This window comes from Puma concolor, chromosome D1 (assembly GCF_028749965.1).
Source record: "Puma concolor isolate L17-30 chromosome D1, mPumCon1.1.hap2, whole genome shotgun sequence".
Lineage (NCBI taxonomy): Eukaryota > Metazoa > Chordata > Mammalia > Carnivora > Felidae > Puma > Puma concolor.
In genome coordinates, this window is record NC_141676.1 from 38,143,071 (window position 1) to 38,719,786 (window position 576,716).

General features: G+C 38.2%; 1 protein-coding gene, 1 long non-coding RNA gene and 2 pseudogenes across 6 annotated transcripts; 3 read left to right on the forward strand and 1 right to left on the reverse strand.

Moving 5' to 3' along the window:
- Positions 1 to 801: 801 nt before the first annotated feature.
- ANO5 (anoctamin 5) lies at positions 802 to 97,353 on the reverse strand. 5 transcript variants are annotated; one of them, XM_086677812.1, is made up of 22 exons: positions 97,181 to 97,314; positions 84,685 to 84,731; positions 81,117 to 81,164; positions 72,729 to 72,770; positions 69,670 to 69,783; positions 66,650 to 66,718; positions 65,059 to 65,343; positions 60,785 to 60,898; positions 57,835 to 57,950; positions 42,550 to 42,684; positions 42,092 to 42,197; positions 41,935 to 41,995; positions 29,515 to 29,666; positions 27,220 to 27,294; positions 25,338 to 25,560; positions 23,441 to 23,610; positions 22,679 to 22,776; positions 18,553 to 18,683; positions 10,020 to 10,225; positions 7,486 to 7,664; positions 5,891 to 5,996; positions 802 to 2,921 (listed from the first exon to the last, which is right to left on the reverse strand). In XM_086677812.1, exons 1-22 carry the CDS (start codon positions 97,218 to 97,220, stop codon positions 2,700 to 2,702), a joined length of 2,739 nt encoding a protein of 912 aa, XP_086533938.1. In that variant the 5' UTR covers positions 97,221 to 97,314; the 3' UTR covers positions 802 to 2,699. The 5 variants fall into 5 exon arrangements, with proteins under 5 accessions (XP_086533938.1, XP_086533937.1, XP_025784191.2 ...); XM_086677811.1 differs by having other exon boundaries at positions 81,117 to 81,167; XM_025928406.2 differs by lacking the exon at positions 97,181 to 97,314 and adding an exon at positions 94,332 to 94,819 and having other exon boundaries at positions 81,117 to 81,167.
- A 90,392-nt stretch (positions 97,354 to 187,745) lies between these two features.
- Positions 187,746 to 472,070, forward strand: LOC147576598 (uncharacterized). The gene is made up of 8 exons (XR_015241428.1): positions 187,746 to 188,057; positions 291,628 to 291,817; positions 297,594 to 297,726; positions 355,778 to 355,936; positions 395,621 to 395,684; positions 464,752 to 464,915; positions 465,982 to 466,031; positions 471,354 to 472,070. It is a non-coding gene; the product is annotated as an uncharacterized LOC147576598 (long non-coding RNA).
- Positions 197,233 to 198,374, forward strand: LOC112865620 (cofilin-1 pseudogene; annotated as a pseudogene).
- Positions 346,031 to 346,129, forward strand: LOC112866187 (U6 spliceosomal RNA; annotated as a pseudogene).
- Positions 472,071 to 576,716: the final 104,646 nt, after the last annotated feature.

The window sequence follows — 576,716 nt, forward strand, 5'->3', positions numbered from 1 at the left end:
GGCTTTTCTCTCATCCTCACTGAGATGGCTTAGGAGAGAGACATTCTTCTCACTACCCACAGCTGCACCATGCTGCCTCACTGCGCCTCTCCCCATGGAAGCATGCACAGCTTCATAAGGAGAGAACACTATTTTATCTCCTTCTTCCTCTGCCCCTCCTCTTCATTATCATCGTCTTTGCATCTTCTCCTTGATAAGCTGCTTAATGGCTTAGCTGAGAGAAGAATGTTAAAGCCAAGAGAAATCATGAGATGCGACAAAGATAAGACAGCAGCCCATTTAATTAAGATACTCCCTTCTTGATGGATTCCTCTAAAATAAATGTTTTGAGGTGGATTTTGCTTCTTGTGTGCAAAGAAAAACTGATGAAGGCAAGGATTAGAGATGACATTTGAAAAGAGTTATGTAATTTTTTTGGCTTTTGCACTTAAAATTATTTCAAATAAAATCTCAAGTGTTTCCTGGAACATTTCTGGAAAAAAAGAAAGTTTGGGTTTGACTGGATGATAAAAACATCAGCCATGCTGATAAATCTCAACCTACACTTGGTAGTCTCTAAATTCAGCCCTCCATTAATAACACAATGATTCTACCAATCATTGGAACTATTCACTTGTCTTCAAATGATTTCCTCTCTTGCTAGCTTCTCCATACATTCTAGAAACCTGACACTTGAGTTGATTTTGTTTTAAGATTGCAGTGTACAGATAATTTTACGAGTTTGATTTGTCTTTATTTAACACTCTAGATCTATAAATACTGTTAAGCCATACAAACTAAAACTTATATCCAAGAAACCAATTTCCACACTCTTCCTTATTTTTATTAGCACCTGGAAGAAAGCAATATGTATGAGCTGTGCACAAGGGACAACACTGTAGTAACAAAGAGTTTGATTTCACAAGCCAAAGATACTGCATCTGTGGCTTATTTCATAGTAACATTGACTGGTGTTCTCAAGCAAAAAATAGGTCTCCTCTTCTTATGAAATCATTTTTTCAATAATGAGATCATTTTAAATTACACAAAAATGTTTTTTTAAATATACCCAGTGGATGCCAAATCATTACTGCCAATATTGGGGTAACTGTCTCATGGTTTTATAAAATTCATAATCCTCATTTCTAAATGCTTAATACTGAACACCAGTTAATACCACCTGCCATGTACTTAATATTGGCAATTCTACAAAAATGTATTAGGATCAAATAATGAAATACTACCTAAAAAAATCTTGTGATAAAGTTTCTCCTTTTGTATACAATTTAAAAAAACACCATTTTTTTGGAACTGAAGTGTAATTTGAAGCTACGGACGTAAATACTATATAACTGAACTGTATCTCTCACTCTATAATGTTAAAAATATGGATGAAGTATTTTTAAGAGAAAGAAGAACAGGTGTACATGTGCCATAGGCCTACATATGAGAGAAATCATTCAGTTAATTTTTTCTCACTTAGCTATCAAATCCATCACCCCCTTCTTCCTTGGTTGATCTTTTGGTGTTAAACTCCATGAATAATGTTAAATTGACAATTTCTCTAAAAGAAGCTAACATTTGAGATGTTACATCACATCAGATGAACAGCACAACCACTTCTTGTGTGTCAAAGGCATAGGGACAAGGCACTGAGCACTCTATGGAGCAATGAATGCATCAATAGAAAACAGTGTAAACCCATTAAAAGACTTGAGATTGCTTTAAACAGAGAGATCAAATTTCATAAACAACTTGTACCTAACTTATACAAAGAGCTAATGCTCAAACAGGTTTCATGATGCAAAATACACATTGTAGAAGAAAAATGATTTTTAAAAATTCAACAATTTTTTATAGATTAAGCTCAACAAATTAATCAATATTCATTGTCTTGTGTTTGTTAACTAGTAAGAAGACACATTTACTTCTCTACAATATCTTTCATTTTCTTAAAGAACTGAAGCAACCTAACAACTTAATGCTGTTTTCCAGATAACAATCCACACTTGAAATTGCCGTTACCAAAATGTCGTCTTTAAAGAACTGAGATGTTAGACTTTTGTTGAAACCCAAATGTCCAGTCTCTTGAAAAATCAATTCTGCATTGACCTGGAAGGGCTATCTGGGATTCTGATGGAAGTTTACCTTATTCAGGATGATTTCAAGAACAAATCCCTGCCATGATATTTACTCAACGCATTTAATAAATGAGTTTTCTTAAGTCGTTTAATTTGGGGGTTTCATTCACATGGTCGAAGATGGCAGGATATAGATGGCTCAGTAGGCCTCTTCTTTTCTCCATGTCCCAACATTTTTCTTGATGGGAAGAAGTTATAAAACAACCCAATAGGAGACCATGAAAATGTGCAGATGCACTGGAACATGATGGGATAGCCCAAGTCCAGTGTTTAATTCTAAACTGCAACATCCCATGATTTTCCATTATTCTGATTTGATATGCACTCTTAACAATCATTTCTAGAACTCCAGAAAACAATATCTGCAGAGGGCTCAGTCAATGAAGCAGACAAGTGGTATTCTTCCAACCTCACAAAGTTGGCCTCTGTAAAAGGGTACAGAAAACTCTCAGTTAAAAAAAGAAGAAGGAAGAGGAGGAGGCAGGGTGAAACTGACATGTGGCTTCTGGCCTCTGGCCTGAAAACCCACGGAAAATTGTGAAGCCTAACAGGCAACCAGTGGCTTGTTCATTATGTTGATTAGACTGTTGATTTAGCCAGTTGTGTTTTGTTTTCCTGAATCAGGACTTCTTTGGCAAGTTCACTTGAATTAGCTCTCAAGTTCTCTTTTAATTTGTTAAGCTCAAAGTCATGGAGAATCTTGATAGTCATTAACTTTTCTCTCTTGATTCTCTCCAGAACATCTTTTGGAACATCAGGAATCATCCAGGCCAACAAAAATTTAACTAAAAACACAACGTGCTGGAGGAAAAATAAAAGAACATCAAGGACATTAGAATTGTCAAATGTTCAGCAGGAAGTTCTTACAAACCACTTTAATCATTCAATAAACTGTGCTCAACACAGAAGTATGAGGAAAAGGCAAAAGATACGGTCGTTGTCCCAGAACTTTCCCAGAAAGACAAACCTTAAGCAAATGAATATATACTAAAATGTGTAATTATAGACATTTAAGTTGATCATGGTTATTGAATATACTTTTTTCTATGCTCACTCCTGAAAACCCAATACATATTTGTAAAAGAATTTTGAAAAATGGTGTAACTCACAAAGACCCAAAAAAAAAAAAAAAAAAAAAAAAAAGGAGGAAACAGTAGGAACAGATTCCAGAGATGGAAGAAAGCTGGCGCTTAAACTTGCAATTGGTGATATGGTGATGGTAAAAACCAAGAAGACAAAAGCCAACTTTATTTTAGATCTTCAATAAATATCAGGAAAGATGGTCTTATGGACCTGGAAAGCATGCATGTGGGTGGATTTGAAAACAAGAGGATTAGCCAAAATTTGGTATAAGGAGGAGCAGGTGAATTTTCAGGACCTCTCTCCCACCTTCATCCAGGTACTACTTCTCTCCAACCTCACCCTGGCAGCAGTTGAGTAATTTGCTTTCTGTAGAAATCAAAACAGAAAGCTGTGAACTCAGGAGCACCAGAGACACCAGAGAATGGAGAGGGGGCAGCATTCTGAAAACAGGGCAACTAAGTGAAATTCAGTGAATCCTAAGATCCCTAGTCTTCTTCTGTCTTGCTCAGCTCTCAGAATACAGGTAGCCATAAAATAGCTCAACAGAAAAGAGTTCAGAGGATTTTTCTTTGGGGAGGGTAACCAGTCTGTGAAATTAGAATGGTAGATATCAAAATTTTGTAGGCTTCAAATGAAAAGGTCCCCCTCCCTAACTCGTCACCCTATAGTGAAACCCACCAAGTGACATTCTTCTTGTATGCACACAAAGCTTATAATCAGCTCTCATTTATTCACTCTTAAGTATGAGCAGGTTGGCAAGAATCACCCATTATGTAAGAAAGTCTCTAATGTAAAAGAAAAAATTTGAAACAGGCAAATGGGAACTAAGAGGCAACAGAAATAATGAAGGAACAAAAGAACAGAACAAAAAGACAAAAAATAGGAGACCAACTACTTATAGGAGAGAAATAAGAATTTCAAAACAGAAAGCATAACACCTGAGTAACAGAAGTTCCAGAAAGACAGAACAGAGAAAAGAAAGAAAGAATAAAAAATAATAATAATACATACAAGCAAATTTTCTCACCCTGAAGGGTAAGTATGTTTTCAGATTTATAGAGTCCAGCAAAGTGTCCAAAAAAATGAATACTGTCCAATAACAAGAAGCTGTCTTGTAATGTTTCATAGAAGAGGACTAGTGGGAGAATCCTTAAAGCTTATTGATTTAATAAAAGATCAGAAACAAAGACTGGGGAATTGGAATGCTGACACTGAAACTGACAGAAAATGGTGCAATGTCTCCAAAAATGTCAGGAATACCTGGGGTGCCTGGGTGGCTCAGTTGGTTAAGCAGCCACCTCTTGGTTTCGGCTCAGTCACAATCATGGTCATGAGATAGAGCCCCACATCAGGCTTCATGTTGTGAGAGCACAGCCTGCTTGGGAATCTCTCTCTCCCTCTTTCTCTGCACCTCCCATACGTGCGTGCTCTCTTTTTCTCTTTCTCAAATAATAAATAAATTTTTTAAAAAGTGTCAGGAATACCTAAATAAAGTTGGTTGAAAATTTTTCAGGGAAATAACTTTCAGTCTTGAATTCTATATCACTTAGTCATCTGTGTGGAAAGAAAAGAAATTTCCAATATTTAAGGTCTCAAAAATTGACCACCCATAATTTTCCTCAGAAAATTACTGAAAAATATACTTCACCTAAATAAGCTAGTAAACCAAGAATGGGAGAAACATAGACTGCAGATAATGTAGCATATAGCATTCAATACAAGAGAAGGTGAAAAGAAGTCCCAGGATGATGGTGAGTCAGAGCTCACCAGATTAAAAACTGGTCATCAGAGCTGGAAGATTAAAAACATTAATAAGAATAATAAATAAACAAAACTCAAAAATGAAAAAAAATCCTGGTGCAAATGACCAGACTGAATGGTGAGCTAAACTGATGATGTAAAATATGGGAATTAAACAGTGATAAAGTCATAAAGAACTGAGAGAAAAGAGAAGAAAAACATGGGGAGGGATACACATAAGACTGCTCTCTTTTTTATCATGTAGAATCTGTGTCTGCTTGCATTAGACTTGTGTATTATTAGATTTCACAGCAGAGTGAAAAAGTGCCTCACCTTTATTTCTCTCCCTTATTGGCCTTCATATGTTATGATGTAGAACACTCAATATGTAACTTACCCAAATCCCCCCTCTGTATTTGTTCTCTTTGAACGCATGCCTTATATCCATAACAAGAATGGATAATCCACAAAGGGGGAAACATAATACAGTGGACAGAGCAGATGCTTGGCAGTGATATAGCTGGCAATGAAACTCAGCTCCAATATTAGCTGATTATCTTTAAAACCACTGCTAATTCTGCTGAGTCTCAGATTTATTTCTCAAGAGTCACTAATAAAGTCTAACTTACAGGGTTATTATTATAGTGTCTGGAATCACTATATAATAGATACTCAGTAACATCAATGAGTTCTCTGTCCTTTTATCGACCTTGAAAGAAGAGGCCACATTTTTTCTTTTTTTCTTTTATGTCACCTTGATATCTTCAACAATAGTAGGTGAATAATAGGGCAACCCATTGTACTGAAAATATCCCTAAGTTGCTTTTTAGGACAACAAATACTTCTTTCAAAATAATTTCCTGAGATAATTTTTTGCTGAGCAGACACCTTTAGAAACCTGAAGGCAGAAGACAGACTAGCTGGAATGCAAGTTAAGAAAGGCTTACTTCCATAACAATGATGAAAGTCATCTTGGCAGCAAGGACGTGCCAGTACTGCATATTATGAAAATATTTCTGGTCATGATCAGGTGGATATCTGTAATCCCTGTACCTGAAAAACAGAAGTAAATGCCAAAAAAATTAGGTATGATTTCCAATAGAGACCTAGCATAAATTCTTACTATTTCTCTTAAGAGACATTTTTAATTGACTACAAAAGTCAAGTCATAGGAAGATAACTCCTGTTATGAAATGTTTCTTTTTAGCACAGATAAAAATCATGGCCACATGTTACTTGTATCTAGTTTGGTGTAGCAGAAGACACAAGTGAAGCTTCTCACCTGACTTTCAAAGTCAAATTTCTCAGAAGAGTTACCAAAATGATGCTGTCTCTGTTCCCCCTCTTCCTGCTCTTTAATGCAGTTCTATGCACCACTTCCCTGAAATGCATTGTCTCCTATCCTTAAACTGAAGAAACACGCTAATCCTCATCTTTTTTGATCTTTAGACGGTAGGACTTGACATTGTTGACCATTTCTATTTTTTGAAACTCTATTTTCTTTTGGCTTATTTGACACTGCATTGTTTTTGTTTTTCTTGCTATTCTTCTGGACTTTTCTTAGTGCTCAACCTTGGGGGCTCATTGTTTTCTACAAAGTTGCTAGAGATTGATGTTCTTCAAAGATTTAGTCCAACTAGGAAGTGATGAAATCAAGAAAACTGACCCACATCTATGCTCTTAAACAGTATACTATGATTCCTCTATATGCAAATCTAAAACATAACAATGGTTTTGTCTACTGTTCTATCAACATTTTGCTGTTTCTTTGTTGGAATCCCAGATGAAGTAGCTGGCTTAAGGTTTAAGTTAAGTGGGGTGTGTGTGTGTGCGTGCGTGTGTGTATGTATACGTATATATGTATGTATCATATGTATATATATATATATATATGTATATATTATATACATATATATGTATATGTTATATATACATATATGTATATATGTATATATACATATGTATACATATGTATATATTTATATATATATACATTTATGTCATATATATTTATTATATATAATCCTTAATTCATAGGGTAAAAAGACCCTCACAGTACATGAGACACTGAATGTGGAAATACATTCACAAATTTAATTTCATGCTTCCTACATGGAAGAAACCCTTAAAGTGGGATGGATGGTGAACTTATATTATTTCTCCCTTTCTCACTCTCTTTTTAAGGACACATAGTTAAATTCAAGTAGGTTAAATGCATATATAATATGATCATGCTGTATGATCTATAGATACTACATTTTGGGACCAAGATGTATTTGTTGGTCAGAAATCTTTCCAATAAATTTAAAAAATAAGAAACAATTCAAAATTGATATCTTTACCCATGATATTCTTTTACTTTTGGACATTCTACTTTTCCAAACCAGATTCATATGATGAGTGAATTCCAAAATTGACACACTTTACCCAGGATTTTTATTGCCCCAAATAAATCCTTCACATTGTAAGACAGGAAGAAAATGGAGAATTTAAAAAATACATTTAAAAAGCAAAATTAAAAGCTAAGAACGTAAGAAGGAACCTGCAAGTGGTGAAGTCTCGTTTCTCCCAAGGTGCAGTGTGGTTTGGAAAATCAGCTATCAGGAATGTTGACAGGCTGTCATTGACATATCCTTTCATGGGTGCAGTGGCATCCTTTGAGTAGGCATAGTAGTAAACTAAACGGGGAATGATGTCCGAGGTAAATGCAACAATAAAAGCCTAAAGAACAAAGTAAGAGGGAGATTTTGAGCTAACAATTTCGTTTTAAGAATATCTGATTTGCATATGTCTCAGTTCTATATGGATACAAATGATTAAAATGCCATTACAAATCATGTTAATAAATGAGTCTTTGGCCTAAAACATGAAATAGGCCTTTTAAAGCATATGATTAATATTCCAAGATTTCACAGCTAGAAAGTGGCTAAGGTGAAAAGTGAACCTAAATGCATCTAGCTCCAAAAACCATGCTCTTTCCACAATGCCTTGTTATTTCTTCCATTTATTTCACAGCATAGTTCTACTGTCCCTAACCAAATTCATTTGGCTGAATCAACTCTGTAAGCTAGGACAGTGTGTGTGCCTGCATCGGTGTGAGTTTGCACACGTGTGCACTATTGGTGGCTGGTGGGAAGCAAAGGAGAGATAGAAGACCATGTGATGGTAAATTGCCCAAAGTTCAGTGTAATTAATCTTAGTATTTAATTCTATAGGAATGGTATTTTCCCATTCTTACCTAAGCTCTGGAACTCCTGTTTCTTTTAGGTTAGGTAAGTCCATTTAAAACCATCTGGCTCTGCCATCTACATTGTTAGTGTAGATGCTTAAAAAAACTTTAGTTAGTTAGCTAGTTACTTATGTTTATTTATTTTTGAGAGAGAGAGAGAGAGAGAGAGAGAGAGAGAGAGAGACAAAGCACAAGTGGAGGGCAAAGAGAGAGGAGACACAGAATCTGAAGCAGGCTCCAGGCTCTGAGCTGTCAGCACAGAGCCTGATGTGGGGCTCGAATTCATGAACCAAGAGATCATGATCTGAGCCCAAGTCTGTCAACTGAGCTGCCCAGGTGCCCCTAAAAACTTTTAATATTACTTCTATAGCTACTGGTCCATTCAGGTTTTCTACCACTTACTGAATAAACTTTGGCAGTTTTTATTTTCTAAAAAGGTGACAATTTCAAATACATTTTATAATTTATTTGAATAAAGGCACATATATAACCATTTCACAATTTTCTTACCTGTATCTTATACCTTTTTTCTTGTTTTAGATTGTCAGAGTTTTATATGTCTTTTCAATGAAGCAGCTCTTGATTCACATAGGAATTATATTGCTTTTTTAACTTATTTTCTATTTTGATTATTTCTGATTGCATCTCTATAAACTCTTTCCTATTACTTTTTGTTGATTAGTTTTATGTTTTTCTTTAGTTTCTGAAATTATGTGCTCAGCTTATGCTTTCAAGTCTTCTTTTTTAATAATAAAAGCATTCAGGGGTACCTGGGTGGCTCAGGCAGTTAAGTGTCTGACTCTTGACTTTGACTCAGGTCATGGTCTCGTGGTTCAAGAGATTGAGCCTGACATTGGGCTGCACACTGACAGCACAGAGTCTGCTTGGGATTCTCTCTTTCTTCCAATCTCTCTCTGCCCCTCCCCTGCTCACACACATATTCTTTCAATCTCTCTCTCTCAAAATAAACTTAAAAAAATAACAAAAGCATTTATTGCTATGAATTTTTCTGTAACTATAGTTTTAGCTAATTCCTATAGGGTTTCATTTTAATTAAGCTCTCTATAATTTGAATTTTGTTTCCATTTTATACAATAAAGCTTACTTGGGAGTGTGAACGTTAGGTAGTTAGATTTTTTTTAAATTATCTTTATTATCGACTTCAATTTTTATAACATTATTATATACAAATAAGTGTTATAAAATTTCTGCTTTGGAGAATTTAGTTTCATTATCATTAAAAAAATGTTTTTAATGTTTATTTATTTTTGAGAGACAGAGTACGAGCGGGGGAAGGGCAGAGAGAGAAGGAAACAATATGAAGCAGGCTCCAGGCTCTGAGCTGTCAGCACAGAGCCCCATGCAGGGCTTGAACTTGCGAACCGTGAGATCATGACCTGAGCTGAAGTTGGAAACAACCGACTGGGCCACACAGGAGCCCCTCATTATCATTTTTTAATAAGTGCTCCATAAGCAAAACACATTAATGTTTTATATTCTCTATTTGTAGTATACAACTCCTTGTATAATTAAGCTTTAATTGTGTTATTCAAATCTTTTATACCATTACATATTTTCTGTCTACTCTGTCACATGCTATGAAACTATATCATGGTATTTTAAGGACAGTGGTTTTACAATTTTCTTTGTATTTCTAAGAGTTTGCATGTCATAAATTTCTCTATGTTGTTCAGTGCATAAAAGTGTAAGGATGGTTTATCATTATGGACTGTCACCATGATGAAAGCAACATAAATAAATATTGAGTTAAGCATCATTCACATCTCCCCAACCCCAAGAAAACGAAATAAAATACGAAGCCGTCCAACCAAAATGGGTCCACTTACATTAGTTGCAACAGAAAGGACAGCCATTCCATAAAGAATGTCTTGCCAAACACCTATGCTATGAGCTTTAGCAGCTACCGGTCTCCTGTACTGAGTTGTAAGTTTCCAGGCATCTACTCGGATCTCTATAATATTATTCAAGAGAGCAAGAAGAGGAGCCAAAGGAAAAGAGGCCACAAATAATGTGACAAATCCAAATTGGATAACTGTAGGGGAAAAAAAAATAGTGAAGTCATTATTATGAAAGAGAAAAAGGGGAACATTCTGCCCAATACCTCCAACTCCCTCCTTTTAGAGGGATCTACACCAGCAAAACCCTCCAGGCCTCTTTCCATCTGCCCACTCCTTCCTCCTCATTGGAAGCCTAGTGACTTGTTTGCTTACTAGAATAGAAAGGAGAAACTGAGCATGTACAACTCAGTTCTGTCCTGGCTGTTTCTTTTGACATCTGCTTCTCTGAAGAAAGCATCTCCTCTTGTCAGATAAGAGATTCTCTTTATTCTTTTTAAACATAGCCTTTTATTTTGGGCTATGTTTATGCCTATGCTGGCCCAGCCTTTACACTGGTATTGGCACATTAGTGGGGTAATCAAGTTTTTCTATCTTGCTAAATCTGTGAGATCAGGGATAAGGACTGATTCATTTATACGCTTCCAAGAGCCAGCATGTGTTGGGTATATAAACATACTCAACTATAATAAGCCTTATGAATGAATACATTATTTAAGGTTGGTTAAGGTCCTGATCCTCTATACTATCTTGACATCTTTCTAAATAAATTTTATTCTCTTTTCTCATTAAGACTTAGCATCTATGTAAGTTAGCTTCTCTTCCTATTTTTGTTTGCTTCCAACAACGATTAAGGTACAAGAATCCATTCAACTGGCAGTTTGGGCTTCCCGTGAGTGAAAAATGTAATAAGAGAACAGGACTGGCTTTCCACTAAAGGGGAAAAAAAAAGACTCTTCCACGAGTCCTCTATTTTTAGATGAATCCCAAGTGTTTCTGAATTTCAACTTTTCTCACAAAAAATTTTCAAAATAATCAGTCTTGCCATTTACTAAATCTACTGAACATCTCTACTGAACTAAGAGACAGAAAATTCAGAGGAAGTGTTATGTAGAAACAGTTTGAATTTTCTGGGTTCAAATCCCAGGTTTTTACCTAAAATCTTTCAGCCCATAACACAAATTAACCTATCCAAATTTCAGTATCCTCTAAAACAAAATGCAGTGAATAATGACTCCTCTGCAGAACGTTTCAAGATTAGGGATAATGTTCATTAAACAACCAGAATAAACTAACTCTTAGCTGTGTCTCAATAAATGGTAGTTAATTTTCTTATGACACCTTGATTTCATTTTTTTAAAATTGCAGTGATAATCCCTAACGCATCTATGCACAAATGCATTTGATACTTACAAATTTAATTAAAAATTACAGCCTCATCACCCCTAAAGCAAGGACTGCCCAATTTTACAGTCAGCTATATGAAACAGACTTCTCTCAATTTGTCTTAAATTTACCTATTTCAATCCAGGTATCATGTGTATGTATCACAGTGGAGAATCAATAACAATTTCAGGTCATTTTTTCATTCTATCATTATGGGATTAGAGAGTAAGTGAAGAATATTATTCCACCAGAGAAGCAGACAGGGTAACTTGGGAGGAAACACTCAGAGGTTAGAGTGGGAGAGAGCCAAAGCATAAGAGACTCTTAAAAACTGAGAACAAACTGAGGGCTGATGAGAGGTGGAAGGGACGGGAGGGTGGGTGATGGGTATTGAGGAGGGCACCTTTTGGGATGAACACTGGGTGTTGTATGGAAACTAATTTGACAATAAACTTCATATATTTAAAAAAAAAAGAGGGGAAACACTCAAGTAGACTTTATAAGTAGTCCTCAGCAATCATCCTTCCTAAAATTTCATCTCAAAATCTCTTCTCCGTTCAATCCTTAGCATTTTTATGCATTCTTGTATTCAATGTGAGCTTCCCTTGCACAACAGTTTTTAGCCTGCTTCTTTTCAGCCTGAAATAAAGAACTTACCTAAATGTATGTCAGACTCTGGAAACATCTTTCAACTTATTCTCTCTCTGGGCTGTCAGTGTGGCAAACAGGACAGCCATGCAAGCTAATCTGAGATAGGAATTTAAAAGTAATCCAGAGGTGTGATGGAAGCGAAAACACACCTCGGACTAGCACAGGGCCTGACGTGCCAGACAAAACGCAAAGGAAGGAAAAGACGGCTGAAGGGGGCAGTGGTGAACTGTGTGGAATTGCTGATGCTGGAGTTGAAACCTGAATATGAGGATGCTCTAAACTGATTTGCAGCACAGTAAAAATGGAAGAATAAGAGAATAAAATAGGAGCAGAACGGAGTCGCCGGAGCCAAGCGCAGACGAAAGGCCCACGGAAGAGGGTAGGAAGGGCGGCGAGGCGGTGCGCGCTCCACGGACTGGCGGGAGGGAGCCGGGGCGGAGGGGCGGCTCGCCGGCCAAGCAGAGCCCCCGAGTCTGGCTTGCAAAAAGCGGAGGGGCCTGACGGACTGTGTTCCCACAGCAAGCGCGACTTAGCGTCTGGGAGGTCATAAGTTAACAGCTCTGCTCAGAAAGCGGGAAGGCTGGAGGACAAAGGGAAGGAGAGCTGCTGAGCCCCCGGACGACAGAGCTCAGTTTGGTGGGGAACAAAGGCGCTCGCCAGCGCCATCTCCCCCGCCCATCCCCCAGCCAAAATCCCAAAGAGAACCAGTTCCTGCCAGGGAACTTGCTCGCTCCGCGCAAACACCCAACTCTGCGCTTCTGCGGAGCCAAACCTCCGGCAGCGGATCTGACTCCCTCCTGCTGCCACAGGGCCCCTCCTGAAGTGGATCACCTAAGGAGAAGCAAGCTAAGCCTGCCCCTCCTGCCCCTGTGCACCTTGCCTACCCACCCCAGCTAAGACGCCAGATCGCCAGCATCACAAGCCTGGCAGTGTGCAAGTAGCCCAGACAGGCCACCCCACCCCACAGTGAATCCCGCCCCTAGGAGAGGGGAAGAGAAGGCACACACCAGTCTGACTGTGGACACAGCGGTGGGCTGGGGGCAGACATCAGGTCTGACTGCGGCTCCGCCCACCAACTCCAGTTATACACCACAGCACAGGGGAAGTGCCCTGCAGGTCCTCACCATGCCAGGGACTATCCAAAATGACCAAGCGGAAGAATTCCCCTCGTAAGAATCTCCAGGAAATAACAACAGCTAATGAGCTGATCAAAAAGGATTTAAATAATATAACAGAAAGTGAATTTAGAATAATAGTCATAAAATTAATCGCTGGGCTTGGAAACAGTATAGCTGACAGCAGAGAATCTCTTGCTACAGAGATCAAGGGACTATTGATTTATTCAAGAGAGCTGAAAAACGCTTTAAACGAAATGCATAACAAAATGGAAACCACCATAGCTCGGATTGAAGAGGCAGAGGAGAGAATAGGTGAACTAGAAGATAAAGTTATGGAAAAAGAGGAAGCTGAGAAAACGAGAGATAAAAAAATCCAGGAGTATGAGGGGAAAATTAGAGAACTAAGTGATACACTAAAAAGAAATAATATACGCATCATTGGTATCCCAGAGGAGGAAGAGAGAGGGAAAGGTGCTGAAGGGGTACTTGAAGAAATAATAGCTGAGAACTTCCCTGAACTGGGGAAGGAAAAAGGCATTGAAATTCAAGAGGCACAGAGAACTCCCTTCAGACGTAACTTGAATCGATCTTCTGCACGACATATCATAGTGAAACTGGCAAAATACAAGGATAAAGAGAAAATTCTGAAAGCAGCAAGGGGTAAACGTGCCCTCACATATAAAGGGAGACCTATAAGACTCGTGACTGATCTCTCTTTTGAAACTTGGCAGGCCAGAAAGAATTGGCACGAGATTTTCAGTGTGCTAGACAGAAAAAATATGCAGCCGAGAATCCTTTATCCAGCAAGTCTGTCATTTAGAATAGAAGGAGAGATAAAGGTCTTCCCAAACAAACAAAAACTGAAGGAATTTGTCACCACTAAACCAGCCCTACAAGAGATCCTAAGGGGGATCCTGTGAGACAAAGTACCAGAGACATCACTACAAGCATAAAACATACAGACATCACAATGACTCTAAACCCATATCTTTCTATAATAACACTGAATGTAAATGGATTAAATGCGCCAACCAAAAGACATAGGGTATCAGAATGGATAAAAAAACAAGACCCATCTATTTGCTGTCTACAAGAGACTCATTTTAGACCTGAGGACACCTTTAGATTGAGAGTGAGGGGATGGAGAACTATTTATCATGCTACTGGAAGCCAAAAGAAAGCTGGAGTAGCCATACTTATATCAGACAAACTACACTTTAAATTAAAGGCTGTAACAAGAGATGAAGAAGGACATTATATAATAGTGACAGGGTCTATCCATCAGGAAGAGCTAACAATTATAAATGTCTATGCGCCGAATACCGGAGCACCCAAATATATAAAACAATTACTCATAAACACAAGCAACCTTATTGATAAGAATGTGGTAATTGCAGGGGACTTTAACACCCCACTTACAGAAATGGATAGATCATCTAGACCCACGGTCAATAAAGAAACAAGGGCCCTGAATGAGACATTGGATCGGATGGACTTGACAGATATATTTAGAACTCTGCATCCATAAGCAACAGAATATACTTTCTTCTCGAGTGCACATGGAACATTCTCCAAGATAGATCATATACTCGGTCACAAAACAGCCCTTCATAAGTTTACAAGAATTGAAATCATACCATGCATACTTTCAGACCACAATGCTATGAAGCTTGAAATCAACCACAGAAAAAAGTCTGGAAAACCTCCAAAAGCATGGAGGTTAAAGAACACCCTACTAACGAATGAGTGGGTCAACCAGGCAATTAGAGAAGAAATTAAAAAATATATGGAAACAAACGAAAATGAAAATACAATAATCCAAACGCTTTGGGACGCAGCGAAGGCAGTCCTGAGAGGAAAATACATTGCAATCCAGGCCTATCTCAAGAAACAAGAAAAATCCCAAATACAAAATCTAACAGCACACCTAAAGGAAATAGAAGCAGAACAGCAAAGGCAGCCTAAACCCAGCAGAAGAAGAGAAATAATAAAGATCAGAGCAGAAATAAACAATATAGAATCTAAAAAAAACTGTAGAGCAGATCAACGAAACTAAGAGTTGGTTTTTTGAAAAAATTAACAAAATTGACAAACCTCTAGCCAGGCTTCTCAAAAAGAAAACGGAGATGACCCAAATAGATAAAATCATGAATGAAAATGGAATGATTACAACCAATCCCTCAGAGATACAAACAATTATCAGGGAATACTATGAAAAACTATATGCCAACAAATTGGACAACCTGGAAGAAATGGACAAATTCCTGAACACCCACACTCTTCCAAAACTCAATCAGGAGGAAATAGAAAGCTTGAACAGACCCATAACCAGCGAAGAAATTGAATCGGTTATCAAAAATCTCCCAACAAATAAGAGTCCAGGACCAGATGGCTTCCCAGGGGAGTTCTACCAGACGTTTAAAGCAGAGATAATACCTATCCTTCTCAAGCTATTCCAAGAAATAGAAAGGGAAGGAAAACTTCCAGACTCATTCTATGAAGCCAGTATTACTTTGATTCCTAAACCAGACAGAGACCCAGTAAAAACAGAGAACTACAGGCCAATATCCCTGATGAATATGGATGCCAAAATTCTCAATAAGATACTAGCAAATCGAATTCAACGGCATATAAAAAGAATTATTCACCATGATCAAGTGGGATTCATTCCTGGGATGCAGGGCTGGTTCAACATTCGCAAATCAATCAACGTGATACATCACATTTACAAAAAAAAAGAGAAAAACCATATGATCCTGTCAATCGATGCAGAAAAGGCCTTTGACAAAATCCAGCACCCTTTCTTAATAAAAACCCTTGAGAAAGTCGGGATAGAAGGAACATACTTAAAGATCATAAAAGCCATTTATGAAAAGCCCACAGCTAACATCATCCTCAACGGGGAAAAACTGAGAGCTTTTTCCCTGAGATCAGGAACACGACAGGGATGCCCACTCTCACCGCTGTTGTTTAACATAGTGCTGGAAGTTCTAGCATCAGCAATCAGACAACAACAGGAAATCAAAGGCATCAAAATTGGCAAAGATGAAGTCAAGCTTTCGCTTTTTGCAGATGACATGATATTATACATGGAAAATCCAATAGACTCCACCAAAAGTCTGCTAGAACTGATACATGAATTCAGCAAAGTTGCAGGATACAAAATCAATGTACAGAAATCAGTTGCATTCTTATACACTAACAATGAAGCAACAGAAAGACAAATAAAGAAACTGATCCCATTCACAATTGCACCAAGAAGCATAAAATACCTAGGAATAAATCTAACCAAAGATGTAAAGGATCTGTATGCTGAAAACTATAGAAAGCTTATGAAGGTAATTGAAGAAGATTTAAAGAAATGGAAAGACATTCCTTGCTCATGGATTGGAAGAATAAATATTGTCAAAATGTCAATACTACCCAAAGCTATCTACACATTCAATGCAATCCCAATCAAAATTGCACCAGCATTCTTCTCGAAACTAGAACAAGCAATCCTAAAATTCATATGGAACCACAAAAGGCCCCGAATAGCCAAAGTAATTTTGAAGAAGAAGACCAAAGCAGGAGGCATCCCAATCCCAGACTTTAGCCTCTACTACAAAGCTGTCATCATCAAGACAGCATGGTATTGGCACAAAAACAGACACATAGACCAATGGAATAGAATAGAAACCCCAGAACTAGACCCACAAACGTATGGCCAACTCATCTTTGACAAAGCAGGAAAGAACATCCAATGGAAAAAAGACAGTCTCTTTAACAAATGGTGCTGGGAGAACTGGACAGCAACATGCAGAAGGTTGAAACTAGACCACTTTCTCACACCATTCACAAAAATAAACTCCAAATGGATAAAGGACCTGAATGTGAGACAGGAAACCATCAAAACCTTAGAGGAGAAAGCAGGAAAAGACCTCTCTGACCTCAGCCGTAGCAATCTCTTACTCGACACATCCCCAAAGGCAAGGGAATTAAAAGCAAAAGTGAATTACTGGGACCTTATGAAGATAAAAAGCTTCTGCACAGCAAAGGAAACAACCAACAAAACTAAAAGGCAACCAACGGAATGGGAAAAGATATTTGCAAATGACATATCGGACAAAGGGCTAGTCTCCAAAATCTATAAAGAGCTCACCAAACTCCACACCCGAAAAACAAATAACCCAGTGAAGAAATGGGCAGAAAACATGAATAGACACTTCTCTAAAGAAGACATCCGGATGGCCAACAGGCACATGAAAAGATGTTCAGCGTCGCTCCTTATCAGGGAAATACAAATCAAAACCACACTCAGGTATCACCTCACGCCAGTCAGAGTGGCCAAAATGAACAAATCAGGAGACTATAGATGCTGGAGAGGATGTGGAGAAACGGGAACCCTCTTGCACTGTTGGTGGGAATGCAAATTGGTGCAGCCGCTCTGGAAAGCAGTGTGGAGGTTCCTCAGAAAATTAAAAATAGACCTACCCTATGACCCAGCAATAGCACTGCTAGGAATTTATCCAAGGGACACAGGAGTACTGATGCATAGGGGCACTTGTACCCCAATGTTCATAGCAGCACTCTCAACAATAGCCAAATTATGGAAAGAGCCTAAATGTCCATCAACTGATGAATGGATAAAGAAATTGTGGTTTATATACACAATGGAACACTACGTGGCAATGAGAAAAAGTGAAATATGGCCTTTTGTAGCAACGTGGATGGAACTGGAGATTGTGATGCTAAGTGAAATAAGCCATACAGAGAAAGACAGATACCATATGGTTTCACTCTTATGTGGATCCTGAGAAACTTAACAGGAACCCATGGGGGAGGGGAAGGAAAAAAAAAAAAAGAGGTTAGAGTGGGAGAGAGCCAAAGCATAAGAGACTGTTGAGAACTGAGAACAAACTAAGGGTTGATGGGGGGTGGGAGGGAGGAGTGGGTGGGTGATGGGTATTGAGGAGGGCACCTTTTGGGATGAGCACTGGGTGTTGTATGGAAACCAATTTGACAATAAATTTCATATATAAATAAAAAAAAAAAAAGAATAAAATAGCTAAAAAAAAATTAAATAAAAAAATAAAATAAAATAAAAGTAATCCATACTTTATGTGGTTCAACAATCTTAATGTTCAATTGATAGGAAAAACATCTCTACCATTGGTGTTTTGAAATTAAACTTCATTCTGCATTCTATTTGGTAAGGATATAAATACCGAACCAATCTTTTCCATATCCATCCATGTTTCTTTTAACCTACCATCCAATAATTTTTTGGAAACCTACCATCTGCAAGGCAGGAAGAAATATAAAGAGCTGGAAAAACACTTACTCTACTCAACCTGACTCTATGTTTCAAGACAGTGGTTAAAAATTACCTGTTTCTAAGTACTCATAGAACAGCCCAAGAGATCCAAAAGTTTCAAGGTCATGATCCTGCTCCCATCGACTGTATAGCTTTTCGGAATTGGTCCGAGCTTTTCGACGTCTCCACCAATTCAGAACCATACTGTTGGAAGTGATAAAAGTAAATACATGATTAGAATTTAAAAGTAAGGGGTCAGAGAATAAGGGCGTTAGATCTAGAAATTGGCAGTAAGACAGGGTAGGTAACTTAAGATCACAGAGCAAGGAGAGATGACTATAGCTAAAGTTGAAATAAAAATCTACAGTTCTTTTCATAACACATGCTGCAGTCAAAGTTCTTTATTGGGGTGATAAAGAAAATAAGACAACCCTGACTCTCCCCTATGAAAATATATTTACTCAGAGACAGTTCTGTTAAAGAGCATGTGGACAAGAGGGTCACCATAGCACCTTTTTTTTTTTTTCCATTTAATTTATTAACCTTTATGTTGTCATGAAGAATGCTCAAGGAAATGAGAAATTGGTTACAAGAGAAAAATATATGACAAAGGAAACAAAGAGGCTTATCTAATATGTGAAAATAAATGCAATAATCCCAAACAAAATATTGCCTAACTAAATTCCATATTATTTACAAAATAATATATTATGATGTTAGATTACTTTAAGGAACAAAGGGTTTTTTATTAGAAAATCAATCAATGTAATAAGTCACATTAGCAGATTTGAGTAGAAAAAGATAAAATCATGTTGACAAATGCAGAAAAATTCATTTGATACATTTCGAGCACCTATTAAAACCTCTATATGACAGAAAAGTAGGAAAAGAAGGAAATTACTTCAGTTGGATCAAAAGCATCTACCAAAATCCTGGGTGAACATCATCCTGAATAAGGGAAAGTCACAGCAAAGGAAACAACTAACAAACCAAAAGACAACCTACTGAATAGGAGAGGATATGCATATGGCTTATCTGATAAAGGGATAAAGATACCACAATATCTTCTTTATTTATTTTTTTTTTTTAATTTTTTTTTTTTTCAACGTTTATTTATTTTTGGGACAGAGAGAGACAGAGCATGAACGGGGGAGGGGCAGAGAGAGAGGGAGACACAGAATCGGAAACAGGCTCCAGGCTCTGAGCCATCAGCCCAGAGCGTGACGCGGGGCTCGAACTCACGGACCGCGAGATCGTGACCTGGCCGAAGTCGGACGCTTAACCGACTGCGCCACCCAGGCGCCCCATCTTCTTTATTTTTAAATGAGGTGTGAGGTCTACATTGTTCCAGCAGCTTCTTCAATGAACTGCTTTTGCACCTTTGTCAAAAATGAAATGGCTACATTTGCATGGATTTATTTCTGCAATCTCTACTCAGTTCCACTGATCCATACATGCATTCCTTCACCAATCTCACCATCTTGATTAATATTAGTTTCATAATAAGCCTTAAAATCGAGTGGTGCAATTCTTCCAACTGTATTTTTTATCAGAATTGTTTGGCCTGTTTTAGTTCCTTTGCCCTCTATATCAATTTTAGAATCTGCTTGTCTATAACTATAGAAATTCTGCTGATATTTTGACTGGAATTACAAATCTATATATCAATTTGGGGATAACTGGCGTCATTACTAATTTTAGTCTTCCAATCTGTGAGCACATTTCTCCCCAAATAATTTTTTTTCCACCAGGATCTGTAGTTTTCGGCATATAAATCCCATATATTTAAAAAAATTTGTACCAGTTATTTCATTTTATTTTGGTGCTTACTCTTTCTGTACTGATCGATGATTCTTGCTTCCCATACTTTGATTTTGTGCTCTTTTCTTGCTCAACTACACCTTTCAGTAGTTCTTCCATTGAGGGTCTATAAATGTAAATTCTTGTTTTTATGTCTAAAAGTGTCTTTATTTCACCTGCACTTTATAAAACAGTTAAACTGGTTCTAGAAATCTAAGGTGTGCATTAATTTTACTCCAAATCTTGAAACGACTCTACTGTCCTCTGTACCCAGTGCTATGAGTAAAAAATCTGTTGTCAGTGTAGATGATACTCTTTTTTCTTCTGGAAGATTTTAAGATTGTTTACCTCTCATGTTCTGGAGTTTCACCATAGCATATCTGGGTGTGAATTTAATTTTATTTATCTTACTTCATACTCCGAATTTGTTTTCATTTCTGAAACTCATGTTTTCCTTCAGTTTTGGAAAATTATCAGCAATTACCTAGTCAAAGAATTTTTCCCTCCCACCATTTACCCATTCTCTTTTTTCTGGAACTACTACTAAGTTGATGTGGAAGCCTCCTAATATAGTCTGTCACTTTATTTATTTATTTATTTTTTTAATTTTTTTTTTCAATGTTTATTTATTTTTTTTGGGACAGAGAGAGACAGAGCATGAACGGGGGAGGGGCAGAGAGAGAGGGAGACACAGAATCGGAAACAGGCTCCAGGCTCCGAGCCATCAGCCCAGAGCCTGACGCGGGGCTCGAACTCACGGACCGCGAGATCGTGACCTGGCTGAAGTCGGACGCTTAACCGACTGCGCCACCCAGGCGCCCCTGTCACTTTATTTTTTTAATTTCATTGTCACTCTATTGCCATTTGTATAACGTGGGAGTGTCTCAGTACTATTTTCCAATTCATTAATTCACTCTTCAATTGTGTCCAGTCTGCAATTGATGTCACCTATTGTACTCTTTATTTAAAGTACAATTTTTTTTCATTTATGTATAATTGATTCTTTTTACTGTCAATTTATTCTTGTTTCATTTATATGTTTTTATTTAAATTCTTTCCTGATCCTTCTAAGTGACAGTATCACTTCCTTTTATGCTTTTAGGCTTTGCCAGAAACTTCTAGCTAGAGTAAGTTCACTTTCTAAAACTTGATTTTGTTAGCAGTCTCTGTAGCATTAAATTTTATCATAAGTTATGGAATTTTGGTTTCTGTAGGTTTAATTTTACTTTTTTCTTTTTTCTTTTACTTCCTTGTGTGTCTGTCTCCTTTCCTCTTTTACTTTTCTTTTACTTCCTTGTGTGTCTGTATTTATTCTCCTCTTGTGTTTGGTTTAGGGGTTATCCCCATTCTGCCCTCCAGATCTCAGTTTACAGCTAGGACTTAAAAGAGCAGCTTAGAGTTATTTCCCTGGGGCAATTGGGATGCAGTGCATCAAATACTGTTTGAAAAGATAAGTCTATGTTCTCCCTTTGTCAGCACATGAAAAAGAACCCCAGGAGTGCTACAGAACTGTAGGGAGAAGTAGGAGCAGAGGGGGAGGCTGTTTTCAACTTTTTCATAAAGAAGTGAGAATAAACCCAATCCCTAACATCAAGTACAGTTACACTGGCCAAGCCCTAGTCCTAAGTGGGGCACTTTAGTCTACTTGACACTATAGGTGTTAACCTTGGCACTGTCATTTCCTAACTGGGAGACCTGCAAGATTACAGGCTTATGATTCTTTCTCTTTTTATCCATGGAAATTTTCAACTTATATTTGAGATCAACTGTCATTCTGGTTTTCTCTTTTGATAATGTATTCATTATTGCTATGCTTTTGGACTAGGGAGCAATTCCTTCATATACTAAAACTTCATTCATGACCAATTTTTGTGCCTAAGTGTGTCCATGTCACAAAGTTTATTTATTTATTTTGGGGGGGAGGGAGGGAAAAGAGAGAGGGAAAGAGAGAGAGCCCGACATAAGGCTTGAACTCATGAACCATGAAATCATGACCCGAGCAAAAATCAAGAGTGGGACACTTAACTGACTGAGCCACTCAGGTGCCCCTCACATGGATATTTTTAACAGAGTTCAACATTTAGTAATCTTGAGAAATAATATGTGACATACAGAATAATATACAGAGGATACAATATTTAGATTTCCCAATGGAATCTCCACAGGAAAGAGGGATAATACATTTCCCTCAACTTCACTCAAGCAATAAAAATCCATATTTAAAAGCCTGTGTTACCTAAACGCATTACTATTGATTAAAAGTGAGTTTTTGTTGTTGTTGTTGTTGTTGTTGACTTAAGCATTTGCTAACAAAGATACCATGATAATCAAAGAATTCCATCTTCTTCCAGAAGAAAGCTCTTATGGTTATTTAGGAAAAACTTGTAAGTCATACATACGGATAAATGGCTTCTTTAATGTTTCCAAAGATCTGTTTCCCAGTCATTATGATGGTCAACTGGGTCGTCAATTCTATTAGACAGCCTCCAGGATCACACTAGTCAGAGGCAAGAAGGAAAAAGAGTGAATGATGAAAGATAGACTTTTGCAAAAAAAAAAAAATCTCAAACCAAAAGACTACAATCTAAAGATTTTAATGGGAATGGATGTTAAAGGGGTATAAAGAGATATTTAGCTCAACAGTTTCAAGCATGTTCATTAACCAGTTATGAGATAGCAGCATTAGATTCAGATTCTGGTCTTACTCTTAGAAGATTCTTTATATATTTATATCTGAATCTTTATATTTGGATTGGGGCTGGAAGTTGTTATTTTCTCCATGTGATTTAGATACACAACCACATATGGAAACCACCTACTGGTCTAACTCTGTAACGCATGGTGGAGCCATTTCTGCTATACTTGTGGAACACTATCATTCATTCCTTTGCAGGAAATCTTCAGGAATATAAAACGTACTTATCCCATTTTATAGCTCATATTTACTACTAAACAATAGGTACAATATCACTTCTTGCCCAAAAGGAATTGGAAAGTCTACCAGATGACAGGATTGTGAGACCAATACTCTCTGTGGAGAGAGTTGGTGTCTTAGACTTCTCTTAAATCCTGATAAAATCTGAGTTAGTGCTGGACACACAAAAAGTATGTAGTTAATTATTGAGTTACTAAAGCCACAAACCTCTCAAGAGAATTCCTACCTCTTCACTTCTCCACACATTAAACAAATACGTGTATTTTCCGGGATAGCCCACGAACTTCCCTTTAAAGAAAGCTACGTAGAAGCAGGACGAGTAAAAATTTACAAACTGAAACAGGAACATTTTCAAGGTAAGACTGCTCTCATATTCCTGGTAAGTTCGAGGAATTTCTGTTAAGTAATAAAACACCAAGGTTAAATTATGTGCCTTCCTGTTTCTCTTTTAATTCTGTATTCCCTGGTTCAAGTCATATTATTAGTCACATTATTCAGATAACCTGTTGAAATGTGACCCACTCTTCATTCTAACAGACCAATATCAAGATTTATGGTCGGCTTTCTTTTTTTTTTTTTTTTTAACGTTTATTTATTTTTGAGACCAAGAGAGACAGAGCATGAATGGGGAAGGGTCAGAGAGAGAAGGAGACACAGAATCTGAAGCAGGCTCCAGGCTCTGAGCTGTCAACACAGAGCCCAACACAGGGCTCGAACTCATGGACCGTGAGATCATGACCTGGGCTGAAGTCAGACACTTAACCGACTGAGCCACCCAGGCACCCCTTGTGTTCAGCTTTCTATCAGAGACTTTGTATTAATCTAATCACTGGAGAAGCCTAGGAAGCTGTCATTACTTTATTTAGATGGGTAAAATACTTGCCTGGAATCACACAGTCAGAATATGGCATTTAAACCCTTATCAGAATGGCGAGCATAAGCCCCCTTATATATCATATATCCTGAATTCCAAAGATAAATATATATATATATATATATATATATATATATATATATATATATATATATAATTCCCTTCACACCACAGAGAAGCATCAGTAGGTGTAAAAGAGTCAGGGAGCATGTTTTTCTGAGCTGATTATCTCCCAACAGGATGAGCTGTTCCAGCCAAATTGATGACAGCTTCAATAATACTGAAATAGTAACACATATTATTCTAAAGACACAGATAATTCCTCTGCATTGCTAAAAAATCTCTAATATGAACACAAGTAATTTTTCTCACTGAAAACTGATTTTTTAGATGCTTTGTTTTTAAGTGCTATCTGCTAGATATTTTGTTGTTGTTATTAGCAGAAAAAAAGCAGTAAAATTGAAAAAGAACTACAAATTTGAGGATAGCATTTAATTAAAGTTGCTTCCTAGTGCATACTCCGGTGCTCGGTGAATACTGTGCTCTTTCTGGTTACTGTTGCACACAGTGATGGTGTCCTGACTTAGAGGAGGGAGCTGAGTGCACAGGGGAAAAGCTGAGGTCTGGAGAGGGGTCTCCGATCTCATTTCCAACTTGCTGGGGGGCAAGACCAGAAAAAAATGTGCTCTGCACTCCTCTTCTGGACTAAATCTCCATTTCACCTGTGACGCCTTTACCATCCCTCATGGTTGTGGGAGAACTTTTAATCATTTAAAAGGAGAATAATCCAGGATCTAAGACACGGCAACTGAAAAGAAAAGCACTACGTGTAAGATTTACTCAGGAAAAGCCGACTGTTCTGTTTTTCCTACAATGGTTTTCAAAATCAAATACCTTCTAAAAACCATACACAGGAAATAAAAATAACCCGTGTCTTGAGGAAAGTGAGGATTTTACTTAAAATTCAACTAGCCCCCTGAAGGGAGGATTAAGACAAAAATACTCAAAAAAGATCTACAGAGTCCTAATTCTTCTGTCTAGTTCTTTTTCTTGCTTTCACTACGATGGGCCTAAATATGACTGTTGGGGGTTCTGAGTACCAGCCTATGCATCTACCCATAGAACAAAATTGCTTTAGAACTTGAAGAACTGCCTTAAATATGAACACCCCAGGGGATGATCCACAGTGGATATATACCACTGGTGGGAATACTTTTTCAGTGTTACACAGATGATCTGGCCAGCTTACCCATTTTTGTAATCCACGCAGATATCTTTTCATAAAAGAAATTCAAGATCAAGATGACGATAAAGTTTAAGCAGGATCCACTGAGTGATGTAGTTATCTGGGGAGTGAGGAAACTTTTGACATGCTTAAAGGATGCTTCACTTTCCATAAAGCTAGCAAATGTAGCAAAGACTGACAGGCGGTACACAATCACAGCTACCATACAGGCAATGACAAGAGCCATCTGGAAATGGGAAAGAAGGAATCGGTCACTGGGTCTCTGCATCTCTGCAATGTGTACACATCTGAAACATAACTAGTCTCTTCATCGCGTCATGTTAAGGTTAGTGCCTCTGACACGGAAAGCAGACCAAGCCAGGCTCTCTCACGACAGGTGGCAGTAAAAGAACACTGCCAAGGAGAAAGGGCTGGAGATAAGACAGGATCTACAGTAGCAGCAGTTGGGGGAGCCTAAAACAGAAAAGTAGCCATTGCTCATCTTTTAGGCCCATCCTCTACCAAGCACTAGAAAACTATCCGGAAGACAAAATCCTGCCCGCGGCCTTACTTATTCTTAAATGATTCTTGAGTTAAAAATGTCTTGTTTTGTTTTGTTTTTGCTTTTTTTTTTTTTTTTAAAGATTATAAGAAAAAACAAAGATGCCAGGGGCTATTTGTACAAGGCTCACAAAGCCTAAAATACATCTGGCCCCTTGACAGAAAACATTTGCCAACCTCTGCTCCAAACAGGTGGTGTGAAAACCATGTGCTTTCCCAAGAAGAACACAGTTACAGATTCTATTTCATTACCCCTCAGAGTGTTGCCATCAGTGGTCTGATATGCCTGGTCACTGAGATATTTGTATAGATTCTGCATAAATTTTAAACACTTCCCATATTGGAAAAACAGAAAGATGTAGGGATGCCTTTATCTCAATGATCGGAAAACTTGATTCTGAAAATTGAGGGACTGAATCAAGTTGAATGAGTACTAGAAATAAAGGTTAGAACAATCTTTCTGAGACCATATTCTATTTTATTTCTTAAGTAGTGCCCTGAATTGATTATTGCCCCCTCCATTTACTCTATCATTTCTCCTCAGTGACTGTTATATCATCTAAGAAAACATACATTTAAAACAGAAAAATCAATTCCTTTAACTAGAAATGTTAAAATATTATGGGATAATATGCACTGGTAAGGTTAAACTATAGTCTACAGCTGCTAATTATTTATATTTCAACAATGCTAAACTCTCAGGGGGTAACATTTCTTCTTTTCCTAAAGTTAAAGGCCAACTATAAGAGGGCACAGATTTGGAGAGTGGAGGGCAGGAAATAAATTGTGATGATGGAGGAATGAATCTATTAGTTCAAAAGCATGGAGAAAACCTGACTCCCTCACAATGGGATATGCTAATTAAATTTTTCAAACAGAAGTAATACTTTCTTCTATTTATTTCAGCAAGAAAATAAATTTCAATAGCATATGCTTTTTGTTTGCATTTTGTGTAGCTATTTTAAGTGGAGATAAAGATAAATTAATGATTAAAACCAAAACACTAACCAAAGAGTCTGCAGACTATAAGTTTTTTATACTGTTGAGGTTTCAAGTTATCACCTAATTAATGAAGTGCTAGGAGAGGGGGAAGGACAGTTTCTGAGATGAAGCCTCGCTGTCTCCCCCCAGCTCTTTTCCCAAGGTTCAATTATTCCCAAGGTTCAATTATGGCACCTCCACATAGATGACACTTTATTTTATATAGAAGCTGTATTCGAGACAAAAGGACTGGGGACGAGGAGGAAGGAGAGGGACTCAAGAGTCACTGCAGATGAAACTGCTAGGATAATCTTCCTACGACTGCACGTCAATGACATGAGAGCAGTTGTAAAAGAATGCTCACCCATAACGTCACCGTAGCTCCTGATAAAAAGTACCATGGAAGGCGACTATATAGAGGCATATAAGGTTCCATCTCCTGCAATTTAGAAGAAATCACAGCATTATCAAAATCTACCCACAAAGTTGGGACTCCAAAAAGCAGTCAAAACCACAAAACCCAGTGAAAGTAGAAACCTTCCCCAGAGAATCCGCTACAGCTCATGGGAAGCTACATTCTAGCATTGGTTCCTTCCCTTTAAGTAGAAGCCTTCTACTACTCTTAGTTGACAGATTTTATACATAATATGAGCCACAATGGATACACACTATTTCCTCAGTGTTGAAATGGAGTGATATTAGGCCTGACAAGTCTGAGGGCTGCTGTTTAATTTGAAATGCTTTAATGATATTACAGTTTTATTCTAACTGAATTCAATCAAACTGCATCGCTCCATAATTGCTATGTATAATATTAAACAGGGTGCCTTCTTTACCCTTAACAGGATTCTGTTTTTCCACACAGTTCAAGGGCCCAGTCTTTTCTACCTTCATGTTTTTAAGTTATTAATGGAAGATATTAATTATATCAGCTGAAAATTCTCTCCTATATCAAGAGGTAGTTAGATCTTATCCAAAAAAAATACTGCCATGTAGTAAAAGAATAGCTGTCAGCAGAAATCTAAATTTTGTAATCCTATCTAAAGGATAGGATTTTTAGGGAGGATTTTTACATCTTGAGGATTTTTAAGGAAGACTGAATGCAAACAGAACTCAACAGGCAAAATAGCCCTCCAAGTGCTCTACTGAAACCCCGGATGTGTGTGCATGTGTGCATGTAGGTGACTATGTACATGTGTGTGCATGTGTGTCTGATACGTTTGCGTCTGTGTATGCATATTTGTTTGTGCCCATGTGTGTGTCCATGCATACAAATATGTGTTCCCAGTACAGACTCAAATGTGAGGGTTCTGGTTGTACTTAACCACTGAAGCACTGCAAGTGAGTAAAAAATCCCTTGATTTCAAAACCATTAAAGTGGGTGATTCACAGTGGATCAATCCACACTATTTTTCAGCTGGTTTCAAATGTAAATAAACATTCAGTACATATTGTTTTTATGTCAGTAATTTTAGGCCTGCTTTTAGTTTTTTTACACCATGAAATAGGAACAGATACACTTCATGTCATCAGGACAATGTCTCTTTTAATATATTTTCTTAATGTCATACAGCCATCCAAGTTGTTAATGTATTTTCTGAGGTGTTTTTCCCCTTTGCTCATTTACTGAATTTTTTGCAATGTCTCAATAAAAGTTAATAAGTGTTTTGTGAATGCCTAAACTGTGAAAATAATTTTGAGTATTATACCACAAGAATAGTGTCCTGAACAAAGTAGGAAAATCTACTTTTCTGGTTGTGTTAGAGACATATTGTGTTTTGGGATTGTGTTAGAGACATATTCTATTCACCTTTAACAGCATCAAGCAACGCAGTGATTATAGATTATGGAAAGGTAGGGACGCTAAGAATATGCAGCTAGGAGTCTGGTCTTTGAAGGCAAAATACCTTCTATTTTCCCATTAAAAAAAAAAAAAAAGAATTACCAAGAAGTCAAATTACTCAGTCAGCAACATACAGGTGATTTTCCAGTTAAGGATCCCCAAATCTAGACTTTACTGCCCAAACACTACTGCAATGATCTTCCCATTATGATAAATTGAAAAGGACTAGATGAATAAAATGTGGTCTAATAAAACAATCACTCATAAGTCCACTATCTTATTACAATACTATTTAAATTTTTGCATATTAACTTAGTATCATATCCATGTGTATATATATACCATATATATACACATATACATACATACATGTATGTACATGTATATGTATACATGTATATGTACACACACATATATATATACATATACATATATATATATATGCCCACACAGCAGACACATTATTTTCCATTTTCCTTTTATATCATTTATTACAAACCCATGCTATTTCATGACACGATGCCTCGTATTTGCTGCAAAATAATCTAGTTGCAGGGAGGAGCAAGTGTAAACGAATCAAGATTGTCCACGAATTAATATGAATTGAAGCTGGGTGATGGGTCCATCCTGGGGTTCATTACGCTTGTCTATCTACCTTTTTTTTTTGTATATATTTGAAATACATATTAGAAACAACTAAAGAAGTTTATAAGATTTATATGTTGGAGAATATTTTAAAGGCAAATTAAAATATGCGTAATTATTTGGGAGGCATGTCCATTGAGATACGCTGCCCATTTCAGTTTCCTAATCTACCTTAGTTACTGCATTTATTTTCCTGTGTTTACACATAGCTTCAAATTCAGGTCTCAGCTGAAGCTGCTGCTGTTCCTCTTCAAAGTCCACCAGGTCCCACTCATATTCCATTCTGGCTTGTCGCTGTTTCCAAAACTCCAAAAACAATGTGACTGTAGGCAAAGAAATGTATATGAACAAATATAATCAAGAGATGGGGAAATCAAGTGAATAAAAAAAGAACCCGGTGCTTTTCTCTACTTTAAAAAACCATTTTGGTTGAATGATGGCTCTCTGTCACTACTCTAATGACAAAATTATAGAATTACAAATGTTGTCTTAATACTATGTAGAAACACTGAAACAACTCCTATATAAAAATTCAAGTTAATTTCTTAGCAATCCCTGCAAGGAAGAAAAAAATTCAGGCACATTACTCTCTCTTCATTCAGATAATCTGAAAGAATGTTTAAACTTAACCTTTTATTAACACCTAGATTTTGTTTGCATGCTTTTTACTGAAATCATTCAATGTACATATGTATGTATAATTTTAATAAACTTTCAATTGAAGCATAACATATTTACAGAAAAGTACATAAAACACAACTGTACAATTTAAAGAATTTTCACAAAATAAACACTCTCGTGGAATCAGCAACTGTATCAAAAAGTAGAACATGACCAGCACCCCAGAAACACTCCCTTATGAATTTCTAAGACGTAAGTGTAATATCCTGGCTTCTAATATTATAGGATAGTCTGGCCTGTCTTTGAACTTTACATAAATCGTGTCATACACCATACACAGGTAGTTTTTGTGTTAGGTTTTGTTTTGGTTCAACTTTGCTTGTAAACTCAACCTATATTGCTGTGTGCAGCAAAAGTTCACTTATTTTCATTGCTACATAGTATTGCATTATGTGATAAATCACAATTTTGTTTATTATTGGGTTCATGGACATTTGTGCTACCACCAGGTTTTTTTGCCATTATAGCATTGCTGTGAATATTCTTGCACGTGTCTTTTGGTGGGCATATATCTAAGAATGGAATACTAACACAATATTGACTTATAATTTTATCACCTGTGAAAAATTCAAATTTTAATGTTTCATCTGACTCATTCTCTACCTTTTAAATAATTATAAGGAATTATGAATTCTATCTGTACATTTTTACAGTCTTAATTATATCCTCCCTTAAGTATCCTTATAGTCATCTAACTGATCTCTCTGCTTCCGATATCCCTTTTTTTCAATATAAATATATCCCCTGACTACTAAAGAGTTTTATTTGTTTATTTGCTCATGTATACATCCATTTATGTATTTTTTCCTCATTTTTAAAAAAAAATTATTTTATCGTAAGAACACTTAACCTGCTTAACAAATTTTAAGTCTACAATACCTTTATGTTGACTATGGGCACAGTGTCATACAGCAGATTTCTAGGGCTTTTTTATCTTACTTAACAGAGACTATATGTCCATTGATTAGTTACTCCCCTTTTCCCTCACCTCCCTTAACTCCCAACAACCTCCATTCCACTCTCTAATTCCATAAATTTGACTATTTTATTTATTTCATGTAAATGGGATCATTAAAGATGTCTCTGTATGTCACTGGTATGTTACACTGACCATAATGTCTTCAAGGTTCATCCATGTTGTCACATATTGCAGAATTCCCTTCTTTTCAAGGGTGAATTGTATATCATATGTATATATCAACAGTGTGTGTGTGTGTGTGTGTCTGTGTGTGTGTGTGTGTGTGTGTATGGTGTACATATATACCACAGTTTCTTTGTCTATCCATCAATGGACAATTAGGTAGTTTCTACATCTTGCTTATTATGGCTAGTGCTGCAATAAACATAGGAGTGCCAACATCTCAAGATTCTGATTTCAATGATGTGGAATAAATACTCATAAAGTGATATTGCTGGATCATATAGTAGTTCTGTTTTTAGTTTTTTTTGAGGAATTTCCATACTGTTTTCCAGCTGCACCATTTAGCATTCCCACTAACAATGTACAAAAATTCATTAGAATTCTCCACATCCTCACCAGCTCTTGTCTTTTGTTGTTTTGGTATTAGCCATCCTGACAGGTGTAAGATGATATCTCATTGTGGTTTTGATTTACATTTCCCTAGTAACTAGTTACACTAAGAATGTTTTTCATATACCTGTTGGCCATTTATATATATTCTTTGAAGAATGTCTATTTGAGTCCTTTGTCCATTTTTTAATAAGGTTATTAGGGTTTTCTTTTTGTTTTGTTTTGTTTTGTTTTTTTTTTTTTGCTATTGAGTTGCAGGAGTTCCTTATGTATTTTGGACATTAACCACTTAGCAGATAAATGATTTGCAAATATTTTCTGCCGTTCCAGGGGTTGTCTTTTCACTCTGCTGTTTTCTGTGCTGCAAGAAACTTTTTAGCTGATGTAGTCAAACTTGTTTTTGGTTTTTGTTCCCTGAGCTTTGATGTTATGCCCAGGAAATCAATGCCAAGACCAATGTAATGAAGTTTTCCCTTATATTTTCTTCTAGGAGTTTTATATAGTTTCAGGTTCTACATTTAAGATTTTACACAATGCTGAGGTGATTGAGTATAGGATAAAGACTCAATTTCACTCTTTTGCATGTGGATGTCCAGATTTCTCAGCACCATTTGTTGAAGAGATTATTCCTTCCCCATTGTGTATTCTTGGAACTCTTGTTGAAGATTAGTTAACGATATATGTTGATTTCTGAACTTTATTCTGTTCCACTGGTCTGTATATCTGTCTTTATGCCAGTGCCATACTGATTTGATTATTGTTGCTTTGCAATATATTTTGAAATCAAGAAGTCTGATGTCTCCAGCTTTGTTCTTCCTCAAGATTTACCTGGCTATTTCAAGACTTTTGTGATCCCAGGGGCACCTGGGTGGCTCAGTCAGGCAAGCATCTGACTCTTTAATTTCAGCAGGTCGGTCAAGCATCTGACTCTTAATTTTTGCTCAGGTCATGATCTCACAGTTCATGGGATCCATGGGATCCAGCGCCATCCTGTGCTGCATGCTGACAATACAGAGCCCAACTGTGATTGTCTCTCTCCCTCTGTCTCTGCCCCTCCTCTGTTCTCCCCCTCTTTCCTTCAAAATAAATAAATAGAAACTTCTTTAAAAATTAAAAAAGGGGGGGGGTGGCTCCTGGGTGGCTCAGTTGGATAAGTGTCTGACTTTGGCTTAGGTCATGATCTCGTGGTTCATGAGTTCAAGCCCCACGTCAGGCTCTGTGCTGACAGCTAAGAGCCTGGACCCTGCTTTGGATTCTGTGTCTCCCCCCCCTCTCTGTTCCTCCCCCAGTTGCTCTCTCTCTCTCTCTCAAAAATAAATACAGATTAAAAAAATTAAAAAAAAGACTTTTGTCATTTCATGTGAATTTTTTCAGTTGTTTTTCCTATTTCTGGTAAAAAAAAAAATGCCACTGGGACTTTGATAGAGATCATATTGAATATTTAGGTCACTTTGGGTAGTATAGAAAAATTAATAATATTAAGTCTTCCAATCCATTAGGATGGGATGGCTTAATATATTATTCCTCCAGGGGCACCTGGGTGGCTCATTCAGTTAGGCATCTGACTTTGGCTCAGGTCATGATCTCATGGTTTATGGGTTCAAGCCCCATGTTGGCCTCTGTGCTGACAGCTGAAAGCCTGGAGCCTGCTTCGGATTCTGTGTCTCCCTCTCTCTCTGCTCCTCCCCCACTCACACTCTGTCTCTCTCTTTCTCTCAAAAATAAATAAACATTAAAAAAATTTATATTGTTCTTCCAAATATTTAGAAGTATACTATTGCTTGCGTTGCATTGATTTCAGTGTCCATGGGTTAGTTACATAACACCAGTCCCCCCAACATGACACAAATTTCAGGTACCACAGTGTATTAACTATGAACTGTTGCATAAAGTACATATTTTGCTGTTAGTTCCTCAAACCACAAATCACTATATAAATAGCAGACGTGTATCATGATTAGTGACTGATCACATCACTTTAAATGCCGCTGGTGTTTGAACACTGCATATTTGTTAGTCAATTAATGCGCAGACAGCAAAGCATGTCTTTGTGTTTCCTCCTTGCCTTCCACGTGGCATTTTACAAAAATGGGTATTAAAAAATAGAACTGATGAACAAAGATGTAAGTACATCAAACAAATGGAAAATGAAAACAAAACATAAATGGAATTATGGAAGAATAGAAGACTGAGAATACTGACATTGTTGCCATTTGAAAGACTCTGTACATATACAACCAGAGGAACTTAGCAAAGGCAAATCTGCTGACATAAACAAAGAAAGCAGTTGTGAGGAAGAGGGATGTCCCATAGGAAACGGTGTTGGCAAAAACTTCAGCTTAAAGGAACTCTCGGTGATAGTTCATTACAATGAAAACACAGAGGGTAAGTTAATGCTCACACCAGAATGTTCTCTCCTTGGGATACCTTTGCCACCTGTTTTCCCTTTCAAAATCCTATTTTAAAAAATCCAAATCTGGGGCGCCTGGGTGGCACAGTCGGTTGAGCGTCTGACTTCAGCCAGGTCACGATCTCGCGGTCCGTGAGTTCGAGCCCCGCGTCAGGCTCTGGGCTGATGGCTCAGAGCCTGGAGCCTGTTTCCGATTCTGTGTCTCCCTCTCTCTCTGCCCCTCCCCCGTTCATGCTCTGTCTTTCTCTGTCCCAAAAATAAATAAACGTTTGAAAAAAAAAAATCCAAATCAAATTGCAGGTCTTCTATAAAAGTTATCTCAATTCCTCTAGTCAAGAAGTAATTCCTTCCTCCTCTGTACTTCTTCAGCACTTAAAATTTAATGACAGTATGTATTAGATTCTGGCCCAATTAGATTGTGACCTTCTTAAAAACGTTATATTTCACTCATTATTTATTCATTTTTAAATTTAATATTAACTGAAATTCATGAGGCAGAAAATTTTATTCATTTATTCATTTCTTTACTCATGTATTTGGTAGATACACTGCTACTAGGAGAAAAAAGTTTTAAGAGCACAGTATAATTAAGCAGTCTTTTAATATTCCAATGCTTTCCTGAAGGGGATCTACTTGTATACTTAAAAGCTGCTTCCTGAAGGTCTGGCTTCCAATTAGCCTGAACCAGGTGCTAACTCAGATCCTCCCCTTTGGGACACTGACAGTTCTTAGCATACTCCCAAATACTGGGAGCCACCAAGAACATAGAAGGCGGTGGGGACAATCATAGAGGTTTGAGAAACAGTTCACACTGGATTCATCAAAAAGATTCATCTCCTATGCCAGATCACACAGTCATTACTGGGAGAGGTAGCTAATTTATCTAATGTGCAGAAATCAATACAGAGAGACAAAGTAAATGAAGAAACACAGGAATATGTTCCAAACAACAGCAACTAAACAAAAAACAAATACATAAATAAGCCTCAGTAACTGACCTTAATGAAAATAAGATAAATGATTTACCTCATAAAAAGTTCAAAATCAGGGCACCTGGGTGGTTCAGTAAGTTAAGGATCTGACTTCAGCTCAGGTCATGATCTCACAGCTCGTGGGTTCAAGCCCTGCATTGGGCTCTGTGCCAACAGCTCAGAGCCTGTAGTGTGCTTCAGATTCTGTGTCTCCCTGTCTCTCTCTGCCCCTACCCCTCTTGTGCGCGCGCGTGCTCTCTCTCTCTCTCTCTCTCTCTCTCTCAAAAATAAAACATTAAAAAAAATTTTTTTAGGGGTGTCTGGGTGGCTCAGTTGGTTAAACATCTGACTTTGGCTCAGGTCATGATCTCACAGTTTGTGGGTTCTAGCCCCATGTCAGGCTCTGTGCTGACAGCTCAGAGCCTGGAGCCTGTTTCAGATTCTGTGTTTCCCTCTCTCTCTGCCCCTCCCCTGTTCACGCTCTGTTTCTGTCTCAAGAATAAATAAACATTAAAATTTTTTTTTCTCATTCTCTCTCTCTCTCAAATAAATTAAAACATTAAAAAACATTTTTTAAGTTCAAAATAATAGTCATAAAGACATTTACCAAGGGCAGAAGAATGTTGCATGACCAAAGTGAGAATGTACTAGGAGACAGAAAACATACAAAAGTAATAAACACAAATCAGAGAGCTGAAGAATACAATACTGCACTAAAAATTTCAATGGAGATATTCCACAGCAGATTAGATCAAGTGAAGAAAGATAAGCAAAACTGAAGACACAGTATTGTACTTCATTTAGAGGAGCAAAAAGATGAAAGAGTGAGGTTAGCTTAAGGGACTATGAGACAATATGAAGCTGACCAACATTCACATTAATAGGCTCGCCAAAGAAGAAAACAGTAAGAAAGGGGCAGAAAACTTACGCAAAGATATAGTGGTTGAAAACTTCCCTTACATGGGGAGAAAAATATATCAAATCTGAGAAGCCCAAAGTGTCCCAAAGGAGTCCTAAAAGACTCACACTAAGACACATTATAATTAAATTCTCAAAAGTTATATACAAAAAGAGAATCTTACATGCAGCAACAGAAAAACAACTTGTTACGTACAAGGGACAGCCTCATAAGACTATCAGCAGATTTTCACAGCAGAAACTTTTCCAGGCCAGGGGGACTGGCATGGGACAGTCAAAGTACTGAAGGACAAAAACTGCCAACCACGAACATTCTATCTGACAAGCTGCCTTTCAGAACTGAAGAACAGATAGTTTTCCAGAATACAAAAGTTAAAGGAGTTCATCACCACTAGGATGGTCTGTCTGGCCTTATAAGAAGTATTAAAGAGACTTCTTTGATATAAAATAAAAGGATGCTAGTTAGCAACATGCAAACATGTGAAAATATAGATGTCACTAGTTAAGGTAAACATACAGTTAAATTCAGAATACTCTAATGTTGTAATGGTAATGGCTAAATCATTTATAAAATTAGTATGAGGGTTAAAAGACAAAAGGAGTAAAAATAACTATACAATAACTGGTTAATAGATAAACAAGATAAAAAGATGTAAATTGTGACATCAGAAGCATAAAGCATGGAGGGGAGAGTAAAAATATAGAACCTTAGTATGTATCTGAAGTTAATTCGTCTTAGCTTACCAGAGACTATAAGATGTTTTATAGAAGCCTCATTGTACTCACAAAGCAAAACTTATAATAGATACACAGACGATAAAAAGAAAGGAATATAAACATATGTTAGAAAAAATTATCAGGAGGACAAGACAGGAAGAAAGAAACAAAGAAATTATAAAATAGCCAGAAAAAAATTAACAAAATGACAAAAGGAAGTCTACACCTAACAATTATTACTTTAATGTAAATAAGCTAAGTTCTCTAATCAAAAATCTTGGAGTGGCTGAATGAATAAAAAACAAGACCCAACTGTCTGTGAATTGCAGGAGCCTCACTACAGCTTTAAGGACACACATACTGAAAATGAAAGGATGAAAAAATATATGGAAACCAAAAGAAAGCAAGGTTAGTTACATCAGAAAAAAACAGACTTTAGACAAAGGCTGTAATATGGGGCAAAGAAAATCATTACATAATGATAAAGAGGTCAATCAAGCAACAGGATATAATACTTGTAAATATTTCTGCATCTAACAGCAGAACACATAAAGAAATAATATGAATATTAATAGATTTGAAGACAGAAACAGACAGCAATATAATAATAGTAGGGAGGGGTGCCTCGGTGGCTCAGTCGGTTAAGTGTCTGACTTCAGCTCAGGCCTTGACTCAATGGTTCATGGGTTCAAGCCCTGCATCAGGCTCCGTGGTGACAGCTCAGAGCTTGGAGCCTGCTTTGAATTCTGTGTCTCCGTCTCTCTCTGCCCCTCTCTCGCTCATGCTCTGTCTCCATCTCTGTCTCTATCTCTCAAAGATAAATAATCATGAAAAAAAAATTAAAAAATAATAGCAGGGAAATTCAATAGCCCCACTTTCAACAATGAATAGATTATTCAGACAAAAATCAATAAGGAATCATTCAACTTAAATTACATGTTAGACAAGATAGATTTAACAGAGGCCTACAGCACTTTCCACCCAACAGTGGCAGAATACACATTATTCTCAAGTGTGCATGGAATGTTCCCTAGGAAAGATCAAATGTTAGATCAATGCTTCTGAACAAGCAATGTCTCAAAACGAAATCAAAAGAGAAACAAAAATATCTGGAAACAAATGAAAATAGAAATATGACATATAAAAACTTATGGGCTGCAGCAACAGAAGTTCTAGGAGGCAAGTTCATAGTAGTAAATGCATGTATTAAGTAAGACATAAGAGAAACCTTAAATAAACAAATTAAATTTAGACTACCTGGAATGAGAAAAAAAAGAACAAAGTAAGCACAAAGCTAGTAGAAAGAAGGAAGTAACAAAGATCAGAGTGCAAATAAATAAAAGAGAGACTAACAAGACAATACAAAAGGTCAATGAAACTAATAGCTGTTTTTCTTCTTCAAAAGATAAACAAATTACATAAGCCTTTAGCTAGACTTACCAAGAAAAAAGAGAGAGGACCCAAATAAATAAAATTAGAAATGAAAGAGAACACATGACAACTGATACCACAGAAATACAAATAATCATAAAAGACTACTATTAACAAGTATTCGCCAACAAATTGGGAAAGCTAGAAGAAAAAATAAATTCCTATAAACACACAACATACTGAGGCTGAATCGTGAAGAAATAGAAATTCTGAACAAATGACTAGTAAAGATCTTGAATCAGTAATCAAACACCTCCCCACAAAGAGAAATCCAGGAGAAGATGACTTCACTCATGCATTCTACTAAACATTTAAATAATTAATGTCAACCTTTCTCAAACTCTTGCCAAAATTATAAGAGAAGGGAAGATTTTCAAACTCATCTTAGGAAGCAGCATTTCTGTGATACTGAAGCCAGGCAAGAAAATTACAAGAAAAGAAATTACAGGCAAATGTCCGTGATGAACACAGATGCAAAAAACCTGAATAAAATAGCAGCAAATCAAATTCAACAATACATTAAAAGGTTCATACACCATGACAAAGTAAAATTCATTCCAGGGATAAAAGGATGGTTCTATATGCACAATCAATGCAGTATATTACATTAATAACAAAAATGATAAAAAAAAAAAAACTTATGATCATCTCACCTGATACAGCAAAAGCACTTGACAGAATTCTTGATAAAAATTCTCAACAACATGAGTATGGAGGGAATGTACCTCAATATAATAAGAGTCATATGGGACAAGCCCACAGCTAATACCATTCTCAGTGGTGAAAAGCTGAAAGCTTTTCCTGTATGATTAGTAACAAGACAAGGATGCCCATTCTTGCCACTTTTTTTCAAAGATTACTGAAAGTCCTAGCCAGAGCAAACAGCCAAGAAAAAGAAATAAGTGGCATACAATTTGGAAAGGAAAAAAATAAAACTGTCTCTATTTGCAGATGGTATTAAATTATGTATAGAAAGTCCTAAAGATTCCACCAAAAACAGAATAAAGGAATTCAGTAAAGTTTGAGGATAAAACTTAATATACAAAAATTAGTTGTTTCTATACACTAACCACATACTATCAGAAAGAAAAATAAAGAAAACAATCCCATTTCTAATGGAATCAAAAGGAATAAAATATCTAGTAATAAATAGAACTCAGGAAGTGAAAGATATGTACACTGAATACTACAAGATATTGATAAACTCAAGATGACACAAATAAATGGAAAGATATTCCATGCTTACGGACTACAAGAATCATATTGTAAAAATGTCCATACTACCCAAGCAATCTTCAGATTCAATGCAATCCCTATCAAAATTCCAATGACATTTTTCAGGGAAATAGAACAAACAATACTAAAATTTGTATGGAACCACAAAAGACCTGGAATAGGCAGAGCAGTCTTCAGAAAGAAGAACAAAGCAGTAGGCATCACACTTCCTGATTTCAAAGCTATCGTAATTACACTTTATAAACTATATTACAAAGCGATAGTAATCAAAACAAGATCATAGTGGCATAAATTTCACAGAGGAGCCAAGAATATTCAATGTGGGAAGGATTGTTTCTTCAATAAATGGTTTCGTGAAAACTAGATATTCATTTGCCAAGGAACAAAGCCAATTCCCTGTCTTAGACCATATACGAAAATCAACTCAAAATAGATTACAGACTGATTGAGCCTAAGATCTGAAACCATAAAACTCCCAGAAGAAAACATAGTGGGTAAGTTCCTTGACATTGGTCAAAGCAATGACTTGTTGGATTTAACATAAAGGCTAAGGCAACAAAAGCAAAAATAAACAAGTAGGACTTTCAACAAACTAGAAAGCACAGGAAAGGAAACCATTAACAAAATAAAAAGGCAACTTACAGAATGCAAGAAAATATTTGCAAATTATGTATTTGATAAGGGGTTAATATAATTTTTTATATATCTGAAGAAATCATACAACTCAACAGCAAAAAAACAACAAAAAAAACAAAAACAAAACTAATCCAATTAGAAAATGGACACAGTGGGGCACCTGGGTCAGTTAAGCCTCTGACTTCTGCTCAGGTCATGATTGTGGGTTCAAGCCCCATGTGGGGCTCTGTGCTGACAGCTCAGAGCCTGGAGCCTGCTTTGGATTCTGTGTCTCTCTCTCTGCCCCTCCCTTGCTCTCTCTCTCTCTCAATAATAAATAAACATTACAAAAAAAATTTTTAAGGCAATTCCATTCAGTCATAAATACACACACACACATATACACACACATTCACATATCTGTTACCCTGGAAGGAGTCTTGTCACTCAGTTTTTAATAAAAATATAGATTTAAAACTATGTATATCAGTTATGTAAAATTATATTTATACACATGCCCACACACATGGAAAAAAAGATTCTGAAAAACTATGGCCATGATAATGTTTCCATTTCTAGTAACTTTAACATTATTTTCTCCCTGCTTTTATATACTACTTAAGTTTCCTATGATGATGAGTATGTATTTTCATTATGAACAAAAAGTTTAAAAAAATAAAAAGCATTTCCTATCTGCCACTACAAAGCATAGGAAGCATTATTTTCACATCTCAACCTCTTGAACTAGTGTTATTCCTTTAACCAAGAATGTTGTTTTCTTCACATCTATTCTGCCAACGCATCCTTTGATTCGGCTTAATGATTTATTAGTGGCTGTACTAAAATAAATATCTCCAAAGTTCTGCTTTCCTAGAATTCGGCCACGAGCCTCAAAAACCAAAGGTAAACCAATTCATTACTAACGTAAACTTTTCTGAAAGAACCGATGGTAACACCTCCTCAAAATACTTCAAGTGTCTGGGTGTTCCGCATATGGCTGTGTCTCTGTTTGCGATGAAGTATGAGGTTGGTGTTGGTACACCATCTCTCTATGTGCAAACAACCGAAAACCACTATATTTGCTGTAATTTGTGTACCTCTCGTTCACTGCTGATTCCAAGTAATGATCGAGGAAAAATTTGGCAGCTACGTGATGAAGATGTATTTGTGCTTAACAACGTCGGGGTTATTAGACAACTGCTGGTAAGATTTGACTATTCTCTGTTCTTTGAATCGAGGCCACTGTCTTCAGAGCAGAGCAGCCAAGCACAAGTGGTGGAAACCCATAAATCTTCACGCACATCCACAAATTTTGGTGTCTTTTTCCCTGGACTGAGCTACCCTTGCTCCCTTGCCCAGTTTTTAAATACACATATTTGTGATTATTAAATAATTTTTTTAATTGGAAAGAAAAAATCTATTTCTTCCCAGAGTCCCCTGAAATTTGGGACATGTTTTGGAAGTCTTTAGGTTTCCTCCTGCTGAGTTAGTCTTTACGTAAAATATTTTCCTCACTGACAGCAGGAACAAGATGAAAAAAAAGAAGAAAAAAGATGAAACACTGGGACATTTCCAAAATTAAGGGGAATTCTACTTTATATGGAAGATTTCTAACAAATATAACTGGAAGCTGGAACCAGAATTATACACAGGGAATTTGGACTCAAACATTGATTTAACAGCCCTCAACAGTTGTTGATTCTTGTTCAACTTTGTATCTATGATTCAGTATTTTCCAGCCAGCAAATATTTATGTGTACTCTCTCCTGAATTACATACTTATTGAACTGTTTTTTTATCATAGCACTGGGAGACGGTGTGAGCTGAATATATACAAAGTTTCAAAAATTATATTATCTCTCAGAGAAATAAACAGATGATGAATAAAGACCTTTTTTGGACCAAAGACCAAGGAATACAGACCACTGATGTAGACTCTTATCAGTGTACTGATGTTAGTTAGCAAACACACAAAGATCCCAAGTCACCTTTGGTATATAAGATATGCCATCAGTATATGTTATATGACCATATAACACATAACATGGAGAGAGTTGTTTTTTATGTGGCCATTTACTCACCCCAAATTCCCATGAATATTGCAAAGAACACTGTGGACTCGTTATCAAACAAATGTGAGATCTGCAAAAACAATAACATCACAAAGACTATTTAGTATCAAACGCAATACAAAAAGAGAAATCCCAAGTCTTTTCCCATACCACAATACATACATACCTTTGAAGCCAAACACGTAGTATTTAGTCTCCAATAATCACACACTAGATCACAGAGCGGGCACATGATAATCTGCCCTCCAATCTTAGGGTCACAGATTTCAGTGCTGCAGAGGGGACAGCAAAGTGATTTTAAAAGTGATGTGCTTTTAGGTGACAGAACAACAGTTTACACAGCTTCTCAAATATGGCAGAAGGGACAATAAAGCAGCAATCTCTGTAGTAGGTCAAGTCATGCTTTGAGAAACAGAATCTTTAGAGCTGATCATTTATAGATTTTTCCCTGTAAAGCACTAGGTGAGGGCAGCCATTACATTTGGGTTTTTATCAGAAGTATCAATTATCTGCTGCCACCAGGAGACACTCTGAAACAAATGCCAGGGAAATAATAAGAGCAGTTGTTTCAGTTAGTATGACATCAAGATGTTTTCTCTGTTTGGGCAATTCAGTTGCACGTACCTGCTTGAGTTAGTATCCATTGATAATAAGCCGTAAATGAAACAAGCTAAGCCAACGACAGCCGCAAAGGACAGCATTTCCGTGTAAAATCCAAGAAAGACAAAATACATGCCAATCTTTTCTCCATAATAATCCCTATGAAAGAAGGTAAAAGATAGTATCAAAGTTTAAGAGAAAGATACAATCCAGAGACCCTTGGTTTTGTATTCAGAAGAGACATGTATTCCTGGCTCCACTGCTTTCTAGCCCTGTCATTTTGGTAGAGTTACTAAACTTTCTGAACTCTGGTTTCCACGTCCTAAAATATAAGACGATGCTTATCCAAAGAAGTGGTGCAAGGACCAAAAGAGCTAACACATATAAATAGGAAGCCAACTGAATGTAAGTTAACTTTTAATTTTGAAATAATAAGTATAAATTTGAAAAGCTTCCAATGTTTCAGGAGACTTTAATGTACTAAAATGTAGAACATTCTGCGATGTAACTTCTAGCAATTAACAAATCAAAATCACATTCCTAATCTGCATGGAGTTTCGCTTTATTTCTCTTTCTAATATAGAAGAAGGTACTCTCACCACATTCATCAAGAGTGGTTATATGTATAAAGTTGCATCTCCCTCCCATTTTGGATCTCTGATAGATGTTTATAGAATTGTGATAGAGGTAGCAAACTAAGGAATTAAAAAGGGCTGCTTAAGAAAAATTCCATAAAGGGGAGCCTGGGTGGTTCAGTCGGTTAAGCATCCGACTTTGAGGTCATGATCTGTCAATTCATCAGGTAAAGCCCTGGGTCGGGCTCTGCGCTGAGAGCCTACTTTGGATTCTGTGTCTCCCTCTCTTTCTTTCTCAAAAATAAATAAACATTTAAAAAAAGGTCCATAAAATATGCAATTCAGCTCTTGCTTTACAAAGAGTTGAAAAATTATAGCATTACTTGTCACAAATGTTCAAGTCTTAAAACCAAGTTTTGTTTTGTTTGTTTTAATTTTAACTTTGCATTTTTTCCTTCCAAGATTTTACTTAAATTCAAGCTAGTTAAGATATGGTGGAATATTGGTTTCAGGAGTAGAATCCAGTGATGAATCACTTACAGATGATACTCAGTCCCTATCCCACCAAGTGCCCTTCTTAATGTCCATCATCCACTTAGTCCATCCCTCAACCACCTCCCCTCCAGCAGCCCTGTTTGTTGTCTACATTCAAGAGTCTCTGATGGTTTGCCTCCCTCTCAGTTTTTATCTTACTTTCCCTTCTCTTCCCCTATGTTCATCTGTTGTGTTTCCTAAAGAGTACATGAGTGAAATCATATGATATTTATCTTTCTCTGACTGACTTATTTTAAAGTCCCCCTTACAGGAATCTCTTAAGGAAGCAAAGAAGATAGTTTTCTCTGTCTCAGAAAATCACATTAAAAACAAAACAAAACAAAACTGGAGGGCCTGAGTGGCTCAGTTGGTTACGCGTCCAACTTTGGTTCAGGTCATGACCTCACAGTCCGTGAGTTCAAGCCCTACATCAGGCTCGGTGCTGACAGCTCAGAGCCTGGAGCCTGCTTCGGATTCTGTGTCTCCCTCTCTCTCTGCCCCTCCCCTGCTCATGCTATGCCTCTCTCTCTGTCTCTCAAAAATGAATAAATGTTAAAAAAAAAAACAGATTAATCTTCGTAATTCATATAGAGCTCAGGTTACTAAATCTGTGAAGCCTTTCCAGTTTCCAAGGTAGATAGATATGATCCTTTTGGCTTCTAATAGCATGCTGTATATAAATCTATTACATCACTTAATATTAAATTACAACTTCCATGCATGCTCAGAAAAAAGGCAACTTGGAACATAAAGGTACAAACTTAATTTCCTAATATTTAAATATTTTCTCATATTTAATACTAATTTTATTGAACCTCATATTCTTCAGTTTTCAAAATTCCTAATCTCTTCTAATTAAATTGGCATCTTTATGCTTATACCATTTTTCATTATTTCACTGATTATAAACATTTTGTACTGTTGTTTTCTCTTGTTCTGCTCCTCAAATCACTACAAACTTGAAGTTAAATTATAATCCCATCTTCTTCCCTTGTTAATTTGCCACTCACAACTTCCTTAGCTTCACTTACACTTAGGATACATGAACTCGTTTTTTCTTTTTTCTTTTTGTTTGCTGAAAAATATAGCAATTACTGCAATACTGCATAACATCAAACTCTTTTAATAAAGGATAAAAATATTTGATTTTGTGGAATTTACTATTTACCATATCTATTTCCACTTGATGTTTTAAAAATTACAAAACCAACATTTTTTTTGAAGTTAAGACATCAATATTACTGCTACAGATTTAACCTAAAATTGTTTGGGAATTCATAAAGAAACTAGTTCAACAACCTATTTTTTTTTTTAATTTTTTGTTTTTAAAGTTTATTTATTTTTGAGACAGAGAGAGACAGAGCATGAACAGGGGAGGGGCAGAGAGAGAGGGAGACACAGAATCGAAGCAGCCTCCAGACTCTGAGCCATCAGCCCAGAGCCCTATGCGGGGCTTGAACTCACGGACCACGAGATCGTGACCTGAGCTGAAGTCGGAGCTTAACCGACTGAGCCACCCAGGCGCCCCACAACAACCTATTTTTAAAGAACTACATTTTTCTTACTTTCAAATATCAAGAATCTTATTCCTTGAGAATGAAAAAAAAAGGCTTCAAGAACTCTAGACCTTTATTTGTATTAAAAAATTCTTTAAAATTTATAGAAATTTTCAGATGAGGATTTATAACATATGGAGTCATAGAAATTATTTTACTAAACCATGGATTTGGGAAGCTTAACAATCAGATTAACAACTAAACCATCTCCTAAGAGTGTAAAAAAGCAAAAGACATATCTTAGATGTATATTATGGTAAAAATGTACACAGTATTGAAGTAACATTTAAGGGGCGCCTGGGTGGCTCAGTCGGTTAAGCGTCCGACTTCAGCTCAGGTCATGACCTCACAGTCTGTGAGCTTGAGCCCCGCATCGGGCTCTGCGCTGACAGCTCAGAGCCTGGAGCCTGTTTCCGATTCTGTGTCTCCCTCTCTCTCCGTCCCTCCCCTGCTCACACTCTGTCTCTGTCTCTCTCTCTCAAAAATAAATAAACATTAAAAAAAAATTTGAAATAACATTTAAGATGTTAAATTATCTCACTATTCATAACAATTAAGTGAGAGAAATCTAATAACATGAGACACTCTATAAAGACTCAAATATAAAGGGAACTCTTTTTTTAAGTACTTATTTTTAGAAAAATGTGCCTTATATTCACACTTAGGGCATTTCTTAACCTGTTTTACTTACTAGACTTTGAACACATCTGTGGCCCCATATCATCTAAATAGCACATGACAGGTAGAAGACATTCATTGTGAGATTTTGTGAGAAAGCATTGGTCTAATATTGGATTCCCAAGACTTAGTCTGAGACACAGCAAATAATCAAAAGAATGATGATAAAATTTAACTGAATATAGGCTTGAGGAATGAACAAACAAATGCAAACATTTGATCTAAAGTGATTCATTAAAAAAAAATAAAAATACAGTGATTCATTTTTATAGTGAGTTAATGAACATCTGAGACACTTAGCTGTTACATTTAATAGCATTTTAATAGCACCATTGTATTTACTGTAAATATACTTATATTCTAAGCTATTTACTACATAGCTACATATCAAGTATTAAGCCACTCAAAACAGGGGTTATCGAAAGAAAAAATATAGAGAGCTCTTAAATTGGCAAGATAAAATAGGATTGGAGGGCATATAAAAATAAAGACTGGGGGTGCCTCGGTGGCTCTAGTCAGTAAAGCATACAACCTCAGCTCAGGTCATGATCTCATGGTTTGTGAGTTCAACCCCACATCAGGCTCTGTGCTGACAGCTCAGAGCCTGGAGCCTGCTTTGGATCCTGTGTCTCTCCCTCTCTCTGCCCCTCCCATGCTCATGTTCTGTCTCTGTCTCTCAATAACAAATAAATGTTACCAAAAAATTAAAATTGAAGACTGATAATCCAATGATAGCAACCTTGGTATTCCCATTGTTTTCTTTGAAAATATAATCTAATATGACAAAATGGTAAGTCCCCAAAAGACAGCAAAACTATTTACAAATCTTTCAATATGGAACTTAAGTTTCGTGTAGAGGTAACACGGAATATGTGAAATCCAGAAAATCGGACTCCTAAATTCTAAATCTCTCCCTAGAGGCACCTGGGTGGCTCAGTTGGTTAAGTGTCTGACTCTTGATTTCAGCTCAGGTCATGATCAAGCCTTGCTTTGGGCTCTTCACGGACAGCATGGAGCCTGCTACCCTGCTTGGGATTTTCTCTCTCGCTCTCTCTCTCTCTCTCTCTCCCCCTCCCTCCTTCCTTCTCTTCCCCTCCCCCACTTAAGTGCATGTGCAAGCACTCTCTCAAACTTTTAAATAAATAAATAAATAAATAAATAAATAAACAAACAAACAAACAAACAAACAGACAATCTCTTTCTAGCCATCCGAAGTCATTATGTCTTTTTTTTCTAATCTTCCACACCCAGCCATCTACAAAGTGCAATAAATTTTGCCACAAAAATCTTTTGTTAATCCATAGTCTCCCCTATTTTCTATTAGCAATACCTTGGATATGATTGTCAGTACCTGTCACTGAAAATTTGTAATAGCCTCCTTACTTCCCTGACTTCAGTCTTGAATCCCTCTCAACTGTCTCCTTATTTCCAATGTAGTGATGGTCTTAAAGCAAAAAACTGAACCTGCCCTCTTCCTCCTTCAATGGTTTTATCCCTTCTTTTAGCAGTGTCCTGCATGACGTTGCTGATAAACATTCAGTTTCACCTGCTTCTACTCCTACACGAAGAACTAAATGTGCAATGTTCTTTCTTAGCCCAGCACTCTGTACTTCTCTCTGTCTGAGACATTCTTACCCCCACTTGCTTACTTAGCAACTTGCTACTTACCTTTCAAGAGGCAGCTCAAGAATCAGTGCTGTGAAATTTTCCCTGAGCTTGTCATAAAAGTGGGTGCTTTTTCCTCTATGCTGTTCTTCCATGAGTATCATTCTGTTATAATTATACGTTTCTGTGTCTTCCTGGGAATATATTCATATTAGGAAATGATGTTCTGATTACCTTTGTAGCCCTATTCTCTTGCTTGATATCCAGTGATGTTTAATAAATGCTCACTAAGGGAATTTGTGTGGAGCACCTGGGTGGCTCAGTCAATTAAGTGTATGACTCTTGATTTCAGTTCAGGTCATGATCTCACAGTTCGTGGGTTCAAGCTCCGTGCTGACGGTACAGAGCCTGCCTGGGATTCTCACTCTCCCTCTCTCTGCCCCTCTCCTGCTCTCTCCTTCTCAAAAATAGTAACTTAAAAAATTAAAGGAATTTGTGCATTGTAATCATGCATCTCTGGACAATTCCCTTCTCTTCTTAAGGGTGTTTTTATTTTTATCCTCTTGCTATCAAGTGCCATCAAATCTCTAAAACTTTTCCTAAAAACCATAAAGTCAACAAGGAGAGGAAATAAAACCACACCTGATACAGGCCTTCAGCATCATGACAAAGAACACCATGATCATCAAATTACCTATAGGTAAAAAAATAAACCCATATCCAACAGACCACCTGCCACTTGCTGCCACAAATCTGAAGCACCAAAGAGCAGTGAAGATGATAATTAGGAAATTCTAATTAAAAAAAAAAAAAAAACGTAAAGTAAGGTGGAGACATTAGACAAATACACACAAAATCACTCGCTGGGGAGAAAAAGCTAAATCAACGCTGAACCTATCTGCGACACGGCAATTCATAGTCCTGGGCAAAAGGAGGGGATCTGAAAATAAGCAACAGCTGGAAGAGTCTGTCTCAGAGAAGCGATATTTGGGGGTAATAATCAGCTATAAAGGGTGGTACTTCCGGGGTGCCTGGGTGGCGCAGTCGGTTAAGCGTCCGACTTCAGCCAGGTCACGATCTCGCGGTCCGGGAGTTCGAGCCCCGCGTCGGGCTCTGGGCTGATGGCTCAGAGCCTGGAGCCTGTTTCCGATTCTGTGTCTCCCTCTCTCTCTGCCCCTCCCCCGTTCATGCTCTGTCTCTCTCTGTCCCAAAAATAAATAAAAAAAACGTTGAAAAAAAAAATTAAAAAAAAAAAAAGGGTGGTACTTCTTAAAGCTGTTGCAGTAAAGAGAAAGAAAATAAGAGAGGTAGTTAGGATCCTGTAGAAATGAGGGAAATAGCACATGGTAAGCACATACCATCACCCATAAAAGAAATGCATGGAATAGGAAAGAACTAGGAGAAGAGTGCCCTCTAATGCTAGAAACTCTTTATGTGCGTTAAATATAGACAGACAAAAGCAGACCATAGCCATACAAATCTATGTTACAAAAACTGAAAATGTTAAACAAATAATTTCAGCTAATGAATATTCTCCCAAAAGAACAAAATAAATAGTGTAATAAAGCACTACAAACTGAATTCAAACGTCCTCAAATAAATATTTGAAGATATAAGAAAATACCAGAAATAGAAAATTAACAGTGGGAGGAAATGGAATAAATAGAGGAAACTCCATAAGAGAGGAAAAAGTAAAATCATATACTGTAATATCAGAATTGATGCTGAAATTATGAGGTATTCAAGAGAGAGAAGAAAGGGAGGGTTCAGTGAAAATCTAATAAAGGATGATAAGAAAAACAGGAAACCTTTCAAAAGTATGAAAATAACACGCAGAAGTAAACAGAATCTCAGAGAAATTACTTGATATGAAGACAGGCAAAAAAGACAAAACATACAACGAATTGGAATCCAAAGAAAATTAAAATACTTGAAAAGAACTAACGTTTTAGAACTATAACCCAAGAACATTTTCCAGAAACACACACACAAACACACACAAAAAAACAAAAATAGAAGGTACGCATTAAAGGATCCAGGAGGAACCAGGAAAAACTGACTTAGAATAATCAACTCCAAAACATAACGTGTTAAAACAGTCAAACTTTAAAACAAACAAGCAAAAGGGGCGCCTGGGTGGCTCAGTTGGTTGAGCATCCGACTTCGGCTCAGGTCATGATCTCACGGTTTGTGAGTTCAAGCCCCGCATCGGGCTCTGTGCTGACAGCTCAGGGCATGGTCGGATTCTGTGTCTCCCTCTCTCCCTTCCCCTCCCCTGCTCACACTCTGTCTCTGTCTCTGTCTCTGTCTCTGTCTCTCTCTCAAGAATAAAGAAACATTAAAAAAAAAAAAGAAACTCTCGAAGCTTCCTAGCAAAATGATAAAGCAATGGACAAGGCCAAAATAATGTTCTACTTATGAGGACACACTGGAAACATTCCACAAGACAAGGACACCCACTATCCATTACTATTTAAGATGTTCTGGGGCGCCTGGGTGGCGCAGTCGGTTAAGCGTCCGACTTCAGCCAGGTCACGATCTCGCGGTTCGTGAGTTCGAGCCCCGCGTCAGGCTCTGGGCTGATGGCTCAGAGCCTGAAGCCTGTTTCCGATTCTGTGTTTCCCTCTCTCTCTGCCGCTCCCCCGTTCATGCTCTGTCTCTCTCTGTCCCAAAAATAAATAAACGTTGAAAAAAAAAAAAAATAAGATGTTCTGGAATTACTAGCCAATGCAACTGAACAAAAGAAAATAACTGGAGACCTAAGAATTGGTAAAGAAAAAGTAAACTCCTTCTACTTAAAAATGACATGGCAGGGTGCCTGGGTGGCTCAATCAGTTAAGTGTCCAAGTATTGATTTTGACTCAGGTCATGATCTCAAGGTTCTGAGATCAAACCAGAGTCAAGCTCTGAGATGGATGTGAGTGGAGCCTACTTAAGATTCTCTCTTTCCCTCTCCTTCCTCCCCTCCTCCACTCACTCTCACACGTGCTCTCTCTCTTTCTCTCTCTCTCTCTCTCTCTCTCTCAAAAAAAAAATGACATGGTAATATACCTGGATAACCTTAAAGAATCAATGATAAAACTGGTTCAATGAAAAATTAAGGCATCAGAATATAAAATTATGATGCAAAAATTATAGCATTCAATATGTAAATAATAACAAGTTAAAAGATATATTATAAGAGAATACATAATTTATAAAGCAACAAAAGTATAGAATACTTCAGATTAAATTCAGGACAGTTTCCTAATGTAATCAAAGAAAAGTCTGTAACACTCTTGAAAAAGCCAAAAGTAGGTTTGGACAAAGACCTATCTTTTCCTTCACATGGCTTTTCCTTGGTTAGAATGACTGAATTATCACCAAGCTATCAGGCCAGTCTAAGTTAAACTATAAACTTCATGTGATCCCTTATAAATACCAGTGATCTTTTTCTTTTTAGTAAAGCACTAGACAAGTTGATAATAAAGTTTATATGGAGGAATAAACATGCAGAATGTACAAAGAAACACTGAGAGTAAAAGCCATGATGAGGTTTATTAGCCCAAACAGACTTTAAAACATACTCAAAGACAGTACGTAGTAAAACATACTACAGCCAAAGTGCTATAATTAAAACAGCCTGGTACTGATGCATGAGTAGTTAGCTAGATCAAAGGAATAAAACAGGACATTCAGATAAACTCAACTGCATATAGAAATCTAGTATAAGATGAAGGGAGTACCAGGGTGCCTGGGTGGTTCAGTTGGTTAAGCATCCAACTCTTTTTTTTTTTTTTTTTTAATGTTATTTATTTTTTGAAAGAGAGACAGAGCACTAGTCAGGGAAGGGCAAAGAGAGAGGAAGACAGAATTCAAAGCAGGCTCCAGACTCTGAGTTGTCAGTACAGAGCCTGACTCGGGGCTCAAACTCACAAGCTGTGAGATCATGACCTGAGCCAAAGTCAGATGCTTGATTTTGGCTCAAGTCATGATCTCATGGTTTGTGAGTACGAGCCCCAAGTTGGGCTCCACGCGGACAACCCAGAGCCTGCTTAGGATCTCTCTCCCCCTCTATCTGCCCCTCCCTCTCTCTCGCTCTCAAAATAAATAATTTTTTTTAAAAGAAACTTGAAGATACGTGGCACCTGGTGACTCAGTTGAGCGTCGGACTTCTGCTCAGGTCATGATCTCACAATTCGTGAGTTTGGGCCCACTGCCATCAGCACAGAGCCTGCTTTGTGTCCTCTGTCCTCCTCTCTCTCTGTGCCCCTCCCCCTCTCACACTCCCTCTCAAAAATAAATCAAACATTATTAAAAAAAACCTTGAAGATATAGGTCATACCTCAAATTACTGCAACATCAATAAACTTAATAAATGGTGTTGGGACAAGTAGATAAAATTAGATATACTCACAAAATATGTAAGAATAAATTTTAAATGGATCAGGAATCTAAACGTTAAAATTGAAACTATTCAAGTAAAACAAATGGAGGTGAAATCCTCTATATCTTGAGTGTATAGAAAGGCATTCTGTCTCTAAAAATCCAAATGTAATAAAAATTTTGATAAACTTGACTTCATGAAAAAATGAGAAAATACTTCTACATAGCAAGAACCAAACAAAGTTAAAAAAAAAAAAAACCATAAGCAAAGTTAAAATGCAAATGGAAAACTTGAAGAAAATACTAAGAATACATACTACAGATAAAGGGTAATAAAACCTCAGTATATTAAAAACTTAAAAACATTGAGAAAGAAGGCAAAAATCCTTAGAAAAAATAGACAAAAGATATGAATATACTATTCATTTAAAAAGCTACAAAACTATCCCTTAACATACAAAACGATGTTCAATTGTGTACATAATAAGGGAAGTACAGATTAAAGCTACACTAAAACACTGCTTCCCACCAGTCAGCTGGCAAGAATTAGAAAACTTAATCATGCACTCTGCACTTCCATATACTGTTGGTGGGAATTCCCAATGGTCCAGTCCCAGTGAAGGGAAATTTGGCGATATGTAACACAACTACATACGCACTTACCCTGCAACCCAACAATCTCATACATACGGATTTACCCTGAAAACACACTCTCAACAATACAAAAATACACAGGTACATTTTTACTCATGGAAACACTTTGTAATCATGAAATCCGGGAGGCTACCTCAATGTCCAAGTACACATAATGGTGTACCAGAAAGCTGAAAAATGGATGAGGGTGTCTCAATGAATGCATATGGATTGATCTTCAGACTGTATTAAGTGAAAATAGCAAATTGCTGAAGAGTCTATATAGAATGCCACTTAAAAATGAAAAAGAAAGTTCAGAAAATACATATATCTGCTTCTTTTCATAAAGATAAATCAGAAAATGGAGAAGTTGGCCAGTTATAAGGGATAATATATAAGAAAAGAGGGCAAGGAATGGGATGAAAGGGATCAGGGATAGAGTGCCACTTCCCTGGGTTTTCACTAAAACTGAAAACAAACTGAAATAAATTTTACGTGTGAAGTGAGTGGGGTAGAGTTCTGGCGAGGAAAAAGGAGCAATGTTATAAAGACATAGGATCCAGCTCCCAGGGCTCCTGATGGAAGTTGGGTAAAAGGATGCTGAGTGACAACAATTAAACAAGGAAGGAATAATACAGTTGGAAATTCACGTTGCAACCAAAACAGTGAATATTGGTTCAGGTGAGAACCATTCTATATGCTGTGTCTAGGGAGAAATTTTAATGAGTAGCCGAACTTCCCCACAGATTGTTTATTACTAAGCAGAGTGAAAACAGTGGAGAAATCAAACAAGATTTGTAGCTGGATAGTCAAAATTCATATAAAAAATGAGGGACTTATTAGAAGCAAGGAAGAAAACATAAACTATAGAGTTGAGAAACAGGATCACACTTTGGATGACCAAAGTTGTCATAAACAACCCGGGGCTCCACGGAGCTGAATGTCATCTCAGAAGAAGCTGTTCATAGCCGGCTGTTGGTGTCTCTAAAGTCACGGGAGGGGGCCAGTGGGGCTGGGACCCAGGTCTCTGAGAAGGAGGTCCTGGCAGGCTCGTGCTGGGACCTCAGAGCAGGTCAGACCGGGTCGGGTCTGCAAGGGTCGGGAAAACTGTATGCGACGTGCAGCCTCAGCAACAGGAAGGCACTGCCCCATCCTGGACTAGGAGCGTTGTTGGGGAATCGCTCGCTCACAGGAAGCAAACGGGAAACCCACAAAAAACAACAGAAACAGATCCTTGTTTCCTCCTCCAGTGCTTCCTGCTGGCAGAGTCCCAGTGAGCCAAGTGGCAACGCATACTCGTGATTTTGAGAGTTCCAGCCTCAATTTCATGAAGCAGCTGAGGAACCACAGCTTAAGGACTGGTACACCGTATCAATGAGATCACGTCGCGTTCGTTGATGAATCCACTATTCAACTGCCACTTCCTACCTGTACAAATGCAGGCCTTGGCCCCCCGTCTCCCGCGTCATTTCCTTTCCGGCGTCCACGGAGTCCCCCAGATATGTCTCACATATACTGGGAATATCTTTGGGGGTCAGTGTCCAACACCGTTTCCAGGCCACTGTGTAAGGACTCCAGCTCCTCCAGGCCAACGGTGCTCATCTCTCCAAGGAGGAATCCACCAAACCCTAGCTCACCCTCTATCCCAGAAAGTTAATCCTTTAAGAGGAGTGGTGTTTCTTTCTTTTTGTTTTTTAATCAAATTGATTGGGGTGCGTACACCTAAGTGCATAATTTGGTAAGTTCAGACGCATGCGCTCAGGTAACCACTACCGGAGTCAACACATAGAGCGTTTTCCATCATCTCAGATGATGGAACCTAAGGTTCCCTTAGGGTCCTTTGCAGTTAACCCTTTCCCCAAACCCCAGATCTGGGCAACCACTACTTTCATTTAGGTCCCTATAGTTTTGCCTCTTCCAGAATGTTTTATAAATGGAAACCTAAGACTATGCAGCCTTCCATGGCCTGCTTCTTTTCCTTAGCGTAATGCTTTTAAGATTCATCCTTTGATGTTGCATCTATCTGTAATTTCTCTCAGAGGAAAAAAAACAAAAAAACAAAAAACCATTGTATGAATATATGATAATTTGTTTATCCATTTACCCATTGGCGGGCCTTTGGTTGTTTCCAGTTTTTTCTTACTGTGCAATAATCTGCTATAAACATTCAATCGGTGGTGTTTCTGTGGACATATACGCTCCATTTGTCGTGGGCAAAGACTTAGTAGCGGAATTGCCTGGTCATACACAAAGTGTGTATTTAACTTGATGAGAAAGTGTCAAATTTTTTTATACAGTTGCTACTCCATTTGGCATTCTAGCAGCACTTTGAGTCTTCAAGTTGTTCCACACCCGTCAGTTCTTTTTGTTGCCAATCTTTTAGATTTTAGCTATTATAGTGGGTGGTGTGGTGGTATCTCAATGGCAAACATTTTAACTCTTATTCCTCTAGTGAATACAGATGTTATGCATCTTTTGATGTACTAATTGGCCATCCATAAATATCTTTCTTTGGTGCAGTATCTGTTATAATCTTTTGTCCATTTTTAAAGATTTTGTCTCATTATTGAATTCTAAGAGTTCCTTCAATATTCTAGATGTCCTTTACTGATAGGTGTGTTGCAAGTATTTTCTCCAGTCTGTGGTTTGCATTTTTATTTATTTATTTAAAAAAAAAATTTTTTTTTTAACATTTATTTATTTTTAAGACAGAGAGAGACAGAGCATGAACGGGGGAGGGGCAGAAAGAGAGGGAGACACAGAATCGGAAGCAGGCTCCAGGCTCTGAGCCATCAGCCCAGAGCCTGATGCGGGGCTCGAACTCATGGACCACGAGATCGTGACCTGAGCCGAAGTCGGACGCTCAACCGACTGAGCCACCCAGGCGCCCCTGCCTTTTTATTTTTAGAACGGTGTCTTTTAGAGAGCAGACATTTTCAATGTTAATTAAATCCAATTTATGAATTTTTAAATTGGGCTTTTTATGTCTATTGTGAAAAGTCCATGCCTAATCTCAGGCCATATGAGTTTTTCTCCTAAATATTTTTCTAGAAGTTTTGTATTTTTAGCCCTTACACTAAGTTCCCTGATCCATTCAAGTTAGTTTAAATTTCTGTATAGGAAAGGATCAAGATTCATGTTTTGCATGTGGCCGACTTCGGCTCAGGTCATGATTTCACTGCTCCTGAGTTCAAACCCCGTTTTGGGCTCTGGGCTGACAGCTCAGAGCGTGGAGCCTGCTTCGGATTCTGTATCTCCCTCTCTCTCTGCCCCTTTCCCAAACCTGCTCTGTCTCTCTCTCTCTCAAAATTAAATAAACAATAAAAATTTTTTAAATAAATAAATAAAAATACTATTTCACTATTGAATCAGAAAAGGCAGTATAACTTGCTATAAATTATAAGTTATTATAAGAAAATGAAAAACATAAAAGTTCTTAAATTTCAGCTAGACACTGTCATCTGATTAAATACTTGAGCTTCCACTTTGTTGTAAAAGGAAATTAGCAAGGGCTAACGAAGTATTACAGCTACATTGGCACTGACCCAAGATGTAATGTGTTTGTGTGTATCTAGGGTTATAAATACAAACCTTTGGGGAATACTCATAGCAGAAACACCTGTTGATAGTTTTAAAATGTCAAATGAATACATATTTTAAATATATTTTGAACAATGTAAAACTATGTAAACCTTCATTCTGATGACTTTGCTTCTTTGAAAATATGCTATGAAAACATCCTCCAAGGGCACAATGTCTGCAAACTGTTCTCAGCAACACCTTTGTAACAGTGAAAAATCTGGGACAACCTGTTTTTCAATAAAAAACCAGATAAATGAATTATGCAAAATTTACAATATGGCACTCTGTGTTCTCTTAAAAAGCATGAGATAGAACTGTGTGTATTCATAGGAGGAGTACTAATAATATTTAGTGCAAACAGAAAATTGCAGCTGAAAGGTAAATAAAGATGTCATTGTTTTTTCTAAGGAAAAAATATGATTGTGTATGCATTTTATTATGCACATAAAAATAGAACTGAATGGATATACCAAATCAACAGCAGTCACTTCTGCAAAGTTCAATAGAGGTAGAATTTCACTTAAAACTCTGCACATCTTGGGGTGCCTGGGTGGCTCAGTCAATTGAGAATCTGACTCTTGGTTTTGGTTCACATCATGATCTCGCAGTTCGTGGGCTTGAGCCCTGCATGGAGCTCTGTGCTGGCAGTGCAGAGCCTGCTTGGGATTTTCTCTCTGCCTCTCTCCCTGAAACTACCCTGCTTATGCTCGCACACATCTGCCTGCACGGTCTCTCAAAATTAAACTTAAAAAAAAAAGGTTTGCACATCTGTTTATTATTTGAATTTTTGATAAACGTGTACTACTTTCATCATTTAAAAAATGAAATGACCATTATTCAAAACAATTAAAACATCCATCGAATAAAGAGTTCAGACAATGATTTACCAAAAGTACCAGCTTATATATGCTATCTGCCTTTCATTTATTCTTAAAAATTTCCCTTCTTATTTGCCTTAAACAAACCTGTTGAGACAATCGTTCACCTGTTTGGATGTATGCATCCAAATCAGTCTCATAAAAAGGATACTGTGATGTTGTGCAAACACAGTACTACAAATATAAATCACTGAGTAAAAAACAGGGTCTGTAACAACCAGGGGTCTAATCTGATCGTTCCTTTACTGAAATCATAGCAGGAGTCTCCTAACATCCTGTATGTATGTAGTATTGTTATGGTGCAAAGCAGGAACTTGCTACTGCAGTCTTCTTGCTTAGCCAATGAAACTGTCTAAAGAATGGAGGTCACAGGACAAACGCCTTCCCAGATCTCTGAGATCTATACATGCACACACACACAGACGTCCATACACAACCTTTCTGCTATCTTCTAAATTCCTGAATTCAGAGAAAAACAAAACAAAACAAAACAAAGCTAATACGTATTAAGCACTAAGTGCTACCCCTGTGCTAAAAAATATACATTATCTCATTTTATTAAGTAGCCTCATAAGGAAAGCACCACTGTTATTCCCATTTTACTGATGAGCCTCACAGAAGTTAAATAATTTGACCAACTTGGATCTGAACCCAGCCCACCCTACACACCAAGGCCCAACCTCTGAACTACTGAGCTACTTCTGTATGGTGATGAAGCGCATTCCACCGACAGCATTCTGCTCACAAATGAATGACTAAGTGATAGTGTGGGTACAAAACTGGGGACATGTGACATGTGGTGGGTGAAAACAGTGGTGAAAAGAATGGAATATGATACCACTGTGAGTAAAAATCACATCATCAAGTTTTAATCCGTTTGATAGTGTTTAACAAGGAACTTACCTAATCAAATCTAAAGGCTGCTCCTTGTAAAAATAGGAAAACCGAGCCCAATTCTGGCAAAGTGTGTACCTCTCGTTGACAGGGTTAGGAGGTTCTGATGGCTTCCAATATTGACCCTACAGATAGTCAAAATGAAAGTACTTGAATGACAGAGCAAAAGATGAGGGTGAAGCAAATAAACACTGTTTTATAGGAAGTTTAGTGAATGAAGCAAATGTTCTCTTTAGCTCTTAGATTTGGATTTCATATCCCATTGATGTGCAATTATCTCCCCAAAACTACAATAAACGATGACACAAGGGATTCATTAAATTCTCGCACCCAGTTATTTAAAAATACAAGTTAAAGTCTGAACCTTTGGCTTTCCTCAAGCTGCTCTTTCACGTCGAAAGCCCTTTCTTTACTCAAATTATACTAGAATAGTCACAGCTCAGGGATTAATATAACTACGTAACTGGCTGGGACATTAGAAATAGGCTAACACTTTTACTTCACATATAGAAAAATTAGACCCAAGCAACGTCCAGTGAATGATCCAAAGTCATCCTGCTATGACAGGAATCTCCTCCAGAAAACTCATCTGGTCCTCACTGGCAATCACTGCCACCATTTCCCAGAAAACTTGAAATATGTATCATAAACTTTACACCAAAGAACCTCAGTATTGTTTCATGCCTAAGATTTTCCCCATTGTTACCTACTGAATAGCTTTATTAATACCCCTTCACAACAGAGCAGAATACTAGTGCTGTCTACACATGGCAGTTCAACACATTCTTTCAACTGCTGGTCCAGACAAATGAACTGCTAGAGACAGCATGAATGAATATCCAATCTAAATTAAGCACATGTGAAAATATCTATGTGATAAGATAGAAGATTTTCTATCACGTAGATTCCGTCTTGTTTTCTTCTTCTGTCACTAATCCTACTGAATCTTGAGAAACAAAATAATAAAAAGGCAGCCTATTTGGGTATCTTGAAAAACCATTCTTTAAAGCACATAAGGGAAAATCTAGCACCTAAACTTACATTCAGGATAGAAAACAAAGAAAAAAAAGTAGAATTAATGGTAAGTTACATCTATCTCTAACAGCTAAGGTTTCTAGTGATCATAAAGCACCCTGCTTGCTGGAAGGTTTGATTTATGGATTAAAGTTGCTGCTGACTGAGGATATTAGTTTGGTTTAATGACCTGGTAATAGTAAAAAGAGAATGAATGCCCTAAAAAGAAATAATTCTCAAAATCTTCAAAAGGACTTTTTTTCTGTGAAAACTGACAGAGAATGCATTGTGAAATGTTTTATTAACCCACCATATATATCTCTCTCTACTAAATGGCCATGGCATTATTTTGAATCTATAATCACCTAGAAATTCTTTTGCCCAAGGGGGAAAAAATGTGTGTACAGGGAGAGGGAGAGTTGGGGAAGGAGGATGATTTCTCTAACACTTAAATTAAATTCACCTGAATTGATACTCCTGTTAAACACTGCCACCCATTTAGGGCACCTGGATGGCTTAGTCAGAGAAGCAGCTGACTTCGGCTCAGGTCATGATCTCACGGTTTGTGGGTTTGGGCCCCATGTCAGGCTCTGTGCTGACAGCTTGGAACCTGGAGCCTGCTTTGGATTCTGTCTCCCTCTCTCTCTGCCCCTCCCCCACTTGCGCTTTGTCTCTCTTTCTCTCTCTTAAAAATAAACATTAAAATAATAATAATAATAATAAAAACCTGTCACCCATTTAGGAAAATTCTGCTTAATCAGCTTGACAGTTGTTGAAGAGACCCAGTTCATTAAAAGGCATCTCACCTTACAGAGAAATCATTTGTGAAAGAAAGAATCAAATCGATGTAGCAAACTTCACTGTCTTATTTTAACAAATTGCCACAGCCACCCCAATCTTCAGCAATCAGTTTCCAGCTGTCCAGAAGCAAGACCCTCCACCAGCAAGATTATAATTCGCTAAGGCTCAGATGATGGTTAGCATTTTTAGCAATAAATTATTTTTTTAATTAAGGTGTACATTGTTCTTTTTTAGACATAATGCTATTGTGCACTTAACAGACTACAGTATTGTGTAAACAATTTTATATATGCAGTGGGAAACCAAAAAACTCATGTCTCAAAAAAACAAGACATGAGGGGCACCTAGGTGGCTCAGTTGGTTAAACATCCGACTTCGGCTCAGGTCATGATCTCGTGGTCTGTGGGTTTAAGCCCTGCATCGAGCTCTGTGCGGACAGCTCAGAGCCTCGAGCCTGCTTTGGATTCTGTGTCTCCCTCTCTCTCTGCCCCTCCCTCACTCGCACTCAGTCTCTCTCTCTCACTCTCTCAAAAATAAATAATCATTAAAAAATTTTTTTTAAATAAATAAGAAACATGAAATACACAAATGTTGTTGGAAAAATGGTACCAATGGACTTCTTCAACACAGGGTTGCCACAAACCTTCAATTTGTAAACACACACACACACACACACACACACACACACACACACGAAAATGCCTGTCATTAAAATCAATTATGTATCTAATAAATGAACACATTAATGCACATAATTCAAGTCCTTTATGGATTCAAAAGTTTATAAATTAGAAAAGATCTGATGGAGATAGAAATTTCCACATATTCTGTAGTGTTCTTTTAATAAAACCACTATTTTCAATATGAGTTCTAAAGAAAATTCACACACAAATGTAATATTTTTTTAAAATAAATTTCCATTAAAACCTCAATGTAAAGATGTATAAACTATGTGCTTCAGCATAGCTGTTAAAGTTCTCAGCTTGGAACTAGGGAGTTTGAGGGATTTTCCCAACATGAGAAAGAATTAAGCAACCTGTCTTAAAGAGGAAGCAAAGGGAAGATTCTCTCTCGCAACAAGGCAACCTCTGAATGTGGGAGAGGAAAAATGGATTCAGGATTTCAAAACCAAGCTTATACTTACATCATGGAGTGGATAGGCAGATGAATAGGTATTAGAAGTTAGCAGTCTTTCAATCCCAAACTTTTTCTTCCCCTCTTCTACGCCAAAAGGGCACCGTGAGAGAATATAATAAACCTATGACGTAATTTGAAGTAAGCATTAGACAACACATTTCTGAACTTTATGCTTTCCACATTTTGTTTCCATCACAATTTAACAATGTCCAACTTTGTCTGAATGTAGACACAGGCTCTGAACCTTCCCTTTGTTGTCTGAAGGAAGATGTAGAAGGTGGGGTGGTGTAGTTTGCACACACAAACTCTGCCCCTCCCCTTCCCCACCATGCATGTGTGCGCTCTGTCTCAAAATAAATAAATAAACATTAAAAACAAAAAGCAAGAGGGGGAGGAAAACTATTGCAAGAGCGATATCTGCAGACATCTGAAAAGTCAGGCAGAAAGGGTCTTTTCATTCATTCATTCATTCATTTGGGAGAGGCAAGGCAGTTTCAGAGAGCATCTTTCTTTGTGTTAAGGCAGGACTGTTACACCTGCCAGTGTCGGCTTGGGTTAAAGGTACATCAAAGGTTAGGGTCCTGTGGGAGCCAAGTTTAATCAAAATTTGGTCAGTTTAGCTAACAAATACTTTGATGGGTCAGTGCAGATAAATAGTTCAGCTAGCCATTTATCCAACAAAGAGCGGGCATGTGGAAGGCCTGTGTCTGACTCTTATTACCATAAACTAATAACAAAAGGGAGAAATTATAAGGCTAGGTGTGAATCTAAATTTCCCTGGAGCCACAAGGGAAAGGGATTTCCTCCATCTCTCTCTTCTTAGAGTATTTCTTTAGAGAACTTATAAATTTTTTCTCCATCCCTTTGAGATTTATATAAATCTGTAAAAATCTACTAGATAAGCCTCTTGACAGTTTTACAATGCAGGAGTGTGTTTCTTAAGTTTTCTAGGACCCATCTCTTCTAAATGTAAACATCAAGAAAGACAGCATCACTACCTCCCTGTCTCTATGGCAGTGTAGCCCGGGCAACTGGCTCCAACTTGTAACTACTCGCTTGCCATAGAGACATGAGAAGCTTAATTTTTTTTCTTGGTATAAAGACAACTAACACAAATGGACACACCAATGACCAGGAGAATTTAGGATGAACTATGTGGCAAACGGTGCCCTCAAGTCAAATTGGGAGATGGAGGTGGTGGTTATCTATGAATATTCTTTAAGTCATGTGGTGAAGGGCGATCCTTTACAGTTTCCCAGAATAAGAAGAGTGGGCGATTTCTGTAACTGTCCCTGTTTTCCATGACTACAGAACTCAAGTAAAGTTCAACATTGCCAGTATCGATGCAAGAATGGACGAAAAAGATCAAAGCTGCAGAGCACGGCCCAGAAGTAGGCCTATGAATGTATAGATACATGAGTTATGACAAAGGTAAAAGTGAAAAATGGTGAAAAGTTGAATGTTTTCAATAATTGTTGCAAACCGATGACCACATATATGGTGGGAAAACTGCACCATGCACAAAAATTAATTCCAGGTGGACAGTAGTCCTCAATGGGGAAAGTAAAGTAATACAACTTCAAAAAAATAATATAGGAAATTAACTTCATGGTCTTGGTGGTAGTTAAAGATTAAGAGCATGATTCATAAAGTAAAGGCTTAAGGAATTGGACTACATTAAAATTAAAAACATCTGTTGAGCAAAAGAAACCATTAGAAAAAGGAAGCAAGAAGTAGGAAAAGATCAGTAAACATATATAATGAACAAAGGGCTCATAAAAGGAATATATAAACAATTCCTACCAATCAACAAGTAAAGAAAAGACCTAATTGAAAAACAGACAAAAGACTTTAGCAGGGACTTCATAAAAGCGCATATCTAAATAAGCAATAAACATATACAAGGAGAATCAATCCCATTTATATCAGTGAAAGGCAAATTAAAACCATAATGACGGAGGCGCCTGGGTAGCTCGGTTGAGCGTCGACTTTTGATGTCAGCTCAGGTAATGATCTCAGGGACATGAGATTGAGCACAGCATTGGGTTCTGCACTGAGTGTGGAGCCTGCTTAAGATTCTCTCTCCCTCTGTTCCTCTCCCCCACTCACATGCTCGCTCGCTCTCTCTCAACAAAACAAAACAACCATCATGACACATACACAAATAAATTTCAAAACCAAGTAATGAAAATGAATGCACAATAACTCATATAAGAGCTAAATTAATCACACAAATAAATGTTAAGCCAAAGAAGCCATACTCAAAAAAGAATATATACGGCATGATTCCGTTTTTGTGAAGTGTAAAAACAGTGTAATCTTTGCTGTTGGAAGTTAAAGCCCACCTCTACTGAGGATGATGGAATAGTGATTGGAAGGAGGCAGCAGGGTCTCTGGGGGGCTAGCAAAGTCTTCTCCTTGATATGGGTGGTGGTTACATGGCCGTGTTTGTTTTGTGTTGTTTCAGTGTGCTGTACATTTATGATTTGTGGGCCTATCTCTATTCATGTTATGCTACAATTACAAAAGAAAGAAAAAGAAAGCTTTGTAAATACTAGTGTCAAGAATGCTATGGAGCACTGAGCACTCCATCTGTTGTTACTAGGACTCTAAATTAGTACATCTTTTTGTCAAGAGTGATAGTGTAATATAAATATTTTTTAATGTTTATCTTTTTTTATTTTGAGAGAGAGAGAGAGCGAGCGAGCAGGGGAAGGGCAGAGAGAGGAAGGGAGAGAATCCCAAGTAGGCTCCTTGCTGTCAACACAGCCTAATGCAGGGCTTTGATCCCATAAACCATGAGATTGTGACTTCAGCTGAAATCAAGAGTCATATGCTTAACTGACTGAGCCACCCAGGTGCCCCATGTAATATAAAATTTTAAATTATTAAATTATTAAAATTGTTGTGTTTTAATGTTGAATTAATCTAAGGTATTGGCACTCTTTACACAGAAGCAGTAAAAATAAATGGATACTAGTATTTCTATACTTAATCTAGTTCCTAATTTGGTCTGGTTCGCCGGCCTTTTGGTAGCTACTTTTTAACGTAGTAAGTCTATCTAAAGTACTTTACAATTTGCAGAGTGCTTCACACACATTCTTTCATTTGGTTTTGACAGAAATGCCAGTGTTGACCATCATTATCTCTGTTTAAAGAGAGGTTGTTTTATTTAGAGAGCAGCAGAGTTATGACTTGAAACCAGGTCTTCTGATTCCATGTCATAGGCTCTTTACTCCCTTTTTAGAGATTGCCCCTTAGGTTGTAGTTGTGGTGGTGGTGGTGGGTTTTTATTGCCGGGAAGAAAAGGGAGAAAATTTTTAGTTTGTAGGTTCATATTTTTATATGCAAATTCTAGGCATTGTATTATATGTCATATTCCTGTCCGTGAATTAAAAAAAAAAATGAGAAACTACAAAAAATGATGATTTCAAAATCCTTAGTCACTGAAGAGTGCTGAACCTAAAAGAAATAAGTCTCAAGTTGGGAAAGGCAGTAAGTGATCATTAAGACCCTGGTGATCACATTAGTAGGCAACAGGGAGGAGGGTCAGAGCAAAAAGGAACATTACTTTCTTCCCCCGCTCAAGTCAGGTCAATAATAATAATAACACCTAACACTTCCTGAGCACCTAGTATATTCCAGGTATCGAAGCCTTTCATACCTTAACTCATTTAATTTTCTAGGCAAACCTAGACTTTATTCCTATCTTAACATGAAGAAGCAGTGACTCAGAAAGCATGATTCTTTACAGAGAGGCTCTTCATAGGAAACTTAAAGGTCTTATTGACTACAAATGGGGAGGAAATATTATCCATGATTGAAAATGGTTTTAAGTGAAAGGAAAAAGTTTTGAGGTTTCTCAAATGCTATCGATATACAAAGAAAATTTAAAATTCCATTTCCATTTGGAATGACCAATATTCCTCCTGCTATGTACTGAATTTATAAAACCACTCTAAGATTATAAAACCATTTTGCAAAGAACCAATAAAACCGAAGCTCTGGCTCTTCGTTAAGAACTTTTCCCGATATTGCACAAAGCATCCGTCTTGACTGTGCCCACACTGTCACCCTTTCACGTGTAAACAACAGTTTGAGAAGTCGGTAGGTGAACAGGTTTAAGCAGTCCAGGTGGACCTTCGAACCTGCTCAGTAGCACCCAGTACTTATCAAAATGTATGCACAAACCCGGTGCAGACATAGCATTGATGTATACTAGCACGTGCAGATACACAAGCCTCACTTGAAGGGATGTGCTCAAAGGTCTTCTCTACCTACAATTCTGTTTCTTGATGAGGACGGAAAGAAGCTTGATTTGTCTTCAATGAGGAAGAGTTCCTGCCGATGTCTGGTGAATTGGGCAGTGAAATATTCAGGATGAGGGTGCTTCACATTCTTTGGGAGCTTCAGAGGCTCAAGCATACAGCTGAATGGGATATTCTCGGGCAGAGGAATATCGCTCTCCTTAATAGGCATCTTGATTCCCAACACTTCAGCATAAGTAACTAGGACCTCCCAAGGGGCATGGATCTTGACAAAATACGTCTTTCCATCTTCAGAGTTCTGTAGAAAAAGAAGGCAAAGATAACAGGAAGCATACCGATTTACTTGTTACCGAACTGAGTAAAGACACAAAATTTTATGACAACTCGAACAAATCACAGATGTCACAGCACTTTCAATTTATTGAAACTTTTCAGCAAAATTTTCAGAGGAACAAATGCTCAAAACGTGTATCTGTATTATTATACTTACATATATGTATGTATCTATATGTATACATGGTGTGTGTGTGTGTGTGTGTGTGTGTGTGTGAGTGTGTGTGTGCGCATGTGTGTGATAGAGACAAAGAATATTTTTAACAATAAAATTCAGGGGGTGCCTGGATGGCTCAGTTGGTTAAGCGTCCGACTTCAGCTCCAGTCATGATCTCACAGTTCGTGAGTTCAGGCCCCACATTGGGCTCTGTGCTGACAGTGTGGAGCCTGTTTTGGATTCTCTCTCTCCCTCTCTCTCTGCCCTTCCCCTGCTTGTGCACACTCTCTTGTTCTCCCTCCTGCTCTTTCTCAATAATAATAATAATAATAATAATAATAATAATAAGCTTAAACAATTAAAAAAACATTTTGAAGGAAATTCTAGAAAACCAATAGATGGCAAGACATTAAAAATAAATAAATAAAAGAATTTGCCATATTCATGAGCAAAGAAAGTTGTCTTGGCTTAAGTAGTGGGTATGCAGATGATGGCCAGGTTAACTAGTTAGAGTGCCAGATTACGGACAGCCTTCAAAATGAGAGATATGATTCTCAGGATCCACATAAGAGTGAAAACATATGGTATCTGTCTTTCTCTGTATGGCTTATTTCACTTAGCATAACACTCTCCAGACTATGGGAGAGGGGAAGGAAAAAAAAAAAAAAGTTAGAGAGGGAGGGAGCCAAACCTTAAGAGACTCTTAAAAAATGAGAATAAACTGAGGGTTGATGGGGGGGGTGGGAGGGAGGGGAAAGTGGGTGATGGGCATTGAGGAGGGCACCTGTTGGGATGAGTGTATGGAAACCAATTTGACAATAAATTTCATATTTAAAAAAATGAGAGATAGGAAACAAGAACCATATCTTCACTTTCTTTGTATCCTGAATGGAATTATGTCTATTTTTTTCAGTGTCTGCTCATTGTCTTATATTCATATCCTTGACCTACTTCTTTACCAGGAAGACCATATGCCCTACCATCCAGATAACAGTAGCCAAAAAAACTATTGTATTGCTCTCAAACACAAAGTCTATTTGGTCAAAGGCCGTAACAGAAGAAAACAATTGCTTAAAACACCAAGACTCTGGTACAAATTAACAGCTACACTTACCCTTTTGTCTTCAATTTCCAACTCAAGACCTGTTTTTCTGAGATTTTGTTCAAATTCTTTTCTCCTTTCCTAAGGGAAAAAAAAAATTGGTAGAATTATACAGAACACTTTTATTTGCCCCGTGATAAACAGACTCATTATTCCAGATGGTGCTCTGCCCCTCCCATGCTTGTATATAAAAGTCCTTTATACATTACCCCCATCTCAGCACCATGTCCTGCTTTTCGTCTGTACTAAAATTCACAATATAACTATAAAAATCCAAAATATTTAGGAATAATTTCCAGGAAATGTGCAGGACTGCTATCTGAAAGTATGTATAGAACTTTACTAAATAACAGTTTAAAAAACTAGATAAATAGAGAGACCTGTCATGCCCTTGGTCGGAAAGACTCGGTATTAGAAACACATCAACACTCTTAAAAAGAAAGGATATATTTAATTCAAATTTAAGCCAAAGTATCATTGTGAGTTTTTATTTTGATTTTATCTTTTGAGAGAGAGAGAGGAGAGAGTGTGTGTGTGAGCAGGGGAAAGGGGCAGAGGAAGAAAGAGAGAGAGAGAGAGAGAGAGAGAGAGGGAGAGAATCCCAAGCAGACCCCATGCTCAGCGTGGAGTCCAACACAGGGCTTGATCTCACAACTACTGAGATCATGACCTGAGCCGAAATCAAGAGTAGGCCGCTCAACCGTCTAAGCCACCCACATGCCCCTCATTATAACTTTCTAATGCTGAAGAAAAGAATAGCTTCACTTAGAAAAAAAATAAATTAATTAATTTAATTAAATTAGATTAAGTTAAAACAATCATTACTTGTGGGCTTTAAAAGAATGCACTGATTGTTGAAATTTTTTTTTTGGCTTTCATTATTACCTAAGTCTGAAGAATTTTATAGTAAATGAAATTTTAAAATATTTTATTATGGTATTATAGAATGCCTATCTTCAAATGGATAGGTCTACCTTGATATATCTTAAAGTTTACAAGAAAGAGTAAAAGATAATTTAAGGTGTTTTTCCCCTACTTCCAAAGTTTGCCACATATGAGCACAGGCCTATGACAGTGGTACAGAATTTCCTTTCATAATTGCCCTTCTTTCACATTACCAGAGGGAGGCAGACTGCAAACTTCCAGAAAACCAAAAAAAAAAAAAAAAAAAAAAAGGACTTAGGCATTCAAATTACTGTTATCTCTTATCAGAACTGAGAAAGTGAACCACTCTTTTCATTATAGTAACAAATGCTTTTGCAAGTAACATGACTGCCAAAACTGAAGAGCTAATAGGATTACTAGGTGATGGGTCATTAAACACTACTTTTATGATACATCACTGTAATTTGGGGATATAACTCAGGTGTCTAAAAAAGATTAAAACTGCATAAACGATAATCTTTCTATTCCAATCTACTCATTTATCTGAACAAGCTTAATTGACACAGCCATAAAAAAACAAGAGAGGGGTATAGTTGAACCTGAACCACATCATTCTAGGAAAAACTCTAATTCATTCAAAAATATTTTCGCAGTTATCAATAATGACAAGTTCTAGGGAAGTGAATGGCTGAGCAAGAAACTAAGATAAATGGAAAGGGGAGTTCAAGGAAGAGAGCCAGGATGCTAGAATAGTCACTGGGGCGCCTGGGTGGCTCAGTCAGCTAAGAGTCTGACTTCGGCTCAGGTCATGAACTTGCTTTTGTGAGTTCAAGCCCCACGTTGGCTCTGTGCTGACAGCTCAGAACCTGGAAACTGCTTCAGAATCTGCATCTCCCTCTCTCTCTGCTCCTCCCCTTCTCGTGCTCTGTCTCTCTCTCTCTCTCTCTCTCTCTCAAAAATAAACACAGATTTTAAAAAAATTTTGTAAATAAAATAGTCATCGATGTATGAATTGCAATAATCAATAATTTAAGGAGTATTGGTGAAGAGAATGATAATGAACCAAGGGCTCAAACTGTTGAGAAATGAAAGGAAGACCCAGGGACACATTAATGACAGCAGTAAAGCAGGGCAATAATTAATGTGAGAAGAATAAAAGCTCAGGAATTTTAGGGATGAGGTAGGGAGAGCTGCCTGTAATCAACAATGAGATACAAGGAGGGCGGAGCAGGCATTTGCCCATCTCCAGAAAAAGGCAACCATCACCTGAGAGGACTCTTGGAGAATGCAGGGAACTCAGTGAAGAGCCCAGTTACAGGCGGACATTCAGAGAAAAAGAAAATGATGACAAATGAGTGAATTTCAGGGGCTTGATGGAAGGGTTTCCAGGGAAAGTGTGGAAGAAAGGGACAGGGTCTTATGGGGATAATATCTGTTGTTCTTTTATGTTTATTTTATATGACATTTATTTCCTAGATAAGGATGTTAGTAAATGTGTGTGTACACACTTACACATATGGATTAATGTATTAATTCATTATTTCAAATATAATTATTTCTTGAGCATCCACTATGCTGCAACCACACTGTTTTAGGCATTTGGGTACACAGCAGTGAACAGGACAAAGTCCTTGGTCTCATGAACTTAATTTAGGGTGTTGGACACACAGCAAACAAGTTAAACAACATATACACAAGTTCAGAAAGTGATGGGTTATAATGAAAAGAAAACAGGATAAGGAATAGAGCACAATGTGGAGGACATTTCAGATGGCCTGGATTAGCCATACATTTTCAAAGTGAAAATAAATATTATATTCAGACACACACCTCAAATTTTGGAGGTCACGTTTAATATTGTGGAGCTATGTAAACAATATACATACTCCCAGTCACTCGGGAGAAGAAAAAGAAGGTAGTGTTCAAGATGTCCAAAAAAAAAAAAAAAAACCCAAAAAACAAATTGACTTTACACATCCAATCCAATCCATTATTAGGCCTGTTTTCTAATCTCCCTCAGTCTTAGCTTTCAATAACACTTCAGAGGCCTCTGACCTCTACAGCTTAATTCAATGGGAACAACCCTGATGAGCTACAGGAAGTGTTTCTTTTAAGGATTCCCAGTTTCTCTTCCCTCAAGTACTTACCGCCTTGGGGTCTGCTTCTTTCTTTAAATCATCAACATAGGAGAGCACAAAATCAATTTGCCTAATCCCATCTCGGAAGAAGATAGAATCTTTGCTTTGTTCATCTTTTTTAAACTGTAGGAGACAGAAATGACACAACTTTCCAGTTGTATTTTCAAATGGCAAAAACATGAAACGAATTAGCTGACATTTGGTCTAATTTGTTTCAATCCTGAATTGGCGGGTAAAGACAAATAGCCAGAGTTTTCACCAACAGAAGATTATGCTCATTTCGGAAAGTGAACTTCCATAGGGAAGATATATACATATACCAGGAAGGCTCAAGATGAAGGTAAGCATTTAACTACATGCACACACAACAAAAATGGTGCAATTATACCAATGTATAAAATGAACACATGGATACATGGATCCCAAAATGCATATTCGGAGAGAGACTTGTTAGCTTCATTAAATAACATGCCAATGAGTCGGACAAATAATTCATGTTCACGCACTGCTTTGGGGTGGAATTAATTACCGACCAATTAATGAATCTCATTCTAAGAAAATTAACTTATGACTAATGCTTCTCTGTTTTCATAAAATTGCCACTTTCTAATTCAACTTCTGAAGGGTTAAAGTAAAATCAAAGTGCAGTTAAAAATCAGAAAGCAGATAGCTTGCCAGCTGGGTTTACTGCACGTAAATGCTCATGCAGATCTCCTTTCAATTCTGATCCCTACGTGAGCCCGAGTCCATCTTTGGTTAAAATCGGATGTTATCAATTCTCTCAGTGGAATAGTCAAACTGACAAATTCAGCATTCACATGTTGTATATTTCATCAATTCCTTTCCTTTCAGAACTACAAAAACACTAGAGAGCTTTAGAAGAAGAGATTTCACGTTTGACTGATGTGGCCTTCCTCAGAGTTTATAAGTAATGTGTAATACGTAATATTTCAAATAGCCCAGATATATCTAATACTTAGACTGACGCAAACAAATGATGTAGTGGATGTTAGTGATCTCTCTAACCCTGTGACGCAGTTATAACTTAACACTGGCAACTTTCCAATTGCTTCCGCTAACCTGTGAATGGAGAAAGGGATGTTTTGTTTTTGTAACTGCTATTTGTGTTAGTTTATGAGTTTCTGTTATGGTATTCTATGCTGTTTTTCACCCAACTCAAGCCAGGGAGACTTCCCCTAAAAAAGAATGGATGTACAATAGTCATGTATAATAAGACAAAAATCTCATGTTTGAAGTGTGTTCTATGAAAAATAGAACTGTATTTTATCTATGTGAAGGCATAGCTGATATGTTTCAGGAAGAAGTAGCTCCTAATGCACAGAAAGAAACGAGTGGGAAAATGAGCAAAAAAACAAAACACATCCAGGGAGTCTAGACAGTAAATATAGAAAATAGTAATTCAAATACTATGTCTGAGTTCTCTGCATCTAACCAAAAGATGCATAATCATCTCCTTTTGCCTAAAACAAAGTAAAAGAACCTGAGAAAACTCAAACTATTTTCCTGTTACCCCTTGATTTACAACTCACTACAAAAAGAAAAAGGAAACAAAATAAAAAAAAAAGTCATTTGAGCTCTTGTAAATCATCGTAATATTAACATAGTTTGTGAAATTCACCAAAACTCATGGACTTGGGGCAGGAAATAAAAGACTAATTAGACTAAATATAATCAAAGCAAAAAATTAGAGGTAAAAATCCTAATAATCCCTTTGCTCTCAAAGCAAAATCTGTGACAGCCAAAATTTGCATGGTTTTTTAAGTAGGCTCACAGCCCAGAGATCAAGGGTTGCATGTTCCATCCACTGTGGCATCCAGGTGCCCCTGGGAGAGATTATTTTTAAAACAATATACATTTACAAGTGTTTTTATTGTTTGGGCAAACTAAATCTAAGTCCACAAAGAGAAGTTCTGATGACAGAAGTCATGCACATTGAAGTCAACAAAAAAATCACACGCAGAGTATTTGACTCTTAGTAAACAAAGTAACCCCCAAAACAATTAGTTTTCTCAGTGTTCAGTCAAAATGGGTATATATACTTCTGAAAGCCAGATGCTACCTAGGAAAACCCAAACTTCTCTCATTATGCTGTGTCCTAATATAAAGAGTAAATTGTTTAAAAACATGGAGAAATCGGCTTGCCTGGGTGGCTCAGTCGGTTAAGTATCAACTTCAGCTCAGGTCATGATCTCATGGTTCATGAGTTTGAGCCCCACATCAGGCTCTCTGCTGACAGCTCAGAGCCCACTTCCTAAATTCTTTCCCCCACCCTCTCCGCGCCTACCCCGCTCTCTCTCCCTCTCAAAAATAAACAAACATTTTAAAACAGATGGAGAAATCACTGGCAACCTTGTAGATCACCATGACGTACCTGTCTTAGTACTGTTAACAAAAAACTGATTGAAGCAAATGAGGGGAGAAAAACTTGATAACTCTGTTACATATAACTGAAGGCTATTAAAAAACATCATTCTTTTGTTTTGCTCAAGGCATGACATAAAGATAACATTTTGCCATGTGTGTAAGTGTCTGTGTTTATATTTGATTTGCTCTTAGAAATTCCAGTGTATAATGGGTGAACATCTGGGTGGATTTTCTTTGAATGAGGTAAGTTATTCTGAGGTTCCTAGTCCAGGATTCCCACTAGGAGTTCATAAATTCTAAAGCTGTAGGTAAATTGTCTGTATATGTGTGTATATGTATGTAATATATATGTGTGTTTATATGCAAATATAAAAAATATATTATATATCAAATATATACATTACATATATGTAATATATATCTATACACAGCAAATATATATAATATATATAAATTATATGTATATAGATAGACACACGTATACATTTTTTAGAAAGAGCATCTACAGCTTTAATCAGATCCAAACAGAATTAAGAATCACCATTCTAAAATCTCAATTGCCTGGAGACTGGGAATCAGTGACAAAGTCCCCACAAATCAATAGTATACACTGGAATAAAAAGGACTGGGGCTACTACTGCAGCCATCCAAAGCGTAAGCAGCAGCATTCAGCGCTTTTTTACCAAAAGACGTCGCTTCAGGAACAAATTGTATCGCTTTGCAGACTGTGAAACAATCAACAGAAAGTTAGCAAATCCTGCCAGAGTAAAGAAAAGATTTCCAAAAAACAGACACACAAAGACACAAATCTTCAGTATGATTACTCAGGGGTGTGTGTGTGTGTGTGTGTGTGTGTGTGTGTGTGTGTGTGTGTGATATCTACAGTTGCAGGGTGGGAGAAGCTGGCAAGAAGGAAAGAAGAACGAATACAGGAAGAAAACAATGAAGAATAAAGGAAAGGGGAATAAAAGAGACATCAAAGTAAATTTCCCTAAGTTCTTTATACCGTAACGTTAAGTGGGAACTGAATTAAGGAAGAAAGGAGAGAGAAAAAAAATAATGAAGGAAAACATGAGAAAAAGGGAAATGTAAAGTAAAATATGTAATCAGTTAAGTATGCCCATATACATCAGGAGAAGAAAATTACTACTAAAATTACTACAATTATACTGTATGGTATAGAAGGTTCACCTAATAGCAGACGATATTTCACAGCCTCCCAAAATACTGGGGGAAGGAAAGGGGAGCTCATTCAGTTAAACGCTAAGCTGTCTTCAATCTTCAGTTACGGTGACCATTATTTTTAAGACACCCAAGGCAAGTACCGAAAAACATCTGGGAAAATCAATAATACTTGAAAGAAAACCAAATAATGCCACAAAAAGGCAAGTACTGTGCGTGTTTTATACTATAATCAAATGATAAATAACCTAATAAAATTATCAATTAAAAGTTTTAGTTCCTGGGGCGCCTGGGTGGCGCAGTCGGTTAAGCGTCTGACTTCAGCCAGGTCACGATCTCGCGGTCCGTGAGTTCGAGCCCCGCGTCGGGCTCTGGGCTGATGGCTCAGAGCCTGGAGCCTGTTTCCGATTCTGTGTCTCCCTCTCTCTCTGCCCCTCCCCCGTTCATGCTCTGTCTCTCTCTGTCCCAAAAATAAATAAACGTTGAAAAAAAAAAAAAAAGTTTTAGTTCCTGTCATGGAAAGTTTTGCTGAACCTGTTGTTTTCATAAAATAAGCTAGAGCCCTAAGCAGTGGTGACTACTGGATGAAAAATCCCTTCTCCATAACCTGAGAACCTACTCTGCATAGACGAGTTAATACTGCTGTTGCTTAGAGCAAACAGACACAAGATGGATGTTGGTCACTGCATAAAGTGTATTTTACACTGTATTTTTCTCCTGGGTTGAAATTTTTCATCTTAGCACTTTGATTTTCTTGGAATCTTTCATGAGGTCCACAAGTTACTGTTATTCTCAGATGTTTTTCCTCAGTTCATTACAGAATCATGAAGGGAAAGGAAAGAGTTATACACTAAGGGGCCAAGAAGGTCCACATTATGACTTTCATGGGTTCTGTCTGGCCTATTTGCTTTCTGTGTGCTCCTTTCTCCATTAAATTGTTTTTATCAATTTAAAAAGAAATAAATGAATATATATATTCATACACACACACACGATTATACTTATGGGGTGGTTTTTTTTTGTTTCTTTAATTTTGATTTTAAAAGAAATTAAAATTAAAACATTTCCATGGGCTTCAAAAAGTATCCTGGGTCCTAGAAGGCACTGTGCTTACTGCGCCTAAAGAATAAGTTGGCCATAGGGTCATGAATTAACTAGATACCATATATTCAAGAGCTATTAAGAGTGCAGGGTTAAAAAGTTACTTAGATGCATGCTAAAAAGCCTTCTGTAATCAATACATCTAATATCAAGTTAGTTTGCAGCTTTCCAAAATCATATGATATCTTCATGATATAAAAGCCAATGGGATCAGGGTGCCTGGGTGGCTCAGTTGGTTAAGTGTCTGACTCTTGGTTTCAGCTCAGGTCATGATTTCCCAGTTTGTGAGTCCGAGCCCTGCGTTGGGCTCTGCGCTGACAATATGCAGAACTGATTGTCTCTCTCTTCTCTGTCCCTCCCCCTCCTCGATAAATAAACTTTAAAAAAATATTTGAAAAACAAAAAAACCAATGGGATCAATACCAGCAGCTGGTTGTGAAACATACTGACTCAATATTTAATATTTTTTAAACTTGATTTTAAACATGTTAAAAGATCAATAAACCACCAAAGGATTGATTACAAAAAGATAAAATTAACATTCTACCGACTAAAATTATAGAATAGCTTTATTAAATATTTCCATCATGTGCTAAATTGTTTGCTTTTTATTAAAATATGGATAACACCTGGGGTGCCTGGGTGGCTCAGTCAGTTAAGCAGCCAACTCAGTTTTAGCTCAGGTCATGATCTCACAGTTCATGAGTTCAAGCCCCGCATTGGGTTCGGTACTAATTGTGCAGAGGCTGCTTGGGATTCTCTCTCTCACTGTCTTTGCCCCTTCTTGCACTCTCTCTCTCTCAAAATAAATTTAAAAAAAATAACATAAATAAATAAATAAATAAATAAATAAATAAATAAACATAAATACAATGTGGGCAACGCTGAAAGTAATGAATAGGTATTTTTATAATCATTGCTATTTCCTTGTTATCTTAGTAACTATTTGGTGTATTTATTTCTGGTTTTCTCTAAGCACTGACTGAGTTTTTTAGTATAGTAAATCATTAATTTTAATATACATTTTCTTGCCTTTTTCATAATACTACAATATTAAAATAAATTTTCATATATTATAAACTTTTTGTAAAAACAGTTTTCTCCATGTAATTTCAATTCATTAAATGTAAACTAATTTTGGGGCGCCTGGGTGGTTCAGTCAGTTGAGCATCCGACTTCGGCTCAGGTCATGATCTCACGGTCTGTGGGTTCGAGCCCCGTGTCAGGCTCTGTGTTGACAGCTCAGAGCCTGGAGCCTGCTTCAGATTCTGTGTCTCCCTCTCTCTCTGCCCCTCCCCCGCTCATACTCTGTCTCTCTCTGTCAAAACTAAATAAACATTAAAAATTTTTTTAAATTATTTGTAAGAAGACACTTTAGAGTCCTTTCTTTAGGAAGAGAGTTGATCACCTATATTATTATGCCACATAGTAGGGGGTGTCAATAGCATCTTCCTCTCATTATACATAATTTGTATCACACATCTGTAGTCCTCTTAATGTATTTCTTTCTTCTCGTACTCCTCCTTGGCCATTTTTGAATACCATCAACAGACCAGCCACTGACCAATATGCACACTACTTAGTGTGCTAGAGAGGGCAGCACTTCTGAGATTGCTGGCTCCAGCTCCCGTCTCAGCTACTAGATCATTGGTGAGACAGCAGGGTGGGGTGGGGGGGGGGGGGAATCCAATATCATAGACATTTCTAGAATATATATTGTAAGAGAATGAAAATCAATATAATTCATGGAGTTGTAATACCACAAGCCATTCAATGCTGTGAATTTCTAAGCAAGAAAAAGTCCAGTTGCTCGAGACTTCGATTTCACATTAAAAACTACATTAACCCTCGATGTTAAGGATGTAGATACTCAATCTACAAACTGTAAAACTTACTTACTGAGTGGACCCTACAGAAGTCCTAAATTTAAACAGAACCACAGCAATTAAACAGTAGCTAGCATATCTTGATTTCTTTGTGCCAAATACTGTGTACTCATATCTTTAATGTTATCAGGTAGATCCTGTTAATTATCAGCAAAAGGTACTAAAGACATACAACTGGCTAAGTACACAAAAGGCTGGCTAGTAAGTGCTGTGCAACCTTGAAGCCAGCAACCATAAAATAATAAAAGGAATAAAAGCCAACTACCAGCAATTTCTTAAGACACTGGTAAAATACTCCTTCTTGAAAAATATGTTTGTCTCAATCTTCAATGAATGTTGAGCTTCTATTGCATTTTAATGTTCTAGATGTAAGTTTCAATTTAGTAAATGGAAGTTAATTTGGAAAATCCCCAGTTATACGTAACCACATCTGGATAAGATTGCTTGGAGTGCGTTTCATATTCCCAGCCTCTGTGGTCTACATATTCCTGTGTTTAAACTATAGCTTCAAAATAAACAAAAACAGCCATGTAAAACTTTCCTATTTTTCTAGTTTAAAGTAGCAGATGGATTAATCAGACACAGAAATATTTGTAAATACCTGCAGTGGACCTTAAGGATGTACAGTGAAACACCAAGCTTTAAGACTGTTCCTTGAAGACCAAGCACATAGAAATCACAGAGAAACAACTAGTTATGCAGCAAAAAATTTAAGGAAATGGATATTTGCACATAGAAAGAGAATCCAATTTATGAGAACACTAGGAAAAACGACAAAAGATGACAGTCTTACATGGCCAGGAAAAAATCAAAATTTCAATGTCTGAATTTCTCAGTCAGTTTCACCAAGGAGTAGACACTCCCTTCTACAGTAATGGGATAAATAATGTCACTGTTCACTCTCATTTAGTCATTTTGTTTTTAGTTTTGCTTTTAGTTTTGGGGGGTTTTTCTGAGAAAAACTTTGGAAGTTTTTACCAAACATAATAGAATTTAAAATATCTTAAGATATTTTTAAGTAAATGAAAAGTAAAGTCACAGACTGGGAGAAAATATTTGCAATGAAAACAGCTGACAAGGGTCTCACATTCAGACCTTGACTTTTAAAAATACACAAAGATTTGAACAGATAGTTTACAGAAGAAGATATATGAATGGCCAACAAGCCCAAGAAAGGATGTGTAACGTCATCATTTATCAGGGAAATGAGAATTGAAATCACAAGATACCACTACCTTCCATTAGATTACTAAATTTGAGGGTGGAGAGGGTTCCAGTGAGGGTAGAGAGAAGTAGAACTCTCATACATTACTGGTAGGAAAGAAAAATGGTAGAACCACTCTCCAAAATAGTTCAGCCGTCTCATATAAGGTTATACATACGCTTTCATATGATCCAGAAATTTTACTCTTAGCAAATTAACCAAGATTAATTAAAATATACATCTATTCAAACTATATTATGTCTTACATGTATGTTCATAACAGCTTTACTTATAATTGTCCCCAATCAGAGAACAACATAAATATCCATCAACAGGTGAATCGATAAACAAATTTTGGCATTTCCATACATTGGAATACTATTTAGCAATAAAACAAAATAAATCAAAGAAAAAAACTATAGATATGTTCAACAAGATTCAATATATCAGTATCATTTAAGCTCTGGATGCATCTCAGCAACATTATGCTAAACAAAAGAAGCCAGACACAAAATAGCCTATAGAGTCTGATTCCATTCACATACTACTTTAGAAACAAATAAAAAACAAATCATTGGTTGCCCAGAACAGAGGTGAAACAGCAGGTAATAGAAATCTGTATCTTGACTGTTGTGGTTTGTTAAAACTCACCAAACCATACACTGAAAATAGTGTGTTTCATTGTATGTAATGTATAAAAATTTAAGATAATAATTTTTTAAAAAGTGTTTGGCTTGAACAACTAGAAGGTTGGACTGTGTGGAGCTGGAATATGAAACACTTCACCAGGGAGATTTTTTTTATGAGAAAGAAAAAAATTACATTTCAGACACAGTAATCTTGAAACATCTTTTGATATCCAAGTGCATATGACGGGAAAGCACTTGGATATTTCAGTCTTAACTTCAGGAGAGATGTCTATTGAGAAACTTAAATTTGAGAGTTTACAGTGTATCAATGGTATTTAAAGCCAGGATAGCAAATTAAATGTCTGAGCCCTGGAGTAACCATATCTAAATATATACATTGACTAATTATAAATATTATGCCATATTTATACTGACTGGTTCTGGTCCATTTATTCAAAGGTAGCTTCTGTGCCATGTAAGTTGTTAAATATCTGTAATATCATTCCTGAGGTTAAAGACCCAGACCCCTTCAGAACCTGTGAATGGCATGTATACTATTTCTAAAGCATGCCCCTAGTGTGACTTTCTAATTCCATCCATCCCTCATTAAACTCTGAATACTTATTAAATTATACCCCCAAGCACAGATGGTATTTGCTTTGGGACAAGTTTTATTAGGTATGGCTTTTCCAATTTTTCTGAATTTCTGAATTTTCCTATTTAATGGCTTTAGGGTCCTTCTAGTATCTTCTAGCAATTCAGCTAGCCTCTTAGCTAGCCACTCAACCAAATCCACTGTTCACCACTTTATTTCAAGTAAAATGTAAAATTATGTTAATTCTTCTATATTTATAGAATCATTAATAGTGTAAAAGAAAACATGTACTCTGCTGGATATTTTTGGTTCATCCCAGCAGATGCTCTCTTTAGCTCTCTACCTGGCTTTTTCTTGTGAGGATGGCTGGTATAGATATGAAAGAGCTCCCCAGACCTCTAGTTTCCCAAATATGATTAGAGAGAAGGAAGAGAGTGAGTGACTTCCTTCTGGAGGCCAGATTCAGGAAGGCTGTATCCCCCCACTGAAGGTCATTGAGCCTCTCAAGGTCTTCAGTACATGATGCTCTCTTTCTATTCCCTCAGTTCTATAGATGACAACAGACTCATGGTTACTAGATGTATACGTAGCAGGATTCTTCAGCACCCCATATTTATAAGTTTTTCATTAAGCTCTCCCCAAACTATCTTACTCTGAAAATGGCCACTAGGACCCTGATTGAAACAAATTGTTCTTTTGTGACATATCTGTGACATGAAAAGAAAAATTTCCCTGGAGAAATAGTTGATTCCAGGACTGATGCAGGGAAAGTATAAAATGAGCTGAGAGCACCTTGCAGTGCTAAAATAAAAAGTTTATTTAAGAAAGAAGCTTACTGTTTAATTTTAACAACTTATTGCTTAACCAAAGACAATGTCATCATAAAAAAAGAAATATAAATCACTTTAAAATCATTTGGAATCTCAAATTTTAATTACTAGCATATGACATAATTGGGAAAGTATTTGCAACTCATATCTCAGGCAAGGGGATAACAATAAATATGTAAACATCTCCAAAAAAAAAAAAAAAACAAAAGAAAAAAAAACTAACAGTTTGACAAGAAAATAGATACGATAAATAAACAGATTTATCCAGAAAAATAAATTAAAATGACCACCAACATAGGAAAAGGTGAATATCTCACTCATTGAGAGAAATACAAATTTAAACCACACTAAGATACATGGCAAACTGAAAGAGCTCCCAACAGCCACTAGCTATCTTACTATCAGATGGGCAAAAATTTAAACTCAAGACAACATGCTGTTGATGAGGCTGTAGGCAAATAGGTATTCTCCTACACTTGTTAGAAATGCAAAACAGAGGGGAATTTGGCTATCTATGGCAAAATAACATATGTATTTATTCTTTAATACCGAAATCCTAGCTATAAAGATAGCACTGGCCAAAATATTGTTAGACTGATTCCCTAGATATACATGATAACAATATTTGTAATAACAAAAGATTAAAAACAACTCAAATATACATCAATAAAGGGACTGAATGAATACACCATGCTAAACACCCAGAATATAATATTATGCAACATACAAATGAATGGGAATAAAATCTATGTACAAAATCGCATGAACTCTGGGTTATGTTTTTAAATCCTGAAAACCAAGGAACAGACCAGTACATATAGTATGATGCCTTTAGTGTAAACAAGCAGGAGGAATATAAATTTACACATGTATCTTTATACACACCACACACACACACACACACACACGGAAAAGTAAAGGACACCTTTTAATGTTTTAAACTTTGACATCATATGTTTCACATGATCAAAAAAAAGAAAACCTAACAAAGGTTTAATTATTTCAATTGGTCAGCCCACAACCTTCATTCTGAAAGATTAAAGATCAGTATGCTAGCAAAAAGCAAAATATCACCTATGTTAAAATTGTCAGCGTAAGAATATAACTCTATTTTCCCATGTTCCCAAACAGCATCTTTTTTTTTTTTACTAAGAAATTAGTGAAAAATTTTAAATCCCTTTACTGACCTCTTAGTTGATATTCAAATTTGATTTTTAAATAAACTATACTTCATGATTATTCTTAGGCATGTACTTACAGGTAAAAGAAATGAGGTATGAAGAGAGAATACTGAACTAGAATTCAGAAACTCAAGTTCTAGCCCAGGATCTGCCTCTTAAACATATGGATAATTTTAATCAAGTCATTAAACCTCTCAGACCCTTCATTTTTCCTCATTTGTAAGACTGAGAAATTAAAATGCAAGCAAATGGCCATGCCTTGTCATTCTCATTAATATGTCTTATGTTACTTTTTTTCCCCATAAGAAACTGTTTTTTTTCCAAAGTAATTGACCCTCAAATTTCATATATGAGGACCTGAAAAATAACTGTAACCTGGGAAACAGAGCATCTCCATCTTTGACTACAAAATAATACCCCATTTGTGTCCATGCAAGAAAGTATAGTATCGATTGATGCTTACCGCTGGTTCTTCACTGATGAGAAAGCTGGTCTCTCTGCTGCTCAGGGACTGCTAACAGTACCATGGGGAAGATATAATGCCATTAATAATAATGCAAGTGGGGAGCATATAACTTTCAACAACAAAAATCCTAGGTTCTCAATATACAAATACTAAACCTGCAATTCAGAGGACTTACAAAACATTTGAAAGTGAATGCAAAACTGTGGGTATATATGTGTATACATGTGCATGTGTGTTCATGCTCAGGTGTGCTTGCATGTGTGTGTATGTGTGTGTGTGTGTGTGTGTGTGTGTGTGTGTGTGTGTGTGTATGGAGAGAGACAGCCTGAGAGAGAGTGAAACTTTTGGAGGTAGTTTTATCAAATCATAAAAAAAAAATCTGAGATGCAAGAAATGGTTAAGAACTACTACATACAGAGAAATAACAAGGTACACCACTGTTTTAAGGATACGGAGCCCTGAACAGGACCACAATGAAAGGTAGAATCAATTGGCTATTTTAGGCCTTTCAGCATTTGTTTGGAATTATTAAAGTGAATACTTTAGGAAACGCAACACCAGAATTTCTAAGGATCTGTACTTACAACCCAAGAGAAAAGCCATCATGCATGGATATAAAGACACACAAAACACCTGTAATTAAAGCAATAGCGATGCCTCCCTTGGCATATGGTGGATTTTAAATCCTCATGTTCCACGACAGATTGCACACCACAGCATGTGCTCCTGAGACCGCTCCCCATCACTTCTCAGCAGTCTCTAGTGATTGGTAAAGCAGGGTGGCCGGGAGAGGCAGTAGCCAGCAAAAATGACCTGAAACTCATGTCTAGACTGAGAATTCATTTACCTGGCTCTTGGAAAATCACAAACAGCATCTCATTTATACCCAGGTGATGTTGGGCAGACCAGTTCTGAAAACAGGAGATATAAAGTACTATCGACATAGTTTTGAAAAATAACTGGGTTTTGCTGTTTATTTCTTTAATTTCTTTTAATGTTCATTTATTTTTGAAGGAGAGAGAGACAGAGCATGAATGGGGGGTGGGGGGGAGGGAAGGCGGGCAGAGAGAGAGGGAGACACAGAATCCAAAGCAGGACACAGGCTCTGAGCTGTCGGCACAGAGCCCAACGTGGGGCGCAAACTCACAAGCTGTGAGATCATGACCTGAGCTGAAGTTGGACGTCCAGCTGACTGAGCCACCCAGGCTCCCCTTGCTGTTTCTTTATAATGCCACAGATATAGGATGTGCAAATATTTTCTCCAGGTCTATAGCTTGTCTGCTCCTCTTAACAGGATCTTTCATAGATCAAAAGTTCTTAAATTTTAAAAAGTCCAATTTATCAATTTTTCTTTTATGGATCATGCTTTTGTGTCATGTCTAATAACTCTTCACTAAGACCTACTTTCCAAAGGTTTTCTCCTATGTTTTTCTTCAAAAAGTTTTGGGCGCCTGGGTGGCTCAGTCAGTTAAGCTTCTGACTCAGGCTCAGGTCATGATCTTGCAGTTTGTGAGCTTGAGCCCCGCCATCAGGCTCTGTGCCGACAGTTCAAAGCCTGGGTCCTGCTTCAGATTCTGTGTCTCCCTCTCTCTCTGCCCTCCCTCACCTGCACTCTGTCTCTCTCTCTCTCTCTCTTAAAAATAAATTCTCCTAAAATTGAATCAATTCCCCTTTCACTTGTTACTTTCCAACAAAAGTAAAGTTTATATAGAATCAGAACTAAAAATTAAAACATATGGTATTTCTAAAATACTGTAACTTAAAGTTAATTGAATACATTTCTCAGTGTGTCAAGCCAAACGTAAAGCCTTAAAAATTTAAGCAAAATTGTTTCAAATGAAGACCTATCCAAGGTTGAAGGCATGGAAGCAATATCATTGCTTTTTAAATGTGCAAAGGGAAGGACACCCAGATGGCTCAGTTGGTTAAGCATCCGGTTTCAGCTCAGGTCATAATCTCTCAGCTCATGAGTTTGAGCCCCACATCGGGCTCTGTGCTGACAGCTCAGAGCCTGGAGCCTGCTTTGGATTCTGTGTCTCCCTCTCTCTCTGACCCTCCCCTGCTCACTCGCTCTCTCTCGAAAATAAATAAACATTTAAAAAATGTGCAAAGGGTTAGGGAATAGAACAAATATGACTTGATGAAATTGTTTTTCTCTTACAGAAGTTTAGAGTATATATAAATATGAAAGACACATAGAGAAGCAAAGAATATGAACCGTAGTTGAAGTTAACTTGAGCAATACATATAGAGATCTGTGAGGAGTATATTACTATTATGTCGATGTGAACAAAATGAAAATGACAACGTTTTATCATTTAAACTGAATCAGTCAATCTCATACAATAACTTTCTTCCGTCTACTCCAAAGACACACAAACTTTAACTTTTCACGTTGTTTTTTACACAGTTACCTTGGTTCACTTATTCATTTAATGAATACATACTCTGTACCACATTACATCACTCTAGTTGTGGAGATTCTGTTTTATGACAGTGGTTTTCAAACTTTAGGAGCAATAAAAGTCACCTGGGGTGTTATTTTTAAATCATGACTCCATAACCTTATTCCCCAACAATGCGATTAAGTGTGTAAGGTTGGGCCCAGGAGTCTGCATTTTTAAGAAATTTTTCATGTAATTGTCATTCAGGCAGTCTACAAATTGCATTGTAAAAATTACTGGACTAAATGATTTTCATTGCCCCCTTGGTTCTCAGAGTCTATTTCTCTCAGGATTTTGGTCACAGGTTTTAAAGGAATCCAAGAGCTTCTGGGAATCTTAAGCAACCAGCTTACCCAGCCAGTCTATCCAGCCAGCTAGGACGGGCCAACCTATTCTGGTGGGTTGTGTTTCCCAGGGTGGGAATTTCAGTCATTCCTAAAAAACTAATTTTAAAGAATTTTTTTCCATCCGGCTGGTCACCTGTAACCTGATTCAAGGAAATCTACCTCCGTGACTAGTGTTGTGCCACCTGGAGACCTACCAGAAAGATTATTTGATCCAAAACATCTTTAGAATGCTTACTCTGTATACAAGAAATCTAAAATTTTAATAACTTTTACTAAATAAGGCCTTTAGTTAAGAGAATTTTTTTTATTTTTATAAGTTGTATTTAATTTTATTATTTATTATTTCATTTAATATATTTTGTTGAGTCACTTGAAGTAATAAGTACTCATCACATACTAGTAATGGTAACATCAAAGACTGTCACATATCCTCCCTGCATCATCCTCTAGCAAAGTTTTGAGCCCAATACTATTCTCTTGCACAGCAAGACTCAGCATATCTGAGTTTGTTCACAGGGAGCCTCAAAACAAATTCATACTTCTATTTGCCCCCTTATCATACCTAGCAAGATAGAATATTAAATCTGCATGAAACTTGGAATTTGTTTTCTTTACCAAAAACATGAATACATCAGAAGACAAAATAAAGTTAATAGAGTATGAGTAAATAACTGAAGTACAAAGACTTAAGTATTCATACAAAGTACATTCCTAACCTTGTCTCAATTTTTTGTGCTGACTTATAGGAAACTAATACATATACATTTGACTTACCTCATTCATTCCGAAAATATATTCTGCTTCTCTATTGGATATTCTCTCTAAATTAAATAAGAAAGAAAAAAAAACATGTCAGAATGGCCAATTGATCAGAACAGGTTAAAAGTCTGCATGAGGAGAAAATAGAAATTCTAAAACGAAACCAAAAATTCAAAGAAAAAATACAGGAAGGTCTTAGAGGCCCTTCCTGGAGCTAAGTTGTTCAAAATGGCTGCCAGTGGAAGTCAGCACCAAAAACTGTCTATGATGTAGGGGAAAAGCAAATACTGATGTGTAGGATATAATCTCCCCCACTAAGAAATAAAATTAACCCTGACAAATGCAGTTATTAATCCATAGCCATGAAACTGCAGAGAGGAAGACATCCAAGAGGGATATCCATGGTTACATCTTAGTTCTCACTGTGTGAGATTTAATATTCTGTCAGCATGTTTTCTTGGAACTGAACCAAACTGTCTGCAAGGAAAGCACTAACAAACAGGCACTACCAGTTCTAAATAGGCCAAATTACTTTCCTCACACACAAGCATCTCCGTGATAGCTATCTGTTGAGTCATTTGGACTAAAATACATCTTCAAATAAGTTTCTGACACTACAAAAAGTTAAACATAGAAGATTCTTATTCTCCATTGCCTCCGACATGGAAAAACACTGAGAAATATTTCTCCAGTCAAAAACTTCCCATATAAAAACATTTCTTTGGAGAAAATCACAGTGGGAGTGAAATAAAGGACCATCCACAGTAATTGTAATTTTAGGAAATGTTAGAACATATGCTGAAAATATACAAAATATAAACCTGCCATTCATATAGCTTTTTCTTTTCCTTTCTTTTTTCCTTTCCTTCTTTATTCCTTCCTTCCTTTCTTTTTTGCTGTTCTTTCCCCACTTTTTTTATTGTGGTAAAATACACATAACATAAACTTGACCATCCTAACCATTTTTAAGTGCACAGTTGAAAGGTATTAAATACAGTCATAATATTGAGCAAACATCACCACCATCTATCTCCAGAACTCTTACGTCTCATAAAGCTGAAGCACAATACTCATTAACTCCTCATTCTCCTCTCCTCCAGTCTGAGGCAACCACCATTCTACTTTGTGTCTCTATAATTTTTGACTCCTGTATGTACCTCATATAAGTGGAATCATACAGTGTTTGTCATTGTGTGAGTGGCTTACTTCACATAGCATAATGTCTTCAAGGTTCATCAGTATTGTACCATATGTCCTACTTTTTAAGGCTGCATAATATTCTATTGTACATGTATACCACGTTATATTTATCCATTCATATGTTAATGAACACTTGGGTTACTTTCACATTTTAGCTATTGTGAATTATGCTGCTATCAATATGGCTATAAAAATATCTCTTCAAGACCCTCCTTTCAACTATTTGGGGTATATACCTAAAAGTGGAATTGCTGGACCATCTGGTAATTCTATTTTTAATTTTCTGAGGCACTGCCATATTGTTTTCCACAGCAGCTATACCATTATACACTCTCACCAACAGTGCACAAGGATTCCAATTACTCCACATCCTCACCAACTCTTGGTGTTTGGGGTTTTTGACGGTAGCCATTTTAATGGGTTTGAGGTGGTATCTCATTTTAGTTTTGACTTGCATTTACCCAATGACTATGTTGTTGAACATCTTTTCAGCTTCTTATTGGTCATTTTTATATTTTCTTAGAGAAATGTCTATCCAAGTCCCTTGCCCATTTTTTAATCAGATTTTTTTTTATTGTTGAGTTTTGGGAGTTCTCTAAATATGCTGGATCACATATATGATTTGGAAACATTTTATCCCATTCTGTGGTTTGCCTTTTAACTCTGTTTATGTTGCTTTTGATGTACATTTTTAAATATTCATGAGGTCATTTTGTCTACTTTTATTGTTTTACATGTGTATTTGGTGTCATATCCAAGGAACCACTGCCAAATCTAACATCATGAACCTGTTGCTCTGTGTTTTCTTCTAAGAAGTTGATAGTTTCAGTCTTACATTTAGGTCTTTGATCCATTTTGAGTTAATTTTTGTATATGGTGGTAGGTAAGGGTCCGATTTCATTCTTTTGGCATGTGGGTATCCAAATTTCCCAGCACCATTTGTTGAAAAGACTGTCCTTTCCCCCATTGAATGGTCTTGTCGCCCTTGTAAAGAAGTCACTTGACCATATATGTGAAGGTTTATTTCTGGACTCTCTCTTCTAGTCCATTGGTTTATATGTCTGTCTCCATTCCAGTACTCCACGGTTTCAATTACTGCAGCTTTGTAAGAAGTTTTGAAATCAGGAAGTGTAAGTCCTCAGCTTGGTTCTTCTGTTTTAAGATTGATCGTCTATTCAGCAGTCCCTCAAGAGTTCATGTGAATTTTAGGATGGGTTTTTTCTATTTCTGCAAAAAACATCATTGGAATTTTGATAGAGGCTGCATTGAATCTCTACATCACTTTGGGTAGTATGGAGATCTTAACAGTATTAAGTCTTCCAATCTATAAATATGGGGTATGTTTTCATTTAAATGTTGTTTTTTTATTTTTTTTCAGCCACGTTTTGTAGTTTTATTTGTACAAGTCTTTCACATCCTTGGCTAATTTTTAAATATCTTATTCTTTATTTTTAAGTTTTATCTTAATTCCAGTTAGTTAACCTATGGTGTTATATTAGTTTCAGGTGTACAATATAGTAATTCAACAGTTCTATACATCACCCAGCGCTCATCACAATAAGCACACTCCTAGATTAAAGACCTAAATGTGAGACGTGAAACCATAAAAATCCTAGAAGAGAACACAGGCAATAACTTGCTTGACATTAGCCATAGCAACCTTTTTCTAGATATGTCTCTTATTCTATAAATAGAATTGTTTTCTCAATTTCCTTTCAGAGTGTTCATTGTTAGTGTGCAAAAATGCAACTGGTTTTTGTATTCTACTTTAATGAATGCATTTATAGATTCTAAAGGTTTTTTTTACTGGACTTTTTAGGTTTTCCTACATAAAAGATCATATCATCTGTTAATAAAGATATTTAATTCTTGTTTTCCAATGGGGATGCCTTTTATTTCTTTTTCTTGCCCAAGTAGTTTGGCTAGAACTCCCAGTATTATTTTTAATAGAAGGGGTAAAAGTGGATATCCTTGGTAAATAACAATAGCCGTAACTCATATAAATAAAAGTTATTTGAGGTTCTTAATAATTGTTTAAAGTATAGAGAAGTCCTGAGATAAAAAAAAAAAAAAAAGTTTGAGAAGTACCACCTTACACATAAACAATAGAAATACATGCATTCTGGGGATGTACAAGAGTGTTCATAAAAGTATTGCTGGGAATAACCAGGAAACCGAAATCATCTCAAATACCCACAAACAGTAAAATGGATACATACAATGTAGTATAATAATACCACATATTATACTTAGCAACAAAGTTAAATGAATTTCAATTACATGCAAAAATATGGATAAATCTCCAAAGAATATTATTTACCAAAAACAAAACAAAAACAAGAAGAAACTTTAATACTTCACTTACATAAAGTTAATTATGCAAAACCAAAATATGTTACTTAGGAATCGATACTTAAAGGTAGTTACTGTTTGGAGATAATTCTCCTTTGGTCTCTCATGTTTCTGTACATCTTGCAAGTGAGACACTGACTGCAAGTCTTTTCAAGGATCTTGGTTGTGTGAACACCCTTGGAAGATCTCGAGTCTCCTTCTGTAGCAAAGGGCAGGTTTGCACACAGTCTAGGAATATCAGAGTAATGTCTTCCTCCAGAGCAAATGGAAGGCATAATTGCTGACCAATATAAAAGACTCAAGTTCCTTAAGTTCAGATTGCTCTCCTGTATTGCAACCCACCACACACACAGGTATTATCTGGCCCTCTTTGCATTGAGTTGTGGCAACTTGGGTTCAAGAAACGGGCACAAATAACTCCCACTCTGGCTGGCTACTGTTAATGCTGTGAGTAATACACTGTCCTTTGTCTTTGATCTATGTATCTTATGTCTTCTACCAGTATCCATGAAACTGTAAAAGGATATTCTGTTAACTACCAAGCACAGTAAAATCTCAGACCTTTTGCAGTTCTTGATATTGATCATTAATATAACAATGATAATAATGTGATAATGGTTAACATTTATTGATTCTCTATTGTTAAGAAGTTTGCAGTACTGTAGTGGAAGCAGACCAAAGCTTGAGATAAATGCTATAAACAGAGCTGGGGGTGGGGAAGTTTAGATATGAAGAAATCAGAAAATCTCTCTGAGGCAAGTAATACATATACTGAGATCTGAAAGTTGAGGGCACTCAATCCATGTGAGAATACACAAAGGCTGTAAGACAGGAACAGTTTTGAGGTGTTCAAAGAAATGAAAGCCAAGCTAGAGATGAGAAGGTAAATGGCAGAGTGACATGACATGATGTTGGAGAGGGATGGAGCGGGGGATAGTTTGTGGAAGACTTTGTATACCTGTTTTTGTTTTTGTTTTTTCTTTCCTAAATGAAACAGCAAACCACAAAAAAGCTTTTAAGTCAGGTTTACATTTACATTTTATGAAAAGCACTGGTCCCTCAGTGAAGAATGAGCTAAAAGGGAAGTGGTGGGGGGCAGGGAGGGGGGTGCCTGGTTGGCTCAGCAGGTTAAGTGTCCAACTCTTGATTTCAGCAACAAAGGATCTCACAGTTCATGGGTTCAAGCCCAGTGTCAGGTTCTGAGCTCACTGAACACAGCCTGCTTCGGATCCTCTGTTTCCCTCTTTCTCGCCCTTCCTGGCGCTCTCTGTCTCTCTCTCTGGCTCTCTCTCTCTCTCTCTTTCTCTCTCAAAAATAAATAAACATTAGAAAAAAAAATAGGAACCAAAGAAGAAAGAAAGGAAGAGGGAATGGAGCAAAGAGACATTAGGAGGCTGTGGCAGTGAACCACAAGGGAGATCTGGCTGTCTGGACTGCAGTGGGGGCAGTGCGTGTGAAGGAATGTCCATGGATTACTGATATCTGCGTAAACATTTGAAATAAACTGCTGTCAAATTTCAGATGTGCAAGTTGAGGGACAAAGACTGAGTGAGAACTCTCCTAGGCTTGAGCAGTTTGGGAAGATCCTATGTAAAAAAATAGGTAGATTACTAATGGTGGGCAAATACAGGAGAGGCTGCCACTGGCTGTCCTCAAGTATCCTTTCTCCTCCTTCCTCTTTACTAACAAAACCCTAATTAGGTGAAGTGATGTGCTCCAGCAAAAAACCAAAACACAAAACAAAACCAAAACAAAACCAAAACAAAAACACATTTCCCAGCCTTCCTTGCAACTGGAGAATAAGACATAAATTGAAAGCTTTCAAGTGTCATATAAATGGCATTGATGTCTATGTCATCAGGTTTGTGCAAGCATTTCAATGAGACAATTCATGTAAATGCTTCATGCAGCACTGAGGTCAGTCAATGTTAGTTATTTTTGATGATATTATTGTTGTTAGGATATATTCTATTGTTAATTTTCAAAACTTAAATTCTTTGAGGGGCACCTGGGAGGGCTCAGTTGGTTAAGGATCAGGCTCTTGTTTTCAGCTTGGGTTATGATCTCATGGTTCAGGAGTTGGAGCCCTGCATCAGGCTCCACACTGACAGTGCAGAGCCTGCTTGGGATTCTCTCTCTTTCTGCCTTTCTCCTGCTCATTCTCTCTCTCTTTCTCTCTCTTTCTCAAAATAAATAAATAAACTTTAGAATTTTTTTAAACGTAAATTCTTTGAGATAAATTTGAAAGTGTCAGAATAAAGATGAAAGAATTTATTTTGTATTCAGATCTTTTTGTTGCAGGATCTGCGATTAAAAACTGGAATTAAAACTGGATTAAAAAGTGGATTAAAAACTGAGCCTGGATGGCTCAGTTGGTTAAGTGTCTGACTTTGGCTCAGGTCATGATCTTGCTGTTCATGAGTTCGAGCCCCACGTCAGACCGTGCTGACAGCTCAGAGCCTGGAAACTGCTTTGGAGTCTGTGTCTCCCTCTCTCTGCCCCTCCCCTGCTTGCACTATGTCTCTCTTTCCCTTTCTCTCTCTCTCAAAGATAAATAAATGTTAAAAAATTAAAAAAAAGAATTGTTAAAAGAAAGTTAATAGTCATCTTAAGCAAAGCAAAACTATGGCTAATAGCTATATTACTCAACTTTTCTGAGTGCAGGCTTTCTCATCTAAAAGACTATAAATAGAAGTAAAAATTACTTGAAAAATATAAAACATGGTCCAGTACCATCATCAAAGTGTTTTACCCATGAATACTGTCTACATTTACAACTCAAAACTGTACAATGTTGCAACCATCTCACTGGAATGTTGAATGTGAAGAAAACCAATCTTGCAAAGTCTTATAATGAGTACATAAAGAACAGGATTCTAAGGAATACACGCTTTATCTCTCAATGTATGGTACTTGAATGCTGACTTAGGGGAGGGTTTTATTTTCTTGAGAACAAAAACAGTCATTATGCTGAAGAACTGTTCCAAGTACGGGGTGAAGATGTGCACGCCTCAAGCTAGGATTATAGAGTATTTTATAATTCTGGTTTTGGAAAAACTGTAAGCACTAACCCTTCCTTCCCCTAATTATTTTTCCTGCATGTAGCTTAAAGAACATGTAGCATCGGGGCGCCTGGGTGGCGCAGTCAGTTAAGCGTCCGACTTCAGCCAGGTCAAGATCTCACGGTCCGTGAGTTCGAGCCCCGCGTCGGGCTCTGGGCTGATGGCTCAGAGCCTGGAGCCTGTTTCCGATTCTGTGTCTCCCTCTCTCTCTGCCCCTCCCCCGTTCATGCTCTGTCTCTCTCTGTCCCAAAAATAAATAAACGTTGAAAAAAAAATTAAAAAAAAAAAAAAGAACATGTAGCATTGAAAGAACATTTGCAAATTGCTATCGGAGTTTGATGCAGTGTGTTTATTTGAGAATGTGGAAAGGGAGAAAATAGTTCCTCCATATTATCTCCTATCCCTACTAGTTTTTTCTTACCCTCTTCCCTTTCAACTTGCTGCCTCCTTTCCCTAGAACTAACAACTGTTTTCTTCCTTGGCTAACTACTGTTTCTTTTTCACACTGTATCACTTCTGACACCTTCCTTTCAATGTTGACCAGAAACCTCCTCATCAGCCTCCTACGTTAGCGTCCTGCTTTCATACCATCCTGAATAATGGAGCCCTCTCTGGGTCCCCAGCCCAAGAATATCACCCTTCAGGAGAGGGCAAGGGCCCTCCCTCCCCACCCCCACTGCGGAGCACCAGGGTGGGACACACTTTGTAAATTCTATCCTTTTCTGAAAAGCAGAAAGATTTAGAAAAAAATAGATGTATTTCCTCACACACTATGCTCCCCCTCACACATAGTGCTCACTAGCTCTCTCTATCTCTCTGACACACACATGCACAATCAGATGCTTGCACATGTCAGAGATATAGACAAACTGTCACACTCGGTCACAGAGTATGAGCTGGCATCGCTACACATAATCACCAAACCTCTGTCAAAACAGAAACGTATCTGAGGAGGCAAGATTTGAAGCCAACAACTTTAACGGCTTCTTGTCATTCCTCCAGCATCCTCGAAGCCCCATGGAAATGACTACACTCTTTCTGTGCACTAGAAACCAGAGATAGGAAGGGTTTAATACTGATTGCTATGGAGATCATAAAATGCGAGCTAAAAGTAAAGCCAGCCCAAAGACTGAGCTTTGAGTTTTCAACTGAAAGCAAGTTGCTAAGAATATATACTCCAACAAACCCTGAGCCCAAAAATAGCTCTTGTATTTACCAGATGATCTTCTCAGTTTACACCCCTTCCAGCAGCATAAAATAAAATACATGCAATCAAATAAATATCCACATTCCCAAAGGAAGGGTGGTTTAGTTAAATACAATGCTTAATGCAGTTGTAAAGATTCAAGACACTTTTCTTTCAACTGTAAAAGTGCCTTTTCCAATGCTAAACCCTTAAAGTGTCATTTCCCATGCTGAATGAGTCATAAATCAGCCTAAGAATGAGTATTTCAAATCAAGACTTCCTTACAATGTCAACCAGTCAATAGTTCAACTTCAGCACTGATATTTTACTAGCAGTGTTTGTTTACATAATTATTTAAATATTCTGCTACACTTTGCCTTTACAATTTCCTTTTAAAAATCACTAGATAGTGGGAAAAGAGCTAACTGGAGAAGATTGCTTATGTGTTCAATATTGAAGAAAATAAATTGAGAAAACCTAACAAATCCTAGGAATACCTTGTTAACTATTACGTCTAAAAGGTAAAATGTTAGCATTCTCTCTCTGGGAAAAAAAAAATCTCATCGCATATAACTAAGCCATTTAACTTTCTCCTATTTACTCTTCAAAGACGATTTAGGAAATACATTAATAAGCAAGATCCAGGCTTACCTGTATCAGTAAATTTACTCAAAGAAATCCATTTATATTTTAAAACATGAAATTGAAAGTAGCTCCTAAAAATGGATGCTGTGGAACCCAGTCATTTTCAGCCTCCTTCAACCAACCCTTCAGTTTTTGTAACTGTATCATTAAACTCCAGGAAGAAACATATATTTAGGATATTTAGAATGGCTTCTGAAAACCCCTTGGATTGCTGATGTTAAAAAATACCCCCTCCAGAAGACATGAATAGACACTTTTCCAAAGAAGACATCCAGATGGCTAATAGACACGAGAAAAGATGCTCAACGTCACTCATCATCAGGGAAATACAAATCAAAGCCACAATGAGATACCACCTCACACCGGTCAGAGTGGCTAAAATGAACAAATCAGGAGACTATGGATGCTGGAGAGGATGTGGAGAAATGGGAACCCTCTTGCACTGTTGGTTGGAATGCAAACTGGTACACCGACTCTGGAAAACAGTATGGAGGTTCCTCAAAAAATTAAAAATAGAACTACCCTATGACCCAGCAATAGCACTACTAGGCATTTACCCAAGGGATACAGGAGTGCTGATGCATAGGGGCACATGTACCCTAATGTTTATAGCAGCACTTTCAACAATAGCCAAATTATGGAAAGGGCCTAAATGTCCATCAACTGACGAATGGATAAAGATGTGGTATATATATACAATGGAATACTACTTGGCAATGAGAAAGAATGAAATCCTGCCATTGGTAGCAACATGAATGGAACTGGAAGGTATTATGCTGAGTGAAATAAGTCAGTCAGAGGACAGATATCATATGTTTTCACTCATATTGTGGATCTTGAGAAGCTTAACAGAAGACCGTGGGGAGTGGGGGAAGGAAACTAGTTACGAACAGAGAGGGAGGAGACAAACCACAAGAGACTCTTAAATACAGAGAACAAACTGAGGGTGGATGGGGGAGGGGAAGAGGGGAAAATGGGTGATGGGCATGGAGGAGGGCACCTGTTGGGATGAGCATTGGGTGTTGTATGTAAGCCAATTTGACAATACATTATATTTTAAAAATACACCGTCATTTTAATGCACTTTTCATACAACTACAGTAATAACACAGGTCTCAGTAACGGGCAGTAAAACCAACACAGCAAAACAACTGACATATTGAAAAAACTTTTAGAAAACTAAGAGTCCTCTGAGTAGCCTCAGGCTTTACTCTCACCAGTACCCCGCTCCTCCCCTGTTTGGATGCTGGATCTATGAACAAATCAGGAACGGGAACTTGGGCTGGATGTGGTCATCACCCTCATCCATCAGATACATGGTGTTCCATATCAACCTCCTTTCCGCTACCTAGGCCCAAAACAGAGGCAAAGCTTCAATCACAGTAAGAGGGAATATAGACAAGTTACAAAGGTCTTTGCCAGGTAAAGGGAAAACAAATTAGTTTGGGAAAAGTTCTAAAATCTTCCTGAGATAGGGGCACCTGGGTGGCTCAGTCGGTTGACCATCCGACTTCGGCCCAGGTCATGATCTCACAGTCTGTGGGTTCAAGCCCCACATTGGGCTCTGTGCTGACATCTCAGAGCCTGGAGCCTACTTCGGATTCTGTGTCTCCCTCTCTCTCTCTGCCCCTCCCCCACCCATGCTCTGTCTCTCTCTCTCTCTCTCTCTCTCTGTCAAAAATAAATAAACATTAAAAAAATTTTTTTTAATCTTCCTTAGATGGACGCAAGCTGCAATCTGACCTCACGGCTGAAGTTATACTAATTTAACTATACATTCTAGTAAGCAGAATTATCCGGCGGCTAAATTAGATCACACTTCTAATATCTGAAAAAGAATAACGGTCAATGTCTGTAATGCCGCACTGGTAGATTTTTTTTCTTCATTATGCACAGAAAGTTACATACTCCACATTTTTCCTTCCTCTCTTCCCTCAATGAGAAATACTATTTCTGTACCTTCTCATAACTCTACTTTAGAAGGACTGATTATAAAGAATTACTGAATGTTTCAAGTGGAAAAAAATCTATTTACACCTTCAGATTATTGAAATTACAACTGAAAAGTAATTCTCGGCAACGGAGGAAACCATTAAGTATAGAAAAGGGCTTTTAATTTTAGACACCTAAAAGTCATTTCACTTTGTACACTGAACCACTCATTTTCACTAACAAATAAATTCACTGTATCATTTAGCAGAGCCATTAGGCAAAGTTTAAAGTTTTCAATAGTCATATTTCCTTCTACCTTCAATTGTTTTTTAAGAAAGGGGGAATTGCTTTAAGTGACACCATCAAGAACAGGGAAAGACAACTCATAGAATGGGAGAAAATATTTGCAAATCATATATACAGAATATGTAAAGAACTCTTACAACGCAATAATAAGACAAATGATTTAACTTTTAAAATGAGCAAAGGACTTAAATGTGTATTTCACCAAAGAAGATATATGAATGGCCAATAAGCCGTGGGAAAGATATTTGATTGGGAAATCACTGGGAAAATGCAAGTCAAAACCACACAGATACCACTTCCAACCACTAGATGGCTATAAATAAAAAAGATAGACAATAACAAATGTTAGCGAGGATGTAGAGACACTGCAATATTTACATATTGTTGATTGCGATATAAAATGCCACAGACACTTGGAAAACAGTTTGGCAGTTTCTCAAAAGTGTTTAATGTAAAGCTGCCATATGATCATGTAATTCCATTCCTAGGGATATACCCAAGAAAAACGAAAAGCCGTTCATACAAAAATCTGTACATGGATGTTCAGAGCAGCATTATTCGTGGCAGTGAAAACTGGCAACAACCCATATGTCCACCAATTGATGACTGGATGAAATGTGGTTTATCTCTAACAATGGAGTATTAGGTGGCAATAAAAAGGAAGCATGCGAATTACAACACGGATGAACTTCAAAAACGTTACGGTAAGAGAAAGAAGACAGTTACCAAAGACCACATATTGTAGGAGTCAGTTTACAGGAAGTTTCCAGAATAGGTACATCTGCAGGGTAAATAAATTAGTAACTAAGGGTAGACAATGGGGGTGTGACTGCTAAGGTTTCTATTTTATGGTGATGAAAATTACATCGTGGTGATGATTGCAAAACTCTGTAAATACACTAAAAGGCACTGAATTGCACACTTTAAACGGGTGACATGGTATCTAAAGTGTACCTCAATAAAGCTGTTTAGAAGAGAGAGGAGGATGCAGTAACGCGTTCCATTTCCTAGCGCCTCTCAAGACTGGATCATAAGACTACTTTGACCTTTTATCGCCTAAAAACACTGTTGCCATGTTTAAATCTAATACCACACAAGACATGAAAACAGAGTGTCGCGGAGGGAACGGAGTATCGCTGAGAGTCCTGGAGATAGTCCCAGAAACATACGTGCATTCTCAGGAACATGTGTGTACCAAAACAGACCCACAGAACATAGGTCTGTGCAACGGCCTTGGCAAACAATGAACAGACATTTCTCCACGGAACTAAAGATTGCATGAAAGCTGGTGAAACAGCAGCGTTCCCAGGTGCACCAGAATCCCAAACTGAGCGATCTTAGAGCCTGGCGCTCGCATAATTAACAGGGATCTCAAAGCTTGGCCAGTAATCGGCAAATGGAGAGAGGCAGAGGGACTCAGGGGCCAGCTCCCCCACCCATGGCACCGCCGTCACGCACCCCAAGCTGCGGCTCTCCGTGGGAGTCCGAGGCCGGAGCGCCTGAGCGCACACGGCCAGCGCGCTCGCCTCGCTCCCTGCATTAGTCAACCGCTCGGCGGCGCACACAGGAGCGAGGAGGGCGGCCTCAGAATCGCAGGGGTCACAGGACACAGGTCCCCGGCTCGCGCGAGTAGCAGAGGAAACACAGCGCGCCGTCACCCAGCCACCCGCCGGGGCAGGGGCTGTTCATCTTGCAGCCCCTGTCTCGCGCAGAGCACGCCACCCCGAGAACGTCCCCGGGATCCAGGCCGCAGGGCCGCCAACGTCCCCCGGGGTCCCCGCGCCCGGGGCCGCCCTTCCCCCGCGCCACCGAGTCCGCCGTCTCCTACCTTCCTCCTGCACCATTTCCAGGACGTCTGGGTCGCCCATCTGCGCCAGCTCGTTAATGACACTGACCGAGGTGTGGCAGAGAGAGGACCACTGCGACTGGCGGCGAGGTTTGGGGGAGAGGCTGATTTGGATGGTGGGCAGCCGTCGTCGCTGCTCCGACAACCAGCAGGGGCAGGCTTCGCTCGTCTCCCCCTTCAAGACCACGTTCTTCTGGGTCTCCGCCTGCCTCCGCTCCTGCGGGAGGTCGGGCTTCTTCTCCAGCCGGTACTTACTCTCGACCTGCTTCGTGCCCTTCGCCCTGCGCTTCACCTTCCTCTCCCGGTGGCGCTCCCGGGAGCCCTCCCAGTACCCTCCCCGGAGCGTGCAGGACCCCGGGGCGCCCTGGCTCCCCGCCTGCTGCCGAGCCTCGCTTCTACTCCTGCTCTCCCCGGCCGGCCCCTCCCCGTCGGTCTGGTCCTGCTCTCCCCGCCCCTCTCCGCCCCTCCCTCCCTCCAGACCCGCTGCCACCCCTCCCTCGGGGGCCGCCCTTTCCCCGCCCCCTGGCCCGGCGGGCTCCCAGCCCGCCCTCCCCTCTCCCCTCCGGCCGCCCGGTACCCCCGACTCCGGCTCCGGCTCCGCCGCCTCCTCGGGGCCCGCAGCCTCCCGGCTCTCCCGGCCGCTCAGCCCCATCAACAGGTCTTGCTGGTCCCATTCCACCCGGTTGTCCCAAGCCCGAGACGGCTGGCCTTCCCCCGCTGTCTCCTCTCCTCTCTCCAAACCCTCCTCCTCTGATCTCCGCCGAGCGGCCTGGTCCTCGTCCATCTGCCTAGCCTTCCGCCTTCCGCGGGTGGCACTCGGACGGAACCCCCTCCCAGTTGGGGAGTTATTTTTTGTCGGGTGAGAAAAAGCCCCCCTTCCTTAAGGCGACCCCTGCTTTAAGGCCGGCGCGTGGGCGTGTCTCCGAGGTTCCTGCAGCCTCCCCCTCCTGCCTCTGCCACCTGCCGCGGGGGTCTCAGCTTTTCTCCTGACCGGGCCTCCCTCCTGGGCGCCGAACCGGATCTCTCTCTAACAAATCTGGGGACAACTCATACATTTTTGGCCTGAGTTCGAATTCAAGCAATGCCTCTTAAAAGTTGAATGGCATTGGGCGAGTTTCTATAAGCTTTAGGTGCCTCGTCTTAAAAATAAGAACACAGCACCCACCACCCAGGGGTGTAGTGAGTATAGAGTGATGGCATACTGCACTAAAATCTCGCTGCTCTCAGAGAACTCACCCATATTACTTTGAGCCCTGCCTCTAAGTGTCCCTTAGTGCCTTGAGCAGAGTGAACGGTCCCACTCTTCACAGGATCCTCTGAACTGGTTCTGTGTTGTTGAGACCCTTCCAACCGCCAGCTCCCCAACGTTGGGAGATGAGGTCAATTACTGTCTAAGATGGGGGAACAGATGAATGACAGTGTGCTGAGGGTGAAGCAGTGGTCTGAGCTGAAGGCCTTGACGGTGCTCAGGAGGTAGTGACTGAGTTTGGGGCAGGGATGCAGTGATTTAAGAATAAGGAGGAGATGACCAGGGAAGACTTGACCTTTCTTCATTTTTATGCTGTTCTTTGTTTTCCCCTTTCTATTGACATTTTGGAACTGAGAATTACCTTTTTCAGATGAGTAAACAGGCCTAGAAAATATTTTGGTGAAGGTCATGGTTAACTGTGGAACTAAAAACTGTCTTCTTTTTCTCCTTTTCTTTCTTTCTTTCTTTCTTTCTTTCTTTCTTTCTTTCTTTCTTTCTTTCTTTCTTTCTTCCTTTCTTCCTTCCTTCCTTCCTTCCTTCCTTCCTTCCTTCCTTCCTTCCTTCCTTCCTTCCTTCCTTCCTAGAGATCTCTATACCTTGCTATCTGTTCCCTATTTAAACTTCTAGGAGTACATCAGTGCTGGTCAAGCAATTTGAGACTGTAGGCAATTCCTTACTCGATATGCTTTGGAACTGTGTTTGAAATGTGAATGTATAGGGGCGCCTGGGTGGCGCAGTCCGTTGGGCATCCGACTTCAGCCAGGTCATGATCTCACAGTCGGGGAGTTCGAGCCCCGCGTCAGGCTCTGGGCTGATGGCTCAGAGCCTGGAGCCTGTTTCCGATTCTGTGTCTCCCTCTCTCTCTGCCCCTCCCCCGTTCATGCTCTGTCTCTCTCTGTCCCAAAAATAAATAAACGTTGAAAAAAAAAATTTAAAAAAAGAAATGTGAATGTATGTAAGTCAAGCGATAGTCTTAAATGTGATTAAAATAAATCACTAGTTGTGATACAGTGTTTGGTTTTTCCAATTGAATATTAATCATTGTTTGATTCTAATAAGCTGTTTACAACATGATTTGTTTCATGTTCTTCCTGTATACCAGAACTCTGGTAGGTACTGTGGATATGTCATTGAACAGATGACTACAATCTTTGTTTTACATAGATTAAACAAAAATACATGCAATAAAATTATTTTTCTATAATTTTATAAAATCATGTTTTATATTCCTTGGTTCTGTACCATATTGGAAGTGACATATATGAGCAGACATTTAATGTTGATGATTTTGCACAAAAGTAAATGGAATTTTTGATGGTATATTTGCTGATATTTTATCAACTTTCTGTAAACTTTGTTACCAAAAAGTTGAAGGCTTCTTTTGTTCCTTTGTAAAGGTCTGTATCTTACCCACAACTCTTGGAGCTCTTAAGGAATTTTCTCTGTATTCTTATCACTGAAATATTTTATGTTGCTTATCCATTTACAGTTTTAAGATCTGTTTATTTCCTCCATTGCTACATCCTGCATCTTTCAACAGAATCATCGACCATACATTTCCAGAATTATTTTCTGAATAATGAATACATGTTCTTCTAATGTAATTGAATATACAGTTAAGTATTGAGTTGAGATAAAAAAATTTATCTTAAAAAAAAACACTCTTTTTTAGCCCTCCAAATGAGTTCTCCCTTTGTTTCAAGATTATTTGGCCTTTGCTTCAATGTTACTACAATCATCTGGTAGTGCCTTTTTTAAAAAAAAAAAATTGCCCTTTGTTGATGAGCATTAAGGAATGCACTTGTCATGATGATTAAAATAAAAATTTTTAAACATTGCCTTATGTTTCCTAGACTAAGGGTGGTATGCAAAAGTATTTAAATAATAATAGAAACATAGCTATAATGATATAAATGGTGACACTTTGAAAATCAAACTGTAAACTGGCAGATTGAAATAATTGCCAACTGAGAAGTAAAAGTATCAATGTGCTATGGGAAAGACACTTTAGGGGCACCTGGGTGGCTCAGTCGGGTGAGATTCCAACTCTGGATTTGGCTCTGGTCATGACCCCAGGACAGAGCCTCAAATTGGGCTCAGTGCTGAGTCTGGAGCCTGCTTGGGATCCTCTCTTTTTCCTCCCTCTGCCACTCATCCCAGCTCGTGCTCTCTCTCTCACTCTCTGAAATAATAATAAAAAAAAAAAGGAAGACACTTAAGGAGTGTCAGTATATAATGTGTGAAAGCCTGAGCTGTATGGAAGTTAAATGTATACACTTGAGCAACACCTGCATGTGAGTAATGTTTTATTCTAGCAACCTGATTGAGTAGATGGATCTAACTCTGAAGAGGACAAGTTCATGAGCTAGATTCTGGAGGCCAGAAGGGCCTTGAGAAGTCATCTGATGAATCCTCCACCCTCTATCCTCCTGGTATTCAAAGAAAGGACATGGGACCTCCAGTCAATATTCCAGATCAGTTGGCTTTCTTGATTTCTCCTCATATCAAGGCTCTATCTCCTAGCATTAGTTTCCTCCTTTGGGGTCTAATAGGCATTTATTATTTTTTAACCCCTAAAAATTTCATTCACTCCATTTTCAGGTGACCCTGGAATGATGTGGGAGTTAGGGACACTGACCCCTGCACAGTCAAAAATCTGCATATAATTTTTGACTCCCCAGAACTTAACTACTGATAGCCTACTATTGACCAGAAGCCTGGTGATGACATAAACATTATATTTTGTATGATTACACTAAAGTAAGCTAGACAAAAGTTTGTTAAAATCATAAGGAAGAGAAAATGCATTTATAGTACTATACTGTATTTATAAAAAGATTACCGTGCAAAAGTAGATCAAACCTTTGGGGTTCAAGGATCAACTATTTTTAACATCACTACAATCCTCAAAAAATCCACACCATGCTTTAAGGTGTGGAGCTTTGAACCAGGAATCAAAAGACATACATTCCATCCTTGTCTTTGTCCCTTGATAAGCTGAACAGCACAATGACCTTGAACAGATGACTTTGCTTTGTTGAGCCACAGATTTCCCCATCTGTGAATATTAAGGCTCTTACCTGTTCTGCCCATCTCTCAAAGCTGTTGTGAAAGTCAAACAAATCATAAGCATGAAAGGAGTTTGGAATCAATAAAAGAGTAACAAACAGGAGAAAGTTTTATTGACTGGCAGAGGTAAAGTCCTAGATTTACTAGTAGGTAGGAATACTAGTCGTGGGTGTTGTTTTTCCTCCACAAAATGCAGCTTCAACCATGTGTCTGGAATTTGCAGGTACTTTCTGACTCCATACAGATTCCTCATTCGCTATTCCCTGGTTTCAAAAGACAGGCTGTGTCTCTTTAGTTGCAAAATTTATCTCTCTGCATCCTGACTTTTTTTTTTTTTTAGGTGCTGGACCTTTACAATAAGCACTAGTTCTGTCTACTGGCTTACCATCTCATATTCTTCCCTCTTCTAAAAACAAACAAACAAACAAAAAACCTCACTCAAAGGCTGGCACCTGGAACCACTGTGGTCATCAAACACTGATTTAATACTTGGCACTCATGGACATGTTGATAATTACCAAGATAAATGCCTAGGATAGCGTGTCAACTCTGCCCTGTTACTAGGGAAATGGTGTTGGTTCCCAGACTATACGGATCATGGGGCACTGTCTCAGCGAAGGATAAATAAGGAACAAGGGTGTGTTACTCTCTCCTATGCCTGCTTAGGATGGCACCTAAGTTAGAAATGACACTCCACCACTTGCAATCTGCCAATGGCTTCTATCACATAGAAGGGAAAATTGAAATGTCTTTCTTGTCAGTAGGATTGCAATGCTATATTTCCATGATTTGGGCCTGGGTAAATCTATTATTTCCCATCTCTCTCATTATGCTCCAGCTATGCTGTCTTGTTGCTGTTCCTCAAACACAAAAAGCACTTATCCATTACTTCCCTCAAGCACTTTGCCCATGCTAGTCCCCCTGCCCGCCTATAAAGATCTTCACACAGATGCTTAATGGCTAACTCTCTTACATCATTCAGTTTCTACGTAAATGGCACTTCCTCGGAAAGAATTTTGATGACCACCCTAAGACAATAACCTCACATCACTCTACTCACCTTGTGTTACTTTTCTTCATAGCATTTATCTCTTTCTGACTCTAAATTTATTTGCTCGTGCGCATTTACTTGTGTATAAGCTCTACATAGAGGCTCAGGTTTTCCTGGTTCTTCACCGTGGTTTCTGTGGTGCTTAGAATGGTGCCTGACACAGAAAGACTCTCAAGAAATATTTCTTGAATGAATGATACAAACAAGGTTTATCACCAAATTTCCTATCTTTTAGTCTAGGCAGTACCTAACTCCCCCAATGCCCCATGCTTTCTAGCAGCTGGGAAAATAATCTAATTCTGAAAAAAAAAAAAAAAAAAAAAACTATAAAACTTCTATAAACAGTTTTACTAAAAAGCTAAAGAAGCTGGTAGAATCAGCAGATACAGACAGTAAATCAGGACTTCATCTCACCATCTGAGCACCAGTCTCTCGGCTTCTCTTGGAACACAGATGCTGGATCTTTGGCAAACAACGGCAGCAAATAGCAAGTCAAGAGCCACATATGCCTCAGTGCTACTGTCTTCCTGTATCAACAGTGTTCTTTAGATTTTTTTTTAATATTTATTTATGTTGGGGAGAGCACAGGTGGGGGAGGGCCAGAGAGAAGGGGACAGAGGATCTGAAGCGGGCTGTGCACTGACAGGCTGACAGCAGTGAGCCCCATGTGGGGCTCAAACTCACAAACCGTGAGATCATGACCTGAGCTGAAGTTGGACTCTCAACAGACTGAGCCACCCAGGTGCCCCAACAAGTGTTCTTTAGTGTAAAGTAATCACATTTTCTTGTTTAAATGGCAGGTGTTTAGTATTGCTATTTGTCTTTGGCATATACATAAATAGGGAATAAAAAATAAATGGTCTACACTGGCTGCATCAAATAAGAATCTGTATCTTGGGCCTTGAGTGGATATACCTATATTACTATAGTTCTCATTCATCTTTCACAGATAAAGTTTTCCATCAGTGAGTCTATGTTCACTAACTCTATTCTCTGTACCATCACATCCTTTTTTGAACCTTATTATAGCACTGAAGGGTCATCACACTACCCTTAGAGATTATCTTTCCTGCTGTGTATCAGTCATTATATCAAGTGCCTCCTTCCAAATCCTTCCATTGGTTCTCAGGACCTATGCCATTCTGAGTCTCCATAATTCTCACTGTCCCACTCCAAAAGTGCACATTAGTCAGACTGTTTTGGATCTGGCAGACCCATCCCAGGTTTGAATGCTCCCTCAGACCCCTGGTAGCTGCACAACCGTGAGCTAGTGGCTTTACCTTGTTAAACCTTAATTCCTTCATCTATATCATGGAAACAGTTGTATCTACCAAATGGTGTGGTTATGAAGTCCTTGACACACAGGAGGCATTAAATGAATGTGAGTTTTCATCTTCCTCTAGTACACTCAATGATTTCCTTGATTCTTTCAGGAAAAAGATTTGTCTCAGCAAAATGTCCCTTTTATTCCCATTTACTGTTTTTCTCCACTAACTATCCTTCTTTAAGACTCTTTCTTGGGGCGCCTGGGTGGCTCAGTCGGTTGAATGCCCAACTTCGGCTCAGGTCATGGTCTCACAGTTCATGGGTTCAAGCCCCGCATCAGGCTCTGTACTGACAGCTGGGAGCCTGAAGCCTGCTTTGGATTCTGTGTCTCCCTCTCTCTGGCCCTCCCCTGCTCATGCTCTGTTTCATTCTCTCTCTCAAAACTAAATAAACATTAAAAAAAAAAAAGATTCTTTCTCAAATATCCAGCTCCACACTTACTTCTCATTGAAAAATTCTAAATTTCTCATGAAATTTATGTCACTTGTATGTTCTAACATTACCTTAATTTGAACAAATCAATCTTCCTTCAGACTAGTTCAACTCCAGCTCTCCCACTTATTTCAAAGTTATTAGGGTTATCTCAAGCTACTGATTATAATAGCTAGGTAGGTACTATTATTATTATAGGTAGGTACTTATTATCAGATATCTCTTGTGTGTGTTGCACATCTTCTTGGTTCACCCTTTCTCTTAAAATCAACTTTATTGGGGTGTAATTTATAATAATTATGATTATACTAATAATTGAGTTCATCAATTTTAAGTGTGCAATTAGATAGATTTTGTGATGTGTATATAAATACCACTTTCACCACATAGAACATTTCCCAAAATTATTGCATGCATTTGTAGTCAGTCCCCTTGCCCCACCCCCTGACCCCTGGCAATCACTGATATTCTATCACTAGTATTGGGGCTTACTTTCTTTCCATTACAGTTTGTACTATTACAATTACTTGTCCACGTGTATAATTTGAAAGGATCTTGCCTCAACTCCCCTGAGGACCTCTTGCTTTCTGCCCTAGGGTCTCTCTACCATGACGAAGTGGGGTTGGTATATGTGACCACCCTGCTACTCTGACACATGTGCAAACCTTTAAGGAGGAAGTTAGCACAACAGGAGATGGCTCTGACAATAGGGTTATTGCCATTCTTTGATGGGGCAATTCTGGGATGCATTTAACCTAGCTCTTCAAGGGTATAACAGAAGGACCATTCCCCATTTGCCCTTGGATCTGCTCCTCCTTCCTTTCCATGTTTGACACTTCCCAGTATTCCCTCCTTCCCACTCCACTTCCTTAAAATCACTTCCCAAAATAATTTTTCTGTGCAGAAGTCTTACCTCAGGTTACTAGGGGAAACCCACACTAAGGTAGAATCATTTTTTGTAACCCTATTTTTTAAAGCATTTAGGAAATTGAGGAAAGGGGGGGGGGAGGGAGGGAGGAAAAAAGGAAGAAAGGAAGAAATTAACTGCCCAGAATTGCATGGCTGTTAAAATACAGAGCAAAAGCTTGGATCCAGAACAGCCTGACTCCACATTTCATGCTTAATCACTATATTGCTTTTCAAGGTAGAAACTAAAATTAGCTTTGATTCTGCCCAATATGTTTATGATGTATATCTAAATTACCAGTGTTCTGTCATTTCTTCTTTTAAAATGCCTCACTCATCAGTTATTCACAACGCTTTCATCTAGTTGGAAACCACAATGGGTAATTTCTTACTGCTATCACTTTACAGCCTCCCTCTTAGATTCCTATGACAGCCTGATAGCTGATTTTCTTCCTTGCCATCACGCAATATTATTTACAGATAAGTGTATTGGCTTTGGGGGTTGATAGCACTGATTCAAATCTTAATTCTCTCAGTTCTTAACTATGATATTTGGTGAGGTTTTTTCCATTTCTTTTTTTTTTTAATTTTTTTTTTCAACGTTTATTTATTTTTGGGGCAGAGAGAGACAGAGCATGAACGGGGGAGGAGCAGAGAGAGAGGGAGACACAGAATCGGAAACAGGCTCCAGGCTCTGAGCCATCAGCCCAGAGCCTGATGCGGGGCTCGAACTCACGGACCGCGAGATCGTGACCTGGCTGAAGTCGGACGCTTAACCGACTGCGCCACCCAGGCACCCCTGGTTTTTTCCATTTCTAAGCCTCAGTTCCCTTATTTATAAAATGGAGAAAGTAATTCCTAACTTACAGGGTTGTTTGGTGCAATAATATAATAATTCATATGTTTTCATTTGTTTAAATATTAAACTATAGCATGCCATATCCATTTTATCACATTTGCTATTATTGTTGTTGAGCTGATTTTAAGTGGTAGAGTCCTGAAGAAGCTAGAGCCTTTTATTGTTAAATGTTTATTCATTCCTTGTGTGTGTATGTGTGTGTGTGTGTGTGTGTGTGTGTGAAAGGATTTATTTTTACTAGTCTATATACTTCTACTAATCTATGAAGCAAGCCCAAAGATTTCTGGACTTTGAAATCAAGTGCATGACGCATAAAAATGTCAATATAAATATTGCTGGAAGCAATGGAAGGAACTCTTAAGACCCAGGGGACTCACATATTGATCAAAGTGCTCCATTATGTGGCATTCAGATGATCTTTTGTGCTGTGGCAATGAAATAAAAGCTTCTGAGAAATAGTAGGTTCCCATTAAAAGATGACTTAATGCTTGGATTCAAATATCCTTTAGCCAATTTGTAGTCCCTAAAATATATTATACCCAGTACCAAAATTTTAAGAAGTCCTTAAAACTGGGGTTAAATAGAAAACTAAACTCGATTGAAATACAGGAGCTTCAAGTTAGTCAAAGCGTACAATTACGTATGCTAAAATTGGTCAGGCCTTTTATAAGATATGTTCATGAAAACACAGTCTATTTTCAAAGTATCTAATTTGGTTACAATTTCAACCATGAGTACAAAGAAAATGTGATTAAAGAGTTTCACTGCCTCAGTGGTTACATCTGGGGTTTTATCTACCTTATTAAATCCTCCTTCATGTTCTCCACCCAGTGGCTACATGGTTTCCACTAGTAGCATAAAAGCATCAAGAATATACTTGACTCTCCCAAATCATGAGCATACTTGCAACTGAACCCACTGTGGTTTGTAATTTCATGTTTAAGAGAAAGTTTAAGGAGAAAGTTTGTAATCACATTCTTTATTTAGTTCTCCCAAGCTGGATACTTATTTGTAGTTGCAAAGTCACAGGGGAAAAAAAAAAAAAAAAAAATGAGCCCACCAGACTTAATTACATAGTTGCTTTACATTAAGGGGATGGTTCTAATTTGAATTGCCAGAAAGGTCAGTCTTCAGAAACAAAGAAATGGGAGCCCATAAAATAAAAACAGGTCTGCTTCAAAAATTAATATACACTCCACTGAGGTCAGAGAAGTCCCTACAGTTGGACCCCAGGACAGAGTCTAAAGAACCACAACTTGTCCAGGTAAGGAGGGTGTTAGCTGAAAGAGAAAAGAACTGATGGGAACCCCAAGCATATTTTACGTCTGTGATGATCTAATTATTTGTTGACTATTTGTTCCTTCATTACTCCATGAGAACATGTACCATATCTGTTTTACTCATCACTGCATCCACCAGAGGCTATAGGACAGGGCTTAATATAAGCATATTCAGGGGGGGCGCCTGGGTGGCGCAGTCGGTTAAGCGTCCGACTTCAGCCAGGTCACGATCTCGCGGTCCATGAGTTCGAGCCCCGCGTCAGGCTCTGGGCTGATGGCTCAGAGCCTGGAGCCTGTTTCCGATTCTGTGTCTCCCTCTCTCTCTGCCCCTCCCCCGTTCATGCTCTGTCTCTCTCTGTCCCAAAAATAAATAAACGTTGAAAAAAAAATTTAGAAAAAAAAAAAGAATATTCAGGGATAGATAGCCAGATGAATTTCTTCTTCATTGTTTTTCTCTCTGCTAGTTTCTTTGGTGATTGTCTTCTCTCCCCAACTAGGTTGTAGTCATCTGAGAGCAGAGACCACACCTTAGATCCCTCCAAAATCCTTCCCAATAGTGTTTCATTCAAATTGGTGTCAATACCTACGGATTAAGCTGTCAAGCTGTCAGTCTGAGAAAGTAAAAGATAGGGAAGCAAGAGTGGTAGCAAGGAGTTGTCATGATTTCTGCATACCACACCTTTAAGCACACATTGAATTACATGAAATTCCCAAATGTGTCCATTTTGACATAAAAATTCCACATTCATTTCCTATAGTTCCTTGTAACTACTGAAGAATGAGTTATAAGAGTTGAGAAACCAAGAAAAATCATGACATTTTGGGTGGGCAAAATGAACTTTAAATCATAATTCTGCTACTTACTAGCTTTATAATCTTGCACAAACTTCTAATTCTTGTTGGAGCTCAGTTTCCTCAGTTATGAAATGGGCATAATGCCTTTTTTTGAAGAGTTATAGAGATTAGATGAGCTGAGAACTCTAAAATCTCTACCTGTTCCAGATGCTCAGTAAAAATAGTTCCATTTCCCAATATTCTTGTGCAAGTATCAACATCTCCTTTTCTCAATGTGTTTATCTACAAAACAAGCAGAAAAAGATAAGGAAATTAAGTATGGCTCAGAGCTCATGCTCAGAACTATACTATGTTATAGTCTTCATAATGGCATTAAAGTCAAATTGCATAAAAATTAATAATCCTTCAGACAAGTCTAAAAGACATGAAAAAAAAGGCGTGTGTGTGTGTGTGTGTGTGAGAGAGAGAGAGAGAGAGAGAGAGAGAGAGAGAGCAGAGAAAGAGAGAGAGGGTGGAGGGAGAAAATGATTACAGATGCCTGTGTCTGGTTCAGGTCACCTATTTTTTCCTTCTCAATGCATGAATGAATGATTAGTATGTGTCACACTTCATAAATCTCCGGGTGCCTTCCCTTCATTTGTTAGGAGCTTGAAATGTTTATCTTCGAGTCAGAGTTTGCAAGTCTGCTCACACTATGAGTTCAGTTGTTTTGAATAATAGAAAGTTAATAGTACAAGAATATGTATCATTTTCTTCACATTTAGGGATATTCTTCCTAGTCATTTTAATGCACTGATTTCAATTCTATCTCTGACACTGTTCTAAGGACTTTACATATATTAAGTCATTTAATCTTTTTAGCAACCTCGTATAACAGAGGCTATCCTCCCTCTTTTTCTGACGAGGAAACTGAGGCACACAGGGTTTTTAATAACTTGCGCAAAGTCACATAGCCCATAACTGGCGGAAACAGAATTCTCATGGAGGTGAATAGACTCCAGCAATCACGCTCTCAGTCTCTGCTCTATTCTGCCTCCTAATGGGTTATTAATTTTGTACATTACAGCTGAAAACTCTTACTACCTAGCAGATGTGTTGTAGGTGAAAGCAATTACCAATCAATGTTATGGAGATGCCCCTGGGTGATGTGCTGACAAAGATAACTCTCTAACTGCATCTAAATGCACCATTAAAGTTTCATTTATATGAATCACAAGCTATGCCCTTTAAGATGGATGAGAACCTAAGGCTGGGCACAGGAGGAGAGAAGGAGAGAAATGAATCCTGGGGCATTGGAAAGCTGCAGAAAGGTCAGGACTGGATTTGGTGACTCAGTAACAGGAAGGCAGAGGGGACAGAAAGGGACTTCCCTGTTAGGTTAAACTATCACAACTGTGAGCTCACTACCATGAGTCCCTGTTTGTGAATGAGCAAACTAAACGACCGAGAGTTTAAGGTCTTACCCATGGTCACATAGCTGGTAAGCATCAGAGCATGGACTGGAAGTCATGTCTGACTGACAGCGTATTTATGTGCCATTTCCTCCATTACCCTGTGTACCTTCTAGGGAAAGGGAGACTAGTGGGGAGAGGTGTATCCAGAGTCCTACAAAGGGGAAGTGGAATGGGTTGGAGATGAATAAGCCTCTTTCTAATTTCCTAAGATTGCCCTGTTTTGGCTTTTTATTTATATTCTTTTATTATAAATTTATGTCAACTTGTTATCATCTCTACTTAACTTGAAAGGACTTTATTGATTGGCTGTGATGTATAAAGTATGGTGCTTGCTGCTGTGTATTTTTGTGGTTGGCGGTGTCGGTAGAGTGGAGGGATAAATATTTTACCTTCTAAACCTTCAGGGAACTTAGGATCCAGTTAGAGAAATAATATGCACATTTTGTCCAGGATAGAGCCCAAATTTCTGAGCCCAGCAGAAAAGGGTCTTCCCAACTGGACCATAGCCTTCCTTAGTGACCTCAAAACTCTCTCCTTCTACTCATCTCGACCTCATTCCAAGGTCTTCCACATACTCACCATGCAGGTTCTTGCCTCTGTGCCTTGGTAACTACAGTTTCCTGGAATGTGTCTCTCATCTCTGGGTACTCCCCTCTCTCCTAGCAGATACTGATGGCGTTATGCCTAAGGAACAGTCACATGACCTAGACTTTGCCAATCAGACACTTCTATTTGATTCTTTGGCTCTTGTGCAAACGGCACAAAAATAAAAGATCTGAACTCATCCAACCATGGTGGCAGGTAGGACGTCACAGAGGGACCATGCTCAGGTACGTGATGTGGCAGCAGCAAATCGAGGACGGCCAGGTATCCTGCCTAGACCATTTCTACCATAAGATGGTTATTGCCTCTCCTGTTCCTGGGCCCTTTGAAATGGCTTTGATTTCTGTCTCTTTCCCAAGTCCAGCCCTCTTGAGATATGTTGAATCTCTGAGCCCTGACAGTCTTTTGCCAAGTCTCCTTCTGTGTTTGCAGCCAAAACCAGCCAATTGTCCTCAAACTGCAAAAACTGTACCTCTCAAGTGTTTTCTGATATTGTGGATCCAAATTAAACATTCTCTTCTTTGTGAAATATGCCACTTACTACATGAGAACATTGAAAAATACAGGTAACTAATCTGAAAGAATATTATTCTTTAAGTATATAGTAAAGTGCATAGTAAGTCCTTTAACAGAACCAGGAAGGAGTAAACTCAGGACTTAACTAATTAAAAGTTTATGTAACAAGTGGTCTTCCAAGGTTTTCTACCATATGTCTTTCTCTCCTTTTTTTCTCTCCCTCTTTTCTCTCCTCCCTCATTCTTTCAACAAATGTCACTGAGCATCTTCATTGTTGATTGGCATTATTCTGGGTTCTGGTGACACAAAATTGGCCAAGACAAATAAGGTCCCTATTCTAAAGAAACTTCTGTGTCTTGGGAGAAAGAAATAAACAGTAAACAATTTTAAATGATTATTTCAAATGGTTATAGGAACAGCAACAGAATAATGTTATCAAGAATTATTGGATTGGGTGCAAGGGGGAAGTTACTTTGTTTGTAATTTATACAGGAATATCTAGGAAACCTTCTTTGGGAAGAAGATACTTAAGCTGAGGCCCAAATCATGAAAAGAAGCTAATCTTACAAAGAATTAAAGAAGAGTAATCTAGGTAGAAAAAGTAGTATACACAAAGGCCCTGTGACATGTTCAAGTCCAGCCAAAGAGATCAAAGTGAAGGAAACCCAGCAAGTAAGATGTGGATGTTAAAAGAAGGGTAAGGAGGGGGTAGTAAGGGTTATTTCATTAGGACATAATGGGTCACCAAAATAGTTAAATTTTATTCTTTCATTTTTGATGGAATTTCCTCCCTCACCCCTCCATTCTATTTCTCTGAATTTCAACCTTCCTGATTAGGAAAGATCTAATTGAATATTACTCATCATCTTAGTTGCTTGTATTAATCAAGTGTTCACTCCTGTGACAGATAACCCTCAAAATCTCTCTAACTTAATACTGAATGGAGGAGAAGTGTATTTCTTACTCCATTAAATTCCAAACTAGTGTCCCTGATCAGTGTTTATTTAATCATTCATGAATCTTGACTAATAAAAGATTCACCATCATTAACATATAGCTTTCAAGTTTGCCCTGATATCCAGATTGGGGGTTGGTTAGGGAATTTGGGGAAAGAATGTGTGATCTCATGAGAGATTGGATGGGCCAGCTGGAAGAGATACGAAGCACTTTTGCTCATGTCCCTTTGGGCAGAATTGAATTACCAAACTGCAAAGCAAAGTGGAAAATGTAGCCTTGATGGTGCCCAGGAATAAAGAGAAATAGTTCAATCAATCACAGCCTGTGTCGTGAATTGCCCGAGGCTGCCTTTCTTGGTAGGTATCAGTGGAGCACAGTGTAATTGGCAAGCATTTTGAGGCTTCTTACTCCATACAGATGGGAGGTGAGTAAAGACAGAATGTATGTTAAAAAATGAAATTCAAGTAAATAGGATTTTTTTTCCTAGCGTTTTGGTCATGCAAACTATAGAAAATAAAGCTGGACAAAATGTTCTCACCTGATTGAGATCAGCAGAAAATACAGTGATTTTCCGAAGAAGGAACACATCATTGGGCAGGGCAGTGTGGTGGGTTGAATAGTTTCTTCTCAAAGATATGTTCAAGCCCTTACCCTTGGTACCTGTGAATGTGAACTTATTTGAAAATAGGGTCTTTGTAGAAGTAACTAAGTTGATTACTAAAGGATGAGGTCATCCTGGACTTAGAGTTCTCTCTACATGGAAACATGGAGTAAAAGGAAAGTAAATGCCCACCTTAAAATTTCCCCAGTCAGTACTTGCAATGTACCCCCACACTCCTTTGCCCAGCAAAGCACCTTCCTTCCCCCTTTTCAGGGATCTTTAATGAGCATGTAAAACATGCTCAGAATTCGGTCTTTCAGCTCAGCCTCAGCCAGCAAACTGCTGTGGAGCATTTGCTGTGTCTTGCTCAGGTTTCCCTTGTCAAAACCCAGGATTTCACAGCTGCTTGGAGGAACCTCAGCACGCCTGTGATAATACATGCATCCAGTCAGGCTTGAGCTCCTCATGCTCCGGGAGGTCAAAGTAGGGTATTTGTAGGAAAGGGAGGGGACAGATCCTCCCTTCAATTTCCTGGTGACTGAGTCCCATCGCAAGCATTGGAAGTTCCTAGACTCTCACCAGATCCCTCACAAAAGGGGTCCATCACACTCAGGTCCTAACTTCTCTCTTTCCCAGAAGCTCTCACATGACCCAAGGGGTTTGTTGGGCAGCAAACCTCATTTCATTGCCTCTGCTCTTTCCATCTCTTCCTTTGTCTTGGCACCTGTTTCTAAAAAAAGAGTTAAAAAAAAAAAAAAAGGAAATAAACTTTGTTCCTTTAGCCAAAGCAAAAGCCCCACCATGTATAACAACTTAAGTAAAAAGAACCCTTGGCAAAAGAGAGGAATATCGCCTAACTATGCACAGCTCCACTCCAGGTAACAGCCTCACTGCATAAGGAAAACGAGAAGTAAAGGAGGTGATTGTTGGTATAGAGCAAGTTGAGGTTGTCAGAGGCAAACAGCTTCTCTCCCGTGGCTGAGCCTATTCTGCTGAGGAGCCAGCAGAGACTTTGAACTTGTATTCCAGGTTCTGTGTGACTTTTTACTATTTCAAGCACCCACCTAGGGGAAGAAGTTCACTCCTCCAAGTCTTGGTGGGATAGTCGTTGATGAGAAGTTTATAAGGTGTTGCTTCCAGGCTTTGGTTCAATTCAACCACAGGATTTGGGTTGAGAATGGAAAGGATGGGATTTGGTGGCCCATTAGCCTATGTAAAAGGTCTCAGGAAAAGTGCCAACATCCATTTAGATCCATTTTGTACACGTAGAAGCTAAAAGCAGGCCTAATAGAAGAGGTGCCAGTTGCAGCTAAGGAAAGAAACCAAGAACAATAACAGAAAAGAAGGAGAATGATTATGTTTGAGGAATGAGTTCTGAGTCAGAAAAGAGAACAGGAAGGGAAATTAAGTGTGATATGTCAAAGATATATAGATGATATTGTGTTTGTTTGCCAGGATTGCCATAGCAAAATACCACTAATGGAGTGGCTTAACAGAAATTTATTTTCTCAAAGTTCCAGAGTCTATAAGTCCAAGATCAAGGTGTCAGAAGTTCCCGTTTAGTTCAGTTCAGTTTCTCCTGAGGTTTGTGAATGATCATCTTTTCTCTGTATCCTGACATGGTCTCCCCTCTGTGATGTGTCTCTTTGTGTCTCCAGATTTCTTCTTTTTTAAAGGACACTAATGATAATGGATTAGGGCCATTTTATTGATCTCATTTTAATTCTTTTTTTTAAGTTTAATTATTAATTTTAAGGGGGGTGGGGGAGGCAGAGAAAGGGAGAGACAGAATCCCAAGCAGTCTCCAGGAGCTGTTAGCACAGAGCCCCATGATGCAGGCTTGAACTCACAAACCATGAGATCATCACCTCAGCCGAGATCAAGAGTCAGATGCTTAACCGACTGAGCCACCCAGGCACCCCAATTATTTCTTTAAATAAATACCTTACCTCTAAACTTAATTATCCCCCCCAAAACCCCACCTCCAAATACAGTCACGTTAGAGATTAGAGCTTCAACATATGAACAGCTATCCATCCAGCCCATGGCAAGAACACAGGCATCTTGACTAGCCTGGATGGCTTTGTGATCTCAGTCACCTGCAAACATTACTGGATCCTTAGTGGTCACCATCAATGAGTACTCTCTCCCTCAATTCCCCTGACCTGGGCAGATGCATCATTATTCCAAGTTGCTTATAGTTCATTTCCTTAGCCCCCAGGAATCCATTGGCTATATCCAGCTTCTTGCAGCTAGGGCTCATCTGCACTTTTAGATAGCTTTGCGGGCGAGGACCTAGGATAGCCCAATACTGTCCCTTGCTCCTGCATAGTTTATACCCAGTTCATGGGCAACTCTTTCCCTTCCCTTGCTTCAATAAAGCCTGAGAGTTCATACCAATCCCAATGTAACTAGCTCCCTGTAGGTGGTCTGCTGTCATAGACTATGGTGGTATTCTCAGACATAAATTTTTCTCAAGTTTTCTCAATTTCAGAAACACAGTTTAATTCTTACAAGTGGTCCTATAAATATTACCCTGCCTTGATAAGCTTCAGGTAAAGGTTTATCCAACGCCTGGAGTAGCCAGGAGTGAGGACTCACAGTGTGGAAACAACTCGAAGGACATCTCTTTGCCAGTTCTTCTGCCTACTTTCCAATCCCTCTAAATTCTTGATTTGGTTGAGATTTTCAAGAGTCAGTTACAATTTCACATCTATTTTATTTTGGGATCCTGGTCAAATCACACATATACTTACCCAAATAGAGTCAGTGTATGTGAGAGAGAGAAAGAGGAGTGTACTAAAACTGTTGAAAACAATGGAGGTAGAATTAGACAGATAAGGATAAATAAGGAAGAGGAAAGAAGGGAAGGAGGATTGGGGGGAGAAAGAGAAAGAGAAATATGTTAAAAATATTAAAGGTGTTTATGCTGGAGTGGTGGGAAAGATAATTTAAGTTTTGCCCTCCAAACATTTTGCTTTTTCCAAATAGTTTATATTGATCCTTAAAATAGACTTTTTATTGTAAAATAGTTTTAGATTTACAGAACAATCGCAAAGGCAGTAGGGAGAGTTCCCATATACACCACAACCAGTTTTACTTATTAACACCGCACAATAAAATAGTACAATTGTTACATTAATGAGCCAAAGTTAATATACTGTCATTAACTAAAGTTCATACCTGTTCAAGTTTCCTTATTTTTTACCTAATGCCCTATTTCTTTTCCAGGATCCCACCCAGACACCACATTACACTTAGTAGGTCGTGTCTCCATAGACTCCTTTGGCCATGATATTTTCTCATTCATTCTTTATTTCTGATGGCTTTGACAGTTTTGATGAATACTGGCCAGATATTTTGTAGAATGTCACTCAACCGGGATTTGTCTGGTGTTCTTCTCATGATTAGACATTATTTGAGCAGGAAGACCAGAGGTAAAGGGCCACTTTCCTCCCATCATATCAAGGTTAAGTACTATCAACATGGCTTATCACTAGTGATGTTAACCTTGGTTAATTGGATGACACAGTGTTTGGTTTTATCTCCTTTTCATACTTTGGAAGGAAGTCACTTTTTTATCTCCTTTTCATTCTTTGGAAGGAAGTCACAATGTACAGCCCACACTAAGAGAGTAAAGAGTTATGCGCTACCTCCTTCAGGACAAAATAACTACATAAATTATTTGGAATTCTTCTACATGGAAGACTTATCTCTTGTTCCCTGTTTACTTATTCAATCATTTACTTGTATCAGTATGGGCTCATTGATATTTATTTTGTACTTTGGGTTATATGATGCTTTTCATCCTCAAAAATAGACATTGTAAAAATGAAAATATTTCTAAATTGACATTGCATGGAAATGCGTCAACAAACCATAAGTACCTTCAATTTAACTTTTTCAAGTAAGGCAACCTTAATCAAATGTAATTATCTTTGAAAAAAATAATTTTTCAAATAACATAACCATAATGAAGAGGATAAAAGGACTAAACAAATAACGTTTAAAAACATTTTTAAAACTCAGATAACTTTTGAACTCTATCTGTATTCTAAAGACAAAAAGAACTGTAAACTAAGCTTTCATTCTACTTGATAGATTTCACAGCAGTATGCGCATAGCAAATCTGAAACTACTTTCTGTGCATTGCAGTATTGAGTGAATGAGTAAAGGCGCTGATGATGTTTGGAGCTAGGGTTTTCCCTGTTAGAGAAGGAAGATACAAATATGGAAGAGAGGAAGGCTAGAAAGAACCCTGTACTTTTAGACTGGAATTTTCCATGGTTGAGACAGGAAAAGTACAAGATGACTTGGGAACATACTGTGGTGCCACAAAGTAAGGAAGTGCTGAAAAAAAAAAAAAAAGCTGGTGGGGGCACGTCAGTAGGACAAAAGGCTCTCCTGAAGGAAGCCTTTTTTTTTTTTTTTTTTTTTTTTTTTTTTGTAAGGTCGGCCACCTGGGGCCTCCCAAAGGACCAGCGTCCCCGCACCCTTAGCACTAACCCTGACGCGACAGCATTCACTTGGCAGACTTTATTTTTTTGGGAAAAACAAAAACCATGTACCTCTTGGGTTGGAAAGGACCCACTGACAACAGGGCAAACACGTGTGAGCAATAAATATGCTTGTACATTCAAGTATGTGGGGGCCCGAGGGGGGCCCGTGTTCTGTCATCTGACTCCCCCACCCCGGGCTCCCACCCACACCTTTCAGAGCATCAGAGCCCAGGGCCCAGGGCCCCCACCCCGCAGTACGGCCGCCTCCCCTGCCAGGAGGGCCTCTGAGAAAGATGGAGGGAGCCCAGCTGGGGCATCGCCCGAGGAAGACGTGGCCACCTCACGCCCCGGGGGCCGCGGGGCTGTGGGAGGGGGGGCCTCTCCAGAAGTGCTGGTGGCGGGCCAAGGCCCGCAGGAAAGGCAGGAAAGGCAGGGGCCTTTCCTGCGCAATCCCGTGGGTGGGCTTGGCTGTGTGGGGGCTGGGCCCTCCCCATAGAAGGCAGTGATGTCACCTTCCCAGCTTGGGGCGCAGCGAGGGCTGGGTGCCCAGGGTTGGGCCGAGCTGAACCCCCCCCCAGCTTTCGCCGCCGGCCCCCAGCCCTGCCGCGGTCCCTGTCCTGGCCTCGCTGCTCTGTCCCTGGGCCTCGGGGCTTGGAGTTGAGGGGTGTCACAGCCCATCCCCACCCATCCACTGCCCCTGCCTGCTCAAGACTGGGTGCCGGCTGGGGCTGGGGGGCTGAAATGCCAGGACCTGGCGGCTCTATGTGGGGGCACCTGGCCTGCCTCCGCTGCTGTGTCAGGTTCCAGGCTGAGACCACCTCGCACCTTCTCCAGCCTGGGGGAGGTGGGAGGGCCGAAGGGCCGGGAGGGACCCCTCCCTGTGTGGAAGAGCCACAGTGGTCAAATCTGGCACAGTTGGAATATCACAATTAAAAATAGTAGTTATGGATTACAGCCCACTGACTAAAAAAAGAATCCATGTGCCTATACTGCTAATATGTATGAATAGAAAAGACAACTTTTTATAATAGAAGAATGAAACTGTTGAAAGTGGAAGGAATGATGGTATTAAAAAATCATCTTGTGATCATCTTAGTAATAATTGATTCAGGCATGAATCATCAAAAGCTGATAAAACTAAAGTGTAAATTTTGATGAGATACAGGGTATGCACATTATATCAAAGCACCTTTCCAGAAATTAGTTATTAATCACCAAAGATGGGAGATGTGATGTGATTCACTGAGAAGAAAGCATTACTTCATTGTTGTCCCAGACAAAAATGAATAGCATGAATTAAACTAGAAGGAAAAAAAAAAAAAAACTCCACAAATAGTTGAGAGATGTTCTACAAAATAACTGGCTTGTGGTCTTTTGAAAAAAGTCAGTGTTGCCAGGGACAAATAAAAAGCCTAAAGAACTACTCTAGGTTAAAAGAGACTAAGGAAATATTGCAAGTAAATGCATTGTGTAATGCTGAATTTGTTTCTGGACTGAAGAAAAACCCTGTGAAATGGCAATTATTGGTATAGAGGTGAAATTTGAATATGGCCTGTATATTATACAATAGAAAATTTGCTGCAGTAATAAAATTATTAATGGCCAAAAAATCCTAAGACATATATTCAGTTTTAACAATAATCAAACAATGTAACATAAAATGAAAACAAACTATATTATTCAATGCTGGCAAGTATATTGCAAAATGAGTACTCTCACATCCCACTCATATGCGTGTGTATTGATGGATGGATGGATGGATGGATAGATAGACAGACAGACAGATGGCATTACATGTTTTAAACACTCAGGTTTAAAGGTTTTCTCAGTTGGAAGGGTTTAGTTAACTGGGTCCTTTTCTCTAATCGTAAGATTAGTACATTACCCAACCTAAAGCCTTTACAAAGTGTGAAAACTTTAGAAAAAAAATTAAAAGTATCTGTAATCCTCCTCCATAAATCTAACCACCATTAATAAAGGAATATTGAAAAATATATTGGAAACATACTGGGTAAATAATTATATTTTCTGGGTTTTTAAAAATTTAACATTATATTATGATGTTATCAAATATCATTTAATAATTTTTGAAGAAGTACATTTTAATGAAAATATAATATTCTATAGCTATAATGGTAATTTATTATAACATTTTCTTTACTATAAGACATTAAGTTTACTTCCACTTTGTTACTATTACATTGCTCTGACAAATGCCTCTGTACATTCATATTTTATATATTTATGATTATTTTCTTAAGGAAGATTTAAAGAAGTGAAAATTTTCAGGTGAAAAAGATCTATCTATTTATCTATCTACACAAATGATCTCTAAATTGCTTTCTGAAAATTTTTAAAACAAATTTAATACTCCTGCCAGTGGTATGTGAAAGTGCCTATTACGCTGTATATTTTCTAGCTTTTCACACTATGATTTTTGGTTTTTCATTGTATCACTTTCTTACTAATACCGATGAACTTTTTTTTTCTAATAATTTTTTTGGGGCCATGTTATTTCTGTGACTTCTGTTTTCACGCTTTACTCACTTTTCTATTGAGAAGTTTTAGTTTTCATTGTTTTACGTGATAGAGATATATTGATAGTCCTATTGCTGGAGATGGAGATAGAAATAAATGCATAAGGGGCACCTGGGTTGCTCAGTCAGTTAAGCATCTGACTCTTGATTTTTGCTCAGATAATGATGTCAGAGTCAGATCAAGCCCTGAGTTGAACTCTGCACTAGGAGTGGAGCCTACTTATGATAAAAAAGAAAAAAAAAATAGAGGCATAAATATAGAAGGAGAGAAAGGGGAGAAAAGTAGAGAAACAAAGAGGAAGAGAGGATAGTAATGATGTATATGATATGGAAACAGATTTTCTATCGCTTTAAGATTCCTGAGAAAGAGATTATCTTTTTGGTTGATTTTTATTAAAATTCTGATAGTAATGTTTCTCTAGAGTGAAATATTCATTCCCCTATCTTAAAGTAGTATATATATTCTACATAGGCTCTTTCAACAGTATGTACAGTATATTATTGTAACTTATCATTTGCTCCCTCTAGTGAGAAAATCTATTTATGTATTTGGAACATTTCTGACTTCTTTTTTGGTATTTAGCGCCCTCTGGTGTTTGCAAAGAAGGGATAACAATACATTTTGCCTCATTTCTGCTTATTAGGATTCCTTGGAACGGATGGATTGTGTCTACACGGATTGAGGTAATGCTCGAATATTTTCAAATTCACTTCAGAAACAAAAATGAGTGACAGTCAATTATTTAATTGAGGAAAGTTCGGGGATCACACAATATCTGGCAAATGCCAGAATGAAAATTCCCTGGGAAACTTAGTTACCAGAATGGCTGTCCTTTACAAAGCCAGACAATGAACATTCATGTTCAGTCTGTGAAGTCTATTTCTTGATAATGTAACAAATACTGTGAGAATAAAAGCAGCAAGAGGAAATGGGAACTACCGAGGAGGACGAAGGAGAAGTGAGAAAAGAACCATTTCTCTTTGTTATTTAAGAGGACTACTTATATTTTTTCCAAGAGATTTTCCTCCTCGTGGGGATTCTTTATTTGTCATCCAATATAGAAATTCTACATTAGCCACTTCTTCAAGTTGGGGTTATTTCCTTAATATGGGCTTCTATTTTCTTACCTACCCATTTTCTTATCTACTAGTTTGGTCATCTTCAAATCTTTTTGATAGGGAAGAAGAGTGGGCACTTATCCAAACAAAATAGTTCATGGAAATCTAATGTAAAACAGAGGGAAAATCAAAGTTAATCTAGTTCAAATGGAGCAAAGAGGCTGGCAGGCGTCTTGGTTCCCTGCCAACCAAGGTAACCTTCCCTCTTGTTTACATCCCGATTGACCTCTGGATCACCTCTGAGGCTTTCCAAGTTCTTGAGGAGCACATTTTGACCAACAAGGGAAATTTACAGAATGCCTCCTTCCCATAAGTGGTTCAATGTTACCCTCAAAAGCAGAAAGTCTGCTCCCTGTAAGTGATTTTGTAGATCAAAAACTAGTAAAATTCCTTTCATTTATTTACGTACGTAACACATTCTTAATGATAACCAGACATTATGCTTGATTCTGGGGGGTGCCAATAAATTGATATGTTCCCTGCCTTCCATAAAGATAGTCTTATAGGAGAGATAAAGATCAATGAAATTATTACACAAATAAGTATAACATTATAAAGGTGATACATTAAATAAAAGAGAGGGAAATGCTACCATGAGAGCATATGATAAGAAGGTTTGATCTAGACAGGGATATCAGGAAAGGTTTCTAGGGGAGCTGATGAGTGAAGCAGGATCTAAAGATAAGTTAAGAGTTACTTGGGTAAGGTAAAGGAGTGGGAGTATTTCATGCAGAACGCAGGGCAAATATGGCTCTTCAATTCTTTGAAGATGGCCAGTGTGACTAAAACAAAGCAAGCAAGGGGTGGGTGAGGAATGGGATGACTAGGGGCCAGGGCAAACAGAGCCTTGTAAACCATTCAAGCATTTTTATCTATCTCTATCTCTCTATCTCTATCTCTATCTCTATCTCTATCTCTATCTCTATCTATGAGAAACAGAAAGCTATTAAGGTGTTTAAAGCAGAGGTGACATATCAGATCATTCTGGCTATTGCATGGTGAATGTATTAGGGTGGAGGACGCAAGAAGTATAAATATGGTCAGGGATACATGTGAGGAGATTTTTAAATGTCTGGTAGGGAGATTATGTTGCCTTGGACTGAAATTTGTTCATGGATATAGAAAAAGTAGATATGTAGAATTACGTTTTAAGGGATAAAATCGATGCAACTAGGTGATGGACTGGATACAGAGGTATGGAAGAGGAATGTGTGAAGGATAAGCCCCAAATATCTACTTTATTCAACTGAATGGATGAGACACGGACCATCACAAGAAAGATACCACTTTGGTGAAAGATGAGGAGTCATGAGTGTGGTTTGGATATGCTATGTCTGAAGAGCTTTTGAGACAATTTGTCAAGTTGACTATTGCAAATTCATACTTGAAATGCAAAGGAGCTGTCCGAGCTGGAGATGCAGATCTAGGGGTCATCTGTATCTGGGAGCAATGGAGACATGAGCATAGATGATGGCTCCAAGAAAGAAAATGCAAAATTATAATATAATTGGGTCTCTGATAAACTTTTAGTAGCTTCGACCTCAAATGGCTAAGGAAAGAAGGTAGAAACTTTAAGCTGACCAGCCATAGCTATAACTAAATCAAGAGAATATTATCAAGAGAATGGTGGGCAAGAAAATATTTCAAGAGGGAAGGAGTGGCCAAAGAATCAAATAATGCTGAGAAGTTAAGAAAAGGCCTACACATATTCACTGGATTTAGCAGCAGTGGGTTTTGAGGGCCCTTCATGAGACCTGTTTCTGTGCAATGATGGAGGCCAAAGTTCAGACTAATATAGTTAGGAAAGTGAATTGGAGATGAGTTGATTTATTAAGTTTGGCCTTAAAGGTGAAGACAGAGATAGACTCCTAACTGGTGCAGGATATAGCTTTTGAGGGAAGGATTTTAATTTTTAAATAAAAGAGAATTGAGTATGTTCAAACACCAATGTTTGATGTTGCAATGTATAAAAACGAAAAGGACAGTGCTTGGGTGGTTCAGTCTGTTGAGCGTCCGACTCTTGATTCAGGGTTATGGGTCAAGCCCCGGGTCAGACTCCACACTGAGTGTGGAGCCTGCTTAAGATTCTTTCTCTCTCCTTCCCTCCTTCTCGCTCTCTCTCTCTCCCTCTCTCTCTGTCTCTCTCTCTCCCTTTGCCCCTCTCTCCTGCTCATGCTCTCTCTCTCTATCCTTCTAAAATAAAATTAAAAAGTAAAAATAAATAAAGTGTTCTCAATTTAAAAAAAAAGAAAAGGAATAAGAGGGAAAATCAATAATGGAATTTTCCAGAGAAGAGTGAAGATGATAAGATTGAAAACATATAAGGAGGTAATACCTTTGGGTGGCAAAGGTGCTGCACATCTGTTTTAACCAAGGAAAAGCATTGTTAGCTTACTTTGGTACATATGGCAAGTTCGAATATTTGATGGCAAGCAAAGCGGGCGTGTGTGTGTGTGTGTGTGTGTGTGTGTGTGCGCCTGTATGTACATAAATCTTGTTTTTTCTCTGGAAGGTAAATGGTGACATCATTTGCTTAAGATTTGAGGTTTAGGTCAAAACAATAGAAGTTGACCAGACAAATGTAGAAGAATAGACCGTCAGGGTCAACCGTATATCCAGGTTAGTTACCATGGATTTATGGGTATCCAATCTGCTTTCCTTGATGGACTCACCTTTATTTTGCTTCTTATCACATACAGTTTAGCTGGAACAAATGTAATAAGAAGGCAACCATGGAAATAAAATTTTATGTCTATTTCAAATAGTCTGCATGGTGTTCTGCCCATTCACTACATATAATAACATTTTGAAATTCCCTGGAGCCATGCCTGATGTAATTGAATATGTACAAATGTAAAACAGTGATCGAATCATTTAACTTATAAAGCCATTTAGAGCAAGAAGAAAGAGGACAAAAGATTCACGTGACCACAGAATCTAACAGCACAGTCACATTTATATATATATACACACACATTTTATATATGTTTTGATATATTCCTGAGGTTGGGGAGGGGTGAAAGAGGCAACGAATGGCTTCTTTGTGCTTTCAGAATGCATATGGAGGCAAATCTACAATGAGATGAAGCATGCTAGTATATACAGATGAAAATGTTATTATGCAAAAAGAAGGAAATAGGGATTCCATATGACTAATTTTACTTCTAAATCAATTTTTCATGCCATTGTATGGAAACCTTAGGTCCCAAAGCTAAAAGAACAGGTAAAAAATGGTGAGGTAGCAAATCCTGTAATATTTTGCTGCCGGCTCTTCCGTTTTATATGCAATCTATTATCCTTTCAATGAAACTGACCTTATGTAAGCAGCTTTTTTGTTTCCAATAAAACCTGGCTTTAGTGTAACAACTACTGTACCTTTTTTTCTTCAGTTTTCCAATGTACTTGGTGCATGTGTAGCTGGGAATTTGACCCATCCAAAGAAAAGTTCAGCCTTTGTTCAGATTCCAGAGGGGGTACCCTCTGAAACTTTGGTATTTCCTAAGTTATAGGAATATCTCTGTTATTCATGATGGGCTCTTGGGACCTCATCAGATAACTTATGCTACCTGCTACCAAGATGGTTCATGGTAAGCCCTTCTGGTCATGTGATGTTAGCTCAATCTCCAGGGAGGGAGTAGGTACTGAAGATTGAGTTCAACCACATGAATAATGATTCAATCAATCATCTCTGTGTAATGAATCCCAATAAAAAATTCTGGACACTAAAATACAGGTAAGCTGCCCTGGTTGCCAATACTCATGCATATTGTCCTACATCATGGCCAGAAGGAGGTAACACTATCTGTCCATGACTCCAGACGGGGGTGAGGGTGGAGATGACTAGAAGCTCCATGTTTGGGCAACTCCTAGACTTTGCCCTATGCATTCCTTCCTTTGGCTGGTTCTAATTTATGCCTTTTCCCTGTAATAAATGTGATTTTAAGTATAATAGTGAGTTCTGTGAGCTTTCTAGTGAATTATAAAAACCAAGTGTGGTTTTAGAACCCCCAAACTTGCAGTTGGTGCCAGAAGTCTGGGCAGAGTTGGCATTCTGGAGGACTGTGCCCTTAACCTCATAGTTTAGCTAACTCCCAATGATGCAGAACCAAATCAGAGCTTTTGAATACCCCTTTTGATTGTCTAGATGATTTTGGACTCTGTCCAGAGTCCAAATAAGGCCAATCTTTTTCTTTCTTCCTTCCTTTCTTCCTTCCTTTCTTTCTTTCTTTGCAGCCCAAGTGAAGGGTTATCTATCTTTCAAATGTAGCTTTCTTCCAAAGGCCTTGCTAATCCCTGCTAACATCTCTCTTCAGAAACAATGTCCCTCTGGGAGTCTTAGCGGTGTGATTAGATCACTTTCCTAATAACATCACCTCGAAATCAGTATTTCTGGGTCTCAAAATCTTAGAGCTGTGTTACCAGTCAATGCCCAATCTGCTGAAAAAACTACACAGTATCGAATAGGGAAATTTTAACGTAAAGAATTATCAACTGTAATGAGGGTTTGGTGAAGAATAAAGACAGTTTCAAAGAATACAAAGGTAGCACATATAAGGACCAGCCAGCACCTGCAGGGCTGAGATAGAACACTCAAGGGAGATACACCCCCCCATCCCTCCCCCCTCCCCACTCCGAGGTTTGAGGTCCAGATCTTGTTGGAAAAGGCTCTACTGTGGCTCACTGGATGATGGAGAAATTGCTGTGGTTTCTCACTGGTGGAACTTGCTGGGAATCTGCTCTCGGAACTTGCAGGAAAGTCACCTTGTAGGAACTAGGGAAAGTCAATTCACAGAAAGGGTGTTACCTGAGGCTCTACAGTACAAAATTGCATTGGTAAAGGGATGCTGGGGGAAGCAGCTACCGGCTAGTTTCTCCTGCCCACTGCTCACTGCAGGAGCCACATGCTGGGGAAGCCGTGCTTGCTGCAGGAGCTAGGTCTGGAGAAGCAGTGCGTGCTGCAGGGGCTCTCTGAGCAAGCACAGCTTAACCAGGAAGAAAAATCCCTTCCTTCTGCTATGTCTTTCCGGCTCCCTCTACTGACCAAGCTTAATTAACATTGTGCCACCTGGCAAAGAAAAACTGTTTATAGACACCCATCTCTATTTTCACACAGCTGGCAATAAATTATGAATTCGGACCTGAGAAGAAATAGATTGACAACTGACAAAAGCTTAAAGCTATATGATAGGTTATTTTACTGTCTGGGAGATCTTAAACTTAGGATTTGCCTTAGCTTACATAATGAGGTGACAGGACCAGGTCCCATCTTCCAATACTCACTCCAATATAATATAAACATTTTTTTTTTTTTTACCATGAGATCATCCAACTGAAAATTGTTTTTTTCGCCCAAATACTACATTTCTGGAGGGATCTTCTCTCTTTGATGTGATAGCAACAAAAACAATGGCTATGTTTATTGGACAGAAACTACATGCTCAAAAAATCCCAGTGAAGAAGGTAATATTATCTTCATTTTACAGCTGAAGAAAGGAAGGTTTAGAGAGGTTAAATGATGTACTTAATGTCAGACAGTAAGTGGTAGAGTAGTTTACATGATTCTAAAACCTGGCTTTTAATCGTTATGCCAGCTGAATCAAATACTTTATTAATTACAGTCAAGAAATTCTTACCCGAGTAGATTGGGAGTGTACCTAAGATAGGGGAAAGGGAGAGAATTATAGGGCAAGTATGGAAGGGACAATTATAAAAACAAAAGCTATACCAGCATGGCTGAGCTGCTTACTTGCACATGTAAGGGTGGGAGTGAGGGGTGCAAAGTTGTGGACATGTGTAGGTTGAGGAAACACTGTTCTCTGGCAGCTGGGCAGAATCTAGGAGGCAGTGGGCAGTCAGGGTTGGGCAGGACTGCAGGAGGCAAGAAGTAGGAGGCCTTTACAAACCATTAATTCCTCCTTCACAGTTTGTTTAATCTGTAGTAGCTACATTCAGCTGAGTTCTAGTGTCTTCTCCCCTTTTTGCCTTGTTTATTTCTTTAGCTGTGTACTATATTTTTTTTTATTTGGAAGTGGGTACTTACATCATTTAAGTGAGGGAAGGATGTGGATTTTGAGCAATCACCTTGGTTTTATAATGCCACCACAAATTGCATTCTCAGTGCAGAAGGGTCCAGAAAATTTTGCCAAGTTCCTCAAGGTACATGCAGTATAGGTACAACCTTTTCCATAGAGCATAAACCTTTAGATGTGGTTTCATTTGAGTCCTTGGATGGGAAATAAATTTTCAGTGAGGTGAATGAAATGTCACTTGAGGTTGGGAAAGGACTACTTTAATATTTTTGAGTCAGCTGTACTTAAATCACCCTGTCCAGTAAAGGCAGATTTCCAGTTCGTTGCTTGTTGGTGGATTCAGACTGGCTGCTCTGAGCCTCTGAAGTTTTCTGTGCATGTGTGTTTAGGGAATGCAAATAGATTTTCTTGAGAATTTACAGAAAAACTGCACAAGTGTCTGTAAGCATACTTGTGGTAGAAAGAGATGCGAAAAACAAAACATGCTGTACAATAAAAAAACTACAAAATTTTACAAAAACTACAGTTCTACAAGTTCTGAAGAATAATAGAGTCGGAAAATATCTTGGCTAAATTCTTATCCGTCCCATTAATTTCACACAAGGGGAACATGAAAGTTGTGTTTTTCCTCTGATAAAGAACTTCGCATTCATAGCCCTTTTAATAATGCAAATGTATTTCCACACAATGTACCATCTGGACATGGCATTGAAGTTGTAATTACAAAAACCACCAAAACAAAACAAACTTTGAGCTAAAAAGGACCTAGACCACACCAAGACTAAACTCCTAAGTTCTAAATTAAGAAAGAGAGCACTGTTAAAATGGTGGCCTCTCTAAGCCAAGAACATAAATGATTTATCCTGTTTTTCTATTAGTAATTCTGACGTTTGCTAGATGTAAGACTTGCACTATCATCAGTGACCCTCGCTTCATTCCTTTACAAAATTGGGATAAAAATTTTTCAAGGTGGTTGTGAGGAAAATGAATGAAAAGTAGTTTCAAAATGTGATGTACTACATATTCACAAAAGTAAAATTGAGTACACTGATACTAATATGTAAAAAAAACAGGGGCGTCTGGGTGGCTCAGTCAGTGAAGCCTCCGACTTCAGCTCAGGTCGTGATCCCACAGTTTGTGAGTTCAAGCCCTGTGTCGGGGCTGTGTGCTGACAGCTCAGAGCCGGGAGCCTGCTTCAAGTTCTGTGTCGTGTCTCTCCCTCCCCCGCTCACGCTCTGTCTCTCTCTAGCTCTCAAAAATAAATAAACTTAAAAAATTTTTTTTAAATAAAAAATAAAATAAAACCAATATGAATATTATTGTTTTTATGATTTCAGAGGAAAACTCCTAGCTAACTCCAAACACTGAAGAGAACTTTAATTTCTATGCAAGGAAACTCAGTTTTGTAAGAGCTGACTTCCAAAGAAAACAGGCAACACTTAACGCAAATCCTCAAAGTATTTGATATAAGTTGGTAGGAATCAGCATTGCAGGAGTGAAAAGTCATTCATCTTGTTTTGAAATGTGCGTATGCCTTCATCAGTTTTCGTGGTATGTGGCAGACTATGGGTCACTTTTGAATTATCTGATCAATTATCCGTATGCTTAATACACCTTCTATTATCATGGCAAACCTTCATTTGTCAGAAAGACGAACAGAACTAAGGACTAGTTCATTGTGATGAAGACAGCATGAAAGTCCAGCTCGGGTGAGTTCCTGTGGAGAAAGAGCCTAGTGGGTTCTGCCTCTTCTCCATCATGTCTACCTCTGTCCTTTGTCCTTATCATACACTGTGTTGATTGTTAGCACTTCTAACCATTTGATGTATGTGTATACACTTGTTTTATTGCTTGTATCCACCCAATAAATGTAAGCACCATGAGAAAGTAAGTCAGAAAACCAAGAGTGTTGGGCATTTCAACCACTCAGTAGTCATTTCTTGAATGAAGGCTACCAGTCTATGAGAGAAATGGAGGACTTTAGAATGTCAAACTCAGCCCATACCTTCTGTGATTTTGCTCCTTCCATTTGAAGGAACTTCAGCAAGCCCACCTCTCCTGAGATTTGATGCCACTTCTGTTGTGGCCATAGAATTCAACTGCAGTTCAGAATGGGTTTCACTTCATAACCCCATTTACTTGTGGGGAGTTAGTTATTTTAGGAGGCCAAGTGAAACTCTTGGCTTAGAGTGAATATGTTCATTTTTCAAATCTAATGCAGGACTTTACCCTGTTCCGATTGCAACTTGTCAAAAGCTTTTCTAGTGTATTAGCTGTCTTAACTGTTGTGGACATAGGTGGTTTCTGTCAGGAATTTAGCCTTTCTTTTTTCCTTTCCTTTTCTTTTCTTTTCTTTCTTTCTTTTCTTTTCTTTTCCTTTTTTTTGACTTTTAATTTTTTAATTTTATTTATTTTATTTTTTAAAAAATTATTTATTGCTTAATTTGCATCCAAGTTAATTAGCATATGGTGCAACAGTGATTTCAGGAGTAGATTCCTTAGCCCCTTACCCATTTAGCCCATCCCCCCTCACACAATCCCTCCAGCAACCCTCTGTTCTCTATATTTAAGAGTCTTTTATGTTTTGTCCCCCTCCCTGTTTTTATATTATTTTTGCTTCCCTTCCCTTATGGCCATCTGTTTTGTATCTTAAATTCCTCATATGAGTGAAGTCATATGATACTTTTCTTTCTCTGACTGACTACTACGTGGATGGAACTGGAGGGTATTAAGCTAAGGGATTTAGCCTTTCTGACATCATTCTCACAGTGTCATGAACTTGCATATGTGCAAAAGAACAGCCCTTGACCAAAAGGGCCTTGATATTCCCCTCAACTTGACAAAACGTTGGACAGACTTCTTCCTGATTGTATGCCCCTGACTTCCCTTTCCTTGGAATATTTGCATTAGAAAACTTGTGATCCCAAATCCTTTCCCTGCTCCCTTGAGATATAAATCTTTTAAAAAGCCTATTGCTAGTTTCATAACCCAAGAATGTCTTTCTCCAGGACTTGAGAATCATATCTTCAAAATATAGTTATCAGGGAAGATAGGGCCCCTATCTCCCAGTTTCTTTGGGATAAGGGGAGCCTAACTTTAGCTTGCTCCAAACTGTAAAACTACTTCCTGTCATGAAGGTATGAGAAAGTTTGCCTTTCCTTTTGGTAAGGCCAATTAACAAACACAGATGTCCTCCTTCCCCAACTCCAGCTCCTAAAAACTCCCTTGGTTTTTCTCATAGGAACTGGCTATCCAGATTTGGTCTGTGTTTGGAGAAGCCAATGGGGGTCTGCACACAGCATTCAATTACAAGTTTTCTATTGCTGGTAATGGTATTGGAATAAAATCAATTTATGCCTGTTCATCTTGTCTGGCATGATTTTTCTTTAATAGCCCTCTTTTCTGCATTTGTTTTCAAAATCAGAACTCAACTGAATGCTCTATGTAAATCCCAGTTGGGTTCTCTGATGACCTCCCTTGTTTCTTCCTCAATATACATAATTGTGTGATAAGGATGTTATTTCTAGAAATAAACTAAAAATAGAACTTCCCTATGATCCAGCAATTATACTATTAGGTATTTAGCAAAGGATAAAAAATACAGATTCAAAGGGGTACATTCACCCCAATGTTTATAGTGGCATTATCTATAATAGTCAAACTATCTATGGAGAGAGCCCAAATGTCCATCAACTGATGAATGAATAAAGAAGATGTGGTACATATATATCATGCAATATTACTCAGCCATTAAAAAGAATGAAACCTTGCCATTTGCAATGACATGAATGGAACTAGAATGTATGCTTTTCTTTTTTTAATGTTTATTTACTTTTGAGAGACGGAGAGAGACAAAGTGTGAGTGTGGGAGGGACAAAAAAAGAAAGAGAGACATGGAGTTTGAACCAGACCCAGGCCCTGAGTTGTCAGCACAGAGCCCAATGCAGGACTCAAACCCACAAACCAAGAGATCATGACCTGAGCTGAAGTCGGAGCCACCCAGGTACCCCTAGAATGTCTTAGTCTGAGCAAAACAAGTCAGTCAGAGAAAGACAAATACCATATGATGTGGAATTTTCTTTTTAGTTTTTATTTATTTATTTTGAAAGAGACAGTGGGCAAGCCAGAGAGGGGCACTGAGAGAGAGAGAGAGGATCCCAAACAGGATCTGCAGGGTCAGCGCAGAACCGGACACGGGGCTCCAATCCATGAGCAGTGAGATCATGACCTGAGCCAAAACCAAGAGTCAGATGCTTGACTGACTGAGCCACCTAGGCCCCCTGATTTCATTCATATGCAAAATTTAAGAAACAAATCAGATGAACATATAGGAAGCAGTGTTGCAGGGGAGGGGGGTTTGGGGGCGGGGAGGGGAGGGTTGGGGAGAGGGAAACAAACCACAAGAGACTCTTAACAGTAGAGAACAAGGTGAGGGTTGATGGAGGGAGGTGGTTGGGGACTAGATGGGTGATGGGCATTAAGGAGGGCACTTGTGATGAGCACTGGGTATTGAATGTAAGTGATAAATCACTGAATTCTACTCTTGAAACCAGTATTACACTGTATGTTACTAATTAAAATTTAAATTAAAAAAAAAAAGATGGGGCACCTGGATGGCTCAGTTGGTTAAGCGTCCAACATCGTCTCAGGTCATGATCTCACAGTTTGTGAGTTCAAGCCCCGCTTCCAGCTCTGCGCTGACAGCTCAGAGCCTGGAGCCTGCTTCAGATTCTGTGTCTCCCTCTCTGTCTCTGCCCCTCCCCCACCTCAAAAATAAATAAAAACATAAAAAAATTTAAATTAAAAAAAAAGAGAGAGAAACATTTTCTCCCTATCCCACCCCAAGGGAAAAGTGAGCCTCAGGACCTCTTGTCCCGAGGCAAGGTCCAATTCTGGATGCTCCTTCCGATGAGCAAGCAGTATTGGTAAATCTAATTTTTGTGTTGTCAAAGTAGTAATATTTAGTTTAATATGCTTAGGAAGGCCCCCTGACGTGAGATACCTGCATTCTGAATTTACACTGAATGCATTGATAGTTTATTAAGATTCTTACAATTGAATTTTTCTGCTTATTCTGGCTTATGCCCACAAGGCACACTGAGCTAAATAGTAGTCTCTGCATTCTGAAGGGACCAAGAGAACCAGATTCCAGTGCTAAGTCTGTGATTTACTCACCATGAGGCCCCCTTCTAGGCCCAGAATTCTCCTTTGTAAGAGTAGCAGGTGGGCTGGTTGTTAGATTCTGCTGCAGTCAGTTCTGGTGATCAGGGATCCCTTTATTCTCCACACCGTCATGTTTTTCAAATATTCACCACAAGCTGCCAGGGGGGCCGACTACTCAAGACTAAAAAAATAATAAAATGGTATTTAGAAATTACCCTGGGTATCAAGTCTGATTGAAAAGGGAGAAGGAAATCCCACAGAACTGACTCCTGGAGCATTTGTTAATTTGGTGGCCTCTGCTGCTTTCTTGACTGAAATTTCAATGATGGAGAAGGCAGTGAGGAAAAGAAGCCTGGGAGGTGAGTGAGGACCCAGGCTGGTGGGCTGCAGCAGCTGTGGGTTTGCACAAGTGCTGTCTGAGCCAAAGGAAAACACTACCTTCTCAGCTGTCACCTGGACACAGCAGGGCTCCTCTGGAGCACTGTGGGTAGCCAAACAGTAAGAAGCAGGAGATCCGCTTCAATATTATGAATAATAAACATGGCAGTTTTGACAGCATCGAGCCCTTAACTATATATGCCAGGGCCAAGGACTTCTGCTACACGATCTCATTCCATTTGTACAGCCCTGTAAAGTAAATATTTTTGGTCACTCTATGTTAAAGACAGGGAAGCTGAGACTCCACAAGTATTAACAATTTTTCCAGGATGATCCAGCTAAGTGTTTTTGTAATGGAAAAAGAGGTTAATGACTATTATTTTGGGAGAGTTTAAAAACAAATGGACGTCCTGTCCTTTCTTTATCATTCCTCCATTTTCCTGAAAATCCTCTCAACATTTGGAAATGAAATCAGATGATGAACTATATCCAAGCAACAATGAAGGTGGGGGAAAAGTCTCACAAGGGTAGCAATTTGAGAAGGTTTGTGTGAAAGCGGAAAGGAACAGACTTCTTTTTTTATAATTTATTCTTTTGGAAGTATAATTATCATACAGTATGATATGTTTCAGGTGTACAATATAGTGACTCAACAATTCTACACATTACTCAATGCTCATCACAATAAGTGCACTCTTAACCTCCTGTATCTGTTTCAAACATCTCTCCCCTCTCCCCTCTGGCAACCACCAGTTTACTCTCTGTATTTAAAAGTCTGAGTTTTTTTGTTTGTTTATTTGCTTGTTTGTCTCTTTCTCCTTTGTTCATTTGTTTTGTTTCTTAAATTCCACATATGAATGAAATTATATGGTATCTGTCTTTCTCTAACTTATTTGACTTACTATTATACCCTTCAGGTCCATCCATGTTGTTGCAAGTGGCAAGAATTAATTCTTTTTTATGGCTGAGTAATATTCCGTTATATATATTGGAATATATATACATATGCTGTTCGTTACCCATTCATCTATTGATGGATACTTGGGTTGCTTCCATATCTTGGCTATTATAAATAATGCTGCAATAAACATGAGTGTATATCTCTTTTCGAATTAGTGTCTGTTTTCTTTGGGCAAATACCTGGTAGTGGAATTCCTATATCATATGGTAGTTCTAGTTTTAATTTTTGAGGTAACTCCATACTATTTTCTATTTTGGGTGCACCAATTTGCATTCCCACCAATGATGTACTAGTGCCTTTTTTCTCCATATCTTAGCCAACACTTAGGAACAGACTTCTTGATGTAAGGGCAGGGGAAGTGTCACAGCTTTTTAAATGTGTTTTTTTTTTTAAATGTTTATTATGGGACACCTGGATGGCTCAGTCTGTTAAGTATTCAAATCTTGGGGCGCCTGGGTGGCGCAGTCGGTTAAGCCTCCAACTTCAGCCAGGTCACGATCTCGCGGTCAGTGGGTTCGAGCCCCGCGTCAGGCTCTGGGCTGATGGCTCAGAGCCTGGAGCCTGTTTCCAATTCTGTGTCTCCCTCTCTCTCTGCTCCTCCCCCGTTCATGCTCTGTCTCTCTCTGTCCCTAAAATAAATAAATGTTGAAAAAAAAATTAAAAAAAAAAAAAGTATTCAAATCTTGGTTTCAGCTCAGGTCATGATCTCATGGTTCTTGAGTTCAAGCCCCACATCGGGTTCTGTGCTGACAGCATGGAGCCTGCTTGGGATACTTTCTCTCCTTTTCTTTCTGCCCCTCCCCTGCTTGTTCTCTCTCTCTCTCTCTCTCTCTGAATAAATAAGCTTTAAAAAAAAGAAATTTCATGAACTTATACATACCAGTCAGCATAATGAAATACTAAACAAAAAACATTAAAAAATGTTTATTTGAAAAAATAGCAATTTAAATTAAAAATAGCAAAACATTTATAAAATTCTGTATCTTCTTTTTCTTGGTCAAAGCCCTCGCATCAGTCCCAGTAGTTAGATAATGGCTCTCTTCTAGTTCAACAAGTTGCCCTACTGTGTGGGAAGGTTTTGATTATTCAGTCATCCTAATACTTGAGGAAAGAGGAATGAGCCATAAATGCTCTAAAGAGACAAAGTTGGCTCTCTGACTCAGTGGATTTGAGGCAGAATTTTCACTCACAGACCCCTATCTCCCTTTTACTACTTTCATTTCACCTTGATTAAAGGGATTGAAATAATTTTAGTTTTCACCAAGTCCCAGTTAAAAAGAGAAATTCATGGATGAGAGTGGGTGGAAAGGCTGGCCAGTGTTACAACCTAAGTCTTTAAGTATACACCTTAGGCTAAACTTTTCCAAAATAGATCCCAGGGAGCACTGGCTCACAAGTTGCTCTCCAAATTAAAGGTTCTGTGGTCAAATTCATTCGAGGAATGTTGCATTCTCGGCCAATGTCAACGAGAGGCTACTAGCATTGGGGCCAGACAATTCTTTGTTGTGTGGGACTGCCTCAAGTACCGCAGCTATTTAGCATCCATGCTGCCTGGCTTTTAAATTCAAGTACAGGTCCTCAACCGCCATGGTATCAAAATACCCTAATACGTTTCTAAACAACCCTGGGGCATGGTTTCAAATCTCATGGAGAAAAAAATGCAGCTATCACCTTATGCAAATTCATAGATCATATTGCATACTGGCAGGTTAAAGACTCTGAGAAGAGTTCCTTTTAAAAAATATTTTTTGGGGCACCTGGGTGGCTCAGTTGGTTAAGCATCTGACTTTGGCTCCAGGTTCACGAGCTCAGGGTTAGAGAGCTCGAGCCCCGCTTGGGGCTCTGCACTGACACGACAGAGCCTGCCTGGGATTCTGTCTCCCTCTCTCTCTGCCCCTCCCCACTCGTTCTCTCAACAATAAATAAACATTTAAAAATATTTTTAATATATAAAATATTATATATATATATATTTAATTTTAATATGTTAAATATCCTAAGTAAAAACAGAACCTCAAAATCTACCCTACTCTTCTCTACCTTCTTTGTTTTTTGTTAGAACACCAAGTGAGATCCATAGAATGCTCTTTGGAAAATACTGCTTTAAGAAGAAAGACCAGGAAGGGAGTATCAGAATGCAAAAAAATACTAATGAGTATCTAATATCTGGCATCCACCATTCACCATATAAGTCAGATGATACAGCCTACTTGGCCCTGGGGATTTCGGGAATTTTTGTTTTAAACATGATTACCAATCACGATCTTTTTAGACTTGACGGACGATCTGTTTCTCCATGAGACTGGCAGGGTATGAGGCTAACTGGCTTCGATCAATGAGTCATTTTATTTGATGCTGATAGTAATTCATTATACACTTTGAACTGTTCAGGTTTCATTTTACTAACATTTCATCACAAAACAACAGAGATCCTTATGAAAGATGCCCGTGAAAAGGAAAATAAAAGTGATAAGTCTCCATATTCACTTTGCGTTTGGGCTACGTATAATTTTCATACACACACTGTAGACCTTTTGACTCACCTGTGTTTTCAGTTAAAAATATTAAACTAAGTAAGCCTATGTGCACGGATGTCTAATTATGTAGGAGTCAAAGGAAACAAAAAGGGCATTTTCTTGTATTCCAAGGCTTGTATTTTGCCATTGGGAGAAAGCAGCCCAGAAGTTGGGCAGTGGCAGAGATGTGATTTGGACTCAGAAATCCTGATTCCCTACCTCCAAACCCCCAGGCAATTCTTTTCATACTGCCACTCCATTTTGTTGTGTCTTAATAAAAGAACTACTGGGGCGCCTGGGTGGCGCAGTCGGTTAAGCGTCCGACTTCAGCCAGGTCACGATCTCGCGGTCTGTGAGTTCGAGCCCCGCGTCGGGCTCTGGGCTGATGGCTCGGAGCCTGGAGCCTGTTTCCGATTCTGTGTCTCCCTCTCTCTCTGCCCCTCCCCCGTTCATGCTCTGTCTCTCTCTGTCCCAAAAATAAATAAAAAACGTTGAAAAAAAAATTAAAAAAAAAAAAAAAGAACTACTGAGATATGGGAAAAGAGGTCTTTGGAATGAGAGGTAGATGAAGGAAAGAAACTGAACTTGGGTGGGAGAGGCTTACAATAGGAAGTCCTTGCAAAACTGTTATTTAACTGTTCCAGTGCAAATAATATGTATATATGACCAAACAGTTCGTTTCATGCCAAATATATAAGCCAAGTAAACTTAACCACTACTTTGGTGATCCGTCAGCAGCTGGAATCTCTATATCAAGGAGCAATGAGTCCAAATGGCAACCACTACTTTGGTGATCCGTCAGCAGCTGGAATCTCTATATCAAGGAGCAATGAGTCCAAATGGCAGGTTCAGTTTCTTGGGGGCATATAATTATAATGGACCAAATATGGCTTTGCTTTTCATCCAAATCCAATGTAAAAGGAGATTTGGGTTTCCAGACTTCCAGCCTGTCTTGGGCAGGTCTTAGTAAGATTATGTGGTCTTTTTTAAAAGATCTCAAACTTTCCTTTTATCCCTTCCTTAGTCACAGTGTATCTTTTTTTCCTGCTATTTGACTAATAAAGTTTTCTGGATAACACTTTCTCTATTCTGTCTCACTGCAGCTATAGAAATTGATTCTGACATGAAACAGTAGTAACTCTAAATTGTATTCTTTTGATAATTTTTCTCTGTTAAGAGAACTCTCTAGATGTACAATTCTCACGTTAAAACTCTAAGTGATAAGAGAAGTTAAGCCTGAATTATAGTTTTCATAGCATACTTTTCCCCAGGCATATTAGTTCCTTTTATGTCAAAATAATAACAACATTTATTGGAAAGGGGTTGAGGTATGAGGATGTGGAAGAATCAATGGTAGTTTTTCAAGAAAGTGGTTCTGTCAAGGGAAATTCCAAGACTCAAATACCTGGTGAAATTTGGAAATAGAACAATAACAAGTGAAAAGGATCAAGTATACAAAAACTAATTACTCATGCTACTGATGGTAAGTGGAGACTAGCATTAGGTCAGTGTAAGTAAGGTCATAGGGAATATGGTAACTTTAGCAAACTCTAGTGGGCATGTTATTTACCATAACCATGGGGCAATATTGGCTCACTGTTGGCAGCCTTTCAAAGGAACCTATAAATCTAGATTTTAAATATTGACAACCAGTTTACAACAACATTATGTGGATGAACATGTCAAATAAAATGAGCTGAGTCTCACTGGTTCTTGGCTTAAATAAACAGTTCTATCTTCATGTCTCTCTGCCCTTCTGAACTAGAATCGTCCAGTATCAGGCACCATTCTGATGATTTTCCTCTCTCTGGAGTTGATTTTTATCGGACAGTTATCATCAGTGTTTTATTGGCTTCTAACAGTTAAAGAGCCAGCAGGGGGAACCCACAGACTGTATGACTTAAAACAGAAGGAATAGGTTTTTTTAAACGTATACATGGAAAAAAATTAATACAATTTTGGGGACCAGCAACCAGTGACTAGCTGTCTGGCCACCAGTTTGAGTTGTATCTTATATACTAACCCTTGCTTTTACCTGTCTAATAAAATATTATGTTAATCATCATCTGTATAACTGGAAACATGGAATGCAAAGTTTTTTGGGGAACATTGGTTAGCATATGGAATGCGGCTTAAATGCTGAAAGCAAGACTCATTCCTTTATCCGGATTTGTCTGAGTGCTGGCTTAGTTGAATGAGTGAGTAATGTGTCCTGCCATATTCATGTGGACACAAAATGAACATAAATCAACCGGTATTTTATTAGTGAGACCTCACAATGAGTGAAGCAATGTATTCTGCACTATGAAGTAACATAATTTTATAACATAGATTTGCTGCCCGCAAGGAATGTTAGGAATGTTTAGAAGAGTTAGGCTAATTCTAAAAGCTAAAAGACACACACACTCACACATAGAAATGGTTAGATTGGTATGGTCCATCTTGTGAGAACGTTTAAATAGGGTACCTGCAGGCAAGCAGTTTTAACCTTTATCTTGTAATGGCATATGTAGAAAACGATAATACTTGTAGGCGGACTGGGGAGACTTAACAAGTAAGGTTGTATAAAAGAGGAACAGCTCTGGCTTTCCCAGGCCACATCTGGCATGAAGAGTGGGAAGCAGCACCTGGGCAGAACTTTCACCCACCTGTAACGTGGCAGAGTGCTACAGCATACTGGTTTGAGACACTCTATTCTAGGTCAGGAAAGAGGTAGGGGGTGAACACAGTGGCACCTTAGGGACTGTTTTCCCTTTCCCTTTTTGGTTTTTCCTAACGTTGATTTAGTTATTTCTCATGAGCATTGGTCAAAAATAAATTAAACGCTTTGTAATTTTTTTCTTTACTTTGAAAATGTAGGATGAAAGCAAAGATTGGGTCTTCTAGAACCAATGTTCTAAGAATGAAGCATCTTATTTCTAGAAAAGATGAAATCTTCCCAAGTGTTTATCCTATAGCAAGAGCTGGTTTGACCTTGTTTGGCTCACATGCTTTTTTTTTTTTTTTTAATGTTTTATTTTATTTTTGAGAGAGAGCATGAGCGGGGCAGAGAGAGAGGGAGACACAGAATCCAAAGCAGGGTCCCGACTCTGAACTGTCAGCACAGAGCCCAATGAGGGGCTTGAACTCACGAGGTCATGACCTGAGCTGAAGTCGGACGCTTAACCAATGGCTCACACACTTTTGGTTAGACTGTTGTTTTGGAGGAAGAGACAAGTCAGCAATCAGGGAAAAAGAGAGAGAATAAGGCCATTGTTGACTTTATTATTATTTCTAAAGGAAAATCTAATGAATACCCCTTCCATGCCATCAACCTCCATATTTGTGATTGGTTCTCTTTTTAAAAAATGGGCTGCTACTGTTTTGGAATAGAATAATGTAGAGTGATAATCAAGTCTAATGATAGAGTTATTAGCAAACTGAGAGGGGCCCAGAAACTTTCATCTTTACGCACAACAGCATTAAATGACCACATTCGTGCGTAGTAGCTTTGCTTCATTCCTTTTCTTCATAGTTAATCAAGTTAGATTAGTTAAATATGCTTTCACACTTTGGGCCCAGACACAACCCCTTATAAACAAAATTAGAGTAGAAAGGTGAAGAATATCTCTTTCCCTTAATTTGGGAAACAAAAATGTAGAATTTGGGGGAAGTTTCATGTTCAGCACAAGCTGCCAAGAATTCTGATCATGACTTAGTTGGAATTTAGAAAGATGAGATTAAAAAAAAAAAAATAAGACACAAGTAAAAGGATGAGATAAAGCCTCTTAGGACAAGGATAAGGTTAGAATGCTAGTTTTTCTTCATCATCCCCTTGCTTTACACTCCCCTTTTAACTACTTCTGTGACTATTCTGTTGTTTTGAGAAGAGGACTGTATTAGCTGGGAGACACTTGAAAATGTGTTGTAACTTCAAAAAGATTTTTTTTTTAATTTTTTTTTCAACGTTTATTTATTTTTGGGACAGAGAGAGACAGAGCATGAACGGGGGAGGGGCAGAGAGAGAGGGAGACACAGAATCGGAAACAGGCTCCAGGCTCTGAGCCATCAGCCCAGAGCCCGACGCGGGGCTCGAACTCACAGACCGCGAGATCGTGACCTGGCTGAAGTTGGACGCTTAACCGACTGCGCCACCCAGGCGCCCCTCAAAAAGATTTTTTTAGAAGTTTATTTATTTTGAGAGAGAGAGAGCAGAGGAAAGGCAGAGAGAATGGGAGAGAGAGAATTTCAGGCAGGCTCTGTGCTGTCCCTGATGCAGGGCTCGAACTCACTAACTGTGAGATCATGATCTGAGCTGAAACCAAGAATCGGATGCTTAACGAACTGAGCCACCCAGGCACCCCTTTGTAACTTTTAAAATTATAAAATCTTTAATAATGGTTTCAGGCTAAGGCTAGCCCCAAGAAGATACTGTTTAATTCCTAAAGCATGGGAAATTCTATAAGATCAATGTAATTTTCCAATATCCTCCCAAGCCAATGGTGGCTGCCAGTTTTTAGAATACCTCCAGGACTCTAGTGCCCATGGTCTCAGAGCCTCATTTTTGTAACAAAGAAACTCCAGAGCAGTTTTCTACACTGTTTCAAATTTTATTAGAGCCAAGTCTTTCCCAGTGACCTGGCAACCACACTCCCTATGTGGTCAGGATATTTTCATTCCAGAAGAAGTCTTCACATCTTTAATTCTCTCCCTTGGTCTGTTCATGTCAGCTGCCTTTAATCTCCTCCCTTGAAGAATTATTACTTGTTTTTCTTAGGTCATCAGTCAGAACAGATTTTATAACTCCTGAATCAAAGGAGAAAGCAGTCATCATAGGAGTGTTTGAAAAAAACAAAACAAAACAAATATAAGTACTGATTTCAAATAAATCAGAAAGAAGTCAGTAAAATCTTTCCTGGGTGAGTTGAAGTCTATCTGGGATCATTGAGTCAGCAGAAAGGGCAGAAGGTAAGTGAATCTCAACTCAGCCTCTCTACCAACCCATGTAATAATAAAAAAAAAAAAAAAGTTATAGTCCCTGTCTCTCTAATTTGACACAATAATACTCGTGATAAAGATGTGACAAACACAGAAAAAATGAATGATTACAAGATTGAATGAGCAAATATAGGTCAAGAATCTAGCATATTATTTTGTGCTTAGAAGACACTTGATTATTTTCACCCTCTCCTTTTGACCCACCAATTTAACAGACAAATCTGTTGTGAGGGAAATACAAGATTCTTTAGATTTACTGAATGTGGCAGAGCAGTTGGTGGAGGGTGGGGAAGAGATGTATTTTTCAAGTGCTTTTTTGCACTTCTTTCACTGCTTCTTCAATAAGGTCCTTTCAAAATCATAGGAAGATGTTAGGGAATGTTATGTTCACCATATCATAGTCAGTTGATGAAATCAGACTTAAAATAATTAAATGACTTTTCCAAGGTCACACAGTTAATTAGTGAGCAAACTGGGAATAGAATCCAAGGCTCCTACTTAATAAACCAAAGGTTATTCATTTAATTTACATTTCTGAACAATTTGTATACCAAATTCTCAATTCCTTGTTATGCTTTTAAAATCTTTTGACAAAGGAAAGGAAATGATGGTAAACTAGTCTCCATTATACACAAAAAAAATCAGCTTTGATAACCTTGGTCCTTTGAGGACCTGAGTGTGTTTTGTTTTTGTTTTTGTTTTTTCCATCTGAAATGTCAGTGCAGCCTGGAATGCAAATCTGAGCACTAACTTTTGTGTTGATGGTGAGGATGACTCATCAGTACCACTGTCTGCAGAACATATTCTGGGAAAGTGAAATCGTGAAGGACCACAACCTTTAGTGCTTTGTCTTCTCAACTAAAATTAGCAACGGTGGAAAATTCCAAACAACCTTTCCATCAAATGTCCCATCATAGGAAAGTTTCAAAAACTCATTTAGGGAATCAGCATACATTGACTTTGCCTTTCAGTGCCTCCCAAGGAAAGAAGAAAAACTAGCCTTTGTTAAGATTATGAAACACGGCAAAAAATCAAAATTATTATGCGTGTTCTTAGAGGACAGAACTAGACTTAGTGAATTAAAATGGCCAAGAGGAAGATTTTGCCTTATGATAAAGTATGAATCATCTTGTGGGCTCTCTAACTATAAGAATGGTAATATTTACCAATTTCTGCTCCCAGTGTACCCGAGCTTATCTCTGTCTTGGAACTTTCATCCCATATTGTCTTTTAACTTTACTGTACCTGTAGTACAGACTACAAGCTACTTGAAGTTAGAGACTATACAAGGGCACCTGGGTGGCTCAGTCGGTTGAGCATCCGACTTCAGCTCAGGTCATGATCTCATGATTCATGAGTTTGAGCCCCACATCATGCTCTGTACTGACAGCTCAGAGCCTGGAGCCTGCTTCTGATTCTGTATCTATCTCCCTCTCTCTCTGCGCCTCCCCCACTCTCACTCTGTCTGTCTCTCAAAAATAAATAAACATTTAAAAAATTAGAAAAAAAAAGAAGTTATGGGCTATATCTTGTTTATTATTACATCCACAGACCTAACATAGAACTTGTCACAGGCTAGCATTTAGTATGTATTGTGGAAAGAAGGAAGAAAAGAAACAAGAAAGGAAGATGAGAGAGAGGAATTGCACCAGTTTTCAAAAAACAGAATTAAGTACTTTGCAACAAAGTTTTGCAACCCTGGTTTAATAACCATTTAATAGAGCTGTTGTAGAGTCAAACTGAAAATTCTCTGGGCGATCAAATCTGCCAGGTGCTGTAATCACACACTGTATTTGAAAAAGCTATATATGTCTTTTAAGATTTCAATTATTTAGAAATTCCCATTCAAAATGTGGTATTTGCTTGCCTCCTAAATTGTAAAGCTGCTATTTAATTGTCATAACGTAGCTGATGAAAGGCTTTGTGTTGGATTCAGACGCATCTTTGAACAAACATGGCACTTGAATTCTGAAACAGAAATGCTGCATTAGACGTGTAGTTTTGTGACTACAGGAATAAGACGTAAGTTATTCTTGCTACCAATAAAAGAGAACACTGAATTGGTAGAACTACTTTTAATTATGTTAAATTGAAGCAAAGCTTGATCCTGACAGTCTGTGATTATATCTACATTATATCTGCCATAGAAGACTTTTAGGGAAAAAGAATATTCCCTAATTTGTAACAGCCATTTTAGTGTGTGTCTTAAACTCACTTCAAGCTAACTCATTTCAAAGTAATGCTAGATTTCATTTGAGAGCTTCTTTGTCACAAACATATAAAAATAAAGGGGATAATAAAGGATTATGACATTATGATGTCTGTCAGAGTAGGAAAGAGTAAGAGTGTCTCACAGGTGATCCCAGGGCAATGTCATTTGTGTGTGGTTTCCTCCTTCAATATGCTGTATCTATTCTGGCTTTGCCTGGAGTGACTCAGGCCAGTTTGTGAGTAGAATATTTTTGTTACACCTCATCAGGAGATTCAAAACCAGCTACATGATTCATGCTTGACAGTATCTCTGGGAAAGACGAGCAGACCCAGTAATTCATTTGGTGCCATTCTACTCAACAATCCATTGATAAGTGGCCTTGTCATTCCAACTTCTTTGATTTAATGCATGAATCATGATGGTCTCAACTCTACCAAAGCTAACTCTTATAGTTATTTGATTCAGACTCAAGATGTTTCTGAAAAGGAAGAAAGGAAGAAAGGAAGGAAGGAAGGGGGAAGGAGGGAAGGAAGAAGGAAAGAGAGAGAGGGAGGGAGAGCCGAAGAAAAAGGGAAGGGCAAGTTAAAGTGAAGAGAGGAGAGAAGAGAAAGAACAAAGTAAAAGCAGAGGGGGAAGAGGACAGGCTAAAGAAAGAAGAAAAGAAATCAAGAAAAGGAAACAAAAAAAGGAAGAATAAAGTTTCTTTATTTTTTAATTCAGCAAACAAGAATACCACAACAAAAATACAATGGTTAAAATGAATAAATTATATGGTGGATGTTGTGCGGTTCTGGGTTAGGATGCTTCTGGCTGCATATTCAATTAAAATGCATAAAACCATAAGACACACATATTTCCTCATATAGCAATAAACCTAGAGTGATGGTTCTCAACCAGGGGCAGTACTGGGAACAGATGTGGCAGCCAGGAAATACTTATCAATGTCCAGAGACATTTTTGCTTGTTACCACTGGGGACGGATGCTACCAGCCTCTAGTGAGTAGAGGCCAAGAATGTCACTAAGCATCCTATAATCCTACAACATACAGATCAGGCCCCCACAACAAGAAATCATCCAGTCCCAAATGTCCATAGTGATATAATTGAGTAATCCCAGCCTAAAGGTGGTAGGGTTCCAGAGTTGGTAAATTCAGTGGCTGCATGACATCATCAAAGATGCAGTTTCTTTCTGTCATCTTTCTGTCCTCCTGGCTTGTCCTGTAAAGTTAACTAACCTAATGTCAAGATAGCTGTCACTTCCAGATGACACTATCTCACAGGGACAATAGGGAGTGTTTTCCTTGGCTCAGACTTTCCAAACTTCCCTACCACTATCAGCCCATTATGATTCATCACTTGGTCTTGAAACAGGCTTCAGTTTCTCTAAAACACATGGTCTCCCTCTCTCTCTGCCCCTCCCCCGTTCATGCTCTGTCTCTCTCTGTCCCAAAAATAAATAAACGTTGAAAAAAAAATTTTTTTTTAAATAAAAAATAAAAAAATAAAACACATGGCTGCCTGACACTTGAGTAAAATCAGTTTCTTTTAACAAGAAAGAAAGAAAACAGTGGTTGTTGGATAGGAAAACAACTTTGTTTTCCTTGAGTTCTGACACTCTGGTGCTCTAATATGCACCCCAGGGATAGTCTAAACCGTGGGAGGATACTTTGGTCCTTTTGACAGGGCACTCTCTCCCCTAATGAGGGTTTGAGGGATATAGGCAAAGTATATCTTTCCTGACTTTTATTTGTCTATGCTTTCATCACTGCTTAATGCCCTTGTACTTGACATTGTTTCCTTAACTGTGCTAATACTTTAAATGGAGTTACACTCTTGTCCTGTCATCACAGCAGCTATTCTTGTATTTTCCTTTCTATATAGATGTTGTATACCAGTGTTCCTACTGCATAGTTATATTAGTTTCAACTCTCAGCAAGCAATATTATCTTCCATTTATATAAAGAGTACACTTCACCCTTATCATTTCTTCTTCATGTATTGCCTACAGCACGATAGAACTCCAGTTCTTATGAACACTGAAAAGCAAGATGCAACATTTGCTAGATACTTTTGTATTAGTGTTTCTTATTCTTATAACATAACACTTTTTTTTCTGAAAGTTTTAGGTGATAAGGTGATAAGGATAAAATCTTGAAGAAAAAAAAACACACATGATACACCAGCCTATTTCTAGGTAGGTAGGATCATTTCTTTAAAACTTGTAGCATATTTAAATTTATTGAACACTAACTATACTTCAGTAAAATTATGACAAGTATAATTTGAGAAAGATTTGTTGCACAATGACTACATATGAAATGCTGTGAAAGGTATCAAAGTTGGATAAGAATATTATTGCTTCATTATCTGTCTCTCCAGACCTCTGCTTTTACCCCAACAAAAGACATTAACCTATTTTTTTGAATGGCCCAGAAATTCTGCTACATTTTGCCTTGACTGGATCAGATGATACAGAGCAACTGGAATCCTAGGAGTGGTCACCTAGTAATGAGTACTGACAAGTATAACACAAGTACTCTTACTTCCTCTCTCATATCCAGAGCACATGTCATATTTGCTCATGGCCTTTGACTTTGTGACTTTGTATATAACCCTGAAATTTTAATAGTCTAGATTTGTATTATCTCATGTAACAGTGTTGTACTCACTTGCCACAAGTGACTATCTAAGTTTAAAATGCTAACAGCCTTTTCATGTTTCAATGACATACAATAAACTGCACATGTTTAAAGTGTAAAACCTGATACATATTGATATATGTATACACTTAGGAAGAAAACATTAGCACAATCAAGAACATATTTATTATTCCCCAAAGTTTCTTTGTTCCCATTTGTCTTTTCTTCCTCTTCTTCCTCCCTGCCCACCCCCAACTCCCAGGCAACCACTCATCTGCTTTATATCTCCATAGATTAATATGTTTTTTCAAAGAATTTTATGTAAATTAAACCAAACAGTATATACTACTTTAAACTGAGCATAGTTATTGCTAACCACTAACAAAATGAAGGATAAAAATCATATGATCATCTCAACAGATGCAGAAAAAGCATTTGACAAAATACAATATATATTCATGATAAAAACTCTCAACAAACTGGATATAGAACAAATGCACCCCAACATAATAAAGGCCATATATGACAAGCCCAGAGCCAAGAACATACTCTATGGTGAAACACTGAAATTTTTTCCTCTAAGATCAGGAACAAGGCTAGGATGTCCACTCTCAACACTTTTGTTCGACATAGTAATGGAAGTCTACCCAGAGCAGTTAGGCAAGAAAAAGAAATAAAAGTCACCCAAATCAGACAGGAAGTAGCAAAATTGTCTCTATTTACATGTGACATAATATTTTATGTCAAAAATTCTAAAGCCTCTGCCAAAAACAAAAACAAACTTATTAGAACTAATAAATTCAGTTAAGTTTCAAAATGCAAAATCAATATACAAAAATCAGTGGTGTTTTTATATACTGACAACAAACTATCAGAAAGAGAAATTAAGAAAACAGTCCCATTTACAATGGCATCAGAAAGAATAAAATACCTAAGAATAAATTTCACCAAGGAGCTGAAAGAACTGTACACCAAAAACTATAAGACATTGATGAAAGAAATTGAGGAAAATCCAAATACATGGAAAGACATTCTGTGTTTATGAATTGGAACAATTAATATTGTTAAAATGTCCATATTATTCAAAACAATCTACACATTCAATGCAATTGTTATTAAAATTCCATAGGCATTTTTCAACAAAATAGAAAAATAATCTTAAAAGTTGTATGGAACCACAAAAGACCCAAATAACCAAAGCAATCCTGAGAAAGAACAAAGTTGGAAGGATCACACTTCCTGATTTCAAATTATGTTACAAAGCTATAGTAATGAGAACAGTATGGCATTGACATAAAAAATGATACATACAGAAATAGAAGAGAATAGAGAAGCCAAAAGTAAAATCATGCACACATGGTCAATTAATGTACAACAAAAGAGTCAAAAATATACAGTGGGAGGGGTGCATGGGTGGCTCAGTCAGTTAGGTGTCTGACTTCGGCTCAGGTCATGATCTCATGGTTCATGAATTCGGGCCCTGTGTGAGGCTCTGTGCTGACACCTCGAAGACTGGAGCCTGTTTCAAATTCTATGTCTCCCTCTCTCTCCGCCCCTCCCCTGCTCATGCTCTGACTCTCTCTCTCTCAAAAATAGACATTAAAAAAAAATTAGGGGCACCTGGGTGGCTCAGTTGGTTGGGCATCTGAATTCGACTCAGGTCATGATCTTGTGTCCCATGAGTTTGAGCCCCACGTTGGGCTCTGTGCTGACAGCTCAGAGCCTGGAGCCTGCTTCAGATTCTGTGTCTCCTTCTCTCTCTGCCCCTCCCCACTCACACCCTGTCCCTCCCTCCCTCTCTCTCTCTCTCTCTCTCAAAACATAAATAAACATCAAAAAAATTCTTTTAAATAAAAAAAATGTTTTTAATTAAAAAAATATATATATATGCCATGGGAAAAGAATATTCTCTTCAATAAAAGGTGTTGGGAAAACGAGACAGCTACCTGTAAAAGAATAAAACTGGACCCCTAACTTACACCACACACAGAAATAAACTTAAAATTAATCAAAGACTTGAACCTTAGGCCTGAAACCATAAAACTCCTAGGAAAAAAACATAGGCTGTATGCTCTTTGACATCAGTCTTGGCAGTATTTTTTAGATTAGACACTGAAAGCAAAGGCAATGAAAACAAAATTATACAAGTAGGACTACATCAAAAAGGCTTCTGCTCAGCAAAGGAAACTATCAACAAAATGAAAAGGCAACCTACAGAATGAGAGAAAATATTTGGTAATCACCTAGCTAATAAGAGATTAATATTCAAAATATATGAAGAATTTTTACAACTCAGTAGCAATCCCCAATTACTCAATTACTCAATTTAAAATTAGACAAAGAACTTGAATAGATTTTTTTCCAAAGACATACAAATGGCCAAGAAGTACATGAAAAGGTGCTCAACATCACGAATTATCAGGGAAATGCAAATCAAAACCATAACGAGATATCACTTTATACCTATGAGAATGCCTTTCATCAAAAAAAATACATCTACTAAAAAATAGTATGGAGGCTCCTCAAAAAAATTAAAAATAAAACTATCCTATCATCCATTAATTTCACTTCTGGGTATATATCTGAAGGAAATGAAATCAGTATCTCAAACAGAATATCTTCACCCTCATATTCACTGCAGAATTATTCACAATATCCAAGACATGGAAACAACTTAAGTGTCTATTGATAAATGAATAGAAAAGGAAATACGAGATACATGTTGTGTATATATATGTGTATATGTTTGTGTGTATGTGAAATATTATTCCATTGAAATGATATTGGAATATTATTCAGCCATAAAAAAGAAGACCTTGCCATTTGTGACAACATGGATGGAGCTTGGAGGCATTATGATAGGTTAAATAAGTCATACCAAGAAAGACAGATACTATGTGATCTCACTTACATGTAGAAATCTTAGGGAAAAAAACAAAACAAAACAAAACCCAAATTCATAGAAACAGAGAACAGATGGTTGCCAGAGTTGGGAGTGGGCAGTGAGGGGAAATGGGTGAAGGTGGTCAAAAGGTACAAATTTCCAGGAAAAAAAAGAAGAGCAGCTATCTTTCCCTTGTTCCTTATCTTTACTGGAAAGCAGTCTTTCTTTCACTAGTAAGAATGAAGTTAGTTGTAGGTGAGATGCTCTTCATCAGGTTGAAGATTCTTTCTATTCTTATTTTGCTAAGAGTTTATCTGGAAGGAATGGATTTTGAATTCTGACAAATGCTTTTCTATATCTATTGATACAATTGCACCTTTTATTTGGATTGGTTTGCTAATATGGTGAATTATATTGATTAATTTAAAAACATTTTTTAATGTTTATTCATTATTTGAGAGAGAGAGGGACAGAGTGCAAGTGGGAAAGGAGCAGAGAGAGAAGGAGACACAGAATCTGAAGCTGGGTCCAGGCTCTGAATTGTCAGCACAGAGCCCATGCGGAGCTTGAACTCACAAACCGTGAGATCATGACCGGAGCCAAAGTCACAAGCTTAACTGACTGAGCCACCCAGGTGTCCCTGTGTTTTTCATTTTAAACATTAGTGTATTTGGGGCACCTGGGTGGTTCAGTCAGTTAAGCGTCCCACTCTTGGTTTTGGCTCAAGTCATGATCTCACAGTTCATGAATTTGAGCCTTGCATCAGGCTCTGTGCTGACAGCACAGAGCCTGTTTGGGATTCTATCGCTCCCTCTCTCTCTTCCTCTCTCCTGCTCTCTCTCTCTCTCTCTCTCTCTCTCTCAAAATAAGTAATTAAACATAAAAAAAAATTGTGGATTCAGTTGCTAAAAATTCGTTGAGAACTTTTGCATCTATCTTCATGATGAATATTGGTCTGTGATTTTGTTTTCTTGTAATTTTTTGGTCTCAATGTAATGCTGGTTTTATAAAATGAGTTTGAAGTATTCCCTCTTTTCTAATTTTCTGGAAAAAGTTGTGTGCAACTGGTATTGTTTCCTTTTAAAATGTTTAATAGACCAGAGAATTCACCTGATCTTGGAGTTTTCTTTGTGGGAAGGATTTTAACTGCAAATTCAATTTCTTTAATAGATACAAGGCTATTCTGGATTTATATTTCTTCTTGAATGATCTTTGATAGTTTGGGTCCTTAAAGCAATGTTTCCATTTTATTTAAGTTGTCAAATTTGGTGGTGTAAAATTGTTTATAAAATGTATTGTAATGAAAGCCCAGTACAATTTAAAATTTAGTTTCCCAATCATGCTAATGCAGATCAAGGACAAATCCTCAATAAATACACATGGCCAGTTGCGACTATGTTGGATAGCACAGATATAGGACATTTCCATTGCTGCAGAAAGTTATATTGGAAACATTGGAGATAGCTATTAATAATTAATAGCTTATGATGAAACCCATTCCTATATGTTAGTTATGAATCAGGGCTCAAGACTGGGAATAGGTCAGCTCTAGACAGGAAGTAAGATATGTTCCCCAAACCAATTCAGTTCTAAAGACTGTTTTTATTTTTAATTATATTTTTTTTTAATTTTTTTTTTCAACGTTTATTTATTTTTGGGACAGAGAGAGACAGAGCATGAACGGGCGAGGGGCAGAGAGAGAGGGAGACACAGAATCGGACACAGGCCCCAGGCTCTGAGCCATCAGCCCAGAGCCCGACGCGGGGCTCGAACTCACAGACCGTGAGATCGTGACCTGGCTGAAGTCGGATGCTTAACCGACTGCGCCACCCAGGCGCCCCAATTATATTTTTAATCTAGAGTGTAGTTATTAAATCCACATACTCCTTTGCTTAGCTTTTATTCACTTTTGGGATCGAGTTTATTAATAAGACAATCTTTTAAGCATCCAGGAAAACACTTTCTGGAGTGAAGCTGGCTTCACCCACTTGACAATAATATCTAGGAGAGAGAGAAGTAAATTAAAGAAGGAGGAGGAGGAAAAGGGTAAGGGGAGAGGAGGGGGAGGAGGAGGAAGAGGAGGAAAAAAAGAAAGAAACCATGGAACTTCTAATCTCTAAATTCTACACTTCGATGAAATCTCTGACTCTGTGAATATTTTACATCTCTGTAATATCCTTTGAACAGAATTTTTCCGACTCACTGTTGAAAGAGATAGTCTGGCATGTATTTACACTGAGATATCCTGTAGCCGTCCCCAGTCAGAATTTCCACGGTGGAGCCATTACATGTTATAGGGATTGATGTTGCCAGGAATTAGGGAAACTCAGAGGGCTGCTCTGAGCAGAATTCCCTCCTTGTTTCATTGACATTTCCAAACGATTTGTTTCAAGTGGCTTGCCCTGTTGATGAGTGTGTATTCTAATTATTCACACCAAAGCAGAGATAATCAATTACTTTTAAGATCCTTCCCTGAAGAGTGGGTGTTTTTTAGGACTGGCCTTTTTGAAATGGAAAAGAAAAATCTTTACAATTTGGAATTCCTGAGAAAGTTGGCTTTTCTTACCTAGAAGAGTAATCAGAAGCTCCCTTCCTATTCATTGAGTTAGCATTGCTGGTTCATGTGTTTTTGTTTTTGTTTTTGTTTTTTTATTCATCCATATTTTCAGACCCAAGAAAATTCTTCTTAACAACTGAACATTTGTTTATTATTGCCTTGATATTGGGTAATTTAGATCTTTGGAGCAAAACATACCTTGTTTGAATGTCCTTGGTTATGATACTTAATAAATCTGACCCTTAATTTCTGAGCTATAAAATTGGTAATTAAATAAACCTTGCACACAAAAAAATATATACCTCACAAAGAAATACTAAAACGTACTAATTAGGTGCATGTAATTTAGAGTCAGACAGATTTGTGTCCATAATCTTAGGTCTACTGTTAGCAATTTGATCTTGGAAACTTATAAATCTGTTTTCTCATTTGTAAATGGACACTATAACACACATATACATAATAGGATTGCTAGATGGATTAAATGTAATAGCAATTGTAAAGTACTTAGCACAGTGCCTGGATTTAAAACGGAAGCAATCCTTATTTTTTCTCACTAGCTTATTGTCTAGTAGATAATATGCTTAGCCTAGCACTTAGTAGGTGCTTGACAAGTTTTACTTCTCTTTCATTCTCCCCAACAAACCAATTAATTCAAGTTTTACTTCATAAAAAAAATGATCTGTTCTACATGTATTTTTTTTTTATTTTTATAAAATTTTTTTTTAACATTTATTTATTTTTGAGACAGAGAGAGAGAGAGAGAGAGAGAGCATGAACAGGGAGGGTCAGAGAAAGAGGGAGACACAGAATCCGAAACAGGCTCCAGGCTCTGAGCTGTCCGCACAGAGTCTGACGCGGGGCTCGAACCCACAGACTGTGAGATCATGACCTGAGCTAAAGTCGGACGCTTAACCGACTGAGCCACCCAGGCGCCCCGTATTTTTTCTTTTTAAAATCTGTTGCTTCCTCCCTTTTTCTCCTTTGCTAATATTTGAATGATCAATTCTGGGAATATCTACAGATAATACCTCAGGGGTATTCAAATGTGCAACTTATGGACTTGTCTAGATGAGATATTTGGAGAAATTTTCATTGTTATATTACTATACATTGCAGAAATTGTTTACCAAACAGTACCCGGGTAGCCAAGCACTGAGGAAGGAAGGAGAAATACTCTTGAACCTGTGGAGTGTGATAAAGAAAGTGTCATAGTGTTGTGCAATGCTCTAGGGAAAAGACATTTTCACTTAGGATTCCAGTTCAGCCAAACACTGACATCAGTAGGAACTTAAAACTGCCTTTCCACTAACAAATACCATGGAACATTTATAGGATTCAGGAGTACAGAGCAGAAAGCATTGTCAAATAGGAAAGTTCCATAAAACTATGAGAAAAGCAGGTGAAAAAAATTAAGCAAGTGTATCATTGAAGACTGAGAATTTCAGATAAATAGTTACTACAACTATGGAACCAGAAAGGAATAGACAGAACATGTGAGGACCAGGATTCACATCGGATGTAAGTATTTCAATTCCTCAAACATGCCAAACTCCTGCCTTAATCGAATTTTATAGCCATACCTACTTCAAGGATTGTTAGATGTTATTTTTAGTAGCTTTCCTTAGATATTGCAGAATATTATATATACAATTCATGTTATATAGCTTGGGTTGATTTGTTCTTAAAAAATTATTTTGCTTTTTCATAAACTTTCAAATGAAAGAAGCTTTCCACATATTGTAACAGATATTTTAGACTTGATGGATCTTACATAACTATTAACAGTAAAGAAATCTGGCACATATCTAATAAATATATTTTTAAATAATCACCTTTATTAGTAATCAAATAAATTAATTTTGATTCATAAATAAGACAATATACCTTGTCAATTTATCAAATTTGCAAAAATAACATTTTTTTAAAAAAGATGATACTTATTCCTAGTCTGGAAGCACTATTAATTTATCTCATATACCGCTATTGGAAAGATATATTTAGTAAAATACTTCTGGAATACATTCAGTTGAATGTGTCTATATGATTAAAATTACTTGTATTTTCGGGGCGCCTGGGTGGCGCAGTCGGTTAAGCGTCCGACTTCAGCCAGGTCACGATCTCGCGGTCCGTGAGTTCGAGCCCCGTGTCGGGCTCTGGGTTGATGGCTCAGAGCCTGGAGCCTGTTTCCGATTCTGTGTCTCCCTCTCTCTCTGCCCCTCCCCCGTTCATGCTCTGTCTCTCTCTGTCCCAAAAATAAATAAACGTTGAAAAAAAATTAAAAAAAAAATTACTTGTATTTTCTGATGTAACAATTTCATTTGTAGGCCTCTACGTTAAGGACATCATCAAAAATGTGAACAATGATTTATATACAAAGATATTTATTACAGTCTTATTTGTAGTATCAAAAGTTGGGACCAATATAAATGTACAACACTGAGATATTGGTCAGACAAAGTATAGTGTATATATAGGATGTAATTTAAAGTAATGCTTTGTATTTACACTATATCTGTATATATATGTATAGACACATTCACACTATGTGTTCTTATTTATATTAAATATTAAATGCCAGGGAAAACAAACCAAAATAGTAAGCAATTTTCTTGGGTTCAACGCATTATAGGAAACTTTCATTTTTTTTTTTCTTTATAAATGCTTGTGTTTTCTAAGGGAAATGTGCTAATATAAAGAAACAAACATTCTGTAAAGAGAGAAGAGAGCAATTCTCGTGGACCAAGTGAACATAACAGGTAGTAAGTACACCTTTCAGAGTACAGTTTTAATGAGGCTGATTTCCCGTTGAGTTTTCCATACCTTGCACACATTTGCCTTTGATTGAGCATAAGCAGACATTTGGAGTATCATTGAAGGAATGGCTTTCCCTCATTTTCTTTGTGTGTGTGTGTGTGTGTGTGTGTGTGTGTGTGAACTGACTTACATACAACACCCAGTGCTCGTCCCAACAAGTGCCCTCCTCAATCCCCATCATCCATTTTCCCTCTCCCCAACCCTCCCCATCCACATTCAGTTTGTTCTCTGTATTTAAGAGTCTCTTGTGGTTTGCCACCCTCCCTCTCTGTAACTATTTTTCCCCCTTCCCTTCCCCCCCATGGTCTTCTGTTAAGTTTCTCAGGATCCACATATGGGTGAAAACATATGGTATATGTCTTTCTCTGCCTGACTTATTGCACTTAGCATAATACTCTCCAGTTCCATCCACGTTGCTACAAATGTCCAGATTTCATTCTTTCTCATTGCCAACTAGTATTCCATATATATATATATATATATATATATATATATATATATATATATACACACACACACCACATCTTCTTTATCCATTCATCAGTTGATGGACATTTAGGCTCTTTCCATAATTTGGCTATTGTTGAAAGTGCTGCTATAAACATAAGGGTACATGTGCCCCTATGCATCAGCACTCCTGTATCCCTTGTATTAATTCCTAGCAGTGCTATTGCTGGGTCATAGGGTAGTTCTATTTTTAATTTTCGAGAAACCTCCATACTGTTTTCCAGAGCGGCTGCACCAGTTTACATTCCCACCAACAGTGCAAGAGGGTTCCCGTTTCTCCACATCCTCTCCAGCATCTGTAGTCTCCTGATTTGTTCATTTTAGCCACTCTGACTGGCGTGAGGTGGTATCTCAGTGTGGCTTTGATTTGTATTTCCCTGATGAGGAGTGACATTGAGCATCTTTTCATGTGCTTGTTAGTCATCTGGATGTTTCTTTGGAAAAGTGTCTATTCATGTCTTCTGCCCATTTCTTCACTGGATTATTTGCTTTTCAGGTGTGCAGTTTGGTGAGTTCTTTATAGATTTTGGATACTAGCCAAAATATGTCATTTGCAAATATATTTTCCCATTCCGTTTGTTGCCTTTTACTTTTGTTGATTGTTTCCTTTGCAGTGCAGAAGCTTTTTTATCTCTATGAGGTCCCAATAGTGCATTTTTGCTTTTAATTCTCTTGCCTTTGGAGATGTTTCGAGTAAGACATTGCTGCAGCTGAAGTCAAAGAGGTTGTTGCCAGCTTTATCCTCTAGGCATTTGATGGTTTCCTGTCTCACATTCAGGTCTTTCATCCATTTTGTGTTTATTTTTGTGTATGGTGTAAGAAAGTGGTCTAGTTTCATTCTTCTGCATGTTGCTGTCCAGTTCTCTGAGCACCATTGGCTGAAGAGACTGTCTTTTTTCCATTGGATACTCTTTCCCGCTTTGTCAAAGATTAGTGGGCCATACATTTGTGGGTGCAATTCTGGGTACTCTATTTTATTCCATTGGTCTATGTGTCTGTTTTTGTGCCAATACCATACTGTCTTGATGATTACAGCTTTGTAGAGGCTCAAGTCCAGGATTGTGATGTCTCCCACTTTGGTTTTCTTCTTCAGTATTATATTGGCTATTCGGGGTCTTTTGTGGTTCCATACAAATTTTAGGATTGTTTGTTCTAGCCTTGAGAAGAATGCTGGTGCAATTTTGATTGGGATTGCATTGAATGTATAGATTGCTTTGGGTAGTATTGACATTTTAACAATATTTATTCTTCCAATCCATGAGCATGGAATGTTTTTCCATTTCTTTGTGTCTTCTTCAATTTCCTTTATAAGCTTTCTATAGTTTTCAGCATACAGATCTTTTACATCTTTGGTTAGGTTAATTCCTAGGTATTTTATGGTTCTTGGTGCAATTGTAAATGGGATCAGTTTCTTTATTTCTCTTTCTGTTCCTTAATTATTGGTGTATACAAATGCAACCAATTTCTGTACATTGATTTTGTACCCTGTGATTTGCTCAATTCATGTATCAGTTGTAGTAGTCTTTTGTCGAGTCTTTTGGGTTTTCCACGTAGAGTATCATGTCATCTGCAGAAAGTGAAAATTTGACTTCTTTGTTGCCAATTTTGATGCCTTTTATTTCATTTTGTTTTCTGATTGCTGAGGCTAGGACTTCCAACATTATGTTAAACAACAGCTGTGAGAGTGGACATCCCTGTCATGTTCCTGATCTCAGGGGAAAAGCTCTCAGTTTTTCCCCATTGAGGATGATATTAGCTGTGGGGTTTTCATAAATGGCTTCTCTGATGTTTAAGTATGTTCCTCCTATCCTGACTTTCTTGAGGGTTTCATCAAGAAAGGATGCTGTATTTTGTCAAATGCTTTTTCTGCATCGATTGACAGGATCATATGGCTCTTATCCTTTCTTTTATTAATGTGATGTATCACATTGATGGATTTCCAAATATTGAACCTGCCCTGCAACCCAGGAATGAATTCCACTTGATCACGGTGAATAATTCCTTTTATATGTTGTTGAATTTGATTTGCTAGTATCTTGTTGAGAATTTTTGCATCCATGTTCATCAGGGATATTGGCCTGTAGTTCCTCCTTTTTTGTGGGGTCTCTGTTTGCTTTGGGAATCAAAGTAATGCTGGCTTCATAGAATGAGTCCAAAAGTTTTTCTTCCATTTCTATTTTTTGGAACAGCTTAAGAAGGATAGGTATTAACTCTGCTTTAAATGTCTGGTAGAATTCCCCAGGGAAGCCATCCGGTCCAGGACTCTGATTTGTTGGGAGATTTTTGATAACTGATTCAATTTCTTTACTAGTTATGGGCCTGTCCACATTTTCTATTTCTTCCCATTTGAGTTTTGGTAGTTTGTGGGTGTTTAGGAATTGGTCCATTTCTTCCAGGTTGTCCAGTTTGTTGGCATAGAATTTTTCATAGAATTCCCTTATAATTGCTTGTATTTCTGAGGGATTGGTTGTAATAAATCCATTTTCATTCATGATTTTATCCACTTGGGTCCTTTCTCTTTTCTTTTTGAGAAGCCTCGCTAGCGGTTTATCAATGTTTTTTATTTTTTCAAAAAAACCAACACTTAGTTTCATTGATCTGCTCTACTGTTTTTGTTTTTGTTTTTTTTTTGGATTCTATATTGTTTATTTCTGCTCTCATCTTTATTGTTTCTCTTCTTCTGTATTTGGGGTTTCTTTGTTGTTCTGCTTCTAGTTCCTTTAGATGTGCTATTAGATTTTGTATTTGGGATTTTTCTTGTTTCTTGAGATAGACCTGGATTGCAATGTATTTTCCTCCTAGGACTGTCTTTGCTGCATGCCTTTAGATTGTTGTGTTTAGTTTTTATATATTTTTAAATTTATTCTTTAATTGCCTGGTTGACCCATTTGTTCTTTAGTAGGATGTTCTTTAACCTCCATGCATTAGGAGGTTTTCCAAACTTTTTCCTGTGGTTGGTTTCAAGTTTCATAGCATTGTGATTTGAAAGTGTGCATGGTATGATCTCAATTCTTTTATATTTATTGAGGGCTGTTTTGTGACCCAATATGTGATCTGTCTTGGAGAACGTTCCATGTGCACTTGAGAAGAATGTATATTCTGCTGCTTTAGGATGAAAAATTCTAAATATATCTGCCAAGTCCATCTGGTCCAATGTATAATTCAGGGCCATTGTTTCTTTATTGATTTTTCTGTCTAGATGATCATCCCATTGTTGTAAGTGGATTATTAAAGTCCCTTGCAATTACTACATTCTTACCAATAAGATTGCTTATGTTTGTGATTAATTGTTTTATATATATGGGTGCTATCAAATTTGGTGCATACACATTTATAATTGTTAGCTCTTCTTGGGGCGCCTGGGTGGCTCAGTAGGTTAAGCGTCCGACTTCAGCTCAGGTCACGATCTCGTGGTCCATGAGTTCGAGCTCTGCGTCGGGCTCTGGGCTGATGGCTCAGAGCCTGGAGCCTGCTTCCGATTCTGTGTCTCCCTCTCTCTCTGCCCCTCTCCCGTTCATGCTCTATCTCTCTCTGTCTCAAAAATAAATAAACTTAAAAAAAAATAAAATAATAATAATAATTGTTAGCTCTTCTTGATGGATAGAGCCCATAATTATTATATAATGCCCTTCTTCATCTCTTGTTATAGCCTTTAGTTTAAAATCTAGGTTGCCCGATATAAGTATGGCTACTCCAGCTTTCTTTTGACGTCCAGTAGCATGATAGATGGTTCTCCATCACCTCACTTTCAATCTGAAGGTGTATTCAGGTCTAAAATGGGTCTCTTGTAGACAGCAAATAGATGGATCTTGTTTTTTTATCCATTCTGATACCCTATGTATGTATGTATGTATGTAATTTTGATTGGAGCATTTAGTCCATTTACATTGTGTTATTATTGAAAGATATGGATTTAGAGTCATTGTGCTATCTTTACGTTTCATGCTGGTAGTGATGTCTCTTGTCCTTTTTGGTCCTTGCAACAGTTCACTCACAGAGTCCCCCTTAGGGTTCTTATAGGGCTGGTTTAGTGGTGATAAATTCCTTCAGTTTTTGTTTATTTGGGAAAACCTTTATCTGTCCTATTCTCAATGACAGGCTTGTTGGATAAAGGATTCTTGGCTGCATATATTTCCTATTCAACACATTGAAAATTTCTTGCCACTCCTTTCTGGCCTGCCAGGTTTCAGTAGCTAGGTCTGCTACTACCCTTATGGGTCTACCCTTGTATGTTAGGGCCTGTTTGTCCCTATATGCTTTCAGAATTCTCTTTTTATCTTTGTATTTTGCCATTTTCACTATGATATGTCATGCAGAAGATCAATTCAAGTTATGTCTGAAGGGAATTCTCTGTGCCTCCTGGATTTCAATGTTTGTTTCTTTCCCTGGATTGGGGAAGTTCTCTGCTATGATTTTTTCAATTTTACCTTTGGCCCCTTTCTCTCTCTTCTTCTTCTGGAACTCCTTTGATATGGATATTATTCCATTTCATTGAATCACTTAGTTCTCTAATTCTCCCCTCATGATCCAGAATTTTTTTATCTTTTTCTCACCTTCTTCTTTTTCCATAATTTTATCTTCTAACTCACCTATTCTCTCCTCTGCCTCTTCAATCCTCACTGTGACCACCTCTATTGTATTTTGCACCTCATTTATAGCAGTTTTCAATTCATCATTACTATTTTTTAGTTTCTTGATCTCTGTAGCAATGGATTCTCTGGCTGTTTCCTATGCTTGTTTTTCAAGCCCAGCAATTAATCTCATGACTATTATTCTAAATTCTTGTTCAGTTATATTCTTTATATTTGTTTTGATCAATTCTTTAGCTATCATTTCTTCTTAGAATTTCTTTTGAGGAGAATTCTTTGGTTTCATCATTTTGGCTAGTTTTTGTCCTTTATGTGTTTTAAAAGCTTGTTATGTGCCCTGCACCTGTGAGCACTAATATATTAAAGAGGGGTCATACACTGTCCAGGGCCTGGCCCTTTAGGAGATGTTTTTTGAAGAGTGTTACTTGCTCTCTCTTGTTGTGACTTTGGATATTTTATCTCCCTACTCATAGTGATGTTTTGGACCCTCCACCAGGTGTGCTTTGATTTGTTTGTTGAAGTAGCCCTGGAAAGGAAAAACAAACAAACAAACAAGCAAAAAAAAAAAAAAAAAACAAAACAAAAAAAACCCAACCTGGGGCTCCTGGGTGGCTCAGTTGGTTGAGCGTCTGACTTCAGCTCAGGTCATGATCTCACAGTTTGTGGGTTCGAGCCCCACGTCAGGCTCTGTGCTGACAGCTCAGAGCCTAGAGCCTGCTTCAGATTCTGTGTCTCCCCCTCTCTCTGCCCCTCCCATGTTCATGCTCTGTGTCTCTCTGTCTCTCAATAATAAATAAATGTTAAAAAAAATTAAAAAACCCCAACCAAACAGAAAACAAAAACATGCAAACACACAAACAAACAAACAAAAAAAAACCCCCCAAAAGACAAAACACTAGCTACAAGTAAACAACAAGATGGAGGCAGTGCTGATGTAAGAGGCCTTACCCCAAACAAACAAGGAAAATACAGGGTGGGGAAAAAGAAAGAATAAAAACTGACCAGAGAAACTATATGGCTTAGTCTAGAGAGAGAAAGGAAAATAAAGAAGGAGGCAGAGAAAAAGAAAAAGAAAATAAAGTTATCCAGACAGAGAAACTATAGGGCTTAACCCAGAGAGAGAAAGGAAAATTAAGAAGGGGGTGGGGAAAAAGAAAATAAAGTTGTCCAGACAGAGAAACTATGTAGCTTAATCCAGACAGAGAGAACAGAGAATAAAGAAGGAGGTGTGCAACATGTATCAAGAGAATGGATTAAATACGTCTGCTTAAAGAAACCAACAACCAGAGTAACCAGCTTAGAGGGTAGAGAGAAGAAGGAGAAATGGAAGGAAGAACATATCTAAATAACAAGAATTGTCCTAGAATTATTCCAGGCAATGCAGCAGTGCTGGTCTGGAGCAGAGGGCCATCTGGTTCCTCAGCGTCTATCCCGCTCTGGTAAATACGCAGTTACCCGGGGCGGAGGGGCGTGGCTTGATGTGGGCAGGTTCCGCCTCCACAGTTCCACCTCCCAGAGACCCATCCCTGAGGCCCCACCTTGGTGGTGGTGGGGAGAAAAATGGCGACGATCCAGTCTCTCCTCCACAGACCCGGTGTCCCAAACCACTCTGTTTGAGCCGTCCTCACTGTGCCTCAGGCACAAATGAGGCAGTTTGTCTCGCTTGCCCACTCCTGTGCATGGCGCTTGGCTGGGATGCAAACTCTGGTTCCACGTGCCCTGGTACTGGGGAAGCACCTCTCCGCACCCGACATGTGGTCCCTGGCTGGCGGAGGCAGGCAGGCTTTGTCCTGTCCCACAGCACTCCAGGGAGGGGATCGCTTTCTCTTACTGCGGATTGTGCCCCTGACCTAGCCACTGAGACGGGGGCTGGCTCCCCTTCTGCCCAGGTGAGTGACAAGGGCAGCCGGCCCCAGTCCGGAGAAATCCCCACAGTTAGAGCTCGGATCTTTCTCCCTGTCTGAGGTTTCTCTCTTGTCCAGATACGGTCCTATGCTTCCCCAGCCACTTTCTCTTCCCTTTGTCTCTCTGCAGAAGAGGATCCCTCCCCTCCATTCATTTTATCTCTGCCAGTTTGCAATCAGGCACCCATGGTCCCTCACGTTGTCCTGGTGGGTCCCTGGAAGCGTGACTGTCTCTTTTCCTCCTGGACTCTTGGGTTTCAAAGTCCTTTGGCTTTGACACTTCTTTGTTTGAGAGAAGAGGGAGGTTCGGATCCCCCTACATCTCCAGCATGTTGGCTCCTCCTCTCAGCACATTTTCCAGTAACTGAGAGATTGGGTAATTTTATTTAAATTCTATATTAAACACACACACACACACACACACACACACACACACACACACACACACACAAAGCTGCAACCTCCTTAGACATATGTATCCTTCTAAATCACACAAAATTTTCACTTGCTTTTGCTTCTAGAGAAAATACCAAGGAAAAGTGCTTCATTTTCTATAATTAGAGAGCAAGGAGAGATGAGACTAAATAACTAAATCTTGGCCAGACCCCGGAACTTATGATGCTGCAAGCTGACAATATCTTGGGTGAGTGTATCACTCCTGCTGTCTCAATTTGCTTTTCAACTCAGTACTATGGTAGACTGCCTGATACTTAATATTCTGAGCCAGCTTTACAAACTTCCTAAAATGGTAATATGGGGTGGGAAATTCTGTCTTGAACAGCCATCCATAACTATACTAGACATATTGTGGCTGCTGCCCATAATGACTCCTGGGCCGTGCTATTAAAGGCAAGGTATTACTCTGCAAAGTTTATGGTAGTAGTCTTGCTGAAACAAGCAAATACCTTCTATTACATTAATGTTCTATTTAAATAACAAATAGCTGGCCTCTGGCTCCGCTTCACCCTCTTATGTGTGTCTGGGCCTTTGGGCTTGCATGCCGGTCAATATTTTTAGGCTGCTTCAAGCAGCCAGAACACCAGTTAATGCAAGATCACTCTGACAGCCCTTTTTAGATCCTGACACCTGATGCTTTCTCTGTGTGGTTTGTAAGAGCAACGTTTATAATGTCTACCTTTAATGCAGTCGTAAAAGTCTGACGGTCTTTTCAGAAGTGAACTATGCTATAAAAAGGGAAAATTGAAGTAAATTAAGTCAGGGAGCTTTCTGAGTCTTCAAGTAAGATGTTGTATACTATCATGACATTTCAACCCACAATTTGGTGCCATAGCTTATCAACTGAGCTGATGAGCTGTGTCTGCATTAAAGAAAGGATGTAAGCCAGTCAAATACCTTTGTAAGCAGCTTGCTATGCCACAGTCTATTTTTCCAAGCACCTAATCAAGGGCATTTATTTCTGTGGTTGCAGTAAAAATGGAAATATCAATGGAGAGCAATTATTGATCAGAATTTGTTCAATATTGAGCTGGGAACCTTGCAGAAATCTTAAGCTTCCCCCCATTCACACATTCATAAAAGCTTTATCCTTTAGCAAACTCCTTCATAATTAGAAGCTTTTTTCATTTAGACACCAATAGACACCTTTCTTTATGTGTTTCTAGAAAAAATGGATTAACTTAAGTGGATACGTGAAAAAGAATATAGTGCATAAACTAATTATTATTGTAATTGCTATGCTATAATAGTGATGAGCAATTTTTCCTTTTTCTCTAAATGCCCTTTCTAACTGTATTCACTAGGGGAAATATTTCCATGACCTTGGAGAGAAACTTGCACATTTCTCATGACTTCATCCAACATACTGAGATAAGAAATAGATTTATGACTCCCTAAAGTTGCAAATGCAGCTTTAATTTAGAGATTACATGGTCTGGTCCAAGATATTAATTAAACGTTTCAATTTGCATTCAAAGGGAGGACTCCCCCCTCACCTGCCCATGCCCCTAAAGACTGTAGTAGTCTTCAGGAATGGGAGTGTTAGTTAGCTTTTGCTTCTCTATTCCTCTCACCTCTTTTGTCTTTCCCACAACAACAGGAAGCGCTAACAAGAAGAGTTAAGGGCATAAGACAGTATTAAACCACATGATATCTTCATGTGAAATCACATTCATGATAATGAATCCCAAATTTGTGTGACTAGCTTGGATTTCTCCTTTAATCCATAGATTTGTATTTCCATGTAAATATAAATCCCATGCCCATTTGGACTCCTGATACTCATCTTAAATTTAAGAAAGCAAATCTGAACTAAACTCTCCTCACAAAAAAAAAAAAAAAAAAATCTTCCATTTGCCGTCTACTCCAGTTCAAGAAACCACCCTTCCAGTTGTTAAGGCCAAAATCTGTGGAATCATTCTTGATTCTTTCTTCTTTACATGCATCTGATTTGTCAGGAAATCTCATTGGTTGCTACCTTCAATGAACATCCTCTCTTCCTGTCACTATTGGAATCCAAGGCATCACCTTCTCTCACCTAGAATATTGCCTCCTATCTCACTTCCATGCCTCTACCCTTGTTCCGTTATTCTTAATGAGCAGTCAGTGTGACTCCAGTTCAACCCTGAGACAAATCTCTGTTTTATTCACAGCAAAAGCCAAAATTATTAAAATGGTTTATAAAAGCCCAGCATAATCTGGACCCCATTATCTCTTTGTTTTCATCTATGATTAACTTTCCCCACTAATTTAGCAACAGCCTCCTTGACCTTTTTCTTAATCCTTAACATGCTAGAAAAATTTCCATCTTTTGGGTCTTTGTATTGACTCTTTCCTCTACTTAGAGTACTGTTTCTCTTCTTTGCTCATGTCTCTGTGACTTATCTTATTACTTCCTTTACATCTTTGCTCAGATTACTACCTTCTCAATGATGCCTTCACTGTGTACCTCAGCATTCCTGATCCCCATTGCTCTTACTTTTAATTTTATACTTATCATCTCTGTGCGCCCCCCATCCCTCACTAGCACAAAAGTTCTATGATGGCAATTATTTATGGTTGTCTGGCTTACTTTGAATCCATAGCACCTTAAACGGTACTTAACTCTGTCTGGGAACTCCATAAGCATTGATGGATTCAATTAGGCAATGCACTTTCTTAGGTATATTAGAAGTTTCCCGTACTAGGACTTTTCTTCAACAGTTCCTTTGGCCTAGGTGGGTGTATCGGTTTTCTGGGTGGGTAATGTTGGCTCCTTCTCACACTCTTGACAATCCATTGTCCACTCTAGCTTTTTAGTGCTGTGATGCCTCTTTCTTTATGTAGCCCTGTTCATTAGGACCAAGATGACCTCAGTGGTACACATCTGATCCGTGGAAAACATTCATTTTTTGTCCCAACAAATTGTAAGTGCAGGTAAAACCAACTCTATCCTGCTAATATAGTCTACTTTATGTTCTCAAATGTGAATCAGACTGTATTAGAGTTCCCAGAAAAACAGAACCAATAGGAAAGTGGCACTAATCTCTGCAATTCCTCCATTAATGGGGTATTGCTTGGGGTTTGCTATTTTTCTAGGTGCAGGCAGTTCTAGTGGCTTTCACTAGGCCTTTCCTACCGTAACAGCAAGAACTCCACAGATCAAGGAATTAATGTGGGGGTTCTGTCAATTGCTATGTCCATTCCAATTATATACTCCAAAACAGGATGGATTTGGTTGGGTTTGGAGGCTGTATTAGAGTTATCCAGAGAAACAGAACCAATATTATATAAATTATGTATCTATACACACACATATATGGCTCAGGTGTTGTAGAGACAGTGATTCCAACACATGACAGGCGAGGCTGGCAGGCTGGAGACTTAGATAGGAGTTGTATTTAAGTCCAAAGGCAGTCTGAGGGCAAACCAGGAAGAGCTGATATTGCAGACAAACTCTGAAGGTAGACTACTGGCAGAATTCCCTCTTGCTCACAAGAGGTCAGCCTTTTGTTCTATTTAGGCCTTTGACTAATTGGATGAAGCCCACCCATACTGTAGGGAATACTTTGCTTTACTCAAAGTCCGTGGATTTAGGGGCCTCTGGATGGTTTACAGAGTAAAGTGTCACACTCTTGATTTGGGGTCAGGTCATGATCTCATGGTTCATGACATAGAGCCCCACATGTGGCTCCATGCTATCAGAACAGGATTCTCTCTCTCCCTCTCTCTCTGTCCCTCCCCTGCTTGCATGTGCTCTCTGTCTCTCTCAAAACAAATAAGTAAACTTAAAAAAAAAAAGTCTGTGGATTTTAATGTGACTCTCATCCAAAAGCACCCTCATAGAAATATCTAGAATAATGTTTGACTAGCTATCTGGGCACTGTGGCCCAACCAGGTTGTCATATAAAATTAACCATCACAGTGATTTAGCAGACCCCTGTGAAATAAACTTGAGCTAAAACGCCATTGATCACCTGAATTCTATAAGCCCTACTCTGACCAATGGATTACAGAAATATTTGGGGTCTTCTTAAATTAGTGTCAGTTCAGAGCCATGGTCCAGTAATTCCTAAAAATTCTGATTGTTTCCTATCTCCCAATGCACTACACACCTTGGTAAAACACTTTGCTTTTGGGGAAAGCTGGGAGAAAGATGAATAGTCTTCCTTTCACTCAGGGGTTCTGTATCTGTAAACTATTCATATCTGGGAATTGTTCAAATCTATTTCTATGATTCAGGTAAAGTTTTGTTTATTTGACCTTGAACTCTTCCACTTTTAGAGAACAAGTAAGAATTTCATAGACTTTCCACATATTTCACTTCTAGGGATACCATGATCAATTAACCAATGTCATAGTGTCTCTGAGTCAAACTATTCTGATTACTGCTTTGACTCTGCTGTCTATTAAAGTAACAACATCCATCTTGTCTTTTGCAATTAAATACCTCCACTTAGCCTCTGCCATGCTGGGATATAATTATCCTCATTGCATTTAGGTTTCCCAGTTCAAAACACTCATCCTTAACATTCTGGTCCTCTAGAACCACTCTGCATACCAAAATCTGTATTAGTTAAGGTTCTCAAGAGAAACAGAATGAATAGGATATAGACATAGATACAAGTATAGATAAATAGAGAAAGAGAGATTTTAAGGAATTGGCTCACGCAACTGTGGTGCCTAGCAAGTCTGAATTCCGTAGGGCAAGCTGGCAAGCTAGAGATTCAGGTAAGAGTTGATGTTCTGGTATTGAGTCTGAAGACTGGTAACTCAGGCAAAATTTCTAGTGTGGAGGCAAAATTCTTTCTTTGGGAAACTTCAGTCTTTGCTCTTAAGGCCTTCAATTGATTAGATAAGACCCACTCATGGAGAGTTATCTGCTTTACTCAAAATCTACTGATTTAAATGTTAGTCAAAGGAAACAAACAAACAAACAAACAACTTTACAGCAAAATCTAGACTGATGTTTGATCAAACAACTTGGCTCCATAGTCTAACCAAGTTAACAAGTAAAATTAACCATCACATAGACCTAATCATATGGGGAAACTGCAAGGAATGTATTTTTGGCTCTCTAAGTGGTACCATGGGAGCTCTCTTAAGTAGACTTGAGGCAAAGTAGGTACTATTCTATTCTCTTCCTCATTTGGGGATTTGGGAACTCATAGCATGCAAGAGCCTTTTCAAAAATTTGTCTTCACAAATCCTTTGTTTGGCTTTCTGGCATGGTCTCTTTTAATCAGTTTTATTGAGGCATAACTAACATATTATATAATTCCCCAATTAAGTGTACAACTTAATGAGTTTTGACAGATTTATACAATCATGAAACTACTTACTTCTGTGATCTTGGGTAAGTTGCTTACATTGCATTTTCTTCTTTTTAAAAAAAAATTTCTCATTTTCAAAGGGCAAAACAAAATCTAAATTTCTCATGGAATTTATAGTGGAAATTCAGTAAGATATGGATATAAATCACCTAGTATAAGGCCTGGCATATACTAAGATTTTGATTAATGCTGGTTCCGCATTTGTCCATCTACAGCTGACAAGGGCCAGGTTTCTTACATTTTAACATGACTAAGCAACTAATTACTCAGCGACTTCTAGATGCCGAGTAAATGTTCGTAGAGTGAATAAATAAATCAAGTGCTATACACACACAGAAGAGAAAGCAATTAATTATAAAGTCATTAAGATCATAATATTTCCTCTCCTTCATCTCTGTACTTGCCAAACAACTTTCTCAGATTAATTCAGTTCCCAAGAAAACTTGCCTGCTAGAAAAAGAAAATAGTATACTCTTGACTTGAAAATGTTAATCCATGAGGCAATAATGTTTCTCATTATAAATCAAGAAATTGGCTTTCAAGTTACTAGTCAATCTCTAGTGAGTTTGATTAGCATAAGTTAATTCCCTAGAATCTGATCAACCTTGAATAAATGAATAGGAGAGAACTTTTGACGTGGGGAAGATAAGGATCAGTTCTTAGGCCCATGGAGATTTTGCAAGGAACCATAAAAAATACTAACAACTTCTAATGGGAAATTGGTAAGTCTGAGTTTAGCAGTGTGTGTACAGAGATATCAGGGCTGGGCCTGTCCTTTCCCTTTCCCTTAGTAGTGCTTCTAAATTGCTACTGAATTAAATATAAGCTCTTAACAAAAACATACAAGGCCCCACCACAAGCTGGTTGTTGACTGCATTATCTTCCACTAGGGATCCCTGTGGTCACTTCAGCCGTAACAGACGGAGTATTGCTTCTTCTTGTCTCTAGCTTTGCTCAGTGCTGACGTGCCTTCTTTTCACCTTTACCTAAGCAACTAAATTGTGAAACAATGCTCAAGGCCTGGCTCAAGAACGCTTCCATCCTAGATCCTACCTTGATGAGGCTGGTTGGCTATAATTTGGGTTGGTTTTTGTCTTCACTTTGTTTTCTTTACTCTAATAGGTCTTTGAAACTTTCATCAGAGTATATATGACACTTTGTATTCAGGCAACTTATGAATTCAGGACCCTTTATAGTGCAATGAGAGAAGCCCAATTGTGGATTCAGTTGAATAAATGCTTTCTGGTTCGCTGGAAGCCGTTAGTTAATTTTTGGTGTTCTTCAAAAGTTGGTTCTGATGATTTTTGTCAGTTATTTTATTGCTTTTATGAAAGGAAAAATTTTTGGATGTTCTTACTCTGTATTTGCACTGACGTTACCTCAGAGCCATTTTTATTTGTTTTACACATGACATCCCCATATAAATCTCCCTTTTAAAAATGAATCTTGCAAACACACATACACATACACAATCAAAACCTTGATTCAATGATTTCTAAGTTCTAAAATTCTGATAACCCTCTTCTCACTAATTTGAAAGTTACCTGTTTAGTTACAAATCTTTTAAGTGTTAGAAATGTTAGATTTTTGGCTTTACATTTAATTTTTGCTTGTGTCCCATTTATATCTAAGATCATAAGTACTTCATTAGGCTTTTTAAAAAGTGAATATTAAAATTAGTTTGCGTGGGCCGAAGTCATGAGGTGCTCTGTACTATGGGAGTGAGCTAAGTTAATTAAAATCTGAAAGACAGAGCCTGTGGCGAGTTGGGATGTAATAGAAATACATAAAAGGGCAAAAAATGTATTACCTTAAGAGAACTTGCCTTACATGGAGAAAAAAGTTTAAAAATACGTGTTCAATATTTCCCAGGAAAGGAAGATGCTGGATCAGGAGGATCCAAGCTAGTGTATATCTGCTTAACTATTCTCAGTTACAGATAAGTTTGATACAATGTATTTGCTGAGGTCTCAGTTGCCTCCTAAAACCAATATGTTCCTGTCCTTTGGATTTTGTGCTTATCAATACATGGTTTGATTAATCATTTGGCCTGCTTAACACCAATATGCTGGTAGGACACGAGGTTAGGTATGGAGTGAGGGGAGGATGGGACCCTGGGATGGAATACAAACACTATGCTTATCTATTATTAGGCAACACAACAGCATTTTGGTTGCTAGAATGGTTTTGTGTGACTAACTTGGTGCTCAATTACCACTGAAAACTGGATCACCTTAGGATAAATAAGAAAATGCAGCTTTTGGAATTTTAAGATGGAAATCCATACACCGAAAATGTGGTGCTCCAAACAATACTGTCCCTCAGAGGCCTTGCTGGTAGCCAGTTGATAATCCTGGATCATATTCCCATATCCATTCCTAACACTGAAATAATTTCTATTGAACAAAAACAAGAACAAACCAACCCACCAACAAAAACTGATCAACTGAGTTTAATTTTGTGATGCTCTACTTTCAATTGGCTAATTAGGAAAAAAGCATTCAGATTCTTCCTTCCTTCCTTCCTTCCTTCCTTCCTTCCTTCCTTCCTTCCTTCCTTCCTTCCTATATTTATTGAATGTCTACAGTGCCAGACACTGGTCTAGGTGTTTAATAAACAAGGCAGGTATGTTCTTTACTCATGGAATTTATATTCTAGTAAAAGTAGAGGTAAAAGAAACAAGAAACAGAATTTCAGAAAAGGCTATAATGAAAACAAAGCAGGATAGCATAACAGAATTTAACTAGATATGGGAAAAACCTACTTTGTGTAGATAAGAGAAAGTCTCTCAAAGATAGTGATATTTTACTAAGACTTTAATGAGGAGGAATGAGCCATGAAAGTATGTGGGTGAGAGTATTCCAGAGAGGAAACAGCTTGTGAAAATGCCCTGAGGTGAAAACAATCTTGACATTAAGGATTTTAAACCTACACAGATTTAAAACTCTATGGAATGAAATTCAAACTAACAGTATTTTGAAAATCCTAATTATGTATTTGGACTTGAGGTTAATTCAATCAGATATGGAGTACTAAACAGTCAATCATTTTGGTGGGGGAGGTATGCAATGAGATTCATCTTGTTTACTTGCAAGCTTTAGTGTAGATCAAAATGTGATTTAGGAGATTTCTTTCTGTGTGGTAATAAATGTGTTATCTTTGGTTTATGCTGGTATTGATAAAATAATCAGATATTATATGTCAATTTGTATTAGCTTAGTTGCAAATTAGCAAGCTAAACTCAAGGTTGGGCTGAAGTGGGCAATTTATTGACACAAGGAATAAAAAAAAAAAAATTGGTTCAACACAAAGCTGGAGAAGGAATAACGCTGAGTCTCAGTGATGTTTAAGATTTTCTCTCCTCTTTTCTACCTGCAACTGGGTTTACTCCATTTTCTTCTACTATAGAGAGATTTTTATTGAATGACCAGCAGTTTCTGAGTTTCATACTTTTAAGCTTCTGCCACCAATAGCTACCACCATCTCTGAACACCAAAAATCCCAGGTAAGGCCTTGGATTAGCTCAGCACATGTCTCACTACTTCCCCTGCAACAAGAAGGTGAAGCAGAGGTCCAGCCGTGCAGAAGCATGGTAGTTTTGCTGCTACAGTTCAAAGAACAAGGGTTTGCTTTTCCTTTAAATGGATAGAGAGTGGATGAGTTGGAAGCTGCTATGTAAATAAGACACTTGATATTCTATCCACCACCAACATCTATGTGAAAGCCTACATAAAGCACTAAATGAACTTCCAGTGTGGCCCTGTTTCTGTCCACAGTGACAGTAATAACAACAACCAAAACAAATACAACAAAAAGGATCAGTAAGCTCTTCTCATTGTCCACCTTTAATCACAAGATTCAATTTATTTAAAAACAAAGTGAACATGGGTAGAGGGAAAAAAAATCTCAACATCCTAAAACTACCCAAATTGGATTTTTTTTTTTTTTTTTTTTTTTTTTTTTTTTTTTTTTTTGGAGAGAGAGTGCACGCATGTGTGTATGAGCAGTAAAGGGAGGGAGGGAGAGAGAATCTTAATCAGGGTCCATGCACAGTGTGGAGCCAAACACAGGGCTCAGTCTCAGGAACCCAGCATCATGACCTGAGCCAAAATCAAGAGTGAACACTCAACAACTGAGCCATGTAGGCATCCCCAAATTGAATTTTTAAGATTGAGAGCAATTGTTCCAGATTTGAACGATAATAGGATCAGAGAACTCTGTCTACATATGAATGGAGGCATGGCTGTTTTGAATGTCTAAATAAATTATTGTGCCAGAATAATCACAAAAATATTCTGATTTCCTGTGAAAGAGAGAACTAGTTTTATTTGTTCAAAATATTTAGAACCTATACCTCTGATTATTATAGGCTAAAATGTGTGCTTGTGTTTCTCTTTCAAATTTAAATTGTGTGGATAATTCCATCAAATCTATGCTTTACACTGCCAGTGATAATTAATATTATGTGTCATCTTGACTGGGCTAAAAGATGCCCAGATGGCTGGCAAAGCATTATTTCTGTGTGGGTTTGTGAGGGTGTTTCCAGAAGAAATTAGCATTTGAATTGGTAGACTGAGTAAAGAAGATCATCCTCATCAATGTGGGTGGGCATCATCCAATTCACTGAGGGGCCTGACCAGAACAAAAAGCCAAGGAAGGAAGGGAGAATTTGCCCTTTATGCTGAGACATCCATCTTTTCCTGTACTCAGACTTCTGTGGTCCTGGGTCTGAGGCCATTCAGACTCAGTGCTGAATTACACCATTTGCTTTCCTGCTTCTCTCACGTGCAGATTGCAGATTATGGGACTTTTTGGCCTCTTTAATTGCATAAGCCAATTCCTAAAAGAAATCTCCTTTTACATATATTTATATATCCTATTGGTTCTATTTTTCTGGAGAATCCTGAATAATACACTGCTTTACAGTAAAGTTAAGAGTTAGTTATTATGTAGTTGATTTGAGCATTGTAGATAAATACGATAATTCAGTTCCCAGAATGGAATTCTTCTATTTGCCAATCTATGCTGACTGCACCTGCAGGCTAACCACCAGTTCTGCTCTTCATGTGTGCAATGTGCTTTTATTTAAAATGTTTGCTCTGTGTCTGCGCACTCAGTGTAACTTCAATCCCACAGTGGAGGCGATGACATTCATTGTAACCCCCACCTTCAAACCTCAAAATATATTTTACTGATTATCAAAACATCTAATGATGTTTACTGCCATTAGGATAATGTGGCATTTTAGGAATTTGTCATTTATTTCTTTAATCTGTTCAAGCTTTTTCAGATTAAAATGAAGAGGTAGCAATGAACAATAGGAAAATTATGCAACACACAATTTCGCACTAAGTAATAATCACACACTAATTACCTTAAGGGAGCAATCTCATTCTCTTTCTGCCTGCCCTTAGCTCCTCTAATTATGTCATTTTGGAAGCAGATAAACTTTATGAAGATTTAAGGTGCTTCAAAATACCATCCTCTTTATTCATTTGTTCCTATTGAGCTCCACTAATAGAGCCTACAACATTGGGACAACAAACAGATAATGTTTATTCTATAGCAAATTTAAACCAAAAACGTGCTTCTCTGAGATTACCTATTTCAGTAAGCTGTGGGTTGGTCTGAGCATATTTCAATAGACCCTTTAAAAGGTATCTCTTGGTACAATCATTTCTTTCAGTACTGATCGTGAGCCTTCTACACTAGGTTTTCTTGCATGATAATTGAGATATGTCTAATCTAGACTGTTATGTCCACCATAACCCAGACTCTTTTCAAGGAAGATGGTCCTTCAGAACTGTCTAAGGTGCGTTGTGTGGGTTTAAAGTAATTTCTAAACTCTGAAACATCTTGCAAATGAAGGGTTTGTTGTAGCTCCTCTGCCCCAAAGTTAAGATATAGAGTAGATTAAAGACACTGGTCCTTGTTTGAGGCTTGTTGTGAACTGAGTCAGGTCAGTAAGGCAGTCTGCCCCCTACCCCCCTAAGGTTACAGGCAGTAGGTATTTGATACAGTTTCATGTTCATGACCTCATTGTTAGGGGATGTTACAAGAATGTAAGCCTGTTGCCAAATGTTTTCACCGCTTGCGTGTTCACTGCTGAGCAGACACAAAAACTATCATTCTTGTAGTGTGACCCTGTATGACCTCAGGCACTCTACTATGCTTGAATGGTTCTTTCTGAAATGGACTTTGAGTCAGCAACTTTCTAACTGGCTAAGGTGTGAGGAGTATTCATTAAACCTGGGAGACCCAGGTCCCAAACAAGTTCTACACCAAAAGTGATGCTTTGAAGGCATTAAGCAGTTGCGCTTGGTGGATTTTTATATAGGGTTCATGAAAAGGAATTGGAGTTTGTAAAATATTTCTAGTCAACAAGAGGTTTGAATGCCACTTATTCTTACCAGTGGGGGGAAATTAACATTCCTTTTGTAAATTAATACCTTATTGTTAGAATATATTTAGAACAAATATTTGAAATGCCGGCATAGTCACTTTGGAATGTGAATTTTTGATTGCAGTACCTCCAGTACTAACTAGCTGTCCCTAGGGTGTAAATTAAAGTTAATTCACACACATAAACATGCACAGTGCACATACCCATAAACACATATCCACACAATATACTATTATTTATATGGAAGTATCTTAAAGTCACTTGTCTCACAGAAATTACAGCAAGGCAGTGAAACCATATTTCAGAACCTCCATAATCTAGAATTCTCTATAGTTACTGCTTTCTCTATCCCAATAAAACCAAATGTTGCCTCCTCTGTCTGTATCCATAACCCAGTGTACTCAGATAAACTGAGTTTCTGAAAGAATTCTACTTGCAGTCCGTCTTCACTGACATTGAATGCAATTGTTTGGTCACAAATCAATTTCAGTTGAAAGAAAAGTATGTGCCAGGAGTTCCTGTGATCCATACTTCATTTCTTCTTCTACTCTCTTTTAATTCTTCCTCCCCAGTAAAAGAATCAGAAGAGAATTACCATCTGACTACGCAGTACCACAAACAAAAAGATACCAAATTTGGCTCTTGCCCCTCTCCTATCTTTTCCTTCAATTTTATCAAGGTATCAAATTATGCAGCAGTCTGCGTTTATACTGAACCCCGAATTCAGAAACGTGTGGCACCATAGTCACATCTCTACTGAGAAACTTACAGATATAAAAATGAGCATGCTGCTAGGTATTTTCACCAGCTAGACCCCCCTGACCCTACCTTTACAGCCCACCTGCTTTTTCACTAACCGTTGCCTTACATTTTTCCTTAAACTCTGCTTTCCAGCTTCTCTCTTAACTCAGGCAGATGAAACCTGGAACCACCCTTGAGCTGATAGCAACTGCTGACAAGACCTCCTGCCAGCCCAGACCACCCAGACATTTTGAGTTAAACACCTGACTGGCGCCTGTGTAGATGGACCGTGGAGTAATCCGTGCAATGACAGGCAGTTACCTTTTCCTCATCAGAATACTAAAATCTCTGCCCAGGGAGGACCCTCAGCCTCATTTACATAACCTACAATGTATGTATAGGCTTGTTTCCTTAGGGAGCATGCACCACCTCATGCCTGCCTCTACTGTGCTGTCAAGACACAAGGCTCCCCTATCTAAATATTAATCCTAAGTCTAAACAAAAGGTACCATTCACCTTCTCTTGGGGAGTCACAGCTTTAAAAGCCATTCCTCATGATCTCCTTGTTTATTGTAAATAGTTTGCTTTGTGTGACACCTCATCTGGTGTCCTTTCTGTGACTCACCAAGGAGTGAACTCTTGTTGGTTTGGTTACAGTATGAACACTAAATTTCCTTAGTGTAGCGTGTCTTTTATTATACTGGCTCCCTAAAAATGAGATTACAGAAAACTCTTTTTACTTGGTAATTCTGAGAATGAATTTTTGGAATAGTTTAATGGAGAATGCCCCCATGGAAACATCAGGTGGCACATGTCACAGTGTCCTGCCTTAACAGTTCGTAGGAATGTCTCTTGCCAGATCTTTGAGGTCTCTGAGGACAGGAACTGGGTCTTGCTCATTTTTGTATATATTGCTGAATATTTCATAGGTACTCAAAAATGTGCATTGAATAAAAGAGTAAATGAATGAATAAATGGACCAATGAAAGAAATAGATGAGAGTAGCTTATAGAAATGAAAGACAAGTAGAATGGTAAAAAATCCAAATAAGATTATTTAAGTCTTTGATTACTAGGGGATAGATTAAATCTTTTTCTTTTTTCTTCCTGGAAATAGCAAGAGGAGTAAATTCTTACTCCTTGCTTTAAATGCCTCTGTCCTTCAAGGTCAGTAAAATCAAACAATTTAGTCTTGTGAAGATGGCTTAAAGTGACTTGGGTTAAAAGTGAAGATTTATTATGTTACTTTTTATTATTTTAAGTAAGCAGGTATAATGAGCAGTGACTTGAGGGAAATAAGAGAATAAGGAGTGAGGATATCTGGGCGAATACTGTCCCAAGCAGACACATTGCAGGGGCACAGACCCTGAAGTCTGCTAAGGAAGCAGTGACTGGGGCCCAGAGAGTTGGGAGGAGAGGGGAGAGGCTCTCAGAGATCAGACTGAATAAAGACTTGGAATTTTACTCCGAATGATGTAGGAAGACTTTAAGGAGCTGGAGTAGAGGAATGTAATAATTGAGTGACATTTTCAAAGAATCATTCTGGTTACTGTGATATCAGGGTAGAGACACAAGAATGGAAATCAGAAACCTGGAGGAAATGGAAACAGATGGAAAAGATCATCTCAGAAAATGATAAACACAGGCAACAATGGTGATGTGATAGAGGCTGGGGATGGAGGGGCTATTTTTCACTTCAGATAACATCATAGGGTCAGTCTTTCATAGAAAGTAACTTAGTTTGCGGGGCGCCTGGGTGGCGCAGTCAGTTAAGCGTCCGACTTCAGCCAGGTCACGATCTAGCGGTCCATGAGTTCGAGCCCTGCGTCAGGCTCTGGGCTGATGGCTCAGAGCCTGGAGCCTGTTTCCAATTCTGTGCCTCCCTCTCTCTCTGCCCCTCTCCCGTTCATGCTCTGTCTCTCTCTGTCCCCAAAATAAATAAACGTTGAAAAAAAATTAAAAAAAAAAAAAAGAAAGTAACTTAGTTTAGCTTAGACCTGAAGATGAGAGAAGCCAGCTGTATGAATAAGTAGGGACTGGGGATTCTTGGCCGAAGAATAGCAAGGGGGAGCATTGCTCACTCTTGATCACACAGACAGCACTGCAAGAATTTTTCAGCTAACTCTAAGCCATCAAGCCACAATTTTAACCTTTAAATGTGGCTCAAATTGGAAGGTGTGAGGTATAGCTGAAGTGCACAGGCTTCAGAACCAAGCTACTTTTACATTATTTCACAGTTTTCCCCTTATCAGTTTTTCTGACCTGATCAGTCACTAAACCCCTCTGAGCTTCTCTTTCCTGGCTTAAAAATGGGAATGATAAAACCAACTAGACAGGGGCGTCTAGGTGGCTCAGTTGGTTGAGTGCCGACTCTTGATTTCAGCTCAGGCCATAATCCCAGGGTCATGGGATTGAGCCCTGCACCGGGCTCCATGCTGTGCATGGATCCTGCTTAAGATTCTCTCTTCTTCTGCTCCTCTCCCACCCCACCTTGCACTCTTTCTCTAAAAGTAAAATAAAATAAAATAAAATAAAATAAAATAAAATAAAATAGAATAAATCTATCAGTGCTGTTATGAGGATTAAACACATAAAGCACATAAAGCAGCTAGAATGTCTCCTGATATATGTTTTGTGTTCTTCTTAAAATGAAGAAAAGGGTAATGTGTCATCATACCTGGATAGAACAAAGATGGCTTTTCTTTGTAGTAGACGTTGCTAACCTGGAGCTTAGGGAGGTGCTTTCCTCTGCTTCTCGGTGTTGGCTTCACATACAGATGGGTTCTGCCCACACTCTGTTGGAGGATGTGGGTGGGTTTAGAGTTGACAGTCATACAGTACGAATGCTGCGTGGGCCACCTTTGGCCTAACCTTCCTTCTGGTTAACAGTTCACCTTTATGCTATGCTGTCCTAGAGTAGAAGATTCTTTGGTAAATTGAACAGGAAACATCCCCAGGCATAAGTCCAAGAGACCACAGGAGTGTGGAGGCCACAGCTGATGCTCACTTAGGTGCTATCTGCAACAAAACATTTTTTTTTAAAACACAAAACCTTAAGCTTACTGATCCATAATTTTAAATGTAAATATTAAATAAATGATGGAAAAGTTTTTGTTGGTTACGTTACTCTGAGAAAGTATTTTTAATGTTTCAGTAGTGAGTATGAATCTCTGCCTACACGCAGACTTTAGCACTTCAGAAACGTAACTTTGTTTTTCTATAACCCAATAGAATTCTGTTTCAAGACCTCATTCCCCTGATGACAGGAACTAAAATCTCAATCAATTCAAGGTCCTGCCCCTTTCCACCAGGATAGTGGCTAAATTCTGTAGCTCATGTTGCAGGGCACAGCGATGTCTGGTTTTTGACTGTCATCTGTCCATGCAGACATTTTCTGTGATATCAGTTATCAGGTCTGGTTCTGGGTCATCAGTCCTGCAGATTTCTACTGTGCTCTCCTTTGCTCTAGGTCTGGCTCTCTCTGCTGCCTCAGAGCCCCTCCTGGCACATGAAAACCCATTGACTGCTCTCCCTGCCTACTCTAAAGCTTGGAAGCTGGGGGAAGGGGTGGGGCAAGGTGCTGTCAGGCATGTACTTTAGTGTTTGTACTTTAGTGTTCCTGGGGCCCCCTTTCTCAGGAATCTCGTCCACTTCTCAGTTCTCTCCAATCCCCTCTGATTTTCTTCTATCTAGACTTTTATATCTCAAAAGCCACAAACCATACTAGGCATTTTTCTGGGTTATCTCATCTGTGTTATCATAAAGACAAGATGTCCACTTGCTTTAATTAGGAGAAGGGGTTGGATAATGAGAAATACCTTGGAAAAACTATTGATTAATATTTAAAAATATTACTCTGCTTCATTTCTATAGCACAATAATCTTGGCATGACCACTGCTTATGTAGAACAAATGCAATTAATGAAATAACCTTTTATTAACTTTAATCAAAGCTGGTCATACATGTAGAGAGAGGAAGATAGTCACTCCATAAACAGTAAGAAGGTCAATGTTCATTGTTGTGTCTCTAGTATGACTCCTGGCTTTGGTTCCTCAATGTTCTTCTAAAGACAATGGAACTTTGTTTAGTGACTCAGGTTACCATGGTTTAAACGTGGCCTCCATCTCATATTCTTAGATGGTTCTGTCTAAATCATGTCCCCTAGTATCAAAAGCAAACTGGTTTAGATTTATTTTACACTAGTAAAACATGGTCCTAGAGATTATGATCATGAAAGACTCCAACATATACTATATTAATTCTAGCCAAAGCCAGTGATGTAAACTCCTGAAACTAAAAGAAGAATATAATGGCTTAAATATTTGGAAGGAGTTTGATTCTGTTTATCAAAATTCATTGACACAGAAGATATTGTTAGAGGTTTCTTTGTTCTTGGGTCTGTCTCATCCATCTTCATCTTTCAGCTCTTTTTCCTTCGGCATGTAGTTATAATTCTCAGACTTTCTGTGGTAGGTGAGATGACCAACCTTATGTGCTTATAGATTATTATTTAAGGAAAAAAAAAGGACTCTTTTTTTTATTGTTACTCTCCAAACATCAGTTATCTGGAAGGCTTATATTTTCTTGGGTTATGTGTCCATTCGTAACTCAATCACTGGAACCAAAGAGATAGAGTTCTCTGATTGGTTGGTTTTTATGTATTTAAAAAAATCTTTTAAATGCTTATTTATTTTTGAGAGAGAGAGAGAGCACGAACAGGAGACAGGCAGAGAGAGAGGGAGACACAGAATCTGAAGCAGGCTCCAGGCTCTGAGCTATCAGCAAAGGGCCTGACGTGGGTCTCCATCTTACAGACCGGACCGTGAGTTCATGACCTGAGCCGAAGTCAGATGCTTAACTGACTGAGCCACCCAGGGGCCTCTGATTGGTTGATCTTAATCACTTGCTCACAACTATAATTGACAGCTCCGCTAGGTCTACATGGAATGTGGAAACATTAATTTATGATAGAAAAAGCAGTTTTCTTTTGCCAGAAGAATAAAGAAAGACTACAGTAACAAAACAGGTGTCTCTACAAATGGGAGGAGGGAGGAAGACTGAAGCTCTCTTTCCGTGTTTCTTTACAAATCTGGTTTTGTTTTGTTTTGTTTTGTTTTGTTTTAATTTTTTTTAACGTTTATTTATTTTTGAGACAGAGAGAGATAGAGCATGAATGGGGGAGGGGCAGAGAGAGAGGGAGACACAGAATTGGAAGCAGGCTCCAGGCTCTGAGCTATCAGCCCAGAGCCCGACGCAGAGCTCGAACTCACCGACCGTGAGATCGTGACCCTAGCTGAAGTCGGACGCTTAACCGACTGAGCCACCCAGGCGCCCCATGGTTTTGAAGTTTTGTCCACATTTATGATGTTCCATGAACTATGATGGGAAACCCCTAATACTCAAGGCACCCCGTAAGAAACAGCAATGGCTATTTCCATATCTTTCAATTAGTTTTTCACCTTGTTTTTAAAAATACTCTGAATTTTGTCATTAATGCATATTTTGTTATTTTTCTTCCTCTATATCCTGCTCCATCCTATATCATTAAATACAAAGGGGCTTTTTAAGTTTGCACAGTTGGTTGAGCGGGCGATTTAGTAAGCCTCATAAGATGGTGACAAATACCCCTTTGGGTGGCATTTGATGCATTGTGTTTTTAAAAATTATTTCCTAGTTTCTTTGGAGGTTACCTCATTCTAGGTGAAAAAAAAAAAAAAAAAGAATCCCAAGAGCTGAACTACAGGATCCTTCATCATATATCATACTCGTATCTCAGAATCTAATTCCTCTTCCTCACTTTGTTTCTTTGGCATGACACATGCTCCTGCCAAAGTCAGAATTATCAGTGATACGGAGAATAAGACTAAATCAGATTTACTGTAGCTTCTGGATAAAGCACCTCCATATCAGGCGGCAAATGTCAATATCATTGACCTCAAGGGAGATATGTGGTTTTTGCACATTGTAGCTTTGGGCTTGTCAGCCAGCAGCGAAGCATCAAAACACCTGCAGAGAAGGGTATTCTCATGATCAGAATGTAAAGTGCCATCACTGATCCAGACTCAGGAAGGGCTGTAACAATCCTGAGACTGTGCAGAGAAAACTGAACATGGGGTCAAGTATCTGAAATTCTAGCCCCGGATCTTCCTCTGCATTTGTAAGGGTTCATGCTTAACCACTGGACCGCTTTCTGCATTACTTTCATCTTTGTTTGCTATAAATTTGATGGCAACCAATGACATCTGGACTAGACATTTCTGCTCTTTTATTTATGGCTATAAGTCTTCCATCAATAATATTGTGCTGGTTAATTTTATGTATAACTTGATTGGGCTAAGGGATGCCCCCAGTTAGCTGTAAAACATTAGTTCTGAGAGTGTTTCTGGAAAAGATTAGCATTTGAATCAGTAGACAGAGTAAAGATTGTCCTCACTGATGCAGATGGGTATCATCATATCCACTGAGGATGTAGAGGAAGAGTAAATTCTTTCTGTCTTCTCGAGTTGAGACATCTTCTCCTGCCCTCCGACATTGGTGCTCCTGGTTCCTAGCCTTTGAACTCAGACTGGGACTCCCACCGTCCATCCCCTGATTCTCAGGGCTTCAGACTCTGACTCAATCACACCACCTGTTTTCCTTGTTTGCCAGCTTGCAGATGACAGATCATGGGGCTTTTTGGCCTGCATAACCATGTGAGTCAATTCCTATAATAAATCTCCTTTTATCTATGTAGAGAGATACATATATCCTATTGGTTCTGTTTCTCTGGAGAACCCTGACTACTACGAACAAAGCCTTGAGTAACATGGAAAGTCCCAGGACTTAAACTTCTATCTCTATATTCTTGACACAGTGCTTATTCTTTCCCTTCTTTCTTTTTTTCAAATTTTTTTTAATGTTCATTTATTTTTGAGAAAGAGAGAGAAAGCATGAGTGGGAGAGGGGCAGAGAGAGAGAGAGAGAGGGAAACACAGAATCCGAAGCAGGCTCCAGGCTCTGAGCTGTCAGCACAGCGTGGGGCTTGAACCCATGAACCATGAAATAATGACCTGAACCGAAGTCAGACACTTAACGGACTGAGACACCCAGGCACCCCTTAGTCTTTCCCTTCTTTTTAGTTTTGTGATTATTGTAGGTACTCCTTTCTTTGCTAGTAAACCCTTTTCACTCTAAAGCCACAAATTTCTTTTTTCCCTATGTCCTCTGTGTTTCTTTGTAAAAAGTTAATAGGAGCTAATGTTTCATACACATATACTGTATGGCAAAATTTATGCAAAATGCTTTACACTCATGGCCTCTTTTATTTCTGGCTGCAACCCTATAATTTTGGAGACTATTCTTATTCTAATTTTACTTAAGGAATGTACATGAGAATCTACATAAATGAATGAAGATTATGGAAAATCTTCCAGTATTACACATACTCCAAAAGTATGTGTAAAGTAATAAAATACAACACTTTCTAATTTTTAAGGCCTTTAAAAATAGTTGACTGTTTATGGGGCACCTGGGTGGCTCACTCAGTTAAGTGTCTGACTTCAGCTCAGGTCATGATCTCATGGGTTCGTGGGTTCAAGCCCCGTGTAGGGCTCTGTGCTGACAGCTCCGAGCCTGGAGCTTTGGATTCTGTGTCTCCCTCTCTCTCTGCCCCTCCCCCACTTGTGCTCTCTCTCTCTCTCTCTCTCTCTCTCTCAAAATTAAATAAATGTTAAAAAAATTTTGAAAAAATAAAAAAATAGGTGACCGTTTAAAGCAAAAACATAAAAATAAAAATAACCAAGGAGATTTATATATGTGTAAATGTGAAATGTATGATAACAAGACCACAAAAGAGATTAGGGAGGAAATGAAGGCTTCTTGTTTTAAGTTTCTTGTACTATACAGGAAGTGCTTAATATTATATGAAAATAAACCATGATAATTTGAAGATGTGTATTGTAAACCATAGAGCAATGACTGAAAAAAATCATACAGAAAGGCAGGGCTAATAAGCCTACAAAGAAAATTAGACAAAAACATAAAAAATATTGTTACTTTTTTAGAAGATATAAAAAGAAGGGAAGAGCCTGTTTTAATAATCTAGAAGGAAGATGGCAGTTTCTTGGATTGTGGTTGTTGTACAGGATATTGTAAGATGTTTTGTGCTGGTCTCAGCCTATCTATAACCAATGTGGTGGCTGGACTTGCCCTTGGGGTCCTTTTTTTTAAGGGTATTTTTTTAAGGGTGTTTTTTTAAATTTTATTTTTAAGTAATCTCTATACCCAACGTGGGGCTTGAATGTACAACCCAAAGATCAAGAGTCACAGTCTCCCCCGACTGAGCCAGCCAGGCGCCCCTGTGGTTCATATTATGATTGCAAAACATTCTCAGCAGTAACTATTAGGAAACTTTGAAAACTCAAGGTTCGTTACTTACAAGTTCTATAAATTACATGGCACACCTGGGGCCACACAGTGAGGTTGCAGGGAATGGGGTGAGAGAGAGATACTTGGGCCTGGCGTGCTACCTTTATTGGGGTAGAGGTGGGGGCCTAGGGTTTCACAGGCTCACTCTTTATTGGTAGATTTAAAACATAAGAGTGGAAACTTAAAGTGTGAAAAGAGAAAAAACAAGTAGCCCAATTGGTTATTTATGGAAATCAACCAAGATCTCTAAGACAAAGTTGGGAGTGGCTCAGAACTTTTAGTAATTTGGGCATGGTTACAAAGTAAGTGGGGCACTGGGATTGGAATTAGATGATTTGACTTCTGAGTCCAAGCCTTATGATACAGTCTACAGTCATCGTGCAAGTTCTCTAACATATTGGCTCAGGACTGACAGAGGCCAGCCCAAACTGGCCTGCCATTACAGGAAGGGTTTATTCTTGACTATTTTGTGCCTCACTTGATTTTCCTGCTCATGCAGAGTGAAAGCAGAGGAAAAGAACACAAGCAGACAATGATCCATCTTTATTTCTTACCTCTCAACTCTGACAACCAGACTGTGCCAGAAGCCGAGCTATCCAACCAGCCTGATGGCAGGGCCCGGATGGTGGGCAGATCGGGACTGCAGGGCTGCTCACCAACAGTGAAGCTTCCTGTACTCCCACTTTTATGTAATTTGGCCTTAATAAAAGTCCCTGGGGAATTGTCTGTTGGGGAATTGCCCTCTGAGAAAAGAACCATTGGAGAAGGAAATAAGATTCCGCGAGGAAACTGTGCAGCCCTACATCTAGTCCTTCCTAACGGAAGGATAGCCCCATACATTTCCCAGCCAAGGAAGGAATAAATGGATTTAAAAGCCCCACTCCAGCAACAAAGGAGTGTATCTATGGGTACAAGTTACTCCAACCCCTAGGACCACTTGGCCCCCAGGAGGCATTCCAGATGATAATTGAACCTAGTCGGTTAAGGTATAGAATGGTTCATTAGTTCCTAGGTGCATTGTCTCTCTGAGAATGCATAAGACATGGGTTCCCAAGACCCTCTTGGCCCCCTCCTGGCACCTCGGACAGAGGCGAATACTTTTGTTCCTCAAACCACAAATGGTTCGGGGAAACAACTAAGAGGTCATGTCCCTGTAACTGTTCCGCTTGAGGTGTTGAGAGATAGGTGACCTTTCATGAAAACAGCAAAGCAAATGCTTTATAGATTATAGATAAACGTAGATACATAATGAAAATAATGTAAGAAATTAATCAATAAGCAAAGGGCAGGAGGGAATGTTATGAGAAAATAGCCATGTTATTCCTTAAAGGGTGATTATACATAGGAACATTTTTAGAATTAGGTAATGCCAGAAAACATAGATGATGCACTCTACAAGGAAATTGCTAACGAATATAATGCCACATTTGCCACAATAAAGTGGCCAGTCCAACACACTGCTGTTGTCTGTGTCCATTTTTATTTTTGTTTTATTTTGTTTTCACTTTTTCACCGATGCCGTTCATCCTTTGGGAACCCCTGGACCTACTGGAGCCGGACTCCAGCAAGACTGCATTTGCTGACTTAGCTCCAGGACAGGCAATTCTTAACCCAAGTGCAGATTTTATAGCTGGCTTCAAAGATCCAGCCGGACTCCTGCTGCCCCGCACTTATCCGTGGCAGTCACAGATCCTGGCTCTTATGATGGGAACGTCCCTGGCTCAAGTCATAATTACAAAGGACATTGCTACTGAACCCGAGGTTTCTAAGCAACAGATAAAGAGCCAATTTGGCTGCATATCCTGTCCTTCTACCACGTCCGTGGTGCTTGTTATAGAGACTCTTGGCTACTTTGCTGTGTGTCCATCTGCTAAAATGGCAACATGCCCTCTTGTTCTGTATTTGGATTCCTGCCGATGGCCATGGTTGCCAGGCCATGACAGACGCCTACAGATCAACACAAGTGTTAGATCTTTTCTAGCTCTGTCTCTTCTAGCAGCCGCAGACCTTGTAAGACATGATGTACAGATGATAAATGTCATCTGCCAAATAACATGACTATTTGCGAACGGGATTAGGGGAAGGAGCTGCGGTGAAGACAGGCTGTACCACATGTGAAACCTGGAGTGTCAAAATCCTCTATATCTTTGATGGCAGAACGGGTCTAGCTAGAGGGGAAGAGGAAAGCTCAGGACAGCAAGGCATGCCAATTGGTTACAAAACCTCAGACAAACACAGACCTTGGAATAGCAGGCATTACTGTGAACCTCCTCCAATATAGGCGACTTGCCGAAAGCAGAATCTGACAAAGTTCGGAGAAGTCTGTGTAATGAACTAACTTCTCTTTATAATAGAGAAGATAAGCAGAGGATCTAAAATCTCATCTTCGTGTCTGAAACCTACGGGAAATTTTTTTCAACAGCCTTAGTTCTAGGCATTTGAAGCTCAGACAAATGCACTTCTGTATATTGCTTGTGAACCTGCTTATTTTATAATAAGCTGCAGAGTGATCGGAATGGGGTACAGAGGATACAGCTTTCTCAGATACCCTTTACTCTTATGGATCAAGAATAGGATGGGGCAAAAAACTTATTTGGTCTTTTAATCAAAAGTTTGATAATTAAGTCTGCAATAATTTTAGTATTAAAGGTATTAAATAGTTATCAAAAACACTATAGGCTGACATGTTTAAAGAGTATGTAAGAGTGCCTGAGTGGCTCAGTTGGTTAAGCATCCAACTCTTGGTTTTGAGTCACAGTTCGTGAGTTTGAGACCCACATCGGGTGCTGTGCTGACAGTGCAAGCCTTCTTAGGATTCTCTCTCCTCCCTCTTTCTCTGCCCTTCCTATGGTCTCTGTCTCTCTTTCTCAAAATAAATAGATAAACTTAAGAAAATACAAAGAGTATAATTTGATGAAACACTAGCATTTTTGAGATACTTTGTAGCAACATTTGAGATAGTTAATGCTGTTTTGATGAGTCCTAACAAGAAGAAAAAAATGCAAAAGCAGTTTTTGTGTCAACATTTTTGGGCACCTACTGCTTGCTGGGTATTACATATACAGACACACACTATTCATACCGACGACTGCATGTGATAGATAGCTTTACCTTATTAATAATAGTAAGACAAAAATAATTATTAAATAATATATTATTATTAGTTCCAGTTACCTGAAGTGATTTTGTGAGGTTATTTGTTGTCCCCCAGGTACTTATACTCTAAGTTTAGGTGTAATCTAGGGAATTATTAAGTGTAAGTAGAATGTCAGGCAGATTTAGAACAACTTTGTTTCACACTTCTGTTCTAGTAGCAACAAATAGACTTGTAGGTTTCTGAGGGAAATAAGGGAGTTAGGTTTTATATATTTAATTGTATAAGTTGGACTGTAAGCTATGTATTGACAAGGAACACTTTTGTCTTCCTAGTTCCAAGAACAGGAACCAGGCATTGAATTTGTTGAATGAATAAATAAATGAGTAGTGAGATCAGTGATAACTGGCAATTTCTTCTAAATTTATTTGTTGTAAAATTAATATTCTCTGCAAACACACACACACACACACACACACACACACACACACACATACAACACACACATACACACTTTTTTTTCTTCCCCAGGAGAAGGTGCTGAGAGACCCATTAGGAGGATAAGATAATAACAGTCCAGGTCAGAAAGAACAAAAGCATGAGGCAAGGCTGTTGGCAGGGGGACAGAGCAGGAAATGTCGGAATAGCACCTTCTGAAGAAAGTTGAGAAGTATTTACCCATGAAATGCATGCTATGAAGGCAGCAGGAGAAAGGAGGAACAGTTGAGGGTCCTCCCAGATATCCAGTAGACACCCTGGAAGACAGGATAATGCCTTGACAGTAGCATTAAATGCTTTGAAATGCTTTGAAAAAGGAACACTGAGTTCAAAACTCAGTCTCAGGTCTGGAAGCATCAGACAACAGTCAAGAGTATGGACAACTGAGGGACGCCGGGGTGGCTCAGTCAGTTAAGCGTCCGACTTCAGCTCAGGTCGTGATCTTATAGTTTGCATTGGCTTTGGAGACAAGAAGATCCTTGTTATCTCTGGATCTTCAAGCAACTTACACGACTGTCTGACTCTCATGTGAAGCAGGTCATTTCTAGGGGACCCAGGAGAGGACAGTTGTAGGGGAGAGGCTGCTGCTGTCTGTGGTGGTTGTGAGGATGAAATTAGAGAAACAGAATGTCAGTTGTAGGTCACTAAAAAAACCAGTTCCCTTCTCTTTCCCTTCCTCATACACAAATCCATTACCACCAACCCATTTCCCCTCTCCCTCAGCCCCTTACACATGGTTTATAAGGAAAGGCTTTGCTATAAATTAAATGGAAAGTTGGAGCCCCGCGTTGGGCTCTGTGCTGACAGCTCAGAGTCTGGAGCCTGCTTCAGATTCTGTGTCTCCTTCTCTCTCTGCCCCTCCCCCACTCATGCTCTGTCTCTGTGTCTCAAAAATAAATAAATATTAAAAAATTAAAAAGAAGAGTGTGTACAACTGAATCCCACTTGACCTTTTTTGTCACAGTTGCCACTTTTCTCAGCCCCTCAGAGACCTGCAAATGCTTGGCCCATAGTACGTGCTCAGTGAACACAAACTGATTAAGGAAATGAATGTGTTTACCCAAGTTTCTCTGGAGGCTATGACTTCTCAAAAATACCAACAGCACCTGCCATATAATAGGAAATTACTGAAGAACAGTGGCTTCCTAAATAGACTCAGAGATTATGATTAGGGGCTTTTCAGTCTTTTAAGGGCTAGCCTTGAAGCAAAACCAAATTCAATGATAGATGTGTGTTTCCTGCACACAGATGACATTTATTCCCCTGACTCTTTGGTACTGCCTTAAAGGTCCTATTAATTTTTGTTTTTATTACTGAGTTTTAAATGGTAACATTTCAGATGACATTTTCCTATCAGAAAGTTTGTTGCCATTAGCAAGTATAACTAGTCACTCAGTGTTTCCCAAGTTATCCACATGTTTTCCCACATTATTTATATTTTATCAATAATTAATGAAGCGGTCTTAATGAAATAGCTTTATCTCCTATTAAATAAGACTTGAAAAAATTTAATGTTTTTTTTAATTTTTGAGAGAGAGAGAGAGAGATACAGCAAGAATGGAGGGAGGGGTAGAGAAAGAGAGGGAGATACAGAATGTGAAGCAGGCTCCAGGCTCTGAGCTGTCAGCACAGAACCCGATGTCCCAGGGCTCAAACTCACAACTGTGAGATCAAAACCTGAGCCGTAGTCAGACGCTTAACCGACTGAGCCACCCAGGTGCCCCTGTTTCCCACTAAATAAGACTTTTAATTGAGCTGTGATAAATGTATCCTCCAGGTTTCCCTTTTATTTATTCACATTTCTTTGTAACCTCCGTTTAATGGATGGTCACCAGGAACCCAAAGGATCTGAATCATTCACTAGAGGTATTGGGGTAGGAAAATAAAAGTAGAAAAGATCTTAAGTTATTTTTTCCTTGACAGAAAAGAATGTACCACTGAGATCAAATTGGATGGAAAAGACAGATTCTAAAACCATCCCTACTTCTGTACCTGGACGAATCTGTCTGTTGTGTCAACTGTGACAGTTGGTTTTTTGTTTTTTGGTTTTTTTTTGGAACGCAAGTGTGCGATTTAAGCTTTGATTGCTCAGGCATCCACTTCAAAGACGGCTATCTCAGATAAACACTTGGACAGCTACAAAACCAGAAGAGCATGCTGCCTGCCCCTCCACGCCAGGCTCTTTTGCTTTAGAGATCTTGCTGATTTTGAAATCTGACCTTTGAACTGCTGGTGGTTGGGTTTTTTTTTTTTTCCTCCCTCTTCCCGAGCTTTTAATTCCCGCTCTTCTGTTTTAAATTCACAATAAAGAGAGAGCCCATGAGCACCCTTGACTCTGATGAAAGCAGACCCCAGACTCTACCCCACTCCCGGCTTTTGCCCTCAACTGTGACTTCTGCGCTCCAGGACTTGTAAGTAATCAAGCCTCCTCCCCCCGACACGCCAATTTCCTCATGGTTATCGCTGAGAACATCTTGCAGTCATACTGAGAACCACGAAGACTAGTCCAGCCACAGTACTGGTTAGTGAGGGGCTGAGAGCGGCACACAACATTGTCCCACTGGTGAGTAAAGTTCTTTTCCTCCCCTGTAGATAATCTTTATTCACATCACTCTCTACATCTGGATTATCCAATTCTTAATAATTGTTCAGCACCGAGTCCAGTTCCTCATGCCATTATGAAACATTTCATGTTCATTACAATCCATGATTTATCAAACACCAGTGGGCAAGCCATTACATTATATTTATTTGACAATTCTATATGAGAAATGTTAGAATAAAGGATTGGAAAATAGTGCTACAAAAATGAAGAGCTTTTTCTTTCCTTCTGCTTATCATTTTTTCCACTTAAATATGTTGCTTGTTGCATTTTTTGTTGTTGTTAAATTTAACTTTTGTAAAATTGAGTCTGTTTTCATGACAGAAAAAAATGTAGAAGGGATAGTAAGAGAGGGAGTGATGGAAAGTATGTGTATAGGTCGATTATTGGTTAAGAAATGCAGTTAGGGGCACCTGGGTGGCTCAGGGGATTAAGCGTTTGACTTAATTTCGGTTGAGGTCATGATCTCAGGGTTGTGGGATCCGTACAGGGCATGAAGCCTGCTTGAGATTCTCTCTCCCTCTGCCACGTACCTGCTTGCACGGCATGCAGGAGCTCTCCCTCTCTCTTTCTAAAACTAACTATTCGTTTGTAAACAAATAAATGCAGTTAATCTGCTAGTCTGCCTGGGATTTAAGGACTAAGACACTGGATGGCTTCTGTGTGTGTGTACATGTGTTTCCTTTTCCTTTTTCTTTTTGGAAAAGATGAAATCTAGTTCTTGGTTAGGAAGAGTTGAATGTTAAGAACTGTGGGCCCACCCACCACCTGCACACCTGCACACCTGCACACCTGCCTTCTTCTCATGATTCCCCCCCACATGCATATTGAGTGACAAAGAATCATCATATGGGTTTAGGCCTTATAATGTGAAGTAAATAAATCCCATATGGTCCCCTGACATCTCTTTCTAATTAATTGTATTAGCTAAATCTTTCTGTTTCACGTGTTCATTTGGCTCCCTTAAGAAAAAGGGAGCCAAAGCCATGTATCATGACCTTTGGAAAGACCCACAAAACAGGATCAGAATGATTGCCCTGAGCCTCCAAACAAAGAGGTAACTTTATGTGGTTTCTTTCTTCAATACCTTCTTCTTTCCCAAAAGCAAATTAGTAGCTGATAAAATATGCTATCATAAATGGGAACCTTTATGGTAATGGGGCTGCTAAGGAACAATTTGCTAGGATGGAAAGTCAAGAACTCCTTATTCAGAGATCACTTATAGTTATGCTATTAAAACTGGGTGACTCAGTCAGTTACGCATCCAACTGGATTTGGGCTCAGGTCATGATCTCACGGTTTGAGAGTTCGAGCCCCTTGTGGGGCTCCATGCTGACAGTGCAGAGCCTACTTGGGATTCTCTCTCTCTCCCTCTCTCTCTCTGCCCCACCCCTGTTCATGCTTCCTCTCTTTCTCTCTCCCAAAATAAATAAATAAAAACTTAAAATAAATAAAATAAAATAAAACTGTTTGAGGAAGGTATGAACTCCTGAGTTCTAAAGGGCCATGGTGAAATGGTTTTCATTGGCGGTCAAAGAAGTACAGGTGGGAAGAGTCCTCTTAGGACTCTGGATTTCAACAGATCAGCTATGGTACATAGATGTCAGACAAATTTTTCAGTATTGGGCCAGCTGTCAAATTTTATATGATGTGTTTAATTTGTGTTAGAAGCAACGGAGGATGTGTATTCCTACTTGGCATACAGTAGATGGAGATTTGAGCTGAAGGCTTTGTGCAAGGTTGTACATAGGTGCGTCCCATTTGCTGTAAGGCAAAAAAGGGTAGTATGGCATGGAAATGGCATATTTACAGGAACACAAGGGATCTCTGTTAAGTGAAAGGAGTAACGTAGTCAAGTGTTCTATTCAGTAATGAAAGGGCACTGAAAAGGGGCTGAAGAAATAGTAGATACCTGTGAACAAAATATAATCTTCAAGTTAGGTTGCAAATTCTAGAACTTAGTGTGTGTTTAAGAATATAGAAGACTGAGCATCACCATCTTAATGTTCTTGGAGAGATTTTGTGGGATAGAGAAGATAGCTCTGTGAAGGACTGTTGGACACCTAAGACTAAGATGATGAGTTATGTTCCTTTGAGGCCTCTTATGGTTGTTCCAGTCCATGGTCACCAGAGCTCTTGCCAATGAATGATGTTGGTCATAAGAAAGCCAGCTGAGTAGGGTATAGCTTGGTGCAAACTCACAGTGCTTATGCATTGGGGATCTAAGTATGGGGACATAAAACAGTATAACTTTAACTATTTTAGTGTTCTGGGGAGAACACAGACAAATACTAGGTGCCCTGCTATACATACTATACCAGGAGGTAAGTCCATGACCCTATGGAATTACATAGAGGGGTGCCTGACATACTAGTGGCATGGTGGGTGCCGGAGAAGGCTGCCCAGAGGAGAGGAATTTAAAAGGAAACCAAGGAGAAGAAATTAGCAGGGAAGAATCAAAGGTTTGATTACAGTGTGGAAAATGCCTTGCTGAGGAATGGAATATTTCAGACAGGAGGAAAATTAAAATATATACCATATTAATGAATGACAGTTTCATCACCCTCTCTAGAGGACAATTTATTTTTTATTATTTTATTTTATTTTTAAGTAACCTCTACACTCAACGTGAGGCTCAAAACCACAACCCTGGGATCAAGAGCCAGATGCTCTACCAACCAAGCCATCCAGGCACCCCATCATCACATTTTTTTAATGTTTACAGTATGACTAGGTTCATAGTTTGGTTTATGTTATGCGTAATTTTTTTTTTTTTTTTTTTTTTTTTTTTGAACGTTTATTTATTTTTGGGACAGAGAGAGACAGAGCATGAACGGGGGAGGGGCAGAGAGAGAGGGAGACACAGAATCGGAAACAGGCTCCAGGCTCTGAGCCATCAGCCCAGAGCCTGACGCGGGGCTCGAACTCACGGACCGCGAGATCGTGACCTGGCTGAAGTCGGACGCTTAACCGACTGCGCCACCCAGGCGCCCCTATGTTATGCGTAATTAAGACCAATTTACTTATTTTCTCTCTTGATTGGGTAAAAAAATGTTATTCTTTAAAAAAAATTTTTTTTAATGTTTATTTATTATTCAGAGACAGAGACAGAGCATGAGCATGGGAGGGGCAAAGAGAGAGGGAGACACAGAATCTGAAGCAGGCTCCAGGCTCTGAGCTGTCAGCACAGAGCTGGACGTGGGGCTCGAACTCACAAACAGCGACATCATGACCTGAGCTGAAGTTGGACGCTTAACTGACTGAGCCACCTAGGCTACCCCCAAAATGTTATTCTTCTAATTATCCTTGGATAATTTCTTTTAACTTGGCTTTGTAGAAGTAAAAAGGAGTGAAGGTGTTGGTAGACCAGGGAGTTTTGCCCTGATGAAATGATCCAATGATCAAAAACACCTGAGGATCAAAATCAGCAAAATCAAAAGATATGCTGTCTTAAAAGATTGGGTACATTTGGTTCTTTGGGGATGGTGTGAAATAAGCCCTGGAGTCAGGGAATCAGGGTTCAAATCCCAGATAATCTCCATGATTTTGGAAAAATATATGTTCTCTGTATGTATCACTTTATTTTATCTTATCTCATTTTGTTTGGAAAATGCGGGGAGCTAGACTTGATGATTGATCGTATACCTTTCAGTTTTTTGTCTAATTTTGTATTTAATTCAATTGTCTTGTGATGACAGCATCTAGCAACATTAAAAAAAAAAGATCTGTCTTCCTTTAAGTGTGGGCTAAAGATAGAAAGGTAGCTATAACTTGATGGTTTATTGTCTAGGTTTTGAAAATGAACTGAGTTCAGACCTTAGCTCTGTAACTTAATAGCTTTGAGAACCTATTATTTACCTATTTATTACCCTTATTAGTAAAGTGGCTATAATGGAAATACCTTATGTCATGGGGCTGTTGTGAGGAATACAGGTCTTAATACATGGAAAGCTTTGGCATCGGTATCTAGCATATAGTAAATTCTCATAAATGTTCTTACAAGTATTCACTATCTTATTTGGGATGTTTAATAAATATTTCAGACTGAGATTAAAAGGCCATTTTGATAAAAATGACAAAAGTGCTAAAAATGGAAAGTGATGAGTTGGACACCTTTTAACAGCCACTTTGGTTTTTAGCCAACGTTCACCAGTGAATAGAAGAAAAGACACAGTCTGTCTTCCAACATATGGGAAACAGTTTTGGAAAAGGTGTGGAACAAAACTATAATAAATGAGGAAATAAGGCTGGAAAGTCAGTGATCAGAACATCCTAGATGGAGGGGAGAAAGCCCTTGGAATTTGAGGTGAAGCATGAAATGACTAATGACAGAAGGATGCTCATGCAGCATGTAAGAGTCAAGGGTCAACTCCTCTTTCTCTGCTTCTACATAATATTATTTAATATTAACAGTAATCTCCTTAAAGCCTGATTTGGTTTTCCCAAGAGAGTCTAACACAATCTGGATTATTGTACATTAGGAAGTGGGTGGATGTATAGCTTGCTTGTTTGTTTTGGGGGTGCTCGGGGCTGGAAAATCAAGATCTCTGCTCATGATCAGTGTGCCACCGTGAGCAGGTCTGTGGGCCAAGTGAAGTCAAGTGTGTTGCCAGAGTGGAAAACCAGGACTGTAATAACAAAATGGCTGAGATCATGGCTGGAAACAGGGTGCCAAGAAAAACAAGCAAGCAACAAGGAGGAGGAGCAACAAGGTTGGATCCAGGAGGTGGGGGACTTAGGGCAGACAAGTATAATTAAGCACGGTGATTAAGAATAGGGCTCTTGGGGCGCCTGGGTGGCGCAGTCGGTTAAGCGTCCGACTTCAGCCAGGTCACGATCTCGCGGTCCGTGAGTTCGAGCCCCGCGTCGGGCTCTGGGCTGATGGCTCAGAGCCTGGAGCCTGTTTCCGATTCTGTGTCTCCCTCTCTCTCTGCCCCTCGCCCGTTCATGCTCTGTCTCTCTCTGTCCCAAAAATAAATAAACGTTGAAAAAAAAAAAATTAAAAAAAAAAAAAAAAAAAAAAAAAGAATAGGGCTCTGTTATTCCTCTGCCTGGGATTCCAATTTGTAATCTCACGAGTGTGAGGCATTTGTGTGAGCTGGGACCTTGTTAAGCCTAGTTTTTCAAAAGTGATAGTGCTGGCTGACTCATAATCCTTGCCACTCAAGGGATGTTGGCACTGAAGAAATGCCAGCTCTTCCCCTCCCCCATTCCCTTTGCCTCACCCCTCCTGTGAGCGAAGGCTGAGCATATATAGGGATTGGAAAGCATGACACAGAACATGTAATGTGGATTGTCACTCCTTTACTTTATTTGGAAGAACAGAATAGGACCTGAAACATGGCGGTGGGTAGGCATATACTGAGAAGGGCATTTGGAAAACATGCTTGGTGAAAAGTCTGCGACATCGCATTCTTTTGTGATAATCCAGGAAAAGGAATAGATGTGAACCTTGTCCTTCTGTGGAGAAGAAAGGAGTCTGGGGATGATTCCCTAGGCGGTAGGCAGTAGGGAGATTTTGGGGGCAATTTAGGGTAGTTACTCAATGAAGCCAAGTTACAGTTCAGGGATATATGTGGCCTATGCTTGGATGAGCTAAAAGACAATCTGCTGTAAATGTCTGTTGTAAATGTCTGTTTGATGGGAAGAAAGAGGGTGAAGTAGGGTAATGGTAGTGCAGACGGAAAGAATGGAGGAAGACAAGATGTAGTGGTTTGAGGGGCGCCTGGGTGGCTCAGTCAATTAAGCGTCCAACTTCGGCTCAGGTCATGATCTCGTGGTCCATGAGTTCGAGCCCCGCATCGGGCTCCGTGCTGACAGCTCAGAGGCTGGAGCCTGTTTCGGATTCTGTGTCTCCTTCTCTCTCTGACCCTCCCCGGTTCATGCTCTGTCTCTCTCTGTCTCAAAAATAAATAAATGTCAAAAAAATTTAAGAAAAAGAAAGATGTAGTGGTTTGAAGGTTGGACAAATGGTGTTTATATATGAGCTTCTGTCTAACTTAGTTCTTCGTGAGAAGGAACTTGTTGGTTATGTGTCTCAGCAAAATTGAGGAAGGTTAATTTGTCCTTCTAACTGTTCTATCTAGGGTCTCTGTCTTACCATCCCATTTTTCCTTTTTCTTTCAAAGTTTTCCCTGTGAGAAAGAATGAACAGATTCACACAAATTGGTAAAGGCATAATTTGTTAATAAGGCATAGTATATTCATAAAAGCTTTCTTTGGGGCCCTTGGCTGGCTCAGTAGGTAGAACAAGCGACTCTTAAGCTCAAGCCCCATGTTGGGCATGGATCCTAGTTAAAATTAAAGAAAAGAAAAAAGCTTATTTTGCTACAAAAGGCACTGCATCTAAAATGCTTAGCACAATGTCTGGCTCATGGTAAACCTCCAGTATATTAGCTATTACTACTAGTAATAGTTAGAACAGCAATAATGGTCCTTATAGTCTAATCATTATTATTGCCTTTTATGTGAAAATGATTTTAGCCTGGCAGGAGAAGTGATTATTCTCCAAGCTAGCATCATTCTAGGGAGCTCTGATAGATAGCTAATTAATGGCAGAGGCAACCATTAAAATGATAGATATAAAGACAAGGTACCACCAGGTCTAAGAGAACATACTTTTTAAAGATCTATCTTCTGATATCATTTTAAGAAGCCAAAAATTCATGAGAAGAAAAGTTAGGCTGAATTATGATATAATTCTCATTGTAGCTGTGTTATGGTGGTCTAATTTATTTTCCTCTTCTCTTGATGTCTAAATTTTTCTGATTTTTTTTTTTTTTGTAATTGAGTCATAAGTTGGATTCTGCCAGTTACCTTGGATTCTACCCTGATACCTTCAGTAAGTTATTTATCCTTTCTAAACCTGAACTTAATAATTTAAAAATGGAAATAATAATCCTCCCTCATAAAATTGTTTTGAGCAGCGGGTAAAGGAATGCCTATCAAGACCTTGAGCGTAGTAGCTGATACATTATAAGTGCTCAAGGTATTTTGTCACAATAAATCCTTAATGATAGAAGTTAAGACTTATGACATAAAATAACAAACTATACAGTACAATTCAGCTAATTTATTTAATTTGTTCATTAAGGATTTATAAATTTATTAATTTGTTTAACAAGTATATATTAGGCATCTACTATGTGGGTTAGCATTGTTTTAGGTGCTGGGAACACAGAAGCGTCAAAAGCAGACAAAAACCCTCACCCTCATGATACTTAAAGTCCTAATAAATTTATTTTGTTGTAAGTACAAGAAGGTGGAAATAAACAAACACGAAGTGTACAAAACCAAGCCAGCGTGTGCTTCCATGGGAAATATATCTAGGTCTGAGGAGTTTCCTCAGATCTCATGATTTAGGTGTCCGCTTTAGCTGGTCACCAGAGGATGATGTATGATATACAGGCTGGGACGTTTTAAAACATGTGTCTGGGATGCTGACATATATCAACTGGGCTCAAAGTCCTTTAAAGATACTGAATGCTCCATGAATGAAATGGTTTCTAGGTAATTTAAAATCTTTGTGACTCTCTTTCTAAAATTCTATTTAAGTAATGTGTTATCACTGCAAGGAGAAAAAGGGAAAAAAAAAAGACAATCAATGAACAGGAACAAAAGATAATGAATCAAAAGTGGCATGAATGAGTAAAAGGAGCTCAAATTGAAAGGAGCAAGACAGCTGCCAAGCCTGAGAAAGGGGGGAGGGGCAGCAAAGATTTACATTTATGAGGATTTTAAAAAATGTATCAGACAAACTAATTAAAACTACACATTTTAATTGGAGTTAATTAGATTGGGTAGCTGAATGAAGGACGTGGTGGGGAAAACCCTGCACTCTTTTCTCTCCTATGAAACACACTAAAGGATGATGAAGCAGTGGCAGTTAATCAGGACAAAGCCCTCTCTGAATCTCAGAATGTCAGAACCCAAGGTTTTTAAATCAACTGTCTAACACCTTCATTTGACAGATGGGGACTCCAAGAGCAGGGAAGAACCCAAGGTCACCCACGGTGCCAATCCGGGGAAGGACTTGTGCCCAATTTCCCAAATTAGAACTTTTCCTACCGCACACTATTGCAGCTGAAATGGGTGTGTGCCACTCCAGAAACAAACAGAAGAGATTTTCAAGTCAATGCCATTTAGAAACAAAGTTACCAGGTGTATCTGGAAATAACTGTTTTGACCAGGGAATCCACATAATCAAAATAGCAGTTGGGCATTCCTTGCCCTGGTGTGAGCATGAAGTGGTTGTAAAGAAATGAGGGAAGGAGCAATGAAGCTGGATTTTTTTAAACATTAATTTTTTTTATTTTTAAATCTCTACATCCAACGTGGGGCTCAGACTAACAACCCCAAGATCAGGAGTTGTGTGCTGTACCACCTGAGCTAGCCAGGCGCCTCGTGAAGCTGGCTTTGATTGCAAAAGCTAACGTGAGATCCAGTTTGCTTATATCCCTAAGGTGACCTAAATATTTTCTTCTCTCTGTGCCCTGTGAAGGACCTTTTGTGCTGAATTGCATGACTGTTTAACAAAGTAATTTATTTTCTCTGTTTTGGTGTAAAGAAAAACTAATTATTTTGGCAGTGAAATATCCGTGGAATTCAATGGAAAGAAAGGAAGGTGTTTTTAATAAATGGCATTCAAACTACTAGATGTCCAATGGAAAAAGAAGTAAACATTGATACCTACCGCACACTGTATATAAAAGTTAATATGAGATAGATCATAGATCTGAATGTGAGGGCTGAGGGAAAACATTGGACTGTGGTTTTGAAACATTGCAGGAAAACTTCGGAGGATGTCTTTGTGACCTTAGTGTAGGTGAAGATATTAAGCATTAAGCAACAACAACAACAACAAAGAAATGATAAATTGGGCTTTATCAAAGTTAAAAACTACTCATCACAAAGCACCAGTAAAAGAGGGAGCAATGAGATGCGAGATAAATATTCATAATATAATTCATCATACATGTATATTACATAATACATGACAAAGCTCTCATATCCTTAAAAAAATATACAATTCTGATGGATCAGTGAGAAAAAGACATCTTCCCTACACCTATAGCTGAGTACTTGAATAGACACTTAAAAAAGAAGATATCCAAATGGCCCATAAGCATGTGAAGAAAATGTTTGATACCATTACTCACAAGAAAGTGCAAATTAAAACCACAATATCGGTTCAGTGGGATCCCAGCAGCAGCTGCAACGGCTCTTGTCTTTTCTGACTGTCCTTGCTATCTCCCTTTTGTGTCCGGAAACATGGCCCCTGGTAGGGCAGTCTCTGATCGTGTCATCAAAGTCTTTGATGACATGAAGGTTCATAATTCCTCAACACCAGAGGAGGTGAAGAAGTGCAAGAAGGCGGTACTCTTCTGCCTGAGCAAGGACAAGAAGAACATCATCCTGGAGGAGGGCAAGGAGATCCTGGTGAGTGATGTGGGCCAGACCGTAGACGACCCCTATGCCACCTTTGTCAAGTTGCTGCCAGACAAGGACTGCCGCTATGCCCTCTGTGATGCCCCCTACAAGACCAAGGAGAGCAAGAAGGAGGACCTGGTGTTTATCTTCCGGGCACCTGAATGTGCACCCCTTAAGAGCAAAGTGATTTATGCCAGCTCCAAGGACGCCATCAAGAAGAAGCTGACAGGGATCAAGCGTGAGTTACAAGCAAACTGCTACGAGGAGGTCAAGGACCAGTGCACCCTGGCCGAGAAACTGGGGGGCAGTGCTTCATCTCCTTTGTGAGCCCCTTCCAGCCCCCTGCCTGGAGCATCTGGCAGCCCCAGACCTGCCCGTGGGGGTTGCAGGCTGCCCCCTTCCTGCCAGACCGTAGGGGCTAGGGGGATCCCAACAGGGGGAGGGCAATCCCTTCACCCCAGTTGCCAAACAGTCACCTCACCCTCTGGACCTTCCTCCTTCCTCCATCCCTGACGGTTCTGGCCTTTCCAAACAGTTCTGATTCCTCTTGGGTTGAAGCCAACCAAGTTCCCCCCCAGGCACCCCAGTTTAGGGGGGGCTGTATTTTTTTTTAACGATACCCCATTCCCCACCTGTTCCTCCCTTTTCCTGTGCTGCCAACTTCTAACTGCAATAGTGACTCTGTGCTTGTCAGTTTAGTTCTGTGTATAAATGGAATGTTGTGGAGATGACTCCTTGCACTGCTGGTTCACCTCCCTTTGCCCCTAATTTTCACCACTCATGGAGGCAGGACCAGTAAGGGACCTTCAATTAAAAAACAAAAACCACATACACACACACACACACACACATGCACACAATATCACTGCTCTTGAATCAGAATGGCAAAAAATTAAAATTTTTTCAATGTTTATTTATTTTTGAGAGAGAGACAGAGACAGAGCATGAGTGGCAGAGGAGCAGAGAGGGAGACACAGAATCCGAAGCAGGCTCCAGGCTCTGAGCTGTCAGCACAGAGCCAGACGTGGGGCTGGAACTCATGAACCATGAGATCCTGACCTGAGCCAAAGTTGGACACTTAACTGACTGAGCCACCCAGGTGCCCCACGAATGGCGAAAAATTAAAAACAAAACAAAAGCAAAAGCTAACGATACCAAATGTTGGGGCAAGTGAAACTCTTACGTATTGCTCTTGAAACCGTACAATAGCTCTAATATTTTGGAAAACTTTCTAATAAAGTTAAATGTGCACTCACCTAATAACCTAGCCATGCCACTCCTAGATAAAAAGTAAAAAGCTGATGTGTTCATAAAAAGACTTGTACAAAATGTACACAGTAGCTTTAATTGTAACAATCCTAAGATGAAAACAACCTACATATTTAGCAACAAGAGAATGCATAGATAATGACAACAGGTTACTGTGAAGTAACAAAAAAGAAAAAACACAATGTGGTCAACTATCAGAAATGATTTTGAACAAAATAGGTCATACACAAGAGTCCCTACTGTATGGTTATGTGTTTTGAATTTCAAGAACAGACAAAATTAATCTATGTTGATAGAAATTAGCATAGTGACTACTTCTGGATGATTTAGTAGTAGCCACATTGAGGGGAATAGGCAGGAGGGGACTTTCTAGAAGATGGACATGGTATAGATCTTGATCTGGCTAGTGGTCATGTGGTGTATATGAAGAGCAGCACAAGAGCAGGATGTAGAACAGGTTTTACATTAGACTGTATGTAAATTATACCTCAATTAAAAAAAAATGTAGGGAAATGATCAAATGGAAAATTTGAAATGGTGTAGCAGACCTCGGTAAACTTTTGGCCCTTTTCCCCCCAGAGACTGATGTCTTTTCCCTCCTTGTTCTCTTCCTCTCCCCTCTTTCCCTACCCTCTCCTTCCCTCTCCCCTTCTCCTGCCCTTCCTTCTCCCCCTCTTTGTAAGCTGCTTATGTATAGGCGAGGTTTTTTTTGTTTTTTTTTTTTTTGTTTTGTTTTGTTTTTTTGTCTATTGGACGAACCTGATTGATAGGAAGAGGGTGACCCAAAAAGGGTCACCTTAGACAAGTTAACCATATATTGTCCAAAAAGCAAGACATTTCTGAGAATGTAAGGATGCTCTAAAACTAATTAGATATTTTAAAACTATTTGTTTATTACCCCCGAATTGTTCTTAATGTGCTTAGACTATCTTCAAACTATTTTCAAAAATAAATTAAAAAATAAAAATAACAGATATTCCTAAAAGTTAAAGCAAATAAGTAGATATCGCCCTACCCTTCATTATGTTGGCTGAGCAATAAAAAATAAGATAAGCATAACAATTATTCTTAGTATGTTTTCACATACTTTAATCAGTTTCTTGGATGTACCTATCTTTAGGATTGTGTCACTGATATTTTTCTGAAAAATGTATTTTAATATAGTCTTATTAAAGCTTTGATAAAAGCTTTGGGTTAATAAATTTGAAAGTGCTGACATCTTCAATTGACTTTCCTTTGGTGGCTCATGTTTTTAACTGGAAAAAAAATCTCTCCTGTGTACAGAGGTACTGGGTAGGCTCAGAGAAAATGGTTCTAGATGAAGTATATTCTCAATTTAAGTTTTGTTTTGTATTGAAATGTGTAAGTAGTTCCACTCAAATATTTTCGCTGTACTGTCTTTGTGTCTTTATTCATATTTCACCTTACATATTTTTATAAGACAAAATCATACAATTAGTTTTCTCTGTTTATGATTGTTTTTTGCAAGTTTCATCAAAATTAGATGTTTAGCACAGAAAGCCTTCTCAGGTTTATTCCAATTTTGCACAGAATATAAATATATTGAATTGAAAATAAGAGCTCCATTAAAAGACTCTTCAAAAGTCAAGCTATATTAAAATGCCCTTATAGAATTTCAGAATACAGAATTATATTTGTACATATCTTTTGATTGCCACTAACCCCACTAGCTGGTGGTCTGATGGATTTTTACACTTTGCATGCTGTGGCGCAGGAAAAGTGACTAATGTGTCCAGTAGCTGAGAGGTATCACAGAATCAAATAATTGTCCACTGGTACCTCAATCCAGAGGAATTTGCTTTCCCTGGTGTCTTGAGTCTGAGGTTCCTTTGTTTTATGAACAGCTGTCCTTGAAATGGAGTTCCTGAGAAAGATCATGAAACCAGAGAGGGATTATCACTAGTCATATTTCAAATTTATCTTCCTTCTATAGTGAGTATTCTGTTAATTGCCCATGTGGCTCATACACTGCCGGGAGAGACCATGGCAGAAATTGGGAGCAGTTAGTGGAGGGGAGTCTGCCAAATCCATTCTAGCATATTCTTATACAGTTATTAATAATGAAACTTCATACAAGATGAGAAACATGAAACAAAAACTAACCTGGATGGGAAGTCAAACACGTCAATGCAGACTGTTTTAGATACGGTAGGGTGTATGGTCACTGTAGCTTTGGGGCCTAGGTCAAGCTGGGAAGGTCATCACCTTTAGAGTTGCCTGGAAATACACAGAGCCAAGGAGGATAGATTAAAGCATGGCTAAGGGGAAGAATGAATTGAGTATCTTAGGGGGACTAGAACAGGCATCAAGCTGTAGAAGGGCTAGTGAAGCATGATAATAAACATTGTGGTCAGTACCAATTTAGGAAGAGGTTCAGGACACATAGTGAAAAGTATGTGGCAAGGCATATGTGATTGGAAGCTAACTATGTGAACCCTAAGCACGAGGTAGGATATAGTAAGTATTAACAATAACAATAACAAAATAACTTATTTATTGGGCCAGTTACTCTACTAGGCATCTAATCAATACAACTATCAGCAAGATTTGCATTAATATCTCCATGACACAGATGAGAAATATGGAAATAAAGGAGAGGTAAGGAATGATTAGGGGAAGAATGCAGGCGTTGAATCCCAGATCTGTTCTGCTCCAAACACACATGCTTTCTACTATGACACTCTCGTCTCCCTATTTGTGTTACATGGAACTAAACTCTGAAATTTTGCAACCTGAGCTGCCCATCCCACTATTTTTATCCATCCTCTCAAATTTGACCTTTACATTGACTCAGGTTTGGATTCAAAGCAGCTGAATTACTTGAATATATAGGAGTCATGTTGGCTTACTCTTTTAGAATCCATGTCTGTTTCACACTTAACTCCATTCTGACATACTTGCTGTAATCTCTACTTCCTTGTAGAGTCTGGGATGTAGTTCAGGCCCTTGTTTCACCTGTGAGCTCCCTTATTTTGGATCCTGGACCAAAGAAATCTGGGGCCCCTTCTCAAACTTTGGCATTTAAAATTTTTGTTAAAAATAAACTGAAACCATGGGGTGCCTGGGTGGCTCAGGCTAAGCATCCAACTCTTGGTTTTGGCTCAGGTCATGATCTCACTGTTCGTGGGTTTGAACCCCACGTCAGGGTCTGTGCTGCAGGGCCTGCTTGGGATTCTCTCTCTCCCTGTCTGTCTGCCCCTGCCCTTTCCCTGGTCTCTCTCTCTCTGTCTAAGAAAAAATAAATAAATAAACAGAATCATAATTATTGAGCTCTGTACAGCCCCTTTAGGAAAATTCATTTTTCCCCTCCAGTGACATAGAAAAAGCACCATAAAAAGAAAACAGAAGATGGGGCACCCATGTGGCTCAGTTGGTTAAGCGGCTAACTCTTGATTTCTGCTCAGGTCATCATCTCACGGTTCGTGACATGGAGCCCGGTGTCAGGCTCCACACTGACAGTGCAGAGCTTGCTTGGGATTCTCTCCCTGCCCCTACACTGCTTGTGTGCTCTCTCTCCCCCCCTCTCAAAATAAATAATAAACATTAAAAAAAAAAGGAAAAAAGAAGAATTCTTAACCTATTCATGGTTTTAGACCTGAATTTAGCTTTGTCCTGCTCTTAAAACATCTGATCTCACTTCATTGCTACGTCTATTTCTTGTTTTATCTTTGTTGGGACTTGGCATTATTTTCCTGGGTTTTCTCTTGACCATATTAGTTTATTTTCTCCTTAAAGCCTCTTTAAATTGGTACCTCCCTATGGGTAGCACATTCACAAAATTTGTTTCAGTGTCCAAGATGCGATAATCCCCGAGTAAATGCAACCTGATTCAAAACTGATAGCTCCAATTGAGAGGCTATGTGTAATTGTTTGACAATAACACTAAGAGAATTAAAAATCAAATACTACTGTGGCCTCAAATAGCTTCAACCCAGTGATATCTGCCTGTATCTAATGTCCTGATAAAATTTGCTTATAAAAAGCAAGTAGAGGGTTAAAGCTTGGGCCTTATCTATATCCACATAAAGAAAATTAATGAAACTATAAACTTTTAGGGCCGATGACCTGGCAGACTGCAGATAGAAGTCAGTCTTCTCAAGAAACAAGGGATGATGTTATGAAAAAAACATCTGGTAGAGTCTTTAAAAGTCTGCACACTGTTTAAGGTTCTCATTAACTATAGGACAAGCATCTTCTCTTTCAGAAGTTTAAGCAGGAGCAACCGCCATGATGGACTTCAGGGGCCTGTGTGGTGGCCTAGCTGAGAGATGGGCAGCAGGAAAAGCCTGAATCTGCCAGTTTGGGGACCTCATGGGCCCTTGCCCTAGGAAGAGATGCAAACTGTCCATGTGAACAATAGCCATCTCTCTGCTTGTAGGGTAAAAGCCACTGCATTTTTATCTCATCACTTGTGATTTTCTCTTTTTACAATGTATTAATCGTTTCACTTGTTGCTTACTCTCTTTATCACATAATAATTGTTCAACCTTGGACAAGAGTTGCAACTTCTTTGAGCCTGTATTTGAAGGTATAAAATCAGCGGATTGTATTAATCAGGTTTTCTTGACCTTGGCGTTACTGACATTTGGGGCTGGATAATTCTTTGTTGCGAGGAGGGGGCAGTCCTGTGTGTTGTAGATGTTTAGCAGCATCTTTAGCCTCTACTCAGTAGATGCCAGTAGGCTGCCCCCTCCTCAGGTATGACAACCAGAAATGTTTGCAGGCACTGCATACATTCCTGAGGTCACAACTGCTGCTGGTTTTGAACCACTGTTCTCAAAGTTCTCTAACTTCCCTTCTACTTTGTATATTCTGTCATATATATTCTATTGCTTGGAAATACATTCTTGCCTTTTCACTAGATAAAATCACGAGGTTGAGGGGCACAGTGATCTAAGCTCATAATTAATAATTCATCCTTTTTGGGAAATCTGGCTTTGGGCATTTGTTTCTTCTTCATATAAAGTTTATTTTCTCATTTACAAAGTAGTGTACTGTTGTTCACTATTATATTAAACAACAGAAAAGTATCATGAAGAAAAATGTCAGTCTTATCTAAATAACTAAGGAAAGTCACATCAATATTCTGGCATTTTTTGTAGGATTTTTTCACCTAAATTCTTCAATAAAGATCTACAATCATATTTAGTGGACTTTTGAACCTGTTGGTAAACTTGCCTGAGAAATGGGGAATTTTTGTGCAGTGTCACAGCATTATTCCCATAGAACAGGATAATAATTTCAAATGAGAATTGTTAAAAAATTTGTATTTACTTTGAGGTAGAGAGAGGCAGAGAGGGGGAGAGAAGGAGAACCCAAAGCAGGCTCCATTGTGTCAGTGCCAAGACCAGTGTCCATGACCCGTGAGATCATGACCTGAACCAAAATCTAGAGGTGGATGCTTAACGAATTGAGTTACCCAGGCACCTCTAAAATGAGAATGTTTACTTTTAAGCTTCATTTTAGTGTTATTGTGAAAAGAATTCTAAATACTTCTTGTGGGTTCAGTGCTGTGTTAGGCTTAGTTACTCACTGGCATTGGCATTATGCTGATGATTTATTAGAGTCCCATAGGAACATCTTCCAGGATTTTTTTACTCTGTGAATTTTTTATTGTGGGTTTCCTATTTTGCCTTCCTATTTGCCCGAGTTAAGTGAGTGACACATTCTTAGTTCTTTTATATTTGAGAATGTCTTTTTTTCTGTTATTAATGTGTAAGAGATAAATTGGCTGACTGTAGTCTCTAAAGTTTATATCGTTTCCCTTCTCAAATTCTCTGTAAATTACTTCATTGTTTTCTGACATTAAACATCTTAAGATGGGATCTGAGGAAGGCATAGTTCTTGGTTTTTTGTACATTAACTGTTTTTGTTTTGTTTTGTTTTGTTTTTGTTTTTGTTTTTGGTTTATTTTTTTTGCACAGATACTTGGTGGATTTTTTTCCTTATTCATCTAGTTCAAAGATTTTTCTGGGATATATCTAATGAGGCATTGTGCCTTATTCGTTTTCTTGCAATATATTGAGTTCTCTATACATAGATTTTGCTTTGTTCAGTTGTGAATGGAATTTTAGACTTTTTTTGTGTCATCTTTTTGGATTTCTCTCTTAATAGCATTATTCTAATGACCTAGCCTATAGGATGGAGGTGGGAGGTGAGGGAAGAATTAGAGTGACCATACATGCGAATTTTTCCAGGTCAGTCCTGGTTTCTGTTGGTTGTCCTGGTGTAAATATTAATTAAAATATTAATAAGCTCTCTCAAAAGTGTCCAGTTTGAACTGTTCATTCCATTGGCTGCTCAACCCCGGATGGTTATTACTCTATAGTCCATGGGTGGTGAAGCTCTGTCCTTCCTGCTCCATTACAGTAACAGGGAAGGAAATGGTCTACCCAGGGCAAAGTGGGGACACGCCGTTGGCATTCTTGGAGGAGAGAAAGCGGATAGCAATCCCTGGCCTTCTTGCATTCTGAGCCATTCTTTCCCCTGGTGAACATGTCTGTGATACATTACCTTCTCTCACATTTAGAGCTATCGTACACAGAATGACTGAAAATAAAAGGTAGAAAAAGGCAGAACAGGCAAATAGCAGCTAAATGAAAGTTTGGTATACTTATAAAGTCAGACCAAAAAACAAAACCCAAACCAAACCAAGACAAAAAAAAAAAAAAAAAAAAAAGGAGACAAAAACAAATTACCAAAACATGCCAAGCATCAATGAAAGTTACTCTATACTGATAATGATCAAGAGTATCTAAAGCTCCTGAATACCTATGCAGTTAACAATATAATGTCAAAATACACATAGTTCTAATATAGGTAATAATGGGAAGATATAGATAAAATATCCATGGTAGTTGAAAGATTTTAACAACTCCTCAAAAAATGAAACATCGAGATGACAAGATAAAGATTAATCAGCTCAATATAAAATATGCCTATAGAGTTTTACACCAATAAACATAGAATACTCATTCTCTTTAATGCACCTGCCACTGTCAAAAACATTAAATTTACACAGATGTCTTAGATGAGCTGCCCTGGAAACAGCAGCTGAGGTGGAGAGTTGCATGCAGAATGTTTATCGGGATGTACACACTCTAAGGGACTTGCCCGTACACAGGTGACAGTGGCAGATTAGGAAACTGACCCACAGTGAAGTTGCAAGTGAACCTTAACCAACGCTTACAGAAACTCTGGGTTGGGGAGGACCTTCAGAGATAAGGGGACTCCGTATTCCACTGGCTGCAAGTTGCACCAGGGAAGGGTTATAACCTTGAGAGAGACATTTCTTTGCATCTCAAGGTGATTTCTATTGAGAGACATGCTGGAAGTCATAGGCGGCTGATATTCCCAGCAGCTGGGGAATATGTGAATCAGCCCTGAAGAGCCCAATTTATCAGAGCATCGCGGCTTCCATTATACTAGATCACAAAGAAAGCCTCAACACATTCAAAAGAATGAGTGTGGTACAGACTGTATTCTCTGGTAACAAGACACGAATGCATTAGAATTAGAAATCAGTAACCAAAAAACAGCTTAAAATCCCATATGCCTTGAAACTTAAAACCAGACAAAACAAACTATGAAATTATCATCTGGTTAGAGAGGAAGCCATGAAGATAAAATGATGAAATACTTAGAATTCAATGGCAATAAAAACACCACATGTGGAATTTGTGAGATGAATGTGAAGTAGTACTTGATAAAAAAAAAATTTAAAGCTTTGACTATGTTTATGAGGAAACAGCAATGATTTAAAACAAGTGAGCAACAAAAGAAGCTAAAAAATTGGAATAAACACAAAGAATCAGGAAAAAAAGAAATAGTAAAGTTAAGGACAAGAGTAAAAATAAGGAGGGGGATTAAAAGAGGTAAAATTAAAAAACGAAAGCACAGTTTTTGGAAAGGTCTAAAAAGATTGGTAAACCTTTGGTAAGACTGAGGGGGAAAAAGGAGAAGGACAGGAGGAGATTTAAAAAAAAGAATGACAAAAGGGGAGATAATTACATCTATGTGAAGAGATTAATTATTGTAAAAGAATATTACAAAGTATTAGTACATTTGAAAGATGAAATTGACAATGAAAAAATAAAATGGAATAATGGACATAAGAAGAAATAGAAAAGGGAACAGTAACAGTGCAGATGAAATTATAATATCTTTCTCCCCAAAACCACACACAGATGTTATTAGGGAGCTAATATTTATCTAATACAAGTTGTTCTAGAAAATTTTTTTAAAAATAGGAAAATTATCTAATTCATTTTATGAGGCTAATATAGCCTTGATTCTAGAATTGAATAAGGGACAAAATGAGGAAAAGAAGAGAATAATTTCACTCATAAACATATCTGAAAATATCCTAAACAAAATAATGCAAGACCAAACCAAGTAGGCTAAAGTGAATAATATTTATATAATATATTTTTTTTTTCAACGTTTATTTATTTTTGGGACAGAGAGAGACAGAGCATGAACGGGGGAGGGGCAGAGAGAGAGGGAGACACAGAATCGGAAACAGGCTCCAGGCTCTGAGCCGTCAGCCCAGAGCCCGACGCGGGGCTCGAACTCATGGACCGCGAGATCGTGACCTGGCTGAAGTCGGACGCTTAACCGACTGCGCCACCCAGGCGCCCCAAAAGTGAATAATATTTATAAAAATAAGTATATGAAGATGGCTCAGCTTAGAAGATCTATCAAGACCAAAACATGGAAAACAAAAACATTAAGTCAATGGAAAAAACAGTAAGAAAAAATCTGAGAAATCTAGGTGGGAAAGAGTTCCTAAACCTAATTTGAAAAATACTAGCCACAGGAGAAAAACCTGTGATGGATTTTATTATAATTTGTCATATTAATATACTTAAGGAGAACAATTCAAATAACCATGCCAGATTCAGAAAAGTATTTGAAAAAGCTGTCCACTTATTTACGATGAAAGAATTCTCAGGAAACTAAGATGCTAAAGATACATATTCCCTTTGAAGTTAAGACAGTGATTCCTCTGTCACTTCAACTGTCTGTCCACATCCTGGAGATTCTAACAAATGCACATACTATAATTAAGAAAAATGTATTTAAAAAAATTAGAATTGCCATTATTTGCAGATGATTTAATTTTCCATAGAAAATACAATAAAACCAATAATAATCTGCAAAAACCAATACGAACATTTGGAAAGTTGTGGAATACAATGTGCCACAAAATTAATGCCACTTCTCAATATCAAAAATAGTGAAATAAAATAATAGAGAGAAAGGTATTGTTTGATAAATTAAAAAAATATTGTTTAGGAATTAACCTATTTAGAGATGCATAGAAGCTATAGTGCAGAAAAAAAAAAGAAAAAAAAACCTCTAACAGTGCATAAAAGAACATCTGAAGACCATATTTGTGGCTGGGACAATTTAACATGTGAAGATATTAATCATCCTTTCATCTTTAAATTCAATTTTGATTCTAAACAAATAGAAAATTTTAAGTAATTCAAAATTTAAATGGAAAAGTAAATATTCTCAAATATATCAGGTAATTTTGAAAATAAGACTTACCAGATAGTAAGACAGTACAAAGTCATCATAATTTAAAAACTGAGGTCGTGTTAATGGAACACAGATTTCAGTGGAACAGAGCAGAGAGCCCAGAAACAGATCTATGCAGATATAGGAACTTGGTGTATGGTAGGAGTGGCATCAGAAATTGTTGTGGAATAAATTATATTCATTGTATGGATAATTATATAAAATACATACATATATCAATGTTTACTTGGTTATATAAGTATATAAATACATTATTATATGTAATATATTTACATCATTAATATCATCAATACCTTATTAGTAACACATTAATTGTATCATAAGATATTATTTATATGAAGTTATTATGTATTTATATAGAAATTACATATAATTAATAATTATTAATATATTAATATAATGTATAATTATATGCGATATATGTTCCATGGTTATATAGTTATATAATTATATAGAGTGGGAAGGACTTCTACCATACATCCAGTAAAGTCAAGTTTGTGCACATGACTTACTTTGGTCAACAAAACGCAACAACTGTCAACATTTCAATTAGAGACAGGTCAAGGAGAAGATCATGGACATGTAGCATGTTGGGAAATAAATCTTTATTGTAGGCAAGTTAATGGAATCATTTGTTACCGCAGCATAATCTAATCCATACTGATATAATAAGTTAAATATGACATATGCCTATGATGGACTATGATGTATACTTCAGAAGCAATAAACTACATTTACAAATGTAAATGTACATTTACTATAAAAAATAGCAGTTGATCTCAGCTCCATAACAGTGAGTTGAAGGTAGACGTGTGAAACCATGAGATGGTACAAGCATGAAACTATGAGATCTATGGAAAACACAATTTGTTTAAATTAAAAACTACACACAAACAATAACACTTTTTTTGGTAAAGCTGTTTTTTTTGGCAGATGTGCCAGAAGCAGAGAATGTGGAAGAACTAGTGTTTGAAGAGATAATAGTTGAGAAATAAAGTGTGTGCGTGTGTGTGTGTGTGTGTGTGTGTACACACACATTATATATATGTATATATACACAAACACAGGCATACATATACATATTTACATATTTTCAATTTGAGAATCCTATTGGAAAAATATCATATTGAGTTTTTAGGAGGATGAAAAACATTCACGTTAGTGAATTTCACTGCATAGTGAAACTTCAGAAACCAAAAATAATGAGAAAATAACAATATTTTTAAAAAGTAGGAAAGGGAAGTCCAATTACCTACTAATTAATAAAATTTTATTTTCTTCAATAAAAGTTGATGCCAGGAGATAGTGAAATATTATATTTGTAAATTCTTCTCCAGGCATGTAATTTAGTGGCTACCTTTTAAAATCAATAAAATTTGAAAAGGGAAACGTAAGTGGATTTTTTTCATCATGAACATATATTCCAGTCCTCACCATTTCTCACTACTTAATTACTTGACTTAATCAATTAGTTGCCCATATCTGCTGTCTCACTTCCTTACGCTTTCTCTTTTGCTCATTATGCTCAGTAATATGGCCTCCCAGCTGTTTCTGGTACATATGAAAGTTGAACTCATCTTAGCTCTTTCCTGCATGGTTGGAATATTCTCCTGTCTTGCAGTATCCATCTGAATTTATTTCTGATCTCATCATTCAGTTTTCAGCTTCCATCCTCAGAAATGTAGTCTTTGTTCACCCTAACTGGAGTAGCCAGCCAATGTTCTTTCAATTACATGACTTGTTTATTTTTCCATTTAAACACCACAAGAGAAGGCATTTAGTCTATCTGTTCATGGCTATATCTGTAAAATATAGAATAAAGCTTGAGACATAGTAAGCACTCCATAGTTATTTACCTAAATTAGTGAATAACTTAGCAAAATGCTGTAGCAGATCTGGGAGTAATAATAACTTGATTTCTATTTTTTTAAGTTTATTTATTTATTTTGAGAGAGAGACACGAGCAAGGAAGAGGCAGAGAGACAAGAGAAAGAATCCCAAGCTGGCTCCACACTGTCAGTGCAGAGCTTGACTGCTCTGGGTGGGGGTGGGGGTGGGGGTGGGGGTGTGCGGTTGATTTCATGAACCTTGAGATCATGACCTGAGCCCAAATCACGAGTTCAGATGCTTAACCGACTAAGCCACCCAGTGCCCCAACTTGATTTCTAATATACAAAGAACTTCACATTTATTAACTTATTTAGTCCTTGTGACAATTTTTATGAAAAGGAGGAAACAGAATAAAATGAACAAAGGCCATCCTGGTTGGCAGAGTAATTAATTATCCCCATTTTCCTGAGGAGGAAACCAAGAGTTAAAGTAGTCAAATGATTTACTAAGATCACATACTGCTAGTGATGAGGCTTGTGGTAGGCAAAATAATGTCCCTTCTCCCCATGTCCATGTCTGATTCCTGGAAGCTGTGAAAATATTACCTTACATGGAAACAGGGACCTTGCAAATGCAATTAAGTTAAAGACCTTGAGATGGGGTGATTATACTGGATGATCTGCACGGGCTCTATCTAATTTTATGAATCCTTAAAAGGATTTTAGTGTCTGAGTTCAGGGTCAGAGGGAATGTGGCTGTGGAAAAATGATTGAAGAGATTCAAAATTGCTGACTTTGAGGCTGGAGGAAGGGAACCCCAAGACAAGAAAATGGAGGCAGCCTCTAGAAATTGGAAAAATCAAGGAAATATGATTTTCTCCCAGTAAGACCTGGGTCAGACTTGTAATCTACAGAATTTTAAGATAAATTTGTTCTTTTAAGCCATTAAATTCCTGTTAGTTTATTACAGTGGTAATAAAAAGTGAATATAGGGCTGAAATTAGAACTCAGATCAGCTGAGTCCTTATGTGGTGCTCATTCCACTACACTACATCTCATCTTTAGAAATTCACCATTCCCTTGGGGCGCCTGGGTGGTTAAGCGTCCGACTTCAGCCAGGTCACGATCTCGCGGTCCGTGAGTTCGAGCCCCGCGTCGGGCTCTGGCCTGATGGCTCAGAGCCTGGAGCCTGTTTCCGATTCTGTGTCTCCCTCTCTCTCTGCCCCTCCCCCGTTCATGCTCTGTCTCTCTCTGTCCCAAAAATAAATAAACGTTGGAAAAAAAAAATTAAAAAAAAAATAAAAAAATAAAAAATAAAAAGAAATTCACCATTCCCCTAACTCAATGGCAAACAGAATAAGTACTGAATGAACGAACAGTGCTGTGACAGGGAAATGTCTCCTAGCTTGGAGATATTGTAGTACGCATATATAAAGTGTATGTGACAGATTCTTTAATTAGCAAGCTATTTTTTTTATTTCAAAAAAAGATAACAACATCATGAAACAGGGCTATATAGAGCAATGGAGGAGTCAGAAATCTGAGCAGTGTATTTTGAGTAGATTTTATTTGAATCCATTTATCATTCTCATTATGTTCATCATAATGAGAAAAGAGCTCTGTTGTTATTATAATCTATGTCATTGTAATGTAATATACAGCATTGTTCTGAAAAGCAGAGCCAAATAGCACCTTCTTTTTTTCTTTTTAGCAGGCTTTTTCTTTTCTTTTTCTTTCTTTTTTTTTCTTTCATTTTCATGCAGGTTTGGGAGATAGACTAGGCCAATAAGGAAAAGGAGAAAGAAGAAAGAGAACTAAATGAATGAAGGAAAGGCCAGAAAGGGTCAAAGCAATGTGAAACCAAAGCATACACTGATGAAATATGCATATGTGTTTGGGATACTGTTGGATGGGCTGGAGCTGGTTTGTTGCTTACCACATTCCTGAAACAAAGCAGTTAACATGGTCTTAGGAGATATTTTTGAAAGTAGATTTATTAATTTGAAAACTCCTAAGAAGATAAGTAAATTAAAGCATATTTAGTTGTGTGACATTGTTTAATCTAACGGAAGAAAAGACTAGAAAAGCATTTAGTAAAAATATAACTATTAGTCAATAAAAGACATATTTAGATCCTTGAAATAGAGTCTATTACAGAAAAAATCCTGAGATGACTAGTCCTTTTAGAATGACAGGTAACTTGACTGTCAAGTGGTCTAGTAAACAAGTTTATTTAGCGTGATTTATACATTTGAATACATATGCATACCACCATCCTGAATAGGAGGTATGATGGTAGCGTTTACATTGGAAGTTATTTTTTAAATTATTATTTAAAATATTCAGAGTAAATAATGTAGGTTACGTGCATACAAGTTAACTCCAATGTACATTTTAGTGGTTGTTAAGATTTGAAAAACCCACTGAAAATGTGTTAATGGGTGTCTGTAGTGCCTTTATCACACATATACACTCTCAAGTATGATGTTTTTAGTATATAGCAATAGCATTATGAAGGTCTATATAAGAAGGCTTTGCTAGCATAATCAGCATTAGAAATATCTTTTTATTAATTGTTTATTTATTTTGAGTGAAAGAGAGAGAGAGAGAGAGAGAGAGAGAGAGAGAGAGAGAATATATGTGAGCGGGGGAGGGGCAGAGAGCAAGAGGGAAAGAATCCCAAGGAGGCTTCATGCTCAGCTCAGAGCCTGAAGCGGGGCTCTATCATGGTATCATGACCTGAGCTAAAATCAAGGGTCAGATGCTTAACCAGCTGAGCCACCCAGGCACCCCAGAAATAAATGGTGTCAAAAATGAGTAATGATAACAATGACATGTTTGGGCAAATTGGGTGGATTTGTATATTGATAATAAAACCATATTAAATATTTTCTTACTTTTGATAAATCAAGTGATAGACCATATTTCATGTAGTCACTCAGCAAATGCCAGGAATCTTCTATGAATTATTTATCGTGAGTCTGGCACTATGTTGAACTCTAAGATTACAGAGATGAATAAACCATAGATGTCACACTTACAGAACTCATTGTCCAATAAAGCAAATATTTTGGGAAAAAATATCACAGATACTCTGCTGTAACTTGACAAGGGGATTCTCTCAAACATTAACTCTTATGAAAAATAAAGTAAGATTATTGTAAAATTCCTGAACTCAGTCTGCACAGAGATAGCCTTCCTAAAATCCAAGGGTTGAGCATATATTTTTCCATCACAGATGTAATTTGAAGGAAACCAGGGCTGCTTGTCTGTTCCAGCTTCAACAAGGATAGAGAAAATTATGGTGTTAAGGCTTTCCTGGACCTCGTCAGTGATTCTACTTATAAATCATGGGAAGTTGGACTCAAAAAACACTAGAAGGTAGGATATCCACTGTCTACCCCAGCAATGCTTCACAAGATGTGATGGCCTTCAATGTCCCTTTCCCCATGTGAATATGAAAAGTTAGCTCACCTTCTGTCCACTATAAAAACAGGATAGGTGAAGTAGCTAATTACCAACTGAGTAATACCAAATTTCTCATTATTGTGGGGAAATATATATTGAATTATAATTTACAAAGTACTGCAATAGGAAATACAGTCTTAAGTAAGAGCACAAGTCCATAGAGGAGAGACTCTCTAACTCTGTCCAGAGGAATAGAATTGTACAGAAAGGGTCTGTATTTGAGTGCAGACTTGATACATGAGTAGGTGGTCAGCAGGCAGAAGATGGAAGGATGCAGAAAGGAAAGCTTGTCACAGGCAAAAAGAACATCCTACAAAAGCAATGATGGGCTGGAGCACAGACCCCCAGGAGAAGTGTTTATTTATGTGTTTTGGAGTAGAAGGGCTAGTTAAAGCAGTAATGGCAGGTGTAAGTAAGGTACATTGTTTAGAAGGATACTATGTACTGACACTAGTCTCTGTCCATAGAGAGCAACACATCACTCTGTGCAGTTTGGAGTGGGGAGGTTGGGAGGAAAGACTAACAACATGTATTCCAGGGCAAAGATATGAGAACCTGGATTAAGCTGGATGTACTGCATATTGTAATAGAGTTGCTAGATTTAAAAACATCAAACAAAACTCTCCAAAACAAAAACAAGAGTTCGGTTAAAGTCAACTTTCAGGTAAACAATGAATAATCTTTAGTATGGATATGTCGCAGGCAACATTTGGGATATACTTACACTAAAAATGTGTTGTTTACATGATATTCAAATTTAACTGAGTATCCTGTATATGTTTTCTAGTAACCTTAATATTGAAGAAAAGAAGAAAAGAGTTTATAAAATGTCTCTTTGGTCTAACTTTACCTCTGAAAGCAGCAAATTCTTTCATAAACAACAGAAATGTACGCAATGCAAACTAAGTTGCATTAAACTACCCTGTGCCCCTTTGAATGTGATTAATTCTGGTGTATTTCAAGCAATCCCCGTTTGAAAACTTTGGGAGCTCTTTCATTGACCAAAATGTATAATTCCCATTTTTCTTTAAAGTACTCTCTCTCTCTCTCTCTGTGCCTAATTGCAAACAAAAACATTTACTGAGAATAGATTACAGGGAAAGCACAGTAGTGCCAACATCATTGACAATGCCCTTAATGCCATAAAAGTAATAGTTATGTCTGTGGGCTAAAATCCCTTTTAACTTTGAGTATTTTTTAGGGGGACTGTACAGCCCCACTCCCCCTAAATAGGAATGATTATTTCTATGTGTAGAAGTCTATAGTCATATACTGCTCAAATTTTTCTTTTAGTTGTATGTAGTTTGATGTATAGCCTTATACTGGAGTCAATCAATCAGCAAGAACTCGCTGAGGCTGTGAAAAGAACTAGCTCTTACTGATCATTTACTGAGTACTAGGAAGCATGTTATGTGCTTTGCCTCTGTTTTCCCTGCATCTTATCCCTGTGAGGTGGATATTATTAGCCCCACTTTCTTATTTATTATTTAAAAATTTTGAGTGTTTATTCATCTTTGAGGGGAGGGGAGGGGCAAAGAGGGAGGGAGGCACAGAATCCAAAGCAGGCTCCAGGCTCTGAGCTGTCAGGACAGAGCCTGATGCGGGGCTCAAACTCATGGACCACTAGATCATGACCTGAGCCGAAGCCAGGCACTTAACCGACTGAGTCACCCAGGCGCCGCAGCCCCTCTTTTAAGTAAGGAAATTAGGTCTCAGAGAAGGAAGGTAACTTGCCCAAAGTCACACTGTTGGGCAGAGTGGGAATTTGAGACTGGGTTATTATTAATATATATGGCCTTCTGGATTACTCTAGAGCAATGGTTCTCAACTGGAGTGATCTTGCACCTCTGGGGACAGTTGGCAATACCTAAGAACATTTTTATTATCTTGAATGAGGATAAGGATATGCTTCTGGTATTTAGTGGGTAGAGGACAGGGATACTTCTAGAAACTCTACAATGACATGACAGTCCCCATGGTAAATAATGCTGAAATGGAAAAATTCTGCTCTAGAGTGTTGAATTGCACTCAAATCTATAGTGAAACAAATTTAGAGTAGACTTAAGACTTTTCCAACCATGTAATTTATCCCAGTGTGAAACAGAATATGTGCAAGGCTGAGTTTCCCAACACTCTATTAAGTAGCCAACTGTAGGCTGGATGAATACCAATTAGGCCTTTTGTTGACAGGCTTCAGTCATTGGGTGACAGTATGAAACTGATGAACTCTGAGCTGCTATGGTTTCCCCATGTTCTATGTCACGTGTGATAAAATAATTTACAATATATTTATAAAGCACATTAACTAGGTTGAGTTTTTCCCTGTTTTAAATTAACCTAGCTTAGAAGAAAATAAAAGAAATATAGCTCCAAGTATAGAAAACTTCATAAGGCTTTTGGAAGAATCAAAATTAGAAATAATCATGAATGCCTGGGTAGCTCAGTTGGTTAAGCATCCAACTGTTGATCTCAACTCAGGTCTTGATCTCAGGGTAGTGAGTTCAAGCCCTGGGTTGAGCTCCATGCTGGGCATGAAACCTACTAAGAAAACAAATAAACAAAAAGAATCATATAGGAGAAGTACAGAGTATTTTAGCACAGTGTAATCTGAATTACACATGCCTGTTAAAATTTAAGAAAGCAGCAAAAGATATCTGGCTTTCAGCTTTCACAGGGGACTGCCTCTGAATACCAATATTCCAAAATCTTTGTCCATTCTCTTCAATTCCTCCAACCACCTTTATTCAGATGTTATTGTCTTTTGCTTGGAATATAGCTACTCTCTCCTAACTGATCTTTCTCACTTCAGGTTAGCTTAAGAAATTGATCATTTCCATTATTCACATCAAAACTTGATAGCTATTACTTTTTCAGTAACATATTATATCAGATTCACTACAATAATAGAATTTTCTTTTCTATCTACCTTGAGTTACAAAATCTCATTGTCTGTTACCAGCAAAAGTCTGCATAATATGGATGTTTTGATCTACAGCATTTTATACTGAGTCTCTTATACAATGTATTCATTAAATTCCTTTTGATTTAAGCTTTCATCAGTATGCTTCATTATTTGTCTAGCTTCAGAACCCTGGCAATATTAGCAAATAAAACACCAAATGGAAAGAATTATTTAAACAAACATCACTTTACTAATCAAATATTGGAGAACATATTTCCTTTCCCCAAAATGTTTTTTTAATTCAAATATGACATGTACAGTAAAAAAATGATTATTTATAAGTGTAGAGGATGATGACTTTTGACAAGCTTATTATTATGGCCACTTTTTTTTTAAGAGGTTTCTTTTCTTTTTTAAGTTTATTTATTTTGAGAGAGACAGAGAGAGACAGAGAGAGAGACAGAGAAAACATGAGTGGCGGTGGGGTAGAGAGAGAAGGAGAAAGAATCCAAAGCAGGCTCCACATTCTCAGAGCAGAGTCCAATGTGGGGCTCGAACTTATGAACTGTGAGATCACGACCTGACCCGAAATCAAGCGCTGGCTTATCAATTACATATAATTGAGTTCTTCTGGGAAAAGGCAGTGCCTTCAAGCAGGTCTGAAGTGGTTTGAGAGAGCAATGAGGGTAGACTGGACTGGTTTATTGTTGCTAGGAATGAGGTTAGGGTGCAAATTCCTGAGGTCCAACAGAGGTTTGCATGGTTTGAATCTCCTGCCTGTGTGAAAGAAGTATCACCCATGCTTTCTTATGAGCTTACCCACATATGGAGCACAAGAGAATGAAGCTCATGAGGCAGGGAGGCTTCAAATGTGTTGGCAAAGATAAAAAAAAAATGGAATCAGGCTCCTCCTTATGTACCATGTAACCACCATCCCAATCAACATAGGGACCATTTTATCATTCAGAAATTTCCCTCATGCTTCCTTCCAGCCAGTCCCTACCTCATACCCCAAACCCCAGTATTCTTATTTCTATCAGGAAAGATTCACACACATGCTCTTGTGTGTCTTTTCTCAACATGCTGCTTTTTTTGGGGGAAAAAAGCTTTATTTATTTGAAAAGTTTTAGATATACAGAAAAACTGTGAAGGTAATACAGTGAGTTCCTGTATATTCCACACCTAGTGTCCCAAATTATTAACATCTTATATTTCTATGGTATTTTGTTGTAATTACTGAACCAATATTAATACATTATTATTAACTGGAGCCCACCTGTTATTCAAATGACCTTTGTTTTTACCTAATGTTCCTTGTCTATTCCAGGATCCCATTCAGGATATCACATTACAATTTAGTTGTCATATCTTTTTATGGCTCTTTTTGGCTATGGCAGTTTCTCAGACTTTCCTTTTTTCTTAATGACCTTGACAGTTTTGAGGAGTACTGGTCAGATATATTTAGAATGTCTCTCTATTGGAATTTATCTAACATTTTATCACGACTAGACTAGGATTAGAATACATACTATTTGCATGACTTACTATGGTTGATGTTGACTTTGATCACCTGCCTGAGGTTGTGTTTTTCAGTTTTTCCACTATAAATTCACCCTTTGCCTCCTCCCTTTCCATACTGTCCTCTCTGCATGGAAGTCACAATGTTCAGGCCATACTTAAGAGGAATTCTACCCCACCTCCTACAGGGAAAGGATCTACATAAATTATTTAGACTCCTTCTGCATGGGAGATTTATCTCTTCTCCATTTCCTTATTTGTTCAATATCTATATTATATGGATTCATGGATATTTATTTTGTACTTTGGATTATAATCCAATACTGCACTATTGATTTATTGTTGCTCAAATTGTTCCAGATTAGCCTATTGTAAACTCGTTCAGTTGGCCAGCTGTATTGGTCTGCTCAGGCTGTCATAACATAATAGACTGGGTGGCTTAAACAACAGAAATGTGTTTTTCACAGCTCTGGAGGCTGGGAATTCTATGATCAAGGTGCCAGCCCCCTTCTCACTGTGTCCTCACAAGACCTTTTCTCAGTGCGTGAATGTGGACAGAAAGGGAGCTCTTTCTCTTCCTCTTTTTATAAAGCCCACCAATCCTATTGAATTAGGATCCTATCCTTAATGATTTCTTTAATCTTAATTACCTCCCCAAATGCTATCTCCAAATATAGTCACATTGAAGTGTAGGGAAGGAAAACGTTTTCGTTGACCCTCTTAGTGTCCCTGGCTGGGTCTGAAAATTAAACTTACAAAGAAAGATCAGCAGGGGAAAGGTGGTTACATTTTTTAATGTAAGTTTTATGTGATAAGGGAAACTTCATAAGGAAAAGAAGACCCAAAGACAAAGATCTGTGTGTTTTTATGCTGTGTGATGAAGAGTGGACGTTTGTGGAGAAATACTATAGGTTGAGTATAAGATATTTGCGATACACCTGGAGAAACTTAGCAAGACCTATTTGTTGGAATTCTTCTTAATGTCCCTTTGCCTTTGTCCTCCCTCATGCCCATGCCATCTCCTCTCTGTTTCTAAAATGACATCTTTAAATATACACATGATAACAACAATAACAACTGATATTTATGGAGCATTTATACGGTGTGAGTAAGACAAGTGAGATAAACTCATTAACTTGATTTAGTCTCCAAACATAATATTGTTTCATTTTTATGCATGACTCCTCAGAGGCTAAGTTGATTGTCTCATGTCACTTTGCTAGAATTTTCACTATGTTCTAAACCACCATGTCAAACTTGTCACTTCTTTACTTAAAAAAAAATCTCTGCATATTACTTAAATATGATTAATCAAGACATACAGAAATCTTAGTCTGTCCCAAGTCTGCTCTACCAGTATTATCTATTACCTTTCCTTTGTTTCAATGTGGTATTTCTTCCTATTATTCCAATATATCACACTATTTCTCTCCTACAAACCTTCGCCCAGTATTCTGCTCTTTGACTTGAGTACTGTCGTTTTGTCCATTCAGGAAGATTTTTCAAATGGTGGATGCTTTATAATTTCCTCCCATGCCCTAGTAGCAGTTTATGAATGATACTATGACTGGTTATACCATTTTGATTGCTTATGTAATTTGTTTTATACAATAGTCATGATTCTCAAAGTGTGGTCTGAGGACTGCATAAGGTAAAAATTATTTTCATAACAATAGTAAGACATTATTTACATTTTTTACTTGCATTTTCTCCTGAGTTGTCCAGGGTCTACATGGTACGTGATGTCATAAAGATTGAATGCAAAAATGGGTAGGAAAATCCAGCTGTCTCTATTAAGCCAGACATTAAGTAGATTTTCAAAAATATAAAATATCATCCTTGTTGATGTTTTTTTGAAAATGAACTTGTTTTTCACAAAATATGTTATTTTGCTAACATGTAATGGGCTTAATGTTGCTATTTAAAAATATCTCAGTTGAAATTTTTAATATGATAAATGTCAATAAATATAAACCACATATATGAAAGTTCTTTAGGGTCCTCAATAATTTTTAAGAGTATAAAGTGATCTTGAGAACAAAAAGCTTGGAATTGCAGTAGGATAGCATATATATTTATGGATGCGAAGTGTATATATTATTCATTCATATAAGGCCTGAATGTAGCTCAGAGCCTACCCCAAACCAATAGCTTTTGTATGTCTGTTTGCCAAGAAAAAAGTAAAGTTGAAAAAACCTAACATAAATTGATATCCTAACCTAATTATCAATGTGATTAAATTTGAATCATTGTGTAATAACTGATGAGTTTAACGATGATCCCTGGTTTCATTATTGTCTTTCAATGCATTCGTCAACAAGCCTCAAGTATTTAGAAGCTAAAATAGCATAGAAGCTACCACAGTGCAATACTCATGATAATCATTTTTAAAACTAAGTTGTTAGGGGTGCCTGGGTGGCTCAGTTGGTTGAGTGACCAACTTCGGCTCAGGTCATGATCTCACGGTTCGTGAGTTCGAGCCCCGCGTCGGGCTCTGTGCTGACAGCTCAGAGCCTGGAGCCTGCTTCAGATTCTGTGTCTCCCTCTCTCTCTGCCCCTCCCCCACTCATGCTCTGTTTCTCTCTGTCTCAGAAATAAATAAACATTAAAAAAACAAACAAACAAAACTAAGTTGTTAGACCAAACTCTAAAAGAAGGGTCACAAAATTCCAGTTGAAGTGATGATGATAAACATTTAAGGTAACTCCAAACTAGTAGACTTTCATCTTGGTTCATATAAAAGAAAATATACCATATTTGATGCTAATTTCCTTATGTTCTTCTAGGATTGATTCACTCTTTGCTAGACATATGCAAATAAAGCAACATATGAAAACTTTAGTTGTTGTTCATAGTCATCATTATTACTGGCTATATTTGGAAGCAAAACTGAAAAACACACATAGCTGTCCAGCCTAAGCCATGTCTAAGAGTGCCTAAAGAATTAGTACATTGCCCTGGATGATTACAAGTTACAAAAGATGGTCCAGAAATTTAGACTTTAATGTTCAAACTACGGTGGATAGTGTGCTAAAGGGGTTAATTCATTTTGTACTTCTTGAGTATTAGATCACAAGTGGACCTAGGAAATTTGGTCTTCATGTTAACTCTTCAAAATATCCCAGTAATGGGGCGCCTGGGTGGCGCAGTCGGTTAAGCGTCCGACTTCAGCCAGGTCACGATCTCGCGGTCCGGGAGTTCGAGCCCCGCGTCGGGCTCTGGGCTGATGGCTCGGAGCCTGGAGCCTGTTTCCGATTCTGTGTCTCCCTCTCTCTCTGCCCCTCCCCCGTTCATGCTCTGTCTCTCTCTGTCCCCAAAATAAATAAACGTTGAAAAAAAAAATTAAAAAAAAAACCAAAATATCCCAGTAAAGATTAGAAATAAATAACATGACAATGGAATGAAAAACTGACATGTTTCCCTCCAGCTTGGTGCACTGGCTTAAGTTTTCATACGTGATTACAAAATTTTGCAAATTTCCCACGTTTAGGGAGGCCTCAAGTTTGTTTTTGTCTGAGATTAAGATGTGCCATGCATACTTTACTACATGTCAAATGAATCCCAAGAGTCATAGATTCCAACTTTTGCTGATGATGCTGCCAAATGAGCAGGGTCTCATAGCAGTAGGCATAGCCTTCTGACTGGACTTTCTGTGCCAGTGGGAGTCAGCCATCCATCAGTCCTCTCTGGAACCACCCCTGCACACCTTCCCTGTGCTGTGGTATATTCTGGGTACTCTGAGTCAGTCCTCAGATCTAGAATGCCTCCACTTATTTTTTGCTAAATTAATTGATCAAATTTTTGTCAACTGCTGGGTTTTAGACTTCTTGATTTAGCCACTGTTTAATGTAATGGTGGAAATTAGTAATATAGATTGTTTGTGGGCAAAATCCCCAGGAAACTTGAAAAGTGTTTCTGAATATTGTGAAAAAAAATCTAAGAATCACTCATAGGACAGTAAACAAGTTAAAGTTGTGCCTTGGTGACAGTTTTCCTACTACAATAGTGTGCAGTTTATGAGGTGTGGAGCTAATACGGATTAGGCAACACACATCAGTGCAGACCTTGTTAAGTAACTATTGGGATTGTGACACCACAGTTTGGGCTATTTAACTTGAGGAGATATATATAGTGTTGTGAACAAAGTATATTTTAGGAGTAGATCTAAATTGAAAGAAGTTCCTACAATAACACTCTATCTTAATCAATTTACAAGTCCTCTTTGAAAGTAGAAAGAGTGATTTTATTGCATGTTGGGCATTTAAAAGAGCATTTATTCGTTTTTGTTTTTGTTTTCTCTTCCTTAGCTACTCTTTGATTCTACTCAAAGGTGGTGCCAGTTACCATTACATTATTTTTGTTTTGTTATGTTCTTTGTTTTTGTTGTTCCAAGCACCACACAAGATAGCGCCTCTCCAGGACAGGGTGAAAGGGAACAGTTACATAAGATTGATATAGTACATTGATTTCCTTCACTTACTTTGTTTCAGACACTTACAGCAGTCTGTGCCAACATGAATAAAAGTTGATTCCCAAATCTGAGTTAAGAAGAGTAACATTTTGTCCTGAAAGTTTGACTAATTTTTTCTACCTAAAGAATTTAACAGTTTCAGTCCTGAATGTTGCAATTCTTCCATAAATAAACCCTAATATTTATGAGAAAAAGAATCACAAAGGATTCTGAGATGTGATGTATCAGGTCTATGCAGTTAATTTTTTATGTGTGGGAAATTTAGATATTTACATGAAACCATATAATTTATTTCATATTATTTTAAATCTGGATCCATCAGTGATCAAGCACAAAGGTTAGCCTTGTTTCTCTTTCTGTAATATTATCTAAAAGAAAGTATATAGGAAAAAGCAAAATGAAGTGATTAATTTTGAAGGAGGTATGGCAATCATGGATTTAAGATTTTCTAGGGATTATCCAGGTCACTAAATTTCACAATTTAGAAGGCTGGTCTGAAGTCCCTCTAATATTTTTCAAAGTACCACATTCCCAGAGTTGATTGAAAACCATTACTATAATGTCTTGCGGCTCTTTTCATTAAGGAGTGATGTCTACATTCCCATCCCTTGAATTTGGGCTTGTCTTGCACCTTGCTTTGATCGGCAGAATGTAACCTCAGTGTTACGGCTTTTTAACTGTTACTTATTTTAAGGACTTAACTTTTTAGAGCAGTTTTATGTTCACAGCAAAATTGAGAGGAAGGTTCAGAGATATCCCATATACCCCTGCCCTCACACATGTATAGCCTCCCCTATCACCAACCACACTCGCCAGAATGGCACATTGGTTTGTTTGTTTGTTTGTTTGTTTTACCAAGGATGAACCTTCATAAAAAAAGGTTGACAGATCATAATAACCCAAAGTCCATCTTTTACCTTAGGGTTTGCTCTTGGTGTTGTACAGTCTATGGATTTAGACAAATGTGTGATGGCATATATTCATCACTACAATAGCAACAGAGTATTTCTACTGCCCCCAAATTCTCTGTGTTCCACTTATTTATCTCTCTCACCCAACCCCTGACGATCATTGATCTTTTTGTCTCCATGGTTTTGCCTTTTCCAGAATGCCATATAGTTGGAATGATAGAGTGTACGCTTTTCAGACTGGCTTTTTTCACTTAGTAATATGCCTTTAAAGTTCCTCTATGTCTTTTCATGGCTTGATAGTTTATTTCAAGTGCTGAATAATTCCATCATCTGGATGTACCACACTTTATTTATCCATTGGTCTACTGAAAGGCATCTTGGTTGTTTCCAGGTTTTGGCAATTATGAATAAAGTTGCTATAAACATCAATGTGCAGGTTTTTGTGCAGACACAAGTTTTCAACTCCTCTGCACAAATACCAAGGAACCCATCTGTTAGATCATATGGTTATGAGTATGTTTAGTTTTGTAACAAATCTTCACGAACTGTCTTCCAATGTGGCTGTACTATTTTGCATCCCACCAGTAATGTGTGAGAGTTCCTGTTGCTTCACATCCTTGCCAGTGTTTAGTGTTGTCAGTGTTTCAGATTTTGGGTATCTAATAGGCATGTAGTCATATCTCACTGTGGTTTTAAGTTTTATTTCCCTAATGGCATATGATGTGAAGTATCTTTTTTTTTTTTTTCAACGTTTTATTTTTATTTTTGGGACAGAGAGAGACAGAGCATGAACGGGGGAGGGGCAGAGAGAGAAGGAGACACAGAATCGGAAACAGGCTCCAGGCTCTGAGCCATCAGCCCAGAGCCCAATGCGGGGCTCGAACTCACGGACCGCGAGATCGTGACCTGGCTGAAGTCGGACGCTTAACCGACTGCGCCACCCAGGCGCCCCTGAAGTATCTTTTTATATGCTTATTTGTCATTTGTATATCTACTTTGGTGATGTGTCTGTTAAGGTCTTTGGCCTGTTTTTTAATTGGGTTGTGTATTTTCTTGTATATATGTATGTATGTGTGTGTGTATTTGAGAGAGAGAGTGTGTGTGTGAGTGGGGGAGGGGCAGAGGGAGAGAGGGAGAGGGAGAGAGAGAATCTCAAGTAGGCTCCATGCTCAGCACAAATCCCAACATGGGGCTTGATCCCATGACCATGAGATCATGACTTGAACTGAAATCAAGAGTCAGATGTTTAACCAACCAATTGAGCCACCAAGGCACCCTGGGTTGCATATTTTCTAATTGTTGAGTTTTAGGAATTCTTTGTATATTTTGGATGACAGTTGTCTATCAGAAATATCTTTTGCAAATATTTACTCCCTGCCTATGGCTTGCCTTCAAATTCTCTTGACATTGTATTTTGCAGAGCAGAAGTTTTTAATTTTAATGAAGTTTAGCTTATCAATTATTTATTTATGGATTTTGCCTTTGGCATTGCATCTAAAAAGTTATTATAATACCCAAGGTCATCTAGACTTTCTCATGTGTTATTGTCTAAGAGTTTTATAGTTTTGCATCTTAAAAAATGCATAGATTTGCATCTAAATCTATTATCACATTTTTAGTTGATTTTTGTGAATATTGTAAAGTCTGAGTTTAGGTTCATTTTTTAACATGTATATGTTCAGTTGTTCCAGCACCATTTGTTGAAGAGGCTTGCTCCATTGCCTTTTCTCATTTATCAAAGATTAGTTGACTATATTTATGTGGCTCTATTTCTAGGCTCTCTGCTTTGTTCTATTGATCTATTTATCTATTCTTTCACCAAAGCACATTGTCTTGATTACTGTAGCTTTAGAGTAAGTCTTGAGGTTGGAAGACCCATCAGTCCTCCAACTTTGTCCTTCTCCTTCAATATTGTATTGGCTATTCTGTCTTTTGACTCTCCATTTAAATGTGTAGTCATTTTGTTGATATCTACAAAATAACTTGCTATCTGTTTGAATGGCATTGCATTGAATCCATAGACCAAGTTCGGAAGAACTGACATCATGGCAAATATTGAGTCTTCTTTTTTTTTTTTAATGTTTTTATTTTATTTTTGAGAGAGAGAAAGAGAGAGAGAGACAGCACAAGCAGGGGAGGGGCAGACACAGAATCTGAAACAGGCTCCAAGTTCTGAATTGTCAGCACGGAGCCTGACATGGGTCTCGAACCCACACCTGTGAGATCATGACCTGAGCTGAAGTCAGAGACTTAACTGACTGAGCCACCCAGGTGCCCCAAATATTGAGTCTTCTTATTCATGAACATGAAATATCTCTCCTTTTATTTAGTTTTTTTTTAATCATTCGAGTTTTATGCTTTTTCTCATATAGATATTGTACATATTTTATTAGATTTATACCTAAGTATTTCACTTTCAGGAGTGGTACTGTAAATTGTATTGTGCTTTTAATTTCATTATTAAAATTTTTTTTGATTTTTTTTTCTTATTTATTTTTGAGAGAGAGAAACAGGGTGTGAGTACGGGAAGGACAGAGAGAGAGGGAGACACAGAATCTGAAGCAGGCTCCAGTCTCTGAGCTGTCAGCACAGAGCCCGATACAGGGCTCAAAGTCAAGAACCATGAGATCATGACCTGGGCTGAAGTTGGACGCTTAACCGACTGAGCCACCCAGGCGCTCCTCACCCTTTTTTTCTAATTTTTAAAATTAACCTTAAATTACACTTGTTCATTGCTATATACAGGAAAGTGATTGACTTTTGTATGTTAACTTTGTAGCCTTCAACCTTGCTATAATCAAGGAGATTTTTTGTTGATATTTTTGGGGAGGGGGATATTCTACATAGATGATCATGTCATCTGTAAACAAAGACACTTTTTATTTCTTTCTTCGCAGTCAGTCCAGCTTTTATTTCCTTTTCTTATTGCATTAGCATGGAGCTCCAGTGCAATGGAAGGAGTGAGAAGGGACATTCTTGCCATCTACCTGATGTTTGTGGGAAAGCTTTGAGTTCCTCATCAAGTATGACATCAGTTGTAGGTTTTTTGAAGATTTTTTTAAAATCAGATTGAAAAAAATTCCTTTCTATTCTTAGTTTACTGAGAGTTTTTATCATGAACGGGTGTAAGATTTTTGCCAAATACTTTTTCCACTCATTGATATGATCATATGATTTTTCTTTTTTAGTCTGTTGATGTGATAGATTACATGAATTGATTTTCAAATGTTCAACCAGCCTGGCATAACTGGGATAAATCCCACTTGGTCATGTTATATTATTTTTTAAATACATAGTTACATTCAATTTTCTAATATTGTTGATTTTCCAATTTCATTGGTGCTATCGATTCTGTAATATTGTTGAGGATTTTTGTATTTATGTTTATGAGAGATGTTGGTCTGTAGTTTCCTTCTAATGTCTTTGGTTTGGTATTAGGGCAATGTGGGCCTCATATAATGAGTTAGGAAGCATTATCCCTGCTTCTATCTTCTGAAAGAGATTATAGAGAATGGATATAATTTTTTCCTTAAATATTTGCCAGTGAATTCATCTGGGTCTGGTGCTTTCTGTTTTGGAAGATGATTAATTATTGATTCAATTTATTTACTAGGTATAGACCTATTCATGTGATCTATTTCTTCTTGGATGAGCTTTGGAAGATTGGTTTTTCAAGGAATAGTCCATTTAATCTAGGTTATCAAATTTGTGGGCATAGAATTATTCATCGTATTCCTTTATTAATCTTTTTTTTTTTTTTTAAAGTTTATTTATTTTTGGGACAGAGAGAGACAGAGCATGAACGGGGGAGGGGCAGAGAGAGAGGAGACACAGAATCGGAAACAGGCTCCAGGCTCCGAGCCATCTGCCCAGAGCCTGACGCGGGGCTCGAACTCACGGACCTCGAGATCGTGACCTGGCTGAAGTCGGACGCCTAACCGACTGCGCCACCCAGGCGCCCCTCTTTATTAATCTTTTAATTTTCATAGTATCTGTTGTGATTTCCCTGCTTTAATTTCTGGTATTAGTAATTTATATCCTCTCTCTTTTTTCCTAGGTAGCCTGAGTAGAGGTTTATTGATCTTATTGATCTTTCAAAGAACCATCCTTTGGTTTCATTAATTTCCATTTTTAATAATTTGCAGTTTTCTTATTCATTGATTTCTGCTCTAATTTTTATTATGTCTTTTCTTCTGCTTACTCTGAGTTTAATTTGCTCTTCTTTTTCTAGTTTCCTAAAGTGGATACTTAGAGTGCTGATTTTTCTAATGTATTCACTCAATGCGTTGTTTCCCCCTAAGTACTGCTTTCACTGCAGTAGACTGGAGTTGATTATTCCCCTTCTCCTAAATGGAAGGCTAGAGCTAGCTGGAATTGGGTAGTTCCCTTTACCCAGGTCAGTTATTCCCTGATAATACTCCAAGAGGTTAGACTCTGCTTAACTAGTTCTTTGAGGGCAGACTTTGTTAAGAACAGAGTATGCTAGCATATTTCAAAATGGTTTCTTTTCCCTCTTCTGCCAGAAGCATGAAGGGATTATTCTCTGGTATTTACTGTGGAAACAAGTATGAGCCCCTAGAGATAGAACTCACAAAATTCTGGAGGCCCCTATGACGGCATCTCCCTGGAATTTTTAACTCTCAGACTTGTCTACACTGAGCCTCGAGTAGTATCATCAGTTACCCCAGCATTGGTTCCTACAGCAGTTTCTGCACTTGAGCCTCTGCTCTGGTAAAATTGTTATGCCCTGTAGTTGCCTGTTAGTGTCTCCAGTCTTAGGGGCAGTGGTGTGTGTGTCCTCATTTATCTTACAAATTCTAGAAGAGTTGTGGAGTTTTTATCTGTTTAGCTTTTTGTTTGGGGGATGGAGTGGTGGCTTCCAAGCTCTTCATATGCAGAACGGGAAACCAGAAGCACAGTTTCTATTTGACCTCTTGAAAGACAGCCTTGAAGAGGAAAAAAAAAAGCCAAGGATAAAAGGTCACATGAAAATACAGATCCAGCCATTCTAGCTGTAACCAAGTAAGTCCATCCCCAAGGTGACCCCCCCACTCCACCCCCAACTGAATGCCACACATAAATGAGCTCAGGTAAACCAGCATGAATTGTGAGAAATAATAAATTGTTGATTTAAAGCCATTAGGTATTGTGTTGTAAGGTAGGCAACTGAAAGAGATAGTGATACCTGAAAGTGGGATATAATCAGTAAGGGATATACTCTCATAGATCTGTCTTTTGCCCAAATGATCACGTCATTTGAAAAACTGTATTAAAATGGTCATTGCTAAAGACACTGAAACCTCATATATTTCTAAACATTATAGGAATCATTGGGACATTTGTTTTATTTCTTTCTTTTTTTAGCTTTATTGAGGTATAATTGACAAAATTGTAAGATATTTAAAATATACAGTGTGATAATTTGGTACATGTATACATTGTGGAAGGATTCTACACATTGCGTTAATTAACAAATCCATCACCTCAGATACTTATTGATTTTTGGTGAGACCACTTTAGTTCTACTCGCTTAGCAAATTTCACTGATACAATATAGTGTTATCAACTATAGTTACCAGGTTATATGTTAGATCCTCAGACCTTATTCATCTTATAACTAGAAGTTTATACCCTTTTACCAACCTCTTCCTTTTTCTCCCCCTCTTCCCCAGCTCTTGGCAGCCACTTTTCTACTCTTGTTTCTATGAGTTCATTTTTTCTCTTTTTTTTAGATACTGTGCAATATTTGTCTCTTCTGTTCTGTCTTATTTCAATTAGCATAATGCCCTCCAATTTCATCCATGTTGTTACAAATGGCAAGATTTCCTTTTTTATGGGAATAATATTCCATTGTGTGTGTTTTCTTTATCCACTCATCTGTCATCAGATGCTTAGGTTGTTTCAGTATCTTGGCTCTTGTGAGTAGTGTTGCCATAAACAAGGGAGTATAGATGTCTTTCTGAGATAATGATTTTGTTTCCTTTAGATATATACCCACAAGTGGGATTGCTGGATCGCAGGGTAGTTCTATTTTTAATTTGGGGGGGAACCTCCATACTGTTTTCCATAATGTATATATCACTTTGCATTCCCACCAGTAGTGCACAAGGGCTCCCTTTTCTCAACATCCTTACCTACATTTGTTATCTTTTGTCTTTTTGATAATAGACATCCCAACAGGTGTGAAGTGATAACTCACTGTGGTTGGCATTTCCCTGATAATTAGTAATGTTGAGCATTTTTTCATGTACCTGTGACCATGTGTATGTCTTCTTTGGCGAAAAAAATCATTAATCTATAAATCTATTCTTATTTTTTTCTTTCATGTATATCTGAGAGTTTTCTTGTAGCTTTTATGTGAAAATATCCATTGCGAATTTCGTTTCCTTTTCTGTGTCAGCTTATCATATCTGCCCATATTGCCTTTCAATGTTCTCTCTGATTTCTTAGAGGCACAGAAGGCTTCTGATTTGTGTTAGCCCCCAATATTCTCTCCATCCTTCACTGGTTTAATGTTTAGAAGCAAATGAGCCATTAAGATAATAATCCCTGTTCTTACATTTTTGTCCTGAGGCTTGTTAGCTTGTATTCTTTTCACAGAATCTAGTCATTGCTTTCATCAAGTCAAGTTATTGTAAAGGTTTCTTACAGTTTTTTTCCCCCTTTCTGATGCTCACCATTCTGACTTCATTTTCATTGACCCTCTGCTTCAGCCTCATTGCTAGACATAATTACATTTCTGTTTCAGGATAGTTGAACAGTTAAAACTGCTGGCTCTGCAATTAGAGCCAGCCTCTACTCCTTACTACCTATGTGATTTTGGTTAAGTAATTAATCTTCTCATCTGTATAATAGAACATTACTAGTAGTAATAATAACAACAAACATTTATTAAGCACTTATATTTGTTAGCTATTTCTGTATAATAATCTATCCAGTGTTCCAGTGACCCTATGAATTGAATAGTATTCACCTTCCTATTTTAAGATGATAGAAGTGAGGATCAGACTTATGGATTTATTTATATTGGAGATGTTGGAAGTACTATTGAAACTAGTCCCAGGTCGCACAGGGAGCACATAAATTGTGTTTGCTTAAACCAGTCAAAGGCCTTGAAATTAAGAATAATATTCAGTGGGAACAAGGTGCCTCTGGGACAGAACATCTGGAATAATGCAGTATCTAAAGCATATACCTGGCCACAAATATCCAAGCATCTCCTGACATGTTCTTTAGGACCTAGGTCTGGTAGGCAGGCTTGAATAAAGTTGCATCTATTGCCAGGATATATTTGCTGCAGAGGTACAGAGTATGAAGAAGCTCTGGACACACAACTCACTCGCTTCTATCCTGGCTTGATATTTGTGAACTGTCCGCCCTACCAGCCATTATTTCCAAGAAGATACAGTTTGTAGTCAAGAGATCTCTCAGTTATAGCCCCCAACATGGAGCAAGACAGTTAGTTCATTCTCAATATAAACTTGTTGAATGAAAGAACAAATGAACTCCAGATCAGTGGTCAGACCACTTAAATTTGCTTCCCAGTTTGTTGAGGTTTTATCTGCTAAAGACGTGATTTATTAAAGGTGGTTGCATCTGCTTCCAAGAAGGGGGAGAAATAATCCCTGCTCTATCTCAATAATAGGCTTAGCAACAAGATTAAATGAGATAATGGATGTGAGCATGTTTGTGACATTTTTAAATGTCTATTATTAATTGAGATGGGTTTTAATCTCCACTCAGCATTTTAACTTCCCTCATTACCATGATGAGTCCCATTAATCTTTGCTTGCATTGCTGCCCGTTATTTTCCTCCTTTGCAGAATATTCTCAGTCTATGGTCTCTATGGCATATCATACCATATCTTTGCTAAATACCTTATAAAAGAACACCGTATGTCCTTCCAGTTAGAGTTCTGCAGTTAAAAAAATTCGATAATAAAATAAAATAACTTTTTGATCTTTTGTCAGCTTTAACATGTCCTTGAGGTCATTGATGTTAAGGCAGTGTTTAGTGCCATTGACTAAGATTCCAGCCAATTCCATGCCCTGGAATGTCTGAAGCTTTCTTCACATTTTTTTCTCAATACCTGGGGACATTTACTCTCAATTTCTCCTTGTTTGGGTCCTTCCTGTGCACATTTTTTTGTTGCTTGCTTTGGTTTGTTTCCCTGGCATCCACCTGAACACAGGAATAAATACCTCTTTGAATTTCCCAAAAGAATATCTTCACACAACAGTGTTAGTGAGCAATGTAGAATTTACTTCAGAGTTTTTAGGGGAAGTTAAAAAAAAAGACTCTTAAGCAATTCTGTTTTCTCCAACCTTCTTTGCTGCTCCTGCTTCCGGGTTCTTGTCGCCCTCTCTTCCCCCAGTATCCTTATGCTTTTCCTTCCTCTCTCCTTCTGCATAGCTCCACCTGTGCAGCTCCTCACCCAGTGAAATTCCCCATTCTTCTTCTATTGTGCAGAACAGTTGACCTCTTTTCTGAATCAACCTTGTGACAGCCAACACCTAGACCCTGTAAATTATGTTGGAAATCTGGAAGGCCTGAAGTTCACACCAAACACCTACCAGCCTATTCTTACTGTTAATGATAGAGCTTTCTCTCTGAGAGAAATCCTTATGAGCCAAACTTTCTCCATATCATTATAGGCATAGTTCACTTTGAGTCTAGTGGGCTGGGCTGTCTTTTTTTTTCCCCTACAGACTGAAAAACGGATTGGACATGAACAGTCACAGACTAGAAAAAAAAAGATTTACTGATTGTGATGTTGAAGATTTATTGACACTATTTCCTAGGTATCGTTCTAAGGGCTTTAGTTAAATACTCATTTAGTTCTTCCAGTAACCCCATGAGATAGGTAGTAGGTTTTCAAAATATTTACTTATTTATTTTGATAGAGAGACAGAGAGCACAAGCAGGGGAGGGGCACAGGGACAGGGAGAGAGTATCCCAAGCAGGCTCCCTGCCAACAGGGGCTCGATCCCACAAACTGCAGGATCATGACCTGAGCTGAAATCAAGAGTTGGACACTCAACTGACTGAGCCACTTAGGTGCTCCAGTAGTAGTATTTTTACTTTTTAAAAAATGTTGATTTATTTATTTTGAGAGAGAGAGAGAGAGAGTAGAGGGTGGAGCAAAGAGAGAGAGAGAGAGAGCGGGAGAGAGAGAATCCCAAGCAGGATCCATGCCCTTAGCACAGAGCCTGATGAGGGCTCAATTTCACAAACCTTGAGATCATGACCTGAGTCGAAATGAGGAGTCAGATGCTTAACTGATTGAGCCACCCAGGCACCTCTATTTTCATTTTTAAAGATATAGAAGTTGAGAAATATTGGGGTTAAGTAGCTTGCATAAAGTCAGTTAGTAAATGGCAGAGACATCATCAAACCCAGGATGTCTACCTTCAGAATCCATATGAGCTCATAAGTACTATTCCATATGGACTCCTACATGCTAACAAACTATATTTCCCTTTCCATAGTGTTGACATTTCACCCATCAGTCCATGGTTGGCTGAGCCACCATGTTGATAACCTGCAGTGTTGAATAGTAACATGTGCATCAGCAGTTCCTCTGAAACAATAAGGCTTTCTCTTATAGGCCACTGGGTGCCATTAAGATTTTTAGTGATCTATTCACAATCCTTGGCACTGAAGTTTAACTATTATTGCTCCTTGGTCCAACATATAAACACTCTTAGAGGTAGAAAGATATATTACTGTTAAAAAGGTTAGGTAATATTGCCATGGAATCATATCTTTTTTTTTCTGAATTCTTTTTTAATTTTTTGTTTCTTACTTTTTTAAAGCTTTCATTCAATTTATTTTTTTAATTTACATCCAAGTTAGTTAGCCTATAGTGCAACAATGATTTCAGGAGTAGATTCCTTAATGCCCCTTACTCATTTAGCCCATCCCCTCTCCCACAACCCCTCCAGTAACCCTCTATTTGTTCTCCATATTTAAGAGTCTCTTATATTTTTGTACCCCTCCCTGTTTTTGTATTACTTTTGCTTCCCTTCCCTTATGTTCATCTGTTTTGTATCTTAAAGTCCTCATATGAGTGAAGTCATATGATTTTTGTCTTTCTCTGACTGACTAATTTCACTTAGCATAATACTCTCTAGTTCCATCCACATAGTTGCAAATGGCAAGATTTCACTCTTTTTGACTGCCAAGTAATACTCCATTATATATATATATATATATATATATATATATATATATATATATATATCACATCTTCTTTATCCATTTATCCATTGCTGCACATTTGGGCTCTTTCCATACTTTGGCTATTGGTGATAGTGCTGCTAGAAACATGGTAGTGCATGTGCCCCTTTGAAACAGCATCCCTATATCCCTTGGATAAATACCTAGTAGTGCAATTGCTGGGTCATAGGGTAGTTCTATTTTTAATTTTCTCAGGAACCTCCACACTGCTTTCCAGAGTGGCTGTACCAGTTTGCATTCCCACCAGCAGTGAAAAAGAGATCCTCTTTCTCTGCATCCTCACCAACATCTGTTGTTGAATGAGTTGTTCATGTTAGCCATTCTGACAGGTGTGAGGTAGTATCTCATTGTGGTTTTGATGCGTATTTCCCTGATGATGAGTGATGTTGAGCATTTTTTCGTGTGTCGGTTGGCCATCTGGATGTCTTCCTTGGAGAAGTGTTTATTCATGTCTTTTGTCTGTTTCTTCACTGGATTATTTGTTTTTTGGGTGTTAAGTTTGAGAAGTTCTTTATAGATTTTGGATACTAACCCTTTATCTGATGTGTCATTTGCAAATAACTTCCTGCATTCTGTCGGTTGCCTTTTAGTTTTGCTGATTATTTCCTTCACTGTGCAGAAGCTTTTTATTTTGATGCGGTCCCAATAGTTCATTTTTGCTTTTGTTTTCCTTGCCTCCAGAGACGTGTTGAGAAAGAAGTTGCTGTGGCCAAGGTCAAAAAGGTTTTTGCCTGCTTTCTCCTCGAGGATTTTGATGGCTTCGTGTCTTACGTTTAGGTCTTCTATGCATTTTGAGTTTATTTTTGTGTATGGTGTAAGAAAGTGGTCCAGGTTCATTCTTCTGCATGTCACTGTACAGTTTTCCCAGCACCATTTGCTGAGACTGTCTTTATTCTCTTGCATATTCTTTCCTGCTTTGTCAAAGATTAGTTGGCCATACATTTGTGGGTCCATTTCTGTGTTCTCTATTCTGTTCCATTGATCTGAGTGTCTGTTCTTGTCCCAGTACCATACTGTCTTGATGATTACAGGTTTGTAACACAGCTTAAAGTCCGAGATTGTGATGCCTCCAGCTTTACTTTTCTTTTTCAAGATTGCTTTGGCTATTTGGATTCTTTTCTGGTTCCATACAAATTTTAGGATTGTTTGTTCTAGCTCTGTGAAGAATGCTGATGTTGCTTTGATAGGGATTGCATTGAATATGTAGATTACTTTGAGTAGTATTGACATTTTAACAATATTTGTTCTTCCTATCCAGGAGCATGGACTATTTTACCATTTTTTTGTGTGTTTTCTTCAATTTCTTTCATATGCTTTCTGTAGTTTTCAGTGTATAAATTTTTTACCTTCTGGCTAGATTTATTCCTAGGTATTTTGTGGTTTTTTCTGCAACTGTAAATGGGATCGATTCCTTGATTTCTCTTTCTGTTGCTTCATTGTTGGTATATAGGAATGCAACCTATTTCTGTGTATTGATTTTATATCCTGCAACTTTGCTGAATTCATGGATCAGATCTAACTGTTTTTGGTGGACTATTTTGGGTTTTCCATATAGAGTATTATGTCATCTGTGAAGAGTGAAATTTTGACCACCTCCTGGCCAATTTGGATGCCTTTTATTTCTTTGTGTTGTCTGATTGCTAAGGCTAAGACTTCCAATACTATGTTGAATAACAGTGGTGAAAGTGGGCATCCCTATCTTGTTCCTGACCTTAGGGGGAAAGCTCTCAGTTTTTCCCCATTGAGGATGATATTAGCATTGAGGCTTTCATATATGACTTTTATGATCTCGATGTATGCTCCTTCTATCCCTACTTTCTTGAGGGTTTTTTGTATCAAGAAAAATAATGCTGTATTTTGTCAAATGCTTTCTCTGCATCTATTGAAAGGATCATGGGGTTCTTGTCCTTGATTTTATTGATGTGATAAGTCAGATTGATTGTTTTGTGGATATTGAACCAGCCCTGCATCCCAGGTATAAATCCCACTTGGTCGTGGTGAATAATTTTTTTTAATGTATTATTGGATCCTGTTGGCTAATATCTTGTTGAGGATTTTTGCCTCCATGTTCATCAGGGAAATTGGTGTATAGTTCTCCTTTTTAGTGGGGTCTTTGTTTTGGTTTTGGAATTAAGGTAATGCTGTCTTCATAGAAAGAGTTTGGAACTTTTCCTTCCATTTCTGTTTTGTGGAACAGTTTCAAGAGAATAGGTGTAACCTCTTCCTTAAATGTTTGCTAGAATTCCCCTGGAAAGCCATCTGGTCCTGGACTCTGTTTTTTGGGGGGAGATTTTTGATTACTAACTTGATTTCTTTACTGGTTATAGGTCTGTTCAAATATTTCTACTTCTTCCTGTTTCATTTTTGGTAGTGTATATGTTTCTAGGAATTTGTCCATTTCATCCAGGTAGCCCATTTCATTGGCATATAATTTCTCATAATATTCTCTTATTATTGCTTGTATTTCTGCTGTGTTGGTTGTGATCTCTCATCTTTCATTCTGGATTTTATTTATTTGGGTCCTTTCCTTTTTCTTTTTGATCAAACTGGCCAGTGGTTTATCAATTTTGTTAATGCTTTCAAAGAATCAGCTCTGTTTTCATTGATCTGTTCTACTGGGTTTTTTTGTTTTTGTTTTTGTTTTTTGTTTTTTGTTTTGGTTTTGATAGCATTGATTTCTGCTCTAGTCTTTATTATTTCTTGTCTTCTGCTGGATTTGGGTTATATTTGCTGTTCTTTTTCCAGCTCTTTAAGGTGTAAGGTTAGGTTGTGTATCTGAGACCTTTCTTCCTTCCTTCTTCCTTCCAGGAAGGTCTGGATTGCTATATACTTTCCTTCTATGTCCATCTTTGCTGCATCCCAGAGGTTTTGGGCTGTGGTGTTATCATTTTCATTGGCTTCCGTTGTACTTTTTAATTTCCTCTTTAACTTCTTGGTTAGCCCATTCATTCTTTAGTAGGATGTTCTTTAATCTCCAAGTATTTGCTGTCTTTCCAAATTTTTTCTTGTGGTTTATTTCAAGTTTCATAGCATTGTGCTCTGAATATGTGCACGATATGATCTCAATCTTTTTGTACTTGTTGAGGGCTGATATGTGTCCCAGCATGTGATCTATTCTGGAAAACATTCCATATGCACTGGAGAAGAATGTATATTCTTTTTTTTTTCTTCTTTTCTCCCCTTAGAGATTCCCCTTTAAAATTTCTTGCAGGGCTGGTTTAGTGGTCATAAACTCCTTTAATTTTTGTTTGTCTGGAAAACTTTTAATCTCTCCTTCTATTCTGAGAGTCAGCTTTGCTGGATAAAGAATTCTTTGCTGCATATTTTTCCAATTCAGCACACTGAATATATCCTGCCACTCCTTTCTGGCCTGCCAAGTTCTGTCACAGGTCTGCTGGAAACCTGATCTGTCTTCCCTTGCTGCTTTCATGATCCTGTCCTTGCCAGAGTATTGTGTGTATTTGACTATGATATGCCTTTTTGATGGTCAGTTTTTATTGAATCTAATGGGAGTTCTCTGTTCTTCTTAGATTTTGATATCTGTGTCTTTCCCCAGGTTAGGAAAGGTTTTTTTTTGTTTTTTGTTTTTTGTTTTTTGGTTTTTTTTTTGCTATGATTTGCTCACATAAACCTTCTACCCCCTTATCTCTCTCTTCTTTTTATGTGACCCCTATGATTCTGATGTTATTCCTTTTTAATGAGCCACTGATTTCTCTAATTCTTAAGTCGTGCTCTTTTGCCTAGGTCTCTCTTTTTTTCTGCTTCATTATTCTTGGAAGTTTGTCCTCTATATTGCTGATTCACTCTTCTGCCTCATCCATCTTTGCCGCTGTGGCATCCATTCGAGATTGCAGCTCAGTTATAGCATTTTTTATTTCATCCTGACAAGTTTTTACTTCTTTTATCTCCGTAGAGAGGGGTTCTAATCTATTTTCGACCCCAGCTAGTTATTATTATCATGATTCTAAATTCTGGTTCAGATGTCTTGCTTGTATCTGTGTTGGTTAAGTGTCTGTGTTGGCTGTCGTTTCTTCCTGCTCTTTCTTTTTGGGTGAATTCCTTCATTTCTTCATTTTGAAGGTAGAAAAGGGATTGATAAGGTAAAAAAAATTAAAATTAAACAATTGAAAACAACAAACACACAGAAGTCAAATAAATGATGCTTGATTCCAGGTGTGTTTTGGTTTGGTTATTGAAAGGAGCTTGATAGATTAGAGAAAAAAGGGGAAAAAAAGGGAAACATTTGAAAATTTGAGAAAATGAATACAATGAAATAGAATAAAATGAAATGATGGAAGTAAAATAGAATTTTAAAAATTTACAAAAAAGTAGAACATATAATAGAAAAAATAAATAATTTTTAATAAAAATTGAAAATAAAATAGGGGCACCTGGGTGGCTCAGTCAGTTAAGTGTCTGACTTCGGCTCAGGTCATGATCTCACAGTTCGTGAGTTCAAGCCCTGCATCGGGCTCTGTGCTGACTGCTCAGAGCCTGGAGCCTGCTTCAGATTCTGTGTCTCCCTCTCTCTCTGCCCCTTCCCTGCTCATGCTCTGTCTCTCTCTGTCTAAAAAATAAATAAACATTAAAAAAATTTTTTAAGAAAGAAAATGAAATAATTTTTTTCTCTTTTTGTTTTCAATAAAAAGAAATGAAGAAGAGGAAAAAGAAAAAAAGAAAAGAAAATTGAATAGATGGACCAGCAAACAGACTGAAATATGATTGAAATTAAATAAGTTTCCCCTAGAAGTCAAACTGTGAGGCACTTTATATTTATAGTCCATAAACTAAGCAGGCAGAGAGACTAGTCGTGTTCCTGAAGAGCGAGGTTGGCCCAGTTGGGTGGGGCTTAGTGTAATGGCCCTGTTCTCCACTAGATGGTGCTGCTTAGCCTACTGGGGTAGATTGTTGTGGCCCCTCTAAGTTTGTATGTGTATGCACAGGAGGGGTGAAAATGGCATTACCCAGCTACCCAGTCTCTAACTCTGTGCTTTCCCCAACCAGCAATCATGCACCTAACCTTTGTGTCTGCTTCTGTCTACTTCCCACTTTTACTCTGTTACCAAGCAGTCAGGGTGCCAGGAAGCACTTTCCTACTGAGTTTTATCTCAATTGCAGCTGTGTTTCCTGACCCCTCACTTCTGACGGACTGAGGCTTTGTCCCGCTCAGATCCTCTGTGGGAGGGTCTCACCAAGCAATGGCCAGGTGCAGGCCACACGCAGGAACTTTTGTGGGACCATGCTGCTTCTGATGCCCAGAGACTGCGGCTGGGTGCCATCCCGCCCCAGAAAAAGTTCACACAATTGTGTAGCAGCAGCGTTTCAGGGATCATGGAAGATCACAACACACATCTGGCACCAGGCTTCACCCTTAATGACCTTGTTTTGGCACCAGTGAATGTGATTGTTCCCTGGGGTCCACTGGGACTTGGTGTCCACATAGCCTCTACCAAATGTCCTTCCAGAAGTGGGACCATTTCTCCCCATGTGGCCCAAGGACTTCCCGGACCCCACTCTGCTCTTGGGGATTTGCCCTTCTCGCCAGAGCTTCACCAGGTATTGAGCTGCGGAGTTTCAGACTCTGCACTCCCCGTTTCCCTTCTCCTTTCTCCCTTTTTAGTTCAGTCCCTGCAGCTGTTTCCACTTTTCCACTTTCTCTTCAGCTGCTTTTTTGGGGGGATGCTTTTCCTGAACTCTCCCCCCGTCTCTGTCCTCTCTCCTCAAGCAAAAACAGCTACCTGCCCTCCGTGGCTTCTCTCTCCCCCAGTTCACCTCTCTGAGCCGCATACTTGCTGAGTTCTGTGGTTCAGGTTGTGCAGATTGTTGTGTTAATCCTGAAATCAGTTTTCTAGGTGTGTAGGATGGTTTAGTGTTGATATGGCTGTATTTCATGGACGCTAGACGCAAAAGAAACTTCTATGCCGTACTGCCTTCATGGCTCCTCCCACCATGGAATTGTATTTTAAGATAACTGTTACTTACAAGAAGTTTCTCATTTTGGTTATTAATTTATTTATTTGGAATCAGAGTATAGGTTATAAGATAGATTTTTAGTTCCAGACACAAGAGCCCTAATTATGATTTCCTTGTTTATTGGTAGAACTGTCTGAGACTCAATTCCTCATATGTAAAATAGGGGAAAACAATTTTTATTATTTTGAAGGCATGGTGAGGGTAAAGCAAGATAATAGTTGTGAAGTAATTAGCACAATGTGTTTAGCACAAAATAACTGCCATTTTTTGGGTCCTTATCATGTGACAACCACCAAACTCAGCATTTTATATACATTATCATATTGCATCTTGTACATCATAAGCTCTCATTAAATTGGAGCGTTTATTTATTGATGTGGATTTTTAATGGCTGGACAAGTTAGCCTTGGCATTTTTTTTCCTCCCTTTGAAGAGACTTTGAATTCCTTAGGTACACAGAAGTTGGATGTAACAAATTTATTAGGGTTGTCCTCTTCAGAGTAAGATTTTATGTACAGTATTGATCTGATGACATGCAGATGGATGCAGAAAGATGAATGTCGAAAATAATAGTACAATGGTATCAGATAATATCAGACTTCAGAATATACTGGGAGGATGTTATTCCTGCACTTCCAACCTCTGACAAGTTTTCTCTCTGGAACACTCATTGTATTTCTTTTCTTTTTTTCTTTATGTTGATTTTTCTTTTTCTTTTTTTAAATTTTAATGTTTATTTATTTTTGAGAGAGTGAGAGAGACAGAGCATGAGCGGGGGAGGGGCAGAGAGAAAGGGAGACACAGAATCTGAAGCAGGCTCCAGCCTCTGAGTTGTCATCATAGAGGCCAGCTTGGGGCTCAAACCCATGAGCCATGAGATCATGACTTGAGCTGAAGGTGGATGCTTAACCGACTGAACCACCCAGGGACCCCACTCATTGTATTTCTGATATTCCATGCTAAAAGCACAAACATAGCTTTCTCCTTTTCTACTTTGGTTTGCTTAGACTTCCATCATCTCTTGGCAAACAAGAGATGGAGAAGAAATAGCAAGATTAAGTTTCCCACTAGGTGGCAAAGAGGCACTACATTGATTTGCAGCTTTTCTCTGTGCAACATAAAAATGGGAGAGAAAAACCATGTCAGCTGTAGGCTGCCTTGGAATGAATATATATAAATGTTTATGTATATGAATATATACATATTTCTGCAGATTTTGCCCTTGGGAGAGAAATTGACTTATAATGATTACAAATCAGAAAGTGTGAGAAGGATAGAATTATTGAGGTAAGTAAGATTAGGGAATTTTAAAACTGTAAATGTTTAAACTTATCTTCAGGGAAGACAGAGTAGGAAATTCTAAATTGGTACCTTCGGTGCATTTACTAGCTGCCTTTTAGCTTGCTGGAGTATCTCTGGAGCCTTCTGTTATTTATTTCAGCAGCCAAATATGCTTCTGAAAGCAGGAAGGCACAGTGGTTACCTTTGGATCTGTGAACTTGATTTATCTTTGTTTAAAAATGTTTTAATATTTCCAAAATTTCTGGAGTTTCTTTTTCTTTTTAATTTTTTTTTATCTTGTGGACTCTGGGCCATGAGGAAAGCTAGTACCGCATGTACAAAGCATTTCTAAACCCTTCTGATTGCTCACCTAGGGTAAGGTGACAGAACTCAGAACAGGGAGTTCCTTGCAGGCTTTATGGACAAGTCTGAGGTCGGGGCAGGTGGATTTGTATATTTCCCTCTGTTGAAAATATGAATGGAGGATAGAGGAGATGAGTCATGAAGTACAGTGTCTTCTCCAAGTTCCCATTTTCTCAAGTGGCAACTGAATTGGTCAATATAACTTGACTGTTGGTTTAGTTTTGATTCCCTTGAGAGCTGAGCTTGGTTCAGTCTCTCTACCCTCAGTTTTCTCATCTGTTAAATAGAAATAATAGTAGGACCCCCTTAAATGCTGCGGAGGATTGAATGAGATGATAACAATAAAAGGGATCCTGATAACTAACAACTTCGAAATGCTCACTTTGTAGCAGCTAGTGTGTGAAGACAGGACAGTTTAAATTCATCCCATGAGACTAAGACATTTATTTATGACTTTGGGTCAGGAAATTAATTTAACGTAGCCTCTTCTCTACTGTGTATTTATTGTGCTCATGTACAAAATAAAACACAGTAAAATGAAGTCAAATAACATACACCAAGCAAACTAATAAAACAAGGAAAGAGTACATGTGAGTGGATGCAGGTATATTCAGGTTCACACAGATATCATCAGTTGTATTTAAATCCTTGGGGAAGGTGTGGCTTGGTTTCCAGCTGGGAGCTCCCACTATACAGAGATCTCTTAGACCCTTTCCTGGTCTAACGTTCTGTGATCAAGATCTAAGCACTTTAGTGAACTTATGGCAACCTATCCTGACACGTTTCACTTGCAATTTAGAGCCTTTGACTCCATGCCCAGGTGTCACACATGATGGCTCTCCTACTTAAATTTGCCACCTTTCGCTTGGTTCTTCCTACTCACCAACACTCATTTATATTTTTCCCCAGGATACGTTTATTTCGTCCCCCCATGATACACTTAACTTACCGCAGAGTTTACTTACCTGTTATATTTAGTTGTCTGTCTCCTCCAACTAAAATATAAGATCTTTGAGGGGAGGGTTTTTGTTTGTTTTGTTCACTTCTATATCCTCAGATCATAAAGTGTAATTTTTCATTGAATACTTGGTGACTAAACAAATCAAGGACTGAATGAATACCTGAAGGACGAGGGGACAAAAGACAATGGAAGGATCCTGAACTTCATGTTTTATTGATATTATAGTTTTATCTGTGCCTGTAGAGTTGTTTAACGTATTTACTAAATTGATATTATTGAGCCATGCATGATTACGTGTCAGGAACCTCAGGACGCTCACATTCTAGTGTGTCAGACAGACAATTAGTAATAAATAACTGAGCTAAAGAATAATATTTGAGGATGATCCGAGACCTCTCTAGAATTTTACAGGGATGTTAAGCACTGCAACCTATTTAGAAATTGGCGAGGTAACTAGGAAAGTTATCCTGAGATTGTGTTTGTGTGAGAGTCACATTGTTTATAATATACATTTTATGTGATTTGACTTGGCTTTGAGAGTGCTGATACAGATTATAGGGGGCCATATGTCTTCTTCCCTAAACTATTACATATGATACCTTTGATAAGTTCTATTAAGGAAATAATAAAGATGATGTGATCACTTATATTGGGGGATGCAATTTTAGGATAGTCTCCCTGAGATGCTACATTTTAAGCTGAAGCAAGAAGGATGGGAATGAGTTATTCAAGCAGCAAGATGAAGGAAGAGAGTGTCAGGCAGAGGGACCAGAACATGTAAAGGCTCAGAGGTGAAGAAGTACATCAGGAACAGAAATGTGACCAGTGCAGAAAGAGGGGAGAAGATTACATGGGTAAAGTTTTAGGGATGCAGTTGCAGATCACAAGAGTTCTTACAGTCTGTGGTGATAAGTTTTCTGTTTATTCTAAGGACAAATGGGAAGACATCCACTGGCTTTAAGCCAGCGAGTCACATGATTTGATCTGCATTATGTAACAATCTCTCTGGCTACTCTGAGGAAAAATGGTTTGGTGGGGAGCAAGAGAAGGCAGCTTATTTAGGAGGCCATTGTATTGGTTCAGGTAAATAGTGATGGAGGCTTAGACCAGGGAAGTGGCAGTGGAAAGGGAAGAAGTGGGGACTGGGGATACCAGTTAGTGGTAGAACCAAGAACACTTGCGAATGGGTTCAATGTAGGGGTAAGGGGAAGAAAAAGACTCAAGGATGATTCTTGAATTTTTGGCTTCATTAATGAGGTGGATATTGTCCCCATCAACTGATGGTGGAAGACTGGGAGAAAAACATGCAATTAAAAAAAAAAAACCTGGAAGGAAGTTGGGCACCTGCATCAGTCATTCAGAATGGTAGCTACTAATTGTTTCATGTTAGTTGTGGAGTTATACTAAATCCTATGGCTCTGGTATTCTTGACAAAGAGAGTATTCACAAAGTAGTGGAAATGGAAGCCAGATTAGAATGTTCCTGTCTCTGGATAACTACACTTCTCCCTATCTCACAAAGAAAATAAATACTCCCTCTAGGCATTTAGATCATGGCCCTATTATAGCACATTCCACATTGAACTTAATTTATTTAGTTACTCTGCTACTTGTCTGTGTAGATTGTGAGGATTTTGGAGGACTAGAGATCATTTAGCATTCAGTCATAAGTCCATGGTACCTGGCACGTAGTTGGTGCTCGAGAATGAATGAATAAATAATTGCGTGGCTGACATAAATAAAATGGCAGAGTGGTATGCTTCTCAGAGATTTCCTATGAGACAATATTTGGTTTTGATCCTCTGGATATCAAACATTTGAAAGGAAATGCATATAAGGTCTTAGCTGAGTGAGGCACTAGTAACCTTTTTTGAAAATTCAGATGAGTATGGTGTTGAAGTGGTCTCAGGGTTAACTTTTATAATAAATGGCTTTGTCTTTCAGAATAGAGTGGCTACAAGATCCATCAATTTAGGCTCAGTCTTATCTTCAGAAATCTTCTTTTATACCTGACAAGTGTTTAGAGCTAGCTCTCTTTGCTTGTGACTATGATGTTACACTATGGCTAGAGGAATTGTATATGACTTCCTGGTGGCATCAAATACCTTCTCAAGTGGAGTTAGAAGGAAGGTTGAAGGCTGGGATTCTGAGGACAGAGTAGCTGATAAATGTTCTCACCCACCTATACTTTTGCAGCCAGTCCCCTATTATGTATTTGTAGGCAATTTTTTAAAGTTTATTTATTTTGAGAGAGAGAGCGAGAGAGAGAGCATGCATGTGAGTTGGGGAGGGGCAGAGAGAGAGGGAGAGAGAGAATCCCAAGCAGGTTCTGCACTGTTAGTTCAATTTCAGGAACCATGAAATCATGACTTCAGCAGAAATCAAGAGTTGGATGCTCAACCAACTGAGCCACCCAGGCACCTGTAGTAGGCAAATTTTTGTTGGCCCCTAGAAGGACTCTGCCAAAATGAAAAATAACAAATGGTTTTGCATGATCTCAGTCAAATCATTATTGTAAAAAGATGGTTAAATTTAGCCCCATCTCAGCTTTTGTCTCAGGCTGGATATCTTTGAAATGTAGTATCATTATCTGCAAAGCAGGGGTGTGTGACACTCATATATCTTCTAGGGTATGACTCTTCAAACTTAAATGAGCATATACATCCCCTAGAAAGTTTGTTAACATGCAGATTCTGATTTAGTAGGTCTGGACTGGGACCTAAAATTCTCCATTTCTGGCTGATGCTGATATAGGTGGTCCACAGATCATACTTTAAATAACAACGCTCCAGAGCTCTATAGGTGAAGGAACATCTAGATCAAAGATGGGTGTTTGTGCAGACCTATGATTTTTATTTATTTATTATTATTTTTTTTTTAATTTTTTTTTCAACGTTTATTTATTTTTGGGACAGAGAGAGACAGAGCATGAACGGGGGAGGGGCAGAGAGAGAGGGAGACACAGAATCGGAAACAGGCTCCAGGCTCTGAGCCATCAGCCCAGAGCCTGACGCGGGGCTCGAACTCCCGGACCGCGAGATCGTGACCTGGCTGAAGTCAGACGCTCAACCGACTGCGCCACCCAGGCGCCCCAGACCTATGATTTTTAATAGTGGCTTAATACTTTATCTTATGAACATACCATAATTTAGTTAATCAATTCCATATTCCTGGAAATGTGCCCTTTGGCTTTTGAAAATATTATTCTAATGAACTTCCTTGTACATAAATATTTGTGCTACTGGTTATTCATTTATTTATTTTTGGATACATCACTAGAAGTATAATTGGTTTTTCAAAGTACACATTTCCGGGTGAAATTTAGCATATAGTCTCAAATTGGCAAGAATTTTCAAATGAACTCTTTGATGAAGTTATTCTGTGTAATGCCATCTTTGCAGCTTTCCCTGCCTACAGACTCATGTGGCATTCTGACACCGATGACATTTTTAATAATGCCTTAAGTAACATTTTATTCTAGCTACCTGATCATGCCCTAACTTTTTTATGCTAGTTAAATATTTTAAGTGTTGAGTTTGTGAAGAATCATCGCTGTTGCTGAGGAAAGAATTTATAAGAGCATCCTTGGTGCAGAATGCAAATATGGCATATGACACATAGATAATGTATGGAACCTCAAATCAGCCAAAATGGCTTTATTTCTTAAGATACACACCCAACTCAATCAGTTGATTAAACATTATCCAAAACAGCTGGCAGCTGACAGGAATGACTTCTTTCAGAATAACTTTTATTCTCTCAATTTAAATATATAGAGAAAAAAGGGAAAAATCCTGAATTACAGCTTAACACACATAATAATAATAATTTGGAGGCCCATTGTGTTTTTGACTAAGTAAAAAGGATTTATCTGAATAGCACAGTGTTGGTCTGGTCCTCCACTCCAACACTGTTTAGTTTGTCCTGGGTCCTTTCTTTCCTGGTATCTAATATCTGGATCTCTTCTGCTCTGAATTGTCAAACGGCAAAAAATGGAAGAGTGTGTGCTCTTTTGAAAATCATAATGCTAGGGCAAAAGCCATGTAGTGGCAAGAATTTGTTTTGGAGTCAGTACCCCTACAATGAAATATTTATGCAATATAGGTCATCAGGGGTTTAACACCATGATCAAATGAGAGAATGTCGATGAAACTATTTTATAAGCTGAAGCATTATTCACGGCAGTGAATGCCATTATTACCTTGAGGCGCAGTAGGGGCAGATAAACTATGTGGGGTAAACGCATCACTTACCTCCTTGTTTGTATCAAGTATCCACATTGTTCTTCCTATGGGTACCTTCCACTTATTCTCCACTTCAAAGCCTACACACATCTCATTTCGTCCAGGTTTTCAAAGACTTCCCAGCCCTTGCTGATTGTCCTTTCTCAGAATTTATACAACATAATTTTCTGCCACTTTCTTGTTATATGCTCTTTTAGATGATCTTTCTGTTAGGGGCTGAATTGCATCCCCCTAAAATATATATATATTGAAGTCTTAACACCTAGTATCTCAGAATGTGACTGTACTTGCAGATGGGGACTTTAAAGAGGTGATTAAATTAAAATGAGGTCCTTAGGGTAGGCCAGAATCCTGTCTGACTGGTGTTCTTCTAAGAAGACGAAATTTGGACATACGAAGGCACCAGCATGTGCATGCACAGGGGAAAGGTGATATAGAAGACAAAATAAGAAGGCAGCCACGAGAAAGGCCTCAGAAGAAATCAAACTTTAATCTCAGACCTCTAGCCCTTAGAACTGTTGTTTAAGTCACCCGACCTGTAGTATTTTGTTATGACAGCCCTAGAAAATGAATACATTTTTCTTCTGAATTAGATTACAATTTCCTTGAAGGGACCACCAACCTCTTGCAGTTCTTTATACTTCTAGTGCTTAGCTGATAGTACATCTTGAATAATTATTTTAATTACACTTAATCTTGTGACTGAATGGCAAATGAAGCACACAATGATAAATGTGTTTATCAGGGGAGCCTGGCTGGCTCAGTTAGAAGAGCATGCAACTCCTGACCTCAGTGTTGTGAGCTTGAGCTCCATGTTGGGTGTAGAGATTACAAAATATAAATAAATAAATAAACTTAAAAAATATGTTTATCAGAATAGCTGATCAATATGCTCCATGCTTGTGGCTTTCTTGATCCATGTATTTTGAAAAAAAAATAAATAAAAGTCCTATTTCTCAGTTATCTAGTGGATTTAAATGACAAGATTAGTCTTAGGCAATAGTTCTATATGGATTGTCTAATCTGACCTTGTGAACAACTTTCTGAAATGGGCTAAGCAGGCATTTAAACACATCATTATACAGCATGTAAGATTTTGTTTGAGCGACCTGTTCAAGTCAGATAGCTAGAAAATAGCTTAGATCCTGATCCAGGTCTTCCTATTCCAGATTCATCTTGCCTTCCCTCCTGGTCTCCCACCTGCCTGGGACAACTGTGTTTTAAGAAAAAGGTCCCAGAAGTAGGAGTTAGGAGACTTAGATTTTAGAAATAATTCAGCTTCAAGTACTTGGACTTATTCATTCATTCAACTCAATTTTGTTAATAGCTTCCTATGTAAAATGTACCAGGTAGATAATACTTAACTTGCAGATTCAGGTTTCTTGTCTGTTAAATGGAAAATAATATCTGATGTGCATACCTTACAGGAAGATTTTGAGGATAAATGTAAGAAATGCACATATTCAATTCAGAAGAAAGGATGATTCATTTCCACTGTCAGGGTCCTTTGTGGTTGCATATGCAATGGTTGTCCTCATGGCCAGAGCACATGTGGAGACTTCATCATTTATAAAGCTGATTCTCCATAGGCAATGAACATGGGAATGTGGTCATATATTTCCATTTGGAACATTAACCAAGGGGGAGGGAGAAAATTGTGTTGGATCCTAGGCTGCCAGGCAAAAATAAGACCTAAATATTTGAGATGGTAACTGTGGAGGAAATAGGGCCAAGAAGAGAGAATTCTTTTTTCTCTATGTTCTTTATGTCTCTTTTGGTCTTTGGGGCCTCAGTCTGGCCATATGCTCAAATGAGAGGTTTCAGAAAAGACCTAATACAAATTATAAGTAGCAAATTAATGTCTAGTACGGTCCTCTGAGGGTTTATAGGATAATATACTTGGTGTGGGAAGAAAAGAGTAGAACTTCTATTTATATTTTTATATCTCATCATTTACAATAGTTTTTCTTTTATGAATTATATATAATTATATATATAATAAGTGAATAATATTTCGACATTGGGGAATACATATACAAAATGTGGTTATTGTTAAGAGTTTGTAGTCCTCAAAATATAGAGTCTGATGGCAGAGTATAGAAAATACTTGATTGGGAGCATGGGTTCTGGATCTACTATTTTCTCAACTCACCATTTATTACTTGTGCACTCTTCTAAGTCAACCTTTCTGATTCTTGGTCTTCTTCGCAATAAAATGGGTATAATATTTGCCATGACTATCCCATGGGGTTGAGATTAAATTAAATAATTTTATTTTCTACCCACAGTAAACACTTCATGTTTATACCTTCTAGATGATATATTTTATTTATGACAATTGATGGGAGGCACTTTTTAAATTCTACACACACACACAAATGTAATATCTCATTAGAAAGCCCATGCACTATATTCCTACATTATATGGGAGTAATGTTGGATTATGTGAGGTATGAGTAAACAGCATAAGAATTTTAGGTAGATCAGAGCAACTAAACTTTTCATGAGAAAACAGAACCAAATCTTATTTAAAAATATATGTATGTATTATACACCATTCTGATAAACTTAAGAAGAAGGCATACAGCTATTACTTTTAAAACATCAAAATTATTAAATTGGCCTAATATATCTAAAGAATCACCTTAATTATGTGAACTTGAATTTTATTACATTAAAAAATGTATCTGAGATAGTGGTCTCTGCTGTTTTGTTGTTTTGTTTGTTCGTTTTTGTTTTTGTTTTTGTTTTAGTTCTTAAGCTTAACCAAGAAGCAACTATTAGTGGTTCAGTTGTTTTATTTTCCCAGAATTTGGGGAACATTAGATTTTTATAAATACTTATTTATCCTTATAAACCATAGTTTCTTTAATTTAAAAGATGTTATAATTTATTATTATTGTCTTGGCATAGGAAAACATATGTATACAATGAGAGTTAGAAGGTTTTATCAATTGTAGATACATAGATACACAGAGCTCTTATGGTTTCTATTCTGCAGCTAAATGTTTATGTTTAAACAGAGAAATATGTAAATTTACCAATCCAAATTATAAAGATCCATTTTTTTCCCCATTTGGCACACAATTCTGAATTGATTAGAGCTTACAATTGATAAAGAAACAGAGTGCCACATCAGATTTTCTTTTATCAAACAGAAGGTAAATCTCCATCATCTATCTGACCAAGATCCCAAATGGTTGCATCATTAAACCAAATACTCCACCATTATTGCTGCCAGTAAAGAATAACTTGTAGACCATGTGCAAACCAGAAACAAAAACAAATACTCCAAATCATGAAAGAATATACCAAATAAGCCTGGGGAAACAGAGAGCCAGCAATGATAAAGTTCTATTGCTTGGGATTCACTCTGGAAGCTCAGAAGACATATGCCTGACTTGAAGCAGGTGAACTTCTCAACTTGCCAGTTTAATTGGCTGTCAGATTAGTCCACTTAGTATCCTGGTGGAAAAGCCTCCAAAACTGCTGAAGTATGATTTTGAAAAGTTAAAAACATGACCCTCATACAAACATCAAAAACACCCATCAGAAACTTTATTCAACTCATTGGAGGACCAGTAAGATGTTAAGACCAGTTCAGAGTGCATTTATATATACGACTTAACAGAGAATTGCTAGGATAAGATTGTTGGATTAGCTACAAAACCAATGTCCTCCAGGCCAAAAAAGGTAACCCCAGGATTCACCTCTTGCACAGAAAAAATTATTTGGATCTTTACCAGACAAAATTCTATAAGCTAACATGTTGAATTTCTAAGTCTGGAAACTTTAATACAGTAAAATAAAGATATCTATCTATATCTATATCTATATCTATATCATCTATATCTATATCTATATCTATATCATCTATATCTATATCATCTATATCTATATCATCTATATCTATATCATCTATATCTATATCTATATCTTTATCTATATCTATCTATATAGTTTTTTTTAATGTTTATTTCTGAGAGAGAGAGGTAGAGATAGAGAGAGAGCATGAGCAGGGGAAGGGCAGAGAGAGAAGGAGACATAGAATCTGAAGGAGGCTCCAGGCTCCAACCTGTCAGCACAGAGCCTGATGTGAGGCTCGAACCTACGATCCTCCAGATTATGACCTGAGCAGAAGTCCGATGCTTACCCAACTAAGCCACCCAGGTTCCCTAATTGCATTATACTTTTAAGGGACTGTACCCACAACAACAGCCATCTGATGAAGAGGTCATATCTCCTACTTGGATTAGCTAAGGACTATGTGGAAAGATAGAAGTTATGGAGTGACAACCTTTCAGTTCTTTTTTCTTTTTAATTTTATTTTTTATTTTTTAAAATTTATATCCAGATTAGTTAGCATATCATCCAACAATGATTTCAGGAGTAGATTCCTTAGTGCCCCTTACCCATTTAGCCCTCCCCCCCCCCACAACCCCTATAGTAACCTTCAGTTTGTTCTCCATATTTATGAGTCTCTTCTGTTTTGTCCCCCTCCCTGTTTTTATATTATTTTTGTTTCCCTTCCCTTAGGTTCATCTGTTTTGTCTCTGAAAGTCCTCATATGAGTGAAGTCATATGATTTTTGTCTTTCTCTGACTAATTTCACTTAGCATAATGCCCCCCAGTTCCATCCACGTAGCTGCAAATGGCAAGATTTCATTCTTTTTGATTGCTGAGTAATATTCCATTGTGTAGGTATATATATATATATATATATATATATATATATATACACCACATCTTCTTTATCCATTCATCCATCGATGGACATTTGGGCTCTTTCCATACTTTGGCTATTGGTGATAGTGCTGCTAGAAACATGGGGGTGCATGTGTCCCTTTCAAACAGCACACCTGTATCCCATGGATAAATGCCTAGTAGTGCAATTGCTGGGTCATAGGGTAGTTCTATTTTTAGTTTTTTGAGGAACCTCCATACTGTTTTCCAGAGTGGCTGCACCAGCTTGCATTCCCACCAACAATGTAAAAGAGATCCTCTTTCTCCACATCCTCGCCAACATCTATTGTTGCCTGAGTTGTTCATGTTTGCCATTCTGACAGGTGTCAGGTGATATCTCATTGTGGTTTTGATGTGTATTTCCCTGATGATGAGTGATTTTGAGCATTTTTTCATGTGTCGATTGGCCATCTGGATGTCTTCCCTGGAGAAGTGTCTATTCATGTCTTTTGTCTGTTTCTTCACTGGATTATTTGTTTTTTGGGTGTTGAGTTTGAGAAGTTCTTTGTAGATTTTGGATACTAACCCTTTACCTGATATGTCATTTGCAAAAATCTTCTCCCATTCTGTCAGTTGCCTTTTAGTTTTGCTTATTGTTTCCTTCTCTGTGCAGAAGCTTTCTATTTTGATGAGGTCCCAGTAGTTCATTTTTGCTTTTGTTTCCCTTGCCTCTGGAGACGTGCTGAGTAAGAAGTTGCTGCAGCCAAGATCAAAGAGGTTTTTGCTTACTTTTTCCTCGAGGATTTGGATGGCTTCCTGTCTTACATTGAGGTCTTTCATCCATTTTGAGTTTATTTTTGTGTATGGTGTACGAAAGTGGTCCAGGTTCATTCTTCTGCATGTCGTTGTCCAGTTTTCCCAGCACCACTTTCTGAAGAGACTGTCTTTATTCTATTGGATATTCATTCCTTCTTTGTCAAAGATTGGTTGCCATATGTTTCTGGGTCCATTTCTGTGTTCGCTATTCTGTTCCATTGATCTGAGTGTCTGTTCTTGTGCCAGTACCATACTGTCTTGATGATTACAGCTTTGCAGTATAGCTTGAAGTCTGGGGTTGTGATGCCTCCAGCTTCACTTTTCTTTTTCAAGATTTCTTTGGCTTTTTGGGGTCTTTTCTGGTTCCATACAAATTTTAGGATTATTTGTCCGAGCTCTGTGAAGAATGCAGGTGTTATTTTGATAGGGATTGCATTGAATATGTAGATTGCTTTCGGTAGTATTGACATTTTAACGATATTTGCTCTTCCTATCCAGGAGCATGGAATATTTTCCCATTTTTTTTGTGTCTTCTTCAATTTCTTTCATGAGGTTTCTATAGTTTTCAGCGTATAGATTTTTTCACCTCTTTGGTTATATTTATTCCTAGGTATTTTATGGTTTTTTGTGCAACTGTAAATGGGATCGATTCCTTGATTTCTCTTTCTGTCACTTCATTGTTGGTGTATAGGAATGCAACCGATTTCTATGCATTGATTTTATATCCTGCAACTTTGCTGAATTCATGAATCAATTCTAGCAGTTTTTTGGTGGAATCTTTTCGGTTTTCCATATAGAGTATGATGTTGAAGAATGAAAGTTTGACCTCCTCCTGGCTGATTTGGATGCCTTTTATTTCTTTGTGTTGTCTGATTGCAGAGGCTAAGACTTCCAATACTATGTTGAGTAACAGTGGCAGGAGTGGACATCCCTGTCTTTTTCCTGACCTTAGGGGGAAAGCTCTCAGTTATTCCCCATTGAGGATGATGTTAGCATTGGGTCGTTCATATATGACTTTTATGATCTCGAGGTATGCTCCTTCTATCCCTACTTTCTTGAGGGTTTTTATCAAGAAATGATGCTGTATTTTGACAAATGCTTTGTCTGCATCTATTGAGAGGATCATATGGTTCTTGTCCTTTGTTTTATTGATGTGATGAATCACATTAAGTGTTTTGCAGATATTGAACCAGCCCTGCATCCCAGTATAAATCCCACTTGGTCGTGGTGGATAATTTTTTAAATGTATTATTGGATCCGGCTGGCTATATCTTGTTGAGGATTTTTCCTCCATGTTCATCAGGGAAGTTGGTATATAGTTCTCCTTTTTAATGAGGTCTTTGTCTGGTTTTGGATTCAAAGTAATGGTGGCTTCATAGAAAGAGTTTGGAACTTTGCTTCCATTTCTATTTTTTGGAACAGCTTCAAGGGAATAGGTGTTAACTCTTCTTCAAATGTGTGGTAGAATTCTCCTGGAAAGCCATCTGGCCCTGGAGTCTTGTTTTTTGGGGGGGAGATTTTTGATTACTAATTTGATTTCTTTACTGGTTACGGGTCTGCTCAAATTTTTCTACTTCTTCCTGTTTCAGTTTTGGTAGTTTATATGTTCCTAGGAATTTGTCCATTTCTTCCAGATTGCCCATTTCATTGGCGTATAATTGCTCATAATATTCTCTTATTATTGTTTTTATTTCTGCTGTGTTGGTTGTGATCTCTCCTCTTTCATTCTGGATTTTATTTATTTGGGTCCTTTCCTTTTTCTTTTTGAGCAAACTGTCTAGTGGTTTATCAATTTTGTTAATGCTTTCAAAAAACCAGCTTCTGGTTTCATTGAGCTGTTCTATTGTTTTTTTGGTTTCGATAACATTGATTTCTGCTCTAATCTTTATTATTTCTTGTCTTCTGCTGGTTTGGGGTTTTATTTGCTGTCCTTTTTCCAGCTCCTTAAGGCATAAGGTTAGGTTGTGTATCTAAGACTTTCTTCCTTCTTTAGGAAGTCCTGAATTGCTATATACTTTTCCTCTTTTGACCATTTTTGCTGCATCCCAGAGGTTTGGGGTTGTGGTGTTATCATTTTCATTGACTTCCATATACTTTTTAATTTCCTCTTTAACTTCTTGGTTAGCCCATTCATTCTTTAGTAGGATGTTCTTAAGTCTTAAGTATTTGTTACATTTCCAAATTTTTTCTTGTGGTTGGTTTAGAGTTTCATAGAGTTTGGTCTGAAAATGTGCACGGTATGATCTTGATTTTTTTGTACTTACTTAGGGTTTATTTGTGTCCTAGTATCTGGTCTATTCTAGAGGATGGTCCATGTGCAATGGAGAAGAATGTATATTCTGCTGCTTTAGGATGAAATGTTCTGAATATATCTGTTAAGTCCATCTGGTCCAGTGTGTCATTTAAAGCCATTGTTTCCTTGTTGGTTTTTTGATTAGATGACCTGTCCATTGCTGTGAGTGGGGTGTTGAAGTCTCCTACTATTATGGTATTACTATCGATGAGTTTCTTTATATTTGTGATTAACTGATTTATATATTTGGGTGCTTCCACCTTTGGTGCATAAATGTTTACAATTGTTAGGTCTTCTTGGTGGATAGACCCCTTGATTATGATATAATTCCCTTCTGCATCTCTTGATACAATCTTTATTTTAAAGTCTAGATTGTCTGATATAAGTATGGCTACTCCGGCTTTGTTTTGTCGACCATTAGCGTGATAGATGGTTCTCCATCTCCTTATTTTCAATCTGAAGGTGTCTTTAGGTCTAAAGTGTGTCTCTTGTAAACAGCATATAGATGGATCTTGTTTTCTTATCCATTCTGTTACCCTATGTCTTTTGATTGGAGCATTGAACCCATTGTCATTTAGGGTGAGTACCGAAAGATATGAATTTATTGCCATTATGATGCTTGTAGAGTTGGAGTTTCTGGTGGTGTTCTCTGGTCCTTTCTATGCTATTGGGTTTTTTTTTTGTTTTTTGTTTTGTCTTTTCTCCCCTCAGAGAGTCCCCCTTAAAATATCTTGCAGGGCTGGTTTAGTGGTCACGACCTCCTTTAATTTTTGTTTGTCTGGGAAACTTTTAATCTCTCCTTCTATTTTGAATGACAGCCTTGCTGGATAAAGAATTCTTGGCTGCTTCGTTATTCTCTATAAGTTTGTCCTCTATATCGCTGATTCTCTGTTCTGCCTCGTCCATCCTTGTCTCTGCTGCATCCATCCATGATTGCAGCTCAGTTATAGCATTTTTAATTTCATTCTGGCTGTTTTTTAGTTTTTTTTATCTCTGCAGAAAGGGATTCTAATCTGTTTTTGACTCCAGCTAGTATTCTTATTATCATGATTCTAAATTCTGGTTCATACATCTTGCTTCTATCTGTGTTGGTTAAATCCCTGGCTGTCTTTCCTTCGTGGTCTTTCTTTGAGGTGAATTCCTTCGTTTTGTCATTTTGAAGGGAGAAAAGGAATTAATGAGGTAGAAAAATTGAAATTAAAAAAATTAAAATTAAAAAAATATTAAAATTAAAAATCAAAAAAACCCACACACACACCAAAATTGAATAGATGATGCTAGATCCTAGGTGTGTTTTCTTCTGGGTGTTGAAAGTGATTTGACAGATTAGAGAAAAAAAAGGGGGGAAGAAAAAAAAGGAAATCATTTGTGAATTTGAAAAAATGAATACACTGAAGTAGACTAAAATGAGATGATGGGGGTAAAATAGAATTTGAAAAAATATACACAGTAGTAAAGAATATAGTAAAAAAAATTAAAGAAAAATATTTTTAATAATAATTAAAAATAAATATGAATTTTTTTGTATTTAAGAAAAAAAAGAAATGAAAAAGAGAAAAAAGATCATTTGAAAATTTGAAAAAGTGAATACACTGTAGTGGACTAAAATAAAATGATGGAAGTAAAATAGAATTTGAAAAAATTACATAAAAGCAAAAAATATAGTAAAAGTTAAATAAAAATATTTTTAATAGAAATTGAAAGTAAAAATGAAGTTTTTCTCTTTCTGCATTCAAGAAAAAGAAAAGGAACAAAAAAGAGAAAAAAAGAAAAAGAAGGATAAAAAGGTAATTGTTTGAAAATTTGTAAAGGTGAATACACTGAAGTAGACTAGAATAAAATGATGGAAGTAAAATAGAATTTAAAAAAATTTACACAAAAGTAAAAAATATAGTAATAAAAATTAAAGAAAAATATTTTTAATAAAAATTTAAAGTAAAAATGAATTTTTTCTCTTTCTGTATTCAAGAAGAATTGTGAAAGAGAAAAAGAAAAAAGAAAAGAAAGAAAATTGAATAGATGAACCTGCTAACAGATTGAAGTGGGACTGAAATTGCTTTGTTTTCCCCTAGAAGTCAGTCTATGTAGCTCTTTATAGTCCGTAAATTAAGCCGGTGGGGAGACTTGTGTTCTTGAAGAGTGAAGTTGGCCCAGTTGGTCAGGACTCAGTGTAACAGCTTTGCTCGCCACTAGATGGCGCTGCTAGCCTACTGGGGTGGATTGTTGCGGTGCTCATTGGTGCGTATGCGCATGTGCGGAAGCAGTGCAAAATGGGGCCATCCAGCCACCCAGTCTGTTCTCCCGGATCAGCAAATCGCGCACTGGTCCTCCGACTTCAGCTCTCGTCCACTCCCCCACTTTTTCACTCTCCATGACCAGGCCCCAGGCAGTACCTCTCTCCCGAGCTTTGTCTCAGATGCCGCTGTTTTCCCTGGCCCCTTACTTCCAAAGGACTACGGCTTTGACCCGTTCCGCCCCTCTGCGGGAGGGTTTCACTGAACAATGGCCAAATGAGCAATGGCCGAATGTCGGCTGCACCCAGGAATGCCCACTGGACCCTGCTGTTGCCGGTGCCCTGAGATTGCAGCCAGGTGCCAGCCTGCCCCAGAAAAAATTGCGAGACAGTGTAGCCTTAGCGTTTCAGGTACCATGGAAAATTGCAACACACATCTGGCACCAGGCTTCACCCTCAACGACCTTGCCCCAGCACCAGCAAATGTGGCCGCCTTCTGGGGTCTGCTGGGACCAGGTGGCTTCGACAGTCTCTACCAAATGTCCTTCCAGCAGTGGAACCGCTTCTCCCCATGTGGCCCAAGAACCTCCCAGACCCCACTCTGTTCCTGGGGATTCGCCCTTCCCACCAGAGCACCGCCAGGTATGGAGTTGTGGGGTTGCAGCCTTTGCGCTCCCCTTGTTTACAGTCTTAATGGAACTTAAACCCTCTCCTTTCTCCTTTCTCCCTTTTTAGTTTAGTCCCTGTGGCTGTTTCCAATTTTCCACTTTCTCTCAGCTGGTTTTGGGAGGAGTGCTTTTCCTGTATTCTCCCCCCACCCCCCGCCCTACATCCCCATCTCAGTCCTCTCTCCACCTGCAAGAGCACCTCCCTGCCCACCATGGCCTCTCACTCCCCAAGTTCACCTCTCCGTGCTGCCTACCTGCTGAATTCTGTGTTTCAGGTTGTGCAGATTGTTGTGTTAATCCTCCAATCAGTTTTCTAGGTGTGCAGGATGGTTTAGTGTTGGTCTGGCTGTATTTCATGGATGCAAGACACACAAAAAACTTCCATGCTGTTTCGCCATCTTGGCTCCTCCTGACAACCTTTCAGTTCTGATGGAACAAAATAGATAAGTTGCCAGGGTGGGGTTATGAGTTATGGTTATGTTTTCTCATCATGAAGGCGCTAGCCTGAATTCTCCTTCTTGGCTGCATTTCAAGGAGCAGATAATAGACCATTGAAGATTAGGCAGCAATGGGCAAAAAAGTAGGTGAGCAAAGAGAGACGCTGACCATTGGCTGAGACCACACAAGCTAGGACCCATTATTGTCCTTGCATATAGTGTGGTATATTTAGTGGACTAGTGTTTTTTTTGCTTTGTTACAATGATTGTCCTCTTGCTTAGCTGACAAGTGGTCGGGACTGGTAACTTGGTACACAGCAAATCCACAGGAGGAGAAACACATTAACATGGCTGGAAGGGGAAGATGTAGGTTATATTTTAAAATGGGATCCTGATAGATGCTGCTAAAGATGATGAACAGATAATTCTAGTGGAGAGATGATTATTCTGTCCCAATCACACATGTCTTTCAGTCCCAGTTCTTAGTCTCAGTAACAGCAACAATTTTTCCTAGTTTTAAGTGTGATTGTATACATATTTTGTAAATTCTTTATCATCACTCATTGTTCAATCACTTTTCCCTAAACATATAATTTTTGTGAATTGCCTTTGCATCTCAATTGTTTCTTTGTTTGTGAAAGAAAATGGTGGATTGTTAAGGTTTGGTTTTAAGCTTCAGATCTTCCATAAATTACCATATCAAAGCTCAGTTTATTACCTGTTATTGTTATTATCAATACCTGGATTAGCACTATCATACTAGAGCCTGTGTAAGAGAGAGGTGAAAATAATCATATAAAGTTGATACTTGTCTCCAGAGAATTTGGCAGGGAAAAAAGACGTTATGTTGATGTCTCATTTCTGAGAGTCAGGAGTTCAAATGCTAGAAAATACTGGAAAGATATGGTGTTTTCTGATCTCCCTTACCTGGATCATTTAGGGGCTAAAAAGGGTGATAGGCTCGGACAGGGGTGCTCCAACCCTGAGGTTAGGTGAGAAAACCAATGGGGTTGCCACTTGTGTTTGGAGTTTGAAGCTGGAAGCAAGGGTAGTGTGGAGGGAGTGACAAAAGGCAGGCTCACAAGAGCTTCTGAAAGGGCTCGAGTAAACATTTAAACATGGTTTTAATATCTTCCCCTTCACTGAAGAAATCAGCTATGATAAATAGGTTGTAGCAGTAAGCCTTAAGCAGAGGCAGAACAAATATGATTTCAGGAGCTCTAGACTGTCCCTTCATTTCCCTAAAACCCTCCTATTGGTTGTGGAGGCCAGAGTCCTCTGGATGGGGGGGGGGGGGGGGGGTTGGTCCACATGTAATAGCCACCACTGATAGGGGTACTAGCCTGGCTGAGGGACATAGAGAAACTGGAGAATGTCCAAAGGCCTGAAACAAAATAGAAAGATCCCAAGTCTGTAGCAGGATCTAGATTATGATGCCACAGGATGGATGCACTACAGAACAGATCAAGGAGACCAGCAGGAGGGCAAATCCTGAGGGTGTTGACCACAGCTGGCCGACTCTAAGGAGCTTCTTGCATTATGATGTTTGACAAATAAATTGCTCTTTAGGGGCCAGGAAGATGATGGACAGTCCCAGATTGTGTTCTATACTCTGTTAGAAACAAAACCTCCCAAAAGGGGTCACTATTAAGCTGTGATTTGGTATGACGGCATTTCTCAGATCCTTCCAGAGAAGTGTGGGAGAGAGCATAGGTGAGGTACAAGAGGACTCTGACTGGGCTTTGCACAGGCTGTACCAGGCACCTTTCCCGAGGTGGGAAAGGGTGTGTGAAGGTGGGGTTGGGGGGAAGGAGGCAAAGAGGACTTGTATCTGTTTCACAATTTTTCCTGAAGCAAGTTCTTGTTCTTAAGGAAAGGCTGGAGATCCTGCCCAGTGCAGTGGATTGACTATGAAAAGACCTATATTCAAATCCCCTTTTATTCATCAGCAAATGTAGGATCTTCTCTGATAGGAATAATGAAACAAAACCTGTCTACCTCAGAGGCTATTTGAAATATTCAAATGAGATTATCCAGTTTAATAAATAGGTCATTAAACAGTACTGAAATATAAAAGGATTATTATTGCTCCTCACAGCTCAGTTGTTCATGTGTTCAACTAACACCTACTGAGTATCTCCTGTGTGTGAACACGAATAAGATAATTCCTGCCCAAAGGAAGCTAATTATACGAATATCATTATTATGTAAACATTCTCCAAATTCCTTCTCATCTACACACATACAAGCCCCATTTATAATAACCTCTTTTAAATTCAAAATTTTAAATTTATGGTAAAATTTCACTAACCATTAATGAATTATGTTGCACATTTTAATTTAGGTTACAGCCCAAACAAATCTTCCAAAGGTTATGCCAAAGAAACGAACACTTGGTAGTTATTTTAAGATACCCTAAATAACTCATCAAACACTGGGAGCTGCCAACATTATTAACTTGGGCCCTTGGTTAGCACCACAGAAAGTGTGAAGGCAATTGCAAAAATTGAAAACTAGCACTTTGATTCGAAGGCATCTTCTATGAACAACTGGAGTCTTGAATGAAAGACTATGTATGTGAACAAATGACACCCCTATGAGCGACAATTTTGAAAGCCACTCTTAGACAAGATTGCAATGTGATATATGAAAATGGTCCCTAGTTCTGTCTTATCCCTGGGCTGTGCAACCAGGGGAGACATTGAAAGTGAGCTGTCCCCTTTGCTGCCTTGTCAGATCAAAGTCTATTTATTTATTCCAGCCTTTTTGCTGTTTTGAGCCACAAGAGGCAAGAACAACACAGGCTGGTCTTTCTTTCGTTCCTAGACTGAGCAGGCACTCTGCCAAGGAGGAAAATCTCCCTGTTCTCTTGAAGCAGTGCTTATCACAACCTCATTTTCCCCTTAGAACTTCTCTTAATAAGAGCATCTTTCTCCTTACCCTATGACCTGAAGAAACCGAGGAGGCAATGGGGAGTGGTCACCTCATCCCCCTTCAAATGCTGACCCATTCACCCATGGGTCACCAACTTTCTATGATAATTAAAACTATTTCTTTGGAGGGGCTCTTGGGTAGCTCAGTCAGTTGAGTGCCCAACTTCAGCTCAGGTCCTGATCTCATGGTTCGTGGGATCAAACCCTGAGCTGGGCTCTGGGCTGACTGCATGGGAGTCTGCTTGGGATTCTCTCCCTCCTTCTCTCTCTCTCTCTCTCAAAATAAATAAGTAAAGTGTAAACAAAATAAAAAAAAAAACACTTTTCCTTCGGTTAAGAGATTAGGTTGTAAATTCATCATTAAGGAAGTACTTCCTATGCTATGATTATCTTCTAGGATGATCAGGAGGCAACACTATAATATGGAGAGAGCATGGACTTCAATGAATCATGACTACACTGTTGATAGGTTATAAAGTGTGGAAAGTGCCTTGCAAATACAATGCTGGTATCCTCCATCATAATCCATTCTTCACACTTCAAGCAGGGGTATTTTTCAAGTCTGACAGATGGTCCCTCATAATTAAGCACAAACTGGTTAATGAGACAGCCAAGGTCCTGCACAGTTTGGGCAAGGCTCATTTCTCATGCCTTACCGACCCCAACTCTTCCCAACCCTTCATCATCCAGGTATTTTCACATGGATCTCTAGACACGCTTTGTCTTAGGGGTCTTCAGGTGTAACCTCATGCCAGAATCTATCCCAATTCCTTCTTTATTCAACTACACTTGTACTTGTTCTTCTGACTTCACCAGATTTTCTTAGAATTCTTTGACTTTTCGAAATCTGGGTTAGTTGCTCCTCCCAAAGGTCTTCTTTCCATTTCATAACACTTACTCTACTGATAGCAACTGCCTGCTGACTTGTCTGCCTACACCCAATACCTGTATTAGCAAGTCCATATAATGAGACATGGTTGTCATCAGTAGCAGGTTGTCTGGGGAGAATCTGTTTCCTGGTTCATAGACTACTGTCCTTTCTTTAGTAAGAACACGAATCCCATTCACGAAGCCTCCCCTGTCATGACCTAATCACCTCTGAAAGACCCCACTTCTATAAACACCACATTCGGGGTTAGGTTTTAGCACACCTTTTAAGGAGACACAAACATTCAGCCTACTGCAGTTTTCGGGGGGGGATCTGATGACTACTGCTCAGAAAAATCACTTTTTGGCTTTATTGAAAAATGCAGACTTCCAGGCCCCACCAACCCTACTGAATCTCAATTTCTGGAGGTTAAGTTTATAAATTTGAATGGCTAACAAGATACCAACTAATTCATATGCACACTAAGGTTTGACAGTGACTGGTAGAGTAAGTATTCAAATGAATATTTGATACTTAATTGAAACAAAACCAGATTTGTTTTCAAAATGCATCCCAATCGCTGGCTTTTCCGTTGGCAAAGGCAGAGTGCAATGCTCTGCCAGCTTCCGAAGATTATTTTAATCAATTATGAAATGCTTCCCTGGTAGATGAACAGTTTCCTCCAGACATCACTGCTGTGTGCCATGCAAGCATGCCTGCATGTGTGAGACGGAAACATCTGCAGATCTAATACAACAGTTAATTATTTAAGGACCTTTTTTGCCTTCTCATTCATGTGGTGGATTGCGACTCCAAAGCCACACACAGTATTCTTGTGCACACAGAACATCTGTGCTGTGTGCGACAGTCTGGGCCCTATGGAAAAGGTCTGAGGGAGAGATCAGTTTTCAATACCACAAACCATGTCTTCTTTATGAAAACTTCCACCATATATTAGGTACTATTCCTTTCCAAGGATGTTTCCCCCTTTGTTATATAAAGTCATATTTTTACGTTTATTTATTTATCTTGAGAGAGACAGAGCATGTGGAAGAGGAGCAAAGAGAGAGGGAGAGAGAGAATTCCAAACAGGCTCCACACTGGCAGTGTAGAGCCCGACATGGGGCTCAAGCCTGCAAACTGTGCAATATTGACCTGAGCCAAAACCAAGAGCCAGACGCTTAACCATCTGAGCCACCCACGTGCCCCTCAAGTCATTTTTTTAGGGGCATATATTCTTCAGTGAATTCTTTTTTTTTTTTTTAAATTTTTTTTTTCAACGTTTATTTATTTTTGGGACAGGGAGAGACAGAGCGTGAACAGGGGAGGGTCAGAGAGAGAGGGAGACAGAGAATCGGAAACAGGCTCCCGGCTCTGAGCCATCAGCCCAGAGCCTGACACCGGGCTCGAACTCATGGACCGCAAGATCGTGACCTGGCTGAAGTCGGACGCTTAACCGACTGCGCCACCCAGGCGCCCCCAGTGAATTCTAATAGAACATACTTGGTGCTGCTTCCATATAAATCTTATATAAAGAATAGCTCATTGGATGGTTAGTAATGACCCGTCTTAGGGGATGAATAGGAAAAAATAAACAGAGCAGCCATAATGGAGAGAAAGTTACTATACATGAAGTCTGTCTGGATGGAATGGAAATTAGGAGGAGAAATCTAAAATAGGCCTATTTTCTAGAAAATATGTCTTCAAAGACATTGCCAGCTTTGCAGCATGCCCAACTTAATTACTGGATTTGCATTCCAGAGTACATTTACTACTGTGATATGTTTGAAAATCATATACAGTAAAATCTCAAGCAGAATGTATAATTCTGCACTGCGTTTCAGAGAGGAGGAGTCAGCACCCAAACCAAAGACACAAGTCTGTATCAGGAATTGAATTCTTAAAAATAATGAACAGGGTATGCGTTAGGGTCAGTGCCTCATTCAGTCCTTCTACAGGTATTAGAATCAGTGCTTATAAAATAATCAGTAAGCATTTAGTGAATGCCCACTGTGTGCTACTCGCCATGCTAAGCAGCAAACGTATCTGACAAATAAGGCACCTTCACTTCCCCAAGAAGTTCAGGCTGGTAGGGGAAACTGCTAGCAAACAATCAAGATATGATTAGGGAAGAATAGAAATGAAGAGAATGTGCTGACAGCTGAATGGGAGCCAAGAGGAAGGGAGATGGTTCTGGAAAGAGCATCTCAAGTCTCTTCTTGCTTAGGTAAAAAGCAGAGCTCCTACATTTTGATGAGACTTTTCTAACAATTCTGTGTGCTGCTTAGTTGTTTAAAAAGCCCATTTGTAGCCCTGGGTCAGGGAAAACCTTATATCCCAAATGGAGAGCTTTTATCTTAGACTGTGCAACCTTAAGCACAAGATATTTGACTAATGGGGAAGATCATTCCGGGGAGTCTTTACCTGAAACATGTTTCTTTCCCAGTTTTAAAACTGGAGATGCCTATAAAAGCAATCTTTCCAGAGCAGGAAAAGTGAGTCACCATAAATATCTCACAGAGCAGGATTGCCCTTTTTGGCAATCCTTAAGTTTGTGAATTTCTGCAATAACTAATAGGAACTTCATTTGTAAGTTTCATTGTAGCCAAGGAAAAGTCCACAAGCCTATATGGCTGGACTTTGAACAATTGCAGTTTAAGAGATGGATCCTCTACGGAAGTAAATCAGACTCGATGTTAAAATTCACCTACAGAATTGGCCTGAGAGGAAAATGCACAAAAGCAGAAGTGAAAGGAAAAGATCAAGACTGACACCCATGAGTGTCACAACTCCTGGCCACATACGCCCTGTGATAATTACACTGATAGAGCCACACCATTCCAAAGTAAGTTTCAATAAAATATACATCATTTTTCTAAAAGATAAGCTCTCAGGTGTTTTGTGTATATAAAATACACACTTTATGGAGGAGGAAGGGATGTCTACGGAACTAAAACTCTGGATAATTACATCTCGTTAAACAGTGTTGTCTGGTATCTTCTTGCTTATGTTAGTGATTAGGGAATGACTTAGTTCTGGATGTGGAGTTAGTTTCCTACAGGAAACAACAAAAGGACCACTTGAAGAAAATCCTCCTTAAGGCCAACCTGAGCTCAGGTGTAAGCAACACATCTTTTTAGGTAGAACCTTTCCCTTTTTTAAATGTTTATTTATTTGTTTGTTTGTTTTGAGAGAGAGAGGGAGCGTGAGTGCTATTAGCATCTGCAGTGACAGCGGGGTTCGAACCCACGATCCGTGAGATCATAACCTGAGCCAAAATCAAGAATTAGAAGCTTGACCCACTGAGTCACCCAGGCGCCCTGAACCTTTGTTTAAAGTGCGCTAAATACACCCCTCTTCCAATTTTGTTATGATGAGTAAAACAAGAATCATGGTTCCCATTTTATAGATTAAGAGACCAGATTTTTGAGAGGTTAAGTCACTAGTCCGATATTTAAACTCTAACGAGAGGCACCTGGGTGGCTCAGTCGGTTAAGCGTCCGACTTCGGCTCAGGTCATGATTTCACAGTGTGGGTTCGAGCCCTGCGTCGGGCTCTGTGCTGATAGCTCAGAGCCTGGAGCCTGCTTCGGATTCTGTGTCTCCCTCTCTCTCTGCTTCTCCCCCACTCACGCTCTGTCTCTCTCTCTCTCTCAAAAATAAATAACATAAAAAAAAATTGAACTCTAACAATTCTTATTCCCTTGTAGGCAGGAGTCTCCAAGCAGGCTTGGAGAAAGTAAGTGACTTGCCTAAGGGCAGTATTAACAGAGCCGGCAATGACCGAGAGAGCAATGCCTTAATTCAGATCCTCCCAACAAGCTGACCAGCACTACATTCGTGTAGGTTAGGGTTTTGTTGTTTAACTTTTGCTACATTGCACGGTTTCTTTTTCAACATTTTAGAGAGTCTTGATTTCAAAGTATTAGCCATACAACACTAGTACGGTACTCTGCTGGGGCTCAGTTTGCCCAATTTCAGCCTCCAGTGAATATTCATGATTGCATTGTGGAAAGTTAGTAATCTTTGGAATTTAAGAGCTGATAAAGGAATTGCTGACACATTAAGTCCTTAAATGCAGTAGCCTGGGAGCAAATAAAGCAGATTACCCCACAGACAAGCAGTAGATGTCAGGTTAGCTGCATATTACAGAGATGCGAAGCCAGCAAGAGGCTGTTTTGGCACTTTCTTAATTTATTTTTCACAAAGTAATTATGATAATGTTAATCTTTTAACATTAGGAATCTCCCTGACAGTTTTATTTACCCTCTAGGAAATGTCTCAGAAGATTCCCTTTTGTACAGTTCTGGGACATACATAGGGAGCGCTTTTGTGGAAGTGAAAACACTTGCAACTAAGAAAAAGGAAAAATAAAAGAGGTTTAATAATCTGAGAATAACATTCTCTTTTCCCAGCTCTTCTCTCTTCCCAAAGTACATCCAGCCATCAAAGTAGGGATGTGCCTGTTTTCACCGTAGGTGATTAAGACCCTCTGATGAACAGAGAAATGATTCTGGAACAAAAGAACAAGGAATCCTGGTGATGAAAGGCATTCAGTTATTGGAAATGAATTATGGAAGCTTTTTATATGTGTGCTTGTTTATAATTCTGCTGTGCTCACTGCACGCTGTTGCATATGAATAATTGGGCCTTGTTATCTGTGGCTGCTGAGGGCATAGTAGGGAATAGGGCTGAGGGTTGATTTTCTGAACAGACTTTAAGGTCATGAGGCTTAATTTTAAAACAATGAAGACAATCGTGCAGGCAAGCAGGAACATTTAGCAATTCATCTGCCTTCTCTCTCTGGGGATTTAACAGTTAGCTAAAAGGTAGAAGAGCTTAAATGCTCTGACTTTGGCATACAGACTTTCTTGTAATAAGTTCCTTCTGTTAAGGGGGTTTGGTTTTTTGGACCATCTTTTCTTATTCTTTGTTACTTTCTGGTGTGAGTTAAACAAGCTATAATTTTAAAAAATGAGATGTCAGCCAGGTTTCTAGAAATCTGAGGTGGTTAGAAGTTATCCACAGGTGCTATTTCTGTTTCCCATGGATATTATACATAATATATAATTCCAGAAAAGTCAGATTCAACTCTGACCCTTTAGACACACACAATGAGGACAGGGGCTTTTGAGGTGATAAATATTGAGCTGCTAAAAGAATTCGAGGTATCATATTTCTCTTAGATAGTTGTATGACTTCATAAAATTAATAAAATGTCTCAAGTGACTATGATCTGACCATTTGTGTATGTCTAGATATCTCAGAAACAGTTTCCATGAAAGCTACCATTTACTGTGTTTCTTTTCTCTCTTTCTTTTTAAATTCAAGTTAGTTAACATACAACGTAGAATTGGTTTCAGGAGTAGAACACAGTAATGCATCACTTACACATAACACCCAGTGCTCATCCCAACAGGTGCCCTCCTTAATGCCCATCACTCACTTAGCCCATCCCCCCATCCACCTAACCTCCAGCAACCCTCAGTTCTCTATATTTTTCTTATGGGCCAGAGGACCAGCTGAGCACTTTATTAATTACCCCTAATCTTCAAAACAATCCTGCAGAATACATGTTTTTCACTTTCCAAGTGATAAAATTGAAACTCAGAATCATTAAGTTATATACCTGAGGTACAAGCTACATACACAAGGTATATAACTACTAATGAATGTTGAAGCCAAAACTTAATCCCACATCTGATTCCAAAGGTAAGTGCATTGTAGCTAAGGCTTTCGGGTGATTAGGGCACCACACATGTATTTTAATAGAAAGTTTGACTTAGTGTGATTAGTCCAAGGAAAAAAACCTGAAAACCAATTTATAAAATCTATCCATCCATCTATCTGTTTATCTATCATCCATCTATCATCTATTCTATGTTAAAGAATAAGGGGCCAATTGAAGTCTTCTTAAAAAAATAATACTTTATCTGAGTGATAAACTTGTCCTTCATGGCAATGAAGAGAGAATGACATCAGGACATCACAGTCATAAATGAGTGACTCAGTCCTAAGTACCTTAAGGGCCATTATCCCTTGAGTGGAGATGCCTGGTGATTGTTGTAGAACGAGATCAGTCCCAGGCTGTGCCACCAGCACCAGCCTGCCAGGCAACTCTTGAAAACAAAGAGAGTCTCATTTATGCCTGGGAGCCAGAATCTCACCCAGAATGAATCAGCCTCACAGTCTCATTGTCAGCCTGATGGTTTTAATTGTGAAATCGGAAGTTTAATTTGCCATGCTTGGATAACAATGCAATTCCAGGAAAGCATATGCAGCAAGTGATCAATGAGAGACAAGTATAGAAAGTTAATTGTAAGTAATCCTTGAATGCTGATGTAAATCAGAACAGTAGGAAAATTTCAACTTCACTTATCTTCTCTCATTATTTGATATCTTAGAGATCCAGGGAAAATAATAAATCATATCAAATTAATTCTTACATCACTTTTATCTATTATAGTTCAGAAACACACATATTTTTGTTCATTGTTTTCATTTTCTGCTGACTGAATTAGCAAAGGCCATTTAGGTTTAAATTTTTCTATTTAATTTCCACAGTACCACTATGACATAATATTCCCATCTTGCAGATAAGGAAACTGATACCCAACTCTGATGAATAAAGTAGATAGCTGTCAATAAGTCAAGAACTAGTGATAGAGGCAGGACTCAAACCCAGGTGCATCTGTTTTCAAAGCCCATATTTTTTTTACAACCCCACATTGACTCCCATTACAAATAATGAAGTGAGCAGACTACTAAGAGATGCTCATGGGAAAATGATATGAAGAAACCATGTCATATTAGGAACAACTAAGAGATTGTCCATATTCATGTCAGCTAAGAGAATACTCAGAGAAACATAAAGATTGCCTTTAAATTTGTGAAAGATAGGGGCACCTGGGTGGCTCAGTCCATTAAGCATCCGACTCTTGGTTTCAGCTCAGGTCATGATCTCATGGTTTGTGAATTTAAGCCCCGGGTCGGGCTCTGTGCTGACTTCTCAGAGCCTGGAGCCTGCTTCGGATTCTGTGTCTCCCTTTCTCTGTCCCTCTCCTGCTCACTCTCTCTCTCTCTCTCTCTCTCTCTCTCTCTCTCAAAAATAAATAAGAATTAAAAAATTTAAATTTGTGAAAGATAATCACATGTAAGAGAGGAGTTTTTGTTTATGATGTCAATAGGGAATACTCAAAAAGCAGCTTATCATGTTTGTTAGGAGTGTGGGCTTTGAAGTATATTGGAACTAAGATTAGCCTCAGCTTTCTTACTCACTAGTTGGCACAAGTAAGGTAACTCTTCATGTTATTATTTATACAATGTGCTTTTTAAAAGTATTACTATTTGGTGGAACTACTGAAAACATATTTTAGCACCATATACCAAAGACCTACCAAACACCCGGGGACACCCAAAAATGGAGTGGAGTTGTTTATGAGTATTGACTTTCTCATCTCCAGTGGAGTTAAAGTTAGGTTAGGTGTCTGATCAAAGGACTAGAGAGGGTTTCCGACACTGAATGGAAGAAACTGTTGATTAGATTAAAGCAGCAGTTCCCAGAAAATTTGATTTCACCAAGTAGGAAAAGTTTTAAAAATGTATTATTTTACCAAGTAAGTATATATAGAAATAAAACAATAACAATAATTAATTTTACCTATAATTACCATTTAATACAAGAAAAAAATTCCATATTAAGTTTGAAGTACATAATCTTAGAAAATAGACATTTCCTTAAATTGAATAAATATAGGTTGGTTAAAAATGTACTGCAATGTCCTTATTTTTATCATTTTGCTTTGGACCAACGACACATTTGTCATGCTTGAATATCTGTGGATCATCATTTAGAAAGCATTGGAGTAGATGTCTTTGACAAGTTATTTCAACGTTAAGATTTGAAATACTAAACTATGTTGTAAGCCAGTCAATCTCTCTTCTGTCTGATGGGGCACTAGTCCAAATTGTTAGAAGCAAATAGACTTCAAGGTAGATGTACCAGGGGTGCTTTCTATAGCTTTATTAACCAGAAATGGTTAATAAAGTCAAGTCATACCTAATTCACCAAATCACTTTAAATCCTTTTGATAAGGGTGAGACCATGTTTAGCTCTGACCCCAAAGCAATTTGTCAGAGCCCCCTGCTGTTATGTTATGTTATGTTATGTTATGTTATGTTATGTTATGTTATGTTATGTTATATTTAGTTATGTTCCCCCTGCTTTATTTTAACCTGAGGTCTCACATCACGAAGATGCAGTAATGAACAAAGGAAGGGATTCTGAGAAGGCTGAGAGTACATCTAAGTAGTTAATATGTGTTGGCCAATTCACAAACATGCGTAGCAGAGGCCATTCTCTTTACTTCCTATGCCCAAAGCGCATAACATTTCCATGTCTGAAATCAGCAGATTCCATGTGTATATAGAACTAGTTTATGCTTTGTAATCTTATCCCATGTAAATGAATAAATTTCAAATTTCTTATGTCACAAATAAAAACATCTTGGCAGTGACATCTATTTCAATTCAATTTGCTTAGTTTTCAAACAAAGAAAGTGAAACCCAGAGCTGATAAGGGACTTGGTCAATGTCACACAGCAAGTCCAAACAAGGAGTTTAGACTCCCAACCCTCAGTCCAGTGATCTTTCTATCAGACCATGTTGCCACTTGGATCTCTGAAGCTCATGTATAATGTTTTCAGAAAGATGTTTTTTCTCAGAATGTTCGAAATGTCAAAAAGTAATCAATGTAGTTGAGATATACAGGTTAAAATATTGATAACCTTCATTTAAATTCTGGCTATGTTAGTTGTATAATTCTGAGCAAGTGACAATCTCCCAGAGCTTTATTTTACCATCTGTAAAGTGAAATACCTACCTAATAGTGTTGGCCTTGATAAGTGAATGATGTAGTATGTACAAAATTCTTAGCCCAGAGCTAGATCCATTATCAGTGCTCCACACATTTTCATTTTTATTATCAACATTTATAGTTTCTTCAGAAATTTCAGAATTTCAAGCTTCAAAGTTTTTCAAACTTCAAATGTCTCACTTTATTAAAGGAAATCGTAGTTGTTTTTTCCTCCAAATTTTTACTTAAATTCTAGTTTGTTAACATAGAGTGTAATATTGATTTCCGTAGTAGAATTTAGTGATTCATCACTTACATACAACACCTGGTGCTCATCACAAGTGCCCTCCTTAATACCCATCACCCATTTAGCCAATCCCCCACCTTCTTCCCTCCGTCAACCCTCAATTTGTTCTCTGTCATTAAGAGTTTCTTATGATTTGCTTCTCTATCTTTTCCCCAACCCTTTCCCATATGTTTATCTGTTTTGTTTCCTAATTTCCACATATAAGTGAAATCATATGGTGTTTATCTTTCTCTGACTGACTTATTTCACTTAGCATAGTGCACTCTGTCTCCATCCATGTCATTGCAAATGGCAAGATTTCATTCTTTTTGATGGCTGAATAATATTCCATTATATATACATATACCATATCTTCTTTATTCATTCATCAGTAGATGGACACTTGGGCTCTTTTCATAGTTATAGCAGCATTATATGGCTATATATAGCAGCAACAATGGTTATTGTTGATAATGCTGCTATAAACATCAAGGTGCATGTACCCTTTCAAATCTGTATTTTTTTACCCTTTGGGTAAATATCTAGTAGTTCAACTGCTGGATTATAGGGTAGTTCTATTTTTAACTTTTTGAGGAATCTCCATACTGTTTTCCAGAGTGGCTGCACCAGGGAAACTATTCACAGTTTAATGAATGCCAAAGATGTCCATGGAGAGGACTGGAACCAGTTTATCACTATTGATAAGGCTCCTATGAAAAAGCTTATATACATATAATATATACACAAAACTTATTATATATAAGTTTTGTCATGGGAGCATCTGAGTATATTTCTATATTTTGGCACACTGAGAAAGTACAAAGTGTCATAGAGTGCTAGCCAACCTATTTTGCTAAATGGCATTATCCTCTACTCAAGCCAAAAACATGGGATTTAACCCAAATTGTGTCCATTTCTTTTTTGCGTATATACAGTCAATCTCCATGTTCAATTTTAATTCCCAGATACTTTTTATATCTGTTCCCTATTTTCCATTTTATGGGCAACTGCCTTAGTTCCGATTCTCCATGGCTTTCACTGGCTTGCTCCCAAAGTCTAGTCACCACATCCATACTTTAGTCCCGTCCTACTGTGATCTACCTCCCCACTGCTGCCAAAATGGCCTAATGTTAACATTGGGCCTTGTCATTTCCCTGCTCAAAATTCACAGGTGACATCCTGTCACCTACGAGACTACCTAGCATCCTCCATGAGGCGTACAAATGCAAGGGCTCTTCTTGAGTCGTTTTCATCATGCTTATCCAGCCTCCTCTCTTGCAGTCATACCTCAGTACCTAGCCCCGTGCTCAGCATGTGGTAGGCATTTAAGAAATGATAGCCAAGTGAATAGGTGAATAAATTACTGTAATGAATGAACACATCAAAATTTCACACGTTTTCATTCCTCTGGTCTTTTGAGCAAATAGTTGCCTTGCGACCTGGTAGAAATCATTGCAACACACTGTCAATAGTTTCAGGTTTCCTTCAGCACAGTTGTATTTCCTCCTTCCAGCGCATTGCTATATGACTTCTAGACTCTTCATGCTTTACATGGAGCTCTAGTGCTATGGAATAGCCATACCATTCATTCAGTTTATTGTGGCTATATTTGTATGATTAAATAATCTTCTATAACCCATATTAAATGGCTATGGAGTATTCATTCCTGAGGATATATTATAGTTCATTTAGCCAATGTCCTATTATCAGAACTTCAGGTCATTTCCATCTGTTCATTTTATAAAATGTGCTTATGTGGTATGCATATTTCTTTAGGGAAAACAATTCCTGGAATGAATGAAATTTGTTGGGTTTTTAGGCATTCATTATATGTTGCCAAATGCCCTCTAGAATGGTTTTTTAACATAGTATATAACTATCACCAGGTTAAAGAGTGCCAAGTAAGAGACTTTTTAAAAATTTTACTTAGTTATTATTTGAGAGAGACAGAGACAGTGCAAGGGTGGGGGGGGGGGTGGCGGTGGGCAGAGAAAGAAGGAGAGACAGAAAGAATCCCAAGCAGACTCCGTGCCACTAGCACAGAGCCTGATGCAGGGCTCAAACTCACAAACCATGAGATCATGACCTGAGCTGAAGTCCATGTGGTGTGCATATTTCTTTGGATGCACTATACCATGTGTTGTGCATATTCAGTCGGATGCTTAACCAAATGAGCCAGCCAGGTGCCCCAGTAAAAGATTTTTAATGATAGAAGATTAAGTACCACAAGAATTACTGGGAGTGTATTTTTTTGTGTTATGATAAATCTAGTGATAATATTGGTGCACTGATACCTAGTAATTCAGTGGTTGAGTTTTAATGTTTTTTCAATGTCATTGTCTCTCTCTCCCTTCTTTCCTCCATCTCTCTGTCTCTGTTTTTCTCATTGTTTATATTCTCTTTATATATTCTCATTCTCTCATAAGTCAGTAAGAACTATTTTTGCTCTTCTCTTTGGATTAATAAATCTATAATTTTCTCCTGATAAAAAAATGTGTATATATCAGTGACTATTCTTCACTATTTTGAATATACTTATCTCAAGTGGAGTTCAGAGGCCTGTTTTGGGTTGTGTACAAAGAGGAACCTGCAACACTGATCAATGTCTACTTTCGGAAACCGCCTTTTTTGTTTAATCTTTGTATGTTTGCCCCTCCCAAGTAAGTCTTGTTTATAAACAGAGTCAGAAAACTAAAACTGTTAAACATTTTCCCTTCTAAAATCATGCCTCACTCTTAAAACTTTACAAAATAGACATTTCAAAAATAATAGATACAAATGACATCTCATTTATTCTTTTCTCATGAGACAAATGCTCTGAGACCTTAGGCTTAAGGATGGAATAATATTTAATTAATAATGTAAAATATTAATTCTGTGAAGCTGCTATTCTAATGGTCATAATTTTTTTCTATTACAGTTGACACTGTGCTTGCAATTACAGTAGGGAGTTATGAATACAGAAGGACCACGAGGACCTTATGAATACTAAACCTCTTCCACCGATGCTCAGGCCATTTCCACTGCCTCTTCCTTGTGAGGCAAAGAGATGCAGCTAGTTTATGTTATTTTTCCTTATTTTAGTGGCCACCACTACTCTGTCCTTTGGAGATCTGATCCTCACAAGTCTAGCTGTAAGGAGTTACAGGCTACCCAAGTCCTGCTCCTTTAACAATTTTCCAGAAATAAGCCAGGGTGGTAATGAAAATAACAAACAGAGAGTAGTTACAGACCTTTATGAAGTCTTAGCAAGTCTTAGCAAGGTCTCATAACGCTGGGGCTGCAGCACCATTCCCTTTCTTACGTGGCAACCTGAAACGCCAGTAGCCTTCGGAGCCTTTGTCAAGATTGTCCTAACGTACACCTGGGCTTCTTTCTTTCACCCAGAAGGAATGGAAGGCTTTGGTGATTCCTGTGAAACCCCATTAAGCTTCAGTTTTTAAATGGCCATATAATCCCATGTTTCCAAGAGACGCACAATTGCTTGTGGTCCCTGCTTTTATTTACATCTGGAACCTTCATGAAAAAGACCTCTACTTCGCTCTATCCTCTTTGGTCACCCATAGGTATTGCCCATTTGGGTGCATGTTGGAGTACCTTTAAAATAATTTGCAGAGGAAAGACATTTTCTATTAGAAGAAAATTAATATCAATAGGAATGGCAGACTTTTCACATAAGATCCTGAAAGGGGAAAATTGTCCAGTACTTAACAATGAAGGACAGGTCCTTTTCATTCTGGGCTCTTTGCATCAAGGAGTAAAAGATGACAAATTCCATTACTGTGGGATGTCAGTTTAAGGGTTGATGAGAAAGCTTGCCATAATTCCATACTGAAAATGCCCACTCAGAAGGAGAGAGTCTGTTTTCTCTGTTCTCTACCTTTAATAACTCCAGCTCTGACCAAAGTTAGCGGATTCTTAGAAGTTCTTAAGAGCACAGCTGTCTATTATCATGAAGATGGAGTATTCATGAAACCAAAAGATTTGGAATGCCCCTGCCTATAATACATTTTCTTTATTTTACAATAAAATGAATTCTTCATTTTCTCTCAAAACTATTTTTTAGGCTGTCTTTTGTATGTTTGTGTATCTTTGTATCAAATGTATCTTCTGTTCAGTTAAATTAATCTACAAATATCTATGTCTGCAATTACGGTGAATGATGAAATGTGTTAATAGAGAGAATCTAAGATCTTTTTTCTATGGAGTATAGAAGCTGATGGGTATATAGATGAATGGAAAACATCAGGGCCATTTTGCTAGAAAGTTCACCTCATTATTCATGATAATCACCCCCAATCTAAAGGGAGTAACAATTTCTATTTCTTCTAACTCACCTAATTTTCTCCAATCAAGGAGTCAGAACAAACTGGCCATCAAAGAAAACATTAAGGGTCCAAACTATTAAGAATCTACATCATTTGTGGAACTCAACTGAGCTTTTTCTATCTCAGCAGAGTCTAACACCTAGTGACATTTGAGTTAGGTGTTTCAAAATGACCCACTAGGTGTGTGGACTTTTTCCCAAACCCATCTGGCCTGAGTGGTTTCTGAAAAATCTACCATTAGTTAACTTTGGATATACTAAAGGTTATTCAAAGGATATTCAAAGGATCCCATTGAACTGTAGCTTTCTTTGCTGGGAGACTTAATATTCTTCTATTATTGTCTATTACTATTAATCAACTTTTGAAGAAATCTGTTTGGGACACTAAGACACAAATGAATGTGACACATGTTAGGGAAAAAAGCACACTGCATGGTGATGTGACACATTGAAAGGAGAGCCATGGGGAAAGAGATACAAGTACTTGGGTTTGACTCTCTCACAACTGGAAAAGATAGAGTGATGAAATATGAAGAGACTACCAACAGAAAAATGGGTTAGCCATATGCTCAGCTAAAAATCAAACATTTTATTAGCCTAAGGGGAATTCATATAACTGGAAACACTATCAAGCCTCTACTGTATAATTCTTAAAATAAGAGAAATCAGAAATCGGAATTATAGAAAGCAACACGTTTTTATTTATTAAGAATTATACTTTTTAGGGAAATTTTTCAATTAAAAGGAAAGAGGGCTACTTTGGGGGCATTTACTGGTATTAATGGCAGCCCATTAAAAGGTGGAGGGAGACAAGGAAAGAAAACTTTTGGTCAGAACTTGAGTAGTGCTAACATTCTCTATATTTCTATAATAAAGAACACACTAGAGTCTTTTCTTGGCTTTTAGAACATTAGATGTCTAGAGAGTAGCAATCCGAGGTAAATGGCAGAGTAGTGTTTTGCCTTACAGAATATACCAATGTATTTCTCAGTTTTAAGACAGAATTTGAGCAAGAGTAGGTATTTGGCAGTAGCCTGGCTTAGTTTATTATTTTATCCATAATGAGCAATAAAAATCTCTCCTGTCATTTCTTCCTCAGTCAGTTTTTCTGGAGGTGATAGGTCCTAGATTATAGGAAACCAGGGACTGAGAGAGATCACTTCTGCAAATGCCTGTGATCAGTCCTTCAATGTCATACTGGAGGGTCTCTCTACTAGGAAGGACATAGGAAATCCAGCAGTCTGAATTTTCAGCCTGTGAACTCAGAATTTCTCCATGGAAGCAAAGTCAAGAAATGAAACCTGGCAGTCAGTAACAGCCTGAAGTCTGTCACAGACATGGGTATGTTTGGCAGTACAGTGCATATAATCAACTTAATAAAAAAATAATTTGATGCTTTTAGACATGGCATGCACTTTCCATTTGACAGGGACTCCACTTCTTTCTTCTTTCTTTTTTTAAAAAATTTTTTTTAAACGTTTTTTATTTATTTTTGGGACAGAGAGAAACAGAGCATGAACGGGGGAGGGGCAGAGAGAGAGGGAGACACAGCATCGGAAACAGGCTCCAGGCTCCGAGCCATCAGCCCAGAGCCTGACGCGGGGCTCGAACTCACGGACCGCGAGATCGTGACCTGGCTGAAGTCGGACGCTTAACCGACTGCGCCACCCAGGCGCCCCATCTTTCTGCTTTCTTATACTTAACGTGATTCAGGTATTGTAGGTACTTGCTGGACCTTGTAGACATTGGAGCTTGTGACCTGGTGAAACTCTACGAGGCAGAGCAAGACAAAATATGAATCCCCTCCCTCTCCTTTTCTCCTGTCTTTCCTTTTCTTTGTGTTTGTCTCAGTTCACCTCCTTTCCCTTCTTCTACCCTTGTTAATCTCAGGCTTCATTCTAATCAGTTAGTTTCCTATCAGAATGACTATCACCATGGGAATGAACTGTATTATTGAGGCAGAAAAGGAGGGTTAGGTAGAAAGAAACCTATTTCATGCTGTATGTTTGTTGGCTATTATTTTATTATTTAGAAAATGATTGAAAAAACTGAGCATGATTTTTTGAGACAGTTAATGAACACTACACTTCTTTCTTTCCTTTTTGCCTTGATCACTAAGGAAGCTTGGTGTTAAATTCTATGGTCATAGCTGGATGTGTCATTAGCCTCATTTTTTATTTATTTAAAAAAAATTTTTTAAGTTTATTTATTTATTTTGAGAGAGAGAGAGAGTGTGTGTGAGCAGGCTAGGGACAGAGAGAGAGGGGAGAGAGAATCCCAAGAAGGCTCTGCGTAGAGCCCGATGCAGAGCTTAAACTCATGAACCGCGAGATCATGACCTGAGCCAAAATCAAGAGTCTGGCGCTTAACTGACTGAGCCACCTAGACGCCCCTAGCCTAGGTTTTTAGTATAATTACCTGTTCCCTCAATTGTGTAGCTCTTTTCACTTTAAAATGATCATTGTTGCACTTACCGCATGCCTTTGGTGTCATTCAGATGGCTGCATATTCTGTGCTATTCCTTCTATTGGGAAATATTGTCGAATTTCTCTCCTTGAGTCAAGACTGGCCTTCGCAACTTGTTTGACCACTAGAATGTGATGGAAGTCATGCTCTGGGACTTGACGTTTGCCAGTTTTTGCCCAGGCCTCTTGGATGACAGAGGAAAGCTAGCACCATGTAAGAAGTCTGACTACCCAAAGATTGGTATACTGTGAGGAAACTGCCTGGGGAGAATCCATGGAGAGAGAGAGAGAGAGAGACAGAGAGACAGAGAGACAGAGAGAGAGACAGAGAGAGAGAGAGACTGAGCCAGCTTCAGCTGTTCTAGTCATAGCAACAGTGCCAGACATATGAATGAAGAAACCACTTTGGACGTTCCTTCCCGAGCCCATGTGTCATGGAGAAGACTCAAGGCAACCCTAGATAACCCAAATCTTTAGATATATGGCCCCATCATTTGGAAGTAGAGACAAGCCATCCTATGGTTTTATTCCCAAGATCCTGATACATACAATTGTGAATAAAATGGTTGTATTTTATGCCATTAAATCTTGGGGTAGTTTGACACCCAGTGATAGATAACTAAAACTTTGATTGTGCCTGGCTTTTATTGTAAGCCACTTAAAATCCTTTGTAGATGTAGACATTTTGCAAGTAATTAAATCATGTCACATTTACTTACTGATAATCAGAAGGAAATCCTTTGGGTGCTGAACATTACAGTTTAAGTTTATATTTTTCCTTTTTTTTAAATTTTTTATCTTGCCCTAAATTTTATCTTGTTTTTTGAATAGGCTTCACACCCACCTCAGAGCCTAATGTGGGGCTTGAGTTCACAACCCCAGGGTCAAGAACTGAGCTAAGATCAAGAGTCAGACACTTAACTGACTGAGCCACCCATGTGCCCCTCTTTCTCTAAATCTTTGATTAGAAGGATAATTACTTATATAAATTCACCAAGTTTGCATACAGGAACAAGTTGGTTGTTTGAATTGTGTGAAAGCATAAGGGACAGTCTCTTGTCTGTCCTTGTTATGCTGGGTGGAGGCACAGGGAATACCCAGCACTGCATTTAACAACTCCAGTCATGGTTTTGTCACAACTGTGCCATACTCACTGGGTAGCACCGTCTACACTGACATGATAATGTTTAAGTCTCCATAAAGCAACGTCTCTTTCTTAAAAATGCTCTGAACATAAAGATAGTCCTTTCCAGTTGGACACTTTGGATTTTGCAACAGGAATACTACAATTGGGGAGTTTATGCAAGTAGCTTTTCTAACATGTACAAAAATGAACAGGATATAAGTTATACTCCATGGACAACCTGCACTCCATCTCGTGACCATTACAGTGATGAAATATTCTAGTAAATCACAGTCTATGTGGTGTCCTTGGGACTTTTGCAATCTCAGCTGCTGCAACTGTATAATGTACATTGATTTCTGCTTGGGATTCAATGGCAAGTAAAGCTGTTTAATCATGTGGCTCCTGACTAGTTAATAAAGAATCTGTCTCATTTAATAAGTTTGTTTTAGATAAGACTACCATCGTTGCTATGATCCTGCATCCTATCTGCATATCCTATCCTATCCTATCCTATCCTATCCTATCCTATCCTATCCTATCCTATCCTGTATTTCCGCTCCTTTTGGAGGTGGGGGTGTGGTAATAAATGAGGCTTCAGATGAGACAACGCAACTGTAATCTTTCTGCTTTCCTTAACCATCTCTATCATTTGCAAGGCTGTCCACCAGTCCCCCAGTGAAAGCCACTTAATCATCTGCTGCATAATTGTAAATACCTTTCTGTGCCTTGAAAATCACCATTAAGTAACAGAAATCCTGGTACCCCCATTGTTGCAAACTAAAGCCTATGCTGCAATTATAGAAGGCAGGCACCCTATTGCTATAATTTTCCACCCAATCACATCTCATTAGAATTCAATTTTGCTAAAACCACATGACATAAAAGTCACTAATAAGCTGCTGCATTCTGTTGAGTATTGGCAAAAGATGAAATCAGATACAACTGCATTAATGTTGTGTGATGGGAGGCTGGTAATAGGATTAGAAACAGCCAAAAACGTTAGGAGGAAACCTTCTGAGAAAGTCACTCCTGATGTTCAGAGAATCAATTAGCCAGGCTCATTTGAGGACAGAAGATGTGCATTGACTGAGGGCATGTGAAGAAGAGGGGCCGAAGGGACAGGATTGATTTCTGTTAGAAAGAAATTGTCTGTCAACTTCCAAGTATAGATTTCAGAAAAGATGCTCTTCTGTCAATACAAGGTAAATGACTCTGCTGTCCTCAAACCTCTCTTGGCTCCCCATTGACTTTGATTTCTGGGTTATCTAAAAATTAGTTAAACCTGTTTCATGTATTTTCACCTGGGCATTCATATAAACTTGGCCTTTGGCAGGAACAAGTATAGAAGAAGTCTTAGACACATCTCTAGAGATCTCTTGGAGTTCCTTAAAGTTGGAAGGGACTTGTGCTGGAGGTGGGGGCCCCTGGATGTGCTCTAGGTGACAGTAGACATTTACCCTCTAGCTGAGGTCATATGTTCCTATCCACTGAGATTTGCTTGTCCCATTTCTAAACTGGCATGTCTGTGTCATGGACTTCCTTCTTTTAGCTAAGCCACAGAAAAATGGAGAAATAATATACCAACATTTTGCGTAGGAGCTCTGCCTCTGGAAACCTCTGGCCTGTAAGGATGTGTGAGATGGGGAGCATGCCCTGTCACATATCAGGAAGCTCCATTCAGGGCAGTTATACTGACTATAAATTTTAATACTGAGACTTGATCTCTGAGAACAAAAGGATCAGGTTTGATTCTGTGAATCTTTGGTCATATGAGATGGTTGTAATAGTAAATATAAATGGTTTTGAGCTCTCCAACTTTCAAGGGGAGTCGCTTGGTCTGATCTGGGATAAGATGTCTAAAAAAACTTGAAATACCAGAATAAAATCCACTGACAACCCTACATGGTGATTGTTCAACCTTGTTATAGAGGTCAATACTTGTGAGTGGGTATTTTATTCATCGGTGTACTTTGTGCTCAGTAAGATCTGGTTTGGGATCCAGGCTCAGTCACTTAACTGTACAGGCTTATTTAATCCCTGTAAGCCTAAATTCTCTCATCTGTGCTATCAGAATAACAGGGGTGTCAGGGCGCCTGGGTGGCTCAGTCAGTTAACGTCTGACTCCTGATCTTGGCTCAGTTCATGATCTCATGATTCGTGAGTTCCAGCCCCACGTTGGATTCTGTGCTGACAGTGCAGAGCTTGCTTGGAATTCTCTCTCCCTCTCTCTCTGCCCCTACCCCACTCATTCTCTCTCTCAAAATAAGTGAATAAACTTAAAAAGAATTAAGAATAACAGGGCGGCTACCTCATAATAATTGTGAACATTAAATGAGACAAAGCATATAAACAAGGCACCTGGCAGGAAGCCGAGGGTCTTGACAGCCTTTTCCATCTATGAGATAAACAATAGTTAACGCCTCTAGGAAGGGAAAAAGCAGTCTCCAAGAGGTTTCAGTTGAGTGCTAGCTTGACACTGACAATTAGTCTGTGGACTTCTGTTCAACACCAATAGGTAGTGAGAATAAAGAAAGAAAATGACATAGGCCCTGCCCTTGAGAGCTTACCTGCCAGCAGGAGACAGCGACACCTAAACAGTTATGTTACACAGTCACTCCTAAATGCCTGAAGCATTGTTCCTAGAAAACACTAGTTAATCCCGGCCTGATCACAGCACCTAGTGGATGGAGGACAAACAAAATCAACAAAATGAAAAGGATGAGGAATCCTTTTCCTCAAGGGAAGTGAATCAAATATTTTTAGATGATTCTCTAAGTCCAGGTAGTTCAACCAGAGTAAGACAATATTTCCAAGAGCTTGGTAACCATTTTGACTTTAATATTTCTATCTTGTAATGGATATAGGAGTTTTTTTTTTTTAAACTGACATCCTTCATTGAGTGCTAATAAATGCCAAGTACTAGGCTAAGTGATAAATACATACACACATACACATACTATACATGTTAATGTCACAAATAATTCTAGTCAGTAGTTTTAGTATTTCTTGCTTATTTACTCTTCTGAGGAAACTGAGAAGCATTGACTTCCCAAGTGACACATATCATGTAGGTAGCAGAAATCTGCCCCAATCTGAGCTGCCTGCTTTTACTGAGGCTGCGACTGAAAAGAATCTTGAACATCAGAGTCTCAAATGCTACCATTTTAGCTGTTTATGATGCTCAAATACCACAAAATTTCTTACAGCTTGGAAATAATCATTTTAAGGCATGGCCACTCAGGGCATGTGACTTAATAAGGTTCCATTTTTATAAGCACAATGCAGCTGCATGTGTGGGCTTAACTGAAAACTGCAAAGTTGAGATTTTGGTGCTGTCTTGTGGGGAGTAAATTTGTGCTGCCAATTGAATCTGGGAGATGGTGTGTTTTCTGAAAAATGTCAAAGTGCATTTCATATTTATGGTTTAGATGAGGAGCCATCAGAAGTCCTATAAACACATTTTGTGTTTTAGTCAGGTATTTACAGCCTGGTCGGTCGGATGCCATGGAAACTGCCAAATCCTCAGGAAGTGGCAAGGGTCTAATGAAAAGGAAAGGGTTAGGGGGGATCCCAGAATGGAGAAGAGGGAGAGGAGAGGTATGAAGGTGACGGATTCTCTGCAAGTCTCCGTAGATGGGTGACCTTCAATGACAGGAGCCGGTTTGTCAGCTAGAGACGATGCAGTGGTGAGCAGTCATGCTTCATAATTCAGGGCTCTTGCTGATTGACTTCCAGGTCAGGGGAGAGTCTGTGCTCACCAAGGCAGGGCTCGCAAATTGGCCCAGTGCATCACGGGAATGCATTCTCTCCCTTAGGGATTGTGCCAGAGGCTGGATATTTAAGGACAAGGGCTCTCATTAGAAAATTGATGATTTTCTTATGGTGAAATGATTCTAACTGCAGCCTCCTCTCCAACACCAGGCGGGTTAGGAGTGAGGGTTGGGGAGTGGGAAGAAAATGAAAGACAGCTTTCCACACTGCCCCTGTTAATGTTGAAGTATACATGCTGAACATTTGTAGCGGGCTCTAGGACACAGCTTGTACAGACTGACACCAATTTAATAAATATACACATAAGCTCTGAGAACCTGTGCTAGGTATTGGGTTGAGGGAAGGGGCATGGGTGAGAGGCATTTCCTGTTCTCAGATTTTACTGTCCCCAAGGAGATAAAACAGATTTGCAAACGACTGGAGTAGAAAGCTGAATAAAGTACTTGACAGGGGAGGATTCAGACACATTCACTGAATCTCTGCTAGGCACATTCACAGGTTACCGCATTTAATCTGCACAACAGCTTTGTGTAGAAGAGATTATCATCAGACCTACTTTACTGGAGAGGAAATGAAGGCTTAAAGAGGTTGGCTAGATGATCCCTGGTTGAGCCAGACTTCAAAATTAGGATCCCCCCAAATAGAAGGCATCTAGGGTGCTTCTAGACTCTGATGTTGCACAGGTGAATTGGGAAGCAGAGCTGGAATTAGAAGGAGGGTGAGGAGTGCCTGGGGGTCTAGGTCTGTTAAGTGTGGGACTCATGGTTTTGGCTCAGGTCATGATCTCAAGGTTCATGGGTTCGAGCCCCGAGCTGGGCTTCAGCTGATGGCACAGAGCCTGCTTGGGATTCTCTCTGCCCCTCCCCCTGCTAGTGCCCTCTCTCTCTCAGAATAAATAAATAAACTTAAAAAAAAAAAAAAAGGAGGGTGAGATTCTCTCTAGTAGAGGGAAGAAGGCCTTTTGATGGAAGTGGTATTTGAAACTTGAAGTTTGAATCATGGCTATAATTTTGGAAAGGGCAAATGAAGAAGTATTTGGAGTAGGGGTAAGGGAGTAAAGGGTAATCTGATAAAAGGTAGAGACAAATAACCTTAGTTAACCTGCCAAAGGTAAACATTATTAAATATTATATATAACAATAAGATTTCAGTATTTCCTAGTGATAGTTTTCAATTAATTTTTGTTGTGAATCCCAGCTTTTCCAGATAGTCTCTACTTTCTAAACTCCTGGAGGGCAAGGATTATGATTTAAGTTACATTCTTTGCCCTCCGTCTTATACAGCGTGAGCTCATTATGATTTATCTGACAATTCTCAAAATTTAGAGCTGTTAAGTTTTGGAAGGAGATAAGAGACACCTGATCTCACAGTCTTGTTTTATATATGGGGCCCTGCAGTGACAAAGCCTGACTTATTCAAGGACAGAGGGGTTTTTATAGCTTTCATGTGATGAAGGTGATGATGATGATGATGATGATGATGATGATGATGGAGAAAAACAAAAAGGAGGAGAAAGAGGAGGAAGAAGGGGATAAAGGAGGGGGAGGAGGAGGAGGAGGAGGAAGAAGAAAAGAAAAATACACTTGGAGTGACTCATCCTTTTTCCACTGGACAACTTCTTGGAGATGGTTTTCCTGAGAATGCACAAAAATTCACCCTGATCTACCCATTTGATCTTTTCACAGGTCCCTATTACAATAAAGGTGGTGAGCTTTAGGGAAACGAACATGGCTCCTCACTGGGAAGGAACAAAAGCAAAATGGTTTATTTAGAGTATGAACAGATAGCCTCAGCTGTCTTGAAATATGAATTCTATAACAACCTAACACTTATAGCAATTGTGCCTTAAAGATTTCAAGTGACCTTAACAGGCCTCAAACATCAAATTCTTTCCTCTTTGAAAGCTTATCTTTCCTCTTTGTCTATCATGATGCTATAATTTTCAAGTTGTCCTCCTTTATCTCTGATATCTGCTTTTCCACTGCCTTTTGTGGTAGCAACACCTAGATTTGAATTCCTGTGTTACAATTTACCAGCTGTGTGATTCTGAGATAGATATCGAATCTTCTGGAGCCTGAATTTTCTCATCAGCAAACCGATAAGTAGCATACTATCCGGGGATATAAGAAGTGCCTAATACATTATACATCGTTAGTAAATGTTTCTTCCCAGACATATGCTACATTGTTGGTCCATCTAAAGGCAAGTCCTTTTATTGCTTAGATTGCTCAACCCCATTTATTCATAAGTCAAATCTGTGCTTTTTAATTTCTTTCACACCTTTCTTATATGACTCTCACATTAAGCCATTGAAGCAAGCAGGGGTGTTTATTCTCCAGGTGGTCAAGTAATCCTAGAGAGGTCAAATGGCTTGCAGAAGACATCATCACAAATCAATGCTAAAGCAGAAATTGGAATCCAGGTATCACTGACTGCTGGCTTTAGTCATTTCCTCCCACATTATGTCAACTTCCTTTCCTGGAATATTCAGATGCTTCTAGGAAACAGCATTTCCCTCATTCAGTTACCTGAGCCAGTTAACTTTTATAGGGTTATGATTCTTAGCTACACAGGAGACCCGGCCTGGAGTGGTTCAAGCCTTATGATACCATTTATGACAAGCATTTGCAATTATATGACTTTGAATGACCTAGCCTGGGTTTGTATACATTTAATATATTCGGTGCACAGCCTCCTGCCTCTTGTTTATGCTGTTGTACATCCTAATTTGTTATAGTGTCAACTCCTTGATTTCATGAGTATGACTTCTCATTTAGGGCTTAAATGATGTGATTAACCCAAGTTTAGAGTCCATGTTTGCCATTGATAGTATTTGTTCTTCTGAATTCTCGATAGTTTTGTATAGTTTTGAGTTGCATTTCCCCACATCGAGGTGCTGACATCTAGTCATCTCTTTAAGCAAACCATAGGCCCTTAGAAAGTATTTTTATTCTCATTTACTTAAGTAGTAAAAATATGCTATGTAGTAGGGAAAGGAGTTCCTATTAGTAAATAAGTCAGTTGACATAGAGTGGTCCTACCTCCCCAGACATTGGGTAAGTCATTCCTTCAAAGACCCAGTTATTTCTCTGAAATGTAGAACTGAATACCTGTCCCAATAACCTCAAACGGTTTGTGTCAGTTCCAAAGAAGGTAAAACATGAGAATGCGTTGTAAACACAAAATTGCTTCACAAAGCATGACATATCTTCAGCATAAGGAGACCAAAGATTGAAATGGCCCTTACTTCACCCTGGAGAGACAATGTGTATAGTGGTTTAGCTTCCAGTTGGTGGAATCAGATAACTTAAGTTTGAATTCTGACTCTATAGTTTCTGGGTGTGTACTTTGGGCCAGTTACCTAATGTCTCTCTACCCCAACTGTTTTCCTCATGTGTTAGGTAGATAATGGGAAGATAATAAAAGTAATTATAGAGTTATGTTAGATCACATGAGTTAACATGTAAAGTACCTGGGAAGATGAAAGGCCATTAGTAACTGCTCAGTATACATTAGCACCCAAGCCCTGAGGTCACTTTTATAACAAACTAAAAAAAAAATTGTAACCAGAGTAGAAAAAGTGATTTTAAAAGTCCCTCATAGGAAGTGGGAGATATAGGCTTCCAGTTATGGAATGAATAAGTCACAGGAATAAAAGATACAGCATGAGGAATATAGTCTGTGGTATAGTGACAATGTTGTGTGGTGACAGATGGTAGTTAACTAGTGGTGAGCAGAGCATAAGGTATAGAGATGTTGAGTTACTATGTTGAACACCTGAATACAATGCATACAATGTCACATTGTGGGTCAACTATACTTCAATGAAAAAAATAATATAAATAAATAAATAAATAAATAAATAAATAAATAAATAACCTTTTATCCCTTGTACAATGATTTAAGATTCATGTGAAGTTCACCCAGATCAGGTGATGTCTGCTGAGAGTCTAGGAGACTTATATGTAGGTTTCTGAGCACTCTCCATCTAGACCCACAGTATCTACAGGGGAATAATGAGGTGGAAACAGATGGAGAATAGATACAGGAAGTAGACAAAGGTCCCCTATAGAAACTGCTCAGACATTTGGCTAGGAGTAGCTCTGTACCCATAAATACACCTGCAGTGCCACAGAGCAATTTGAAATCTTAAACTTCATGCAGAAAGCTCTCAGGCTGACCTATATACTACATTGGCTTACTTTCAATTAAACAAAGCAAGATTTTTCCACTATCTGAACACTTCTAAAACTGGTAGGCAATACATAAAGTTATTTGTATTTGAAAGTATAATATTTGAAAATTCAAAAAAGATTAGGAGCAAAAGAGACCTTAATCATTATTTAAAGCATGAGTAGCCATTTATCACAATATCATAATCAAGTTAGGGCAAGAATCTAGCTCTCCCTGAGTGCATGTCAAGTGACCCTGTATGCATATAATTTGCTGTCTAGATATGCTTGTCTGGCTTTAATAACTCTGAATTCTGGCATTCAGTAAAATGTATATACTCTCTTTAAAGCAGACCCAAACTTAACGTTTCTTACACTGTCCTAAAGGACTGAGGTCATGTAGAGAATGGAGAGAGTAGGGACCCAAATGTCAACATCGGAGCCTACTGAACTTCCCTCCTCCCATGTGTACAGTGAATGGACAGCTACGCATGGAGCAACATCCTTTTAGACATAGCCAGAGACCACCTGAAAGGCTTCTGCATATTGGGAGATTGAAGCAGTAATCAAAACCTCCTAATAAACAAAAACAAGAACTAAATAGTTTCATTGATGAATTCTACCAAACATTTCAAGAAAAATTTATATCAACCCTTCCTAAACTATTTTAAAAAATAGATGAGTTGGGGGGAGCACCTGGGTGGCTCAGTCAGTCAAGCACCTGACTCCTGATTTCAGCTCAGGTCATGATCTCATGGTTCATGGGGTAGATCCCTGCATTGGGCTCTGTGCTGAAAGTGCAGACCCTGCTTGGGATTCTCTCTCTCCCTCTCTCTTTGCACCTCCCTTGCTCGCAGTCTCTTTCTTTCTAAATAAATAAATAAACCTTAAAAAAAATAGAAGAGGGAACACTTCCCAGTTCATTTTACAAGGCCAGCATTGCCCTGATGCCAAAAGCCAAACAAGGACACTACAAGAAAAGAAAATGATGAGCCATATTACTAATGAACATAGAAGCAAAGATCCTCAATAAAATATTAGCACAAATTCAACAGTGTCTTGAATGATCATATACTATGATCAAGTGGGATTTATTCCTTATGCAACGATGGTTCAACTATGCCAGTTGATAAGTGTGATATATCACATTATTAAAATGGAGGGAAACTCATATGACCATCTTAATAGGTGCAAAACAAAATTTGACAAAATACAATATCCATTCATGATAAAAAAAAAAAACTCTCAAAAAACTGAGTATATAAGGAACATACCTCAACATAAGATGGCCACATATGTCAAGCCCAGCACTAAGATCGTAATGGCAAAAAGGCCAACCTAACACAGCATGTATCATACCGAATTGCACTTGGACTATTTAGTTTTCTTTTTGCCAAACTGGATGACCATAAACTCTATCAAGTGAGGGAAATATCTTTGCCAATGTTGTACCACTAAAGCCTAAGACAGAGTCTAATACATAGTAGGTTTTCAGTAAACACTTATTAAATGAAAGAGTGAATGAATATAAACATATCATGCAAGGAGGAAAATTAGTTGTTTCCCCCTGGAGTTTCAGGGAGTCTTGTCCAAGTCAATGATTTCCTAGATAGAATGATTACTCTCCCTACTCTTGTTGTGTCTCTATTTATTGAACTACCCTCTATCCATGAAAGGAAACATAAGCTTGGCATGGATTTGGGATGCAGTGGTAGAAGGGGTCTTAATGGCTCAAGTTCTGTACAGAAGAGGTAGAATAGTCCAAGCAAGGGACATTTTATTTGTGCCCAGAGGTCTTAAGAGATTGAGTAAGATTTATTTCTACATATATTTTTCTATATAAATGATTGTGACCTGCATGAACACATGGCTTGTTATCCTGGATTGGAAGGTTTGGGCAAGGAGATGTGGTTCTTTGGAGGAATGCACACCATGTGGAAGTGGCTGAATAAGATTTTCTCTGGTCTAAACGGTTTTTCAATTCTATGATACATGTAGAAATTACTAGAGAACAAGATTACTTTTGATTACAACCCAAAATATTTGTGAGATGAATGAGTCTCTTGAAATAGTGTGATTTTATGGAACATTTGGAGTTGCTGTTTATCTTTTCTTGCTTTTAAAATAGATACAACTCTGTTTTCTGGAGTTTGTTTCCTATAGATTGTGAATTTTTGAACCAGAGTATAGATAGAGCTTGCTTAAACAACAATAAAGAGAAACTACATTTAGCCACATCACCTAAAAACGTGAAGTATACTTCATTTCCATGTTCCTGACAGGAAGGGAGATTTTAAGCCTCCAAAAGAAGTACTTGTAAAAATGTGTAAATTCCTCAGATTGAAATACATTATCCTACAGTAACTTTTAAAACAAAAGAACATTACATATTTTCAATATACTTTTTATTTTTTAATTTTAAAAAAATGTTTAATGTTTATTCATTTTTGAGAGAGAGAAAGAGAGAGAGAGAGAGACAGAGAGAGAGAGAGAGAGAGAGAGACAGAGTGGCAAGTGGGGGAGGTGCAGAGAGAGAGGGAGACACAGAACTCGAAGCAATTTCTGGCTCTGAGCTGTCAGCACAGAGCCCAATGCGGGGCTCGAACCCACGAACTGCCAGATCATGTCCTGAGCTGAAGTTGGAGGCTTAACCAACTGAGCCACCCAGATGCCCCTCAATATACTTTTTAAACATCAACTTATTCCATATACATCTCCTGTGAAGCTAGAAGTCTACTAATTCTTTTAATAATAAAACTTTAAAAATGGTAGCTGAAACCAGCTCAACTTGTAAGAAAGAGCTCAGTGAGCTAACAACAGGTGGAATTGGAACAAAGGCTTCTACTTGCCTCATTCTATTTCTCATCCTCTAGACCATGCTACAGCTCTCAGCAATGTAACAGATGATGATAGCTGGTTGGTCTAATAGCACCAAGCTTTAAAATGTCTTTTCCATATTTAAATCCTCATGATGTCATTTTTCTTTCTAATATGTCCTAGTAGAAAGTTTCCATAGGTCTTCATTTTAGAAGTTTCATGTACTGGAGATAAGTGGCTTGGAGAAAACCCAGAATTAAAATTGGGATTGTCGAATGTGAATTAAAACTCCATCCAAACCCCTGCATTTCAGAACATTTTCTATGCTTGATCCATTCCATAACATTGCTATTGGAATCCCTCTCCATTAACAATAGTTGGGATTCAGCTATTAAAACCATGTTTGGAAGTTATAAGTCAATCTGGAAGACCAAGGAACATAGTGCACAGTTGCTTTTCAGAGAATATCCCACTAGAGCTCAGAGTTTCTGCTTTTTAGAGAGCCACTATGATTGTATGGGTCTTTAAGAAGGAAAAATCTTAACTTCTGGATTATTCTACTCTGACCCATTGACCAGCCTCCTGAGAAATGAATTCTTGAATCGAGGTGAGTTTTGTCAAGGCTAGAGACACTTCATGATAAACTTTCTGGGGCTTAAGATGCCTCTGATCTCAGGAGTTATCCTTTGTTAATAGAGAATATTAGAATCTCCAAGCTGGGTGTGTTGGGGAAGGGGGAAGAAAAGAGGTGTTGAAATGCATTTTTCTATAGATGCAAAACTGCCCTCTTCTGTAGCACACTCTTGCACATTTGGCTCATTTGTTCAAGGTCCTCAAATCACCATCTCTGAGCTTATATATTGTGAACATTTCCCTCTACCATGTCATCTGTCCCAAAATGTTGCCCACCCTCCAATTGGAATCCCGTTGCTTAGTTTTAACAAGTACTGCCAACCCCTGATGCATTTCTACTTCACTTCTTCTCTTGCTATTTTCCCAAAGTGAGTGAATTGCCTCTGTCTCTTTTGCTATCATTTTGTAGCGTCCTGTGTTACCGTTTTATTCTTCCTTTTAAGTTAGAATCTTTCAATGTACTTCTTTTTCCCTTTGAAAACTGTCCAGAAGACCTAACTTGTCATGTGAATAGACCAATGGATGAGAAGAAAAATCCTAGTGAGTCTGAACTGAAGAGTACTTAGAATTCCCAAATTCCCTTCCTTTTATGGATGAGGGAACAGTGTTCTAGAGGGACTGGGTGATTTGGTGAATGGCAACTGATGCATTAGTTGCAAAACAAACGCTTGAACCCAAATTTTCCAACTCCTGTATTTTTATGAGTTTGATTCTTAATATGCACAACAAACACACATTCTATTAAAGTTCATTTCTGTGAACTTTGTGTTGTCTTAATGGGCTAAAAACAATAAGCCATTGTTTCTTTTATCAACAGTAAACAATATGTAATGATAAGGCAATATGATTTTTAAATGATTTTTAAATGTTTATTTATTTTTGAGAGAGAGAGATAAACAGACAGACAGAGCATGTGTAGGGGAGGGGCAGACAGAGAGGGAGACTGAGAATCTGAAGCAGGCTCCAGGCTCTGAGCTATCAGCACAGAGCCCAATGTGAGGATCAAATTTGTGAACCTTGAGATCATGACCTAAGCCGAAGTTGGATGCTTAACAGACCGAGCCACCCAGGTGTCCCTAAGTGGTTTTTTAATATCATAGTTCACACACTGAAACAAGTCACAGATGAAGAAGTGTGGAATTTGCTTAGAACATTGTTTGACTTTTTAGTGACTTTTTAATATCAGAGTTTATACATTGAAACAAGTTAGTTTTCTAGGTACTTCCCTTGGAAATGTATACTTATCCAAGTAGTGTGGAATTTGCTTAGAACACTGAAATGGAGATGATTCAAGTACTGGAAATATTTTGAGCAGAAACATGAACAGTTTCTAATGCCCCTGGGATTTTATCATGAACAGGTGGGTTGTGTTAGGATCAGGAGAGGTTTCTCATTCTTCTCATGTGAAAAACGCACAGCTGGGCCATGGAAGGATTAGAGGAGAAACTCTTACATCCTCTTCTGCAATTTATCACCAGTGACTTCCTGTAAAGCAAAAAGGAGACTCAAAGCCCACAACATAGTTGTATTATTGGAAGGGTCAGTGAGGTCCCTTCCATGGGCCTTAAAAAGGATTGTTATAAATATAGCAACAAAACCAAACCCAGGGTGCTTATGATATATAGAATAATATACAAAGAAAGAGTTAAATAAGGACAACAATGATGGGGACATGTTTTCAAGTGCATACTTCACAGTGGACAATTACTTTGCGCTCTTTTTCAGAATCAAGTCTGACAGCCTGAAGTGGTATACTCCCTGAGAGCTGCTCTTTTTAATATAGAAGCCTGAGTTCAAGCCTTGATTGCCTGGAATTGAACTTCCATGTAAAGAATTGTTCCGGATAGTCTACGTTGCTCAATCTTCAGATCCTATGACCTGGGAAACCTGCAGAGAATAAACTTCTGAGGTGAAGGTATTTGTCTTATACAAAAATACATACTATTTATTTATAAATTGTTGCTACACCTGTGGAGTTCAGTGAATATAACTTAAGAATCTTTTGGATAGTTAAAAAAAAAAACACAGTCCTAAATTTATGTATTTTCTGTACTTCTCTCACTTACTGAACATAAAGATAATTTGTTTAGTAATGAGGAAAAGAGCAGCATTTGATTTTTCGTTTGGAAATAATATGGGCTTGAGTAACAGAGAAGAAGTTATTTTCAGATTTGAGGAGCTATCAACTATTTCAGAAATAAATTAGTTCAAGCTCTTCATTTTGTAGATGAGGAATGTGACACCTGGAAAGGTGATAAGATTTGCACAAGGTCACAGTGAAGTCTAGTCACAGAGCTGGAATGAGTGTATGTTTAGATATTTTGCAGCAACAAAGCATGTGTATGTAATGATTTATCAACCTGGGTCAAGTTGTTTGGTGGAGAGGGGCTTTCTCAGTTTTGGTATATTATGGATATATATGCACACATGCACACACACATGCATACCTATATATGTCTACATTACGTTTTGTACTTGTATCAGATCTTTGGTAACTCTTTCTTGGTTTTTGTAATTTCTAAGCATTATCCAGTGACCTTGGATTAACAGTTAAATATGATATTTAAGGTCTATATTTCATTATATCTCTGGGTTTCTCAGATAGGAATCACAACAGAGGGCCAAATTGTTAGGCTTCCCTTGGGGAATTAGTGAGGCAGTGGCAAGGAACAAATGAAGGGAGCAAAATTCATTTAATTCTACTCTTATTGTTCACCGGGAGTACCTTGATAAAACCCAGATATCGATGGGAAGATTTGCACCTCAAACTTGCGTAGACACATAATTTCTCTATCCTTCCCTAAACTCCCTAGGTGTTCCAATCCCTGGAAGCTTCCCAGAAAAAGTCTTAGTGAGTTGGGGTGTACATCCATAATCCATTCCTGGGATTAGTGAGAGAGGAACTGGATGGACACCTGGAATAGAGACGAAAAGGAATATTATGTGGCAAGAACAGGCTTCAAGCAGAGAGGTGAGAGAGCTTCAGAGATTTCACATTCTTGTCAGTTCTTGTGCCACCCATATTCCTAATTTCCAGGCCTCCTAACTCTCTCAGGTCCTCTTATACCTCAGACTGCAAATCAGTGAGTTAATTTGAAGAAGATTTTGTAAATAAGGACATTGACACCTAGAAAGTCTAAGTAACTTGCCCAAGGTCACGAATCAGGAGTATTTGTAATTTTGGTTCTAGAGTCTCTCCTATTTAGGGGGTGCCAGGAAAAGCCCAACAGCCTGATTGGACTTGGCCTTATCACACCTTCCTTAATGGGATTTGAAATATCCTCCGTGTAATGTCTTCCATCATCTTTGTCGCTCAGACTTTGTCTCTTTGATTTCCCAGTCTAGTTGTTTATTCTGTGGGTGGAATCCATTTTCCACAGTTATCCACTCAGAGGCAAAGCCATTCTTCCAATGGGAGCACAGAAAAACATGGGGCACAAGACTTTATTTTTCTGTTAGGTAGACCAGGAAGCACCACAACAATTTGAGGCAAGTGTCATAGACTTGGAAGTCAGGTGACCCAAGTCAGGTGATCTGAATGAACTAGAGCAACCACTTAGCCTCTCTCAGTCTTCATATATAAATTAAAGATAATAAATGAGCTGCAGTGAGGATGAAATTACATAAAATATATGTTACCTGGTATGTCATAGGCACTCAGTAAGTACATTATCTTCTCCTTTCCATCCCTAACTACCTCACAGGTTATTTTGAGGCTGGAATGATGTAATGGATGTAAAGACATGTCAAGAAGTTAAAGTGCATTTTACAAGAATTAGAAATCACTTTTATTTATCTGAAACATTGGGAAGTTAAAAATTGCCTTCTCTGAAATGGCATTTAAAATAAATCTTCTGGTTGTGAAGCAACTTTAATCCAAAAAACATTTGCCTACCAGATAAATATAGCAAATCATCATGAGAGATGAGGCAGAGTTTTTCTGCACTTGGCCTAATGCTTCCAAACAGAATGGTAACGGTTCTGATAAGTTGTCCATATCTACAGTGTGCAGCCCCATCTATCTCTCCTGTCTTTGAACTTGGGAAACATTTTAATCAGACCTAGGATTTTTGTTGAAAGGAATTTTCCTGCAAAGGAGCCACTTGTTTCCTGGCTATGCTGTGGGATTCTGTTTTATGTTCGAACCCATCATGTGTCCTGGGCTCTCAGTAATATTTAGTCATTTACTTTCCATATTTGGGGGTTGGGCTTAAAGCACATAAGCAGTCTCGATGTGTAGCTAGAGCATTGAATTTATACCTTTTCTTGAATATTTCAAAGTCATTTATGAGTTACTGCTTGCAAAAATCACCATGACATTATTTTCTTGCATATTTGCTTTTTGCAAGTATATATATTTAGAGGAGGAAAAAGTTATTCTTAAATAATTTCCTGGACCTTTTTTTTTTCATGTTTTGAAAGAGTAACTGATGGAACCAAAAGAGACTTCTTTGAGCAGAATGTGTGTTTTTTTATGCTAGAAATGAGCAAGGGCTAAATTAAGGGATCGTCAGGTGCTGGAAGTGATGCTTCTCCCTTCCATCTGAGCTTTCTCTTTCTTTTTACTTTCTCAGCATCTCCTATGTCTGAGCAACAAGCACTGTTCTCTCCAGCTGCGAGACACTTTTCCTGTTTAGTTCTTCTTCCATCATTAGTATTTCAAGTGTCAAACTAGAACTTCAAAATTTGTAGCCATGGCAAATGGTTTTCCTTGAGGGACATTCACAATCCCTGTTGTGTACATCTTGGTTCTTGGTTGCAAACAACAGAAACTGTCTTTGGTTAATGAAAACAGGGATGGAATTAATAGGAAAAATATGATGGAGATCACAAAAGGTAAGGGAAGGAGGAGAAGATGAGCCTTAGTAATATGGCCAAAAACCAAATAGGCCAGAACACCAACAAAAATATCATCATTGGAACCACCTACTTAAAGTATCACTGCAGCTTCTGTTGGAGATTGAGTGCCGGCATTGAGGGCCAGAGCGGGTACTGACTAATACCGCTGGACCCATGATACCACTAGCAGTGAACTAAATTTTCAATTGTCTTTTCTTCTGTGTGCCATTTACTCCAACTGTTCAATTAAATAAGACCAAGTCACTCACCCAGGCCCTAGCTTTCAGCTACTATAAGTGAGCAGTGAGGGCCTTGCTTCTTACCAAGACACCGGAAATGGAAGATTCCATAGTTTAAGGAATTGTGTTCAGATGTTGAGCAGCCAATGGAATATCCACTACATTCTAATTAAAACAGCATTTGTGGGGGGTGCCTGGGTGGCTCAGTGGGTTAAGCATCTGGCTCTTGATTTCAGCTCAGGTCATGATCTCACAGTTCATGGGATTGAGCCCCGTGTTGGGCTCTATGCTGAAAGCATGGAGCCTGCTTGGCATTCTCTCTCTCCCTCTCTCTCTCTGCTCCTCCCCCACTTGTGCTCTCCCTCTCTTTCTCAAAAAAACAAACAAACAAACAAACAAACAAATAAATAAATAAAAATAAATAAATAAAAATTAAAAAACAGCATTTCCGGGAACTTCTTCCTCTGGGATTCTGGAGTTGAACACTGCCTTTAAAGCAGGAATGCCATTTAGAGAGAAGTAGGCCAGTGTCCCTACCCCCATCACCTGGACTCAAAGATTCTGCCCAGGATTATAGCTGGGCCTTGAGAACAGAGAGCTCCAAAAAGCTCTTCTCAAATTCAAGCCTCAAGGAAATCGGGAAAAAAAATGTAGACTTGGGTGGTAAGCAGTTAAGAGGAGGCCCACAGTTCCATGAGAAGTGTAAGGTAAACCATAGGCCAACTAGTTTGCTAAAGAGAGCCAGGGAAAGAGGCAGCTGAAACAAGCCCTTGAGGGTTCACAGTAAACCTCAAATAGTGACCTCAACCCTTCCAAAGGAGCCTACATTTAATTGAATCAGACTGAACAGTAATTTATGACCCAGAGAATTGTCAAAAACAATAAAGAATCAGCCAGCAATTGGAGCCTAACAGCTGCCTATGATCAGGGAAAATGGCAGCCAAGGGTAGCTCAGAGCAAACACACCAAGACTGTATCCTGAGGAATAAGGGAGGGCTAACATTGTGAGGGAAGTAGACTAAGCTAAAACAGTCTAGGCTGTCACTAAACAAATAAGCTGGCAAACAGCAATGGCAAGCTTCAGAGTCAGGGGTGGGGAAAGTGAGCGTTGGGTGGGAATCAATATCCAGAGTTGCTACAATATGTTATCCAAAATGTCCACTTTTCAACCAAAAAATTACAAGGCATACAAAGAAACAGAAAAGTGATTCATACCTAGAGGGGAAAAGAACAGGTAACAGAAACCTTTGAGAAGATCCAGATGTTGAAATGAACAGATTTCAAAACGGCCATTATAAATGTGTTCAAATAATTAAAAAAAAACATACTTAAAGAAGTAACTCAGGTTATGACTTATAGCACAAAGGAGGTGGATGGGAGCAAAGCTCTACTGGATTAAGAAAATTCAGATCTGCAGAAATAAATGAATAGAACCAGAAATGATAGGTAATAAGAGTAATATAACAAATGTTACAAATACCTGCTTGCTCTCCCTTCTCTTAGATTTTCTAGGACACCATACTTAAGTAAAGTGATGATTATAGCAACGTATTGTTGAGTTTGCAACATAAATAGATACAATGTATATAATAATAATAGCATGAAAAGGGTAAGAGGGAGTAGATCTATAAAGGTATAATGTTTCTATATCTCACTGGGATTAATTTAGCATAAATCCAGAGTCTGGTAAATTTAGATTAATGGGGTAAGCCCTACAGCAACCGCTAAGAAAATAACTAAAATATATATAGTAAAAATATTATTAAAGGAATATAAACATTACACTAGAAAATACTCACTTAATGCAAAAGCAAGCCACAAAAGAGAAATAGAAAAAACAAAAAAATGATATGAGACACAGGAAACAAAAGTAAAATGGCATATATAAATCTAACTATATAAGTAAAAAGTGTATAATTCTTACTATACGTCTCAACTGAAGCTGTACGATAAAAAGCCTGTCTTTATATATGTGATGGCTTTCCCAATCAAAAGCTTTTTATTTTTCTGGGTGCCTGGGTGGCTCAGTCGGTTAAGGATCTGACTTCAACTCAGGTCATGATCTCACTGTTTTGTGAGTTCGAGCCCCATGTTGCTCTCTGTGTTGACAGCTCAGAGCCTGGAGCCTGTTTCAGATTCTAGGTCTCCCTATCTTTCTCTCTGCCCCTCCCCCACTCGCACTCTCTCTCTGTCTGTCTGTCTCTCTCTCAAAAATAAATAAACATTAAAAACAAAAAGATTTTTCCCCACATTTTCTACTAATGTAAGCAAAATGAAATAATGTTTAATTTTGAAAAATACTATGGTTAGAGTATGAATCCATAACAAAAATTGTCAGTGACAGATATTTTGTTTTCTTTGCTATGAATCAAACTTTCCAAAGCAGGGAACAAATTACCAATGCCACATAATTAGATAGAAAAAGGAAAAGCAATATGTGAATACATAATTTTCAACCAGTTTCAGGATTTATGAATAATAATGGCAGCACTTACATTGCACACTCTCTAGGTAGCAAGGACTCTTCTAAGAGCTTTCCATGTATCAACTCATTTAATTTCTCAAAACTCTGTGAGACAAGAACTGTTACTGTATCCTTTTTTTTTTCCCTAGATGAAGAAACAGAAGCACAGAAAGGTTGAGTGATTTTCCTAATATCACACAGCCAGAAAATGGAGCTAGAACTTGAACTCAGCAGTCTGGCCTTAGAATCTCTGCAGTTAAACACTATATTCTTCATATTAAGGTATGTGGTTCTTTTTTGCTTTAAATCATATTGTTATGTAGATGACTCTGAGTTGAAACTTAGAATGATTATATAATTTGATCAAAGTCATGTAGATAGAGTAGAGAACTATTTCCTCAGTACTCAGGAATTTTAGGGGATGTGTGAAACAAAAAGAACCATAGAGACCATTTAGACTCCTTTGTTTCATAGATGGTGAGACAGAGAGGCAAATTGAACATCATGTTACTGCTTAGTGGTGAAGCTTAGCCTTAATTTCTTTCCTGGGTCTTAGTCCCATACATTTTTCATCCATAATAAATGGAAAAGTTGCAAGAAAGATTTTCCAATGCAATTATCAGTTGAGCACAATTCAGGAGAATTTTTACACTATTAGTGACATTCAGTACCAGAAGGAGTTAGTTTGTAAAGGAAGAGAGTCTTTGTTACCAGATGTTTCCAAGTAGATGTAGACATAGATTGTCCTTCTGCAAGGGATGTTATAGAAAGGAGGGAAACATGGGTCACCTGGGTGGCTTTGTTCCTTGAGCGTCCGACTTTGGCTCAGGTCATGATCTCACAGTTTGTGAGTTTGAGCCCCGCATCAGGCTCTGTGCTGACAGCTCAGAGCCTGGAGCCTGCTTCAAGTTCTGTGTCTCCCCCTCTCTCTATCCCTCCCCTGCCTGCGCTCTGTCTCTCTTTCTCTCTGTCTCTCTGTCTGTCTCTTTCTCTCTCTCAAAAACAAATTAAAAAAAAAACATTAAAAAATTAAAAAAAAAAAAAGGAGGGAACCAGAGCTAGAAACTACCTAAGCTTTGCCCTGACTCGCTCTACAATTCCATGTTTTCTGAGTTTTCCTTTTAACTGTGTCTATCTCTCTATGAAGAAAACACATTATTTTTTAAGGTCTTTTTTAAATTTTTTTAAGCAATCTCTACACCCAGTGTGGGGCTGAAACTCATGACCCTAAGATCAAGAGTCACACACTCTTCCAACTGAGCCAGGCAGACGGCCCTAAACACATTATTTTTTTTTTTAATTTTTTTTTTCAACGTTTATTTATTTTTGGGACAGAGAGAGACAGAGCATGAACGGGGGAGGGGCAGAGAGAGAGGGAGACACAGAATCGGAAACAGGCTCCAGGCTCTGAGCCATCAGCCCAGAGCCTGACGCGGGGCTCGAACTCACGGACCGCGAGATCGTGACCTGGTTGAAGTCGGACGCTTAACCGACTGCGCCACCCAGGCGCCCCTAAACACATTATTTTTTAATGTAAATACAGAAAAAATACAAATATAAAAATTTATCCTTAGTTAATTGTGCAATGCATGACCTACACCACACAGAAGTTCATGAAAATACACGGTACATACCACTGCTAACTGTTGTATTTTTCTTCCACTTCTTCTTCAGTACCCATTTGTTTTTTGTTTCTTCCCCATGTGGCAGTCAGATAATATTAATTCTGCTTTCATCCCATTTATACTATTTCAATATATTAATAATAGTTGTAACTATTTTAATGGCTTCACATAACTTCCTACAAAAGTTACCCATAGGTCTGTAGAGCAAGGGCTTGGGTACCGCTTTAAAAGTCTACAAGTTATCTGAAGGAGGACCTCAAGATTAAATAGACTCAGATTTTGTAGTTGTTGATCAACCTGCCTGTCTTAGTTATTGGGCAATACAGCATTTTAGTCATAAAAGGCAATAGTTGTGATACTATAATGGATCAAACGGTGGTCCTTACTGAGAAGATAGCTCCACGTCATAACCTCCAGAGCCCATGGATGTGGCTCTATTTGGAAAAACAGTTTTTGCAGATATGATTAAATGAAGAATCGAGATGAGACCATCCTAGGGCCAGGCAGGCCCTAAATCCAATGACTCATGTCCTTAAGAGAGACAGATGAGGAGATGACATGGACACATGGGAGGAAGCTTTGTGAAAATAAAGCCATTGATTGGATTTTTGCAGTCACAGCCAGGAATACCTGGAGTCACCAGAAGCTATAAGAATGGAGGAAAGATTCTCCCCAACAGCCTCCTGAGGGAGTGTGGTCCTCCCAACCCTTGATTTTGCACTTCTTGCTTCCAGAAATGTGAGGTGAGAAATTTCTATTTCTTTTTTTGCTTTGTTTTTATTTTTTTTTTAATGTTTATTTACTTTGAGAGAGAGAGAGAGAGAGTCAGAGTGAGAGCAGGGAGGAGCAGAGAGAGAGGGAGACACAGAATCGGAAGCAGGCTTCCAGCTCTGAGCTGTCAGCCCAGAGCACAACACTGGGCTTGAACCCATAAACCGTGAGATCGTGACCTGAGCCGAAGTCGGACGCCCAAGAGCCCCTCAGGCATTCCAAGAAATTTCTGTTGTTTTAAGCCACTGGTTTGCCACAATTTGTTATGGCAGCCCCAGGAAACTAATAAACATCCTTATATCTACTTTATCATGATCAGAACTGCCAATTGGTCATTATCACCTGAGTATCAGAAAGGGGACCTTAAAAGGTAAATTGAAGCTACATGACACTAGATTTTGTTAATTATGACACTTAGATTTTTTAATAGTTTTTTTTAAAGTTTACATATTAATTTTGAGAGAGAGAGAGGGACAGTGTGTGCATATGAGCACTGTCAACGCAGAGCCCGAAGTGGGTCCCGAACCCACGAACCATGAGATCATGACCTGAACTGAAGCCAAGAGCTAGTTGCTTAACCAACTGAGCCATGCAGGTGCCCCAATGACACTTAGTTTTAAAAAATTACTTCTGAAATGTGATCTGTATCCAGCGAGGAAAGTTTGTCTTTGTTCTGGAGAGTGAAGCCACTCAGATATGGGGTTATAATGAAGTGAAAATCTGATCCCAGTATGATGGAAAATGGAAGGAGCCAAGGCATACAAAACACAACATTTAAATAATCCAATGTCTGGATTATTTAATAAAGTGTAGGGCTTCCTCCTTCCCTCCCCCATTTCTAAGTTATTACGTACAAATAACAAACCAACTTGATTATCAACAGCACGTCGTTACCATTTTCACTCATGCAGAGCAGGGTTTCCCATAAATATTCATGGAAAAATTTTCCTTTCACACATTCAAAATCCTTGCTGATGGTCTTGTGTTAATTTCTGGCACTGTTCAATGTCAAGGGCACTGCAGCTCACCTGAATAAAAACATCCCAGCTATCTGCAGAAATGCAGCTGTAGATACAGACTTCACAGTGTTAGATCAAGTAGGCCAGCATTTGACAGAATCCTGCAAGTTGACAGACAAACACACACACACACACACACACACACACACACACACACACACACACAGTATTTTCCACCCCAGTCTTTGTAGCTATGTTATTGGTGCAGTATCTTTAAGTATGAAGAGACCCACACTATGTGTGCACCCATAGTGTTTCTGGCTGCAGAGATACATGAATGTGTCTGCAAATAATGTGCATTCCTTTCAAACACAGTCAAGTATTAAGTAAGTGACACTTCTATTACACTGATTGACATTTCATTATCTAAATGCCTAGCTTTCTTTTTGCTTTGGGATAATTAGTTGTCAGTTCCCTGAAGCAATTACATTTTCGATGAAACACTAGTTTCTCAAAGGGCAATGGTATACAGTAAAAAAAAAACTCTTATATTTAGATCAAACGGAAGTCCTGAGAAAAATGACCTGATCTCAGAGGGTTAGGCCACTGAAAAACCAATAAATGAATAAATGAATGAATAAATAAATAAATAAATAAATAAATAAATAAATAGCCTACCACCTCTTACACTCCTTGCGGGAAGGACAAGACAGATAATTTGAATCAGTATCTCATCAGTGGAGTATACAGGTTGGGCAAGATCACTGATATTTTTTCCAGAAGTGAGAGTTGGTGGTATGCTGAATGTGAAGTTTTTATTGAAACATGGTTACCTCATCTACCCTCATACCTTAGGAAGAAACTGCTATTTAATTTTGTATATCTGTGTGTTCAGCGTCTCCAAATTTCTAGAAATAGTTTTTGCTATTAATCTCTCTCTTCTCAGGAGCTTCATAGCACATGTAAAAGCAATATCATTTTTTCTTTGGTGTCACGCTTAGTACTGACTTTTTAAGTCAGTCCAAATTCACTCTGTAGTGATCTGTATAAAGAGAAAGCATCAGGAGAATGGAAATGAAGATACAGGCAAAACACAAATGTTGAAGACGCATGAGAGTGCACAGGGTCAGGCTTAAAAGGAGGTGGGTTGATACCAGAATGGATTTAAGCTAGAGATGGCTTCAGGTGTAGTAATGAGATGTCAGAGAAGGGAGGAAGGGACTGACCCAAGAGGGTAGCTCTTGCCTGAGCTATCAATATAGAGCATAAATGAAGTGACCGAGAGCAAGGACCTAAGTGGAGGTCAATTTGTGCCAGAAAGGATACAGGCATAGATTGATAGATTGCTGGAACTAATTGGGCCCTAGAGGACATCAAATCTAGCTCCTTTCATTAAGTCAACAAATACAAACTTAGTTTTTATTATAAGTTAGATGTTGATACTTATCTATATCTATATCATCTCCATCTTTATCTCTATCTATCTATCTATCTATCTATCTATTATAGTTAGATGCTGAGGATTTAATGGTGAGCAAGAATAACATGACCCCTTAGGGCGCCTGGGTGGCTCAGTCAGTTAAGTGTCTGACTTCAGCTCAGGTCATGATCTCACAGTGAATGGGTTCGAGCCCCGTGTCAGGCTCTGTGCTGAGCGCTCAGAGCCTGGAGCCTGCTTCAGATTCTGTGTCTCCCTCTCTCTCTGCCCCTCCCCTGCTCATGCTCTGTCTCTCTCTCTGTCTCAAAAATAAATAAAAACATTAAATTTTTTTTTTAAAAGAATAACATTACCCCTGCTCTCATTCATGATACACAGTCAACCAGGGGGGAAACAAAGGCTAAGAAGGGGGGAGTGTGTTGCTCTAGGTCACACAGCTGGTTTGTGTCAAAGGGAATTCTAGAATTTGGGTTTTTGTAAGTTTTGAAATGGCTGCCAGTAGCTCTAAGGCAATAGCAGTTTTGGGTCAGTGCCAACTACCTGAGATTCAAAAGCTTTGTCTTTTCATCTGAATAAACGTGTGGCCTGACCCATTCTCCTTCAAATCTCACTCAGCTGCCTACAGAGTTTCATGTTAATGGAGCACACAGTCATTAAAGCCTTGACTAAAGAGAACAGATTCAGCAACTAACCAGGTGAACACAGCTTTCTAAAAAGTATTCCAGGGTTTAGTCCAACTGACCCCTCAAATGTCTACCATCAAAGATTCCAACTGTTGACTTTTTAATATTCATTTGTTCCAAAGGGCCTCCACCCAGCAAGGTGCTCTCATGTTGCTGAAATGCAATTGCTTCTGGAGTAAAAGCATTGATTATTCCATCTACAGAAGGCGGACTATTAAAATGAGGTGTCAGGTAGCCAACACTCTCTTTCTTGAGTTGAATGTGTGCCTGCATGTGATTTTGTAGGAAAAAATGGGGTGGGTAAGGAGTGGTAGAAATATTTTCTAGGCCACACTATTCATAGATGATTAGCATTAGAACATATGCTCAATTTTCTTGTGTGACATATGAAGAATATCATGCACAGAGTTTAAGCAAGAGCTAGTTATTTGCAGAACTAGGGCAGTAAGTAGATATTCTGATTCTGAGCCCAGTTGTTTGTTCCATGTTCCTTTCCTATTGGTGATTAATGCAAAATCTCACATTGCCTTACATAGATCATCTGATTGTTAATGCCAGATTGAATGCAAGAGAGATTAAATATCATGGAGGAGATGTGTTGATGTTAACTGCTCCACAACTGTCATTGGTGACTGCCAGCCCTCTTTGCTTAAATACCAGTCTAGCTCTTCATGGGGAGAATCATTAAGTTACAATTTAAAATAGGCAATTGCCTTTTTATTTTTATTTAAGCAAAAGAGCTCTCAGAGAGAAAAGTCCATAAAAAATAGCTAAGTTCCAGTGGCCAGTCCTTAACAGATATCCTATAAATATTAATTGAATAAATAGGCCAAGAGTAGACCTCAAAGAGACTTGTAGCAAGGAGGAGGCAGCATGATACTGTGTAAAGAGCAGGGGATTTAGAGTCTTGAGTTTAAGATATGGAACTATTTATTTAACTTATTTGAGGTTCAGTTCTTTCATTAAGAAAATTCAGATAATAATACCCATTTATGAGGACTATTTAGGGCAATTAAAGGAAATAATATTAGAAAGTCCTCACTCTCATATAAAAGGCTATAAAATATGCTTAATAGGTACTAACTATAATCTCTTGCTGAATTACGTTTGATTCTCAGAAGTAGAATAGTATTTTATGTAGTGATTCCAGATCATGGAAATGTGGATTAACTGCATGAGAGTCATCAAAGGGACCTGGAAAAATAGAGATTCTCAGGTTTCGCCCCAAACCTACTGAGTTAGAATCTCTGAAGGAGAAGCCTGGGAATCTCAGTCTTTGTCTGTAGTCCCCTATTCCAACATGCACCCCCCTTTAGGAACACTGATTTGTGTGTGTGTGTGTGTGTGTGTGTGTGTGTGTGTGTGTGTGTGTGTGTTTAGTTTCCTTAAATAATAATATCCAGATACTCTTTCTGTAATGAGATTACTGGTTTTTGTTTTGTTATTTTTCTTTTTTCCGTAATTTATTTTTTTCAGTTTATTTATTTATTTTGAGAGAGGGAGAGAAAGGAAGAACTAGTGTGAGCAGGGGAGGGGCAGAGAGAGAGGAGAGAGAATCCCAAACAGGCACTGCACTGTCAGTCTGGAGCCTGAAGCAGGGCTCAATCTCACAAACCGTGAGATCATGACCTGAGAGCCAAAATCAAGAGTTGAGCACTTAACCGACTGAGCCACCCAGGCTCCCTGTTTTCTCTAAACACTGGTTGTTCTATGACTAATCTAGTGCCACTTTACATATTATAGGTGCTTAGTAAATATTCTCAGCCAAGGACTAACCACACAATTGGATAAACATTGTCTTTGGTCAAAACCAGATTGACATTTGTTATTCTATATCTAAAACAACTTAAGAGGAAGCACATGGACACACACATACACACACGCATTTCTCTGGGAAAATATTATATGTTCGTAATTTACAGTGGCTATGCTACACGCCGACACATAAGAAGATTTATGGGCCATCTTTGCAAGTGAAAAATTCAGCTATTTTCCTTCCTTGCAAGTGACTTCTATAATTGGTCTAAAAACAATGCCTACCATTTTATTGGTCAATTACCACCTAAATTATATGTGCCTAACCTGATTAGGAAATCAATTTTTCTTTTTTTCTCATAGGGCTGATTTGCCTGTGTTTGTTTTAATTTTGTCACAATTTCCACAAGACGTGTGCCAGATTGACACCAAATGAAATTCCTAGCCGCAACAAACACATATTTTTTCCAGTTAACTTATAATGTCATTTTCCATTAGGGGGATAACTAGATCTCTTAGTCGAATAGAATGAGGTTATATGGTTACATGAAGCTTAGTTCATGAAATGACACAAACTATTTCTGTGGCTTTACCCTAATCACTTAATATGATATGAATTTTCTTATAAAATGAAATAAGAGATCAAAGTGAATGATTTTTAGTTTTTTGTTTGTTTGTTTGTTTGTTTGTTTTTATTTCCAGTTTTGCCCTGATAGAATTCTATGAGTTCCCCTAACACTGGGAGCAGGAGGAATCTAGATTAAAAAGACCCTATAAAATGAAACCATAACTATCTCATCAATGGAGTAGGGGAAAAAAGGATTAAGCCTTACAGGTTTATTAAATTGAGAAGGGAAACGAAATCTATAAATCTCACTGAAAAGATGCATGTGAATTACTGCCATCCAGAGGCTCAATTATAGGCTACTCTTTGAGAGTTATTAACTATGAAGCATCCCAACAATAATGGGTAATTGCCTTAGAAAACCCAGCCTGGCATAACATGAATACGTCTGGTTCCCATTCATAACCCCTCATTTAGAAAAGATACATCATTTAAAGGCTAAACATAAAATATGAACTCCATAGTCCAATGAAATAACTCTCTCATCAAAATTGTAATTGTGTCTTAAATCTACACAAAGTGGCACAAAGGGAGCCAGAAGCATATCCAAGAAGAGAAGATTCTGCCTTGACTTGCATTTTCCTCAATTTCCCACCTGACTCCTTTTTCCCTCTGGGGAAATATGGACTGTGATGAGGAGCATAATGACCAACATGATGTGGGTTGCCTAGTCATATCCCTTTAATCCAATTAGAAATCCATTCAGAGCCTCTGCATGAACTCTCTATGCAACCACTTCTCCTCAGTCAATTTATGCTCGAATCCATCAACACTACTTAATGGGCATTGCTATTCTGGGTCATCCCTCAGTTTTTCCTCTCTCTTAGTCCCTCAAGTACCATGCACATATCAGCACGTCATCAAGTCAACATATCCACCATCACCCAGACAAAGCTACTTCTTGACTTTCTCCACAGATTTTCTCTCCTTTCCCATGATTTGTCTTTTTTTCCTCTTCCCTCTCTTTTCCTCTTTTTCATTGCAGGAAAGGTGAGTGCTTACTACTTTTCAGGGGAAAGAAGCAAGGTAAGCTCCGTCCACCTACTCTAATATTGTTTTCTAAAAAATCTGACAGAAAATGAGTGGATGCATTAAAAAATTTTTCATAATGTTATATTTTTGTTCTATTCCTTTCTCTTTCTGTCTTTGTTCAAACTGGAGAGCTTGTGAAGTTCTGCAGTTCTGTTAACCTGGCAGAGAACACGGCTTGCTCAATATTGAAATGCATTGATGCGGTGTGAACAGAGATTCTCTTTGATAGGGAACTGGAAGACAAGAAGGGTTCTGACTACTGACTAGGTCTGTGACTCTAGGCAAGTTATTTCTTTCTGAATCTCATTTTTCTCATTTGAATAATAAGGGAGTTAGTCTAGATCAGTAATTGCGTGGGGGCATGTGAAGGCCTGAAGTAAAGGGCAAGGAAGGGACAGCTAGTTTGAGCTTTGCAGCACCCATCAAGTGTTCATTTGAAGAAATAATCAAGACTGAGACATTTTTAAATGTCTTTTCTAGTTCTGTGTTTCCCAATTTGAGAAGTAAGAACCACAGTGATGACCATAAAGCATTTGTTAATATCATTTTTGAGTTTATGAAGCATTTGAATACATGGTATAAAATGAACGAAGACCACTTAAATTAGAACAAGCAACAGTTATTTATTCAGAGCTTGCTCTAGCAAGGAGTCAGCCACCATCATCTGTGTTTGGCAGTGACTCCAATGCAGGCAGAAGAGTGAGAAAGCTGTAGAGTCACAGAAAGGGAAAGGGCTAGGCGCCACAGGAGGCCGTTGGCATGGGGAAGCTGCAGGCAAGCTAAGAAGAAGCAGGGCATCCTTTGTGATTGGTTAGGGGTGCATATTTGGTTTTCTCCAGTTGGTCTGAATTTGGAACTGGGGCAAAAAATTGGGAGGCTGTGAGTTATTAATCAATTGGGGCTGATTATTCAGACATTGTTGTCTGGCTTCTTGAACCGGTTCCTAGAGATAACAGCTTGATCCTGGCTGGTTATTACAGAAAGTATGTTGGCTTCTCAGGCTGATTGCGGCAGGTCATGGGGGAGAGTACTGTTTTTATGTACAGTCCAGTCGTTGTCCATTTGTATATTTAGCCTGGCAATGATTTCATTTGAGCAGTGAAAATGAAGACAATGATTGGCTTTTATTTTTTTTATTTTTTCCCTTCTGTTAATACATTCCATTTGAGAACTTGGGGCCTCTCTTTTTATGTTAAGTCCCTACCTAGCTTATTTGTAAATTCCCTACATCTGCTAAGATTTCTTTTTACTTTTTCTTCCTAGTAAGGAAATAGAGTCTTGATAAAAAATGTTTTCTCTTCACATTTTCCCAACTAAGTTTGGAATGGAAACCTTTGACCAATACTATATGGTAGACTACTTACTGCCACAAATAGTGGTTCCCATAGTCCCTGTGCAGCTCTGCCTTTGGCCACTGGGTTGATCCAAATTATGCTGCTTCAACACCACACTCTGGGTTCCAGTGAAGCCAGCCTGCTACTGTCAGCTGTAGAGCACTAGAGACTTCTTACAGGATGCATGCAAAATCTGCCAGAGCTGCTCTAGAAAAGCCTATCTGCATTTCCTTCCAGTGTCAGGCTTCTGCCTTGCCCCTTAGTTCTCTTTTGCTGTGCGACATAACAAGACATGGACTTAGTGTCTTTTCTTTTGGTCTTTGTGAGGCTATCCAAAGGGCAGTATGATGTCAAACAAGCAAGGAAGCAAACAAACAAACCCAATAACCCAAGTTTGGCATCTCATCTTTTTTCAAAGCAGATACACAAACAACCGTATTAGTGACCCTAGGTTACATGATTCTTGTCTTGTCACACGTGAAGGTTTTAAAAGACCTAACAAAAGTAAGGTGATTTTAGAATTTGGGCCTTCTGGCTTTGGCTAGAATGTGTCCATTCCACTATACCCTATGTTCTCTCGAAATACGGTACCTTGATTAAAAAATCACAATATCAGTCACACCTATTAGATAGATGGCAGGTCCGACTTATCTGAAGGCAGTAGAGAAAGTCTCACAATTTGCTTGCATCTCTTGCTCTGGATTATGTAGGGCATCTTGTTTGGTGTTAAGCTAACTTAGCCTGTACAACTTTCTTCATAAACTTATGTTGGGGAACATCATTAGAGACATTTAAGACTGGTGACCTTAATTTCTACCTTATCTTTGAACGTGATTTACAGATATTCCCCTCTGGGGAGAATATCCAGCCAGAATGTTTCATGCTGGGAAGGGCAAACATAGAAGAGCAAGGACTTTTATGTTCCCTGGCACTGGTAAAGCAAGGGCGACATTCCAGGAGATGCAGACTGCTTCTCCCAGCTTTGAGTTCCCAGCTCTGACTGAGGGACCGACATTATTTGGGACAAAGCGTGGGGGGTGGGGAGAGGGTCATGCCTAAAGACATTATTGAAAGCAATGCAGATTTTGTTGCCAAGCAATTCAGAAGCAGCTGGTAGTTCCATGATCCTAGCACAGCATGTGGAAATAGAAGACCAACCATAGTTTAACAGAAAGAAAGAAAGAGCCAAGAAGAGCACCCCCCAGTGAGATCACACTCATCCCTGAGGGTCTGATAGGGTGTGCACATGCACTAAGCTGCTTCCACTCAAGAAAAGTCAGAATGGAATGGGGACAGACATGAACAAATTCCCTAAGCAACGCACAGAACAATCAGCTAAGAGGGGAAAGACTTCCTGGCAAGGGGCTTAAACAAAACATCTGACCAAACACTGAGTGAACATTATGATATTCAACCAGGGGCAATGTCTAGGAAGCCAGGCTTAAAAATAGTCACCCTTGGGGCACCTGGGTGGCTCAGTCGGTTGAGCGTCCGACTTCAGCTCAGGTCATGATCTCACAGTTCGTGGGTTTGAGCCCTGCATTGGGCTCTGTGCTGACAGCTCAGAGACTTCAGCCTGCTTTGGATTCTGTGTCTCCCTCTCTCTCTGCCCCTCCACTGCTCATGCTCTGTCTCTCTCTCCTTCAAAAATAAATAAACATTGAAAAAAAATAGTCACCCTTGGTATGCCTGAGTGGCTCAGTTGATTAAGTGTCCGACTTCAGCTCAGGCCATGATCTCACAGCTCGTGAGTTTGAGCCCCACAATGGGCTCTGTGCTGATAGCTCAGAGCCTGGAGCCTGCTTCAGATTCTGTGTTTCCCCTCTCTCTCTGTCGCTCCCCTGCTCATGCTCTGCCTTTCTCTCTCCTTAATAAATAAATAAATATTAAAAAAAATTTTTTTTTAAAAATAGTCACCCTCAACCTTAGTGATCTGGAAGACCCCATGCAGGTCCAGGCTGAGCTCTCTCTAGGAGTGACTGGAGACAAAACTTCTTAGTCCCTGGATGAATATGAGGGACTTTTGCTGACCCAGGAGCAAACCCCAGGAAGCCATGCTAAGAGATACAAACAAGGAAAACAATTCTAAGCAGAAACATCAGAGGCTTCTTCACACTGCAGGGAAACAGCTTTCACAAAATTAATTCAGTGAAGTCACTAAATAAATAAACAAATGAAAACAAATAAGTCACAGAGACCAGGGGAATCTGTATGTAATGCAAAGTGTGTAGCCCATTGCCTGGCTTATATCAATCACTAGTTTGGAGTCAGTCTGAGTCCAACTCCAATGACAGACATTGCTCTCTCATTGACTTGCTGTGTGACCATGCATATTGCTTTACTTCTCTGTGCCTCCGTTTCCTATAATTCGGTGATAATAATAGCACCTACTTCACAGGTTTGCTGTGAGGATTAAATGAACTGTGCATGTAAAGAATTGCCACATAGCCTGTGCTCAATCACTATTAATTATTACCATCACTGGGTGGGGGTTGCCCATTTTCCTCTTTTCTACTTCTATTATGTGCTAGCTAGTTGCTCAGATTCCTCTAATAGATTTACATACCCTTTTGGATCAAGTTATTAGTGCTTTTTAAATGTCAAAAGTCCTGGGAAAGTTTTTCTATGAAGTTATGTTTCCTTATAGTGAATATGCTTATCACTTTATGACTGCTGTAGACCAAAAGGTCTGAAACAGTAAAATTTGGACAAATAGGAAGAAGGCAGCATCAAGGTGGAAAGACAGGAACCAAAGAGTTTAGTGGATGCTAGAAGACAAGTAACCCGGACTGCAATTTCACTTAGGGACAAGTCCTTTGTGCTGTCCTCATGGGTTGTAACAGAACTGCAGAGATGACTGGCATTGGATTGCTTAGATGATCTTTCTGATTTCTTTGAAACTCTCCACCCTATTGCTAGTTGCCAGGTAAGCTAATCCTGTGATTTACGTTTGATTGTGAATAGACAGAAAGATACACTACACCACCAGACTTCTCTAGAATGTTGTGGGATTTGGGGCTCAGTATTTCTTACGAGTCAAATGCAAGATCAACTTCAACATCCGCGATTCCATTTGCTGGCATTAAATGCCCAAATCTCCCGGGAGCTTTCTTGACCACAGAACAGGCCTTGCTAACAAATAAACTTCAATGCATTATTACAAAAGGAAAAGTGCAGAGAAAAGGAAAGCTACCAATCTCCCTTATGCTAGGCTCAGGTGGAAAGGAAATGCATTTTTTTTCTCACTAGAATTTGGTTTCCTTGGTTTTAGCCATAAATAGGATAATAAATACAAATTGCCTCAGGGCACATTTAAAGAAAAACCCTATTTACAAAGGTTAGCAGGTGCAATACAATTTGAGTAAGGTTCATAACAAATGGCTTGATGTGCTATGTACTTGTTTTATTTTTGAAAACAAATTAGCCATTGTTTCCTGCTCCTAATTGGATCTTTATGTTTCCAGGGAAGCTTTACATCTTTTCTTATTCTCATATTTTATTAAACAAATGAGTACTTCTTCCTTTTTGTTCTTTTCATTTCATAAGAGCTATTTGAAAAATTTTCAAGTATTCTCAAAATAGAGCTAATGATATGAGAAGCCGACAAAGACATTTCTAAACCCACCAATTCATCTATCTGGGTTTTGTCCCACTTGCGTCATCTGTCTCTTTTCATTCTCTTTTTTCTTATTGAAGCATTTTAAAACAGGTCCCAGACATCATGTTATTTCAATCTATAGACTTCAATATAGATCTATGACATCCATGGGCATTTTCTTACATAACCATAGTGCTGTAATCACACCAAACAAAATTAACGTTTATCCTTGGTACCCTCTATCACCTGACCTTAATCAAAACTTCTTTCTTGTTTTCTTACTGGCAGAGTGTATAAACTATGATCCGACTTGGGTCTACTATTACATATGATTGTTAGGAAACTGAGCCTCTTGAATGCTGGAATAGTAGGACTTCTTTGTATTTTATTTATTTTTTCACACTATTGATTTGTTTAAAAACAAACAAGCAAGCAAACAAAACCCATGTCAGTTGATCTGAAGAATGTTCTACAACTGGTTTTTTGCTTCTTCTATTGTTTTTCCTTATAAACTGAAAGTAAGTTCTAGAGACTGACCTTCCATTAGAATCAGGTACAACCATTTTGGTAAAAATATTTCATAGATACTGTTGTATGTCTTATATTCATCACATCAAGAGACACAAAATATTTGCCCATCTCCCTTCCAGTGATGCTGGTTTACTCATGCATTTGCATTGTGATTGCCTCATCCTTCTTTTGTTCTTTTCACCCTCCGCGGATCACGTGATGGTTCTTGCCCCCAATAATCATTGAGAGAACCAGTGATTGCATTAGAAGTTGAATTTTTTTTTTTTTAAGTAAAGAAAAATATCCTTTCACATAATAAGGTGATTTGGGTGGCCTGAAATAAAATTCCTATAGGAAAAGCATAATTGTTCAATGTTTAGAGAAGGGATTTGGGGCCTGTTACTTCTAATATAACCAGTTAATTGGAAGAGGTATGGTACTCTGTCTCTCTCTTTCTCTCACATATCATCATGAATTTACAGATTTTTATATACACAATGAGTTTGAGTCTAACTACTCTTTCTGATGCTTAAATTGTGTCTCTTTGCATCTTTGTTCCCTTCATGTTGGACAGTGGGTCCTTTGACATAACCCCTAAGTCTTGGATGATTTCCTCGCTTTCTGACACAACAGATATCCCAGACTTACCAAGTATCTTTATGCTTCCCCAAATCTCGAACCAGCCATTACCTCTGGAGCTCTGGGCTTCACAATCTGGGCATGAGATGAGCTCCTTGTTCCTGAACTTTCTTTATTTTTAAACTTTTCCTGTTGTGAGAACTAGGAAATACATATTTTGGGGAAAACAGTAATGAAAATTTATTCTATTTCTAATTCATATTTGTACACAATTAATTTTTTTTAGTACACAATTAATTGTTTACCTTTATTTTTGGTTGTAACCTTTAGATTATAAAGTGCCATTGTTTGGTTGAATTCTGCCTTATCTGATATTAAAATTATAACTTATTTTTTCTTTTCCTTTGCATCTGCCTGGTGCATCTTTTTTTTTTTTTTCAACGTTTATTTATTTTTGGGACAGAGAGAGACAGAGCATGAACGGGGGAGGGGCAGAGAGAGAGGGAGACACAGAATCGGAAACAGGCTCCAGGCTCTGAGCCATCAGCCCAGAGCCCGACGTGGGGCTCGAACCCACGGACCGCGAGATCGTGACCTGGCTGAAGTCGGACGCTTAACCGACTGCGCCACCCAGGCGCCCCTGCCTGGTGCATCTTTACCTATCCCATTAACTCTTTGAGTCACTTAGTATTGGGTGTGTCTCTTATATTCAGTAAACAGTTGAATATGGATTTGTTAGCCATTCTAAACACTTTTTTCTTTCTCACAATAAAGTCAAGTACATATATTTATTGATAAACTAGAAATTCTAATTTATGTTGTATGGTTTTATGTCATTTATTAATATACATACACACACTAAACATTTCATTACATTGCCATTTTCAAAACTGTTTTTATTGGTATTATTTTGTTTTTTAGGATAATTTATTCTTTTGTTCTAGTGGTTTCTATTAGACCAATACCTTTCTTTATATACTGTCTTTGATGCTGCCTTTTCTAGAAATTATCAGGTACCTACAATAAATAATAAAGATTTTCTCCTCTCTTCCTCTCCCTCTCTTCCATTACTCAATTTTAAAAACAAGTATTATGGGGTGCCTGGGTGGCTTAGTTGGTTGAGTGTCCAACTTCAGCTCAGGTCATGATCTTGCATTCCGTGGTCTCAAGCCCTACATTGGGCTCTGTGCTGATAGCTCAGAGCCTGGAGCCTGCTTTGGATTCTGTGTCTCCTTCTCTCTGTCCCTTCTCCACTTGTGCTCCGTCTCCTTCTCTGTCTCAAAAATAAAAGTAAACATAAAAAAAATTTTAAAAACAAGTATTATGTTAAAGTTATCTTTGCACTCTTATAGATGCTTAAACTTTTGTTATTTCATTTGTCTTGTGAGTTAATACCAATGAGGCCATCAGCAAATATATTCTCCTTTGCACTTTCATCCTCTTCCATTTTTGTAAATTATGTTACATCTGTATTGCCAGAACATATGACATTTACAGACTATTTTACCACTCTTATCTTCTCTGATTATTCTTATTTGAAATTTCAGTCCTGGACTTTACACCATAGTTTGTCCAATTGTTCTTGGTTGTCTGAAGCTTGTTCTTTAGTTTGTTCCTTTTGGGAGAGCTTATGGGACCAATATTCCCTAAGTGGTCAGGAGGACTTCTGTGGAGATTAAGAAACTATATTTTTCTAGGAAGTCCTAGAATCAGTGCATATTAGGTGCCAATCATGTGTCAGACCCATGCGCCAAGTGATTGAGAGATATTTAAACCGAGGTTCTTGCCTTTAAGAAATTCACAGCCTTTAGAATACAATAGTACTATCTGGCATTAAAATCTCAGAGTTATGCTAAGGTGTTATCTTGTCCAGATAATTTTTTACCTATATTTATGAACACCAGATTTCAGATCCTTTACAATCACTCTGTTTTTTTGTATATGAACTACCCTATAGTTCACCATATGGGTAAAAGTTGCATTAACATACACGGGATTGATGGTGGGATGGAGAAAATTCCTTGTCTTTATAAGAAACTACTGAACCATAATAAACCATTTTTAAAAAATCCTAAACTCATCCTTGGTTTCTCTCCCATCTTCTAAGCTAGTTCCTTTTAGAAGCTACCTGGTGCCATGAAGCTAGCTGCTCTTTTCCTAGAGTACACACCATACTCTCAGTTGGCCTTAGTGTATTAATCTCCCTCCATCATCAAAGTTGACTTTGACTTTGTTTCATTTATTAAGGGCATTACTCAATAGATAGATAATAAAATTTCTTATGCTAATTCTCATACTTACTGCCTAAAATAACCTATGTTGCAAAAGCTTCTAAGGCCATGTCTGGTCTCAGTAGGACTACAGTGATTAATTAAGGATATTTGCCCAAGAATAAAGACATGGTAAGTGGAAACCCTGGTATTTGCAATCTCTACACTAACTCGTGGTGATGCCATGCTATTTTATATTACCTTGCTCACTTACATCGTAAGTTCTTTTAAGATTGGGGGTCCATTAAGTGTCTGAATTTTTCATCAGATAGCAACAAGAAAACCAAGGAAGATTTCAACATAGACACTTCCAATTGTTGAACATGTTTAAGGAATAAACATCTTCAGTTGATTAAAAAACATGGCCAACACTAAGATACCATAGATATCACTTATTCACTTAATAGCACTAATTAAATGTCTTGAGATAGGTTCTGGTTATTCAGAGATAAAAAGCATATTTACTTTATAGCTTAATTTTAATGATGGAAACAAACAAGTTAATAAACAAATTCAATTTGACATGATAATTATTTATAAGAGTTTTGCACAGTTACTTTGGGAGCACTGAGAAGCTCTAGCTCAGAAAGAAGTATATTCTTAAAGAATAGCAAGGTGGTAGCTAAACTCAGGGTGTTAATGAGGGGAAGTTTTTGTCAGTACAAAGAACGCATGTGGTGAAGGCACCAAGGCAGGAAACAATGTGCTATACTTGTAGAACTAGCTGTTCCCTGCAGTGTAAATGTTGGATGCAAGCAGGTGTCAGAGAACTGAGGCTAGAGAAACAGCAGAGACCAGCCATTATGTGCCCCTGTGCCAATTTCAGGATTTTTTTTACTTTTAAAAATAATTTTTTTAAGTTTCTTTATGTATTTTGAGAGAGACAGAGACAGCGAGAGCAGAAAAGGGGCAGAGAAAGGAGACAGAGAATCCCAATGCAGAGCTCCATTTCATGAAACTGAAATCATGACCTGAGCTGAAACCAAGAGTCGGATGCTAAACTGACTGAACCACCCAGGTGCCGCATTTCTTTTTACTTTATTAAGTGACTGTTGGCGCCCCCAAAATATTTTAAATAGGGAATACAGTGACCTTATTTAAAGATTCTTGTGATGAAATATGCTAACATACTGAACTATTGAACATAACATTCATTAATTCACTCATTTATTTAACAAATAATTATTAAGCACCCACAATGTCTTAAGCACTACGTAGGCACTGAGAATTCAATGATTAGCAGTAACAAAGATGATCCTGCCTACCCTCATGGATCTAAAGCCAACTTGACATTTGTGCTTTAGATGTCTTCTTCTCTAACATATCTTCATGTGCATCATCAGATGGATTATTCCAACTGGACTAGAGGCAGCATTAAAAAAATATCTCCCTATCTTAAAAAATACAAGAATATACAAAACACAAACAAAAGACAATTATCTGTTTGTAACTCTGATCTCTCTACTGCTGAATTTCCTTGCCCCTCTTTACAGAAGACCCATCTATTTCTCTCCTCAGTTCTCCACTCCAAGAATGTTCCCACCTTTTAACTGGAATAGCTTTTACCAAGGTTAGGATCTCCATCTTTCCAAACCCATGATGAGTTCTCTTTTTTCCTTCTTTTCAGCCTCCCAGCAGCGTTTGATATCTTTTCTTTCCTAACTCTGTGATTCTACGTCTTCCTGATTTCCCTCCTATACTTGATAGATTTCTTCTTCTCAGGTTTCTTTATTAGCTTCCCTCACTCTCCTTGGACTCTAAAAGACTCTTTTGTCCTTCTCAATCTGTACTCTTTCTTCAAATAATTTCATGTAAAACTTATCTTAACTGCTACCTGTATATTGAGAGCGCTCTGATTTATATTTCTGGTGTCATTTTACCCCCTACAACTCCAGATTCATGTGTTCAAATATCTTCTCAACATCCCCATTTGGATGTCTAATAGACACACCAGGCTTCACATCTAAATGCCCATCTAAATGGAACTTTGGTCCTTTTCTCATCTCCCTCAGACTGGCTTTGCCTCCAGTCTTTATTGTTTTAGTAAATGGCACCACAATTCACCCAGCTGGCCTGGCTACTCTTTGTCGTTTTCTACTCTCCACATCAGCTAGTAGCAAATCTTGTTGGCTTCTCTCCAAAAAAATGTTCAAAATATGACCACTTTTGCCATCTCCTCTGTAGCTGTTCTACCTACCATCATCTTGCCCTTGGGTAATTGTAATAGTGTCCTAACCAGTTACCTTGCTTCCAAACTGTTCCCCATAGTCCATTCTCTAGAGAGCAGCCAATGTTCTTTCTCAAGTGCAAATCTGGGCAGATTCCCAGACTTCCCCCCCTATATCACCAATATCTTTCCATCACAATTACAGCAAAATCTAGGAGATAGGATAGAGGAAGCAGAAAAGAAGGGTTCATCCCCACCCTTGTAAGAACTAGGAACACAAGGCACTTCTTAGCTCTCACTGGCTGCAACTTGGTCATATAGTGACACCTAGCTGTAGGAGAGTACAGAAAATGTATTATTTTTCCTTGGTGGCCACTACGTTGAAGTCCTGTAGCTAAGAAGAGAACTGATATTGGAATAGGTAACCAGTATCCTCTGCCTCATTGCTCAGTTGACTCCTCCTCAGAAGGGCTTTTATTGATCATTTTGTATGATCAATACAAAATGTCACTATCTTATTACCTTGTTTTATTTTCTTTATAATATCACTACCTGAATTTATCATACTAGTCAATCTATATCTGTCTATTCTTCTATTACTTAATCTAGTCATCCACATATTTATTTGAAATCTGCTCACATGTCTATTCTCTGTCTTTTGCTTTAGATCCTAAGAGTAGGAAACCAGAGATATCATATGTCTATTCAGTCACTATATTCCCATACCTAGAGCAATGCCTGGTGTTTAATAGGCACTCAACACATTTATGCTGAAAAAATTCCTCTGGAAAGTCAAAATGAGGTTATCTGCTGGTCACAGGCATATATGTACGTGTGGTTGTACGGTTTCAGTGGGGATAGCAGAGTGTTAGGAGAAATGATAATGTTTAAAATGTTTGAGGAGAATGTAAGAGAAATGGTACGTTTGGTGTATGGTGTTAAAGACTCAACTGAGAGTGATGTTTACACATTTTATCACTCAAATCTATTTTGTTACATGGACTTTACCAGCAGTGCTTGATTAGTAGGATTCAGGCATGAGAAATGAGTAGCAGAGTTTATCTAGCATTCAGAGTTTAGGATATGAGTAAAGTGTTATTGGAAATGATGGGCAATTTTCATTATTTTTGGTCATTTTGTAGAAGAGAAGGAAAATGCTTATGATAAGTGTTTTCGCATGAAAATAATATGAAGGAACAAAGTGAGTTGGAAGAAAATAATAACAATGTTGAGCATTTCCAATGTCTTTTTTGACATAAAATGGTGATGACTTTTTTAAAAATTTTGTAACCTCATTTAACTTTCATGAGTGTATAAGTAAAAAATAATCCATGAGGCTTGTAAAGCAGATATGACTATCCTTATCTTAGAAATGAGGATATTACAACTTAAAGAGTTTAATGACTTTCCCAAACACTAAAAGAAAACTAGAGGGGAAAACAGGAATCCAAATCCCTGGCTATTCATATAATGCTCTAAAAGAGAAAGGAGATATCTTGAGGTCTTCCACCCTATTAATTAGCATGGTTTGAGCAACTTTAATAATATTGGAGAATATTAGATTTCATCATATTTACATTAACTCAAAGGAAGAAACGCATAGATATCAGTTTTTGTGGGAAAATAAGTAACATTGCTTTCAACTTGAGCCACTTATACTAATGAAACCATAACTTTAGGTGGAGTAGTGGTGCTGAATTCCACATGAATAATGGATGCAAAAATAAGTTCATTAAAAAAATAACATTTCATTTTGGAAGATGATAGGTGTGTCTTAGTGTGATATGAATGTCAACTTCAGGCAGCAAGGTGTGGCAGAAAAAGCATGGGATTTGTGATACACAAATTAGAATCCTGTCCTAGCCTCCTCTGAAAATTAGTTTTGTCATTCACAATATAGGAATGATAATGACTTCTTCATAGCATGGTTGGGAGCATTCTGGATGGACTCATACCAGGAATTAAATGCTTCTGCCTGAAAATGACACATTTCTGATCATATTTCACAAATTTTAGCAGTCATATGACCATGCCTAAGTTAAAATGGAAGGGAAAGTAAAAATCCCCACATGGACCTGAAAGAATAAAGGGAAGTATTGGTGAGCAGCCTTCAGGTATACCATAGTGATTTAAAAATTAATTAGATAAAAAACTTAATAACAAATGATGTAACAACACTTCCCAAAGCATACTTTCCAGAATTCTAGATCCATAAGGATGTTGGCAGGTATTCCCAAAATAAAGAGAATTCTTAGATGAGTGGTTTTGGAAAAGATGGGGTATTTAAAGTTCAAAGTTTCTCTATTGTAGAATTTCACATAACTCCAGTAGACTGAAATGTATAAAGGATTTCCAAAGTGGGAAGTAGGAACTATAGTATGTAGCATTTTTCAATCTCATTGAATCCTAGAATTCTTTTTTGTTTATTTGTTTCCTTTCTAAAAACCATCATTTGAGATTATGCTTTGCACATCCTCTCACACTTTGAGCAATGATGACAAGAATTGTCTGGAGGCTGATGAGAAGGGAGTTGTGGGAGCCTGGGTGGAAATAAAAAAGCTTCTACATTCTCAGGACCATTGCCTCTAAAGGCAACGTAAGCAGAACCCTCAGCCCTCGGGTACTCCATCCTTGAGAAGAGGGTGCTGGTGAGTACAAGGTTTAGAAATAAAATCACTTATTTGAAACATGCCCATTGTGGTATTTTCTAAGAAGAAATTGAGGGCATTGAATGCAGATTGCCGTATGGATAAGAAGGTTGGAGTTGGGCTAGAGGTCATGGTTTTACCCCAGAACCTGAGGCCTAAGTCATACCACAGCTGAGGCCAGGGAAGGTGGTCTATCTTTCTCTTGGTGCAATGATTGTTCTCTTTCATTTTATTAATATTGCATTGTTAGTAACATTGATAAATATTTCACTCTGAATGCTGTGTCACAGGACTGATCTTATAAAAGTGTGAATGGAAATTAAAAAGTAGTGACTAAGATGTGGGTGGTGTCTCTTTATGCACCTACCTGTACATGGTCTGAAGGTGACAAAGGTGTCTGTGTGGTGACCCTCCACAAGTTGGTAGTTTGTTTGCAAATGTCTTCTACTCAGGGTTTCCAGGCAAAGAACAATAAGTGGAGAGTTTAGAAACGTGATCCTACCTACATCAGTGGATGAATGAAAAAACACAAAGAGCTGGCCCATTGTGTAGAGAACGTCTGACTCTGAAAACAGGAGATATTTGGGATCAAATTTTACTTGTACTTGCATGATATCTATGGTTTTGGGTTTATACTTTTGGAAAGTATCTTAAAAAATATGTTACGTGGGGTACCTGGGTGGCTCAGTCTGTTAAGCATCTGACTTTGGCTCAGGTCGTGATCTCATGGTTCGTGAGTTCAAGCCCCATGTCGGGCTCTGTGCTGACAGCTCAGAGCCTGGAGCCTGCTTTGGATTCTGTGTCTCCTCCTGCCTCTGCCCCTCCCATGCTCATGCTCTGTCTCTCTCTCTCTGTCTCTCAATAATAAATAAACATTAAAATTAAACACACACACACACACACACACACACACACACACACACACATAAAACAAGTAAAATTCAGACTGTGGCAAATTTCTGTATTAACTAGCTGTGGATTATAACGAGCTATTCCCAAATGACTTGGATTCACTGCTCATCAAGTGTGTACTTTTAAAATCAGAAGTTCTATATTTATCTAGATAATTTGCACAAATAATGCCTGGTAAACATGATTTTATGAGTGTATTCTGACTGATTCTTCTTCCCTGTATTGATTAATATTTATTTTAGCCTCTTGCTTGATATTATTCAGAGCAACATGGTCTAATTTTTTAATATAAGTTTATTCATTCTAAATCATAGGAACATAGTTTCTCAAAATCAATCCTGAAAGTTCTGATAAACTTTTCTGTGATGAACTCTTCACTCAGAGATTAAAAATACTTGCTCTAGAACTCAAAACATGATTTGATATAAAATTTTATTGGAAATTAGGGGTTTTTCAGCTTCATATTTCAAAGTCAGTTTTTAGATTTTATTTTGTTATTGGTGTCCTATGATTGAATCATACTTATCAATATTCCTTAATTTCTACTATGTTATATAATTAGTAGTGCTCAATATTTCTGTACTGCCTCTTCAAATTTGGAAATATGAGCAAGAAATCTGCTTTCTCTCTTATTAGACTTCTCACAGGTAGACATTGGTGGTACACATTTTATTTGGGATCATATATATGAAAATATGTAAAACTAAGAGGCACTCACAGTTTCACATAGTATGGATATTTAAAATTATTGGAGATTTTCCATATGTGGAACTTGAGAAGCTTAACAGAAGACCATGGGGAAAGGGAAGGGGGAAAAATAGTTTCAAACAGAGAGGGAGGCAAACCATAAGAGACTCTTACATACAGAGAACAAGGGAGGGAGGAAAATGAGTGATGGGCACTGAGGAGGGGGGAAAATGATGATGGGCACTGAGGAGAGCATTTGTTGAGATGAAAACTGGGTGTTGTATATAAGTGATGAGTCATAGGAAATACCCTCAAAACCAAGAGCACACTGTATACACTGTATGTTAGCTAACTTGACAATAGATTATATTAATTAATTGATTGATTGATTAATTAATTATTGGAGATTTTCAAACTCCAAAATTTGGATTTTAAGAAACAGTCAGCACAATTATTTGTGAGTGTTTGGATTTCACAGTTCCAAGATCAATACTAAGTCCACAACACTGACCAGTTTATACAAATTACAATTATAGTCTGGGTGTGATTGTCAACAGTCATTTTCATTTTACTGATGTGTCTCTTTTCACAATTGCTCTCAGGGTTTCTATTAATAGCTACATGGGACACTCTTGATTCTTAACTAGTGTAAGTCTCATGTTCTCTTCATTTTTCTCACGTCCTCAGAGTTTAATGACTTTAGAAAAGTCCACTCTCTGGTTTCTAATTATGTTTACCCAGCCTATCCATTTTGCCTATAAAGACAGCTAATCCCAATATGCAATCTAAAAATATTTCTAATGCTACATCATTGGACATTCTGATATTTGACCAAAGGCACGAGAGTCAGCTGAATGTGCCAACTTTTCCAGACTAAATCATGATAAAACCTGTGTCTCTATAATAAATTCATTTAAGAACTCTATTTAGAGTATTTGGCACCAATCCCTCCTGAAATACAATTTAAGCATGAAGTAACTTTATTGAAATTTGTTTTATAGGTGTTCTTTTTTTTTTGTAATTAGTAGAATAAATGTGTTAATACTATTTTCATATTATATATGTGATCACAAATCTAAAACAGTAGGAAGTGTTGGCAAACTATATACAGAAAAAACATAACGGAGTCTTCTAAATATCTCATAATACTTTTTTTGTTCTTACTCATATAATTCAAACAAAAGCATTTAATTAATTGAAATTACATTGGGGAGCCTGGGTGGCTCAGTTGGTTAAGCAGCCGACTTCGGCTCAGGTCATGATCTCATGGTCCGTGAGTTCAAGCCCCGCGTTGGGCTCTGTGCTGACAGCTCAGAGCCTGGAGCCTGTTTCGGATTCTGAGTCTCCCTCTCTCTGACCCTCCCCTGTTCATGCTCTGTCTCTCCCTGTCTCAAAAATAAATAAAACATTAAAAAAATTAAAAAAAAAAAGAAATTACATAGCTGGGAAATAAGATGACCAATGGGCAACCCAGCAAAACTGGTTGATCTTCCTTTTTCTTCTCTCCACACATCAACCCATCATCATGTGCTGACTTTATTTCCAAAATATCTAATATCTCTCCATTTCTCTCAATCAACTTTGCCATCACTGCTGAAAATCATACACTAAATACACTATAGTACACTACATCTCTTGTTTGGACTACAGCCTTTTAGCTGGTCTCCCTAATTTCACTCTTAACCTCACTTGTCTTCTTATAGCAGCTGAGCAGTCCATGTAATAATTCACCAGTGACTGATTTCCCATTGCATTTAGAACCCAATTTAAAGTATCACATAATATGGCCCCTGCCTTCCTCTTTCCCTGTTGACATCTTTCCAACCATTTCTGTTTTCTTCCACAACCTGAACAGTCTACACCCTTAACATGCTCAGGGACTATATTCTCTCTTCTTGGAAATTCCCTCGCTTCTCTTTAAAAAGCTAGCATCTTCTTATTTTTAAAAAGTCTTAGCTTAAATGCCAAATAGAAAAACTTTTCTCAACTATCCCTTCTAAGGCAGGTAATGCTTACTATTTCCCCCCTTTTTTTGTTTCCTTAATAATGTTTGTCATCACTTACAATGCTATAGATTTAATTATTTTATGATTAAGTATTTTTCTCTATTTCTCACTAGGATATGAATAATGATAAGCAACATGAGGCACCATCACCAAGGAGGATGTTTGTCTCATATATTACTTAACACTTTTGTTCCTAGGTGGAACAAAATGTTTATATCAAAGGAATGAGTCTAAGAAAGGAAGGGAAGGAAGGATGAGGGAGGGAGGGAGGGAGGGAAGGAAGGAAGGAAGGAAGGAAGGAAGGAAGGAAGGAAGGAAGGGAGGGAGGGAGGGAGGGAGGAAGAAAGAAAAAGGGAAAGCAAATTTGTCAGAATAATGCCACCACCTGGGGAGGTTTATAGACTGCAAACCAAGAGGCTGGATACACATCTCTCTTTTTGTTCACCTAACAGGTCCTTATCTAAAAATTCTACCCTCTTTTCCACACTTATTTCACATTATCCTACAAATGGATTCTTCAACATAGTCCTAAAGAATTACTTCGAGTACTCCATTCTTCATTTTATCTTACTGACTCTATACTTCTGTTTATGATGAACCAAAAAAGTTGTCCAATAAATGTTCTGTTCAAACGCAGTGTTTTCTAGGAAACCTAATCAAGCTTGACTCTAAACTATCATAATATTTTATTTTAACCTTTCTTATAAGAAATCACTTTCTGGTCAATAGTTGATAGTCTTCAGGTTTATATCTTACATCTTCTATACACTGGGCTCCACAGTAAGAAGGATCTATAGTTAATTCTTTTTTTCTTAATCCCTTACAGTATCTGATGGAATAGCTTAACCATAGTATGTTATCCATAACTTTTGTTTTAACTGAATTCTTCATCCATGTGCTAGCAAATCAATCAATGTTACATAGCTACAATTTTCACTAATATTTTTTTAGAACTTGGCTTTGAACAAGGCTCTATTATTTTTCAGATGGCAAATTAATTGCATCATGATTTTATAAGTGCCACTTTGTACTGATAACATAAAATATTACAACAAGCAATTCCAATCCACTTATTTGCAGAGCATCGATTATACAGGTATTTAGCATCTACTCCACACAGAAACATTAAACATTAGGAAAATAAATTGCTTTTTACTCCCTACTTTTTTTTTTCTCCTTCTAAGTAGCAGTACTGTAACAATTCTGTCAAAACAAGATGCTTAATTATGGCACCTCTGCTTTGGAGGTTATTAATGTAGACAAAACTGTTGACATATTATACCTAAGATACAGCAGAGTGAAGAGTTTAATCTGCTATGAAAACATCACTGAATTAGATTCCAAATATGATGAGCCATCACAGAAAAATGATTATTGATGTGATTCAGAAAATAAGGTCTTGGGCAGGGAATTTTGCTGAATAAGAAAATGAGGGCTTATAGCATTCTCTCCTAGAGGAGAAAATTGGCTATAAAAAGAAGGGCTTGATATTCACCTCTCTAATAGAAATAATTTGGTATCATGCCATAAATGGTGAGCTTGCAAAATGCACAGCATGAACTAACATATTCCTTGGCTAGGAGTAGGTTCATAGCCAGAACTCAACGCTTGATGAAAAAAATACCCTAAACTTACATATCCATGGAGTGCAATCATTGTCATCTTTGACTTGTTCCTTGTCAATTTATCATGATACCAATAATGTTGAGCTAAACCCTTTTTCTTGCCTCTGGGTTTTTGCACTGCTGTTCCCTCCTTCTGAGTCATTATTTTCTTAGGTTTTTGCATGTATGTATTCATCTCATCATTCAGGTTCAAAGTCACTTTACCAGAAGGCGCTTCTATGATCACCATATCTTGTTTACTCTACTCTCTCTAGTCATACAAGGACACAACATTCCCTTTTGCTCTTTTTCATTATGTTTGTCAATATCTGAAATTCTTCTTCTGATTATTTGATTACTGTCTTTCTCACCTACTAAAATGTAAACTTAATACATATAGGATATTTGTTTGTCTCATTCACTGCTATGCTCCCAGTACTAGAATGATGTCTGGTGTTCGTTCTTCCATCACATTATAGAACAAATGGATGGACCTCATTTGGTATGCCATCTTTCCCCAGCATTATAGAATTAGTCTTCAGCTTATAAAGAAAGGTCAAAATGCATCAGCTCTTTTCCTGCTGAGAAAATGATGTGGAATGATTAACTGTAAGGTCACTCACAAATTAACTGTGAAAATCTGCTGGAGTTCTCAAATTTTAGAAGGAAAGGGAACACCATAAGAAGAAAGCAGGACATGGGGAATTACCAATTAGTAAGGGTCTATCATGTGCCAAATAGTAGGTTAGGTGGTTTAGTCATATTACACACTTATTTACCATAATAATAATGTCAATAACAAAATTATTGAACACCCACTGTTTGCCCAACACAACTCTGAAATCTTTATTTTATTCCATTTCTCATTAAGTCCTCACCCTTAAATTTATGAAATAGGTACTATTATTATCTTCATTTTACAGGGATGGAAATGGCTTTTTTGCAGGTATTATTTTCTCATTTAAGACAAGAAAACCAAGGTCAATAGTAATTTTTCAAGGCCACAAATCTAGTAAATGAAAGAATTTAGATTTAAACATAGACGTTCTATAATTTGTGCTTTGCTCTTCCAATGGCAAACTTATATATGTATGTAGTATACATGTATCCATATGAGGTCTACCTCTGGTCAAAGATTGTTATTAATCCTTCAGAGGTAAGTGATAGAAGATTCTCCAATCAGTGAAAAATCAATCATTTTCTGAATGTCTCTGCACGTGCTGAAATTGAATTTATTTTTCGTAGAGTTCACAAATAGCATAAAGAACAGGAGAAGCCACAACAGGCTTACTATGAAATGGAAGGGCAGGGCATAGTAAGAATGATAAAAGAAGAAGATTGGCTTGATTATGGCATTGACTGTTAGGTATGTATGTAAACTGAGGACAAGGTTTTAGGGAGGAAGTATAAGATGAAGGTCATGGTCATCAGGAGAGGCTCCATAGTGAAGGTGAAGCTTCACTATGAAGGGTCTTAAAGGATGGGTGAGAATGAGGAGAACAAAGAACACCAGAAAGAGAGAGAGAGCGAGCGAGAGAGAATACTGTTAACAGATGTAGACAGCAAGAAGCAGAGCATGCAGTGTGAAGGTATAAAGGAGCAGGAAGAGGTTAAATAGATTGAAACTAAAGTTGAGGGTCAGAGGTATTAAGTGGCAGGTCCCACAGTTATGTGGGACCAAATTATCTATTAAACGTATATCTTGTTTTCCTGCTCTCCTTTTCTGCCAGCTTCTTGGCATGGGTACTAGAAGCAATATGTGAAAAGAAAGGGGGAAGGGGAAGCTTCTTTTGCAAGCACAGTTGATGGACCACAGGAGTCTTTAGAAAACACACTCTAAGAGTAGTTTGACAAAAATGGGACCCTCCTCAAGATGCCCATTATAGCCAAGGATGAAATGGGTTTCTGCTGTGTGGGAAGGCGCTCTGCAAACACAATTCATTGTGCTTCTGATCAGTTTTCTATTTTTATCGTTAATTGCTTGACTACGGGCTTCTGCTTTACTTACAAGCCTAGGGATTTTTATGAGGACAATGCACTTTCATGGACTAAAGAGACTTAAAAAAATGTCTCACCCCCTAAAATTAATTCTGGCAGGAAAAGTCAGTATACCACATTAGCTGTTTGGAAGGCATTCTATCAACGAGAAAATTTGCTGTTGCCATCACTTTAGCAGAACAAAGATAAATTGATGTTTACAAGAAAATTATCTTGATGCACAGAAATTCTGAAGTCAGAGTTTTTGCCAAGTGTGCTTTATTTGGCTCAGAATTTTAAAAGGTAATTAGTTTATAATTTATTCAACCAATATCAATAATTCAATCTTTGAGGAACTAACATGTGTCCTATGGTTTCATGTATAGGATATACATGCTTTCATGAAATATTATTTCATTTAATTTTAGCATCCTTGTAATTTTACTAAGACTGAGGGTTAACCTTTGGCCCGAAGTCACAGACAGTGAGTGGGAAAAGTGGAATTTAAGCCCATGTGCTCTGACTTTATGTCTTAAGCTCTTCCTCCTTCCCCATAATATTTTTATTTTCCAGCATTAATGCAATTCCTTTCCCTTGCTGGATAACGATATTCCCTCTTTCCCTGTCTCTCTTCTTTCCATAGACAACTAATAAGATCTAACTTCCAGGAGTTATCCTAGGTATTGTAGATTAAAAATTTTAAAAGACATTTCTGTCACACCAGGAAGGAGTAACGAATCTCCTGGTGTTGGGGGGGGGTGGGGAACGGGAGGGGACTAGGTATTTAAATGATAAATGTGATGGAGTACCCACAATGTCACAATGGCTCCACATTAGTGGAGCAAAGCCTTGACCCATTTTGCAAAGGACAGTCATAAAAGGTTTCATAGTAAAAGTGACAATTGAGCTGAGTCTTAAAAGATAAGTGAGTATTTTCTAGACAATCTAGAGCCAAGGGCAATTGAGCCCCTCCACCCAGGGAATGGCATGTATGAAGGCACAGAGGTTGAAGAAAACTACAAGCAGAAGGCTCACATTTGCAAAAGCAAGTGAAGAACAACAATATATGCCATCTTTCATAAACATTTTCTTGGGTAATTAGCTTTCTGGAATATTACCAAGCAGCAGTAAATTTTATTTTCTCGGAGTTCTTGGGAATATCTGAAATGGAGGACAAATATTTTTGCCACCAAACAGTGTTAACATACCAAATTTGCATTAAATACCATGTAACAACACCTGTATTAAATGTTAAGTGGGTTGATGCTTCCACACACAGTGTCCGGGAAACTTTATGCTGAAAACCTTGTTAACCGCACTCACAAACCTAGTGTTATTTTCCCGTTATGGAGAGATTATTTCGGCTTAGGAGTGCATTATTGGTTACCCATGCCTTGAAGCATGGACAGAACCAGTTAGTCCCTTCAATTCAAATGTTCTTCCTAGTGCACCACGACACTACCTCTGCTTATGGCTACATAGTGCTTTTATCTCTTTCTCTCTAGTATCTCAAGCATACCCAGACCTCTTAGCTTATATGTTCACTGCCTTGTCAACTCTCTCCTAGGAAAAAGTCTAGATTTATAAACACAAGGGTCATATGACCCAATGTGGGAGGAAGACCTTTATCTTCAACCTGTTGGTCACCATTTTTTTCTAAATTGACATTTTCTCTCTTGGCTAGAGTGTCACTAGATCATCTAGGGGTCTTTCTGTTCATCCCTACGTTACAACCTTTGTACAGACACATCACACACAAATCCTGCTGAGCTGGTACAGGTGTGTTCAGCAGGTGCCTCAGCTGTGTCACACCTGCTGTCAAACACAGCCTTTTATAGGGCATCACTGTTGGATTTACCACAGTGGGAGGCATGAGGGAAAACTTTTGCATTGGACTAGTCACCTCTAAATATCTCATTAGGTTTGATGCCCACGATGAACAGATGGGTTTCAATTTAGGCAAGATTAAGGGTTTTGAACAATTTCTAATGAGCTGCTTTATTTGCCACCCTCTTTGAGACTGCAGTGTTACACGGGGTTTAGCTCTTCTCTTCTCAGAACATTTTCACTGACTGGGATGGTTAGGACAGGCTTCTAACCATGACAACTTAAGCTGCATGGAACTGCAGGGGATGTCTGCTGAACTGGGCTTGTGAGTTATTCTGACTCTGTCAGCGGCTTGTATGCCAGCTAAACCTTGCTACAAACACTGTTCACCAGTTCAGTGCTAATGAAATACCAAAGTGCAGGCAGATAAAAATTTCAAAGAGCAGTCTTGGGCTATGGATGTTGATAGACCTAGATTCAAGTTCTTGTTCCAATCACTAATTCTGTGACTTGGGATAAATTACAATTGGGAACATGGCAATAGAAGAATTGTGTCTACTTTCTTCAAGTTGTTTGCTTTATTTCATCCTAGAGAAAGAAGTAACTATAGAAGGGGAGGTGATAATTATTTGATAACCCATTTTGCAATGGCCAAGTATTTTATGAGTGCTATATTAGTACATTATGTAGCACTTAACTGTTCTGCTTCCTTGGCATATACTAGCTCATTTCATTGTCATAATGCATCTATGAGGAAGATGTTATCATTATCCCTATTTTATAAAGGAAAAAAATGGAAGCTCAGGGCGGTTAGATAACAAAAGTTTGTATTTGCTGCCATAAGAGGCACATTTTTTTTTTCTTCCTTACCTGGATCCAGTATAGCATTGTGCTCTCATCCTGTTCCTCTGACAGCACACCTGTAGACAGCTGAAATTGTCTCCTCCCAGCCCTTCCTGCTGATTGGAGTTGTTATCCAGGCAGCTAGGTTCATTGGCCAGTAGACTTCCTGAATGGAAGGAGCTAGGTGGAAGAGGCACCTCCACGGATATTGATCAGGACCCACTGCCTTCCCCAAATTTCACTCTGGCCATAGCCAGGCAGAGCCCAATAAGGGTATATGCTATATTCAATTAAAATTGCTTAAAATGAGATGTGTTTTTCAAGCCAGGAAACAGGGAAATCCATTTTAAATTTCAGCATAATACAATGAGGAACATGTCATGTTCCCATATTAAAGTTCACAAAGATTCCATATGAAAGATTTCATGGGAAGGGACAGTGTGTATTCTCAGTTCTCTGTAATTTTCATAAGTGGAGTTTTTTTTATCTTTTTTTTAAAAAATATTTTTGGGGCGCCTGGGTGTCTCAGTCTGTTAAGCGTCCAACTTTGGCTCAGGTCATGATCTCATGGTTTGTGGGTTTGAGCCCTGTGTTGGGCTCTCTGCTGACATCTCAGAGCCTGGAGCCTGCTTCTGATTCTGTGTCTCCCTCTCTCTTTGCCCCTCCCCTGCTCATGCTCTGTCTCTCAAAAATAAATAAATGTAAAATTTAAAAAAATTAAGTATTTTCAATGTTTATTTATTTTTTTTAGAGAGAGAGAGAGAAAGTGCAAACAGGGGAGGGGCAGAGAGAGAGAGGGAGACATAGAATCCAAAGCAGCCTCCAGGCTCTGAGCTGTTAGCACAGAGCCTGATGTGGAGCTCAAACTCACAAACCAAGGGAGAGAGATCACAAACCAAGAGAGATCATGACCTGAGCCCAAGTCAGATGCTTAACTGACTGAGCCACTCAGTCGCCCCTATAAGTGGAGTTTTTTCTTAGTTAATGTTCTGATTCTGCTTATTGTGCCCCTGAAAAGTGCATATAACTTCTCTGATCCCTTATGATTCACTAAAGGCACATTTTAACTTTGGACACAGCACAAACATATGTGCTCACTGTCTTTTTTTACAAATGTGCACACACTTAACTAAAAAATGATCAGGGTCGCCTGGTGGCTTAGGTGGTTAAGTGATCAACTCTTGATCTCTGCTCAGGTCATGATCTCACAGTTCACAAGTCTGAGCCTCGCATTGGGCTCTGTGTTGACAGTGTGAAGCCTGCTTAGGATTCTGTCTCTCCTTCTGTCTGCCCCTCACCTGCTTGTTCTCTCTCTCTCAAAATAAATAAACTTAAAAAAAAATGATCAGTGACTCCTGTCCAACTATGAAGCCAAATTTAGGAGTACTCAAAATTTGATTTTTGCTGATTCCGTTATCAAGATTAAAAACAAAAAAAGAAAAGAACAAAACAACAAAAACACCAGAGCTTTCCAAAATCCATTGTGATTCTTTTTTCTTTTCTAAACCGTAAGTTAAATTCTCTAAACCCAAATATCTCAAACTTAGTTTGGGGAGATTTACTGTTTTTTTCTTCTTTTTTTAACTTACAAGTCATGCATCACATCTTTGTTGACAAAACATCACATTACATTTGTGTCGACAATAGACCCATTTCAAAGCATGCGAATGGTTCAGGGTTACTTTGGAATGGCCTTTGAGTACCCTATACATGGGCTGGGACCATCACTTTATTTACAAACATAACCTTTCAGGAAGTAGACAGATGCCATCATCTTTGTCTCATGATGACAAAAGACAATCTATGGCCAATGATAAACATTTTCTGGAGTTTCAACATGGTTTGTGGCATGTATAAATTAACACATACATAAAATAAAGTGTTTGCTGGCCATAAATTAGAAGCTGGCTTTAGGAGGCCTGGGCCTCTGATCTGTTTGCTTCACAATCCCACTGTCTCCAACTGTGCACTGGTTACTGGCCTCAGCTGACAGTGGTTGAGTCAAACATGGCTCTGAGGGTTGGGGCTCGAAATGAAATGTTTTCTCTTCTTGTTAACACCCTGGCATCTCCCTTTTTGCTGCCCAAGGCTGATCTCTATTATATTATGTTCCTTTCTGCTCACCACAGTGAACGTTTATGGCTCTGTTTCTCTGATCTTTACCACTATTTCCAACTTCTTAGACTGGTGACATTAAGTTTCATGTCAGCCTTAACTTGGCCAATCAAAGGGCCGTAAAAGTAAATGCCTAATATTACCAAACTCCAGAATAGTCCCACTTCCGTAAAACTGTCAGCAGATCCAAATAGTTTTCACCTACTGTGGCAACTTACACTTGAAAAACTTTGGCAAAGATATAAATATGTTATGCATCAGAGCTATCCTTTTTTTTTTTTTTTTTTTTTTTTTTTTTGCTTTTCTCTTGTGTACTGAAGCAGAAGGTGGGTTTTTATTTTCACTGTCAATATTTTCATTTATTTGATGGATATTAGAGGCATAATAATCCTTCAGTTCATACAGTTAAATGCTAATTATATTAGTTTGTTTTATGTCTTAATGCTGTGTGCCTGTAGGAGAGGGAGAGTGGGAAGGCAAGATAGAAATGGGAGTAAAGATTGTTTTGCATCTTACTACTAACCTATCATCTTCAGAATACTTTTCCAGCTATTACACTTAAGATTCTATCAATACACATTTTCAATTTGGGGTCAGGGCCATGAATTAAGTCCAACAGAAGTGGGGCTGATCGTTGTTCAATTTAAGTGAGTGAGAAGTCAAGTTCAGCATGGTCAGACAATGCAAAAAAATACATGCAGACACCATAGCAAGAGGAGGAAGAGGAGGAAGAAGGATGAGAAGGAGGTGGAAGAGGAAGAGGAGGAGGAAAAGAAAGAGGAAAAGGAGAAGGAGGAGGAAGAAGAGAAAGAGGTTGCAGGAGGAGGAAAACAAGAACCAAGGCTATTAAAATAAATAAGGAGGAGTGCCTGGGTGGCTCAGTTGGTTAAGCCTCGGACTGTTGATCTTGGCTCAGGTCATGATCTCCCAGTTCTCGAGTTTGAGCCCTGTGTCAGGCTCTGTGCTGACAGTGTGGAGCCTGCTTGGGATTCTGTCTCTCCCTCTCTCTCTGCCCCTCCCCTGCTCATTCTGTATCTCTCTCAAAATAAATAAAATAAAATAACTTTTAAAAAAAAGGAACAGATAAGGAACCAGACAAAATTTCTGGCCCATAAAAATTCAGAAACTAAACAGTGGCATTTTATGCACAGGCTATTAATAGTCAAACCTCTTCCTTTTATCTGCCACTGTCTTTCTTGCTACCAGGAGAACTCACCTGTCTTGAATCACATTTCCAGAAACTTTATTCTGTTTTCTAAGATGATAGCTAATTGGACAAATTTTGCTCACATGATCCTAAAACCAGTGGCTCTAGGCCCTGGCTGCACATTATAATCATGTTATCATCACTGGTAAGGTTTGTAAACATAAGAAAAGTCCAGGCCTACCACATACCAATTAATTCAGATTAGCCAGACCCTTGCTACTCAACATGTGGCCCTGAGTAAGTAGCATCAGCATCACCTACTAGCTTGTTAAAAAGGCCGACTCCCGGATGCAACCCCAGACTTACTAAATAAGAACCTGCATCTTTAAGAAATCTCCAGATGATTTACCTGCATATTAAAGCTTGAAAAAATGCAGCACTATGACCAGGGATCAGCAAATGTTTTCTTTAAAAACACAGATATATATAAAAACACAGCATATATATTAGGCTTTGCAGGCCATATGTAGTCTGTCACATAATTTATTTCTTTGTATTTTTCTTTTTTTTAACAATGCTTTAGAAATGTGAAAGCATTCTTAGGTTGGGACATTCAAAATCAGACAAGATTTGGATTACTTTTTAGTTTATGAGACCAATTTACCAATGAAGAACTAACGGCCGGCATTTTAATTTCTTACCTAAGAAGAGAGAGTAGTAGAGTGGGAACTTGGATCCAGAGTCTGCCTTTATTCTTTCCGCTCTTGTATTGTGCCTCTTTTTAACATTTCACATCTCTCACGGATATTTGCATTGTGACTGTGCCCTAGAGAGAACAAAGGACTAATACTGTATTAGCAAATAGTTTCAACATATGTAAACTCATTTAATAATCTTTATATCAGTGTTATGTGGAGTTACTATCATTGCCCCCACTTTCATCTGAGGAATCTGAGGATTTAAAAAGCTTAAGTAATTGGCCCAAGTCCCTTAAGTAATCAGTGTTAAAGCTAGGACGCTTGAAATGCAAGGACATGTGGACGTGCTGCACTGCATTCTCCTCACATCATTGCGTAAAGAGTAATACCTATAAGTACCATGCTTCTCAACCTTGGGTAAATATCAAAATCACCTCTGGTGCTTCTTAAACATACATACACTTGGCTCTGCTCCTGGCATTTTCATTCAATAATTCTGTATTAAGACCTGGGTGTATGTATTTTAATGAACTTCCTAGGTGTTTCTGGTGCCCAATAAAGGCTGATCAATATATTAGTGTCAGACTACATGTCTTCATTTCAAGTGTTGAAAAAGTAGGCAAAATCTAGATTACGATTCTAAGACACAAAGAGAAAAATCTCAATATGTTTCAGAACATTTACAGGCATCTTTAAATCCAGTCTAGCTCTGCTGAGACCCTGACACAGTGCCTAAAGTTACCCCACTGGGGGGTCAGGGGGAAAGAGACTAGATTCTGGTTCCTTGTCATCCACTTATTGGATATTGTTTTGCTATGGACAGATTGTTTGGAGCCACAAAGTTACCATCTGCTTCCCAAAGCCTCGGCATGTGCCTTGGTCATGGTTGACACTGTCACCATGGCCCACCATCTGGACCATGGGGCACTGTACGGACTGGCCAATTGCACTGGTGGTCATTGAAGTGGTTTGTTTCCTCCAGACCAAAAACCACAGGGTCCCGTCTTTTATTCTTTTTCCAATAGCTCATAAACCTAACTTTTATAAGCAAACACTCTTACGCCAAGCAGCGTCCTCATTTCTATGTGTCTAACAGCTAGCCTCATCCACTGAAACTTTGCAATCTACTTAGTACTGCTCCAGTACCTTCCAAAGTTCTCACCACTGTTAAGTTACAGCAGCTAATTGTTCTATACCTGGATCTGAAGTAACATTCTTAATTCCCCTTCATTGTCCAATAGTCTTCTTCCAGACTATCTCCCACTTCCCTGAGGATAGGATTTATTCTCACTCTTTTCTCTGTGGCTCCTTCATATGACAGACAGCCTGCAAACCACTGGGCTTCCAATCCCCACTTATTGTTCCACAACACCAAGCTGTTGGCTAGGAAATTTATAGAGCAGTTGGTTAAAAACTCTTAAATCAGTCTGGCTGTTTAAAACTGGAGACTTCCTTTGGCAGAAACATCCTTACGCATCTTGCTTGGCTGGTATTTTTAATTAACACAGCTAAATGCCTTGTAGTATTAGTCCAGGCCAGCAGGACAAAATTAACAGAGAGACAAAGGCAGAGATGTTGACAAGGCTAAGAACCAACTTGGGAGAGCTTGGTTTTCATCTTATTGCAAGGTTAAATGGAGTCTCCCTAAATCCTTTAACACACCGCTCCTCTCAGACCTTGAGACAGAAGTCACTGGCCTTTGGCAGCATCGTTCATTAGGGTAGTTCATTCTCTGAGGATTTTAAAAGTGAGGAACTAGATTTAACTTATGCCAAATACCTTACAATCAAAAACAGTAATTCCACACTCAATACCTATTCACATGGTAACTGTGAATAACAGGATTTTAGACTGATGAAGTATAATTAATGCATGAGTTTTGTTTTTTTTTTTTCATTATCCAGCCAACCCCAGAGGTAAATATTATTATCCCAGTTTCTGGATAGGGAAACTGAGACTCAAAAGCTTTAAGGTGACTTCTTCAAGGGAGAAAGATGTAGTAAGTAAACAGTGGGGTCAACATTTATGTCAGTCCTTTCTAATTTCCAGTAATGACACTGTGATCACACTATGGCTGATTTAGTGAAGATCTTAACCAATGAGCAGCAGACTGCTCTGGGAAGCAGATCTCTGAGAAGTGCTTTCCTACCTAAAGGAAATGAGACAATACTCAGCATTGCACGCCTGATCAATCCATCCAAGACAAAATGTGCAGGAGATATGTCATCTGCTGTGGCCTAATTGAAGCTTGTGCTTCAGCTAGCTTCTTTGTGTTCCCTCTTGGTGAGAATTAGCTTGGGTGGTGATCTAATTGACTTGAGAAGGTATATTTGTATTTTTGTAAGTAACAAAACAGAGGGGAAAAAGGAAAAACAAACAAAGGTCAAGATTAGAGGTGAGGGAGCTCCCTGTTTTTAACCAATGATTGAGTTACAAATGCAGTGAAGATTCAGGCCGGTTAACCTGTTCCTTCCCAGTGTATCTCTCTACCTTGTAGTCAGTGTTTATAGAATGTTCTAGTATGAAGGTATAGAGAGTAAAATCTTAGCTAGACCTCAATTAACTAGATCATTTGCTTAGCAAATTATTATTTTTTTTTCTTTCTGAACTATTCTCATCAAGAGAAAGAGACACATTTCAAGATAGCATGCTGACAGTTAGGATAGAGACAGGATGTTTGCAATATCCAGGGTGTATCCTGGGTTCATCACACATGTAGCCTAGCATCCTACACCTAGATCAACTGTGTGATCGTGGACATATCCATTTATGCTGTAAGATCTTCACTTTCATTTGTGACTAGTTGAAGGAGGTATCTGTGGGGTGGGCACATACCCAGGTATCACTGCCTGGATACTGTCACTTGAACTCTTCGTGTTTCAGTTTGCTGATCTATAAAATGAAGATATAATCACAGATTTCAAAGAGTTACTTTGAAGATTAATTATAATATTTTCAAAATTTTTGTAACTTGCATAGTTCTATGCATTTAATAATGATTGATATTATCTAAGTACTTTCTATACACTGAGCACTATTATAAGATATGTATGTATATATGCCCACATACACATATGTTAATTTTGGGGTATCAATTCACTTTATCTTCACAACAACATGTGGGAGAGAATATTATCCATTTTAAATAGGAGGAAACTAAAGCACAAAGAGTTTATATGCATATAAAAATTATTATCATTCATTCAAAAATATTTGTTAAGCACACACTTTGAGTCAAGAACTTCTCTTTCATCTTTCCTCCTCTTAAGTCCTCCCTCCCCTTTTCCTCTCCATCTTCTTCCTCTTCAGACAATAGAGAAAAAAAAATTCTGCTAGACTCAGAGGCAAAAGATCTGTGCCAAATCCTGGTGTTATGTGATCTTGAACAAATCACTGTTTCCCTGTGTTTATTTTCTGCCAGTCTCACAGGCTAGTTGAATTGATGAGAATATACTTCTCAATTTAACAAGCTTATGCAAAGGTAGTGAGAGTGTTACCATTAATATTACAGCAAGTCCTAGACAATTCCTAAGATCCTCTCACCCCTGACCTCCTATGAGTCATGATTCCCCATCTCTAACACAGCACAGAGCTCATGCAGTAGGATGATGACTCAGGAAGCCATCCAGTCTCAAAGGAAGGAGGCCAGGATATTGGAGTGCAACCTTTACTTAACCAGAAAATGAAAGCAGCTAATCCGCGCTTTGAACAGTCTGGTTTATGGATATATTTAGTCAGAATCGAATAAGTGCTGATCTCTCTGGGAACCCGACAGGGTGGGAGAAAGACAAATTACTGAATATGAAAAGGTATATAACCTATGATAGCAATTTGTCACATTTTAGTAACTAAATTAAGTTATGTACTCTTATGAGGAAAAGAAATTGAGACTGTCTGCTCTCAAAGGGCAGGGAATAAGTCAATTAAACTTGCCCTGTGAAGCACTTCTCTGTTTATGTGGTTGCTGAATAAATGCTTATTGATGGTGAGCAGGAAGCAATTAGTGTCGTAGACTCTAGGTCTAAAGTTCTCTTTTGGCCAGCAAAAGAGCGGACAGATGCAGGATTAAAGCGAGAGATGGCTAATGTTTGGGAAAAAGACAAGAGCCCCAAATAAGGGTCCTTGCCCCATTTTTATTCAGATCAGAGGCTTACAAACGTGATGGGCATGTACAAAGAGACAAAGAAACTGAACATTAACTTGTGGACATGAGGGAAAAGGGTTTTTTTTTAAAGATATACAGTGTTTGGGGTTTGGGTCAATATAAAACAAAATCCAGGTGCCAGGCAGATGGGTAGATGGTTGTTAACAGCAGACAGGAGGCACCGTGCCTGTTTATCTTTGCCAGCCGAGAGGATGAGACAGATAGGGGGAATAACCTCAGGGTTAACAAGACACCTTTTCTTTTGTTAACCATCTCCGCTCAGGGCTGCTTTTTCTGCAGCCCAGTGCTCCATAGCCCAATTCACCAGTTTACCTAACCTGGCCCTATTCTCCTATGAAAGCAGCTTTCTGCTATAGTACTAAATTTGGGGTGCTTTCACCCTGAATATATGATCTTCTTTATTTCACATATCTATGTACTGGGCACCTTTGCACCGTTTCTATTTTAGGCCTTTGCCTCTCCCTCTCTACTTTGGGGGCTCTGCACCCCCTCTCTATTTTGGGGTGCCTTTGCATTTCCCTAATCCTGGCACCTTTGTGTTTCCCTAGTCTCGGGGTGTCTTTGCGCCCCCCATTCTTGGAATGCCAATCTGGCTTACCCAAACTCGGGTGTGAGCATTTTATGACTTTGTATTTCTTTATGCCTTGTTAACCCATTGGTGTAAGTCCAGGGGATTCCTAAGCTTATCCCCCACAAATTAGGAATTGGAAGAACAGAGATAAGCCTTGAAAACATTGTCAGAATGTCTGTAGATCCTATTCTAGCCAACTTAAGGAATTTGTCAAAAGCCCTGGTGGTTTTCATTTAATGAGTCACAATCAGTAAGCCATGATCTTGTGACAGGCACTGAGTTAGACTTCAGTAATACAGCAATGACTGCTTCTTTCAAGAAGCTTTGTATCTGTCGTATTAGTTGCCCTTTTGAAATGATAATGTGTGGGGGGGGGCTCTTGAGGAGAAAAACTGCTCCAATGATTGTGAAGTTTGGAAATTAATTGAATAATAGAAGTTTTTCTGGGACAGAACAAGAAGAGAAACCCAACAAACCCAAGTAAGTTTAGCAAACTCTCCAGATTGGGAGTTCAGAGGAAGAATGCAAAGCAGAAAGGTTCTTAGGTGGCTATAGTTCTCCAACCATTTGAGCATTTGAATTTCATCAGTAGGAGAGTTATGGGGAGCAGCCTTGTTTCTATTGAATCATGACAATTCCCCATGTGTGTCCATGTATATAAAGGGACAGGGGGATTAAGACCTTGTTTCTGAACTAATATTCATTAAATGCTGGTATGCAAAATGTTAATTAGTAATTCAAACAGAAAGACTTCAGTGCACAAATAACCTTGAAAAATGTTGTGTCCATGTATTATAGAGCTCCATGGAGACTTTACCATGCCAATGCATCTCATAAATCTCTAAGAAAAGTAAAATCCTGTTACTGTATATGGGGCCAGGGCTAGCCTAGAGTCAACCCGCGTTAGCATTAGAACCAGTGACCGACCAGTCACACATTTCCCACTGGAAATATTCAGGCAGAAAGAATTCTGCAAACATTTTAGTGAGGTCTTTATGTATGTCCTTACCATCTGGAGGAGTGTAATAGGATTGTCAATGCTGCCTTAAGCCCTCCAAATTCCCAGACTCATGCTTTGTATCATAATTTCTCTTCTATCATGAATCACACTTTGACACCCTATACTTATAAAATTCCATTTAGTTGTCATGATGTATTTGGGTAGCCATCAGCAAGTGGCTATTATGGGTTCAGCATATGCATGCATGAGCCTGTGTGTGTGTTCTCTTTTCAGAAGACAGATCAGCAACAAGTTCCTGCTATTGTCTGAGTAGTAAATGCCACAGCCCAAAGTCATTTATTGTATCCTAAATTGTTACTGGCATTAATAACTGTGGAACTATGGCTGTATTTGTTGTGTCACCCAGACATATTCCCGCTATTAACTTTTGGATAACAGCAGCAGCTTGTCTAATGAAAAATAATGACCTTAAAGCAAAGAACTCCAAATAATTTGATTCCACAGAGAAGCCAATAACAGAAAAGCAGGGCAAACTCTTCAAGTTCCCACATTTCCTGTAGCACTAGTTCTGAATGACTTTATTAACTGTGTCTCTATAGCAAGGTGGGAGATGTAAAAATTAGTATGAATATTTTTCCCCTTCACTCCTATGGTCTCTGAGGATCAGAACAGTGCAATTGAAGTGGTTGATTGTAACATTCTTTTGGATAAATTAACCTAGTGTGTTCAACTTCAACTCAAAAATGGATCACAACATATGCAAATCTAATAAGCCAAAGAGTGTGGGTTGTTTTTTTTGTTTTGTTTGGGTTTTTGTAAAGGAGGAGGGATTTCTCTGCTCCTCTTAGTAAGTTGTAAGGTTATAAGACATAGGAAACAATCAAATTCTCAGCCCAATAAAAGATTTTTTTTTTCCTTTTTGCATATAGCTGTGCCAATTCTAAATGTGCAATTGCAAAATGGCTCTTGGTTTATAAGGCACACCAGTTTGATTGTGTGGATTATAAAGTCATTTATTTATGTACCCATTTGTATACAGTCTTCATCGCTACAGCATCTGGGAGTCTGACATTACTTAAAAAACACAATTAAATTTGAATACCTCATACTGGAACCTTATTATAAACTTGTTGTTTCCCTCTCCTTAATTTCATCCCATTACTCCTAATTATAGTTTTCTATCATAAACAGTTCTTCAATTATTTCTCCCCTGGGGAATTTACAACCCAAGATGAAACCTTTCTTTCTTCCTCCCACCCCTATTTTAGTCTCCTGAAGAGTGGCAAAGGGGTCCATGCAGCCCACACTTGCTATTTCTAGAACATTTCTGTAACAGAGGCTCCTTAAAGAACAAAGGTCCTGCTCAGGCGAATGCAGTTTATTGGTAACTGAATGCAGGGTCAAAAATAGATGAAGGTGACAGTTGGCTTGGCCTTTAATTTTTGCTATAATCCAGTTAAAGTTGCTCATTTTCTTTAAAACCCTATTTCTCTGGGGCGCCTGGGTGGCTCAGTCGGTTGAGCGTCCGACTTCGCTCAGGTCACAATCTCACGGTCCGTGAGTTTGAGCCCCGCATCAGGCTCTGTGCCGACAGCTCAGAGCCTGGAGCCTGCTTCAGATTCTGTGTCTCCCTCTCTCTCTGGCCCTCCCCCCACTCATGCTCTGTCTCACTCTGTCTCAAAAATAAATAAATGTTAAAAAAAAAATTAAAAAAAAATAAAACCCTATTTCTCTATTTGTAAAATATGCATAAAAATTTGCTCTACATATTTCATAGGGTATTTGGGCTAACCAATGCAGCAGAGTGTTTTTGGAATTTTTGTTTGTTTTTGTTTTTAATGTTTACCTATTTTTGAGAGAGAGGGAGACAGAGAGTGAGCGGGGGAGGGGAATAGAGAGAAGGGGACACAGAATCCAAAGCAGGCTCCAGGCTCAGAGCTGTCAGCACAGAGCCTGACACGGAGCTCGAACTCACAAACCATGAAAACATGACCTGAGCCGAAGTCGGATGCTTAACTGACTGAGCCATCTAGGTGTCCCCAAAAGTATGTTTTTAAACCATGGAGCCTTATTCAAATGTTAGGAAATAGTGCTGCATAGCTAATGCTTATGAAGCTTTTTTTTTGTGTGCCAGGTACTGTGCTAAGGAACGTATGTACATTCTTTTATTTTATCCCTGCAACAATTCTTGAGGTATTATTTTATTCCTATTTACAGATGAACAAAATGAGGCACAAAGTGCTAAAATAGTCTGCCAAAGGTAAAATACATACATACATACATACATACATACATACATACATACATACTAAGAAGAAGCAGGGCCAGAATTCAAATAAGCTCTTTCTGATTCCATAATCTGACTCAAAGTAGCAGAATTGGAAAGCAGATTAAAGGTATTCACATCATATTTTGGAGGCAGAGCCTCATGGGAGTCTGAAAGGTGGTCAGGGTAGGAATATTATCTACACTTGAGTAATGACAAATACAATGTTAAACCGAACCTTCAAGAGTGGGCTGGGTTTTAAACTATGGAATTGGTGTTATGATGATTAAGTATCAACCAGAGTGGCTATAGGTGCCCATATTAAACATTGTTTATGGGTGTACCTGTGAGGATGTTTCTGGATGAGATTAGCATTTGAACTGGTGGATTGGGTAAAGTAGATTGCCCTTCCCAACATGGGTGATGGATGGGCCCTATCCTAAAAATTGAGGGTCAGAATAGAACAAAAAGAGTGGAGAAAGAGGGTTTTGTCTCTTTTATTCCCCCCTGCCTTACCAATTGAACCAGGAAATCTATCTCCTTTTTTCCTGCCCTCCAAATGGAATTTATGTCATAAGCTCTTCTGGTTCTCTGAGGCCTTCATACTCAGACTGAATTATACCACCATCTTTCCCAGGTCTCCAGTTTGCAGAGGCAGATCTTGGTACTTCTCATCCTCCATAATGGCATGAATTCAATTCTCATCTATCTAATCATCTCTCTCTCTCTCTCTAGATAGATAGATAGATCGATCGATCAATCAGTTGATCCTGGAGAATCTCACCATGGAGAATCCTATGCTGGTATAAATAGAATGAGCAGGGCTTCCACTGTGGGGACAGGTCAGGGATCTGTAAATGATTCCATTTTGCTAAAACACAGGCTACACAAGGGGTTAATTGGTAAGTAAGGCAGGCTGGGCCTTATTACAGAGAGTTTTGAAGACAGGTTAGAAATTCTGGATTTTTTTTAGTAAAATAAATTATCCATTTTAGGATTGATTTTCTCAAACTTAATATAAGAAGAGGAGATAGAAAAGAGGAATAGAAGGAAGAAGAGAAAGAAGAAAGGAAGGCTAGGAGGAGGATGGAGGAGTGGAAGGGGAAGAGGGGGTGGAGGAGGAGAATGAAAGCCACAGCAACAAGAAAAAAGACCTGGCATTTCCAGTGTCTCTTCAGAGACAGAATAGAGTTTTGACATCCACTCCCCTCCTGCTTCCTACTCACCAGCCCCCACACCCAGCACACAGTCCAGGTAAACTCGTGCCTATGCACCTAACCCTAGAGCCACGTCCTAAATACCTGACCTCCGTGCTGCTGTTTGCTTTGTGCTAAGTCTGGAGCCTCAGTTAGATGGCACTTTAGTTTGAGGCAAGTCATTACCTGGGCATGTTTACAATGTAATGGCAGCTCTTGCAAATTTGTTTAGAGGAGTCAAAAGGCTTTGTACAATGAAATACTGGGACTTTTAAGTTGCCTTTTTATGAATGAAGAAAACAGAAGCACTGTTTCTGGGCATCATAGAAGAGATTTGAAGACAGGTTTTCTGAGAGAGGGCAAAGCGAGGCCTCAGCAACATGGTGAGAAGCTATAGCCTCCAGAGTTTGGTGACTGCAAACTTTAGCCTCACAGAAGGCTGATGTTCACTTTTAAGGTGTTTTCTGATCGGTTCTGTAATTCTGCTTTACTTTCCCTCAATCTTCCATTAACTTTGCTTAGACCACTTATGTAGCTAATATGGAGAAAATGCAGTGGGGGAGAGGAGCAGTATGCTTAAGTTTTGGAGCAAAGCAGACCAAATTGAGATCTGGAGCAGCTTTGAATCTTGGCAGAGTATCAGGGTCCATCTGAGAGAGGTCAAAACTGAGCTAGAAGCTGGACCAATCCTTGGGGTGGTAAATACTGCATCCTCCCTACTCTAGGAAATCTCAGGCACCTGGCAAAGCATTGGATTTCTCAAATTTTATGAGATTGGGGTTTGGGCTTCTTTTATTTAGATACTAAAGGAAGGTGGTTTCAGAATGCTGGGGGATCCATTGATGCCTGGACAATGTAAATAACAGCTCTGAATGTCTACAGACTTCCCTTTCCATTGCTGTATTATTTATTTACTTTTCTAAAAATAAGGGGTTTAAATAGCTTCGTTTAGCATCAAGGGTGTCCTAACTGTTGACACTTGACTATTGATTATAGCACTTTTCTTCAAATTACTGTCAGCATCTCTCTCTGTACCAAAGTGTAGATTAGGCCCTGTGTTACTGGCTAAAGGCAGGAAGCATTCTGTTCTCACTTATTATTAGAAAATATTTTGACTTAAAACTATTCTAAGTATTTTTTTTTTACATTTTGCTGTTTTTCACATGTTATTTGGCAATTTTTATTAGAGATTTTCTCCTTGATAAGAATAATTCTGTTGAACTAATAATTCATGACCACGAAACACATTTATGGTTTGGATACATTGCTATGCAATCCTAGTTGAACAGTAATATATGGGGGAAAAGCTGTCCTCTTTCCCTGGCTTGTTTGAGGCAAAGGCCCTGTCCCAAAGATGCCACACAGGAGATGGTTAGCATAGATAGAAACAATCTAATTGCATACAAAACACAATTTTTACATGATTTATACCTTTTGAATGTCTTGTAGCTACTCTTCACATCTTTGTAAAAATATCTAATTATTTGGTAAGTGCAGGGTTCAAATAGTTACTGAGATTCATAGCAATTAGAATTAATTTGCTTTTTAGGAGGGCTTTTTTATCCTTGCAGTTTCCTGAAGATAAATCATTTGACCTCAGGCTCACAGAAAAAATAAGCCCAAGAGAAGTATTACTTGGAAATAGTACAGTCTCAGCAAATGCTGAGCCATGAAGACTGAGTTCACCAGAGGGGACCCAAAACCATATACATCAGCGGCTTGTTCAAAGTGGTAATGAGTGGCTGACACAGCCCGAGTAAGAACCTTTTTCTCTTGACTACCAGGCTAGGGATGTTTCTACAACATTCTACTCCTATAAGAAGGCATTGGAGTCAGCCAACATGCTTAGGCAATATGTGCCTAATTTTTCCTATATTTCTGTGAAGAGCAACCTCTATCTATCCTTCAAACTTTCCCTTACATGAATGGTTTTCCTGTCTTTTGTCTTTGTTAATTTACCACAGGAGTCTTTTTGTATTTTTAAGGTAGTTTCCTATTCAAGATCTTCTGATAGTCACCCAATGTCTAGGAAGTAAAGTTTCCTAATTTCACTCTAGTAATCAGAGTTTTTTCCTAATAAAGTAGCAATTCACCCTTGTCTTCTTCTATTCATAAAAAAATAGCACTTCCTATTATGGAGCACTATTTAGTTTTAGACATTTTAACATCTACGATCTCATTAACTCAATGAAATAGGCAATATTGTTATTCTTACATTTATAGATAACATTGTAATGCCAGAGAAGTTAAGTAACTGAACCAAGGTTACTTAGAAATCATCAGAAGTAGGATTCAAATTCAGGCTATCAGACCTGTGCAAGGGCTTAACACCTGACCTGTGTTCCTTCTCATCAACAGCGTATCCACCCTCCTCAAACCAGTCAGTATCCCTGATTCCCACTGTATACTTTGCTTATTCTCACATTGAAGCCTACTACTCACCCAAATTATCCCTCTTTCTTGTCTCTCCAAGCCCTTCTTTAAAGGCCTGTATTAGCTTCCTAGTGCTATTGTAGCAAATGACCATGAATTTAATGCCTTACAACAACAAACGTTTATTATTTTATAGTACTAGTAGTCAGAAGTCTGGAAATGGGTCTTATAAGACTAAAATCAAGGTGTCAGCAGGGCTGCGTTCCTTCTGGAGGCTCGAGGCAGAGTCGGTTCCTTGCTTTTTCCAGCTTTTGGAAGCTGCTTGCATTGCTTGACTGGCTGCATCTCCCACTCCTGCTTCCATCCCTATACCTCCTCTGACTCTGATCCTCCTGCCTACCTACCCTTCTCTCTCTTGTAAAGACCCTTGTTAATATAGTGGCTTCACCCAGATAATCCAGAACAATCTTCCCACTTCAAGATCCTTAAATCACAACCCAAAGTCCATTTTGTCATGTGAGGTAGTACATTCACAGATTCTAGGGATTGAGACCAGCAACTTTGTGGGATCTTAATTCTGTCTACCACAAAGACCAATTCCAATATCATCCCAACCCTCAGGTTTCCTAAAAGCCTCCATCAGCAATCTATTCCATTCTGTATCTTATAGAATATCCTTGTATCTTCTCAGCTTTGAAAAATTTTGCTTTCCACTCAGTTATATGATTTTGGAAATTGGGTTCCATTTTTTGTGGGCTCATGGTGTCTCAGCTACAACCTTAGAGATTACCCAGTCCAAGGGTAACAAATTGGTCTCATCTCAAATGTCTCATCTATGCAGCTAGTAGCTTCAGCTCAAGGTTCTGTGTTGGGAGGATTTTGAGGTTCCTTTTGGTTTCAAAACAAAGAAGGCTATGATCAAATAGAATGTTTTCCATGAAGGCAAGAAATGAAAATGGCAGCTTGGGGGCCACATGCTTGCCACTTCTGCTCTTCTCCCCTATCTCTCCAGCTTCAAGATGAGGAAAAGCAGTTGGAAAATGGGGCAATCAGCTTTTACAGAGGGCTTACTATGGGTCTGGCACTATTCTGGTATATTCGTACTGTTCTGGTATATTACCTAAACTTACCTTCTTTGACCCTCATAATAACCTTATAAAATATAAGTGGAAATTAGGGTTTAAAAGTTTAAAAAAACATTGAAAGAACTTGGGACAAAAATAGAGATCTGTTGTGCTCACTTCGGCAGCACCTATGCCAAATGCTAAAATTGGAACGACACAGAGATTGGCACGGCCCCTGCACAAGGATGACATGAAAATTCATGAAGCTTCCATGTTTGTGACAAACAAAAAACCCAGACTCTTGACTATGAAGAGCAAACTAATGGTTACCAGAAGGGAGGTGCGCGGAGGGATGGGAGAAGTGGGTGAAGGGGATTAAGAGTACACTTACCATGATGAGCATTGTATGTTGTATAGGATTGTTGAATCACTACATTGTAAACCTGAAACAAATATAGCACTGTATGTTAATGATACTTTAATTTAAAAAAAGAGATCTATCTAATTGCAAATCCAATTTTGTTCACTATAATAAACTTGGGATTTAAATGATTTACACAAGGCCAAGTAAAACTAGAAACAAAGCTGGGATTAGAATTATGGTAAGTACATTTCCCCCAAAAAACAGGACACAGTGATGGGCACATGGCCACAATGCTGAATACTTAAAACTGGGGCTTTTATAATAAATCGAAAGGTTTACACTTAACTGCAACCAATTATCAACACATACAGCAGAGTTCTTTTGTTTGTTTGACTACATTCAGTGATCATAGGACACTATTCATTTTCTCCGAGTGAAAACCTGACTGGTTTTTTGGCATTGAGATTTTCCTTTCTTTTACTTACCCTGGAGTATTTGTCTTTGGTTTTCTTTAATAATTTCCTGTAAATCAGACCTTCCTGTTTCCTTTTTCCCTGTCTTTATTCATCTGAATTGCTAAACATGCTCTGGAAACTGGAGTTCTGACAGAGATGTCAAGAACCAGCTATTCCAACTCTCTGCCCAAGGGCCCCTGTGCTAAACAAACATTTGCCTCGAGCCAAGAACCCTTTGCTAAGGTGCCCTCATTGATGAGACTCCCTGCAGTCAGGTCAAAATCAGTTTCCAAGCAATGGATCATGTCACTGTCTTGCTCAAAATGCTCCAGGGCCCCCCATCTCTTTCTAGGGAAAAGTCACATTCTTATTCTTGGTCACAGGGCTTTCCTTGTTTTGCACAGGCTATTGTACCACTAAGTTCATCTCCTCCTCCTCTCTCCACCCCCTCTGTCAGCCCACTCAGCATCCTCCTGCCAGCTGCTTTGCTGCTCTCAATCCTCTTATCTGGCTCCCAGGTTTTTGTCATGCCCTGAATTCTATCCCCTGGGTTGGACTCCTCTCCTGCCATGCCTAACATATCTGCTTAAGTCATTTTTTAAAATGCAAATCTGACCATGTCATTTTCCTGCTCACATTCCTCTAGTGGCTTCCTTTCATCCAGGTCAGTGGTTCTGAAACCTAACTGATAGCAGGGTTGTAGAGATGCAGCTCTGAGTCTCACCACCCATTCCATCCCCCAGCCAAGATTCCAATTCAGAAGGTCTGGGATGAGGCCAATAATAATACCTTCCAAAATCCCCTAGTCATTCTGATGATGAATCAGGTCTTCAGAGTATACCCACATCCCTTACCAATACATAATGCACCCTCTGGTTTGGTCCCATTCAGGTTCACACTTCATCACAATCTACACTAAACCCTAACCCCATCCCCACCCCACCTCCAACCCCTAGGACTGCTAGATTTGGGCTACTCTGACTTGTTTCCTGCACAATAACATGCTCTTTGTGATCTCCATGATTTTATACATGGCATCCTATTCTCTAAATGAGGAAAAGGTTAACTCTGAAAGATGACTTCCAAATCCAGCTCAGGCATTAAGTTCTTGAGGAATTCCCTACTATCCCTCAGACTGAGTCGATAGCTCCCTCCTGTGTATCACTTCTGATTACTGTATTTTGCTTATTTCCTATACAGTGCTCTATTTTATAAAACAGACAATGTATTTGTTTTGTGCATTAACAAGCTTCTTGTATTTCAGCCAAACCTACCATTGTGCTAGAGTTACAGTTCCTTTTATATATACATAACTTAGAAAATGTTTTTATTCCTACAATATCATATATGATCCTTACAACAATTTCTTTTGAGATGAGAGAAATGATATTCACAGAAGCTGGCTTGCCCCATATCACATAGAAAAATGATGAGAATTAAGCTTTCTTACTCCAATGATGTGATATATGATGTACCATATAACATCTCAAGATGTACATCTTATGGTGTACTTTTCAAATTACTAGAAGAGTCACATACTAAGTGCCATATATAGGACATTAAAGCTCTATTAAGCAATGTAATAAAGTATCCCATAAAAAGGAAAAATTATATTTTTATCAATAATTGTATCTATTAAAAACAAAACAAACTGATCTGTTAGTTAGAAACTAAAAATGAAAACATAAGCCTCCCAATCTCCCATCATTGCCTCTTTTTTATTTTGATCCTGAGGATGATTAGAATGTCCTAATTTCTATTTTGGTAAGTAGGTTTTCAGCAGGGTTCCCCTGAGGTCTAGCAAGCTGAGATAGATATAAGGAAAGCTGCATCCAGAAAGTGTTAGACACTAAGGAATTGATCTAAATTCTCCTTTTCACAGCCATTCTTCAGTTTATTCAAAAACTCTTAGATACCTAATCTATTAATAAAATGTCATGACTTCCTTTTTTTAAATACTGACTGGTATTTTCAAAACCAGAAACAAGTGAGCTTAGGTATAATTCTTTAGGGTATTCCCTGAAAGTTCCATTTGATAGCATTTCCTTATTTCAAATCTAAAGATTCAGACTGTGACTTTCAGAAGAATATAACTGTTGGTATCATAGGAAAAAGCTACATGGGTCCCAGGCATATTAGAAATTAATTTTAGGAATTGATAACATTCCATAAATGGGGATGAAGAAAACCTACTGTTCCTCTGATGCTTTACTATTAAGACATCTCTTAGAAACCATAGACTTCATCATGAAAGGACCCATGATGAAATGGCCCCTCATCATGTATCAGTTAAGATTCTTTTGTCCTCATCAAGAATAATTCTCTTCCAAATGCAAGAAAACAATAAAGAAATGTATCATCTCATAATTGGAATACGAGAATTAGTGTGGGGCTCCAAAATGGTGTCATCAGTGGATCAGCAGGATATTAAAGATCCATATTCTTTCTACATTTTTAGTCTTCCTTCTTTGGCAGGTTTCCTCCTCAGCCTGTATAGCAAGATGGCTTCAGCACTTATAGAAATATATTCAGAGAGAACAACATGTAGGTGAAGGAGAAGGATAGTCTCTTCCTGTGACTTTCTTTTGGGAGTGGGAACACTTTCCTCAGACTAACTCCCACCTCAGTGACTTTCCTTCATGCTTCACTGGTCATAAATATGTCACATGAACATCTTTATCCATATACCAATTACTGTCAAGGTATAATGAGTGTTGGGAGTTAATCACAATAGCCATCAGATGCCATATTTTACAGTTTTTCTCTGAACCAGAGTAGCACAACTCTGTACTCACAGCAAGATGGAACAGATTAAAGAAGGAACAAGCCTAGCCTAGAACTAAAAGTAGATAAATAGAGTCTCTAGGTGTATGGCCATCAAAAATCATGGTAGACCCAAAATAATGTCATGGTATCTTCCAAATATAGATTGAGTCAAAGTGAGGGAAATGCATAAATCCACCTTGAACATGGGCACTTGCTTCCTGAAACATGTCCCTTTCTTAGCAGCATCATGTAAAGCCAATGTTTTTATTTTTTAATTAATTTATTTTTAAATTTATATCCCAGTTAGTTAGCATACAGTACAACAATGATTTTAGGAGTAGATTCCTTAATGCCCCTTACCCATTTAGCCCATCACCCTCCCACAACCCCTCCAGCAACCCTCTGTTTGTTCTCCATATTTAAGAGCCCCTTATGTTTTGTCCCTCTTCCTGTTGTATTATTTTTGCTTCCCTTCCCCTATGTTCATATGTTTTGTTTCTTAAATTCCTCATATGAGTGAAGTCATATGATATTTGTCTTTCTCTAACTAATTTCGTTTACCATAATACCCTCTAGTTCCATGCACTTAGTTCAAATGACAAGATTTCATTCTTTCTGATTGCCGAGTAATACTCCATTGTAGATATATGTACCACATCTTCTTTATCCATTCATCCATTGCTGCACATTTGAGCTCGTTCCATACTTTGGCTATTGTTGATAATGCTGCTATAAACATGGGGTGCATGTACCCCTTCAAAACAGCATACCTGTATCCCTTGGATAAATATCTAGTAGTGCAATTGCTGGGTCATAAGGTAGTTCTATTTTTAACTTTTTGAGGAACCTCCATCCTGTTTTCCAGAGTGGCTGCACCAGTTTGCATTCCCACCAGCAGTGAAAAAGAGATCCTCTTTCTCCACATCCTCGCCAACATCTGTTGTTGCCTGAGTTGTTCATGTTAGCCATTCTGACAGGTGTGAGGTGGTATCTCATTGTGGTTTTGATTTGTATTTCCCTGATGATGAGTGATGTTGAGCATTTTTTCATGCATCAGTTGGCCATCTGGATGTCTTCTTTGGCGAAGTATCTATGCATGTCTTTTGCATATTTCTTCACTAGATTGTTTTTTGGGTGTTGAGTTTGGTAAGTTCTCTATAGATTTTGGATACTAACCTCCTATCTGATATGTCATTTGCAAATATCTTCCCCCATTCTGTTGGTTGCCTTTTAGTTTTGCTGGTTGTTTCCTTCTCTGTGCAGAAGCTTTTTATTTTGATGAGGTCCCAATGGTTCGTTTTTACTTTTGTTTCCCTTGCCTCTGGAGATGTGTTGATTAAGAAGTTGCTGCAACCAAGGTTAAAGAGGTTTTTGCCTGCTTTCTCCTCGAGGATTTTGATGGTCTTACATTTAGGTCTTTCATCCATTTTGAGTTCATTTTTGTGTGTGGTGTAAGAAAGCGGTCCAGGTTCATTTTTCTGCTTGTCAGTCTGCAGTTTCCCCACCATCACTTGCTGAAGAGACTGTCTTTTTTCTATTGGATATTCTTTCCTGCTTTATCAAAGATTAGTTGGCCATATGTTTGTGGGTTCATTTCTGGGTTCTCTGTTCCATTCCATTGATCTGAGTGTCTGTTCTTGTGCCCGTACCATACTGTCTTGATGATTACAGCTTTGTAACACAGCTTAAAGTCGGGATTGTGATGCCTCCAGCTTTGGTTTTCTTTTTCAAGATTGATTTGGCTATTCGGGTTCTTTTCTGATTCCATACAAATTTTAGGATTGTTTGTTCTAGCTCTGTGAAGAATGCTGGTGTTATTTTGGTAGGGATCACATTGAATATGTAGATTGCTTTGGGTAGTTTTGGCATTTTAACAATATTTTTTCCTCCTATCCAGGAACATGGAATATTTTTCCTTTTTGTATGTGTGTGTCTTCTTCGATGTCTTTCATAAGTTTTCTGTAGTTATCAGTGTATAGATTTTTCACCTCTTTGGTTATATTTATTCCTAGGTATTTTATGGTTTTTTGTGCAACTGTAAATGGGATCGATTCCTTGATTTCTCTTTCTGTCGCTTCATTGTTGTTGTATAGGAATGCAACCAATTTCTGTGTGTTGATTTTATATCTTGCAACTTTGCTGAATTCATGAATCAATTCTAGCAGTTTTTTGGTGGAGTCTTTTTGGTTTTCCATATAGAGTAGCATGTCATCTGCAAAGAATGAAAGTTTGACCTCCTACTGGCCAATTTGGATGCTTTATATTTCTTTGTGTTGTATGATTGCTGAGGCTAAGACTTCCAATACTATGTTGAATAGCAGTGGCAGGAGTGGACATCCCTGTCTTGTTCTTGACCTTAGGGGGAAAGCTCTGTTTTTACCCATTGAGGATTATATTAGCATTGAGACTTTCACATATGGCTTTTATGATCTCGAGGTATGCTCCTTCTATCCCTACTTTCTTGAGGATTTTTATCAAGAAAGAATGCTGTATTTTGTCAAATGCTTTCTCTGCATCTATTGAGAGGATCATGGGGTTCTTGTCCTTGCTTTTGTTGATGTGATGAATCACATTGATTGTTTTGTGGATATTGAACCAGCCCTGCATCCCAGTATAAATCTCACTTGGTCATGGTGAATAATTTTTTAATGTATTGTTGGATCTGGCTGCTAATATCTTGTTGAGGACTTTTGCATCCATGTTCATCAGGAAGACTGGTCCATAGTTCTCCTTTTTTGTGGGGTCTTTGTCTGGTTTTGGAGTCCAGGTAATACTGGCTTCATAGAAAGAATTTGGAAGTTTGTCTTCCATTTCTATTTTTTGGAACAGCTTCAAGAGAATAGGTTTTAACTCATCTTTAAATGTTTGGTAGGATTCTCCTGGGAAACCATCTGGCCCTGGGCTCTTGTTTTTTGGGAGATTTTTGATTACTAATTTGATTTCCTTACTGGTTATGGGTCTGTTCAAATTTTCTATTCCTGTCTCAGTTTTGGTAGTGTATATGCTTCTAGGAATTTGTCCATTTCTTCCATATTGCCCATTTTATTGGCGTATAATTGCTCATAATATTCTCTTATTATTGTTTTTATTTCTGCTGTGTAGGTTGTGATCTCTCCTCTTTCATTCTTGATTTTATTTATTTATTTATTTATTTATTTATTTATTTATTTAGGTCCTTTCCTTTTTCTTTTTGATCAAACTGGTTAGGGGTTTATCAATTTTGTTAATTCTTTCATAGAACCAGCTTATGGTTTCATTGAGCTGTTCTGTTTTTTTTTTTTTTTTTTTTTTTTGTTTAGATACCATTGATTTCTTCTCTAATCTTTATTACTTCCTGTCTTTTGCTGGTTTTGCGATGCATTTGCTGTGCTTTTTCCAGCTCCTTAAGGTGTAAGGTTAAGTTGTGTATCTGAGATCTTTCTTCCTTCTTTAGGAAGGCCTGGATAGCTATATACCTCCCTCTTATGACTGCCTTTGCTGTGCCCCAGAGGTTTTGGGCTGTGATGTTATCATTTTTATTGGCTTCCATTTACTTTTTAATCTCCTCTTTAGCTTCTTCATTAACCCATTCATTCTTTAGTAGGATGTTCTTTAGTCTCCAAGTATTTGTTACCTTTCCACATTTTTTTCTTGTGGTTGATTTCAAGTTTCATAGCATTGTGGTCTGAAAATATGCACGGTATGATCTTGATCTTTTTGTACCTGTTGAGGGCTGATGTGTGTCCTAGTCTGTGATCTATTCTGGAGAATGTTCCATGTGCACTGGAGAAGAATGTGTATTCTGCTGCTTTAGGATGAAGTGTTCTGAATATATGTTAGGTCTAGCTCCATTCTCTACTAGATGGTGCTGCTTAGCTTACTGGGGTGGATTATTGTGGCCCCTGTAGGTGTGTATGCACATGCATGGGAGGAGTGAAAGTGGTGTCACCCAGCTACCCAGTCTCTAGTATTGGAACTCCCCTATCAGCAATCCTGCACCTGTCCTTTGTCCCTGGCTTTTGTCCACTCCCTGCCTTTACACTGTCCATGACCAAGCCGTCAGGATGCCAGGCAGCATCTCCATCCTGAGTTTTATTTCAGATGCAGTTGTGTTTCCCAACCTCTCACTTCTGAGGGAATGCACTTTGACCCACTCAGACCTTCTGGGGGAGGGTCTCACTGAGAAATGGCCGAGTGCCCACCCATACCCAGGAATGTTCGCAGGGCCATGCTGCTGCCAGTGCCCAGAGACTGCAGCTAGGTGCCACCCCGCCCCAGAAGAAGTTCACATGATCGTGTAGCAGCAGCATTTCAGGGATTATGGAAAATAACAACACACATCTGGCTCCAGGCTTCCCCCTTAACATTTTTGTTCTAGCACCAGCAAATGTAGTTGCTCTCCTGGGTCTGCTGGCACCTTTGCCTGTGGGGATGCTGCACAGCCTCTACCAAATGTCCTCCCAGCAGGGGATCTGCCTCTCCCCATGTGGCCCAAGGATCCCCAGACCTCACTCTGCTCCTGGGGATTCGCCCTTCTCACCAGAGCACCACCAAGTGTTGAGCTGTGGATTTTCAGACCTGTGCTCCCCCTGTTTATAGAGTCTTAATGGAATTTAAACCCTCTCCTTTCTTCTTTTTCTCTTTTTAGTTCAGTCCCTGTGGCTGTTTCCACTTTTCCACTTTCTCTCCAACTGCTCTTGGGCGGGAGGCAGGGTTTCCCATACTCTCCCCCCATCTCCATACATTCTCCACAAGCAAAAACAGCTCCATACCCTCCGTGGCTTCTCTCTTCCCCAGTTCACCTCTCTACGATGTGTACCTACTGAATTCTGTGGTTCAAGTTGTGCAGATTGTTGTGTTAATCCTCAAATCAGTTTTCTAGGTGTGCAGGATGGTTTAGTGTTGATTTGGCTGCATTTCAGGGATGAACGTTGCAAAAAAATCTTCCATATTATTCTGCTATCTTGGCCTCTCATCCTTAAAGCCATTTTAATATCCTAGAATGTGAGAAGCTGTTAATCCTTTAATTTGGTGAGAGATTCACACCTTTCAAATCATTAAATCTATGGAGAATGAGAAGCAATATTAAAGTTTCTTTTTCTTTGATCTTAACTCTGTGCTTTTTGTGTAAAGTCCTACTCATTTAGACAAAACAAAGTATTCTCAATTCAACTGTACAACAAGAAAAATGTCTTTAGTCAGACTAATATAGACATAAGCTCCTTTTGATACTGATAGGCAAAGCAACTTAATAATTAGTCTACCAACACCACCCACCACAAATACACAATGGGAAACAGTACTGAAGCCATCCATACTCTCTATTCAAGCATTGAATTGGAAACCATGAGATTAATAATGATGGTGATTAGTGGATACAGATATGGAGGACTATAAGCAGGAAAAATAACATCTGAGTTAGGAGGGCTGACACTTCAGATAACTAACTCTATGCTCCATGATGCTGGACACATAAATAAAGAAAATATTTTCCTGAGCCATCTGGATGCCTGCATCACATCACTAAATCATGTCAAACAAATTCATCTTATGACAAGTATCTTTAACTCCTTAACAGCTTATTTAGATCTAGCCTGGAATTACCATATCTGGTCTATATTCTACTTCAGAATCCTAAAGTTGCACTAATTTGAGTGATATTTCATTTTTTCCTCAAAGTCATCGAGTGGTCTACAGTAGTCATTGTCATTTCAGGACATTTTTATTCTTAACAAAAGTTAAGAGAAATTTATTTAAGAGAATTCAAGGTGAAAATATCCAGCAAACAAGACCATCTGTTCTGGAATGATAGAATATGATGACTGGTGTAAATGTGATAGAAATGCACAAAATACCACAATGTAGAATGTTATAATTATTATTGCTATTATTAATATTTGACTATCAAATCTGTCATCAGTGCTGGGCAGTAACAAATTCTTCTTACTATTTTCCAGAATCTTCTCTTATATCCTTTAATTACTAAGCTCTTATTTCCAGCTTATTAAGTGTCTAGTATAGGAGAAAAAGGTAATAAAGAAGAAGTCTACCCTTGAATTGTCCAGTTTCATCAAGATGAGTACAATTTATACTCAGTTTCAGAGTTGCATTAGAATAAGGGCCAAATGCATGCTGAAACCTTGCACACAGGAGATGCTGGTTATTTCTGTCTTTGTTTCTGGGATTCAAATGGATTTCTTTAAGGAAATCAGGTTTTCTTTCTTATAACAAAGCCTAATTTCACACACTGGGGCTTTGGTGGAAGTGATTGTACAGTTTTAATATCTGACAAGAATAATGCTGACTATCATTCCTTCAAAGAGCTTCTTTTCTCAAGGAGGTAATATGGGACTTGTCTTACAGGGTGAAAGTACCAAGAACTACATAATGAATAGTAAAAAAGAATATGGTGGAGGATTATGGTGTGTCGTGCTTCAGGAGACTAAATCTCAGTGTCAACTCCTATGGATGTAAGGTGGATAATAGAGAGAGGAGGCTATCAGAAACAGCTTGTTAAATGAGGTGAGTTTTCATTGCTACAATGTAACATTAATTTTAGGAGGACTATCCTTTCTGTCTAATTGAGCAAGTCCAAAATTAAACTCATTATTTACTCTGCCACTAAAGTGGCTTCTCCCCTAAACTTAATTTGAATAAATGGCACTGTTGCTATAGCTCAAAACCCAGGAATTGCTTTGCTTTATTTATTTTCCTCATTCCTACCTTCCAAACCATTAAAAATTCTTGTAGCATTTATCTGTGAACTATGTTATGAATCTGACCACTACTTACCGCTTCCACTGCTAACACACTAATCAAATCCACTCTCTTCTCTCACTTGGATTATTGTATTTCCTGAATCTCTTGCTTATTCCTACTCTTGCCTCCTAGAGTTAAAATTCCCTAAGCAACACTTAAGATGATCTTTTAAAAATGTATGTACAATCGGACCATTCCTCTGATCAGGACCATAATATGGCAGGATGATTAGAAAACTATCCAAAGTTCTTAGAGTGTCCAAATCACCTTTACCTTTCTCACTTCTATAAAAGTATCCATTACTAGTCTCCCCTCGTTGATTCCGTTTCAGCAACACCAGATTTCTAAATGCAGAAGCTTATTTCTAGCTCAGGATCTTCCATTTCTGGAAGATTCTTTCTTCCTTTAATTTTTCAAGTCTCTACTTCCTCTCACTTAGAATTTTCATATTCAGCAGTCATTTAATGTAGCAAAGTTCAATAATACAAAAAACTTCCACTTCTGGCCAACACAGAGTAATAGATACTAGATTTACCCTCCTCCTTGAAACAACCTAAAAACTGAAAAAAGATATGAAAAGTTGTCTCTCAGGTTCCTTGACATCAGGCAATAAAGGACAGTAGTCCCTGAGATACAGGAAACAACTGAGGGAAATTTTCCATAACTCATGCCTGGACATAGTTTACAGGTCACAGTGCAGAGAGGGGAGCTTAAGCAGAGTCCACTGTGCTCAGTGAGCTAAGAAGATGGAATTAAGAGTATGTGGAAGCCAAGGTAGCAAGAAGTCATAGAACATAGTGCCAGAGAGAAGAGAATTCCAGAGATCTTTACACGGTCTTCCTCGGCTATTCAATTAAGCATTGATTAGGACATGTGTAAAGAAGTTAGAGTAATCAAGGTAGTATGCAACTGGCATTAAGACACTTTGATCAGTGGTGGGGGTATCTGGGTGGATCAGCGGGTTAAGCATCTGACTCTTGGTTTCAGATCAGGTCATGATCTGGCCATTTCGTGAGTTTGAGCCCTGCATCGGGTTCTGTGCTGGCAGTGCAGAACCTGCTTGGGATACTCTCTCTCCCTCATTCTCTGCCCCTCCCCCACTCATGCTGTCTCTGTCTCTCTCAAAATAAATAAATAAACTTAAAAAAAGTTTTTAAAAAGTTATTTTGGTCAGTGGAACAGGATATAATTCAGAAGCAGACCCATAAATATATGGTCAATTGGGTTTTGGTAAAGTTGTAAAGGTCATTCATTCTGTGGGAAAAGAACGTTTTCAACAAGTGGTACTGGAAAATGTGGACATTCATATGGGAAAAAAATGGCATTTTATACCTCAGGCTATATTCAAAAGTTAGCAAAAAACACCAAACCATAAACCTAAAATTAACACTTCTAGAAGAAAAGATGGGAGAACATTTTGTGATATTGGGTTAGGCAAAATTGTCTTTCTTTTGACATCAAAAGCATCGTCTATAAAATATATTAAATAAGTTGATAACTTTGACTCCAAAATATAATAACATCTGATTTCAAAATAAGTCTTAAGGAAATGAAAATGTAAACCACATCTTAGAAGAAAATATTTGCAAATCATATATATGATAAAAAAAAACTTGTATCCAGAATATACAAAGAATTCTCAAAACTCAATAATATAAAGACCTAATAAAAATGGGCAAGAGGTCTCAACAGAGACTTCATCAAACAAGATATATGGATGCATACATAAAAAGATGATAAATGTCATTATTCATTAGAGAAATACGAGTTAAAATCGCAACAATATACAGCTATATATTTGTAAAATGGTTAAAACTAAAGTCCGGCTATACTACACACAGGTTAGGATGTAGAGCATGTAGAGTTATTCTGAGATAGCTTACTGTATCTTTAATTTCACATTCCAGTGTTTCATTGCTAGAATATGGAAATACAATTGATTTTTGTATATTGATTTTTATATCCTACAGCTTTGCTAAATTTTCTTGTTATTTCTAGCATTTTTTTTTTTGTAGATTCCATAAGATTATCTATATTCACTTGCTATTTTGGATAGGATTTTGAGGCTTTATCTATGCTTATCTGTGAAGAGTGGTATACTTAATTAGTACTAACTGTCAGGGAAACAGAAGGAACAGTGGTAGCAACCATGAACCTATTTTTGGTACCAATTTTCCCTAATTCTCCCTTTATATAAATAGAAAATTAAGCCTTAGAAAAGTAAAGTGATGCACCCAAGTGGGGAAGGATTAAACGAAAGCCCGTGCATTCTACTCCATTTACACACAGTATTTACTATGCTTCCCACTATCTTCTCATCAAAGCCCAAATGAAATCTAATTTCCTTCACACATCACTCAGTTCTAGTCTTCCCAAATATAATTACTTTATTTTTCCTTATGGGTAAGTGGCCCTTAGATCATATCTATATCATGACATATATTTTAGTATCCTTTTCCAATTACTACAAGGCAATCCTCTTAGATGGAAAGTGAATTTACAAACTACATTGTTAACGTCTCCTTAATATACTGTCTTTTTTTTTTTAACGTTTATTTATTTTTAAGACAGAGACAGAGCATGAACAGGGAGGGGCAGAGAGAGAGGGAGACACGGAATCTGAAACAGGCTCCAGGCTCTGAGCTGTCAGCACAGGGCCTGACGCAGGGCTTGAACTCATGGATCGTTAGATCATGACCTGAGCCGAAGTCAGCCGCTTAACTGACTGAGCCACCCAGGTGCCCCACTTTGTTAATGTCTCCTAAACCTGAAATGAAATCATAGAGATATCCAAGTGATTAAAAAAAAAAACAGAGATTAAAAAGGTATAAATCACCTGCTACCTTATAATACATTCATTTTCATGTCTTATCTATATGTTCATTATAATCTCCACTCCTTTGCACTAATTGAAATACTTTAAATATTAAGAGCCTACTAAATACAAAAGTATTCTTAAATCTTCAGACTGTAAATTCTTTTTTTTTTTTTTTTTCAACGTTTATTTATTTTTGGGACAGAGAGAGACAGAGCATGAATGGGGGAGGGGCAGAGAGAGAGGGAGACACAGAATCGGAAACAGGCTCCAGGCTCCGAGCCATCAGCCCAGAGCCTGACGCGGGGCTCGAACTCCCGGACCGCGAGATCGTGACCTGGCTGAAGTCGGACGCTCAACCGACTGCGCCACCCAGGCGCCCCTCAGACTGTAAATTCTTAATGAACCAAAGTACCAAACCTCTAATGTTAGAAAACCCATAATGAACCAGGCTTGTAAGACACATTTTTAGATAGGTAACTTCCTAATGACAGTGACATTAAACATGAGATTGTGCAGGCAGACATCAGTTCCCTCTACTCACAAATCTTCTTGCTTTGAATCTTCTTTAAGCATGTACAGCGGGCTAGAAATTTCACAACTTAGTGGAGATTATGTAATCATAATAATTAGTATTACTAGATAAATAAGAAACAATTTTAAATAAAATGTTAAATGAAACATAATAAATAATAATTATATTAATAAAACAACAATAATAAAGTATTTATTTAAAGTTGAATTTAAACTAAGGGAATCATACATATATGTAGGACCAGTAAAACTTTTTTATGATCAATTGGTCATGATTTGTATGGGAGAACAGCTTAATATAAACTAAAATATATATAATTAGACATTTGAAACCATTATTGACTCAGCCTTGAACATACAAAGAACTGAACAAAAAGAGGTCCTGGTTTATTGTGTGAATAAAAAGAATTTCCAAAGTGACTAAGGACCACACTTTGTTCTGCAAGACCACATATGCATGAGAAAATAGAATATCCATTGCCACAAATGACAAAAATGCACTCCCAGGGAATTCCTGAATACTCCCTGGCATTTCCAGGGTGGTGAACTCGTCTTTGTTGCAGGCTACCTGTGCATTTGTTCTCACCAGAGTCAGGAGCTGACTATTGTCATTGTCTACACGACATTCCTCAGAGAAAATCTAGCTGAAGAGTGCCAGTGAAAGGAGTTAGAATGTATGTAGATCATCATTTTGGGAAGATTAGTCAGTCTTCCCTTTCTGTAAACTCTGCTTGTGCAGTCCTCCCACATAAAACACATGACAATCAATTTCTTCACAGCTTAGTTTGGTAGAAGGAAGATGGGCTTTGCTAATAATGAATCTGGGCTCAATTTGGCTCTGATACCTAAAATTTATGACTCAGGCATACTTTACCTCTCTGCTTTCCTTATTTCCAAAGAGTATTTGAAAATCTCTAGTTTTGCATGTTTTGTGAAATTTATAAATAATACAGACAAAAAATCCCTAAAATTGGTGACTATAAATAATAATAGTAGTGTGTGTTTTTGTGTATATGGGAACTAATGGAATGTTTTTAAAATTTACCTGGAGAATCAGTATTTCATTTTGATAGCTATTTTGCTCTCTGCCCCAAGCCCTCAAATGCCATAGCATTTGCTTTTATTGGCCTTTGAATGGCTATGAGATATATGGTGTTGACCTATTGCAGTGTTTGCGAGTTTTCAGTTATTGAGTAAATTTACTCTTTTATAATGCAGGTGCCAATGTACAAGGTCAATGACCACATTACAAACTTGCCGTGTGAGAGCTATTGAGCTATAATATCCATCACTGAGTATGGTAGAAAATGATTTGACCTTTCCTTGAATAATAGTTACTGGATCAAATTATTTTTCAGCTTGAAAATAATTGCAGATCTGAGATGCCCACCTAAGCTACTGCCTTCTGAATTCACATCAATGCTTCATGTTCCCATTGCTGTTATTGTGAATTATAAGGAGCAGTACGTGAAATGTGCCAAAGCAGCATGTGGTAATGGGATGACAGAAGGTTTTGGATTTGAATTTACTCCTGACTCCTCTTCTGTCTTATAGATAGTATCTGTCAAATTACTTCCCTATACTGAATTAAAATTTAAAATATATTAGTTCCCTATGTCTTACTACTGATGTGAAGTTTAACTATAGTAATATATTGTTTAAATACTGTTGTCTAGTTTTAGTTCCAATATGAAACGCTCTTGAAAGCCATCACTCCAAATCTTTACAATGAGAAAAAGTTGGATACACTGAAAATCAGTGACTTTTCTTGTACCCATCAGAGAACTGAGGCTGCTGGACAAAAGTTTCATTACAAAATCTGGAGAGATAGGTACACCCAGAGAGACACAGCTGAGATTTTCTTACCCAAAACAAAACCACTGAGGCTATAAGTGGATAGGAACACTGAAATTTGAATTTTGATGAATTGTAGACTAGTCTGTGGGTGAGAATCTCTGGGTGGCTGCAGCCTTCGGGAAGCTCCTACACATTCACAGGCATTACCTCCAAGAACCCCATTAGGTTCCCAGGGTGATGATCTGAGAAAACAAGAGAGACCCCCAAGTGGCTCTGTCAGAGGGAAAAGAAGAGTAATTATTGTAAATACATCCAGAGTTTTTCCCATAGCAAATACCTACTCTCTAGCAGAAAGGATTTTGCCAGAGCCTTATCTCAGCTGAGGAAATGTAATTCCTCTCACTCCAGTCCCCTCCAGCCTCCCTGGTCCATCTGAGAGATGGAAAAATACATTTTCAACAATGGTCAGGACTTCATAGAAGGAGTTTGGCAATACTGCAGCCAGGGAAGGAGTAGGAAGCAGAAGGTAAAAGGCTGTGTTGCTGAAGGAATATTTGTGAAATCACAGTACCAAAATACAGAGCCACCAAAAGACTGAGATTTAATTGCGAGACTATAGAAAGTTCCTTCTACCCTATACTTTAGCACCATGCCAAGAAATCTCCAGTAAAGCAATAGTGGACTTTAGCTGAGAAGATGCATTTCATGGAATGTCTCTGAGAAGGAATACTTAGGGAAACTGAAAGTCAGGAGGGAAGATGAATGAAAGAATGAATGAATGAATGAATGATGAATGAATACAAGAGGACTTTGAAGCCATTGGCACCTGTGGCTGCAGAATACATTAAACACAGCCTAACCCCTAGGCAGATTAACTAAATCCTCACACTGAAAATGTATTTACCTCAATTCCTATTACCCAGTACAATAGTTTGGCTTTTCACAAAAAAAATTATAAGACATATCAAATGGGAAGAAGAAGAAGAAGGGGAAGGAAAAAAAGAAGAAGTGGGGGAGAGGAAGCAAGGAGAGGGGGAAGAAGAGGAAGAGAAAGAAGAGGAGAAAGAGGAAGAGGAAAAAGAAGAAGAAGAAGAAGAAGAAGAAGAAGAAGAAGAAGAAGATGATGATGACAACGATGACGACAATATTTGAAGAGACAAAGCAATCATTAGAACCAAAGTTACATATGATCCAGATGTTGGAATTATCAGACAGGAAATTTTAGACAATTATGATTAATCTGGTAAGAGCGCTAATAAAAAAAGCAAGCAATATGTAAGAATAGATGAGTAATGTAAGCAGAGAGGTGAAAACCCAAAGAATCAATAGGTAATACTAGAAATAAAAAGCAATATAGCAGAAATGAAGAATGCCTTTGATGGGCTCTTCAGTAGACTGGATACAGCCTAGGAAAGAATCATTCAGCTCAAAGATAGGTTAACAGAAACTTCCCAGATTGGAGTGTAAAGAGAAAAAATAAAAATAAAAACAACAGAGCAGTAAGAAATGTGGACACTATCAAAAGGTGTAGCATAAACATAATTGGAATACCAGAATGAGAGGACAGAAAAAATGAGCAGAAAAAATATTTGAATACTGGATGAGAGCTTTAGAAAATTAATTATAGAAACAAATTACAGATCCAGGAAGTTCATAGAATACCAAGCAAGGGAAGCATAAGGGAGATTTACAACAATGTTGTAAGTATTAGTAGAAGTAATTAGTAGAAGTATTAGTCCCTCTTTACCACCTAGACTATGTCAAACATAGCCTAAATTCAATTCAGTACACTTACTGTTGTATGGGATGATCATGGAAGGGAATTCTCTAGTAAATTAAATTTAAAATGTAATTAAGTATAATTGTATGGTGTAGAGAGATAACAGATTAAAAGTTTAATAGTGGAACAGTTAGGTGCATCTCTCTGGAACATAATTTAATTTTTTGATGATTCAGATGACACTTGGAAATCTTTGAAAGCCCTAAGTCATCATTATGAATATCAGTTATTTCTGTGACAAGCAGAATTTCACTAATAAAGACCTCTTATTATGGGAATGCCAATTTTAATTTGTTTAGGAATATGGATTCATCAAGAGCATTCCAGCTTTTTGAAATTATACACATAAAAATCAATCAGTACAAAAATAAAGGTCACCACTAGAACTCTAGTTTGGGAAGCTAACTGTGTTAGCATTTCCCTGTATTGCCTGAACTGAAAGAGCTGAGCAAAGGATTTAAGAACTAAAGACAGAAATAAACGGGAAAGCCATTCTTGTCATCTTGGATAAACAGCAACATATGGCTTGCAGATTCTTTCCTGAGTCTATGTTGAAACATGCTAAGTCATGAGGATGTTCTTTCTCTTACAAATAACTTAGCAGGATTCCTTTGAATAGCTCAGTGGGTGGAGTGAGAAGTTTCTTTGAACTCTGGTTTCCCTAGGATGTCTTGCTACTTTATGTGATAATCTAACAAGTATTTATCCCTGTCGTAAATACAGGAACTCATATATTTTTCCAAAGAGGATTTCTGTCTTTTTCTTTTTCCTTCTGAATGCTGCAAGAGCACAAAAAAGAATTTGGAGGTGGGGCACAAAATAAACTGGATAAGCAAGAGGAATTAGGCCCATGTGCGAGCTAAAAGGATTACATCTGCTGCCATCTTTGAGACCTCCAAAATCCAGAGGAGTTTCCTTTGTTGATTCGGAAGTAAGATTTCAGTTGGGAGGAAAACTGTTGCAGAATTCTGCCAGTCTGGGTGTGGGTAGATACTAATTCAAAAAAGGGGAATCTAGTAATATTTGTGATGTGCCGATGTAACAGGACCTTTGTCAATTATAAAGAATGTTAATCCAGTTTCCCAAACTCTGTGCATTTGACCAAATACACTGATCCTATAGCCTTTATAAAATGATGCTAGGCTTCTCTGGCCTGGACCAAAGAAATCAGGGATTCAAGTTAACAAAAGCAGCTTATTTCATATCCCCAACACAAATATTTGCGTCCTTTAAGATGCCCATTTAAGTGTGAAAGAATAACAGTTGCTATCCAGGGATGGAGTCTTTTCTAAAAAGTTCAGCTATAGAAAGACGGTTATACTTCTTTCAATAACAAACAAATAAACAAAACTAAAGATCATCTTCTCCTTCAGCTAAGCAGAAAATCTGTAATGGTTAATGTTCCTTTTTGCTCTCGATTATGCTCATCCTTATCCTTAGCCATCAGGAGAAAGAAAATAACTTGCAGACATTTTGATAGGAGATCATTTCACCATAAAATGTATTTGGACACACAATTAAAAAAATAAAGTCTCTGTAGCTCAAAGGCAGATAAGCTACTAGCCATAAAACCAATGCTCTATGAACCCACAGACACAAAAAATAATTATACCCTAGTCACTAAGCCAATATCTAAAACTATAGATCTCTCTTGGACTCCCTTGTGATTTTAGATAGGGTCTGTATCTTCATCCAACTTAATGTTGCAAAAGCTAGTTAAATCAACAAATTACCAAGACCTTTTCTAACTGATCTAGTTAAGAGTTTGACACTGTTTGTATTTTAAGCCTATTTGAATTAGTGAAAAAAAAATCTTGCCATACTTGTACAGTTTTTGCTTATCTCTTTCCAATTTTCTTGGATAATCACTATATATTTGGCAGCCAGCTTTTTTCCTGAATACTAGAAATAGTATACTAGAAATAGAATACTAGAAAATAGGCCACTTTATTTTATTTTAATTTGTTTTAGGGCTTCTTCAGTATGCAATGTCTATGCTAAGTGAGTGAATATGGTTTAATGAAGAGACCAAAGAATTTGAAATATGAAAGATTTGGGATTAAATTCTAGTACTGTCACTTCTTAGCTATAAGACTTTGGGGAAGGATCCAACTAAAGTTTCCTCATCTATAAAATGGTGATAATATCCATTCTTTCTTATGAAGGTGAATATGAGGATGATCTGAGTTTACATGTGTATCACGTTAGCACAATGCCTGACATAGCATATGTACTCAGCATATGGCAGTCATTAATCCACTGTTGGCTGGAACAATATTCAAAATATTTAAAATCACTATGACACAGGACATCCAATCAGTATGAGCGCCAACTTTAACAACAGAGACTGTCTGCTAGGTTGTATTAACTGATTAGCTCCAAGTAATAGGAAGCAGAAGGGATAAAATTGGAAAAAGCAGTTGGGAGAAATGATTTTTTTTTTTAATATTTACTTATATTTGAGAGAGAGAGAGAGAGAGAGCAAGCAGGGGAGGGGCAGAGAGAGAGAGAGCATCTAAAGCAGGCTTCAGGCTCTGAGCCATCAGCACAGAGCCTGACACGGGACTCCAACTTGTGAACTGTGAGATCGTGACTTGAGCAAAGTCAGATGCTTAACCAGCTGAGCCACCAAGGTGCTCCTGGGAGAAATATAATGAAGTCCTCATTTTGTGTCTAGAAGAGCACTTAAGAGTGCTTCTGGACCCTTTACCAGGAGCCAAAGTGCAGAAACCTGCAGCCCAGCCAGGGAGCAGCCTCTTTCCCAAGGTTGCTCAGCTTTAGAACTTGATTTTATTTATTTATTTATTATTTATTTATTTATTTATTTTGAGAGAGAGAGAGAGAAAGAGAGAGAATTTATTTATTTATTTATTTATTTATTTATTTATTTATTTATTTTGTATTTGTTTTGAGAGAGAGAGAGCGAGAGAGAGAGAGAGAGAGAGAGAGAGAGAGAGAGAGAATGGGCAGGGAAGGGGCAGAGAGAGAGGAGAGAAAATCCCAAGCAGGCTCCAGCTCCGCGCTCTGTGCAGAGCCAACTCGGGGCTCCATCTCACAACTGTGAGCTGAAATCAAGAGTTGGACACTTAACCAGCTGAGCCACCCGGGCACCTCAAGAACTTGATTTTAAAACTTTGTCTATGGCGCGCCTGGGTGGCTCGGTTGGTTAAGCATCCGACTTCAGCTCAGGTCATGATCTCATGGTTCATGGGTTCGAGCCCTGCATCCGGCTCAGTGCTGACAGCTCAGAGCCCAGAGCCTGCTTCAGATTCTCTGTCTCCTCTCTCTCTCTCTCTCCTTCCCCTGCTCGCCCTCTGTCTCTCCCTCAAAAATAAATAGACATTAAAATAAAATAAAATTATATAAAATAGAATATTCTAGAATAGAATAGAATAGAATAGAATAGAATAGAATAGAATAGAATAGAATAGAATAGAATAGAATAGAATAGAATAAAACAAAACTTCGTCTATCAGACTCCAAAACCCTTGCCCTTTCTTCCACACTGAAGTTGATGACTTTATCTCTCCTCAAGTTCCAGATTCTAAAATGGTACCATCACTTTCCTGGTCCAGTGGATTTCAAAATTGCATTCCTTGAAATACTACATTTCTGTGGAAATGATTAAAATTCTCCTAGAAAAAGTATAATGGAAGCTGAGAGGGCAGAGTTATGTGTCTCCTGGAACACGGGCCTTCGCTTCAACTAGAACCTTCATCTCTTTCTTATACTATTTCATCCTACATAAAAAGCTTTTATTGTTTTAAAAAACGAATGTTGAGAATCCACTGCTCTATTCCAAACTCTTTTCTTTGTTCCTGCTTGTATCTCAGTGCAGCCTCAACCTAGGTCCTTGTCCATACATTTGGGTTTTTCAGCTCTCTGTGGCCTGGATCTCTGGTCACTACATGGCTGATTCTTATGCTGGAGTTTGTACTTCCCTTTAAGTTCAGAAAACTCACCTCAGCTTTACTACCCAAACTCTGAATCTCATTTGCCCCCATCTTGTGTGTTATTCTAAGAAAATACATTCAAACTCTGGTTTTCTTTTCAGGACTTTATGTGACATAGGGTCTATTTTCTCAATTTTCAGAGCCTCTGTCTTGATTGTTACTTACTCCACTCTCTGGCCAAGCCCCTGGCTTTGCATTTAGTTTATCTTGACTTACTGATATCAAAGGCAAGCCCATATTTTCTAATTTCAAGACAGATCTGGAGGACATGTCTAATACCTTAAAAGTGGCTCCTTTAAGCCAAGACATTATCTGCTGGAATTAAAGTTTTCAACATCATGAGGTTCCCCCCCTCCTCCAGGTCTACTTATTATTAGTTCTTTGATTCTTTTCCCCCTCACTTTGGCCCCTGCCTAGGACTCAAACTCTAATGACCATTCCACTGAAATCTTTCCACATCATCCATGCTAACTGCAGTCTGATGAGAGGGGAGGGCATTGACAAGGTGTTTGTAGTGGCAACTGGGACTGTTGAGGTGCTAATGTGGACATTTGAGAAGCCAAAGACATGCTGATAGTCCTAAAGCCAGCATCTGCCACAGAGACAGCCCAGCCTGCAGCCAACTCCTGCTCCAGCTACCACACCAACCGGTTCACTTCAGTTCAGGAAAATCTGTGATTACAGGATAAATCAGTACAGATAAATCTGTAGTCACAGGGATGGGGTGGGAGCTGCTCCAGCCATGGAGGGCAGCCGTGGGTCCACAGCAGTGAATTGGGGCCCTTCTTACCTCTGTGCCAACCTATCCATTGATCCCCACATATGAGGTGTATAGCATGAGATATTTACAGCAGCAGCTTAGTTAAAACATTTTCTACTCTCTGTATGATAGTTTGGATGGTTTCTTTTAACACGTGTCCATATTCACTCATCTTTTGCTTTGCAGTGTCTAATCTGCTAAAAAGCTCTTTTGGTGGATTTTTTTTCATTCTATTCTATTTTTCAGTTCTGGAAATTCCATTTGTCTCTTTTCTATAGTTTCTATTTCTTAGATGAGATTTTCCCATTTCTTTTTTCATTGGGAGTTTATGTAAGTACTTAAGTGTATGTATGTATGTATGTATATATGTGTATATATGAATGACATGGCCTAAAGGATTTCTTTCAGGTCCTCTTCTTGCTAATTCCAATGACTGTGCTATTGCTGCATGTTACTGTTGATTGTTCTCCTGGTGTGGGTCACATTTTCCCATTTCTGAGCATGTCTGGTAAATTTTAACTTTGTAATGGCCATAATGAGTACTACAGTGTTGAAAGAGGCAAATTTTTTTTTGCCTTAGAGAATGCTGAGTTTTGCTCTGGCAACCCATTAATATGTTGGAGAATCAGCTTAATACCACTGAACCCTGGTTTGAATCTTTGTAGGATTGATCCAGAAGAGCCCTTATTCTAATGCTAGCATTGCATTACTTCTAAGGTGTGGCCTTGCTAGGGTATCAACAAAATAATGTCTGGAGTCTCAAATTAGGTCTTTCCACTCTCTCCACTCTGGCTGATTCCAGTGCTATGTCACCTCCATTGGCTCTATTCAGTTCATACCTCCCAGTAGCTGTTCTCTGCCATACCGTGCAGAGTTTCACTGTATCAACACTCAGCTTAATATTTGGCCAAAACCTCAAAGTCACTGCCATACAAGTTTATAGAACTTATTTTGTGCACAAAAATTCTCTTCTATGTTACCTAATCTTGTAAAATCTGCATATATTTGTTTATACAGTTTAATGAGACTACTGTGCTCTCTGTTTGGACTCACTGCCCTCTTCAGCGTTTTGGAAGTAGATCTAACTCTGTGTGATTTCCTTCTCCCAAGCATCCCTGTGATGTTGTCCAATATTTTATTATTTTTGTATTTTTTTAATGATTTTTAAAAATATTATTTATTTATTTTTGAGTAAAAGAGTGAGAGCAGAGGAGGAGAGACAGAAAATCCTGTGCTGTTACCGCAGAGCCCAATGTGGGGCTCAAACTCATGAACCACAAGATTGTGACCTGAGCAGAAACCAAGATTTGAACACTTAACCAGCTGAGCCATCCAGGTGCTCCTGTGGTCCAATACTTTAAAATGTAGCTTCATATATTTTTCCCACTTTTTTTTAGTTGTTTCTGATGGAAGGATATCTACTTAGAGACTTTACTTTTGTATTTCTCATTCGTCTAGTTGTTTCAAAGAACTCTAGCTGGTTTTCTTTGACCTTCTTCGTTATAGTTTCTTATGGGCTGGACAGGAATCTATATCTTATTGAAAATTTTAAATAACTGATTTTACATTTAAAATGTTAGTAGTCCAATAAATTCAGATCCACAAAAGTGAGATCTTGTTTTGGGATCCAGAAATTCAAGATGGTGATAAATGTCTAAGGGTGCTATTTCCCACAAATATAATAAGAATATGATTCTGGAAAGTAAAAACATTAAAACACCTCCATCTTTCTGGACAGTGGTGAAACAGGATTTCTGTGATCTACATTAAACTCGGTCAAGAAGAAAAATTTTGAAAAAAGCTTGCTAAAGTCTCTTTTGTTTTCTTTTGACTTCAGATGTATAAAAACAGTGTCTAAGTTTCAATGGATAGATACTGACTTGGACATTTGTTTGTGTTGTTATTGTTGTTACCCTATGATCCTCAGGAATTCACAACTTCTAGGTCCCATATTACTGCCCCCATCAACTTTATTGCAATTATTTGTTTTCAAGTTGCCTGTGTGGATTGTGAGATGTCCAATAAACATTACTTGAGCAGAACCAAGCATTCATGGCCTAAAGGATTTCAGTGCAGTTTAAGAACCTCTATATAGCTCTAAAACCATTGACAAGGTACTGACCAGGAAATCTAGCTTACCAACTCTTCAACTAAAGTGTTCTAAGAATATAGAGGTGTCAATAAAATGTTATGCTTTTAAACAAGATATTCCTCTCTCATGTACTCCGTAAAGTACTTATAGAGGACTAAAGTAATTGTTAAGAAAGCACAATACTTCCTCTGAATAGTATTTTTGTAATGCAGATTCTGCAAAAGTTAACCCCAGCTTTTGAAAGTAATGTGTGTAATTTAAGCAAACAGCAGAACAGACACTTCCTGAAAGTGGAGAAGGGTATTGCTTATTGCAATTCTAATAGCTGCAGAACCTCACTATAGAATATTGTTATTCTCATCATTGTGAATCTTGTTCTTCTCTGTTTAAACCAGCAGTAGAGCTTGATATAACTGTGACTCACAGAATGAAATAAATACTTGATGCAGCCTCTCAAGATTAATTCAGAAGATGGAGTCATCAGGCAGCTGGATAATGCTTTCCTTCCTTTTCTTCCCACCTTTGTCCTTCTTCCTTCTCTTTTCTACAATATAGAACCTTGGGTACTCATATAACTTTCTGATTCAGCTTACTTATTTGCCAGCTAGACAAAGTAAAAGATATTTCATGGTTTCATTTTTTTATTCTGATGATTATGGGTCCTTGAAATGAAGTTCAGAGTTCAAAGCAGTTTATGAAACCATTGAATGCTGAGGCTAACCCCATCTCAATGGCAAGTCATGAAGAAATGAATAAAATATCTGTGGTGTAAGAGGTCATACTAACTTTACATTTATTATTATTTTATTACTTTATATTTGCATACCAGTCAGGATTCTATCAGACAGACAGAATCAATGGGAGTACGTATTAAAAGATATTTTGTAAGATACTCATTTAAGGGACTGTGGAGACTGTCAAGGCAAGTCTGAAATCTCTAGGGCAGGCTGTCAGGAAGGGCAGGCTAGAACTCTGGGATGAGCTGAAGTTGCTATTCATGATGGAATTTCTTCTTGCTCAGGAAATGTGCTCATGAGGCAAGGCCTTTCCACTGATTGAATCAAGACCACCCAGATTATGTAGGATAATCTTTCTTACTTAAAGTTAACTGATTGTGGACCTTAATCATGCCTACAAAATACTTCTGCTGCAGCAGCTTGATTGAATAAATGTAGACTGTTGCCTACTGAAGTGGAGACATAAAAGTCATCATTACCATTTGTATTACAATAGTCTTTATTTTTCACACCAGTTTAATAGTTGTATGCTTTCTTAGTAAAATAGGAATTTAAAAATTATAATTGGTTCTTCAAAATAATTTTCTGAAATTTTTATGGGTCCATAAAAGCCAAAAGTCTAGCAGCCACTGCTGAAGCATAAGATTCTTCCTTGCATTTGCATTCCACAGATGGGAAGATACTCAACCCCCAAGAGATACTTTATTCATAAATCAAGGGTAATAAATATTAATTACTTTTAGGGAGTTTAATCTACTAGTATATTGGCTTACCTTGTTACCTTTTAGGTTAAATTAGATTGTATCAGTTTTCTATTGCTGCATGATGAATTATGGCAGTGAATAATGAATATCCATAATGAATTATTCTTTCACAGTTTTCTGTGGGTCAGAAGTCAGGGCACAGACTTCTGCTCAGGGTCTCACTAGGCTCAAATCATGGTGTTGTCTGGGGCTGTGGTATTCTTCATAGGAAATTTGGTATTCCCTTATAAATTCACTGGTTGTTGGCAGAATTTAGTTCATAGTGGTTGTAGAAATGACCTCTTTGGCTCCTAGGCCTGCCCACCATTTCCTGAAATGTTATTTTCTCCACAACATGGAATATTGCTTCTTCAAGGCTGGCAGGAGAGAATCTATGATGGTTCTTATCATTTTGACTTCCATCTCTGACCTCTGAACCATTCTTTAATGGACTCACCTAATTAGGATAGGCCCACCCATTATAAACTCTTTTGATTAATTTACTATTAATAAATTAGGGGCCTTAAATGCATCTACAAAATCACTTCACCTTTACCACATAACACAGCCTAATCAGGGGAGTGATATCTGCTCATATTCACAGGTTCTGCCTACATTCAAGCAGAGAGGGTTATATACTGCATGGACACAGAGGGGCAGACATCTTGAGAGTCATTTTAGAATTTTGGGTACCACAGGGTCAAGTACTTTTTCAATACTATCTTATTATTTACTTTAACTTGGGGCAAGGTGAAAGTAAGAAGAGAAAATTTAATTCATTCCATTCAGTACATTTGGGAAGGTACTGAACCGAATAAAATAGGTTAAAATTAGGCTTATAAAAGCAGTAATCCCCAAGAATTATTTTGTAATAGATTTTGTTCAAATAAATCAATGTGTAATGGAACCTAGATAGTATTAAACTGTAAAAAGTACAGATATTTTTACAAGCTCTAGAGATAATCATAAGAAAATGGGATATAGATCATAGACTGACATTTTTGCATCTTCTCAGCCTATGAAATTGGGCAGCTAGATTTGCTAAAGGGTAAGGTTTCTTCTCATTTGGCTGTCATTCAAATACACAATTGTTCATCGTGAAAATTTTTTAAGTATAATGAGGCTGGATGTGATGAAATTAGAGCAACAGTCAATTAGAATATGGGTGAGCAGTTCTTGTCTCAAAGTTCAAAGATAAGCACTATTTCATATCTTCTTTGGCTTTCATTCTTCTCCCCAGCAGTGGAGTTATGAAGCTAAAGAAGTCAAACATCAGGGTCTCCCACTTGCCCCTTCCAAGACCCTAGAGACCTTTGTGATATGCCCATAGGGTTATACACTTCCATAAAAAATTTTAAAATACGATATTTCAATGCAATAGGTTAAGACTGTTGTCTCTTTTCACTCCAACTTCCCCTTTCTTATACTGGATGGGATGGAAAGATCTATGAGCATGTTTAGAAACAGTAAAGTGGAAGTTGAATTGAGGGTCCATTTATTTGGGACTTGGTGTGATTATATGTACATGGCTTATAGTCATCTGGCATAGTTATTCCACATCATCCCAGGAAAACAATAGCTTCCAGGTGCATTCTTACCACTCACTTTGCTAGCTCACACAGGAATATGACATAAGGACTTTGACAACAAACCTTCTGTTTTTTTTTTTAATTTTTTTAGATTTTTTTTAATTTATTTTTGAAGGAGAGAGAGAGGCAGAGAATGAGAGGGGGAGGAACAGAGAGAGAGAGACACAGAATCCCAAGCAGGCTCTAAGCTGTCAGCACAGAGCCCAATGCGGGGCTCAAACTCACAAACTGAGATGATGACCTGAGCCAAAGTCGGACACTCAACAGACTGAGCCACGCAGGCTCCTCTTGACAACAAACCTTCTAATGAGAGTCAACAACTAAAAGAATATTTAAGATCTGTCACTTTAAGTAAAGAAGACTTGATATGCTTTGAAATACGTCAGCTCATGTATGAAAGATACTTGACCAACAGTTCCCCAATTTGACCAAAATTTGCAATCACTTATACAACACAACTAAAAACAAATCATAAAGCTGAAATAAATGTTTTTAAATTATTATATATATTATAATTATAATTATAATTATGATTATATATATAATATATATATTAATATATATAAATTTATATATATATAAATATATATAAATAATCAAATAATAAATGAACAAACTCATTTGGGGGCACCTGGGTGGCTCAGTTGGTTGGGCATCCAACTTGGGCTCAGGTCGTGATCTCGCAGTCTGTGAGTTCAAGCACCATGTCGGGCTCTGCGCTGACAGTTCAGAGCCTGGAGCCTGCTTCAGATTCTGTCTCTGGCTCTCTCTGCCCCTCCCCCACTCTCACTGTGTCTCTCTCTCTCCATAATAATAATAATAATAATAATAATAAAATAATAATAAAATTAATAAAATTAAAAAAAGGAAAATCATTTGGAATTTAAGTCGATAGCTAAAAACATGGTTATATCTCACATTTGTGTGGCAATTTGTTGCTTTCTACGTTGTTTTCACAAACATCATGCCATGTCATTCATTCAAAAACAAAATAGGGATGATACAGAGATGATGGATGTGTTGTATCTGGTGATTGTTCAGTATCTCACAGATGGAGCTCGTGCCTTCTTTTACTAATGGGCGTGTGCAGTAACTGGGCACACATGACCTCATAGTGAAAAATGACAAAAAAGCGAAAAGGGGAAAGGAAGGGATCGAGGAAAGAGTAAATTCTAGTGAGGGTCAAGTAGAAAATTGGCATTTCAGCACATCCTATCTGATTCGGAGTGACTCTTTTTGGCCATTCTCAGTGGAGGCTTGGGCTGGGCTTAGTGGAAACACCCTCTCTGTGGGTTATGCCAGGGTTAGACAGGTTGCACTGCTAAACTGAAAGGATGAAAGCATTTAGAAGAGGTAATCCAAAGCAGTATAATTTGGAGAAAAGCAAATAGCTATGGAGAAGAGTCAAGGTCAAAGGTTATAGCCAGGAAAATGGTGAAAAATACAGAGTCCAAAGGGCAAGACAAGACAGAAATGAGACATTAAATGTTCTGGCTGTATCACAAAAGTCACTAACAGGTTGGAATCACACATAACGAAAAGTGAAGGAACAAGGTTCAGAAATAAGGCTTTTAAGGTTTGTGTTTGTACTGGCCTTTCATAGTGGGTTCAGGAGAAGCATGTGGTAGGTGTTAACGTGGCTTGAAGAGATAATATAGTTCAGGCAGTAACTAAATATTTCTCTAGACCAATAGTTTTCTAACTTTTGTTGGTAGTGAAGCCCTTTCTTCAAATGACTCTTTTGCAGAAAGCTCATATACAGATGGATAAAAGGAGAATTGATCTTACTCAGGTAGAAGCAAAATTCAGGGTTGTGCCACTGACCATCAGCTGGGCCCACAGTGCTTTGGGACCCCTTGGGTACCTTCCCAGAATATTAGGTCTTGCCTGATTTGAAAACCACACTTCTAGATTTTCTAAGACTTGTCCTTAGATCAAGTCAGATAAATAGAAAGCTATATATCTGGGCTTTATTAAATTGACTTCTAATACATCACTGACCAGTGATTTAATATGCCTTGAGTTTTAATTAAGGATCAGCATAAGAAGCAACCATGATAAGCATTTATCTTTAGCAGAACTACATTGAAACATTGTCCACTTTCTTGCTTAGTTTCTCAGAAAGATTTCATGGGATATTTCTCTTAGAATTTAAGACTCCAGGTCTGGCCAGGCCTGATTTTTTTCCCCCTTTGTGATGAAAGGTATGATCTGATAGTGGTAAGCACCCCATCATTTCTTAAATGATTTTATTCTAAACAACTCGGTTAATTAAAATTTAATATTCAGGGGCACCTGGGTGGCTCAGTCAGTTAAGCATCCCACTTTGGCTCAGGTCATGACCTCACAGTTTGTGGGTTCGAGCCCTGCGTGGGGCTTTATACTGACAGCTCAGAGTATAGAGCCTGGTTTGGATTCTGTGTCCCCCTCTCTCTCTGCCCCTCCCCCACTCATGCTCTCTCTCTTCCTCTCTGTCTCAAAACTGAATACACATTAAAGTTTTTTTAAATTTAATTTTCAATACAATATTTATTCAGAAAATTACTTTTGATGAATTCTGTTTGTCAGTTTCAGTATAAAGTCTATGGAAACAGACATGAATTTGGTTCATGCTGCCATTTTCCCTGTGCATTGCTCTGCCCCGGTCTCATTGGCTTCCTGTTCTCAAACCTGCCAACTTGCCTTCTGTATCAGACCATGTCCCCTTCTCTGTCCTCTCACAGAGCCTCACTGGCTGGCTCCTTCTCATCCTTCAGATCTTGTTTCAAGAACCATCTTGTCAGAGGGATCATCTCTGCTTTAACATTGCTTTTTCCCATCTATGTCACTATCACTTCATGGATTGCTTTGCTGCAGACATGCAATAAATATTTCTTGATTAAACAAACACACACACACACACACACACACACACACACACACACACACACACACACAAAACCCTGGAAAATGAAAACTTAATTCCTATCACCAGCATCTCCCTATATTGGGTAAAAACAAACATACAAACAACAAATAAATAATATTATAAACTCTGTAATGAAAAGATGGGACCAAGGGCTACTGATACAAGTAATGTCTATGCCAGAGAATTTGGGGCAAAGGCAAAAACAGTTGAGTTGAGTTTTGATGGATGAATAGAAGGTCACCAAACAGGGAAATAAGAGAATGCTCTTCTAGGTAAGAAGGGGAAAGGGGACCCAAAATACAGAGCTGGGGAAGGGCAGAGGGAAAATTTCAGGGAGGTAAGGTACTATGAGGTTTGGGATTTTGCAAACCATGCTGAAAAGCATGAACTTTATTCTGTAATAGCTGAGTAATTTTGCAGGATTTTAAGTGAACGAGCATCATGATTCCATCTTAAGATAAAAACAATGTTGGGTTTGTGCAACAGCTGAAAGAAGAAGAGAATGGGTCTTTCTCAGCCTCTTCTGAGGGGAGGGGAACAGAATTTCAGTCAAAAGGGAAAATGTCCCTTTGAAGCAGGGTTGAGGGCCATTTGTACAGATTTTTTAAATAAACATACATACAATGAGCTTAAAAATATGAACCACATAAAAAGTCCAAGTGACATAAAACTATCAGTAAAAATGGTGAGGGACATGACATCTCTAATTACAAAGGCTTTTCTTTTTTTTTTTTAATTTTTAAGTTTACTTATTTCTTTTGAGAGTGACAGAGACAGTGCAAGTGGAAGAGGGACAGAGAGAGAGGGAGACACACACACACACACACACACACAGAGAGAGAGAGAGAGAGAGAGAGAGAGAGAGAGAGAGAGAGAGAAAGAAAATCCCAAGCAGGCTCTGCACTGCCAGCACAAAGCATGATATGGAGCTTGAACCCACGAATCTTGAATTCATGACCTGAGCCGAAACTAAGAGTCAGACACTTAACTGAGCCATCCAGGTGGCCCAAATTGCAAGGGCTTTCTAGCTTAAAGACAAGTGGGAACGTTTTTATTTATTTTTTTCTCAATTTTTATTTAATTTATTTTTTAAATTTACATCCAAGTTAGCATATAGCGCACGATGATTTCAGGAGTAGATTCCTTAATGCCCCTTAACCATTTAGCCCATCCCCCCTCCCACAACCCCTCCAGCAACCCTCTGTTTGTTCTCCATATTTAAGACTCTCTTATGTTTTTGTCCCCCTCCCTGTTTTTATATTATTTTTGCTTCCTTTCCCTTATGTTCATCTGCTTTGTATCTTAAAGTCCTCATATGAGTGAACTCATATGATATTTGTCTTCCTCTGACTTATTTCACTTAGCATAATACCCTCTAGTTCCATCCACGTAGTTGCAAATGACAAGATTTCAGTCTTTTTTGTTGCCAAGTAATACTCCACTGTGTGTGTGTGTGTGTGTGTGTGTGTGTGTGTGTGTGTGTATACCACATCTTCTTTATCCATTCATCCATCGATGAACATTTTCACTCTTTCCATACTTTGGCTATTGTTGATAATGCTGCTAGAAACATTGCAGTGCATGTGCCCCCTTTGAAACAGCATGCTTGTATCCCTTGGATAAATACCTAGTAGTGCAATTGCTGGGTCTTAGGGTAGTTCTATTTTTAATTTTTTTTTTTTTTTTAAATTTTTTTCAACTTTTTTATTTATTTTTGGGACAGAGAGAGACAGAGCATGAACGGGGGAGGGGCAGAGAGAGAGGGAGACACAGAATCGGAAACAGGCTCCAGGCTCCGAGCCATCAGCCCAGAGCCTGACGCGGGGCTCGAACTCACGGACCGCGAGATCGTGACCTGGCTGAAGTCGGACGCTTAACCGACTGCGCCACCCAGGCGCCCCTCTATTTTTAATTTTTTAAGGAACCTCCATACTGTTTTCCAGAGTGGCTGCACCAGCTTGCATTGCCACCAACAATGCAAAAGAGATCCTCTTTCTCCTCATCCTCGCCAACATCTGTTGTTGCCTGAGTTGTTCATGTTAGCCATTCTGTCAGGTGTAAGGTAGTATCTCATTGTGGTTTTGATGTGTATTTCCCTGATGATGAGTGATGTTGAGCATTTTTTCATGCATCGGTTGGCCATCTGGATGTCTTCTTTGAAGAAGTGTCTATGCATGTCTTTTGCCTGTTTCTTCACTGGATTATTTGTTTTTTTGGGTGTTAAGTTTGAGAAGTTCTTTATAGATTTTGGATACTAACCCTTTATCTGATATGTCATTTGCAATATCTTCTCCCATTCTGTCAGTTGCCTTTTAGTTTTGCTGATTGTTTCCTTCACTGTGCAGAAGCTTTTTATTTTGATGAGGTCCCAGTAGTTCATTTTTGATTTTGTTTCCCTTGCCTCCAGAGATGTGTTGAGTAATAAATTGCTGCAGCCAAAGTCAAAGAGGTTTTGCCTGCTTTCTCCTCGAGGATTTTGATGGCTTCCTGTGTTACATTTAGGTCTTTCATCCATTTTGAGTTTATTTTTGTGTATGGTGTAAGAAAGTAGCCCAGGTTCATTCTTCTGCATGTCGCTGTCCAGTTTTCCCAGCGCCACTTGCTGAAGAGACTGTCTTTATTCCATTGGATATTCTTTCCTGCTTTGTCAAAGATTGGTTGGCCATATGTTTGTGGGTCCATTTCTGGGTTCTCTATTCCATTCCATTGATCTGAGTGTCTGTTCTTGTGCCAGTACCCTGCTGTCTTGATGATTACAGCTTTGTAATACAGCTTAAAGTCCGGGATTGTGATGCCTCCAGCTTCAGTTTTCTTTTTCAAGATTGCTTTGGCTATTTGGGGTCTTTTCTGATTCCATACAAATTTTAGGATTGTTTGTTCTAGCTCTGTGAAGAATGCTGGTGTTATTTTGATAGGGATTGCATTGAATATGTAGATTGCTTTGGGAGTATTGACATTTTAACAATATTTGTTTTTCCTATCCAGGAGCATGGAATATTTTTCCATTTTTTTGTGTGTCTTCTTCAATGTCTTTCATAAGCTTTCTGTAGTTTTCAGTGGATAGATTTTTCACCTCTTTGATTAGATTTATTCTTAGTAAAGTGGCAGAATATAAAATCAATGCCCAGAAGTCAGCTGCATTCCTATACACCAACATGAAGCAACAGAAAGAGAAATCAAGGAATCGATCCCATTTACATTTGCACCAAAAACCATAGTTTTCAAGGTTTACCCTAAAACACCTCAGTCTTCATGACCACTTAGTCAAATCTTTTCTTTCAGATTTGCTTGCATGTCAAGTTCTAGCCTGCAGCTTAGGACTTCTGTTGGAAACATGAATAAGCCCTGATGTATGTGGTTACTAACAAATTCTCACGCAATTTTCATACTGTATGGCCACTTTACCATTTATAGTGGAAAGAATGATCCCTTTTCGCTGACTGCCACTACTCAAGAGACTCAACTTCCAATTATTTCCCAATATTTACTCAATGGATAATCATCATCACATTAACTTTCAGTCATGCAATGTGTAATTAAAATGTAAATCAAGGGTGCCTGGGTGGCTCAGTCAGTTGAGCATCCAGCTTCAGCTCAGATCACGATCTCATGGTTTGTGAGTTCAATCCCTGCATCAGGCTTTGTGCTGACAGCTCAGAGCCTGGGGCCTGTTTCGGATTCTGTGTCTCCCTCCCTCTCTGCTCCTCCCCGCTCATGCCCTGTCTCTGTCTCTGTCTCTCTCTCAAAAATAAATAAACATTGGGGCGCCTGGGTGGCGCAGTCGGTTAAGCGTCCGACTTCAGCCAGGTCACGATCTCGCGGTCCGGGAGTTCGAGCCCTGGTCAGGCTCTGGGCTGATGGCTCAGAGCCTGGAGCCTGTTTCCGATTCTGTGTCTCCTTCTCTCGCTGCCCCTCCCCCGTTCATGCTCTGTCTCTCTCTGTCCCAAAAATAAATAAACGTTGAAAAAAAAAATTAAAAAAAAAAAATAAACATTAAAAAATTAAAAAAAATTTTTTAAATGTAAATCAATAAAATGCCATTGTGGCTAGCCACACTAACACTTACAAACGGTTAAATAGCAACCGATGAAAAGAACCATTTTTTGTGTTTACATTTAACACAATTGTGAGGGTTCTCTCCTAGAAAATCTATATAATTTATATGCTGATTTGAACTGTCTGATGCAAGACTCATGCAATAACTACCATTGACCCTTGTACAATGCAGAGATTAGGGGCGTCAACCCCTGTGCAGTTGAAAATACACACACAACTTTGACTCCCCCCAAACTTCACTAAGAGCCTAAGACCAAAGGCCTTATCAACAACATAAATAGTTTATACATATTTGTATATGTATTACATAGAGTACTCTTACAATAAAATAAACTAGAGAAAAGAAAACCACAAGGAAGAGAAAATATATTTATGGTACTGTACTGTATTTATTTAAGAAAAAAATCAGTGTACAAATGGAGCCACACAGTTCAAACCTGTTTTGTTCAAGGGTTAACTGTACCTTTATATAAAAGAAACTTTTTGTAAAATATCTCACAATGTTTAACTAACGTCTCTAGGATTTGTGGTGGCCTTTCTTTGCAACCTGGGGCCTAAAAAATAGGTTGGGACTTTTCTTAAGGCTGTTTCTGGAAGAGTCACCTGTTTCTTCTCCTTCCCTGGAATGTTGATTCCTTTTACGGTCCTGGTCAAGACTTCAGGAATTGACTGAAGCAGCTACTGGCCTTCCTTCTGCTCTTGCCCCTCCTATGTTCTATTTCATGTACTGAAGCCAGAGTGGTATCTTTGAAGCATAAATCAGATCATGTTATTGCCTTGTTTAAGTATTCTCCATTGGTTTCCCATTATGTTCAGAATAACTCCCAATGTCCTTGAAATAGTCAATTCTGATATCCTGGGGGTTGTAAAATTACAAATGAACTTGTGTTTTTCAAAAGATTTTCAGGATGCCTGAGTGACTCAGTCAGTTGAGAGTTCGACTCTTGATTTCAGCTCAAGTCATGATCCTAGGCTCCTGGGATTTTGCCCCACCTCACGGTGGGTGTGGAGCCTGCTTGGGATCCTCTCTCTCCCTCTGTCCCCTGCTGCTTGCACTCTCTCTAAAAAAATAAAAATAAATAAAAAAGACTTTTTAATATATATGGACATAATCATATCCATTTTCTACTTAGATCTATTAATATATGATTAATATATATCATAATAGGTTTCAAAATACTGAACAAATAACACATTCTTCTAATAAATCTTACTTGATCATGGGGTATTATTCTTGTCATGTTGGGTTCTATTAAAAGTGTTTTCTTTATTTTTTAAGTTTATTTACTTTGAGAGACAGAGAGTGGGGGAGGGGCAGAGAGAGAGGGAGAGAGACTGAGAGAGAGAAAGAGAGAATCCCAAGCAAGCTCCCTGTTCTCATCTTGGTGCCCAATACAGGGCTGGATCTCACAAATGGTGAGATCATGACCTGAGCAGAAATCAAGGGTTGGACGCTTAACCAAGTGAGCCATGCAGGCACCCCTTGTTTTTATATGTGATATCAGTGTATAGTTTTCCTTCTTTCTGCAATTTTTATCAAGTTTAGGAATTAAGGTTTAAAAAAGGAATTTGAAAGCATCCTTTGTTTTTTAAAGTTCTGGAGCAATTTATGTATCATTGGGACTATGCAGTGTTTGGAGATTGGTAGAATCCAACTGTGATACTATCCAGGCCTGAGTTTATTTGTTGTTCTTTTTTTTTTTTCAATATATGAAATTTATTGTCAAATTGGTTTCCATACAACACCCAGTGCTCATCCCAAAAGGTGCCCTCCTCAATACCCATCACCCACCCCCCCCTCCCTCCCACCCCCCATCAACCCTCAGTTTGTTCTCAGTTTTTAACAGTCTCCTATGCTTTGGATCTCTATTTGTTGTTCTTAAAACACTGTTTCTTCAATGGGAATTGATGTGGTTAAGCTCTTCCATCTCTGCTGTGATCTCAATGATCTATATAGTCTCATGATGTTACATATTCCTTCTGTTTCAATCTTTCTTTTCTCCTTGTCACTTCTTAGTTTGTATAGTTGAGCTTTCTTTTTCCTTGGATTGACTAGTAGTTTGTCTTCTTTGTTCATCAAAAAACAAGATTTTGATTTATTAAATTACGTCTATTGATTTTTCTATGTTCCACCTTAATTTTTGCTTTTAATTTAATCACATGCTTATTTCTATTTTTTTTTTTTGGGGGGGGGGCTGCATTATTCTCTTTTTTCCCTAGTATTTTAGTTGGGGCCAACTTCACTATTTTCACTTAATTCACTGGTTGTTGAATTTGTTTTTTTATTTTTTCTTTGATCATTTAAAACATGTCCCATTGATTCTTGTCATTATTCGGTTTCAGAAATTCTATAATTTTGTTTCTTATTTTCCCTTCCAGCCAGGATTTATTACACGCCTTTTTAATTTTTAGGTTGAAGCATTTTCTTTTGTTTTTATAGTGCTATGAGTTTCTAGTCTTATTACATTGTGACCAATGTGTAGTATTTCTACTTTATAGAACTTACTAATGTATTTTGTGCCCTTCATATGACTAATTTTTTTAAGTTTATTTATTTGAGAGGGAGTGCGCACAAGTGGGAGAAGGGCAGAGAGGGGCAGGGAGAGAATCCTAAGCAGGCTCCACACTGTCAGCACAGAGCCTGACACATTGTGTCCACGAACGTGAGATGATGACCTGAGTCAAAGTCAGATGCTTAACCAACTGAGCCACCCATGTGCCCCCATATGACTAATTTTTGTTCCAAGTGTTTTTGAAGTGTATTCTCTATTATCAGGATTCCCAGTTCCGTAAACAGCCATAAGACTGCCTTTATTCACCATATTGTTTAGATCTTCCATATTCTTGTTTAATTTGTGGGCACTTGATCTGTTTTGTACAGAATGGCATCTAAAACTATTCTATTATTAGCATATTTTTATCTATGTATTCTCCTATCTCCTACAGACTTTGCATTATAGAGTTCCTATCATTTTTTTTTTTTTGGTACAGATATTCATAACCATTATATACTCATTCTGGATTGTGGTTTTTAGCATTCATAAGTGTCCTTTGTTGAATTTGATACTTCTTAATGTAAATTCGATTTTGAAATCAGTGGAGGAATGCTGTCTTATTGTTTCCATTTGCCTAGTATACCTTTGCCCAGGCTTTTATTTTTTAGCCTTTCCGAATTATTTTTTAGGTGTTTCTCAAGTATGCAGATTATATTTGGATCTTTGTTTCCTAGTCAAGTTGAAAATTTTTCTTTTACTAGATAACTTAAGCCTATTCACTTTTATTGATATGACTGATATATTAAGTCATATTATTTTAAAATCTTTGGATTAGGCAAGACCTCAATGATCATATGGCTGAAATATTTACTAGAAGTCTTAATGTGTTAAATCAACTCAGAGACTAAATCAGACACTCTTGTAGCCTCCCCAAACTCTTAATTAGAATGGTAGAACATAAGCAATATATATGGATATGATATTGTCATGTGCATTTTTAGAGCGATTCTTCATTTTCCCTTTTCCCCAATAATATGAGCAATTTGAAAGCAGGCATCTTCAGGCACATTCTCCTCCCCACGTCTCCTCATTCTGCTATCACATGCATACAAACCTTTGGAGTACCAGGCACGTGGTAGGTGCTCGGTAAATATTTGTTAAATAATTAATACATGAATAATTCACAGGAAGGAGCCTCTTGAAAGTTAATTATATTTATTAAATTATGTGAGTTCATTGTTGCATTTTCCTGTGGAGGAAAATTATAGACATATACAAGACATTTATCTTCCTGGTTTGGGCAGAAAATCGTCTAATTGTTTTATCCTGTTTTCATATAAATGGTTTCAGTATAACAGTCTCCAAGGTCATACAACTCTTAAGTGTTCAGATATGAACCCACATTTGTTAAACTGCCCTGCCTGGGCTTTTAACCTTACCACAAAATCACATCTCATTTGGAAAAAAATTATACTGCTGTCCTGGTTCCTCAACACATACATTCCCATAACACTTGGCATATGATTCGGATCCCAGCCTCCACCTTATTATTTTGACTAACATAATTGCTCTTTTCAATGAACCCTGGGGATCTGAAATTATGTTGATTTATTGGCTCCTTAGGAAAGCACTGGTACCCCTGACTTGATAGTGAGACCTCCCTGGCATGCTTTCCCTCAGCTCTTTGTGTGCTGATTTTGTTTCCAGAAAGGACGATAGAGGTTTTAACTTTCATTTTGGGTCATTAATTTCACTAAGTCATTTGGGCAGCAGGGTGCTTAAAGCTTCCTCAGCAATTTCAATGAAAAAAAGCTTTGAAAGTGCCTCAGTTGGATGCTTCTTATTCTAAGCTAGAGGCTTTCATTAGAAATAGACCACACTGTCCGTGGAAGATTTACAAGTATGTGATTGAACTGGGAATGACAGATACGGTTATGTGTGAGACTCTCACAGATGCATAGGTGAAAAGACAATCATTTCCAAAATGCCATGAAATGATATTGGAAATTTAATTAACAACAGCAACAAAAAAGCTATTGGAGGAGTGTCTATTGTGTCCAAGTAGGATATTCCTACCAACCAGATGGAAGAATTAAACGTTATAAAAATACAAAGCAATGATTAAAGATGACTGTGGTGATCATTAAATTTTTAAAATTTATTTATTTTCAGAGAGATAGAGATAGCATGCATGGGGGAGGGGCAGAGAAAGAGAGACAGACAGACAGACAGAGACAGAGAATCCCAAGCAGGCTCTGCACTATCAGCACAGAGCCCGATGTGGGACTCAAACTCACAAAACTGTGACATCATACAACCTGAACTGAAACCAAGAGTCAGACACTTAACTGACTAAGCCACCCAGGCACCCCAGTAATCATTTAAAAATCATTAAAATAGTTTTCTATTAAAAAAGCTATTTCATTGTTTAAAATATTTACAATATACTGATTAGTAAAAGAGGGGGAAAAATAATGCCTCAGCTGATAAGACTTTGGTATTACAATCTTCTGAACTTTTTAAAGAATTCTTAATGAATATATGTTTTTGATTTGAGATCTTATATTTTACTCAGTATACCCTTTTCACTGTACCCCATAAGTTTTAATATGTTGTATCTTAACTTTCATTCATTTTGATTTATTTATTTATTTATTTATTTATTTATTTATTTATTTATTTGAGAGAGAGAGCATGTAGGTGACTGGAAGGGAGGGAGGAAGGAAGAGAGAGACAGAGACAGAGAGAGAGAGAGAGAGAGAGAGAATCCTAAGCAGGCTGCACATTCAGTGCAGAGCTCAACACAGGGCTCAATCCCACAACCCTATATTATGACCTGAGCCAAAATCAAGAGTCAGATGCTCAACTAACTGAGCCCTCCAAGCACCTGCATTTTGGAGTGTTTTTAAATTTAGTTTATGATTTCTTATCTGACCCATTGATTATTTAGAAGTATGTTGCTTAATTTGCACATGTTTGTGTACTTCCTAGAGGTATTTCCATTATTTCTGATTTCATTCCATTGTGATTGGAGACAGTACTTTGTATGATTTCAACCTTTTTAATTTTACTAAGCCTGTTTTATGGCCTAGCAAATGATGTATTCTAGAGAATGTTTCTTTATTTTTTTTTTTCCAACGTTTATTTATTTTTGGGACAGAGAGAGACAGAGCATGAACAGGGGAGGGGCAGAGAGAGAGGGAGACACAGAATCGGAAACAGGCTCCAGGCTCTGAGCCATCAGCCCAGAGCCCGACGCGGGGCTCGAACTCCCGGACCGCGAGATCGTGACCTGGCTGAAGTTGGACGCTTAACCGACTGCGCCACCCAGGCGCCCCTAGAGAATGTTTCATGTGTACTTAAGAAGAATTTGTATTATGCTTCTTGACTGGAATGTTCTATATATGTGTGTTAATCTAGTGAGTTTATAATGTTCAAATCATCTATTTTGTTTTGGTCTTCTACATACTTATTATAACAATTATTAAAATTAGATTATTGAAGTCTCCAACAATTATTATATTATCCATTTCTCCCTTTAGTTCTGTCAGATATTGCTTCATATATTTTGGAGCTCTGTTATTAGATGTATTTATGTTTCCAAAAACTATAACTTCCTAATAAATTGACCCTTTTTATTACTATAAAATGCCCTTCATAGTCACTACTATCAATTTTTAAAGTCTGGTCTTCTTATATTGCCTTTTCCTACCCCAACCCTACAAGTGCCATACAGTGGGTGCAATGGCAACACAGTATTCTCAGCCTGTCATACTTGGCACAAAGCCTCTGCCCTATAAATGAGGGCCATGTGGGGAAAGGAGTTCCTGACTTCTCAGTTGCATAAACCTGGAATTTGGCCTTTGCAACATGGAGCTTGGGGAAATATGAAAAGATGGTAACTTGTCTCTCTGAAGGAGTTCCCACAGTCCTTGAATGGAAACTTTGGGAAGTGACAGCCCCATTTTCTTGGCCTGACCTACCTCGAGTGGAACTTTCATCATGCTGAATTGCAGTGGGAAAGTGAATCATGGCTCAAGAGTCAGAGACTCTTACTATTTTTATGAGACTATATAGATTTTTTTAATAAACGTTTATTCATTTGCTGAATAATTGGGAAAAATTTTAAGTATTAAATAGTTATTAATATTACTGCTATTTTTATAATTTTTTATAAGTTATAGTTTTTTGGTTGATGTGGTTTTTTGTTTTGTTTTGTTTTTTGTTTTGCTGCAAAGTGGTTTCATATTCTTTACACTGTCGTCATTCCAGAGGCTATTGTCTAGCTCATTTCATGTAATAATTTGCCTCTTCTGCATAAATTAGCTAGAGTTGGTTTTTACTGATTGCATTTAAGAAGTTTAAATCGCACACACCCGTGCGCGTGCGCGCGCGCACACACACACACACACACACACACACACACACACACAAACACAAAAAATGGCCAAACTGAATCATTACTTTATGTATTTATATACTACCTATATATTTATATACTTTATATATTTCTGTTGGAATATATGCTCTTTAGTGAAAAGTAATAAAGCTCTCTTTTTTTAATGTTTATTTTTGAGAGAGAGAGAGAGACAGACAGACAGCATGAGTGGGGGAGGGGCAGAGAGAGAGGGAGACACAGAATCCAAAGCAGCCTCCAGGCTCTGAGTGTCAGCACAGAGCCCAACACGGGGCTCTCATGAACCACGAGATCGTGACCTGAGCCAAAGTCAGATGCTTAACTGACTGAGCCACCCACATGCCCCATAAAGCTCTTTTTTTTTTCTTTTTGATTTAATTCACAGGTAATTGAGCATTTTTATTGGTTTTAACAAACCAATAAAAAGGAAAAATTGAACTTCTGAGGAAATAGATCAAATGTTAAGATGGGATTTCTGTTCCTTAATGGTGGGCAGGAGGAGGCCTATGCTGTTGAATAGGAGGTTTTAGGGATCATAATAATATAACATTCATGTGTGTGTATATATATATATATATATATATATATATATATATATATATATATTTAAATTACAAAGGAATCATGCTGCATATATATTACATATTCTGATTTCTTAAACTTAATGAATTATGAATATTTTATAATACAGTGGCAATTCATGTTGGATTTTAACTTTGTATCCCTACATGTACTGTGGGAGATCTATGAACTTTCTGGCATTTTATGCCAAACTCTGGGTATAAATTTAGGTCAATTCATTTACGTTTTAGAACAGGAAAGGGCCTATGGTATTCATCTGACTCTAAAAAATGGTTTGTGACCCTCAAATGTTTAATATTATAATGTACAATGTACATATAATATACAAAAATAACTAAATAGTATTCCCTTTTGCCTTTTATTGACATATGGTAACCAATTATTTATATAGGAAGTAGATTGGTTCTGATTTTATTCTTATGACTAATGATGGCATGAACAGCCATTCTTTAGACCATTTTTTTTAAATAAATGTTTATTTATTTTTGAGAGAGAGCATAAGCAGGGGAGGTGCAGAGAGAGAATGGGGAACGGAGGATCTGAAGCAGGCTCTGTGCTGACAGCAGCAAAGCACGGCTTGAACCTATGAACCGTGAGATCATGACCTGAGCTGAAGTCAGATGCTCAACTGACTGACCCTTCAGGTACCCTCTTTAGACCATGTTTGAACACAGCCTCCTTAAAATTAATTCCTAGGATTAAAATTGCCCTGAGAAAACATACGAACATTTTAAGGCTTTTGATATGTTTTGCTAAAATTATCCTCTAGAATTGTTGTGTCACCTTTTTTCCTGAAAATTCTACAACCTAGCTAATTTGACAGATTAAAAATGGTCCCTGTGTTTTTAGTCACATGTGAGTGAAAGCTAGCCATCCCAATGAGACTTATGGACTTCTGCTCCTCTCCTGCTATGGATATGATACATAAACAACTTCCACTGCAACAATATTAAAAAACTCAGCTTCAACTGCAAATATCTCTTAGGGATGGCAGCCAGCCGCATTCATTGTAGTGCTTACCTGCTGTGGATCCATGCAGAGTAGAGTCTGGCCTCATCATCCTTAGAATTCCTCATGATATACTCCTAGAGGCAGCTATCTCTCAGCTACACCACAGAATACATGCATTTACAACTTTGGCACACAGCCCCTGGCTTTTGCCTGCTGCTGGGATACAAACACTTCTGTACCATTGGAGATCCTCTGCTGTGATGAAAACGTTGTCAAATAAATAGAAGGCCAGATAGAGAGGTATGCTACCTGCCTGTGTAACATGTTGACATTATGGGAAATACGTATAGTCCTCTACAACTATCTTTGTTCAAGATACGAAGTCCTTTCCTTCATAATATTCATTTTGAATAAGAATTTTAAGGAACCAACTTTAAGATCTACAGTTATCCAGAATTTTAAGGGACTTGTAAGTTTTCTTTCTATGTGTAACTGCACACACGATAAAGTTTTGTGATGACATTGCAAGTAGTAATTTCTAGACTTGAAGAGTTTTAGTTTTATAGGTTTTCCAGTTCAACATCTGAGTATCTAAGTGCGATTGATGATAGAGTTTTGAACAGAAAGACCCACTTTCTGTCTCCCATTTACTTATGTTTATGTCTTTTTCCCTGTCTCACATAGCCAACAACTCTCTGGCATTTTCATGCATTTCTTCCCGTGTAAACTTGGAATCACAGAAGTGACACCTTTTTTCAGCTTTTTTTTTTCAAAGCTAAGTGATAGATATATTTCGTAATACTTCAGTGGAATATGCCTGACTGAAAGAAACATCAAAGATTCTCTCACTAAAGCACAAAGAAAACATTCTGAACATCTATTATCTGACTCTATTATTTTTTAATGTAAAGCAGAATCTTTAAATTTCTGTTCTTCATGAGTTAATGTAAAATAAAAATGCCTTTGAACTTTCCAGGTGGGAATTTTCAATTGTCTTTTTATCCCATTTTTATTCCCATTGTGGTCCATAAAATGCTGGATGAAGCAAGTTTATTTCAAAAATTGAAGTGAAATAAATTTCTCCCTTTGTTGATTTTAGAGAAGTTTATAGAGTTTAATTAAACCATGAAGAAGAGTAAAGACTCTCAAAGAAAACTGAGTATCAGCAGAGCATTCTGTTTGAGGGCATAGCCTCTAGAATGGTGCAGACCGAGATTTGAACCTGATTTCTGCCAAAAACTACCAAGGATCTGTCTTTGTTAAGTTACTTTATCTCTCTGAATCTCAGCTTCCTGAATATGTTTAAAAGGGTATATTAATAGGGGTGCCTGGGTGGCTCAGTTGGTTAAATGTCCACCGCTTGGTTTCAACTCAGGTCATGATCTCACGGTTCATGGGTTCGAGTTCGATGTTTAGCATTGAGCTGCCAGTGCTGAGCCTGCTTGAGATTCTCTCTCTCTCTCTCTCTCTCTCTCTCTCTCTCTCTCTGCCCCTCTCCTGTTGTCATTCTCTCTCTCTCTCTCTCTCTCAAAACAAATAAACTTTTTTAAAAATAGGTATATTAATCCTAACCATATACACTGTTATAAGGATTGACTCAGACAATTATTTGAAGATATTAAGAGCATTATAGGATCTCTGGCATATAGATGTCTTTCCATAAAGGACAACTAACATCTTTGCATACATTAGGTGCTCAGTAAAGGCTTGCTTAATGGTAGAATACAACATCTTTCCTAAGGAACCAAGATTGAGAGTAAAGTTTCAATTTTGCCCTTCCACATTGTACAGAATATGTGAAAAAAAAAAATCAAGAGGCCTTCTTTCTTGCTTGGTGCTCTCCATTGGTATAGTCTCCTGCACTGCACACTTAGAAATTTCCAAGAAGATTTTCTCTGCCACCATTATAGTCTCTAGTTAATTTCATACTGTCTGTGGTAAAATGGATCTGTAATAACCGTCTCTGAGATCACCTACCAGCCTGACTGCTGCTGCCTCATATTTTGATTGCTTTTATTTGGTATTTCTTCAAGTATCTTGAGGGAAATAATATGAAGAATTATTGAAATTCATATTAATATATATTTTTAGAATTTTAAAAGTGCTTCCTTCAGCCTTGTGTCTTGTAATCCTTAGATGAACTTGCAAAGTCTCCCATTCATGGATGAAGAAATTGAGATTGCAAGAAGTTGTGACACATAGTTACGTGTCTGTAGAAAGTAGCAGAGCTTGTATCTCCTAATTTCTAGTTCACTGACTGTGCTCTCCATTTTAGCCCCCAAATTCCTCAGACCTACCCATATTGCAAGAGTTACAACCATGGAATGAGTTCCTAGAGGGCTTCCTTTGCCTAATGCTCAAATGTTGAATTACAGTCATTCCCTTTGAGGTAAAAGCTTTCCTTAAGGGGCAGCTCTCCCCGGGAGAAGAAATCCTAATTTCGGAACTTTATTTGTGGTGCTCATATGAAGATTCTGAAAGCAGATTTACAGTTGAAACAAATACATGGGTGTGGGAAGCCAGAGCGTAGAAGGCTTGGAAGTCAGCCATTTTCTCCATTACGAATTGGCCTGGACTTTTATTTCCCTTTCCTTGTGCATATTTTCAGAGAAGCCTACTCAAGGAAAAAGGCAAAAACAAAACCAATCTTTAATGCTTTCCAACGTTATGCCAAACTCTTTCAGTCTATTTTTTTGCCTTCATTTGATTTTCAAATCACATTCATGTGGTAGGTAGTATTATCTTTCCCTATGAGTTGCATAAGGTAACAGAGGGACAAGGACGCTAACTTGCCCACAGTCATTTTTCCATTAAGTGTCAGAGTCAGGATAAGAATCCATATTGGTCTAAATGTGACACTTGTGATTAGTCTAAGAATATTAGCTGCTATTATGTTCATGTTAGGTTTTCTCAGAATCTGAATAAGAGGTTATTAGTGACTATAAGAGCTTTCGCCATAAATCATAAGCAGTGCTGTTTGACAAATGTTAAGTGAAACTTTGGACTGTCTCTTCCTCACCTGCACAATGAATAAATAATGCCCTTTCTCTGGCTCCATAATATGCAAAGATGGAAGCCAAGATGCTTATAGTCTCAGTCCCTGCTATCATTCTTTACAGATAATAATTTAGCTCTCATGTTCCAATCAACGTTCAAGGCATAGGGCTTGGTATTAAAATATGAAAAAGATTTAAATAGCCAGCAGAAGTTTGAAATTACAAATTCCTCAGTTGATGGTACATTATATTGTGTGACCACTTAAAAACCAAGATTTCCTAGTAAAACAAAACAAAACAAACAAAAAATCCAAACAGAAACACTTTTCAGTAGTAAGGTGTTTCATAACCTTCAAAGGCTCCCCATTTCTAAGAGGACAAAGTTCTGGTTCCTGGTTCTATACATCTCACCTAAATACCCTTTTGTAGCTAATTTCCTAGTTACTTCACTCCAGCAGTTAATATTTTGTCCATTCTTTAGTACCTTTATGTTGTTTTTTCTCCCTTGCCTAGAATTCCTTCAATGTCACTGACTGTCCCCATGGAGACAAATCCTACTCTTTATAAGAACTCATGCCACCTGTATCACATTGCTTAAGTATCGAGAACACCTGTGTCAGTAAGACTTAACTGTTTATTACTGGAAGATTTTAAGCTGATAAATAACTTCACTGTTTGCTTCAGGATATTCTTCCATGTCCATTTATCTGAACAAACAGTTTGCTCATCTGGGCAAATAGTTCTCATAGGATGATGGGTTGCTCAACTAGGCAAATAGCTTGATTTTCAAGCAAGCAGTTTACTTATCAAGGCTTGCTTCAAGATGCTCGCCATGCTATGTCACCAATCTTAAGCAATTATGTCAGGTTTCAGTCCCAGTCACAGTTACTTACCATTAAAGGCCTGATTTAAATGACTAGAGCTTAAATCCTAAACTTTATAAGTATCTTTGATTGTAAGACATTACTAAGGCTCTGTCAAGGTGCTGTTAACTGGTTTCATAAACTTAGCTTTGCTTATTTCAATCCATTATTGTGGGGTTTTTCCTTAAGTCCATAGTCAATAATAAAATACTATGTTATGCAGAATTATTCCAGAGGCAAAAAAGGCAAAAAAAAAAAAAAAAAAAAAAAAAAAGAAGAAGACGAAGAAAGAAAGAAACCTAACTGAAATTCATTTGAAACAAAAAAGGGAATATTTTGGCCCACATAACTAAAGGTCCACAGAATCAGGACTTAAAGGGACATTTAAACATTGTCACCAGTGGGCACCTGGGTGGCTCAGTCGGTTAGTTGTCTGACTAGAGCTCAGGTCATGCTTTCACATGGGTTCAAGCCTTGAATTGGGTTCTCTTCTGTCAGTGCAGAGCCTTCTTCAGATCCCCTGTCTTCCTCGCTCTCTGCTCCTCCCCCACTAGTTCTCTATCTCAAAAATAAATAAATATGTTTTAAAAATTGTCACCAGAACTCAACTCTGCTCTGTCAGACTTTACGCCTGGATGGCTTCTTCCCAGGTCAGCTTTCTTATTATAGTATAGGTTGTTTGCAGTTGACTCCTAGCCTACAATCTCTCTAAGTTGAATTTTTCCCAAAACAGACTTTGAAAAACAGTTTCAAGTCCAAGTAATTTATCTGAGAGGTACAGGAGACATCAGTAGGAACTGGGGAAGCAGAACATGGAAGGTAAAGGAACAAATAGGGAGTGCATTATAAATCAACTGCCACCTTGGGCAACCGAAGTCCTACCCTGAAGGGCAACAATGTAAAAATACATGTCACAGTTATACCACCTAAAGGACCAGGAAGATTGGACCCTTGTACACCAGCTAGTATTGGTTGTTGTTTATGAGAAGAATGTCCAGGCTGAGGTACATGAGGCTGCTGGAACAGACTTAAATGGCTTTAGATAAAGCCCTTAGTCAGGAACCAAATGTAAATATCCACTAGTAGGAGCTGGCAGACTTGCAGTGAAACCACAAGGCCCTGGGGATATGGGCAGTGCCCCTCAAAAAACTACCATACTCAGACCTCAAACCCTCAGCATTTACAAAAGTCAAGTCATTTTTCTTAGGACCAGATCAAGTTACATGCCTTGACAGAATCAATCACTGCACAAACTACAGGCTTAGTGATATCAGCTATAAATAGCAGAGTAAGGACTTCCAAAAATCCTATCATTCATAAAAGCAATAAGAACACTGGCAGAAATAATCACAATCAATGTTTTCAGAACTCTGGATATTAGCTAAAAGTTTTCAGCCACCCAGGGAGCATTCATTCAAGAAAAAGTTCTCGATAGGGGAAGAACAGTAAGATTTATAGTATTTTAACCTCTCCTATTCCCATCCTTCTCTTCTAAGCTCCACACCAACATCAAAAACTAACATACCACAATCATGTGCGCAAATAGCAGTCTGGAACCACTGGAAGGAAAAGAATAAGATTGAAGCTTCTTACAGTCTGCTCAGAGAATTGCTATTATTTTCCCTATTACACATAAATATGGCTTTATTGTATGAGCCAATGATTCAACTCAAATCATAGAGCCAACATAATTTACATCCTATATTCCCATAAAAACTCGTACATGAATGTTCATGACAGCATCAGTCTTATAGCTAAAAAGTGAAATGCCCATTGGAATGCCTGGGTGGCTCAGTTGGTTAAGCATCTGACTTTGGTTCAGGTCATGATGTCACAGTTCATGGGTCTGAGCCTCATGTTGGACTCTGGGCTTACAGCTCAGAGGTTGGAACCTGCTTTGAATTCTGTGCCTCCCTGCCCCCCACCTTCTCTGGCCCTCCCCTGCTATGTTCTCTCTCTCTCTCTCTCTCTCTCTCTCTCTCTCTCTTTCTCTCCCTCTCCCTCTCTCCCTCCCTCCCTCAAAAATAAATAATTTCTTAAAAAGTGGAGTGCCCATCAACTGATAAATGAATGAACAAAATGTACTATTACCATATAGTGGAATATTATTCAGCCATAAAAAGGAATGAGATATTGATACTACAACATGGATAAGCCTTGAAAATATTCTGTTAAGTGAAAGAAGATAGATATAAAATATTATATATTATATGATTCCATTTGTATGAAACATCCATACAGGAAAATCTATGGAGACAGAAAGTAGATTAGTGGTTGTCAAGGGCTGATGGTGGATGGGAATGAGAAACAACTGCTAATAGGTACGAGGTATTTTTGGGGTGAGGGGATGATAAAATTCTTCTGGAATTAGATATTAGTGATGGTTGCACAGCTTGGTAAATATGCTGGAGATCAAAGAACTATAGCCTTTAAAAGAATGAATTCTGTGGAATGTATGTCTCAATTTCTTAAAAAAATATTCAAAAAATTTTACAGTGCTCTGTTTTGTTGGGCCTGGGTTAAATCCCTACTCCTGTGGGAGGAGGGAAGTCCCAGCATGAGCTGACAGTGGAGTGGTTACAAAGGAAATTCAAGGTGCTGTTACCAGAAGAAAGGGGAGTGGGTGTTGAACTAGCAAAAACAAGAAATATTTTTCTATTCTGGCCATCTCATCAAAGGATAGTCCCACAAACCCTTTGATCAGAGCCTTTTGTCAGTGCTGCCAGTTCTACTGGTAAGTTTATTAAAGGACTGTTTTCTTGCTACAAAGTTGCCACATGCTCCAATGTTGTTTCTCGCCATTTCAGGTGTTAAGACCCTATTGGTTTTGCATCTCTCTCAGATATCTGTACCCCAAATCACCTCTCTCTTTCTGTAGCAATAATATTAGCAATCATGGAGAGTCCAGTGTTCTCATTACTAAAAACCCTCCAAACAAGACAGGTTCCTCCCCAAATTCTTATGCAAACAATTAGTGTAAATATGCTCTGGGTGATGGAGGAGAATGATGGTAGATCCCTAAGCTAATTTCTTCCTAATGTTCAGCTGAGTCCACTCTTGCTACATTAGCATGGATGGGAAAAGTAACCCTGCCTCCTGACTTTCTCTATCAGGTATCCTTCAATAGAAAGTCCTATAACTGAGCATGTGAACATGGATGTTGAAAGGGAAAAAATTAGCCAAAAAAAAAAAAAAAAACCCCAAAACCAAACCAAACCAAAACAAAAACAAACAAAAAAAACCTTATTTCTTCAAAATGTAAGCATAAAATGGTTAGCCAATGTTCTGGGTTATTGAATTTTGGATATCTGTATACATTCTTTCAAATATAATGCAATATACCAAAATAACCAATTATCTTTAAATGTTCATTTTATAGGTGTTTAGTAGAGTTGGAAAAGAACACAACCATGACTGGTAATAGGAGCTTGGAAATTACATAGGTAAGTAATTAAAACTATTCTCTGTTGCATGGAATTTTCTAAACTTTTTCTGTTCATTGACATTGTCCTTGTCCAGAGTGTGAAAGTTTTGTCTCAAAGGAATAAACAAAAGAAAGAAAACTATTGTCTCCAAATCTGAACTTCCATTTTTGTGCTTAAAAATAGAAAAGAAAAAAGAAAAAGCTACACATTCTGAATAACTCTGAAGTGAAAATTTTCTCTCCTTTTTAGTAAATGTGTCTTAAAATGCAATAACGTAGCAAAGAATGGGCCAAATTCACTTCCTGAAACCAATTTTTATTGTGCTATCAAAAGCACAATATTGTGCACAACATTTATTGTGATAGTAAGATTTTTATCTTTTGTGTGGATATTGGGAAATCAGCCAATGCATGGAAAAAGATGAAGGCAAGGGTATTGGTGTCAGAGCATAAATAAAGCTGGTGCTTGAACGATCTATTTTCTCTTTGGTTTGCACTTACTTGCAATACCTTGAAAGCACAAAAGGTGCTTAGTCCCAATCACAAACAGCCAAAGATTGATTATGGAAACAGCACTTGACATAGAACAAAAATTGATGGATGGTGGAGAAGGATACTGATACTGAGTCATTGATATATTGTTTCCAAGCATGAATGCTTATTTATTTTTTTTAGTCTGATACAATGAATTGGAAAGTGCATTTCTGAGAGCATTAGGGAAGAGACTGTGAGTTTGTACATATTTCTCTGATGGCTTTTTTTTTTTTAAGATTTTATTTTTAAGTAGTCTCTATATCCAATGTAAGTCTCAGACTTACAACCCCCAAGATCAAGAGTTACATGCTCTACCTACTAAGCCAGCCATGTGCCCCAGTGGCTTTTTATCTTAACAGTGGTGCTGCCCACAAGTTGAATGGTAATCAGATATGATTTGATTTCTGCTTCAAAATCAAATCAGATACACTGTAGAAAAAGTACTACCTGAACATTTTTCTGATCTTTAAACTTAATGGGACTAAGAATACTACTCCACTTAAAAAGAAAAAAAATGACTATTGAAACTCAAAGTTTGAATATTTTGAAAATATCTATGTCCTACTCTAAAAAATAGAATCAGGCCAAGATGCTGTAAATACACACAAATCGCCATAATCTTATCGTGGAAAGAAATTATGTGGATTTGAATTTATAGACCCTTCAGAATGTGGAAGGACTAAGCTCATTAAATTTAGAGGAGCTGAGTGTAAACATCTCACGCACTTTACCTTCTAATGTAAGCTCATTTTTTCAGTTGATTTGCTCCTTCATGATGCCCTACTCTTAAATCTTGCCTCCTTGCCCTGTTCAAAAAATTCTGCCTCTTCTTTCTATCCCTGTGATGATTTTAACTTATCCACATAGTACTTACTATTCAAAATAGAGTTAAAGAGCTATCTTCCCCATAAAAACTTCTCTGACCCCATGTTTATTTGTCCTTTTTTAAAAATTTTATTTTAACGTTTCTTTAATTTTGGGAGAGAGTGCATATGCACGCAAGTGCAAGCAGGTGAGGTGCAGAGAGAGGAAGACAGATTCCAAAGTGGGTTCCATGCTGACAGCAGAGAGCCCAATGTGGGGCTTAAACTCACAAACCATGAGATCATGACCTGAGCAGAAGTCAGACACTTAACCAACTAAGCCACTCAGGCAGCCCTATTTATCCTTATTTTATGAATTTCCACAGCCTTCATTCTCTCTACCACTCATCAAACACTTATGTATTTTTACTCTTTGCAATCAAATTCTGTCAGTGTAACTGTGACCACCCAATACTCAGATCAGATTTAATTGGTATTGAAATCCAGTGAAAGATAAAAGTGTTCTTGAAAGGGAATTGGAAGTTTTAGGTCATCAGAACTGCTGTGTCAAACTTTAGATGCTGCCTCAATTTCCCAGGGTTGATCAGATTCCAACAAAAGAACAGGGACTGATCTCTTTGAAGAAATGTTTTGTAGCATAATTTTGCAGCGACTTCCCATTACTGATGAAATATGTCCAGACCCCTCAGCTTAAAGTATGGCATTCAAGCACCAGAAAGAAATCCATTGTGGCCAGAGATAGGTGAATCAGAGAAAGAAGGGCAGAAGAAAAGGCCACAAAGTCAGCACAGGACCAGTTTGTGTAGGATTTTATAGGTTAATGGAAGGACATAGGTTTTTCATGAGGGAAATAAACCAGTGAAGCAGCTTGCGAAGTGGTAAAATCTGACTTATGTTTGGAAGTCTCCAAGATTTTATTTGGCCAGATCAACTTGAGGGATTAGTTACAACTTACAATGTTAGGGAAGATTGTGGAGAGATAAGTTTGGGTAGATAGGAACAGTGAATCACGAGTTCAGTCTTAAGGTTCAAAAGGCATATTAGATATCTAAATGGAGATATTATGTGGGCCATAACTGTATGGAGCTCAGTGAAAAGGTCCAAATGGAGATGTAAATTTGGGAGTACGTGTACACTTGGATGGTTTTAAAAATGATGAGCCTGAACGAGATTACATAAGAAAAGAGCACAGAGAGAGACATCCAAGGAATGAGCCCTGGATCATTTCCATGATTAATGGGTAGGGACATGAAAAGAATCAACAAGGAGACTAAGAAGGGCCTCTAGTAAAGCACTAGAAAATTAGGAAAGAATAGTGACCCAGAAGCTAAGTGAAGATAGATTGTTTAAGAATGAGACTATGATCAAATGTGTCAAATGCAGCTCACTTGCATAAGGTGAAAACAAAGAAATGTCCAAGGATTTAGCAACATGGAAGCCACTAGAGTTCTTCACAAGTCCTATCACAAGTGATAGGGAATGGTGGGAGAAAGGTCAGAAAACAATACATTCAAGAGAGAATGCAAGTAGAGGAACTTGAGATAGGGTGGATAGGCAGCTATGTCAACAGGTTTGCCTTCAATGGGGGAAAATGGCACTATAGCTGGAGATGGGGAGTGGAATGAAGGGGCAACATTTATGATGTAATCTTCTGAAACAAATTAAAATGGTGGTGGACATGACCCAAGAAAGAAGTAAAAAATGATGCAGAAGCTGAAGCAATATTCTTGAGGAGGCAAAAAGAGAGACACACTGAAGAAAAAAAAAAAAGAGGAAGCATCTCCTTCAGAGTCAAGGTAGGGCATAGGGGTTGGGTATAGTATATAGGTACAGATGAAGGTGGGCTGGTAGCAAGTGGTGAGAATGTATGGAACTTCTCTTCCAATGCTTCTACTTTTCAAGTATTTATGTTGTATTTATGTCAATTATGAGCAAAGAGAGGAAAGTATGTGTTGAAGGTTTGAGGAGAAAAGATTACAGTGGAAAATAGTTTATTTATCTAGCTGAGGGAGGAAATGAGTGATTAAAGAAGCAGTTTTAAAGTTGTCGCTGGGGGGCTCCTACAGACCCACAAGGGCCTTTACATGGGTCTGGAAGGTCAAAACTATTTTCACTATAATATCATTGGGGCGCCTGGGTGGCTCAGTTGGTTAAGTGTCTGACTCCTGGTTTCAGCCCAGGTCATGATCTCATGGTTTGTGAGTTCAATCCCCACATCAGGCTCTGCAGTAACAGGGTGGAACCTGCTTGGGTTCTCACTCCCTCTCTCTCTGCCCCTCTTCTCTCTCTCTCTCTCTCTCAAAATAAATTTTAAAAAGCATTAAAAAAATAATATTATTATTTGCTTTTCTACTCTCATTCTCTTGTCAGTATACACTGGAGTTTTTCAAAGACAGCATAACATATGGGGCACCTGGATGGCTCAGTCGGTTGGGCGTCTGACTTCCGCTCAGGTCATGATCTCATGGCTCATGAGAGCCCACATTGGGCTCTGTGCTGACAGCTCAGAGCCTGGAGCCTGCTTCGGATTCTGTGTCTCCCTCTCTCTCTGCCCCTTCCCCACTCACACTCTGTCTCTTTCTGTTTCAAAAATAAATAAACATTAAAAAAAGATAGCATGACATATGGTAGTGCAAGAGATTCAGTGCAGATGCAGACAGGGGAATCTAGCTGTCTTCTCTTAAGCCAGACACTGCAGAGATTTGCAAAATATAAAATAATACTCTTTTCATCAACTTTTTTTGTGTTGCAAGGTAGAATTATTATTCATAACATATTTATGTTAACGTGTAATGGATTTATTTTATTCTTAAATACTAAGAAATGTTTTAAATGTTCTCTACTTTAATTTCTAATATAACAAATATTGGTAGATACAACCCACATAAGCAGAAGCTCTTGATTATATCAATTTTGGAGAAGAGGGTCTTGAAACAAAATTTCAAAAACTATTGAACTACAGAAATTTAGTTTGATTCCTGTGTCACACTTAAAGTGCTCTTAAAAGGAGTGATTATACAATTAAAATAAAGCCAGAGGGGCGCCTGGGTGGCGCAGTCGGTTAAGCGTCCGACTTCAGCCAGGTCACGATCTCGCGGTCCATGAGTTCGAGCCCCGCGTCAGGCTCTGGGCTGATGGCTCGGAGCCTGGAGCCTGTTTCCGATTCTGTGTCTCCCTCTCTCTCTGCCCCTCCCCCGTTCATGCTCTGTCTCTCTCTGTCCCAAAAATAAATAAAAAAAAAACGTTGAAAAAAAAATAAATAAAATAAAATAAAATAAAATAAAATAAAATAAAATAAAGCCAGAAAAAACAATCCTACAATTTTTATGGAGCCACAAAAGACCTGAATAACCAAAAAAAAATAATCTTGAGAAAGAAGAACAAAACTGAGAGCATCACACTTCCTGATTTCAAACTATATTACAAAACTCTCATAATTAAAACAACATAGTATAGGCGTAAAAACAGATGTGTTGATTAATGGAACAAATGGCACAGAAGTAAACCCATGCGTATATGGTCAATCAATTTATAACAAACTAGCTAAGGATATGCAATGAGGAAAGGATAGTCTCTTCAATAAATGATGTTGGGAAAACTGGAGAGATACATGAAAAAGAATGAAACTGGAACCCTATCTTACATCATACACAAAAATAAAGATTTGAACATAAGACTTGAAACCATAAAACTTCTAGATAAAAACATAGGTGATAAACTCCTTAACATTTGTCTTAGGAATGATTTTTGGATTTGAAACCAAAAGCAAAGACATCAGAAGTAAAATAAACTAAACTAGTGTGACTACGTGAAACTAAAAAGCTTTTGCACAGAGAAAGAAACCACCAACAAAATGAAAAGACAACCTATGCTATGAGAGAAAATATTTGCAAATTGTATGCCTGATAAGTGGTTAATATCCAAAATAGATAAATAATTCATATAACTCAATAGCAAAAAAAAAAAATACAATTTAAAAATGGGCAGAGTAACTGAATAGACATTTTTCCAAAGGAGATATACAAATGGCCAACAGGTACATGAAAATGTGCTCAATATCACTGATCATCAGGGAAACACAACTCAAGACCATAATGAGATGCCACCTCACACCTGCTAGAATAGCTGTCACCAAAAAATAATATGCACACCTCAGTGGCTCAGTTGGTTAAGCATCCTACTCTTGATTTTGGTTCAGGTCAGGTCATGATCTAACAGTTCGTCAGTTTGCCCCATATGGGTCTCCATGTTGACAGTACAGAACCTACTTGGGATCTTCTCACTCTCCTTCTCTCTCTGCCCCACCCCTGCTCTCTCTCTTTCTGAAAATAAATAAATAAACTAAAAAAAGACAAATGATAACAAGTGTTATCAAGGATGGGGAGAAGAGGGAACTCTTACACACTGTTGGTGGGAATATAAATGGAACAGCCACTATGGAATACAGTACAGAGTTTTCTCAAAAAATTAAAAATAGAGCTACCATATGATCCAGAATTTCCACTTTTGGGCATATCTTCAAGGGAAATGAAACTGGTATTTCAAAGAGATATCTGCATCCCCATATTAGCTGCAGCATTATTTACAATAACCGAGACATGGAAACAACCTAAGTGTCCATCGACAGATGAGTGGATAAAGACATGTGGTGCATGTATATATGTGTGTGTATATACATATATGTAAATATACACATACATTTATTTACACACATATATGTATATGTACATATACTATATACATATATGTGTACATACATACATATATATATACACATACACACCATATGATATTATTCATCCATAAAAAGAAGGAAGGAAATCCTGTCATTTACAATAACATGAATGAAACTTGAGGGCATTATGCTAAGTGAAATAAGCCAGACAGAAAAAGACAAATATTGTACGATCTCACTTATATGTGGAATCTAAAGAAACCAAACTCTAAGAAACAGAGAACAAACTGATGGTTGCCAGAAGTAGAGGCAGGGGAGGGAAGGGATGGAGAAAATGTGTGAAGATAATCATAAGGTACAAGCTTCCAGCTAGAAGATAAATAAGTTCTAGGGATGTAATATACAGCAGGATGACTATAGTTAACACTGTAATGCATATTCAAAAGTTGAACATTGCTAAGAGAGTAGATCTTAAAAGTTCTCATGACAAAAGAGAAATGTGTAACAATGTGGGTGATGGATTTTAACTAAAGTTATTGTAGTGATGATTTTGCAATATATACATTTATCAAGTCATGTTGTACCCCTTAAATTAATACAAAGTTGTATGTCAATTATATCTCAATAAAATGGGAAAAAAATAATGGAGCATTGAAATTATCCAAGGCTAGATTTTGCCAAGAAACTACATTAACAGTGAGAGAAAGCAAGGTACTTAGGTTGGTTCCAATACTATGGAATTGGCTTCAGGTCAGTGAATGGATTACTGAACAGAATGGAAAATGAGATCTTTGGAGAAGAGTAGGTTATGGAAACTGTCAAGAACTAAGATACTGATCTATATGCAAACCTCTTTAAGGAAGGAGAGAAAACAGAGGAGGAGATAAGGTTGTAAATGTGAAGCTCTGGAAGGAGCTTCTAGTCACCAAAAGGTCAGGGCTATTTGGGAATTTCAGAGCCCCACCAATGGGGAGAATCATGAAGACCCACCTGTGGTGAGGCAGATGTGTTAGTAACCTCCCCAGCCTCCATCACATATCCTTGGGAAAGTGCCTCAACCTCCCTAATCCTCAATTTTCTTACTATGAATTGGGTAGATTAGTTATAGGGTGGTCATAAAAATAAATGAGATAACACGTATCAACAATGTACTACAATGCTTGACACCTAGTAAGCACTTAAAATACATTAGCCATCATCATTATGATTATCTCATCAGCAAAATCATTCTCTCCTTGAGGAAAAGCATCCTGTTTCAGCCACATTGATGTCCCCCTATGTAACTATGATCATGCTGGGTATTACGAATGTTTGTTAAATTGAATTTGTATGTCTCACTCATTTTTTACCTCAATCAGCATTTTTCTTTTTTTCTTTCTTTCTCTCTCTCTCTTTTTTCTTTCTTTCTTTCTTTCTTTTTTTTGTTCAGAAAATGGTAGTAAATGAGACATTTGAAGGTATACCTTCTCTCCTAGGACACTCATCAGTACCCAGTAGCAGGCCAAGAAATGCTTATTTGCCTGAAAACACTAATCTCCTATGCTTTGGAGTCTCCGTAACACAAGGATAATGATACAGTACATGTTTGTAATGGTTTCTGAGTCTGTAGATGAATGTAGCACTAGCATTAAATTGTCACCAAATTTAAACTAGATCCTCTTTAATGCAAGATGCCTCATAAACTGTTGTTTTTCTATTTAAGTCCAAAGCAAACCTACAGTTTTACCTTGTAATGAATGTTTTAGCCAAGGAATTTTATATTTGGGTTCAGAATTGTGTCTTTTTCCATACTATTTTTAATATGTCTATGATTCACCATAATATGTAATTTTAAGGGCACAAATGTGACTTGAAAATGAAAAACCCATTACTTTCCATAAAATCAAGTGCTTTGCTATATTTTGCCTTTTTTTTTTTTGTCATCTCCAATTTTGTTTTTGAACACTTGATTTTGGCCAATGCCTCAGTCTTCTGTTGCTAAGATCAGACATCTCTAAGTGAGGAGAGATGGGACATTAGGGAGAATAAAGGACATTAATAATAACAGTAGTCATCATATCATGTATTTATTGAGTGCTTACTGTGTGACACAATTTATTTTTTAATACATTTAATTCTCCCAGAAGCCCTAACACAGAGAGGTACTCTTATTGGCTTCATTACGCAGATCAGAAAACTGAAGCAGAATCATACAGCTAACAAGTGAGCAGCCAAGATTCAAACCCAAGTAGTGTAATTAGCGCAGTCACATTTTCAACCAAGATCTGAATGCTTTGACATTATCCACTGCCACCTCTTTGATACGCACTTATTTCTAGGTGGCACTGTACCCACATCTTGGTATTTAACATCGCTTGTGTCTTTTAAAAGGCCTTGAACTAATTATAAAGTTTATTTTAAGACTGCTTTTTTTTTTTATATCTGAGGGGACTTCCGCATGTGCTAGATAAGTATTAACCAAATTAAAAAAAAAAAAGGAATTAATCAGAAAGTACATTCTGAGAGTGATTTTCACCCTTCAGTGAGATGGTCAACTATTCCTTTGTAGTGAGGTTGTTGGACGATGAAAGCTGAAAGCTTGGTGGAGTAATTCTTTTTTTTTAAGTTTATTTATTTTGAGAGAGGGGGGCAAAGAGGGGGAAAGAGATCACAAGCAGGCTCCGTGCTGTCAGCAGAGCCTTATGTGGGGCCCAATCCCACAAACTGTGAGATCATGACCTGAGCCTAAATCAAGTTAGATGCTTAACTGACTGAGCCACCCAGGCACCCCTGGGGTAATTATTCAAGTGTGGTTGTAATGGAATTTCACTGAATATGTATAAGATTTTGTCTTATGGAGATATATTTGTTATTATGATTTAAGTAGTTTAAGGGAAAAAATCTACACACCCTAGATAAATGATTGGGTTTCAAAGTGACCCAAAACTTGAGATAACCTAATTCCAGGCTTAAATGCTTCCTCACTTCATTAATTTTTTGTATATCAAAAATTTTCAAAGGAAAGTAGAAATATCTTTTATAGGGACAGAAAAAAATATGGTTCCTGGATTCAGTGGAATGAACACTGAATTGGAAGCTCCAAAATATTCTTTCAAATTTCTGCTTTGCCTTTAAGTAGTTGATTCTCTTGGGGGAAAAAATGTCTGTATTTTCTTTTATAAAAAAAATTGTTGGGCTAGATGCTCCACTGTTCTTTCCAACATCTATTCTAGTATTTCCTTATCACTGATACTCAGTGTACAATAAATCCCTCTTTTCCTTCCTTCCTTTTCTTTCTTTTTTCTTTCTTTCTTTCTCTCTTTCTTTCTTTCTTTCTTTCTTTCTTTCTTTCTTTCTTTCTTTCCTTTTTTTGAATCTCATGTCTGTAGTCCTTTCAAAATAAATGAGAATTTCAGTTTCCAGATGGTTTCCTCTAATGGTTTTTAAGGAACATACATCTGAAAATTAGGACTTAGAATTGGGAAGCAAGTGAACCATATAATAGTCTAACCACCATATGAAGAACATCATTTGTCATAACCATTCAATATATCATCCATGAGCTACCATACATTTTATATTCATGAGTTTATTGAATTAAATACTAAATAATTGGCTTATATCTAAATATTAACCTTTTGAGAAATAGAATTATGATCTTTTTGAAATAGACCCTGTTTGGAGACCACATTTTATTATAGTATCGTAAATCCATAATCCATTAGCAAATGTATTTAAACAGGTAAGTTTTTAAGCCTTTGAAAGACTTATGCCCCTGAGCATTACTCTTCCATTTTTTTCCCCCTAACTTCTCATGATCAGTTCAGGTTAGCATAATAAGAGAATGCCAGATAAATGCATGAGGCTTACAATTCTTCTGACAAATTTATTCCAAGGTTTTCTGAAATGACCCAACTTTCCCACCCACAATTTAATCCTGATAAAGTGTCAGTGAAACTAAAATAGATACAAGGCTTATTTCTGAGTAATATGGCTGACTGAACAATGTAAGTGGACAGTTATTGATTACCTGTCTAAACTGATTGACACTAATTTTAATAAGCGGGGACCTTTCTCTCTTCTTTAAGACAGTTGTTCATGAGTTCAAGACTTTATTTCTCCATTAAGACTAATAGAATGACTTGCTGACTTTTTCTAAGGCTTTCTATGGTCAGAGAAACAAATTATTATGAAAGCCCAGAAGCTGGATTGTAATTTTATAAAGATGCTTTTGGTCTTTTAATGTTTGATTTGCTGTTTGACTGCTTTCCAGATAATTAAAATGTTCTACATCCAAGCCCCAAATGTGAACTAAAGGACCTCTGAGTATTTCACCTTCAGTAATGTGGATCATTGTTAGTTATGAGATTGTATTTACTGGTGCTGTGTAAAAATAGCTGGCAAGTGAGCAAATTAACTGAAAACAAGTCTGCAAGCCAAAGAATGCAGCTTGCATTTGTGACACCAACTTGATAAGAAATTATATATATAACAAATGCATGTGTTATAAAGCCATACCTCTTCTATCTACACAATAGTTTTTGAAAATATTTTTGACAGCTAAAAATAGGATGATAAATGGGAGTTTCAAATACAGATAGTGGTTAAATCAGCCAGTTTAATGACTCTCCCTCTTTCCACTACCACCTCTGCTCCTTATTTTAATCATTGGATCATGGACCAAAAGTTGGAATGAGGGCTCCTATTGCAAACAATAGCATCAAAAATTAATACCAATTAGCTTGATCTTGAGGGGATAAAGCTCTGTAATAAAGGGATGAATCATTAGAACATGCTGAGTTGGTTTCATCTTTCTCCCTTCTGGGAACCTAGCATTTAAATGAGATGATTACATTCCAATTTGTGCTCCTGCAAAAGCAACGAATTTGATTGTATTTGTTGCTTACTTCTGAGAAGAGATCATGATAGCTAGTGTATTTCCCCATATATGATTAGTAATGAAGGTGTCCATTTTCATTTCATCTTTGCAAAGAAACAGCCTTGCCAAATGCTCCCACCTGCAAGTATGTTTACTAACTCCTCATTTTCTTCTCTAATTACTCCTTGATTGTAGGGTAAATTCTCCAAGCTGTAGTGCAAAGGAAATCATTGTCTTTTTATCACCTCCCTGGGGAATTCATTCTACTTGTTTACTGATGTGTATGGCTGACTGACTAAAGTGATTTCTAATTAGAATATATGAAATAATCATTGGTCTATCTAGAGCCATAATTAATGCATTAGGAAATTTTTACTGAGCGTTAAGATAGGTATTAGCATAAATGAGTTTATTTTATCTGCTTTGAAACACAAAGGATACCTTTTAGATACAGTGTTTACTAAAACAGAGTGATAATTTTATGGCAATTTGCTATAATCTTTATTGCATGTCATTGAAAATATAGATTATTGTCTCTAGACTCCCTTCTACATAATGTACCACAGTGAAAAAAAAAAAAAAAGCTGGTTTGATACCTTAGTAAAATGTAAGTGAAGGCTTAAGGAAAGAAAAAATTCAATTGTTTTTCTGTAGTGCTTTGTTGATAATTGATATGATCTTTAGTTAGCATTTTCCTGGGCTTGAGGGAAAAAAGAACCCTACTAAGGAAATTTTATATTCACTTGGGAAGGTGATCAACATCTTTTGATTGCTTTAATTATATGTTTCTGGGTAGGAGATTGTAAAGTTTTGAAGCTAAGGACACAGAAGGATCAAGGGCCTCAAGGAAAAAGCTGACTGCTGGCTGCCAAGGGGTTCACAAGATGTCCTTGGTTTGGAGAATTCAGCATGGTCCAGAGGGTGGCCTTCATTCAGCCTTGTCAGTTCACAGATACAATTTTGTTAGCATATTGAGAGCATATCTGTCTTTTTGGAATGAATTCCCACAAATCAAGCTCCAGATAAATGATGTAAAAAGCAAAGGCTATCATATTGAGTTACAATGAGAAATTTAACTGTCATAAAGCTGAGCACATTTGCATCGCTATGACCAGTTCATCCCCTCACTAAGAAAATCTTCATGGGAAGTGAAATTACTGAGTTTGATTGCTGAGCACGGAAAAGGGTCAGGTCAGTCAGTGAGTTGTATGATTTTGTGTTCAGTTATCACCAGACATACTCTTTGGTGTCTTAATGAAACCATGTCCACAGGAGAGATCAGTTTGCCACAGGGACTGGGCTGTGGGGACCTGTATCAAGACACCACTTCATAGTAGATGGGAGGGGGGGGCAGGTATTACCAATGTTTACTGCTCCAACCCTTCCTTTCTGCACTTCCTTGCAAATATGAAGCTTCCTAATTGACACATTCCTCTATGGAGAAGTTAATCCCTTGGGTCAAGTCCTTGCAAGTTTTTCCATCTCTTTCCAACGTTTTTGCAAATCTTGGATCTCTGAAATTATGTAGCGACTCTACATTTTAACTATCAGAGGTCATAACTTTTTATAATTTCTTGTAGGAGAATCCATTGACCCATGTTAAATTTCTTCATATAAAAATCTTTTGAAAAAAGGAATATTCTCAGGACAGTCTCAGTTATATAATTGTTAGAACTGAAAAGTCAAAGATAATTTTGCCAAGAAGCCATTGTCGCAGCACATACACGCATGCTCTATTTTTGACACTGGCCTTCAATACTCTCCCTACTCTGCCATTTCTATACTCCTCTTTGTGGTTTTTGAGTTGCTCTCCTTTATTTCCTTTCTCTGCCCTAGCCCTCACACACATATATACCACATCAAAGAATTCAGGAGGAAGGGGCTTTACTGACGGTCAGGGTAGTCTTGTGGAAAGCTCCCTGCACCGGCATTCAGAATGCTGGAATTCTAAGTTGTAACTCTGCCACTAACCAGCACTACTCCTTGCAAAGACTTAACCTTTCCTGAACTTCAGTCTCCTTATCTTTAAAAGTGGGTTTGGACCTGGCAAAATTGTAATATGTCGTTGAAATTTCAGTGTGAAGTAATTTTGTGAATTGTTGACAATTAAGGAGGAATGAAATGCTGATGAAATTCAGGCCCTGATCTGAGAGAGACAGTGATTTGAAAGTTGTGTTTCTCCCTAGAGATAGCCTTCTTTGAATGCTTATGGAAATAATATTCAAAGTAGATTGTATCTATTATGTCTATTACTTTTGTTTGCCCCAAATTCCTTGTTTCTTTCTTCAGGAACATCCTTCCTGTGGAGAATCTAGTGTAGGAAGACTTTCCTACACAGCTCATGTCTCTTACTGATCCCAAACTACTCATCCCACTATTGTTTGGTTCCTTCTTACTTGCTTTTTAGAATCAGCCCACTTACCAGCTTCATTTCCTACCCTTTTCCTACCTCCAGCTGGAATTCACCCCACTGACTCTCTCGCTGTTCTCAGCATAACAGCCCGTGTCCTTCATGACTGAATGTCTTTGCACATGCTGTTCCCTCTCTGTTCCTACCCCGTCTTCAAACTCCTGACTCAATTTCAGTAGTGAGCCATTAGCATAGCCCTCCATGACTTCCCACACAGGTAGAATCAGTCACTCTTTCTCTTTGTACCTAACCTATACCTCCCTATAGACTCTCCAGTATAACACATCTCACCCTGCACTGAAATTACAACTGCACTGTTCAAGTAATAAGCAAAGTGCCAAGCAAAATTTCACCTGGCTTCTTACTCTTCTTCAGCAAGTCGTAGCTTATACCTATATGACTCTACAACAGATCTATTGGAAAGCATGAGCATGTAGGCTACCTAGCTCTGCTATGTTTCACACATCTGAAAACCTTAGTCTCCTGAAGTTATAATGTACCAATATTCATAATTTAATTGAGCACTTACTATGTCTAAGGCGCTATATTAAAAATATATGTGCCTTATCCCATTCAATATTTCCCACTTGAGAGATAAGGAAATTAGGCTTAAAGAGTTTAGCAATTTGTTTTTTGTTTTTGTTTTTCCTGCAATCTCACTTTAATGAAATTTAGACTAGGAACCATGGTTCTGGTCTGATCTGGGTCCAGAGGTTAACCAATGACTGCTCACTCAAGCCCTTAGAGAACCTTGCTTGAGCCTGAGTCATTCTTTGTGTGGAAGGTCCTCTGAGTCTGCTCCTGTATTGATTTGAGCTGTGGTTTTGCTGCAAATTAAGACCTCTGGCAATCCTGAGGACCCAGAAAAGATAGACTCATCTTGTCCAGATCTTAACATCCAAATTAATCTTGAAATTGAACCTTCTTTGAATCCTCTGAATCATAATGATCCTCAGGCTTCAGTTAGCCAGAAGATCAAGGAAGAACTAACTAGAGTTTAAAAGGAAAGGGGAAGGCACTTTCAGCTAGAGCAAAGCTTTGAACACTGAGAACAAGTCTGAGCCACAGTGGGTTGTGACAGCTATTGTTTGGATCAGAGAAGGCTTTTTGAATCCATGGTCAGCAGCTCTTGGTGTGAAAATAACAGCTGCCCCCACACTCTGCTAACTCCTAGCCACTCTAGCTTGTGAACATGGATGGCTTCTGTTGGAGCCAGAGCCAGCTTTTCAGAACCATGGCCAGCAGCAGCCCCACACACTAACAGCCCCTGAATAGAATCTCCTCTGTCCTGGAGCAGTTCTTTGTTAACATTGCATTGAAAATCACTCCGCAATATAACCCCTATTCATCTGGATACTTGGCTGTTACAAAACTTTTTTTGTTTTAATATAGTAAGTCTGTCACTTTACAGCCTTTCAAAGGAGGTGTGGCATATCACGATCTCAATCAGGATTTTACAAGGAGTGTCACTGCTCTCTGGGAGAGAATGATGATGTCCTGTAGATCACATGTCCTGTAGATCACATGTCCTGTGACCATGACATGATTCCCAGTGTCTGATCTGCTCTGCAGATCATATGATCTCCTGAATATGGATAAATATTGAATCATGACATTTCCTGACTCTGTTACGTAGCAAACAGAAGTCAGTAGAAAGACACCAGAAGTGAGGGACCAAGGAAGTGAGTTTGGCTACATCGTTTCTTACATAACCTCTGCCAGACTATTTCCTATTCATAATAAAGCACTTTTTTCTAATAGTCTGTGACTCAGACTATTGTCCCCTGCATTGTCACAGTATTATTCATAATACTTTTTGAGTGCATACTATCTGCAAGGCACTATGCTAAATGCTTTATGTGTATCATCTCATTAATTCTCATAACTTTAGTTCTGTAAGATAGATAATGATATTGGCCCAATTTTATGGCTATGACTGAAATTTAGAGAGATTAAGTAAGGAACTTACTAAATGTTATGTATGCATCAGGTGGTGGAGCCAGGAATTGTGAAACTATTCTTCCAGACACTGTGCTATATTGAGAGCTTTTCATTTTAGCCTCTTCTCTCCTTCATGACTTCTTTCAATGATGGAAACAGATTTGATTTTGAGAATATGCCTCATATAGATATTGGTGATCTCATGTCTCATTTGGTTTGTGATTTTGGCCTAGGCAAGTTTCAGCTAGAGAGTTTAGCAATTTGACCAGGGACACACAGCTAGTGACTCAGTGGAACTAAGATCCAAACTAAGTGGATTAACTTGAGTCTATGCTTACAACACAACACTGTCTTCTACTCATCATCTATACTCCTATAAACTCACTTCTCTGCATTTCCTCCTCTTTGACCTCCCCCGAATCCTTCTTTCATCCCCTTCTATTTCTACTATGCCTTCTGGAACCCTTTACAATGCAAATACCCTTATTTTAATCTTTTGATGTAAAATGTACTTTCCCTTTGTTCTAACCAAACCTGACTCCCTCTCTGTACGTCTTATTCCCCCTTGTCGCCATTTTAGGAGAAGTGCTCATCCTCCCTTAGTCCACATACCTATGGTATGGTTTCTAGAACAATGTTCCTTCTCTCTTTTGTAAAATTCCCTCTTCCTTCAATGTGTATGCTGCCATGTTCTATTACTTTTTACCCCTCTGTATTACTGTCTTCTGTTGACATACATTGATGTCTGACATTTTTTTCCTATTCAAGTATTTCTATCCTCTTCAGAGCCTTTAAAATTCTAGGTAGATAACCTATTTAACACCCAGCTCACTGTTGCTTCTCTAACTCACTCTACTGACCATCGATTCCATCCCATTTCTACCAGATAAATATTAAAACGTGCCATCTTGGGCCACCTTCTACCCACAAAAATCTAACGATTTTATATGTCAAAGTTTAACTACAACCTTCTATCCTTCTAGGTGTCTCCAACTGACTTATTCTTCCACTGTATATGGTCCTCCATTTCCTTCATCTTCTAATGGCCAATCATTCCACCTTCTCTCAGCTTGTCAGCTCCCACCCAGTCAGGTTCTCCTCCCTACCTGCCTAGACTTCATAGTTAAATATCTGAATCAGTTTCTCACTAAAGCTGTCAATTTCCAGACTCTTTTAGGTTTATGCGGCATCTTTCCAGGAAATGGCAACACTAAATCATTGGTACATCTGTCCTCCCTGCATCTTGGGGCTTCTGGAGAATATTATACTGTAGTTATTACAAATGCTCATACCAGGGCAAGATAGTGGGGGGTTTTTGTTTGTTTGTTTTGTTTTGTTTTGTTTTTAACTGAAATGTGGGATGCCTGGGTGGCTCAGTTGGTTAAGCATCCAACTTTGGCTCAGGTCATGATCTCACAGTTTGTGAGTTTGAGCCCCGTGTCGGGCTCTGTGCTGACAGCTCAGATCCTGGAACCTGTTCTGGATTCTGTCTGCCTTTCTCTCTGCCCCTTCCCCATTCACGCTGTCTCTGTCTCTCTCAAAAATAAATAAACACTAAAAAATTTTAACTGAAATGCTATACATGCACTGTAAGCACCTCTAAGGGATGTGCAGCCTGTCCCAGTTAAGAGGATTTCCCCTTCCCCAGATCCACGTATATATTTCTTATCAAAAGATCACTGGAAAAACTCTAACTTTTCACTGTTAATTTCTATGTGGCTTTGAGAAAAAAAATCTCTGCTGTTCTCTATGCCTCATAGTAAAAACTGAGATTACTAAGTGACTTCAAAATTCATATTTTGTATGAGTTTCCTTTTCACAAGTCCATGGGAATAATTTCCCATGAACCATTAAACTTGCAGAAGAATATTTTTCCATTAAATTAATCTGATAATTGTCTCAATAATCCGCTCAGGTGTGTACCTGTGAAATGTTTGCATGTGTGTACATATATATACATACAGATACAGAATTGTATGTAGACCAATATTTCCAAAATTTTATCTAAGCTGAAAAGCTTTGAAAACCAATGTTTACCATAATGGGAAGCTAAACCCTTTGTAGCTCTCGATTGTGTAATGTGACTGCTTTGACAACCCTTTAGGCAGTGAGATCCCATACCTTGTGGTGTGATCCCTCATCTAAATCTTCTGAAACGGAGAGAGATGTCTATGAGTTTTAATTCATACTGCAGGACCTAAAAGTTTTAGATAATGTTTGTAATTATTAAAACAAATAGCACAATTCTAGAAAAGAAAGGTGGATAGAGACTTAGCAGGTCGGGAATGGGGAGAGAGGGAAGAGAGAAGCATGAGAACAGGAAAGAATGATCTGAGCATTGCAACCTCATGTGTTCAGGGGAGCATTGGAACGGAGGGGAATTTGTTGCATTTCATCGTCATAACCAGACACTAGAGATCTTTAGTGCAAGCAGTAGGACACAGAGGAGGCTACTTGTAAAGATCACTTAATTATCAGGTAAGAATTTGTTTGGTGAACTCCAGATACAAAACATATTTATTATTTATTCAGTAAAGGCAGTTTTAGGGTTTTAGGGTTCTGCTTACCTATGTGTTTTCACAAGATCCCCAGAGCTTACTGTTCTGGAAAAATAGAAGACGAGGAGTTCTTAGTCCTTAGCAGTTACTATCATTACTATTGTTCTCTCTGCTACACAGTCCTCCTGTGGAGTACTGGTTGTCCACCATCTGTTGGGCACTGCTTCTCTGAATAAGCTACATAGATAAATTCTGCACTGTGGTCCTTTTCTGATTATAAGCTCAGCCATGGTCTGACTCATGCTACTGCTAGGATAGTAGCCATTAATTTTCATCTTCCACAGATATCCACATAGCCAGCACCCCCTTAAAATAACAAAGGAGTAAACCCTAGATCTCCATTTATTTTCCGGAATTCGAGTGGTAAGCAGTGGAGATGTTATTTGAACCTAAGGGACTCCAAGACTCATACTCTTATCCAAAGCTAGATAGCATAAATCTGAAGGGTTGAGGCATTCTGTCTCTTTTCTACAAGTCCAAAGGAACTATAATAGATATGTTCAAATTGACGATTTTAAGACCTACTTTCTTAGCAAGTTTCAAATTTGCAATAGTGTTAACTATGGTCATCACACTGTATGTTAAATCTCCATAACTTATTTATTTTATAACTGAAAGTTGGTACCTCTTGACACCCTTCACTCATTTTGCCCACCCCTCACTCCGTGCCTCTGGCAACCACCAATCTGTTCTCTGTTTCTAGGAGTTAGTTAGTTAGTTAGTTAGTTAGTTAGTTAGTTAGTTTTAGATTCCACATATAAGTGAGAGCATAGGGTTATTTGTCTTCTTCTGACTTACTTCACTTAGCATAATGCCCTCAAGTTTCATCCATATTGCCATAAATGGCAAGATCTCATTCTTTTTTATGGCTGAGTAGCACTCCATTTATGTACACACCACATTTTCTTGAGCCATTCATCCATTGATGGACACTTAGCTTGTTTCCATATCTTGGCCACTGTAAATAATGCTGCAATGAACATGGGGGTGCATATAATTTTCTGAATTCATGTTTTCCTTTTCATCTTTAAAAGAGGCTCATAAAGAAGTTTTAATAAAAAATATTTTTCATTAATTATTTCTTCTCTCAGGAGCTCCCTGGAACTCCTTATACCACTATTCTGGAAGTCAGCTCTATGAGAAATTAATATTCATTGAGAAATTATGCTTTTAAGCACTGAAATAAGATCTTTTCATCCTTTATATCTTTTCATACTTAAAACAATCCTAAGAAGTAGCTACTCATATTATTCCTGTTGTATAGAGGAGGAGGCTAAGCCCACAGATGTTAAGTCATTTGCCTGAGCTCCTTTGGGTGCCAGACTTCTGACTTGCACCCAGGATGATCCATCCTAATCCCCATATTTCTGGTCACATCATCACTGCTGCCTCCCATGCTCTACTACTCTGCCTTAAGAGTTAATTCTAAGAGTGAGGGAAAGAAAGATATAACTAATGGACATATTCAGTGCCAGGGTTTTTCCATGAATGGGTTGTTCTGTGGAACTTGCCTGTGCCACAAGAACTTAACTGAGTGGTTTCTGGGGAAGCCAAGCCAGCTGCTGGGAAATTGTGCCCTTGTTTGGAGAATCAGGTCCCTTTTTTATTTCTGCCAGCAGTCTTTGGGGTTTCTATATTCTGATTTGATTCTGCATTCAACGTATAATTGCAATACAAGATTGAAAATGCTGTTTACAATGTAATTCTAAAGTAGTTTATACTTTTGCATAATTGAAATGGCTTGCTTGAAACAGCTCACTGCACCCAAATATGCCTACTTAGCTAAGCGGGAGGACTTCCAAGTCTATTCTTTACAAAACATTAGAGCAACTAGACGGAGTGTACCCTGTTTCTGGCTGAGTGTTTCTAGTGTTCTTATGTCAAGGTTGTCCAGTTTAGGGTGATCATTCCTTCCTGTTCATTAGCATAGTATTGTAGGAAGGTGCATTTATGACTTTATTAATGAAAACCACTCCTTAATTGAAGACAATTGTCAAAATACATCAAAAATTTTAGAGTTTTCCAGATGCAAGCTTTTTCATCACTTCTCAAAGACAGCCCAACAGTTCATATCGCCAACATAAAATTATAATCTTTGCTGGGATGAATTCTCCAACTTTTTTCAAAATACACTTCATGGAAATAAGTGATATGGATATTCTGTAGTCTTGTCTAGTTTCTTTTTCTCTTCAAGATTAGTTTCCATGCAGTTTCAGCCTCTAAACCTTAATAAACAGATATGTCTTGGTCACCAAAGATTTATAGAACACCATGAACACCATGCTAAGCACTGGAAAAAAAATACCATGTAAAACATTGTCCTCAACCTCCAGATCACTGATGTGATGTTAGTTTTAGGAAGATAGCAGCACATGTTTGAAAGAAGTTCAAAGTTCAAATTCCAGCTTTAATACTTACTAATGACAGGACTTTCAGCAAGTTATTTAACCTTTCTGAGTCTTAATTTCTTCATCAATAAAATGAGCCACACTAATAATTATTTTGAAACTATTTATGATTTAAGCAATTTGTATAAAATTTATGTAAAAATTAGCACCATATCAGACACAGAGTAGAGTGTATACTTCTGGTGATAATGATAATAGTGATGTAATAATCATCTTTATTATTTTATATACATATATGTGTATATATATACATATATATATATATACACACACACATATGATGAATACTATACATTTTCAATGGCAATGCCAAATTCAAAGCTAATTTCAGGTTCTGAGTTTTTAAATATATTAATGCATAAAAATATAAGTGATAAGATTAAATATTTTTAACTTCAAATAACTAATACTATTTATGCATGAAATGCTGGTGGGTATAAATCAAAGCATCCAACTTTCGTTTATCAAGTTAACCCGAAGTTAATCTGATTACACATCTGAGAGTCTAAGGAATGACAGTGGAAAGGGATGGAATATTGATATTTAGTAAGATGTAGAAATCATAAGAAGACGTTAAAAATAACATTAGAGCAGACGTTTGGTTACTGAGGACCTCGGATTTCAGTTGAGACTCTGACTGTTTCTAGCTTTGTGACTTAAGCACCTAATGAAATCTCCTTCTTCCTCAGTTTCCTCATTTTGAGAAAAGGTGTAATATGTATAAAATGCTCAGCATGGGACCTGAAAAGAGTAACTGCTCAAAAATTGGGAATTCTTGTTCTCTTAGCTATTTTTTACATTATTAATTGGATTGAAATTTGGTTTGCATTTCTGACCAAGAAACATCAATCAAAATATATCCCTGGGTTTCATAGGTTCAGAAACTCGGGCAGTGATAGATGGGTACCAAAAACTGGATTAAGATGCCCTCATGAGGTATCTAGTGAAAAGTGACACTGTGCCAGACTCCTGAGCCACAGGCACTGTGAGAAGAAATTAATTTTTGTGTTGTTTTAAGAAACTAAGCTAGTGGTAATTTGTTATGCAGCAAAAGAATATTAATACAAAGCTCACGACAAAGAAGTGCAGATTTGCTATGTTGGACTTCACATTTAAAGACCTGAATAGGTGTAAATGTACCATAACTGAGCATTTGTATGTGCATTATACGTTTTTAATTAGAACATGATGAATTTCTCATACAGCTAATAAACCAAGGCCTCATAAATGTGCATATATGTGAAGTAGGTTTGACTTCTACCTTCCAAGGAGCTAAGAAGTTAGTGGGTAGAATACACATGGTCCTAAATTTAAAAATATACAAAGTGGGGTGCCTGGGTGGCTCAGTTGGTTAAGCATCCAACTTCGGTTCAGATCACAATCTCACAGTTCGTGGGTTCAAGGTCCGCATCGGGCTCTGTGCTGACAACTCAGAGTCTGGAGCCTGCTTTGGATTCTATGTCTTCCTGTCTGTCTCTCTTAAAAATAAACAAGCATTAAAAAACTTTAATAAAAAATATACAAAGTGAACAATTAAGGTAGGACAGAAAAGGTGCTGAGTATGTACTAAGGAAGGAGGTATCCATTTTCCTAAGCTACCAGGTAAGACAGTGGCTCCATAGTATAGATGAAAGACTCAAAAATCAGACTCCAGAGACATTGCAATGACTAGAGGCTTCTCTTCTGGGCTTTACTTTCATTTCCACAGAAATCACTTATACCACATTTCAATTTGTGAACAACAAAGCACATCTTTGTTCCAATTTGGGGGGGGGGGGTATTCAGTAAATATATTATTGGCCTGAAATCATAAGAGTAATAGATTAATTCACCATCCCTTTTGGCTTGCATAAGAGCCCAAATGCAACAGAATCTGATGTCATAATAAAAAATTATATAAATAATACTGAAAAAGCACTGCCCATGGAAAATAATATAAACCGTCATATGTGAAGGGTGCTACCCTAATTTCTGAAACTCCTTCTTTATTCTTCTCATTTTCAGTGGAATCTAATTATATGCCCCTGAATGATAGGCATTCTAGGAAAAGGGTGGAAAATGGCAATAAAAAGCTTATGTGGCACTAATGGATGCAATTCATGTTTAACCCTCCCTCCCCCCCCATTAATTTCCAAATCATGGAGTTGCAGTCATTTATGATCATTACTCTACAATTTAGTGCTGCTTCCCCATGCCTTAACATAATGCTTGCTCCTCCTAACCTCACTTACCAGGATGAAAACAATGAGAAGGCTAACAATCCTGCATGAGAATGTGCATTTAACAGGAATAAATTGGCAATCCTATTGGGGTTTTCGCTTTACACAAAGAGCTGAGATTTTCATGCTAGGGGAAAAAAAGGTAACAACTCATTTGGAAATTCTAGTTTCTAAATAGATTATGATTTGGAAGAGGCAGAAAATCTATCATTTCTAAAAACTATTTGTAAAGAAATGGTCAAGAAGTCAGTTCATTCTTTCATGCATCCATTCAACCTACATCCATTTCTACATATAACATCTGCTGAGGATCAACTCTGCTGGCTGTTGAAAAGATAAATATGGCTAAGATATGTTTCCTATCTTTAAGAGCTCTCAATTAAGAGGAGAGAATTATGTGCCCATATTACTAAGACCAAAATGATAGGAACTATATGGAATTTGAGGGCACAGGAGGCATATACTTGATTCAGACTGGGAACGGAAAGAAAGGCTATTTTGTGTAGAAAGTGCTCCCTAGGAGCTTTTAGGCATGCCTACCATGACAATGTAGGATCATTAGAATGGGTTTCAGGGGAGCTGAGGATAATTATTTTACAGCTATGGTAGCTCAATGTGCCTTTTGTGTAAAACTGACTAGAAAGGATTGGGCAGATGATTGGCTTCCATGACCAGAGTCAAACAAGCAAGGGATATGTGCTATTCTTAAGTATCATCCAACATTTAGAATAGGGGAAGAAACTCAGCCTAGCTTTGTCTGGGACAGTGGTTGTGCTCTCCAGAGGGTGTTACCTAACTCAACCCTGGGGAGATGGGACATGAGTTACTTATTGCATAAGAAGCAATATGAGTTGGGTCACTGGAATAAAATAATAAATAGGGAATGTTTGAGTTTTAATACAAAGAGAATTAAGTCTATTGACACACCAACAGATGAACAGGGAAAGAAGAGCTAGTTCATGGAAGTTAAGAGGCACTCAAATCACTCCAACTAAACATGAACTAAGCAAAAAACAGCGTCCTATCTATGCAAATACAGTTTTAAATGAACTTCCCCCTTGTAACCATAAACCCTTCATATATTTAAAAAATAAGGAATGACTTCTCACTCCTCAGTATGTAGTCTCTTAAACACAGAATAACCTAGGGTAGTGGCAGGCTAAAAGGTCCAGGGGTCCTTAAGTGGTGCCAGAGATTGGAATGCTGAAAGCAGCCCCCACTCCAAATCCAGATCATTACTACATATATACTACAAATTTTACCTGACTGATAAGTTATAAGAAAAAGGAAATATAAAATGAACTTAATGATAACCATTAGGGATACCTCATTCAAGAAAAAGAGGCATTGAAACATGAATTCTAAGAAAACTGTGGTGGCCAGACTAAACTAAATCAAATATCCTGTTGGCTGATTCAAACAAGGTATATGTATTAGGTTAGCTTTCCTAGACAGAACCAGAGATGGGGATTCTGCCACAAATGATTCTCTTGGGTTTTTTGTTTGTTTGTTTGTTTTGTTTTGTTTTGTTTTTGAGGTTTTATTTTTTTAATATATGAAATTTATTGTCAAATTAGTTTCCATACAACACCCAGTGCTCATCCCAAAAGATGCCCTCTTCAATGCCCATCACCTACCCTCCCCTCCCTCCCACCCCCCATCAACCCTCAGTTTGTTCTCAGTTGTTTTTTTTTTTTATTTTTATTTTTTTCAACGTTTATTTATTTTTGGGACAGAGAGAGACAGAGCATGAACGGGGGAGGGGCAGAGAGAGAGGGAGACACAGAATCGGAAACAGGCTCCAGGCTCTGAGCCATCAGCCCAGAGCCTGACGCGGGGCTCGAACTCACGGACCGCGAGATCGTGACCTGGCTGAAGTCGGACGCCTAACCGACTGCGCCACCCAGGCGCCCCTTTTTTTTTTTAATTTTTTTTTTTATTTTTTTCAACGTTTATTTATTTTTGGGACAGAGAGAGACAGAGCATGAACGGGGGATGTTCTCAGTTTTTAAGAGTCTCTTATGCTTTGGCTCTCTCCCACTCTAACCTCTTTTTTTTTCTTCCCCTCCCCCATGGGTTTCTGTTAAGTTTCTCAGGATCCACGTAAGAGTGAAAACATATGGTATCTGTCTTTCTCTGTATGGCTTATTTCACTTAGCATCACACTCTCCAGTTCCATCCACGTTGCTACAAAGGGCCATATTTCATTCTTTCTCATTGCCACGTAGTACTCCATTGTGTATATAAACCACAATTTCTTTATCCATTCATCAGTTGATGGACATTTAGGCCTTTTCCACAATTTGGCTTTTGTGCTGCTATAAACATTGGGGTACAAGTGCCTCTATGCATCAGTACTCCTGTATTCCTTGGGTAAATTCCTGGCAGTGCTACTGCTGGGTCATAGCGTAGGTCTATTTTTCATTTTTTGAGGAACCTCCACACTGTTTTCCAGAGTGGCTGCACCAGTTTGCATTCCACTGTTGGTGGGAATACAAATGATTCTCTTGTGCAACAGAGCGCTTTTGGGAGAAAACTTTAAGGAAGTCAAGGTGAGAGAAGATGTGCAAAATGGCGGTTGACTTTAGCTTCCTTTGGGCCAAAGATAAATGCTTAGTAAAACTCACTTTAGTCTATATTTTTGATACAACTAGAATTCTGACCTCATCACCACATAATTCTTTAATTAATTAATTAATTTAGAGAGAGCACAAGTGGGGAAGGGATAGAGAGAGAAAGGATCCCAAGCAAGCTTCACGCTGTCAGCATGGAGCCTGATGTGGGGCTTGAACCCACGAACCATGAGATCATGACCTGAGCTGAAACAAAGAGTCAAACACTTAACTGACTAAGCCACCCAGGCGCCCCACTACATAATTCTTTTTAATAATACCAGTCAATATCTATATTTTACTGTTAAACTCTTCAAATCTTCTTATGGAAGCAGGATATAAATACTAAAAATATTATATAAATATTTTTCCTAAATACATATACATTTTTATATGCTACATAGTTTTATATACACATTATATAAGTATACTTTTTCAAGTAGGCTCCATGCCCAGCATGGAGCCCAACATGGGGCTTGAACTCACGATCCTAAGGATTAAGACCTAAGCTGAGATCAAGAATTGGACACTTAACCAACTTAGCCACCCTGGCCTGGTGCCCCTATACTTATTTTTGTGTATATTTGTAAATACAAAACTTTTTTATATTTGTAGTTGGTTATACAAAACAAATACATTTTTCCACATATATATATATATATATATATATATATATATATATACTTATAAATGTACTCATGTTAATTTAAAACTGTATAAATATATACATATATACTCTAAAATGGGTCATCAGATTAACAAAATTTAGCTTCAATGTAAAAGAATGTTTGCACTCTCATCCCAAGTCTGTTTTTGCAAGAATTAGAAGTTTTCATCAAATAAGTCTTTACTGAAAACCTCAAAAATATTAATATACCCATGTTTTTATTAATCAGCAAAGCCGAACGATGCAGGATTTTCCACTTAGTGTATAGACAAACTGATGGGTACATGGATGGAAAAATTGATTGATTGTTTGTTTTATTCATTTAGTAATTAAGAAATACTGAAAGTCCATTGCTAGACTCAGAAATTAAAAATGAGTAAGTCTCTGTCTTGCCTTTGAGGAGCTCAGTATAGTGGGAAAGTTAGAAAGTGATCAAGTATAATTAATTGTGTTAAATGCAAAAGAGCCTCTGCGATGCAAGCACAGAGAATATTAGTAGTTACCAATTAATCCCCCTTTAGATGCAATAATAATAGCTATGAATTGATGTACTTTTACTAGGAATCAGGGCTAAATCCTTTATCTGAGTTAATCTCAGATACCCTGTACAATAATCTTATGGAATTAGCTACTGAAAGTAAGTAAATTTAGCAATGTTAAGTAATTTGCTTAGAGTCAAACTGCTTGTATTTGTTGCAAAAATAGTTCTGTCTTCTGCAATCAAAGACATCTCCCTGGAGAGAAGATATTTGATCCAGGTTTTTAGATATAAATAACAACTTTCCTAAATATGAGGTTGGATTCCAATGAAGACTGGATAAAAATACACTGTAAACTTTTAATGTACAGCTAGATAAAGGTTTGGTGTTAATATGGATATATTTAGCTTTCCACTGACCTTTTTCTTTTTTTTTAGATATAATTGACATTCTATTGGTTTCATGTGTACAGCAATGGTTCGACATTTGTATTTACTGCAAATTGATCACAATAATAAGTGTAGTTACCGTCTGTTACCATAGACTGTTAATACAACATTATTGACTACATTCCCCATGCTGCACATTACATTCCCATGACTTATTTATTTTATAACTGGAAGTTTTTGCTTTTTGATCCTCCTCACTCTTTTTACCACCTCAATGCCCTTCCCCTCTGGCAACCACAAGTTTTTTCTCTGTATGTAGGAGTCTTGGTTTGGTTTGGTTTTGTATTCCACTTAGAAGTTAAATCATGTGGTATTTAACTTATTTCATTTAGTATACTGCCCTATACTATACCATGTTGTTACAGATGGCAATATTTAATTCTTTTTATGGCTCAGTAGAATTCTATTACATATATTATATATATATATAATATACATAAAGCTATATATATTATATTCCATTATATATAACTATAATACAATATATATAATATAATATAATATAATATAATATAATATAATATAATCACATTTTCTTTATCCATTCATCTATTGATGGACACAGGTTGTTTCCATATCTTAGCTGTTATAAATAATAAATGGACATACAAGTATATATATGTTTCTGAATTACAGTTTTCATTTAAGTTGGATAGATACTAGAAGTGGAATTGCTGGATCATATGGTAGTTCTAGTTTTAATTTTTTGAAGCTCCCTAGTATTTTCCACAGTGGTTGCACCAATTTACATTCCCACCAACAATGTACAAGGGTTTCCTTTTCTCCATATCCTCTCCAGCACTTGTTATTTCTTGTCTTTGTGATAATAGCCCATTCTGACAAATGTGAGGTAATATCTCATTGTGGTTTGATATGCATTTCTCTGATGATTAGTGATGTTGAGCATCTCTTCATGTGCCAGTTGGCCACCTATATGTTCTCTTTGGAAAAATGTCTATTTGGTCCTTTGCCCATTTTTTAATCAGATTGTTTGGGTTTGTTTTTTTGTTGTCATTGAGTTGTATGAGTTCTTAATATGTTTTGGATTTTGCCCTCTTATTGGATACATGATTTGCAAATACCATCTTCCATTCAGTAGGCTGCTTTTTCATTTTGTTGATTATTCCCTCGGCTGGGCAGGAGCCTTTTAGTCTAATGCAACCCCATGTATTTGTTTTCACTTTTGTTGCCCTTGCCTTTAGAGTCTGATCCAAAACAAACACACACATTGCTAAGACTGATGTCAAGGACCTTACAGACTATGTTTTCTTCTAGAATTTTTTTGGTTTCATCACTCTGTGTGTTCTTAGTTCTGAAGTGAGCCTCTTGTAGGTAGCATATAGAGGAGTTATGTTTTCTAATCAACCACTCTGTGTCTTTTTGATTAGAGAATTTAGTGCATTTACATCGAAAGTAATTATTGATAGGCATGTACCATTGTCATTTTATTATTTGTTTCTGGCTATTTTTATAATTTTGTCTGTTCCTTTTTTCTTCTTTTTCTTTCCTTCAGTTTTGATAACATTCTTTGGTGTTATGTTTAGCTTCCTTTCTTATTTTCTTTTATGCATTTGCTATAACTTTTTCTTTGTGGTTAATATGAGGTTTGCATATACTGTCTTATGTATTTAACCATCTATTTTAAGTTGGTAGCAATGTAAATTTGAATACATTCCAAAGCTCTACATTTTTAATTTTCCCTCATATTTTAAGTTTTTTATGCACTTACATCTTTTTATTTTAAGTATCCCTTAGCTAATTATTATAGTTTTAGTAAATTTTACTACTTTTGTCTTTTGGCTTTCATTCTAGCTTAATGTTGAAAAAAATTTCAACCAAGGATAATCCACCTGGCTAGGTTTCTTCCTTTCAGCATTTTGAACATGTCATACCAATCCCTTTGGCCTGTGAAGTTGTTGCTGAAAAATCAGCTAATGGGGTTTCTCTTATATTTAACAATTGTTATTCTCTTTCCTTCCCTAAAATTACCTCTTTTTCTTTAATTTTGACATTTTAATTATATTTTCTTGATGTGGATTTCCTTGGGTTCATCTTATTTGGAATTTTCTGGGCTTTCTGGGCCTGTATGTCTGTTTTCTCCCCCAGATTAGGAAGGCTTTCACTACTTCTTTTTTTCTGGGACACCTATAATACAAATGTCACTCCACTTGATGTTGTTCCTAGATCCCTCAAGTTATCTTCTCTTTAAAATTTCTTTTTCTTTTTGATGTTCTGTCTGGGTGAGTTATGTTGCTTTATCTTCCAGCTCCTTGATCCATTCTTCTGCTTCATCCAGTCTGCTATTGGACCTCTCTGGTGTATTTTTCAGTTCAGTTGTTATATTCTTAAGTTTTGAGACTTCTGTTTGGTACTTTCTTATATTTCTGGCCCTTTACTGAAGTTCTCATTATGTTTACCCATTCTTTTTCCAAGCCTGAGCATTACATTGAACTTTTTATCATCTCCATTTTACCTATCTCCATTTTATTAAGGTCTTTTTCTGAGGTTTTATCTTATTCTCTCATTTAGAACATATTATATGTCTCATTTTGATTATCAACATTTGTTTCTATGCATTAGGCAAAAGAGCTACCTCTCCCAGCCTTGAAGGAGGGACCTTGTAAAGAAGATGACTTAGAAGCACAATCCTCCTGGCCCCCAAAACCAGGTGCTTAAGGGGCATCCTCTGTGTGGGCTTTGCACAGCCATCAACTGTGGCAGAGCCGTGGTTCAGGGGAGCAGGGTGTGCCCAGCAGTGCTAGCAGTTTGGAGGGAGATTGCCAAAATAGTGCCCAGCAACACCAACTCTATAGCAAGGTAGAATGAGAGAGGAAAATGGCACCCACTAGCACTTTTTTTGCTGAGAGAATCCCAAAAACTTCTTGCTTACCCAGCAGTTGCATTAAGATTAATAAGTGTTACATTAAATGTTGTCTTTCCATATGTGAATTTATATATACAAACCTAAAAATAATTATATTATGATTATATTATTATATATACTAAATATTATTTTAAGATAATTATAAATATAAATCTATAGATTCACCATGTTCTATCTAAAGAATGTGAAGTTCATCAATTCTTTCTCATCCTGCCTAGAAAATATAAGCACCCAAGGCTTTACTTCCAATCTTCCATCTTTCATTTTATGGTTGCCTAGTATTTTAGTTTGTTTTTTCTTTTATTTTTATTTAGATGTATATTTAATTTTCACTCACAGATTGAAACCCAAGGCTCCAATTTTTATTTTATGCCTATTTGCTCCTCATCACCAAATTGTACACAAATGCATACCAATATATAACTGCAGGGTAAGATTTATTTTGTTTTCACTATATAGTTAGTAGATTTATTTCATGAATATATATTAATAAATCAAGTTTATAAGATGAATTTTTATAGACTTTTATTTTTATATATTTTAAATCAACTTTTATTCTTAAAGTAATACATGCAGATGGTTTAAAAACTTAAATAATACACAAAAGCTTCTAACAAATATAGCCATTCCCATCACTCTCCTACTCCTGCCTTTGGAAATGCTCCTTCTAATTATTTCTTTGGATTGCCTCTTCTCTTATTTACTTTTTAAATTGTGAACACATGTACACACACACACACACACACACACACACACACACACTCATCTCTTGAATTATCTACCATACTGATTGGCACAGTATTATGGTATAAGGTAAAAATATCTTACCTTTCTTATGGCTATAATTCCCTCCCTCACCCATCCAATATAATTAATTGTATTATAACTGTTAGTTAAGTTAATATTTGGTGTTTTAATTATAACTTTTTTTTAATTGATGAAGCAATCTGCCTTTCTTGAACATCTTTTGAATATTTACTGGAGGTAGTGACTTTTTAATTTTCTTATGCTTCTTGCCAAATATCTTCACTCCATCCAATAATTCTGTAAAAAATTTTGAGGTAGTATTTCAAGAGTCAGATCTGTCAGGTAAGATAGTCACTCAGAAATAAACTCCTTAACTACTCCATTCTCCTGCTACAAAGGTGACTTAAAAAAAATAGATGACTTTTTCTACCCTCATGCTGGATGGATATTTGGGCTGGATTTTAGATTCTAGGTTGAAAAACAATTTTCTGTCCAAATTTTTAATATGTGGCTTTACTGTCTTTAGGGTTCTGACTTTAAGAAGTCAGAAACTGTTCTTATTTCTTTGGGGTCCTATGATAGCACAAATCTCTATCTTTTCTCCTTAGTCATCTCAGGTTGGATGGAGCTGATGAAAGGTTATAGAAAAGTTTGGATTAGTCAAGTAGAGAGTGAATTACAAAAGATTTAAAAATTGACTAAAATGGAAATAGAGTATGAGGTAAACAAGAGATGTAGAAAAGTACCATTACCTTTATTACCAATAACACTGAAATAGGAGACTGTGGCTTAGGTCTATGTGTGGCAACAATCACTTTCCTAATAATAAACCCAGCGAGTAAACATATTTACATGCCCCTTCATAACTGTGCTAAAAAATAATTCTCCTATAACTTGGAACACGGGGAGGGGGGGCAAAGACAGGGTTTCTGATGGAAACTAGCTCCCAAAGAAAAAGGGAAGAGGAAGAAGTGAGGCCATGCATGCCCAGATACCATTCCTAAATATACATTCAGACTTCACTCCCTTCCCCAAGATATGAATAAAATGAGGAGGCAGAGAAAAACCCAAATTTACATTAAATGTTGTCCTTCCATATATAAATTAGTTTCCTAGAGCAGCTACAACAAATGATCACAAACTCGGTGGCTTAAAACAACAGAAATTTAATCTCTTACAGTTCTAGAGGTCAGAAGTCTTAAATCCAGATGTCAGTAGGGCTGCAGTTTCTCTGAAGGAAGGCTCCACTGAGAGTAATTCCTCTCCCTTGGTAAATGGGTATGAGAACACCTTGCCAAGAGAGACCCATCTTTTTTGAGATGTTTTGATATACCTTCTTCTGTGTAGATGCTGAGCCCCCAGAGTCTGAAAATGGACCTGTCGATGCCTAGACTTTAAAGAAGTCAGGAACTCTCTGTTTGAGACTGGCAGAGCTATTTGTTTTGCATTTAAAGGAAGAACAAGTGGGAAGGAAGAGGCTTATATTGGCATGAAGCAACAAGAGGAGAAAAGACACCACGGCAGTGGTGATGGAGTGGAGGGCTATGAGAGACCTTGAGGGAGAGAGAAATGACCAAGGAGATTTTGTGGTTCTTAACTGTGGTGTATGTTGTGATGTTGTCCTACCTCATCTCCTTAGGGGAATCTCAGTAAAGTCTACAGTGGCATTAGTGTATCAGGGGACAGAGGGTTTTTCTGGAAAAAACAAGGAGGTGGTAAGCTTTGGTTCCAGACTGGCACAAAGTTAAATCAGAGACTATTCACTTGGAAGCAGGAGTCAGAGGACAAGGTGACACTGATTCTGGGAACCAATAGCAACAAAGTTTAAACTAGAATGACTGATATATAAGATCATGGAAATATCCTTGTAAAAGGACAAAGTAGAAATTTTCTTTGTCTTTGAATTGCCAATCAATCAGTCAATCAAACTTATGCCTAACAAAATCAACATGAAGATTTTCTATCACAATTGTGGGCACATAAAAGGAATTCGTTATTAATCTTCTTCTAATTTTATACCAGGATAAAATAGCAGCTGATGAAACCAGCTTAGAGTCCATAGCTTAGCTTTTTAGTAAAATCCTTGCCAGTTACTTAAAAGCTCTGCAATTTCCCACCTGTCTTCATGAACCCAAATATCCAGGTTTTTTTGTGTCTGAACTAAAGCATCAAAGTAATGGTGGAGGGAGTTGCTTAATATTACACTTTATTACTGCTACATTTTCTTGATCAGCAGCAGCAAATACAACACTCTGCGGTAATGCCACTATATTTTACTGGTCAGCCTAATTTTTTCTTACTACAAATTCTTTCTTACTTTCAAATTCTCTCTTCTCAAACTTCTACCCTTCCCAACTTGTCACTCATCTTCTGTGGATTTCCTTACGTACTCTTTGGGAAAAATCAAAGTCATCAGATAAAAGCTCCCTCAATTTCTTGCTATCACAACCTTAAATTTAACTACTTCTAAACCCATTACTTCCTTAGCTTTTCCTATTAAAATAAATCTATCTATTTCATCCTTTCTATCCTTTTTGGGAGGTTGTCTTCTCCTGCCTTTTCTGGATATCTACAGTATCAATTTTCTCTAATTTTAGTTTATCCCTATTAATGTGTTCTTCCTGTTGGTATTTGAAAATGCTCAAAATCAAAACTAAACAAAATAAAACCTACCCCATTTCCCTTTTCTTCCACTTTATCTATATCTTCCTGTTAAGAGCCAAATATTTGAAAAATATCTGTGCTTTATATCTCCAAAGTTTTCACCAACATCATATATCTCAATTTATTTGAAATGGTATCTGCTTCAACAATCAATTCCCAGCGATGCTATCCCCTGAGTTCCTGATGAGCTGGAGTTAATCAGGCTCCTAATTTGTGCCCTCATTGCATCATGTAACTTTTATTTATTGTTCATAACCCAGTTTCATATTATGTGTGTATTTGTTTGACTTTTTTTATGAATAACTGTCTCCCCACACTAAACCTAAGGTTTATGTGGGTAAGAACTATGGCTGTCTTTGCTTACCATTGTGTCATCAATGCCTATAACAGTGCCTAACATATAGTAAGATGTTAAAAATTGTTGTTGAAAAGTTATGACGAGTCGTAGGATCAACATAAGCTTCATTTCATGCCACAGTTAAGAGCCAAGATTTAGTTTATCCTTTGTCTATTGCCAATGATGTTTGAGTGTCCGGTGTGTACTGAAAAGAAGTGGGCTATTGCTATAAAAGATAGGTTTTCAAGGGAAACCTTCCTGGGAAGGATTGCAACCTTGCCCTCATCCCATTCAAATATTTCAATTTTATTGCAATCTTGCTTTTATTTAGAACAATTCATTCATTCATTTAAATATTATTTAGTACTTAATAACTGAAAAAAACATTTTGCCAATAACTGAATTAAATTTGCCTGTTTTTTCCAGAAAAATTCTCTCTGATTCTTTGCTTTTACAGAGAGATGCCACCATCCCTCATGTTACCCTTTTCATAGGACCTGTGTTAAAACAATGCATTAAATGTTCACTCCTGTTTGCCTCACAGAGGCCCAGATAAATGTTTGTATGGCAATGGTGTAATTATCTTTGATTAGTGACTGAGCTTCCTAACCCCCCTTCCTTCATTTTATATGACAACAACAAAAAGAGAGGAAGTAGATGTTGATTATGAGGCACTAATGTAGAGCATTTATGCATTGCTATAATTCCTCTCATGAATATGCATAGTTTGTGCATCAGTTGTTGCTCTCAACAGTATAGAAGGTACCTCAACCAGTGCTATACTCATTTAGGATTAGAAAACAGACAGAGATATTGGAAAGCAATTCTGGAGAAAATATTGGGTGGAAGCCAAGCTCTCTTGCTTGTGCTCCATATGGAAGTGGTCCCTAGGCCTTTCATCATATAAAACGTGGCTGCTGATTTAAGATACCAACAAAGGAGTTATAGAAATCTTTAGTGGCAGCCTGGAATAACGCTGATGTTGGGGTATAATGCAACAACATTCAGAGGCAACACAGTACAGTGGAAAGGCTCTGGCTTCAGGCAGCCCTGATTTCAAATTCTACTTCTGTTGCTTTCTAGTTGGGTTATCTTAGGGAGACAATTAGCCTTTTTGAGCTTCAATATCCCCACTTGCAAAACTGTAATGATAATGTTAGCTCTCAGGATGTGTATTCAAATTAAAAGAAAAAATACATTTAATATTCAAGCGTATATATATATATATACATACACATACTCAGCTAATGTTTGTGGGATGAAATCTCAAGCATGTTGGTGACATTTCATTTCAATACATCTCATAAATTACTATTGTTTTAAAGATTTATTTATTTTGAAGGGCGCCTGGGTGGCTCGGTCGGTTAAGCGTCCGACTTCAGCTCAGGTCACGATCTCACAGACCGTGAGTTCGAGCCCCGCGTCGGGCTCTGGGCTGATGGCTCAGAGCCTGGAGCCTGCTTCCGATTCTGTGTCTTCCTCTCTCTCTGCCCCTCCCCCATTCATGCTCTGTCTCTCTCTGTCCCCAAAATAAACGTTAAAAAAATTTTTTTTTAAAAGATTTACTTATTTTGAGAGAGAAAATGAGTGGGGGAGAGGGAGAGGGAGGGAGAGAGAGAAAGAGAGAGAGACAGAGAGAGAGAGAATATCTCAAGCAGACTCCATGCTCAGCACAGAGCCTGATGCAGGGCTTGATCCTACAACTGTGGGATCATGACCTGAACTGAAATCAAGAGTCAGAAGCTCAACCAACTGAGCCCCCCAGGCACCCCACATCTCATATTATGAAAAATATACATTGTCTAAAAAATTGGCCTAGTTGAAACTATTTTGTTCTCTCTTAGTCAACTGGCAAGTATTTTACCTGTTATCAGAATCCTGCCCCCTCCATAAAACCAAAGTTCTCTCTCTCATTTACTCTATCCTAGATGCAACAGATTATTTCACATACATATTAAGTCCACATCTCCCTTCCTGAGAATTTTCTATCACCAGATTAACTAGCAGAAATGCAAGCCCGTCCCCTGCTCTGTTGGCCTTGTCCCCATCCCTGCTACAGCTCATTGCACCAGTAGACAATACCTGACATAGGATTGCCAGGTAAAGTACATGACACTCAGTGAAATTTGAGTTTCAGGTAACATATAAATGTAGCATAAATATGTCCCAAATGTTGCATGCACACATTTATTGGCTAAATCTGGCAAGTTTAACCTGACACAAAAAGAGTCCATCAGATTTTCTCCCCCCAGGATTTAGAATTGGGATATAAAAGTCCAGTTAGTCCACAATGTATGTTGGAACTGGTAGATCATGTAAATCAGACTGTGGACAATGAGAAGTAAAGCAAGCTGGTATACAGAAGCAAAAGGAAGAATAATACAGACAGTGAGGTTGAGAGGCCACATGGACATAGAGAGATGGAGAGAGTTACTCCAGGTTTAACCTACTATTTCCTTCATTCACTTCATTCCAAATCCAGACTTTATACTTTCTGCTACTGCATTCCATGAAATGTCCCTGTATCTAATAAATTTCCTTCTTTGTTTAGTTAGGTGCAATGAATTTTTGCCTCTTGCAAGAAATATTCCCATCATTAAAGGATCAGTTTTAATTCACTAACTATACCCTATCCCACCATGTCCAATAGGGTTCAGAAGAGCCAGAATCCAAAACTGTTTATCATTTGGCATGGAAGATTGCCAACCTGCAGCCTTGTGCCTTTACCTGCGTCCGGAAAACACAATGTGAAAATTGTAATTAGAATTAGTCAAATCTGGGGCGCCTGGGTGGCGCAGTCGGTTGAGCCTCCGACTTCAGCCAGGTCACGATCTCGCGGTCCGTGAGTTCGAGCCCCACATCAGGCTCTGGGCTGATGGCTCAGAGCCTGGAGCCTGTTTCCGGTTCTGTGTCTCCCTCTCTCTCTGCCCCTCCCCCATTCATGCTCTGTCTCTCTCTGTCCCAAAAAATAAATAAACGTTGAAAAAAAAATTAAAAAAAAAATAAAAAAAAGAATTAGTCAAATCTATGATTTTATTCAAATTGAGAATGTTTTGAAATATTTTAGATTTTGAGAGAGAAAAAGAGACATTATTTGGGGAGAAGCTGAAAGCCTATTTTTTAATAAGCATTTAAGCATCAGGATATGATTTTTCCTGAGTTCTGTCATCTGATAAATGTCTTTAAATATTAGTTAGAAAATCAGATTTCAACCCAACTAGGCCTGGCCAAACTAGCCTTTCAGTTCACTTCAGTTCCTCATTCTTTCCCACATCAGATCTTTACAATTGCCATTCTGTCTTCTGGTGAGTCTTTCCAGAGAATCATGGTTGTATCTGAAAACTTTAGGTGTTAATAATTTAAGGAACATTAATGTCCATGTCCTTCTGTTTCTTTTGCCTCCCTACCTCTTGTTGCATTTTATGTTGTTTCCCTACCCAAGAACCTGAGATTACTAGTGGCTATATCAATATCAAAAGTATTCATAGACTAGTAAATTTTAATGATATTTAATATATTTTTCATTTTGAACACAAATTAAAACATTGATTAAGTATAGATAGGCTGAATAGTAATGAAAGAGGTTATGGGAAAATGAACTGAAACATCTAGGATAATGTTATCTTGTATTTTATTTATTTATTCACTTCTTGTACATCTTTAATTATCCATTGTTTGTCAGGCATCTACTTTTTTGTTAAAAATTAGAAGATCATGCATAAGAAATTATTCCTGTGTTGAAATAACTGGCAGGCTACTGGCAGAGAGAGTCAAGTAGGCAGATAATTTAGGGTTGACTGAGAAAAAAAATGATGGAAGAAACAACACCTACAGAAATTAAGAGAGTAAAACAAGTAAAGAAGGGAAATGAAAACACTTTCAAGCAGAGAAAATAACACTTTCAAACTGTCAGAGGCCTAAGAGCACAGAGAAGAATTTGGAAACTAAAAAACATGTGATGAATCCAAGCTAGAATACTCACTGCTTTATTCATTCAACAATGCATCTTGGGACAGAGTGAAGTCTGGAGTAGAAGCAGAAGGGCAGGTCAAAAGGGGCATTGGGTACATGATAAGAAGTTCACAATCTGTTCTGACAGGGGAAGATTTTAAGCAGAAGAGAGACATAATCAGATTTGCATTCTAACAGGATCACTTGGGTGGCACACGGGAACGCTTTTAGGAAGGAAGAGACTTATTGCAGAAAATCTGATTATTCCAGTATAACAGGCAAACATGATCCCTGCCTAGAGTAGGACAGTGGTGAGCTAGCAGTTATGTGTGTGCTAGAGGGTGGGCTGGGTACTAAGGGAGTAGAACAAACACATCTTGGTGACTTCATATTAGGATGGGAAAAGAGAGAGGATACAGTCTGCTGTGACTTCCAGAGTTCTGACTTGGACGACTAAGGACATGTTAGGGCATTTCTCTCTGTTTCTCTTTCTTTCTTTCTTTCTTTCTTTCTTTCTTTCTTTCTTTCTTTCCTCTCTTTTCTCTCTTTTCTTTCTTTTCTTTCTTTTTTTTTTAATTAATTAATTTATTTATTTTAATGTGAAATTTATCGTCAAATTGGTTTCCATACAACACCCAGTGCTCATCCCAACAGGTGCCCTCCTCAATGCCTATAACCCACTTTCCCCTCCTTCCCACCCCCCATCAGCCCTCAGTTTGTTCTCAGTTTTTAAGAGTCTCTTATGGTTTGCCTCCTTCCCTCTATGTAATTTTTCCCCCCTTCCCTTCCGCCATGGTCTTCTGTTAAGTTTCTCAGGATCCATCCACATAAAAGTGAAAATATATGGTATCTGTCTTTCTCTGTATCACTTATTTCACTTAGCATAACACTCTCCAGTTCCATACACATTGCTACAGAAGGCCATATTTCATTCTTTGTCATTTCCAAGTAGTATTCCATTGTCTCTCTGTTTCTTTCTATCTCTCTTTCTGTCTGTTTCTCTCTGTCAGTCATACCCCCTCACTCTGTCTCTCTCTCTCTCTCTCTCTCTCTCTCTCTCTCTCTCTCTCACACACACACACACACACACCAGTCTAGAAAGATAAACTGGTTTGAGCAAAGGCAAAGAAGTCATTGTCAAATGTGCCATTTAAGGTACTTTGGGGTAACCAGGGAGAAGTGTGCAGCAAACATATTTGAACATAAGGGGCTGGAGCTAAGGAGAGAGAAATACACAGGAATGATGGCTGATCATCACTAGTGTGTCCTCGCTATCCACCATGGAGCATTTTTTACAGTAAAAACTATATATAAATTTGAGTTATAGCAGTGATTTCTGAATTTTTAGAAAGGGGATTATATCTTTGGAGTTCTAAAGCAAATATAAGTACATTTCAGAAAATGCAGAGTCAGCTTATCAATAAAAGAGTGTAAAAGACTCATTACTTACCTTCCTCTTTCTCTCCTTTCTGTATGTCTTCTCTTTTTCTTTTTTTCTTTTCAAATTTTGCCTCCCCCTACCTCACACTTCCTTTCTGTCTTGTTCCTTCTATAGACACCATTAATTACAGGGCATTTCAAGCCACCCACTGTTCAAAACAAAAGTTGATTTTAATAATTTGGGAGAACACTTGAATATGTATATCCCAAAGGCTTATGGGAACCTCATGGGAAACATGTATCTCAGTGTGATCCCCTTTCCTCTCATTTATCATGTCAAGAAGGCAATATAGAGTTCAGCACAGAGATGTGTGCAGATTCGGGGCTTAATGAAAATGAGTCTTCCATTTTACCAGTGTCTCTCAGGCCAGACCAAACCCCACCCTGCTAATTTAAACTTTTTGGTTGGATCATGAGAGCAGTTAAAGAAATCACAGTGCCTGTCTGAGGTGATATAACCTTTTTAAGCTAAATGTTCGAAATACTTAAAAGCTGCCAATTCTGAATGGGTAGATCATAGAAACTTGAACTCAATTTTCCTTCCTTTCTCCCTGTCCACGGCCCCAAGCTATTGTAGAAAGACCAGATCACATTCAAAAGTCTCTTTTAACTATAAAAAAGAACACACCCTAGAGTATCTGCTCTTCTCAAAATGTTTCTTCGGGCTATCTCTGGGGCTTTGCGAAATCAAAGAGAACTGTTAGCTTGGGAGTGTGCAAACAGGACTTTGAAATTCATACACTCCTTTCCAGTAGTTTGGTTTGGGGCAAGCTGCCTGGTTTTCTAGCCCTTGGGAATGTCCTAGTCCTGAAAAGCTTCTGTATCTTAGTGGAAAAGATAAGAAAAGGATGGTGAAAAGGATTAACATTTCAGGAACACCTTTCTAGGCCAGGCGTTTTTATGCTTTTACTTGTACATACATCCTCTCATGAAATCTTTATACTCATACCGCCAGGTGGGTTGTACTACCTCTGGTTTAAAATGGAGAAAGCCAATTGGGGCGCCTGGGTGGCGCAGTCGGTTAAGCGTCCGACTTCAGCCAGGTCACGATCTCGCGGTCCGGGAGTTCGAGCCCCGCGTCAGGCTCTGGGCTGATGGCTCCGAGCCTGGAGCCTGTTTCCGATTCTGTGTCTCCCTCTCTCTCTGCCCCTCCCCCATTCATGCTCTGTCTCTCTCTGTTCCAAAAATAAAATAAATGTTGAAAAAAAAATTTTTTTTAAATGGAGAAAGCCAAGAGTTAGGGAGTTGAGTGACTCATCTGAGGTCACACATCTTGTTAACAGCAAGCCAAAATCCCACCCCAGCTGTGAGCACCACTGAAGTGTTCTGACTCCCATATTTTCATGCTGAACACTTGATGAAATATTCTACCTAAGGAAAGCTTATTTTCAGATAGGTACATCTGTGAGAGCCATAGGGAATCCATTTGAAAGAATTACTAAAAATAGGAGGAAAACATGTAAAACAATGCTGCAGATGTTTCCAGATGTTTCTGTTTAGCTCCTGAGACAATACTTTTGCGGAAGACAAGTTGTTAACAATGTGTTCCTTGCTACAGCAAAATCTTGGACAGCAAAAGATTGTGAACTGTTACTTAATCATCCACAGATAACAGGTGTTAGAGGATTTAGAATGCTTTGGAATTAACTGCTTCAGCCTGGGAGCTTTGCCTTTCTTCACGGTTACCAGATAAACTTTATTACTCCTGTGGAAAGCTAAGAACTTTCATGAACCTCTGTGGTCATGGTGTGCTGGTAAGTGCTTAACAGCGGACTCTGTGAGAAAAAAGAAAGGAGCTCCCTGGTTTGTAGCATTTACTGATTTCCATGGTGTAAGTACTCCCCCCATGGCTAATTTCAAGCTGTCAACAAGACGTCACTAAACATGGAGATGGGAAGAGGTGCTCTGTATCTCATCACTATATAATATTTCCTTATAAATAATCAAAAGAGCATAGATAATAGCAAAAATAATTAAGAGGTGATAAATTTTGAGTATTTATGAACTTTTAAAAAATGTGATTTGTTTAGGGTCTCCTGGGTGGCTCAGTTGATTGAGCGTCTGACTTCACCGCAGGTCATGATCTCGCAGTTGACAAATCCGAGCCCCGTGTCCATCTCTGTGCCGACAGCTCAGGGCCTAGAGCCTGCTTCAGATTCTGTGTCCCCCTCTCTCTCTGCCCCTCCCCCGTTCATGCTCTGTCTCAAAAATAAATATAACCATTAAATTGTTTTAATGTGATTTGTTTATATATATACATATATATTTTAATTTTTAATAATGGCTGTGCTTAAAAATCGACTTTTAAAAATCCTGAAAATGTAAGTCTGCTCTTAGGAGTTGGCACGAGGCAGCTCTAGCGCTCCATCCTGATGCTTTTATTCTACTTTTGGCTTCTCTGGGCGCATCTCCTTTCAGTCTGTTCCTATCAGCACTCCATACTATTCAGCTGTCTGCCTGCTTTGTCTCCCGTCAAAATTGGCCTGTCCAGCGTTCCCTCTTTAACTGTATGGAGTGATAGCTATGTTTGAAAATTGTCTAATAGCTTAACTAGCCCCAAAGCATTTATAGCCTTAACCCCATGCATAAGAATAGTAATTTCTTAATTGAAATGAATGGTTGGCTAATGGTAGAAATTTCAGGGACCATAGCATAGCAGTGGGTAAATATCTTAGGCTGGCAGAATTTCTCAGTAACCTGAAAATTACAAGGACCACCTAGTCATCAATGCATAATATAGGCCTTAATTCCAGATATCCAATGCCATTGTCATGTGATATTCAAGTCATCCAATTTTTTTTTCATTTTTTCACTTTTCTCTTTGAGAGGGAAAGTGAGTGGGGGAGAGGGGCAGAGGGACACAGAGAGAGAGTCTTAAGCAGGCTCCACGCTCAGCACAGAGCCCCACATGGTGCTTGATCCAAACGACACTGGGATCATGACCTGAGCAGAAGTCAAGAGTCGGACACTCAACTGACTGAGCCACCCAGATGCCCCCAATTTTTAGTTTAACATAAAACCAGTTCTGGATTTATATGAAATCAAACTCAATAGTTCTAATGCTTCATCTCAAATTTCTTGAGTAAAGTGGTCTTTCAACTCTGCTTTGACTGAACTGATAAACTGCAAATGTCATCAAGAATTTAAATAAATAAAAAGCCTAAAATGGCTTCTAGATCTTAGATCTAGAAGGGATGCTGTCAGGTTATTGAGGTAGAATGAGTTGAGACCTTTTTTTTTTTTTTTTAATTTCTTTTGAAAGAGAAAGAGCAGAGGGTGGGTGGGGAAGGGCAGAGAGAGAGAGAAGGAGAGACAGAATCCCAAGTAGGCTCTGTGCTGTCAGCGCATGGCCCACCACGGGGCTCAAACTCACAAACTGAGATCACGACTTGAGCCGAAATCAAGAGTCAGACATGTAATCAACTGAGACACCCAGGTAACCTGAGATTGTTTTTCAAAAATAGGACAGTGCTTTGATCATTCCAGATGTGTGAGAGTCTCTTTCTTTAAAGTCCAGAGGAAGATAATTAACAGCTGCTCTTGTTCAAGTTCAAGGAAGAAACTTGCTCAGCAATAGAAATTACTTCTTCATTATCCATCCAAATTCATTCCTTCATCCTTTAGTCTCTTCTGCTTTACTTTAAATTTCATACTCTTCTCCCATTGACACAATTGAGAAGCATTGGACATTGCCATCTGAGGTTATAAAGCAGCCATCTCTTGAAGATTGTTAATTAGGCTGCTTGCTACCCTTCTCTTTCCATGTTTGAACAAACTCAATCCCTTTTACTTTTCCATGGCAATCTTATTTTCATGTTTCCCTCTGTGCAAACATTTCAATCTCTTTGAAACTAATTACATGGTGAGGATTTACCATCACCATCACCACACACCTACCCATATTCATTTTTTTTGCTAACTGCTGTAGCATTTCACTTCTGGGATTCCATGAATGGCAGCAACCTGCTGGCACCAAGAAAACTGAACCGACTTATAACTATGCGTCTCCTCTTTGCTACCTTAAAGACCGAAAGAGGAAATCTGGAGCCTGCGGCTAGGATGCATCTGTCAGGAAACCAATGATACAAAGAGGTGACTGACAACAAAGTCCACAGGGGGATATGCAGATTCTCTTGCAGAAATGGTAGTGGTTGTAATATCAGCTGTGAAATGTTCTAATCTTAGTGTTATTAATAATGATGTGGGGCGCCTGGGTGGCTCAGTCAGTTAAGCGTCCGACTTCAGCTCAGGTCATGGTCTTACAGCTTGTGGGTTTGAGCCCTGCATGGGGCTCCATGCTGACAGCTCAGAGCCTGGAGCCTGCTTCGGATTCTGTTGTCTCCCTCTCTCTCTGCCCCTCCCAAGCTTGCTCTCTCTCTCTCTCTCTCTCTCTCTTTCTCTCAAGAATAAATATTTAAATTAAAAAAATAATGATGCTATTTAACAAAGAAAGCACTGAACTGAACTTGATCACTTTTAATATTATATTCAATATAATTGACCTATAGTAGAGGTCAGGAGATTTGGTTTAATCTTGGCTCTGTCTTGATGGGTGACTTGAAAAATTTAATGCCATAAATATTATCAAGCACCTACATCATGTAGAGCAACATGTGTAGTACTAGGAATGAAAAAGAAATGTCTTCTACTTTCAAAGTACCTATGCTGAGGTGGGTCAAATTAATCTCATTTCCAAGATTTATAAAATTAGGGTTGACATTAGATTAAATGATCTCCAGGGTCACTTTGAATTTCATATTACCAGTACTCGAGTAGCATAATCTTGAACATTGTTTGCCATTTAATTTCTTTCTTTTCTTGTTTATGAAGAAACTTAGAAGTCCACAAGTTACTTTCACCAACAATCTTGAAACCAATAAGCTGGTGTGACCTTAAAAACTTTCCCAACACATCCAAGCCTCAGGTCCCTCACTAGCAATGTCAGAATATTAATATCTACTTCTCAAAGATGAAAGAGCCAGAGGAAATCATTTAAGCAATCACTGGCACATAGGAAGTACTCAATAAATTATAGCTATTATTAAAATAGTTAATAGATTTTTTAGAAGGATGAAATAAGATAATTTATATGAATTACCTAGTACAGTGTTGAATACATAGAAAGCTCACAAATATGAGAGTTAATCTTATTGGATTATTATTGCTATTATTTTAAACCATACTCATTATCTCATTTACATTCATTAAATTCATTTACAAACCCATATGTGAATTTTTAGTATATATTGAGAATTAGACTCATAGAAAATAAGTTACTTGTTCAAGATTACACAGTTTCCCCCTTCAAAAAAAAAAAAAAAAAAAAAGCCTGGGGCGCCTGGGTGGCTCAGTCGGTTAAGCGTCCAACTTCGGCTCAGGTCATGATATCACGGTCCGTGAGTTCGAGCCCCGCATCGGGCTCTGTGCTGACAGCTCAGAGCCTGGAGCCTGTTTCGGATTCTGTGTCTCCCTCTCTCTCTGACCCTCTCCCGTTCATGCTCTGTCTCTCTCTGTCTCAAAAATAAATAAACATTTAAAAAAACGCTAAAATAGGAGAGGAAATAAGGAAAATGTTGAGTTTAGAAAGAACATGACATACCACCAATTATTAAAGTACAAAATCAGTTTGGCTGATCAACCTCAGTCTCTGGAAGACCAGAGTTCTGCCTGTAATCACAGGTAGTGAAGGCATGTGAGTGTCATTTCCTTCGCTCCATCAACACATTCCTGACCACTACAACCAGGCACTATGCTGATGGTGGGGATGTAGTGAGAATAGGTCTCTGTTTCCATGAAGCTAAAAGTCTAGCAAAGGAGAAATGTAATAGCCAAATTATGACCCCCAAATTGCAACTTGGATCTAGGAGAAGGTATGTTTGTATGAGTAGGAGGCTTTGGACAACAAGTGAGAGAACTTTTACATGAGTAAGTGTTTACTGAGCCACCAAATTCTGGGGAATAAATAGGAATTGTTGAGGTGATGGGAGACTGAGAGAAGCACACGATGGAGGGAACATAGTGTGTCCTAGTAATAGGAAACCATGACTAGAGCAACGAGGCAAAGGTCAGAGTGATGTGAAAAGAAACTGAGAAAGAAAGGGTCTGGAGGAAGCAAGAGTATAACATCTTGTGTTTCTTGTTACATAATCAGTCTTTATCACAAAAGCAACAAGAAACTACCAAAGGTGTAACTTGCTGGGGATATGATCAGACTTATGTTTTGTAAAGTGCAATAAGGGTGTGACGGGAAGAAACAATTGGCATGTATAAGTTTGTTATTCAAAGGGACAGCTCCAACTATGCCTAGATTTGACCTGATAAGGGATAGGGCTATAACATACAGAATAACACGTTACCCATGTCAAAATTCTTCTCCCATCACTAGGGCCTCTTATGACCCTGGTAATATAGAGAAAATAAAAATCATTATAGATCACCAGTTCTTTAATTAACCTGATGTCTGGCAGGATGTCCTCAAATGTGTTTCAAAGGAGATTCCAATGCCACAATATTTTTGCCAATAGCTGTGCTGCCATCACATCATTAATTTATTTTTTCATTCATTTATTTATTCAGTGAATATATATTGACAGTCTATTAAACCCACAGTGTTTTAGGTCATAAGAGTTCATCCATACATTAAGAAACAAAAACCTCTTTCTTCAGGTAGCTTATCTCTTCATGAGAGTATGGAGGCAATAAACAAATAAAATAAGGTAAATCTCAGATTACAAATCTGTCAGATTATGATTAGTGCTCTGAAGAAACATAGAGTGCCAGAGAGGAAATATGCCGTAAGAGAAAACATCACTGAAATGATGATATTTAAGCAAAGAACTAGAGGTAGATATCTAGGGGAGGTGGAGTGTATTTATTGAGAATATATAGCATGTGAAAAGGCTCTGGGTTGGGAAGATGTTAAGGGAACTTCAAAGAAGCCAGTGTGTCTGGAGCAGAGTGAATGAAACAGAATGTACAAAATGAAGTCAGATAATGGGGGTGGGAGCTGGTTATGCAGGAATTTGGAGACCCTTCTTAGAGCTTTAGATTTAATAATTTATATGCAAAACCATGGGAGATTTGTTAATGCCACAATTGGAATTTAATATTATATTGGATTGGAATTTAATATTATAACAATTACTTTGCCTGCTGAGAAGAGAGATGGGAATAAGCAAAGAGTGGAAGAAGGACAATTAGGTAAAAGGTGATTGGTGTAATACAGGTAAGAGAAAATGGTTACTTGAATCAGATTGGGAACAATGGGTGGAACAAGACATGTCAGATTTTGGATATATTCTGTAGGCAGAACAAAAAGGACTTGGCAATATATCAGATTTGGGAGGTAAGATGAATAAAAATGACTATAAGATCTTTGATCTGAACAACTCAATGGAGCTCCCATACAAGAAGTGGGAAGATGATGGAAGAGCAGGTTTTAGAGGGAAGAGCTGGAGTTTGATTTTGGACTTATTAAGTCTGTTTTGCCTATTAGATACCAAAATGGTGATTTTGAATTGCCAATTGGATATATGAATCTGGAGTTCAGAGGACAAGCCTGTCGTTAAGATTAGAATTTGGGGACCCTCAGCTTTGTCATTGATTGAGATCACCAAGGAGATGAGTGTAAACAAAGAAGAGGTCCTAAGTGTGATCACTAAGTTATTCAGTGTCTTATGATAAGGGGGATGAGGGAGAATACACAAAGAATAAGAACTAGTTGCCAGTTTTATAGGAGGATAATTAGGGACTATTTTACCTTGAATTCAAATGAATAACTTGCATCAAAAAGGAAGGAGTGATCAACTAAATTAAAAATGATAGATCAAAGAAGGTAAGGGCAGAGAGTTGACCAACCACATCCTCCAGGGCATGTGGGTAGAAAGGCTTCTGAAATTTGTCCCTCACAGCAGTTTTATGACTCCAACTATTTCAGAATTACCGCAAGAATCATAAGAATAAGTATGCCTTCCTGTGTATACTTCCAATCCAACATCCACATATCAAAGATGCCAGTGGAGGGACATAGGCAATATTTGCTTTTCTCTTATCTACACTATTAATCAAAATGGGTTATAACTATCCTTAAGCAAGAGTGTCTGCAGCCCCTATCCTTGAGATAAAGATTCTTCTTTTTCTTTTTTTTAATTAGAGTGCAGAAGATAGTCATTATGATAAAAAAAAAAAACTATTGAGTTTTAGGGGAAAATGTAAGATTCATAGTTCTAATACCAAAAAAGAGCAGATGGAGGCAGTTATATAAATCCTGTACCATTCAAGCTCAAGAACCAGCAAAGTTTATTCTAATTGTGTTTGAATATTCTCCTTTCTAAGTTAGTTAAACAAAAGAGTGAACTTTAACAAAATGGGTTTAAAAAAAGATTTCTGCTTCTTTGCTTTCAAGTGAGATGACTTAGTGATATAAATGAAAGATGCTGAGATTCTTGCACATGCGGACAAGCCTAGGGTAACTGCATCTGCAGCGGAGCCCATTCTTGCCCCTCCATTAAGATCTGGTTGTCTTTATTTTCTGGAATCAGGTTGATTCGTAACTCTGCCCACATTGTCTTTCAAACTTTGAGTATTGCTTGTTAACAAACATACACTTTAATTTCCTCATTAGGAAAAGGGGATAATATATAATATACCTCAATAGGATTTTACAAGGATAAAATATATGCAAAACATGTTGAGTAATGCTTGGCCTAAGAAGTGGCTTGTTCAAAAAGGACCCCAGAAATACGCTGGGTGTTAATGAGGCAGTACTTGGAAAGGTGATGGTAGATAGGAAGAACAAATATGGCCGACTCTAAAGTTATCCCTAAGGTCTACCCTGGCACCCAACTATATGAATCTCTCTTCAGTCATAGCTAATAAGCATCTAGATGTCATCTTTATACACTTCACAGTCAAAGAAGGGATACCTCAAAGACTAGGATTTGCTTATGTAATATGTCGGAATGGGAATTTAAAATATCAAAGTGCTAAATGATTTCAAAGATGAACTTCATTATCCATTTTCACCCTTCAGGATAAGGGAGAGGTGCCATGGAGGTCCTTCCTTCTCAACCTATTATTGTCCATCCTCCAAAACAGATCCCCTCTACTCTGCTACAAATTGCTCAGCAGAATGGGGGCCTCATAAATAAATGTTTCAAATCTGTTAGCCATCAAACAAACAAAATCAGACACTAAGATGTTAATTGGGTAGAACAGAAAGGCCTTTGAGGAAATGAGTCTGAGAGCTGGAGGAATTTGCATCTGTATTTCTTAAATTTCCAGAGCTTTGTGGCCTTAGGCAAGTTGCTGAACTTTTAACATTAAGGCTCCCCATCTGTGAAAGTGAGATCATTTTATCTATATCTTAAGACTGCTCTATGATTTGAATTGAATAAAATGTTTAAATGCTCAATATACAACTTGACACAAAGTAAGTGCTCAATAAATGCTCTAGTCATATGTCTTTTGTGCAACTTGGATTTGAATGAGTTGTGCTTGTAACTAGCCCAGTCACTAGACTGAAAGCACCTGGAAAGTCATGACCATCTCTTACTTCTCGTTGCATCCCAATTAGTTTACAGTTCACTGTTTGCTCAAAATAAATCATACATGCTTTTAAATAAAATCAAACATTTGCTATTGGATAGTGACATATATAGACATACACTAAAATAATTTTACTTTATTCTCAGATTACAGTTGGCTGCAGAGCAATTAGCTTTAATAAATTAGTACTATTACTTTCCAAAAAAAAAAAAAAAAAAGTCATCCTTGATCTAATTCAAGATTGCATTGAGCCTAGCTTGCTGCTCACCAGGACAGGCCAGGAATGGGCAATACTCAGTAGAATATTGACACTAACTAGAAGGGCTCATTGACAAATTATTGTGTCCAAAGGGTACAGCAATCTTAACTTGCATAACATTCAAAAATAAGAAATCTAAGATGACACTGGGGTTGAAAAAGTAGGGCGAGAATAGTACTAAGTAATCTGGTATAGGAGTTATTTGAAAGCTCATAGGGATGGCTTGTTCTAATGTGCCTTAAGATCTCATCTATAGAATTATATTTAGGGTCATCACTGTAGCCTCAGCGTGGTGGAGGAAGAGCAAGGCAGGGCTCTTCGACTTTTTGGGAACCAAGACCTATCTTCTATTTTCTCACAGGTATGGGTACAAAGCATTTAGCTCATCTTCCTTTTCTGAGTTTCCTTGGCCCTATCCAAGGCCAAGTTATCCTGGGGTAACTTCAAAGAAAAAAAAAAGAAAAGAAAAATCTCAGGTGATTTTTCCAGAGTCACATAATGTGAAAATAGGCAGTTCAAATAAAATCCTGGAAGAGAATTGCAGAAGAGGGTATAAGGACAATAAAACACAATCCTCTGAATTAGGGTACTCTTCATGAGTTTTAGAAAAGAAAAATTCAGAAGTACAAGCAGAACAAGGGCATACCTTGTCAGGATTGATCTATCCCAAACATGATAGTGTATCCACAGAATAGATAGTGCCATAACCAGCAGAGGCTAATGCAACTGAGACTGGGTTTGTAGTGAAGAAAATTATGGATTCAGCTCAAAGGTAAAAGAAGGCTGCAGAAGCTGAGTGAAATCTTAATAGAGTTTGCAATGAGTGCAACATATTGTTAATCTTTTATCTCAAATAAAGTGAGGTCATTCCTCAAAGCAATTCAACAACATTGTAATTGGAGTAAATATTATTTATTTTCAGGCATTATTATCTGTATATAAACCTATATATGCCTTGCTAACATTTTAAACTAGTATCATTAAGTTTCTCCACAGCACATTATTAGGTAGATATCATGAGGTTATAGTAGTAACAGTTTTCTGTTCATCTAGTATTTTGATTAGTTCAAATATATTAAATACATAAACTCCCTAAATCTGTAACATACCTTTAAATAAAGGAACGAAGATTTTTATCACCTTTCTACACTGAGTCACGGAGCGGTCAAATCATTATCCAAGGTCATGTAATAGGACAAATTTCAGCTCTGTTGAATTTTCCCACAAAGGTTACAATCAATAGTATTACTATAATTTAACAGGATTTTTTTTTTATTTTTTCAAATGACTACTCTTTAGTAGAGTGATTTATTTCTTTATATTTATTATTTCAACAATCATGATATGGCTCTTACCTCACAGATACTCTCTGAAAGTCTTAATGAGAGCGTGTGTGTGTGTGTTTGTGTGTGTGTGGTAGCGAAATGGAGAAAACTCTGTTGTAAAACTAAAACAGAAAATTATCTCTTTTTTACACATCTGTGCTATCTTCATGAGGTTCTCATAAGTCACTTTAAATAATGAGAAAATAAGAACATTAGCCCAGCAAGATACTTTATCTCAAAAGATAAGGGAACTAGCTTATTTGTAGCAACAGTAGTATCTGTTGGATGAGCTTTTTGTCAAGGTTGAAATTGTTCATTATTAAAAATTTTACATTTCCCAAATATAAGGGAGTAACTGATTTCAAAATGAGGTTATAGATAAGAGATTTAGTATCTAAAAAGACTGCAGGTCTAGCAAGATTGAGGGCACATAGTCAAATGTAATTTTCAATATATAATTGGGCTGTTAAAATCTGGAAAGGTTAAATTCAGAATAGTTAAGGAAAAAAATGGAAAGGTCTTAGGTCAAAGACTCATCAAGCAACACAAGAACACTTTAGGGCTATCTCAGGCATTACCTATGGTATTAAGCATAGAGCTTTCTTTCCCTGCTATAAATTTTTTGGTAGCTGAGGTCTTTCTTCTATTTCCATAATTCTGGATACAGAAGATTTAACATAAAGGGATGACCCACCCTCCTTTACTGGGTCACCCTGGCTCTATCAGTATCCTTAGGTAACTTCAAAAACTATGGCAGAATCTCAGGAGATTGTTGGAGCCACGCAGTGGTCAGCATAAAATGAGAATCTCATAGTACACCCATCCAAGATTTTCTCAAACATGTGTAAGCCATAATGTTTTATTAATTTTCCAAATCCTTGGCCAATTCTGACCCTGTCAATAGAAACATGATGGGATTTCAGACTATATTTATTTGGTGCCTTTATATCATTATCATCACATTATCATCACAAATTCTATCTTCACAATAATTATCAAAAACATAATTTATCAATGGATTATCTTGTGCCTCGTCATTTTACATCAAATATGTAATTTAAAACCCCTGCAATAACTTAAATAGCATGTACTGTTGTTTCCATTTAACAGCGAAGCAAATAGAGGCTGTGAGTGATAAGATAACATGCCCAAGTTCACACATTAACAGGAACCAGAGCACGGATATGACTAGGCAGTTTTACTGCAGAGTCAATGCCCTGTTACCACTAGTACAAACTGTCTTACATGGCTAAGCTATCTAAGTTTAGATGGACTGTTCATATGTTCCAGGTACTGAGCTAAGCCTATTACATATATTAACTATTTAATACCTTCCCAAACATCCTGAGATGAATCTAGTAGTACTCTCATTTTACAGATAAGGTAATAGAGGCATATGACAGAAAACAAATTACTTTTCCAAGGTCCCACTGTTAGTAAGTTGAAGAGACAGGATTCATGTTCAGACCATCTATTTCCAAAGCCCATGGATCAGTTCTAAACATTAATCATCATTGGATATGAATAGGTCCCAGTTATAGATATACTGTAGGTTGTATGCCAAGACATTACATTTGAGATTCAATGAAGTAAAAAGCTCATGGAAGAAGGCCCCTCAGTGACACATGCCTCAGATTCCAGTGGGGATAAAGAACATCCCTTTAGGCAGATCCTAGCTGCCTACACAGTTAAGTATCCAGGATACCTAGGCATCTGGCACCACCGAAAGTAGCCCTCACATTCAAGGGACTTACGAGGAATAGAATATAGAATTTTTTTAAAGTACAAAGACTCTATGATACATCATCATGTTCCTAATGTACATGATTCTCATCAGCATGGCACTGTTAATAACTTGATTCTAGTTTAGGAATAGATAGGACTTGCACATGAACTTCCACAGAATGACTAGTGGCCATGAGGACATTGTGTAGAGAAGTCTCCTCTGGCCTCCTCTGACTTCACTGGGGAGGATCTCTGTGAGGCTTGCCATGGGCACAGGGAGTGGGCATAGTAGGAGAAGGAACTGGAAGAGTGACTATTCCCATGATACACATCACTATCTCTTCCTTAAACCTCAAGACTGCCCAAATTACTAATATTCCTGATTCTTTGCACATGGTTGGTGCCATTTAATTCTCTATTATCTGTCTCAAAGAAGTAGCTTCATGAACCTCTTAATTCTTTCAAGAGTCTAGTTCAGAGAAATTCCCTTACTAACCCAGAAATCTTCCCACTGGAATTCCCATACACTTTTTTCCTGGTTTTCAGCCCAAGGAACACAGCTCAAATCCCACTATTCATAAGACAAGATGATTGAATCATCAGATTATGAATTCTAGTTAGGTAGAATCTTCTATATTTACTCAAATAAGTTCATGCCTTCCATTTCATCCCCTGATGGGCATCAGAACTGGCTTGAAAGCTGACCCAAAAATATAATAGTCAGTTGTGCTATTAGAAATATTTACCTGTTAGCATAAAACCTTTCATGCATTGTGTGTGTGTGTGTGTGTGTGTGTGTGTGAGAGAGAGAGAGAGAGAGAGAGAGAGAGAGAGAGAGACAGAGAGAGACAGAGCTGTGCCTTAATGTTAAAGACAGACAGATGATGATAAATACATAGATAGAAAGAGAGAGGGGGAGAGAGAGAAAGAGAGGAATGAGGAAGGAAGGAAGGAAGGAAGGAAGGAAGGAAGGAAGGAAGGAAGGAAGGAAGGAAGGAAGGATTAACCAATAAGGAATTGTAGAGCTAGGGTAGATTTAGCATAGAAGCAAAGAATATGAAAGATAACTAATATTGAATGCCTATCATGTGTAAAATAAAATATGTGCTAGATTCCTTATATACTGTGCTCAATGGTCACAACAGTACTGTGAAATCAGAGGTCAAGAACATGGTCACTGGAGACAAACTGCTTGGGTATGAATCCTACCTCCAATACTTCTAGCATTATGACTTTAAACACATTAACCTCATTGTTTGTCAGTCCTCTAGAGAATGTGGATAATAATGTTACTATTTCACAGGGTTATTGAGTCCTTAGAACAATGTCTGGCTCAAAACAAGTATTATATGAATATTAGTTATTGATATTATTACATTGAAATTAGCCAGGGATATCACAAAGTGGTAATGAATCCTGATCTAATTCCAAAGAACTAAATCTGAAATGATCCAAGAACAGTCCTCAAAATTTAATTTTTTACATTATTTTCCTTTATGTTATCCACTATCAATTCAACAAATATCAGTGAGCACCTACTATGTACTAGGCACTTAGAGTACACCAGTGAACAAAAGAAGACAAAGATCCCTGCCCTTTTGGAGATAATCTTCTAGCTGAGGTCTAGGGAAGGCATACAGTAAACAATAATCATAATAAGTAAGTAAAATACATATTATATTGGAAAAGAGATAATTGTTATAGAAAAAAAAGCAGTAAAGTGGTAGAATCCAGGAGAGCAGGTAAGGTGCAAGTCAGAATTTCCAATATTGCCATCAAAATAAATAAGAAAATGAGGACACTTTTTTGCTTTAAACTTCTTCATGGTAAATAGTAATTGTTCCCAGTGGTAATTGTTAATCTTAGCTAAACATTGAAGAAATTAGGATGTCTGTTACAGTAGTTTGGAATAAACAAACCTGAATTTGAATACTCTTCCCAGAACTTAACTAGTATATGGCTTTGGGCAAGTCCTTTTTTTTTTTTTTTAACATTTATTTATTTTTGATAGAGAGAGACAGAGCACAGTGGGGGAGGGGCAGAGAGAGAAGGAGACATAGAATCCAAAGCAGGCTCCAGGCTCTGAGCTGTCAGCACAGAGCCCAACACAGGGCTTGAACTCACAAACCGTGAGATCATGACCTGAGCTGAAGTTGGAGGCTCAACCAACTGAGCCACCCAGGGGCCCCTGGGCAAGTCTTTAAACCTCAATTCTTGGGGCGCCTGGGTGGCGCAGTCGGTTAAGCGTCCGACTTCAGCCAGGTCACGATCTCGCGGTCCGTGAGTTCGAGCCCCGCGTCAGGCTCTGGGCTGATGGCTCAGAGCCTGGAGCCTGTTTCTGATTCTGTGTCTCCCTCTCTCTCTGCCCCTCCCCCGTTCATGCTCTGTCTCTCTCTGTCCCAAAAATAAATAAACGTTGAAAAAAAAATAATAAACCTCAATTCTTTCACCTATAAAGAGAGATAATAACATCTACAATGCAGAGTTGCTAAAAAGATTAAATAAGATAATTTAAGGGGGGTTGATTTTCTCAGTGCTTATTAAGTACTCTCTGACTACAGTTAATGATAGCCATGGCCCTATATATGATGCTAAAATGTGACATAGGGATCTAGGGTTCACCATATTTAAAGCTCCAGTGTCTTGTGCGTGAAGATGTTATTTTAATCTACCCATGGATGAAAAAGCATGATGCAGTTTATTTTATTTTTTTTATTATTTTTTTAACGTTTATTTATTTTTGAGACAGAGAGAGACAGAGCATGAATGGGGGAGGGTCAGAGAGAGAGGGAGACACAGAATCTGAAGCAGGCTCCGGGCTCTGAGCTGTCAGCACAGAGCCTGACACGGGGCTCGAACTCACAGACTGTGAGATCATGACCCAAGCTGAAGTCGGATGCTCAACCGACTGAGCCACTCAGGTGCCCCGCATGATGCAGTTTAAATTCCTGGGCAAGGATCAGAGATTGGAAGTTCCTGCAGAAAGAGCATACTGTGACCACCACCATAGACCCAAAAGCCTGACACTTCAGAACATGAACCCAAGACTGGAAGTCATGAACGGAGCCCTTCTTATAAGCCATTCACTGGATTATCCTTTGCACACTTACCTGCATTCCTGAGTTTAGGCTTTGTTTTAAAGTAAAAGCCTGTTCTACTGGGGACTTGTTTTATCATGGCTACCGTCTTCCACTAACCTGAGGGAAATGAATGTGTCCTAAATTTTACTTTGGAAAAAAGTGCAACCTAATTTCTATAGAGAAAGACAGAATAAATGAGATTTGTTCATATAAAATCTGAAATATATGCCCTGTGTGCTCACTGTGTGGGGAGATTGGGCCCTAATGGTTTTCTATTGTAAATTCTCTAACAAAAATAAAAAGTCCCTCTTTCACCTAGGACAGCTAGTAAATGGAATTGGATTGGTTTGAGTACTCTACTCATGATAGGGGAAAGTAGGTCTTCAAATGATTCTGCACTTGTATTCTTTGTTACTAAGCTACATAGTAGTGAATTCCCAACTGGAACTGAATATTTATTTGTTATATGGTGAGACATCCAGATCCTATTCCCCCTAAATGAAATTTCCATTTTGATTTAGATTTTAATTAAGTTTCCTTAGGAGTCTCTATCTTACCATAGATATTTGAATCAAAGTACCTTTTATTTTCATTTATTTGTATTAGGGCTTCAGTATTTCTTCTCTACAAGACACAATTGTTGTAGACTGATGGAGTATAGCTAGCATGCAATGTATCTGATGAGTAGCAACTTTGGAGATCAAGCAGGAGATTCCCCACCGTAAGTCATGTGTTAAGTTCCTTGATGCCAGAGAGGTATTTATATTTTATATTGTCATGCGTAATTAAAAGTTACATATTTCAGGAGGGTGGGTGGCTTGGGGAGGAGGCAAAACATTACCTTTGTTAAGTAGCTACTATATGTCCCACGCATTAGGCTAAGCACTTTATATATGTAATTAACTCATTCCAAATAGCCCAATGTTATATTTGCAAGGCTAAATGTCAAATTAGAGAGGCTATCATTTCACAGAGCTGGAAATAGGTTATCCTGGGTTTTCAACTAGTTTTGCAACCCCTCCCCTCACAAAAAACTCTTCTCCTTGTACTGTACCATGATAAATCTGACATTACTCGATTTATGTATGTGTTTTTCAGTCAAAATATTGGAACAATTGCAAGGGAGCCCACTTTTTCTTTGTGAAAGACGTGAACTTAACTGCAATGTGTTCAGGATTCATAATACACATGTTGCACACATGACACCCACCTGCCACTCATGCAGTGCTAAGTCATACCATTTCCTTTGTTTTAAATCCCATCAATTATGTGCCAAACTTCTAACATAATATACCTTTTCAAATCATTTTTTACTTCTTTTTTGTGATAAAATACATATATAAAATTTATGGTTTTAACCACTTGAAGTGTGCAGTTCAGTGGCGTCAACTACATGCATAATGTACGACCATTGCCACTGTGCAGTTCCAGAACTTTTTCACTGTTCCCCAAAGGAAACCTTGCACCCATTAACCAATCACTCATTTGCTTCTTTCCTTAGCCCCTAGAAACCATTAATCTCCTGCCTCTATGGATTTGTGTATTCCGGATATTTCATATAAATGGAATCATACAATGTGTGACCTTTGTGACTGGCTTCTTTCACTTAGTATATTTTTAAGTTTCCCTTATGTTGTAGCACATGTTCTATCACTTTTTATTGGTGAATAATATTCCATCAGATAGCTATATCATTTATGTTTACCCATTCATCACTTGGTAGGCATTTAAGGAGAGGGGAGAGATACTATACATTAAATGTATAAATTAATTGAAAGAGGCATCCACATCTTCAAAAGGTTGGGATTGAAGTATTGGGATCATTTACTGAAAAATTCGACCTGTGTCCCTTTGTGTATTATTTTATAGGGTTGAATCAGAGACTGGATATAGTGGCTGTTCTAATATATTTTTGTTTATTGGTTAAACAAATATATTTTCATGTTAAAAAGTCATTAGGGAAAAAGAGCTAGCAAATAAACGAGCCAAATTTCTGCTTACCTGACACCTGTTCTGGGGTTTCATAAATTCTAGGAAAGCCATATATGCCCCTTCCAGATGCCAGAAAAGTGCTGATTTAATTTGCATCCCTGCTGTGAAATATAAAATACATAGGAAATTAAAATGTGCATCCTACTGATGAATGCTCGAAGCAGCATTATTTATGATATCCCCAAACTGGAAAAAACTCACACAGCCATTCCCAGGTAAATGGATAAACAAGTTGCGTAACAGCCATATCATATACTACTCAGCAATAAAAAGGATCAAGTTGTTGAGACCTACAACAGTGTGGATGGATCCTAAAATAATTATGTTGAATGAAAAAAGTCAGATTTTTAAAAGAGTGCATACTGTATGATTCCATTTTGATAAAACTCTAGAAAATGCAAACTAATCTATACCAACAAAAAGCACATCATTGAGTTTTGGGTAAGATGAATGGGGAGGGGCTAAAGGGAGGAGTTAAGAGAACAAGAGGGGAGCCTGAGTGGCTCAGTCCGTTAAGCACCTGGCTTTGGCTCAGGTCATGATCTCACAGTTCATGGGTTCAAGCCCCGCATCTGGCTCTGTGCTGACAGCTCGGAGCCTGGAGCCTGCTTTGGATGCTGTGTCTCCCTCTCTCTGCCCCTCCCCTGCTCACACTCTGTCTCCTTCAGTATCTCAAAAATAAACAAATGTTTTTTTTTTTTTTTTAACAGAACAAGAAATCTCTCAGGAATGAGGAGTATGTTTATTCTCTTGATTGTGGTGATAGTTTCACAAGAGTATACATATGTCAAAACTTATAAAATTGTACAATTGAGTTTTTAAGTTTATTTATTTTGTGTGTGTGTGAGAGAGAGAGAGGGTAGAGGGGCAGAGAGGGAGAGGGAGAGAGAGAATCCCAAGCAGGCTTCATGCTGTCAGTGCAGAGCCCAAAGCAGGGCTTGATCTCATGAACCGTGAGATCATGACCTGAGTTGAATTAAAGAGTCAGGTGCTTAACCAAGTGAGTCACCCAGGTGCCCCTAAAATTATACACTTTAAAAATGTGCAGGGGCACCTGGGTGGCTCAGTCGGTTAAGTATACAACTTTGGCTCAGGTCAGGATCTCACTGTTTGTGGGTTCAAGCCCTGCATCAGGCTCTGAGCTGACAGCTCAAAACCTGGAGCCTGCTTCAGATTCTGTGTCTCCCTTTCTCTCTTCCCCTCCCCCACTCACACTCTGTTTCTCTCTCAAAAAAATTTTCTTGTTAATGTTCAGTTTATTATATCTCAATTAGACCTTAATAGAACTGTTTTTAAAAAATACACAAGTAAAAAAATAAACACATAAATAAGTAAATGCAGGTTCCAAATTATGGCTGTGAATGACTTTCATCCAGATAAAAAAGTGAGACAAGTTATTACTATTAGTAAAAAGAGAGGGGACTGTAGCTAGCAATTAGCACTTTTTATTTTATTCATTCTGTTATTGAAGTATAGTTGACACAAAATAGCAATTATTTTTTTTTAATTTATTTATTTTTGAAAGAGAATACAAGGAGGGGAGGTCAGAGAGAAAGAGGGAGACACAAAATGTAAAGCAGGCTCCAAGCTGTCAGCACAGAGCCTGACATGGGGCTCGAACCCACAAACTGGGAGACCATGACTTGAGCTGAAGTCAGATGCTTAACTGACTGAGCCACCTATGTGCCTAAGCAATTATGATTTTTAATAGGAGCACTAAGACCCATCCTATTGGCTATGTTGAGGGAAACAATTTCAAGTATACACAATCTGCTGATCGAGTTCTTTGGTAATAAGTAGGAGCCTATGATTAGGCTCCCAATTTTTAACCTTACCAAAAGTGTCCATGCACTCCATTTCTCCATGAGAATTAAAAAAAAAAAAATTACAGGACTGGATGCCTGGGTGGCTCAGACCCTTAAGCAACTGACTTCGGTTCAGGTCATGATCTCATGGTCTGTGAGTCGAGCCCTGTGTTGGGCTCTGTGCTGACAGCTCCGAGCCTTGCACCTGCTTTGGATTATATGTCTCCCTCTGTCTCTCATGCTCTGTCTCTCTCTGTCTCTCAAAAATAAATAAACATTGAAAAAAATTGTTTTAATTACAGGACCAATGGGTCTATCTTACTATCATAAGCAAATTAAAGCTGGAAAGCATACCCACACAGAAAACAGTCATACTGTGATGCTACTTTTGGGCAGCTAGACATACCACAAACCTGGTTAATTCAGGAGTGAGCCTGATAAGTCAACCTGAGTAGTTCAAAAATGCATAATCCGCTTATGTACATGAAGAAAGGAAAGTGTTCAGCAGAATAAATTAGTACTGAACTTGAGCCTACAACTTTCTGGTTTTACCCAGTCTAAACAATGGAATCTTGAAAAAATGGTCAGGTATGCAGATTTTATAAGTAACCAAAGTGTTTCCTTAGCATGGGATTTTAGAAAGAACAGAAAATCATTTACTGAGGATGAAGACACCATACCGAGAATCATGCTGATGGTACAGAGTACAACACAACCAGCTTTAAACCATGTTTGATGTGTTTCTACCCTAATCTTAGTCTCCTTCACCTAGGAAAGTGGATTCATAACACAGACAGCTAAGGATATAGATCTGACCCATTTTAAAAATATTTTGTACCCCGCTGGTGTGAATACTCTGAGACCTTACTCTTATAATGTCTCTTCTTGCATTAGGACCTCTAGTGTAGTTGTTTGTTCTTAGTCATTTCGTGTTAATCTCCAGGATGTCTGTGTGCTGCTAGAGCACTGTTTAAGTTGTTTTGGTTTTAATTCAAGCTATCTTTTTAATTTAATTGTCTTTTAGGATCAGCATTAATTTCCCGTTCCCTGTCCTGTGCCCTCGTTCTTCTTCATTATTCCCTTGCATTCACATGCACACACACACACACACACACACACACACACACACACACACAACACCTCAATGGGAATATTCACTTTTTGCTTCAAGTCTTGCTGAAAACCCATTGCCTATTGGGCAGAAACATGGAAACATCAATGCCACAATACCTACTTATACAACTCCACTTCCTGTTGCCCTGGCAATAGTAGCTCAGGGAGTTATTACTTAATCCCTTCATTATGGGATTTTTGCAAGCAGAGTGGGAATCTCCTCTACATATTGGAGGTCAGGATACTGTGCCCACTTGTATCTCGCACAGAGTAATTTTCTCCCAGTGCTGGATCCCAATATTCTAATTATGTCTCAGCTATAGGAAAAAAGTGTGCTTCATCCTACAACATGTTTCAAATTTTTTTTTTCAACGTTTTTTATTTATTTTTGGGACAGAGAGAGACACAGCATGAACGGGGGAGGGGCAGAGAGAGAGGGAGACACAGAATCGGAAACAGGCTCCAGGCTCCGAGCCATCAGCCCAGAGCCTGATGTGGGGCTCGAACTCAACGGACCGCGAGATCGTGACCTGGCTGAAGTCGGACGCTTAACCGACTGCGCCACCCAGGCGCCCCTTTTTTTTTTTTTTTTTTCAACGTTTTTTATTTATTTTTGGGACAGAGAGAGACAGAGTATGAACGGGGGAGGGGCAGAGAGAGAGGGAGACACAGAATCGGAAACAGGCTCCAGGCTCCGAGCCATCAGCCCAGAGCCTGACCTACAACATGTTTCAAATGAAATTTTTAAAACCCACATCAGGCAAGAGACATACTGAACAGAAAATATTATCTAGAATTTCCAATGTCTCTGCCTTTTGATTTCCATGTGCTTTGGTAATTGGAAGGGGAACAGATGGTGACAATCTCATTGAATATGGTGTGCCCATTATAATAGCCCATGCTGCCAAGCAATTCTTCACAAGCAAAGGATACATTAAAAGGGACTGTGGCTTTCAAAAACCGATGATGAGCTCTGTGGGCCGGGGATTACGCAGGGGGTAGAATGGACAGTTTATGGCCCGTAGATGCAGCTGTTTTGTAAAACTCACAACACCTGTTGCAATCCACAGAGGAGGAAAAGGGAGGCATCAAAGTGGGATGCTGGTCTGACCCATTATTAGCACACAACTCCAGCTCAGAAAAGCATCCAGATCTTTTCTCAGTGAAGCCCTCTAATTCTGGCACTCCCTGAGGATGAAGAAAAACAACGCCCAACTATGTGTATGCTTCATATTTTGAAAAAGGAGCCAATTCAACCACAGGCAGCCCTGTACAAAATATGCATGGAAATGGTTTTGTTCTGACTCATTGGATGACTTTCAGGATCAGGCAACAGGTAGTTGTTGAAATAACCCAGCTTTCCACATCTACTGTCTCACTGCAAAAATCCTCTCTAATTATTATAGCAAGTGCAACAACTTAAAATGAAATTCAATTAATAATTCATAAAATGCCACAGGTGAATGGAAATCAACATGCTTGTAAATACTCTGCCTTTGTACATTTTCCAGTTTGCTAGGAGTCTTACAGAGACTTAATTAAGCATTCTTGGGTTCTACTTGATAAGGTGGCATTTGTTATCAATTTATAGGTTTGAATTTGCAAGACAAGCAATCAAGAGGCTAGTTATTTTCTTCTGGGTGTTTTGCACATAATTGGAATAGGCAGAAAGAGAGGGGAGGTGGCAGTGGGTTCTGCTGATGTGTGTATGAGAAACACTGTCTTTTTCCCTACCAAAAGAAACAGTATTCCACTCATAAAACAAAACAGACAACTTCTCTGCTCCCCATTATATGTATGCTTGAAACTTATTTGTATTGCTTACATGTTCCATTTCCCCCTTTATATCCACACTTACAAGAAGTCTCTTTTTTAAATAGAACCAGGCAGAGATTAATATTTATTTTTTGATGACAAAAATTGTGCATGCTTACTTACTAAATAAAGTGGGACCACCAGGAATAAGAAAACACAGAAAAGCACAAATTTGTACAAGTCTGTCCATTTTACATCTTGATGTATTTTTCCAGTTTTGTTTCCTATACATAGGTTTTCAAACATATTTAAAAATCATCACAGAGATATAAGTCGGAATGCTTTATTTTATACATACACTTTGTGAATGAATATTTAAATTGTTGAATAATATTCTATTGTTTAGACATTATCCATTTACAATTTTTTTAATATAATTTATTGTCAAATTGGCTAACATACAGTGTGTAAAGTGTGCTCTTGGTTTTTGGGGTAGATTCCCATGGCTCATCGCTTACATACAACACCCAGTGCTCATCCCAGCAAGTGCCCTCCTCAATGCTTATCACCCATTTTCTGCTCCTCCCCATCCCCCCCCATCAACCCTCAGATTGTTCTCTGTATTTAAGGGTCTCTTATGGTTTGCCTCCCTCCTTCTCTGTAACAATACCCATTAAAAAAATTCATTGTATTTAAAAAAAAAAATTAATGTTTAGTTTTGAGAGAGAGAGAGACAGAGCATGAGCAGGGTAGGGACAAAGAGAGAGGGAGACATAGAATCCAAAGCAGGCTCCAGGCCCTGAGCTGTCAGCATAGAACCCGATGCAGGATTCGAATCCATGAACCATGAGATCGTGACCTGAGCTGAAGTCAGAGGAGTCTCAAAAGACTGAGCCACCAAGGCACCCCAAAAACACTCATTGTATTGAACATTTAAGAAGTTTTTAAATGTTCTGATGTTATAAATAATACTCTGATGGAGAGTTTTGTGCCTAAGACCTTTCTAGATTACAATTATTTATTTAGAAACAAATTTCAAATTTAGACTTTATCTTTTCAAAAATGGTGCAATTTTATACCCCATTAGCAATTTATGAAAGCTACCATGAATATGTTTACATGAATATGTTAAAATGTTTACATATTTGATAAGCAAAAATGGTACTTCATTTGCATTTGCATTTCTTTGATGACTAGTGAGGTTGAGTATTTTTCCACTTGTTTGTAGTCCAATTTTTTCTGTTATGAATTGTCTGTGTCTTTTGCATATTTCTCTGTTAGAGGCCTTGCATTCTTCCCTTGGCATGAGTGCTCTGTACTGTAGTACAGGTGCTGTCATATTTGATGTTTGTTATTCCCTAAGTTGTTGCTTTCCTTTTAATTTTGGTTATTAAATTTAAATTTGCTTAGATCAATGTTAGTCTTTTCTTTTACACTTATTCTGGGACTTTTAAACTTAGAAAGTCCCCACTGACATCCACATTCAGAAGCTCTACAGTTGAGGAAAAGATTATATGGATTCTTTTTATGTATTTAACCCTTAATCGATCCAAAATGTGTATTCTTGATAAACTGTGGAAACCAATATGGATTAATTCTTCTCCAAGTGTTAATCAGCAGTCCCAACAGCAGTTACTAAATAATATTTCTCTTTGCCTCTGATTGGGAATGCTTCCATAAAACACACACGCACACACACACACACACACACACACACACACACACACAATGAAGATAATTTATTTCTGTTCCTTTCACACAGTGAAGGTACCCCAACATGAAGGATTACTGCCTTAAACTCAGATGTTACTAGGGCTGAGACTCTTGTCAGAGCGTTCTATGTGCTGAGCCAGGCCTGCTCAATGCTACCTAGATGAATAATATCAGAGTTCACCATTTCCCCTTGAGCCCTACATATTAGAAGTATGCACTACCCAACTCTCTTGAGTCAGCTCCCTAATCTCAGCAATGCCATTTCTGTTTCCACCTATCCCCATCAACTTTCAACAATGTTTGCTCTGAAGTGACAACATACTATCCAAATGAGCCTCCCTCCAAACCCAAAGGATGGTTCAGGGACTTAAAAACATCCAATGTAGACTGTCCCCCAACCCTGGCCAGGAAGAAATCCAAGACTAATTATTTTCCCATTCTCCTATCCAAATCTGTATCTATTTTCTATTCCCATAGGGAAGATCACACTCTCTACTTAGCCCAGTAGCAACTAACCTATCAAACCAAACTTCAAATCTGACACTAAATATGCATCAGAGGCCACTATGTCTGACATATTAGCTTCCCATTGCTGCCATAACAAATTTCTCCAAGCCATAAACTTAGTGACCTAAAACAAAACAAATTTATTCTCTTATGGTTCTGGAAGTTAGAAATCTGGCCTAGATTTCAATGGGTTAAATTCAGATGTTAAAAAGGCTGTTACCCTTCTAGGTCCTGGGAAGAATTCATTTCTTTTCCCAGCTTCCAGAAGGCACCTTCATTCTTTGCCTTATAGTCCCTTACTACATTTTCAAAGCCAACTGCCTACAATAGTCAAGTCTCTCTCTGATTCTTCTTCCTCTTGGTTTTATTTAGAAAGATCCTTGTGATTACATTGGGCTTACTTTGATAATCCAGGATAATCTCCCCATCTCAAAATCTTCTTTTTTTTTAATTTTTTTTTGCATTTATTTATTTTTCAGAGACAGAGACAGAACCCAAGCAGGGGAGGAGCAGAGAGAGGAGACACAGAATCCAAAACAGGATCCAGGCTCTGAGCAAGCTGTCAGCACAGAGCCCAATGCAGAGCTTGAACCCACGAACCGTTAAGATCATGACAAAGTCGGACACTCAACCGACTGAGCCACCCAGGCGCCCCTCTATCTCAAATCTTTAATCACGTCTGCAAAGTCTCTTTTGCCATGAAAAGCAACCTGTTCACAGGTTACAGGGATTAGGAAGTGGGTTAATATTTAGACTTTTTTAATGTTTATTTAGTTTTGACAGAGAAATTGAGAGAGAGTATGAGCAGGGGAGGGGCAGAGAAACAGGGAGACAGTATCCGAAGCAGGCTCCGCACTGAGAACAAAGAGCCCAATGCAAAGCTTCAACTCATGAACCGTGAGATCATGACCTGAGCCAAAGTTGGATGCTTAATGGACTGGGCCACCCAGGTGCCTGGGCTGATATTTAGATATCATTGTCCTGCCTACTGCTCTAAAGTTGGAGTGAGAAAACAATGACTCCATAGACGTGATGATTTCTGGTCACAAACAGGATCAGTATGGTCATAATTAAGTGTGTGTGATATGTGTGTGTGTGTGTGTGTGTGTGTGTGTGTGTGTGTATGGGGGGTTGCCCATTTTATTCTTCCATTAGTTTTTCTTTTACTCTTTCCAGAGAGACAATGTAGAAGTATTTAATTGACTATTTGGTAGTAACAGAATGTCCTATTTATTCCTTGACTCTGAGTCTTACTGCGTGGCAAGTTACTTAACAAATATGCCATGTCTCAATTTTCTTATGTATAACATGGTGATAATAAAAGCATCTTTGTCACAGAGATTCTGTGTCCATAAAATGAATTCATTCATGTAGAGAGCTTAGAAAAATGTCTAATAGATAAAAAATACTCAAAAAGTTAGCTGCTGTCATCCTCATCATCAGCATTATCATTACTTATTCTCTTAATAAATATTTCTAAGTCTGGGTATAAGGCTATGTACTAGGATTTATATGCATTTTTTCCTCAAAGCTCTCAAAATCTAGGAAAAGTGACAGGCACTTAAATAACTGAGTGACAAGCCATACTTTACTAAAGTGAAACCATTTATAGATCCACAGAAAAATGCATAACTGATCCTGAGGCCATTGCACTGTGTGGTGTGTGTTTGGTGGGGAGCAGAGGGCAGTGGAAGAGGAAATCTTCAATGAAGATGTGTCATTTAAGTTATGCATGGAATGTTGGCAGTATGAAGAGTGAAGACTTTAACGTGTGCTTAAGTCTCCTCTCTCTTAGCATAATCAGTTTGATCCTACATTGGCTTGCAAAACACCTATAATTATTGGCCTCATCCTGATTGCATATGCAGTGGGAAAGAGACTTAATATAAAACAGAAGAGAATTGCTGTCACCAAGGAGACAAGGCTTACATGCTCAAAACCATGAAGACACATGTGTCTGCCTTCTTACTTTGGGAATAATCAAAAGAAAGCCTGGAGGGAGCAAGAAGATTTAATTTTTCCAGAATACTGAAATAACCAATCCATAGTATACAAAGGAAGCCTTTCATTTTGTGAGTGAGGCTGAAATCTAGATTTGTCTAAACTTCTAGCTCTTAGATGGAAGACCCAAAGTGAATCCTGGTCATTGATGCTTGATCAAGCGCTCTTTGGGCAAAAGTAAGGTGCTTCAGCTTCAAGCTATAATCTTTAGCAAGTTTTCCTCGGTCCTGCCCACATTTTTACTAGCATAATACACGCTTCTGACACAGCTTCACTGCCTTGGTTAAGGATAACTACTCTTCTGATGTCCTGAATAGGCATCTTTACTTTCAGTATTGAATTTTTAATAATTTAATAATTGACCATAAATAATAAATCATTGTAAGAAGTGCAGGGCCTTTGCTTCTTGCTTCAAGATGTGTGTGTGTGTTCAAAGAATGAAACATTCATTCAGGCTCACATGAGACTCTGTGGCTATTGTTATCAGCACAGAGATTTAAAATGGTTCAATAACTCGCTCAAGTTTATATTTCTAGCAAGTGGAGGAGCCAGGATTTGAACCTTTCTGCCTGTTTGAAGAATGTGTAACCTTACAAGTTTAATATGGTGATGGATGAGTCTGTTTCCTAATTTAAAAGTTTTCAAAGATGAATGGGGTATTGAAGAGGGGAAAAAAAAAACACTGAACCTTTATTGATTCTATTGTTGTGGCTATTTTTTTCCCCAGCAAGATCCAAGAAAGGAGCACCCCTCAGCTAGACCCAATTTAGGTCAAGTGGGAGACCAAGGAAGATGATGATTAATATGCTCTTCATCGACAGAGGCAATCAGTGCCTTCCTTTCAGTCTGCTCTCTAGAAAAATACAGCCAGAGGAACATGTTACTGGCTGCCCAGCAAAAGTGCACAGGAAATAACAGTCATCTCATCAAACCATCATCTCCAACAGCTGACCTCTCAAATGGTCTCACCTTTGATAACAAAGAAGTTTTTATTTTTATTTTATTTTTTTTTAGTTTAAATTCAATTTAGTTAACATATAGTGTAGTCTTGGTTTCAGGGGAAGAATTTAATGATTCATCACTTACATACAACACCTAGGGCCTCATCCCAACAAGTGCCATCTTGAATGCCCATCACCCACTTAGCCCATCCCCCCACCCACCTCCGGTCCAGCAACCCTCAGAACAAATAACTTTTTTTTTTAAGTTGCTAAATATCTGATAATTTGTGAGACATCACTCTTGTTACAAATATTATATGGGACTTAAAGTTCACTTCTCTTGAATACCTCACTAATATTTTCTCAGAAAGGGCATAAACAGCAATAATGTTCCACATGACTTCATTTTATTTTTGTCTGCATAGAATCTTGCTTTGTCCCAAGTCCTTCTTTTTAATACTGTCTCCATTTATTCTAGTAATTGTTTAAGAATGGTGGTGAACTCTGGACTTATCAGAACTTTCATTCTTAGAGAAGATATATCATAACATTATTATGTCTATGTAGGTTAGAATGTTTATTATTACAGTTAAGGAAAGACCAAAGACAGTGGTGGTGTGCCTTCCAATATGTGAAGATCTGTCACGTGAAGAGGACAGATATGCTGTTCCTAGGACCAGCAGCAAAATTCACGGAAAGATAGAACCTTTGGAGAAAGCCTTTGGGCAGGCAAAGCATGTTATGAGGAGGCAGATTTGAGGTCAGACAAGGAAATATATTTATTCAATAATTTTTTAAATGTTTATTTAGTTTTGAGAGAGAGAGAGAGGCATAGAGACATGAAGACACAGAATCTGAAGCAAGCTCCAGGCTCCAGGCTCCAGGCTCTGAGCTGTCAGCACAGAGCTTGACATGGGGTTGAATCCATGAACTGCAAGATCATGACCTGAGCCAAAGTTGGACCCTTAACTGACTGAGCCACCAAGGTGTGCCAGACAGGGAAATATTTTTTACAAGTGGTAAAATTGTATTCTACAACAAAACTGCTTCCTCATGAGGTAATGAGCCTTTCATCATGAGAAGTATGTAAGGCGAGGAGGAAAGATTATCTGCTGGGAATGATATAGAGAATATTCCTACATTGATAAGAAATTGGAACAAGTGACATCTAAGGCCCTTTCCAACTCTGACCTTATGAGTCTGTGTTGTAAACTATAGAGAATAGAAAGATATCTATGTCTAAGATATGGCTAGCATAGCCAAAATCTTTTATATAAACACTTTTTTGCCTATAGGTACTAAAAAAACCTTGCTTAATTAAGAATTTTCTCATTAATAAATGAACAATTGACAATTCATAGTTGTCAAATGATAGTATCTAGAATATTGAAAGAAAGAAGAGTGCTGAGAAAGAAGTCTTTTTTTTTCCCTTTTTGCTACAATAGAGCAAGCCAATTTATCAACAACCTTTTTTTTTTTTTTTTTAATCCCTTTGTTCTCTCCAGGAAGCCCTTGGAGACAACAGTGAAAAAAGGAGGCGAGTCTTGAGGAGTGTCTAAATTTACCAGACCAAATTCAGCAGTTTTGGTAACAGCAAGTTATTCATAGAAAAACTTGAGCATTTTAAAGTTGGAAACTGATTCATCTCTCCCCACATTCTTAACACACAACTAGTTATACATTGTTGTACAGCAAAACTTTGTGACTTTAAGCAACACAGAAAAGGTGAAGGGGGATGGGAGGTACAGGTTTCTGGTTAAGTAAAGAATAAGTCACAGGAATAAAAGGCACAGCATAGGGAATATAGTCAATGCACTGTTAATAGTGATGTATCAGGACAGATGGTAGCTGCACTTGTGAACACAACATAACATATGAACTTGTGGAATCTGTTGTATACCTGATGCAAATGTAACATTGTGTGTCAACGGTACTCAAATAAACAAACACACTTAAATTTAACTCACAATGCAATTCGAATTGGGTTTAGCGAAGCTGTTCTGTGGCTCTCTGTTAGCCTTTCTCACTGAGTTCACTGCGAGTCACTTGGATGTCTCTGCTTATGTAGGTGAGCTGTGAACTTGTCATGGGGGCAAATGGGTCATGATTCTCTCAGATTCAGCAAGCTAGTCTCAGAGATGGTAGTAGGTGTCTAAAGGTAGGAAGAGAGAGCAAGCCCCAAAGTACAAGCACTTTTCAAACCTCTGCCTCATCACCTTTGCTATTACCTTACTGAACTAAGCAAATGGCGTGGGTTTAATTGTGTCTTTCCAAAATTAATAGGTGGAAGTCCTAACTTCCAATACCCTCACAATGTGAACTTATTTGGAATTAAGTTTGTTGCAGATTTAATCAGCTAAATTAAGATGAGGTCATATTGGAGTAGAGTGGGTGACTAATCCAATATGACATTAAAAATATGATGTAATCCACTATGTCCTTATAAAAAGGGGAAATTTAGAGATAGACACACACACACACACAGGGAGAACACCATGAAGACTGGTATCATGTTACCACAAGCTAAGGAACTAACAGAAGTTAGAAGAGAGGCCTGGAACAGATTCTTTCCTAGCACCTTCAAAAGGAACTTGGCCCTTCTGATATCTCTTGGTCTCAGGCTTCTAACCCTTAGATTTGTGACACAATAGGTTTGTGTTTTTTTAGGTCACCCAGTTTGGGGTACTCTGCTGTGGCAGCCCTAGAAGACAACACAGGAAGTCACATACCAAGTCCAGAGTCAGTATGGGACTGACCAAGAGCATGGATACAGGCAAGCATGAGCAAACTGGGGACCAATTCTGCAATAATACACCCCAGAGAGTAAAGAGGTAGGAGCCTCTGTACCATTCCTAGTATATTCAACTAAATATGTGCATACAAATAGCTGTGTTTTAAAATTATTTTTAATCCTTCCTCTGTATTGCTATGCCATCAACTTGACCCACAGGTTCATTTGTTTGTTTGTTTCTTTTAATTTTAGGGATTATTTTTAAAAATTTAATATTATTTCAGAATTGAAATTATTATTTACAAATTACTTACATTGTTTATACTGTCCCAGATTCCAATCTCTAAAACAAAGCGTATTCTAGGAATTTTAACTTTTATGGCTATTCCTACCCTGGGGGCAGAAGTAGCAAACCGGAGTCCTTTCCTTCTTTATACCTACCTTTATTATAGCCCTCACCACACTGAATTGTAATTCTTGAACATTTCTATTTCCTTCCTAATCTTATAAGCGTCGCAATGACAGAAGTCATGTCTTAATTTTTTTTGTCTTTAATGCCTAGCTCAGATATTCATTCACTTAATTCTTTATAAAGTCAGAAAGTATTTCTTCAGGGCCTACAATGTGCTAGCACTTGGGGACAGAATGATGAAGAAGACAGACATGGCTTCTGTATTTATAGGGCCTAAATTCTCAGTCCTTAAAAGACAGTCCCTAAAAGGATAGCTTTGACAAATAAAGTATGGTGAATATTACAGAGGAGGAAGAAAGTGCTCTATAAATGCTTATTCAAATTAATGTTTTGATGCCAAAGCACTGCTTGGATAAATCTAATTATATTTACCTCTGTAAGGTTGAATAGGACTTAGAATAGAATTTGAAATTACTAGCGTAGCTGAATTTGTGTTTTTGAAATTTCCTAATCTTTGCCCCCATTGAACTGAGAATGACCAATCACATAGCTGTCATGAGGAACAGAGCTGGCCTGGGGAATAGAGAGTTTTTCAAATGACACTTTCTACAGTGTTGCTGTACAAGTTAGTCACATGTAAGCAGCAGAAAGAACGTCAGATTAAATGGGACAAGGGGCAAGAGTAATAAATATGGAAATTAATAAAAAGAAAAGCCAGCACCATTCAACAGATTAAGTCTTTTACTTCTTACAGGAGGAGCCCAGGTCCCCTTAGTCACAGAAGTTAACGGGAACAGGAGCAAAGTAAGACTCTTCAATTATTCACGGACACACATCAGTAACAAGCAATTATTGCATTTGGTTATAGGGATGCAGTTGCCTTCAGACATGGAACCAGATGTCTTTGCAGAAACTCATACAACCTCCAGAAGAAGATATCACCAATGTCTAAGTAACAGCCATTGCATCCAATCTGTATATGCTGACAGTGTAATCCAGCCTGTCTCCATTCTGGCTGCACATTAGAATCACAGGAATACAAAATAATAATAATAATAATAATAATAATAATAATAATAAAGTCACAGACAATCCCTCTGGTTCTGATTTAATTGGCCTCCAGTGGGGTCTGGGCATCATGTTTTTAAAAATTACTCAGTGAGACCTTCCAATGTGCAGCCAGGTTGAGAACAATTGAGGTGGCCATCTGAGATCACCTTCAGATAAAAGTGATGAATAGAATCTTATTAACATTTATTTAACCTCTTTGCCATTTGTATTAAAATGACAATGAACCAATACGCCCAGTGGGGGTCATTGCTGGAATACTTGTTGGTACTCGAAAGTACTCATATGACCTGTACTGCTGATTCATCCTGCAATTTTGAGGAAGTCATTTTATGTCTCAATTTCCCCATCTGTATAAAGGAGGCATTGGCCTAGATGAGAGTCACAAATCAAAATGCCTACAGCAGAACAAAAGAGTATGGACTCTGGAGTCAGGTAGCCTGGATTCAAGTACCTTTTGCTAATACCATCTATATGCACTTGGTCAAGTTGTTTAAGTTCTTTCTACCTTAGTTTATTTCCATTTCTATAAAGGGGAAGTATTTTACTGCCACAGAGGGTTGTTATAAAAGTTAAATGAATTAATATACACAAAGTGCTTGCCGACAGTGCCCAGCTAGTGTTGTGATCATTTGCAAGGTAGTATAGCTTATAAGCATGAGCTGTGGAAATTAATTTATATTGTGTGAGCCATGATAGTTTACTTCTAAATAAGTCTTAACTTACTCTGAGTAAAACACTCCTCCTGGAGGGTTGTGTGGGCTGAATAGTTAATACAGGTAAAGCACTTGGACACTGACAAGTAGCGAACCTTGCTTAATAATTGAGCTTAATAACCCAGTGAATGCCACCTATTCTGTTATTATTTAGAATAGGGCAAGGCAGGTAAAGTAAATACTTGAAATGGCAGAAAGCCTCACATGCTAACCTAGGATGCTAATACTAAGCTTCAGTTGACTTCTGCCAAGCCAGGTCTTCTGATCTTTACCAGAAAAAGATTTTTATCTGAAATCTCTGGATTTATAATATTGACCACTAAATAATTTAAGTAATCATGTGAAATGAACAGGTCCAGTATCATCAGTTTGTAACTTATGGTCTAAGTTGTTTGGGGAGCCTTTCTAGCAGCAGAACACTTAGCTGCAATTCTCAAATCCTCTCCAAATGGTATAGTTACACAGTGACTCTCTAATCACCCAGGAACTTGTTAGATAATGCAAATCCCTGAGTCCCATGCCAGACCTACTGAATCAGAAGCTCTGGGGGTGGTGCCCAGTCATCTGTTTTAACAAGCCCTCCTCAGATTGTGATGCATCCTCCACCACTTGAACCACTGGTCCAGTAGCAGTTCAAAGCATCTCTTTGAAAGAGATTGAAATCCCAGCTCCAAAGCCCAGGAGCTGTGCAACTTTGGTCAAGTTGGATGAGGTCTCTGAGGCTGTGATCTAGCAGAGTGTGGTTAGAAGATAAATACAAATTGCCCCTTTCAATTTGGTCCTTCCTTTCTGTTTTTATGAGAAAAGTCACCATCTTTCTGCCTGTTATTCCTTTACTTTCAGGATCATAGTCCTGGCAATTAAAATGTGCAACCATTGCCTTCCAGGAGTTTAATTCAGTAGCAGTCTACACATACATGAAACAACAGCTCTCAAAAACAGAAACAAAACGCTTTCTGATGTGTTCTGGAAAGCTCTCAAGACACCAGAGCAGTTACATCCTAGTGCCTTGGCTACTTTCATTTCCAGACTCTTGTTTACAGGGAATTTCCATCTGTGATGATTAGGCTTCTGATATCTAAGGACCCATAAAGCACCTTCTCCCTTCTCAATCCTTACTTTTGGGACAGGTCTCATTTTCTTTTCTTTTGTTGTAAAACATCAAAGCAGTAGTAAAACAGTGAACTTATTCAACTAGTAATTTAGATCTTTATATTGGCTCATAAAGAAACATAAAGTCAAAGAACAACTCTGCAATCCTAAGCCACATGGATGATATAAGAAAAATGGAAGAAAATTACACTAGTTTTCCCTTTCAGCCCTCACCTCCCTCAGTCTCCCGCTTTTGGGAGAGGAGACATGCAATGAATAGAGGGCAAGGAAGGTACAGGAACACAGATACTAAGTCTTGCAAAAAACTGCAAAAGGCACTTAGTTCCCAAACATGAATATTCAGTGAGAATTAACTGGAAAGAGGTCTATTAAAAACAAATACAGGTTCCTGGGCAACACTCCCGATTTACTAAATTGTAGATGGTTACAATGGAACTTCAGAATTTTTTTTTTTAAACTCTGACAGAGTGGATTGGTATTTGGAAATCTTAATCTAGTTGCTCCTGCTTATTTAATGCTCTAGTCTCCATTTGAATAGTCAGAGAGACAGGAAACTCCTTACCAAAAGAGTAATATGCTATTATGTCCATGAATCTGGGTTCTGAGCCAGACTGCCTGACTCTGCCACTATAGCTGCACGACCATGACCTTCAACACTTTACTCATCTCTGTGTTCCTCCATGCCTTAGCTACAAAATGGGTCTGATGCATGTTTTAGTACCTGCAAGAGTTTCCTGTGGCTGCCATTACAAATTACTGCAAATATAGTGGCTTGGAATAACAGACATGTAAACTCTCAAAGCTCTGGAGGCCAGAAGTCTGAAATCAAGGAGGCAGTAGGCCTACCCTCCTCTGGAGACTCTAAAACAATGTCCTATCTTGACTCTTCCAGCTTCTGGTGCCTGTCAGGCTTCCTCGGCTTCCTTGTCTTGTGGTCACATTACTTCAATCTCTGCCTCTATCATTACATAAACTTCTCTGATCTGTGTCTCCCACAAGGACACATGTCATTTGATTTAAGGACCACTCTGAAAATCAGGGTGATCTTTTCATCTCAAGATCTTTAAAAGAGAATTTTTAAAAAAGAAACCATTCATAGGATCAGGGGAATAAGACATGGGCTTGTTTTTCGGGGTTCCATCATTCAACTCACCAAAGCACCCAAAGAGCTAAAGCATTTAGTAAAGTGCTTAGTATGTACTTGGTACATGGCAAGCGCTCTATAAATATTATTCCCAGTCCCTCATGCAGTCTCTCTCATATTTGGGGAGCTTTGACTCTAGAAATCTCTGCTTTATCTTGAATTAAAATAGCTCTATCATATTCCTTTATTGGCCCCAGTCCTGCCTTCTGGGGTCAATTAGGCCATCCAAATTGCGTCTTCCACATGACAGCCCTTAAATAATTTGAAAGCATAGTTCACATTTTCAAAGAATTGATGGCAAACACATTCACGTGAATGGCGTCTTTCTCGACTCCCTCTGAGAGGAAGCATCTCTAACCTTTGTTGTTTATCTCCCTCCCACATTAGGAAATGTTAGCCTCAGTTAATATAAATGAGTTTAGGATGGCATTCCAAAGACCTCTGTAATAAATAAACGCTCTGCTCCTCTCTGAAGTTTTCAATTCTAAAAATAAGAAGGCTGCAACCTGGACAAAGTATATACAGTTAATAATTAGGGCTACATCATATGAATTTCTAGAGCTAAAATAGTGATTTTCTTGGAAGAGAGATTAACATGACATGCTACTACCTCTATCAGAAATGATCAGAAGAGAGGGTAAAGATCTAATCCAATGTTATCTCAACTAAAAGATTAATACATCTTAAGAAATAATATAAACAACCAATTCTGACAATAAGTAAGGTTTGGATACTAGACATGTAAAGACCCAAATAAAAATACATAATAATAATAAACAGAAGGTTTTTTTCTAATTCCTAAAAATTCCCATCAGACAATATAAGTATTGGACTGAATAAGGGACTGTCTAGCATGAGAAAAAGTAAGAGCTAAATTTCTAGACTAGCTCCCATCCCTTAAAATTCCTACCTCAGGACTGCACGTCTTATAGTGTATTCACATGTGGGAACTAAGTGCCTTTTAAAAAACTACAAGTTTTTTGCAACCCTGAGTATCTGTATCCCTATACCTCTTCTTGCCCTCTACTCATTGTCTAGCTCTTGTCCCTTTTAAAAGCAGGACAGACTTCGGCTCGGGTCATGACCTCGTGGTTTGTGAGTTCAATCCCCACGTTGGGCTCTGTGTTGACAGCTCAGAGCCTGGAGCCTGCTTTGAATTCTGTGTCTCCCTCTCTCTCTCTGCCCCTCCCCTGTTCACACTCTGTCTCTCTCTGTCTCTCAAAAATGAATAAGTGTTTTAAAAAAATGAAAGCAGGACACTGAGGGAGGTCAGGGCTGAACAGGAAAATTACCTTGAGATGATCACTTTGACCACTGGTTTCACCAGCAGTAACAATACAAGGCCATGGTCTCCACCAAGAGACACTGTCCTCTCTCAGACCACTACACTCACTGTAGCATCTTTCTCCTGTTTAATTATTCCAGCAATTATTCCCTGCAGTGAGACTGTGATACCCAGCATATAAATCTCATCAAAGCACTAAGACTGGGGCGCCTGGGTGCCTCAGTCAGTTAGGTGGCCGACTTCGGCTCAGGTCATGATCTCGCAGTCCGTGGGTTCGAGCCCCGCGTCGGGCTCTGTGCTGACAGCTCAGAGCCTGGATCCTGTTTCAGATTCTGTGTCTCCCTCTCTCTCTCTGACCCTCCCCTGTTCATGCTCTGTCTCTCTCTGTCTCAAAAATAAATAAACGTTAAAAAAAATTAAAAAAGCACCAAGGCTACATTTGTGGAAAAAAAAGACAGGGAGAGGGTTGGGGTGAGCATGAAGGGGTTATAGTGAAAAGAGAAATGAGGAAAAACAGGGAAAAGGGGGAAAAGACTGGGCTGGGAGGAGAGATTGAGGAGAGAGAGGGAGAAGCAAAGCATGTCAGAGACAGACTGCAGAGAGAGAGGGCTAGATGCTGGGCAGGGAAGGGAAGAGGGGAAGGGGAATATGTCATGGAGGAAGGTCCTGGAAGAGAGATTAGCAGGAAGACAAAGGGGAAGGGAAAAGAGAGAGAGACTCAAATAGCCTCCTAACTCCTGTCACTTTTAGTAGGGTTTAGATTAGATAAGTGATGTTTTAACTTCTTTATTCTCCTACAGAGCTTGAAACTAACTGAGAGATAGTCACTGGAGTCAGCTGGACAGATATCAAAATGTCAACTTGATAATGGTTAAAGCTAAAAGACAAATCTGGATCTACATCTGCCTCCAACCCAGCATTGAACTTTCCCCATCCCCAGCAGGAAGTGCTGGGTACTGTAGCAGCAGCCCCACCCCCTCCCCGAGGGACAGCCTGCCCTCCATGCCATACTTACTACACGGTGCAGGGCTGGGCAGCACACATGCTCTTGGAAAATAGGAAGCTGAGCTGCAAAGCCCAAAGGACTTCTTTCTCACAGACCTGCCAATCAGGTAAGCCACACTGACTCCTCTGGGTGGAAAGCCAGGAGGGTTACTTTGATGAGAGGTTCTCTCTCCTGTTAGCAGCTATGTATTGAAATCACCCCACTGCTGTATTGGCTCCAGATTTCAGGGATCCTAAAGTACTGGGACTATATTCAACCCTCATTTTTATCCCCAATACCTGTCATTAGTTCTAACCTATGAGCAGCACTCAGGAACTGAATTCTTGTTGAATGAGTGACTGATTCCATTCTAAGATCTAAAGAGGCAAAGAATGAAGTACAAAGAGTTAGTGGCCTAAGGTGAAAAGCTTACACTTTGGAACTGGGCCAAAGTGGGGTAAAATTTCAGTTCTAGCATTTAGGAGCTGTGCGGTCCTGGCAATTCTTGAACTGTTCTTAAAAATTAGGGGGCGCCTGGGTGCTCAGTGATTGAGCGTCTGACTCTTGATATCAGCTCAGGTCGTGATCTCGCGGTCCTGGGATGGAGCTCTATGGTAGTCTCTGCACTGAGCATGGAGCCTGCTTGGGTTTCTCTCTCTCCCTGTCTCTCTGCCCCTCCCCTGCTCATGTGCTCATGCTGTTTCTTTGTTTCTCTCAAAATAAATGGATAAACATTACAAAAAAATAGTAGCCACTGTTATGAAAATAAAACGTGATTAAAAACAACAACAACGAAATGTTGGCAGAGAGTTGTCACTTGTATGTTTCTCTCTCACTCTTTGGTTTGTTTTGTCAGGCACCTTGTAGCTAAACCTCTTTTATCTTCAGGCTAAGTCCCCTAAGAGGTGGAATCAAGGGCTTCTTCCCACTGCGGAAGTTGCCGGAAGGGCAGATATTCCTGCATTCCACTCCCTGGATGGGAGGGCAAGAGTCTATGGCCTAAGCCTGAGTAACCAGATGCTTCTGCCTGAGACTGCCAATGAAAAAAGATGTAGGGAGAGCTAGAGATTATTCCTGATGACAGCAGCATGGTCTACCATCCCATGTTGCCACAGCGAGATCAGTGGTGATCAAGTAGTGAGATCTCATAATGAATTCTAGTCACTCTTTTAGTGGCATGGCTTTGTGTTTCTTAGTGTTGGAGATGTCATCAAAAAGAAGTGAATGGGGGGCCGTGGGTGAGTCAGTCGGTTAAATATCTGACTTCAGCTCAGGTCATGGTCCCATGGTTTGTGAGTTTGAGCCCCATGTGGGGCTCTCCGCCCTCAGCACAGTGCCTTCTTCAGATGCTCTATCTCCCTCTTTCTCTGTCCCTTCCTACCCACCTCTCTCTCTGTCAAAAATAAATAAACATTGGGGCGCCTGGGTGGCTCAGTCAGTTGAGCGTCCAACTTTGGCTCAGGTCATGATCTCACCATCTGTGGGTTCGAGCCCCGCGTCGGGCTCTGTGCTGACAGCTCAGAGCCTGGAGCCTGTTTCAGATTCTGTGTCTCCCTCTTTTTCTGACCCTCCCCTGTTCATGCTCTCTCTGTGTCTCAAAAATAAATGAATGTTAAAAAAATTTTTTTAATAAATAAATAAATAAATAAACATAAAAAAAAATACAAAAATTTTTTAAAAATGGAGTGCCTGCCCATTGACCTGTGAGCTGGACCAAGGTACTTGGAGGCTCCTTACCCCCTCCCTTGTCCTTGGAATGTGGATTCTGCTGCCCCAAGAGCACAGCCTTGAGATAGTGATATGGTGCTGAGAACACCTGCACAGTAGACCTGACTGAACCTAGTGAAGGCCTCTGTAAACTTTTAGATCTGGTAGACAGGTGTAGGGATCCATTTGTCTTGCTGCCTCCCAAGAGAAGCCTCATATGTTAGTCCTGTTTGCTTATTAAAACTGCCACCTGCCAGCCTGGAGTGGCCAGCCTCTTTCGTCAGTCTCTCCCTGTCCTCTGGGTTCAGGAAGCTCCAGGAAGTGTTCGAAACCAACGCTTAGCTACTGCTCCATTCCCTGACCTCATTGTCTCCCCTCCTTGCTCCCTGAATTTTTGCGGGTGTGTGTCACTCAAAGTATTTTAATAAACTCCTTTCTTTTCAGCTGAAGTTGGCTAGAATTATGAATTAAGTATGTCATTTGAAAAAAATAGGAAATAAAGATCGTTATTCACAAAGAGAGCAACAGAAGGCTATCTGGCCTATTTGTGATTCAGAAAAAATTCTATTTGTCTATTGTGATTCAGAAAAAAATTCATACATAGCAAATATTCCATCTGGAACTGTCCTTCCTTTGGGAACTTGCATACATGGGGAGTTTCAGAAAACTTTGTCCAAAACCCACCAGAAAAAAGAGACTCAGTTTAAATGACTCTCTACCAATCTCCCTTTGAACAGTTCCAAGAAGCCTCATTCCGTAGGACAGCCCCAACAGTCCCCAGCAAAGATTCTCCATGTTGAATGTATTGTCCCTTATACTTTGAAGCACAGTTTGGAAAGTGAACTGCTTGAGCACTGCAGTAAAGTCTAAGTTATAATGGAAGCACATCTCAGTAAAGATGACAGCCAGGTCTACCTTCCTGCAACGAGTCAGGTTTAGGATAAACTGTCAAACAATGTAGCAGAGCATACAGCACCTCGATAAGCCACAAATGCATATATAGGATAATGGCACAGATGGAAGAAAATGATGAAAAAGAAACTATCTTTAATTTCCCTTAAATTAAGTCGCCTGTACTAGGACAATAGTGTATATATAAAGAAATTTCAGCATTTATGACCACAGAGTAAGTGCATTAAAATGCATTCATGGAGGAAGGAATAAAGAGAGTATTTCTTTCCTAAAGAAACAAATGACATCATGAAATCATCTTTCTTGGGGTGCCTGGGGGCTCAGTTGGTTAAGTGTCCCACTTCAATTCAGGTCGTGACTCATGGTTCGTGAATTCGAGCCCCATGTGGGGCTCTGTGCTGCCAGCTTAGGAGCCTGCTTAGGATTCTGTGTCTTCCTCTGTCTCTCTCTGCACTCCCCCCACCCCCTCTTGTGTGCTCTCTCTCTCTCAAGTAAACATTAAAACATTTTTTTTTTAAAAAGAAATGATCTTTCTTGCAATCCTTAATTTGTCCCTGGTAGTCAATGAAAACAAAGCCAAGTGTCCTGCATTTTGTTAATCCTCTTAGGAAATTCAAGGTCATTGCTTAGGGTATGGGAAATATTTGTCTTTTTACTGACAATATGGCACAAAATAAGATCTCCACTAGACGCTGCTTGAACACTTTAGAAAAAGCTTCACTTTGACATCAGGGCTGGGGTGCTGAGTCTCATTAAGATAGTCAAGGATTGTTGTGGCAGTTCAGGATGACTGTGAGATTTGAAGCATCATGAGGATGGACCCTGCTGTGCTAACAGCAAGTGGGACCAACTCAGCTCTTCTAAGAAAGCCTATTGTAAAATCAAATATACGGAGAAGAGCAATCTGGCCTCTCAGAGCAGAAGTTCAAAAAAGGGGCTGGAAGTCAAAGAAGTCAAAGAAAGAAGCTCATTATAAAAATCTATACCCCGTGGGTGATGCTTTTGTATACATTCATCAGCTGCATACAATATTTAATTAAATGTGTTCTCTCACCTCTAGCTATTTTTTTTTGTACTGAATTAAAATTGAATTAGGACAGTAAAACCAGTGGAATTAATTTAGGGCCTCTATTTTGGGAACTATGTGCTGTATAAAGTCAAGTGTTAGTAAGAAATGCTGGCCCAAAAAGTCCTTGCCATATGGGGGAACTTGTAGGCAGTTCATGCTTCAGAAATCTGTGGGACAGGCTGGATTTGTAGAGTTTATGGACTAGAAAATGTTAAGTGATCCATCCCTAGGGGAGGAGTGGCCTTAAGGACACATGTGGCTTCAGGTAGTGATGGAAATTGTGTCTAAAAGCCTAATTGCTATGGCAGGTAATAAACTATGGTTATCTCCAGGATAATTTTCCTCGACATCCTGAGGTTTGTAATGTGCTTTTGCTATGTACTACCTTTAGCAAACTGTAATTCCCCTGTGACACAGTTGTTTTTGGTCTCTCACCTCTCTCTATTAAAGGCAAGGATTACAGATACTTTGTTCTTATATTATTAGTGCTTATCACAATTCCTTACCCATAATAGATACTTGGATAGTTACTGAAAAAAAGAAGAGTAGACAGAAGAAAGAGAGCAAGGAAAAGGAGGGAAGGAAGGAAGGAAGGAAGGAAGGAAGGAAGGAAGGAAGGAAGGGAAGAAGGAAGGGAAGGGAAGGGGAATCCAAAATGTACCTAGGTCTGGAGTTAGCAACATCAGAAAGTTCCAGGAATCAGTAAGTTTTCAAGAGGCAAGATAAATTAGTTGCATGTAGAGATAGAAAGGTAACCACCAATATGATAACTTGGTTGCAGAGACATAGCCATGGACTGAGATTAAGGAAGAAAGTTTCCAGAGCCTGTTAAGAATAATAAGAGAGAGAAATCCCATCCTTAACAAGAAGGAGAGTGTGGGTTAGACTGCATGGGTGACATCAGGAAGAAGGGGGAAGATCAAGTATTTTAATAAGGACATGGGAGCAGAATTTAGAATAGAACAAGTGTCAAAGGTAATTATTTTCACAATATTTTGTTTCTTCACATCCTTTAAATCGACTTACTCCCCTTTCTTTTGTTTATTAAGATGTTAGTTACACACAATAAAATTCACTAATTGAGAACTTCTGCTCCTAAAAATATTCTCTTAAGAAAATGATAAAATCAACCAAGACTGGGAGAAGGCATTTGAAAATCACTTATCTGATAGAGGACTGGTATTCAGAATATATAAAGTACCTTCAAAACTCAGTAATTAAAAAACCAAGTGACCCAATTAAAATGGGCCAAAATGTGTTAAACACTTCCTCAAAGATGTATGAAAAGCAAATAAATGCATGGAAAGATATCCATCATCATTTAGTCTTTATGGAAATGCAAAAAAAAAAAAAAAAAAAAAAAAAAAAAAACAAAAAAAACCCCCAAACAACACAATTCAAAAATGAACAAAAGACTTGAATAGACATTTCCCCAAATAAGATATAGTAATGGCGAATAAGCACATGAAAAGATGCTCAGCGTTACTAATCATTAGGGAAATATAAATCCAAACTACAGTGACATACTACCTCATACTGGTAGTAGGCTAGGATACTGGATTAGGATGACTACTATATAAAAAAAAAAAAAAAAAAAAAAAAAAAAACACCAAACAAAAAAAAATAATAAATGTTGGCAAGGATGTAGAGAAATTGGCACACTTGTGCACTCTTAATGGGATTGTAAAGTGGTGCAGCCACTCTGGCAAAGAGTATAATTACCCAAAAATTTAAAAATAGGATTACCGGGGCACCTGGGTGGCGCAGTCGGTTAAGCGTCCGACTTCAGCCAGGTCACGATCTCGCAGTCCGTGAGTTCGAGCTCCGCGTCGGGCTCTGGGCTGATGGCTTGGAGCCTGGAGCCTGTTTCCGATTCTGTGTCTCCCTCTCTCTCTGCCCCTCCCCCGTTCATGCTCTGTCTCTCTCTGTCCCAAAAATAAATAAAAACGTTGAAAAAAAAATTAAAAAAATAAAAAATAAAAAAAATAAATAAATAAAAATAGGATTACCATGTGATCCAGCAACTCCACTTCTGGGAAGATACTCAGAAGAATTGAAAGCAGGATCTTAAAGAAATATTTGTACACCCATGTTCACAGCAGCATTATCCCCACACTAAAATATAGGAGCAACTCCACTGTCCATTGACAGGTAAATGGAAAAACAAAATGTGTGCGTACAATAGAATATTATTCAGCTTTTAAGAAAGGAAAGAAACTCTGGCATATACCACAACATGAATTAAAGTTGAGGACTTTATGCTAAGTGAAATAAGCCGGTCACAAAAAGGACAAATATTGTATGATTCCAGCTACATGAGATATGTAGAGTTGCCAAATTCATAGAGGCAGGAAGTAGAATAGTAGTTGCCGGGAAAGAGGGAGTTATTATTTAATGTGTACAGAATTGCAGTTTTACAAAGGAAAAGAGTCTCTTGATGATAACACATTATGAATATATATATATATATATGACATCATTGAACTGTACACATAAAGATGGTTAAGATGATAAATTTTTTATTTACATATTTTACCACAATAAAAAAATTGGAAAAAATACAATGAGATGGCACTACACATCTATTGGATTGCCTAAAATTTTCTTTTTTTTAATTTTTTAATGATTTATTATTTATTTTTGAGAGAGAGAGAGAGAGAGGCAGAGCATGAACAGGGAGGGGCAGAGAGAGAGACACACACAGAATCTGAAGCAGCTCCAGACTCTGAGCTGTCAGCACAGAGCCCGAGGCAGGGCTCGAACTCATGAACTGTGAGATCATGACCTGAGCTGAAGTCAGATGCTTAACCGACCGAGCCACCCAGGCACCCCGATTGTCTAACAATTTTAAACTAACCATTCCACGCATTAACAAGGATGTAGAACAATTGGATGTACACAGTACTGGTGAGGATGTGGCATCCCATAAAAACTATGAAAACTAGAAATTTCTTAAAAGCTTAAGTATGCACCTATCATATAACACAGCCATTCCACTTTAGGTATACCTATAAAAAAGTGGAAGTGTACATAAATACGCATTTCAGCTTTATCTGTGATAGCCAAATAATGCACGTAATTCATGTGTCCACTAACACATGAATAAATTAACAAATAGTGAGAAATCCACATAATGGAATATTACTCATCCATAAAAATAATGATCTATTGATATATAAAACAACATGGTTACATCTCCAAATTAATTGTGTTTGGTGAAGAAAAACCTCAACTAAAAAATAATACACACTATAATTATTTAATTTATATAAAACTCTAGAAAGTGCGAAGTAACCAGTGATAACAGGAAGAAAATCAGTGTCTTGGGATGGGGAAGAAGCCAAAAAAGAAAAGTCAGAAGGATGTGGTAAAAAGGGCATAAGCAAATTTAGGGGAGGTATGGATATATTCATTAACTTGTGTGTATGTATTCCAAAACATATATAAAATTGTACATTTTAAATATGTTCCATTTATTTTATGTCAATTATATCTCAATGAAGCTGTTATAAAATACTTATGACAGAAAATAAATTTAATTTTTAACTTTTAATTTTTTTTAATTTACATCAAAATTAGTATATAGTGCAACAATGATTTCAGTAGATTCCTTAGTGACCCTTACCCATTTAGCCCATCCCCCTCCTACAACCCCTCCAGTAACTCTCAGTTTGTTCTCCATATTTATGAGTCTCTTCTGTTTTGTCCCCCTCCCTATTTTTGTATTATTCTTGTTTCCCTTCCCTTATATTCTTCTGTTTTGTCTCTTAAAGTCCTCACATGAGTGAATTCATATGATTTTTGTCTTTCTCTGACTAATTTCACTTAGCATAATACCCTCCAGTTCTATCCACGTAGTTGCAAATGGCAAGATTTCATTCTTTTTGATTGCCAAGTAATACTCCATTGTATATATATACCACTTCTTTATCCATTCATCCATTGATGGATATTTGCGCTCTTTACATACTTTGGCTATTGGTGATAGTGCTGCTATAAACATGGGGGTGCATGTGTCCCTTTCAAACAGCACACCTGTATCCCTTGGATAAACGCCTAGTAGTGCAATTGCTGGGTCATAGGGCAGTTCTGTTTTTAGTTTTTTGAGGAACCTCCATACTGTTTTCCAGAGTGGCTGTATCAGTTTGCATTCCCACCAACAATGCAAAAGAGATTCTCTTTCTCCACATCCTTGCCAACATCTGTTGTTGCCTGAGTTGTTCATGTTAGCCATTCTGACAGGAGTGAGGTGGTATCTCATTGTGGTTTTGATTCGTATTTCCCTGATGATGAGTGATGTAGAGCATTTTTTCATGTGTCAATTGTGCCATCTGGATGTCTTCTTTGGAGAAGTGTCTGTGTATGTCTTTTGCCCATTTCTTCACTGGATTATCTGTTTTTTGGGTGTTGAGTTTGAGTTCTTTATAGATTTTGTATACTAATGCTTTATCTGATATGTCATTTACAAATATCTTCTCCCATTCTGTCAGTTGCCTTTTAGTTTTGCTGATTGTTTCCTTTGCTGTGCAGAAGCTTTTTGTTTTGATAAGGTCCCAGTAGTTCATATTTACGTTTGTTTCCCTTGCCTCCAAAACTTGTTGAGTAAGAAGTTGCTGCAGCCAAGATCAAAGAGGTTTTTGCCTGCTTTTTCCTCGAGGATTTTGATGGCTTCCTGTCTTACATTGAGGTCTTTCATCCATTTTGAGTTTATTTTTGTATATGGTGTAAGAAAGTGGTCCAGGTTCATTCTGCTGCATGTCGCTGTCCAGTTTATCCAGCACCACTTGCTGAAGAGACTGTCTTTATTCCATAGGATATTCTTTCCTGCTTTGTCAAAGATTAGTTGGCCATACATTGCTGGGTTCATTTCTGGATTCTCTGTTCTGTTCCATTCATCTGAGTGTCTGTTTTTGTGCCAGTACCATACTGTCTTGATGATTACAGCTTTGTAGTATAGATTGAAGTCTGGGGTTGTGATGCCTCCAGCTTCAGTTTTCTTTTTCAAGATTGATTTGGCTACTTGGGGTCTTTTCTAATTTCATACAAATTTTAGGATTGTTTGTTCTAGCTCTTTGAAGAATTTTGGTGTTATTTTGATAGGGATTGCATTGAATATGTAGATTGCTTTGGGTAAAAGCAATTTTAACAATATTTGTTCTTCCTATCCAGGAGCATGGAATCTTTTTCCATTTTTCTTGTGTCTTCTTCAATGTCTTTCATAAGCTTTCTATATTTTTCAGTGTATAGATTTTTCACCTTTTTGGTGAGATTTATTCCTAGGTATTTTATGGGTTTGGGTGTAACTGTAAATGGGATAGATTCCTTGATTTCTCTTTCAGTCACTTCATTGTTGGTGTATAGGAATGCAACCGATTTCTGTGCAATTATTTTATATCCTGCAACTTTGCTGAATTCATGGATCAGTTCTAGCGGTTTTTTGGTGGAATCTTTTGGGTTTTCAATATAGAGTATCATGTCATCTGTGAAGAGTGAATGTTTGACCTCCTCCTGGCTGATTTGGATTCATTTTATTTCTTTGTGTTGTCTGATTGCAGAGGCTTAGACTTCCAATACTATGTTGAATAACAGTGGCACGGGTAGACATCATTGTCTTGTTCTTGACCTTAGGGGGAAAGTGCTCATTTTTTCCCCATTGAGGATGATATTAGTGTTGGGTCATTCGTGTATGGCTTTATGATCTCGAGGTATGCTCCTTCTATCCCTACTTTCTTGAGGGTTTTTATCAAGAAAGGATGCTGTATTTTGTCAAATGCTTTCTCTGCATCTATTGAGAGGATCATGGGGTTCTTGCACTTGCTTTTATTGATGTGATGAGTCACATTGATTATTTTTGCAGATATTGAACCAGCCCTGCCTCCCAGGTATAAATCCCACTTGGTCGTGGTGAATGATTTTTTTAAAGTATTGTTGATCCAGTTGGCTAATATTTTCTTGAGGATTTTTGCCTCCATGTTCATCAGGGAAATTGGTGTATAGTTCTCCTTTTTAGTGGGGTCTTTGTTTGGTTTTGGAATCAAGGTAATGCTGGATTCATAGAAAGAGTTTGGAACTTTTCCATTTCTGTTTTGTGGAACAGTTTCAAGAGAATAGGTGTGAACTCTTCCTTAAATGTTTGCTAGAATTCCCCTGGAAAGCCATCTGGTCCTGGACTCTGGTTTTTTGGGAGATTTTTGATTACTAATTCGATTTCTTTACTGGTTATGGGTCTGTTCACATTTTCTATTTCTCCCTGTTTCATTTTTGGTAGTGTATGTGTTTCTAGGAATTTGTCCATTTCATCCAGATAGCCCATTTTATTGGCATATACTTGCCCATTGTGTTGTCTTATTATTGTTTGTATTTCTGCTGTGTTGGTTGTGATCTCTCCTCTTTCATTCTTGATTTTATTTGGGTATTTTCCTTTTTCTTTTTGATCAACCTTGCTAGTGGTTTATCAATTTTGGTAATTCTTTCAAAGAACCAGCTTCTGGTTTCATTGAGCTGTTCTGTTGTTTTTGGTTTCAATAGCGTTAATTTCTGCTCTGATCTTTATTATTTCCTGTCTTCTGCTGGTTTGGGCTTTTATTTGCTGTTCTTTTTCCAGCTCCTTAAGGCGTAAGGTTAAGTTGTGTATCTGAGGCCTTTCTTCCTTCTCTAGGAAGGCCTGGATTGCTATATACTTTCCTGTTATGACCTCCTTTGCTGCATCCCAGAGGTTTTGGGTTGTGGTGGTACCATTTTCATTGCCTTCCATATACTTTTTTTTTTTTTTTTAATGTTTTTCTTTCTTTTTAAGACAGAGAGACAGAGCAGGAGTGGGGAGGGGCAGAGAGAGAGGGAGACACAGAATCGGAAGCAGGCTCCAGGCTCTGAGCCATCAGCCCAGAGCCTGACGCGGGGCTCGAACCCACGGACCGCGAGACCGTGACCTGGCTGAAGTCGGACGCTTAACCGACCGAGCCACCCAGGCGCCCCTTCCATATACTTTTTAATTTCCTCTTTAACTTCCTGGTTAGCCCATTCATTCATTAGGAGGATGTTCTTTAGTCTCCAAGTATTTGTTACATTTCCAAATTTTTTCTTGTGGTTGATTTCAAGTTTCATAGTATTTGGTCTGAAATAATGCACAGTATGATCTCGATCTTTTTGTACCTGTTGATGACTGATTTGTGTCCCACTATATGGTCTATTCTGGAGAATGTTCCATGTGCACTGGAGAAGAATGTATATTCTGCTCTTTTAGGATGAAATGTTCTGAATATATCTGTTAAGTCCATCTGGTCCAGTGTGTCATTTAAAGCCATTGTTTCCTTGTTGGTTTTTTGATTAGATGACCTGTCCATTGCTGTGAGTGGGGTGTTGAAGTCTCCTACTATTATGGTATTACTATCGATGAGTTTCTTTATATGTGTGATTAATTGATTTATATATTTGGGTGCTTCCACATTTGGTGCATAAATGTTTACAATTGTAAGGTCTTCTTGGTGGATAGACCCCTTGATTATAATATAATGCCCTTCTGCGTATCTTGATACAGTCTTTATTTTAAAGTCTAGATTGTCTGATATAAGTATGGCTACTCATGTTTTGTTTTGTCAACAATTAGCATGATAGATGTTTCTCCATCACCTTATTTTCAATCTGAAGGTGTCTTTAGGTGTAACGTGGGTCTCTTGTAAAGAGCATACAGATGGATCTTGTTTTCTTAGCCATTCTGTTATCCTATGTCTTTTGATTGCAGCATTGAGCCCATTGACATTTAGAGTGAGTACTGAATGATATGAATTTATTGCCATTATGATGCTTGTAGAGTTGGAGTTTCTGGTGGTGTTCTCTGGTCCTTTCTAGTCTTTTTTGCTTTTGGTCTTTTTTTTTTTTCATCTTTTCTCTCTTCAGAGAGTCCCCCTTAAAATATCTTGCAGGGCTGGTTTAGTGGTCACGACCTCCTTTAATTTTTGTTTGTCTGGGAAACTTTTAATCTCTCCTTCTATTTTGAATGACAGCCTTGCTGGATGAAGAATTCTTGGCTGCATATTTTTCTGATTCAGCACATTGAATACTGATTCAGCACATTAAATATATCCTGCTACTCCTTTCTGGCCTGCCAGGTTTCTAGGTATCCTGCAAACCTGATCTCTCTTCCCTCCTAGTTAAGGACTGTTTTCCCTTGCTGCTCTCATGATTCTCTCCTTGCCTCACTATTTTGTGAATTTGACTATGATATGTCTTGTTGATGATCGGTTTTTGTTGAGTCTAATGGGAGTCTTCTGTGCTTCCTGGATTTGATGTCTGTGTCTTTCCCCAGGTTAGGAAATTTTTCCGCTATGATTTGCTCACCTAACCTTTTACCCCCATTTTCTCTCTCTTCATCCTCTGGGACCCCTATGATTCTGATGTTGTTCCTTTTTAATGAGTCACTGATTTCTCTAATTCTTAAATTGTGCTCTGTTGCCTTAATCTCCCTCTTTTTTCTGCTTCATTGTTCTCTATAAATTTGTCCTCTATATCACTGATTCTGTTCTGCCTCATCCATCCTTGCCACCATGGCAACCATCCATGATTGCAGCTCAGTTATAGCGTTTATTTCATTCTGACTGTCTTTTAGTTCTTTTATCTCTGCAGAAAGAGATTCTAATCTATTTTCGACTCCAGCTAGTATTCTTATTATCATGATTCTAAATTCTGGTTCCTACATCTTGCTTGTATCTATGTTGGTTAAATCCCTGGCTGTCGTTTTTTTCGTGCTCTTTGTTTTGTGGTGAATTCCTTCGTTTTGTCATTTTGAAGGGAGATAAGGAATTAATGAGGTAGAAAAAATAAAATTAAAATAAATTAAAATTAAAAAATATTAAAATTAAAAAATTAAACACACACACACACACAAAATCAAATAAAATGCTAGATCCTAGTTGGGTTTTGGTCTGGGTGTTGAAACTGGTTTGACAGCTTACAGAAAAAAAGGGCAGGGAAAGGAAATCATCTGAGAATTTGAAAAAAATGAATACACAGAAGTAGAATAAAATGAAATGATGGGAGTAAAGTAGAATTTGAAAAAACTTGCACAAAAGTAAAGAATATAGTAGAAAAAAATTAAAGAAAAACATTTTTAATAAAAATTAAAAATAAAAAGGAATTTTTTCTCTTTCTGTACAAGAAAAAGAAAAGTAATAAAAAAGAGAAAAAAGGGGGGAGGAAATCGTTTGAAAATTTGAAAAAGTGAGTAATACACTGTGGTATACTAAAATAAAATGATGGAAGTAAAATAGGATTTGAAAAATTTACACAAAAGTAAATAATATAGTAAAAAAATTAAAGAAAAATATTTTTAATAAAAATTGAAAATAAAAATGAATTTTTCTTTCTGTATTCAAGAAAAAGAAAAGAAATGAAAAAGAGAAAAAAAAAGAAAGAAAATAGAATAGATGGACCTGCTAACAGATTGAAACAGGACTGAAATTACTTCGCTTTCCTCTAGAAGTCAGACTATGAAGCACTTTATAGTCCATAAATTAAGTAGACTGTGAGATTTGTGTTCTTGAAGAGCGAGGTTGGCCCAGTTGGGCGTGGCTCAGTGTAACGGCTCCGTTCGCCACTATATGGTGCTGCTAACCTACTGGGGTGGCACTCATAGGTGTGTATGCACATGTACGGGAGCAACGAAAATGGCATCACCCACCTACCCAGTCTCGAGTAGCGAATCTCTGTTCTCCCCGATCAGTAATCGCGCACCTGTCCTCTGTCTTCAACTTTCATCCATTCCCTGCTTTTTCACTGTCCATAACCAAGCCCCAGGCAACACCTCTCCCCCGAGTTTTGTCTCAGATGCGGCTGTTTTCCCTGGATCCTTAACTTCTGAAGGACTGTAGCTTTGACCTGTTCCACCCCTCTGTGGGAGGATCTCACCAAGCAATGGCCGAATGAGCAATGGCTGAATATTGGCCGCACCCAGGAACTCTTGCTGGACCCTGATGCTGCTGGTGCCCTGAGACTGCAGCCAGGTGCCAGCCTGCCCCAGAAATAGTTCATGAGACACTGTAGCAGCAGCGTTCCGGGGATTATGGAAAATCACAACACACATCTGGCACCAGTCTTCACCCTTAACAACCTTGTTCCAGCACCAGCGAATGTGACCATTCTCTGGGGTCTTCTGGGACCAGGTGGCTTCAAAAGTCTCTACCGAATGTCCTTCCAGCAGTGGAACTGCTTTTCCCCGTGTGGCCCAAGAACCTCCTGGACCCCACTGTGTTCCTGGGGATTCACCCTTCCCACCAGAGCACCATCAGGTATCGAGCTGCAGAGTTGCACACTTTGCACTCCCTTTGCTTACAGTCTCAATGGAATTTAAACCCTCTCCTTTCTCCCTTTTTAGTTTAGTCCCTGAGGCTGTTTCCAGTTTTCTACTTTCTCTCCAGCTGCTTTTGGGGAGGGCTGCTTTTCCCATATTCCCCCTCCCCCCACCCCAGTCTCAGTCCTCTCTCCACCCTCAAAAGCACCTCCCTGCCTGCCGTGGCTTCTCACTCCCCAGGTTCACCTCTCTGCCCTGTGCACCTGCTGAATTCTGTGGTTCAGGTTGTGCAGATTGTCGTGTTAATCCTCCAATCAGTTTTCTAGGTTTGCAGGATGGTTTAGTGTTGGTCTTGCTGTATTTCATGGATGTGAGACACGCAAAAAACTTCTATGCTGTTCTGCCATCTTGGCTCCTCCCCAGAAAATAAACTTTAAAAGATATGTTAAGTAATAAGTTTATGCTTTACCCTGCTGTTTAGTGATGCAATAGGGATTTGAACCATTGTGTGTCTGGTAATCAAAGCCTGCGGTTATTCAGCTGGCATGCTGCTGGACTGTCAGGTATGTAGTACCTTCACGAATATAAGGAATTATTTCTATTGCTATTATAAGACTATTGCTATTATCATTTCCTATTGAGTGAAATCATGGGTCTACACTTACTTTAAAGTTTTTACATCTCTTCTCATAGTTTGTCTTGATATTGCCACACAGAAATGTTAAAGTATCTTTGGTTATGGTCATAAAGATGATTTTTTACGATGTGTTCAAAGAAAATGGAATAAAATTCAATATGCTAGCGTTAATTTCTTCTAAGTTGTAAAATATGTTCTAATTGGCTTTGTTCTAATAGGGGTGCAACGTCATCTGTCCACAGTGATTAAGAGTAGTAAGTAAAATATGGTTAGGCTAATAACATTTAATAACTAACTATTTGGAATCTTTAAAAAAATAATAGATGACCATTAGTTCATTCTGGTGAATAGAAAAGTTGTGAGACATACCAAATTTTGTAAATTGAGAAATGTGATGAGATATGAGATAAAATTCCAAAAGCAAGGACACATGTGTCAACATGAAGCTGTAAACTACAGCCTTGACTATGATGGGCAGTACAAATTCATTAGAATCTCCACTATTCTATGAATCTCAAGAGGTAGTAGCTTGATTGTGAAGAAAGGCACATTAATTTTTGGCTGACTTAGGCATATTAACTTTTTCTTGGTTCCATCATATGTGCCTACCACTAGTGAGAAAAAATGCAAATGTCTTTAATCTCATTCCTCCTGTTAGAGAATAAGTTAATACAAACAAACAAAAAAGCTGCAGATCACATGATCAGATGAGATGTACAACTACCAGGAGTGAATTGGAGAGCAGTTTGGACCAATTAAATTTGTTGTGGTAGAGAACACAGACTTCAAGATTACAGACTACATTTGAATCCTTATCCTAACACATACTAGCAGTATAAGTTAAGGAAATTTATTTAAGCTTTATGCCTTCCTTTTCTTAGTTATAAAATGATGCTAATAATTTTCCCTATTTATAGAATTTGGGAAAATCAAATAATATGATTTATCATTATTTTATTTGAAAGTACTTATATAGTGCTTATTATGTACTAGACTGTATTCTTTGCCCTTTACAAATATGAACTCATTTAATCTTGATACTGCTTATAAAGTACTTATAATAGTGCCTGGCAAAATTTGATGCTCAGTACATAGCATCATTCTTGTTTTCTGATTCTAATGGTCTAGGCTTCTTTAAGAAAATTTATAAAGTACATTTAGTTATAAAGAAGGATATAAAAAAAATTACTTCCATAGATTCAAAAGAAACCATTTGAAATATTTAGGCATATTTCTCTTAATCTTTCCCTTTATTGGTAAAAGCAGAGCTTATACATGTTATACAGTTTTATCCTGCCTTTGATTTTTACTTTGTGTCTTTTTAAAATTTTAACTAAATGTTTGATTTCCAGATAATTATAGATTCACATGCAATTGTAATAAATAATACAAATATTTCTCATATACCCTTTCTGCAATTTTCCAAAATGGACATACATTGCAAAACTATAGTAAAATATCACAGCCAGGATACTGACATTGATATAGTCAAGATACAGAACAGCTCCATCACTACAGACATCCCCACATATGCCCTTTTATAGCCACACCCACTGTTCTCCCACCCACTACATTCTACCCACCCTGTCTAGTGTTCCCAGGCAACCACTAATCTCATCTTCATTTCTGTAATTTTGTCATTTCAAAAGGTAATATATGTGGAATAATAGTATTTAAGCTGTGGGTGTTGGCTTTTTTACTCAGAATAATGTTCTGAAGTTTCAACCATGTTGTAGCTTTTTAAAATACTTCATATCTTTTTACCACCGTGTAGTATTTCATGGCATAGATGGACCAGAGCTTGTTCAAGCATTCTCTTGTGAAGGACATCTGGGATGTTTCCAGTTGGGGCTGTGATGGATAAATCTGCTATGAACATTTGTATATATGTTTTTCTGTGAACATAATATTACATTTCTATAGAATAAATGTCCTTCTGTATAAGCCCTGGGCTGTATGCTAGTTGTATGCTAGTTGTATGTTTAGTTTAGTTCAGTTTTTTGCTTGTTGATTTTGGTCTGTTTGTTTTAACTTTTTTTTTTATTTTAAAGAGAGTAAAAGAGAGTACACTAGCAGGAGAGATGGGCAGAAGGAGAGAGAAAGAGAGATTGAATCTTAACCAGGCTCCACGCTCAGGACAGAGCCTGACACAGGGCTCAATCCCATGACCCTGGGATCATGACCCTAGCTAAAATTGAGTCAGCTGCTCAACAGACTGAGCCACCCATGCACCCCATGCTTAGGTTTTGTTTTGTTTTTTTTAAGAAGCTGCCAGATTGGGGCGCCTGGGTGGCGCAGTCGGTTAAGCGTCCGACTTCAGCCAGGTCACGATCTCGCGGTCCGTGAGTTCGAGTCCCGCGTCAGGCTCTGGGCTGATGGCTCGGAGCCTGGAGCCTGTTTCCGGTTCTGTGTCTCCCTCTCTCTCTGCCCCTCCCCTGTTCATGCTCTGTCTCTCTCTGTCCCAAAAATAAATAAACGTTGAAAAAAAAAAAATTAAAAAAAAAAAAAAAAAAAAAAAAAAGAAGCTGCCAGATTGCTTTTTCAGAAAGGTTGTACCATTTTATATTCCCATCAGAAATCTGTGAATCTATGAACATAAAGAATTCTGGACCTGGGAATCTCTTTTTTGAGATTTTAAAAAATTATGAATATAATTTTATTAATAGTTATAAGGTATAATTACATACATAATTAGATAATTAGAAGTACAATCACTGTCTGGGACACTGGACCAATACAATTTAAAATATATAGATGGCAAGAGAAATAGAATGCAGGGATAGGGAATAAAAGAGGTTTGCCTTTCATGCACAAGGAAATAAATGTTCCTCCCTCCTCAGAACACTACATATAACTAAGATTATATTGTTCTAGTTACTACTTTGTTCTTTCCTGGGATGATTGCTTTCCCTTTATAGGAGTCTATTTTTAGACCTCTTAATAAGTATTTATAGTTTTCAACATATAATTCATACATGTTTCATATTACTGTAATTGTTGGTATTCCTCAGTGTTGTTGTTTGAATTATTATTTTTACTAGTTCTTTTAATTTTCTGTTGCTAGTGTATAGTACAGTATTTTGTTTTTGTTTTGGGGTGTAGATTTTATTTCATTCAGGGTATTAAACAATCTTATAATTTTCTCCCTGTTGGTTTTATTGAGTTTTATAAGAAGACAATTAAATCTCTTGCAAGTACTAATAATTCTGTCTGTTTTAGAAAAGTAGAGAAAAAAAGATAATTTTATTGCTTCTTACTTGTTTTATGCCTTACTTTACTTTTTAAAACCTCTAACAGTGTTAGGTAAAATGGTTATTTGTGATTTCACTGGAAGTACCTCTGGTATTTATTAAGCAGGAGATTGGTAGTTTGAGAAAAAAAAAAAATCTTTGTTCCACCATGTAAGTTGGTTAGTAACCCTCCTGGAACTTTCCCAGGTGTATTCTGAAACTGACCGCTGTACTCAGAGGGCAGGGAGAGAACTGAGAAAGAGGCAGGCCACTCCAGGCTGTTGGTGGCCATGTTTAATAATAGCAAAGGGAACTTGCATACGAGGCTTGTCTTGGACAAGAGCAAGATGCATGGGTCCTACACCGGTCAACCAGATCTTAAAAGGTTGTATAGAGGCCCTAACTGGGCTCAGTCATGTATGCCATCAGGTGTTTTCAACACCATATCACCATCTCAAAGCTGTGTCCTTCGAGCAGCCCCTGGGAACTAGAAAAGACAGCAGGACCCACATTCCAAGGACCGGGTAGGGGATGAGGCACCTCCATGTGCTTGGGGCCAGCTCGTGGGTCAATCAGCAATCATGTCTTTTTGATGATGTTCCCCAACTGAAGTATCTTCAGTCTAAAAATGGAGCTATGCATTATATTTTTTAAAATAACAAAAAAGGAGAGTTTCTAGATACAGACTGATGGAATCTTAATACTTTGAAGATAAAGAATCCCCCCAAATCCAATAAAAATTAAGTTAATGTTAGGTGGACCCCAAATCTTTCCTATGTAAATCCAATCTGGGGCGCTCGGGTGGCTCAGTAGGTTAAGTGTCTGACTTCAGCTCAGGTCATGATCTCAGAGTTCATGAGTTTGAGCCCCACATAGGGCTCTGTGCTGACAGCTCAGAGCCTAGAGCCTGCTTCAGATTCTGTATCTCTCTCCCCTCTCTCTCTCTCTCAAAAATAAATAAACATTAAAAAAAATTTTAAACCCCACAATCTGGAGACATTTATAGAACTACTAAGGAAACTGTGTGGGACTCCACAGTTCTATACCTAGCTAAGTGGCTGTTTATGCAGTTAGCAATGCCTTCTGAAGCACATCATATTTTCTAAGTATATATACTTTTAAAATTTTTCTTAACTTCACAATTTTATGAAATAAGTATATTTTAGTGTAACACTACTTCATTGAAACTTCAGAGAAGATTCTTTGAACTTCAGATTTTTTTCATCTTTCTGGAATGTCCCCCCTGTTTACCTATCTTTACAGATTTCTATTTGCCTCCTAGTGGCATATAGTGAACCAGAAGCTGAATTCATTTCTGGTAGAGAAGTCTGCTAAAATAAAACCGTTCACCTGCTAGATTCTGATCAAAAGAAATATTTAGTCAATTATTAATATGGGGAACCAGTAGCTGCAGGAGCAGAAGAGCATCAATAATTCTCAAAGAGGGGCCCTAACACCAAGCTTTATGCTCTGCTTAGTGTGCATGTTTGTACCAGAAACAAAACTCAGGTGTTCTCCCATGAAGCTGCTTGTTGGGGCAGAAAAGCAGAGATAGACAATGCATGAATCAACAGCATGGCAGTTTTCCCATTAAACTGTATTTTCTCAAACAGGTAGCAGGCCAGATCTTTGCATTGATTCCTCTATAGGTACTGAGTTACCATGTGGGGAACTTTGAGAGTCTCCACAGAATCATAAGACATTATCTCCAATAGGAGGGAGTTTGTGATCTGTTAGGGAAGAAATAAAATGCAATAATATGACATAATAAAATAATATAGTGAGGATCAATGGTTGCTAACTTTTAAATGTTGTAGGACTTTTCTGAAACAATTGATCCACATGGGAAAGTTGTTACTGATGGGGCAGATTAACTGGGTCTTAAAAGAGTTGTTTGAATTAGGGAGACAACATAGTACAGAGCAAGAGTTTAAGTGTGAAATTCAGAGACAAAGATTGAATCCTTGCTCTTGTGCTTGCTATCTCTATGATATTAAGCAAATATTATTGGACTGAACATTTATGTCCCTCCAAAATTCATATGTTGAATTCCTAACCCCTAACATGACGGAGATGGTAGCCTTGATTAGGTCATGATGGTGGAGCCCTCATGAATGGGATTAGTGCCCTTTTAAAAGAGACCTGAGGGGTGCCTGTGTGGCTCCGTTGGTTGAGAGTCTGACTCTTGGTTTAAGTTCATGATCTCACAGTTCATGGATTCGAACCCCACATCAGGTTCTACGCTGACAGCGTAGAGCCTGCTTGGGATTCTCTCTCTCTCTCTCTCTCTCTCTCTCTCTCTCTCTGTCTCTCTCTCCCTGCCCTTCTTCTACTCTCTTTCTCTTTCAAAATAAATTAATTAACATTTAACAAATAAATAAATGAAAGATACCCCAGAGAGCAACTTTTGAGGACACAGGAAGAAGACAGCACTCTGTGAAACAGAAAGCAGGTTTTCACCAGAAACCAAATCTGTGGACATGTTGATCTTGGACTTCCCAAATTCTGCAACAGTGAAAAACAAATGTTTGTTGCTTAAACCTCCCAGTCTATGGTACTTTTGTTACAGGAGTCTAAACAGATTGAAACAGTAAGTTATTCAGTCTCTTCAATTGTCTCATCGATAAGCTTGTATCAAAACATTTAACTCATAGAATTGTAGTAAGAAAGAGGAAACATAAATTTAAGCAGCTGGTTCACAGTAGTTTCAATGAGAAACTCAACGCATTTATTGAATTGCCTATAATATGTCACATATCGTTCTTAGCTGTTGAAGATATAATAATGTACTACACAGAGAAAGTATTATTAGGGGATGGATGTGTTAATTAACTCAATGGGGGAGTCCTTTCACAATGTAAACATGTATCAAATCATCATGTTGTACACTTTAAATATGTTACAATATTATTTGTAAATCGTACTTCAGTAAAGCTAAGAAAACCAGAGAAAAATACCTGAGGAAATTTATATTCTAGGACCTCATAAACTATGTTTATGATCATTCTATTATCCCCATTGTTTTTAATCTTTAAAATATGAGTTCAAGTGTAGAAATCTAGCATAAACAATACAGAACTAAGAACAAATATGGACATGAGTGCTCTTGTGTAGAAAGTATAAAAACCTAATTGGAATTGCCACCTTAAACAGTGTTACCATGTATAGCCATGTAAGCTATACAATGTACAGAGAGCTATTTAGCATAAAAGCCCTAAGACTGTTAAAGATGTTTGAGAGACAACGTTCCATTTTGTGAGAGAGGTTAAAAAAAAAAGACCTGAACATCAACCAATCTAAGGAGTTTGAACTAAAAGTATCAAGCAGCTCAGAGCATCCAAGCCCTCATACCAAAGCAGGAATTTTCATTCTCCCTTTAGATGTTGCTAGTGTTCACCTGCAAATTGCAGATACATTTCAGTCATGAAGAGCAGCCATGCCCAGAGACAAGCTGATTTCTGCTCTTATTCCGCACTGTACATAGTGGCAGTTGTTATTCAAATGGTTATTCAACTAGTGGGCACAACCAGAATTAGAACAGCTCTGCCTATGTTAAGATGATAGATACAGCAAAGCCAGATGATACCTACATACAAACTTAGTTATTGATGAACAAATTAAGAAGTAATCCATAATGTATTCCCATCAATTGTTTCATTTCCCATCAATTTTATTCCCATCAATAGTTGCTACTTTCTAATGCTTCATACTGAAAGTATCAAATATTTATGTTTAATTCATTATCCATTCATTTTCTTATTCATAGATTTATTAAGCAACTGACTATTGAGTAATTACTATATTCCAGACAAATTCTAGGAACTGGGACACAGAAATGGAAAAAAAAAATGGATGAAAATCCCTGCTGTCTTGGGACTTAATTTATTTCCTTCCTTCCTTCATATTTTTTTATCTTCTTTATTTAAAAATAATGCAGTTACTAAAATTAAAACAATTAAAATAGATACAATTAAATAGGAATATGAACAAAAACGTCTGCTTTAAGTTAGAGTTGAGGAGTACACACCAGACCTTCATTCCTGTTGAAACAAGAAAAGCCAGCCAAACAAGCAAACAAAACAAACAAAACAAAAACCCATACATTTTGATGAGGCTAGTTAAGATAGGTAGATGCAAAGACGTTTGCTGAATTAAACTCCCATAAGAAATAAGCCTTTAGTAGGTATGCAAGAAGTCATTCAGCCATACTGGTGGTAGTGAATGTCTGGGTTGGGTACAGTTTGGCAGGCAAGTGAGACTGAGCATTAAATTATGGTGCGGGCTAGTGGGATGGTCCCTTGAAGAAGCCCAAACACAAAAATTAACCATTCAGCCTGACAATTCTCCCCTCTACTACATCCCTTGCAAAATTTTGTTGGACAGGTGGCAGACGAAAGGGAACTAGAAATTAGTAAGCAATCAGGTGCTTTGGTATATATTTCTAGTGCTCAGATGCAGACTCCCTGTCAGAACTGAATTCAGAGGAAACCAAAACTATCTGAAAATGAAGCCCACTCCTCCTCCTTAGTGCTAGTAAGATGACAAGGGCATTGCTGGTAACAGGAAGTAACGATTGATCAAATCACAGGTGGATTCAGCATAATTGTAACTGTAGTCCAGCCCAGCTTAATTCAACTCCAGGAGAAAACAGAATGAACAGCCTCTTGCCCTGCCAGAGAACAAAGGCTTATAGTCTCTTTGAAATAAATAAGACAAAACAGAATAAAACAAAATGTGATACTTTACATTATTCTATGATGAACAATATTCAGAATATAATAAAAATTATGAGACATGCAAAGAGGCAGGAAGTTTTTATCTTTACTCAAAGAAAAACAGTAAATAGGGGCACCTGGGAGTCAGTTAAGCGTTCAACTTCGGCTCAGGTCATGATCTCACAGTCCATGAGTTCGAGCCCCACATCTGGCTCTGTGCTGACAGCTCAGAGTCTGGAGGCTGCTTCAGATTCTGTGTCTCCTTCTGTCTCTGCCCCTTCCCCACTCTCTCTCTCCCTCTCTCTCTCAAAGTTAAATACACATTAAAGAAACAGTAAATAGAAATTGGAACTTAAATATTTATCAACAGGGAAAATAAACAGGTTGTGGTATATTCTTACAATGAAATACTACTTGTACTAAAAGAAACAAATGATGATACACATAACATTAACACACCTCAAAAACATGTTGAGCCATAAAAGCCAAACACAGTAGAATATGTGCTCTATTATTCTATCCACATAAAGTTTTAGGAAAGGCAAATCCATTTTTTAATGCTAGAAAGGGAGAAGTGGCTACCTCTTTGGGTAGAGGAGGGTAGATTGACTAAAAAGTGACATGAAAGGGCTTCCAGGGACGATGGAAATACTATATATCTTGCTTGGGAGGTGGCTCATGGGTGGGTATACATTTGTCAAAATTCGTTGAAATATGCACTTAACAGAAGTCCATGTCACTGGTTTTAGATGTCACTTTAATTTAAAAATTGAAAAAGAAATAATATAGATAAAAATAAAACTTAAAAATCATTACCAATGAAAGTAAAGGAGATTTATTAAGAAGGTTAACACTGGAGGAGGAAACCAGAATTCAGATTGGCTTTGTCGTATCCAATAACAATAGTTCACAAGCTTTCATATCTGACAATTCCTACTTAGAGTATTCGATTGGAACTTGCAGAAAGAGAAGGCAGCACTCTCCTGTTTGGCATGTTTGTCTACTTATGGGTCTGCTCTGATTCTGAGGAATCTCTTCCCGTTTCCATTATGCCCTACGTCTACAGCATGGCCTCCCATCTGCATCGCCTTTCTCCTGTGTCTTTATGTACCCTCCAATCATTTTCCCAAGGATCTCCCCCTTTTCTTACATGTGACTCATTTTCCTTCTCTAAAGCTTTAGCTATTTTCAGGAATGTACATTTAAAAAATATTGAAAGGAACGCCTCAACAGACTTTCCTCAACAGTCTAGTTTTGAAGAGGAGCTCAGAGGAATACGATCCACAGGATGATTGAAAGGAGAGAGTTTGAACAGACGTAGTTGGAGAGCAGAAGGGAATTTTTGCTAACTCAATTTTCCTCCAGTGTTAGAGGCAAGTGAGGTAACATTAATGGAGTAATTTTGGATGCCCGCATCTATGTTCATAATTATTTTTAATATTGAAGCTGTTGTGTTCTTAGAAACAAATCATAGAATCCATTCTGTTCAGGTTAAAAACATGAACTTATGAAGTTCATGAAATTACTAGAAGGTTTGGGGAAACAAACCCAAGTCTAAGCTTTCAAGAACCACCTTCCAGAATGAGAAAGATGCTGCCTCCTCCAAATCAATCCAGGGCCACACTTTCTCTGCTACCTCTCATACAGGCCTGAACCCAGCCTGTTTCCCCCTGTAGTTAAGCTCTGAAAAAGAAATCTGGGATGGAATAATATGCTATTGGCAGAAACTAAACCAACTGCTTGCATCTTAGTTGTGAGGCAGCCTGGGAGTTTTGCTTTTTTTTTTTTTTTTTTTTTTTTTAGTGTAACCTGACGTTGTGAGAACATATAATATGGTAAAATTCTAAATCTAGAAAAGGTGTTCAAAAGTCTTGGGAAGACACATGTCTACTACAAATACATGATCATATTTCATGCTTGCAAGACCCCCTTGTCATCTCCATTTTTCTAAAGATAAACAGTGGCCCTGAGAAATTAATATGCCCCAAAGCACACAGACAAAAATGGATGGAATAAGATTTGAACTCGTCTGTTTATCACAAAAAGATTATGATCTCTTTGTGTTGTCTTCTAGTCTATGGAGGATGAAAACACTCTACCCAGACACAAGCTGGTAAGAAGAGTCTGAACATCTCATGCTGGGGTGTCTTTGTTAAGCAATGACATTTCTTCTGGCTTTTATTTACTGTTTTTTTTTTAATTGTTATGTTTTTATTTATTTTTGAGAGACAGAACATGAGTGGGGGAGGGGCAGAGACAGAGGGAGACACAGAATCTGAAGCAGGCTCCAGGCTAGCATAGAGCCTGATGCAGGGCTTGAACTCACAAACCACAAGATCATGGACCCAAGTCAAAGTCAGACACTTAACCGACTGAGCCACCCAGGTGCCCCTACTGGTTATTTTTTAAGCTAATAATGAAAGGAATGAGATGATGAAATCTAGGGAAATTTTTTGCATTCCAAATATAAGCACCCTACCAACACAACAGAGACTAGATGTATGATTTTCAGTTCCAAATTGGTGCTCAATTAGGGCCATTTTACTTACCTTCAGTCTTGAGGTTGGAAAGACTTTATTTCTATAGTGCAGGAAGTAACATTTATTTGCCAGACACATAATTGGATATAATTCACAATTATAGTAAATTATAATAAAAGTCACCTTGGTATGTGACTAGTATTTCTGAATGTTTCCCCAATTTTAACTCCAGCATTGCAAAAACTAAAGTGATTTTTTTTTTTTTTAGTAATTAGTAAGTCTTTGTACAAACCTAGAACAAGGATCCAATTACTGGGGACTCTTTTTAATACAAGTTCTTGGTACTCTTACCATATTGTGTTACCTAAAGAATATTACTACTTTCTATGCTGATAGAACAACAAAAACATCTGCTCAAAGTCTTTACTCAGAAACTCCTCACATGGGCTGTTGGGTAAGATTCACATATTAAAGAAGTAACTGATTTTCCTAGAAACCAAAACCAAAACCACTAAACAAAAACTCTTACTCTTCAGAAGAGTTGGGTATCAGATAACTCCATATTAGATTATTAGAATATAGAAAAGATCCTAGCCACCATGGAGTATAGAGCAGACCTTTCAACTTGAGGATAATCTTTGCGCTTTCTCTAATTCATGCTGCGAATGATGTTTAGAAAGAAAAAAAAGAACTGGATTTAAGTCAGACTAATTGATTTCATAGTTATACCACTTGGATGTCCTTAGGTAAATTGCTCAGCATCTCCAAGTGTAGGTGTCCTCATCTTATAAATGAGCAGGATACTGTGATGTTGGGCCAAAAGTGATTGTGCTCATGAAAGTAATTTAACGTGCTCCTGCGATTTCCTTCTTTTCCACATCATCAACTGCTCCTACTCTAATGGATCTTGAGACAGAGAGGAGGGGGGAGAGGAGGAGGAAGAAGAGAAGAAAGGATGGAAGGAAGGGAGAAACAGAGGGAGGGAGGAACGGACAGTGAAAGGAGGAAGGACCCACATTTCTCATTAGCTAACACTCCTCACTAGTATCCAGTACCCTGGCCTATGTGCTGTTTTGAACACATTGAGTATGGTCCTCTTCTCAAAATGATGTACTATGTACTCCCTCTTCCTGAAAGCCTTTTTCTCTCTATATTCTTTTGAATGACTTTTTTTTTAAACCAAATTTGAGTCCCTGCTCAAATATTGCCTGAGCTCCACTAGGCATGAGCTTTTAGATTTTTTGCATTACCGTATTCCCCAGTAGCTCAAACAACATGTGGCACATAGTTAATAAGCACTTATTGAATAAATGACAGGATTTCATTAACAAAATTAATAGATTTAAAATTCTTTAAGTTTTCAATTGCCTATTAATGCTTTGGAAAATTCTGGGTCTGTGCTGGTGGTAATTTCTTTACTCATCTCTTTACCAACTTGATAATGAATACATGCGTTGTACTTTACTTGTAAAAATGCCAATTTGGCTCCCAGAGTGAGGCTTCTTGTAAATCACACAGTAGAAAATGTTTTTCTATGATTTTCAAAGATTTATCCTTGCCTCTTTATAATTAAAACTTAACTCTTTAGTGTCCCATCATTTCCTGATTTGCTTAATTAATTAATCAATTAATTAATTAATCACTACACGCCAAGGTTTAATAAGACATCCATGTTATCTCTCTTAGGTAACTGGCTTGCATATTAAAGTAGCTGTGCCTTTATTTACTTGCTCCTTTACCCATTGGTCCCAACTTTGCTATATAGTAGAAACACCTGGTGAATTTAAGTACTCTCCAGGCCCAGTTTGCACCCCATACCAATTAAATCAAAATGGCTGAGAGTGGTAGCCAGGTGTCAGTACTTCTTTAATCCCTAGGCAATCCCAATGTACAGCAAAGTTTGAGACCCATTCCCTTAAATTAAATGAATAGGAGTTTCTAGCACCGGAGGGAAATTAATAATTTGTGATTCTCTTTTCTCCTAGAAAGGTTAATACTTCAACATATTCTTGTTCTCATATAGGAGCTAGTCTTCTGCTTTTCCGTGGAAAGTATAGCATACCCATAGAATATACCTTACATATCTCTAAAATGCGAACTTATGGATGTACTCTGAGGGCTCCTTCCTGCCTTTGGGTCTCAGTTCCCACCTGTCCCTCTGAATGGAGTGTCCTTATTACAATCTATCCTTGTTGATAGACATATTTTAAAACCTTGTACATATGGTGCCTCCTATTTTATTCCTTCTTTCCCTATCAGAATTAAGCTTACCATAGTTAGTCATTATTCTTCTTGTCCCTCGTTTATCACAGTCTGGTATCCGTCACTGAATTGGGTGAAGTCATTATGTTTGGACTGAGATTTAATCATCTGTTAAATGAGGGGGTTGGGACTTGAACTCTCACCTCTTTTCTGGTTCTAAATTGCTATGAGTTCTTGTATCCTGCATGCTCTCCTAGGAAAAACAGGCTTTGTCATTCCCATGTATGCTGAGTATCACAGCACACCAGTTTTCAGCTGAAAATTGCTTTTTGGTTTCTGTCAGGAGTACAATTCCATACATACATCTTTCTTTTCTCAAAAAATAACAGTAGTAATTGTGATGATATTTGATATATGTGTATATATATGTGAATATATACACATCCACACATGTATATATACCATATGTATACTCCATATATATATATATATATACACACATATATATACGTATGTGTGTGTGTGTATGTGTATATATATATATATATCTCAGAAGTATACCACTTGGCAATTCCTGTGTATGTATATATGTGTATATAGACACACCATATGTATACATCATAACTATAATATATATATTATACACACACATATCTGTTATAAACCACTTAACAATTCAAGCAGCACTTTTACATATTTTTTTTTTCATTTTACTCATATTAACAACATACAAGATAGGTGGGCAGGTAAGCATTGCACCATCTTGCAGGTAATTAAGACTCAAGAAGGTCAAGTGATTTCCACAAGGCCTCATATCACTAATGTGACAGGGCTTTTTCTGCAATGGTGTCTTCTACTTTCTTAGTTCAGAGTTGTCTCTATTCCACCAGAGTTCCTTCTTAATTTTATAAAAGAATAAAATAGGACATCCACTGACTGTGGTCTACTTTACTCCATATTGTCCGTTATTTTTCCTCAGAATTGGGAACTTAAAACTGAAGACAATGTCAAGGTTTGGGAGTTTGTGTGTGACTAGCTTTGAGAAACTAAAGTCATATGCTATTTGTGTGACCTCCACATACTGATGAATATCTGAACCAGGGAAAGTGTCCTTCAGTTTTCTCTGTCAAATCAAGCATATCTGACACTAGTTGTTCTTCTCTGTCAGGCATTTCACAGCTTTGTGCCTCAGAAATCCAAATTCCTGTCATCCCTCAACTGTCTCTCAGCAGGGCACTTTATTTTCAAGTAAACAATAATGTAGATGTTCCTTGAAAAGAGGATGGGTAGTTAGTGCTAAGTAGAGTTTATAGAAGAGGAAGAGACTCCTTAAACAATCTTCTATCATATTAGCATTGGATTTTAACCTTTACAAAGTGATCTCCCATGCATTATTCCCATTCAACAAATAAGGAAACAGAGGCCCCAGACTGCACAGTCATAAGATCAGAAATGATAGAGTCAAGACAATTGCCTATGTTTTCTGGTGGCTAATCCAAATGAGAACAGAATGATGAATTGCCCATCCCACTCCATTCTAATTATGAAGAGGATTTTTTTTTTTTTATTAATTGCTCTCTTCTGGGCTTAAAACTAAGTTTTTCCAAGCAAAGATTTGGATACTCTATACCCAAACACAACCAAAACAATTTGTGCCCAAATCAAGAAACTTTGGGCTCAGCTAGTGCCTTTGTAGAATCTTTATTGCCATTTTTATGCTTTCCACATTTTTCCTTTTTAAGCTTTTATGTAACCATAAAGTATAGGTGTATAGGCTTTGTCTAAAAATTGATTGTTAATTATAGATGATGAGTAGGAGGGTAGGTGTGAGTGTAAAGGAGTGTATAAGGGAGGCTTGTGGTGATGGAACATTTCTGTATCTTTATTGTGGTGATGGTTATACTTGTGATGAAATTGTAAAGAATTAGAGAACTCAACAGATACACACACACACAACACATACACACACATATACACACATTCAATTTGGCATGTAAAACTGGTGAACTCTGAAAAAAGTCTATAGATTATAACAGTATCCATTTTCTGGTTTGATATTGTACTGTATTATACAAGGTGGTACCAATGGGGGGAAATTGGGTGAAAGGTACACCGAAAGTTCCCATATATTTTTACAACTTTCTGTAAATCTATAAATTTAAAAACATTTGAAATATAGATGATGAACTAGAATTTCCAATTTTTTTTAAAAAAGGAAATGGATTGTTCTATAGAAGTGAACTTTTGGTAGTGCAAATTTCTGAGTTAAGCCATGAGGGGTCTCGGTGATGTCTTTCTGTCATTAGGAGGATGGAGTTGATTTGTAGGGGATGGAGTTTGCTAGTTGAAGCTCTATCAAATGCTGTGGAACTGAAGAACCAATGTAAATGGGTTCAAATCCAGGTTCTGCTGATTACTAGATATGTAACTTCAGAGAATTTACCTCGCTTCTTTGAACCTCAATCTCCCCATCCATAAAATGAGGCTATAAATGTATCTTTTTCATAGAGTTAGGGCATAAATAAGTAATCATATTGCAACATATAAGTATATCAAATCAACACAGTGCACATCTTAAACTTACACAATGCTGTATGTCAAATGTATTTCAATAAAAATGTTATATATAAATTACTTAAAAGAATTATAAGGATATGTATGTGTATGGATAGATAGATAGATAGATAGATAGATAGATAGCGTTCAATGAAATTTAATGGTGATCATTGTTTTAACTCCGTTTCTCTGAGTAGAATTAATGTAGCATTTTTTGTGTTGAATAGAAGAAGAGTTAGGGAATTATCTTGAGTGTTCAAGCAGTTTTTCTCTAACTTGACTGAAACAACAGTCCTTGGTCCTACACAGTCCTTGTAAGGTAGTCTGGAGCTGAGACACACCAGGAGGTGGATTGGGATGTAAGGTACCCAATATCACTCAGATCAGCCTCTCCTGTGTCTGAGAAGATTCCTTTTATCTGCCCCTTTTTCTGTGTTAAAGCATCCAAGTCACCTTTATGAGGACATACAACACTTAAACATTGTCTTCATTTCCAGTGAGATAAGGAAGAGGGATAGCATGCACAGATAAATATGCACCAATTATAAAATTATATGTAAAAATGCTTGTATACAAAACACGTAACACTTCATCAGGAGATCTTTGGTTCTATATTAGCTAATGCCATTCATTAATAACTCTTTGAAAAAGGGCAATGATTGATAAAGCAGAGTAATTGGAGATGGAGGAATTTTCTTGGAGTGTAGGCCTTGGAGTGTATTGTAGGGGAGAGAGGTAGTGATTCACTGAAGTGTTCTGGGATGTTGCTGAGCATCCAGATATGTTAAGGGAAGGATGTTGATAGGAAAATGCATGGGCATTAGATGGTAGAAATTGCATAGTTGGTGGAAAGGTACTATTCTGGGACTCCAGAAATCAGTTTTTGAATCTTCCTTATGCCAATTACCTATTAGTACAGCAACTTTAGATGCAGTTACATGACATAATTATGGCTCAGTATCATTATATGTATAATGGGGACAATAAGATGTATTTACCACATTCTGTGAAATTCAAATGCTTCGTCATGTGAAACAATGAATGTGAATATGCTTCATGGACTATTGAGTGTCTCTTTATATTGGGACTTTCTTAGTCACTTTTACTCAGACAAGGCCTTCTTAATATAACAGCATAGGTGTCTGCATTACTCTGTGTGGGGACCCTCTAAATTTCTTTTCTTTAAAAGTGGCCTTAAAGATTTTTTCTTTTTTTTTTTTTTATTTTTTTTTTCAACGTTTATTTATTTTTGGGACAGAGAGAGACAGAGCATGAACGGGGGAGGGGCGGAGAGAGAGGGAGACACAGAATCGGAAACAGGCTCCAGGCTCTGAGCCATCAACCCAGAGCCTGACGCCGGGCTCGAACTCATGGACCGCGAGATCGTGACCTGGCTGAAGTCGGACGCTTAACCGACTGCGCCACCCAGGCGCCCCTAAAGATTTTTTCTTAATGATAGATGTCTTATATTGGTAACTGGCTATCTCAGCTCAAGAGAATATTATCCTCTTGAATCATCTAATTCTGTAGGGTAAGTATTTTATTTTGTAAACTCTTTTAATGTTCATCACAAATGAGTCAGATAATGCTTATTTCCATTTCACATACAGGAAAACTGATGTTTAGATAAACTCAGTTACTCATAATTACACATCTGACAAGTGATAGATTTGTATTCTCATCAATCTGGCTGCAAAACCTGTCATGTTTCTACTGTTCTCTAAGGTCAATGTAGTGTATCTTGTACCAAAGTCACATCATCTTCACGCAAATTATCTTAAATCAAACAAAAATAACCTGGACCGTAATTACACCTGAAAAGATTACAAATACTTAAATTGACAGATATAAAATATAAAACAAATCTTTTACATGTTTAAATGCTTATTTATTTTTGAGAGAGAGAGAGAGAGAGAGAGAGAGAGTGAGCGAGCTCAGGGGAGGGCAAAGAGAGAGAGGGAGACAGAGTATCCCAAGCAGGCTCCGTGCTGTCAGCTCAGAGTCCGAGGCGTGGCTCCCAATTCACAAACCATGAGATCATGGCCTGCTTGGGTTTCTCTCTCTCTCTCTAGGACCCTCCTTCACTCCCACAGGCATGTATGTGCATGCTTTCTCTCTTTCTCTCAAAATAAATAAAAATTTAAAATAAGAGTCAGATTTTAAAATATTCAAATAAAACAAAAACCTGATCACCTTCAAAGGACTGACATAGACTAAGAGCTGACTTCTCAACAGTAAGAGGGGATGCCAGATAATGTTTTCAATGTGTTGAGTGAAAATAGCTCCCAACATAATTTTTTTCCCTCCGTAAAATGTATTTGAAGAGTCAGAGCAAACTACTTTCCAGTTAAAGACAAAATGAAGGCATATGTTCTCGTTAACTATTGCTGTATAATAAGTTATTCCAAAACCTAGTGACATAAAACAACTATCATTTGATTATATCACACAGTTTTTGTGGGTCAGGAATAGGATGGGCTAGAGTGATTATCCTGCTCTTCATGACCTGAAATGGAGTCACTTGCTGGTACTTCCCTTGTGACTGGGAAGGTCTGAAGGGTCCAGATGACTTCCCTCACATTTCTGGTGCTTTTGGGGTAGAGGTAGAGCTGGAAAGCTGAGCTCTGCCACACTACACCCCTCTCCATGTAGTCATCCATCCTCTACATGTGGTCTCTCTGGCAAGGTAGGCATACTTACTCCATGTCACCACAGGGCCCTTAGAGAGCATGACAGAAGGTTCTAGTTGTCAGAAATGCCCAGAAATGGCATGGTATTACTACTAGATTGGGACTTTCTACTACAGTTCTACCACAATGTGCTGAACAGAACTGTCACAAGCCAGCCCAGATCCAAATGAGAAAAATTATCTCCACGTCTTCATAGGAAGAGTATGAAAGGATTTAGTGATCTTTATTCCATCACAGATTTTAGGCAGAGACAACTTGATTCCAAATGGAAAGTCAGAGCTGTAAAAAGGAATTATGAATAAAGAAACTAATAATATCTGGGTATATCTAAAATATACAAAATTAGTGTATAACACATGTACAAAACAAAAATAGTGTATTACACATGTAAAAAGTGAAAAGAGAGAAAACTAAAGTATACAACAAAAATAATGAATAAGTAGAGAGAAGATGAAGAGAATTAAAATACTCTGAGGTCTTTGTATTATTATTCAAAGAAACAAAAAGATGTTAATTAATTGCTTTCATAAGGGAAGTATGTATGCAAAACTTCAGGGTAACTTCTAAAATACTAAAAACAGGTTGTATAGCTCTCAATCAGTAAAGAAAAAAAAGGGTTGAGAATAAACCTATTTATTATGAAAGAGGAATAAAAAGCATATAATAGCAAAGAGGAGACAAAAGAAAGCAGAAAGTAAAATGGAAAAAAATCCAACTATGTCAGCAATTATAATAAGTGTAAATGGACTAATTACATTATCTTAAAATCTGACTATACATTGTTCATAAGAAACACAACTAAAGCATAATAATAAAAATAAAATATACAAATAATTTCAATTCCCTATAATGGCAGCATACTGTTAGAAAATATAATTTACAAAAAACAGTTAGAAAATGTAACTCATAAATTTATATAATTTATAGATAAAAATATAATTTACACAATTTACATTAGTAATAAATATATAAAGTCTTTAAGAATAAACTTAATACAAGATGTGCAAGCTATGTACAGGAGAAGACTATAGATTTTTCTTAAAGACTTAAAAAACCTAGGAGTGTCTGGGTGGCTCAGTCGGTTAAGCGTCCCACTCTGGATTTTAGCTTAGGTCTCTCTCTCTCTCTCTCTCTCTCTCTCTCTCTCTTTCTCTCTCTCCCTCCCTCCCCCTTCCCCTTACTCTCTCTCTCTTAAGATAAATAAAGACTTTTTTTTAAAAAAAGACCTAAATAATTGGAGAGCTTTATCATGTTATTAAAATGGAAGTCTCAATATTGTAAAGGTACAGTGCTCCCAAATTGATTTATAAATCCAGTGTAAAGCCAACCAAATCCCAAGAAATTTAATCTTGTTTGTTTGTATTAACTTCTCAGGTGATCCTAAATTTTAAATTAAAGATCAAAGGGCCAGGAAGAATCAAAGGACTCTTGAAAAGAAAGGAAAAGGTTATGATTCAGAAAGCTAACACATCCAAATATCACAACTTATAAAACTTTACTAATTATGACAATATGTCGTTAGTACAAAGACAGGTAAAACCAGTATCAATGGAGCCCAACAGCAGATCAACTATACATAGAAACCTGGTTTGTAATTGGCAGGAACGGAAAGGCAGTAGTACAGCACCTCAGGCTCTGGCTTTAAAGGTTCAAAGTGCTCTGGATGCAACAGTTCTCAGGCCTCCTCATAACAATTGGCTGGACCAAAGATGGGGCTGGGGATGCATGCTCCTGGAAAGACCCTTCCAACCCTGTCCTCAATACTCAGACCCTCAGCATCAGTCAGGAACAAATGAGTAAAACAGAAATGGTCCTAGCTGTTTAAAAACAGGAAAAATTTAATACATGGAAATGCTTACAAAGATGTTAGAAGGATTGGAAGAATCTAATTCTGAAGTGATTACACACACACACACACCCCCAAAATAAAAAACCCTGCTCATCCTGAGTCACTGTCCATCACAGTAAATGATATCTAATTACTCAGCTGCTCAGGCCCAAATCCTCAGAATCATCCTTGCTTCCTCTTTCTCTCTAACCTTACATCAAATCCATCCACAAAAATTTGTTGGCTCTACCTTCAAAACTTACCCAGAATTCAGTTAATTCTTACCACATCCTCTGTTACCTCCCTGTTTGACTTCCAACAGTGGTACTCCCTCCTGCTGCCTCTGCCCACCAGCAATGTGTTCTCAACACAGCAGCCAGATGTTAGTAAATGGTAGTGCTATCCACTGGATACCTCTGTTCTCTCTCCAGCACATAGAAAGATTGTACTTCTCTGCCCCCTTGAAACCTAAATGGACATGCCATTTCCATTGGCCAATTAAATGAGAATGGCAATGATGAGGTAACTTCTACACATCACATACGAATGGAAGCTCCAGTGGCTGGCACATCTTTTGACTCGTCTTTTTGTCACTGTCATGGAAACTAGCAGCACTCACAATGCTAACTACTCTGCCAATCTGGGTCCTGAAGTAAGGGGAACATGGACTGTAGTACCTAGATAATGTGTAATGAGTGTAGCATGGGGCAAGAACAAAACATTCATGATTTGAGGTTACTGAAAATACGAGGTTACTTATTACCAAATTATAGTATTTCTGACTGATATTCATTTATGGATACAGTGATCAATGTAATTCAGATCATGTCATACTTCAGAGGCTTATAAACTTGGCCCCATGTTCCCTCTATGAACTCGTTTTCTTTTTTTTTTTTCTTTTTTTAAAGTTATTTAATTTTGAGAGAGAGAGAGCATGAGCAGGGAAGGGACAGAGAGAGAGGGAGACACAGAATCTGAAGCAGGCTCCAGGCTCTGAACTGTCAGCACAGAGCCCCACACGGGGCTCGAACTCATGAACCATGAGATCATGACCTCAGCCGAAGTCAGACACTTAACTGACTGAGCCACTCAGGCGCCCCTATGAACTCATTTTCTATCTTCTCCTTGCTCACATTCTCCAGACAGACTGCTCTCCTGAACATACCAGGCACACTTCGGCCTCTGGAGTTTTGTGTTTGCTCTTTGTGTCTGAAATATTACCCCACCACCCCAGACATTCACATAACTTGTTCCTTCACTTTCTTCAAATCTTTCCTCTAATGGTAGCTTCTTAGTAAAGTCTCTCCTGATAATCCCATGAGAAAATCCCTCCAAACCCACATTTCCTATTTTCCTCTTTTTATTTCCTTCATAGCAATGATTACCATCAAAAAAAGTCAGTTTTACTTTTATTTGTATATTTGTTATTAGCTGTTACCTATTCCCTCAACTAAAATGAAGGCTTCCTTTGAGTAGGCATTTTAATCTACTTTGTTTCCTCTGGTTCCCTAATCCCTATGGTGGTGCCAGAAATATATTAACCACTCAGTGAACATAAGCTGAATGGATGAATACCAGGGGTGGCATTGGAAGGGAGGAAAGAAATAAAAGCTTATAATAAATGATGTTAGGACAAGTGCCTGTGTATATTAAGCCAAAAAGGAAACTGGACTCAAACACTATATCACATACAAAATCAGTTCCAGCCAGATACAAAAATTCAATTTGAAAGGCAAAAGTATTCAATTTTAGAAGTCTACATAAAAGCATTTTATGTGCCAGGGAAAGATTTCATAAATAAATAAACAAAAGGACAGAGCACAAAAGAAATTACTGAAAGATTTACCTACCATAAAATTAAGAACTTCTGTTTATTAAACATCATAGAGAGAATGAAAAGATAAGTGAAAAATAGGAAGAAATAGTTTCATTATATATATAATGATAAACTAATAAGAAGAACAATTCAATAGAAAAATAGTGAATAACAGACACTTCACTAAAGGACAAACATGCAATAAAAGGCCAATTAACGTCCAAAAATGTGCTCCTTTTCATAAGTAATCAGGTAAATGTAAATTAAACCACAGTATTATCCTATTTTGCATCCTCCAGATGCACAAAAATGTTAATGCCTGACAATATCCAGCACTGCTGAAAATGTGGAAGGCCTGAAATTAGTGTGCAAATACTTTAAAGAACAATTTGGCAAAAATTTCGTAAAGTTGAAAATGTAAATACCCTATGAAACCACAAATATATGAATATGTTACATAAATGTATGACTATATTATGAATATACATAAACTCTCACTCATATACTCCCTGTAATATGTGTGGGAATGGTCGTATATAAGAATATTCATACCAAAATTGCAAAAAGACAAGAACCACGCAAGTTTCCATTGACCAGAAAATGATAAATAAATTGTGGCATGTTCATATAATTGAATCATATAGAGTAATGAAGATAAATCAATTATAGCTATAAATATCAACACGGATAAATATTGCAAATATGCTGTAGAGGAAAACATATAAATCACAAAAAAAATCCACACCAAATGATTCCATTTATACATGATTCAAAACCATTTAAAGTAAACAATACCTCACGTCAACCTAAAATTGAGTACAATGTTTATGATTACTTCCAATGAGGGAGGATGTAGAATCGAATCTAGAAGAAGCAGAGAGGAAATTTCAAATGAAATTGTTTTGTTTTGTTTTTTTCTCCTTAAAATAGATGGTTAGAATATAGGTTTTTCTTTGTTGTTATTTATATTAATTTACATATATCTTTATAAAAATTATTCCAGATCTATTCAACATATAATAAAGACGTTTTTAAATGTCTTTGCACTTAAATGTCATTGTATTTGAACGCACCTTTCAGAAAATGCTATATTTATTTGCCACAATAACAAGCAGGAAACCTTTTGATTATCCAATTGTTTCGTATCTCTTTGGGCAGCCTGAAACTGTGCCACTCAGCATTATAAACTGCAAGTAAAGGCCTTTTGAGAAAGGCAACAAATCAGAAATGCAAAATGCCATTTCTGATTAATTTATGAAAACGAAGTTTTCAGTCTACAAGAACCAGGGGCAAAACAAAACAATAACTCAACAGGGGTCCATGAGCCCCGAAGTGTGGCGCTTGGTCATGTGTAACTATTTATCACTCTGGGTCTCAAATCTGAATGATATCAATCATGCTGCTTGCCAGGGCACCAACTGAATATAAATTGGCCTTTCTGGGCATCAATAGGCCTCGTTCTGCCAAGTGATTTGATAGTTCTTTTATTTTAAAACACTTAGAATGGATTATAGAATGAAAGCACACACTTTGGAGCAGTTTAGAAAAATCAATTCAAGCCACACTTAAGGACAAAGAAAAATCCTTCTGTTCTTTCTGGTGACATATCTTAATAGAATAGTCCCGTGGAGATGCAAATACTTGTACAAGGTAAATTTCGACAGCAATGTGATCATTAGCACATGTTATCGTCACAATATTTGCACACTGTGAACCTGTACATTTTATCCAGTGATGCGGGGAGTGCTTAAAACATTTTTGGAACTCTCACCGGGGAATAGGTTCTCAAACCTTGAATAAATTTTTACAGTGTAGGAGTGTATTTCTTTGCTTTTCAGAAAATGCCAAAAATGGAACCAAAGTTAGACAACAAAAGGAGTTTTCAAGGACAGGGAATTCTCCATTTAACTTATACACAAGAGGCAGCTTTGTGGAGAAACTAGTTTTGTATGTGGATGGTTAATAAAGTGTCACTGACGCCAATTCCCCATGACAGGGTAGATGTAGCAGAAAATCTAGACTTCAGATTCAGGTCTCAAAGGCAGTCCTCCCTCTGCCTGTACCAGGTCCAGAGCAAATGACAAATTACTGAACACTTCAGGTCTCAACTAACCCCCCCACACACACACCTCAAATGAGGATGCATATGGCTACCTTGAAGGATTGGTATGACAATTACAAAAACATACACATGGCTTCTAACACATAATAGTCTTTAATAAATGCCAAATGCAAGTAAAATGAAAACAGTTGTAGTAAATCAAATTCTGAGCTCTTGAATTTAGGCAATACTGAATAGCAGTTACTTAGCTGAGCTTTAGTTAGATTCACCTGAATTTAAGTCATAGGTTCTCTCTGATAGGTAATTTACATAATTTTCAGAAAGCTCTTTAATGTTGGCAAGACTCTGAAAAATGGGATTCTATCAGTGTTTGTTGATTTGGCATAACAATAATCATATAAATATTTATTATTAAAATGGAATTATAGCAAATTCAAGTAAAGTAGAAATTTTAAACTTTTAAGGTTTATCTCATTCATAAATGAGATGCATGACTTAAAGCAGCTTGGCTTGGAAGGCCTAGGCATGGACATATAGGTTTTCCTCTTTAGCTTTCCAAGGCCATGCAGAGTAAAAGTAATAGAGAGTGTACTCTGGATCAGGAGAGTCTGGGAATGAGTCTGCCTCTGTCACCTCACTAGCTGTATAACCTTGGGCAAGGTGCTTAAATTCTCTGTGGGTCTCCCTACCCTCAAGAATCCACTTGGGGTTGGGGGCCTAAGGCTTATACAATTGTGAAAGTGTCCTTTAGGTAAATGCATACAAAATTACAATGTAAACTTGGGGACCTGATTCTGAGATTTAAGCTTTGTTAACTCCAGGGTAAATTTGCCTCTGAAACCTTATAGAGTTTGGGGAGTGGGGGTGGGAATCAAACATAAATGTTTTGAACTGTGCCTGGAGCAGCTACCACTATGGAAGTGTTTGTTGTTATCTCAAGGCCACAAAGATATCTCTAGACCCTCTCTATCTCTTAAAGAAATCTTTCAAGTAGAAAAGAAGAAATAGGTCTGTTTTCCTCTACCAACCTACATTATATATTTCAGATTGTCATGGCATGCTAAATGCTTAGCTATGTCCAGGACAGTACTGATTATGGGTGAGTGCTAAAGACAAAAACAAAACAAAACAAAACAAAACAAACACCTAAAAAACAGTAACTTATACAAGGATAAGAAAAGATCCCAGGGGCGCCTTGGTGGCTCAGTCGGTTGAGCATCCGACTTTGGCTCAGGTCATGATCTCACAGCTCGTGAGTTCGAGCTTTGTGTCGGGCTCTGTGCTGACAGCTCGGAGCCTGAAGCTTGCTTCTGATTCTGTGTCTCCTTCTCTCTCTGCCCCTAACCCACTTGCATTCTGTCTCTGTCTCTCTCAAAAATAAACATTAAAAAAAAAAAAAGATCCCAGAGAACCCTCTTTCACTGTTGGTAGGAATGCAAACTGGTGCAGCTGCTCTGGAAAATAGTGTGGAAGTTCCTCAAAAAATTAAACATAGATCTACCCTATGACCCAGCAATAGCTCTACTAGCTATTTATCTAAGGGATGCAGGAGTGCTGATGCATAGGAGCACTTGTACCCCAATGTTAATAGCAGCACTTGCAATAGCCAAAGTATGGAAAGAACATAAATGTCCATCAACTGATGAATGGATAAAGAAGACGTGGTTTATATATACAATGGAATACTACTTGGCAATGAGAAAGAATCAAATCATGCCATTTGTAGCAACATGGGTGAGACCTGAAGGTATTATGCTGAGTGAAATAAGTAAGTCAGAGAAAGACAGATATCATATGTTTTCACTCATATGTGGATCTTGAGAAACTTAACAAAACCATGAGGGAAGGGAAGGGGAAAAATAGTTACAAACAGAGAGGGAGGGAGGCAAGTCATAAGAGAATCTTAAACACAGAGAACAAACTGAGGGTGAATGGGGGATGAGAGACAGGGGAAAATGGGTAATGGGCATTGAGGAGGGCATTTGTTGGGATGAGCACTGGGTGTTGTATGTAAGCGATGAACCACAGGAATCTACCCCCAAAACCAAGAGCACCCTTTACACACTTTATTGTAGCCAGTTTGATAATAAATTATATTAAAAAAAAAAAAAGATCCCAGAGCTCCCATGGGCAAATCACCTTGCTAAAGGGTCTCCTCCCTTTTCTTACTTGAGGTTAGAGTGTTTAGTGGGAAGTCGAGGGAGAGTATTGTGCCTTTCCCAGGCTCACAGAGGCGATGCTCAGGAAAGTGTTAGTTAACTTTTTGGCTTCACCCTCCATTCCCCTTTACATCCCACCTCACTTCCACCCTCCGTGGTTAACCTCCACACCTAAGGAATAAATCTGACCAAAATAGCTTGTTCCACAGTGTTCTGATTATCATTAATTTTGTGTTCTCTTCTATGTCATGCATTAATTTGTACAGAGGCAACAGGAGGTGATGATTAATACATAAAGGACTTTTAACTACTGTTTAACAGAACTAAAGAAGAAAATTAACTACTGTCTGGAAGCTAGGTAAAGCACATAGGGTCATATGTTTGATCATTTTTTTCCAGATAGAAAAAATTTTTACTGCCCTCATGTGTTTATCTGTTTTGAGCCTAAAAAGCAAGAACTATCCAATTTGCCTCTATCAGCTTTCAACTACAGAATCTGTAACTGAATGGATATATTCTATTTTTTTGAGATTTACCAGGTTTATCAAAATTTCTGCTCTACTAAGAAATGACATTCTTCACCAAATATAACTCCAAAGCATAGAACAGGTACTGGACTGACTTCCTGGTGGACTTTGAAAACATCCTTTCTATATAAGAAATGAAGGTCTTGCTCCTGAATAGCAGGTTTGTCCTATCCGATCAAATACAATTTACTGTCAAATGTGACATTTCTGGCATGACTATGGTTATAACTCTGGTTTCTCCATTTAGATCTTGGTAGAAATGAAGTCAGATTCTTATTGCACCTTTGCAAATAACTACAGTATCATGGAAGCATGGAAATTAAAGGGCGTTAGTAAAGACCCAGATAATTTTGCAGACAAAGTCAGACATGCTTTCTTTTCTCTTCTCTTCTTTTCTTTTGTTTTCTTCTTTTAATTTAAAAAAAATTTTTAACATTTATTTATTTTTGAGACAGAGAGAGACAGAGCATGAACAGGGGAGGGTCAGAGAGAGAGGGAGACACACAATCTGAAACAGGCTTCAGGCTCTGAGCGGTCAGCACAGAGCCCGACACGGGGCTCGAACTCACGGATCGCGAGATCATGACCTGAGCCGAAGTCGGCCGCTTAACCGACTGAGCCACCCAGGCACCCCTAATTTTTTAAATGTTTATTTATTTATTTTGAGAGAGAGAGAGAGAGTGAGTGCAAGTGGGGGAGGGACAGAGAGGGAGACAGATGAGCCATGAGATCGTGACCTGAACTTAAATCAAGAAGTAGAATGTTCAACTACGCCATGCAGGTGCCCCAGATACTAATTTTTAAGACATCTCTTTGGTGGAAGGAAGAACACAGAAAAGACCATCCTTATATTTACTGAAATATAATATATCAGGTGATTTCTAAAGTTTTGCTTATTTTTCATAACAGGATTCCAAGTTAAATATCAATATGCCCATCTTACAAATGAGCAAGTTCAAGTTCATAAAGGGTAACCCACTACTCCAGTGTCATACACATCTTTAGAAGCTGGAATACAGTTCTACAAATCTATAGATACATATCTAGATATAGATATAAGACAATATGTTCATTTACATATGTTCTTTCCCCAAATAATTATATTATACATTTTTTAAGCAGCTTGTCTTTTCCACTCAGCCTCATAGCCCAGCATATGAATTTGCATTCCTTTATGGATTATAACCTGGCATATTTTTAAAGTTTAATAATTATGTATATTGTTTGCTATATATGAATAATCTGTTCATATCATTCACCATTTCTCTATTCATTAGTAATACTTCATTCTATATCAAAGATATAAAGCAGGATAGTCAAGGATTTAGTACAAAAGTAACATCAGCACAAAACAACTATTCTAAATACTAAATAAAAAAGGAGAGTGAATGAAACAGAGTCTGGTAAAGAGTATATCATTTTTAAAAATATAATTTATTGTTAAATTGGCTAACATACAGTGTGTAAAATTCTGTATTTTCTACAGAATCGTCATCTTGAGGCTCTTCTGATGATTCATTAGCTTGTAATATACATTACATTTTCTAATAGAATATTTTTCCTGAATTCTGAGGATGAGTTGAAATAAGTTTCAAGAAATTTCCCTTTAGTGTTCACATGTATATCCAGCTATATTGAGGTTTAAAGATAAGTCAAGATGAATGAAATGGGTTTCTCCTAAAGCCCACTAAAAAACAGAACCATATAACAATACCATCAATATGCAACAATAACAATACAATTAGATTTTTTCATTAGTTTTATTCAGTTCTGCAAAATTAGTGCCTATTTGAGAATCTATACTATAATACTAAATTGTGTACAAAAATGCCAATGAAAAATATTGTAGGGATGGAATAGGGTAATCAGAGTTAAAGCATTGTTAAATCCTTTCATTGTTTAGAATTATAGAAAAGACAATGATAAATTTTAGACTTCATAAAGTTAAGTATAGATGATAACATTTCAAGGATAATTGTTTGGAAATCAGTGATAAAAAGTTGGAAGAGGAAGAGAGAAAAAAAGAAGTGAGGCAAAGAATAATGCCGTTAATAAAAGAGAATGTACTAAGAAAGGGAAAAATAAGCATTGAAAAGGTAAGGCAAAAAAAGGTCAAAATGGGAACTATGAATTAGAGATTAAGGGATGTGGAGGATAGGATGAGAAGGCTTAGCACAAATCCATTTGTGATTCCAGAAGAAAAAATGAAAAACGGGAAAAAATCCAGATATGTGTGTAATGATAATAAATATACTGCTCTAATTTTTCTTATGTAGTACAGATTTGTAGAACATTTCATGTCAGAAAGTTCTATTGGACAGCACTGTTTCTATTCAGGTATATGGACACTGTGCATAAAGAGGTTAAGACAAAAATGTTCATAGTCAAGTATTCAAACAAACAGACAAGCAAATAACCTGCATATTTAGCTACAGAATAAGGAAACATCCACTGTGACTAATACAAACAATGTAATAGTAAACAATAGTGAAGAGAAAAGAAAATCAGCTACAAATATCAGCATGAAAGACTCACAATATTAAGTTAAAAAGTAGATTGCAAATAGTATATACAGTATGGTACAATTTATATAGAGACAGAACCCATATAAAATTACACAGCACATTGTTTAGAACTCTATCAGGGAAACAATGAATAAAAAATTCGAGATAGCTTGTATCTCAGGTGAGAAGAAGATGATCAAAAAGGGGAATTAAATCAGAGGGGAATCCTCTTAATATAAATCATTATTCTTTTTCTTTTGCTGCATTGTATGTACAAGGAACTGTAAGGGTACATTGTCAATAGTTTTATATGTATAAAATATTTCATTGTGAAATAATAGTGCATGGTGGGTTTTTTTTAAGACATTGAATGTACCTCCTTTTTTTTTTTCTTCTAAATGTTTATTTTTGAGAGAGAGAGACAGACACAGACTGTGAGCGGGGGAGGGGAGAGAGAGAGGGAGACACAGAATCCGAAGCAGGCTCCAGGATCTGAGCTCCGAGCTGTCAGCACAGAGCCTGACGTAGGTCTTGAACCCACGAACCACAAGATCATGACCTGAGCTGAAGTTGGACGCTTAACCAACTGAACCACCCAGGCGCCCCTAGTGTATCTCCCTTAACTTTGACATGACAGTTTTCAGATAGATATCATAATCAAAATATTTTAGACTGGGGTGCCTGGGTGGCTCAGTTGGTGGAATGACCTATTCCTGATTTCCGCTGGGTCATGATCTCGCAGTCATGGGATAGAGCCCCGCGTGGGGCACCATGCTGAGTGTGGGGTCTCCTTAGGATTCTCTCTCTCTCCCAAAAAGTCTATACATATCTATATTTATCTAATATATATCTCTATTTATATCCATATCTATTAGAGTAATTTTGATATTCATAGTTTTTTAAATCAGACTAAGAGTTGAAACTTCTGAAATGATTTTTAATAATCAATTGGGATGTTTACTTTTTGACCTATTTACATGATTTAGATTACAAAACAATAAATCATATTTGCAATTCAGTAGTGAATCCTACTTTCTTTTTGGTGCATTATTCTCTTGATGTGCTGTTGGATTTGATCCACCAGCATTTTATTTTGAATACTTATAAGTCTCTTTGATCCATGCTTTCCTTTTATGTGCCATCTTTGTAATGTTTTGAAATCAGTTGTACTTGCTTCATGACGTCAGTTGGCCCAATTTACATCTTTTATATTTCTGGAAAAAAATAGATTTATATAGCACAGGGATTGACTATTACAAGTTGAAAAGACTCCAAAATAAAAACATCTGACCACAAAAGACTTTTAGAAAAATTCTTAGAAAACCTTTAAAATATTTAGCATGATTATTCAAATATTGTTTTCCAGCTTTATGCTATTTGTTAATTAATTAATTGTTTGAGTTGTAAAGGTCGTTTTATGTTTTTATTTTTTTAGGTGACTTATTTTATTTTTATTATTTCATTTATTTTTTTAATTTACATCCAAGTTAGTTAGCATATAGTGCTATAATGATTTCAGGAGGAGTTTCCTTAAAGCCCCTTACCCATTTACCCATCCCCCCTCTCGATAACCCCTCCAGTAACCCTGCTTGTTCTCCATATTTTTTTTAATGAATAAACATGGCTGTATTCCAAGAAAACTTTATTTATGAATACTAAATGTGAATTTCATAGATTGTCTACCATGCCACAATATATTATTCTTATTTTGATTTTTAAAAAATATTTTATTTTTTTTCTTTTGAATTTCACTTTTATTTATTATTATTATTTTTTAATTTACATCCAAGTTAGTTAGCATATAGTGCAACAATAATTTCAGGAGTAGATTCCTTAATGCCTCTTACCCATTTAGCCCATGCCCCCTCCTATACCCCTACCAGTAACCCTCTGTTTCTTCTCCATATTTATTTTTTTTTTAATTTTTTTTTTCAACGTTTATTTATTTTTTTTGGGACAGAGAGACAGAGCATGAATGGGGGAGGGGCAGAGAGAGAGGGAGACACAGAATCGGAAACAGGCTCCAGGCTCTGAGCCATCAGCCCAGAGCCTGACGCGGGGCTCGAACTCACGGACCGCGAGATCGTGACCTGGCTGAAGTCGGACGCTTAACCGACTGCGCCACCCAGGCGCCCCTCTTCTCCATATTTAAGAGTCTCTTATGTTTCGTCCCACACCCTGTTTTTATATTACTTTTGTTTCCCTTCACTTATGTTCATCTGTTTTGTATCTTAAAGTCCTCATATGAATGAAGTCATTTGATATTTGTCTTTCTCTGACTGTATAATTTTGCTTAGCATAATATCCTGTAGTTCCAACCACATAGCTGCAAATGACAAGATTTCATTCCTTTTGATTGCCAAGTAATACTCCATTGTGTGTATGTGTGTGTGTCTGTGTGTATATACATATATACGTGTGTGTGTATATACATATATGTATATATATGTGTATATGTATATATATGTGTGTATATATATCACATCTTCTTTATCCACTCATCTATCGATTGACATTTGAGCTCGTCCATACTTTGGCTATTGGTGACAGAGCTGCTATAAACGTCGGGTGAATGTGCCCCTTCAAAACAGCATACCTGTATCCCTTGGGTAAATACCTAGTAGTGCAATTGCTGGGTCGTAAGGTAGTTCTATTTTTAATTTTTTAAGGAACGTCCATACTGTTTTCCAGAGTAGCTGCTCCAGATTGCATTCCCAAAAGCAGTGCAAAAGAGATCCTCTTTCTCTACATCCTCGCCAACATCTGTTGTTGCCTGAGTTGTTAATGTTAGCCATTCTAACAGGAGTGAGGTGGTATCTCATTGGGGTGTTGATTGTATTTCCCTGATGATGAGTGATGTAGAGCATTTTTTCATGTGTCAGTTGGCCATCTGGATGTCTATGGAGAAGTGTCTATGCATGTCTTTTGCCCATTTCTTTACCGGATTATTTGTTTTTTGGGGGGTGTCGAGTTTGATAAGTTATTTATAGGTTTTGGATACTAGCTCTTTATCTGATATGTCATTTGCAAATACTTTCTCCCATTCCATTGGTTGCCTTTTAGTTTTGCTGGTTGTTTCCATTGCTGTGCAGAAGCTTTTTATTTTGATGAGGTCCCAATAGTTCATTTTTGCTTTTGTTTCCCTTGCCTCCAGAGACTTGTTGAGTAAGAAGTTGCTGTAGCCAAGATCAAAGAGGTTTTTGCCTGCTTTCTCCTCGAGGATTCTGATGGCTTCCTGTCTTACATTTAGGTCTTTCATCCATTTTGAGTTTATTTTTGTGTATGGTGTAAAGAAAGTGGTCCAGGTTCATTCTTCTGCATGTCCAATTTACCCAGGACTACTTGCTGAAGAGACTGTCTTTATTCTATTGGGTATTCTTCCCTGCTTTGTCAAAGATTAGTTGGCCATACATTTGTGGGTCCATTTCTGGGTTCTCTATTGTGTTCCATTGATCTAAATGTCTACTTTTGTGCCAGTACCATACTGTCTTGATGATTACAGATTTGTAATACAGCTTGAAGTCCGTGATTTGTGATGCCTCCAGCTTTGGTTTTCTTTTTCAAGTTTGCTTTGACTATTCGGGGTCTTTTCTGGTTCCATACAACTTTTAGGATTGTCTGTTCTACCTCTGTGAAGAATGCTGGTGTTATTTTGATAGGGATTGCATTAAATATGTAGATTGCTCTGGGTAGTATTGACATTTTAACTACATTTGTTCTTCCTATCCAGGAGCATGGAATATTTTTCCAAGACTTTTTGGTGTCTCCTCCAATGTGTTTCATAAGCTTTCTATAGTTTTCAGTGTATATATTTTTCACCTCTTTGGTGAGATTTATTCCCACGTATTTTATGGGTTTGGGGGCAACTGTAAATGGGACCAATTCTTGATTTCTCTTTCTGTTGCTTCATTATTGGTGTGTAGGAATATAACCAATTTCTGTGTATTTATTTTATATCCTGCGACTTTGCTGAATCCATGGATCAGTTCTAGCAGTTTTTTGGTGGAATCTTTTGGGTTTTCAATATAGAGTATCATGTCACCTGTGAAGAGTGAATGTTTGACCTCCTCCTGGCTGATTTGGATGCCTTTAATTTCTTTGTGTTGTCTGATTGCTGACGCTTAGACTTCCAATACTATGTTGAATAACAGTGGCAGGAATGGACATCCCTGTCTTGTTCCTGACCTTATGGGGAAAGCTCTGTTTTTCCCCATTGAGAATGATATTAGCATTGACACTTTCATGTATGACTTTTATGATCTCAAGGTATGCTCCTTCTATCCCTACTTTCTTGAGGGTTTTTTACCAAGAAAGGATGCTGTATTTTGTCAAATGTTTTCTCTGCATATATTGAGAGGATCATGGGGTTCTTGTCCTTGATTTTATTGATGTGATATGTCAATTGAATGTTTTGTGGATATTGAACCAGCCCTGCATCCAAGGTATAAATCCCACTTGGTCGTGGTGAATAATTTTTTAATGTATTGTTGGATCTGGTAGGCTAATATCTTTTCTTTTTTTTTTTTAATTTCTTTTTTAATGTTTACTTATTTTTGAGACAGAGACAGAGCATGAGCAGGGGAGGGGCAGAGAGAGAGGGAGGCACAGAAACTGAAGCAGGCTCCAGGCTCTGAGCTGTCAGCACAGAGCCCGACGTGGGGCTCAAATTTATGAACCGCGAGATCATGACCTGAGCCGAAGTCGGACGCTTAACCGACTGAGCCACCCAGACACCCCCTGGTAGGCTAATATCTTGTTGAGGATTTTTGCCTCCATGTTCATCAGGGAAATTGGTGTATAGTTCTCCTTTTTAGTGGGGTCTTTGTCTGGTTTTGGAATCAAGATAATGCTGGATTCATAGAGTTTGGAACTTTTCCATTTCTGTTTTGTGGAACAGTTTCAAGAGAATAGGTGTGAACTCTTCCTTAAATGTTTGGTAGAATTCCCCTGGAAAGCCATCTGGTCCTGGACTCTGTTTTTTGGGGGAGATTTTTGATTACTAATTTGATTTCTTTACTGGTTATGGGTCTGTTCACATTTTCTATTTCTTCATATTTCAGTTTTGGTAGTGTATATGTTTCTAGGAATTTGTCTATTTCATCCAGATAGTCCATTTTATTGGCATATATTTGCCCATTGTGCTGTCTTATTATTGTTTGTATTTCTGCTGTGTTGGTTGTGATCTCTCCTCTTTCATTCTTGATTTTATTTGGGTCCTTCACTTTTTCTTTTTGGTCAAACCGGGTAGGGGTTTCTTAATTTTGGTAATTCTTTCAAAGAACCAGCTTCTGGTTTCATTGATCTGTTCTGTTTGTTTTGTTTGTTTTTGGTTTTGAAATGCATTGATTTCTGTTCTAATCTTTATTATTTCCTGTCTTCTGCTGTTTTTGGGTTTTATTTGCTGTTCTTATTCCAGCTTTTTAAGGTGTAAGGTTAGGTTGTGTATCTGAGACCTTCCTTCCTTCTTCTGGAAGGCCTGGATTGCCCTATACTTCCCTCTCATCACCTCCTTTGCTGCATCCCAGAGATTTTCGGCTGTGGTGTTATCATTTTCATTGGCTTCCATATACTTTTTAATTTCCTCTTTAACTTCTTGGTTAGCCCCTTCATTCTTTAGTAGGATGTTCTTTAGTCTCCAAGTATTTGTTATCTTTCCAAATTTTTTCTTGTGGTTGGTTTCGAGTTTCATAGTGTTGTGGTCTGAAAATATGCACAATATGATCTCAATCTTTTTGTATTTGTTGAGTGCTGATTTGTGTCCCAGTATGTGATCTATTCTGGAGAACTTTCCATGTGCAATGGAGAAGAATGTGTATTCTGCTGCTAGGATGAAATGTTCTGAATATATCTGTTAAGTCCATATGGTCCAGTGTGTCATTCAAAACCATTGTTTCCTTGTTGACGTTCTGTTTAGCTGATCTATCCATTGCTCTAAGTGGGGTGTTGAAGTCCATTACTATTATGGTATTATTATCAATGAATTTCTTTATGTTTGTGATTAAATGATTTATATATTTGGGTGCTTCCACCTTTTGAGCATAAATGTTTACAATTGTTAGGTCTTCTTGGTGGATGGATCCCCTAATCATGATATAATGCCATTCTTCGTCTCTTGTTACAGCTGTTAATGTCTAGATTGTCTGATATAAGTATGGCTACTCCAGCTTTGTTTTGTCGACCATTAGCATGATACATGGTTCTCTATCCCCTTACTTTCCATCTGAAGGTGTCTTTGGATCTAACGTGGGTCTATTGTAAACAGCATATAGATGAATCTTGTTTTCTGAATTATTCTGTTACTCTCTCTCCTTTGATTGGAGCATTTAGTCCTTTGATGTTTAAAGTGAGTACTGAAAGATAGGAGTTTTTGCCATTATGTTGCTTGTAGAGTTGGAGTCTGATGGTGTTCTCTGGTCCTTTCTAATCCCTGTTGCTTTTTGCCTTTTTTTTTTTTCCATCTTTTCTCCCCTCGGAGAGTCCCCCTTAAAATTTCTTGCAGGGCTGGTTTAGTGTTCATGAACTCTTTTATCTTGTTTGTCTGGAAAATTTTTTATCTCTCCTTCTATTTTGAATGACAGCCTTGCTGGATAAACAATTCTTTGCTGCATATTTTTCTGATTCAGCACATTGAATATATCCTGCCTCTTCTTTCTGGCCTGCTATGTTTCTGTGGATAGGTCTGCTGCAAACCTGATCTCTCTTTCCTTGTAGGTTAAGGACTTTTTTTCCCTTGTTGCTGTCATAATTCTCTCCTTGCCTGAGTATTTTGTGAATTTGACTATAGTATGCCTTGTTGATGACCTTTTTTTTTTTTTTTTTAATCTAATGGGAGTCCTCTGTGCTTCCTGGAGTTTGATGTCTGTGTGTTTCCCCAGAGTAGGAAAGTTTTCCACTATGATTTGTTCACATAACCCTTTTACCCCCTTTTTCTCTCTCTTCATCCTCTGGGACCCCTATGATTCTGATTTGTTCCTTTTTAATGAGTCACTGATTTCTCTAATTCTTAAATCATGCTCTTTTGCCTTAGTCTTCCTCTTTTTTCCTGCTTCATCATTCTCCATAAGTTTGGCTTCTATGTTGCTGATTCTCTGCTCTGTCTTTTCCATCCTTGCCACCAGGTCATCCATTCAAGAATTGCAACTCAGTTGTAGCATTTTTATTTCATCCTGACTAGGTTTTACTTCTCTTATCTCTGCAGAAAGGGATTCTAATCTATTTTCAACCCCAACTAGTATTCTTATTATCATGATTCTAAATTCTGGTTCAAACATCTTGCTTGTTTCTGTGCTGATTAAGTCTCTGGCTGTAATTTCTTCTTGCTTTTTTCTGGGGTGAATTTCTTCATTTTGTCATTTTGAAGGAAGAAAAGGAATTAATAAAGTAAAAAAATTAAAATTAAATTAAATACAGCAGAAAAAATTATATAAATGATGCTAGATTCTAGGTGTATTATGGTCTGGTTTTTGAAAGGAGTTTGATAGATTAGAGAAAAAAAGGAAAGATAAAAGAAAAAAGGAAAAAGAAAGAAAAAGAAAAAAGGGAAAATGTTTGAAAATTTGAAAACATGAATACAATGAAATAGAATAAAATGAAATTATGCAAGTAAAATAGAATTTGAAAAATTTACAAAAGAGTAAAAAATATAGTAGAAAAAATTAAATGAAATATTTTTAATAAAAATTGAGACTAAAAACAATTTTTTCTCTTTCTTTCTGTATTCTAGAAAAAGAAAAGAAAAAGACAAAATTATTGAATAGATGGACCAGTGAACAGACTGAAATACGATTGAAATTATATCATTTTCTCCTAGAAGTCAAACTATGGAGCACCTTATAGTCCATAAACTAAGCAGGCAAAGAGACTTGTGTTCCTGAAAAACAACGTTGTCCAGGTTGGGTGGGGCTTAGTGTAACAGCTCTGTTCTCCACTAGATGGCGCTGCTTAACTTACTGGGGTGGATTGTTGTGGTACTTGTAGGTGTGTATGCATATGCACGAGAGGGGTGAAAATGGTGTCACCCAGCTACCCAGTCTCTAGTATCAGAAGTCTCTTCTCCCAGATCAGCAATCATGCACCCATCCTCTGTCTCCAGCTTCTGTTCACTTCCTGCCTTTACGCTGTCTATGACCAAGCCATCAGGTTGCCAGGTGGCACCTCCCTCCTGAGTTTTATCTCAGATGCAGTTGTGTTTCCCAGCCCCTCACTTCTGAGGGACTGCAGCTTTGTCCCGCTCAGACCTTCTGGGGAAGGGTCTTGACGAGCAATGGCCAGGTGCCAGCCACATTCAGGAATGTTTGAGGGACCATGTTGCTGTCAAGGCCCAGAGACTGTGGCTGGGTGCCAGCCTGTCTCCAGAAAATGTTCACGCCATGGTGTAGCAGCAGCGTTTCAGGGATTATGGTAAGTCACATCTGACGCCAGATGGCATCTCCCTACAGCTGTTTCCACTCTTCCACTTTCTCTCCAGCTGCTTTGGCGGGGGGGGGGGGGGGTGTGCTTTTCCCATACTCTCCCCAACCCCCCCCATCTCTGTCATCTCCCAACAATCAAAAATAGCTCCCTGCCCTCTGCAGCTTCTCTCTCCCCCAGTTCACCTCTCCACACCACATACCCGCTGAGTTCTGTGGTTCAGGTTGTGCAGATTGTTGTGTGAATCCTCAAATCAGTTTTCTAGGTGTGTAGAATGGTTTAGTGTTGATCACGCTGTATTTCATGGATACGATATGCAAAAAAGACTTCCATGCTGTTCCACCATCTTGGCCCCTCCCCTTTATCAATGTATTTTAAAACAACGTCGCTTTTCATGTTAACATAAACAATAACATTTTTAATTAAAAATTCTATTTTAGGGGTGCTTGAGTGTCTCTGTTGCTTGAGCATCCCACTTCAGCTCAGGTCATGGTCTCATGGTTTGTGGGTTTGAGCCCCACATCAAGCTCACTGCTGTCAGTGCAAAGCCTGGTTTGAGTCCTCTGTCCCCCTCTCTCTGTCCCTCTCTGGCTTGATCTCAAAAATAAATAAACATAAAATTTTTTTCTATTTTAAGAAAGAAAAAAATTAGCAAGAAGGAAAATTAGTGGCATTGTTTTTTACCTTTTTGCATTTGTCTTTAATGTCTGACTTACTGGAAGACCCTGGATGCTTATATCTGCTTCTGCATTCAATCTGTTGTGATATCACATGTCAGACAGTTTCTGGAAAACTCTACTGTGTACATCCAAGACGTTGGGAGTCAGAAGGGCAAATAACATCTGAGTATTATTACGAAAATAATGTTGAAGATGCAGGTCCCCTGAGAGAGTTTTGGGCTGCCCAGAAATTTGGTACCAAAGTGAGACTGTGGAAGATTTCCAAGGTCTCTTCAGGAGGCTAACTTCTGTTCCTGACATAAAGTCTGTCTGGAATCAGTCTTTGATAAAATAATAGTGGGAAAAGAAATAAAAATACCATTATACAGATGTATGACTTTTCAGTGTGAATCATCCCTAGAGAATAGGTAGAAATGGGAGCAAGGAGAATGTGGAAGACTTGAGGGTTTTAAAAAATGATTCATTAAAACTTTTATATAATTAGTGATCTCTATGTAATTATTAATAATATTCTTCAAAATTTCCCAGGTTCCCACAGTCATTCAGTGCCATAGCCAGAATGAGAACATTGTTCTTCTGATCTACTAACCAGGTGCTCTTTCATTTATTTCATTTTTACTTTCCTGTAAAGGGAGTCAAAATACAACAATCAAATTCAAGAGTTTTGCTGGGGCAACTCATGTTTTTATATAAAATCAGGATAAGTGCATGTACTGGAGAGGGAGCTTTGTAAATAGAATCACGCTGCTTTGGAGACCTTCAGCAGCTCTCTCCCCTTTGAGTCTCTGCTCTCTCCTATGTAGGATGTAGATAATAATAGTAAATGCTTAAAATTGTTGCAAGGAAATTACTGATCACAGTGGTAATATTCACTGAATGTGCTTGAGAAAGTTTAGTTTCTTCCTAAACCTAAAAATTGTATACTATCACGACTGAACATCTATGGCACTCTATAGCCAAGCTCCTTAGTGTAATTTTTTTTCCTAGAATAAATTTTGCCTCTGAAGGAATAAAGGCTAGAAACACCAGGAAAGCAAAACTCTGAATTGCATAGGCCCAAAACATAAACTCTCTGTAGGGTTGGAAGGAATTCAAAGTTTAAAAAAAAAAATCTCTATTACTTAGTTTATTGAGTGAGTTGGGGTTTGTTTACAAAGCAAGAACTTCTTATGGATGGCCAGAGGAAAGGAGATACATGTTCAGCTTATAAGGCTGACAAAGTATTGTGAATTCCCTACAAAGTAAGCTGCCTAAATCTCTATGAGGTCAGAGGTCTCTGCTTGCTCTCCATTTTAGCCTATGTTTACAGGTCAAGCATAATTTACACGTCACTTATTAACATTTTACATAATGGATGATTGGAATAGCTAGAAAAGTTTACTGAAAATATATAGAAGCAGCCAACAGTGACAAGAAGGGCCCTAATGTTCTAGAACACCTACTTTCTTCTAGGCACTTAAAAGTAAAAGCTATCCAACAGATTTCATTAAGAATTCTGTAAAGTAGATTTTATTGTTCACATTTCACAGACATGAAAGTAAAACTCAGAGATGTTAAATAATTTGCCCAAGGCCCATAGTCTGTCTATCTGGATCAAATTCTTGTGCTTATTCCATCTCACATCTTTGCTTCTGGGTATGAAAGTTACTTGCAAATCAATGAAGGGTAGTCATGATGAAAGGAGAAATTTGACTGATCTGTTGGCCTAAAGGGATAAAACCAAATGCATTTAAGTTTCAACTTATAGAGATGGATTTCTGCTCAAGAAAGAGCTATGTTATATAATAGTAGAAAATAAAGTGGGACAATTTGGGAGGTAAGCACAAAGCACTGAATGGTCAATTGGCAATGGGAATGTAAACTGACACCTCCTGACAATGATTTAGGAGAGAATAAATGAATTTTATTTTTCAAAATAAATTTTGAAATACTTCCTAATCTAGAGATTTTATTTTTAAAAAGGGATACTTTTTCTATGAAACACTTGCTAACTCCTCTCACCTGTAATATCCTCTCTTTTCGTTCTGGTTCGTTGAGCAAAACCAGGAATCACATTTAAGAAATAGAGATTGTCTAGTTTCAGACTATGAGTCTGGACATAAAAGGAACTGAGGAATAAAAGAGTGGTCTTCTTTCTGAGGGATAGTTGGTCCCAAAGAGTGAAACCAACCAACAGTGATGAATAGTATTACTACTTCTGTCAAATGGGTTGGACCTTTTTTAAACAGCTTTATTGAGATATGATTCATATACCATACAATTTACCCATTTAAAGGGTACAATTCGATGTCTTTTAGTATAATCACAGAACTGTATATCCATCATCACAACCAACTTTATCATATTTTTATCTCAGAAGCTCCCCACTTTAGCTCCCACCCACAAATCCCATCACTGCTCCAGTCCTAGGCAAATAATAGTCTACCTCCTGTCTCTAAAGATTTACCTATTTTGGACATTGTAATAGAGAATCACAAAATATGTGGTCCTTTGTGATTGTTTTTTTTCACTCAGTATAATGTTTTCAAGGTGTATCTATGTTATAGCGTGTATCAGCACTTAATTTCTTTTTTATTGTAAAATTTTATTCAATATATAGATATGAATGGGTGCTGAATATTGTCAAATACTTTTTCCCTGTGTATTGAAGTGACCATGAAATTTTTGTCCTTTATTATATACATGTGGTATGTTATGTTAATTTATTTTGTGATATTAAACCAACCTTGCATTACTAAGCTAGATTCCCACATGGCCATTGTGTATAATCCTTTCTTATATATTGCTTGGCTCAATTTTCTAGTATTTTGTTGGGGTTTTGCATCTATATTTATAAGAGTGAAATTATAAGTAAACATTTTGCCACTGAAGAAAATTCTAGGTAGGAAATCATTATGTTAATATTTCTGGCATATGGTTTAAGCTGATTCAGATTATATAAATGGCATTCCAATCACTATTTAAACTCAGTCCTTAAAAATGTTTTAGGAGTGACTTTTTCCAAGGTAGTAATTTAAATAACACTACAGCCCCATTGCTTGTGTTATGGGTTTCATCAGAATGTGTAATTACTTACCCTGCAGAGAGATAATGGGCTACCCTTGTCTGGTGATGACAGAGGCGAAAAAAGATAATAATTAGAAGCACAAACCTTCAGACTAAAACACATAGATATGAATCCTGGGGTTTACAACTATTAGCCATAGGACACTGGGATATTCACTCAGTCTTTGAGTGTTTAGTTTCCTCACCCATAATATGGGAGTAATAATAAAACTCAACTCAGTTTTGTTAAAAGGATTGCACAGTATTTAACACAGTTTCATATACCTGTATATACTAAGAACTTAATGAATGTTAGTGCATATTATGAAATAAGCGAAACCACTTGGACCGCTCACAATCACTTGAAGCACCAGTGGTCTGAGAGACACACACCATTGAAGAGCATATGGAAGAATCACAGAATATTTATTAATAAATGGTCCTTATATATAAGCAAGTTCAATCCTATCGTAATAAATGAGAAACTGAGGCCCAGAAAGAAGAAATGGCATTCCTAAATTCACAAAAATTTGCCATAAAGCTGGGAGAAAAATTTACAATTTCTGACTTTTGGGATGCCCCATTTATGAACATCTTTATATTTGTGGACTCTAACCATGTATCTTCAAGCCAGATTAACCTACCCAATCTTGGTATAGTCACTTAGAAATTAAGACATATTACAGTCACCTAAGTAGTGTTTGTGGCAATTACTCAAGACTCTTCTGCCTTGACAGTTTACACTGAAGGAGTACATGTGCCTCTGTATGAAATACATCTAGATGGGAATTCTGGTTTTTCTACTTAAGAGCTGCATGACCTTTAGGCAAGCACTTTAGCTTAAGTCCCAATTTCCTCAACTATATCTTGAACAACCCTAATACATATGTGGCTCACACATTTTCCTAGAAGATTAACATATGCAAATATATGTAAGAACTTAACATAACGACTGGCAAGAAAAACCTTGCTTTTTGTTTTTTTCTTCTTTTGCTATTTTTAAACTGTCCCTACACGCGTGTGGTTTGTTTCATAGTCTTACAATCTCAAAATGTTTTTTTAGACTCAGTGCTTGCTACTGGTATCCTCTCTCAACTTTCCTTAAAAACTTTGGAGTCCAAGTAAAATCTTGGATTGTGAGTTACTTGTCCCCCGAGTGTTCTGCAAGGTGAACAAACATTTTAATAAGTTTTAACTTGATAAGTGAGTGATCTCTTGTAATACGAGTAGTATATGATGCTGAACATCACATGATCAGAATTGAGCCAATGGTTCTTGAAATTCACTTTGATATACAAGTGCTTTGGATTACAAGCATATTTCTGGAATGAATTATGCTTGCAAACCGAGGTTTTACTGTACTTTCACTTCTGCTGCTTTTACTCTGGCTCATCTAACCTCTCTGAGACAATCCATTCCCTGAGATGATCCACTGACTAGTGCTCAAACTAAGTACTCACAACCATTTGCAGAAAAATGACAAAGTCGTAGAGAAAGTAAGTCACCAGTCACATAATCAAGCACTTTTTTGTGTCTCTACTAAGTTTATCATAACAAACAAACTGTAAATTTGGTGGTCTCCACTCATGTTATTAATGATGTGCTTTTTCACAATGCTTTTGCTTCCATGGTCATCTTGTAAAATTATATTGAATTTTATTCCTTTTTCCAATCAGTGGTAGTGCAGATGGTCCATTTAATTCCAATTATTTTTCCCCCGAGGGATATGCCCCAGTTAGACCTCAGCTGTTTTCCATGTAGTTAAAAGCACCTTTCTCTTTTTCATGCCTCTCTTCTGAATAGCTGCCTTGAACATGATCAAGAGTCACTCTGCCTAAATGCATCTTAACCTGCATTGCATTAAGAGGTGATGCAATGTAATTTTCAAGCATATAGACTTGATTGTTCAGGGCTTCCTTTCTTAGTTCTGATTATTGGAGCTGGGAAGTGTGTGCTAGGGAAGGAGCTTAGTTTTTATATTTCATTCAAAAACAAAACGTCAGTAAAACGATCTCTAATTCAGAACCAGGGACTATTCCTTTCCTGATTAGGGGAATTGATACAGAAAACTTCAAAGATCAGTTGGGATTAAAAAAGTAAAGACCTTCATTTTGCCAGGTCAGGTCTTCCACAAAGTTACTGCCAGATATAAGCTTGTAGAAAGCAAAGAGAAGCATTAATGAGCAAGCCTGAAGCCCACATGCTGCTGATTGGGGTGTTCCTTGTGGTATCCAACCTAATTGCACACATCTGGCTTGCTACCAGATTCCGCTAGCCTCTGTAAATTCAATAAGGATGATGGTTTAGTTTAATTATAAATAACTAAATATGCAAGTAATTGAGGAAAGATCCTTGATGGTGTTGGAGGTAAAATCACCAGAGAAGCAGGAAAGACTGAGTAATAAGTGAATGTTTTAAGAGACCTGAAAGTTATCTTGTGAAATTTAAATTTTAGCTAAGTACACAATTGACTTCCTTCACTAGAGAGAGAAAATACACAAAGGGGAAGAAATTATTGGTCCAAACATTAAATCACACGTAAGGATATTTTGTACTTCGGGATATTTCCTTCTTGGCTTGGAGTAGACATACTAGAAAGTGAAGGGGCTTTGTCTCTACCTATGTGATGACTATGGCACTTGAATCCTCTGATAGTGATTTGTCTCATCTGTGAACTGGGCATAAACTGTTTTTCATCTCAAGCAGTTACTTTGAAAACATGTATCTAGGTTAGATAGCAATTCTTCAACGAATGTGTATTTCTTCCCTTTCATCTACTTCCCTTGGAAACCAATCTTCTCCAAACAACATGTTTCTATATAGTGACTTGTTCAAGTTAACTCTGCATTCTCCCCTTCATTCATGGCTGAACTATTATTAAGGCTTACTAAGAGCAAAGGCTTGTGCTCAGTGCTAATGATTAAAATAGAATATTCCATGTTTTTAGAAGTTCACAGGCTAGTAGACAGACATGTAATAGAAATAGACAAGCAACCAAATTTTATTTAATTTGTCATTCACCTACTAAGTACATACACAGTATCTGCTATAACTCTCATCTAAGCATTGAAAATAGAGCTATGAACAAGTAGTCTAAGAACCCTGACTTCATGGAGTTTACATTCTGGCAAGGAGGCACGAAAAAAATCGTAGCATACACTGAAGATGATAAATGTTAGGAAGAAAGATAAAGCAGGGAAAGGGAATAGGGAGGCTTGGGAGCAAGGGTTTGCAATTTTAAATAGTCAAGAATAACCTCCTTGACACGTTGACATAAGCACACTTAAACAAGGTGAGGGGGCATGTCATGTAGAAATCCGAGGAAAAGCATTCCAGGCGGAGGGATCAGCCATGCAAAGACCTTGAATAAAACTGTTCCTGAAGTGTCTCATGAATAGCAGAAGCTCAGTGTGACTGGAGCACAAGAAATGGGGGTGGAGGGGAGGAGGAACAGGAGAAGACACCAGGTGGTAAACAGAAGCCAGATCATATACAGCTGAAGGCCATTGTTGGGAGTTTGGCTCTACCTCTAAGTGAAATAGAAAACCATAGGAGAGTTTTTAGCAGAAAGGTTACTGACATAGATTTAAAAAAATTTTTTTTTCAACGTTTATTTATTTTTGGGACAGAGAGAGACAGAGCATGAACGGGGGAGGGGCAGAGAGAGAGGGAGACACAGAATCGGAAACAGGCTCCAGGCTCTGAGCCATCAGCCCAGAGCCTGACGCGGGGCTTGAACTCCCGGACCGCGAGATCGTGACCTGGCTGAAGTCGGACGCTTAACCGACTGCGCCACCCAGGCGCCCCTACTGACATAGATTTTAAAAGGCCCATTCTGGCCACTGAGTAGCCAACAGGTTGTAAATAAATCAGAATAAAAACAGGGATACCAGTTAGGAGACTGGTACAGTAATTCTGTGTGGTGGTTTAAAAAGAGTCAACTACACTGACACTGGGAGGCATTGCCAGATTCTGGGTAATTCTTACAGACAAGTCTAGAGGGCTGCCAAAGTAAATAAATGTGGAGAGTGAGAGAGTTGTCAAGGAAGAATCTGCATGTTTTGGCTTAAGCAACTTTAGACATGGGGTTGTCATTAACTTAAATGGGGGAAAACTCAGGTAAAAGAGGGAACAGAGGCAGAAGAAAGGGGGGGGACTCTCAGATGCCCAGTTTGAGACATGTAATATTTAGCAAATTACAGTGCTATGTATAGGACATATGAGGGTGCAAAGGAGAAATACTTATTTCTGGGTCAGAAAAAGCAAACTTAAGTTGGGTAGTTGTCTTCATGAAAGACATAGAACAAAACTCACTTTTACTTTTGGATTTCATCAAATGCCCTTTTTTTATTAGTCCCTCACCTCCTAGCCAACCTGACTTCCACATTCCATTCAAGGTCTTTTGCATAAAGCCATCCTATGTCTTCCATTTTTCTGAATCCTTCCAGAACCACCCTTCACTTTGCAGTCTTAGAACACAAAATCCAGAACTTGATTGGAATTTTGCCAATACGTGTTTTCCTAGATTCTTCTTCGGTGGTTTCTTACTCCCTACCTTCCAACCTAAGACTCCTTGAGAGCAAGAGCACGTATGCCCCATCTTTTCTACCTTCTTGTAGTCCCCTCACACTCTTCTTGTCAATGGTTTTTGTTCACACCAGGCTTCTAGACTGTGTCACAAATGCAAAGAGAGCAAGTAAGGCACACCTTTCTTAGGTTCTCTTGCCCAGCCTCATGCTTCTCCCTCCCAGGCTATTGCTACTTGTTGGTTGCCTCTGTGCCTTACTGATGTGGGCTGCACACTGGCCATGCCATTCAATCACCAGAGGCCAATCAGTTGCAGATCAGTCTCCAAGTGCTCCTGTCATGCCACACTACAGTGTGTGGGACCTGGCTGCCACTCACCATCTAGCTGGATGATGCAACCCTGAAATACAGGGAAAGTCATTTCCTAAAAGGAGAATTTCAACAAGTAGGAGACAGGAGATGGAAGGAATCTAGGAAGAAAAATTCTCTATCCCTTCTTCCCTCTAATGGCCTGTTTTGAGGTTTCTCAGCACAACACCCAGAAATAATTCCAAGTAACTAATGGCTGCACTAGCCAGGAGACCAGCTGATTTTCTTGGAACACTAAAATAAAATATGTCAATACATTACAGGTTCTGAAGAATTTGTAGTACCACTGGACTGTGGAAAGCATTCTTTGTCACACAATGTCTAATATCATCCTGGAGCACACACTTTGAGAAGTTGTGCTTTAAATTATCCTCAAGAGTCACAGTCTAGACATGTGAGAGGAGCAGCTGGGAGTCCCCTCCCTGCTTCAGTTTCTAACTTTAACTCCCCTTGCTCCAGTGGGTCTACAGCAGCTCTGCAGGAGAATGAGGGGTGAGCAACAGAAAGATGGACCAGCCTAAGACGCTGTGGGTCATGAGCCTTGCAAAGTCTCCAATGAGGCAAAATGCTTCAAGGCAATATTGAGGATTGCGTTTTTAGAACGAGAATACATTTTTTAGACTTGATTTGCATGCTTCTGACAGATAGTTGCTATGTGTGTGGGCATCATTCAGAGAGTGGTTGCAAATTTTCTGGGTAAGAACAAGGATTCTGCCTGTTTATTAGAAAGTTTCTGGGCTCAGCTCAGAAGATGGCGGCGTAGGAGGACGCTGGGCTCACCGCGCGTCCTGCTGATCACTTAGATTCCACCTACACCTGCCTAAATAACCCAGAAAACCACCAGAGGATTAGCAGAACGGAGTCGCCAGAGCCAAGCGCAGACGAGAGGCCCACGGAAGAGGGTAGGAAGGGCGGCGAGGCGGTGCGCGCTCCACGGACTGGCGGGAGGGAGCCGGGGCGGAGGGGCGGCTCGCCGGCCAAGCAGAGCCCCCGAGTCTGGCTTGCAAAAAGCGGAGGGGCCTGACGGACTGTGTTCCGACAGCAAGCGCGACTTAGCGTCTGGGAAGTCATAAGTTAACAGCTCTGCTCAGAAAGCGGGAAGGCTGGAGGACAAAGGGAAGGAGAGCTGCTGAGCCCCCGGACGACAGAGCTCAGTTTGGTGGGGAACAAAGGCGCGCGCCAGCGCCATCTTCCCCGCCCATCCCCCAGCCAAAATCCCAAAGAGAACCAGTTCCTGCCAGGGAACTTGCTCGCTCCGCGCAAACACCCAACTCTGCGCTTCTGCGGAGCCAAACCTCCGGCAGCAGCGGATCTGACTCCCTCCTGCTGCCACAGGGCCCCTCCTGAAGTGGATCACCTAAGGAGAAGCAAGCTAAGCCTGCCCCTCCTGCCCCTGTGCACCTTGCCTACCCACCCCAGCTAAGACGCCAGATCCCCAGCATCACAAGCCTGGCAGTGTGCAAGTAGCCCAGACAGACCACCCCACCCCACAGTGAATCCCGCCCCTAGGAGAGGGGAAGAGAAGGCACGCACCAGTCTGACTGTGGCCCCAGCGGTGGGCTGGGAGCAGACATCAGGTCTGACTGCGGCTCCGCCCACCAACTCCAGTTATACACCACAGCACAGGGGAAGTGCCCTGCAGGTCCTCACCACGCCAGGGACTATCCAAAATGACCAAGCGGAAGAATTCCCCTCAGAAGAATCTCCAGGAAATAACAACAGCTAATGAGCTGATCAAAAAGGATTTAAATAATATAACAGAAAGTGAATTTAGAATAATAGTCATAAAATTAATCGCTGGGCTTGAAAACAGTATAGCTGACAGCAGAGAATCTCTTGCTACAGAGATCAAGGGACTAAGGAACAGTCACGAGGAGCTGAAAAACGCTTTAAACGAAATGCATAACAAAATGGAAACCACCACGGCTCGGATTGAAGAGGCAGAGGAGAGAATAGGTGAACTAGAAGATAAAGTTATGGAAAAAGAGGAAGCTGAGAAAAAGAGGGATAAAAAAATCCAGGAATATGAGGGGAAAATTAGAGAACTAAGTGATACACTAAAAAGAAATAATATACGCATCATTGGTATCCCAGAGGAGGAAGAGAGAGGGAAAGGTGCTGAAGGGGTACTTGAAGAAATAATAGCTGAGAACTTCCCTGAACTGGGGAAGGAAAAAGGCATTGAAATCCAAGAGGCACAGAGAACTCCCTTCAGACGTAACTTGAATCGATCTTCTGCACGACATATCATAGTGAAACTGGCAAAATACAAGGATAAAGAGAAAATTCTGAAAGCAGCAAGGGGTAAACGTGCCCTCACATATAAAGGGAGACCTATAAGACTTGTGACTGATCTCTCTTTTGAAACTTGGCAGGCCAGAAAGAATTGGCACGAGATTTTCAGTGTGCTAGACAGAAAAAATATGCAGCCGAGAATCCTTTATCCAGCAAGTCTGTCATTTAGAATAGAAGGAGAGATAAAGGTCTTCCCAAACAAACAAAAACTGAAGGAATTTGTCACCATAAACCAGCCCTCCAAGAGATCCTAAGGGGGACCCTGTGAGACAAAGTACCAGAGACATCACTACAAGCATAAAACATACAGACATCACAATGACTCTAAACCCATATCTTTCTATAATAACACTGAATGTAAATGGACTAAATGCGCCAACCAAAAGACATAGGGTATCAGAATGGATAAAAAAACAAGACCCATCTATTTGCTGTCTACAAGAGACTCATTTTAGACCTGAGGACACCTTTAGATTGAGAGTGAGGGGATGGAGAACTATTTATCATGCTACTGGAAGCCAAAAGAAAGCTGGAGTAGCCATCCTTATATCAGACAAACTAGACTTTAAATTAAAGGCTGTAACAAGAGATGAAGAAGGACATTATATAATAGTGACAGGGTCTATCCATCAGGAAGAGCTAACAATTATAAATGTCTATGCGCCGAATACCGGAGCGCCCAAATATATAAAACAATTACTCATAAACACAAGCAACCTTATTGATAAGAATGTGGTAATTGCAGGGGACTTCAACACCCCACTTACAGAAATGGATAGATCATCTAGACACACGATCAATAAAGAAACAAGGGCCCTGAATGAGACATTGGATCAGATGGACTTGACAGATATATTTAGAACTCTGCATCCCAAAGCAACAGAATATACTTTCTTCTCGAGTGCACATGGAACATTCTCCAAGATAGATCATATACTGGGTCACAAAACAGCCCTTCATAAGTTTACAAGAATTGAAATCATACCATGCATACTTTCAGACCACAACGCTATGAAGCTTGAAATCAACCACAGAAAAAAGTCTGGAAAACCTCCAAAAGCATGGAGGTTAAAGAACACCCTACTAACGAATGAGTGGGTCAACCAGGCAATTAGAGAAGAAATTAAAAAATATATGGAAACAAACGAAAATGAAAATACAACAATCCAAACGCTTTGGGACGCAGCGAAGGCAGTCCTGAGAGGAAAATACATTGCAATCCAGGCCTATCTCAAGAAACAAGAAAAATCCCAAATACAAAATCTAACAGCACACCTAAAGGAAATAGAAGCAGAACAGCAAAGGCAGCCTAAACCCAGCAGAAGAAGAGAAATAATAAAGATCAGAGCAGAAATAAACAATATAGAATCTAAAAAAACTGTAGAGCAGATCAACGAAACCAAGAGTTGGTTTTTTGAAAAAATAAACAAAATTGACAAACCTCTAGCCAGGCTTCTCAAAAAGAAAAGGGAGATGACCCAAATAGATAAAATCATGAATGAAAATGGAATTATTACAACCAATCCCTCAGAGATACAAACAATTATCAGGGAATACTATGAAAAATTATATGCCAACAAATTGGACAACCTAGAAGAAATGGACAAATTCCTGAACACCCACACTCTTCCAAAACTCAATCAGGAGGAAATAGAAAGCTTGAACAGACCCATCACCAGCGAAGAAATTGAATCGGTTATCAAAAATCTCCCAAAAAATAAGAGTCCAGGACCAGATGGCTTACCAGGGGAGTTCTACCAGACGTTTAAAGCAGAGATAATACCTATCCTTCTCAAGCTATTCCAAGAAATAGAAAGGGAAGGAAAACTTCCAGACTCATTCTATGAAGCCAGTATTACTTTGATTCCTAAACCAGACAGAGACCCAGTAAAAAAAGAGAACTACCGGCCAATATCCCTGATGAATATGGATGCAAAAATTCTCAATAAGATACTAGCAAATCGAATTCAACGGCATATAAAAAGAATTATTCACCATGATCAAGTGGGATTCATTCCTGGGATGCAGGGCTGGTTCAACATTCGCAAATCAATCAACGTGATACATCACATTAACAAAAAAAAAGAGAAGAACCATATGATCCTGTCAATCGATGCAGAAAAGGCCTTTGACAAAATCCAGCACCCTTTCTTAATAAAAACTCTTGAGAAAGTCGGGATAGAAGGAACATACTTAAAGATCATAAAAGCCATTTATGAAAAGCCCACAGCTAACATCATCCTCAACGGGGAAAAACTGAGAGCTTTTTCCCTGAGATCAGGAACACGACAGGGATGCCCACTCTCACCGCTGTTGTTTAACATAGTGCTGGAAGTTCTAGCATCAGCAATCAGACAACAAAAGGAAATCAAAGGCGTCAAAATTGGCAAAGATGAAGTCAAGCTTTCGCTCTTTGCAGATGACATGATATTATACATGGAAAATCCGATAGACTCCACCAAAAGTCTGCTAGAACTGATACATGAATTCAGCAAAGTTGCAGGATACAAAATCAATGTACAGAAATCAGTTGCATTCTTATACACTAACAATGAAGCAACAGAAAGACAAATAAAGAAACTGATCCCATTCACAATTGCACCAAGAAGCATAAAATACCTAGGAATCAATCTAACCAAAGATGTAAAGGATCTGTATGCTGAAAACTATAGAAAGCTTATGAAGGTAATTGAAGAAGATTTAAAGAAATGGAAAGACATTCCCTGCTCATGGATTGGAAGAATAAATATTGTCAAAATGTCAATACTACCCAAAGCTATCTACACATTCAATGCAATCCCAATCAAAATTGCACCAGCATTCTTCTCGAAACTAGAACAAGCAATCCTAAAATTCATATGGAACCACAAAAGGCCCCGAATAGCCAAAGTAATTTTGAAGAAGAAGACCAAAGCAGGAGGCATCACAATCCCAGACTTTAGCCTCTACTACAAAGCTGTCATCATCAAGACAGCATGGTATTGGCACCAAAACAGACACATAGACCAATGGAATAGAATAGAAACCCCGGAACTAGACCCACAAACGTACGGCCAACTCATCTTTGACAAAGCAGGAAAGAACATCCAATGGAAAAAAGACAGTCTCTTCAACAAATGGTGCTGGGAGAACTGGACAGCAACATGCAGAAGGTTGAAACTAGACCACTTTCTCACACCATTCACAAAAATAAACTCCAAATGGATAAAGGACCTGAATGTGAGACAGGAAACCATCAAAACCTTAGAGGAGAAAGCAGGAAAAGACCTCTCTGACCTCAGCCGTAGCAATCTCTTACTCGACACATCCCCAAAGGCAAGGGAATTAAAAGCAAAAGTGAATTACTGGGACCTTATGAAGATAAAAAGCTTCTGCACAGCAAAGGAAACAACCAACAAAACTAAAAGGCAACCAACGGAATGGGAAAAGATATTTGCAAATGACATATCGGACAAAGGGCTAGTATCCAAAATCTATAAAGAGCTCACCAAACTCCACACCCGAAAAGCAAATAACCCAGTGAAGAAATGGGCAGAAAACATGAATAGACACTTCTCTAAAGAAGACATCCGGATGGCCAACAGGCACATGAAAAGATGTTCAGCGTCGCTCCTTATCAGGGAAATACAAATCAAAACCACACTCAGGTATCACCTCACGCCAGTCAGAGTGGCCAAAATGAACAAATCAGGAGACTATAGATGCTGGAGAGGATGTGGAGAAACGGGAACCCTCTTGCACTGTTGGTGGGAATGCAAATTGGTGCAGCCGCTCTGGAAAGCAGTGTGGAGGTTCCTCAGAAAATTAAAAATAGACCTACCCTATGACCCAGCAATAGCACTGCTAGGAATTTATCCAAGGGACACAGGAGTACTGATGCATAGGGGCACTTGTACCCCAATGTTCATAGCAGCACTCTCAACAATAGCCAAATTATGGAAAGAGCCTAAATGTCCATCAACTGATGAATGGATAAAGAAATTGTGGTTTATATACACAATGGAGTACTACGTGGCAATGAGAAAAAATGAAATATGGCCTTTTGTAGCAACGTGGATGGAACTGGAGAGTGTGATGCTAAGTGAAATAAGCCATACAGAGAAAGACAGATACCATATGGTTTCACTCTTATGTGGATCCTGAGAAACTTAAGAGAAACCCATGGGGGAGGGGAACAAAAAAAAAAAAAAAAAAAAAAAAGAGGTTAGAGTGGGAGAGAGCCAAAGCATAAGAGACTGTTGAGAACTGAGAACAAACTAAGGGTTGATGGGGGGTGGGAGGGAGGAGAGGGTGGGTGATGGGTACTGAGGAGGGCACCTTTTGGGATGAGCACTGGGTGTTGTATGGAAACCAATTTGACAATAAATTTCATATATAAATAAATAAAAAAAAAAAAAAAAAAAAAAAAAAAAAAAAAAAGAAAGTTTCTGTACTTTGACTCCAACTACTATGGATGAGGAAGTATGTGGCGTTCCTGAGAACTCCAAAGAAGGGTTTATGGCCCTTCTGAATGTATTTTTCTGTAGAACATCCAGTGTGGATCACTTTTCACATTGCTACCTTAGCTAACAATCTGCAGTTCAGGCCTCTGATACAGAAACATGAACACCAGGGAACTTGAGCCACAGAGAACATAAGAAACCTGTTTCTACCAGATCATGGATTAGCCCATTGACCATCAGTGTGTTTCACAAGAACCATGACCTGTAGGAGAAACATTCATCCTTGGGAAAGCATTTCTCAATCCATCACAAACACTTTTTCTTACTTTTAAGGGATTTCATCACTAAACATTTGGTTGCTGATTGGAAGTAGATAGGTAATTTTATGTACCTCTCAATTTGGAGAAAACATTACATTTTCTTCCTCAGTTCTCCATTAGGCATGCATGGTAACCATGAATGGTTTTTAAGGACATTTTAAGTCTTCTGACCAGAGAGGATGAAATGTGCATGAGTTGTGACATAGTGCAGAGAGAACGTAAGAGGTTCCACCATAGAATGTTTTCAAATAAATAAAGCATTAATGGAGGAAAAAATAGAAACCTTCTTAAGATTCTGCTTGCCTGAAACACAAATCTGTGAATATCATTCTGTGTGCTTAGCCAATCTCTTGACATTGTTAGAACAGTAACAGCAGTGGTGCTAATAGCATCTACTGAGACCTCATTCTGGGCCAGGCACCGACTCAAAAGCTATGGTTCATATTACCTTCAAACTCCACTTCAGGAACAACTGCTCCATCATTGGTTGGGGCTGCTCCAAACATAGCTCTAAACAGGACAACTGCAGATGAAACAGATACCCATGTGGGGTTGTTTTGTTTTGTTTTGTTTTGTTTTGTTTTTGTCAAGTAAAGGCTACCAATCTGGGTCACAGACCATCGCCCTCACAATTGTACAATTAGCCTCTTGGTGTTTCACTTAGGTAGTCCCTTTCCCTCAGCGTGTTAAGCATTATTTCATATTCTATTATCGGTGTCTGTTTGCATTTGGTGCAGCTGTTTCATTATTAATGTAAAGGAGCAATTCAGAATTTCATGATTAATTTTAATGTAGATCTTCCTTCTGTAAATAATTGATGAGAAAGATGATCAGAGAAGTACCAAAGCAGGAGCTGATATTCTCTCTGTCAACTCCTATCTTCCCATATGCATCCATTTTCACATTTCCCCTTAGAACCTTCATTTGGTTGCGGGTGTTTTGTATCCCCTAACTTCTTGTCATTTAGTTCTTTGGTTATATGGAATACAAATCCTATGATAGTTTCATAAAGAAAATAAAACACAATTCTCCCCCATTTTTCTCCAACTATTTATAGGAAGAAAACCTGAGGCAGCAGAAATAAAGTTATTTTTATCCTCCCGGGTTACTGAAACCAGTGGCAAATGAGTTAGGGGAAATTGGAGACAGCAAAAACAAGTTACGTCTGTACAGCACATTGCACAGTGTTTTTAAAATTAAAGAGCGAGGTGCCAGGGCTCATAGCTCCGTAAATTATAAGATATCTCATTCTTCCTTCCTTCCTGGGCCATTCTCCCTTCGCTGCTGCATTTGTAATCACTGGCATGTGTTCTTTGCCTGGAGTCTGGTATAGGCTCCAAGCATTGCTGGAGAAGAGACTGCCAGCCTGTAAACACTACAGGACACAGCACCCTTCCAATGCACACTTGTATTTTTATGATAAAAGGTTGAAGTGGGTTAGAATCTAGGAACTACATACTCTGTTGGAGTCAATGATAGGAATAACCTAAGAGATACGTAAAAGTCACGGGTTTCCTGGTACACATGTTTGTCCCACTTGCCACTGGATCTGGTCTCAGCCTTCTTAGGACTTCCTGGTTCTCATTCTGGGATATTAGCCTCATTTGGCTCTCCATCTTTCCTTGTCCAACTTACAGAGCAGAGGCCTCATTTGACTCTGGCTTCAGATCTGTTTGTGACAATTAATCCCCTCCTACTTCCACCCTTGTCTCTTCATCCGTCTGGATGTACTCATATTATTCATGGAGTCCAGCTTCAGGCCAAAATCCTGTGTGTGATCCTCCAGGCCTGACCACTGACAGTTATAAGGTTTTGCCTGGCTGGCCTCAAAAGAGGGCGCTGCTTTCCCCCACACCAGACTTGGTGCACAGCCAGTGCATTGTGGCTTTCTGGAAGGAGTGGCAGTTGAGGACGCAGTTCACCAGCCCCACGAGGCCAGCTGTGCTCATATGAATAGAGTATCCACATTCCTAACTCAGAGGCTTCCCAGACTCTTTAAGGATGGAGTGAGGGAAGGACTTGACCTAGGCAATTTTTCCCCTCTGACTCAGTACTTTTTTTTTTTTTTGCATTTATTATTTATTTTTTTAATATATGAAATTTATTGTCAAATTGGTTTCCATACAACACCCAGTGCTCATCCCAAAAGATGCCCTCTTCAATACCCATCACCCACCCTGCACTCCCTCCCACCCCCATCAACCCTCAGTTTGTTCTCAGTTTTTAAGAGTCTCTTATGCTTTGGCTCTCTCCCACCCCAACCTCTTTTTTTTTTCCTTCCCCTCCCCCATGGGTTTCTGTTAAGTTTCTCAGGATCCACATAAGAGTGAACACATATGGTATCTGTCTTTCTCTGTATGGCTTATTTCACTTAGCATAACACTTTTTAGTTCCATCCACGTTGCTACAAATGGCCATATTTCATTCTTTCTCATTGCCACATAGTACTCCATTGTGTGTATAAACCACAATTTCTTTATCCATTCATCAGTTGGTGGACATTTAGGCTCTTTCCATAATTTGGCTATTGTTGAGTGACTCAGTACTTTTTCATCCCTAGCCCTTTACTCTGTCTGTCTCCTGCCCTACCCCCAAGCCTGGGTTGATAAAAAAGCAGAGATATTTTGTGCTGCACCCTGACAGTGAAATAATCCCTCCAGCTCACTGCTGCCATCTGACTCTAGCAGTTTCTTTTCATGGGGAAAATGGCACCCTGGATAGCCATTGTCTTTTTCTTTATCTCTTGTCTGTTTTGTCACACTAAGGGAATAGAGGCTTGACTGTAACTGTGAGTTGGCTCATTGACCTAATTGACTATCTCCAACCCTTGACAAATGGGCACAGTAAGCAGGGTGGTCAGTAGAGCAGTATACCATTTTGGAAGAACAAAAAGCCAGAGTATTACTCAGATCACCTCACAGGTGGGCTGCAGGAGTGCTAGCAGGTTGTTTACAAACACTTTTCAGTTCACTGGTCCTTCTCTTTAGCCCTGGATGCTGTGGCTGAACTCACCCAATAGGTCAAATTAGAAATCCAAGAAAACTGAGGAGCAGGCCCTAACCACTGCTTAGGTCCTCTGACAATGAGACCAGAAACCATCGGGGGCTCTGAGCTAAGTTGTGCCTCATAACTATTATTAATTCTAAGCAGCTCTCTGTTGCTAGTAATGCCTATAGTACAAAAGGTTGTTGAGACTCATGACTTCAGTAAAAAAAAAAAAAAAAAAAAAAAAAAAATAGTGCCTCTGAGGGCTTGCCCAGTGGCCAAAAGAGACCTTAGAAATCTGGTTATCTTGTCTTCTGTTAATGGAGGTCATCTTGTTCAATTTAGGGAGGGAGCGTAGTGTCTTGTGGCTGGGTTACCACAGATGCCCTCCTTCAGACTGCCAAAGACAGCCGAACATTGTCCAGTGGCTGAATAGGCCTATGCTGCACTCACTCAGGCTTCATGGTACGATGGAGAGGAGACTCCTCAAAAGGCTTCCAGAACCTTTCACCTCAAAGTTTGATCAAAAAAAAAAGGGTGATGTAAGTCTGACAACTGGGCTTCCAGGCCCAAAGCCACACAGTGCATTTTGGGGGTAGGGCATTTGTGTCTTCCAGCCACTGACTTCTGGGTGTGACCATTTCCCCATGGAAGCCAGGACTGTGACCAAACTGGCCCACCCTGCACTACCCCAGGGGGCCCAGCAGGGAACAACTTCCTGCCTACTTACCCCAAGCTTACTGGTCTACCTGATTCTCTGCTCCCACCCTCCTCCAGATAATTCATGGCCAGACACCAATCAAGTCATGAGGGACCCCATGGGCAGCCACCTTGGGGTATGGACATGAAGGCCTCTGTGACTGACACAAGAACTATTCCTGGTGCTCTACCCAATGGGCCCTGATATGAGTCAGAGAGCCCTGACGACCCTTACTCAGACTTCTCAGCTTTCACAAATAAACAGGATTAGGGGTTAGGCTAAGGAAAAATATGCCCCCTGGGTAAACCAGAAACACTATGCCAAGGTCAAAGTTCCATGGGAGGTGGAGGAGAATTGAACTTCTTGGGCTTTTGGCATCCTGGTGCACAGATGGCTATAATTCCTGCATCCCCTGGCACTAAGCTAAGGGACAGAAGATAATGCTCTTTGGTTTTTGATCTGAAGCCGCTACCAGGAACTTTGCCTAGGGCCAGCTATGGGTGGGTTCCTTCAAGTCCTTATGATCCCCATTGTTATGGCTCCCACTACTGAATACTTTATTTCTGTAGATACACCATCCACATGCATTCTCACTTGCTTTCATCCCCAAGTCCTGATGGAAAAATCCTGCAATGAGGGTCATCTTAGCAAAGTATGTGGAGGACTGAGATTGCACTGTGGCTAATGGACTTGTCATTTGGTTGGGCTACTAAGTTGTCTTGGTATATAAAATAAGCCCTGCCCTGTGGGGAGGAGATGTTTGGGTAAAAATCAGCTCTACTCCTTATAGGCTCTTTGTTAACCTATGTGGCTTCTTATCAAAAAAGCCCCTGCATTGACCATACAGACCACTCATGTCAGCTAAACCTGGAGATTGCCTTCTAGCTCCATGAGAGGATGGCCCATGGAAATTCAGACACCATCCTAGACTGGGTTTACATGCATGGACTATCACTGATGTGAGAAGATGCAAAACATAGCATGAAAAAGCTATCCTTTTGGCCAGATCCTGGCCTTGGCGCAAAATCTTGTCCCAAAGATCTTTTGAACCAACAGACCAATACTCTCAATGCTCAGTGTGTTCCAGTCTATGAAGAGGTAACCCATGCTTTTCATCTGGATCCTCCACCGGGGTGGAGTTAAGGGTCCAGCTTGAGGCCAAAATACATGCATGACCCTTCAAGATTGACTAGAGACAATAGAAGGTTTTGCCTCATGAGAGTAGCCTGTCCTCCCCACACCAGACTTGGTGCATAGCCCTGTGCATTGCAGCTTTCTGGAAGGAGCTGTGATCCAGGATGTGTGCTTCCCAAGCCAGCTGAGCTCATATACAGGTCTGCTTTCCTAGCCCAGACACCTGTATTCAGAGGCCTCCTTCAGGCCCTTCAGCTGGGCCACTTTTCTCCACTCAAACACAGTACTTTTTTACCCCTAGCCTTCTGCCTATCCCTTCTCCCAAACCCCAGTCCTTAAAAAGGCAGGGGCCTCATTAGATGTTCCACAGCAGTAAGAAATGCCTCTTCCACACCTCCCCCCAACTTGTGTGTACTGCCTGTAATCAGCCTCTCCCTGGTCTGTGCTGTTCTGTGGTGAAAAATGGAACACCAAATAGTCAGTGTCTTTTCTTTTGCCTCTTGCCTGCACTGGCAATAAGTGAATAATGGCCTGTTACTTTTGGTTTGGCTCACTGTCCTAATTTATGATCTCCACACCTGACTGCCCAACAATTTGTTCCTGGGTTACAACCCCCATCACTCAAGATAAGACCATAATTTATTTGAAGACATGAATATAAATAATAATTTTTTGAATCAGCATGCATTTACTGAGCAACTATTATGTTCCAGATGCTGAAAAATACTGGAAATTTGTCAGTGACAATTACACATTATCATACTAGTACAGATATGAGTCATTTATAGCCAGAAACAAATATAATGCCACTGAGCAAGGGAAATACAGAGACTCTGCAATGGTATACATAAATGGACTTGAGACATAAATGTGCTTCCACGGTAAGGTAATTTCTGTTCAAGTGGCTTGGTGAAAAGGTGGGGGGGGGGGGGTAGGAAAAATGCTCTGGGCAAATAGAGGAGTGGGTGTGAAAAATGAGACATGAAAGAGAACATGAATTTTATTTATTTATTTATTTATCATTTGAGAAAGAGAGAGAGAGAAAGCAAGCAGGGGAGGGGCAGAGAGAGAGGGAGAGACAGAATCCCAAGTAAGCTCCACACTGTCAGTGTAGAGCCCCACACAGGGCTCCAACTTAAGAGCCAAAATCGAGAGTCTGACATTTAACGGACTAAGCTACCCAGGTACCCCAAACATGGCATTTTTAAAAACAGAAATATATGTTTTATATATTTTGTGATATATATGTTTTATGAAACGTCATGTTCCCTTTCATAGGTATGCGTGTAGCCAGAATATAGAGTTTAAGGGAGAAAGGAGGAAGCAGTGAATATGAAGGGATAGGCAGGCCCATATCAGGACACATTATACAGTGATCAAGATTTCAGTGTGGCATTCAATCCATAGTGTTTCAGGGAAAGCCTTCAAATTATGGATTTTAAATATTTTATTTTATTTTAAATTTTATTTACTGTTTCTGAGAGAGAGAGAGAGAGAGAGAGAGAGAGGCAGAAAGAGAGAGAGACAGAGAATCCCAAGCAGACTCCATGCTGTCAACACAGAGGCTGATGTGGGGTTTGAACCCATGAACCGTGAGATCATGACCTGAGCCTAAATCAAGAGTTGAACACTTCACCAACTGAGCCACCCAGGCACCCCTAAATATTTAAAAATATACTATCTTATTTAATCCCCACAACCTCCCTTTAAGGATGACAGTGTGCAGAATAGTATAATACATTCTTATAGAAAGGAGAAATTAGATGTCCCAGAAATGTGTGGCCTTTCTGACCTAGTCATAGTCACACAGCTGATAAATGTTAAAACTGGGAGTCCAGCCTAAGTCTCTATATTTAAAAGCCACTACTATCCACTGTCTCATATTATATTGTTCTCCCTAAGTCTGGTACTGGTTTGGAGAGATCCCTCTGACTTTGGGGGCATGGAAAAGGACAGTTTTTTCTAAATTCCTTATATGTCACTAATTCCCAGAAAGTAACTGTACAACTTTTTTATTCAAATTAGGGATCCTGTTCTGATAAGGATGGGAAGACAGACTTAAACTCAAAGGATCTGTTGTCCCATCTCATTTCCTGTGCCACTTTTGGTTATATTCTCTATGGTTCCTCTTTTATTCCAATAGTTCCCATTGGACTATTAGGAATAATGGCCACACCAATTATTCCTGATTACCTAAGTGCTGCTTCCTCCTCTTCTCTTGCCAGAGTAGAATTACTTAATCTCTCCGGGCCCACAACAGTAGTCACATCTAGTAATGTATTATCAGAGGGTCACTGGTTATTTTCAAATTCAATCAGACCTACTTATAAAGGAGTAAAAGCAGTTGAGGGCAATGGCCTTCACATTTTTTGACCATGATCTATAGTAAGAATAATATCTTAAATCATAATCTAGTACACACAGGTAATAACACTAGTAGTAGAAATTGAAGAAAAAAGTTTAAAAATAGTAATGAGTGCTTCCTATGTGTTAGGCACCATGCTAAGTACGGTGCCTTTATATAAGCATATATAAATATATAAGCATATGGTGCATTTATATAAGCATATATAAATATATATATATATATTAATTTCTTGAATTTTCTCAATAACTTTATGAGGTGGTCACTGTTATTAACTGTAATTTACAGATAAGGAACCTGAGGCATGGAAAGGTAAAGTAAGTTATACAAGGTCTTGCAGTTGGCAAATGGCAGATCCAGGATCAGAACTCAAGTGACCTCGCTCCAGAATCTGTGCTCCCAGACATTATATGATGTTGACACATACACTCACACACACACACACACACACACACACACACACACACACTTTATAGAGCAGCATTTACACTACTTCATGGTGTATAATGCACTTGGATGTTTTCTATTTTACATTGTCTAATGAAAGTTGAGACTCACAAAACTAATTTCATAACCACTTGGGTCCCTGTATGATGCATAGAAGTGGAGAGTGTCTCTGGAATTGCACAGGACAGTGTAGTGATCCTGATGCTAATGCCTTGACACGTGAAGTTTGTACAATTCTGGCCAAGTGTTTAAGACCTTCAGCTTCAAAATCAGACAGATCTCACCTATACTACCAATTTAGCTGTGTCTTAACTCTATGATCTTAAGAAAGTCCTATTTAAGTTGCAACTTTTTAAAAATGTTTACAACTTCTTTTTTTTAATGTTTTATGTATTATTTATTTTGAGAGAGAGACAGAGTATAAGCAGGGTAAGGGCAGAGAGTGACAGGGAGACAGAATCCAAAGCAGGCTCCAGGCTCTGAGCTGTCAGCACAGAGCCCAATGCGGGGCTTGAACTCATGAACTGTGAGATCATGACCAGAGCTGAAAACAAGAGTCAGACTCTTAACCGACTGAGCCACCCAAGTGCCCCTAAGCTGCAACTTTTATGACTATCTGTCTCATAGGTTTAGTAAGAGAATAAATTTGTAACTAGTTACTTCATTTAATTAAATTCCTTCATTTAATTAAAAATCTAGCAGAAAATCCCAGCTATATTTATTCTCAAAATTGGAGTAGATGCTATTTTGTTTACGATTTTTGGCATGGTCTTGATTTAATTAAGTCCAACTGGGAATTTTGAGATTAGACTAGGCTAAAGACAGAAGGGGCTACCTCAAGATCTGAACCAACAGGCTGGAAGCAGAAACTATAGCCACAGGGTGAGGCTGTTTTTACTGGGGATTCATGCATTAGATGAGGCTGGATTTGAAGGAGAGACTCTGAAGATACCAGTAAGTGAGGGATGAACCAGAACTAGCCCTGTGTCCACCAGCATCCTCAGCCATTAGTGAGGCTCCATGCAAGCCCTGTAGTATCCTTAGATGTCATGCCTCACTCAATGCCAGCTCCACTGGCACAGGAATGAACTCAACTGATGAGATACTGCTAAGAGATATGAGCTATTCTTAGACCTGATCTTGTGATCTAAGCGCAAGCTTAACCACTATTTAGATGAGCCTGGACAAGTCTCTTAGGAAAACTCAGACACCATTTTCTTGTATGTAAAATAATATTTGTCTAAACTCCACAGGGCTTTTTTGGGAATTTATAGATAGTAATTATTACAGACAAGGAAACTGACATGATGAAAAGCTAGTTAGTTTTCCAATAATGGAGAGCTAGTAAGATCACAGCTCTTTATTTTGGAAATGTTTATTGAATACCTGTTATATTTAAGGCACAGTGTTTTTAAAGGATGGAGCATAATACCAGTCAAATAGTAGTCACATCATATAGTTTCTTCTCTTTCTCTATTTGCCACAAATCTCTCAATGCAACTACGAACAGATCCTGGATGGTGGGTGGTAACTCAGGTGGCAGATTTCTCAGTGCTCTAGACTACATTTATATCAGAAAATGCTGGGGGCCTCCAACTGGAGGAGACTTTTCCTGAGTCATTATTACCTTTAGTAAAACAAGACAAAACAAAAACAAGGGAATTGTGGTTCAATGTGGATTTCATATAAAATAATACTTCAGCATTTTCCTAAAGTAACTGTCAGAATTTTTCATTAAACCAGATGGAAAATTTTCATAATTTAAGAAGTTCCCACTTAAGGATATCTTTTCCCGTTTTAAAAACTGTATTTCTCTAAACAAAGGGTGATGGAGCCTATGAAAATTAAAACTTTCACAAAATGTTGTGAAAGAGAATGTTCGCCACACCAGCTTTTATGAAGCAAAAACATGGAACAATTTGTATGTCCAACAATAAGAGATTAAATAATGGGATGTGTTACTATGTGTCTGGTACTTTCAAGACAATCAATAAATATTCATTGAATGAATATATAAATATATAAAGACATATAAAAGGTACTCCTCATGTCTGATTTTTTTTTTTTTATTCTCAGATTAGTTAACATATAGTGTAGTCTTGGCTTCAGGAATAGAAACCAGTGATTCGTCTCTTACATGTAACACCAACAAGTGCTCACACCGACAAGTGGCCTTCTGAATACCTATCACTCATTTCTCCGTCTCCCCAACCCCCACCCCATCAACCCTCAGTTTGTTCTCTGTATTTAAGAGTCTCTTATGGTTTGCTTCCTGCCCTGTTTTTATCTTATTTTTCCTTTCCTTCCCCTATGATCATCTGTTAAATTTCTCACCTTCCACATATGAGTGAGATCATGTGATATCTGCCTTTCTCTGCCTGACTTATTTTGCTTTGCATAATACCGTCCAGTTCTGTCCACGTTGTTGCAAATGACAAGATTTCATTCTTTTTCATCACTGAATAGTACTCCATTGTATATATAAACCACATCTTCTTAATCCATTCGTCACTTGATGAACATTTGGGCTCTTTCCATAATTTGGCTATTGTTGAGACTGCTGCTATAAACATTGGGGTGCATGTGCCTCTTCGAATCAGCACTCCTGTATCCTTCGGATATATTCCTAGTAGTGAAATTTCTGGGTCATAGGGTAATTCTATTTTTAATTTTTTGAGGAAACTCCACACTGTTTTCCAGAGTGGCTGCACCAGTTTGCATTCCTACCAATGGTGCAAGAGGGTTCCCCTTTCCCCACATCCTCACCAAGAACTGTTGTTTCCGGAGTTGTTAATTTGAACCACTCTGACCACTGTAAAGTGGTATCTCGTTATGGTGTTGATTTGTATTTCCCTGATGATGAGCGATGTTGAGCATCTTTTCATGTGTCTGCTTGCCATCTGGATCTTTTTTGGAAAAGTATCTATTCATGTCTTCTGCCCATTTCCTCACTGGATTATTTGTTTTTTGGGTGTTGAGTTTGGCAAGTTCTTTATAGATTTTTGATACTAAACCTTTATCTCATATGTCATTTGCAAACATCTTATTTTTAAAAGAAAATATGAAATAATCTAAAATTAAATATATTATATATTACATAACAGGTATGCAATACAATAATATATGGGCATGTATAGATATAGGTGGTAGGATAATGGGTGTTTTCTCTATCTTTTTTTGGACTCTTCAGATTTTCAACAGTGAATTTTATGTGGGATATAAAGAAAAGTAGCATTTTTTTAAAGAAGGTGTACTTAGAAAAACCCATAAGCTCACCAAAAGTCTTGGCAGTTTAGCTGTTCTAGCTTAGTTACTGTTCTAGCTTACACAAATATTTTCAGCTTAACTCATCAAATACTCTGAATGCCTACTAGGAAGTAAACTAGGTAATGTTGCTTCAACAGTGAATAAATGAGGACCTCTGACTTTGATAGACTTAAGACCTAATGAAAGAGATATAATGATATATATAGAAAATTTAACCCACGATGCTATGCTATGCAAACACAGAAGAAGCCCAAGGAAGGAATTCAAAACAGGCTTCTTAGAGGAGAAGATGCTGGAGTTGAATCCTGAATAATCATAAATAACCCAGTGAAAAGAAGTGGAAAAACATTTTGCAACAAAGAAGCATTCAAAATGTAATCTGGACATATTCAACCACCCCAAGACAGGAGTGTGGTTCAGGAAAAACAAGCAAAACTTTGTGAGAGTTTTGACCCATTAATGATTTATTCCAATTGAATGTGAGGTGTCAGAATTAGCCGCAGAAGCTCAAAAGAAAAAAATAAAGTTGTAAACAGCCACAAGGTGCCCAGTTGGGCTATGTGGGAAGGAGAATGGGGTGTTGTCATCACAGGGCCAGATCATCCTAGATAGATGCCACACAAGAACATTAGTTCCTGATGCCACCCTGTTGTCCCTGCCCAACTGTTGCCTGAGGGGTACACAGTCACCAGTGGTTGGGTGTGTAATTGTAACCCCCATTTCACATGGCTGAGGATGACTCTACCGAGCTATGCACACCCTAGAAAGACACTATGCAGCTTCCACTTCCACTGCTTTCACCAAAGCACATAGAAGAGTGTCTTGCACAGAGTAGGTTCTATGCAGAATAGTAAATGTTTGCTAAATAATGGGTGAGTGAACAAATGAATTGAAAATATGAGACCAAACAATAATACCTGACAGACTATCAGTCACAGTGTTTCTCAATGGAATGGAATAGTAGTTCCAATGAATATTAATACATACCGGCTAAGCAAGAAACAGAGAGAGAGAGAGAGAGAGAGAAGAAGAGAGACAGGATGAGAGAGACAGAGAAAGAGAGAGAATTTTAACCAGTTTTTATTTTTTTATTTATTTTTTCAATATATGAAATTTATTGTCAAATTGGTTTCCATACAACACCCAGTGCTCATCCCAAAAGGTGCCCTCCTCAATACCCATCACCCACCCTCCCCTCCCTCCCACCCCTCATCAACCCTCAGTTTGTTCTCAGTTTTTAAGAGTCTCTTATGCTTTGGCTCTCTCCCACTCTAACCTCTTTCTTTTCCTTTCCCTCCCCCATGGGTTTCTGTTAAGTTTCTCAGGATCCACATAAAAGTGAAAACATATGGTATCTGTCTTTCTCTGTATGGCTTATTTCACTTAGCATCACACTCTCCAGTTCCATCCACATTGCTACAAAGGGCCATATTTCGTTCTTTCTCATTGCCATGTAGTACTCCATTGTGTATATAAACCACAATTTCTTTATCCATTTGTCAGTTGATGGACATTTAGGCTCTTTCCATAATTTGGCTATGTTGAGAGTGCTGCTATAAACATTGGGGTACAAGTGCCCCTATGCATCAGTACTCCTGTATCCCTTGGGTAAATTCCTAGCAGTGCTATTGCTGGGTCATAGGGTAGGTCTATTTTTAATTTTCTGAGGAACCTCCACACTGCTTTCCAGAGGGCTGCACCAATTTGCATTCCCACCAACAGTGCAAGAGGGTTCCTGTTTCTCCACATCCTCTCCAGCATCTATAGTCTCCTGATTTGTTCATTTTGGCCACTCTGACTGGTGTGAGGTGATATCTGAGTGTGGTTTTGATTTGTATTTTCCTGATAAGGAGCGACGTTGAGCATCTTTTCATGTGCCTGTTGGCCATCCGGATGTCTTCTCTAGAGAAGTGTCTATTCATGTTTTCTGCCCATTTCTTCACTGGGTTATTTGTTTTTCGGGTGTGGAGTTTGGTGAGCTCTTTATAGATTTTGGAAACTAGCCCTTTGTCTGATATGTCATTTGCAAATATCTTTTCCCATTCTGTTGGTTGCCTTTTAGTTTTGTTGGTTGTTTCCTTTGCTGTGCAGAAGCTTTTTATCTTCATAAGGTCCCAGTAATTCATTTTTGCTTTTAATTCCCTTGCCTTTGGGGATGTGTCGAGTAAGAGATTGCTACGGCTGAGGTCAGAGAGGTCTTTTCCTGCTTTCTTCTCTAGGGTTTGGATGGTTTCCTGTCTCACATTCAGGTCCTTTATCCATTTTGAGTTTATTTTTGTGAATGGTGTGAGGAAGTGGTCTAGTTTCAACCTTCTGCATGTTGCTGTCCAGTTCTCCCAGCACCATTTGTTAAAGAGACTGTATTTTTTTCCATTGGATATTCTTTCCTGCTTTGTCAAAGATGAGTTGGCCATACGTTTGTGGGTCTAGTTCTGGGGTTTCTATTCTATTCCATTGGTCTATGTGTCTGTTTTTGTGCCAATACCATGCTGTCTTGATGATGACAGCTTTGTAGTAGAGGCTAAAGTCTGGGATTGTGATGCCTCCTGCTTTGGCCTTCTTCTTCAAAATTACTTTGGCTATTCGGGGCCTTTTGTGGTTCCATATGAATTTTAGAATTGTTTGTTCTAGTTTCGAGAAGAATGCTGGTGCAATTTTGATTGGGATTGCATTGAATGTGTAGATAGCTTTGGGTAGTATTGACAGTTTGACAATATTTATTCTTCCAATCCATGAGCAGGGAATGTCTTTCCATTTCTTTATATCTTCTTCAATTACCTTCATAAGATTTCTATAGTTTTCAGCATACAGATCTTTTACATCTTTGGTTAGATTTATTCCTAGGTATTTTATGCTTCTTGGTGCAATTGTGAATGGGATCAGTTTCTTTATTTGTCTTTCTGTTGTTTCATTGTTAGTGTATAAGAATGCAACTGATTTCTGTACATTGATTTTGTATCCTGCAACTTTGCTAAATTCATGTATCAGTTCTAGCAGACTTTTGGTGGAGTCTATCGGATTTTCCATATATAGTATCACGTCATCTGCAAAAAGCAAAAGCTTGACTTCATCTTTGCCCATTTTGATGCCTTTGATTTCCTGTTGTTGTCTGATTGCTGATGCTAGGACTTCCAACACTATGTTAAACAACAGCGGTGAGAGTGGGCATCCCTGTCGTGTTCCTGATCTCAGGGAAAAAGCTCTCAGTTTTTCCCCATTGAGGATGATGTTAGCTGTGGGCTTTTCATAAATGGCTTTTATGATGTTTAAGTATGTTCCTTCTATCCTGACTTTCTCAAGGGTTTTTATTAAGAAAGGGTGCTGGATTTTATCAAAGGCCTTTTCTGCATAGATTGACAGGATCATATGGTTGTTATCTTTTCTTTTATTAATGTGATGTATCACGTTGATTGATTTGCGAATGTTGAACCAGCCCTGCATCCCAGGAATGAATCCCACTTGATCATGGTGAATAATTCTTTTTGTATGCTGTTGAATTCGATTTGCTAGTATCTTATTGAGAATTTTTGCATCCATATTCATCAGGGATATTGGCCTGTAGTTCTCTTTTTTTTTTACTGGGTCTCTGTCTGGTTTAGGAATCAAAGTAATACCGGCTTCATAGAATGAGTCTGGAAGTTTTCCTTCCCTTTCTATTTCATGGAATAGCTTGAGAAGGATAACTATGATCTCTGCTTGAAACATGTGGTAGAACTCCCCTGGGAAGCCATCTGGTCCTGGACTCTTATTTGTTGGGAGATTTTTGATAACCGATTCAATTTCTTCGCTGGTTATGGGTCTGTTCAAGCTTTCTATTTCCTCCTGATTGAATTTTGGAAGAGTGTGGGTGTTCAGGAATTTGTCCATTTCTTCCAGTTGTCCAATTTGTTGGCATATAGTTTTTCATAGTATTCCCTGATAATTGTTTGTATCTCTGAGGGATTGGTTGTAATAATTCCATTTTCATTCATGATTTTATCTATTTGGGTCATCTCCCTTTTCTTTTTGAGAAGCCTGGCTAGAGGTTTGTCAATTTTGTTTATTTTTTCAAAAACCAACTCTTGGTTTCGTTGATCTGCTCTACCGTTTTTTTAGATTCTATATTGTTTATTTCTGCGCTGATCTTTATTATTTCTCTTCTTCTGCTGGGTTTAGGCTGCCTTTGCTGTTCTGCTTCTATTTCCTTTAGGTGTGCTGTTAGATTTTGTATTTGGGATTTTTCTTGTTTCTTGAGATAGACCTGGATTGCAATGTATTTTCCTCTCAGGACTGCCTTCACTGCCTCCCAAAGCGTTTGGATTGTTGTATTTTCATTTTCATGTGTTTCCATATATTTTTAAATTTCTTCTCTAATTGCCTGGTTGACCCACTCATTCTTTAGTAGGGTGTTCTTTAACCTCCATGCTTTTGGAGGTTTTCCAGACTTTTTCCTGTGGTTGATTTCAAGCTTCATAGCATTGTGGTCTGAAAGTATGCATGGTATAATTTCAATTCTTGTATACTTATGAAGGGCTGTTTTGTGACCCAGTATATGATCTATCTTGGAGAATGTTCCATGTGCACTCGAGAAGAAAGTATATTCTGTTGCTTTGGGATGCAGAGTTCTAAATATATCTGTCAAGTCCATCTGATCCAATGTCTCATTCAGGGCCCTTGTTTCTTTATTGACCGTGTGTCTAGATGATCTATCCATTTCTGTAAGTGGAGTGTTAAAGTCCCCTGCAATTACCACATTCTTATCAATAAGGTTGCTTATGTTTATGAGTAATTGTTTTATATATTTGGGGGCTCTGGTATTCGGCACATAGACATTTATAATTGTTAGTTCTTCCTGATGGATAGACCCTGTAATTATTATATAATTCCCTTCTTCATCTCTTGTTACAGCCTTTAATTTAAAGTCTAGTTTGTCTGATATAAGTATGGCTACTCCAGCTTTCTTTTGGCTTCCAGTAGCATGATAAATAGTTCTCCATCCCCTCACTCTCAATCTAAAGGTGTCCTCAGGTCTAAAATGAGTCTCTTGTAGACAGCAAATAGATGGGTCTTGTTTTTTTTATCCATTCTGATACCCTATGTCTTTTGGTTGGCGCATTTAATCCATTTACATTCAGTGTTATTATAGAAAGATACGGCTTTAGAGTCATTGTGATGTCTGTATGTTTTATGCTTGTAGCGATGTCTCTGGTACTTTGTCTCACAGGATCCCCCTTAGGATCTCTTGTAAGGCTGGTTTAGTGGTGACAAATTCCTTCAGTTTTTGTTTGTTTGGAAAGACCTTTATCTCTCCTTCTATTCTAAATGACAGACTTGCTGGATAAAGGATTCTCGGCTGCATATTTTTTCTGTTTAACACATAGAAGATCTTGTGCCAATCCTTTCTGGCCTGCCAAGTTTCAAAAGAGAGATCAGTCACGAGTCTTATAGGTCTCCCTTTATATGTTAGGGCACGTTTATCCCTTGCTGCTTTCAGAATTTTCTCTTTATCCTTGTATTTTGCCAGTTTCACTATGATATGTCATGCAGAAGATCGATTCAAGTTACGTCTGAAGGGAGTTCTCTGTGCCTCTTGGATTTCAATGCCTTTTTCCTTCCCCAGTTCAGGGAAGTTCTCAGCTATTATTTCTTCAAGTACCCCTTCAGCACCTTTCCCTCTCTCTTCCTCCTCTGGGATACCAATGATGCGTATATTATTTCTTTTTAGTGTATCACTTAGTTCTCTAATTTTCCCCTCATACTCCTGGATTTTTTTTATCTCTCTTTTTCTCAGCTTCCTCTTTTTCCATAATTTTATCTTCTAGTTCACCTATTCTCTCCTCTGCCTCTTCAATCCAAGCTGTGGTCGTTTCCATTTTATTTTGCAGCTCGTTTATAGCATTTTTTAGCTCCTCCTGACTGTTCCTTAGTCCCTTGATCTCTGTAGCAAGAGATTCTCTGCTGTCCTTTATACTGTTTTCAAGCCCAGCGATTAATTTTATGACTATTATTCTAAATTCACTTTCTGTTATATTATTTAAATCCTTTTTGATCAGTTCATTAGCTGTTGTTATTTCCTGGAGATTCTTTTGAGGGGAATTCTTCCGTTTGGTCATTTTGGATAGTCCCTGTCCCTGGAGTGGTGCGGACCTGTAGGGCACTTCCCCTGTGCTGTGGCGTATAACTGGAGTTGGTGGGCAGAGCTGCAGTCAGACCTGATGTCTGCCCCCAGCCCACTGCTGGGGCCACAGTCAGACTGGTGTGTGCCTTCTCTTCCCCTCTCCTAGGGGCGGGATTCACTGTGGGGTGGTGTGGCCCATCTGGGCTACTTGCACACTGCCAGGCTTGTGGTGCTGGGGATCTGGCGTATTAGCTGGGGTGGGTAGGCAAGGTGCATGGGGGCAGGAGGGGCAGGCTTAGCTCACTTCTCCTTAGGTGATCCACTTCAGGAGGGGCCCTGTGGCAGCGGGAGGGAGTTAGACCCGCTGACAGAGGGGTGGCTCCACAGAAGCACAACATTGGGTGTTTGCACGGAGCAAGCAAGTTCCCTGGCAGGAACTGGTCCCCTTTGGGATTTTGGCTGGGGGATGGGTGAGGGAGATGGCGCTGGCTAGCGCCTTTGTTCCTCGCCAAACTGAGCTCTGTCGTCCCGGGGCTCAGCAACTCTCCCTCCCTTTGTCCTCCAGCCTTCCCCCTTTCTGAGCAGAGCTGTTAACTTATGACCTCCCAGATGCTAAGTTGCGCTTGCTGTTGGAACACAGTCCGTCTGGCCCCTCTGCTTTTGCAAGCCAGACTCAGGAGCTCTGCTTGGCAGGCAGGCTGCCCCTCCGGCCCGGCTCACTCCCTCCAGTCCGTGCAGTGCACACCGCCTCTCCGCCCTTCCTACCCTCTTCCGTGGGCCTCTCGTCTGCCCTTGGCTCCCGAGACTCCATTCTGCTAGTCTTCTGGTGGTTTTCTGGGTTATTTAGGCAGGTGTAGGTGGAATCTAAGTGATCAGCAGGACGCGCGGTGAGCCCAGTGTCCTCCTACGCCGCCATCTTCCTCTTTAACCAGTTTTTAGGTGAAAAAGAGGGCTTAAACAGAATTCAATGTATTTTTTATTGTAAGAAATTTTGAAAACCTAACATACATTATACAGTGTTTTCCACACGTATTAAACCAATCCTCCCTAATTTTATAGACAAGATTAAGGAGATACTGATCTACAGAACATAACAACTTAGTTGACGAATTTGTCCTCTGAATTAGTGCTTCTCATGTGTAATTGTGCATATGACTCAAGTAAAGGTTTTGTTAAAATGAAGATTCTGGTTAAGTAAGTCTGGCAAGAGACCTACAATCCTGCATGTCTAAGAAGTTCCTTAGTGATGCTGATGCCACTATGTTCAAGAAATCAATTTGTCCTCTGATTAGGCTAAGGGAAAGTGGAGAATCAAGTATCTCTCCGAGGGTTTTGACCTGATGCGTTGGGCAATGTTGGTGCCATTCACTGAGATGGAAAATCCTGATTGAGGAATCAGTGTGAGGACAGAAATTGATTTTTGCTTTAAACACATTGAGTTTGAGTATTAGGTACTCAAGGAAGACTTTGTGATGATGCCTGAATCCAAAGCTTTATGAGACGAGGAATGGAGGTATGAATTCAAGAGTCAATGGTATTGAGATAATATTAAACCATCGAGCTTATGGATATTATGTATGAATAGAGTATAAGTCAAGAAGAGGTTTGAAAATTAGGGGTCTGACTTTTTAGGGTGAAAGGAAGAAGTGGCAACAAAGAAGAATAAATAAGAACAGGATAATTGAAGTAGGAGGAAAACCAGGATACGAAGGTGTCCTGAAATTCAAGAAATGAAAGCATTTTAAATAGTGAACAACTGTGAGAAATATTGCCTAAGACAATTTATCATTGCATTTGGCAAGATTAAAAATATTGGTGATTGTATTAGTTATCTATTGCTGCATAACAAAGTGCCCTAAAACCTAGTAGCTTAATACAATAAATATTTATTATTTTTACATGGTTTCTGGGGCTCAGGATTCTAACAGTTCAGCTAGATGGTTCTGGCTTAAGGTTTCTCATGAGGTTGCACTCAGATATTGGCTGGGGCCCTAGTTCTCTGAAGGTTCTCTGCAGAGGATCTGATATCACGTTCATTTACATGGGCATTGGCAGGCTTTAGACCCTTACTACCTGTTGGCCTCATTCCTGAGTTCCTCACCATGTGGATAGCATTCCATATAGGTGGCTTGTTTGTTCTCCTGTGGTAGCTGGGTCCTCTCAGAGTCAGTGAGAGAAACAGAGAACACAGATGGCCAACATGAAAACTGCAGCCTTGGCAACTCAATCTCATAACTGACATACCATAACTTCTGCTATGTGTTATCAAAGGGACCAAGAATGGGACAATGCAGAAGGGTGCATAGACACTACACAATAGTAGGATGTGGGAATCATGGAGGACCACTTTGGAGGCTGGCCACCACAGTGACTTTTCGAGAACTGTCCAGTGTCATGTTGGGGACTAAAGCCCAAAGAGGTTACAATGAAAAGAAAATAAAGGATGAGAATGTAGAGATAAATAATATGGATATTTCTTTTATGATGTTTAACAGAAGAGGAGAGCAGAATATTGGGACATTGCTGAAAGAAGATGTGGAATCAAAAAATATTTTGTTTTCCTCTTTCTTTAGTATACTCAGAGGGATTAATCCAGTGGAGCAAGTTTTGGACGTTTGAAATTAGAGGAACAAAATATATTCTACAGAGAGTACTGGACTAGTTGTCAGCAGAGGTGGATTCTAGTTCTTGGACTGTCACTAGCCAAGTAACCTTAGGCAAATTACTTCTTGGAGCTCAGCTAAATAACTGATGAAATGAAAATGATAATGTACCTGCTCCAGATGCTCTTATAAGGCGCAATTGATATTATGTATGTAAAAGTGTTTTATGAACAGGAAAGAGCCCTCCTAGTGTGAGGGAAACCAGCAGCTACTCATCCATTAGTTTTTACCAGTAGTCATTTTCCTAAGAGAAATTTGGCTTTGTCCATAGGGACCCCCTCTACACAGAACAGCTGTGTCCCGATCATCCAGTTGGTAGTACATGACTTTTATTCAACTTGCAATATAAGTAGATGTACTTCTGATATTTTATTTCATTTTTTTTAATTTACATCCAAGTCAGTTAGCATATAGTGCAACAATGATTGCAGTAGATTCCTTAATGCCTCTTACCCATTTAGCCCATTTCCCTACTCACAACCCCTCCAGTAAACCCCTCCCTCTGTTTCTTCTCCATATTTAAGAGTCTCTTATGTTTTTTCCCCCTCCGTGTTTTTATATTATTTTTGCTTCCATTCCTTTATATTTCTCTATTTTGTATCTTAAAGTCCTCATATGAGTGAAGTCATATGATATTTGTCTTTCTCTTACTAATTATGCTTAGCATAATACCCTCTAGTTCCATCCACGTAGTTGCAAATGGAAAGATTTCATTCTTTTAGATTTCTGAGCAATACTCCATTATATATATATATATATATATATATAATATATATATATGTTATATATATAATGGCATATATATATATGTATATATATATATTATATATATATATATATATATATATATATATATATATATATATATAACACATTACCACATCTTCTTTATCCATTCATCCATTGATGGACATTTGGGCTCTTTCCATGCTTTGGCTATTGTTGATAGTGCTGCTATAAATATTGGGGTGCATGTGCCCCTTCAAAACAGCATACATGAATTCTTTGGATAAATACCTAGTAGTGCAATTGCTGGGTTGTAGTGTAGTTCTATTTTTCATTTTTGAGGAACTTCCATTCTGTTTTCCAAAGTGGCTGCACCAGTTTGCATTCCCACCAGCAGTGCAAAACAGATCCTCTTTCTCCACATCCTCGCCAATATCTGTTGTTGCTTGAGTTGTCCATGTTAGCCATTCTTACAGGTGAGAGGTGGTATCTCATTGTGGTTTTGATTTATATTTCCCTGATGATGAGTGGCATAGAGCATTTTTCATGTGTCGGTTGGCCATCTGGGTGTCTTCTTTGGAGAAGTGTCTATGCGTATCTTTTCCCGATTTCTTCACTGGATTATTTGGTTTTTTGAGTGTTGAGTTTGGTAAGTTCTTTATAGATTTTGGATACTAATCCTTTACCTGATATGTCGTTTGCAAATACCTTCTCCCATTCCATCAGTTGCCTTTTAGTTTTGCTAATTGTTCCCTTCACTGTGCAGAAGATTTTATTTTGATGAGGTCCCAATAGTTCATTTTTGCTTTTGTTTCCCTTGCCTCCAGAGACTTGTTGAGTAAGAAGTTGCTGCAGCCAAGATCAAAGAGGTTTTTGCCTGCTTTCCCCTCGAGGATTTTGATGGCTTCCTGTCTTACATTGAGGTCTTTCATCCATTTTGAGTTTATTTTGTGTATGGTGTAAGAAAGTGGTCCAGGTTCATTCTTCTGCATGTCACTATCCAGTTTCCCAGTACCACTTGCTGAAGAGACTGTCTTTTTTCTATTGGATATTCTTTCCTGCTTTGTCAAAGATTAGTTGGCCATATGTTTGTGGGTCTATTTCTGGGTTCTCTATTGTGTTCCATTCATCTGAATGTCTACTTTTCTGCCAGTACCATACTGTCTTGATGATTACAGATTTGTAGTACAGCTTGAAGTCCGTGATTTGTGATGCCTCCAGCTTTAGTTTTCTTTTTCAAGTTTGCTCTGACTATTCAAGGTCTTTTCTGATTCCATACAACTTTTAGGATTGTCTGTCTGCCTCTGTGAAGAATGCTGATGTTATTTTGATAGGTATTGCTTCAATATGTAGATTGCTTTGGGTAGTATTCACATGTTAACTATATTTGTTCTTCCTACCCAGGAGCGTGGAATAGCTTTCCGAGATTTTTTTGTGTCTTCTTCAATGTCTTTCATAAGCTTTCTATAGTTTTCAGTGTATATATTTTTCACCTCTTTGGTGAGATTTATTCCCACGTATTTTATGGTTTTTGGCGCAATTGTAAATGGGATCAATTCCTTGGTTTCTCTTTCTGTTGTTTCATTATTGGTGTAAGGAATGCAACCAGTTTCTGTGCATTGATTTTATATCCTGCGACTTTGCTGAATCCATGGATCAGTTCTAGCAGTTTTTTGGTGGAATCTTTTGGGTTTCAATATAGAGTATCATGTCATCTGCGAAGAGTGAAAGTTTGACTTCCTCCTGGCTGATTTGTATGCCTTTTCTTTGTTTGTGTTGTCTGATTGCTGAGGCTAAGACTTCCAATACTATGTTGAATAACAGTGGCAGGAGTGGTCATCCCTGTCTTGTTCCTGACCTTACGGGGAAAGCTCTCAGTTTTTTCCCATTGAGGATGATATTGGCATTGAGACTTTCATATATGACTTTTATGATCTCAAGGTATGCTCCTTCTATCCCTACTTTCTGGAGGGTTTTTATCAAGAAAGGATGTTGTATTTTGTCAAATGTTTTCTCTGCATATATTGAAAGGATCATGGGTTTCTTGTCCTGGCTTTTATTGATGTGATGAGTCACATTGATTGTTTTGTGGACATTGAACCAGCCCTGCATCCAAGGTATAAATCTCACTTGGTTGTGGTGAATAATTTTTTTAATGTATTGTTGGATCTGGTAGGCTAATATCTTGTTGAGGATTTTTGCATCCCTGTTCATCAGGGAGGTTGGTCTTAGTTCTCCTTTTTAGTGGGGTCTTTGTCTGGTTTTGGAATCAAGGTAATGCTGTCTTCCTAGAAAGAGTTTGGAACTTTTCCTTCCATTTCTGTGTTGTGGAACAGTTTCAAGAGAATAGGTGTGAACTCTTCCTTAAATGTTTGCTAGAATTCCCCTGGAAAGCCATCTGGTCCTGGACTCTGGCTTTTTTGGGAGATTTTTGATTACTAATTTGATTTCTTTACTGGTTATAGGTCTGTTCACATTTTCTATATCTTCCTGTTTCAGTTTTGGTAGTATACATGTTTCTAGGAATTTTTCCATTTCTTCCAGATAGCCCATTTTATTGGTGTATAATTGCCCATAGTATTACCTTATTATTATTTTTATTTCTGCTGTGTTGGTTGTGATCTCTTTCATTCTTGATTTTATTTATTTGGTTCCTTCACTTTTTCTTTTTAATCAAATTGGGTAGGGGTTTATCAATTTTGTTAATTGTTTTAAGGAACAAGCTTCTGGTTTCATTGATCTGTTTTACTGTTTTTGTTTTGTTTTATTTTGTTTTGATAGCAGTGATTTCTGCTCTAATCTTTACTATTTCCTGTCTTCTGCTGGTTTTGGGTTTTATTTGCTGTTCTTTTTCCAGCTCTTTAAGGTGTAAGGTTAGGTTGTGTATCTGAGACCTTTCTTCCTTCTCTAGGAAAGCTTGTATTGCTATATACTTCCCTCTCATGATCAACTTTGCTGCGTCCCAGAGGTTTTGCGCTGTGGTGTTATCATTTTCATTGGCTTCCATGTAATTTTTCATTTCCTCTTTAACTTCTTGGTTAGCCATTCATTCGTTAGTAGGATGTTCTTTAGTCTCCAAGTATTTGTTATGTTTCCAAATTTTTTCTTGTGGTTGGTTTCAAGTTTCACAGTGTTGTTGAGGACTGATTTATGTACCAGTATGTGATCTATTCTGTAGAACATTCCATGTGCCCTGGAGAAGAAGGTGTATTCCACTGCTTTACCATAAATGTTCTGAATATATCTGTTAAGTCCATCTGGTCCAGTGTGTCATTCAAAACCATTGTTCCTTGTTGATGTTCTATTTAACTGATCTGTCCATTGCTCAAGTAGGGTGTTGAAGTCCATTACTATTATGGTATCATTATCAATGAGTTTCTTTATGTTTGTGGTTAATTGATTTATATATTTGGGTGCTTACATCTTTGGAGCATGAATGTTTACAATTGTTAGGTCTTGGTGGATATAGCCCTTAATTATGATATAATGCCATTCTTTATCTTTTTTTACAGTGTTTAAAGTCTAGATTGTCTGATATAAGTATGGCTACTCATGCTTTTTTTTTCGACCATTAGCATGGTAGGTGGTTCTCCATTCCCTTAGTTTCAATATGAAGGTGTCTTTAGGTGTAACGTGGGTATCTTGTAAAGAGCATATAGATGGATCTGGTTTTCTTCTCTACTCTGTTACCCTATGTCTGTTGATTGGAGCATTGAGTCCATTGAAGTTCAGAGTGAGTACTGAAAGATATGAATTTATTGCCATTATGACGCTTGTAGAGTTGGATAGAGTTGGAGTTTCTGGTGGTGTACTCTGGTCTTTTCTAGTCTTTGTTGCTTTTGGTCTTTTTTTTTCTTTTTTCGTCTTTTCTCCCTTTAGAGAGTCCTCCTTAAAATTTCTTGCAGGGCTGGTTTAGTGTTCATGAACTCTTTTAATTTTTGTTTGTCTGGGAAACTTTTAATCTCTCCTTCTATTTTGAATGACAGCCTTGCTGGATAAATAATTCTTAGCTGCATGTTTTTCTGATTCAGCACATTGAATATATCCTGCCACTCCTTTCTGGCCTGCTATGTTTCTGTGATTAGGTCTGCTGCAAACCTGATCTCTCTTCCCTTGTAGAATAAGGACTGTTTTTCCCTTGCTGCTTTCATGATTCATTCTTTGCCTGAGTGTTTTGTGAATTTTACTATGATATGCCTTGTTGATGGCCGTTTTTTGTTTTTGTTTTTCTTTTTTAATCTAATGGGAGTCCTCTGTGCTTTCTGGATTTTGATGTCTGTATCTTTCGTCAGGTTAGGAAAGTTTTCTGCTATGATTTGCTCACATAACCCTTGTACCCCTTTCTCTTTATCTTCTGGGACCCCTCTGATTCTGATGTTGTTCCCTTTTAATGAGTCACTGATTTCTCTAATTTTTAAATCATGCCCTTTTGCCTTAGTCTCCCTCTATTTTTCTGCTTCATTATTCTCCATAAGTTTGTCTTCTATATCGCTTGTTCTCTGCTTGTGTCATTCATCCTTGCCACCACGGCATACATTCAAGATTGGAGCTCAGTTACAACATTTTTATTTCATCATGAATAGTTTTTACTTCTTTTACCTCTGCAGAAAGGGACGCTAATCTATTTTTTACCCCAGTTACTATTCTTATTATCATGACTCTAAATTCTGGTTCAGACATCTTGTTTGTATCTGTGTTGATTGAGTCTCTGGCTGTCCTTTCTTCCTTGGCTTTCTTCTGGGGTGAATTTCTTCATTTTGTCAGTTTGAAGGAAGATAAGGAATTAATAAGGTAAAAAAAATTAAAATTAAAAATTAAAAACAATACACAAAAAATCAAATAAATGATGCTATATTGTAGGTGTATTTTGGTCTGGTTGTTGAAACAACCTTGATAGATGAAAGATAAGAAAAGGAAAAAAAGAAAAAGAAAAAAAGGGAAACGTTTCAAATTCTGAAAAAATGAATACAATGAAATAGAATAAAATGAAATTATGGAAGTAATATAGAATTTGAAAATTTTACACAAAGGTAAAAAATATAGTAGAAAAAATTAAAGAAAAGTATTTTTAATAAAAATTGAAAAAATAAAGAGCTTTCCCATCCCACCCACAGGCCATTCCTAGGCCAGAGTGGGTCTGAGGAAGTTGAGGGGCCACTTTCCGGCTGCACCATTTTTGCAAGCCGATCAGGAAAGTACTGGTCAGAGAGGCATCATCAGCATCACTAAGAAGTTTGGTGGGAGCTCTCCTCTACAGGCCTGGCATAAAGTATATTTTACTGAGTTCCCATCACCGAATTTTCTTGCACCACACAAAAGCCCAATATTGTGCTTCTGTGAATCCATCCCTTGGAGAGGCCTGCCTCCCTCCCGATGATGCAGGGCCCCTCCCACAGGGGACCACCAATGGCAAAATGAGCTAAGCCAGCCACTCCCGCCCGGTGCATCTTGCAGATCCACCCCAGCTAGTACATCCTTGGCCAGATCCCATCAAACCAGCACCACAAGCCTGGCAGTGTGTGGGTAGCCCAGACAGGGGCCAAACCGCTCCACAGTGAGTCCTGCCCCTAGGAGAGAGGGAGATAAGGTACACACCAGTCTGATTGTAGAACCAGCGGTGGGCTGGGGGCAGACATCGGGTCTGACTGTGGCCCCACCCACCAACACAAGTTAGTCTGGACAGCACAGGGGAAGTGCCCTGCAATTTGGAGCTACCACAAGGACTACACAAAATGACAAAACGGACAAATTCTCCTCAAAAGAAACTCCAGAAAGTGGTGACAGCTAATGAATTGATCAAAACCGATTTAAGCAATATAATGGAAAAAGAATTTAGAATAATAGTCATAAAACTAATCGCTGGGCTTGAAAAAAGCATAGAGGACAGCAGAGAATCTATTGCTACAGAGATCAAGGGACTAAGAAATCATCATGAGGAGATAAAAAATGCTATAAATGAGGTGCAAAATAAAATGGAGGCGGCCGTAGCATGGATTGCAGAGGCAGAGGAGAGAATAGGTGAATTAGAAGATAAAATTATGGAAAAAGGGGAAGCTGAGAAAAAGAGAGATAAAAACATCCAGGAGTATGAAGGGAGAATTTGAGAACTGATGCAATCAAATGGAACAATAACCATATCATAGGAATTCCAGAAGAAGAAGAGAGAGAGAAAAGGGCTGAGGGGTACTTGAACAAATCATAGCTGAGAACTTCCCTGATCTGGGGAAGGAAAAAGGCATTGAAATCCAAGAGGCACAGAGAACTCCCTTCAGACGTAACTTGAATCAATCTTCTGCACCACATATCATAGTGAAACTGGCAAAATACAAGGATAAAGAGAAAATTCTGAAAGCAACTAGGGATAAACATGCTCTAACTTACAAAGATGGACACATAAGAATAGTGGCCGACCTATCTACTGAAACTTGGTAGGCCAGAAAGAAATGGTAGGAAACCTTCAATGTGATGAACAGAAAAAAATATGCAGCTGGGAATCCTTTTTCCAGCAAGTCTGTCTTTCACAAAGAAGGAGAGATAAAGGTTTTCCCAAACAAACAAAAATTGAAGGAATTCATCACCATTAAACCAGCCCTACAAGAGAGATCCTAAGGGGGATTCTGTGAGTGAAATGTTGCAAGGATCACAAAGTACCAAAGAAATCATTACAAGCATGAAACTTACACACACTGCAATGACTCTAAACCCATATCTTTCCATAATAACACTGAATGTAAATGGACTAAATGCTCCAACCAAGACATAGGGTATCAGAGTGGATAAAAAAAAAACAAGGCCCATCTATTTGCTGTCTACAAGAGACTCATTTTAGACCTGAGGACACCTTCAGATTGAGAGTGAGGGGATGGAGAACTATTTATCATGCCACTGGAAGTCAAAAGAAAGCTGGAGTAGCCATACTTATAGCAGACAAACTAGACTTTAAATTAAAGGTTGTAACAAGAGATGAAGAAGGGCATTATATAATCATTACAGAGCCTATCCATCAGGAAGAGCTAACAATTATAAATGTCTATGCGCTGAATATGAGAGCCCACAAATATATAAACGATTAGTCACAAACATAAGCAACCTTATTGATAAGAATGTGGTTATTGCAGAGGACTTTAATACCCCACTTACAACAATGGATAGATCAACTAGACACAGGATCAATAAAGAAACAAAGGCCTTGAATGATACATTGGATCAGATGGACTTGACACATATATTTAGAGCTCTGCATCCCAAAGCAACAGAATATACTTTCTTCTTGAGTGCACATGGAACATTCTCCAAGATAGATCGCATACTGGATCACAAAACAGCCCTTCATAAGTATAAAAGAATTGAGATCATACCATGCACACTTTCAGACCACAATGCTATGAAACTTGAAATCAACCACAGGAAAAAAGTCTGGAAAACCTCCAAAAGCATGGAGGTTAAAGAACACCCTACTAAACAATGAATGGGTCAACCAGGCAATTAGGGAAGAAATTAAAAAATAGATGGAAACAAATGAAAATGAAAATACAACAATCCAAATGCTTTGGGATATAGAGAAGGCAGTCCTTGGAGGAAAATACATTGCAATCCAGACCCATCTCCAGAAATAAGAAACATCCCAAATACAAAATCTAACAGCACACTTAAAGGAAATAGAAGCAGAACAGCAAAGACACCCCAAAACCAGCAGAAGAAGAGAAATAATAAACATCAGAGCAGAAATAAACAATATAGAATCTAAAAAACTGTAGAGCAGACCAATGAAACCAACAGTTGGTTTTTTGAAAAAAATAAACAAAATTGATAAACCTCCAGCCAGGCTTCTCAAAAGAAAAGGGAGAGGACCCAAAGAGATAAAATCATGAATGAAAATGGAATGACTACAACCAATTCTTCAGAAATACACACAATTATCAGGGAATACTATGAGAAATTATATGCCAACAAACTGGACAACCTGGAAGAAATGGACAAATGCCTAAGTACCTACCCACTTCCAAAACTCAAGCAGGAAGAAGTAGAAAACTTGAACAGACCCATAACCAGCAAAAAAATTGAATCAGTTATCAAAAATCTCTCAACAAATAAGAGTCCAGGACCAGATGGCTTCCCTGGGGAATTGTACCAGACATTTAAAGCAGAGATTATACCTATCTTTCTCAAGCTGTTCCAAAAAATAGAAAGGGAAGGAAAACTTCCAGGCCCCTTCTATGAAGCCAGCATTGATCCCCAAACCAGTCAGAGACCCAGCAAAAAAAGAGAACTACAGGCCAATATCCCTGATGAATATGGATGCAAAAATTGTCAGCAAGATACCAGCAAATGGAATTCAACAGCATACAAAAAGAATTATTCGCCATGATCAAGTGAGATTCATTCCTGGGCTGCAGGGCTGGTTCAACATTCGCAAATCAGTCAATGTGATACATCACATTGATAAAAGAAAATATAAGAACCATATGATCCTGTCAATAGATGCAGAAAAAGCAGTTGACAAAATTCAGCACCCTTTCTTAATAAAAACCCTCGAGAAAGTAGGGATAGAAGGAACATACTTAAACATCATAAAAGCCAGTTATGAAAAGCCCACAGCTAATATCATCCTCAATGGGGAAAAACTGAGAGCTTTTTCCCTGAGATCAGGAACACGACAGGGATGCCCACTCTCACCGCTGCTGTTTAACATGGTGTTGGAAGTTCTAGCATCAGCAATCAGACAAAAGGAAATCAAAGGCATCCAAATGGACAAAGATGAAGTTCAGCTTTCACTTCCTGCAGATCTTATACATGGAAAACCCGATAGACTCCACCAAAAGTCTGCCAGAACTGATACATGAATTCAGCAAAGTCGCAGGATACAAAACTAATGTGCAGAATTCAGTTGCATTCTTATACACTAATAATGAAGCACCAGAAAGACAAACGAAGAAACTGATCCCATTCACAATTGCACCAAGAATCGTAAAATACCTAGGGATAAACCTAACCAAAGATGTAAAAGATATGTATGCTGAAAACTATAGAAAACTTATGAAGGAAAGTGAAGAAGATACAAAGAAATGGAAAAACCTTCCATGCTCACAGATTGGAAGATTAAATATTGTTCAAATGTCAATTCTACCCAAAGCAATCTACACAGTCAATGCAATCCCAGTCAAAATTGCATCAGCATTCTTCTTGAAGCTAGAACCAGCAATCCTAAAATTTGTATGGAACCCCAATAGACCCTGAGTAGCCAAAGAAATAGTGAAGAAGAAGACCAAAGCGGGAGGCATCACAATCCCAGACTTTAGCCTCTACTACAACGCTGTAATCATCAAGACAGCATGGTATTAGCACAAAAACAGACACATCGACCAATGAAATACAATAGAGACTCCAGAATTGGACCCACAGAAGTATGGCCAACTAATCTTTGACAAAGCAGGAAAGAATATCCAATGGAAAAAAGACAGTCTCTTTAATAAATGGTGCTGGGAGAACTGGACAGCAACATGCAGAAGAATGAAACTAGACCAGTTGCTTACACCATTCACAAACATAAACTCAAAATGTATGAAGGACCTGAATGTGAGATAGGAAACCATCAAAACCCTAGAGGAGAAAGCAGGAAAAAAAACCCTCTGACCTCAGCTGCAGCAATTTCTTAGTTGACACATCTCCAAAGGCAAGGGAATTAAAAGCAAAAATGAACTATTGGGACCTCATGAAGATAAAAAAGCTTTTGCACTACAAAGGAAATAATCAACAAAACTAAAAGGCAACCAATGGCATGGGAAAAGATATTTACCAATGACATATCAGACAAAGGGCTAGTATCCAAAACCTATAAAGAACACACCAAACTCCACACCTGAGAAACAAATAATCCAGTGAAGAAATGGGCAGAAGACATGAATAGACACTTCTCTAAAGAAGACTTACAGATGGCCTACAGGCACATGAAATGATGCTCCATATCACTCCTCATCATGGATGTAAAAATAAAAACCACACTGAGATACCACCTCATGCAAGTCAGAGTAGCTAAAGTCAACAAATCAGGAGACTAAATGCTAGCAAGGATGTGGAGAAACAGGGACCCTCTTGCACTGTTGGTGGGAATGCAAACTGGTGTAGCCACTCTGGATAACAGTGTGGAGGTTCCTCAAAAAATTAAAAATAGATCTTCACTATGACCCAGCAATAGCACTGCTAGGAATTTACCCAAGGGATACAGCAGTGCTGATGCATAGGGGCACCTGTACCCCAATGTTTATAGCAGCACTTCCAACAATAGCTAAACTATGGAAAGAGCCTAACTGTCCATCAACTGATGAATGGATAAAGAAATTGTGGTTTATATACACAATGGAATACTACTTGGCAATGAGAAAAATGAAATATGGCCTTGTGGAGCAACATGGATGGAACTGGAGAGGTTTATTCTAAGTGAAATAAGTCATCAGAGTAAGACAGATACCATATGTTTTCACTCCTATGTGGATCCTGAGAAACCTAACAGAAGACCATGGGGGAATGGAATGGAAAAAAAAAAAAAAAGGTAGAGAGGGAGGGAGCCAAACCATAAGAGACTCTTAAAAACTGAGAGTAAACTGAGGGTTGATGAGGGGTTGGAAGGAGGGGAAAGTGAGTGATGGGCATTGAGGAGGGCACTTGTCGAGATGAGCACTGAGTGTTGTATGGAAACCAATTTGACAACATATTTCATATTAAAAATAAATAATTAATTTTAAAAATTGAAAATAAAAATATTTTTCCTTTCATATGAAGAAAAAGAAAAGAAAAAATAATTGAATAGATGGACAGAGTGAGTACAATTGAAGTTACATCATTTTCTGCTAGAAGTCAAACCATGTGGCACTTTATATTCCGTAAACTAAGCAGGTGAAGAGACTTGTGTTTCTGAAGAAGAAAGTTGGCCAGGTTGGGCGGGGCTTAGTGTAACACCTAGTTTCTCCACTAGACGGCGCTGCTAGCCTCCTGGGGTGGATTGTTGCCGTGCTTGTAGGTGTGTATGCGCTTGCGCGGGAAGGTTGGAAATGGCGTCCCCCAGCTACCAGTCTCTAGTACCCGAAGTCTGTTCTTCCTGATCAGTAACTCTGCACCTGTCCTTCGTCTCCGGCTTCCTTCCATTCCCCGCGTTTATACCGTCCGTGGCCAAGCCGTCAGGTTGCCAGGCGGCACCTTCCTCCTGACTTTTATCCCAGATGCGGCTGTGTTTCCCGGCCCCTCACTTTTGAGGGACTGTGGCTTTTTGCCTCTCAGACCTTCTGGGGGAGAGTCTCACCGAGCAATGGCCGGGTTCCGGCCACACCCAGGAATGTTTGAGGGACCGTGCTGCTGCCAAGGCCCAGAGACTGTGGCTGGATGCCAGACTGTCCCCAGAAAATGTTCACGCCGTCGTGTAGCAGCAGCGTTTCAGGGATTATGGTAAGTCATAACGCACATCTGACACCAGATGGCATCTCCCTGCGTCTGTTTCCACTCTTCCACTTTCTCTCCAGCTGCTTTGGGGTGGGGGTATGCTTTTCCCATACTCACCGCCCACCCCCTTCTCTGTCCTCTCCCCATAATCAAAAATAGCTCCCTGCCCTCTCCCCCAGTTCACCTCTCTGTGCCACCTACCTGCTGAGTTCTGTGATTCAGGTTGTGCAGATTGTTGTGTGAATCCTCAAATCAGTTTTCTAGGTGTGTAGAATGGTTTAGTGTTGATCTGGCTGTATTTCATGGACGCAAGATGCAAAAAAAACTTCCTTGCTGTTCCACTATCTTGGCTGCTCCCCCTGTACTTCTGGTATTTTTAATAGAGAAAAAATTCAGGCCCACCATGGTTTAATTTCCAAAATGTGATTAAAGAACATGATTTATGGGGCACCGACCAAAGGCTCTGTGGTTCGTTTGCCCCTCACAGTCATTGCTGGCAACACATTACACTCATCTGAGAACTTTTTTAAAAAATACCTTTCTGTGTGATTTAGCTGCAGAGGTTATGATTTAATCTATCTGGGATGGCATGTGTTCAGCAGTATTTTCTTAAAGTACTTCACGTGTTTCTAATCTGCAGTCGGGGTAAGAGCCACTGGTCTAAATTATGTATGATCTACCTCTGTTCTGAGCTGGATCATCAGAATCCCACTCGTGCTGCATCATATCACTCAAACTCAAATTCTCTCTGGGAAATTTTAAGTGGTTTAATGTGTTCATAATTGGAATGATGGCTGCTAGCCTACACTGAGAGGCATTACATGAATCAGTTCTTTTAAACTTATTCTATATTTAGAAAAAAGATTTTGCTCATTATGTTACAGGGTATCCCATCTTTTAAAAAAATGGGAGAAAATGTGTCCTTCTGAAACCATGTAAAAGTTGCTTTTCTGAAGCCACTGGTTCATTTTCTGGCTTTTGGCCACTCTGAACCATGAAAACAATAATGTTTCTCTATGCCCATTGGTTGCTAGAAAGCTTGAAGGTAACTTTGCTCTCTGCCTAATGCAAGGAGCAAACCATTACTGTATTAAATTGTTTTCAGCCCACCTAAATTTTCCAACCTCCATTTTATTCTGCCTCCATTTTCTTCTCAAATTTCCTGCACCTACCAAAATATATGTGTTATTTTAACCATCTTATATCTTTCTGAGAACAAGGTAGGCTATGTTCAAACCAATTGGTAAAGTAAAAATAATCTACATTGAAGGTTCTATTCTTTAGGTTATAAGCTAAAATATCTAATTCAATTCTCTTATTTTCATGGAAATAAGATGATCTGTTCTCCAACTTCAGAAAGAAATTTGGATGGCTTAAGTGTTTTTAAATTCTGCAGTCTCTAGTCACTTTGAAAGCACAAGTATACCAGATTTGTAGAACAAAGGGAAACCATGCAACTCAGAGATGTCTATGAGAGACCATCAGACTCTTTCTTAACCTTGTCTTTCTATTGTGTGTCTTTCCCATGGACATTTTCTCCTTTGAAAATGTGTTTTACATGTTGAAAAGGACAGAATGTTTTCAGCAAGAAGTAAGCCTAGTAGAGATATAAATCTCTCTCTCTGAACATTTAATACACCTGCTGTCTCTTTCTGCTCAGGGGTATTTTCTCTCAGGTGAATTTTAAAATTTAGTCCTAATCCAATTCAGTCAGACTACCTGGAAGGAAGACCTTAGGTTAAGTCTGTTCCATATTAATGTGAAGAAATAACTGGCTCACCACCAGGTATCCAAGCAGAGTAGCCAAAATGGGAACACTGAGTTGCTTTCAGATAATTTAATTAGCAAACATAGCAAGTGTCTGTGTTTGGTGGTGGGGTGTGGTTAGTGGAAGATTTGACTAGCATTTTCAATATCCTTTCAGCTCTTTAACTAGTGCCACTGAAATGACCTACAGTCCCACTATAAACAAAATGACACTGTAATCCAGGAAGCGTTAAAGTCTGTGTTTATGTAACATGTCCCAGATGTATGCTGAGTTAAATCTAGGAGTTGTGAGAAAAGCAAATCATAGCCTTATACCTTAGAAATCTTCTAGGGGCGCCTGGGTGGCGCAGTCGGTTAAGCGTCCGACTTCAGCCAGGTCACGATCTCGCGGTCCGTGGGTTCGAGCCCCGCGTCAGGCTCTGGGCTGATGGCTCGGAGCCTGGAGCCTGTTTCCGATTCTGTGTCTCCCTCTCTCTCTGCCCCTCCCCCGTTCATGCTCTGTCTCTCTCTGTCCCAAAAATAAATAAACGTTGAAAAAAAAAATTTAAAAAAAAAAAAAGAAATCTTCTAGAATTAAGAAAACAAAATTCTCATCTTGAATTCCATTTTGGCTTTTTGGCAAAATAGAAGGCTGCCTGGCTGAGTAGTTGGGTTTAGTGAACGAGCAGGGAATTTCTTACCATGTATCATCTAACTAGTACCTGCCAAGAAAGCTGTGTTCACCTTTTCTAATTGTCAACCTTTCCTTGTTTCTCTCTGCTTTTGTTGCTCCCAGCTTTCCCCAGCTGTGTCAATTGCCAGATTCTAAGTGCTCTCTACCATTGTTATATCTGGTGTGTGATGAATGCCTAGAAGGGCTGCTAGGGTCTTCTGGGAAGTGCTGGAGACTTTCAGGAGTTGCCAGATGCAAGGAGGCAACCAAGAAGCAACAGATGCTATAACTTAAATTTGTATCCTCTCTCTTGTTAATACCAATTAAGTAGTGGCCACATTTCTTCTCATATTAATATCAAAAGAACATCCACAAATTCATCTATTTTATTATATCGATCCTGTTATGAGGAGGGGTTTGTTGTTCACTTCAAGTGTTTGTTAATCATTTCCCATTTGAAAGGCCATTTTCAACTTTGTTCAAATACCTAGTATTTCCACACTTTCTGATGTGTGAATTCTAATGTTTCAATTTAAGTTTAAAACGGCACAATTCTAATAGAATTCTAATCAATGCTAATCCTACACATTTTTGTATGCAGTGATCATTCCTACTGAGCACAATTCTGTTTTGGAAAAATGACCAAGGCAAAAATCAGTAAACATGTTAAGTTGATAAAGATCTGACAAGCATTGTTGATCTCATGATGCTATTTATTGGTCCTCTGCCAAAAAAAAAGTATATTTCTATTTACAAAAAAAAGTAAATATATAAATTAAAAGAACACGTATATGAAACTAAGTAGCTGAGTTTTGATTGCTTAAACAATGACATACAATTGTATGTTCTCTTGGCTGTAATTCATTTGAAATATAAATATTTTTCTATTTTTGTCATTTAATTTGAGTTACATTCAAGTATCAAGGTGCTGACCTCTTTTTCCAGATAGACACAGTGGTTGTGTGGCCATGGGAAGACTTTGCAATGAAGTGACACTAGAGCTACATCCTGAATGAATGAAAGCCAACCATACAATGACCTGGGTAAAATGCATCCCAGTGGATAGTCAACTGGTATCACATAGGCCCTTAGGTGGGGCAGAGTTTCCTCCTGTGAGGGTCAGAAGGAGAATTAGAGGTTTGTAAGCAAGGGGGTGACAGGTAGGAGACAACTATGGAAAGGGACAAGATACTAATAAGAAGTAAAACCCATGGGATAAAGTTTGGATTTTATTCTAAGAACCGAGGTAAGCCATTGGCAGGTAAAAGTTTCTAAGAGATCCCCAAAATAAACTCTATTATTTAGGGTCCCAACAGGAGGTGGAAATATTCAGTAGGCATACCATCACCATTTAGTGCAGGTGAAAATTTGATTAATTGTGATACCACTGCATGCCATGCATTACCAGCATCCAATTTGCCATTGGCAACGTGTTCAACTCTGCATTCAAGCTCAAGGACATCTCCAAACCTATCTGCAATCTCATCTTGGATGGTGTGGGCTTTGGTACCAATTTCTATAGCTACAAGAGGAGAAATAACTCATACTAGCACTTTTAGTGGAAAGAATTCACTATCAGGGTAGTGAACTACATATTCAACTAACTAGGTGACTAAAAGGGTAAAAAAAAAAACAAAAAAGTTTATTCTAAGGTAATGACTGCAGGAAGCAGCTACCCTGATTGGACGGGACAAGAGCAGGAGTTTGGGCTTATCAAAGCCTGAAGGAGGGGTCCTGGGAGTGGAAACTCAGAACTGTGAGGAGATTGTTGCCTGGGTTGTGCTGGCAGCACTGGTTCTGTGAGCCTGCAATCCAGCTCTCTGTGGAGGGAAGGCCAGTAGCTGCTGTGGATGTCTTTAGAGGGCTTGATGAGGCTCTGAGACTACAAACTGGACTCAGCTGCTCCTTTGGAAGCCACTACTGCCATGCAGGTGAAGAAGCATTGATGATGTGCTGACCGTAAGAACAGAAAACATAAAGAACAGTCGAGAAAGGAAGGAACAAGTTGATGTCAATTCTTCTCACTCTTGAAAAGATGAGGTTCGCACAAAGTGTCCCCGTCATGTAGAGCAAAGCATAGAAGTTGCTGAAAGACAGAAACAGATGACGTGTCCCAGGAATGTAGTGCAGGACAAATCAGTACAGCAGATAAGAGATACTCACTATGGTCCCCCACTCCCTAAGCTGAGCACTAGACCTCTCACCCCAAATTAATTGACTACCCTCCTTTAAAGTTTCTCTAAGAGGCTTTGGAGTTCCAGATTCACCAACCCCTACAATTCCTGTGATTCTGCTTATGCTGAGCCTTCTCCCAGACCCAGGTCACACAGGTCATCCAGACAGAGAAGGCCTAGGTGGTTGCTGGCCTCAGAGTGGCCCTAGGACAAACACAGGGCCTTTTCCTTCTCACTGCTTTCATTCTCCCTGCTTATCAGTTTATTAGATTAGAGCCATTGCACTGACTGCTAATCAGAAAATAGTTGGTTTAGCCTCAGGTGGTCATTTTAGGTAATTAGCTCAGGCATCTAACACCTGATTCTTCATCTTCAGAGGCAAAATTTCATGCTTATGGGTGCATCTATTATGATTAGCACAACCTGCTCTGTCTTTGGTTCACATTCAATATCATCGAAGGCATCCTCGCCATTTTGAGCCTGGATTGACTTTGTCCCAAGAGGTCCAGAGGCAAGTGTCCTTAAGAAACCTCTCCCAAGTTCCCGGGGGCATTAAACACATGCCAATCACCAGCTCACAAAACTGGTCTCTGCATGTCCAGCTTTCTAGGAGGAAGGCAGGTAGAGACAGAAGCCAAGAGATCAGAATATAACATTTTCTAAAAAAAGAAACTGAGGTAGGCAATATTTTCCAAAAGAAAAATGTGTACTAGGTTATCCTTAAAATTATCCCGAAAGGAAGTGTGGAACCAGAAATTCAAGTCTACCTGGCCAAAATACTCATACCCTTTTCACCATACCATGTCAACTACCCCATGCGGTGGGATGAGGGTGGGAGCATATGGGTTGTTAAAGAACCTCACTCACACTGTGAATACTTGTCTTGGGTCTTCTTTCATATCTCATCAACTCTTTAGGGGAAACAAAAGCCCAGATGAAAGTCCTTGGCTATATATGATGACTTAATATCCCACATGCTTCCCTTTTAAAAGTTTTTTTTTTCTTTTAAACCACAAAGATTTCAGTGCAAATGACTTTATGAGTTCTTTAAAGCTGAGATGTTGCCAAAGTCTTAATTTGGAGGAGGCCTAATTGCAATCTGAGTGTGTTTAGAGAAACATCTGGACCAACAGTATTACTTGCAAGGATGTACTAGTTTCCGTTGATTTTTCATGCTGCTCACAGGTAAAGTCTATATTCAATTTGCAAGTTTTCTCTCAGCTCTGGGCTGATAAGGAGTCCTGTGATTTAATCTAACAGGGTAAGCAAAAGGTCTTCATGCTACAGATTAGAAATACAGCT

Excerpts from the sequence above, each read along its gene's own strand:
- ANO5 (XM_086677811.1), bottom strand. The coding sequence starts at position 97,220 with ATGGGCGACCCAGACGTCCTGGAAATGGTGCAGGAGGAAG. Across the intron at positions 66,719-69,669 it reads AAGAAGCAGACCCCAAGGCG|GAAAGGAGAAAAGAATTTGA; the intron begins GTAAGTACTTGA and ends TTTTTCCCTTAG. Across the intron at positions 65,344-66,649 it reads TGGAAATTGAAGACAAAAGG|AACTCTGAAGATGGAAAGAC; the intron begins GTAAGTGTAGCT and ends CTTTTTCTACAG.